We start from the raw sequence: 467090 nt of genomic DNA, 5'->3' as shown, positions 1-467090 counted from the left end.
ATTTTTCCTTCTCCCTTCTTCCTTCTTCCTTCTGCATTTTTCTTTCTTCCTTCTTTCTTCTTATTTCTTCCTTCTGTCTTCTTCCCTTACCCTTCTTTCTTCTTTCTTTCATCATCCCTAACCCTTCTTTTTTCTTCCTTCTTCTTTCATCCGTTTTCTTCCTTCTTTCTTCCGTCTTCCTTTCTCCTTCTGTTTTCTTCTTTATTTTTTCTTCTTTCTTCTTTTATTATTCTTCTTTATTCTTCCTTCTTTCTTCCTTCTACCTTCTTCCTTCTTTCTTTTTCCTTCTTCCTACATCCTTCTTCTTTCTTCCTTCTTCTTTCTTCCTTCTGCCTTCTTCCTTCTTCCTTCTTTCTCCTTTCCTCATCATTCTTCCTTCTTCTTTCCTCCTTCTTCCTTCTTCCTTCCGCCATCTTCTTTCTTCCTTCTTCATTCTTCTTTCTTCCTTCTTCCTTCTTCCTCTTTCTCTTCCTTCTTCCTTTTTCCTCTTCCTCTTTCTTCTTCCTTTTTCATTCTTCCTTCTTACTTTTTCTTTCTTCCCTCATCCTTCTTCCTTTTTCCTTCTTCCTTCTTCCATCTTCCTTCTCCCTTCTTCCTTCGTCCTTCTTCCTTTTTCGTTTTTCCTTTTTCCTTCTTCCTTCTTCCTTCTTCCTTCTTCCTTCTTCTTTCTTCCTTCTTCCTTCTTAATTTTTCCTTCTTCCATTCTTCCTTTTTCCTTTATTCTTCGTCCTTCTCCATTCTTCCTTATTCCTTTTTTTTCTTTCTTCCATTTTCTTCCTTCTTTCTTCCGTCTTCCTTCTTTCTTCTTCCTGCTCCCTTCTTTCTTCTTCTTCCTTTTTCCTTCTACCTTCTTCTTCCCTCTTTCTTCTGTTTTCTTCCTTCTTTCTACCGTCTTCCGTCTTCCTTCTTGCTTCTTTTTTCTTTCTTCTTCCTTCTTCCTTCTTCCTTCTTCCTTCATGCTTCTTCTTTCTTCTTTCTTTCTTCTTTCTTCTTCCTTCTTTTTTCTTACTTCTTCCGTTCTACTTCTTCCTCACTTCGCACTACTCACATCTCACTCCCCACTTATCATTCGGCCTAATGACCGTTCGGCCTAATGACCATTCGGCCTAATGGCCTTCGGCCTAATGACTTTCGGCCTAACGGTCTTCGGCCTAATGACCCAGCATCGTAGAGGCGACTTGTACATGACACATTTGGTGCGGTGGCGAATCTTTTTTGACCGCAGTTTCTTCTGGAGCCCGTAGAAGGCCCGACTTCCACAGATGATGCGCCTTCGTATTTCACGACTAATATTGTTATCAGCCGATAGCAAGGATCCGAGGTAGACGAATTCCTCGACCACCTCGAAGGTATCCCCGTCTATCATAACACTGCTTCCCAGGCGGGCCCTATCGCGCTCGGTTCCGCCCACAAGCATGTACTTTGTCTTTGACGCATTCACCACCAGTCCAACTTTTGTTGCTTCACGTTTCAGGCGGGTGTACACGTACAGTTCTGCCTCCTTTGCAAATGTTCGGCCGACAATGTCCATGTCATCCGCGAAACAAATAAATTGACTGGAACTGTTGAAAATCGTACCCCGGCTGTTACACTCGGCTCTCCGCATGACACCTTCTAGCGCAATGTTTAACAACAGGCACGAAAGACCATCACCTTGTCTTAGTCCCCGGCGCGATTCGAACGAACTGGAGTGGTCGCCCGAAATCTTCACACAGTTTTGCACACCATCCACCGTTGCTTTGATCAGTCTGGTAAGCTTCCCAGGGAAGCTGTTCTCGTCCATAATTTTCCATAGCTCTACGCGGTCTATACTGTCGTATGCCGCCTTGAAATCAACGAACAGATGATGCGTTGGGACCTGGTATTCACGGCATTTTTGAAGGATTTGCCGTACAGTAAAGATCTGGTCCGTTGTCGAGCGGCCATCAACGAAGCCGGCTTGATAACTTCCCACGAACTCATTCACTAATGGTGACAGACGACGGAAGATGATCTGGGATATCACTTTGTAGGCGGCATTAAGGATGGTGATCGCTCGAAAGTTCTCACACTCCAGCTTGTCGCCTTTCTTGTAGATGGGGCATATAACCCCTTCCTTCCACTCCTCCGGTAGCTGTTCAGTTTCCCAGACTCTGCCTATCAGTTTGTGCAGGCAAGTGGCTAGCTTTTCCGAGCCCATCTTGATGAGCTCAGCTCAGATACCATTTTCCCCTAGTATTTACCATTTTGTAATGTTTAGGCACGTAAAAAATCTTAACTCTCTATTTTTAGACTTTTTTTCAGCATTTTTAGTTCATCTTTTTCAACTCTCGCTACTTTTTTTCCTCCGCCAGAGTATACTTACGTTTGGTATCATTTTCTCGAGCATTTCTCTTCCTTCAATGCTGCTTTCATCTGATGAATCGGTCAAAATATGTGCCGATTTGTATTTACCAAACTTTCAATTCGGCTACAACTCACACAAAGTTCGGTCAATCTATCTTTTACTGGATGTTTTCGAGAATAATCAGAATTTACAAACACAAAAGTGAGGTTATCCTAAAAACATGTATACCATTTTGAAGAATTTTAAATATCCTTTCCAGCGTACCACGATTTTGGAATTTGGATGAATATTGACTCGTGTTACGAATATGACTTTACAATAACATAAATTTACTCACTATCGCCAAAATAACAAAAAAACGAGGTCCTGTGCAAATGAAAACACAAAAATATTTGACATTACATCAAAGTGGCCAGATAAATTTTGTGTGAGCGCGGGACACAAACAAAGTTCATAGTTTAATATGTTTTAGAAATGCACTCAAAGCAAATCTATCATTTTTTTCAGAACTTATTTATTACTAAGGTTTAGTTTGTTAACTGTTCGATAAACGGTTACACATTTAAGAAGTCAAAGCTTTCTTCAAACGTTGAACGTACAGCGCATAGTAGCAGTTATTGAGTTTCACATCGTATTGAAGGTTGGCTCTATCTGATAACTGCAAAACTGTTGCAACTACCGAATTGCAGTTAGAAAGTATTGCAGTTAAATAACTTTCAGCTGTTGAACGTCTAGTGTATATAAATTTGTTAGAATATTATTTTTAATAAAGATATAAGCAATGGTATCGTATCTCAAAAATTATTTTCTGAATTACCTAAATAATTCTTTCTAAATTACCTAACAAAATAATTGTGATTAAGAATTAATTAGATCATATTTTTTGAAGTCTATTCTGGTTGAAGCTTCCACTTTAAGGAATAGAAAATTTTCCCGAAATGTGAGGTTACCTTGAACACAATATTCATTTTTTGGAGCACTTTTTACATCAAGTTATTCAACGTAACTGTAGGATCTATTACTACCGACATCTAATATTAACAATCTAATGGTCGTCTTCCAACTGGGGTAATTTTCCCGCATGATTTTTATCCGCATAAAATTTATATGGAGTGGGATTTTGGACGTTCTGTCTTGAAATCCAAGCAATCATCTAGCAGGAAATACATGAAAGCAAAATCGAATTACAAGATTCCCAAGGTATAAGGCCAGTGTTGGTAGAGTCATGTTCAAATCTCAATCATCGAAGCCTCATGCGCGATCTAGCTCGCTTTCGATCTGCTTTGAACGATTTTCTGGGCCATGAGTCGGGTGGGGTTTGAGTCGCGCTTGATTTGAATCCTGAATGAGATTTGAGAATTTGACACTGCTGAGTAAAACAAACTACAGTGGTTCCAAAAAGTATTCGTCTAGCTGCATATTGTTTAGTAAAATATAAAAAATAGGCTTGATAGAAGCGGTATCATATAACTTTCTTCTAAATTTGATAGAAAACTTATCAGTACATGATTATTATTCAAAAACAAATAGAAATTTCAATTACTTTTGTTATCATGTACAAAACATCTAAATTCCCTCAATATCGCTCGCTCAAAGAGCATTCGTCTATTTAAAAAGTAGTCGCGAAAAACACGAATATAATAGTTTTATTCGCTCGTAGAGACAGTAGCACACTCTAGTGGTGTCTAGCAAACAAAATTTCAATACTCAATGACAAATTAAACAATGTTATTGTTCTGATTGATCTTGGCGCAGAAAATAGAGGTACCATGGGTTTGAAAGGTAAGAAGATTAGTCCCAATGAAAGAAAGCTCATCCTAGGTTTTCATAATTAGTGCAAGTTGACTTACGAGTTTGCAAGAATTGTGGGTAGACCCCATTCGACCATTCAATCGGCGATTGATCACAACAGCGCCACAAAAACCTTTCAAAACAAATAACGAAGTGGTCGTCCGCGATGAGCAATTTATTATGCGGAAAGTAAAAAAAACTTAAAACGAGTGCACCCATGTAGGCAGGTGAGTTGGAGAGAAGATGTGTTAAGATATGAATTAATATAAACAAAAATACCTATAAAAGGTATGGGTATAATGGGCGAGTATCACGGACGAAATTTAAAAAACGCCATCTTATTATCAAAAACGGCTCAATTTCACCAAAAAAATATAACGCGAAGAAGGAGTACTTTCGGAATCAAGTCATATTTCCTGACGAAAGCAAGTACAGCATATTTGAATCAATGTATGATATGGCGATGTATGATATGGCGGAAAATGAATACTGAGATACAGCCGCAGAGCCTCTTTTCAGCAGTAAAGCATGGTGGGGGCTCCGTCATGATCTGGGAGATACATGAGCGCAACCGGTGTGGAAAAAAATCATATTACTGAAGGAATTATGGTTCACAAAATGTTCATCCGCATTTTGAAGCAAAATGTGAACGCCAGAGCTGAGAAATTAGGGCCGAAAACCTCATTAATAAAGACAATAAAAAATCAGAAGGGTTATGTACAAGACACAACCGCCCAACGTAAACTACGTAAGGCAGTTTTGGTCATTAAGGATTGTAGTGCCATCATGCATGAACATTTTTAGAAAATTTATTTGATTACTTATGTCACTGGTTTCGAACAAAACTAGCGTATCTTAAGATATGAAAATTGTTGGATACGACAATTGTTTAAAAAATTTACTATTAAAACGCAAATTTATTCTCAAAATTATTCAGTGGTAATGATGCCTTTCTTGGATCCGAATTGCCAACATTTGGGTTTTGAAGCATTTGATGAAATATCTCAATAGAAGAAGCTCTAGGGGAGCATCCTCTTTTCCGTTTGCAACATTTGTTATTCAGAAATATTCCAATCATAGGCATATCTTGTTTTTCGTACATGACTAGGAATCATAAAATGTCAATCATGTACCAAAACCCAATTAATTTGGTTATGATGCGCGCGAGTAGTAAACATTTCGGACGGGAAAAGAGGGTGTGTGTGTTATTACAATCTAACTCCCACTATTAATTGCATATTATTCGGCAACTCGGCCGTACGAAAACCATTTTTTTGTTAAATATCTTGGCTGTGCATATGCACAGCATATGTTCCGAAATGGACAAATTGATATGAAATTTGCGAAAAAGAATCCACGTGTCTTGGAGGGACTCGAACCCTCAACCTCCTACTCTCTAGATAGGCGTGATAACCCCTACACAACAAGACCACTTAAAGGTCACGTTTGCGGAAAAGCCATCAGAATGGGTTTGGACAAATCAAGCATCCGAAAGATATTCAATTTACAAAAAAAAGAGCTAACCGCGTTGGAGGTTGGTACTCAGATTCTGATGGCTTTTCCGCAAACGTGACCTTTAAGTGGTCTTGTTGTGTAGGGGTTATCACGCCTATCTAGAGAGTAGGAGGTTGAGGGTTCGAGTCCCTCCAAGACACGTGGATTCTTTTTCGCAAATTTCATATCAATTTGTCCATTTCGAAACATATGCTGTGCATATGCACAGCCAAGATATCTAACTCCCACTGTCTGGCAGTGTCACCAGTGTTGGTAAAATCTCAAAATCTCAAATCTCATCGGCGATTCAAACCATGCGTGAGCCGAATTCCATCAGAACCATGGCCCAGCGATTTTCTCATGATTCGAATCGCAATTTGCATCATTGCATGATATTTACGTGTTCTTAATTGTTGAATGCATTGAATTGGCTGTTTTTCGTCTAAAACAATGGCTAATAATTGCATATATAAATAAAACATACGCCTCGATTGCGTTTTGACGCTTTTCAGAACGAAATCATTTTTCGGTGAGTGAGCGAAGCGATGCGATTCTGGCCGAGAAACTCAAGCGCGATGCTTCCCCTACAGAATCGCAGGCGAGTTAGCTCGTGAATGAAACCTCGATGATTCAGATTTGAGTATGATTCTACCAACAGTGAATGTCACTATGGATAAAATATTCGTGCAAACATTTTATTAATATCATTGTAAGACTTTTGAATCAGGGAGCAAGAAGGTGATAGCTCTATTGTAACTCATAGAGCCCGTTTCAAGAACGTATGCGTTCCGAAGCTTTTGTCGTGTACAATAAGTACCACTTGTTTGCACCCACGTATTATAATATTCACACTTCCTGAATCAAAGTTAAATCCTTCTGATTCAGGCGCGCATTTAACTGGACAAAATATTATTAGACTGACATATATATTTTTTTTTAAATATGTCTCCCCTCCCCTTCGGATTGTTTTGCTCAACAATACCAATTTGAGAGGCAACAAAAAAAAATTTCGGTAAATTTTGAGAACTTTCAAAACATTCTTTAACAAAGCCTAGAATTTTTCTTATTTTTTTTTTTCCATTTTAATATTTATTTTTTACTAGCAGACCCGACGAACTTTGTTTCGCCTAAAATTGATTTATTCTCTGATTAGTTCTCGAGTTATGCAGAAATGTTTGGTTCATTTGTATGGAAGCCCCCCTTTCCAGAAGGGGGAGGCATTGCAAACCACCACAGAAACATATCTTCCCTTCCAAAACCTACACACACCAGATTTGTTTCCATTTGCTTGATCTCAAGTTATGATGAAATTGGTGTTTCATTTGTATAGGAGCCTGGTTTCAAAGAGAAGAGGGGCCTAGAACCATGTTAAGAACCTTCACCGGCCCCAAAAACCTCTGCATTCAAATTTTCACGCCGCTCGATTCAGTAGAAGAAGAAGAAGATTCCCCCTCCTCCTTGACTTTGCGGAGACCAGTAGACCTTGACCTTGCGTAGACCATAATTTTTAATAAATATGTGTAACGGCCTTATTAGTTTTCAGTTTGCAAAAAACAAAATGCTTAACATTTTTCCAAAGTCGTTTTTTAATATAAACATGTTTGTGCAATTACATTGCGATGATTGCATTACTAACAAGGGCATTTTTATACACCATGCACTACATTACGCATTTTTGTTACATTTGTTTCGACCACGGTCACTGGTTCGGCTCCATTGTTCTACCTTTTGTGCGAAACACCGCACAAAAAGCAGAGTCCAAAAGCCAACCGCACTGAACGGCGACGGCCGAAAAGAGACTCTTGCGGACAAGGAAAGAGTGTGCTGCCAAAATGATCCGATACCCTATTTTAACGTTCATGACCCAAAGTTTCAATATAATTGACAAATTGGTAGAGAATTTCCGAGTCGATTGATATATAAATCTCAAAAATCCATCGGAAGATAAAGGCGCTATTAAAGTTCAAAATCTTACATGATTTCGTGACGGTCTCGAATTTGGTAATTTTCATTTGTCACCCTGTATCCGAGTCTTTCCCTTAGACGTAGTTTACGTCAAAAAAGGTTTACAAGGAGCATACATCTTTCGGCATAATAATTACCCCAAGCACCCAGCCCGAAATACTAAACTGTAGCTACTCTATAACACTCCAATCAACTCAAAACGCCTCCAGAGAGCCCAGATATGAAACCAATTGAGCACCATTGAAAGTACTGGACGACAAAATTCGTAAAAGTCGCATTACCAAAAACAACGAATTTAAATTAGCATTGAAAGAAGCATGGGAGAAAATCCCGTCCCCCGTCACGGCTAATTTGGTCAGTTCCATGTCACAAAGACTTCAAGTCGTCATAGATACACCTGAGAATCCAACTAAATATTGAATTCCATTCTAAAATTCTTGTTTCCATTTGAAAAGTGCGTCAAACCTAAGTAGACGAATACTTTTTGAGCTCATATTTCATGATTGGTTATGTTTTGTTACACTTGTTTTTGTTATTATTTTGTTATTCTATTCGATTTTTAATAATAAAGATGAATTGATAATCTGCTACACAATGTAATCGATCGATTTATTTTTTTTTTCCAGCTTACTAGATTCTATTTTTGACATTTTCTAGAAAACACACAGCTAGACGAATACTTTATGGACTCACTGTATAGAGATATTTTTTCTGAGTCACAGAAGCACATTTTAATCTTGACTTTTATGATCCATACGATTATCTTACAAAACGTTTGCTTTAGTCAAAATTATATATTTTAAAAATCATATAATTTCTTTGAAAATACTAAGAAGTATGATTTCGCGGGACTTGTAAAATGCGGGACGTTTCGCGGGACGCTTTTTAGCGCGGGACAAATAGCGAAAATGCGGGACTGTCCCGCGAAACGCGGGACGTCTGGTCACATTACATTACATCCGAACCGGACGTAGTACCAATTATACAACAGCTGCCCTTGCGAGAAGTTGTTGAATTGTTGAATCTTTTTTTGCAATATATCATAAAAACACACTAAAATAGCAAACTTAACTATGTGTATCAAAATTAAACATCTTCTCCAAAAAAAGAAAAAATCTGACTTCCCTCACAAGTCATCAATCAAGAAAATTACTAAACAAAATATAGACAAAGAACAATGGAAAATTTTACCGGACCTAAATGACAACAGTGCTTCTTCATCTTCTTCGTATTGGCATTCCATAACCCCACTGGGACATTGCCGGCCGGCTCGCTGCTTAGTGTTCATTCAGCACTTCCACAACTAATAACCGCGACGTTTCTCAAGTTACCATTTTTGCATTTGTATATCATGAGGCTAACACGATGATATTTTTATGCTCAGGGAAGTCGAGACAATTTCCAAACCGAACATTTCCTAGACTTGACCGGGAATCGGTCTTACTTTATGGCCGCGCATCTTACCGCTAGGCTAAGGAGGGCCCCAACAACAGTTAAATAGTCCTAGAATAAATTAAAAAAAAGGGGTATAGTGTGATTTGAGTTGATTGTGATTTTGTGTATTATAAGCAGCCGGTTACCTGGTTTAAATTTAATGTAATCGATTTGATGACCTCCAAAGTAAAGGTATCATTGCACGGAAATCTCAATGGAATTTGAAAAAAAAAAAACTGGGCCAAAATGAAAATGTTTGCGGAATTGAGCAAATAAATGAGATGTTAATATTTTCAAAGAATCAGATTGGAAAAGTATCTTAAATGACAACATTTTCTTTACCACGTGGTGTCCCAACAAACATTGGAAACTAAGAAATGCCTTATTTCGTGGAAAAAAAGCTTTTTCAGCTGAATAAGTAGCTTGTTCAGTTTAAATTGTTTGTTGGGGTGTTCAACACAATGTACCGCCAAGGAATTGTTTCATCATGGTAGGTCCCAATATCTAATTCTTAGGATAATGAAATATTCCGAATATATTCTTAGTTAATACCCTTAAATAAGCCATTCCTTTTCGATTCGTTCGGTGTACTGAATGAATGAAAGCCCGCTATCTATCGACACACAAGTGTACACCAAAAACCACCAAGGTTTAATAAATCCTCTTTCTGTGAGTGTTTTTCCTTTTTATTCCATTCGTCGATGTCGGAAATGAAAAGAAGCAAACTTCCTTTGCACAGCTAAGTTGAAGATTAATTTTTCATGCACTCGCTCACCGCTCACTCGTCACACCGGCGAACGATTTCGAGAATTCACTCAGCTGAGCCATCAGGACGATAATGCTTGGAAAGAATTTCCGTACTGGTCATAAATAATTCCGAAATCATTATCACGCTCAGTAGTGGAAGGAAGGCTTCAGATAATAATTGGTGGTGATGTACGGTGGTCAGTAAACCGATGACTAAGCTCTTGTGTTTTCGGATTTCAAAAAATAACATCAATGAATTTTCTTGATAAAAGTTGGAAATTTGCATTTCAGAAAAAAGTTAAGAAATGTTAAATACACGTGGCTGTTTAGATGCTTTCGATCAAGTATTGATTCCTGTACATTGTCGAAACAACAAATAACATTATTTTTATTGAGTGTGCCTTTCAGTAAAACTTTGATGCATTTTCTCATTCATTTCTTTAGCTCGTGTGTTACGAATTCAAAATATTTTTCCATACTTGTTTTACATTTTTATCTCTTAATTCTCATAAACTTCGAAGGATCCTTTTTCGTCAAAGCCACCTCGTTTCTAAGAATCCCAATTTCAGAAAACCTTTGACAATGACAATGATATCGAGGTGGCAGGAACACGTCTGCCAATCTGATACTACTTTCCAGAACTGCGGATTGACAACTTTATTTTTATACTGCCGTCATACGCATATTTGTCTCAAGTTTGCTGGGATTTTCCATGTACATGGGACAGTTATGCGTATAACGGGAGTACAGTTATGTTGCTTTATCGAGTGGCTTTTTAGAAGTCGGATAGAAATATTTTCAACTCAAGATGTCATAAAATGTCAGAGAAATATAAAATTACTTAGGAGAATTCACCGAAATAACCTCATTGGAAATAAATTTGGCTTGGAAGATATATTAAATTGAAGAAATTCTTTTGTTTCTCACGGCAGCATTTTCATGTTGGGCAAGGTAATAGAGTGTAACTTGGCCAATTGGTTGGACTGCAACTAAAGTAATGAAAGTTATGTAAAGAAACAGGTCTTATTTGTATTGTTACATATTATTTTTTTCATGACCTATAATTGGCACTTTTTTGCATTTTCGGATCCAAAGCCATTTTAGTATTAAAAACCAAACAGCCTACCGCACATTCCCGTGTTTATAAAGAGAGCATCCAATATAAACTGGGTAAGTGAATCAGTTACTCAATCAATTCTTTCAAACCTTAAAATGCAAATTCTCTCCCCATCAATATCCTTCAACCAGAACAAGGTTTTCCGCAGGACTGAATTTATCCCTTCTTGTGATAACAAACAACCATCACCGCACCGAGTCTCATCTGCAACTCAAATGCAAAACCACAATAATGGTGGCCTGCTCAGCATCCTCCGCCGTCCGTGGCGGCACACGTGCATAAGGGAGCGATAAAAAATCGAGGGCGTTCATCTAAAATAAATAACTCCGCTTCGCTTGCTCAACAAACCCAACAGCCCTCTTTCATCCAACAGGGTAGGTGGTACTGATCCGGCGCGGCGGCAGTTGGAGTCTTGTAAATTTGCAATTGCGATCGTGCGATTGCTCGTTTATCCAGTGAAGCACATAGTTTTTCCGCACTGCACTGGTCACGGTCCACCACCGTCGCCGCCGCCAGCCACATCGACGAAAGCGAAAGACAAGGAGAAAATTTTGCCTTGCAGACAGCCAACATTTTTCAATTGCAAATTTTATTGCTCCCTGTCAGGAACGTACACCGGTCCGGTCGGTTGGTTGGTCCTAACACGGACTGCAATCTCTCCAGAGGGCCTTAAAGCCCTGGTAACCGCGACAGCAACTGAGGTACGGCAATCGTCGGCTTTCATTTTACGGATCGGTAGATGAAGAACTTTATCGAAGTCATAACATGAATTCTTGTTTTACTGGATGAGCAAACTGGACCATATTTACTAGAATAGTCTCAATTCATCAATTAGGTTTAAACTGAATGAAGATGAACCAACTCATATCTGGTCTGTTTCCATGCAGACCTTTCAAATCCGAAGATGAAGGCAGCATCCAATTTGCCACGAACCAAATCGGAAACAAATGTGAAAAGTTTACCCCTGTTGGTGCCAATCCGAAGCGACTCGACTTTCCTGTTGTTAGTTTAGATTAGACCGGACCAGTAGAACAGGAACGATAACAATTTTACAAATTGTCGGGCATAAATCCGGATGGAACCATCACGATTGGGTCCCATTTCGGTTGGATGGTGATGAGGGTACGTGTAAAATGAAGATATTCAAACATGGAGCTGTGAAATGCCGAATCGAAAAACAAGTGTTCCCTGGTTAGATATTTCAAGCAATTCACTTTCACATTCACTTGTGAAGTTTCTAGGTCCGATGATTGTGGATACATGTCTCTATGAGCAATATTCTATTATTTGCATGGATTCGATATAGGGAGAGAAGCTCAGAAACTGTTTCTATGTATTTAGTAATCATAAAAACCCAGAATAATCCACCTAGCGGGGATGGTGCCTTTCTCGTGTACTATAAACCAAGAAAATTCATAATAGTAACAAGAATAGCACATAAGAGAGGTCAAAATTGTACTTTAGGCGGATAGATTCAGTTATTTTCATCAATTCACATTAATTTGCGTATATTTGAATGCATTGCAGCAGTTTTTGAAAAAAACAATTTTTTTTCGATTTTGAAATTTGTTTTTCCAAGGAGGGACCCTTGGGAAAAATGGGGAAAAAATCAATGTTTTTTAATAACTCCGGAACGCAATGGCCGATTGGGCCAATTTTCAATAGTGAAAAATAAGGAAGGATTCCGCGTCGGATGCAAGCAAATCAAATAAAACTAAGTACAAAAAAGTGTGTCTTACATTTTTTTTTTGTACACACACACCCACATACATACATACATACACACATACAGACATCACCTCAATTCGTCGAGCTTAGTCGATTGGTATATAACACTATAGGTCTCCAAGCCTTCCATCAAAAGTTCAGTCTTGGAGTGATCCTATAGCCTTTACGTATACTTCGTATACGCGAAAGGAAAAAACTGCGATATTACCGCAGATATTGATTTGGGAATAATCACTATCGCTTAGATGGAAGAAATGCACCTTCCAACAGCCGATGCTTGTCCTGGGCACGTTCTTGCGAATGTTGAGGAAGGGGTAGGATAATTATTTAGATACCTACTAAAAACCCTTGATTAATCCATCTACTGGTGGTGACCTTTGTCTCGTATATTAGAAAAAAGCACAATCAGCAAGAAACTTTAATCATTTCAATCCATCTTTTCCATTCGCGCGCTCAAAATTATTTACACAATTTTGTGTTCCTTTCACACAAAACGGACCTTTCTGGGAACAACTTATATTATAATCCTAACGACTTCTTAGAAGAGTTTGAGATCTCAGCTGACGAATTGTCGGCTTATATCGAATTACCCAAGAACGTAACGCTTCGATACATTCAATTCAACATTAAACATATAATAAACGTCCATTTCCCGATGTAGCGAATGTCACCATCATTACCCGATTTTATTACCACGAACTACCAATTTTCGCACGTAACGATCTTTGCCCCCGCACGAGCTGCTCTTCCATGAAACAGGCGAAATGTGCTCGCTCTTATCACCCAACTTCCAATAAACTTTATTTGTTTGACCCGAATTGGGTGAATCATATCTCGTTCGTTCTGCTCTGGTGTACCTACACGGTGGTGGAGCAACCGACCGAATGCTGCACGCTCACCTGAACCGAACACCCATAAGCTCGTCTCGTTCCCAGCGGTGAAAAATCGACTCGACGCTGCGGGATCATCGCAGGAGAACATATATTTATCCACCTGCCGGTTCCGAGAGGTGTAACAATTGAGTTGTACTTTTGCTGCTGGATTCTGCACGCGCTGGGGTACGAAGAATTATCCGGTGTTTGGATTAGAGTGGTTCAAGTTCTAGAAAAAAGTTTTGATATCTTTGCAATTTGGTTGGCGTTTTTGTCTAAAGCTTGCTCAGTTCTGTCATTCTTTCAATAGTTTTATTATTCGAATGGTACAACTTTGGAATATCATTCGCTTCATTCTATCCTACTATAATCATATAATTATGATTCAGCTGGCAACCGTGGCAACCGTGAGCTCCAATTACGATAAAGTAACAACAATTCTCGGATCATTGAAAGCAGCACACTAAAATCTAGAGGAGACAGACGAGAACAAAGTGGAAAACATAAATCTTCCCCAGGCCCCAAGATGAGTAATTTTATTCTTAATTTGAGCTCCTTTTTGCGGTTTGGAAGAACCTTGGCTTTGGACAGGCAAAGAAAAAAGGAGTTTTTCTGTGTTAATTCTTTGTATATTCGTTTTTTTGCGATGGTGCTCAACCTCTGGTGATCGAGTGTGATGCGAGTTCTTTTGGCTTAGGAACAGCTGTTTCCTAATCCCATTGAGTGATCGGCTGCGCGTTTCCCACCTTTACGTCAACAGAGAAGAAATACACACAAATAGCTTCTTGCCATTCTCTTCTCGTGCGTTCGATTCGATCAACTTATTGTGGGTAACCCCGATCACGATTATAGTGACCATAAAGCGTTGGTGAACACTCCGTGTCCGCTCCGAAGAGGTTGCAGCACATGCAACTTGGAGATTTAGTTTGGAAAAGAAAACGTGGTGACTGTTACCATCTCCTGAGCTCAATTTCATGAAGGGGACTCTAAACATCAATTCGTTAAGCGGAATATTTATCAAGTATGTAGACAACTGGAAGACGTGAGCCCAAGCAAGATCGCTGATTGGCGTACAACAGAAGTCATACAAGACGCTGCCGTACCTGCATCTCGCTGCATCCTTATATGCAGCAGATTGGTACATTCAAGACAGTTGGTCTGTGTCAGTTCAAGGAGGCGTAAAGATTTCCTATGAGCATTGGAGCACCAGCCTTCGAGATGGAAGGGTTTGTCGCAATGAAGTGCGACGCAAAATGTTAATCCGATTGATGGGATTAGCTGCCAAATTACACGTCGTTGAAAGTTTAAAACTATTTGCTGTCCATTGGGTCCTATGTACTTCGCCTCAAAGTTTGACGTAAATCAACAACCGTCTAAGACGAGTTTAGTACTTTCCATTTAATTCCACTACGTTTTGTTATCTTTGCAGATACGTATTTCGACCTCAACTGTGAGGTCGTCTTCAGTGTCTCGTACTTGACTCGTAAGTCGTAATTCCACTACAGAGAGCCTAAAATATTTCTGATAAATCAACTCAGTTTTGTGCCAATTTAGCACCCTTCCGCGATTATCACTGCACTACACTTCTTCTCACAGCGTAATTAGAAACAAGTTTTCAAATACTTTTCCGCACACGAGCCACCCAAAATGTTTATTGGGTGTTAATAAAACTTCCTTTTTTTTAATTAGTCACTTGTTTGATTTTTGTCCGAAGAAATACTTGGCAGAACGAATGTAGGTACTGCACCGCTAGTAACAAACCTTTTTTTTTTATTGGCCACGCAAAATTTGAATAACTTTTCATAACAATGACCAAATGCTTTTGTTTTTCACAGCACAAAGCCATAAATATGCTTAATAATCTGTACTGATGAAAATGCCAACATTCCATCAAAGTTTTAGGATATTTGGATTTGAAGTTATTGCCTCAATATGGGGACACTTGATCCCCCATACAAAAATTAGGCGAAAATTTTTTAAAAAAATATGAATCTGTTCTTAGGCTACTTATTTTCCATAGATTTGACAGATTTGATGAAGTTGGAAAAATTATTTATTGCGTAGATTCATAGAAAGGGGATCTCAAAAATTTTAAAATTACATGAGCTGTCGAATTCAATAACAAAAATCGTTCATGTATGTATTTCTAAACATTTTTTCTAATTTTATCAAAGCACGTTCTTGGAGAGGGATAAATTTCCTCCGAATATTTTAAAAATCGATTTTTGACAGCACAAAAAATCGATTGTGTACCAATAACAACAATAATTTAAGGACTGTCATACATTAGCAAAGTTAAATACCGCCGAACCAGCCACCGTCACTTTCTCCGCTGCTGCTACCTCAAATCCTGCCTCCACTACCACTACATACGCCAGTGTGATTTCCAGGACTACTGCTGCTGCAAACACTGCTACTCGTCCTGCTGCTGTTGCAAATACCGAAATTCGCTCTGCTGCACCATCAACATGTGAAGTGCCACATGACTGTCGATTAAAGGTAGTTAACAGGAATCGTCCCCCAGTGTGCCAAATACCTACCGAAGAAACTATGAAATCATTCTACGTCACACCGTTCCACATTGAACAATCTGAGGAAGACATCATCGAGTATCTCCGCGAGACCATTAATATAGACAAATCTTCGCTTAAATGTGTTAAACTCGTCCCGCGAAATAAGGACATTAACGAACTATCCTTCGTGTCGTTCAAGTTATCTGTTTCGGAAGATCTTGCCACAGTTATCAATGATACATTTTATTGGCCAGAGGGTGTCGAAATTCGCGAGTTTCAGCCAAAAAACGACAATGTACCCAGACGAATAGTCTCGACATAATCAGCGTAAGTAATAGTCATACCAACGTACTATCTGATTCTAATTTATTAGTAACTGCTCCTTTACTCCCTCCATGTTTGGACATGTCAATTTACGAGTCAAAAATTAAGTTCCATTATTTTGATTACATGCACATGAGAAACTCACTTGAGAAACAGTCTAAAAACTTCATCAAAATTGGACTTCATAATGCGAGGAGTTTGGGAAGTAACATAGATAACTATCGTTCTTTCTTAGAGAATTCTAGATAAGATGTTCTGTCTATTACTGAAACCTGGCTTAAACCATCAATTACTAATAAGTCTATTGAACTCGATGGATACAAAATCATCAGATCTGATCGTCAAAATAAAAATAAATCAAGAGGAGGAGGAGTTGCCTTCTACCTTAAGAAAAATGTTAAATGCACCGTTATCGCAAAACCTGAAACTGAAAGTGAAATTGATTATTTGTTTATTAAACTTAAGCATGCCAATTTAGTCTGCGGTGTCGTCTATAAACCCCCGGACGTTAATGTTTCAAAACTAGACACAATTTTCAGTGTAGTTTCAGAAATTTCATCTTCAAATCCCAATGTTCTGTTGATGGGTGATTTCAACATTGATCTGATGAAACGCGATTCAAACAAGACTGTGAAACTAATTGATTATTTAACATCATTTGATTTCAAACTTGTCTCTACCCATCCAACTTGCCATAGGCCCGGTTCTTCATCGACCATTGATCTGTTTACAGGTAATTGCACGAACAGTTTGAACAATGTGTACCAGTCGTCAGTGGGGGGAATCAGCGATCACGATTTTATTTGTGTTGATTAAAAGTTTAGGCTATCTAAAACTTCTACTGATTCTTATTGGACTCGCGAATATCATAAAGTTGATAAAAACTCGTTTATTGCTGATCTTCGTTGTGTCAATTTCGATAATGTCTACAACTGTGTGGGAATCAACGAAAAGCTTCGGTGTTTCAATGATTTATTTTACTCCGTTCTTAACATACATGCCCCACTCAAGAAAAAGACGACCAAAGATCCAAGAAATCCTTGGATCAACAAGTATGCTAATCGATTGATTAAAAATCGCTCCGAAGCCTATGAGTGCTGGAAACGGGACCAAGGTAACCAGAATAAATGGAAAAATTTCACCTGCCTTCGTAACTTGGCCAACCGCGAATTCAAACGCACAACGCGAGAATATTTTAACTCTCAACTTAGTGCTGATCTTCCTGCAAAGCAGTTGTGGAAAAACATTAAACGATTGGGCTTGAAACAAACGAACACTCATGTAGGTGGAGGTGACGTAACTGCTGACTCCCTGAATATGTTTTTTTGCAGCACACTTCCCGCCCCTTAGTTTCAATCAAAGTGAAGATGTTGAAACACAACCAAATTTTTCATTCAGATGTGTAACTAGTGATGAAGTTTTAGCTGAGTTCGCCACTGCCTCATGCGATGCTGTAGGAAACGACTTTATTCCATTGAATGTTTTAAAAATTTCTTTAGGTGTCACTCTTACGTACATTACTGATATTTTCAATTGCTGCATTACATCATCCGAATTTCCTGTCGCTTGGAAAATTGCTAAAGTTATTCCAATTAGTAAGATTGATAATCCATGTATCGAAAAAGATTATCGTCCAATAAGCATCCTTTGCGCTCTTTCTAAAGTTTTTGAGTCAGTACTTTCTAAACAACTGAATGAATATTTAATCCGAAATAACCTGCTATGCGCTTTCCAATCGGGGTATCGGAAGGCATGTAGTACAGTGACTGCACTGATTAATATTGAAAATGACATAAGGGAAGCACTAGATAAAAAAATGATCACTATCCTTACGCTCTTAGATTTTAGTAAGGCATTTGATTCTATTAACCACCGACGATTATGTGAAAAGTTGAAACACAATTTCCACTTAGACCATTTTTCCTCAAGTTTAATTCTATCCTATATTTCCAATCGGTTGCAGTATGTCGACTACAATAATCATCAATCCGAAATTATTGCAGTCCAAACTGGGGTACCACAAGGCTCAATACTCGGTCCATTACGCTTCTCGATGTTTATAAACGACTTACCATTGAGTTTATCTTTCTGTAAATTTCACCTATATGCGGATGATTGTCAGCTGTACATCTCCGGAGAACCTAGCACCGCACCTGAAATCGTTTGTCGGATGAACTCAGATGTTCAAAATATTTTAGAGTGGTGTGAACAGAATGGACTGAGAGGGGGTCCGTAGAGTAGTTGTCTACACGTCTGACTCTGAATCAGATGGTCATGGGTTCGATTCCCACCCCCTCCACACAACCCCAAATATTGGGATAATAGTCTACACGACTATAAAAGAAAGCCAAGTCTACGGACGTATAAATAAAAATAATTATAATTCGCTTTGTGGCACATCGACAAAAATGCCGATAAAGAAGAATACCATGATTGTAAACTCCACGGAGTATAAATAGAAATAGGTTGGACATATGGCCTGTGATGCCAGTCCAGTTAGGTTGGGTGTGTGCGCAAAAGAATAGCACCACCCAAAAACAGAACGAAGAAGAAGAAGAAGAATGGACTGATTCTCAACGTGAAAAAAACACAGACTATAATTTTTCACACTAAACGTGCAACCTTACCTTTTGTTCCTCTAATTAAAGTTGGAAACGATTTCATCACGTATTCTAATGTGGTTAAAAATCTTGGCATTCTTATGGATTCAAATTTAAATTGGACAAACCAGACAAACGCTGTTTCCAGTAAAGTCTACAACGCATTGCACTCCCTACTTTTGCTGCGGCATTGTACTCCTCAACACATCATGATTCAACTTGCCAAGTCACTTTTAGTACCTCTATTCGATTGTGGAGACATATTGTTTGGTCTTGTATCAAAGGCAAATCTCAAAAAACTAAACCAGGCTTTCAATGCAGTTGTAAGATACGCATACAATCTAAAAAATATGACCATATATCCGCCTATAAGAAGTCTTTACTTGGTTGTGATTTTGTGAATCATCTTAAGCTAAGAACATGCATCCAAACATATAAAATTATAAATGACCCCCCAATTTACCTCCGAAACTTCTTCAAGGTTGCCCGCTCTTCTCGAGCATTACTACTTATTGTTCCAAGAGCCCTTTCTAATAATTTGAGAGATTCTTTTCGTGTCCGTGCTGTCAAAATTTGGAACAAATTACCTCGTAATCATAGAAGCGAAACGACATTTGTCTCTTTCAAACGAAATATGAGCATTCACTTCAATTCCCAATAGTACTTTGGTATGAAATTACTTATTTTATTGTGTTAGAAAATAGTACATAGTTGCGTAAGCTTTGAAAACTGTTATGTGGTTATTTATGCGATTATAAAGATTATGTAGATAAATAAATAAATAAATAAATAAATAAATAAATTAAAATAATTCTAGAAACTGCCATAAAGCCGAGAATTTCGATCATTGACTTGTCTTATGCATAGCTTAATAAAACCTACTGGTTTTCAATGGGTTTATAGTGGAATTGTACAAGATACCAATGTTCATTAGACCTATTCATGTTTTCAATGAATTACATCCCCGAAGCTTCGACGTTGTAGCGCTGCATGAAATCTGCTGGATAGCTTGAGCTTGAGCTTGATTGACTGCTCGTAGTTGCTACTCCATTATGACCAGATCAGCTGTTCTTGCACAAGGAACCAACAGATGTTTGCTTGGGACTAGCACACATCTTCAATGTGCAAGTACTGGTGATCTCATTTGATAGGTCATACTGGCGCCTGCCACGTCAGAATGCAAGTCAATGTAGGGAAGGGGGAGGAAATGATGATGCAATCACTCGCCCACTGCAAGCCGAATATACCTCTGCACTTGCCACGAGTTCATGCGGAATTTGTTGGAATTTTTGGGTTAGGTTGGAGAGGCAGAGGTCCGTCTTGGTTAACGAGCTGCCAATGTGATAGATAGGAGAAGGTAACTGATGGAATTTCTAATTGGATGTAGGAAACGAGCTGCATAGTTCATTTCCAATTCTGGCAGATTACTGTTAGAATACTCAAGTTGAAGGTATAGGAATAGTAATGGAAACGGTATGGAAGTCCATTTCCAGTTCTAGCGATTGCTAGAACATGAGAAATATAGAGAAAGATACAAAGTAGGAGAATGGAACGGACCTGGGATTGAACCCACGACCTCCTGCGTATGAGGCAGAAGCAGTAGCCATATGACTACCAAGCCCTCTAGCGCTGCATGAAATCTGCTGGATAGGACATAAAGTGTGGAAAAGCGGGCATCGAGTGGCTACCTTCTACCAAAGCTGTGGCACCACCAACGAGCTGGAAACCGTTGGCGTGAGATGCGCCAACGAATGATTGGGTGGCAGCCAATCAACGCAAGGGAGTGCAAGGTGAGGATAAAAGGTCGGTTCTTCAACTATAGCATCATCAACGTGCACTGCCTACTCAAAGGAAGACCCGATGACGAGAAAGAAGCGTTCTATGCACAGCTGGAGCAGACATACGATGGATGCCCACTAGACTGGCCCAGGTTAGTATGGGGAGAAAAAAATGTTGTCGAGTTCCACGGGGCACCCCCCAGAATTGTGTCTTTGGGTGAGAAAATTAATCTCTGAAAATTTCAGCTCAATCGCTTGTTGCATAAGCTGGCGCATTTGATTTGAAGTTTGTATGGGGATTTTATCCAAAATATATAGGAAAATACATCTCCGTCACTCATTCGATCTGGAAATTGGTTCTGAATGCTTGATTGACCTCAGAATTGCAAAAGTAGCAGTTGATATGCTTACAGAACAATTTCACAGAACATTGTATGATGAATAAATGAACTTTTATATAGCTTGGAATTGGTGGAATTCGACAACTTTTTGTTTCTTGGACCAGTCTAATGCCCACTGCGGGACGTCAAAATCGTCATCAGCGACATGAACGCTCAGGTAGGAAGGGAGGAAATGTATAGACCGTTTATCGGACCGGATAGTCTGCTTACCGTACTTGATATTTGATGGGCTACAGCTCTTCGATGAACTTACGCCGAATGGAGTTTCCTTCTCCACTGGACTCGATCCTGGGCCAATCGCTTCCAGTCCACAGTGTTGCTTTTGTCGATTTCGTGCGCTTTTTAATAGCATCGTTTCTGTTGATTTTTCGCTGTAGTTTGTTTGGAGGAAACGTTAGATATCATAAAGGGCTTTTTGAGAAAATCTGTGAAATGATTAATCCACCTAAAAGTGAGATAAAATTTTACTTTTCACCTAAACCGTATATGCGCCTAGTGTCTTCGAGAAAGTTGTAGCGGATGGTATTTAAGGCCACTTTGCCAAAAATCATGTATCTGTGACTTATACTTTACTAGATATGTGACATTTACCGTGGAAGGCCCCAAAATCAGTTTTTGAGCATAACTTTTTTATATGTTTCAGGCACTTTTACACCCTTCTACAAAGTTGTTTGGCTAATAAAAATACACGTTTTTGTAGAACATTGCAGCTCTATCTCTTAAAATTGATAAGTTATTTGAGAAAATATGTTTTTTCTAGGGTATTTGAGAATCGTATAACTTGGTCCGGCGCAAAATGGCGCAGACAACTTTTAGTTCTCTGAAGCTGCTGTATGTTGACTCTTGCCTAGCGATTGAAGCTTGTGTTTACACGAAATTACAAACAGGTTATATAGATTTTAAATTTTCTTGTTTTGGCCTTACTCGTACACTAAGATTATGTATAGGCTATAGGATCGAACTAAAACCAATATTTGATGGTGGCCCATAAGCCCATAGTTTTATATAGAAATTCGATAAACTGAGCTGATGTCTGTATGTGTGTATGAGTGTATGTGTGTGTATGTGTAGACATTTAAAGACACCTTTTTGCCTTTCTCGTACACTAAGTGCAAAACTAAAAGACTTTTATTAAGACTAGATATACACATAGTGTCTTCAGGAAAGCTGTAGCGGATAGTATTTTGAGCCATATTGCCAAAGACACCCCATGTCTAACTATTATACTTTAAAAATATGTGACTTTTTCAATGAAAGATCCCTAAAATCACATTTTTATCATAACTTTTCTATTTTTCCAAGACTTTTCCAACCTTCTACAAAGTTATTTGTCAAACAAAACTACACGTTTTTGTGGAACATTGCGAAGCCTTATCTCTTAAAGCTTAAAGTTATAATGAAAAGGTGTTTTTCTAGGGGTGTTCAGAAATCAAATAGCCTGTTCCGGCGCAAAATGGCCCTAAAACTTTTAGGATTCAGAAACTACTGTTCTTCTACTTTTCTCTAGTGATTGAAACTTATGTTTACGAAATTACACGTGTGTATATAGATTTCAAACTTTCCAGCAAAGTTTTAAATCTGATAACACGTGTAAAACATGAAAAAGAAAATTTGAGAAAAAAACATGAAAAGCGCGAACATTGAGTGCCCTCAGGTCAACTGCATAAAGCCATCGTGTACGCGGCCTTCCACGAAGCCTGTGGCCTTTTCCGGGCTCTCTGCTAAATATTATCTTTGCTTAATGTTCTTCCGGCATACGAACAACGTGTCCAGCCCACCGTAGTCTGCCGTGTTGTATAAGCTTAACAATATCCATCCTTTTATACACCTGGTACAATTCATGATTCATGCGGCGCCGCCAGATACCGTTCTCCTGTTTACCGCCGAGTATTGTCCGCAGCACCTTACGCTCAAACACTCCGAGAGCTCTCCGATCAGCCTCCCTTAACGTCCATGTCTCATGGCCGTATAAAGCCACCGGAAGAATCAGAGTAGTATACAGCGCGAGTTTTGTTTTCGTTTGCAGAATACGGGACTTAAGCTGGTTACGAAGTCCGTAATAAGCCCTATTTGCAGCTGCAATACGTCTTTTCACCTCGCGGGTAACATCATTATCGCACGTTACTAATGTTCCAAGATACACAAATTCTTCTACCACTTCAAATTTTTAACAACCAGCACCATTTCGCTACCACCACTTAAAAGGCACAAAAGCCTCTTCCACGGCACGGCGATCAATCCCTATAATATCGATATCGTCCACAAATCCCAGGTGCATATGAGATTTTGTGGTAATGGTATCGCTTCTTTGCACACCAGCTCTCCTAATCGCTCTCTCGAGCGCTATATTGAACAGTAGATTCGAGAGTGCATCGCCCTGCTTTAATCTATCTAAGGTAACAAATGACGTCGATATTTCATCCGCATCCCTTACACTCGATTTCGATCCGTCCAACGTTATACGAATCAGCCGTATCAGTTTCGCCGGAAAACCATGTTCAAGCATAATTAACCATAATTCATTCCGTTTCACTGAATCGTACACCGCCTTGAAATCAATAAACAGATAATGAGTCTGCAAGTTGTACTCCCGGAATTTATCAAGGATTTGTCTCAGGGTAAACATTTGATCCGTCGTTGATCAGCCCTCACGAAAACCTGCTTGGTATTCGCCGACGAAGGACTCTTCAAGCGGTTTCAATCTGTTGAACAGAATACGGGACATAATTTTGTACGCCGAATTAAGGAGGGTTATTCCTCGGTAATTGGTGCACTCCAGTCTGTGCCCCTTCTTAAAGAGAGGGCAAATGAGGCCGTCCAACCAGCTAGCAGGCATTTCCTCGTCTTCCCATATTTTCGACATAATATGGTGCAGAACTTCATAAAGCTGCTCACTGCCATGTTTGAGAAGTTCAGCCGGGAGCTGGTCCTTCCCAGCAGCCTTATTGTTTTTCAGCTCTTTAACAGCTTTTTTAACCTCATCTAGTGTAGGCGACTCCACAGCTTGTCCATCGTCGCTAATATTTATTCTGCTCACCGATGCACCGTCACTTCCACTATTCAACAAAGTCTCGAAGTGTTGCTTCCACCTAGCAACCATTTCGGTTTTATCTGTCAGCAAATCCCCTGACCTCCTGCGGAAACCTCCGCATATCGCTTTGCTCCATTTTTTCCTGCGCCCCACTAATCACTTGTTCTTCATATTCCTTCTTCTTCCTGCGGTGGGTTCGTTTTTCGGCTGCTCTTGCTTCCTTGTACCGATCTCTATTCGATCGGGTACCCGACACCAACATCCAGCTTCTGGCAACGTTCTTCTCGACACTCCACATCGAACCAACCCGTCCTGGGTCGCTTCTGTGCAGTGCCTACCACTTCTCGTGCTGTTGTGCTCACCGCTCCATGGATCGACTCCCATAGATCGTTGATGTTGTCGCTAACGTTGATTGCACTTATCCGTTCGTCGAGCTTCTGGCGGTACTCAGCCGAAACTCCTTCCGCCGACAATCGCTGGATATTGTAACGCATCGTTCGCTGTAATCTTTCGTTCGATACAGTTGACAACCGTGATCGAATTTTACTGACAACGACGTAGTGATCAGAGTCAATGTTCGGACCTCTGAATGTCCGCACATCGCTAACATCCGAGAAATGGCGCTCGGATTTATCATTTGTCGGTGCGTAAACGTTAATTAGGCTGTAATTGAAGAATTTGCCCCGTATTCTCAACACACAGATTCGTTCGCTAATGGGTTTCCACCGCATCACTCGCTTCATCTGCTTGCCCATCACTACGAAACCAACTCCATGCTCTGCTTTTTCACCGCCGTTGTGATAGATGTTATACTTGAATGCAGTGTTGGTCGTGGGGTCCACGGCTCGGAATTCACGTTCTCCGGATCTGGGCCATCGGACTTCTTGAATAGCGGCCACGTTCACTCCAACCTTCTGCAGTTCGCGAGCCAGAAGGCTCACTCGTCCAGGTTCATTTAGGGTCCTGACTCCTGACATTCCAGGTGCCGAGTTTCCAATCATAATCCTTATTTCGTTGCCCGGTCGGTTGCCAAAAATAACGTTTTTTTCTTCTATCTCCATTTTTCGTGGTATTTGAGAGGCTTTCAGTAAGCTTCCTTACCGGGGTCACGTTACCTACATCGCGCCGGTTGGGCTGCCACCTTAGGTATAGCTGACGCGATACAGCATTTCGTTGATCAGCCGCTGGGTACCAGGCAGACACTGTTTGAGCCGCACCTCCTGGTGAACAGACGTTCGAGGCGTACCTTCTCACTCTAGCTGATGTCAGAAGAACTACAGTGCCCAGGCTGCACTACCAGCTAAGTACGCAACCCTTAGCTGGCGGTCTTTTGTCATCGGACGACCCATCATGTGGGGACCAGAGCTCTGTTGAGCGCTCCTTCCTTGATGTCAACCCACCATTTTGCAGCCGAAACGAATGATATAACGTTATAATAGAATCGAACGACACTTATAGTTTACAGTCTTGAAATTTAATGGCAGATACCTTTGAATTGGAAAAATAAATTCCATTGAATTTGTATGGGACTTTCTATCTCTTTTTTCTGGCCAATTCTTCAAAAATGCAGGATTTTCTTTTTATATTTTCACAGCAGGAAACTAGTCTGATTCTCCATGGTAAATATGCATTAAATTTTCTTGCACGGGATATATGTTTTGAATTTCCGCAAAAAGTTCCTTTTCTATTAAATTTTTTTAAAATCTGGGTTCTTTGGTTTCGTTTTGGAATTGGATAACAGAGAAAGCTCGAAATGTTTGACTTTGGGTGATTTAAAAAACTTTAGTTCAATAGAACGTCTACTAAACGATGAAAAACGTGTACAAACTTGCTACACCCTACCACATATGACCCAGTGAAAGTCTTTTGGATTCGTCGACGTCCCTAGCGACATGGGATTACATCATGTTCTGCCTGTGATGAATGGATGCTGAGATGGTGAAAATATAGCCCCAACCTGAATTCTGGTTGACCTTTGCTATGTGCACGTTTCTCTCACTCATGCGAGGGTGCAAGCAAATCCAATTTTTCTGAAATATTCATCCCCAAGTGCTTTAGCAGTGCAACTCGATGCATCATCGGTACCCGAATGCAGCCCAGAGCACCTCAATGGTGGCAAAATACGCTTATTAAATGAAAATTGCATACAGCCTTTTTCAATGTTCCTTACAATTAGACTCAAATTGTAATACGTTATTAATTAAGTGTATATTCGTATGACTTGAAGGATCGTTCAGTTCCTCTACAACATTAGAATGAAAAGGGGGTACAGGTTTGTCAACGGAACTCATACATCTCGTTGATCCTGCCAACGCGCATAACGAACGGCTTGACTGCAGCCACTTGAGTGCTTTGGAAACCACTGACGCAAGTAGTCCTTCCATCCGAAAAGCAGCTGCTCTCCCCTCGAATGCATAACACTTTGAAGCGGAAGCGCTTTGCATTACCTACCAGCGCTAAAACTTACAAAAGAGAACGAATAGATTGTTGGGCACAGATAGAGTACGGTGCCGGGACGTGATGGCACTAGAATGAAGATCGTGATGCTGAAGCTTTTCGAGCGCGATAAATTTAATATGAGATAAATTTTACGACTGTGAGGGCTTCCCACGACCGCGTGCACCTGTTAGCATCAAAATGGAAATTCCGCTTGCAGCTGCAGCAGCAGAAACTGACAAGGCGATGACACAATTTGAATATCATTAGCTGCTAGATTTGATGGAGGTGAAGCTCTACAGGTTGGTAGGTGAGTGGGCTTCGAAAGTGCAGAAGCTGACAGGGGTTTAAGTTTCATCCGGAGTCCTCAATTATCAAACAATTAACTAGTTCAGTTGAAATTACGTCAGATGGTGCATTTTCATTCAGTTGAAGGACTGTTGAAACTAGTGAATGATACACGATGATCAAATAGTTTGAATTTTCAATCTCCGAAGTGAAAAATTTGTGTTAACTATATAGAGTGTATGGGGAACCTTAGCTCACGAGCTGGTTGACCGATGTACAAAAGTTTTTGGAAAATAGTACATAGTAGTAGTAGTAGTAGTAGTAGTATTTGGGAAAATTACCATCATACACCGAGGACTAGACCGAAACAAATATCGGAGTAGTTTGTGACCATGCTGAACATTGAATCCAGTTTTCCGCGAGCGGTAATGGTCGCCAACTTGCATGTGGGATAGTGTCTGATTTGACGTTTGTGGAGGTCAACTGCACCCATCGTTCCGAACATTTTGTTCAATGTGGTTAATAAAAAAGCATGGATCCACTTCATCAGCACCTTCTTATTTACCACATTGGTCAGATTGCTGGAAACGGTGGGTGCAATTGACTTCCACAAACGTCAAATCAGAGACTAGCCCACAGGCAAGCTGGCGGCCATGACCGCTCGCGGAAAACTGGATAGCACAACAAGGAAGTGATTGCGAATGGGACGGTAATGAAGCCAAGGGGATCGAGATGTAGTGTTAAATAGGCTCAAACATGATTAGAGCGTACAAATTCAGAGATGGTTGTCTGTTACTTCTGTTACCGTAAGGTAGTTACGGAGTGAACTTAGGCTTAAGACTAAGATGTTTGTTCCTTAGCTGCCGTGCAGTAGTTTGGAAACTACCAAATGAGTTTTGGGTCAATGCGTAGATGCGTTCCACCTTGTGAATAGAAAAAATTCAAATCCCTTACTTTTGATATCGATTGGGATATATTAAATCACAGATTTGGGTACTACGAGCGATGGAAAGCGTAGAAATTAGTGTGCTAGCAAATAAAATTAATTTCTTGAAACTGATCTTCGGACAACAATTAAATTTCTATTATAAAATCAGATACATTTGAGTTCTGCTTTTTGATCCCAACATTGCTGGATTCTTATTTTGAAAACGAATGTTCGAATATCAAGCGAAGAGTCAAGTATGGGACGTCATCGAGTTTCTGTACAACTGAAAGGAGCTAAAATGGGTTTCTTGGTAAACTATTCAGTATTGCCATAGTTGAAAGTAACGTACGACACGATCAGGAGATGTACCTTCTTCCGTCTGGTCCACGATAACTGGGTCACAATTGAATTATCAGTTGTCTTGACCTTCTGTTTTCTTGAGCGTATCAAGTCCCGTACAATTAAAATAGTAATAACACTCGTGAATTCGTCTCCAGTATTTGTTCATATCTGGAATTACAGCTTCGTAGTTTCTATTGGATTCACTCCATACTACCGTGTTGTTCACCACCTCATTTATAGTTTTCCAATCTATGAAATTTGACGATGGATTCCTTCAAAGTGAAAAAGTAAATTCTTTTATTATTGATCAGCATTTTCAAAACAATTCCTCATTCAACAGACTTACCCGTGCTTTACGAAATTGGATACGGATGTCGTCATCCTTCTGTGAATTCTCCACTCATTGACATAATCTTCCTGATGTTCAAGCGCTTCTTCCACATTGTACGGAGTAAAAATGTAACCAAGATCATCTCCATGCATAGCTCCTGAGTGCGAAGTATTTATCTTGGATCTATAGAACTCATTCTTATACCAAGCAAACTTCCCATCGAAGTCAAACCGATACCGATAAATGGAACTTGTCTGATTTCCAGTGATTGTCCTCTCTATGAAATCATCCACGGGGTAGACCATGTTCGCATAATTAGCAAGATTCCTAAAGAACTCCTCCTTGTCACTGACAAATCCAGACTGAACCTGTAACTCTGCTTGCGATTGTATAAATCCCTCAATTTGCGCCAGCAGCGATTCATTATTGCGATTTGGGAAGTTCACATCCCACGAAAAGTATCCCTTCACATAATTTAGTAAAAACAAAAACTCATTTGATGTTGTTCCTACCAACATTGGAATTCCGCTGTTTGATGCGTTCTGCAAAATCAACTGATGAGGGGAATCAGTTACGAACACCCCATCGATTGTTGGTAGGAAACAGGGAAATTGCATACTGGCGAAAACGGTTCCCAACGTGCGTGAGGTGTCGTTCAAGAAGAAATAATCCTTAAAATCACGATCGATCAACTGATCCCGGGTAGATATTCCCAACTGTCGAAAGTAGTAATCGGCATATTTCTCCGGTTCGTAGACAAATGCATGCGGCATGAGAAAGTTTCCACTCAGAAGAATCGCTTGGTGGAATAATTCGGCCGATTTGTTGGAATACATGTGGTAATTAACGGACGAAGCACCAGCACTGTGGCCCATCACGGTCACTTTATTCGTATCTCCTCCAAAGTGTTCTATGTACTTGCGAATCCATTGGAGGGCAGTTTGTTGATCACCTAAGCCATAGTTTCCGGAAATGTTGAACTTTGGATATCGAAGGAATCCGAGAACGTCCAATCGGTAGTTGATGGTGACTATGACGATACCCTAAAATAGTAAGCGCTTCGGTTATGGATCTTATCCAAGTAATTCAGATGCAACATTATCAATCAGAAGATCAACACCGTGGACATCATAGTAGGACGATCCTATGGTGAAACTTCCTCCGTGGATGAAAACCAACACTGGATATAGCGGTCTGCCACTGGTGTCAAATGGACTGTACACATTCAGAAACAAGCAATCCTCATCGCCAAGAACTTTCGTTGGGTAGTTCAGGTCGTCCAGCTGTGGGCACACATTTCCTCGGGTTGAGAATTCCAGCTGACCTTGTGGCTCCACCAGCTTGGAGTGCTGGAACCGCTCCGCTGTTCCATATCTGATTCCAAGATATTCACAAAAACTTGAGTTTTCGAATGTTTTCCTTAAAACACCTCTGCCGGCGTCGGTTTCTGAGAACTTCACAACACATTCGAGTTTAACTGATTGAACTACGCAGCTGAGAATTGATAAGACAAATGCATCAAGTTGCATTCTACACAATATGCATACGATTACTAGAGCTAGTTGCGCTCAAGCCGTTCTGAATGACTGACCTTCTTATCGCCACTGCAAAGAAACAGCGCAGTTGCACAGTCTGGATCGATACAACTATCTCGTAGAATTCAGAATATTACTACACTACATAACTTGTCTACAAAATATCTGTTGACGGTACTTCAATTGATTATGCAAAACTCCCGTATGGCAATTTTTCTAAGCGATAAGAATTCTTTTAAATTGATAAACTACATTACCTTTCCTATAGAAAGTTTCTTTTGATACATTCTCCTATTCTTTTATTTTTTCCCTTCTCTATAACCAAAAAGCGCCAAATCGCTACAGCTTCATTTAAAATTTGTTTTTTTTTTATTGCGATTCAGTTCGCTGAAACGGGCCACGTGTACATGTACGAACAAACAAGCACTGTCATGCCACACAACCGATTTGCATTTGATAAGGATTCTCTCAGATTTTCTAAAGCTAATGCCAATAAACTACTCTAACAAAAAAGTCGCAAAAATTCGGAAAGTAACTAAGACAGGAAAAATATAGGATTACTTTTTTCGAAGTACAATAATTATTACAGACCCAAGGCAATATCTGTGTCGAAAGACAGCGAGATGTAGAAGTGATCACGGAGAAGCTGAAAATGTTATTTTGGTTAGAATTTTATTTATTTAGTTTTTTTTTCTTGGAATGTCTTCACCTGTCATAAGACGAATTAGTACTATCCCATTTAGTATCAGCACTTGGTTGAAAATCGTATCTGTACAATTTAAAACTTCTGTCAAGTATGAGACACTGAAGATGACCTTACTGTTTAGGTGAGCATACGCCAAATGATCCCATCACTTGGTGTAACAGGTCTTTCCTCTAACTCTGAAATCAGCGGCACTAGAGCCCAATAAGTGTCAAATAACATTATTGTCATGACACTCCGTGACATTTTAATTTCTCTTAACCGATTCAATACGGATTTTTTTTCGCTGTATTTCAACATAAATTTTGGACATACTGCTTAAGAAACGGATGCAATCCGTAAAAAAGTAGAAATATGGGGGAACATATTTTTTTAAGATCTTTTAGGGCTTCCAAATCTTCCTTGAGTTCAGATCTTGATGATCTACATAAACAACAAAGCGTTTTACGGGGCCTCAATCCTAATATGAAATTGGAAATGATACTAGAGACATAATTAAAATATTTTTATCAAATCGCAGTGTTACCAGAACATCAACGGTACTCCAAACTATTTATGAGTTCAGATCTTAGAGGTCTACAAGATCAACAGAGTAATTCACAGGTTCCCGAGCTTGTGTGTTAGTTGGAGAAGCCCCATGGGACATCATTATACCAGTATATACAAAATACAAAATTCCCAGAATATTTACGGTACTCCAAACAATTCTTGAGTTCAGATCTTGGAGGTCTTCAAGACCAACAGAGTGATTGATAGGTTCCTGAGCTTGTGTGTTAGTTGTAGAAACCCCATTAGACATCATTACATCAGTATTTAAAAAAGTCAACATTCCCAGAATAGCTATGGTACTCCAAACCATTCTTGAGATAAGATATTGAAGGTCTACCACACCAATAGAGTGATTCATACGGTCCTGAGCTTGTGTGTTAGTTGGTGAAACCCCATGGGACATTATTACACCAGTATATACAAATCACAACATTCCCAGAATTACTGCGGTACTCCAAATCATTCTTGAGTTAAGATATTGGAGATCTTCAAGATCAACAGAGTGATTCATAGGTTTCCGAGCTTGTTTGTTAGTTGGTTAAACCCTGCTAGGACATTATTACGTCAGTATAGCGCCATGGGACATTATTACGTCAGTATATAAAAAATCAACATTCTCAGAATATCGAAGGTACACCAAACCATTCTTGAAATCAGATCTTGGAGGTCTACAAGACCAACAGAATGATTCATAGGTTTCCGAGCTTGTGTCTTAGTTGTTGAAGCCCGATGGGACATCATTACACCAGTATTTTGTATACAATTTTCCCAGAATATTTACGTTACTTCAAACCATTCTTGAATTCAGATGTTGAGGGTCAAAAAGACCAACAGATTGGCTATTTAGCTTATGTATCAGTTGAAAAAACCTCATGAGACATCATTACACCAGTATATGAAAATTATAACATTCCCAGAATATCTTCGGTACTCCAAAGCATTCTTGAGTTCATATATTGGAGGTCCACAAGATCAACAGAGTAATCCATAGGTTCTCGAGCTTGTATGTTAGTTTGAGAAGCCCCATGGGACATCATTACACCAGCATATACATATAATATCTACGATAGCATAAATGAACTTCTTTTCTTTTCTACTTCTTATTGGCATTACATCCCCACACTGGGACAGAGCCGCCTCGCAGCTTAGTGTTCACTTAAGCATTTCCACAGTTATCAACTTCGAGGTTTCTAAGCCAAGTTACCACTTTTGCATTCGTATATCATGAGGCCAACACGATGATACTTTTATGCCCAGGGAAGTCGAGACAATTTCCAATCCGAAAATTGCCTAGACCGGCACCGAGAACCGAACCCACCCACCCTCAGCATGGTCTTGCTTTGTAGCCGCGCGTCTTACCGCACGGCTAAGGAGGGCCCTATAAGCATAAATGAACTATTCCAACTCAAAAAAATAGTTGAGTCATCGAAGATTTTCATGTTGATCATTTTGAATATTAAGATATGTACTCAAGGACAGTTTGGAGTGTCGTAGATATTGAACGAATTCTGTAGTGTGTCTGTAATGGTGTAATGAAGTCCCGTGGAGCTTTTCGAACTCATAAAACTAGTAGGGACATCGAGGATCTTCGAGTTGATCAATTTGTACATTAAGATCTGTACTCAAGTATAGCTTGGAGAGTCGTAGATGTCGAACGAATTTTGTGGTGTGTCTGTAATGGGTTTACGAGCAGTATTGAGATTTTCATTTTCATTGAGAGAGGTCACGCGATATTTACATTTTATTTTCTCTCGCTTTCAAAGAAAATATAAACAATGAAAGTAAATCTGTTAAATTTTCATGGATTTTTATTTCATGAAAGCGCATCAAACTATTGTAAACAAGCTGTTTCTTCTTCAATAATGTTACTTCTAACTTGAAAACAAGAAACAATATAATTATTTTATCGACTAGTCATCGTTATTTGCACAGATCTATTAAAACAATTCAGATTTTTTTTTTCAAAACAAAGCAACATTCTCATCATGAATGCTTGTAATGTGACAGACGACCGGAACCCGCAACATTTTCATTCAGTCTCTTGAAAATGAAAATGCAACAACAACAAGTTACGAGGTACCTTGGAGCTATTCCAACTCATAAAACTAATGAGAACATCGAAGATCTTTATGTTGATTGATTTGTAATATGACCAGACGTCCCGCGGGACGTTTCGCGGGACGCTGCATTTTTCAACTTCGTTTAACAAATTTATTACGATTCATACATTACAAATATTTTTCCAATTTTTTTGGGCCAAAATCTATACGAAATGCACTTTTGGAGGATCCATTTTCAAGCCAGTGAGGTAATCCAGATAGGCGTCCCGCGTTTCGCAGGACACTAGGGATTTGGACATTATCGATTTGAATATTAAGATCTGTACTGAAGGATAGTTTGGAGTGTCGTAAATATTGATCGAATTCTGTGGCGCGTCTGTAATGGTGTTACGAGGTACCTTGGAGCTATTCCAACTCATAAAACTAGTGAGGACATCGAAAATCTTCGTGTTGATCGATTTGAATATTAAGATCTGTACTCAAAGATAGGCACGGCAAATGCTGGGTAAAGCGTACCATTGGTACTTCGCGTACCTGAAGGAATAAAATAGACCCCATCTCGCGGTCCTTAGCCTCTTACCCAGCAACTCCTATCCCTACCTCCCCGCGGTGCTGGCCGGGATACGAGCAACCTTAGGGAAGATCGGGTAACCAACCCCGGTGGGAACTATGGTCGTATGCTGACAGGGAAGGGGGGGTTTGCTCCTCTCCGGAGGTGCAAATCTTATTGAGCGTCTGTTCTCCATGTCAGGATCGGCTCACAACAGCGTCTGTTCTCCATGTTAGGGGCGGCTGATCATCGTCCGAGTGCCAGCGAGGGACTCTAAATGAAACTGTGCACCATGGTCCACCGGAAATAAGGAGGAATGGTCCTCCGGAAATTTAGGAGGTTTGGTGTCAGGCCCTGCAAGCCAGCCTTTAAAAATCATAAGCAACGAACAATCAACAAGAGAGTACGGACCGGAACCATCGGCGAAGACCACTGCGACGAAAAGGGACTAGCGATTGGAAACTCGGTTCGTGGAACTGCAAATCTCTCAACTTCATCGGGAGCACACGCATACTCGCCGATGTGCTCAAGGACCGTGGATTCGGCATCGTAGCGCTGCAGGAGGTTTGTTGGAAGGGATCAATGGTGCGAACGATTAGAGGTAATCATACCATCTACCAGAGCTGCGGCAACACACACGAGCTGGGAACAGCTTTCATAGTGATGGGCGATATGCGAAGGCGCGTGATCGGGTGGTGGCCGATCAATGAAAGAATGTGCAGGTTGAGGATCAAAGGCCGGTTCTTCAACTTCAGCATAATCAACGTCCATAGCCCACACTCCGGAAGCACTGATGATGATAAGGACGCATTCTACGCGCAGCTGGAACGTGAGTACGACAGCTGCCCAAGACACGACGTCAAAATCATCATAGGAGATTTGAACGCTCAGGTTGGCCAAGAGGAGGAGTTTAGACCGACTATTGGAAAGTTCAGCGCTCACCGGCTGACGAACGAAAACGCCCTACGACTAATTGATTTCGCCGCCTCCAAGAATATGGCCATTCGTAGCACCTACTTCCAACACAGCCTCCCGTATCGGTACACCTGGAGATCACCACTGCAGACAGAATCACAAATCGACCTCGTTCTGATTGATGGACGGCACTTCTCCGACATTATCGACGTCAGGACATATCGTGGCGCTAACATCGACTCTGACCACTATCTGGTGATGGTTAAACTGCGCCCAAAACTATCCGTCATCAACAATGTTCGGTACCGACGACCGCCGCGGTACGACCTAGACCGACTGAACCAACGGGATGTCGCCACTGCATACGCGCAACTTCTCGAAGCAGTGTTACCATACAAGTATGAGCTCGATGGGACCTCTTTTGAGGACTGCTGCAGTACAGTTAAGGCAGTCGTCAAGGACGCAGCGGAGAACAACGTCGGGTATATGGGTCGAAGTCGACGGAACGATTGGTTCGACGAAGAGTGCAGACAGATTCTGGAGGAGAAGGACGCAGCGCGGGCGGTCGCGCTGCAGCAAGGTACCCGGCAGAACGTGGAACGTTATAGACGGAAGCGGAGACAACAGACCCGCCTTTTTCAGGAGAAGAAACGCCGCCTGGAAGAAGCGGAGTGCGAGGAGATGGAACAGCTGTGCCGTTCTCAAGAAACACGCAAGTTCTACCAGAAGCTCAACGCATCCCGCAAAGGCTTCGTGCCGCGAGCCGAAATGTGCCGGGATAAGGATGGGAGCATCTTGACGGACGAACGTGTGGTGATCGATAGGTGGAAGCAGCACTACGAGGAACATCTGAATGGCGCTGAGAGTACAGGCAGTGAAAGTCAAGGCAGCGGAGGAGATGACTACGTCAGTTCAGCGGACGATGGAAGCCAACCAGCCCCCACCTTGAGGGAAGTTAAGGATGCCATTCAACAGCTAAAGACCAACAAAGCAGCTGGTAAGGATGGTATCGGAGCTGAGCTCATCAAGATGGGCCCGGAAAAGCTGGCCACTTGCCTGCACAAACTGATAGTCAGAATCTGGGAAACCGAACAGCTACCGGAGGAGTGGAAGGAAGGGGTTATATGCCCCATCTACAAGAAAGGCGACAAACTGGAGTGTGAGAACTTTCGAGCGATCACCATCCTTAATGCCGCCTACAAAGTGATATCCCAGATCATCTTCCGTCGTCTGTCACCATTAGTGAACGAGTTCGTGGGAAGTTATCAAGCCGGCTTCGTTGACGGCCGCTCGACAACGGACCAGATCTCTACTGTACGGCAAATCCTTCAAAATTGCCTTGAATACCAGGTCCCAACGCATCATATGTTCGTTGATGTCAAGGCGGCATACGACAGTATAGACCGCGTAGAGCTATGGAAAATTATGGACGAGAACAGCTCACCAGACTGATCAAAGCAACGGTGGATGGTGTGCAAAACTGTGTGAAGATTTCGGGCGAACACTCCAGTTCGTTCGAATCGCGCCGGGGACTAAGACAAGGTGATGGACTTTCGTGCCTGTTGTTCAACATTGCGCTAGAAGGTGTCATGCGGAGAGCCGGGTGTAACAGCCGGGGTACGATTTTCAACAGATCCAGTCAATTTATTTGCTTCGCGGATGACATGGACATTGTCGGCCGAACATTTGCAAAGGTGGCAGAACTGTACACCCGCCTGAAACGTGAAGCAACAAAAGTTGGACTGGTGGTGAATGCGTCAAAGACAAAGTACATGCTTGCGGGCGGAACCGAGCGCGACAGGGCCCGCCTGGGAAGCAGTGTTACGATAGACGGGGATACCTTCGAGGTGGTCGAGGAATTCGTCTACCTTGGATCCTTGCTAACGGCTGACAACAATGTTAGTCGTGAAATACGAAGGCGCATCATCTGTGGAAGTCGGGCCTACTACGGGCTCCAGAAGAAACTGCGGTCAAACAAGATTCGCCACCGCACCAAATGTGTCATGTACAAGACGTTAATAAGACCGGTAGTCCTCTACGGACATGAAACATGGACAATGCTCGAGGAGGACTTGCAAGCACTCGGAGTATTCGAGAGACGGGTGCTTAGGACCATCTTTGGCGGTGTGCAAGAAGACGGTGTGTGGCGGCGAAAAATGAACCATGAGCTCGCCCAACTCTACGGCGAACCCAGTATCCAGAAGGTAGCTAAAGCCGGAAGGGTACGATGGGCAGGACATGTTGCAAGAATGCCGGACAGCAACCCTGCAAAGATGGTGTTCGTTTCCGATCCGGCAGGTACGAGACGGCGTGGAGCGCAGCGAGCGAGATGGGCAGACCAGGTGCAGAACGACTTGGGGCGTACCCGAGGATGGAGAGATGCGGCCTCGAACCGTGCATTGTGGCGTCAAATTGTTGATTCAGTGTTATCTGTTTAGATGTTAACTAAATAAATGAAAAATGAACTCAAAGATAGCTTGGATTGTCGTAGATATTGATCGAATTCTGTGGTGTGTCTGCAATGGTGTTGCGAGGTACCTTGGAGCTATTTCAACTCATAATCAGTGATGGGAAATGTCAAAAAAAATGTCATGGGGTTGCTATTACTAATTTGCTAATAACTTTTTTCAAAAGTTGTTTACAATTCGGATTTTTTTATTAACATGTAATGCTTAAAGGATCCTACAACTTTGCCAAACAGGTCATTGTTCTAAATATACAAAAAATGTCACGGAATGTCATGACATTAATGTCATTTGACACTAATTCGGCTCTCACGTCGCCAATTTTAGTTTTAGAGCAATGACCTATTAGACAAATTTTTAGTATCCTTTGAGTGCTTTATGTTTATATAAAACATACGATTGTAAATTACTTGAGAAAAAAGTTATTAACAAATTAGTCCCATGACATCGATATGACATTTCCCGTCACTGCTCATAATACTAGTGAGGACATCGAAAATCTTCATGTTAATCGATTTGAAGATTTAGATATGTACTCAAGGATAGTTTGGAGTGTCGTACATGTCGAACGAATTCTGTAGTTTGTCTGTTATGATGTAATGGAGTCCTGTGGAGCTATTCCAACTCATAAAAATAGTTGAGGCATCGAATATCTTCATGTTGATCGATTTGAATATTAAGATCTATACTAAGGATAGTTTGGAGAGTCATAGATGTCGAGTGAAGTCTGTTATGTGTCTGTAATGGTGTTACGAGGTACTGTGGAGCTATTCCAACTCATAAAACTAGTGAGGACATCGTAGATCGTCTTGTTGATCGATTTGAACATTAAGATCTGAATTCAAGGACAGTTTGGAGTATCGTAGATATTGAAAAAGATCTGTTATACCGCTGGGCAGGTGCTGGATTTTATAATTAAGCATTTCAGTATTAATTATTTAACAAGAATATGGTAAAGTATGGTGCTGATTCCTAAGAACATCAAAATTGCAACTCAAGGATAGTTTGGATGCTCTAGATCATCGTAGTGCCCGTAACCTGACCTGTGCAATATTTTTCCTGGATGGAGCAGTTAATTTTGAACATTTTTGCTGAAGAAAGCAAAGCTCTATCTCTTAAAACTGATTTTTGACACCTGATTTTCGTCTTGGGTCATATATGACCCATCCGTATTGATTCGGTTAATTCAATAAATAAAATCAGGCAGATAAGTTAACGCACCAAAATACTAATTTTAAACTCTAACGTGAAATCTGTGCTGTTATACGCTAGCGAAACATGGTGTGTATCAGTGGAAAGCACTCAACGGCTGCAGGTGTTCATCGATATATGCCTGCGGTATATAATTCGGGCCTGGTGGCCGTACAACTGGATCTCATCGCAACAGATGCAGACCCAGAGGCTCATGGCGGCGAAGCCTCAATAAAGAAATAAAAGAAGCTTGACATCGCTCAGGATGGAGATCTTTCAGGTCGGCCCTTTGCACCACCGGAGGTGTACAGGCCCATAAGTAAGTAATTTTATTTTCCAACACTTTGTGGAATTGAATGATTTAGTACTGCCCAGTGAAAATGTTAATCAAATGATGTCTGCGGTTTATTATTCAGGCCTGCTGGCCGTACAACTGGAATATACACACTGTACTCTATTGATGATGTTAAACCCGCTTTCTCATCTCTAAACGCGAATTTGATAAGCTTACATGTGAGTGGATATTACTGAATCAACAATTTGCTCCGCACAACACTCAGTTTGCAGATACATCCTAAGCTGCGCACCACATTCGCCAAGTCGTTTTTCAGCTGGTATGTCCACCTAGCTTACAGTGCTCCATGCCTTCTTGTAAAAGCAGGATCTGAATCGAACACCAATATTGTAGGGTTGTACGTTCTTCTCTTGCACTCCGTCAAAGATGGCATGGTTTGAAACTTCGAATGCTTGTAAGTCCTTCTCGGACATGGGTCCAAATCTAATGTCTTTTTGCCTTTCTCGTACAACAAAGTTGTACCGAAAGGCTATCATTTCACTCCAAAATCTAACTTTTTATAGAAGTCTCGGAGACCCATGATGTTATATACCAATCGACTCAGCTCGTCGAACTGAACAAATGTCTGTCTGTCCGTGTGTATGTGTGTGTGTGCACACGAAAACCGAAAAACATTAGCCACTTTTTCATATAGTAATTCTTAACCGATTTTCTCGCAACAAGTTGCATTCGACAGGGGACAAAGCCTTGTTGATCACTATTGAATTTGATAACGATCGACCATTGCGTTTAAAAGTTATTTAAAAAATGGTATCGAACTATATAAGCGCCATATAAGGTTGGTGTCTTGGCTAAATGCGAGAAAGGCAGTATCACCACTCGGTGAATTAAGTTGGGTTTTTTGGTTACAGTTTCTTCTGAAGCCCATTGCAACCACGATTTCCACAAATGCTGTGAATATTCGTATTTCAGGACCAATATTATTGTCAGAAAAGGAAAAATCGAAAGAAAAATTCCCAAGGAAAAAAAACGTTTATTCACGTTAACCATGCCGTCAGTGGCAAAAAATGATAAAATATACAACGCTATGAAATAACATTTTACTGCATCACTAGATTTCTTAACTATTTGAACATTTAGATTTTTTTGGAATGCGCAATTATTTTGAAAATCTTTAGTGATCAATAACATTTTTGTGATGAACTTTTTTTAATGCAGCTTGTTGCGAGAGAATCGGATGAGAATGACAATGTAAAAAATTAGTAAATGTCTTTTATGGTATCAGGTCATTAGGCTGAAAGTTATTAATCCGAATGGTCGTAAAGCCGAATGATCATGAGGAAAAATGATCATTTGGCCGATTGAGAAGCGAGAAAAGAGAAGTTACAAGTAAAAAGGTTATTCTTCTTTTTTCCTTATTTGCACTTCTATCTTCTTTGCCCTTTCTTCTCTTTTATTTCTTTGTTCTTCTTTCATCTTTCCTCCATCTCTTTCTAGTTTCTTGCTTCTTCCATCTTCCTCTTTTTCTTTCTTCGCCCTGTTTACTTATTCATTTTTCATCATTCATTTATCTTTTTTCTTTTTTTTCTTCTTTCTTTATTCATTCTTCTTCTATACTCTTTCTTACTGATTCCACTTTCTTTCTTCCTTCTTCCTTCTTTTTAACCTTTTTATTCTTTCTTCCTTTTTGATTTTTTCTTTCAACATCCGCCTTTTTCACTTCTCGCTTCTCACGTCTCACTTCAATCTTGCTCACTTTTCACATTTTTCTTCTCATTTTTCGCATCTTATTTCTCATTTCTCACTTCTCACTTCCTCCTCTCTCATTTCTTGTTCCCACGCATTTTTCACTTCTCTTCTCTTCTCATTTCTCATTTCTTACTTCCTCTCACTTCGCTCTTTAAGATTTTCACTTTTCGCTTCGCACTTATCACTTTAAACTTCTCGCTACTTACTTCTTACTTTTCACTTCTCACCGCTTATTTCTCATTTTTTATTCTCAATCCTCTTTTCTCATTTCCCACTTCATATTTCTCACTTCCTCTCTGTTACTCCTCATTTCTCACTTTTCATTTTTCGACGCTCACTTTTCGCTTCTCGCTTCTTATTTCCTGGTTTCCACTTCATATTTCTTACTTTTCACACACATACACACGGACAGACAGGCATTTGCCCAGTTCGTTGAGCTAAGTCGATTGGTATATAACACAATGTGTCTCCTTCTATAAAAAAGTTCGTTCTTTGGAGTGAAATGATAGCTCTTCGGTGTTGTACGACAAAGACTTTGTTGTACGACAAAGACAAAAAAAATACCATATTGGATGAAGTGCGTAAGCTGCACCTACGAACGAATGGCAACAAAACCCATTCCCAACGCCCGAAATATCGTCAAATCCTCCTTTGACGATATTATTCTTTGTTAGCCTTGGCGGCGGAATTAAACGACGTTTGATGGCATCGCTCAGCGCATTAAAATTGTTTCCCGTCGATTCGGGTGATTTATTTGACATCGACATGACTGAACGATATTAAATTTTAGCCATTTTATGCCCCAACATACACTTTGAACACAAAACTTAAAGTGGCCTACAATCGGGTACATTGAGTGGCCAATACCGGGCATGGTAACCATTTTTCTTTTGATCAGCAAATTTACTCAACACAAACATTTCACTGGAATTAGAGGGGGTTAGAAGCAAAGGAGTGTGAGTGACATTTTCTTCAAAATTGGGTTGACTATAGCAAAAAATACTTTGGTTCTAGAGCTTCGCGGCAATATTCTGATATAGTTTGTACGATGTTTATAATAAAAGTGAAAATTCACAGAAAATTTGCACTTTTTTAACTTCTATACAATTTGTATGAAACGAAAAAAAACTACGTTTTTGTCACTAACACCCCTATGCGTTTGACCCCCTCATTTGATATCACATCGCAAAGTACCCTTTATTTACTAAATCACAAAGTATAACACTCGCCTATTTGCAATGTTTGCTTTCAGGTCATCGCACATGAGAAATAACAAAAATTAGAAACACAAACAATTTTTTACGATATGTTTTTGTTTGCTAGCAGCAAGAAACCATATGCGTGTGTTTGCTTCTGTATTGTCTATGATTATGTGCGCTGTCAAACTACAACTTCGACACTGCCCAGATTTGTCGTATCTGTTAACCGTCAAAAGTTAGGCAGGGTGGCCCACAATTCTGGCCGGCCCATAACTGGAGACACTCCCTTACTCCTTTTTCAGCAGCTGGATGAGAGACACTGTTGAAGCCGCACCTCTTTGGAGAACAGACGCTCGATCAGTCAGGTCAATTTTGTTCCACCCAACACCTGCCTTTTTCTTGATTCCCCTTTTTCTTGTCTATATTTTTTCTCTAGTTCATTGGTATTTTCTAGTCTTTTCTTGACTTTTCTATTTTTTCTTTACTTGAATGTGCTTGTCTCTTTTGACGTAGGACTACGTCTGTGTTTTCTATACTGGGGTACACTTTACGATTGCGAAAATCGGGGACCGTCACGAAAATATGATAGACTTTAAACTTTAATATCTCAGCCGTTTCTCGATGGATTTTCGATTCTTTTGGACTAATCGATCAAGGGTGAGTCAACGCTTTTTTGTATTTATATGAAAATACTATTTTTTAACTATTTATTATCGATAATTGATAAAAAGTTTAGAAATAGGTAAACTAATCAATCACGTACATGCTGTTGTAGTTTGTTTCTGCTGAGCGAAGGCTTGTCTGCACTGGTTGACGGTCACGAAGAGAAGAAGGCTTTTCGTATTAGCCTCAGTGACAACTAACGCTGTAGTACTAGATTACATACAAGGTATCTATATACTGCCGCTAACCGCAAGTCGAGCACATCTGTATATGGAGGCCCATATACAGATGTGCTCGACTTGTGGTTAGCGGTAGTATAGATAGGATATAATTAGGAGAGGCGAAGTACTGGATTGGTGTTATATTTAGGAGTGAGGCAATAAATTACACTGAGAAAAATTACTGGTTTATTATAATCAATTCAATCTTATTCAATCCTCAACACATGCATCACTAGCACAGACATCAAAAATCAATTACTTGCGGGTTTGGATCTAATCCTCAGTTTGAACAAGGTTTCACGCAAAGCAGACGCATCAAAGCGATCGCAGCGGAGCGGACACAGCATCACGGAGGCACTAATAATATTTTCAAAGAAAATCCATCGGATTGGTGCTCGATGTGTTGCTGCAGATCATTCAACCTCAACGAACCAGCATTTCATATGAAGAAAGGATTGACCATAAAAACAGCACTGTGGCGATCCCGCACCGCCAGTGCCGATGCTGAAAATTTATTACAAATTGTGGTGTCAGTTGGAAAGGAGCATTGGGAAAAGACAATTGGTTCTTCTCATGACCAACATTTTATGAAAAGAAAGAGTTAATTGCGAAAATGGACTGTTTCGGTGGCATCGGGTTTGGCGTGGTAGCTTGGTTGCTGTTAGTAATTCCATCCATTAAAATTCACTACATCATCTCCCTCCGACGCGCTATCAAATTCGCTATTTACGATTGAGTTTTGCACTTTGAAGAAAGTTTATTCCGAATAGTCAGATCAAACTTCTTTGGTATAAAATGGTGACTTTTGTATAAAATCAATGAAGACGCCACCTCAGTGGAAACTTTCTACAGCAATTACCCATCGGTGAACGTCGCTCGGACAAAAAGATGCTAAGAGATAATGTTTGGTAATATGAAGAAACTTCGTCTTGAGTCAAATTTCTGCTGTTATTCCTCGCAACAATACGCATTTTGGATAAACAATATCTCATAACCAAATTCAGAATGTTGCGAGAAAATTTCATAGGATTCTTAGAATTTGTCATTCTCCGAACGGTCCGTTGTCTACTCCGATAATATTTCAGTTGATTCATCGTTATCGTACCAACCGATAACGTTGATCACAATCAACTTTATCGGCGATAACGATAAATTAACGATTAACAACCCTGGCCTGGTACATATTTCTTGTTGATTTTCTGTCTATTATTGACCTTTCTTATTGCTTTCTTCCATTTTTGTATCGCTGTAAATTTTTTCTGTTCCTATGCATTTACGATCTTTTCTTTTTTATGTTACTTTATCTATTGCCGTTTTTCGGTATATATTTTTGTAATGTATTGTTTAGAATAATGAAGGATAGTGGTTACCCTCAATACATTTTACGAAGTAAATATTTCACGTGCGGAGCAAATTCTAATTTTTTAACAAAGTAACCAATAGCTTGTTTACTAACCCCACCAAAACGTATGTTTCCTATCCAATTTCCTAGAACTTGTGACAAAAATTGGCTTTACGAAAATCTTCTTGAAATTGCCTCTCCCAAGGACTCCCATAATTGACTGTATCCCGGGTGAATTTATCACACATTTCCATACGCGGCAAGTGGCATCGTTATCCGTTCGTTCGCCTCACTTTGTCACCATTAGCGTCAACTAGGAACTACTCAGAAACGGAGGCGAACTCAATTCATCACAATCCCGCTCTGGAAGGATGGTGATGCTGTCGCCAGGAACGGCAAACGACGCTGATAGCGGAGATTACCCACCAATATCAGCATGCTTCGTAATGTATGTTGGGGGTGGTGGTGCAAAATAAGCTCCTCCGCAAGAAATCGTCCCAAAATGCGAATGGTATCGGTTGAAAACAACATCGCGAGTTTTTGGTTCCATCAGTGCATATTGGGCCATTTTCCCCCCGACAGGTGCCTCCACTGCATGATGCGATCCCTAAGCTACTGCTGCTGTTGACAAGTTTCTGCTGCTCTTGAAATGTGTCAGCAGTTTGTCGAACGAATGATGCATGCATCCGTATAGATTGATTCCATTGGGATTCCATTGGCTTCATCCTAATTGAATGATTAGCATCAGTACATATATGCAAGGGTTCGAAATGGAAAATTATGTGAAATGGATTGATTTTGAAAAGAGCTTAGCCAGACCGCAGCGCGGTATCGAGCAAGCATTCGGACGATTACCACTAAAACGATGTTTCCTGGAAGCTTATCTGGGAAAATGTTTACAAACCATCGCTCTTCCATTATGTCCCATTCGTGTCGCATGGAAGCGAAAGGTACGCACCGGGATCGCCAGTGAAAGGTCAACCATGGGTAGAATAATGAATCATTAATCCAACACGGATGACGACGACACTCATACATATAAATTGATTCATTATTTATGCTATTAAAATTAATGAAAAACTGTCACACCACGCCAGCTGATGGGCAACTTCTCGATGAGAGCAACAACGATGAACGCTGGTCACTGGTTAGGTGATCGAGCTTTTTTTCTTCAGTTTTTTCTAGAGCGGTCATTTTTTTAATCTTTTACATTGTTCAGAGAAACAGTTAAAGTACTGTGCAGCGCGTTATTGCTTTTCGTAACAAGTTAGCCAACTATGAATGATTTGCAAATCGTCACGCAGCGCAGAAGCTTTTTCTTCTCACGGCCCTACAAAAGAGGGACAATACAAAATGGTACTCTGCGCCACCTGCATATGAAGGCGATTTCGTCGGTGCACACAATGTTGCATCTGGATGGGCAGTTGACCGAAATTCAAAAGTAGCAAATGACCGTCATCATATCGTCGTCCGACACGATATGGCTCTGTGTTGTATGGACGGCTATCTACGTGGTTCGTTGTTGTTAATTTCCGACAGAATGCCGGTTTGTCGGTCCTTTGACCGGCAGTTTTCCGTCTGAAATATGATTCGTTGCATCATCCCTTACGACGACGATGGAATGGGGCTCATGCAGGCTGCAAGTTGTAGATAGAGGGAAAAGATTTTTTCGACAAAATGACATGGCTATCATGAGATGCTTTTGAAAAAACTACAATAAATGATGTACTGTCGAACAGAAAGTCAAGGTTAATTGCCGACATTTTCAATGTTGGATCTGTGATTTGTAATTGTAAAATGTTTGATATCTACTGCATTAAGAATAGATGTATGAAAACATGAAGAATCATTTGAAAATTGCGAAATTCGTTTACCTTCGAACGAATGACTGCAGATTTCCAGATAGTCAAAATTCAAAAACTAAATCTAAATTCAACACAAAATTTAAATACATACAAATCTTAATTTGGTTCCAATCCAAAATCGAATTTTCTGCCAAATTCGGCATAATATTTCTATGTCAGTAGGATAGCTAAACAAACATTGTAATAACTTTTAATGAACAAAAGGTGTCTCAGTGGGTGGGTGCTTTCCAATTTCTTATCGAAAGTTCCAATCCAAGAATAGACATCACAGCCACGTATCTCCACCTTTTGAAATCCTATCGCATATGGTCCCCAAAACCGTCGTATGTTTGTCCAAATGGAAACAATAGCTACGAGAGCACTAAGAGATCGAATATTGTTTCTTCCAACCTTGACAACTGGCTCCGGAAAAATGACAATGCTATACCAATAAAAGCAGGTTTTGCTCCTCTGCCTTATGCGCTCGATTGACGCTGTTGCATCTCCAACGCCCACCGCTCGAGCTGAAAACACTGGAGGTCCTATCATTTTCGCCTTTTCCAATGGATGACATCCCGACAGCCAAGCTCTTTGGTCTCGTTGTATACTGACAATGAATCTGTACGGTTGCTTCTCGCTTGGTGGGTGGCAATTTGATTCTCAGTTGTTCGGCGGGAAAAAAATCCACCCTTGTGTAAGAACAGTAAAAGCGTGCAATCTCTTTTGTAAAGAGGAAATTCTTGGATAAAAGCAGCATGCATCAGTGGAACTTTTCCGTATGAATTGTTGACGAAAAGTGCAGATGGTCACATTGATAGGGACAATAAAAATAAAATTCTTGCAAGGCGACAACCGAGTCGACAGGACTGACATTTTGTCATGGCATTGAACGAATTGTGTTTTGATGCAATGCAGGACGTCCTTAGTGGCTTCAAAATTGAATTAGAAATGGCTTCGTTTTAAAGTCTCAAATCTAGCTGGGAATAACAATAATTAAACAAAACGGCTTTAATTTGAACTGCCCGACTCTAAAACGAAGCCATTTCTAATTCAATTTTGAAGCCACTAAGGACGTCCTGTCGTAAATTAATAACACAATAATTAAATTCCATCGTTTTCCGCTGCGGTTTTCCAACTTCGTTTCACTCCATTCTAATCTTGCTGTTTATTATCTCACTTAGAAGTGAAGTCTTACAACCATAAACAGGTTGTGGCGGAAACCCAACACCTGTGTCGGATTTTTCTTCGAGTTTTCATCACACGATTACGTTGCTCGCTTGGAAATCCGTGCACCCTAACCATGCTCAGACTACTAACATCACTCCTGCGAAAAACCGTGATTGCATCTCGTACAGCTACCTGGAACGGAAAAATATTTTCGAAGCGTGAAGCTGTAACCAGGATCTGATTTAGGAAGGGGAATCGTCATGCGTGGATTGATTTCGAACAAGTGAGCAACAACATCTAGCTTGGGAGGAAACGGAGCGTAATGAATATCCGTCTAAGATTCGCCAGATGAATCTGGTTGCGATGACGACAGTGCGACAATAAACTGAATGCTGCTCCATGTCGCTCGGTCGTTCTATTTCTATTTGGGTAAGCGAAATCTTTTGAAGAAGCATACACAATTTAAAAATAAACATTTCAATGGAAATATCAATACAGGAAACAGATCTCCATGCTTCGTTGATTGGGAAACAGAAACATTGTGCTTTATCACACGTGCATGAAAGATTGAAAGCTATTTGGAAATCATTTTCCTAGGAATATAAAGTCGTGAAAATAACGACAGAATAAAATAATTTAAATGTTTTGTATATCTTTTCATCTGGTGTGAGCGAATCACTTTAATCAATATCATCAAAAAGAACAGAATCGCATACACACAAATGAAAATGAATGAATATCAGGTCATTTTAGTAACGATGAGTGAAATAACATCCGAAACCTGTCAAGATCGCTTCACTATCACTGGTCTTTGCGCAAATAATGGATGGACATGAATCTTCTTCTTCACTCCTGCTCCTGGATATGAATCTCTCCGGGGATTACTTATAATATTCACTAAAAACATTCTTGAGGGATTTCTCGAATATTCTACTGGTACCTTCTTAGAATTTATTTTTTTTGTCATAGAAGAATTTTTTCACGAAAATACGTAATTTTGCCTTTGAGTAATTCTTGCTGAAGAAACCGGGCCACTATTTGCACGAGGTTCTTAAAAATGCCTAAATTTATATTCTTTTGAAAGCTTTCGGTGAGTATATTAAGGATCCGAGTTAAATTCTTCAGAAGATGAACCCTTTGTTAGTTATACACGAAATCATTTGAATGGACCCCTCGATTTTTGACAATTCTTGACTCACCAAAACTGTCATAACTCCAAAATTTCTCAACCGATCATAGAGATCAGCATATCGTTGGAAAGAGGAAGAGTGTATCCTCAATGTGCATTATGTAAAAATATAGACAGCCATATTGAATTTGGCCACCATCTTGCATTTCTTTTTGAAAACTTTTTTTCCGCCAGGTTCGCAACCGATTTTGAATATTATTACATCGATGGAAAGCTTAGCTTATATTGTGCATTGTGTTCGAAAATCTCAGGGGTACGTTTTTTCTATCAAAAGTTATGAACTATTTACCAAATTATATTTTGAAGGGCTAGGGCTAGATGTTTCCTATTGAAAATTGGCCCGATCGGCCATTGCGTTCCAGAGTTATTGTGTTTTGTCAATAACTCTGGAACGCATTGATTTTTTCAAATGACCGCAAATCGATATGAATTGATGGAAATTGTGAATTTAATCCTCCTAAAGTGCCATTCCCTCCTTAGCCGTGTGGTATGATGCGCGGCTACAAAGCTATACCATGCTGAGGGTGGCTGGGTTCGATTCCCGGTGCCAGTCTAGGCAATTTTCGGTTTGGAAATTGTCTCGATTTCCCTGGGCATAAAAGTATTTTCGTGTTAGCCTCATGATATACAAATGCAAAAATGGTAACTTGGCTTAGAAACCTTGCAGTTAATAACTGTGGAAGTGCTCAATGAACACTAAGCTGCGAGGCGGCCCTGTCCCAGTGTGGGCATGTAAGTCCAATAAGAAGAAGAAGAAAGTGCCATTCCGATCTCTCTGATGTATTTCCTCAATTTTTAAAGCAAAACCATCTCTGCTAGGTGGATTATTATGGATTTGTTTTCCCTAAAATTCTTAACTCAATTATTAAGCTGTAGTGAAGTCGACTGTAACGTTCAATCATAAATCATGAGTAAAATGGCTACGCAGTCTCATCTAATTTGAATGAGCTTTATTATTCGTCAGACGTTTCGATACGGGATTAATGTCTTCTTCAGGGAAAACATTACTATTTCCCTAAAGAAAACACTAATCCCGTATCGAAACGTCGGGCTTATAATAAAACTTGTTTCAATTATTATTATTTCTCTTTGCCTCTCTGTGGAGAGGAAATGGTTTCCGTGGGAGTGCTATCAGATTAGTCAAATCGTCGTTTGAATTTTTGTTATTGACCTTTGTTACATAGCTAAAGTATTCAGTGACGGAGGTAGAATTCTAGTAATTTTGGCATAACTGGTTCAGGGATTTCAAACATTAGGAAATATTTTTTACTAGCGAAAGAAACCCACCTTTTCCCGGGTATTGAAAATGTAACAATAAACTATTTGCAGCACGGCACTCTAGATCGATTTCTGTGCGTTTATTTTGTTTTGCTCAACAGCTAACACAAATTGTATCTTATCACCTTGCGGATCTCAAAACGAAACGATTAGGGAAAAATCTTGAAAATCGGTCAACCCGTTCGTGTGTTAAATCGACAGGAAGGAAATTTCAACTCATTTTTATTATATAGATTATATATTTTCTTTAAAAGTTTCTCCAGACACCTTCTATTCTTGGAATTTCTTGGGAATTTCTTTCAGGAGCTCCATGGGAAGTTCCTTCAACAATTTCATGAGATATTCATCCAGACGGTATTTCAGAAGTTTGTCCAGAAATTCTTTCACACATTTTTTTTCTCGTAAATAATTTAAGAAATTCTTTAGGCATTATCTACAGGTATTCCTTCAAAAATTCTTTCAGGTAATCTTCGCAAAATCCTTCGGAAATAAGTGCAGAAAATCATTCGGAATTTCCATACCTTCGGGCCGTACCTTCTGAAATTTCTCCAGTAACTCCAACTGAAACTCCATTCGTTCAAAAATTCCAGTACGAAATCATTGGAAATTACGACTGAATTTCTAATGGAATTTCCAAAAAACAAAACAAAGGAAATACTGAAGGAATTTTCGACATTCTTAAATTTATCTAAGGATTCCTTGAAGCATTCCTCAAACAAATCTTCCAGAAAGTTCTCCAGAGATTCTTCGGGAAAATCTTCCGGAAATTAGAAATCAGAAATTCCTTAAAAGAATAAAAACTATGAAATAAAAAGCTCCTTTAGAAAATCCATGAGAAATTCCTTCACAAAAACCTCCTTTTCTTGGAATCCTTTGGAAATTTCTTTTGGAATACCGTCAGAAATTCTTTTGAAATTCATTCGAAATTTCGACAGAATATCTCTCAGAAACTTTTTATATAAACTCCTTTAGGAATTTTCTCGGAATTGTCTCAAGAAATTAATTTGAAAAATTCCTTTAGAATTACCTTCAGAAATGTTCTCGAAAATTCATTAGCAATATTTACAACTTCGATAGGTAATTCCTTTAAACATTTCTTCGTAACTTTATTCAGGAATTCCTTGAGAATTCTCTTACGGAATTTCTTCGGGGATTTCCTTAGGAAAATTATAGAAAACTTCAAAAGGAATTTAAGAAAAATCCTGCGCGTTTTCTTTTAGAAATGCTTTAGGGATTTGTTTGGAAGTTTCTCCGCAAATTCTTATAGAAATTTCCTCGGGAATGTCTTCAGAAATTCTTTTGAAAAATCCTTTCAGTATTACTCCGGAAATACCATCGTAAAGTTCTTCGAAAATACTTTTACGAAACATTTAAAAATTATTTTTATTTTTTTAGAAAATTTCAACGTAAATTTATAATACAACACATCTTGGATTTTCTTCGGAAATCTTCTGGATTTGTTTTATTTCTTCAAGGATTCCTTCAGACATCCCTTCAAGGGTTGCTTTGAAAATTCCTTAAGGTATTCCCTCAGAAATAGGGGAACTGTATCGTTTTTCATCTCACTGAACATATATTCATCTCATCGCAAAACAACGAAATACAGCACCAATCTTTGTCGTCTCTCTATTAACATACGTGTTCACTGCTGAAAAATATAAAAAAAAGAAACAAATCAAACTCCTATTCATTGCTCAGTTTTTGATGGGATGAAAATGGGAGCTATGAGATGAAGTGCTGAACAGTTCCCCTACCTTCATCCTTTAAAAGTCCTTTAGGAATCCCTCAGATTTTTTTTTTAAATTCCTTCGACTTTTTTTTAAATTTATTTGGGAAATATTTTAATTTTTTGCGGAAATTTCTGAAAATGTCTATTTCTTTATCTCCTATATAAATCAAGTCCATGACCCAAAAGGGTTTTTTTTTTATCTTTATTAAAGAGATTTTCAGCCTTAGGCTGGCTTCATCTCTTGATACCCGAAAGGGTCATTTGGCTTAAAGCAGCGGTTCTCAACCTGGGGTACATGTACCCCTGGGGGTACCTTCGCTGGCCTCAGGGGGTACCTCGGACGAAAATGCGTAATGGCGGATGTACTACAGTTCCACCTCCACAAACACTTTTTATTCGAGTTTTGATAATTGTGTATTTTTATTTTATTTTTTTTTGTGTAATTATTCCAAAACTTTGCATTGTACATGATATGCATATGGTTTTAAATTTGAGAGGCTAAACGATTTTTTCCGGAAAGCTAAATAGCTTCGTTGCAAGCAGACCCAACAAACATTCACTAGTTGAACTAACATCAATGTGATGATTTAATTCAGCACTGTGTTGAATTATGTCTGTACTATTTCTTATCACAACTTCTGTTCAGGCTTTGTTCACACAATTTTGGCGAAGTTATACAACTACAACATCTTATTTTGAAAAACAACAAGCGACCCAGAAACCTCCTTTCTTGAAGCTTGAAATCCTCCTTCCAAGAGGCTCGGAAGCCTCCTTTCAAGATACGCGAAAGCTTCCTTTCAAGAGCCTCGGAAGCCTCTTTTCGAGAAGCGCGGAAGCCTCCTTTTAAGAGACTCAGAAACCTCCTTTCAAGAGGCTAGAAAGCTCGGAAACCTCTTACAATCGGCTTGGAACCCTATCTTCAAGCGGCTTGGAAGCATCCTTTCAAGTGACTCGGAAACCTCAGCAGGCTCTGAAACCTCCTTTGGGCGGAAGCCTCCTTGCAAGACGCTCGAAAGCCTTTTTTCATGAGGTTCGGAAGTCTTGTTTCAAGTGGCTCCGAACCTCCTTTTGATAGGCCCGCAATCCTTCTTTCCAAAGCCTTGGAAGCGTCCTTGCAAAATGCTCAGAAGCTCCTTCTTCTAAGAGTCTCGGAAACCTCTTTTCAAAAGATTCGAAAGCCTCCCTTCAAGAGATTCGGAACCATCCTTTCAAGACCCGCCATTACTTTTTTGGACCGTTTTTCAGAACTTATGTGTTATGCTTATTTTCATTTACAGCGAAAAAATAGGGGGTACCTCAATGAATGTAAAAGCTCGAAGGGGTACCTGTCCAGAAAAAGGTTGAAAACCATTGGCTTAAAGGGACATCTGGCCGAAAGAGTCAATTAAACGAAATGGTCATTTGTCCAAATAGAATATTCGGTCGAATAAAACATTTTGTCGAATGGGACATTTGGCCGAATAGGGCATGTAGAAGTAGAAGCATATTGATGTCTTTTAAAAAAGTCAAAATGCAATTCCGTTGTGTTCCTAAGGTTACGATGTGTAAGGGATGGCTAGAAAAACAGATTTGATTTATTGTAAAGTACTCACCACTCGGTAATTTATTTTTACACGTTTCTGGTTGACTCGTCCATTATCAAGTATGTGTGATTAAAAACGCCAAATGCCATTTTGGGGTTCCCAGATTTGGTGGAAAGATGCTTAATATATGGGCTTTATGGTACGATATTAGGTCACAGAAAAATATGAAGCATGATGTTGGTGTCATCCCTCGTTCACCTATCTTCCTCCGTATTTTCCCACTCCTGTTGCCATCTCGCCATCGAACGGATTCTCGCCTCCTTCCTTACGTTTCTGGCGGAACACACTTCTCAACTTTTCTCGGTTCCGCATGGTTTGTAGTGCATAGCCCCAAATAGGAGCCCCATACCGCAGAATCGATGACGAGACACTTGTGGTAGTAGCGGATTGTGTTAAAATAATAATCGAAGATACGAAATGAAAGCATGAATTTTTTGATTGAGATTTGAATTTCTAAATCGAAGCAATCGGCTTTCGAATAGTAGGCGCCGAATCGATATGAGCTCGATTGACAGAACGAAAAAAAGAAAGAGACGATACCAATCCTGAATATTAGGTACATCGCCTATGCATCACTAGAGCTACTCGTTCTGTCAGAACATACTTGTGAGTACACAGCCCAGATGATTCAGATATTAGACGGAGTAAGGATATTAGCTCGGCCACGACATGGCGCGGTTGGTAGCTGTCATGTTAGCTTTCCAGTCCCAAGAACATCGATCAAACAGCAAAATCAGAAAATCTTCAACCATCGTTATTTTTCATTGCTTTTCATATTATTTTTGTGGCTCTACGTCTGTTCCAGGCAAAGGCCAGTTGTTTCCTTTCTTTCTTTCTTTTTGTTCTTATACTCTGTTCATTAAGGGTATGCGATAACACACTTTTTCCTAACGAAACGAAACGAAACGAAATTTAAAATGTCTATGTTGATTCGGATCGAAACGAAATGAAATATAGATTTCTTTCGAGACTTCGAAACGAAACGAAATCAAGGTTCATTTAATTCGAAATTTTTCGAAACGAAACGAAATTTTAATTTTTTTTTCCGCGGATTTTTTATTAATTTGGTTTAACATTATGTACGCAATTCTGATTTCAGTTTTTCAAAGTCGAATAACTGTTTTGCGACCAAAAGAGTTATAATAACAGAAGAGGCAATCTGTGATAAATCGCCACATTCTCGCCGCATATACCATTGGCGATAAGGCAATACACCAGCATTTGTGCCGCTTTCAAAGGAATTCATCGTGGAGAGTGTGCTTTCAAATCTGATCAATTTTATATCAGTTTTATATCAGTAAGTATATGAAAATAAAGAAATTGTGGGATTTTTCATATACGGATTCAAATTTCGTTTAAAACCTTAGTTCACCTATGAATTATAACTTTTAGCTGAAGCATACTTCATATTGTCTTGTCAGCGTGGTTTTACAGTATTGACTCAGTCCCATGACCAGCATGACCAGCAGCAACACAATCGATTCCGCATTCATATTGTGCAAATAGTAAAAAAAATACCACGAAATTTAAATTTTATTATGGAAATACTGAAGACGTTTTATAGAAAAAAAAAACTACATACGTATTTGTCGACTAAGAATGGGGTTATGTAGTAAGCATTGGCGTAACTAACGAAAATTTCTAGGGGGGCTAATTTTTGACGTAGGATTACGTCCTTTGCGAAGATAGGGAGGTAATTCTGCATATTCAAATTTGAGACCTTTACGAAAAATACCGATTTTCGAGATTTTGGTATCAATCGATCGACGAACTCTTTTAGATTTTCTCCAACTATTAAAAAACAATGGATTAGAATGCGTCGGCCGTCGTCGAAAGTAGCAGTACTCAAGAGAAATATCCACACAATGCTCAGACTATCGTTTCGCTTCTATCAGTAATTAGAAAAGCGCTTTGTGGAAAGAAATTCTGTTCTTATTAGGCATCGATTGCGGTCTCGGGATATCAGTGGCGTCTTAGCGAAAAATCATCGAGCGGCCGTCGGACAGCAGCAGCAATGATTTTTTAACACAAGGTTCTGGCGTCGGTTGCATTCCTGCGGTACTGAAGGAAGTTTCCGTCAGTAACAAAATCACAAACGCTCGTCGGAGAGCAACGCTGCAGAAACGTTGGCGTCAGTAGCAGTCAAGTGATATTTTCTTTCAAAATTCAGATTTTATTTCTGTTTGTAATTGGAAAGGAACATTATTGAAAACAAATCGGTTTTTTCTCAGATACACTACAGGAGGTTGAGCCGAAACGAACATATTTCAAAGTGCAAATCATAATCGCTTGGCGACGCTGCAGAAGTTTTTTCTCCATGGATGGCAAATCATCTGACGTTAATGTCAGAGTAGACAAAAGATTTTTTTTTTTAAAATTCTGATTTTTTCTGTGTTTGGAATGGCGCATTGTCGGTTCGTCTCAGAGCCATCATTTCACAGGAGGTTGAGTGTGAGTGACGAATTTTCTGTCGTTAGATTTCAGAAAAACTTTATGGGATTAAGTAAGACGCATGTGGAGTTTTATCCATCCGAAAAAATCCAATTTCTTTCTCATTTAAATTTTTATTACCTCTTCTTGAAAACTCAAGATTTTGCCTATCTGGAATCTCTCGTACACATATTACGTAAGCACTTATGGGGGGAGTGGGGGCCGGTCAATATCTTACGCTCCATATAAATAAAAATGTTGGCTTTGGGGGGAGTTGATAGTAACCAACAGTGCATAATTGAGACCCGTGTGGGTGGTAGTAGTGCGAATCCGCACCAGTGGGAGCGCAGAACGTTGGCTTTGAGGGGAGTTGATAGTTGATAGTAAAGAGACTGTAAAGGTGTTCGGCCATACGGCACACTATTTTTTGTACATTTTTTTATAGCCTAAAGAGACTAATAGAAATTTTTGGATTTGGGCAAAGCTTCTTAGTTGTCGACCAAGTGTAACTAAGAAGGACGGCACGGCTGCATGTAACTATTATTATTGTTTATTGAAATCATGTACCGTCGTGCGGGGCTTCTTTTGATTCCGGGGGCTACTTTGGATTTTTGATTTTTTGAAAAATATAAACGGAAAAAATACCAAATTTGAAACAGAAAGTTACCATTCAACTATCAACAAGACACCCGATTGGTGATAATGACAATTTTATAGTAATTTTCGTTATAATTCTTGTTTTAAAATGTCCAAAGTAGCCCCTGATTTATCAAAAGAAGCCCCGCACGACGGTAACTTAAAACATTTATCTTTTTTAACGTTACAATGTGGTATTAAACGCTGAATTTATTGCCGTATTCTTAAAACTATCTGTTCTCTTTAGGTGAAAATACCCGTTTACTGCAAGCTACGTACGAGTTCTCTCTTGAAGTTGCATTAGAATTATTCAATTTAATAAAATTGGGTAAACTGTTCCAGTAAACAACGCCTCTGACGAAAAAGGATTGACGATAATACGCAGCGTTATGCTGTGGTACTCTAAAACTTTTTGTACGGGTTCCTCTCAAGGGTACGCTTGTCAAAAAGGTATACTGGAGATGAATTTTTAAATATTCTGAATAGATGTACGCATGATCTATATTTGTAGAAATTTATGAAATTACATCCAATCAAATTATTTTGTTAGTGTGAGACATGTGAATAACGAGATAAACTATATACATAGTGTACGCAGTCATTTAAGGCGACTCTAAGCTTATCCATTGAACCAACCAACGCATTAGTGTAAATGAAGTCTCCGTAGATGAAGTGAGGAAAAATTAATGTTTTGAAGAGTTTTCGTTTCGTCATAGAATCTAATTGTCTTGTTGTTATGTTAAGTCTTTTTAAACATGCATATATTTTAGAGCACTGGTTATTAACATGTGCGACCCATTCTAAATTGTTTTTAGATACAACTCCTAAATTATTAGCACGATCTACAAATTGAACCTCTACGCCGTCTATTATAATTTGTGGGGGTTGCAGGGCATGTCTTAGTTTGGATATTAACATTGCTTTGGTTTTTACTGGATTTATTGGTAGTAGGTTCTCTCTAGACCATTTCATGAGCTTACTTAGATCATGGTTCACTAAATTACCAATGACGGATAATCTTGTAGCAGAATGCGCAAATATAAATTTGGACATCATCAGCAAAGAAATGAAAACATCAGAAGTCCAGAACACTTGGCAGATCGTTAATAAAGAGCGAGAAGAGAAAAGGGTCCTAGGACTGAATCCTGTGGAACGCCCGAGATAACTGACTTTAATTCAGACAGAACGCCATTAGAAATAACAGCCTGATATCGGTGACGGTGATAACTTTCAATTAATCTAGCAGCTGGGGTGGAAAAGTTATATAAAGAAATTAGTTTATTGATCAGCTTGCTATGCACCACACGATAAAAAGCCTTAGCAAAATCGATCCGCATCCATACTCCATTTTTATCGATAGACTTTGCTATGTCGTCATGTATATTCAACATTGCCGTCTCAGTACTATGTTGATTTCTAAAGCCTGACTGTAGAGGATTAAGGTAATTCATTCTGCTGATATAATCAGTAATTTGATTTTTCAGTATTTTCTCTAAAATTTTAGATAAGGTAGACAATAAACTAATTGGCCTTAGGTTCGAAATTGTATTCACATTTGTTTTTTTATTGATTGCGATGACCTTAGCACGTTTCCATTCTGTAGGGAACTCATTTGTTGTTATTATTGAATTAAAAAGGTGCTCTAATAGAGGCAGGGCATATGGAAGGGCAGGGCTTTTTCATCTTTAAGAACTATGAACACGCTAGGTTTAATTAAATATATTCGCAAAGCTCTGTAAAACTTTTAAATATTTAAAGAAGCAAGTATTGCTGAGAAAACCAATTTTAAATCAGGATTTTTCTTTAGAAATATGCTGATAAGCTAAGCACCATGTGTTCCTTAAACAATGTGTCCAACATTTTGTGCTGTGTCAATATTAGGACCATACAGACAGTTCAGTATACCACTAGAATTTTCTTTATTCAATCAAAATTTTAGAAATTATATTTGTGTTCTTTGTCTGTTGCTTCTATTATTTATTCAATCAGCTTTGCACCAGCATGGAACCACTGTAGTTATGCCAATGGTAGTAAGCGTTAATAAGAAAATTTGTATACCCTAAAGTTTTGAAAACAACTTTACGCTTTTGATGAGCGGCGCAGCCAAAATTTTTATATAATAAATATGGTTTAAGTTTAAATTTATTTCGAAATTCCGCGGAATTCCGTTAAATTTCGTTAGAAGCTGGTTTTTTGTAGCGTAATTTTTGTAATTTTACGAAACGAAACGAAATTAAGAAATCAGATTTCGCCATGCTCAAATTCCGCGAAATTCCGCGGAATTTCGTTTCGAACCACCTGAAACGAAATTTTTCGAAATACCGCATATGCTTACTGTTCATCACTACCAAAGTTCAAAACTGTGTTTTTTTTTCAGATCATCTTGTACTCTTGCTTCTCAAATCTCAATCAAATAATTCATGCTTTCATTTCGTATCTTCGATTATTATTTTAACACAATCCGCTACTACCACAACACTAGCAAGCAGATGTTTCTTGGTTCGCCTACTTTGGCATGATCCTCGCCATTGCTTTCATTGCTTGCGTCAACTTTCTATAGGCGTAGTCAATGAGGCTGTTGGAATTTAGCCGATCGTCAATCATCACTCCTACACACTTACATTTTTTCACCGATCTCGGCTGTGCAAATCTCGGTTTAGGTTCGTTTGCTGAAATATCGGCTAAATAGACGTATGATTACGGGGGCTCCCTTGAGTGCCGCAGTAAACAAACTACTTTTTCTGCTGATATATCAGCAGAAAGTCTCGAACCGAGCGCTCGGCTGTGCGGATCTCGGCAAAAGAATGAAAAAAAGCCGAGCTGAACTGAGTGTGTAGGCAGGGGCGGGAATGGTTGACATTTCTGTTTACCATTCCAAAAAATCTCATGCAAATGCTGACCGCACGCCGGCACGACTTCAACGTAGCAGCAAACAAGCAGTTTGCCTCATCGGCCAAACAAATCACGATATCGCGTACATTTTTTTTGTTTCGGTTTGTTTGGTGCATGAAATTTGACTGGATAAAATGTAAACATTCACATAATCAGAGTGTTTTAATGTACATTTCCCAACACTGCTCCCAGGTGCTATAGTGATCGCTTCGAAGCAATCGCATGTCTTCCGACGACGACCTCCATCCGCTGGATCGCTTTGCAATTGCTGCCTAATAGCATCTCCGTTTTGTGGTGGGCTATCTGCAGCTTAGCACCGTTCATCTAGCTCTCGATCATTCCTATCGTCTCCGTTACCAACAACACCTCCACTTCTTCATTTATCTCGCCCATCATCACTAGTGACACGTCGTCCGCAAAACCCACGATTTTCATTTTTCTTGGTAGACACAAAGTCAACACTCCGTCAAACATCCCGTTGCAAATAGTTGGATCGAGTGTGGAGCCCTGGGGAACACCCACTGTAACGCGCATCGATTTATGTCCTTCGTTCGTGTCGTACATCAGAACTCTATCCTGAAAATAACTTTTCAGGACATTGCATTGCACAGATAGTTGGGGACCCGCATTTCGTTAGCCTATTATCTGCGCAATCATCAGCTATTCGCAATATCTGGAAAACCGCGATTGGCAACAGGCAGGATTCTATCCAGAAGATTATGTGTGGACTATATTGTCACTCTATTTGGTATTAATTGACTACAAAAAAGCTTGCGATCACCTGAACCACGAAAATCTGTGGGGCGCCCTTAGACGCAAGGAAGTTCCGGAAAAATCGTCGGCTTTTTCGAAGCATAGTACGAATCTTATACGTGCCGATTCCTGCATAATGGAGCTTTATCAGACCCCATCCGGGCAGACCCTGGAGTGAGGCAAGAATGTCTTATATCTCCGCTACTATTCCTCATCGTAATCAACGAGATCATGGTGGGTGCGATTGACCGTGTACCTAACCGTGGGCTGCTATGGAACCTATTACTGTGCAGCATCTAAAAAGCTATGTCCAATTAGAATCCGGAATAATAAAACATCTGTAACTAGGTAACGGATTGACATACAAATAAGGTTAATGCATCAAAACAAAGGTAATTTATTGTAATTTACTGCAAATCATTTCTAGTTTTCAAGTGACAATTCGCACTTTCTTCTTTATTCCTCTCATCAAACGCTGCACACCTACGGAGACAACTTCCTTGGCACATTTGTTCCACATATTGCTCATCTGAATCTGTGACGACCTCCTTTGACGTCCTCACGTCTGTGAAGTGGACGTCCTTACGTCTTCCTAACTATCTCTCTTTGCTTTTGGGGTTCTCAGGGTCGGCTAGACACCTGCCTAGGAGAACGCACGAACCTTATCTCAAACGAAGTGGACGTAACAAGGACGAGTCAATGAACATGCGGGAAATTTAGGGAAAAAAGTAAAGATATATGGTACATTTTATAGCATTTAATATTTTATTATTTCAAAATCGATTTAGGGTTAGTGATTAAGGTTCGTATTGGTGCGGCCGGCTGGCTGAGTTCCAGAAGGACAAGAGCTGGACGCGCTGAATACCGGTGATTGGGAATGCCCGACAAAATGTCTGCAGTTCTTAATTTTGCACCCGTAAACTCCCGTTTCCGATTAGCGAAGTGTCCAACCTTTGAGCGCTGATTCTCGATTCCTTCTTCTCTTTGGCACACGCGGGTTGGTTGTCGAAACGATTTTTTTTGGGAGTCTTCTTTTCCGATCTGACTCCTAGGTCGGTACCTGATCGACTGCCCCGATTTCGGATCCTGGTCGTTCTTCCTCAGTTTTGCCTTCTCTTCCTTCGCCCCAGATTTGGTATTGTCGCGAGAAATTCGCCTTGGTAGAGTTGTGCCATCAAGCAGGGGTGTGGGAGGCGTTAGTGGTACATACACTCTCAAGCCAGAATACTCACATAAATTGAAGATTTATGTGGGTATTCTTGGTCTTAAAAATACTACGTGCGTAGTCTTACAATTTTTGCTTATTATTTATATATGGTACCGCATTTCGTGTTTGTTCGTTGACTTCTTGTTACCTTATACGGTAACAAGTCGCGCCCCGAGTTGTTTATCCACTTTTATTAGGCTTCCGCTTCATTATTGCCCAAAATGTCTCGATGGGCCGGAAATGCGAGCAGTTGGGTGGATTATGTTTTTATTGTTGAAACCTACGTTATTATCGCGGTACAACTGGATGACTTTATTAAATATATGGAGATCCAATCAGACCAAATTTCTAATATTCAAGTCTAACGTGAAATCTGCGTTGTTATCCGCAATTGAGTCTGGGTGTGTATCAGTAGAGATCACGCAGAAACTGCAAGTATTCATCAACCGATGGTTACGTTTCACAATTCGGGTTGGTGGCCTCACAAATGGATCTAGAATGCTGACCTCCATCGACGATTCCCTTAAAAAACCGATATCAACAGAAATTCGAGAGCGTAAATGGAGATGAGTCGGCCACACATTACGAAAGAGCGGAGATGAAATCAGCAAGCAAGCACTGGATTAGAATCCGGAACAGAGACAAACTAATTTTAATAGAAATTTCTTCGGAAGCTCTGTGAGAATTTTAATAAATTTTCCAAAAAAACTCAAGAAAAATTCTCTGGAGATAATACGGAAGAATTTTCCAATCAAATTCATAAGATTTTCCCACGGAAGATGTTGATTTATTGCTTCAATCCGAAAAAACCGTTCTTCTCACTTTCTACCAAACAAAATGCTGTGTGAAATATGTACTCCAGCCATTGAGTTGATTGCTCTCATTCTAGCATTCGCGTTTTTCAACTGCAAACGTAAATAAGCACGCACGCATTTGCAATGTTAATCTTCGAAGTTCATTAAATAATCCTTGTGCGACGGTATTCACTTTATCAGTTTTTTTTTCGCTGCAGGAGCATTCCACGTTACGTTTTGGCGACCGTTATGAAAACGAGCTTTATGTCGATAGGTAGAGCATTTTTATTAAGGATAAAAGGGAGTTGGACGCCCTTTTTGTGAAAGGTTTATTAAGTACAATGGCATTCAATGCGTGGTGAAATCCTTTTCAGATGTCATGATTTTTGGAATGAACAAAATAAGCTTAAATTTTCATCTCACCGAACCTTATGTACAGTATCATGAAAGAGATTTACGCTTTATATGTTGGATAACTGTTCCATTTACCATCTCACTGCTACAATTCTTTTTCAACAGTAACAGTATTTCATAAAATGTGGAAAATAGTGTTCTTTCGTCTAACGAATCATAATGTTCGTATACGTACTGAATTGCATATTTTCTTCATACAAGACAACCAAACGAGTGCTGCACATGCAGGTTGACGCTCTATAAGTATATCATTGAACTCAATAACCGTCGAAAATTCAAATAAAATCGAAAGACATGCAACACGATGATGGCATTTACCGGCCTATTACCTACAAAGCAGTGATTCCGACGTATCATCATTGACGTAGCAGGATAAATGAGGTGGCAAAGCTGTAGCGCAACATACCGGAGCGGTGAAAATATCTGAGAGAATGAAAAAGCTGTTGAAGAGCGGTTATTCGAATGTAAAGATTTATAATAGCTTATTCCCAAGCGATATGAGATAATTAATTGAATAATGCTTTGGTTGCAATCAAATAAAATCACAACTAAAACCACCATGAAATACTGATTTCTAGCCTGCCGGGTTGCATGTACTTGTCTCTCAATGGTAGTAACCTACACCACCATTCATAGCCATGTATAAATGTTCTAACCAATGGGTGAGTTTATTTGTACCCATCAGCACGACATGGGCCCGGCACTCACGTGATAGCCGTGCCGCTTCGTTTGATTTGATTTAGCCAGAGGCCGGTATAATATTGCAATTGAATTAACTTACCGGTACGGCTTCTTTTTTATTGCTTTTCGATTGATTTTTTTAAACATTCGCACAAACGAATCTATGCCATAAGATCGAATGACAGGTGGTCGAATAGCGTTTCTTCAAATTATATTTGGTGACTAGGTCGTTTGGGCAACTTGAAATTTCATAGAAAGTCGATTCTAAGATCATGACTGACGTGACAATTTATCAAATTGATATTTTATCGAAATTATATTTCGTTAGATAAACATGCCATTGAGTAGATTTGCGATATGTCCTAGCGCGGCCACTGAAAGTGGGTGGATCACGTTTGTTATATTCTAAATCAATATATATATTTTTATTACATGCGTAAGAGGAGATAGTGTAAGAAAACTAGTTCTGAAAACCGAAAAAATAATAAAGCTAGTAGTTCAAATGAATAGAATCCAAAGGGATTCGCCTTGCATCTTTGATGTCTTTCACGTGCACCAAAAAAATATAATGAAAAAATAAATTTAAGGTCGAGATTGCGCATTAGTTCACTACGCATTTGTGTGCATTGTTGAGAAAAACAATGTTTTGTGAATAACTGCGGAGCACAATAGCCAATTTTCGATAAAAGCGATATAACATATCGCATCTTCCGTAGAATGCAAAATACTCTCCGTTCAAAATTCAATTTCTACCTTATGCCATTCGATCAAACGTTACTTAACGGGAGGACGCATCACACCTAACATAAGTGCGGTTATCGTTGTAGAGCCCATTGTAGTGCGTCTTTTGTACTGTTGTTGATTTCAAAGCAATTACTAATCTCTGAAAGCATTATCCTTCGAATATTTCACATAAATTCAATCCATAATCGTTATTTTAAATCTTGGTGCGCTACATTGGTATGCATTTATACTTCTAGCATGTGTTCAACATGTATGAAATTTATTGTGTCCGCCCTTAGAGAGCACGTTCCGCAAACACATTTTACCGCGTGATTGAGAACATAGGTTAGTGCGGAGCCATGTTTTCGATATTTTGTGCACACAAAGGTGAAAAATATGGCGCGGAAAGGTGAAAATCGATCCATGGTTTATCTTAGAACATGGGAAAACGATTCACGTCACGAGCTGATGACTCTTCACCAGCAATTTATTAAAGATATTGCCATAAAACCAGGTTGGTGCAGAAAACAATCAGTATCGTGGTATCGAGCCTTTTGCTGATTATTTTGGAAAAAAAATTTGATGTGCTTTAAATTGGCTTAATTTGGTTAGTTGGGCAAAGTGCTAAATAAATAGTGTCTTCAGAAAAGTTTCTCGAAATAAGGTTTTTCACAGGTTTATTGGAAGGTTCGCCAAACAGAAACTGAGATTTTTAATCTTAAGAAGACCACTTAGTTGAGATCAAACAATCTTCAAGTGTGAACTTTAGTAGTAAGTTTTTTCAGGACTCCGGCGGGTGTTAGAAGCCATTTAACGGCGTACTCTGTCCGAAAAGTGTCCATGCGCGAGCAGGAGGAATTAACTCGATAATACCTCATTCTGTTATTAATATCATTCCCTGTTATGAACTAGCCTTGCATAAGAGGTAAAATACCAAAGATTTATACACAATATGTATACACAATACGTCGGGTATAACATACTCTGTTATTACAATACCAAACGCATCACAAATTATTATTAGTTTGGTATTGAAATACGTAAGTATTGCATGCCTAAAGTATTTTACATATGAAATTTTGGTATTATTTTTTGGTATTTTACCTCTTATGCAAGGCTAGTTCATACCAATTTCTGATATCGAGGTCGTCGCTCCTGCTCGGGTGTCTTCCGCTCCAGCAGTCTCCGGTGAATATAAATCGATTAGTTTGCCAAGGACCAGATTCCACGTACCCCAGTGAAAAAACCTATCCGTCCGCGGCGAACGGAGATCAGCAGTTTTTGTTTTGGTAATTTCGAGGCGTCATGCTCACGGTGTGTTCCTTATTTTGGGTGAAAATGGGTTTTCTGGTAACCGATCGGCCAGCGATGATCAGAGATCCATATTTTTTGACGTAGGACTTACGTCTCTCTTCACTATACTAGGTGTCATTTCAATATTTCTAAATCGACTGCATTACGCTGTGTTGAAAGATTTTGAATGATAATAGCGTTTGTCCCAAAGAACGGATCTCTTCGGAAAACCCCTTAATCGACAGATCTTAAGTATGCCTTTCATATTTATACTTGATATGACCCGAAAAACTTGTTTCAATAGGCCTAAAACTGTTTTCGAAGCAAAACATTGACTGCACTGAAACCTATAAATATGGGTGCCGTTTGTTCCTCGCGTCATTTGTTCGCTTGATTCTGATGGGTGCAGACGCTAGCAGATAAGCTGCAACTGCGCACCAAAATAAGCCATAAAAGAGGGTGACGCAATTTTTCCTTCTCATTCTGTTCAGAACTTCCAACGGGATATTTTTCTTTCATTCTAACCGGGACAAGCAAAGCCACAGCAGCATCGATTCGACAGGACTCGTAACTTTTCGCAAAACAGCATCGTCCGCATAATCCGCTTTTCGGCCCGGCAGCGCCGAGGACACCATTAGCCAAAGCATGCCAGTACAGCCGCAGAAAATGTTCCAGAAGCAGCCCATTCTACAGACCCGACACCGCAGCAATGCCGAGGAGATACCGGCAGCAGCAGCAGAGTCGAGCCGAAACTAGCCGGCATCAATGAAGAGCTGAGGCCGACCGGCATCAGTGTTGAGCCGAGACCGGCCGGCATTGGTATCGAGCCGAAACAAGTTGAAGAAAATCAAGAGAAAGAACTGCAATGTTCTTGAAGAAATCGCGTGTGTGTGTTTTGGTTTCGAGTAAAGAAACCCCCTCGGTCAACCAGTTCCCCGAAAGGAGTTAATTTTCGGCCCTTATCAGGGCCAAGAGAGTTGATAATAATTTTCGCAATTGGATGGCATTCGTCACTGGTTCGTCGCATGCTGCATTAAGGCAATTCGCATCCCGCTGGTTCAATTGAAGAAACAGCACACGTCAAGCGGATACGCTGCATGAAGACAGCTTTGGTTTTGCGCTCCACCCAGGAGTACCCAGTATCAGCCTTACAGTCCGCTGCAACATGACGCAACAAGTGGAGATAGAAAATGTATTTCTTTGAAGCAAACGGTTCATCTGAGAGCCACTGATATAGGGGAACGGTTCGCCACTTCATCTCATAGCTCCTATTTCCATCCCATCAAAAACAAAGCAATGGAAAGGAATTTGGTTTGTTTATTATTTTTGTGATTTTTTCAGCAGTGAGCACGCATGTTGACAAAAAGAAACGACGAATTTGGTGCCGTATTTCTTTGTTAAGAGATGAGATGGATATATGTACAGAGAGATGTAGATCGGAACAGTTCCCCTATATAATATCAAAGTTTTAAATACCTCCCGAGTCCAATCCAAATCCAATAGAAAAATCGATCTAAATCCAATCCAAAATCAATCTTAATCAAATCCAAAACCGATATAAATCCAAATCCAATCCAAATCCAGTCCAAATCCAACCCACATTCAATTCAAATCCAATCCAAATCTATTCCAAACCCAGTCTAACATAAATGACACTGCAATCCAAATCCAATTCTAAGCAAATCCGAATTCAACCCAAATCCAAACCAAATTCAATCAAAATCCAATCCAAATCGAATACAAATTCAGTCCAAATTCAATCCGACTTCAATCCAAATCCAATCCAGATCCTTTCCAAATCGCTCATAATTCAATCTCAATTCAATCCAAATCTAATCCAAATCTTATTCAGAACCATTCTTAATCCAAATCCAAAACTAATTCAAATTCAATCCTAATCTAATTCAAATCCAATCTAAAACCACTTCAATCCAAATCTAATCCATATCCAATCCAAATCCAATCCACATCCAATTCAAATTTAATGCAACTCCAATCTAAATCCAACTCGAAACCAACCGAATCAAATCCAATACGGAATAATCAATCCAATTCGGATTCAAATCCAATCTAAATTCAATCCAAAAACAAATCAAATCCAATTTCGAAACAATGTTAATCCAAAATTCCAGTCCAAAAACAATCCAAATCCAACCCACATTTAATTCAAATCCAATCCAAATCTATTCCAAACCCAGTCCAACTATTTTGAACCAAATTCAATCTAAATCCAATCCGAATCGAATACAATTTCAGTCCAAACTTTTTTGGTTCTTCTTTTCACAAATTCTCTTGCCTTTTAGATTCATTTTTCTCATTTTGCCTTTTTTTGTGTCTTTCATTTTTTGTCACCCGGCCTACTCCTCTGCCCTACTGCCGGAGAGTCTACCGGGGCGCTAGCATTCTCACGGAATTTTTTATCTTGTCTTCCATATTCTTAAAACTCTTTTTAATACACATTTTTTTTATTTACCTGTTTCCGATGACACCGATTCCAACAGATCTAGCTTGAGAGCTCAACCAACTTGAAAAAAAAAATGATTTCAACTCTACCGGCTGCGTAATTGTCGTGACCTGGACGAGGTTTCAAAGCTCGACCGTTCGTCGCAACAATAGAGTAGAGTGGGGCAAGAGTGCGCGTGGGGTAAGAGTACGTTTTCGATTTTTTGAAGTAATAAAAAAAGATAAACTAGCAGCACTGCATCAGTTTGACAGGTATTCTGGCCAACTAATATCATGTGTAGTTGTGAACGATTTGAATAAACAACAAGGGAGATATCTCGCTTAACTTTTCAAAAGGACCTAAGTAACATTTTTTTCATGAATTAATTTGAATAGCGCAATCAATAGAAAAACAAGAAAGCTTTTGATTGCAATGTTCAAATTAAATCATGAAAAAAATGTTACTTAGGTCCTTTTGGAAAGTTAAGCGAGATATGCAGTTAGATAATTTTTTGGTCATTTTGCTAAAAATAATTGTGTTTCCGCAACTAGTATTTCATTACCATATATACGTTCAATCAGGTGAACATCATATCATTTCGATAACCTATTGTATAGAGTACTTTATGGTGCATAACAGCAATCCGGTTGGATTTCCAAGAAGTTAAAACCATTTATTGAATAAATATTGGGACTGTGGGGTAAAAGTACGCAGGAACGGGTGGGGCATGTGGCGCATGTGAATCTTCAAGTTCTGATGTAAAACCCGTATCTCCAGCCGAAATAAGACTACTTCCAAAGTGTAAAGATCCACAACTAAGAAAAAAGGGACAGAAATCGAAAATTATCACAAGTTTTAAGGATAAGTTGAAGTAATTTGGTGTTAGATAGGACTTAGCGAACAAAGCACTAAAGCAAAATAATGAAATTGTATTAGGACTTGTTGTACACCTAAATATAGTACGAAAACACAATTTCATTCAAGAAACATCCATAAATTACTCAACGCTTAACTGGAAGGGGTTGCGAGATGTATAACGATCCAAATAATTTTTAGAGGATTCATACAAAAAGTGTAAGATAGGGGTGGAGGGGTGATGAAATAGCCAAATTTTACGTTACGTGATTGGTGGATTTTCTTTAAAAAAGGGTTCTTGAAAAAAGGGTTCTACTAAAACGAATCACAATAATTTCAATATTTTTTCCGCTGGGTAACAAATAGGAAGAGTATATGAATCATCGACATTGATTTGATATGCAGAAGCTTGTTTCATGAGGGCCACATGATCGGTTGAGAACTAAGTGCGTACTCTTGACCCACTCTACTCTACTCAGCAAACTGAGCTCTGTTGTCGATTCGTTCTGACACGAACGAAAAACCGAAAACATTTTTGCGTTACCATGGAGCTCAAGTTAGCCCTACACGCTGATTAAAAACAATCAATAAATGAGTACAAATCGTTACAAGGTAATAATCTTAAAGGCATTTTGTAATAACTCCTCATTCCAATCTTATCCACTACATATTTGTTACCTCCTCTGCTGTACGGCATAGGAATTGTTAATCATCTGAATAACCCAAAATACTGATTTGACGTTTGTTCTTGTAGACAGGCTTCAGTTATTATGTTATCAATATTATTCCTGCTTTTAAAATGTCTTTTAAAATGGTCTGTCGAATAATACCTGTGGAGGGGGTCTAAGATTTTGTGACAGTGCATGTACTAGGTATACAAAAAAGCGTGACAGAGGGGGGGGAGGGGGTCTAGAAATCCCAAAAAGTAGTGGACGTCATGTTTGTAAACGACTGAATTTCAATGAACTGGAAGGGTTTATTTTCGGCTTGCAGTCTTTATGATGAGCTGAATGATTTTTATGTTATCATCGCCGACGTTTCGGTGTTTGGTTCACACCTTCTTCAGGGCCTATTTATTTAGAGGAAATGCATAGGTTACGTAATTTAAATTGAAGTCTAACTACAGACTCACTTGACTAAAATCTTCGTTGTCGGAAATCGTCGATCTGACGGTAATTGTCGGTAAATGATATATGCACTAGTGTAACACGTACTATAAATTAAATGGGTGGAACATTAACACAAATTCAAAAAAGATGCTAATTATGTATGTCTTACGGTTTAACATTAAGTATGTGAGAAAAACGTTGATTAAAAATTCCCTCAAAATGTTAAACCGGGTGGATTTTTGTATGGCACAGGTCACTATTGAGTGTGTTCACTACAGTTGGGTTAATTGCTAATGGGTTGACTATCATGGTGGTGGGTTCAGCTGGTCGAGTGGAGGCCTTGATGGTGGGTGGGGTGGGGCTGGTGGTTGCGGAGACGGTGGGTTGATGCGGTGGTCAGTGGTGTTGAAAGATTGTTGGGTGGTGGCGGCTGTTGTGATTTTAGTACCCGATACACACAGAAGTAGATATGCGTATGCACGGCTTAGTCCGTCGGTATCAGTACGTCTATTGACAGTATCTGGAGTGGTTGTGATGTGACACATCTCTAAGATGGGCAGTGTGCGTCTCCTGAAAGTGCGGTCTATGATGGTAGGGTGCTTGATGTCGAAGCGGTGTTGGTGATCGATGCAGTGTTCGACTAATGCGGTCTTCTCCCGTAATTGTTGAACCTCTGCGTCACTATATTGGTATCCTATTTGAAGTTGATGTTCTAGGGTGTTGATGTGAGTCTGGTGACCGAACATTCTCTCTCGTAGACGGTTTGTTGTCATTCCGACGTAGCAGCTTTGGCAATTTGGGCATCTGATTTTATACACAACATTACTTTTGTTGGGTTGGTGCAGCATTCTGTTTATCAATTTTTTGGGATAATCATTTCGAAGCAGATTCTCTATTATCAGTTTGTTTTGCTCATCTCTGTTGCTGGCCGTGCTGAGAGATCGTACCCGGTCAATGAAATTCAAAGCGACACCGAGTTTTTGATCCATGATCCATTAATTTCCACTCGATGCATCCCTTGGATCAAAAACTCGGTGTCGCTTTGAATTTCATTGACCGGGTACGATCTCTCAGCACGGCCAGCAACAGAGATGAGCAAAACAAACTGATAATAGAGAATCTGCTTCGAAATGATTATCCCAAAAAATTGATAAACAGAATGCTGCACCAACCCAACTATAATTTGACTTCTACCCCCCGTGACCCTTCAACTACGTACAGATCCATCCCACATATACCAGGACTGACACCAGCTATCAAACGCATTATCCGCCGCAGCAATCCACAAATCAATATTGCGACCAGCAACCGAAACACTGTCAAGCAGCTGTACAACACCACCAAAGACCCTATTCCAGACATGCACAAAAGTAATGTTGTGTATAAAATCAGATGCCTAAATTGCCAAAGCTGCTACGTCGGAATGACAACAAACCGTCTACGAGAGAGAATGTTCGGTCATCAGACTCACATCAACACCCTAGAACATCAACTTCAAATAGGATACCAATATAGTGACGCAGAGGTTCAACAATTACGGGAGAAGACCACATTAGTCGAACACTGCATCGATCACCAACACCGCTTCGACATCAAGCACCCTACCATCATAGACCGCACTTTCAGGAGACGCACACTGCCCATCTTAGAGATGTGTCACATCACAACCACTCTAGATACTGTCAATAGACGTACTGATACCGACGGACTAAGCCGTGCATACGCATATCTACTTCTGTGTGTATCGGGTACTAAAATCACAACAGCCGCCACCACCCAACAATCTTTCAACCCCACTGACCACCGCATCAACCCACCGTCTGTGCAACCACCAGCCCCACCCCACCCACCATCAAGGCCTCCACTCGACCAGCTGAACCCACCACCATGATAGTCAACCCATTAGCAATTAACCCAACTGTAGTGAACACACTCAATAGTGACCTGTGCCATACAAAAATCCACCCGGTTTAACATTTTGAGGGAATTTTTAATCAACGTTTTTCTCACATACTTAATGTTAAACCGTAAGACATACATAATTAGCATCTTTTTTTAATTTGTGTTAATGTTCCACCCATTTAATTTATAGTACGTGTTACACTAGTGCATATATCATTTACCGACAATTACCGTCAGATCGACGATTTCCGACAACGAAGATTTTAGTCAAGTGAGTCTGTAGTTAGACTTCAATTTAAATTACGTAACCTATGCATTTCCTCTAAATAAATAGGCCCTGAAGAAGGTGTGAACCAAACACCGAAACGTCGTCGATGATAACATAAAAATCATTCAGCTCATCATAAAGACTGCAAGCCGAAAATAAACCCTTCCAGTAGTGGACGTCATATTTGAATCGCCCCTTGTAGAAAATTCGTGATTTCGTCCAATAGTTCTTCTGATCCATATTTAAAGAACTCATTGTGTAGGTTGTCCAAACCAGGCGCACGGTTATTTTTGGAATCCAAGGTAATCTTCGAAATTTCGTCCTTGGTCGGTATTGGACCAGGCTGTTTGCCGTCTTCGTCAAATTGATATATTTCAGCTTCAATCGTTGCCGCTTCGTTGAGCCACTCATTTTATCTTTGGATCGGAATATATCCATGGTTTTCTGTACGCCGTCTTTTGCATTATTTTATAAACTTGAAAGGTTTCGACATTCGGGACAAAGGATTTTCATTATCAGTTTTGGATAAGAATATCTGCACTTTGTCAACGAAATGATCTATATATGTCTGCCTCTTTTCCTTTCGTGCTCTCTTTACTTCTTCTGTCAAAACCGGACTAGATCTATCGGCCAATTGCTTTTGATGCGCAAGGAGGTACTTTTTTGAAGCGTCTACCCGGTGGTGATCCGGGGTTCTTGAGAACTGTCCCAGCTGCTGATATTACAGAATCTTGTATTTTTCTCCATCTTTTTTCAATCGTGCTGTCCATGCTTCTGCAGGTTTCTGTTGATGTTATCTTGAAACTTTCGTCGTTCCTCTTCATCGCCTTTTAGCCTTTCCAAATCAAACTTCATCCGCTTTGCTTTTGTTCCTCCCGTGATACTGGTTTTATCTGTTGATGTGCGCTTCTGTTATCTTAAGACACATTCTATCATCTTGTGGTCGCTCTTCAAATTTGGACTGAAGTACGCTCGGATATTTGGAAGTTTTAGAAATTTCATTTTGGACATTAAAACATGGTCCAACTGGGAAGACGACCTACCGTTTGCCCAAGCTATGGCAACCGACGGCGGTGTGCTGTATGTCAAGTAATTCTTCAGATGCAAACCGTGTAAGAAGTTTTTAAGAGCTGTTCCATTTTGGTTACAAAACTCATGAAGGAGACTGTTTCCTATCACTTCCTTATCTTCAGTTTTCAGATCCTTTTTTCCAATATGAGAATTCAGATCTTCAATGATGATCACCTTATCTTTCATGTTATTGGGAAGATTCACTATATCTAAAAACCCTTGAAAATTCTTGGCTTTCCTTATGTATGTAGAGATAATAAGGACTTTTTCTCCAAATACTGGAGCAAGATATGAACATGAATTAGCACTTATCTTCCTAAAATTGCTTTGTTTATAAATGGCTTTGGTCACCATAATAGCAGTTCTTCTTCAGTACTGAGGGTTGTGGGTTCGAGTCCCATCGAAGGGAGATTGGTTACCTCCAATACATTTTTCAAATCAATATCTTCAACATAATGTACATATTCACATATGAGTTTTCGCAACATTGTAAATTAATGTCCAAGTCGGGTGGTTTAATCCCCGGAATATAGGCAATTAACTTTGATTGAACTAAAAACTAAAATTATAATTTGTATGTTAATTGTTCATACCATCGATGATGACCAATTATCAACTCACAGCATGAATTCTTATATCGATAGCACCCAGCCCCGACAGCAACAATCGTGGAACCTCATAACAATCAATCGTAACCAACCATCGGATAATATCCACATCACTGCTGACTGCTGGTTTATCACTCCCAAAAACGTTGATAAGCGAGAGGCGCAGCTCTGATGGGAAGATAATGTTGTTGTCATCATTTACTGCCACATCACTGATGCGAGCTGAGCTGAAGCGATTTGTTGTTGGTCTTTTTTTGTCCCTTGACGAGCGCTGACGGTGAAGGCTCATACAGTTAGCGTTAGAGCCAGCGCGTGAGGAAAAAAAAGTCAACGTTCCGGAAAAACATCGAAACCGGTGCGCTATTACGGTAATGGCGATTTATGTTGGCTTAAAACAGGGCTGCCAATTTCAACAACGTATCTTAACATTTTCAAGCTGATCTTGGCAAAAAATTAAATTGTAACAACTTCGAATTCGTGTTTTAAAATGCGACTGTAAATAATAAAAGATATTATTTCTTTATTTTTATTCGTTTGTGAATGACCTCATTTGGTTTTTATCATCGATGCTGGTATTCCTGGCTTGATGAGGTCTGTGCATTTTATGCGGAAAAATGAAAAAAAAAAATACTGCTTGCTGCTTATGAATGAGGGATGAATAGGTACTTCCGGAGCTCTGAAAAAGAAATGTGATAATATAACGATATCTCCCGATGTCTGCGGATGTCAGACGACGCCATCACAATTTTTCTCGCCGACCTGTAATGGATCAAGGTTCGTCATTGTCGTAGCTGACACCAAATCGACAACGACGACGACTACGAGGCGCAACGAGGGTGATGTATCATTCCAATATTTCTTCAGTGTTGTTCACGGTCATAATTTTGGAGGACTTTTTGACGACACGCTAAATCTCGTCTGTGTATGCGGGAGGGTGTCGGTGAAAAACGCCTCGAGCGTTCTGGCTGCGGTACTCCGCAGAGTATCATGTATTCAAAGATAAGAGAAACGTCCTCCGCTGTGTGGGTGGGCCATGATTGATGGTAATAAGGATGTGCGGTGCGGGGGACGTTCGTGGGTAGGTACGAAATTTTGGAGGTTTGTTTTTACAAGCCTCCACCACGACATGAGGTGTAAGAATAAATCATGGAAATCGTCAAGATTTGTGTGTTGGCAAAATTGTGCCGGCAGAAATTCAAGCATTAGTTAATGGTATTCAATGGTAATTCTCTTCAACAAAATCATGCAAAAGATGACGATCATTTGATGGATGTTAGCAATAACTGTCATAGGAATATTTTTTCGCATTTTAAGCGAAGAGGAAACACTTGAATTGAAGATTGATGGGAATGTTCTGTCTTTTAGGACGCATTTTTTACATATTATTTGAAAATGTGTTTCCAATGGCAAATGAAAGCTCAGTAGAATGATGGTAGTGCAATCGGATATCCAATTGCATGGCATTACCTTGAACTATCTTCGGTTGTGAAATGATTTGTTATTATTTATTAAGGTCTTCGAAAGCAAGAGGTTTGTCGTTTCTGGATTTAGGTCTTGCGATAGCGACAATAATCATTAAATAATATTATATCCGATGATTTTTGCTTACTTACTTTTTCTATATTCTTCATTGCTTGCACAATACGGTCGAAGATTGAAAGTCTTCAGTATATTTTATCTGTTCAATCAAAGGTTATTTAAATCAATTAGTCGTAGGCCATTTCCGTCCGTAAGCCGATGGACGCTGAACCTTCCAATTTTATTCCTTCAGGTACGCGTCGTATCAATGATAAGCATTAACCAGCATTTGCCATGCCAACTCTACATAGAAGGCGTTAATAGGCGTTTCAAAATTTTCTCTACTTGCCAGCTCCATACTGCTGAGTAGCTGAATCATTCAGATATTGAAAGGACCAGATATGTAAACATCGCGTGACATCTCTCATTGAAAATGAGAAATTCCAGTACTGATCTAGACGTATATTTGGCCAAATCGACCATATAGTGTTACTTTAATGCTCATAAGGTTTTAAATAGCCGTATACCTATTGATTACTCTTGGATAGATAGCAATGGATTTTTTTGATCATGCTAGCGCTGACTCAGCAAATTATTTCAAAATGAACAATACTCATTTTGAAATAATTTGCTGAGTCAGCGCGATCTATCCAAGTAACCAATAGGTATACGGCTATCTAAAACCTTATAAGCATTAAAGTAACACTATATGACCGATTTGGCAAAATATACGACTTATTGGTTATTTGGGTAGTGTTGTCGTGTGCAAGAGTATAGAGTAAGTATGAGATGTTAAGTTGCAATATCGACGTTGGTTGCATTTAGGTTAGCGTCGATTGCGTATACTGCACATGTTTTGAGCCGAAATGTTTGTTCTCTACGATGTAAGCGATGTAAACTCTACTGCTCTATTACATGATTGCACATTGGTCCCATATGAAGAAAGTACAAATAGTACTTCAGTTCTGCCGACTTTTAAGCGCAGGCGATTAACCTTGGGGTTGAATGGTCGTCGAATTGCACTAATACCGCACCCAAATCATAGGGAGATGGATCTACATAGAGCTCGGATCTATCGCCCCTGCTATAATATCATAGTGTGCTATTTTTCTTCAAGGCTTCATTGCGCAAAAACCTGAATTCGTGTTCTCTGCTCATTATGCTCTGCAAACGTTGCTCCAAATATGATGAAGTCGTCCAAATAATTTAAGGGGTCATCCACAAAGTATGACATGCTTTAACGAGGAGGAGGAGTTATTGTGATATAAAAACAGTTTTAAGGGTAACACGACCTTCATATACACCGAGCTCGCTTTTTACGTAGTTGATTTTCATCAATTTTTTGGGCACCTCAAATACGACGACTTTATCAATTTAACCAAAATTTTTCCTTGATTTTTTGTAGTGATAAACGTAAAGCTTTATTAGTTCCAAGTGCCAAAAACAACGATTTCATGTTGTGAAAATTCTAATTCAATCGCCTGCTGGCCGATTTTGCTGTATAAACTGTTATACAATTCATGCAATTCGTGTTTCGCTCCTTGAAAACTGGTGGCATTGTCGGAGTGTATCTCGCTTGGGATTCCGTGGTGCCCAATGAACCTCCGAACAGCAGAAATAAAACATACTGTTGAAAGGTCCGTAACGAGCTTCAAATGGATCGCTTTCGTGGTAAAACAAACAAATACCGCGATGTAAACCTTCGGTGAGGCTGCTCGACGATGAGTAGGTGTCAGGAAAAAGGGGCCACAGCAGTCCACGCCGGTTACCAGACTCTCGTAGATGGCAGCTGTCCCATTGGCTGCTCAATCGGCTTTGGGTTGAAACGGAAACAGCGATGGCATTTTCTCAGAACGGCCAAAATTCTTGTCTCACTGCGGCTAAAGTTGCTTGGTGTCCACCATGGTGAATCTGAATGTGGTAATACTCAATGATCAAGCGAGTGAAAGCATGCGGTTGAGGAAGAACTGCCGGATGTTTGACGGTGTAATCCTCAAGAGAGTAACGGAGGCGGCCACCTACTCTAACAATGCTTTCATTATCGATGAACGGACACAAAAGCTTCAATGGTGATTTGGAAGGTACTTGATGCATCCTTTTCAAGGAAATTATTTCCTTAGCGAAACATTCGTCTTGCACTAAGCGAACCAGCTTGTTTTTGGATGCGTTAATCTCCTGTGCAGTTAGGAATAGTGATGTGTTCCGGTGAATTGACTGCCGACAATTGGACAAAAACTGTAAACAGAATGCTACTAATCTGACTAAAGGAAGGAATGATGAACGAAGCGAGAAAAGGAAGCTCGGCTCCTTAGCTGCCACATTACATGAGGCTACTATACGAGGTTCTAGTTCCACTTCAGTTGGGATCAGGTCGGTGGATTCAACCATCCATTTTGACAGTGCTTCCTTCAGCCAAGGGGGGGCAGGGGGGGCCGTCGCCCCCCCTAAATTGTGGAAAGATTGAACGGGTACTGAAATGAATTCCCTCAAACATGTGCACTTTACGATCCAATCATATACATAAATAGGTGGTTGAAATTCAAAAGATTCCCAAAACTTATTAGGGCATCCAGGATTTATAATATTTGAAAGTTCAAAACAACTCGAAACATTTCGGGTCCAAAAATTCTCCTTGAAATTCTTCTAGAAGCTCCCCTTGGGAACTTCTGAATTCCTCCGGAAAGTTATCCACAAATTCCTCTGAAAATCGTTCGAAAATTTTTCTCATGTAATTGTAATACCTCCTTATCTAGAAACCCTCCACTAAATTCTTTTAGGAAATTCACGAGGAAATTCCTTGAAGATTTTTTTTTCTTCTCTGCAAGATTTACTTCTAGATATTTCTTCGGCTATTCTTTCTTCAGGAAGAATCCGGCATTTCCTTCAGGCATGCATTCGAGAGTTCCGTCAAGAATACATACGGAATTTCTTCCCAAAATTCTACCAGAAGTTTCTTCAAAAATTTATGACGGAAATCCTCCGATTTAGCTGCATAATTTCATTTGTAAATCTATAAGAAATTCCTTCGGAAATTCTTCTAGGAACTCCTCCGGGCATTCCTCTCGGAACTCTCCCTTTAATTCCTCCGGGATTACTTCCAGGAAATTTTCCGGGAATACCTCCAAACATTCAATAGCGAAGTCATCTAGCATTCGAATCTGGAATTCTTTTCGCAATTACTTCAGAATATCCTTCAAGAAATCCTCTAGAAATATCTTCATGAATTTCTCCTGGAATTCGTCCAAGTATTTCCCCAGAAATTCTTACAGGTATTTTTTTGGGAGTTTCTTTAGGTACTTCTCCAGGAATTCCTTCAGGAATTTCTCCGGGAGATTTTCCTCGGAAGTGTACTAGAATTCCTTCCGGACTTCACTCGAAATTGACTCGGATATCTGCCAAGAGTTCTTCCAGAAATTTCTTCGGAACAATCCGCAGGGATTTTCTTCAGCAATTCATCTAGGAATACTTCAGGATTTCATCTGGGAATTTCTCCATTAATTTCTTCTGGTATTTTTCTGGGAATTCCTTCAGATATTTTTTCGGAAATTCCTTTAGGAACTTCTCTAAGAATTATTCCAGGACTTCCATGTGGGAATTACTCCGGAAGTGCTTGTGGGAGTTCCTCCGGGAGTTTTTCCATGAGTTTTTCTAAGAAATTCTCCGGTAATACCTCCAGGTACTTTACAGGGAATTCCTGCCGTAAGATCTCCCGTAAGAACTCCCGGAGGAATCTCAGGAGTTTCTAGAAGAATTCCTAGAGGACCTCCAGGATGAGCTCCCAGAGAAACTATCGGAAGAACTTCGGGAGGAATTTCCAGCTTAATTTCTGAATGCTTTCCTAAAAAAAGCCTGAATAATTTCCTGGAATAGCTTCTGGTGGAACTCCCAGATGAATTGCTGGTGGAATTCCCGGAGGAACTCTTGAAGGAATTTCCTGGAAGAATTTCTGAAGAAACTCCCGGGAGAATTTCCAAAGGAACCCCGGGGAAACTACCAGAAGCATTCTCGGAAACAAGAGAATTCATCTTATAGACAAATCTCGTCTAGCTGAAACCTTTGTTGGGGTTTGTAGCTGGACCATATCATCATCAGAGCACCTCCCGGAGAATTCCCTGAGGAGCTCGCAGAGAAATTCTCGGAGGAGCTTCTGGTGGAAAATCTATATAAATTCCTGAAGAAGCCTAAATAAATTCCAATTTTGCCGAAATTCCCGGAAGAATTTTCAGAGGAACTGCCCATAGAACTACCGGAATTATTCTTAAAGGAAATCCTAGAGAAATTCTTGGTGGAAATGTCGGTGGAACTCCTGGAAGAATTGCAGGAGGAATTTTCGGAGTAACTCCGGGAGGATCTACCAGTGGAAATCTTGAAGTTTCCACCGGAATTCTTTCAGGATTTCATTGCGAATTAATCTAGGAATTCCTCCGAAAAATCCATTGTTGATTTCATTTTCGGTATAATTTCTGTATAAATTTCCGGTGGAATTCCTGGAGAAATTCTTTGAAATTTTCATAAGAAATTATTCGAAACAATTCAAGGAAAATTTTATGGAATTTACACAAGAAATTCGAAGATTTTTCGTGGAATTCTCAGGAATGTTTACTGGCAATTCTGCGAAATTTCCACGGAATATTCTTATTCTTAAAAATTATGGGAAACGGCACGAAATTATTTGAATTATTGCAGGGAATTCTGCAGAACTTATGAAGAAGTTCGTGAAGATTATCTTGGAGTAAATAATGGTGGAATTTTCGGATCAATTCCCGGCAAAATTTATGGTGGAATTCCTGAAGACACTGCCGAAGAAGCTACTGGAGGCATTCCTAAAGAATCCCTGATAGATAGATAGAATGCCAGGAGCAATTGTCGAAGGAATTCCTGGAGAAAGCTTGCATATTGATTTTTCTGCCTATTTTATAAAAAATATTATTCCAGAGAGGATTTGTTTAGAAATTCAGATGTATGGCTTTAGTTTTCTTAAATTTATGGAAGAATGCAGGATATTTTAATAATTGTTATAGCCGATTTTATATTCTTCCTGAATACTAAGTTCGTTAATATTTTTCTCACTTTATTTAAAAATATCTGATGAGCAATAAATCACGCATTTTTAAATCCATTATTGTTTTAATCATTATTGTTTCGATTTGGTTTCATGTGTTAATATTCATGTGTTTTTATAAAACTACGATTTAGAAGACCAAAAAAGTTGGCCCCCCTTCTCGAAATCCTGGCTACGCCCATGCCTTCAGCCATGTAGGACCGTGCTTCCAAAGCTGACTTTCCAAGAAATCTTCAACGGACATTCCACGAGAAACCAAATCAGTGTGATTTTCATAGCCTGAAACATGCTGCCATGAATGCCCGTATGTCGCAGTCTGAATGATGGAAACACGATTTGCGACGAAGGTTTTCCACGTGTTAGGGGAAGCCTTCAACCAATGCAAAACAACGGTTGAATCGGACCAGAAAAACGCATTAATTGAATCCAAAGAAAGAGCTTTAACCACCGTCTGGAACAGAGAAGCAGCTTTCTTCGCAGCACACATTTCCAGTCTCGGTATACCTAGTCAACCTTTTCAGTGGCACGACCCTAGATTTCTATGCGAGTAGCTCGATACGTACGTTTCCGCGTCCATCCACAGAGCGAACGTATAGACATGCACCGTATGCTAGATCCGAGGCGTCGGCGAAACAGTGTAGCTGCACATCAACGTAATCTTCAACGAAAGCGAATCTGGGGATGCTGAATTCGGTCAACTTGGATAAACGACGATAGAAATGCACTCATTTATGCTCTAGTTGTGTTGGGACAGGTGCATCTCATACGGAATGCAGCAGCTGATTATTTTTGCGGTTATGATTATTTTTGCGGTTACCTCCACAGGCGATATCAATCCGATAGGGTCGAAAAGCCTTGCTATAGCGGACAAAATTCGCCTCCTAGTCCATTCGCCTTCTTCATTCTCAATATTGATATGAACCGAAGCTGGTCCACCTTCGGTACCCAAGTAATTCCAAGCGTTTTAACCTTCTCATCAGTCGAAGGTTATTGTGAGGCTTGTTCCCAGTTGATCCTCTGGAACTCCAGCCAAGACTTCGGGATTATTTGAACACCATTTACGAATGGGAAATCCTCCTTTGGCCATTAACGATGTTAGATCTTCTCTGAGGTTAGTGGCTTCGACGATACTTGCAGCCCCTCCAATATAATCGTCCACATAAAAATCCTTCTCTACCGCTACGCTTGCTGGTGAACTTTCCACTCCTTCATCTACTGCTAACTGTTGTAGAGCCCGTGTTGCAAGGAATGACGACGGCTTAAGCCCGTATGTTACAGTAAGCAACTCGTACACACCAAATGGATCTTCCTTAGAGAACCGGAAGAAAATTCTGAGGCGAAGAGTATCCTTGACATCATGAAGTACCTGCCTATACATCTCCCCACGTCTCCAACAAGCGCCACCTCATACTTGCGGAAGTGAATGAGCAGGTTGAGCAGATGGTCTTGAATTACCGGTCCCTTCAACAAGACATCATTGAGAGAATATCCGCTGTTCGAACACGCCGAAGCGTCAAATACGACACGCACTTTCGTTGTCGTACTCGACTCCTTAAGTACCGCATGGTGCGGCAAGTAGAAGACCTTACATTGATATAGCCCTTTCATTCCACTGTCCTCTTCTTGCCACTGCCTATCCGTCAGCTTTCGCATGTGACCCATGTCCAAGTAATCTCTCATGAAGGCATGGTGCTGTTCCTTCATGTTAAGATTTCTTTCCAACCAATTTTCCAATTTGTGGTACCTATCCAGTGCTGCCACCTTGGAGTCGCCCAGCATCACTATGTAGCGACCATCATCTGTTTTTGAATAGGTGCGTTTGAAATCTTCCTAACAATCCTGCTCTCTTTTGAACAAGCCGGTTGATCACTGCAGCTTTCGTCTTTCCAGAAATTTTCAAGAAGTTCTTCAAGCTTATCCGAAGCAGTCACTGCGCAACACCGTACTGATTTTTTCTGCTGAAGACTAGCATCTCTTCCCGAAACGATCCATCCAAACACCGAATCCACAAGAATTGGTAGCTGCGGACCCAAAGTGACCCGCTTCATCTCCCTTTCGTATAGAAAACCGAAGAAATGCTCGGCCCCCAGTAGCAGATCAATGCGGCCGCTCATATTGAACTGGGGATCTGCCATCTGAATGTCACTTGGAATCTTCCAATGCGAAATTGAGACAGTTACCGATGGTAATACTGAAGTCACTCGCTGTAGCACCAAGAATTCCATTCCAACAGAAAAATCTGTAACTCTGGAAGTGATCGTTGTCGCAACTGCGTGTTTTGCCATAGATTCCGCCTGACCAACTCCTGTTAGGGGAACGCATATGGTTCACCGCTTCAGTTTGAGCATTTGACACATTCGTTCACTCATGACATTAACTTGAGATCAGCTATCCAGTAGAGCACGTGCTAGCTGCTTACCGCCATTATAATCTCGTATCACTACAACCACTGTGGAGACAAAAACACTAGAACTCAAGCTTCCCTGCTTCGCTCCAATGCTGTACGATCCAGCTGTCGTTTCACCGGCTCACCGGCTTCAACTGCTTCCGCAGCAACGTGTGCTCTAGCAGCATTATCCTTCCTTCCTGAATTTGCTGTTGAAGTGTTGCCGTTAGATTCGTTGTTGTTGCTTCCCCCGCTACTGACTTGAAACCCGGGATGAATCAGAGAGTTGTGCTTCTTTCCACATGACCTGCAGCAGAATTTGGAGTTGCAGTCACGAACCCAGTGACCATTTTTGAAGCAGTTGCTGCACAACCGCTTACTGTTAACAAAATCGAGTTTCTCCTTCAACCCGAAGTTTTGGAATTTCGCACACCGGACTAAATAATGCTGCTCGCCACAGCACTGACACGTGGTATCAATTCTTCCGCTCTCTGTGGAAGCATGTACCGTCAATCTTTTACGTTTCCCCTGCACATTTGGCTGTATACTGCTGACCTTGCTCGAGTTAGACTGCACAGCTTCCAGAACCCTAGTTCGCTTCCCCAGAAAGTCCACCAATGTAGTAAACGATGAAACGAAACGATGACGATGATGTAGCGTGATCCTCCCATAGTTGCAGCGTGTGCGTATCCAGCTTTGAACACATCCAATGCACGATCATCGCTCCCCAGTGCTCCGTCTTTTCGCCAAGCTGTTTCAAAATTTTCAACCGTTGGTCAAACTCATCGACTAATCCGTGGATCCTTGAAGCGGACTCCTTATCAAGCCTCGGGAATTCCGTCAACGCCCGTAGATGCCGCTTTTTGAGCATATACTCGTTAGAATATCGCTTGGTGATAGTATCCCATTCTATAGCGTAGTTGTCGTTGGTGATTGTGAGGGACTCGATCAATTTGGCTGCCTCTCCTTCCAATGCAGATTTCAAATAATGAAATTTCTGCACATAGCTGAGTTCATTAGAGTCATGAATCAGGGACACGAACGTTGACTTGAAGGACAACCAAACCTTGTAGTCACCATCGAACTCCGACAAAGAAATTTGTGACAGACGCACCCCTGTATGCAATCCCAACGCACTGTTGTTCCGCACTGAATTGTCCAAGTTCGGCACCTGCCCAAGTAAGAAGCCCGGTGTTCGTAATACTGCGTCTCAAATTCAGCATGCAAATGGTTCGTCTCCTGTTCATATTCCCCTTTTCCATCCAGCTCAAAAATTTCCTCCTGAAGCTCATGGAAATCATCCCATGTTGCCTCTAATTTGTCCAAGCGTGGTTGAACCTGCCTCTGATTGACCGCTGGGTCTTATGTCGCCAAGAATTGCAAATGCCGACGTAAAGCAGCAAAAATGCGCTCACGTTTTTTGATCTTCTCTTTGATACCTCCAGCCATACCCACACTATCAGATCAGCAAATCAGGAAACGTATCGGCGGATCGGAAACGATATACAAAGATACCCAGGAAGTACCGCAGATACAATTACGATGTTAATGAATGGACAGTCACTCACCTGTGACCTGTCCAATTCAGGCCTTGTATAATTTCAAAATTCACCAAAACTCCACCCAGTTCACAAGTAATATGGGTAGATCCACCACCGTTCCCGTTGATCCGATAAATAAAAGAAAATCTTACGCAGCACCACCAAACCAAATTAAATATGTTGGACAGCTACTAACCTGTAGCCTGTCATCAACAGGCCCTTAATAATATTCTCTCGCCGCGCAAATTTCAAACATCAATTATTGTAGTACTAAACGCACCTTATACTATTCGCGACTACGAAGATAAATTCTTCACGCACAGTCTGACAGTTCCTTATGGGATTTTACTGTGGAGGGACAAGAAGGGGTGATTGGCGGCCATGTTTCACGCACAGTCTGACAGATAGCAATGAGATTTTGCCATAAGAGTGAGTAGAGGCATTACTTTCGTATTCGGGAATCGACAGATATATGATTTCCGCACAATGATTTTCGTATCACGCTGTACGCGTACAGTGACAAGATGACACACATCTTTTCTTTCCACCGTTGTATCTATTTGACAGCTTGTTTCGAAACTGATTCTACCGCTTTCCAAAACTATATTTTTCATCAAAATGTATAGAAATCATAAACTGTCACTATAGTTTTTAATGAGTATTACACAATATTTACCCATATTTTTTGAATAAATTGTGAATTCGCGTCAGCAGTTCATTCATCGATATGAAAACGTCAAAGTTTTCCAATTCTTCGTATTGGTATTTTAGCAGAAATATGCGAGTTCTTGCAAATATTCCACAGGACGATTATTTCTGCGGACGTTAATCACTCTATTCTATGGTTTGGGGTGATTTCAGTGCAAACGGCACTGATCGTTTAATTCATTTGGACATTTTGAAGGATAAAGCCAGCACCGAATGAATCACCTTCCTACCTCTGCCCCACCTCTGTCTCCGCCAGTTATGATGACTAATGGCAAATCAAAGATCTCGCATCCTTTCCAATCCCTAGACCTCATTCCAATTAAAACCCATGGAATCCTTGCACAAAATGTTCGAAATCACACGATACAGAACTCAAACTATTGAATATCATGCAAAAGTGACGGTAGATCTTCCCGGTAACAACCCAAGAACTGGCAAAATCAATAGAAAGTCATCTTCAGAGCATAATTGTAGTAAATAATGGACTTACGAATAAGTAATTTGGCAATGTTGAGAAAAATATCATCTGGAATTGCAGAAAAACCGATTTTTACTCGAGCAGCTTGCAAATGTTTGTTTTTATTTCATATGTCAAACGGGGTATTTGACATTTCAAACAACAAATTATGTTCTGTTTCGTACAATACAACGGTCGAAGGACAGGGTACGGAAATCATCGTGCTATCGTGATACCAGCCTGATTTTGGGTGGCAGACATATGATTTTATGCTGTACAGTGATATTGGTATCAGATATGTGTCACAAGTATTAAGCCATCCGTTCGTATCAAATTGTGCCGTTTATACTTGTGACAGATATATGATGCGAAAATCACTGTACAGCATAAAATCATATATCTGTCACCCAGAATCATGGTGGTATTACCCAAGCAATGATGATTCTACGCTGATACGTACCCTGCTCTTAGAGATGTCGTAAATTAATCGATTACTTCGATTAATCGATTAACCGTTGTAATAATCGATTGATTTTGAATCGATCGTTACCTAACGATTAATTGATTCAATAATCGAGAGAGATCGAGAGTAATCGATTTGTTACTAATCGATTAATCAGGACTTTACGACATCATAAGGATGTCGCAAATTAATTGATTACTTCGATTAATCGATTCATCGTTGTAATAATCGATTAATTTTTAATCGATTATTATCCAACGATCAATCGATTCAATAATCGACAGGAATCGAGAGTAATCGATTAGTTACTAATCGATTAATCGGGATTTTACGACATCTCTACCTGCTCTGCGCCCGTTGTATACAACGTTACAGGTACAGCGCAGAGCAAATTTGAATGCAAGCAATGCTAGTAACGCATACAATGGTGCCATCTGGTTGCGGTCACTACCCATCATTGACGTTAAAACATAATAAGAAAAATGTTTTTTTTCTTGTTGGAATATGAAAGCGACCAATGAACGTGTTCGTCGGCGATATCTCGCTTAACAATTGATTAGGGCCTACAATGAAAAGTAAACAAATTCAATTTTAACACCCTTCGATAGCATCCTCTAATAGCTACTTATAGTATAAAAATGTTCCGCATCTTCAATTAACTTACTTGAATTAACTAATTTTTGATTGGGCCTATTACGTGTTATTTTCAAAATATGTGTAGGTCCACCCTAAAAAACGGCCAAGCCACTCGTTTTTTTCTGTCTGGGATAAGCCTTCCCCAACTTCGGGCCGATAACGGGATTTTTTTCCGAACCGTCATCGGCCCGACCTCGGAGAAAGAAAATTTCCCCTCCCGAAAAGCCTTATCCCGTGTTTACTTTCGAAAAATGCCATAAACAAAGGGTCTATGAATGACAAGCAAATGCAGAATGAAGAAGGCCTATTCCGGAGAAACAAATGAAAATAGACTTAAAAACTTATTTTAACGATTTCGACATATTTTTGCATGTTTTCGATGCAATTAAGGTTATGGATGGATAGATAGCGCTGATTATGTGCTTTTAGGAGCTTTTGCTGCTTAAAATATCATAAACCTGGGAAATAGTGATGCATTTTTTTCGAACGGCATTTTCTCAATGTTTACGTTTTGGCTGTAGGCCCTTTTCAACTGTTGCGCGATATATATTTGTATATTTCATTTTAATTCAAACTACTTATTTTACAAACTTATAGCCACATCATTTCACAAAATTGACTAAATGATTTGTTCAGTAGGCATATATTTATAAAAATATTGTAACCGTTATACTTGATGACCCTAAATCATTTTCTTTTGTGATTAGGCCGTTACAAATATTTAATTAACTTTTTGTCCTACTGATCTCCGAAAGGACAAGGGGGAGATAATAAAAAATAAATATTAAAATGAAAAACATAAAAAAACTCCTCGGATTTGTTCAAGAATGTTTTGAAAATCCTCAGAATTATCCGAATTTTATTTTGTTGCCCCATCAAAATATTTTTTTTTTTTTTGAAAAAGAGAGACAAAATAGATTTTAAATATTTGTATCGGCCTTTTCAGCTTTTTTGAATTTTGAGTTTCAGACAAGTTTGGAATGTTGATATTTTTTATTAGTTTCTTGTAATTATTTCTTATAACAAGGAAACGTCAACATATTTTCTATTTATATTTGATCTAATTATCTCCCAACAATTAAATGAATATTTCATCGCCTACATGAACACTTCTTAAGTGTTTTATTATATTTGGTTATCGATCAAAAAGATATTAGAAGATTTATTTGTGTAAGTAATATTGCTTTTTGCATTGAAACTATTGGTATCGTCGTTGAAAACATTGACATTTGTTTTCAGCGACTGCTTCCCCGATAGACCATTTGTACATTTTTTCACTCATACATAAATAATACTGTCAAAACTTGCATTTAACAATAAATAATCAGCTAAATGCTCTATTTTTTGACATCGGTGCACTCACACAACCAATCGACATTAATTGTCAAAAATCAGGGTTACAAACTCGAAAACTCTTCCCTTGTCGCTGAGTATGGCGCTGAGTGCTCGGCGCGGAACCCTAGGAATACAATTTTGGGATTTATGCGCAATACTTAAGATCAAAGATATCTCCATCAATCCTTTTACTAATTTTAACATAAAGTGTCCGGACGTCTTGGATTATGCAGTACAGTCCTGGATTCAGCCGGCTTGATCCGAATTGCCCGGAAAATGTCCCGCATTACCACATGATGAATCTGTAAATTCTGGATAAGCTATGGAATTCGTAAGAAATTGGATTTAAAAAAAGGTCCAGATCCGAAAAACCAGCAGAAAAAATAAATCTTGGACACTCTAGAGCAGAGCTTCCCAAACCTTTGGGTATGCGACCCACCTAGCAAAATTCTATATGTCTCGCGACCCACCTATGAAAAAATACATTTTACCAAGTAGTATTAAGCATTAATTGAATCAGAATGTCATCTGTTTCTTCCACATAAAAAATATTCACGTTACCTTACATGTACAAATGCAAAAAATGACGAACATGGTATTGTTTGTCAAAATGTTAGGGTTTTTATTTTACTTCATTAAGGGGACAGCTTTTAGGCATAAATGTTTAAATAAAATAGCGTGGTGATGGATATTTAAAATAAAATGAGGTTTGAACTTGAAATAAAGTTCCTGAAAAAAAAATATCAAAAGGTTCGGCATTCGAGCTGCAATTAATATTTGTTCTGCGCGACCCACCAACAATCCACCTGGGGGTCGGGACCAACAGTTTGTGAAACCATGCTCTAGAGGGTCTACTGAACTTGTAGAATGGAGGTTTAAATAGTTTTGAGAATCAAGGCCATTTCCGTATATGTACTGGAAAATCAACAAAAGTTGAAATAATTTCTCAAACTCTGAATAACGCAGGAATCTATATAGATATATAAGGAATCTGAAGTATTTGATTATCCGGGAGGGTTTAAAGAATGTGGGAATATTAAGAATTTGTATGATTTACGGAGTTAAACGTGTCTGAAGATATTCTGTAAAGTTAAGGTCATGACAATGATCCAATCGAAGCTCTAGAATCTAACAAAATGGGATATCAAAAAATGTGATACATCATTTTGGAATATCCTTAAATCTGCAAAGATCTACAAATCTACAAAGTCAGGAAAACGCCTTCAAAATACGAAGAATGAAAAATTCACAGGGATTGGTACCGTTGGTACCGTTGCTGATGAATAATGTGTATAGCCGCCAGACATTCTAAATACTCACGCTCCTCTAATGTGGACGTGTACAATACACATGTGGAAGTATTGGCTTGAGAAATGGATTGCGAGTGATTTGACTATGCGTCCAATTTGGGAATCTCGAGCTCGTTCAGTAGCCGCTAGGTTGCGAAGGCCGACGGAGGTCCTTCGTAGCTTAGTTGGTTAAAGCACCAGTCTAGCGTACTGTAGGGTCATGGGTTCGAGTCCCATCGAAGGGAAAGTGGTTACCTCCAATACATTTTCCAAATCAATATCTTCCACATAACGTACATATTCACATATGAGTTTTCATAACATTGTAAATTAACGTCCAAGTCGGGTGGTTTAATCCCCGGAAATAGGCAATTACCTTTGATTGAACTCACAGTGATTGTTCAGACTGAACACTTACATATTTTGTAAGACAACGGACAATGCCTGGTAGACTAGTTAAGAAAATTTTGCATATCGAAAAGTTTCCACGATTGGAGCGGGAATCGAACCCTCAGGCGTTTTTTATAGGGATTTTTTGGGCGTAAATAGGGATTTTGTGTATTCTGAACAACAATAAAAATGTTTAAAATAATCAGCAAAAGGCCGGATTTTAACGAAGTATGTATGTATTTACATTGTATTAATATATTTACAGGTCATGTAAAAATGGAAAATGAATTTTTATTATTTTGTTAGAAAAATCTATATGTAACGAGATAATACTATAGTAACGGAGCGAATTGTAAAAAATATGTGTGTCATCCTGCTTCTGTACGCGTACAACATGGTACGTGTATCACTGTACAGAAACCATATGTCTGTCGATAGTATTACCGCTCACCGCCTATCGTCTTTGCTTAACCTGCTGTGTCTCTATAGATCATTAAACGCCGCATTCACCAAATGCCTCCCGTTTGAAGCGATAGAAATGTCTTCCACTCCGAATGATGTCGTAGTAAACAGCTCTCAACGTATATTACTCGATCTGAGGCCTGTCAATATTAGGCCTTGTATGAATACGTATATCGTGCACAGCAGTAAACAACGGCAATGATGCTTTCGTTGGAGCCCGTAGTCACGTGTAGCCAACCGAGATCAACCGAATCCAACCGATCCAATGTTCTGATCAACTGATAGTGTCCAGTAGCATAATGTACGAATCCAATCCAATAGCGCGCCGTTCTTACATCAGAGTACAGTCTGGCTTGAGCTATTACACGTTGTGATATCGAATAGTTTGGAATCCACAAATGTTGCACTTCACACTGTGGCCTCAATCAATTAGGCCTTGTTTCCAATGTACTACTGCTACGTTGAGATCTGCACTATCAGCTATGCGACAAAGAATGAATGCTCCGTCTCGATAGAATGGATGAGAAAAGTATTGTTTGCCGTTGCAATGTTTCACCAATCCATTATATTGTCCGAAAAAATATGGTTGCGATCTCCAAAATCCAAAGTTTAGAGCAACAATGGCCAAAACTTCCAGAGCACTAATCCTTCTGACTCAACCGTCGTATCCTGGTCACGGCTCCAATGTTGGGGGACGGTTCGACGGTTATATGTACTTCCCTACGTTGTGCACCTCCTGGCAGTAATCCTTGACAAGGTTAAATTACTTCAAACTTCCATTTACTTCCGCTATATTCACTTATGTATCAAACAGATACGTATTTAGTTTTCTACTTGAAAACTTCTTCAGGGTTTTGTTATCGACTAGAAGATGAAGTATTTTAACCTTGTAACATTTTCCCCTAAGACGCTCAATATTAATTATTTCAGTAATCCTTGATTTTGATTACGCTAGATATCCTTTCCTTTCTTGTCTATATTCATTCCCTTTCTAGGAATTTGGACACCCAGTCCTTTGAGGCACTTCCTTTCTTCCACCAGTAAAAATCCGTATCACAATTCCGTTAAACAAAACTGCACAATTTATTGGGAAACTGATGAACCAAATTTATTATTTTTTACAGGAAACTCGCGCGCGCTTATATTTGAAGTCTATATATTTTGGCTATCGGTTAGCTACTATTATGATTTGTGTTTCGTGTGCAGTGGGCAGTGTTCATTTGTGTAACATATTGTGTGAGAAGTCTGTGATTGTCTTTTAGATGTGTTAAGTGTATAATTTAAGCTAGGGTGATTGTTTTATTAGTTTTACATTTATGGCATCTAGGGTAACTTAAAACTATGGACCGCGAACACTCCTATTAGGATAAATGTCCTATTCTGCCAAATGTCCTATTCTATGTCAAATGTCCTATTCGGCCAAATGCCCTATTCGGCCAAATGTCTTATTTGGTCAAATGTCTTATTCGACTAAATGTCTTATTCGGTCAAATGTCCTATCCGGCCAAACGACCCTTCCCCGAAGCACGGTACGGTAGGAACAATTGCTTCCATTTCCTCGTCAGACCTATAGCTGCATAATTTTGCAGCAGAATGAATTGAACGCTTGTCTCATTGGCCGCTTAACTCTACTCAAAAGCTTACTGCGTTGAGTCAATGTGTAAGCCCTTGAACCGAAATACTCATCAACATGATAAATCTCGTTGGAAAAGGGGGCTTCGTAATCATCAGACATGTCAGCTACGACCGTACTACTGAAAATTTCCAGCAATTGCGGCCTTGGCTTTGATTTTGAAAATTGCCATCTTAGATCATTCATCAGTAGCAGAAATTAACTCTAAAGAAGACAATAGTACTTCCTTAAAATGTTGAAACGCGACTTAATCGATTTCAGTTTCATTCTCAGAGGGTTTAAATTCTGGCACATTTAGTGAACTGATCGACATATTGTTCATGGTAGGCATCGACATTGATTCATTACCATTATTTATGGGCAAAATCGTATCCTCGCGCATCTTACTTAAGGGACCATGAGAGCATGAGGACTAATCGGCTATAGAATCAATGGATGACAATAATGTATTAATGTATAAAAATTACACCATAATATCTCTTCTGAATAATATTCATAATTTTCCTAGTCTTTCATACTTACATATCAGCATCTCGAAAAAAAACAATCGGTAAGGGGAAGGACTGATGTCAGTAATACTATCATGGGTTAAAATGTCCAGATTCATAACATCCATCAACCATCGAAATCACAAAACATTTAATAAACTTATCAGCACCTCAAAACAGTACATGATTTAAAGATTATTAAAAATAAACTTCTGAACTTTATTGTGTTTTAGATTTTAGATTTATTTGGGTCATAGCATACACCATAGGGTATCATAATTTATTTTTTGTTATATTTTAAAAAATTTATCATTTTTATGCATTCCTTCTCTACAATGAGCAATATCACATACGCTACGGGCATTAATATACTTACATAAACAATGTATAAAACAAAGAAAGATGGATTAAAGGAAAATTTCTTTCAAAGGAAATCAAAACTCCTTGCAAGGTCTGCAATTTGTATGGGAAATGTATTCAATATGAGCTGTCGCAGATGTATAGATATGTTGAAACATTATGTTCGATTTTTCAGCTAGGCGAACTTCTCAAAAATACAACAAAAAATGTTTGAATCTAAAAGTCTGTAAAATCGCTTTCCCTCGTTCACGAGTAGTAAATATAATAACTTGCTCAATTAAATTTGCAAAAATAAACTAAAAACTTGAAAACATCTCTACGCAATTACTTACTATGTCGCGGGAAATTTCCTCCCACCCCTAGCTATGTACACAAAACCCATCATCATAGTCAGCATCCATTACTCCCACCACACAAAGTTCCGAAGAAAGCGCCCCGAACATATGTTTTGGGCTAACCATAATTGGATGAAATCAATGGGATCCGCTTGCAACTCGTTCTCGTCCTGGCAGTGTAGCAGTCAGTAGTGGCAAGAAAAAGTTTATCTCTCCTCGATTAGGTTGCAAAGTAGATTCGATCCCACCGCCAGTCCCATTTGCAAAAAGATACACAACCAGCCAACACACAGTATCTTGGTAGTTTATGCAGGGGAAAATAGACTCAAATGCAACCAAAACTGCACGATAAAAACGCAGTTTCATAGGTTTGCTTCACATGATTATAAAGCAAGTTTACAATTTGAAAATACTGAAAAATAGAAAATCAAATAACCATCAATGAAATAAAAGTTTTAGACTCATAAAACTATTGGAATTTTATGTATGATATTTGCCCATTGATATATTTTGAGCCATTTTCAGCCACCGAAACTTTCTCACAAGCACGTAGTTGGAGGACGGAAGCTTCGACGGGCAGGCAAAGGCCGAGCTTAGTCCCAGAAACGAACCCGATTTCCATGGCAAGAAGTTTTATTTCAACCGAAGAAAAGACAGTCGTACATTCGTGGGGAAATGCGGGTAGCGGGCTTTCTTCGGTGCACTATCTGATTATGTGTGGGGGAGACTTTCTTCCTTCTTTCAACCTCTTGTTCTCGGGGAATGTAGTATTTTTGTTGTTACTGAGTTGCAGAAGTAAAAGTTTCCAGGCTGCACCAGTAGAAAAAGAAAACTTTGCCTCTTTTGACGATGTGATGCTCCCTCTTCGTTACCATGTGATGGGAAGAAGCGTTTATAGGAGCTGTTGCCACTGATAAAATGTTTTTAAAGTCATGTCGAGTGGATGCATCCCGAATCTCGAATCACGTTTTCGCAGTTCATTAGTGTGCCTGTGTCTTTGCTTGTGTGTGTGGGTTTCAGACTGAGCCAGAATAGACATTTTATTGAATTTATGTTTTAAGAAGATATTTTAGCAACTTTTTTTTATTTTGACATTCTCATCTGCATTGTGGATGCAACCATAATGTTATTTAATAAGAAGATTTCAGCGAACATGCCTATACTTCCATAATTCATAATTCCATAATTCAAAATCGTTCTAATCGTCAATCTATTGTTTAATTCCAAGTTCATCAATTTTCAGCTTAATTTAAAAGTGATGATGTTCACATCCATGTATTAGTTTGATGGAGTGAATTTCCACTTTTGAAATGGATAGAAGAAACAAACCGATGTAAGATCCTCCTCATTTTATTCATCCACAGCTGATTCAGTCTAGAGTTCAAATCAGAAGGAGCGTGGTGGTAAAAAGTTTCATCTTTTTTTCCCACATGAGGGGGAGAACAATTTATGGCATGAACTATTTGCGATGATAAATTGGTGACTTTCCAAAAGTTGATTCCCACGTCATTCCACTCTGGTTGAGAATAAATCGCAAGAGACAGGAAATGAGCTTCTAAATCGCTATCATTACGAACTTATCTTTTCGAGTGGGCAATTTGAGTTCCCCAAAATCTTCAGCGGTGAAGAACTTCCCCTAATAACCGTCTTTGTTCTAGCGTGCAATTATCATCAAATTGAGTCAAACTTTCCAACGCTAATGCCAATCCGATGGGAAAAGACCCATCCAACCCACGAACCGAAAAGAAAAGTCCTTCCGCGTCTGATAACAGCATGTTGATGGTTCAATTTGGCACAACGAGCGTATATCAGCTCCTTTTCCTACTTACAGTTGTTGTGCGAAAGTGGATTTTTTGAAGCGTTGAGCCGTAACGATGAAAATGATGGCACTTTTGCTTCGCATAGACATCGCTGTCGTCGACTTTTCCGCCATGCCAACAACGACGCTCGTTGCCGTCGTTTCTCGTCTCGGTTGATTAGGTTCACCAGTGAGGACCGAACCGGTGACACCGGAAACGATGACTATCTGTTGCTGCATTGTACTATTGCGAGTGACGGCATTTGTGGGGATCGCACAGAAGTGCTGGAAAGGGAAGGAGCGGGCGGCGGCCCTGCAGGTTTGGCAGTCGTTAAGATGTCAAGATGTCTGTTTGCTTTTCAGGGAGCGGACAGAAGAGCTTAAAGTCGAAGTATCCTTTTCAAAGATGTTGATTTATTCAACCCCAGGACGAGGCATTTTTTAAATCAGCGATGTCGAAACTGAAGTTAAATAGGCACTGCAAGGAAATCAATTTATTTATGCAAATGAATGTTGACATATTGATGGATGAGGTAGATGAAAAACTTTTGATTTGATTTCTTTTGATCAAATGACATACTTCAAGGAGATATAGGGCTTTCACTTTTGGGCGAGTAAACAACATTGGGTTAACGGGTGGAACCGTTAGCGTCAAATGAATAAATTTAAAATTTCACAATAACCACTTTGATTGCGGGAAGCATTGGGTCATGATTTTGTCACAAACATTTAAATTAATTGCGCTACGTTTCGGCTATGCAGTCTTGGTAATCAAACGATAATTGTAATTTTATCCCAACGTTTCGACCAGTTTTCGGGTCGAAACGTTGTGATAAACTCAAAATTATCGTTTGATTACCAAGACTGCATAGCCTAAATGTAGCATAATTACCCCAAATTGCAATCAATTAAATTAATTGCTGTTGTTACATGCAATCCATTGTTTTTTGACTCACATTGATAGTCGCCATATTTTGAAAAGAATACCAGACGATCGCGAAAACAAATAAGATTGTGTCAAGTTTTTGTGCCCAAGTCCTGGTGTTACGTGGGGAGCTAAAGGTTTGAGCAGGCCCAATAAGCCGCCTTTAAAAAAAACCATTACGAACGACATAGAAGATAATACGACGCGATACAATCGGCAACGACTTAGGCGAAGAATAAAGGATCACGATTGGAAGCTTGGAACATGGAACTGCAAGTCGCTAGGGTTCGCAGGTTGCGATAGGATAATCTACGATGAATTACATCCCGCGAGTAGGAAATTTGCTGGACATGTCAGAAAGTGTGGAAAAGCGAGCATCGAATGGCTACCTTCTACCAAAGCTGTGGCGCCACTAACGAGCTGGGAACCGGCTTCGTTGGTGGCACCACAGCTTTGGTTTGCTGGATTGGGTGGCAGCCAATCAACGCAAAGATGTCTAAGCTCGTCTAAGCTTGTCGTTCTATGCACAGCTGGAGCAGACATACGATGTATGCCCACTGCGGGAAGTCAAAATCGTCATCGGTGACATGATCGCTCAGGTAGGAAGGGAGGAAATGTATAGACCGGTCATCGGACCGGATGGTCTGCATAACGTATCGAACGACAACGGCCAACGATGCATAAACTTTGCAGCCTCCCGCGGAATAGTAGTCCGAAGCATTTTCTTCCCCCGCAAGAATATCCACAAGGCCACATGAAAATCACCTAATCAAGAAACGGAAAACCAAATCGACCACGTTCTAATCGACGGCAAATTTTTCTCCGACGTCACGAACGTCCGCACTTACCGTAGTGCGAATATTGAATCCGAGCACTACCTCGCTGCAGTATGTCTGCGCTCAAAACTCGCGACGGTGTACACCACGCGTCGGAGTCGTCCGCCGCGGCTTAATATTGGGCGGCTACAAGACGGTAGTCTAGTCCAAGACTACGCGCAGCTGCTGGAAGTGGCACTCCCAACGGAAGAGCAGCTAGGCGCAGCGTCTCTTGGCTGGAGAGGTATTCGATCCGCCATTGGAAGCAGCGCAGCTGCTGCACTAGGCACGGTGCTCCCGGATCAGAAAAACGACTGGTATGACGGCGAATATGAGCGGTTAATAGAGGAGAAGAATGCAGCATGGGCGAGATTGTTACAACATCGCACGAGGGCGAACGAGACACGATGCAAACGGGTGCGGAACAGACAAAACTCGATTTTCCGGAGGAAAAAGCGCCAGCAGTAAGATCGAGACCGTGAAGAGACGGAACAACTGTACCGCGTTAATAACGCACGAAAGTTCTATGAGAAGGTAAATCGTTCACGTAAGGGCCACGTGTCACAGCCCGGTATGTGTAAAGACATAAACGGGAACCTTCTTTCGAACGAGCGTGAGATGACCCAAAGGTGGTGGCAGCACTACGAAGAGCACCTGAATGGCGATGTGGCAGACAACCGTGGCGGTATGATAATGAACCTTGGAGCACGCGCGCAGAACATACGACTTCCGGCTCCGGATCTCCAGGAAATCCAGGAGGAGATCGGCCGGCTGAAAAACAACAAAGCCCCTGGAGTTGACCAACTACCAGGAGAGCTGTTTAGACATGGCGGTGAGGCACTGGCTAGAGCGCTGCACTGGGTAATTACCAAGGTTTGGGAGGTTTGGCGATAAGCTGGATTGTAGCAACTTCCGCGCAATCACATTGCTGAACGCCGCCTACAAGGTACTCTTCCAAATTTCATGCCGTCGACTAGCACCAATGGCAAGAGAGTTACGCAGAGGGTTACGGCTAGGTGATGGTCTTTCGTGTTTGCTATTCAACATCGCTCTGGAGGGAGTAATACGAAAAGCAGGGATTGACACGAGTGGTACGATTTTCACGAAGTCCGTCCTGTTATTTGGTTTCGCCGACAACATTGACACCGGGGACACCGTACCTCACCGTACGCTCGCCAAAAGCCGCCTTTTGCTACTTCTCGGACCCCTAACATTTGGCATGATTCGGGCTAACGCTATTGTCTCCTTTGCAGCCTTCACGCAGGTATAGTCAACGTGGCTATTTAAATTTAACCGATCGTGTATCATCTCCTCCAGGTGTTTCAGTGAGCGCTGAGACCGATTTACGTGCCCTCTGACAGAAATGTTAATCCTCTGTTCGGCTTTGCACGTGTGTATGTATGTGTTTTTTTTTAAAGTGGAATGAAGGCAAATCTGCAAACAGAAACCTGAAATTATCACTCAGGGAGTGGGGTTGACGGAACGCCGGACCTACTAAACCCACCCAAGCTACAGAAGGTTACTTGAGTTACCCTCTCTACTAATACCCTGGTTCCCTCAGGAACTGCCTCCCAGCATTACATTAAGGGGGATAGGCAGTACTTAATGTACTCGCTCATTCACGCTCACACAGGTACTCATCCCATATGAGGCTTACTTGGGTGCTCTCTTTAACATACCTTCTGACACACCCTGACACTCTTTCTGGCGTACCATATGAGTCTTACTTGGATGCTCACCCTTTACGCACCATGTGAGACTAACTTGGATGCTCACCCTTCCACCTGATTCACGCTCTAGTACACCAATCTGAGACTTATTTGTATGCTCACTCTAGCACACTCTGCCACTCCTCCTGACACACGCTCTGACACACCATGTGGGACTTACTTAGGTTCTCATATCTGACACGCCATGCGAGGCTGACTTAGGTGCTCGCCCTTAACATACCACGTGAGGTTGACTTGGATGCTCACTCTACTCTCCTCTGCCATGCCTTTTACCTCGACATGTGCAAGCCTCTCGTTCACTATCCTGCGCTCAGCCTGTTTTCGCTCCAACTAACCAATCAAAAGTTAGTCATGCTTGTCAACTGCTGCTCAGTGCGTCAGATGCTCTGCAAGCTAAAGGCAATCTGAGTGGTTGCAGTCGAAACGCGTTCCACTTCTCCACCGCTTGATACATCCTGTGGATAGGGGTATCCGAGGTTGTGTCCCGACCGCAAACGTCTAGCATAACTCTTCTTTCGACGTCGAAACGAGGACATACGAACAGTATGTGCTCTGCAGTTTCGTCAACACCTGGGCAGTCAGGGCAGACGGGGCTCTCCGCGTGCCCAGACCTGTGGAAGTACTGCCGGAAGCAGCCATGGCCTGACAGAAATAACTGTCAGATGGAAGTCAACTTCCCCGTGCGGTAGGCAGATATCACTCTGCGACACATCAAGCGGTACGTGTTCTCCAGCTTCCGCAGGTAACTGGTTACCCCCAGTGCTCTCGCCCATGACGGTACCTAAAAATAGATACGGCAACGCCTGCCAACGTTTCCTACCTCTACTGGCACACACCTTGGAACTGTTGGACATCATCCTCGATAAGGCCGCAACAGCAGTCGAAACCCTCTTTCACGCATAGTCGACATGGCTGGCGAAGGTCAGCTTATTGTCTATTACGACCCCACAGACCTTCAAACTCCGCTTTGATGCGATCGCGACTTCACCCACGTGAATCACTTGCGGTTGTTGACGATAACCATCTCCGTTTTATGTTGAGCGAGCTCCAGGCCTCTAGCGCTCATCCAATTTTCCACCGTGCTGATCGTGTGTGCTGCTAGGTTCCATAGTACCGGGCCCAGTATTGAACCTTGCGGAACTCCTGCGGTAATAGGTACGCTTCTCTGACCGGCATCGGTCTCGTATAATAGTACACGGTTCTGGAAATAGCTTTCCAAAATCCGGTACAGGCCGACCGGCAGGCTAAGCCGGTGTAACGAGAGCGCGATGGCATCCCAGCTTGCGCTGTTGAATGCGTTCTTCACATCAAGTGTCACTAACCCACAGTATCGAATACCTCGCCTTTTCTGTTGGATCGCTATCTCGGCGGTCTTTACCACCGAGTCAATAGCGTCCAACGTGGACTTAACCTTGCGAAAACCGAACTGATTGCTTGACAGGCCGTTCGTACCCTCTGAGTACGGGATCAGCCTGTTGAGGATGATCATCGCTAGCCACTTGCCCGTCGTGTCTATAAGACAGATTGGTCTATGCGCCGATGGGTTGCCTGGCGGCTTCCCGGCCTTCGGCAGCAACATCAATTTTTGCCTATTCCATCTTTCGGGGAATTTACACTCATCTAGGCATCTCTACATAGCTGGCCTGGACATTTTCGGGTTCTCTATGATTGCTGCCTTGAGAACGCTGTTCGGAACTCCATCAGGCCCTGGAGCTTTGTTCGTTACCATGGATTTGGGCACCGCGAGTAACTCTTCGTTTGTCATGCGAAGCCACCATTTCGGCCGCACTCATATTGCCTTGCGGTGCAGGAGGCAAGGGACGGAAAGAGTACCTCGATTATCTTCGCCAACATATCCGGGGACCGTTCGGGGGGTGAAGAGCTCCTTTTGGTCTTGGCCATCATTATCCTGTAGAAAGTTGAAACAGTTGAAACCTTTTCTACGTTGTCAAAAGTGCATGGTTTTGAATCATTTTCTAATTCCTGTACCTTCTAAACTCCGTACAGACAAATACAGACTTTTTGCTGAGATTGATACAGACTTATGAAAAATGTATCTGGCATCCCTGCTTCTCGTTTGTTAACACCGTTTTTTTGAACACTCATGGTATGTTGACTTCGATTTCTTTGTTTATATTGCGTGGATTATTTTGCGTTTATCAATGTTTCCTTATTTTCGCTCACGGACAGTGTTGTCGATAATTTTAATCTGTTTTAATTATTAATTTTCACCATATAACGTCAAGTCAAAGGCTCTTTTTGCTTCAGAAAATTAAGTTTTATCTGTTCTACATTTGTTTGCATCGTATCTCGTTCGGTTTCGTGCGATGTTGAAGTATTCTCGTTCTTGCTGTCTCCATCTCATCCACTAACTACTCACATCCGCCATTGTTAGCCCTGGGGCCTCAGCTCTCCAGCCATCTTCAAGAGAAACTGAGCCTTGCTGTTATTGGCACCTCCAGCTGCTGCGCGTATTTTTGGGCTTACTGGGATTATTAACCGTCCTGAAGCCGCCTAATATTCAGCCACACCGTCGAGAGCTTGTTGCATAGACATACTACAACTAGATTGTGGTCGGTGTAGTGTTTGGAGAGAGATAGAGAGTGAGAGGAGGGAGAGGAGAAAGGAGGAAGATCTCGTGGAGGTAAAAGTGCACTCCATGGAGGGCAGAAATAAACGGAAGTCAGCGCGAAGTAAATAAGTGTTTAAAACCCAGGAGTTTCGAATAAACCTGTTACATTTGGCGACGAGAGAAAAAAAAGGTTTGTGAAAATAACTAATTTTGATGAAAAAAGAAGGATTTTCAATTGACTCAGGATTCGGCTGAAGAATCCGATCTCCGAATGCAATAGAGGTAATAAATCTCGCTTAACTTTTCAAAAGGACCTAAGTAACATTTTTTTCATGAATTAGTTTGAATAGCGCAATCAACAGAAAAACATGAAAGCTTTCGATTGCAGTACTCAAACTAATTCATGAAAAAAATGTTACTTAGGTCCTTTTCAAAAGTTAAGCGAGAAATTATAGAGGACGATTGTCGCTGCGGTTCCCTTTGTTATCGTCCTCAAACATGTTGGGTACCTATCTGTCAAAACGTACTGATTTTTCCTTTGTTGACATTTAGTGCCCTATCCTCGCCAGCAAAAGATGTTTCGCCAGTCACGACAGCGACAAGCTTCCTCTATAGTTTATTACCTCTATTCCGCAAGCTCATCCACAGAGAGGGTACACGGAAGAAATAAACTACCCAATAGTGAGTTTATTATGCATCTTTATGCATAAAATAGAATACTGCGGCTTCCTGCTGTTTGCTTCTCAGGTAAACGCAACGATCACTAAACACAACAGTGTCAATGAAAATATCACCCACCGTATGCACTTGCCATGATAAACACTCTCCATGTACTTAGTGACTCCGGGTGCCTCTCACTAATACAATCAAACACTGCTGTCATTTCGCGAAAAGCACGTGCTTTTGTTTTGAGCGGGAAAATTGTGCATATCTTTAAACACGGCGGCTATCTTGACGTTTACCTTCGCAGTCGAGCCGGCGAGTGTAAGACCGTAGCAGCATTCTAGAAAAACATACTTACTTGATACTTGATGGGCTACAGCTCTTCGATGAACCTACGCCGAATGGAGTATTCTTCTCCATTGGACTCGATCCTGGGCCAATCGCTTCCAGTCGCTCTGAACATTGAGCGTCCTCAGGTCCTCTTCAACTGCAAAAAGCCATCGTGTACGCAACCTTCCACGAAGCCTGTGGCCTCTTCCAGGTTGTCTACTCAATATTATCTTCGCTTGACGTTCTTCCGGCATACGAACAACGTGACCAGCCCACCGTAGTCTTCCGTGTTGTATAGGCTTAATAATATCCAGCCCTTATACCTGGTACAATTCGTGATTCATGCGACGCCGCCAGATACCGTTCTCCTGTTTACCGCCGAGTATTGTCCGCAGCACCTTATGCTCAAACACTCCGAGAGCTCTCCGATCAGCCTCCTTTAACGTCCATGTCTCATAAAGCCACCAGAAGAATTAGAGTAGTATACAGCGCGAGTTTTGTTTTCGTTTGCAGACTGCGGGACTTAAGCTGGTTACGAAGTCCGTAATAAGCCCTATTTGCAGCTGCAATACGCCTTTTCACCTCGCGGGTAACACCATTATCGCACCTCACTAATGCTCCAAGATACACAAATTCTTCTACCACTTCAAATTTTTCACCATCCATTTCGCTACTACCACCACTTATGAACCCACGTTGATTGCCAGCGACCATGTACTTCGTTTTGCTGGTATTTATAGTGAGTCTAATCTTAGCTGTCTCCCTCTTGAAAGGCACAAAAGCTTCTTCCACGGCACGGCGATCAATTTCGATAATATCGATATCGTTCGCAAATCCCAGGAGCATATGCGATCTTGTGATAATGGTACCGCTTCTTTGGACACCAGCTCTCCTAATCGCACCCTCGAGCGCTATATTGAACAGTAGATTCGAGAGGTCATCACCCTGCTTTAATCCATCTAAGGTAACAAATGATGTCGATATTTCATCCGCAACCCTTACACTTGATTTCGATCCGTCCAACGTTATACGGATCAGCCGTATCAGTTTCGCCGGAAAACCAACCGTCCACCGTTGATTGGCCCTCACGAAAACCTGATTGGTATTCGCCGACGAAGGACTCTTCAAGTGGTCTCAATCTGTTGAACAGAATACGGGACATAATTTTGTACGCCGAATTAAAGAGAGGGCAAATGAGGCCGTCCAACCAGCTAGCAGGCATTTCCTCGTCTTCCCATATTTTCGACATAATATGAGCATGAGCATGAGCATGAGCATTATGACCGCACAATTCGTAGTTGCTACTCCGTGATTGACTGAACTTGCGAAATTGTACAGAGAACACAATGAATGGGGCTTGGGATTAGCTACCCATTCACTATGTACACGTTACGGGAGCTCAAATATTTAAAGTCAATAACGGCGCCGGCCACGTCCTTACGGTCATATAGGAATGGAAGGATTGTTAGTCCGACTCTCGTTGCTACTAGAGACCGAGTATACCTCTGCATCTCCACGATTGTCTTGGGATAGGATATCGTCTTAGTTACAAAGGATAATTTATCTGGATTCACTTTGGTAAGCGATGCGATCTATGGGATGGGTAATGACACTAATACGAGTTAAAAGTTAAAAAAACATGCACGCCCGGTGGCATATGAAAGCTAAGGAGATTCGCGTTCTGGACGACCGCACGGAAGCGCAGCACTCTGTACTCACTTGTTCGATGGCTACAGCAAACTATTGAAGAACTCGCTTTTTTCGACCGCGCGACATGAGCCACCGAACACAAGATAGATACTTTATTTTTTTCCCGACGACTAAAACACGCACTGCACTTACTTGTTCGATAGCTACTTTTATTACCGGCCGCGCAATGCAGAACAAATATTTCGGCCGATCGCGTCATCGTTCTGCAGTCCGAAACAAGAGAAATCACGCACTGAACTGATTTTTATAACCAGCCGCACAATGCAGAACAAATATTTCGGCCGATCGCGTCATCGTTCTGCAGTCCGAAACAAGAAAAATCACGCACTGAACTGATTTTTATAACCAGCCGCGCAATGCAGAACAAATATTTCGGCCGATCGCGCGATCGTTCTGCAGTCCGAAACAAGAGAAATCACGCACTGAACTGATTTTTATTACCGGCCGCGCAATGCAGAACAAATATTTCGGCCGATCGCGTCATCGTTCTGCAGTCCGAAACAAGAAAAATCACGCACTGAACTGATTTTTATAACCAGCCGCGCAATGCAGAACAAATATTTCGGCCGATCGCGTCATCGTTCTGCAGTCCGAAACAAGAGAAATCTCGCACTGAACTGATTTTTATTACTGGCCGCGCAATGCAGAATAAATATTTCGACCGATCGCGTCATCGTTCTGCAGTCCGAAACAAGAAAAACCACGCACTGAACTGATTTTTATAACCAGCCGCGCAATGCAGAACAAATATTTCGGCCGATCGCGTCATCGTTCTGCAGTCCGAAACAAGAAAAATCACGCACTCTTCCCATATTTTCGACATAATACCGTGCAGAAATTCATAAAGCTGCTCACTGCCTTGTTTGAGAAGTTCAGCCGGGATCTGGTCCTTCCCCACAGCCTTATTGCAGGGCTGACAATAGTCATCGTCATTGCACGAAGTGGCACAGTAGCGACGAGATGCAGTGTCTTCATTGCTACTCTACACATCGTCAATGACGCGCACGACGTAAGCTTTCGTCGTGTAACCAAATCGTCATGACGACATCGAAGAACGAAGACTTCATACCGTTATTCTTCAAGCGGCAGCTGCCATGCGAAGATTTTAACTAATTCTTTGTAATAATGAATTTGAAGCAACGTATGCAGACGTTATGAATGTTATCGATACATTTATGTTACCAAAGTTCCTACTATTTGTTTATTTAAGACGCTGTTATGATTTTAACCAGTCCGTCTATAATGACGTGCAATCAATTGTGTGAAGAAGTGACGACGAAAATCGTCATAACTTTTGGCTGCGCGACTATCGTCGTGGTACGCATGCGGTGCGAAGAAAACGAATAGTTGTTGCGTCGTGCAATGTTATGACGAAGACTAATTTTTTTTCGCTTCCTTCATGCGACGAGAATGACTATTGTCAGCCCTGCTTATTGTTTTCAGCTCTTTAACAGCTTTTTTAACCTCATCTAGTGTAGGCGACACCACAGCTTGTCCATTATCTGTCAGCAAATTCCCTTGTTGGTCGTTGCACATGACGGGAGATGCCGCTGTCTTTCTCCGCACGCCATTAACAGACTCATGTTCTATGATCCTTCTGCTGATCGTTCTCCGCATATCGTTCTGCTCCATTTTTTCTGCGCCTCACAAATCACTTGTTCTTCGTGTTCTTCCTTCTTCCTGCGGTGGGTTCGTTTTTCGGCTCCTTGTACCGATTTCCATTCGTTCGGGTACCCGACACCAACATCCGGCTTCTGGCAACGTTCTTATCGTATGTCATACACCGACACTTCACATCGAACCAACCCGTCCCGGGTCGCCTCTGTGCAGTGCCTACCACTTCTCGTGCTATTGTGCTCACCGCTCCATGGATCGACTTCGACTCCCGATCGTTGATGTTGCCGCTAACGTTGCTTGCACTTATCCGCTCGTCGAGCTTCTGGCGGTACTCAGCCGATACTCCTTCCGCCGACAATATATAGATATTGCAACGCATCGTTTGCTGTGACCTTTCGTTCGATACAGTTGACAACCGTGATCGAATTTTACTGACAACGAGATAGTGATCAGAGTCAATGTTCGGATCTCTGAATGTCGTTGATTTATCGTTTGTCGGTGCGTAAACGTTGATTAGGCTGTAATTGAAGAATTTGCCCCGTATCCTCAATACACAGATTCGTTCGCTAATGGGTTTCCACCGCATCACTCGCTTCATCTGCTTGCCCATCACTACGAAACCAACTCCATGCTCTGCTTTTCCGCCGCCGCTGTGATAGATGTTATACTTGAATGCAGTGTTGGTCGTGGGGTCCACGGCTCAGAATTCACGTTCTCCGGATCTAGGCCATCGGACTTCTTGAATAGCAGCCACGTTCACTCCAACCTTCTGCAGTTTACGAGCCAGAAGGCTCACTCGTCCAGGTTCATTCAGGGCCCTGACATTCCAGGTACCGAGTTTCCAATCATAATCCTTATTTCTTTGCCGGGTCGGTTGCCAAAAATAACGTTCTCTTTCTCTTCTATCTCCATTTTTCGTGGTATTTCAGAGGCTTCAGTAAGCTACCTTACCGGGGTCGCTTTACCTACATCGCGCTGTTGGGGCTGCCACCTTAGGTATAGCTGACGTGATACAGCATTTCGTTGATCAGCCGCTGGGTACCAGGCAGACGCTGTTTGAGCCGCACCTCCTGGTGAACAGATGCTCGAGGCGTACTTTCTCACTCTAGTAGATGTCAGAAGGACAACAGTGCCCAGGCTGCACTAAGTACACAACCCATAGCTGGCGGTCTTTTGCCATCGGACGACCCGTGGAAGCGTGAGATAGGGACTTGTGGGGACCAGAGCTCTGTTGGACGCTCCTTCGTTGATGTCAACCCACCATTTTGCAATCTACACCACCTGACAATCTACAAAACGCTTATTAGACCGGTATTTCTCTACGGACACGAGACCTGGACGATACTCGTGGAAGACCAACGTGCACTGGGAATTTTCTAAAGGAAAGTGCTGCGTACCATCTATGGTGGGGTGCAGATGGTGGACGGTACGTGGAGGAGGCGAATAAACCACGAGTTGCATGAGCTGCTGGGACCGCAAAAATCGGACGACTGTGATGGGCCGAGCACGTAGCCAGAATGTTGGAAAATGGTTCTCGACAACGATCCGACGGGCACAAGAAGGCAAGGTGCGTAGTGGGCAAGGTGGATCGATCAGGTGGAAGATGACTTGCGGACCCTCCGTAGACTGCGTGGTTGGCGACGTGTAGCCATGGACGGAGCCGAATGAAGAGAAACTTTTATATACCGCACAGGCCACTTCGGCCTTAGTCTGAATAAATAATAAATAATAATCTAGAATAATATTAAATTCAGGTTTATTCTTATTTATGAATTATTAAACGAATACTGATTACAGTAATATTCAAAGATAAACATCAATAAGATCATAAATTAAAAAAAAAAAAGTTGGGTTAGAAAGGTTGGAACACCCTGGTGGATGAATAACATTGGTTTTAGGTAAAAATTCTTTTATAAAAAAACGAATTAAAAAAAATTTTAAAAAAAATGTGCTTCGATATAACGTAACCTCGATATAACGTAACGAAAATAAAACTTGAATTACGTTATATCGAGGTATGACTGTACTTAAATCAATTGAGTACCCGATTTAAAGTCTATTAAATCTAATAAACTGAAATAATCTTTTATATGTTAGTATTTAGTTCGAATGAAAAAAGGCAAGTTTTCATTTTTTGCCGCTCAACTCTTATTTGTATAAATTGCGGTTTATTATTAGTGAAATTGGCAAAAGTAAACTAAGCTTCTATTGAGGACAATACGTGTGGCCTATCCTCAATCCTTAAGTGGCCGGACGTCCCATATTATGTGGGACAGTCCCGTCTACTTGCATTGCGGGCGTGTCAGAAAACGTCCCACATTACATGATGAATCTGTGAATTCGGCTGACTATGGAATCCGTAGAAATTCATAAGAATCAGTGAAAATCTTTGGAATCTAAAGGCATTCGAATAACCTCAAGAGTCTGGAGAATTGACCATATGGTTATTAGCATAAGCCTAATGATTGCTTATATACATATACAAAATTATGTAGATTATGTAGTAGAGTTAAGGCAGGCATTTTCGTCTTTTCGTCAAAGTCTCGAAAACCAATAAAAAAGATACTTTTTTTGCCAAACTCATCTGTACCAAATCGTAAGCTCAGGATAAACGTTCTGCTTTAGTGAAGTTCTAGCAAATGCACGTTGCTTTTGTTGGTTTTAGTCCCTACGACGATGGACGGAGATACCTGCCGTGTCCCTACTTATTTGCGGAAGCGTAGATGTTGTCTATGAGACATACAAGTTCATCCTAACCTTGAGGTTTCTAGTGGCCCATATGATTCATAAGCCTTTATTTAACAACACTAAGTACGTCTTTCTATCTCACATATTAAATAGGAAAGAAATGTATGTATTAAGCTCCCATATTTAATCATAAATCACCAAGCTTCAACGGGTTAATAAATGTTCCACTCAGCCCTTGTTTGATCCACTTTCTGCATGTTGGCATTATACCAACACTGTTTTGATATCGATAAACAGTCCGATTCGTTCTGGATATGGACTGAACTTACAAATTGGTCCCTTCTCTCTTATTTTCTCGAGCGCATCGAGCAGCAAAAAACTACATCAGCAATCCGACCCCATCTGACAATCCGCAAATAGAATATAAACTATCCTCTGGGCCGGGTAAAAATGTTTAATTCCCACTGATTTATTGGCCAAATATGTCCCTGTTTAGTAGCGGCGGCAGTGGGATTTCCCGGAGGACCTGTGCCTCTTCTTGCTTCATGAAAATTTGCACATTTGTTCGAACATCCTCTTCGTTTGGCTCAACCGTGGCTGTCGTCGTAGGGCCATCGCATCGTCAGTGTCGTTTTGGGATGTGTGGTAATAAATATTGGTCTTTCCTTTGCAACGAGTCAACCAGCCAGCAGCAGCGGTTGCAGCAGGTTATCATCCGGATTCGCAACCAACTGTCCTTCCACCACCCTGCTGGCAGTTTGGATTTGTACATCCCGACACGGTCTACGGGAGTTCTTTGCGACAACAGCCAGCCCAAAGCGAGTTCGGAGCGAGAAAGTATAGAAAATGGGGTGAACGATCCAATTGAAGAGGTAACAAGGGAAATGATAATCCAAACAGTTTTGTACTTGCGCTTTGTGGGTTCATCCGTCGTCGACGCTGTGGTGAACGATGGCGTAGTGATATGGAGGGCCAGTTTAGAACTCTCTTTCATTATCTCCGAAATCTGAAGTACTTTTATGGAATTTTTCCGTCTCCGTTTTCCGAAATATGAATTATTTTTAATTGAAACTCAAATTAGTGCAAATAAAAGAACTTTTTTTCTTGCTTGAAAAATGTTTTGCACTTTCATAGATCGGTGTTTTGAAAAGAACGCCACCTTATAATGCCTAAGTGCAGCGGAAATATGGTCTGACCAACACAGGGTGATAATTAACTCTATTAATTACTTCTTTGCTTAGCATTTGTATATTTTTTCTACAAGATAGAGTCATTAACGAAAAACAACCCTTGCTACACCAATGAACGAGAAGCACTTGTGTTTGGTCCACATACATAGTTAGGGTAGTCTTCGAAAATTTGGATATAAACTTGTCCGACAAAAGCGAAGAGCAACCCTCCTGCAATTCTTCCCATAACTTCATGGATAGGAAGAAAGCAAGAGCATCAACGATTCAATTGGTCCAAGGGTAGGGATGAAACCGAGACACAGATCATGTGTATTAAACTGTTGACAAATGACAAGCAATAATGTGAGGTCGAGAAGGGTACACACGGCCTTGCGGAAGCGAAGCAGAGCAGGCAAAACAAAAAAGCTTACAATGCATGGGGTGGCGTTTAAGGATGTCCTGTGCAGCGGGATACTCTAATCCGCAGGGACGCAATTATAGATCCTGGCTGCACATGTCAAACCTGGAGCGGAGGGACTGCTGTTTGTATCAGAATCCCTATCTTCTTCAATTTGCCTAGCGCAGGGATTTAACTGATTGCCAATAATTGCGGCGTGTTTGACAATGATGGTCCGGTGTCAGAAAGGAAGCACCGGTCTAAGCTGTTTGACAAATTTGTCGAATTATTTTGCCATGGGCAAATATTTAACATTCATCAACCGGTGCGGCGCTTTACCCACTTTGGCGGCCTTCAGATTCGGTGTTTTGGACGTTCCGTTTTCCGAAGAAGGATATATGGCAGCAAGGACAAAAAGGAGAAATGCTTTTCGGGCAACGGCGCACATCAAAGCAAATAGAAAATGGTTGGGAAATGCAAACACAGCCGCTTAGGAAGTCCCATTTGACCCAGTTGAGATAGAAAGGAAAAGAAGTATGCGAAATCTCTTTGGTTTGCAGTCTCGATGAATGGGTCGTTTCAGAGCTTTAGGGAGCGGTTTGAATCGAATGAAAAGGAGTAATTTCCACTTTCGTTGGCGATTTCACAACAGACTTGAACCAGACCAGACAGGCTCAAGAAAAACCGGATAAATTTGCCTATGTCAATAGTCGCCTTAATAGCTCGAATGTGAATGTTTAGATAGGTCGGTTTAAAAGTCACTTTCAAGGGTTGTGTTCTTGAAGAAGAATTTAAGAAAGCAGAGTTTTTTTTCTATAAGTGTATTGATTCTATTTTTGACTATATTGAGTAATGCGACTAAAAAGCTCTTTTTTGATGTTTCTCGACGATATTTCGCATTAATACTAACACTTGAAACTTTGTATCGTTGCATAAATGAGTTCATCAATCCTCAAAACAATCCAAGCTGAACTAGATCTCTTCATAATTTACTTACTTCATAATCAACTCCATCTGGAGAATGAATTCGCAAAAGCCCAATCTACTGAAACAATTGAACACTTTTATATCGTTGTGGAACATTTGCTCTAAGTAGTGGCTTGAACATTGAAAATGATTCTCGATGGCGATCCGACACGGGTGGTGCGCAGCAAGCAAGATAAATAAATCGTATGGAAGACGATTTGTGGTCCTCCTGTAGAGTGCGTGGTTAGCGACGAACGTTTATGTACTAAAGCGTTTGCAGTTCGAACAAATGCTCCACAATGCTTATCGCATTATGTGATCTAATGACATAGTTAAAAAAATGACATCGCTAAGAAAAATGAATGCTTTTCTTTGCTTTTTCTTCTTAGAGACCAGACGAGCTTGCACTATTAGGAAAATTCATTGAGGCTTAGATTTTAGAACGAGTTTTCTTCGGCGTTGATAATTTCGAACTGAGTTTTTCCTTCGCTATCATTGCCCACACTTTGGCTAAAAAAAAGGCATTTGCGGAAAATTGAGGGTACCAAAGATGTTCTTGTCCACAGAATAAACTAAAATTCAAGTGATACCTCGTGCCCAGGGTAGAAATATTTCATAGTCAATGCAGTGAAAAACATGGATCTCAGTATAATCAGCGGTCGTCTTCATCGCCGCCGTGGTGAGTGCGACTGGGTGCAGCCGAAAAATCATTTCCAACACCGACCATTCAATTTCGCATTCAGCCACTCACAAGTCGCCTCTTACAGGCTGCTCAGTTCGCGGCTTACCGTATGACTGTGAGTATGGCCCATTTAAACGCGTGGTGAATTTTTTCAATTTGCTGGGTGAATGTGTACATTTTGCTGTGGTAAATTTCATCTTCGCGGCGCAGTGGGTGATGTGAGTTCTGTTGTTTACTTTTCTGCCTCTCCGGGAATGTGAAGTTGATTTCAAAGCAGGAAGAAAATATAAAAAATGATAAAATAAAACATCCCCTTCATCCAGTGCTGCCGAATATTTACAACACTGCTCGTGCCTCCGAAACAGTGGGAGATGGCAAAATGCATTATACAAGGTATATACAAGGAGTCGTATGTAATTGAGGTTATGTATATAGTTATCGGCTTTTTGTCCAATAAATTTAGTAATTGAATGGACCTGTGAGAAAAGGTCGAAGGGACAAAAGGTCGAAAAGACAAAAAGTCGAAAGGGACAGAAGGTCGAAAGGACAAAAAGATAGAAGACAAATTGACGAAAAGGGACAAAAAGTCGAAATGGGCAAAAGGACGAAAAAGAAAACAGAAGAAAAAAGAAGGAATAGGGAATAACGAAGAAGGAAGAAATAAGAAAGACGATGAAAAAGGACGATGAAAAATAATAAGGAGAAAAGAAAAAAAGAACTCCGTGCGTGTAGGTGATGTGTAGGATTGGGCGCTCAATCCAGAAAACGGCTGCTTATGTTAACGTTTCTATCGGGGCCACTCATACCATATTCAGCAAGGACCTTGGAACTGTTAGAACTGTGTATGTCAGAACCAGGGCTAGTTAAAGACCGTAATTCTTCAAATATGGGACAAAATGACCATGCAGTTCCTGCGTGCCGCTTGCGGTGCGCTCGAGAAAAGTTCGAAGCTCGTGCATAAGTCTAAAAAGGGTCCATTCCAACAGAAATGTTGTAAACATTCCTTATAAACATTGTTTTGAATAAAATGAATACAGAAGAGAAAATATTTTAATTTTTTTAAAACATTTTTCGAAAGCGTATTCCAACTTATTGAAGGCGGTAATCAAAAATTGTTTTCATCATTCGCTTTGACATGGGATCAGTGCCTTTCTCAATCCCGTGTCACAACGTCTTCTTCTTCTTATTGGCATTACATCCCCACACTGGGACAGAGCCGCCTCGCAGCTTAGTTTTCATTAAGCACTTCCACAGTAATTAACTGCGAGGTTTCTGAGCCAAGGTACCATTTATGCATTCGTATATCATGTGGCTAACACGATGATACTTTTATGCCCAGGGAAGTCGAGACAATTTCCAATTAGAAAATTACCTAGACCGGCACCGGGAATCGAACCCAGCCACCCTCAGCATGGGCTTGCTTTGTAGCCGCGCGTCTTACCGCACGGCTAAGGAGGGCCCCAACGTCGCAACGTCGGATAATCATAAAAATTATTCAATTGGATTTGACAGCGTTACCGTTTTGATTATGATTTACTAATATCTAAAGATCAATAATTTGTTATTAGACCAGTGAGGACTTTATGGTTGCTTGCCGGAGTTTATTGCCCAGTGCGTCTGGAAACCGTGAGGTGACTGATCGCTATTCTGCCGTAATCTGGAAAAGTGACGTAACAGTCATTTTACAACATGCATGTTTTCCATTTTTCTGTTAAAGAGCTCGATGAGTAGTACTCGTTAACACAATTTTTGGAAAATGGCGTATACGTCACTTTTTCAGATTACGGCAGTATTGAAAGAGGCTGAGTTGAGTTCGCCGCCTTCTATGACACGCGTGATTTGTTGATGATGTTCATGGCCTGCTGTGATGTATGTTGTCCGTTGGTGCATTTCCAACGGTCAATCGCTTTATGTCTTTACTGTCTTCTAAAATCTCTATTATAGTGGTGCGAATATGGTACAAGACCTTGACCAGTTGGCAGATGAAATGGATAGATAAGTCTATTGCCACATTCTATTCTCCCGTAGGACATGACCTCATTCGAACTTTTCACTTTTCGAATCACTTTTCGAAGATCGTGAACAATGAAGTGAAAAAGTGAAAATGTGAAAAGGTAAAAAACGTAAAAGTGAAAAAGTGAAAAAAATGTTTAAGAGATATCAAGCTTCAGCTATCCTGTACAGGTATTTTATTTTTATTTTTTTATCTTCTTTTGTTAAATATGAACTTAGATTTTGTTCCTGTTCTTAGTGGCTGGAAAATCAGATAATCGCTCGTCGAATTTCTTTTCTTCCTGTGCAGTGTGCATGTTTGAAGGATGGTATATAGATGACTTTCTTGCGCTTGAGAATCGGGATTCGTTTGTATAATTTTCCCAGAACTTTTTTCAGAAGGTAGCTATTAATTCATGATATATGACAAACTTATAGCGCTTTAATGGACCTACAACTTTGTCAAACAAGACTTTGCTGTAAATATGTAATCTGGGGCGTGGGAGGCAAAATGTCATTCAAATGACATTATGTCAAATGACACGTGACATTTTGTAGAGTTTTCACTCTCCAGTTATGAACAAATTAGTCAAACGACATGCAGATGACATTTTACAAGCCTGATCGGGAGGCTCGATGGAGAAAAACCTTTTTTAGTTGTTCTGGTAGACTTACTCAACATTAGAAGAATAAAATCTGATTTGGGAGCATTTTTTCAACACATAAATTTTCATGTGTCGACGCTATTCACCGATTTCGTAAACTATCGCTCAGAAGGACTCTTGATAAGATTTGATAGACTCCGCAAGTAAAGGAAGTTGATAGTGACTACTACAGTGATAGACCCACAAGATTTACGGTTTGCATCCTCTAATGTTAATGAGATTCGAATTGGAAGGAAGCTCGAGGACATGGATTCTCTTCCTTTTTTCATGATTTATAAATGTAGCAGTTTTACAGGATGTAAATCTAGACTTTTCATATGCTACATCATCTAACTATTTTTGGAACGAAGGAGAGCAGACTCGTCATCAGAAAAATCCGTCGCTCAACTCCTCTACCACCATCTTTCGAGCATGTTACACGAAACAATGTTTCGTATGACATTGTCACCAGAAGGCGCTGGAGTGAAATGTAAAACTAGAAGGATTACAAATTGATCGTTGATGTTATTGTCGATGGTAATTTCTCCAGTATTACGTCTGTTAGTTTGTGCAAATAAGTTGCAGCGATCTACGTGGAACATGTGTGATGCTAGCTTGGATGCAATTTTCAAAAATTAACTTTACTAGCGGCAATGTTTAACATGTTCATTTAATTGGCTATGATATTGTAGGTAGATACATATCTGAGATGTAGACCCATGAATCATGAGCTGTATCAAGTATACAAAGAAGAAAATATTGTAAATCGTATAAAATACGGCAGACTTCAGTAGGCTGGTTACTTAGTGTGAATGTCGGAAGAAAGAAAAGCGAAAACAATATTCAACAGAGAACCAGATATGGGCCGGCGTCTTCGTGGAAGGCCACAAAAACGCTGGCTGCACGCGGTGGAATCGGACCTGGGGACCCTGAACGTTCGGGGAAACTGGAGGAACATCGCCCAAGACCGACGATTATGGAGCTCTACAATACGCCAGGCATAGGTATATTGACGCTGTAGCCAACCAGGTATCCACGTAGGTACCAGAAAAACTATGTGCACTTTATATTTACAATAAGAATTGGATAACCTAATTCTTCTGAATCTCTTGAAAGTAGGCTTCCGCAGTTCTTGAATAGCGGCTTTGGAGCCACTTAAAAGGGAAGATCCATAAAGTACGTCACGCAAAAAGGGGAATTTTCAACCCCCTCTCCCTTCGTCACACAAACTTCTAACGCTTCCAAGCCTCTTCCAAGCCTCCAAAGAAGAATTCCGAGCTTCTTGAAGGGAGGCTTCCGATTCACTTGAAAGTAGGCTTTCGAGCCTCTTAAAAAGAGCCTTCCGAGTTTTTGATATAAGGCTTCTGGCCCTCGTGAAAGTATGCTTCCGCACCTCTTTATAAGAGGCTTCCTTTGCATTTTTAAAAGACGCTTCTGAACCTCTTGAAAGAAGAAATCCGAGCTTCTTGAAGAAAGGCATCCGAGGCTCTTGAAAGTAGGCTTCCGGGTTGCTTGAAACAAGGCTTCCAGGCATCTTGAAAGGAGGCTTCCGAGCATCTTGGACGATGACTTCCGAGTTTTTTTAAAGGCTTCCGACCCTCATGAAAGGACTCTTCCAAGCTTTTTGAAAGAAGGCTTCCGACTCTCATAAAACGAGGATTCCGGGCCTCTTGGAAGAAGACATGCACGGCACGGCAAATGCTGGGTAAAGCGTACCATTGGTACTTCGCGTACCTGAAGGAATAAAATAGACCCCATCTTGCGGTCCTTAGCCTCTTACCCAGCAACTCCTATCCCTACCTCCCCGTGGTGCTGGCTGGGATACGAGCAACCTTAGTGAAGATCGGGTAACCAACCCCGGTGGGAACTATGGTCGTATGCTGACAGGGAAGGGGGGGTTTGCTCCTCTCCGGAGGTGCAAATCTTATTGAGCGTCTGTTCTCCATGTCAGGATCGGCTCACAACAGCGTCTGTTCTCCATGTTAGGGGCGGTTGATCATCGTCCGAGTGCCAGCGAGGGACTCTAAGTGAAACTGTGCACCATGGTCCACCGGAAATAAGGAGGAATGGTCCTCCGGAAATTTAGGGGGTTTGGTGTCAGGCCCTGCAAGCCAGCCTTTAAAAATCTTAAGCAACGAACAATCAACAAGAGAGTACGGACCGGAACCATCGGCGAAGACCACTGCGACGAAAAGGGACTAGCGATTGGAAACTCAGTTCGTGGAACTGCAAATCTCTCAACTTCATCGGGAGCACACGCATACTCGCCGATGTGCTCAAGGACCGTGGATTCGGCATCGTAGCGCTGCAGGAGGTTTGTTGGAAGGGATCAATGGTGCGAACTTTTAGAGGTAATCATACCATCTACCAGAGCTGCGGAAACACACACGAGCTGGGAACAGCTTTCATAGTGATGGACGATATGCAACGGCGCGTGATCGGGTGGTGGCCGATCAATGAAAGAATGTGCAGGTTGAGGATCAAAGGCCGGTTCTTCAACTTCAGCATAATCAACGTCCATAGCCCACACTCCGGAAGCACTGATGATGATAAGGACGCATTCTACGCGCAGCTGGAACGTGAGTACGACAGCTGCCCAAGCCACGACGTCAAAATCATCATAGGAGATTTGAACGCTCAGGTTGGCCAAGAGGAGGAGTTTAGACCGACTATTGGAAAGTTCAGCGCCCACCGGCTGACGAAAACAGCCTACGACTAATTGATTTCGCCGCCTCCAAGAATATGACCATTCGCAGCACCTACTTTCAACACAGCCTCCCGTATCGGTACACCTGGAGATCACCACTGCAGACAGAATCACAAATCGACCACGTTCTGATTGATGGACGGCACTTCTCCGACATTATCGACGTCAGGACATATCGTGGCGCTAACATCGACTCTGAACACTATCTGGTGATGGTGAAACTGCGTCCAAAACTATCCGTCATCATCAATTTTCTTTACCGACGACCGCCGCGGTACGACCTAGAACGACTGAAGCAAACTGATGTCGCCACTGCATACGCGCAGTATCTCGAGGTAGCGTTGCCGGAAGAGGGTGAGCTCGATGGGGCCCCTCTTGAGGACTGCTGGAATACAGTTAAAGCAGCCATTAACGACGCAGCGGAGAACAATGTCGGGTATATGGGTCGAAGTCGACGGAACGATTGTTACGACGAAGAGTGCAGACAGATTCTGGACGAGAAGGACGCAGCGCGGGCGGTCGCGCTGCAGCAAGGTACCCGGCAGAACGTGGAACGTTATAGACGGAAGCGGAGACAGCAGACCCGCCTTTTTCAGGAGAAGAAAAGCCGCCTGGAAGAAGCGGAGTGCGAGGAAATGGAACAGCTGTGCCGTTCTCAAGAATCACGCAAGTTCTATCAGTCGGGCCTACTACGGGCTCCAGAAGAAACTGCGGTCAAAAAATATTCGCCACCGCACCAAATGTGTCATGTACAAGACGCTAATAAGACCGGTTGTCCTCTACGGACATGAAACATGGACAATGCTCAAGGAGGACTTGCAAGCACTCGGAGTATTCGAAAGACGGGTGCTCAGGACCATTTTTGGCGGTGTACAAGAAGACGGTGTGTGGTGGCGAAGAATGAACCATGAGCTCGCCCAACTCTACGGCCAACCCAGTATCCAGAAGGTAGCTAAAGCCGGAAGGGTACGATGGGCAGGACATGTTGCAAGAATGCCGGACAGCAACCCTGCAAAGATGGTGTTCGCTTCCGATACGGCAGGTACAAGACGGCGTGGAGCGCAGTGAGCGAGATGGGCAGACCAGGAGCAAAACGACTTGGCGAGCGTGGGCGTATTCGAGGATGGAGAGATGCGGCCTCGAACCGTGTATTGTGGCGTCAAATTGTTGATTCAGTGTTATCTGTCTAGATGTAGACTAAATAAATGAAATGAATGGAAGAAGACATAGGTTTCTTGAAAGGAAGCTTCCAAACCTTTTGGACGAAGGCTTCTGAACATCTTGAAAGGAGGCATTCGAGCTGCTCTGAAGAAGACTTCCGAGAAGCGTAGAAGGATGCTTTCAATCCTTTTGCAACGAAGCAAGCGAGCTTTTTTGAGAAAAAAAGGCTTTATGCTTTATGTTTCTAACATATTTATCAATAAAAAAAATTAAGCTATTTTAAAAGTGGAATGTCTTCAACTGTCCTAGACGAGTTTAGTACTCTCCATTTAATTCCACTACGTTTTGTAATCTTTACAGATACGTATTTCGACCTCAACTGTGAGACCGTCTTCAGTGTCTCGTACTTGACTCGATATTTCTCCACATTTTGTTTGGATCAGGTAGCTCGCATTAAAGATTTTTTAAATTTTCTTATTCGACGCTTTGTCGGTTTAATCTTTGGTTCAACAGCCCTTCATACGCTGTTCTGGTTTAGGAGGGCAGGGTTTAATTGGCTTTGATTTACTGGTGATCAATGCATAGTATGAACAAGACAAAGTTTTGAAATAAAATATACACAATTATCGAAACTTTATCAAAAAGCTCTGATTGGTACCCCCTAGGGTCAGTGAAGGTACCCCCAGGGGTACATGTACCCCAGGTTGAGAATCACTGACCTATTTAGATACAAGCGCCCTTAATGCAGGTTGGTCCGAAACGGCGCAACGAACCCTGAACCTCTAACGTAATCTGAAAAAGTAAAGTTGCAACATGAAAGATTTTCCACTTTTCTGTTAAAAAGCTCGACGGGTTAACGACTCGTTAACATCATTTTTGGAAAATGGCGTACGCGTCACATTTCCAGATTACGGCTGCCTCGTTGCACTCACCAAAGTGTGCTTGCAGTGTTAGAATGCCATCCAGACGGTGGGCCTTAGAAGCTCGCGCCCTGGGTGGAGTGTTGAGGATCATCATCAAGAACTATTTTTGAGCTCGTTGAAGTTTCAGATGATGAATTTTTGCGCAGCTCTTTCGGACCGGCATACCGTATTTGATAACGGGGAGAGTGATTTGCCTATAGACAGCCAGCTTACATTTCAGGGACAATGACGATTTACGATACAGTTGTGTGGAACAGTGGAAATGAAAGTAGCACGAGTCAACGCACCCATTTAGCGCAAGGATGTGCAAGCTGAGGAACCTGCTTTCTTATGCCCTTTTCGTTTTCAACGTTCAAAAACTCCTTGAAGTTATTCTTCCATCTTGCTGCCACCATAGTTTCGTCTATCAGTCAAGCAGTCAAGTCAAGCTGTGAAACCACCAACGCTGGATGAGGTTTAAGGTCACTCCTGACGGAATCCAATTTTCAAAGTACTCGCGTTTTCAAGGGCACACCATTCGATACGGAAGCAACGCACAACTGTAATTTTTATTTTTTCAGCTTTGCTGCGTCGCAGCATGCGTGAAAACATAAAAATGACAGTTGTGCGTTGCTTCCGTATCGAATGGTGTGCCTTTGAAAATGCGAGTACTTTGAAAATTGGATTCCGTCAGGAGTGACCTTAAAAGGTTCTAAGGGAGCTGAAAAACAGTAAAGCTGCTGGGAAGGACAAGCACTGAACAGTTACATAATTCAATCCACCACTGTATGTATGTATGTATGTATGTATGTTGATAGCCACCATCCTAGCTTGAGTCTTGCTCTGCATGCGGTTCCACCCAACAGTACGTTCGAATTGTACTTCTATTCTGTGTTCAATATATCGCTGTATGAAGGGCCAAAAGGGGGGTGGCGGACCCGTAAGCAGAGACACCTACGCGAAACCCGCGGAACATGAAGAATCTCCTTCCAACGTTATAATCCAACAAACTAGCAATACAATTCGCAATACTTGAAGGGCTTTCCACGGGATGGTTTGTAAGAAGAAGGGCGCGTCAGATCCGTTACAACTGTGGTGAAAACGTACCCATCTACAAGGATGTTATAGTATCATTTTCGCTCAGACACTTGGCGGCTTCCCACTCCTAGTGTCATTCAGTTTTAACTTCCCTGATGCCCTGATGCTCCCTCCCAATTCCATATTATGTTATTGCAGTATAATTAGATATGATATAAAATGAAGTAGTATTATGTGTGATTATGTATTATGATTCTTATATTGAGATTTGAATCTCTGCTTTGTAGGAAGGCGAAGACAAGATTATTTGAAACACATTTTTCCTGGGCAGTTGATGAAGTTTCTGGACAACGAATCCACATCCTGTTCACTACTATGTAGTTTTAGCTTATTCCTATGTAAGGTTGATCTAAAAAAGTCGATAAGGATCTTTGGTGTCAATGAAAGAATATGATACTCCATGAAAAAATTTTACAAAAAAAATCAAAGTAAATTCCGGTGTTAAGCTGGTGATGTTTTGGTTACCCAAGAAATTTATACATTTAGTTGTATCATCAACTGAAAATTAAAAAAATCATTTGTAGCAGTGCCTCTAACCTAGAAAGTTTGGTGGCTATAAGAATGACTGTCAGTCCGTGAGAACTTCTATGATGGTACTAAAACAGAATAATGAATGAATCACTTTTCTGGGCACTTGTGTTACTGGTGCTTATCGCTCGTGATCAAATTATAGATAGATCTAGTAGACAAATCCCGCTAACTGGTCTCATCTGCCTAATAATAATTATCATTTTACTTACACTATATAATATAATATTATTAATAAAATAGAATGAGAGTAGATTGAACGATAAGTTGTTCTACCGGTATATGCTATTAAACTATAAAGTTGCTTGAGGTTATGCATTTATATCCGAGCAGGAGCGACGACCTCGATAACAGAAATTGGTATGATCTATCCCTGCATAAGAGGCAAAACACCAAAAAACCCATATGCAAAACACTAGAGGCATACCATGCTCAAGTACCTCAATACCAAACGAATAATAATTGGTTATGCATTTGGTATCGAAACTCAATTTAATAACTGAGTCTGCCATGGCTCAAGTATTGTGCATACGAGCCCCCGGCATCATTCCTCCGGCACTTCACCTCCCATGCAGGGCCAGTTCATAACAGAGTATGGTATCAATAACAAAATTAAGTATTATTGAGCCAATTTCTCCTGCTCGGGTACATGTTGTACGTTGTTTTGATAATTATGGAATTATGAAATAATTAGTATGTATATATTTATAGTTTATATTCTCCTAGGGTTAGGAGGAAATCTCCGATAAAATAATTAGTATACTGCTTCATACCTAAATACACACATATGCATTACAAATGTTTCTGTTGACTGGTATCTTAATCTTTTTTCCATAAGTTGAACCGTCTACATTAGGCTGTTGCTCTTCAACGAGGAGAAGGAACTGAAAGAGAAGTTTAAATTATTACGCTGGAATCCTCTGTTTGAGCTTAACGCTCATTGAGAGATTTTGAGATTTTTCTGGAATGTAAGATGTTATTAAATTAGAGAGTACCTAAAAGTATTCTTATATCCTACCACCTTTTTCGTTTAATATATTTATACATACAAAATGGGGATTAACTGATTTATAAGAAAAAGAGCTTTAATGCATATTTTTATCAAATGATAGTAACAACCTCCCGACCGCCCTCACATCTTTTCAATACTACCCGAAGTTTAGAGGAAACTAAGCTATATAAATTACTTCAACTGACTTATCATTCGTTTATTTGGCAAAAAAAAGTCGGCTCTCAATTAGATTGATTCTATATCATTTATATATTTATTTATCTATTTATTTTCATTTATTTTTTTTTATTATTATTTTTTTTAATTCTTCGGATTGTATTGTTTACTGTTACTATCATTTTTTATGATAACATTCAACCGCTTATTAGTAAGGACTAGTTATACCATAATGAAATGCAAATGTTACTTTCTCTCAGTGAATCCAACTATTTTCCAGAATATAAGGGTTGAACGTTATGTTTTGTTTGGTTGACATCAAGATTTTATCGGCATTTGTCTCCTATCTTTAACTATTTACCATTTTTAACAGTTCTGGAGGTGTACAGATTAGACGTCTTATCGAATGACCCTATTGTAATCCAGATTCACTTCTTAAGTTTTAATCAACTGTCTACACTGTATTCATATTACTTTTACTTTTCGCTCACGCAACTTGACTCATAACTTTCAAGCAACTATCTGTTCTTTATAGCTCACACTGAATTGCATATCAAAATATAGCACATTCGTCTCCCACATTCATTCACATCCATCTCAATCTTTAGCCACTCATCCTATCTATTCCAAACACCAAGCTGCAACTCCTATATCCAAACGTTATCTAGCCGGTTAACCTTCAGGGAGAATTTTTTGGTTATTTTTATTCATTGGTTTTCTTCACTAGTCTCTTCTCCATCCGATATCTCACTATCTTCTTCTAGGTAAATTTCTTCTGCTTTCTTTTTAATTTCGTTCCTATCTTTCGCCAGTTCTCTCCACTCCTCTTCATTTGCGCCATCGTATCTGTCGAAGTCTTGTTTTAATGAGTCCTTCCAAGTGAAACTTGGTCGTCCATGTTTCTTTTTACGAAATTGTAGTTCCATTGCCATCTTGATGGGATGTCCCTCTGGTCTTCTCATTATGTGCCCGAAATAACTTATTCTGCTGACCCGTACTCGTCTGTTAATAGTTTTTCCTTTTAGTTCTTTACGTATATTAAATTTTTCTTGGTTAGTTTTTCGGCAGTGATTCCATATATCCTTCATTATTTGTTTCTCATATCTACTCAATTGCATTCTGCTCCTTTTGGTCAACGTTGATGTCTTGGTGCCATATAGTATGGAGGGTGCTATAACTGTGGTGTATATTAATTTTCCAATATCCCATGATGGTTTATATTTTTTGCAAAATTCTATCACAGTTTTTGCTGCTTTTACAGCACTCATGCACCTTTGTTTTGTCGTCGCAGGTCGATTCAAGGTGTTAGTTAGCCATGTTCCAAGGTATCTCATTGATGATTTTACTTCATATCTTCTACCGTTTATCTCGATTGAAGTTGGCATCGTTTCCTCTGAGTTCGGGGCTCTTATCACTATTTGACTTTTGTCATTGTTGATTTCTAACCCTACCTCTTTCAGGCATGTCTCCAACGCTTTCATTATCCTATTCAAGTCATCTTGATCTTCTGTTATCACCAAAATGTCATCCGCAAACAATAGAATCAGCGGTAATTTTAATGATCCTTTTTGCATCATGTTCAAATCCGGTATCAGTGTCTTGACCCTTCTCACTACATCCTGCATTACAATGTTGAACAGAAACGGTGAAAGCGGGCATCCTTGTTTTACTCCTTTTCCTCTTTTGTGTTCCGTGGTATATTGATTCTGCCAGCGCACTCTCATCCTTTCCTTCCTTATACATTGTAATACTCTGTCAATCAAATGAGATGGGACATTCATATCAGCCAATATTTGTTTCAACTGTTGCAGACTCACATTATCGAAAGCTTTACTTATATCAAGTGCAGCTATATATAACGGTCTTCCAGCGTTCCAGTATTCTTCCAAGATCCTTCTTGTCACGAACATGTGGTCATCTGTTGATCTCCCTTCAGTGAAAGCAGCTTGATTTAAATCTGGATCTCCGGTGAATTCCCTCAAGCGATTTTTCAGCCATTTGGCATATGGTTTATATCCCGCATTGCAAAGGCTAATTCTCCTGTAGTCCTGTATTCCTTTAGCTGAAACCTTCTTCGGTATTGGTACTTGAATCGTTCTATTCATTTCCTCCGGTAATTCGTTTTCCATCCATACTTTTTTCCATATCTCTGTCATTTGTTGTTGTGTCTCTTCATCTGCATATTTAATGTGTTCCATCCTAATGCCGTCTGCCCCTGCTGACTTTCCGTTACACTGTTGTTGAACAATCTGTGCCATGTCATCCTCCTTTGGTGGCTCTGTTAGTGGACATGTGTCTTGTGATTCCATCAGATCAATGTCCGGTCCCTCACTTGCTTTCAGTTCTGCATTCCAATGACTCATTGGAATATACGCGCTTTTATTCCTTTTCCTTCCCATAAATCCCTTCAAAAAATGGTATGACTTTTTGATTCTAACCGCTACGTCAAAGTCGTTTATCTCATTGTAGAACTTTTTGATTTTCCTCTCATTGTGGCTTCTTATTGCTGCCGCAAACTCTTGTTGACTGTTTCTCAGTTTCCACTTATATGGTAGCATATCAGGATGTTTATTTGATAGCTGCACTGCTCTTCTCAGTCGATTAAGTGCTTTTTTCCTTATTGGTGTTAAAGGCTCTCGCGATGACCGTAGAACTTCACTTCCAGCTTTCTTCATCTTTTCAGTAAGAGCTTTGTATCCTTCGTTGATGCTGACATTGCTTAATTTCGATGCTCCCTTCTCTTGGTTTTAAAATGTGATCAATTTGGCTTTCTTTTCCTCCGCTTTTCCATGTTTTGTCTGTGTTCTCTCCAATCTTAGATGATATATTTAGAAGTTTGTGAACTAATAGAAACATTTTGAATTCTTCCCCATTATCATTACATTTCTGGAATCCTAATTTTTTACCTACAGTATTCTCATCTTCTGGCGTTATCGAGTCCATACCGATTTGCGCATTCCAATCTCCTACCAATATAAGGTCTTTCCTCAAATGCTCTTGGTCGATGATTTTGGCCAACTTTGAATAGAATGTATAGCCTTTCTTGTTCGGTCCGTGCACATTTATTAATATTACTTTTCTTCCTCTCACCAATAAGCTTACCGATATTCCATGAGTCCCTATCTCTTTCCATTCTTTTATCTCGATTTCAGAGTCTTTTCTTGATAATACAGCCAATCCTCTTGATTTGTTCTGTCCATTTGTTCCTATATTCCAGTTATAATTTCGGGTTGAAATTGATTCTGCTCGTACGTTTACTTCCTGCAGCGCTGCTATATCAACTTTATATGAGCTTAGGACATTGTCGATGTGCTGACGTTTTTCTAATTTTGAGCACCCTCTCACATTAAGCGTTGCTATCAATATCGTTCTTTTTTCTCCTTCTTCGGTTCCATTTGTTCCTCTATTTTTCTTATCTTCTGCGTTTCTTCCTTCTTCTTGCCTTGTTCCTTCTGCTGTTAGCTCCAACATCATTCCGGGTTCGTACACGGTTTCTTCAGAATTCGTACTCCGTCTAGAAGTTTCCCATAATCTCATCTCGTTGATCTGTTCCAGGTTCGTGTTAGTTTCTTCCAGATCCCTTTTCTCTTCGATGTTGATTATTTTCGTTCCATTCTTTACTGTACTTTCCGCTTGTGTCACCATGTCATTTGTTGTTTTTAATTCTACTGTCATTTTCGTAAATTTTTGAATGCCTTCCTGCGGATTGGAGGTGCTACCCCTAATTCCTCCAGTACTGTCCTCTGTTTCTATCTGGTTGCGTTGGTTATTTTTGTTTTCGTTCTGTACAAGTTCCTCATTTTCTCCTCTTCTCTTCTCGTTTACCTCCAGCCGCTCCGTATTTCCTGTGTATTCTTCATTTTCGTTATTTTTCCGACCTTTCGTTGATTCCTTTGTTTTTTCTGATGCTTTCTTGGCTTTTCTGTAATCCTTATCCTTTTCTGTCGATTCCCCAATATTCTTTGCCATCCTACTTCTATTTGTTTCATGCAATTTTAATCCATTGTTTACTTGCCTAATGCAGTTCTCTTCAATTATGCTTCGGATACTATCGAAATGGTTCTTAGTGCCATCTATGCCTGTATATAATATTCTTAATACATCCTCTTCTCTTTCTTTTTCCTGCCCTATCACCAATGTATCACTGTCTGTTTGGTATACTATTACACACTTATCCAACAGTTCTGCCACGGCCACCATACTTTCATGGCCAAGCCAAACCCCCGATTGCTTGACTTGATCTATGAACCTTACAAAGCCTCCGTCTTCTAAACTTTCTGTTAAATACGCTTCGAACCTATCTTGGTTACTCAACATATGGTTAGCTATCCTGCTGCGTAATTTCATTATATCCCTCATATCGCATCGGTATTTCCGTTTATTTTTATTCAGTTGATCTATGACCGCTCTTACAAAACAGTTCCCATCCCCCAATATTCTTTTTACAATCAGTACTTTGTCTGTTCTATATTCTTTGATTGAATAAAAACCTACTGAATCCATAGGTTCAACTGTTCCTACTGTTTTTATGTGTGTACTGCGACTGCTGATGGTATGCAATATTCCTTCTGTTGTTTTTCTATGTGGATCTTCTATCACACTTGCATGAGTTGTGTCCGGACCCATATCTTCCATCCTTTCTGATAACATTTCGCCGTAACTCTCGTCTATTCCTTCTTCTTTGAATTTATTTTCATATGTTCTGTGCTTTACACTAACAATGCTATAATACTTATCCATGCAGTTGTTATTCGTATACAATATTCGAACGCACTGTAATTCTTCTAAGTCCTGCATATAAGGGGGGTTAATTATTTTCTCTTTTATATTTGTCTGATAAAGTATAATCCTGACTTGAAACATTACGCTTGTTGCTTGAGCAATTTGGATGTTCATCCCGTTCTCCCGTGAATAAATGTTTTCTATAATTTTCATACAATGGGAACCCCAAATTTCCAAAAAAATGTCAATGTTTTGTTCGATGAATTCTCCAATTAGACAACAGAATTCAATTTCATTTAAATTATGTCTATTGAACTCTTCGTTCAACATTTTTAATTGTTGTATGAGAGCCCCTATAAAAGAATAATGATTCAATGATTGTAATACCGCTAGCTGTTTTTCGTTTATTATTACTGTATTTCGTTCCATTTTGCTCTTTAATATATTTCCAAAAACTTATAGCTAATCTTACCTTAATGTTGTTCGAAATTCATTTACCCTCAATCATCCAGTTCTCAATCATTCATTATTTCCCACGCTGTAATCCACAATTATTCTTCATATCATTTATTATTCCACAACCGCATAACGATGTATGTTTTTATCATTACCCTAAAGTACACTAACACCACTGTGCTTATGTTCTTCCTATTTACTCGCCGCTCACTCAGCGAATCATTAAGGAATTTCTTTTCCTCTTTCGATTCGTTTCAAAGCACTTGTCTCCGTCGACGCACCCCTACCCTTTCGTCACCCTCTTCGTCCTTCCGCGATATTTTGCTTCTTTCCTTTTTTTCTCCTCAATTTAATTGTGCTCCAAGTACTCGTTTTACCCGTTACCCACACATACACTACAACGGCCACTCACTTTTTTACCCCAAATCTTCCTCTCACACTGTTTAAATTTTTCTTCATACTCTCTCCACACACGCCTCTGATGCATTCGAATCTTATTCAGTCGATAGCACCGTACACCCAGTGTCGGGAAATGTACAGTAAAACACTGTGATTATGCGAATGTTTACATTTTATCCGGTCAAATTTCACGCACCGCACAAACCGAAACAGTTTTCCAAAAAAAATGTACGCCTCATTGTGACATTTTTTTTACCGATGAGGCAAACTGTTTGTATGTTCCTGCCTGCTGCTGCGTGAGAGTCGAGCCGTCGGTACAGTCAGCAGATTTTTTGTTTCGGTTCGTGCGCTCGCAAACAAAACAGAATCGAGTTTAATTGCCTGTGGCGCAAAGCCTAGAAAGAATGCTAGCCGTTGGTACTAATTCATTAGTTCTAGTCTCTAAAATGAGCAAGGATTAAAGAAATAATCATTTACCACAAAAAAACGGTCATACGTCGTGAAATGAGCGTACAGAAACATTAATTGTGGGGAGAGAAAATAATAAAATCATGTGCTGACTGTCGTCTGCCTGGTCGTGGCTGCTGCTGCGGCTGCCGTGTTTTTGTTTTTCTTTTACTTCGTGGCAGATTGAATGATAAAAAGAAATGTCAACCGTTCCCGTCCCTGCGTACACCATATTTTCCCTCATTTATATTCAGCTTGCCGAATCCTCCCACTAAAAAGTCTATTTAATCCGCAGGTAGCCCGCATTCAACTGTTTCCTTCTTCCAATGCTGGTAAAAATCCGTATTACACCACTACGTTCTGTTCCAATCCCACACTTATACCAACAACTTCACTCACTCTCTTTTCATATTGTCTCTCCTGTTTCAAATAACACAATCCACCATTTTATCTTCCAGCTATTATTTTCACGCCGAAAGCCCCCGAAGGGTCTAGCGCTACGCGCTTCTCCCGATGTACAAATTTTCTACTCAATCATCTAAATCCGATACTTTGCTCTAATTATTGATTTAAATGGAACACCTTCCAATCCTCTACTTAAGCTACTTAGCTACCACCTGTAAATCACTCAATTAACCACTTGATAAACCACAGCTAGATTTCTACGCAACGCGAATATGCATCTCGCCCGAAAAGCAACCGATCGCCTTCGTGTCTTGATGCCAACGAGTTACATAATTCAATCCACCACTGTATTCAGAAAATATGGGATGATGAAGAACTGCCTACCAATTAGTTGACGGGCTATGAGAAATAGCACAGACTAGAGTTAAGAGAGTTGTCGTTCAATATTCTGTCGCCTTTTTCTGTTTATTATACTGAAATCGTCTGAGAAGATCTGCGTCGGTAAATGCCAGGCAGGTATGGGAAGATCCATAAAGTACGTCACGCAAAATTTGGCTATTTTCAACCCCCCCTCCCCCCTTCGTCACACTTTTTGTATTAAACCTCTAAAATTTTTGTACGAGTCGTCACGCTGTTCGGAACCCCCCACCCCCCTAGGAGCGTGACGTACTTTGTGGATGGCCCCTATTCGTGAGGGCCGATTAACAACAGATCAGATGTTGGCGCATTTTGTTGAGCACCATAGCGCGGGTTCCCAGCTCGTTAGTGGTACCACAGTTAGGAAAGACGGTAGCTGCACGATTCCCGGTTTGCACATTTTCTGTCCAATCCAAAAACAAAAGTTTGGCACCACGATAACAAAGTTGAGGGGATGTAGGGTAAATCACTACTTGGGCCTATGGACCCGGTTCCCGGCTCACTACACAGAAAACTAATTATTTATACTGTTTGGAAGCCGTAGGTTTATGATTGATAATTTTTAAAAAGTCTCCCATTTATTTTTCACAATATTCAATATCTTCCAATCACTTGTTTTACTCCTAATTGATCCAATTGTAGAAAATAAAAATGTAGATTTCAAAATCTCACTCTCCGATGCCACACCACTGAGCCGGAGTGATTCTTTCCACTTTTACAAAACGGTATCATCAAATAAACACCTACCTGAAAATCGTCCTAGTGCTCGTTACAATCATTGCTTCAAGCTTTTAATCACCACACCATAATGCTCCACACACGCACTTCAATCTAATAACTAGAACGTATCACTAGAACTTATATAAACATAATTAGAATACATTTAACAATGTATTCTCAAACCGACCAAAAAATCACCTCGGCCCAAAAACTTCTAGCCGCACCGTGCTGCCAGAAGGCCAGGAGAATGAAAATGATCCTTCATCGTTGATAGGAAAACTGTTTAATATGTTGACGCTATCATGTTATTTATAATTTTCTCGATTTCAAAAGGTGAAACAATATTATTTTTAAGTATTTGGAAAAAATTGGATGAGTAAATATATCTTCTCAACCAAATAAAATGATTATGAATGATACCATCTGGCATCTTGTTGTCGTGGAACGTGCATATTTTTGTTTACGTCGCATTTTCTACCGTCCCGAGAGAGAATGAGAGAGAAATGTTGAGAGATTGAGTGAAATTTTGCTTAGGCCGGGAACTGGTTTTTGTGATATGCCGAATGGAAATCGCTATGACTGAAATGAGTGCTGCACCTCGTTAATTTAAATCAAATAAAAGCTTTCTTGAACGATATTTAGCACAAATAGCTATTTTTTAAGCAGAAGTGAACCCCAATGCAGTATTATACAGCCCACAAAATTCAGGAAAAGTTGCTTCCTGTCATAAATATCAATTGAATAATGCAGTCGTACGCATGTTAGGCCGGGAATGGGGTAAGAAACCCTAATTAGTCGAATATTATCATGTCACAACCTATGAAACCGAGCGTATTGCAATCTCGTGTTTCCAGTTTCTAATCGTGATGCTTTCGTCATGTTAACAGTTGATTAGGTCTCAAACCAATCAACCGTTAACATGACGATAGCATCACGATTAGAAACTCGAAACACGAGATTGAACACGGAAGTGAAACAGTGAACATCGGAAGGTCCGTGAAAGCGTAGGATTTAAATTTGTGAGGACCAGAGCAATGCTGTATTTCACTTTCCATTTGTCAACTCACCCTTTAGAAGCCTGTTTCAAAACGCATACTACCGTGTTTGGGTTTGGTTAAATCATTAAAAAAAAATAAAAAAAAATCATTAAAAAATATCTGATAGATCTGCCAATGAAATTCACATATGTTATGAAAACTTTGTAATCAACTTGCGGTTTATTTAAAATAAATTAATGTAATGTGTTCTAGTTCTTTATCATTGTTATGGTGTATCAAAATTCCAGTAACTTTTAATATCACCGTGTTTCGAAGCCAAATGGTGAACATAAAGCAGTATTAATACCTTTTCATTTCCACAGAAGACCTACGGCGAAATTTTCAACCACCGGACATTTTAATCCTTCTGATGGTATGAATGATTCCGCCAACCCGTTTCTCGTTCTGTTCAACACTTCAACTATTCCGCCACCAGCCAAAAAACCCCCCAACAAACCAATTCTGTCATGTTCTTGTACTTATGGCACGGACAATGACAAAAATTGTTCCCGGAAAGAACCCGGCTATTACGGGTACCACACGGAAACCGAAAGCGGGACACGCTTCACGAAGTTTACCTATTTTGGGGATCCCCATATTAATCTCCGCTGGCTTCGTGCAAGAAATCAGCTGCCTGTGAAATGTGTTAAAATATGAGTTTCCCCTTCATCATCTGCTTCCGTTCGGCGCACCTGGCTTGGCCCGCATCACACACCTTAGCAGCTAAGCGAGTCATGGTGCGATACAAAAAGCTTGAAAAATATGTTACAGCTTCCAAAGTACAATGTAGCTGTGTTTCGTTTTGGGTAGCAGTGGGTGGTGAAACAGCGGATTCCCGTTCTTGGTCTGCCGAGCAAGGTGGCTTAGAATATGTCATATCAGCAATTAAACCCTTAATATCGCTATTAAAATAGCTGATTTTCGCTATATTAAAAACGAATTTCACTTTCTGGTTTTCTTAAACTGCATTTCATATCTATCATTGTTCATCGTATTATTCAAATACTTTATAATTTTTTTTAAGATTTCTCAATTCCTCTTTCATATCCCTCTTTTTATGTTTATTCGAGATACTTTCAGTCATAGGTTGGCTCACCTCAATATTCCGCATCATTTCAAAATATTTTTTGTGAGGAACAACCGGAGCCACTGTGCACTGTGAAATGTTGCAAAATTATATGCTTCGGGCGTGCCACTTCCGTCTTCTTTCTCGTGCCAACTTTTTGAGCCAAGCATTGACAGCTAGCTGAATTGCATGTACCCAAACGTGGCTCGGGAGGCTTCCCCTGTTTGCCCGTTTCGTCATCCGTTCTCGTTACGGTGCTGCTCTCACGGTTTCACCGAATGTATCCTACCTTTTCCGAGAGGCAACATACCACTTCGACGAGCATTTCGGAATACCGGAATTATATACGGGGGAGAGTATGTCTGGTGCCACCATTTCGACAATAATGCCTCAAAATCCGCGCTTGGAAGCGTGAAATCGTGTAAGCTCATACCGATGTGATAAAGGGTATTTCGTGGGCGAAAGGGATGCGGGACCGGTAGTAAAAGAATGCTTGACAGATTTCGGTCCTATCTTCCGAGAAGGCGTGTGACGTTTGGATGTTGAATGCGATAAGCCCATGCATTGTGCAGAGATTTATAAGAATTATTGAATGGATTCATATATTAATGATGGAAACGAAGATAGTCAATCCCACACTGATAGACGCAACTCTGCTCTTGTTGTAATATACGACTCAGGTTAAAAATACGTATTTTGATGACCATATTTTTTTAGCGCTTTGGTTGATTCTACATGTGTCAAAAGCTGGTCATGCATCGAAGGCACAAGAGGACCGTCAATTGGCTTTTCAAAAAAGTAAATAAAATAAACTAGTATACGATTTGCTGCGCTTTGCCACATCAGACATATTGTTTTTTAAAGAGAAGTCGACAAAGAAAGACTACACTTTGTGTCATTAGCCCTTATACCACTGAAGCTTGATTTGAGTGTGCTTTGGGCTTAAGATAGCTGTTACTGTGTCCAAGGGCATGTTGTGGTGGGGTTTGGCAGTGGTCCCAGCTAGTTACATAAATGGCCATCACAAGGGCTGCCTGGAGCGAGACAAATTTCAGGAAACCAGAAAGGACCCCTGAAGAAGAACCTTGTTTCTACTGTCAATAACTACGACTAGTTAGTACTGCCCTATTTGATTCCACCATTCGATTGTGACTTTACATTTACGTATTTCAACCTCAACAGTATAGTAGACTTCAGTGTCTCGTACTTGACTTGATGTGAACTATCCGGTGGAAAGCCGCCCTTTCAGATGAGCGATGTAGTCAAAATATTTCGTCGTGTCATGCTGAAAATTATATTTTTAGATCTCCTGGGCCATTAGGGTTCAAACCGTTAACATCGGCTTCAATCCAAAATACCTATGGAATGGTTCTTAATTGAGTCAAATCAGGTCATGTAGCACCACAAGCTTCATGATTTTACAAAGCAATGATGGGAATGATACTTTTAGGGTTCTTTGGCTACCTGAGTTCAGTCTGACTAGGCTGATTTGATTCAATTGAACAAGTTTCCCTTTAGTAGGTTTCACGGATCGCAGCCAATATGACCAAATGGCCTTAGAGCCACAAAACAGAATTTATTTCATTGTTTCGTTAAATCATCAAGTATGAGGTGGCACACGCCCTGTTTTGATTGAAGGTGACGTAGGACCACGTAGCTATATGAAATTGATGGCATTTGTCATCATCATTTTTATTAACATTGAGAAAATTGCTCGGAGGTCAACTGAATCAAGAAGCTGAATAGTAGCTCCCAGTTGGATGGACTTTGAGTCTTCAACCGTGTAAAATGGATTACCACGACTCATCTGCCGCATCGCCGCTGGGTTTCCAGTGGAGGATTTCACAATCCTAGAAGACACCATTCTCAAAAATGCCCGAAATAAAGGAAAAATAAGCAGAATCAGAAGTGGCGTGAAACCAAACGCAAATATATTTATTTGCAACGTTCGGTTTCCGCCTTCGATGGAAGCTTACGTGTACCGTTTTTTTATGGCGCCGGTTGCAAACTGAGAGGAGCTTCAAGAATAATTTACACACAGTCTTCTCAGGACTAAATCTATATATCCAAAAAGAGATATTAACAGACGCCACCACTAATGCGACGCCACCACTAATGCGATGTGTCCGCTCTACGTGAAATCTTGCTCGACCGCTCTCTGTGGAATCCCAATCAAAACGGCTCGCGCGCCGGAAAGCAGCTTTCTTGTATTCAATAAAGTAAGCCCGTTAGCCCTTTTGTGATCCGATATGGGTGTGAATATCATGTGCACTCATAACGATTAACAATGGGCGCACAGTGGGACCAATTCCAAAAAATACGGTAAAAATGGTAAATGTGAATAAAATTGTCTAGCAGGCCACATATTGGGATATTTCATTGAATGTGTAGTTAAACTTCTCGACATCACCGACTCGTGAGCTAGAGATCCACTACCGGAGACAGAGTTGGGGCACTAGTCATCGCAAGCACGCTCTAGTTCTCAAAGACAATGTGCTAGCACCAAGTGGTATATCGATGGCCAGTGTAGAATTCTAGGAGCCCTTCCATAGGTATTAACTGCTAGCTTTAATTTCTCATTTCAGCCGCCTCACTGCAGTGCCAACGAAAAATGTATTCAATTATTGAAAATTGAAAACATATGGAATAGGTTTTGTTTCGTTCCTAAACAAAGTAAATCTGTAGAGGCGTAAATCGTGACTTGATATTATGGATACGGTTGTGAAAAATTCATGATTTTTTTTAGAGTGAGTTTGAAAAACTAAAAGCTAGGGATAAAATAAAATCTTGTCTCTAGATCATCTAGACAAAACATTACTTGATCAACTTTCTTTATCAATATTTTCAAAATCGTTGAACCCAGGAGACTGAAAGAATTAATGATCACGTGGAATTTCCTAAATAAAAATACGTTTAAAACAAGAACAAATAGTTCTAGACATTATTCCGCTGATATCACACCATTGCATTGGGGCAAATGAGAAGTAGAGAGAGGTGAAATACAATAATAATTTTAAACGTAATAAAGACCGAGTACGAGATAAATGTTACAAAATTTAACATAATTGAAAATCAACAACATGCTGAAATTGTGTTGACTATAAACGTAAGTTTACTCGCATACTCGCCGATGTGTTGAGCCGTGGATTCGGCATCGTAGCGCTGCAGGAGGTTTGTTGGAAGGGATCATGATGATGATGATAAGGACGCATTCTACGCGCAGCTGGAACGTGAGTATGATAGCTGCCCAAGCCACGACGTCAAAATCATCATAGGAGATTTGAACGCTCAGGTTGGCCAAGAGGAGGAGTTTAGACCGACTATTGGGAAGTTCAGCGCACACCGGCTGACGAACGAAAACGGCCTACGACTTATTGATTTCGCTGCCTCCAAGAACATGGCCATTCACAGCACCCAACACAGCCTTCCGTATCGGTACACCTGGAGATCACCACTGCAGACAGAATCACAAATCTACCACGTTCTGATTGATGGACGGCACTTCTCCGACATCATCGACGTCAGGACATATCGTGGCGCTAACATCGACTCTGACCACTATCTGGTGATGGTTAAACTGCGCCCAAAACTATCCGTCATCAACAATGTTCGGTACCGACGACCGCCGCGGTACGACCTAGAGCGACTGAAGCAACCTGATCTCGAGGCAGCGTTGCCGGAAGAGGGTGAGCTCGATGGGGCCCCTCTTGAGGACTGCTGGAATACAGTCAAAGCAGCCATTAACGACGCAGCGGAGAACAACGTCGGGCATGTGGGACGAAGTCGACGGAACGATTGGTTCGACGAAGAGTGCAGATAGATTCTGGAGGAGAAGGACACAGCGCACGCGATCGCGCTGTAGCAAGGTACCCGGCAGAAATGTGCCGGGATAAGGATAGGAGCATCTTGACGGACGAACGTGTGGTGATCGAAAGGTGGAAGCAGCACTACGAGGAACATTTGAATGGCGCTGAGAGTACAGGCAGTGAAAGTCAAGGCAGTGAAAGTCAAGGCAGTGAAAGTCAAGGCAGCAGAGGAGATGACTACGTCAGTTCAGCGGACGATGGAAGCCAACCAGCCCCCACCTTGAGGGAAGTCTAGGATGCCATCCAACAGCTAAAGACCAATAAAGCAGCTGGTAAGGATGGTATCGGAGCTGAGCTCATCAAGATGGGCCCGGAAAAGCTAGCCACTTGCCTGCACAAATTGATAGTCAGAATCTGGAAAAATGAACAGCTACCGGAGGAGTGGAAGGAAGGGGTTATATGCCCCATCTACAAGAAAGGCGACAAGCTGGAGTGTGAGAACTTTCGAGCGATCACCATCTTAATGCAGCCTACAAAGTGATATCCCAGATCATCTTCCGACGTCTTTCACCATTAGTGAATGAGTTCGTGGGAAGTTATCAAGCCGGCTTCGTTGACGGCCGCTCGGCAACGGACCAGATCTTTACTGTACGGCAAATCCTTCAAAAATGCCGTGAATACCAGGTCCCAACGTCCCATCTGTTCGTTGATTTCAAGGCGGCATACGACAGTATAGACCGCGTAGAGCTATGGAAAATTATGGACGAGAACAGCTTCCCTGGAGAGCTTACCAGAAAGATTGGCCACCGCACCAAATGTGTCACGTACAAGACGCTAATAAGACCGGTTGTCCTCTACGGACATGAAACATGGACAATGCTCGAGGACGACTTGCAAGCACTCAGAGTATTCGAGAGACGGGTGCTTAGGATCATCTTTGGCGGTGTGCAAGAAAACGGTGTGTGGCGGCGAAGAATGAACCACGAGCTCGCCCAACTCTACGGGGAGCCCAGTATCCAGAAGGTAGCTAAAGCCGGAAGGGTACGATGGGCAGGACATGTTGCAAGAATGTCGGACAGCAACCCTGCGGCATGGAGCGCAGCGAGCGAGATGGGCAGACCAGGTGCAAAATGACTTGGCGAGCGTGGGGAGTATTAGAAGATGGAGAGATGCAGCCTCGAACTGTGTTTTGTGGCGTTAAATTGTTGATTCAGTGTTATCTGTTTAGATGTAGACTAAATAAATGGGAGGAGTGGGGAGGTCCAACTTGCGTTATACTTTGTTACACTAAAAGGTTGGGGAAGGGGTGGGTACTACCAAATGTTATGCCTAACGGGAATTAAAAAAAATTGAAATGTTTTTTTAATCACTGATTGAGGTAATTGCTGACATGTCTTTATTCACGACGATAAATACGCATCAACCTATTCTCTTCTTCTTCCTTACGATAAATATTTACGATTTCTACAGATTATTTTATATACTCGGAAACGACGCTTTTATTGATCGAAATCGTAGCAAAAAAGGGGGAAATTTGATTGAGAAAGGAGGACATTGGAAACAAAATACTAAACACAAAACTTCCTGTGAAGATTTTTTATAGATTAAATTTGACAGAAAACATTGTTTCTCATGAGCATGAGCATGAGCATGATTGACCGCCCACGGTTGCTACTCCGTTATTGCCAGGTCAGCTGTAATTACACAGAGAACCAACAGATGAAGTTTGGGACTAACATCATCTTCAATGTATAAGAACTGGTGACCCAAAAATAAGCAATACCAGCGCCGGCCGTGTCCGAATGCAGGTCAATTAGGGAATGGTTAGGAAAATGTTGACATGATACTCGCTTTGATAGAAGCCGACGAGTCATCTGCACTTCCACGAGAAATCACTGGGATGTTGGATATATTGGGTAGGTATTGTGGCAGGGTTCGTTTTGGTAAACGGTATGCCGTGTATAGCGTGTAGTTTGATCAATTCAAAACATAGTCGAACGAACACTAATTATTTTAATTACTGACCGCACTAAGCAGAACAAAATTGTCGATGACCAGCCGATCTTTCTGCTAACCGCACATAGCAGAACAACATTTTCGATGACCGACAGATCGTTCTGCTTACTGACGCGAACTGAATCTTCCCTTTCTAATTAATTTACTCACCTGCACAAAGCAGAACAACATTTCGATGATCGGGCGTTCATTCTGCGAACCGCACAAAGCAGAACAAATTATGTGATGACCGGCCGATCGTTCTGCCTACTAAATAAATCACAACTGTACGTGAACTCTGAATGCTGTACATTTGTCTTTCATGCAACAAACAAACATTACCTTCTTTTTTCACTCAATTCTGACAGAAAATTTGATACTCTTAAATAAACATCTCTGATGCATGTTTTCTAGTACAGCATTGCGTTTAATTAAATCTATTCACATATTGACCACGCAAAGCTTCTGATTCTCGCTAATAATCTGCATATCTATCCACTACATTCCGGCACTATATTTTTCGCGAATTGGGAAATATATCAGTGTCTGAAGAAATTCCAATGTAAATACGCAAAAACTTTCCATGAAAATTCAAAAGAATCTGCGATGGAAAATCAGAAAAATTCCTCATGAAAATTAGAAAAAATTCTCCTTGAAAATTCAAATGAATTTATCGTAGAAACCTTGATTAAATCTCCATAAAAATTTGAATGAAATTCCTGTAGAAATTCGAAAGAATGTTTCATAGAAACTCGAAATAATTTCCAATGAAAAATCGAAAGAATCTTCTGAAAAAGGTAGAATGTGAAACTTAGATTCTTCAAATAGTATGAAATTTTTTCCAAATGTTCTACCCGAATGCCTTTTTCGCAAATTTATTCAAAAGCAAATTATTTAAACATCCATGTTTTCGATCGGCAACTCGTGTATAACTAGTTAAGTTTAAAACTGGCTGAACTAAACTTAACCTAACATAATTTCTAAGGAAATGAAAAATTGTTCACAGTAAAGTATGTAGGCCAGACAGAAAGATCATCAGATGTAAGGTTAAAAACCCAGATTAATCCACCTAGCGGTGATGGTGCCTTTCTCGTTCGTTCAAAAGGTTTGGAAAAATCTCAGAGGAAAAGTACCTGAAAAATGAGTGACATTTTATTAGCGATTTTTCCATAAAATACTTAGTATACGAGAAAGGCAAAAAGTATACGAGAAAGGCAAAAATGGTAAAATTTTCGATCCCATAGTCCGATCTGGCCAATTTCAAATAGGAAACAATGGGACAGGATTCTGCGTCGAATGCAACTTGTTGCGAGTAAATCGGTTGAGGATAAGTGCCCGAAAAATGAGTGACATTTTTTACGCAATTTTTTCGTATAAATTTGTTATTTGGCCATAACTTTCGATCCCATAGTCCGATCTGGCCAATTTCAAATAGGAAACAATGGGGCAGGATTCTGCGTCGAATGCAACTTAATGCGAGCAAATCGGTTGAGAATAAGTGCCCGAAAAATGAGTGACATTTTTTACGCGATTTTTTCGTATGAATTTGTATTTTGGCCATAACTTTCGATCCCATAATCCGATCTGGCCAATTTTAAATAGGAAATAATGGGACAGGATTCTGCGTCGAATGCAACTTGTTGCAAGCAAATCGGTTGAGGATAAGTGCCCGAAAAATGAGTGACATTTTTTACGCGATTTTTTCGTATGAATTTGTATTTTGGCCATAACTTTCGATCCCATAGTCCGATCTGGCCAATTTTAATTAGGAAACAATGGGACAGAATTCTGCGTCGAATGCAACGTCGAATGCGAGCAAATCGGTTTAGGATAAGTGCCCGAAAAATGAGTGACATTTCTTACGCGATTTTTTCGTATGAATTTGTATTTTGGCCATAACTTTCGATCCCATAGTCCGATCTGGCCAATTTCAAATAGGAAACAATGGGACAGGATTCTGCGTGGAATGCAACTTGTTGCGAGCAAATCGGTTGAGGATAAGTGCCCGAAAAATGAGTGACATTTTTTGAGCAGTTTTGCGCACACACACACACACACACACACACACACACACACACAGACATCCCCTCAATTCGTCGAACTGAGTCGATCGGTATATAGCACTATGGGTCTCTTACACACACACACACACACACACACACACACACACACACACACACACACACACACACACACACACACACACACACACACACACACACACACACACACACACACACACACACACACACACACACACACACACACACACACACACACACACACACACACACACACACACACACACACACACACACACACACACACACAGACATCACCTCAATTCGTCGAACTGAGTCGATTGGTATATAACACTATGGGTATCCGGGCCTTCTATAAAAAGTTTGTTTTTGGAGCGATCATATAGCCTTTACCGTATACTTAGTATACGAGAATGGCAAAAAGGCAAAAAAAAAACTTTGGCCGTATCTGTTTAATACCGATCTGTTTAATTTTCAATACGAAACAATGGAACAAGATTCTGCGTCGATTCAACTTGTTGCAGGCAAATCGGCTAAAAGTAAGTGCCTAAAAAATGAGTGAGAATTTTTCTTGTCAACAAATGTATTTTGGCCATTACTTTGAATCCCATAGTTCGATTCGACCAATTTTCAATACGAAACAATGGGACAGGATTTCGCGTCGAACGAAACTTGTTGCGAGCAAATCGGTTAAGGATAAGTGCCTGAAAAATGAGTGAGAATTTTGTACGTGTTTATCATGTGAAAAAGTGGATTTTGGCCATAACTTCGAAACCCATAGTCCGATCTGTCCAATTTTCAATACGAAACAATGGGACATGATTCTGCGTTGAATGAAACTTGTTGCGAGTAAATCAGCTAAGAGTAAGTGTCTAAAAAGTGAGCGAGAATTTTTGTTGTAAAAAAATATATTTTGGCCATAATTCCGAGGCCCATAGTCCGATTGGGCCAATTTTCAATACGAAACAATGGGACAAGATTCCGCGTCGAATGCAACTTGTTGCGAGCATGATAAGTGCCTGAAAAATGAGTGAGATTATTTTGCGCACACACATACACACACATACAACACACATACACACACACATACACACACACATACACACACACATACACACACACATACACACACACATACACACACACATACACACAGACATCACTTCAATTCGTCGAGCTGAGTCGATCGGTATATAACACTATGGGTCTCCGGGACTCCTATAAAAAGTTCGTTTTTGGAGCGAACATATAGCCTTTACGTATACTTTGTATACGAGAAAGGCAAAAAAACATATTGCCGAAGTAAATAAGGCTAAGATGTAAACTGATAATATATTAAATTATGAATTAAGATCTGAGGTTGTTGTACATGTATATCAGGCAAATCATTAAATTACTACCTCAAACATTATAATTTTAAGAAATGTCACTTTCCCGTATTATATTCGGAAACAGTCAAATTTTGTTTAGTACACCTGATTCTGTTTTTTTTTTAATTTTCATTCAAATTTTTTGCAAAATTTCTTCATTTTGTACGGTTTGTCGAGAATCCATAAAACTTCAAATTTACATAGATTTTCGAATTATATACTGAAAACGTTTCTAACCCGAAACGTATCCCCCGTGTAAAAACAAGAATCGGGTGTATAGGTACATAAATGGTTTGACAGATGACAGAAAATTTCTATCCAATAATCATGTTTGAGTGAAACATTTGTGGTATTAAGTAGAAGCAAAAAGAAAGAGCAAATAAAGACTAATTTGGTAAGAAAAATAATAAAATAAACAGTGATACTTAACAAGCCTGTCCTGGGTCATCGAGAGTGAGGAAACCTACGGAAGCCACCGCTCTACCAGTTGCTATATTTAGTTTTAGGCGTATCCACTGGACGGTTCAAGAGTCGTGTGCCTTTCGAAATCGCAGGATTGTTGAGCAGCATTCGTCCTAAGGTTTCTCAACCGTGAATGGAGGACTAAGATTTCTCCATCACGTTCCTTCACGGCATGCCTTATACTTCCCTGGTGATGGCCGCTTCCACAAACGCCAAACTATCCGGATTTATTCGAAGCCAGAAACGATAATTGAACAAAAAGAAAGTAAAATAAATAATGCGCTTGTCAGCTGCAGAAAAATTGCGACCGATCGCAATCAAGGCACACTTCGTTTTTTTTCCTCAGAAAACATTGTTTCTCATGCGAGACAAATGTGACAAGTTGATTAAAATGAACAATAACAATGGACGAACCTCTAACGAACTAACCGTCTTCATAGCAAGCTTCAACTAAGTTTAAAATCAGTAGTAAACGAGTGTTGGATACCAATTAGTTTTTCAAAGAATTTTAACACGAAAACTGAAAAAAAATATGAATATTGGAAATAATAATAATTGCATACGATTCTAAACACTTAGCAACAGAGAACCGACTGATCATGATTGCTCTTAATTGTTGTTTGTAGTTATTCGAAAATGTTTTGAGGATGCTACAACTAAGGGTATGCGATAACACACTTTTCCCTAACGTAACGAAACGAAACGAAACCCCAGCATTAATGCCGCTTTCAAAGGAATTCGGGACCGATTTGCGATTTGGGCGTAACTTATTTTGTAAACAAACATTGTTTTGTTTATTCCGTAGAATGCAAGCGTTTTTCTCCAATACTAATTCCCTTACCTGGCAAAGGAAAGTCTATTCTATCGGATGCATGCCGTGGTTTTTCCAGGAATTCGCCTTCCAATGTTTGTTTATAAAAAAAGTTACGCCCAAATCGTAAATCAGTCCCGAATTCTTCGTCGAGTGTGACGAGTATGATCAATTTTATGTCTATTACAAACAGCAGCGATCTTCCAGCAAAGGCAAGGCAATAAGTTTACAATTGATTTTATGCCACATGCTATAAAACTAAAATGTATTTACATATTTTTATAATATTTACATAAAATAATTATTAGCAAAATACTCAAATCTTCGGTGTTTTTCGCTTCGGAATAGTGAACTGGGCTCCATTGCCCCCGTGCTGTTGTTATGTTTTTATCCAGCTTTCCACGCTCGCCATAATGGCGGCTGCTATAAATGTTTCTGACAGTAACTGCTTCCGACGCCAAGCTGTGTTCGACGCTTTCGTGTCTAGGCAACTATTTTCACTTTGTTTATTTATTATTCTCAGAGGAAGTAAACTATCTACCTACACAAACTTCTCGATTTTCAGGAAATTCCTTATTATATATTTGAGGATTTGACGATCATTGGTACTTTCACGAATGCCTGGTGCAGTAATACTTGGATTGAACGCGAAAATAATTTGATTTCATGAAAAGTTATTATTATTTGTCTTTATTAACGAGATTTTCTGCCCTAGGCCGGCTCATCTTGGGTTCATGAAAAGTTAATCAGACTGAAAAGGGCGAACAGGTGTCGATTGCAAGCGACTCAAATCCGTTTTGTGTCTTATTTGTAATTTAAAATGGGTCCAAGTCGTTACCATTAAGGAGACCTAGGAGAATCGCGTAAATTGTTTTAGAGACCGACGTCAATTTGAACGGATATCGGTGGCCCCATAAGTCTTTCTTCTGAGTGTACGAGTCCAACCGAAACAGGACCATCGCCACTGACTGTGTTATCAAGGTCAGAATCCTGTGACCCCCGTTTTTTTTACTTCAACTGTGTCCTATCGTAAACCGCTTTAAGCACGGTGTCTCTATGGGGAAATATTAATTTTCAAAAATCAGTATCTCTGAAACATCAACCACGCGAAAGTATATGCTCTCCTCTTTCATATAGTAGGTAAATTAAAATCACAGACAAACAGACGTAACAGTTTGGACATTTTTCAGAAAAATCCATCGCCCATCTCCTCTACCACCATCTTGCGAGCATGTTACACGAAACAATGTTTCGTATGACATTGTCACCAGAAGGCGCTGGAGTGAAATGTCAAACTCGAATGATTACGACGCTAGCGCCTCTAGTTGTGAAACGCGCAATCGATCAAATTCAAATTGATCGTTGAAGTCATGGTCGATGGTAATTTCTTTAGTGTTACGTCTGGTTGTCTGTGCTAAAATGTTCAATCGGGGGATCTAGAACAATTTTAATTTTTTCCCTATTTTTGGTGCAAACTCCATAGAAATCTCATATAATAGACGATTTAACCTTCCCCAAAAATGTATGGAAAAATGACCCCCGATAAAACATTTTAAAAATGCACCTACGTGAAAGAGGAAAACCTATACTTTCGTGTAGTTGGTGTTTTAGAGATACTGAACCACGTCTAAGGAGAAGACTCTGATACAGGGTGTAAAACGGAAATTTCCAAATTCGAGACCGTCACGAAATTAGAATAGATTTCAAACGCTAATAGCTCCTTTATCTTTCAATGGATTTCCGAGATTTTATTATCAGTCGAATCGGCAACTCTCCAGCAATTTTATAAGCCTATTGGAACTATTAATTATCAACGTAAAACCATTAAAAATTCCAAATCTTTACCAACCCAGTAAAATTTCACAGTTTTGTTACGACCGCCGTCTGCAGTTGGTTCTTGCGCTCTACTTTTGTGCGGTGATTCGCACAAAAAGTACAAAATAGAACCAGAGCAATGACCGCGGTCGGAGCAAAAAAGTAGTGTTTATGAAAAAGTGCTACAGGCTGGACTTGTTCATGTTAGCAAGAGGTGAATATTAAAATTGATTATCAACTTTAAACAAGGTTACACTCTAACTGTTTTGACGAGAATTGAGTAATATTTCTGTGGGATAGAAAGAGAGAGCAATGCAATTTTACTCAGTCACTGAGTAGGTGAAAGTTAGCGTGTATTCAACTATTTCGGCAGTATCCCTGTAAAATAACACTTCAAAAGCATTAATCGCCATTTAATAGGCAATTAACTATTGAATGCATTAATCACTCTAAGTCGAATAACAATCGGAGAAAGGCATCATCACCACTGTGGAATAATAAATTTGGGGTTTTTAAATGAAAATTTTAAATTGTCGTATCCAACCATTTTCATTTTTGAGTTACGCCAATTTTGTTCGAAACATAAATGGATTGGTCTGCGATCGAACATGATTTGCGGAAAAACTACACATTACATGCGGCAAAACGTTTACCAAAACAAGCCTCGCTACCTCCCGACCCCATATATCCAACATCCCAATGGTTGTAATTTGACTAAGCACGCACGCGCGGTTTGAAGTTTGTATGAGAATTACTATGAGAACAGTATTTTTTTTTGGAAAACCGTTTTCCACATTAATATCTAAAAATATATAAAAAATATAAGGGGCCCTCCTTAGCCGTGCGGTAAGACGCGCGGCTACAAAGCAAGACCATGCTGAGGGTGGCTGGGTTCGATTCCCGGTGCCGGTCTAGGCAGTTTTCGGTTGGAAATTGTCTCGACTTCCCTGGGCATAAAGTATCATCGTTGTAGCCTCATGATATACGAATGCAAAAATGGTAACTTGGCTTAGAAACCTCGCAGTTAATAACTGTGGAAGTGCTTGATAAACACTAAGCTGCGAGGCGGCTCTGTCCCAGTGTGGGGATGTAATGCCAATAAGAAGAAGAAGAAGATGCTGCGACGCAGCAAAGCTAAATCAACAAAAATGACAGTTGTGCGCCGCCTCTGAATCGAGTGGTGTGCCCCCGAAAACGCGAGTACTTTTAATCTTGGATTCCGTCAGGAGTGACCTTAAACGTAAAAACCCGAGCAACGCAGGGTACGTTCTGCTAGTATGGTATAAATGGGAACATAATCCGGATAGGTAATTTTTTTTTGTTAAATGCACGTCGCAGCATGCATGAAATTATAAAAATGACAGTTGTGCGTTGCTTCCGTATCGAGTGGTGTGCCTCCGAAAACGCGAGCACTTTTAATCTTGGATTCCGTCAGGAGTGACCTTAACGTTCGAAATGTAATTTTCTGCGTTGATTGTGACGCCGCACTCTAGATCATTTTTCGAGCGATCGCATTAGGTTTTCTCCAAACTCGCCCTAATATTGTATTTTGACAATTTTCCCAAATTTTCGTTTATAATTTACTAACCTTTTGCATATAGAAACACAGCTGATCCCAATACGAATCGATTAGTGAGGAAATCTCGCAAATCGGACATCCTCTTCGTGAGTTATATTGCTTCAAAGGAAGAATAGATAGAAAAAGGAAAAACAAAATATGACTATTGACCATTGATGATTCATACAAACTATATTTGATCATTTTAACACGTTTTTCAACGATGAATTTTGGTGAAAAATTTTACGATTCAGAAAAATGTCTCCTAGTACCGGACACTATTGCATCATGTTCAAATGTGACTAAGTTCCTGTTACATGAGTAAAGACATCATTCAGAATAGTAAATTATTCGCGTGCTTTAAGTTGTAAATATTAAAAGCCTTTTCAATAGCTTCCTTTTGTACTTAATAAAAAATTTCTTGAACAGCTCATAAAAGCTTCTTAGAAAGTCATTTATTACACACAATCTTAATGTGATATTTCTGAAGAACCTCCAAAAGTTGCTACTTATAAAAATTCCTTAAGAAATTTCCAGAATAAAACCCTAATACATATTACCAGATTGTATTTGAAATAATTCTTTATAACTATAAATATAAAACTTTATTTACTTTTATAACTTTATATTATTATAACAATCCCCTATAAACAAGTCCCATGATCTTTGTTCCGTAATTGCATATCGCATAGATTGCATTAGAAAATATTTTTTTATTCTATTTGTTTCCTCTTCTATTTAAAATTTCTCCAGAAATCCAGGGGTGGCATTGCGCATCTCGATTCGAACGTAATTTTATCGAGTCGAACATGTTTGGTATTACGGCTTTCGATTCGATCTCGAAAACGACTCATCGTTCGAGTATGCTCGAGAAGGTACAAGAATAACGAGATGTTTTGGCATTATGGATACTCGATAGCACACTGAAAAACGACTCAACTCGAATGAAAAACGCTTTCGAATGTTGTTCGAGAGTCATTTCTTGCTGAAAGTTTTTAATTATATTTGTTATTATTACTCTACGGGAAGAGAATAAATGTTTCATTATTGTATCTTGAAGGAAATAATGTCATTATTATACCTACTTTTATATGTAGTTTCCAGACACTATGCAATTTCTAACTATCCCGAAATCCGCGTAAAAACGACTTCAACTAAATTTGTTTTTTGTAGTTTTCACGTATTTCTTGACGATTTCGAAATAACCGATGGGGAAAATTTGCGTAAAAACGCGTATATTCTGAAATCTACGTAAAAATAGTTGAGTTAAAGAACAAAACACGCGCAAGAGATAACCCAAGTGCATTTAAATAAAACACATGGAAACATCAAAGTAATTTATTATCGAATCCTTCTTTATGGCCCGTTTACATTTACGCTATTTCTAGCGGACAATGCACTAGCCGACAATACTAGCACAATATTAGCACAATGTAAACAGTAATTGTCTCCGCTAATAAGAGTTTACATTATGCTAATTTAGCGCTAGAATTGTCGGATAATGCATTGTCCTCTAGAACTAGATAATATATAAACGGGCCAATAAAACATAAAACTTATAATTTGTGTCGTAACAATATCTCAATCTACAAAACATATTGTATCGGCATAATGTTTTAATCGGTTGCAACTGCTCAATAAATAATATTCCTTTTTATAGTCATTGAGCACGATTTGCTTATTTATAAATTAACCGCCAATTCATGCCCTGAAGGATGCCTTTCCAACAGGCAACATGCTACACGCAGATAAAATTACTCTTTTCTCTCTGTTTACTCACATTCGCCATGCGCTGACGGTTGTCTCTCCAGCGGGCGGCACACTAAACACGGAGACAGCTATCTCTTATTCTCTCTGTTTACATTTCGTTTGACAGAAGATACTCGATTGAACTAGTACAGCACCATTCGAAATCTTGTACTGCGACTGAATGAAGTCGAACGAAATACATAATGCCGCAATTTTTTCGAAACGAATGCAAAAACGTACGAATCGAGTGATTCGATTCGAGATGCACAATGCCACCCCAGGACCCCTCAAAGATGTTGGCATTAATTATTGAGTAAACTACAAATGATGTAGAAGTTGTAGGTCTTTAGCCTCCGAGGCCAGTTACTACAACAATGATCGTCGATCTATCTGAACGATAAAAGCTGTTAAAAAAACTGATTGATTATTGTATTTTTAACAAAAATAATTCATGATTGGGCGTCATGACATCGCAGTAGTTTTCCTTGTACAGTTGTCCTTATAAAGATTAAATTGCTGAAAAGATCCTCTGGGACATTGGAGAATTGCTAGTCGTCCGTGATTAATTTTAAGAAGATCATAAAAATTCGTAGCCTGAGATATTCAGTTTTGAATTACAAACAAAATAATTCGTATTTTAATCTGCACTCGGAACCGTTCTTTACGGTCAGAGTAACTTTTCTCGCAATTGGATTTAGTTTCCTTGGTATATCCAGGTACTGCTGCACCAGACATTCGTGAAAGTATCACCAAATAGCACAAAAACCTACAAAATACAAAAAAATAATGAGAAATGTGAATATGAAGAAATTCTTATAACTCGATTGTACAGATAGTTTTTTCTCTGAGATTTTTAAATAAACAAAGTGAAAGTATTTTTCTAGATAAATGGCGATTTCCTTCCCAATCACGGTATCTAGTTGGACATTCTAGTTCAGTTTGGCGTGTAAAACTACTCCTACATATTTTACTTGTTCACTAAACTGAAGTTTTCCGCGGTCAAACATTAGAGCTTTTAAGCAGAACTTCCTTCTTTAAGTGAAAGGGACGATTACAACTTTTGACGGGGTTACTAGTATAGGGCTCGCCCAGCTCTACGGCGAACCCAGTATCCAGAAGGTAGCTAAAGCCGGAAGGGTACGATGGGCAGGACATGTTGCAAGAATGCCGGACAGCAACCCTGCAAAGATGGTGTTCGCTTCCGATCCGGCAGGTACGAGACGGCGTGGAGCGCAGCGAGCGAGATGGGCAGACCAGGGGCAAAACGACTTGGCGAGCGTGGGGCGTATCCGAGGATGGAGAGATGCGGCCTCGAACCGTGTATTGTGGCGTCAAATTGTTGATTCAGTGTTATCTGTTTAGATGTAGACTAAGTAAATAAATGAATAGTATAGGGCTTGCCGCATTCTTTCAGTGACGATAGCGTCAAATTTACCTCTTACTATGATGGCAACGTCATCCGCGAAGCCAACTACCTCGAAATCTTTTCTCTCTAAGCTTCTCAGAAGATTGTCTACAACCAAAGACCACAATAGTGGCGAAAGGACACCACCCTGCAGGGCCCTGAGAGCATCATTTTGTTGCCCTCGCTGTCAGAGATGAGCTTCCTAGCTCTGAGGTGATTTCCTTTTGTTGAAGCATCATGTGAATCCAGTTAATGACGCTTATATCAAAGTTCCTACTTCTTATTGCACGAGCCATAGAAGAAAAGGAAGCATTATCAAAAGCACCTCCAATGTCTAAAAAAGAACAAAGTGCTACTTCTTAGTATCTCGTCTTTGGGACCTATAGTGTCTATAGATTTAATCCCTTCTTTAAAAGTAGGCGCTTGCCCGAATTAAGCAATCGTGAATATAATTCCTTCTTTAAAAGTAAACATTTTCCCGGATTAATGCAATAGTGAATGTAATACTTCTTTAAAAATGAACGTTTGCCCGGATTACAGCAAATGTGGTCGAGGTTCTACCAAATCGCACCAAGCGCCAATGAAAAATTACTCATTTTCTTGAACTCTCTTTTGTGTAGCAGATCCAATTTATCACAATTGAATCAAAAACACGATTGGTGCGGATTCGCCAATGTACATGTAATAAAGCCTGTCCACGTTAAATTTTGGACACTGAGAAGATGTTCAAATCATTTTTAGCCATTTCATCAATTTGTACGAGAATGAAAACATGCTGAAAGTATCACACGAAGCGGAGAGGTTCAGCTGTGTGTAAATTGATCTTCTCAGTGGTTTGTGAACTTTTTTAAAAACCGCATTTGAAGATGGGTGTCCGAAATATAACGTGGACAGGCTTTAGCATCTTTAAAAGTTGTCGTTTGTCCGTTTGTTCATTACTAAATCATGTTAAATCCCCGTTATCTTCACTTTATTGCAGTTCAAAGCTAAGCCTAATGCTTCATATAATAACCTTTAAGCCAAATGGTCCAGATCCATGATTTTTTCTCTGTTCTTTAACCACCAATATTAATCGAAAATTCCGGGTTTACTTTTTATAGGGATTTGTACATTCTGGAAAAATGCATTCTGACAAATGGACTATTCTGCACCCAACCGGCGGTTGTTAGATTTTATAATAATTCTGTCTAAGAATCTACCAAAACCTGTATAAGAACTGGCCATATGCGAAATTGTTAGATTTTCATACAACAAATGTAAGAAAAGCTTACAAATATGTTAGATTCTTATACAATATGTGTATAAGAATCTGTTTTGGTAGTTTCTAATACAGAATTGTTGGAAAATCTAACAACCGCCAGTTGGGTGTGGGGAATGGCTTTCGGTCCTGGCTTGGTCCATTCTGGCAAATGGGTTTTTGACAAAAATCATACTGGCAAACCGTTTTCTGGCGAATGTGATACAATCTCCCTGATTGAGTCAAGAAAAATTTTGTATGCATTCTTTTTTTTTTAATTGTCTTTATTAAGGTGACTTACAGCCCGAGGCTGGCTCGTCTCCGGCAAATACATTCTTCTCCTTCTTCTTATTGGCATTACATCCCCACACTGGGACAGAGCCGCCTCGCAGCTTAGTGTTCGTTCAGCACTTCCACAGTTATTAACCCAGCCACCCTAAGCATTGTCTTGCTTTGTAGCATTAAACATCACAAAATACGTTTATCTGTGATAATTAAATATGACTGAAAAGTTCATTTCAGGAGATTTAGTTTTGAGAATGCTTTCTTCTAAATGTGGGTCATGTGATTAAAATCGACCTGCCAAAATAGTTTGATTGAGAAATATTAACATTCAAGTTAGCATAACAGTAGTTGAACTTCAATCATCTGTCCATGATATTTGCAACATTGAAATGCCGGTCAATCAATGACTATCAGCAATATGAAAAACACGTGCAATAATTTATTTCTGAGCAAATCTGTCAATCCGTCAATGTTCACATAGCTTTGCTTCCTTCCAATTTCGTCTGGGTCATTATTTCGACAACTATCCCATTCAGCATCGACACTGCAATTTCTAGAAACGATTTCCCTGCAATTGCACGCCATTGTGAGCCGGAATAAAAAAAAACAAGGCACAATAACTCAGATGAATGAAAACAAACTCAGTCGTTCTGGGCGAGAGTATCGGTGCAAGGAAAATAGAAATACTGTTCGCTGCAGCTGATGCTGTTTGCCGTTCGCCCTCTCCCATAGACGCAGACGGCGGCGCCGGCAACGGCTTGCGAGAGTGGTCCCAAAGCAAATGGGATTTTTTGTTCGCAAAATGAATACTCACAATATGCAGTCACGGCACGAAGAAATGATAAAATTTTATGGGAATTATGTTCTTCCCTTGCTGCATGTCCCTATCCAGGACCTCCAGTGTGTGAGTGTGTGAAAGGGGATCAGAGTTGCACATTGTTGCAGCATTCCTTGGTTTTGGGAATTTGGGGGCAGGCCAAAGGGGTTACGAATGATGTGTAAGTTTGCATTTTTCCCACTGAGGACTTGGTTTTGGTCGTCGCCGCCACATGGATTTGCGCCACACGTACAACAGCAAGTGGCATGTGGGTTAGGGTACGTCAGAATGATGGTTTTTCAGGGATGGAAGTTTGGCCTGATAACTTGGAATACTGAAATGGTAAGCATTCAGATGTGATTAAAAATGAACAGCAAAAAAACAGTAGCCACGAAAGACGATGGGAATATAATAAAAATACTTTCCATAAATCGAAAGTATTCAAATATAGTGGAATAAGAAAACATAGTATAGTTCCAATAGTTCCATAAAAAGACAGTTCGTAGGTAGACCAAGGACGATAATTTGTAATCATGACAATGAGTAATTGATTATCGTGAGAGATCAATGTAAATAAGAAGGGAAAGAAAGGTTCCTGGAATTTGTCAATGAATGTGTTAAAGATGTACAGCGGAATTGATCCATAAGCATTAAGTAAATTAGCGATCCAAAGATACTGAAAGTTGTCTAAAAAATTATCGTGAAATTCGAATTTAAAATTCGACAATTTAAATTATGCATAATCATACCGTTTTTTCAGTTATCCGCAACATTTTCTCAATTTGCATTTCTAACATGTGTACTGTGAAATTTCATTCATTTATATATAATCGACTAAATTTACGTTGTTTTTGGCATTCCTTTCATGTGCATTATTTTTCATGTAAATTTCAATAACTTTTTCTATCTGTTAAACTTCACTTTCATTTAATCAGATAAACTGCCCGTTATCCAACGATGACCCAGTCTAGACTCCGTTTTAGGGCACACGAGTGGCTGCTTCCGAACAAAGAATGTGATTTACAACACTACAAGTGGGTTCACGAAGTTGAAAGGGTTGACCTCCTGCTAAGTTAGCACCTTGTCGCTGATACACGAACTCGCATATACGGTGAGTAAAAACCTATATCTGTCGAGTATCTGTACATGGGGGTTCGTCACCATTGCAGCGCCGCCGCCCCGATGAGAGCAAAAAAAAAGGATAATAACGAGTTTTGCGACCCTGCGGAGATATGTACACCGAAACGATGGCAACTCAATAGCTTTGTCATAAAGTTTTTCACGAGTGTGTTTCGTTCAATAGATTACGTGTTTGTCATTTGTGAAATTATGGGTTCTCTCTAAACGATGGTGTTGAATCGCAAACGTTGGTTATAACTTTTCCAAGGAGTGTGTAAAAGGTAATCCCCTGTGCTTGTAAGGGGCTGTTAAGGTCACTCCTGGCGGAATCCAAGTTTCAAAGTGCTCGCGTTTTCGGGGGCACACCACTCGATACGGAAGCAACGCACAACTGTCATTTTTGTTGATTTAGTTTTGCTGCGTCGCAGCATGCGTGAAAAAATAAAAATGACAGTTGTGCGTTGCTTCCGTATCGAGTGGTGTGCCCCCGAAAACGCGAGTACTTTTAAACTTGGATTCCGTCAGGAGTGGCCTTAATAATCTCCGACATAGTCTTTACAATTCCCTACCGCATGAGCTCATGGGAAGTATGATAACAGATGAACGCCTGCTTTGAAACTGTGAGCAATGTCAGTTGTTTGGGTTGGGCACTGTTGTTTCCATGGATTCAGCTCGGTGGCATTCTGGAGAGTTACCAAGGAGGCGTGGTTCAAACATCGTCTGTCTGGCTTCATTGGCTTCATACAGCTGAGTAAATTATTTTGAATTACGGCGAATTAACGTGGCTACTGTTGTACCCGATGACATTTTCAGTTCAATGCTTCTTTACAGTGGCGTAGCCACGGGGGTGGTTTTGGACATAACCCTCCCCCCAGAGATAACAATTTTAGAAGAAAATTTTGTAACCCTCCTAATTAAAAAAAACCCAGATTAATCCACCTAGCGGTGATGGCGCCTTTCTCGCGCAAAAAGGTAATAAATGTAGCCTTTACGCTTACACCTCGATGATCTACAAGAAAGGCAAAACAGTTACACCGTCTAATGTTGTGATAGAAAATTTACACTAGTAGACGACAGATGGCGCTGCCAAAAGTTTCTCGAATTTCCTATGTTCGAATTTTGACTTTCGGACAATTTCATAGTACTATGAAACTGAACGAAGAGCATACTTACGCCTAAATGCGTGCAACACGAGCATCTTTATAGTACGATGAAACTCTTAATGGGAAGCCACGGATAAAATATTCATAGATGCAAGGCATTTCATAACACATTATTGTTCTATGTGACTATGTCTCATCACTATTTTAATATTATCTATTTTTTGCAATTTGCAATTATTATGAAATTCAATAGTGATCAACAGCGTTTTAGTCTCTGTCGGATGCAACTTGTTGCAAGAAAATCGGTTAAGAGTTTCTATGTGAAAATTTGGCTAATGTTTTTTATGGCATTTTGTGCACACACACGCACACACGGACAGACAGACATTTGTTCAGCTCATCGAGCTGAGTCGAATGGTATATAACACTATGGGTCTCCGGGACTTTTATCAAAAGTTCGAATTTGGAGTGAAATGATAGCCTTTCGGTACAACTTAGTTGTACGAGAAAGGCAAAAACATGTTTCACTGGCCAAAACGCCCCAGTGTAGGCAGGACGATATGTCCTTACCAACTGGACACAAGCGCAGCGAGCCTGTAACAGTTGCTTCCAAATTGTATGGAAAATTTTGAAATATAATTCACACCTGCTTGAATGGACCTATGTTGGTTTTTTAATGTCAAGCACATAAGAATGTATAGCCTGTTTATTATGGGATTGATAAAATACTAATGAAGGGCTATGAGACGTCTTTGGTTGAGGTGGGGCGTATTGCCCAGGCACTTTTTTAAATTCATTTTGTTGATCTTCAAGTTGATCTAGACATTTATCCGGACGTTCCTTTGGAAAGTTCTCTGGATGTTTTTCAAGTATTTCACAGTAAATTTTGAATCCCAACCGGGCATTCTTTAAAAAGAAATTTGGAAGAGTTCCACTTGAAAATTCTGTTTAAAAATCCGACTCAGTACAAAATCCAGGGGAAACTCGTTTAAAAAAAAATAAGAAATTTTAAAAAAATATTCTCTTCAATTCTAGCAATTTGAATGTTAAAAAATTAAACATTATTCAACATCAGTAATACAAGGAGATTATTGAATTTACACACCTATTGGAGTCTCCAGTAGCCTTGCGAGCAAAGGCGTAGGATTGTCAATCCGGAGATGGTGAGTTCGATTCTCGGTCCGGTCTAGGATGTTTTCGTTTTGGAAACATTTTCGACACCCTGGGCATAGTGTATCCATTGTACTTGCCACACAAGATACATACTCATGCAATGGCGGGCGTATAGAAAAGCTTTCAATTAATAACTGAGGAAATGCTAATTTAATACTAAGTTAAAAAGCAGGCCAAGTTCCAATTGGAATATAAGAAGAAGACCTATTGGATTTTGAAATTTTTCTCTGATAATCATAATCTTCATATTGAAGACATTTTTAAACGACTGTGAAGACATTGGAAAATATCATCTTGCATCCCTGCGCGAGAGACTTTTTTCGCAAGCTGTCATGATTCGGGAGGCTATACCCCATGATAAATTTCTTTTAGAAAGCTCCAAATGCGGGAAGCACTGGCTCTGATGATGCATTTCAACTTGTTCTACACAACTGTGCAGTAATCAACACGAAATGAGCGAAAACAAAGCGAGAATCACCATTTTTCTGTGGGGCTGCCTTTTCGATTTTGTTTTTTTCGCACTTGTAGGTATACAAGTTTGATAAATTTGTTATCATGGCTTGTTATGATTCGGAACAGTTTTTGCCTCTCTTTTATCGTTGTTCGTTATCTATTGAGAGCGATTTCTGCAAACCCTGGTTTTGATGTAACTTTTCATGTTTGTTTGCTCAACATTCTAGAGCGACTTTGGCATACTGTCCGCAAAACATGCACTGGAACACTCAGTTGGGCAACAAAATAACATTTCTCAGTGGTTAATAAGATATAAAAAACCCAGATTAATCCACCTAACGGTGATAGTGCCTTTCTCGCGCAAAAAGGTAATAAATGTAGCATTTACGCTTACACCTCGATGATGTACAAGAAAGGCAAAACAGTTACACCGTCTAATGTTATGATAGAAAATTTACACTAGTAGACGACAGATGGCGCTGCCAAAAGTTTCTCGAATTTCCTTTGTTCAAATTTTGACTTTCGGACAATTTCATAGTACTATGAAACTGAACGAAGAGCATACTTACGCCTAAATGCGTGCAACACGAGCATCTTTATAGTGCGATGAAACTCTTAATGGGAAGCCACGGATAAAATATTCATAGATGCAAGGCATTTTTCATAACACATTATTGTTCTATGTGACTATGTCTCATCACTATTTTAATATTATCTATTTTTTGCAATTTGCAATTATTATGAAATTCAATAGTGATCAACAGCGTTTTAGTCTCTGTCGGATGCAACTTGTTGCAAAAAAATCGGTTAAGAGTTTCTATGTGAAAATTTGGCTAATGTTTTTTTATGGCATTTTGTGCACACACACGCACACACATACACACACACACGCACACACGGACAGACAGACATTTGTTCAGCTCATCGAGCTGAGTCGAATGGTATATAACACTATGGGTCTCCGGGACTTCTATCAAAAGCTCGATTTTGGAGTGAAATGATAGCCTTTCGGTACAACTTAGTTGTACGAGAAAGGCAAAAAATATTCAGGAACCCCCCACCAATTTTCTTTCTAAGCCATTGCTTCGTCATAATCGGAATCGTTAATTAAGAATGTGAATTGAAAAGTGTGGCCAAAATTTATATCTGATGGAGTCATCTCATCTTAATGGATTGAACATACAATAAACCAGAACTCAGTCAAAATAGAATTCTCGTTTAAGCGTGCTGAGATGAACCATATGGAGTCGTGCAATCCATAGTTGCATATGATCTACCTTCTATCCGGAGTATGTTCCTTGACCAGGAAGTCCGTTGCGGGGCGTAGGAGTTCTGATGATTAAGGAATTAATGGTAGTCGGTCGGTTAGTAAATATGTGGAAAATCATTCCTCGAGTTTTTCATCAGACTCTGGAGTTGTAGACAATCTTGGATTGGACACGTGTATTTCCACTTGAACATCACAAATGATGTCCAGTGACGCCCAATCCCGTTTTATATGTGTTTACATTGAATTTTGACGTACGGTTGCTTTTTAGTTGGGCCATGGCCCAACCAGCGGAGGCCCAACTAAAAAGTGACCCAAGTATTAAGATCCCAACCAGCGAATCCCGACTGTAAAGAGAAAATAAAAAAAAAAATAAAAAAACTTGCACTATCTGAGAACGTTGAAGAATAAAGTCGACCGAACAAGACACGAAATGAGCTACGGACTTTCAGGGAGCAGAAGAAGTAGGATAAGACGGTATAATGCGCCCCACCTGGCCAAAACGCTCTCCTTTGATTTCTAGAAAACTATAACTAATTAAAGGTCAGAATCAGCTAGTACCTATAAATATTTGTTAAACCATCATACTATGTGAATGTGGAAGTATTTTTGAATTACATAATGAAAAAAAAAATCGGGCAGCAGGGACTATGTCCAAGGGCTTGACAATCCCTCCCAGGCCATCTGCGAGTTGTGGGGCTTGCCTAGGATGTGGTGGGGTTTGACAGTGGGCCCTGTTAAACCTCTATAAAAAGCTGCAGCGACCATGTGCCGCTCAAAGCGCACAAGCCCAAGTCCTGGTGTTAGGTGGGGCGCTAAACAGCCCTGACACGACGGCCCTCCGACGAAACAGGAGGTTTGCGCAGGCCCAATAAGCCGCCTGGAAAACCAATCATAACGAACAATATAAGAGATAATACGACTCGATATAATCGGCAACGACCTAGGCGACGAATAAAGGATCACGATTGGAAGCTTGGACCATGCAACTGCAAGTCGCTAGGTTTCGCAGGTTGCGACAGGATGATCTACGATGAATTACATCCCCGCAACTTCGACGTCGTGGCGCTTCAGGAGATTTGCTGGACAGGACAGAAAATGTGGAAAAGCGGGCATCGAGCGGCTACCTTTTACCAAAGCTGTGGCACCACCAACGAGCTGGGAACCGGCTTCATAGTGTTGGGTAAGATGCGCCATCGTGTGATTGGGTGCAGCCAATCAACGCAAGGATGTGCAAGCTGAGGATAAAAGGCCGTTTCTTCAACTATAGCATTATCAACGTGCACAGCCCACACGAAGGGAGACCCGACGACGAGAATGAAGCGTTCTACGCAAAGCTGGAGCAGACATACGATGGATGCCCACTGCGGGACGTCAAAATCGTCATCGGTGACATGAACGCTCAGGTAGGAAGGGAGGAAATGTATAGACCGGTCATCGGACCGGATAGTCTGCATACCGTATCGAATGACAACGGCCAATGATGCATAAACTTCGCAGCCTCCCGCAAAATGGTAGTCCGAAGCACCTTCTTTCCCCGCAAAAATATCCACAAGGCCACATGGAGATCATCTAACCAAGAAACGGAAAACCAAATCGACCACGTTCTAATCGCCGGTAAATTCTTCTCCGACATCACGAACGTCCGCACTTACCGCAGTGCGAATATTGAATCCGAAAACTACCTCGTTGCAGTATGCCTGCGCTCAAAACTCTCGATGGTGTACAACACGCGTCGAAATCGGACGCCGCGACTTAACATTGGGCGGCTACAAGACGGTAGACTAGCCCAAGAATACGCGCAGCAGCTGGAAGTCGCACTCCCAGCAGAAGAGCAGCTAGGCGCAGCATCTCTTGAAGATATTCGATCCACCATTGGTAGCACCGCAACCGCTGCACTTGGCACGGTGCCCCCGGATCAGAGAAACGACTGGTATGACGGCGAATGTGAGCAGTTAGTGGAAGAGAAGAATGCAGCATGGGCGAGCATGCTGCAACACCGCACGAGGGCGAATGAGGCTATATCGTGCGCGGGCGCGGAATAGACAAAACTCGATTTTCCGGAGAAAAAAGCGCCAGCAGGAAGATCGAGACCGTGAAGAGACGGAGCAACTGTACCGCGCTGATAACACACGAAAGCTCTATGAGAAGTTAAACCGTCCACGTAAAGGCCACGTGCCACAGCCTGATATGTAAACGGGAACCTTCTTAAGAAAGGGCGTGAGGTGATCCAAAGGTGGGGCCAGCACTACGAAGAACACCTGAATGGCGATGTGGCAGATGAAGATGGCGGTATGGTGATGGACCAGGGAGAAGGACACAGTTTTACCGGCTCCAGATCTCCAGTAAATCCAGGAGGAGATTGGCCAGCTGAAGAACAACAAAGCCCCTGGGGTTGACCAACTACCAGGAGATCTATTTAAACACGGTGGTGAGGTACTGGCTAGAGCGCTGCACTGGGTCATTACCAAGATTTGGGAGGAGGAAGTTTTGCCGCAGGAGTGGATGGAAGGTGTCGTGTGTCCCATCTACAAAAAGGGCAATAAGCTGGATTGTAGCAACTACCGCGCAATCACATTGCTGAACGCCGCCAACAAGGTACTCTCCCAAATTTTATGCCGTCGACTAGCACCAACTACAAGGGAGTTTGTGGGGCAGTACCAGGCGGGTTTTATGGGCGAACGCTCCACCACGGACCAGGTGTTCGCCATTCGCCTAGTACTGCAGAAATGCCGACAATACAACGTGCCCACACATCATCTATTCCTCGACTTCAAAGCCGCATATGATACAATCGATCGGGATCAGCTATGGCAGCTAATGCACGAACACGGTTTTCCGGATAAACTGACACGGTTGATAAAAGCGACGATGGATCGGATAGTACATGATAGGAAGAGGTTCAAGAGAAGACAATGTGAGCCACCCACCGCGAGTTTGCATCGGTGGTGACGAAATCGAGGTGGTATTTGGAGAATAAGTGTACTTGGGCTCACTGCCCAAGCAACACCTCTTGTTTCTCAGTGAGTAACAACAACTGTGGTGTGACTTACTAAAGGTCTGACTTATGCACAACGCGTCGTATTTGGAACTCCTTTGTGACACAAAAAGCGCAAGAGATGGAGCCTATTTGTAACATCTTGCGGCTACAATGAAAATAAAAACACAAAAACCAATCAGGAATCGAACCATGGACCTTGAGATTTGCAACCTTCTACTATAACCATCACACCAACAATTCTATTTGGAGATTTTGCTACAAGTGCACTACATAAACAACAAAGTCATTTGTAACTTCATTGTACCTTATACGGAACATGCAGAGAACTGTCAAAAATATAATATTGCTCAGCTGAGCTCAAAGTGTTTTGCAACATATCAGAAACATTGTAGTAACAGCAATGAACCGAAGTGTTATTAATTCTGCAACTTATCTGTTTTGTTTCTGATATGAAACACATCGAATTTTGAACCACCCAAGAAGTCAGATGAGTAGAATATTGCGACGCCACTTAAACGGAAATGAAACATTGCGATTTTCTGAAACTGGGAAGTTGCTTCAATGTGACTCGATGTATTGCCAGTATCTTCAATGCAATTTATTAAGAACAAACGCCTATTTGAAAGATGTTGCGCGTGCTTGGGTGGTGACTGCCGAAAATGACACCAGCAGAGAAATTCGGAGACGCATAGTGGATGGAAATCGTACGTACTTTGGACTCCGCAAGACGCTCCGATCGAATAGAGTTCGCCGCCGTACCAAACTGACTATCTACAAAACGCTCATTAGACCGGTAGTCCTCTACGGACACGAGACCTGGACGATGCTCGTGGAGAAACAACGCGCACTTGGAGTTTTCGAAAGGAAAGTGCTGCGTACCATCTATGGTGGGGTGCAGATGGCGGACGGTACGTGGAGGAGGCGAATGAACCACGAGTTGCATGAGCTGCTGGGAGAACCATCCATCGTTCACACCGCGAAAATCGGACGACTGCAGTGGGCCGGCCACGTAGCCAGAATGTCGGACAGTAACCCGGTGAAAATGGTTCTCGAAAACGATCTGACGAGTATAAGAAGGCGAGGAGCGCAGCGGGCAAGGTGGATCGATCAGGTGGAAGATGACTTGCGGACCCTCCGTAGACTGCGTGGTTGGCGACGTGTAGCCATGGACCGAGCCGAATGGAGAAGACTCTTATATACCGCACAGGCCACTTCGGCCATAGTCTGAATAAATAATAATAATAATAATAATAATAATAATAATAATAATAATACCAAGATAACGAAGTACCACGACTTGGCGGAGGAGTTGAAGCAGATGTGGCACCTGGAGGACGTGCGTATAATTCCGGTTGTTATCTCAGCTACCGGAATCGTCCCGAAATCTCTTCTGAGATCCTTAGGAGAGCTGGAACTATCTCATAACCTCCATAGCATCCAAAAGACAGTGGTTCTTGGAACTTGCAGCATCGTAAGAAGATTCCTGAACCACCATAACTAATACATCCGGTGCAAACGTTTATTATAGGATTTTAAGTCAACCGGCGAATGAGATCCACAGAGCCTAATCCCCTTTGGCATTCAGATTGCCCGGGGTAGGTGAAAATTCCCAGCACGCTTGCTGAGGAAGTGCCAAAACTCTATAATAATAATAATAGCTGTACTGGGATCGCGAGATCATAACGGATGTCCTCATTCGTGCCAATCGGCCCGATATTGTGGTCTACGACAAAAGGATGAAGCGGGTAACCCTCATCGACATTGCTGTACCGCTAGACCATAATGTCCAAACAACATTCTCCAACAAGATAACGAAGTACCACGACTTGGCGGAGGAGTTGAAGCAGATGTGGCACCTGGAGGACGTGCGTATAATTCCGGTTGTTATCTCAGCTACCGGAATCGTCCCGAAATCTCTTCTGAGATCCTTAGGAGAGCTGGAACTATCTCATAACCTCCATAGCATCCAAAAGACAGTGGTTCTTGGAACTTGCAGCATCGTAAGAAGATTCCTGAACCACCATAACTAATACATCCGGTGCAAACGTTTATTATAGGATTTTAAGTCAACCGGCGAATGAGATCCACAGAGCCTAATCCCCTTTGGCATTCAGATTGCCCGGGGTAGGTGAAAATTCCCAGCACGCTTGCTGAGGAAGTGCCAAAACTCTATAATAATAATTTTATCGTGTATTCGGCTGCAGTGACTGTTGTAAGAACGTTGGGATTGCGAACGCGCCCACAAGGTGAGAGTGATGGACGCGCACGCCCCAAAGCACGAAAACCCGCGTGGATGCGACGTCTGGAGACCCGTATCGCCACACTGCGGTCAAAGGTTGGCCGATTAACACAGTACAAGCAGGGGAATCGATCAACCAGGCTAGTTCGGAATGTTGCTGAAATTGTGAAACCCACAGAACTCCGTGATCTCACCGAGGCGAACATAACTAAGATCCTCGACACCCATGTACAGCGGTTGAGTGCTCTTGCTAAACGACTGCGACGTTATGGAGAATGTTCGAAGAGGAAGGAGCAAAATCGAATGTTCAACATCAACGAAAGGGAGTTCTACAACCACATCCGAAACGACAAAGCCGACTTTGGCGACTTTGGCGTAAGGGCCACGTGCCACAGCCTGATATGTGTAAGGACATAAACGGGAACCTTCTTACGAACGAGCGTGAGGTGATCCAAAGGTGGCGGCAGCACTACGAAGAACACCTGAATGGCGATGTGGCAGACGAAGATGGCGGTATGGTGATGGACCTGGGAGAACGCGCGCAGGACATAATTATACCGGCTCCGGATCTCCAGGAAATCCAGGAGGAGATTGGCCGGCTGAAGAACAACAAAGCCCCTGGGGTTGACCAACTACCAGGAGAGCTATTTAAACACGGTGGTGAGGCACTGGCTAGAGCGCTGCACTGGGTCATTACCAAGATTTGGGAGGAGGAAGTTTTGCCGCAGGAGTGGATGGAAGGTGTCGTGTGTCCCATCTACAAAAAGAGCGATAAGCTGGATTGTAGCAACTACCGCGCAATCACATTGCTGAACGCCGCCATCAAGGTACTCTCCCAAATTTTATGCCGTCGACTAGCACCAACTGCAAGGGAGTTCGTGGGGCAGTACCAGGCGGGTTTTATGGGCGAACGCTCCACCACGGACCGAACGTGCCCACACATCATCTATTCATCGACTTCAAAGCCGCATATGATACAATCGATCGGGATCAGCTATGGCAGCTAATGCACGAACACGGTTTTCCGGATAAACTGACACGGTTGATCAAAGCGACGATGGATCGGGTGGTGTGCGTAGTTCGGGTTTCAGGGGCATTCTCGAGTCCCTTCGAAACCCGCAGAGGGTTACGGCAAGGTGATGGTCTTTCGTGTTTGCTATTCAACATCGCTTTGGAAGGGGTAATACGAAGAGCAGGGATTGACACGAGTGGTACAATTTTCAATAAGTCCGTCCAGCTATTTGGTTTCGCCGACGACATAGATATTATGGCACGTAACTTTGAGAAGATGGAGGAAGCCTACATCAGACTGGGAAGCTAAGCGGATCGGACTAGTCATCAACACGTCGAAGACGAAGTACATGATAGGCAGAGGTTCAAGAGAAGACAATGTGAGCCACCCACCGCGAGTTTGCATCGGTGGTGACGAAATCGAGGTGGTAGAAGAATTTGTGTACTTGGGCTCACTGGTGACTGCCGAAAATGACACCAGCAGAGAAATTCGGAGACGCATAGTGGCTGGAAATCGTACGTACTTTGGACTCCGCAAGACGCTCCGATCGAATAGAGTTCGCCGCCGTACCAAACTGACAATCTACAAAACGCTAATTAGACCGGTAGTCCTTTACGGACACGAGACCTGGACGATGCTCGTGGAGGACCAACGCGCACTTGGAGTTTTCGAAAGGAAAGTGCTGCGTACCATCTATGGTGGGGTGCAGATGGCGGACGGTACGTGGAGGAGGCGAATGAACCACGAATTGCATCAGCTGTTGGGAGAACCATCCATCGTTCACACCGCGAAAATCGGACGACTGCGATGGGCCGGGCACGTAGCCAGAATGTCGGACAGTAACCCGGTGAAAATGGTTCTCGACAACGATCCGACGGGCACAAGAAGGCGAGGTGCGCAGCGGGCAAGGTGGATCGATCAGGTGGAAGATGACTTGCGGACCCTCCGTAGACTGCGTGGTTGGCGACGTGTAGCCATGGACCGAGCCGAATGGAGAAGACTCTTATATACCGCACAGGCCACTTCGGCCTTAGTCTGAATAAATAATAATAATAACGGTATTCAGCAACGACATCCGGATGGAGTTTGGTATCGATAAATGTCGATCCATACATCTACACCGGGGTCACCTGGTGGATGCCGACAGTTTCCGCGTCAACGAACAGGAGGAGATTCGAAACATGGTTGAAGGCGAAACGTACAAGCTCCTAGGTTTCCTGCAACTGAAAGGAATTCGCCATACGATGATCAAGAAAGAGCTGCAGGAAAAGTTCTTGCATCGTGTCAACGGTATTTTGAAGAGCCTCTTGTCGGCCGGCAACAAGGTGAAGGCGATAAACACGTTTGCCGTGCCCTTGTTGACATACAGTTTCGGGGTGGTGAAGTGGACCAAGACTGACTTAGAGGCGTTAGAACGAGTACACTAAGCATCGCATGCGCCATCCAAAATCGTCCATTGAGAGAGTCACCCTGCCACGTACAGTAGGAGGAAGAGGCGTCACCGATATACAAACACTATGTGTTTCCCAGATCCAGCAGTTGCGAAGATACTTCGTGGAAAGCCAGAACCGCCACGAAATCTATCGCGCTGTGTGTGAAGCTGACCACGGATTCAGTGCCCTGCATCTGGCGCAGGAGGACTATCAGCTGAATTGCGACATCAAATCTGTCGACGAGATGATCGCATCGTGGAAGCAGAAGGAATTGCATGGGACGCACCCCCATCAACTGGAGCTGGAATATATCGACAAAGCGGCGTCGAATACGTGGCTGGTGCGAGGTGCGGGGTTTCGGAAACAGAAGGATTCATGTTAGCCATCCAGGACCGGGTAATTGCGACGAAGAACTATCGGCACTATATATTGCACGAAAACGTGGAGGACCGCTGCAGGAAGTGCAATTCAGTAGGAGAGAAGATCGATCATATCGTGTCCGGGTGTTCAGCCTTAGCTGATTCAGCCTATCTCGGTCGTCATGACGAAGTAGCCAAGATTGCTTTAAAGCACAACTTGGTTAACCAGTTTGTCGCCTACTACAAATATGTGCCTGTCCCGGTTCTGGAAAATAGTTTCGTGAAGCTGTACTGGGATCGCGAGATCATAACGGATGTCCTCATTCGTGCCAATCGGTCCGATATTGTGGTCTACGACAAAAGGATGAAGCGGGTAACCCTCATCGACATTGCTGTACCGCTAGACCATAATGTCCAAACAACATTCTCCAACAAGATAACGAAGTACCACGACTTGGCGGAGGAGTTGAAGCAGATGTGGCACCTGGAGGACGTGCGTATAATTCCGGTTGTTATCTCAGCAACCGGAATCGTCCCGAAATCTCTTCTGAGATCCTTAGGAGAGCTGGAACTATCTCATAACCTCCATAGCATCCAAAAGACAGTGGTTCTTGGAACTTGCAGCATCGTAAGAAGATTCCTGAACCACCATAACTAATACATCCGGTGCAAACGTTTATTATAGGATTTTAAGTCAACCGGCGAATGAGATCCACAGAGCCTAATTCCCTTTGGCATTCAGATTGCCCGGGGTAGGTGAAAATTCCCAGAACGCTTGCTGAGGAAGTGCCAAAACTCTATAATGAAAATAATAGCAAAATACAAAAAGTTACAGTTTTGATGTAACTTTCAATGTTTGTTTGCTTAAGATTCTGGAGCGTCGTCGCTAGCATACTGTCCGCAAAACTGGCACTGAAACACTCAGTTGGGCAACACAATATCTTTTCTCAGTGGTTAATATGATATAAAACTGCCACCTTCTTCAAAAATGTAACTTTTTTTCTAAAATATGTTTCACTGGCCAAAACGCCCCAGTGTAGGCAGGACGATATGCCCTTACCAACTGGTCACAAGCGCGGCGAGCTTGCAGCAGTTGCTTCCAAATTATATTGAAATTACTTACTTGATACTTGATGGGCTACAGCTCTTCGATGAACCTACGCCGAATGGTGTATCCTTCTCCACTGGACTCGATCCTGGGCCAATCGCTTCCAGTCGCCCTGAACATTGAGCACCCTCAGGTCCTCTTCAACTGCAAAAAGCCATCGTGTACGCGGCCTTCCACGAAGCCTGCGGCCTCTCCGGGTTCTCTACTAAATATTATCTTCGCTTGACGTTCTTCCGGCATACGAATAACGTGACCAGCCCACCGTAGTCTGCCGTGTTGTATAAGCTTAATAATATCCAGCCCTTTGTACACCTGGTACAATTCGTGATTCATGCGACGCCGCCACATACCGTTCTCCTGTTTACCGCCGAGTATTGTCCGCAGCACCTTACGCTCAAACACTCCGAGAGCTCTCCCATCAGCCTCCTTTAACGTCCATGTCTCATGGCCGTATAAAGCCACCGGAAGAATCAGAGTAGTATACAGCGCGAGTTTTGTTTTCGTTTGCAGACTACGGGACTTAAGCTGGTTACGAAGTCCGTAATAAGCCCTATTTGCAGCTGCATTACGCCTTTTCACCTCGCGGGTAGCATCATTATCGCACGTCACAAATGTTCCAAGATACACAAATTCTTCTACCACTTCAAATTTTTCACCATCCAGCACTATGTCGCTACAACCACCACTAATGAACCCACGTTGATTGCCAGCGACCATCTGGAAATGGAAATTATAGAAATGTAATTCAAACCTGCTTAAATGGACTTATGTTGGTTTTTAATGCTTCATTATGTGTTTTCAGTAATATTTTCATATGACTACTCACAGTCAAAGCATTTGCGACTTCTTGGACTACCAAATAACACAAAGTTTGCATAAATTGCGTTGAAAAGTAAAAAGTTATCAATGAGTTGCCTTAGGGGGGGGGCATATTATACCGTCTTACCCTAAACACGAAGCGAATAAAAAGCCACATATGTCAGAACATGAGTACATAACTGCCGCTAACCGCAAGTCGAGCACTATATGGGCGTCCATATACAGATGTGCTCGACTTGCGGTTGGCGGCAGATAAGTTATACGATAAACTTTTGTGTGGAAGATCCTTATACAAGGTCGCAAAAGATACTAAAGGATATAAAAGCCAAACAATTTTCAATTTTCCCCAAAAACCAAAGTCGTAATGTTATTTTTCAGTCGTGCTTATACTTTCTGGGACCTAGTTGCGGTGGTATAGTTTCTAGACAAACTACATATTAAACGTAGCAACCCACATTGTTGTTTAATTAGGTGTACTGTCATTATAAGAAACAATAATAATCACAGGAATACCATCAAAATCGATAAATAAACCTCAAATACCTTATTTTCAAATGGTGTTTCTATACTTGCGAGTACCGTAAGAAAACAATGGTATTCGCAACCATGCAACATTTATAGATTTCCGTGCGATCGGAACATACCTCTTTATGTAAAAATGAGTTTGCATGTCCTTTGAGGCAATATAACTCTCAAACGAATGGACCGATTTTCTAACTAATCGATTCGTCTTGAGATGTAATGTTTTTAGTTTTATATTTTATAAGAATGCCTTAAATCCATTATAAAATCAAAATGGTACTGGGGCTGTGTTTATATATAAATAAAATTGAAATAAGATTATATAAAAAGCGTGAAAATCATGAAAATGTTTACAGTTGGTGAGTTGTGAAGAAATCCTACTAACAATCCTGCATTTGACATTTACGAAAAACAACTGCCCAACCCGGGTAAGGCAGGGTCTGAACGGGTAGTTGCTCATAGAATAATGTTGATGTTCTTTTGGATTCACCCTCAAGGTAAGTGACATGCAGTATCGATTAGATATTTTAGAGTATTTTACCCAAAAAAAATCGTATCCCCGACAGTTTTCATTACAGATCACAGATTACTTCATCCTAAACTTTCAGCTGAAGTGCTGAAGCTTAACCTTCCGGAACTCGCACTGTTGTAAAAAGTACAACACCTTCGAAAAAAGCTCGCTTGTTGTTCACAAGAGGGGCGGGACTGCATGAGTGGTCCAGGACCATGCGTGTCCCGGAAGGTTGATATAATCTATTAGCCGTGTGGCATGATCTGTGAGTAAAAGTTATCGAGTGAAAATTGAAAACGTTGTCGAGAGAACCCCATGCACATGAATCGAACCAGAGTTGTGTTTTTTCTCCTACAGTAATCGAAACAAATCTGCCCCATTACGCATGTTTTGTGACATGTCAAGAGCACGGTAATTAACGATCATGCCATACGGCTAATAGCCCTAATCAAGTGCCTTGTTATCATCGTAAACTGTAAACAATAAACGCTCAACTTAATAATTCATAACTTATCACAACAATGGCAACGAAGGCTTCTTTCCTCGAGTGGCTGCTACCGAAGCAACAACAGTTTTCCCCCAGTAGTCGCCAGAAGCGATGATTGATTTTTAACTCAATTACGGCAATTAGCCTTCCTGAGTGAGGCAGTTTTCCTCCCTCTTCCCATTTTCACAAGAAGTCATTCAAATTGCATACATTTTGCCGGCGGACTCTTGATGATACACAGGCCACCACCGCACCGAACGAAGTAAATATGGGATGGTGAACGTTCATTTCCACAACTGCTGCCACTATATGATTTTATTTCAATTTGCCTTAGACGCTTCCGCCTGAATTGTGGTCGACCTGCGATTTGAGTTTGGTGCCGGGCATGCTCCTTGTTCGTAATTTCAGTGGTCAGTCGAAAAATAATTTTTGGTTACCTACACGAACAGTGCAGTCGATTCCTAACACTCCACTTTGGAATGAAAGGTCGTGATTTATAGCTTTGGATTCATTCGTTCACATATATGTGTATCTAGTATTGATCTATTCTTTTCAAGTACGTAAAACATAAAATATTCCATCGTAAATGGATCCTTTATTTGACTTTTGCTGGGCAATTTAGCATGTCAAAATTTAATTATAGCCTGCTCAAAGCACGGGCCCGCCAGACGAATCCTTAGAAGATTAAAAACACAACGTTTAGAAAGGGCAAAGGGAAAAGGGACAGCCCGGTAAATTGGGTTGACAGATGTTGATTCCATTATGCTTCCTGAACCTGACTGTTGCCAAACGACCGTCGCGACGGAGAGACTACGGAAAAAGGACTCCCCCTTAACGTTTTTCCCTTGTTAGCGTTTTCGGCTGTTGCGGTCCTTCTAGGCTTCCTTTATTCTCGGTCGATGCAACAGAAGCTAATCATTGCAGTTAATCTACCGCATTAGATCCTTCCCTTCGGGTATGTCACGCAAACATTCATCATTTCGCCATTCAACATTGTCTAGCGAAATGATGTGCGATGCAATTCTATGTTCGGGCTTCGCACTGAAGCGCTTTTTATCATTTTTGAAATCTTTCAATTTTCCATTCATAATTGGAACCCACTCAAAAAATGCACGTAACAATTTGCTCGTCTATTACCATAGTTATCGAACCGCACAAATCTTCCCTTCAAAAGAAGTGTTCCTATTTCACCGCTGGAGACCGTTCCAATCCCATTAAATTTAACAATCATCGGAGGTAATTTCATAAACCCGGCTTTTACTTGCGTGCCGCATGGTGCGTTGGAAAGGGGGTAGACTGACGCCACTATTTGTCCCTTGTGTATAATCCGTTCGCCAGCATAGTCGGTGGTCGGACAGCAGGACAGACAGCGTGGTACGTGAGCAGTTTGGTCGGGCCTTTGATTCTTAAGATTTATGGCCGGCTTTTCCTGTAGTAAAAAGTGAAAGCCTTTCCAGGAAACAGCTGTAGACGGCCACCACAAATTTGATGTGATATTTGAATCATCAAAGAGAAATTAGAAGTTTTAGGTTTTTGTGTCACAAAAGAAATTGACTGAATATCGAAAAAAAACAAACCATTTGTCCTATATTAAACCCAGATTAATCCACCTAGCGGTGATGGTGCCTTTCTCGACCTTCGTAAAATGTGTGTGCTTGAAAAAAGATGAGCTAGTGGCTAGGAGTAAAAAAGACAAATTCCATTGTCCATTCTATGAAAATCAGATTATTTATGGCAAAGATATTGTAGATCCAGTTGAAAACCGAAAATAATATTTTGTCCCATTTCCGGATGTCGCAACTGCATCGCGAGTGGTGCCCGACTATGGCACAGTTGCGCACTACTCGCGATGCAGTTGCAACATCCGGAAATGCGAGAAAATGCGATTTCGCAATATGCTAATAGGAATTTCGACATTTTTGTTTCCTTTTCCAATCTTTTTGACGTACATAACCCTGTTTCATTTCACCCAGTCATATATTTTAAGGATATCACTTTTGGATGTTAGTTGAACTGAAGCTCCGACTACACAAAAAGAAAACGAAAATGTCATTCCCATCACGCGAGCGGAGGGCAATATTTGTTATGATATAAATCTCATGACCGTCTTTCTGCCAAACTCCCGTATGAAGTGGGAGAGACAGAGACATCATCTCAGTTCGTCGAGCTGAATCGATTGGTATATAACACTATGGGTCTCCAGGCCTTCTGTAAAAGTTTGATTTTTTCAGCGAACATACAGCCTTTTCGTATAAAAAGGCTAAAATGGTGTTTCGGCCATAACTTCCGATCCTATAGTCCGATCTAGCCAATTTTCAATAGGAAACAATGGGACAGGATTCTGCGTCGAATGCAACTTGTTGCGTGTGAATCGATTAAGGTTAGGTGTCCGAAAAATAGGTGACATTTTTTGTGATTTTTATGAAAAAAGGTATTTTGGTCATAACTTCCGATCCCATAGTCCGACCTGTCCAATTTTCAATAGGAAACAATAGGAAAGGATTTTGCGTCGAATGCAATTTGTTGCGAGCAAATCGGTTGAGAATAAGTGCCTGAAAAATGAGTGACATTTCTTACGCAATATTTTCGTATGAATTTGTATTTTGGCCATAACTCTCGATCCCATAGTCCGATCTAGCCAATTTCAAATAGGAAATAATGGGACAGGATTCTGCGTCGAATGCAACTTGTTGCGAGCAAATCGGTTGAGGATAAGTGTCCGAAAATGAGTGACATTTTTTACGCGATTTTTTTGTATGAATTTGTATTTTGGCCATAACTTTCGATCCCATAGTCAAATCTGGCCAATTTCAAATAGGAAACAATGGGACAGGATTCTGCGTCGAATGCAACTTGTTGCGAGCAAATCGGTTGGGGATAAGTGCCCGAAAAATGTGTGACATTTTTTACACGATTTTTTCGTATGATTCTGTGTTTTGGCCATAACTTTTAATCCCATAGTCCGATCTGGCCAATTTCAAATAGGAAACAATAGGACAGGATTCTGCGTCGAATGCAACTTGTTGCGAGCAAATCGGTTGAGGATAAGTTCCCGAAAAATGAGTGACATTTTTTAAGCGCTTTTTTCGTATGATTTTGTATTTTGACCTTAACTTTCGATCCCATAGTCCGATCTGGCCAATTTCAAATAGGAAACAATGAGACAGGATTCTGCGTCGAATGCAACTTGGTGCGAGCAAATCGGTTGAAGATAAGTGCCCGAAAAATGAGTGACATTTTTGACGCGATTTTTTCGTAGGATTTTGTATTTTGGCCATAACTTTCGACCCCATTGTCCGATCTGGCCAATTTCAAATAGGAAACAATGGGACAGGATTCTGCGTCGAATGCAACTTGTTGCGAGCAAATCGGTTGAGGGTAAGTGCCCGAAAAATGAGTGACATTTTTTACGCGATTTTTTCAAATGAATTTGTATTTTGGCCATAACTCTCGATCCCATAGTTCGATCTGGCCAATTTCAAATAAGAAACAATGGGACAGGATTCTGCGTCGAATGCAACTTGTTGCGAGCAAATCGGTTGAGGATAAGTGCCCGAAAAATGAGTGACATTTTGTTGAGTAGTTTTGCGCACACACACACACACACACACACACACACACACACACACACACACACACACACACACACACACACACACACACACACACACACACACACACACACACACACACACACACAGAGACATCACCTCGATTCGTCGAACTGAGTCGATTGGTATATAACACTATGGGTCTCCGGGCCTTCTATAAAAAGTTTGTTTTTGGAGCGATCATATAGCCTTTACCGTATACTTAGTATACGAGAAAGGCAAAAATGACCGCATATGAGTCCTATTATAGTGTAAATAGGACGCATGTGTGGTCTTTTCCCAAACACAAACTGACAAACATGACTTAATATTTTTTCAGGATTTTTTTCTGACCTGTTACATTCGATTATAGTATGATAAATATGCCCATTGTGATTAATATGCGAACATAGGCAGCGCAATGGTTATGAAAACGGGCCTAGGATTAGAAACTAAAATTTCATAAAGCAAAAATGAGAAATTTTCCATATGCCAGAGGAACCATTAGCCTATTATATAAGTGCTCAAGAGAAGAGGGGGGTCTATCTTTTTCATAAGCTTCATATAAATAACAAATTAAATTGTGTGAAAATTAAATTGAGCGAAGGAGAAAGGAGGTCATGGATGAGAGGTCATGTAGGAAGGGGATTGTTAACTCGACTCTCGTTGCTACCTCTGCATCTCCACGATTATCGTGGAATAAGATATTGTGTTAGTTACGAAGGATAGTTCATCTGGATTCATATCAGTACGAGATGCGATTCAAGGAAAGTGATATACTAGGGATTGTATCCAAAAGAGAATAAAAAAATAAATTGAAAAATGAAACAAAAAATCATCAAAATCATCACATTTCCAATATATAGTATACCGTGGGAGACTTTTTTTTTGCAAGCTGTCATGATAAAAAACTGATTCGGCAGGCCATACCCCATCATATTTTTTTTTAAAAGCTCCAAATGGGGGGGGCACTGTTCATGATGATGTATTCAAACTTGTTTTACACAGCTGTTGGAACAAAATATGGCAATTAATTGCATATTATTCGGCAACTCGGCCGTACGAAAACCATTTTTTTGTTAAATTTCTTGGCTGTGCATATGCACAGCATATGTTTCGAAATGGACAAATTGATATGAAATTTGCGAAAAAGAATCCACGTGTCTTGGAGGGACTCGAACCCTCAACCTCCTACTCTCTAGATAGGCGTGATAACCCCTACACAACAAGACCACTTAAAGGTCACGTTTGCGGAAAAGCCATCAGAATCCGAGTACCAACCTCCACCGCGGTTAGCTCTCTTTTTTGCAAATTGAATATCTTTCTATCTATGCACTGCCAAGAAATTTAACAAAAAAATGGTTTTCGTACGGCCGAGTTGCCGAATAATATGCAATTAATTGTAATCAAGTGTCGGTCTTTCACCGTCATTAGTCGTCTGAGTACACGCGACCGTTTACGTAAAGGCAATCAAACTCATCAAATGCTTTAGCCAAGCAAGCCTTTGGCACAGCAGAGTGCGATTGAATTCGCATTCTATACCGTCCCGCCCAGTCCGTTGCTGGGGGCATGGAGTGCGATCCTCTCGTTTAATAAACAATGTGCACTCGCTTGGCTGTGGATATACAACAGTAAAGCAAATGTGGAGATTGGGCAAATCAAGCATCCGAAAGATATTCAATTTGCAAAAAAGAGAGCTAACCGCGGTGGAGGTTGGTACTCGGATTCTGATGGCTTTTCCGCAAACGTGACCTTTAAGTGGTCTTGTTGTGTAGGGGTTATCACGCCTATCTAGAGAGTAGGAGGTTGAGGGTTCGAGTCCCTCCAAGACACGTGGATTCTTTTTCGCAAATTTCATATCAATTTGTCCATTTCGAAACATATGCTGTGCATATGCACAGCCAAGAAATTTAACAAAAATAGGTTTTCGTACGGCCGAGTTGCCGAATAATATGCAATTAATTGTAATCAAGTGTCGGTCTTTCACCGTCATTAGTCGTCTGAGTACACGCGACCGTTTACGTAAAGGCAATCAAACTCATCAAATGCTTTAGCCAAGCAAGCCTTTGGCACAGCAGAGTGCGATTGAATTCGCATTCTATACCGTCCCGCCCAGTCCGTTGCTGGGGGCATGGAGTGCGATCCTCTCGTTTAATAAACAATGTGCACTCGCTTGACTGTGGATATACAAGTAAAGCACATGTGACGATAGGACAAATCAAGCATCCGAAAGAAATTCAATTTACAATAAAGAGCTAACCGCGGTGGAGGTTGGTACTCGGATTCTGATGGCTTTTCCGCATACGTAACCTTTAAGTGGTCTTGTTGTGTAGGGGTTATCACGCCTATCTAGAGAGTAGGAGGTTGAGGGTTCGAGTCCCTCCAAGACACGTGGATTCTTTTTCGCAAATTTCATATCAATTTGTCCATTTCGAAACATATGCTGTGCATATGCACAGCCAAGAAATTTAACAAAAAAAAATATGGCATATAAAACAAAATAAGCGAGAACAAAGCGTTTTATTATCATTTCTCGGTGAGGGCTGCCTATCCAATTTGGTATTGTTAGCATTTGTATACAAGTTTAATAAACTTGTTTTTATGGCATATTGTTATTCGAAGAAGGTTTTGTAACAAGCAATTTCTGCACACCCTGATTGAAACTTAGAAACAAGAAACAAGAAACAAGAAACAAGAAATAAGAAACAAGAAACAAGAAACAAGAAACAAGAAACAAGAAACAAGAAACAAGAAACAAGAAACAAGAAACAAGAAACAAGAAACAAGAAACAAGAAACAAGAAACAAGAAACAAGAAACAAGAAACAAGAAACAAGAAACAAGAAACAATGAAGAAGAATGTAGAATGAAGAATGAAGAATGAAGAATGAAGAATGAAGAACGAAGAATGAAGAATGAAGAATGAAGAATGAAGAATGAAGAATGAAGAATGAAGAATGAAGAATGAAGAATGAAGAATGAAGAATGAAGAATGAAGAATGAAGAATGAAGAATGAAGAATGAAGAATGAAGAATGAAGAATGAAGAATGAAGAATGAAGAATGAAGAATGAAGAATGAAGAATGAAGAATGAAGAATGAAGAATGAAGAATGAAGAATGAAGAATGAAGAATGAAGAATGAAGAATGAAGAATGAAGAATGAAGAATGAAGAAAGAAGAATGAAGAATGAAGAATGAAGAATGAAGAATGAAGAATGAAGAATGAAGAATGAAGAATGAAGAATGAAGAATGAAGAATGAAGAACGAAGAATGAAGAATGAAGAATGAAGAATGAAGAATGAAGAATGAAGAATGAAGAATGAAGAATGAAGAATGAAGAATGAAGAATGAAGAATGAAGAATGAAGAATGAAGAATGAAGAATGAAGAATGAAGAATGAAGAATGAAGAATGAAGAATGAAGAATGAAGAATGAAGCATGAAGAATGAAGTCCCAAAACAGTCGATTTTTCTCAAAAAAATAATTCTCAAAGTTTCATGCATTTTGAGTCCTTTGGCATCAAAAAACAAAAAATTATTTCCTGCTTGTGAGAAAAAAAAGTTTTGAATAATTTTGAGCACCCCTAAACATGTCCGATTTAGCTCAAATTTGGCATAGGGGGATATTTTTGGCTACGAAAACGTTGTTAAAAATCGATGAAAAATTTATTCATCACGTGAAAAAGTCCCAAAATTGTTCTAGGAGAAAAAATCGATTTTTTTCATTTTCTTTTAAGTAACATCAGATCTTGACGTTTCATACATTTTTAAGTCATTTGGCATCGAAAACAAAAAATCGATTTTTGACTTTTCCTTTGGTCCCCTCTTGAAAAAACGTTCATGTGTAAAAATTTCAAAATTTTGATGTATTTTAGGCACCCCTAAATCATGTCCGATTGAGCTCAAATTATGCATAGGGTCATATTTTGGGGTAATGAAACTTGTGAGTAAACAAAAATCGACATTCTTTTTAAATTCGAAAATGTTATTTTCACTGGCACCCTAGAATGCATTCTGAAAAATGGCCAAAAGCTAACACCCATTTTAAACCCGGAATAACTCTGGCTCCGAATGGCCAATTCTAAAAATCCATAAAACTCCTAAAACTTGAATAAATTCCGCTTCTTTTGTTGAAAGTTGCGATAAAAAATGTTAAAAGACAAAAAAGTTACAGTCAAAAAGATTTTTATCTGTGTTTTCAAAAAGGGGGTTGGTAACGGAAGGGTTAAAGGTGTGAAAAAATCAAAAAAAATTATCTGGTGGGAATTCAGAAGAGCTTTATTTTATTTATTTTTTTAAAATAATTCCCTTAGGAGTAAATTTGATTTTATTTCCCCAATTCAAAAGTTAAAAAAAATTCCATAAAAAAGCCAGGAAAATCTCTCTGCCTTAAAAATCGTCTTGCCGACTAAGATGGCTTTCACCGCCTCCGAGCAAAATGCCGCCGACAGTTATCGTGCCAGCGTACACCTCTAGTTGGGTTGGATTGCTGGTCTGGCCAACAAAATTTCCATGTTAAAAATTCAAGCACTCGTGGTATCAAGTCCCGGACAGGAGCCATGAGCAGAATAACCAAGATATGCTTTGGACAAGAACAAATTAATGGCACATGATATTGAACACTTCTTACGAATAACATAACTTGATCTCATCGTGATATTTTAGTGCAAAATATTGACATGGTCGTCTGATATTTTATCTCTTATATCAATCATGTCCATATCTCATTTTGCTTTTATATCAACATTTGATATTATTGAGCTATTTTCGTCTACTCGGGGTACCTTGCCGTTAATAAGTGTTTAAGTGCTCAAGGCGGCATTGTCCCAGTAGAGAATATAATGCCAGCAACGAAGAAAAAAAATAAGTAGAAAAGAATTATTGATGCTTTGACATGGATTTGAACATTATAAAAATTGTTCTGCATTTTAAGAAAATGAATCATAAAGGAGAACAAAACATGCAGAAAGCTCAAGCTTGAGCTTGATTGACTGCCCGTTATTGCTACTCCATTATGGCCAGATCAGCTGTTCTTGCACAGAGAACCAACATATGTTTGCTTGGGACTAGCACTAATCTTCAATGTACAAGTACTGGTGATCTCATTTGTTAGGTCACACTGGCGCCTGCCACGTCAGAATGCAAGTCAATATAGGGAAAGGAAAGGAAATGATGATGCAATCATTCGCCCACTGCAAGCCGAATTATACCTCTGCACTTGCCACGAGTTCATGCGGAATTTGTTGGAATTTTTGGGTTAGGTTCGAGAGGCAGATGTTCGTCTTGGGTTAATGAGCTCCCAATGTGACAGATTAGAAGGAAGCAACTGATAGAATTTCTTATTGGATGTAGGAAACGAACTTTTTCGTTCAATTTCCAATTCTAGCAGCTACTACTAGAATTGTCAAGTTGAGTATAGCATTGAAATGGAAACGGTATGGAAGTCCATTTCCAGTTCTAGCGATTGCTAGAACATGAGAAATATTGAGAAAGATACAAAGTAGAAGAATGGAACGGACCTGGGATTGAACCCATGACCTCCTGCGTATGAGGCAGAAGCAGTAGCCATATGACTACCAAGCCCGTTACAAAACATGACGAAAGCTCAAGGAGAAAAAAAATGAATAAGAAAAGATAAGAGAAGGAAGATCCATTTTCTAGCAATGGCATTATGAGCAGTGACCTGTTCTTGGTGCTGACTTATTCGAAGTATTCAGGTATTCCAGGGTAACGATGATCGATGAATTAGTTTAAACATTAGCCAATTCAGAAACAATATTTTAAGCTCTTTTTAGTGTAATGTATTTATTCGTCTAAGATGGTCTTTCTGTTTGGAAATTGTCTCGACTTCCCAGGGCATAAAAGTATCATCGTGTTAGTCTCATGATATACGAATGCAAAAATGGAAACTTGGCTTAAAGACCTCGCAGTTAATAACTGTGGAAGTGCTTAATGAACACTAAGTTGCTCTGTCCCAGTAGGGTATGTATATAAGAAGAAGAAGAAGACTAAACTTGTCTAAGACGGTTAATTAGCAAATTCTATAATTCTCATTATAGAATTTACAATTTGTATCTGCAGATCACTTGCTGGAATACAATCATCAAATTGGATACTATTCGAAACACCAAATTGTTGCACACCGGCATAAATATCTTCACGCAACATACGGGTACCCTCAAGAGAATCATTAGAGAACGAGAGGACAACATCAAAACATCTCTAATCGCACGTGGTATCGCTGCTCCCAAATGCTAATCCACCATCAGGAGAAACAAAACGCACGTGGTTATTGCTTCTCTGTTTTGTTTCGCCGACCCTCTAAGCAAGCTTTCACCTAAGACCATACCGAGAGAGAGACATCGAACCCGCTATCGCATGAAAATTTTCTCTCATCACCCACAGCCAAACAGCAAGAAAAAAAATCAAATTTTCCCGGCCGGAGTGTAAACAGTGAGAGTTTTTCCTCTTCGAGCGAGGATTCTTTCCGGCGTTTGCGAGAGAATTGCGCCGCCACCATCATCGGCATCAGCAGCAGCGCGCTGCCGATGATGCAACATGTATCCTGTTTTTATTCTCGCTGCGAACGGGCCGAGTTTTTCCCGAGTAAATTTTTCGAGCGAGACATCGCACGCATTGCACGTCCGTTCGGGGATCCTTTTTACTTTTGGTGCTGGCTGTTTTTCCGTTCAGTAGCAGTTTAGACTTTTCTCGGCTTGGAGCTCGTCCTCGGTTTGGCTTCCCCGGTGGCCACTTTCGGATTGTAACCATTCTGTGGAGTTCTGCTGCTTTGTGTGAGAGATAGTGTGTGGTGGATGTGGACTTGGCCCGTGTCTCTGTCAGTTGGACGACGGCGTGCTGAGGAATTTGGCACTGTTGGTGGATTTCTTTTTATGCTGGGATTAACTGACATTTCGAGGATTACCGGTTGAGGTGTACTTTTGTGTCTGGGTTGTTGGCCGTTGACATCGCAGCGGCTGCCGTAGACACACGAGAAAAGTGCCAAACAATTTGGATATTAAACAGTTCTGTGTACAAAGCAGGTGTCTTTCTCGGAGTGACATCACTGGCTGTGAATGGAGTCAGCACTAAATAAAAAAAAAGTGTGGAATTAAATTTGGGCCGAATATATAAAGTGTTAATCTACCCGCTCGCTTTGGATACTCAGCTGAGTTGGTGATTTTTGGCCATCCCAGTCAATCGCGCGTGCCGACATGGGTGTGAGCTGTGGCCGCTTTTCGCAAGGATTCACTCAGTGTAATTGAAAAGTCCGCCGCGCAGTGCTTCACTCCGATCGATGCGATGGTGAACACAGGCAAGAATTTAAATTAAAAAAGGATTAAAGGATTAAAACAGTGCATCGACGTGGAAAATTCAGTGTATGTGTGCACAAAAGCCGATTCGAGGAAAAACGTGTTTTGGTTGGTGTGAACGAGCTTTAACGGTTGCGGATCGAAAAGTGTAAGTGAAACCTGGGAGGGCGGCAGATAATAATTCAAAAAATGCTACGAAAAAAAACTACATACCTACAACATAGAGTAATGATGTGAGCTGTTTTCCCCATATAAAGCTTCCGTGTGGCAACAGATATAGCGAGATGATAACTCTTTTTGTGGAGCAACAGCTACAGCCAGCAAGTTTACAATGAAGTACGAAAGGTGGCAAAAATCGTACACAACATTTTACGATGATGAAAATATCGAACGGTTGGAGTGGAACGAACCAAATGATACATATTTACATAAAAGAACGAAAATGTTTGATTGGTGTTACACTTTTTGGATGTGAACAACAACAATCAACTGAGCTGTCTGATGGAATTGATTTCTGTTACGCACCGACTTTTGATGACACCGGCTACGGATCATAGCATTCCAATGCTTAATATTCATGGACTAGAGCTAGAATGTACCTTATAAAATAATAAGTTTCCAAACTGAAATTGGAAAATTGTCTGTGGAGAAATTAGGATCGCAACAATTATTTGACATAAACGGCTTCCAAAAAATTTGAAAGATTCTTTAAATAAATGGAAATAATCCATATACTAGCCTCGATTTTTTGATAATTCTTATAAAGCGGCGAGCCAGCCTCTGACTGCAAGTCTGTCTGTATAAAAAATAAATTAAAAGTGAAAAAATTAGAATTTACCATAACAAAATCACAACATTTCATTAATACAATCATTTGGAAACGCTAATGTCATCTTTCAAACTCAGACGGTTAATGATAAAATTAGAGGCGAAAGTAAAGATTTGATAGTTCCGTTAGAATACAGCAGACTTGAAATTTTCTGTTAAAAGTGAATTGCGTAGCGAGCGAAGGCCGATATAAGTCGCACAACCTTCTTACTGGCCGGTTTCCGTTTAAAAGGAACAGAATAGTATCAAATCTTAGTTTTCGCCTCTAATTTTATTATTAAAATATATGTCTACACGTATGTGGAAATCCGTTCCCCGAAATGAGAAAGTTATTCATGATTTCGTGAATCTATCGTGTTTTCATGTTATGAAAATACGCCATGAATATAATTCATGATTTATTTTCACGTAACGCATCTGATACGTTACGATTTGGTAGTTGAGATTGAGAAAACAGTTGAACACACAGCTTGTATTTAACCATGAATAATATTCCTGAAATCATGAATTAAGATCATGGTTTCATGAACTTGTCACTTTTAATCCATTATTATGGGTATGTATTTGTTCCTGTGTATGTTTTGCATTTCCATGTCATTGTAAAATGCATTTAACTTCACGGAGAAGTAGAACACTCATCTCATTATAGAAAAATAGGGTTACTGCTCCTGGACATCATCTCATAGCTCCGATATTCATCCCACGAAAAACAAAGCAATTTTAAAAGAATTTGATTCGTTTCTTAATTTTGTGATTTTTTTCATCAGTGAGTGCTTTGTTACGTGATGTGATGAATATATGTTCAATGAGATGGAGTACGGTACAATTCCTCTACATAATTGCAAGGGGTCTTCAGTTAGCCTTGCGAGAAAAGGCGCTAGATTGCCAAACCGAAGATTACGAGTTTGATCCTCGGTCCGGCCTAGGATGTTTTCGGTTGGGAAACATTCTCGATTCCTTGGGCATAGTGTATCCATTGTACTTGTCACACAAAATACGTACAGACGTACTGGACAAAACATATGGAACTGATATCGGAAAATTATTCTTACTAGGCACGCACACATGAGCAATAATTTGATAAATTAAAAATCACGGACATGTTTTTGTTGACAAAATTTCAGAAACGATTTGTGATTATTTCGAATTTCACGAATTTTTCTGCGTGTGTTGGTTAAAATGGATTAGTTTTGTGTGTTTCAGCAAGAAAATATATAAAAATGATCAAATTCAGGGATTTATATGAACTCTTCCCAAAAATCGTCATATTTTGAATTACGCATAACTTTTGATGTACAGCCACCTCACAATCATGAGTCACGCACGAATATGAGTCGTTTTCATTTGACTAACATGCAAAATGAAGTGACTAATTATTGTTACAATGTGACCCATATTTTATGTGGGATCAGTGTATTGTGAATTTCGACCTGAGTTATTGTAAGGTAAAATTTTAAACCATTTTCCGTGCTTTGCCATCAAAATGTCAAAAACGATTTTTTTTTAGTTGTGCCAGTATTGCACGAAACCGTCGATATGATTTACAATACGAATATGCCCGAAAAAGATGTTCTAGATCTGTTGTTCCCATCCTGAAGCATGAGCTAATGAAGTAATGAATTAAAAATTGTCGATACTGACCAACTTCTTGCAGACTGACCATATCCAGGAAATTGATGGAAGTTCATAGTCCCCTACACACTTAAAAAATATGCCCAAACTCGGTTCACATTTCTATCGAACCGATTCGTTTATTTAATGAGAACCGAATTATTCGTTTGAAAATAAATATTCAACTTCATGTTTTCAAATTGAAACCGATTGATTAGCACATCAGAACAAATTTGACAGAAACCAAATGAATCAAAATTTTGTGTACTTATTCGGTACGTAAAAACCAGGGGACTGACACTTGTATACCTCCACCACAGTTCGTTTCGTAGCCAGCATTGAAAATTACGCACTGACAGCCATAAGGAGAATCATGAGAAAGAAAGAGATAGGTGCGTTCCACACTGACAGTTTCATAAACGATAAGCAGAAGAAACGAGACTGCATCTACACTACGGAAACATAACCAAAACATCAGACCCCCGGTAAAAACCATTACAAAACTTAATTTTAATATAAACCGTCCAATCCTGGCACATTTTCTTAAGTAATTAAGTAAACGATATAGGAAGACATGTTTTTCAAGTTTTGATATTTTTTTGTGCAAAACAATGTATTCTCCACCCATCCTAATGTAAATGTAAGCCGATGAATGTATTTGTAGTCCTTCCGTACTTTATAATAAATGAACAGTTCGTTTCTATACCTCCGCCATGGAAGGACGGTGTAAAGGTCACTTGTTTTATTTCATTACCTAAATACACAACGTAGGGACATTTTCATCCGTGCCCAGCCCAATCATAACTTGTGGTGCGACGAGTTGACGGGGTGCTTCTTGCGCGGAGTCGGATTTGTCGGGAGATTCTTCTCGCCTATTGAAACGACGTCGATTTCTTCCTATTTGGAATCAGCATGCCGCCGCGTCCTGGTGTAGCTGTGATCGCCGACGTGTGTTCTCTGGCACTCGTAGGAGGAGGACGACTACGACGATGAGGAAGGGCTCAGCTCTCGATGATGGACTTTGGTGTATCGTTCCGTTGTCCGGGTTGGAATCGGTATCGGAGTCCCGACCCTCCATCTCGATCGTTCAGCAAATTCATCAACGGACCGGTCTCGCCGGGCGAGCTTGTCATACACCTCCCGGAGTTGCTCGACTCGGGGTCCTCCAGCTCCTCCTTGAGGTTTCTGTAGTGCCGCAAATTGTTGTTCAAACGGACAAAAGCTGCGGGAGTAGTAAAGGTGGCGGCGGTATATCGGAAGGATACACCAAAGTCCATGAGGCGATGAACATCGGCATGGCACCAAAATTATGATCGCGCACGGGTGAAAATACCTCTACGTTGTGCATTTTTGGTTATTAAATCAAACAAGCGAGTTTTTAACCGTTCTACCATGGCGGATGTATGGGAACGAACTGTTCATTTATTTATTATAAAGTACGAGAGAGCTACAAATACATTCAACGGCAACCATTTAAATAAGTGTGGTTAGAGAAAACATTTTTTTGAACAAACAATTTTTTATATGTTATTAAATTTGTGCTGCATATTATTTACAGACAAAGTGCGTGGAACAATCTAAGAAAAAATGGAAAAACCGATTTTAATTTAACGATCATTGTTTTTACTTTCAGATTGAAATAAGTTTAACAGAAATAAGTAAGCTTGTTATCTCATAACGTTCTTGCCTAACGTCTTGGAACGAATTGAAATAATCGATAGACGATGAAAGATTCTCCTTCCAGTTCATAATCTTTATGGTGAAGTAAATAATGATTGTGTGCAAGAAAAAGAAAAAAAAAACAATTTTTATTTCTCAAAATTGAAAAATTGATGCTGAAAAATCTAACCAAACTTCGTTATTGTTTTACAGTAAGATCGGTTCACATGACAGCTCTCGGTAATACTATTTAATCGAACTTCGGTTATCTTTGGTAAAGTAAACCGAGTTATTTCGGTAAATTCGGCAGCTTGAACTTGAGAGAATAGTTAACGAGCGCTCGGTTATTATTTGTTGAACCGAATAGAGAACTGAGGGTTCAGCAGATAAAAATTTTGTTAAAAGTTAACCGAGTTTGGTACAACATTCTAAGTGTGTTTGATCGGTAGTAAAGAAAAATTTTGGACAAAAAAATGGAACGAGGCTTTGCAATGCATGTTATCAAAGGTCAGCCAATGCATTGCCTATTAGGGCCGGATAACGCTGGACAACGCCATTGATCGACAGTGAGATACCGTTGGAGCGTCTTTTTCCCTGCATCCAGCCGATGCGCCTCTATAGCTCAGTGGTCGACTGCTAGCTGCTGACTCCGTCCAGGAAGGTGGCTCAGGATTTACCTCACAGATAGTTTGGCGGCACTCATTCCGGTCGGCCTGGTGCGCCATAAGAAGGTTAGCCAGTTTAAGTCTGCTTGATGTTAGGCATCCCTTTGCCGTTTTGAGGCCACGGAGCGCCTTGCACTTACACTTAACCGCTTTATTTGTGGGGTTTTATGCCAACCGCCTGAAAACCATTCACCCGAAAGCCATTCGCCAGAATAAGCCAATCGCCCGAATGAACTGATTTTACATAAAATACATATTCCTGTCGCTCTCTTTTGCCTATTATCTCGAATCTATTAGGGGTCGTGTTCATAACTTCAGACGCCACTACCGAAAAAAAAATATTACCACAAATGCCCAAGTCTCAACATGCTCTCAAATGCGCTGGAAATCCATTCTGTTCGATACCGAACCAAACTCTCTCAACAAGCGGTGAAGTGCAGAGACAAACCTGATAAAGTTAGCAGAGCTGTATCGGAATCAACATAACCTGAGGTGACTATCAAAATTTCCGATTATTGATAATTTTGCCTTCTTATATTCTAATGCTGATTTAGGTTCTTCTAGATTTCTCAGTGAGAAAAGTTTTAAATCAGAAAGAACAGCATGTGAAATTGAGAAGGAAAATATTGATTGAAAGCTATTAGCTTATTTGAGGTTATGGCTTTTAGTCTTCTTATGCTCAAAAACGGGTTTTACGTTTTTATGCGACGGTTCGGTTATATAAGTATATTGTACCTTTATCATGAATCATGTTGAATGATGGCATAACAAATGGGGTTTGCTGGTAGAACAGGGTAATCCTCCCTTCTACAGTAAAGCAATTCCAGCTAGAAGAACGAATAGCTGGCACTGATATTTTGCGATCGCTTCAGTCCCAGCCAATAGCAAAGTAGCCTAAAAAAACATTGAGTAGAACATAAAGTTTGAAGGGCTCGTTGCTTCATACAAGCCAGGTGAGTGGTTTGAGCGTTTTGACGGGGATCGCACTTGCGTTAATTAGATTCTAAGTTTCATATCACCTAAGACTTACGTTGTTATGATTCTATGATAAAAGATTTTTTTTCATTTCAAGGGCTTTCGGGCGTTTGGCATTCGGCATTTGGGATTCGGGCGAATATAGAACCATTTGTGGTGTCACTCCATCAATGGAGGGCTTCCCGCCCTGGGGTTGGGCTGGTCTTCGGGATAGTACTATTAGTTGTCCGGATTATAACGTCCGACAGCTCATTCACCGTGGAAGGTGGCTTCTCGTCTAATTCGCGTTGAATTTGGTCTAGGTAGGCACTGCAGCCAGCTTGCTCGAAGAGTTTACTGTTAAGCGCCACGAGTATCTGCGCGTGATCGCTGCCCTTAGGGTCCCCATCGGTGGATCAGAGCAGCCGATTCACGATGGATCTCAAAGCTATCGAGACATCGATGGCCGATTCCACAAGTCGCCTGTGGAATGTGGGTGAGTAAAAAAAATCTTCTGATGTTGTTCGAACGGCTGCCCCAGGAGGCGCGGTATGAGTTCGCATCACCGAGGACAGCGCCGGCGACAGTAGCTCTTTATAGATCCTCCTAAGCTGGTTTTGCAGATCGGGCAACTTTTCGTTTGTAAGGTAAAAAGACACTATGGTGACCATGAAGGCCAAACGAGCCGAGTTCGCAGAACCATCGATATTCCGCACCGAGAGGGTCCGTCCATGGGGGAGGGTGTAGTGTGGTGAACATCCTGGAGTGCGATCACAATGGGGTTGGTCCGGCTATCGAGCATATCATGAGGAGACCAAGTTATGCTATTTTTAGGAAGTGATCAATTGCATGCCCGAGCAGCACATGTTAGGAAAAAATGGTTGCAGCAGCTTTATAGTGACCAAATCTAGTCACATATAAGATGTCGTAACCCATACCGAGCAGAAGCCATGAACAGAACAACAAAACATGATATGGAATTGATTGATATAAGAGATAAAATAACAATATCGTCTGATCTTTTATCTCTTATATCAATCAGGTCCATATCTCATTTTGCTAGCTTATCAACATTTGATATTATTGAGCTATTTTCGTCTACTCGAGATGTGGAACACGCGTGCTGCTATTTAGGGTGTGTATCCTGATATTTAAATGATGTTTCAGTGCAACATTTTTATATGGCTGCCTGTTTTTTAATCTCTTATATCAATCAAGTCCATATCATGTTATGTTATTCTGTTCATGGCTTCTGCCCGGGTTGTTATTGAGGAACCCGTTGATGTGTCACTGAGGGCTAAAGTGATGGAAATGTGAGCGGGCGCTGGAGGATGATGGGAGACTGTTCGGCGTAATAGCTCTAAAATCAACAACTGAAGTAGATAGGGGATGCAACGGTGCAAAAAGGGGTTATTTGCAGCAACCACGTTGGAGTCGCGAAGAGGACTTAATTAGAAAAGGCTGAATAACCTTAGTAAACCACTTATTTATTGTCCTTTTTGACAGCATCGCGCGTCGCTCCACGCTACGGTTTAGGTGCGACCTCTGCAGACTTCCTGCTGTCACTGGAGTCGTTTGCAACGCGTCCACGCTTCGGAATTTGTAGGGACAGACTCGTATCCATGTTGTCCGATGTTTCTGATGTATCCGTAAAGATATTGTGGCCGCATTCTCTTTCACCTTGGCAACTTTCTTCTTTGCCTGTTTCATAGTGTTTGAGAGCCCGCATACCAGGAATGACAATATTATGGAACTGTGATGAACCTCCGATCTGTTTTCACAGGGTTCTAATACAAGTACTCCCCTTTCTGGAGATCATGCGGTCAAAATATTCTATCGGCGAAATTTTGAGAAAATTAAGTTTTAAGAATTTTGATAATTTTTAGTTAAAATTGCCCAAGTTTTCCAATCAACTTTGTAAAAATGTGTTTTTTGTGCTGTAGTTACTATATGCACCAGAATATAAACAGACATCTCGCTGAACTTTTCAAAAGGACCGAAGTAACATTTTTTCATGAATTAATTTGAATAGCGCAATCAACAGAACAACATGAAAGCTATTGATTGCAGTATTCAAATTAATTCACGAAAAAAATGTTACTTAGGTCCTTTTGAAAAGTTAAGCGAGATTTATTTGTTAATATTTAGTGATTTAAGTAGGCGACGTTAGCAAATTTCGATATCAAATGGTAGTTACCATATCATTCACAAAGCAGACCTCTCAATAGTTTTGAAAACTCCTTGGAAACGGTTGTTTTCATATTTTTACGTATCAAGTTCATTTTTCAATTTTTTGGTTGATGAGTTTCAATTAAAGACCATGAGAAACCACGAATTGTGCTTTTTTTTATTGTGTTTTAAAAAATCTTCAAAAGTGAAACCAGTGTACAAAACGATAAGCATTATTATCAAACAGCATTTCATTCCGTTTTATGATGAACAAAATTCAATATATCCGAAAGTTCTTTGTTTAAGTTGTTATGCCATAGTTTACCGGCGATCAAAAAGCAGAGATTGCGCAGAATATTTCACTCCATGATTACAGCAAGGATGAATCTATGAAGACAAGAAGCTCATCTGATCACAATAGTTGCCATATCTGCAAAATTGCGCGCCAAACTATTTTTTCCAAGCAATCGAAACGCTTTTCAAAGTCAAGACCGATGTCTAAGAAACTGTGTACGAAGTGCTTATCAGAAGTTTCCCCTGGCAAGTCACATGCATGTTCAAAGCGGTCCAAATTACATAATTTATCAAATATGGCTGAACCTTGTAAGGACCAACTCAAAGTGAAGCTCATCCAAAAAAAAAGCTATCATAAGATGGAAACCTTACGTTTTCCAATGAGCACGGAAAGGCAACACGAGTTACGGTTGTAAATAGCGTAACAAAGAAAAAAGAAAAGTCTACACAGTTTTCTTACGAGAATGTAATTGCATGGAAAACCGATTTAAATGTAATCATTAAAAAGGTAATTTATTTGTTTAATTTTCATACTCCACTTATACTACTCTACTTCGATCAAATTGGCTTAAAATATTAGAAAGGGAAGACGAAGAATTATTCAACTTGGATTTGAGCCAGCACATCGAAGTCTTGTTCACGAACCTGACGATTTCTTCGAAGTAAAGCTTTTACGTATGGTTACCAAGCAAGGAAAGTCTCACTCTGTGGCAATGCAGCCAATTGTATTGTGTAAGAGTATTACTGGGCTGATTGAGTACGTCAAGGCTAGGCGCAATGTTGGACGGACTAAATTCAATGTTGGTATTGACGGAGGACAAGGATCACTGAAAATAACTTTGAACATAGAGGATGAAGATGATGCAGAGAAGTTGCTAAGGTTCATAAACACAGGTGTTCGTCGAACATTCCTGATTGCTTTGGCACCGAATGTTCAAGAAATTATGAGAATATTCACGAAATATGGGTTAATCATTTAAAACTCCATCAGCTAAGAGCTATTGTAGCAAGTATGAATATTTGAATTAAAATTTCTTGAACTCATCAATAATCACATATTATCTACAGGTGATTGGAAAGTCATCAACATATTGGCAGGAGTTATGGCGAATAGTGCATCCCATCCGTGTGCGTATTGTACCGTACATAAGAACTATTTGAACACTACTCAAGGAGATATCCGCACTGTCGGTTCCATCAAGAGACATGCTGAGGAATGGTTATCATAAAAGATAAAAACGCAAAGAAATTATTCAACTGTGTTCTCTGTGGTGAGGATAGTGCAGAGATTGTTCAAGAATGTCCACCACCATCGCTTCACTTGGTGTGTTGTTGGGTTTATTGAATGGTTTCTACGACCACGTTGCTGCACGTCATCCAAAATCGGCTGAAGTTTGGGCGGCAGCAGCGAGTGCTTCGCGACAAACACAATTCGGATTCACCGGACGTCACTGCCGCACCCTAATTGCAAACCGTATAATTCTGAAAAACGAAGGCCTGCTGTCCTACTACGGTATTTTGGGAAACTTGCAAGAAGTGTTGGATGCATGTTTTGGCAATAATCTGTTGGAAGGATATCAAACTTCTATTGATAAGTTTTGTGACAGCTGGGAATCAGAAAATTTACCTATCACACCAAAATTACACATAATGAAGTTTCATATTACTGATCATTGTAAAATTACAGGTGAAGGCTTGGCACGATCATCTGAACAAACAATCGAAGCCATTCACAGTGATTTCGCAGCAATTTGGGAAAACTACAAGGTGCCAATAACACATTTGAAATATAAGACCAAACTTTTGAATGCTGTAGTCGCGTATAATAGTAGCCATATTTAATACATTTGACAAAATTGTAATCTTTCAAACATCATTGAATTTTGACAAAATAGCTAAACAACTATCATTAAAGAATATACTGAAAAAAAAAACAACACTTTCGTTTAAATAAATTACGTTGAAATGCCCCGATAAATCCACTTAGCGGAAATGTTTCTTTTTTTTGTATATTATAAGAATAGTATTTTGATTTTATAACTTTTAAGCCCATATTCCGATCCGACAAGATTCACTGTCGAATGCGAATTCTTTATTGCGAGAAAATCGGTTGAAGATAAGTGCGCTAGACAATACACACACATACACACAGACAGACACACACATACATAACCTCAATTCTAGAAGCTGAGTCGATCAGTTTTTAAATCTGGGCCTTCGGGCCTCTTTTAAAAAGTTTGTTTTTGCGGTATTAGTATACGAGAAAGGCAAAAAATTAAACCCAATTTTCTCAAAATTTCACCGATAGAATATTTTGATCGCTCGATTTTCTAAAAGAGGAGAATTAGTACTAGAATCCTGTGAAAACAGATTAGAGGTTCATCACAGTTCAATAATATTGTCATTCCTGGTATGCGTGAGCCGCCGACCGGCCATACAGTACGCTTGGTCTGGACACTGGTCAGGTTTCATGGACAGGTCAGTATTCATGGCATTGTGGTGGCTCTTAGCGCAATTGCCACACAACTGATCGGAACTGGGGCACCCAGTTTGGTGTGCCCAAATTCCCAACAACTCCCAGCGGTGCATACTTATTTTTTTGCAGCTAAACGGCCCTTAGATCGCTCAACAGTCAGCTGAATGCGAGATAAAAGCACTTCACTCAACTGATACGCGCGCGCTGAGAAAAGGCCGCACACAGAGGCTGCTCTGTAGGATCTGCTCCCGAATCCGTCTGCACTTTTCATCGAACCGATACTTCCGTCGACTTCGATCCACATACCCAACTGTACTCTAGCAATCCTCAAGAGGGGCCCCATCGAGCTATCCCTCTTCCGGCAATGCTGCCTATAGATGCAGTTCCACGAACTGAGCGTCGTTGTGGTCATCGCCGATCCTTGTATTCTCTTACTTGCTTAATTTTTTAAGGCTGGCTTGCAGGGCTAGACACCAGCCCCTCCTGAATTTTTGGAGCACCAATCCCCTTTTAATTTCCGGTGGACCATAGTGCACAGTTTTGCCTAAAGTTCCTCGCTGGCTCTCGGATGACAATCGTCCCTATCATAGGGAACTGACGCTGTTGTGAGCCGTTCCCCCTTGGTAAACAAGCGTTTCGTAGGTAGGCATAGAGACCGTGTTTGGGGATCATTTGTTTGGAGAGATCATAACAATGTTCTTATAAATCCGAATGCATGAAATAACCAACAACAGACTGTCTAGAATGCGACCATAGGGGTACATATAAACAGATAAGAAAGAAACAACAATTTTACACCACAATTACTCGGTTCGTGATCACATTCCTTCAACCACGACTCGTCAAGTTATTTGTACTTTGTCGGTCCATCTAGTTCGCTGCACTCTACGCTTACGTTTACCACCTGGAACGGAAGCAAATACCATCTTTATTGGGTTGCTGTCCGGCATTCTTACAACATGCTCTACCCAACGTATCCTTCCAGCTTTAGCTGCTTTCTGATATTGGATTTGCCGATGAGTAAGCTCGTGGTTCATCCTTCACCGCCACACATCCTTATCTTGCTCATCGCTGTAGGCGGTCCTAACTCGTCGTTTGAAAACTCCAAGTGCTTCACGGTTGAACAAATTTGTCTTCCTTTTACTTCCACTAATTCGCGAATTAGTGGAAGTAAAAGGAAGACATTTTTTTTTTAAACCGTCTAACATTTTCCCCTAAGACGCTAGCGAATAATTATTAATCCAAGTGCTTGCAAGTCCCCCTCGAGCAGGATTCAATCCTTATATCCGTAGAGCAGAGGTTCTGAATCTTTTCTTGATAGGTACCTCTTCGAACTTTTACATTTATTGAGGTACCCCCTATTTTTTTTGCTCTAAATGAAAAAAAAAAGCGAAGATAATATATGTAAAAAAGGACTTGAAAACTAACGGGAAATAAGGCTCCCCATGATATTGGGGGAAATTTTCATTATTCCGTGATGCGTCCAGCTAGGGTACAAGACCCAATAGTGGAGGAACTAAGCACGTTCCTCCACTATTTCTTGCTTCTCATCAAGTCTAAAATTCATTGCACTTACCTCAAGAGTGTATAAGAAAGATCGTTAAACATATTTTATCCGAAAAGTGTTGTAATTGCAGCAGAATCCATTATTGCCACCTAAAATAGTACCTCCAATTATTGGTGCAGTGTTCCAATAGTTGCGTTATTTTTTAATTCATGTTTCTATAGTTGCGAATCTCATTGTTTTCATATGGGACTCGCAACTATGGGAACACTACCGCAACTATTGGTGCAAAGCCGAGAAAAAGATAAGGTATTTTTGTGATACTTTACCGATTTTGAGCGAAATCCAATTTTGTTTCCTTTTATTTCGCCTACTGACTTGTCAACAAATTGATGGACTACATGGGTTACTGCGTTCAATTCGTAGATTTTGCAAAAACAACACTACCGCAACTATAGGAACACCCACGACTATCGGATCTTTCACCCTACCTATAAGATTTTTTTTTTAATATTTGAGGTTTTCGAGCATCTCGAAGGCAGGCTTTATAGCCCCTTGAAAGGCATCTTCCGAGCATCTTGAGGAGAGGATTTAGAGCCTCTTGAAAGGCGGCTTTCCTGTCTCTTAAAAGGACCATTCCAAGCCTCTTGAAAGTAGGCTACCGCGCCTTTTGAAAAGAGGCTTGTTGAAGGGAGGATTCCGTGTCTCTCGAAGGGAGGCTTTAGAGCCTCTTAAAAGGCAGCTTTCAAGCCACTTGAAAGGAGGCTCCTAAGCCTCTTGAAAGTACGTTTCCGTGTTTCTTGAAAGAAGAATTTCGAGTCTCTTGAAAAAAAGGCTTCTGAGCCACTTGAAAGTAGTCTTCCGAGCGTCCTGGAAGAAGCATTCTGAACCTATTCGAAGGATCCTTCCGAGCCTCTTGAAAGTAGGCAACAATGCTTTTTGAAAAGAGGCTTCCGAGCCTCTTGAAAAGCGGTTTTCGAGTCACTTAAAAAGAGGCTTCTGAGCTAGGTCGCCTCTGAGCCTCTTGAAAGTAGGCTACCAAGCCTCTTGAAAAAAGAATTCAGAACCTCTTGAATAGAGGTTTGTTAGCTTTCGGGGCAGCTTTCGAGCCACTTCTGAGCCTCTGGAAATGAGGCATACAAGCCACTTGAAAGAAAGCCTACGAGCCTCTTGAAATGAAGCTTCCGAATCTTTTGAAAGAGTTTTCGGAGCCTTTTGAAAGGAGGCTTCGAGCTGCTTGGAAGCAAGCTTCCGAGAAGCGTAGAAGGATGCTTCCAATTCTCTTGCAACGAAGCAACTGTTTTTTTTGGAAAAAGCCTTCTAGCCTCTCAAATGGAGGCTTCCGTAACTACAGACTCTAGATTTTATTTCAGAAGCATGGTGTAAGATTTTGTTTTTCTCATTATAATTTCTTTTAATAAATGTCTTGAGTTTGAAATGAATAATGAATTTCCCTTAGTGTCACCATGAGCATACAAGTCATATATGTATACATGTGCTGCCTCCTATCTGTGAGATTGTTTAATTCAAAATATTCAGGCAAGAAATAAAGTACTAAAATAACTTGTTGCGTAACTTAAGGCGAAACACTTGGTTTAAATATAATTAATGCGCAATTTCCACTGACCTCCAAATCAAGGAATCAAAAACGAATATCGATTAAGAAAATCAAAAACTCGCTCTCCAAAACTGACCAATGCGGAAAGATTACATTATTCTTTGGTACAGCACTGGGTTACAATTGTGTATCATACAAAAAGCTGATTCCATTTTGAATCGTGAATACACGCTTTATTCTGGTGGAGTATTAAGTTGAGTTCGGACGCATTTTGGCCGAGTTAAAAGTTTCGAAAAGCTTAAAGATTATTAAAATTATTATAATATATTCTAAATTAACTACATTCGGAGTAAGTCTGCGCGAATTATAATTGAACGATCTTTATTAAATGATTATTTGTATTTCAAAAAGTTTCAGAAATTGAATTTTAAGAATTCCTAAGTACTCTGAATAAATATAAAAAGTGAAGTATTGGGAAACGAATTATCAGGTAAGCTAGATTATATTGGTGAACTTATGAAGTGAAGCTAATAAGTGATTGCGTTGTTTAGGCGTGTTGCCCAATCAACGTGGGCTGCAAGTTTGGGTTGTTTGAAAACCCCTGCGTGGTGCGGTCGATATACACGGCGGCAGTAAAGACACCTGTGGTGAAGTCAAGTCACGGTTTACAAAATTGGACGAAACGATCGGACACAGCGAGTGGTTCGAGTCCTCAAAAGCCCCGTGATTGCTCGTATAGCCAAGACGTGAGGCGTAGAGCTTCGCAACCAAAAGCTCTGACTCCACCAAGCCCGATGACATCTCTACCTAGTCTAAACGCCATACGCACGAGCAGTTTGAATACTACACTGCGACTTACGCCTCAAAGCAGCTTTTGCTCACGTTTCCACGTTGGAAATTGCATGCAACCGTCGAGGGACGCTTGCAAAACGAATAAGGTCAGACTAAACCGTTCACCAAACTAATAGGGCCTGTATAGATAATTTAGGCTAACCAATTTGATTGCATGTGACGTCACAATTGTAGCTTTACCTGAAAGGAAAGTAGAATTTTAATAAATTTAGAATTAAAAATTCAATCGGTTAAATTGAACGGAAGCTCGAATAAAATGGAATTTTAAATTTACTTAAATTTGCTTCAACCAGAGACGGTCGTCACATGTGGTTTATATTTAATCTAGGATTAGCTTTTCATTGAGAAACATTCAGTTCTGAAGGTGGGCTTTTTGAATTGATTATTATTTATTTTATGATTGATTGGGAGATGGTCGAATCGTTAGCGTTCATTTGTGCGGTTAGTTCTGAGAATCTATTTCAACCTGCCTTGAGAGAGTTGTCTTTTGCCGGGGTATTTAAGAAAAGAGTTATTGGTCCTTCAGATACGAAGGTGGCGCTTAAGCCGTTAACTTAAAGAAAAGAATTAAACGTTACATTGGCGCCCAACGTGGGGCCTGAGAGAAAGAGTTGTAATTAGTTATTGTTGAATTGGATTAATTTGAGTAGCTTAGATTGTAATTGGTTATGGATTAGCTCGTTTAAGTTTGTTGGGAAATAGTTTCGAAGAATTTAATTATAATAGTTAATCGCTAAAAATTTGTTCCAATGAATTCGTATTATTAAGAACCTAGATCTTAGAATACATTTTTCTTCTATACTATAAATACTTTATGATTGGATTGAAATTGTTTAGAAATATGGATGCCTATAAAATTCATGCAAATGACCTTTTAGAGGATGAACTTGATTATGAGCTTTCTATTAGAAATTGCTCAACACATGAGTCGATTGTTTCCAAGCGACGCACTTTGCACAAACTATTGCACGCGGCAGAAGATCCCGAGCTTGTGCTACCTTCTCGCCATGAGTTTGAGTCTGATTATGCTACAGTTCCTGCGATACTTCAAGGAATGGAAACGCAAATGGCTAACGGAGTTGACAACGGATATCTATCGCGGCTTGTACATTATCATAAGCGAATTCGTCGATACGTACCTCAAAACAGTTTGCAGAAAGAGCATCAAAAGTTGATGTTGTACATAATTAATCGACTTGCTCACCAATATTTTGGGGTCGATTTCATCGAGGCCAACTTTCTGGTGCCTACTTGTAAAATAGTTCCCATGCGAGCCCAGCCGCAATCGTCGAGTAATCCCAGTACCATCCGAACGACTAGTCAGACCGGTGCGATTCCGAAGCACCGTGAAGCAGTGACATCTGTGAGAGCAAAAGCCTTTCCAGAGCCACCTGTGCGTGTCCAGTTGAATCCGACGGAGGATGAAGGGGCTGTTGGAGGTTCACCGTTGTTGGATGTCGATCGTCAGCCTAATCCATTTCGGTCTTTCCAAGAGGGACCCATAATCAACCGACCCGAAGTCAATTATCAGGATCATCGTCGGCAAACGGTACCGCTAGGACAGGGTACTCAGCGGTTAGATGGTAATCCGGATCCGCAGAGCGTTCGGGAATCATCAAGCGTCAACATCAAACCAGCAACGAATCGCCTGCCATGTGAACGACTCCCATCTCCGCTACCAGACAACGTCTTCAATCTTAGATCACTGGTTAGAAACAACCCGGATGCGAGACCTCTAGAGCAACCGATGCCTACAACTTTCAACTCGGGAAACGATCGTCCCGGTATACGAGCTGCATCTTCTCCGACGTCGAACAATCCTGAAATGAGAAATGTAGATTTAAGTGAATTTGTTCATGCAACTGACATTGAAGCCTATGTGCAGTCATATCTTACAAGGATGCTTAATGGTGCTCCTCAATGGCCAGCGGTCATCAACACTTTAGTCACTCAGTTAGCGGACCAGATCAGTAACATCGGATTGCGGGATCCGGAAGTGTCCAGGAGTTCGAGAGGCATTCCAGAGGAAAGATCGCAACATGTGCCGACCCCCGCATCACCGGTTTATCCCTTACTTCAAAATCAGACGTCGCGTAATCCGTTTCTGGAAGTGGAAGAAAGAGATAATCGTGAGTATACAAGAATGCGTTCTCCTGTCATATCAGAGTCCCGTTTTGCTCCCCGTGTGGAAAGTCCAGTGCAACCAAGACATAATGCTAAATTTCCCTACGTTCCAAGGATGAGTCAAAACGCTTTAGGTCCGGTTGAATATTCTCGACGACTTCCGCATCAGCAATGCAACATTATTGAGAAATGGCCAAAGTTTAGTGGTGACAACAATGCGATTCCTGTGTCTGATTTTCTGCGACAGATCGATATCCTGTGTCGATCATATGCCATTAGTAAACCTGAGCTGCGTATGCATGCCCATTTGCTCTTTAAGGACAGTGCCTACGTTTGGTTTACAGCGTATGAAGGAAAATGCGATTCATGGGAGGCCTTAGAGGCTTGTTTGAAAATGCGGTTCGACAATCCGAATCGTGACCGCATGATTCGAGAGGAGCTACGGAATCGAAAACAGAGGCCTAACGAGCTTTTCAGTGCCTTTTTGACGGACATTGAAACCCTGGCACAACGAATGATTAAGAAAATGTCAGAGGCTGAAAAATTGGAGCTAATAGTAGAAAATATGAAAATGAGCTACAAGCGTCGACTGGAGTTGCAACCGATTCAAACGGTCGAACAGTTAGCGCAGTTTTGTTTTAAATTTGATGCTTTGGAACCCAATTTGTATCAAGCTGGAGGAAACACCCGAACCAATATACATCAGCTAGTTATTGAAGAAAATTCGGATGAGGCCGAGGAACCTGAGGGGTTGGATGAAGTTTTTGCCGTATACGGACAGGACAAGAAAGTGGGACGAAACTTCAGACGAAATGAGACCGACACGGCTAGACATAGGAGCAATCTAGGTGGTCTAAAAATCTCAAAGCTTATGTTGGAACTGTAAACAATTGGGCCATTTGTGGCGAGAATGTGACCAACGAAAAACCATTTTTTGTCACATCTGCGGACACACGGGTACTACTGCTTTTCAATGCCCTATTAAACATGATCTTGGAACACGGGCAACTGAAGAATCAAAAAACGGATAGAAGAGGAGACATTTGGGAATCAGTCGTCCTCAACCAAAGAGTCATCGATTCCCATCCCCAATTATTTACCGTTTTCCAAAATCTACACAGTAAATACTTTACCGCATAAGTGCCCTCACGTTAAAATTAACATATTATCCGAAGAAATAGAAGGACTTGCAGATACAGGTGCAAATTTGACTATTTTGAGTTCGCTTAAACTAATTTCTAAACTTGGTTTGCAAATTCATCCGATAAATCTTAAAATTTCTACTGCGGATGGCACACCTTATCGATGTCTGGGATACGTCAATTTACCTCTAACTTACGGATCCATCACACACGTAATTCCAACCATAGTAGTGCCTGAACTGAAAAAGGACCTTATACTTGGTGTGGACTTCCTCAAGAAGTTTGGCTTTCGTTTAGTTGGACCGGCGATTATTGAACCTAAGCAAGCAATTGGTCCTAGCAAGTTGGTTCCGATTGAAGATTACTTCGCGGAACAGGAAGAAAGCATTTGCTTTCAAATACATCGCGAAACCGAGGAGAAGGATGCACCAATAGAGCCGGAAGTAGACGAAAGCTTGGAAATGCCTACGGTAGAAATACCGGAAGAAACCCTCCAGTCACCGAATCAATTGGAATCTGAACATCCGTTAACGGAGGATGAGCGACGCCAGCTCTTTGTAGCAGTTAAACAATTACCAGCGACGAAAGATGGTTCACTAGGAAGAACCCATCTTCTTAAACATGATATTGAATTGATTCCGGGATCAAAGCCGAAACGGATGCCTACGTATCGCTGGTCACCGATTGTTGAGGAAATCATTGACACTGAAGTGGAAAGGATGGAAAAATTGGGAGTAATTGAAGAGTGCCCAAAACCTGTGGACTTTTTGAATCCGTTGCTTCCCATTAAGAAGGCTAACGGAAAATGGCGAATATGCTTAGATTCTAGACGTTTGAATCAATGCACAAAAAAGGATGATTACCCGTTTCCAAATATGATTGGAATTCTGCAACGGATTGAGAAATCCAAATATTTTTCTGTGATTGACCTCTCAGAATCCTATTACCAGGTCGAATTAGAGGAAAACGCCAAGGATAAAACTGCGTTCCGGACGAATAAAGGTTTGTACCGCTTCGTAGTTATGCCCTTTGGTTTAACTAACGCGCCTGCTACGATGGCAAGGCTTATGTCGCAAGTATTAGGACACGATCTTGAGACGAAGGTATATGTCTACTTGGACGACATAATTATTGTCTCAGATACCTTGGAGGAACACCTCAGGCTGATTCGAATAGTGGCTCAGAGATTGAGAAATGCTGGACTAACCATCAATCTAACGAAAAGCCAGTTTTGCAAAACGCAGATTAAATATTTGGGTTACATACTCTCCGAACGAGGTCTTTCAATGGACGTAAGTAAGATTCAGCCCATCCTTGACTATCCAAGTCCAAAGTCGGTGAAGGATATAAGGCGACTCTTAGGGCTGGCTGGATTTTACCAAAAATTTATAAGAAATTATTCAGAGATCGTGACACCTATCAGCAACCTACTTAAAAAAGACAGAAAAAAGTTTTCATGGACCTTGGAAGCAGAGGAGGCTCTCGACAACCTTAAATCTGCTTTGATTTCGAAACCTGTGCTGGCAAACCCAAACTTTCACCTTCCCTTTATCATCGAAACCGATAGCTCAGACTCAGCAATCGGCGCTGTTCTTGTTCAAATACAAGAAGGAGATAGGAAAACCATCGCGTATTTTTCAAAGAAATTGTCCAGTACGCAAAAGCGGTATAGCGCTACGGAACGGGAGTGCTTAGCAGTTTTGCTAAGCATAGAGAATTTTAAGCACTTCGTCGAGGGATATCAGTTTATCGTTCAAACAGATGCGATGAGTCTGACCTTCTTGCAAAGTATGTCTATTGAATCCAAATCACCGAGGATTGCCCGGTGGGCCCTGAAATTGGCGAAATATGACATACTTTTGCAATACAAGAAGGGTTCGGAAAATATACCAGCGGATGCCCTCTCACGATCGATATATAGTGCTGAAAGTACTTTGGAAGATCCATACATTGCTCAACTGAAGCAAATGATTGAACGGTTTCCAGATCGATACTCGGATTTTCGGATTAGCGACGGACAAGTTTTCAAATTTGTCACAAATACAACCTTACCGGAAGATGCTGGATGCAGATGGAAATATGTAGTACCTATGTCAGAACGCATACCGATCATCAAATCGATACATGAGGAAGCACACCTAGGATTTTTGAAAACCGTCGCTAAAGTGAAGGAACGGTACTACTGGCCGAGAATGGCAGCCGAAATACGACGATATTGTCACAACTGCGCTGTTTGTAAAGAGTCAAAGATTCCTAACATAAATGTTAAACCAATTTGCGGCAAACCGAAATTGTGCTCACGTCCGTGGGAAATGATTTCGATGGACTTTTAGGGCCGTATCCGAGATCGAAAAAAGGAAACATCTGGTTGTTGGTTGTTTCGGATTTCTTCTCGAAGTTTGTAATGGTTCAGTGCATGCGCACTGCTACAGCGAATGCTGTCTGCACCTTCCTCGAACAGCTTATATTCAACCTATTTGGTGTACCGGCGGTTTGCATTACCGATAATGCTAAGGTTTTTACCGCGGACAGCTTCGAGAAACTCCTTAGAAAATATAATGTGAGTCACTGGAACTTGGCGGTGTACCACCCTAGTCCAAACCCTACGGAAAGGGTCAACAGGGTTATTGTAACCGCAATACGATGTACCTTAAACCAACAAAAGAATCATCGTGACTGGGATACATCAGTTCATCAAATCGCCATGGCTATTCGGACTACTGTCCACGACAGTACGGGCTTCACCCCTTTCTTCATAAATTTTGGCAGGAATATGGTCAGTTCCGGTTCGGAATACGAGCTTATACGAGAATCTGACCAAGATATCAACCATCTAGGAGCAGAAATGAAGGATTTATTCGAATTGGTGCGCAAGAATTTAATGAAAGCCTACCAACGGTATGCTCAGCCATACAATCTACGCGCCAATACTAAACATCATTTCACTAGGGGGCAAGAGGTGTACAAGAAAAATGTACATCTTTCGGATAAATGTCGCGATTTTGTTGGAAAATTGGCAAACAAGTTTACACGAGTCAGGATTAAGGAAGTTCTGGGTACCAATTCTTACAAACTGGAATCAATGGACGGGAAAACTATCCCTGGAACGTACCATGGCTCCTTTCTAAAGCGTGCATAATTCACAAAGCTATGACGGTGCAATCGCACATAAACAAATCAGACTCACCTGGCAAAAATACTCCAATGAGGTGCAAAACAATCCGATGTCGAGATGTCCTTCGTGTTTCCTCCATCGTCGACAGCCCTTGTCCGAAAGGGTTTCAAAAGAATCCAATCATAACAAGTTCCAGCTATGGCTGTGTAGTTTACCAAACTCATAGCACCACGAAATTGTAAACAAAATACTCCTCAGAGGCATTATCCTTGCGGTGTTTGAGACGTCCTTTCTGGTTTCCTCGCACTCGCTAGCAAAGATAGTTTATAAACCCTAGAAAAGTAAGAAAAAAAAAACACGTCAGCTTTGTTTGTTTCCGATCGAAATTCTCACTCACCTGCATTAGAATTCAATAGCCCGGTTTTCGTTCTTTAATAATCACTTTCGTCCTAGTTAAATTTCAATAAAAATAGACCGCAATTTTCCTTTAATTAAACATATTTAAATAAACACGCGACACGAATAGTTCTAGACCAACATTTGAAAAGGGCGTAACAGCCAAAATTTATTCCTGCTGATTCTTCGTCTACATATATAGCTATATATGTGGACGAAGAATCAGAAGAAATAAATTTTGGCTGTTACGCCCTTTTCAAATGTTGGTCTAGAGTTGATACAAGTAGTATATGTTTATGGTTAGAGCAAATTATGCGTATAAAAGAGACAAAACTGTGACGTTTCGGTCGTATGACGTTTTCGTTAAGTTTCTGTTAGGGATGTTCAGGTATGATTCAGATAATAGTCGTGAATGCGAAATTAGGCATAATTATTGTTTGAATAATTATTGAGTCTAAACGAATAAAAATTTCCAATGATGATTGGAGTAACTTGGTTTAGGTTGAATAAAGTTTTCAGACATTTCTGAAGTAAATTGGTGTTAGGTTAAAAAAATCTTTTCAGCAATGCTGAAGTTATTCGGTTCTGTTTGTAACGAAATAGTAACTTGAGCGTAAAGTATGATTGTGTTATGAAATGGTTTAAATAGGCAAAGAGCATAAAGGATGGAACAGACGTTTAGCGAAAACTTTTGTAATGTAATATTGTAATGTAATTGAATACTGTATATAAGCTACTCATCAAAACTTACTCTCTTTAAAATAACAGTAAAGATTAGAATAGTTTGCATTAAAAATTTTGAAATTATTTATAATTTCAAAATTTTTAAAATTAGCATTGGCGAATGTAAGATTTTGTTTTTCTCATTATAATTTCTTTTAATAAATGTCTTGAGTTTGAAATGAATAATGAATTTCCCTTAGTGTCACCATTAGCATACAAGTCATATATGTATACATGTGCTGCCTCCTATCTGTGAGATTGTTTAATTCAAAATATTCAGGCAAGAAATAAAGTACTAAAATAACTTGTTGCGTAACTTAAGGCGAAACACTTGGTTTAAATATAATTAATGCGCAATTTCCACTGACCTCCAAATCAAGGAATCAAAAAACGAATATCGATTAAGAAAATCAAAAAACTCGCTCTCCAAAACTGACCAATGCGGAAAGATTACATTATTCTTTGGTACAGCACTGGGTTACAATTGTGTATCATACAAAAAGCTGATTCCATTTTGAATCGTGAATACACGCTTTATTCTGGTGGAGTATTAAGTTGAGTTCGGACGCATTTTGGCCGAGTTAAAAGTTTCGAAAAGCTTAAAGATTATTAAAATTATTATAATATATTCTAAATTAACTACATTCGGAGTAAGTCTGCGCGAATTATAATTGAACGATCTTTATTAAATGATTATTTGTATTACAAAAAGTTTCAGAAATTGAATTTTAAGAGTTCCTAAGTACTCTGAATAAATATAAAAAGTGAACTATTGGGAAACGAATTATCAGGTAAGCTAGATTATATTGGTGAACTTATGAAGTGAAGCTAATAAGTGATTGCGTTGTTTAGGCGTGTTGCCCAATCAACGTGGGCTGCAAGTTTGGGTTGTTTGAAAACCCCTGCGTGGTGCGGTCGATATACACGGCGGCAGTAAAGACACCTGTGGTGAAGTCAAGTCACGGTTTACAAAATTGGACGAAACGATCGGACACAGCGAGTGGTTCGAGTCCTCAAAAGCCCCGTGATTGCTCGTATAGCCAAGACGTGAGGCGTAGAGCTTCGCAACCAAAAGCTCTGACTCCACCAAGCCCGAGGACATCTCTACCTCGTCTAAAACGCCATACGCACGAGCAGTTTGAATCCCACACTGCGACTTACGCCTCAAATGAGCTTTCGCTCACGTTTCAACGTTGGAAATTGCATGCAACCGTCGAGGGACGCTTGCAAAATGAATAAGGTCAGACCAAACCGTTCACCAAAATAATAGGGCCTGTATAGATAATTTAGGCTAACCAATTTAATTGTATGTGACGTCACAATTGTAGCTTTACCTGAAAGGAAAGTAGAATTTTAATAAATTTAGAATTATGTAAAGCTCTAAAAATTCAATCGGTTAAATTAAACGGAAGCTCGAATAAAATGGAATTTTAAATTTACTTCGAGTCTAGTTTTGCTTCAACCAGAGACGGTCACATGTGGTTTATATTTAATCTAGGATTAGCTTTTCATTGAGAAACTGTTGTAACCATTCAGTTCTGGAGATTGGCTTTTTGAATTGATTATTATTTATTTTATTATTGGTTGGAAGTTGGTCGAATCGTGTGCGTTCATTTGTGCGGTTAATTCTATAAAAACTGTTTCAACCTGCCTTGAGAGGGTTGTCTCTTGCCGGGGTATTTCAAAAAGAGTTAACGGTCCTTCAGATACGAAGGTGGCGCTTAAGCCGTTGGCTTTAAAGAAAAGAATTGAACGTTTCAATGGTGTTAACATATGATTCCATATTTTGTTTCAATTGAATTGAAGGTTTTTAAAATTTGTTCTCGTTAGCCCTTCATACAGTGTGCTGGTTTTGAAGGGTAGAATTCAATTGGCTTTGATTTACTGAATGCCATTTATATTATATACAAGACAAAGTTTTGAAACAAAAAAAATCCACAATTATCAAAAATATAAGAATAAGTTATGTTTGGGGGCAGCGAAGGTACCCCCAAGGATACATGAACCCCAAGTTCCCTAGCAGCACACATGCTTCACATAGGTTGCTGCAACTCATATGTGACCCGATTTAGTCACAATCAAGTTGCTGCAACCATTTTTGCCTGACTTGTGCTGCTCGGGTTGAGATCCGCTGCCGTAGAGGGTCACTCGTCTTGTGATCGTTTTGTTCATGATGAATTTAGTTTTGGGGGTGTGAATCTTTTTAGGCCCCAGTCTCTCCTGGAGCCCATAGTAGGCACAACTTCTACAGATGATTTAGGGTCACTCGCCTGAATGCCGTTTGGTCGAATGTCGATTGGCTGAATGCCATTTGGCCGAAAGGGTCATTTGGCCGAACACCATTTGGCCGAATGACGAATAGTTAAAGTATGTTTTCTTATTAATTTTGTGAAGTGAGAGCAGCGGTAGCAGTGAAATGTAGCAGTGAGAAGTGAGAAATGAGATGTTTAAAGTAAGCAGTGATCAGTGAGAAAAAAAAGAAAGGAGAAGGAAAAAGGAAGAAGGAGAATGGAAGATGGAAGAAAGAATAAGCGAAAAGGAAGAATATAGAAGGAGAAAGTAAGGAAGAAAAATGTGATAAGAGATAAGCAGGGATAAGAAGAAGAAGAATAAGGAATAAGAAAGAATAAAGAAGGAAGAAGCAAGAAAAAAGAACAAAGAAGGAAGAAGGAAAAAGGAATAAGAGAGAAGAAAGAAGGGAGAAGGAAGAAAAGAGAAGGGAGAATTAGGAAGAAATAAGGAGGAAGGAGAAGGAAGAAGGAAGACGGAGAAAGGGAGACGGAATAAAGTACAAGGAAGAAGGAAGACGGATGCAGGAAGGAAGAAGGAAGAATAAACAAAACAGAAGGAAGAATTAAGAAGGATAAAGAAAGAAAGAAGAAGGAAAAAGGATGAAAAGAATAAATAAGTAAAATAGAAATAGGAAAAAAGAAAAAGAAAAAAGAGAGAAGGAACAATGGAGAATGCAGAAGGAAGGAGCTAGGTAGAAGGAAAAGGAAATGAGAAAAAGAAATAAGTAAGAAGGAACATGAAGAAAGGAGTAAGAAGTAAGAAGAACAAAGGAATAGAAAAAAATCACAAAAGTCAAAGAAAATTTAGATGTTATTTCTAAAGCTGTAAAAGTTTAGATTAACCGAGATTTTAAGGAATACCAACCGTGTAAAAAACATATGGTGTTTGGATTAATTTCTCACTTTACAATACTTATTTCTCATTTCTTGCTTCTCTTATTTCACACCCGCTTCTCACTTCTCAGTGCTCAATTCTTACTTCGTTGTTGCAAATTTTCGCTTCTTGGTCTCACTTCTCAGTTCTCAAGTCTTACTTTGCAGTGCTCATTTCTCAGTTCCTAGTTCCAGCTCTCAGGTCTCAGTATTCTTTTCTCAGGTCTCATTTCTTAGTTCTTAGCTCTCAGTGCTCAGTTCTCATTTCCCAGATCTCAGTCCCTAGTTCTCAGCCTTATGTTCTATATTCTTATTTCTCAGTTATCAGTTATTAGTTCTCAATTCCCAGTTCTCAGTTTTTGGATTTCCAGTTCTCAATTGTCGTTCTCAGTTATTAGTTGTCAGTCCCACTCCTGTTTTTCTGATTCTCAGTTCTCAGTTATTAGTTCCCAGTTCTCAGCTATTAGTCGCCTCAGTTCCCATTTCTCAGTTTCTAGTTCCCAGTTCTCGGTTCTAAGTCCTTAGTTCTCAGTTCTTAGCTCTCAATATTCAGTTCTCAGTTCTTAGTTATCAGTTCCTATATCTCAATTCTCAGTTCCCAGTTCTTAGTTTCAGTTCTCAGTCTCCCTTCTCACTTCTCATTTTTCAATTTTTACTGTTCACTTTTCACTTCTCACTTATTAATTTTCACTTCTCACTCATTTCCAACCACTCACTACCCATCTCGAATTTCTCACTTCTCACTTCTTATTATTCACTCTTTAATACTACTCGTAATCTGAGGTAATTTTTTTAACAATTCGGCAAAACGGAATTTGGCTAAATGGCCTGACACCCTACAGATGGAGCGCCTTCGAATTTCGCGTTTAACATTATTGTCGGTCGTCAGTAAGTATCCAAGGTAGACGAAGTTATCTCACACATCGAAGGTATCTCGTATATCTACACCGGACTCGCTTTTAGGCGATTAGATTTCTCGGCCTGCATTTTTTATAGCTTGTTTTTAACACGTCCTGACTTTTCATGAATGAATCTAAAGGTCAGGATTGACCAAAAACAAATCGCGTAAAAAGCGACTCCAGTATAAATAGAAACATGTATTCTATATCTCGTTAAATTTTAATCTATCTTTATTTCTAGTAAATGTCATAAATGTAATTCGTAACACGATAAAAGTGACTGACTCCATTTTGGACCGTTTCAATTAGAATATATTTCCTAATTTTAGATCAAAGCTGCATCAAAGCTTAATTATACAGAAACTATTCTCCCAAAAAACCGCGATAAAGGTGACAGAGGTTACACTGGCACCAATTTTCTATCCTCAGTTGACTGCGCTAGGCTTTTTTTTTTGTTCGCTCCAACGCCAGTTCAGCATCAGCTGGTACTTTCGTTCTTTATTGGCCTACGTGTCCATTCCGCATTCAAAGCTACCCAGCGACAGCTCGACAATGTATGCCATCACGAGCGGAACACACCGGCTAGCTGCGAAAGTAGATACCTACTACCGGTTACATCCACCCCGCCGACAAGCGCTTTGAACTCCATCCAGCTGTGTCTGTGTGTACGCGTTTGACTGTATGTGTGTGTATATGATAGCACATTGGAATTCCAAAAACTTTGATCCGGCGGGTGGAAGTCCGCGCTGTTTGGTAGGGAAATGGTTACATGCCATCCACCCACGTGAAATGTGGAACTGCTGCTGCTGCTGTCCATTCAATTTGGAGCGAACGAACGAAGTGTCACAGATCGAACAAACTGTTCCCAATTTTGAAAGGCTTTTTTGTGACCAGTTTGTTCGGTCCAATTAAAATCCTTACGATGTGTACAAATGGAACGGTTTTCAAATTCATGCCGACATATGAGAAATAATTTCCTCGGATGCATTGTGATGCGTTTCATGCTCGGACAGTTACTTTTCGTGTTTGGATGAAACTTTTTTGAGAATGAAAATCTCACTTACGGAACACCGTTTACGGTGCCAATTTTCAATTTTACTTCAATCGATCAGAATAGAAAGGGCTAGCTTTCAGAATTTCCAACAGAAGTTTTGTACTCATGCTGCTGGGTGTAGTGAGGCGATATGTACCATTTAGGCTTATTGGTGGTTTATCGCTGCGTCAAATCACATATTTTTATCTCGCTTCTGTATTGTGACGTGAGTATGCATTTTTACAGTCATGCACCTGATTTCTGATGTAGTCATTGGTCCATGGAAATGTAAATTTCATTACAAACATCAACTGAGCCGCTGGGCTTTTGAATTCCAGGCGTCATGACGTCGAGACGTGTTACCCCCATTACTGATGCATTTTAAGCCATTCTCCTGCTGTCGGCCAGTCTCATCTGGCCCACACTGGCTGGCACAGGAAGAGACCACTACAACGAGTGTTATAACAAAAAAAAAACTCACATGCTTGATGCCGAACGACAGTGGCTCTTGCGTCTACCTGCCAACCACGCATCGTTCGACTTGGTATGTTTGATTAGCAATTGTATATGCGACGACGACGAGAAGAGGCCCATGTCGACCGACGAGTATGGTGCTTGTTAGCTCGGTGGCGAAAGAGCCAAAACCAACTCTTCACACAGAAGGAGGAAATGACCCGAAAGGAATTCGATCGGAATGGAGAGGCCTTCCGCTGGGAATCTGTGTCAGTGCTGACGTTGTTAGTTCTGGTAACAATTGAAGTCAGTGTGAATTTTGTGATTTCCTATTGTGGAGAACGATTGAAAGCTCTTTACGGGTCAGAAGATTTTTATATTCAATTAGGGCCGAACCGAATCTTGAACGAATAAGAAACAGTTTTATGGAAGTATTTGCCTTTGGCGTGTCCAAACTATTGTCCAAACAATTAATTCGATACTGTAACTTTTATTGATAAAAAGTAAATGTGAAGTTTACAAAACCATAGCTATCTAAAAAGATAAAATGATATTCCCCCGTATAATATCTCAAATTACTTACCGCCTAACATAAAATAACCGTACGGAGAAACATAAATAAATGTCTTCCATCAACACCTTCCACGAATGCCCCGTTTCTTCAATTCACTTCGAACTTCTCAGGAAGAATGCAAAACTTCCCGCAATACTAACACAAGAAACAACACAATAGTGTAGAATAAACTTTTCGCTCCCGAAAGGAAATTACACAATACAAGCACCGAGCCAAAGGAAAAACTTTCACCCCTTTTAACGTCGTTAAACAACACTCGGCCCGAAGTCAGGCAGAAATCTTTTCACACATGAAAAGCCCACCAACCAGCACCCCCGCCACCAGCAGTCAAGAGGAGGCAACCGGAATAGCTTTATAGTGATTCAAAAGTGCTTGTGGTTCAGTTTCCTGCTACTCCTGCGGGTGATGTAGCAAAGCTCTTCCCAGAAGAGAAAACAGTGAGCAGCGTGCTAAAAGTTGATCCTCCCCAATCCACAGTACCTACCTGCTGCTGTTTCTGCTGCTGCTGCCACTGCACGGGGTATGTCAGATAAGAAAAGTGGCGTGGGCTCAAAGTTTCACCACATTCCAAATGAGTTTGAAAGAAGTCTCAACAAAGATGATGATGGTGATGATGATGGTACCAGTACTTAAGCTTGCTTAACAAGTGCTCTCTTTCACAGTTTAGGAAAAGAAAAGTTCTAAATTTCAGTATGCAGTGCGAGTTTACACACTCGTTTATGGAATTTTCTGAAGCAGTGGAAAGTTTATCCTCTGATCAGCGGCATACATGTTCGATTTGCGGTCTGGGAATGTCGACTGGCTGGTGTAGGGGAGAGTGGGCAAATGCCGAAAGAGTTTTCAGATGTTAGCAATGTATGAGTTTAATTTTTGGATCGCAACAGCTTTTAAATCTTGAAATAAAATTGTCAGCACTTTTTCATAAAATAACCAAAAGTCAATTCGGAAATCAAACTACTTGTTCACAAATTAAGAATTAGAGATTTCAGTCGATAAAAAAATCTCTATTTTTCACGATATGCCAGAAACTGAAAGTGATGTTTCTTTTTATTGAATAGAAAGCAAAATGATTACATTCCAAAGTGAAAATAGTTTCCGCAATTCGTATAAAGTCGTTACATTAGGACCCACAAAAATGTCAATCACGTCACATCACACACCTCACGAACAAAAGTGAAGCGCACAACAGTTGACACTTTTCGGCGATGAATCACTCCGAACCCACGAGGCATGATTTATCATCGAGTTCCCAATGGGATTCCGAGTCAGAACTGAAATCACGCCCGATGAGTGTGCGGCGGTTGGCTTCCCGTCGAATTCGAATTGACGAAGACCCCGGCTGCGAATGATTGATGAAGGAAAAGGTGGGCTCTCGCGCTCACTGTGGCTCCTATCAATCTGCCACCTACTGAACTCCGCAGCACAAATCCACGGTGCCATTAATCCACCCGCAATGTTGCGGCACGCAATTTTTTTCAATGAAAACAAACACACATTGGTTGTAGTTGGAAGGAATGGGGTTCATAACTAATTGAAAGGAAACACATTGGGTGAAAACGATACAAAATATCATTTTTCGTAATACCAAAATTATTACTTACTTACTTATGGATCCTGTACACCTCCGGTGGTGCAAAGGGCTGACTTGAAAGATCCCCATCCTGAGCGTTGCCCGGCTATCGCTTTAACCTGTTGCCAGGTTAGATTTCGGTCGACTTCTTTTATTTCTTTATTGAGGCTTCGCCGCCATGAGCCTCTGGGTCTGCCTCTGCTGCGATGTCCCGCTGGGTTCCAGTCTAATGCTTGTTTACAGATTTCGTTTCCGCCCCTACGTAGAGTGTGGCCGACCCAGCCCCACTTCCGATCCCGAATTTCTGTTGCTATCGGCCTCTGGTGACAACGACGATGGAGCTCGTTGTTTGAGATCCAATTGTGAGGCCACCAGGCCCGAATTATATACCGCAGGCATCTGTTAATGAACACCTGCAGCCGTTGAGTGTTCTCCACTGATACACACCATGTTTCGCTAGCGTATAGCAGCACAGATTTCACGTTAGAGTTGAAAATTCGTATTTTGAAGCGTTCACTTATCTGCCTGTTTTTCCAAGGAGGCTGCCGAGCCTCTTGAAAGGAGGCTGCCGAGCCTCTTGAAAGGAGGCTGCCGAGCCTCTTGAAAGGAGGCTGCTGAGCTCTTGAAAGGAGGATGCCGAGCCTCTTGCAAGGAGGCTGAAGAGCCTCTTGAAAGGAGGCTGCCGCGCCTATTGAAAGGAGGATGCCGAGCCTATTGAAAGGAGGCTTCTGAGCCTCTTGAAAGGAGGCTTGAGCCTCTTGAAAGGAGGCTTCTGAGCCTCTTGAAAGGAGGCTTCCTGAGCTCTTGAAAGGAGGCTTGAGCCTCTTGAAATGAGGCTTCTGAGCCTCTTGAAAGGAGGCTTCTGAGCCTCTTGAAAGGAGGCTTCTGAGCCTCTTGAAAGGAGGCTTCCTGAGCCTCTTGAAAGGAGGCTTCCGAGCCTCTTGAAAGGAGGCTTCTGAGCCTCTTGAAAGGAGGCTTGAGCCTCTTGAAAGGAGGCCTGAGCCTCTTGAAAGGAGGCTTCTGAGCCTCTTGAAAGGAGGCTTCCTGAGCCTCTTGAAAGGAGGCTTCTGAGCCTCTTGAAAGGAGGCTCTGAGCCTCTTGAAAGGAGGCTTCTGAGCCTCTTGAAAGGAGGCTTCTGAGCCTCTTGAAAGGAGGCTTCTGAGCCTCTTGAAAGGAGGCTTCTGAGCCTCTTGAAAGGAGGCCTGAGCCTCTTGAAAGGAGGCTTCTGAGCCTCTTGAAAGGAGGCTTCTGAGCCTCTTGAAAGGAGGCTCTGAGCCTCTTGAAAGGAGGCTTGAGCCTCTTGAAAGGAGGCTTCTGAGCCTCTTGAAAGGAGGCTCTGAGCCTCTTGAAAGGAGGCTTCCGAGCCTCTTGAAAGGAGGCTTCTGAGCCTCTTGAAAGGAGGCTTCCGAGCCTCTTGAAAGGAGGCCTGAGCCTCTTGAAAGGAGGCTTCCTGAGCCTCTTGAAAGGAGGCTTCTGAGCCTCTTGAAAGGAGGCTTCTGAGCCTCTTGAAAGGAGGCTTCCTGAGCCTCTTGAAAGGAGGCTCTGAGCCTCTTGAAAGGAGGCTTCCAGCCTCTTGAAAGGAGGCTTCTGAGCCTCTTGAAAGGAGGCTTGAGCCTCTTGAAAGGAGGCTTCTGAGCCTCTTGAAAGGAGGCCTGAGCCTCTTGAAAGGAGGCTTCTGAGCCTCTTGAAAGGAGGCCTGAGCCTCTTGAAAGGAGGCTTCCGAGCCTCTTGAAAGGAGGCTTCCGAGCCTCTTGAAAGGAGGCTTCCGAGCCTCTTGAAAGGAGGCTTCCGAGCCTTTTGAAAGGAGGCTTCCGAGCCTTTTGAAAGGAGGCTTCCGAGCATTTTGAAAGGAGGCTTCCGAGCCTTTTGAAAGAAGGCTTCTAAGGCTTTCGAGAGGGCTTCGAGGCTCTTGAAAGAGGTCTTCCGAGCCTTTTGAAGAGAGCTTTCCGAGCATTTTAAAAGAAGGAGAAAAGAAAAAAAGTTTAAAGAAGAAAGCTTAAAAGAAGATTTCCGGGCCTCTAGAAAGGAGGATTCCAACCCTCTTTAGAGTAGGCTTACGAGCCTTTTAAAATGAGGCTGTCGAACTTGTTCAAAAATCCCTTCCGAGCCTCTTGAAAAGATCCGAGGCTTTTAAAAGAAGCCATGATTTACTGATCGCCATGCATAGGGTAAGGGAGGTATTTTGGACCACCCGTTCGACGCCTCATATATTGAACCACTGAGAGCAAATTCCTCTTGGTGGTTCAGAATAAGAGCCCCGTAAGGGTGATCCAAAATACATCTCTTACTCTATTATGTACAAGACAAAGTTTAGAAGAAAAAATACAAAACTTTATCAATAAGTTTGGATTAAAACTGTGATTCATCCGCCATTAAGCATTTCGTCCGAGGTACCCCCTGGGCCCGGCGAAGTACCCCCAGTGGTACATGTACCCCAGGTTGAGAACCGCTGTTATAAAATACCGAGAAATGCTCTGAATCTCCGTGAGCGCTACGGGAAAAGAATCGTTGGTTAGTATAGAAGATAATACATGTGAAGCCCCTTGGTAAGCGACTAAATATTTAGGAGCCGTACACATATTACTTAAGCACTTATGGGGAGAGGGGGGGTCGGTCAATATTTTACGCTCCATATAAATAAAAATTCATTTGTATGAAAAAAATCTTACATGGGGGGAGGGGTGGTCGAAAACCCCAGGAAAATTGCTTACGTAATAGTTGTACGACCCCTTATTGTAAACGAAGTTATTTTGAAAACAAGAAGATGGAAACTGTGTTTGAAATCAATTCAACACAATTCAATGTGATTCGTTTAATAAGCTTCTACAATACGATCGATTCTGCATTAAATAATTCTGTGCTCTTTGATGCAAACATTAGTTTTATCACTTCGCGTTCTCCCACACTAACTGGCGTGATCAGCATCTACAAGATCGATTGTACACTGGTTAAGTAAATTTGTGCTACGCGAGGTAGATTTTTTTCACTTCGCGTTCTCCCGGACCAGCTGCCGTCCCATGACCAGCAGCAACACGATAGATTCCGCATTCATATTGTACAAATAGTAAAAAATATCACAAAATATAAATTTGAAAGTTGGAAACACTGAAGACGTATTCGTCGACTAAGAATAGGGTTATGTAGTTAGCGTTATTAAAAAAAACTGTATAACCTAAAGTTTTGAAAACAACTTAACAATTTAGTGGCGCAGCCAAAACAATTTCTGCGCAGCCAAAATTTTTGATAGTATGGAGAATGGCTTAAGTTTAAATTTGTTTCGAAATTCCGCGGAATTCCGTTAAATTCCGTTAGAAGCTAGTTTTTTCTAGCGGAATTTTTCTAATTTTACGAAACGAAACGAAAACAAGAAATGCGATTTCGCCATGCTAAAATTCCGCGAAATTCCGCGGAATTTCGTTTCGAACCACCTGAAACGAATTTTTACGAAATACCGCATATGCTTAGTGAAAAGTGAAAAATGATAAGCGAGAAGTGAGAAATGAGAAATGAGAAGTGAGAAATAAAAAGTTAGAAGTGAGAAATGAGAAAAGAGAAGTTAAAAGAAAGAAGTGAGAAATGAGGAGTGAGAAGTGCGAAGTAAGAAGTGAGAAGTGAGTTGTGGCAAGTGAGAAATCAGAAGTGATAAGTTAAAAATTCGAAGGGCAAAGTGAGTAGTGAGCAGTGAAAAGTAAGAAGTGAAAAGTTATAAATTAGAAGTGAAAAGTGATAAGAAGACAGAAATGAGAAGTCAGAAGTGAGACGTTTGTTTGTTTGTTTGTGATGCCAGCATGCGCTGGAATCCAGCAAAATCGTACAGCTCAATATCTTAGATCTACGGGTGTCGGGATCTACCTGCTTCTAAAGCCAGCAAGCAACTAGCCGAATTCGTAAGGATCACTACATCTTCAATATTTGGGATCGAAACGGCCATCTTAATGGCATATGCTGCCGCAGAGAAAACGCAGCTCTCTTTCGGGAGGCTATACGTCCTTGTGAACCCAGTGTTGTATAATGCGGCTCCTGCGGCATCTTCACCCTTAGAACCGTCGGTGAATATAATTGTCGAGTTGTGGAACCTGGAAGCTAGTAGCTGTTGAACAACTGGTCGTACTTTCTCCGTGGGGTCACTTGCCCGAACAGTTTTCTTCACATCCCACACAATCGTCGGGTTTCGTGAATTCCACTCACGATCACCATGCCTAGTAAAGCGACCGATTACGGGGAGCGCTGTATCCATCAATTCAGTCAAACGATCGAATATTCGTCGAACTATAGGAAGGGTATCGTTATTTCGGTTTTTAGCTTGTGTTCGGATAGCAGTACGCGCTATAAACTGCGCCGCCAGTAATTCGAAGGGGAGAGTTCCCGCTTCAGCCATGATCGAGTTTACCGGGCTAGTCACGAAGGCTCCGGAAGCAAACCGAACCATTTTGTGGTAAGTGGGAGCAAGTGTTTGTAATGTTCAAGGACCTCCTAAGCTCACCAGGCCGATCCCGTAGGTATGTTTCGAGGTCACTAAGGCGGAGCCGACCTGCAGCAAAGTCGTTCGATTGCCCCGCGGAAGCTAGGCGCCGATTTTTTTTCAGAATCCGTAGTCGAGACTCGCATGATTTCTTCATCATCTGGCAGTGTGGCTTGAAGGTCAGCGTTCGATCCAAGGTTACGCCCAGGATCCTCAGTCTGTTTGTCCTTGGTATGGCTTTCCGGTCAATGGTGATATTCTGCGCTGGTTCACGACGCGCATTCGGGCTGCAGTAGAATACTTGAGACTTCGTTACTGACACCGCGATTCCGACACTCTTGGCCCATTTGTCGACGGTCTTGACGGCAGCCTGCAGTTTACGTTGTAGTCCTTCTGTTTTTTGTCTACGTACAACGAGAAGAATGTCGTCCGCATACAGGAGAATGTCAACTCCGCTCGGCAGTATTCGTTAGATGGGTTGCATCGCAACGAGAAATAGCGTTATGGAGAGAACTGATCCCTGCGGCACTCCGTTTTCCAGTTGGTGCTCATGAGACAGATGTCCTCCCACGAACACTTGGAACGTTCGCTCCGAAAGAAAACTTCGCAGCATGTTCATCATTCGACCACGTATCCGCCATGACTTAAAAGTACGTAGTATGCTATGCCGCCAGGTGGTATCATATGCCTTTGACAGGTCCAGCGAGGCTATCAGGCAGTGCTCGCCAACGATTGGTAGTGATCTCTCCAATTCGGCAAAGTAGGTATCGGTGCCAAGGCCTGCGCGGAAAGTGTGTTGGCGCTTATCGAACCGTCCAGCCGATTCCAGCTCAGTTATCAGTCGGCGGTTGATTACACGCAAAAAAAGCGTTCCCGAATTCGTGAACCAGCAAAAATACACCGTGATTTAATTCATGGAATCGGGAACACCAGTCACGTTTTCCAGAACGTTCCAGAAAACGTGACTGTATTCCCGAATCCGTGACTGTTGTTCACGAAAAAATACACCGTGAACTCGTTAGTTCACGAATTCATGAACGCTTTTTTTTGCGTGTATCCGCTCCAGCAGCTTCGCCATGCAGCTACTGGGGTCGATATTGGTCGGAATGAATCGGGTCCGGGTTCGTGGCAGTGTGGTTTTGGGACAATGGCGTTTCGCCAGCTGTCAGGAAACTCACCGTTGTGCCGAAGTGCGAAGTAAGAAGTGAGAAGTGAGTGGTGGCAAGTGAGAAATCAGAAGTGATAAGTTAGAAATTCGAAGGGCAAAGTGAGTAGTGAAAAGTAAGAAGTGAAAAGATATAAATTAGAAGTGAAAAGTGATAAGAAGACAGAAATGAGAAGTCAGAAGTGAGATATAAGAAGGTATAAGTGAGAAACGAGAAGTAAATAAAAAAATGAGAAGTGAAAGTGGGAAAAGTAGTAGTAGTAAAGTAGTAGTGGGAAGTGAAATGTGAAAAATGAGAATTGCGAATTGAGAAGTGAATAGTGCAAAAAGGAAGGTGAGAAGAGAAGAGTAAGAAGTAAATAGTGAGAAAACAACCTACCCGTAAGCGTCTTCTTCTTCTTAGGTGGACCCCAGTAAGACCCGTTATTGTTTGTGAAAATGTCATTCTCTTTTTTATTTTCATTTTATGGTTTATTTTATCTGGTTTAACAATTAGTTTGCATTTTAAAGTGTTAAGTTAATCTAAAAAAATAGTAATAAGATAAATCAACTGGCGAGCCCTAGGTTGGCACACAAGGGAGGCCCATTCTGCCCTCTCTCACCAACATACGAATATGCATCGTGGCGGAACCCTTGGTTGGACCACGAAGGGAGCCGAATGATCATCAGCTTCAGCCCACTGCTGCTGGCAAACAGAGTTGGCTAAGCTATTCCTGCTTTGGCTTTCTGACTGAAAGGCATCGTAATAGGCAAAGAGGAGCAGAGAAAAATACAAAACAAAAGAATCGCACTCAGCAGGCATTGTTGATATGACTTACACATATTTATTGACTTAATAACTATCAGGGACACTTAAATATTCAGAAGATTTCGTTTCGTTTGATCATTTCAGTGATTGTGTTAATTCATACATGTCTGACTCCTATTTTGTGTGCGGTTTCTCTTCCCTATCTCTCTTCTCACTTGTGCTTACTTTATTTCTACGTGACGTCACGCTTTACAGGCAGCTCATATTCACGATAGTCTGCGCTCCTGGTAGTTGGCGGGAATTCAGGTGGTGGCGAAAACGGCTCACGCACGCATATTTTCACGGGTCCGTGATGGCGGACCCTCGCGATTGTTCTTTGACTCCGACTAGCGACAAAATGTTTCGGCTTCCTAGCAGTAATTTGGCCGAATTCCACTTGGCCGATTGGCTTTCACCCAAATTGGCTGTTTACCCGAAATCTCATTAGACCGGAAACCGGTTGGACAGGAAGCGACATATGGCCGAAAGGAATATAAGGTCAAACTGGTCATTTGTCCAAAAAAGTAATTTTCCTAAATAGGTGTTTTGGCTGAGAATATCATTTGACGGTACGCATCATACGACCGTACACGTCCATTGATCGAACAATGGTGCTTGTAAAACATGTGATTGATGTCGATTGAGAAGTGAGAAGTAAGAAACAAGAAGTGCGAAGTGATAGTAAGAAAGCACAAGTCAGATAAAATGGTTGCAGCAGCTTGATTGTGACTAAATTTGGTCACATATTAGTTGCAGTAGGCTTTTTAAAACATGTGTGCTGCTAGGGAGTGAGAAGTTCGAAATAAGAAGTGCGTAGTGAGAAGTGCCGATTTTGTCATTCCCCGTTTTGTCTACCCCAGATGTTGTCTACCCTTTTGTCTATATTACTGTATCGTCGGCGACGGCGCAATAGATCGCCTTTTGCAATCAGCGGGGTGTCGCGACGGCGTAGATCGGGATGAATTAATTTTATAGATCAGCGGTTCTCAACCTGGGGTACATGTACCCCTGGGGGTACCTTCGCTGGCCCTAGGGGGTACCTCGGACAAAAATGCGTAATGGCGGACGTATTACAATTCTAATCAAAACTCATTGATACAGTTTTGTTAATTGTGTATTTTTATTTCAAAAATTTATATTGTACATAATATGCAATGCTATCAATAAATCCCAATTGAATTCTGCCTTCCACAACCAGCATAATGTATGAAAGGCTGCGGAACAAAAGATCGAACGTGCAAAACGTCGAATGAACAAAATGATTTTTTTTTTACTAATGCTCGGTTGCTTCGTTGCAAGAGAAGCCTCCTCCTTTCAAGTGGATAGATTGCCTTCTTTCAAGAGGCTTTAAGAGGCTCGTAAGCCTCCTTTCAAGAGGCTCGTAAGCCACCTATTAAGAGGCTCGGGAGCCTCCTTTTAAGAGGCTCGGGAGCCTCCTCTTAAGAGGCTCGGAAGCTTCCTTTCAAGATCCTTTCAAGAGGTTCGGAAGCCACTTTTCAAGAGGCTTATAAGCCTCCTTTCAAGTGGCTGAAAAGCCTCTTTCAAAGAGGCTCGGAAGCCTATTTTCAAGAGGCTCGGAAGCCTCCTTTCAAGAGGCTCGGAAGCCTCCTTTCAAGAGGCTCGGAAGCCTCCTTTCAAGAGGCTCGGAAGCCTCCTTTCAAGAGGCTCGGAAGCCTCCTTTCAAGAGGCTCGAGCCTCCTTCAAGAGGCTCAGAAGCCTCCTTTCAAGAGGCTCAAGCCTCCTTCAAGAGGCTCAGAAGCCTCCTTTCAAGAGGCTCAGCCTCCTTTCAAGAGGCTCAGAAGCCTCCTTCAAGAGGCCTCAGAAGCCTCCTTTCAAGAGGCCCGGAAGCCTCCTTCAAGAGGCCTCAAGCCTCCTTTCAAGAGGCCTGGAAGCCTCCTTCAAGAGGCTCAGAAGCCTCCTTTCAAGAGGCTCAGAAGCCTCCTTCAAGAGGCTCGGAAGCCTCCTTCAAGAGGCTCAGAAGCCTCCTTCAAGAGGCTCAGGCCTCCTTTCAAGAGGCCTCAGAAGCCTCCTTCAAGAGGCCTCAGAAGCCTCCTTTCAAGAGGCTCAGAAGCCTCCTTTCAAGAGGCCTCAGAAGCCTCCTTTCAAGAGGCCCCAGCCTCCTTTCAAGATGCCTCAGCCTCCTTCAAGAGGCTCAGAAGCCTCCTTTCAAGAGGCTCGGAAGCCTCCTTTCAAGAGGCTCAGGCCTCCTTCAAGAGGCTCAGAAGCCTCCTTCAAGAGGCTCAGAAGCCTCCTTTCAAGAGGCTCGGAAGCCTCCTTTCAAGAGGCCTCGGAAGCCTCCTTCAAGAGGCTCAGAAGCCTCCTTTCAAGAGGCTCGGAAGCCTCCTTTCAAGAGGCTCGGAAGCCTCCTTTCAAGAGGCTCGGAAGCCTCCTTTCAAGAGGCTCGGAAGCCTCCTTTCAAGAGGCTCAAAAGCCTCCTTTCAAGTGGCTCAAAAGCCTCGTTTCAAGAGGCTCGGAAGCCTCCTTTCAAGAGGCTCAAAAATCTACTTCCAAGAGGCTCGGAAGCCTCCTTCCAAGAGACTCAAAAGCATCCTTTCAAGAGGCTCAAAAGCTTCCTTCTAAAAGGCTCGGAAGCGTCCTTTCAAGAGGCTTGGAAGCCTTCTTTCAAGAGGCTCGGAAGCATCCTTTCAAGAGGCTCGGAAGCCTCCTTTCAAGAAGCTCAAAAGCCTTATTTTCTAGGCTCAAAAGTCTTTTTTTCTAGAGGCTCAAAAGCCTCCTTTTTAGAGGCTCGGAAGCCTCCTTTCAAGATCCTTTCATGAGGCTCGGAAGCCTTCTTTCAAGAGGCTCAGAAGCCTCCTTTCAAGAGGCTCGGAAGGCTCCTTTCAAAAGGCTCGGGAGTCTACTTTCAAGTGGTTCGGAAGCCTCATTTCAAGAGGCTCGGAATTCTTCTTTTAAGAGGCTTGGAAGCGTCCTTTTAAGATGCAAAGGAAGACTCAAAGGCTCAAGTGGCTCAAAAACCGCCTTCAAGGGGCTCGGAAGCCTCTCTATAAGAGGCTCAAAAGCCTCTAAACAAGAGGCGCGGAAGCCTACTTTAAGGGATTCAAAAATTGAAAGGAGCTTCCTTCAAAGGGCTCGGAAAGCTTTCAAGAGGATTGGAAGCCTAATTTCGAGAGGGGGTACCTCAATTAATGCAAAAGTTCGAAGGGGTACCTCTCAGGAAAAAGGTTGAGAGCCGCTGTTATAGATAGAAACAATAAATTCTTTGTCGGTGTGTAATCTAAATTTTAAATAAATGTTTCGTTTACAAAATGCCTATAGTCGATTGGGGTCATGGTACACTCAGTGAACGTTCTCTAACACTACAAACAGACAATTGTAACAATAAATAGTAAGGAAAATTGCATAAGTTTACGTATAGTTCGGGATTCATCCTAGAAGTACTTCAGAAAAATGCTTGCACATTCTTCTTGAAATACTCCCGACAATTACGCAAGAAATTTAAAGGGGATTACTCCGGGAATTTCCTCACAGAATTCATCACAACTATACTGCCAGAAAACACCGGATATGCTTTTAGAAATAATTTGGTTTAACATTTTCCAACAATTGCTTAGGAAGATTCTTCAGAATTCCTCCAGAAAATTCCCCAGTATGTCTCCACAAACTCCTTTAGCAACTTTGCCGGGAAAGCATTCCAGAAAATTTTCTCTATGAATTCCCCTGCAAAATTAAAAAAAAACAGTTATTCTTCGCAAACTCAATCAAAAAATCCTCGGAAAACACATTCAAGAATACTTCAATAAGTTCCAGTGGGAAGTTCTTCCTGAAATTCCTTCAAAATTCTTCCGCGCTTCCAAAAATTCCCCTAGAGTGCCCTTCAAGAATTCCCTCCAGCATTCTTCCGAAAATTCCCCCAAACATTTCTTCGGAAAATCCCTTAAGAATTATTTCAAAAATTCTGACCAGAACTCTTTCGGAACTTCGCCTGAAATCTATCGGCAACTCCCACCGCAGATACGCCGTAAAGTTCTCCCAGATATTTTACGAAAATTTATCTCCAGATTATTCTCTCGGATTTTTATCGGGAATTCCCGCTGAATTCCTTCGTGAATTCTCAAAATAAAAAACTCCGGCAACTACCCCAGGAATTCCTCAAAAGTTCTCCTAGGAATTCCTTTGAAAACAACAAAGGAATTCCTTCGGAAACTCCCACATGATGATTTCAATCAGAAATTCCTTCCATAACTTGGACCCCTTCGCAATTGCACCGAAAAAAAATCTCCCGAAAAAAACCTCCCCCCACAGCACTTTTTTCCAGCAATCCGTCGGAATTTCCTTCTTTCTACCCGTATGAATGCGGAAACTCTTCCAGAAAATACTCCCAACATTTTCCCAGGAATTCCTCAAAAATCTCCCAGGATTACTACGAAATTCATTTCATTATGCATCTTGAGCACCCCTACGTAGAAACGAAGGGCCAATGTAAAAAATCTCAATCCTGGACGGCATCTCGATTTTGCCTTGACCTGGAACCATGTTAGATTCCTGTCAGCTTCCTCCATTTTTTGTTGGGGCTACGCTGCCACGAGCCCCTGGGCCTGCCTCTGCTGCGATGTCCTGCCATTTACGCTCTCGAATTCCTGTTGATATCGGTTTTTGATAGCATCGTCGAAGGCGATCAGCATTCGAGATCGATCGTGATGTGTGATTGCTACGAAATGCCCTTACCAATTATTTCAGGAATGCCTTTGGAAACTCCTTCAAACATTCGTTCTGACACCTCCTTATTAATATTTCTGGAGCTCTTCCAGAAACTTTACAATAATTTGAGAAAATTTCCAAAAATATCTGCAGAAATTCCTCTCGAAGCTTCTCCAGACAAACTCACAGAAAATCCTTGAGAATTTCTGGAGGAAATAATCGGTAAGTTCCTTTTGGAATTCTCTCGAAAATACGTTGAGAATTTTCTTATGGAATTTGTCCAGAAACTCCACCTGGAATTTCTCATACATCATTCCTTCAGTCTACTTCACATTCACTATTGTTCGACCAAATGACATTTACGGTCGTATAATCCGCTCAGCCAAATAATACTTTCGGTCAAACGATCATTTCAACCAAATTGCATTTTCGGCGAAATGACCTATTCGGATATATGACATTTTCCGCAGTATGATCCGTTTGACCAAACGACGGCCGTATGGCATTTTCGGCCACATTGCCCTCTCAGACAAAATTCCATTTCGACGGCATTTTCGAAGAAATGTCTCATTCGGTGATTCAACATTTTCGGCCAAGTGGCCATTTCTGTCTAACGACCATTTCGGCCTAATGACCTATTCGGCCAAACAACTTTCGGCCAGATGGGTTTCAACCAAATGGAATATTCGGCCTAGTGGGGCCGTGGTATATTCGACCAGTCCTCTGCGGACATGAAACTTGGACCATGTTCGAGGATGACTTGCAAGCACTCGGGGTATTCGAGAGACGCATACTTAGGACCATCTTTGGCAGTATACAAGGGAACGGTGTGTCGAGGCATAGGATGAACCACGAGCTCAGAAGGTTACTAAGGCTGGAAAGGTACAATGGGAAGGACATGTTACAGGTACAACAAGGCGTGGAGCTCAGCGAACTAGGTGGACTGATCAAGTACAAAACGATTTGGCAAGTTTGGGGTACAACCGAGGATGGCTGTGTATTGTGTCATCGAATTGATGATTCTGTGTTATCTGTTTTGATGAAAGCTAAATTAAATTAAATGCATCAAATCCCATTTTCGCCTATCAATAAAGTTTTACAAATTCTTCATGTGAATTCTAAAAAATCTGTTTTCTTTTAACGCACGCGAAATGCTGATTATGTATTTCTTTCAAGCAAATTTAATGAATCTTTTCATACTTTACAGACTACAAATACAGGGTTAATATTTGTGCTCGGTTCTGCTCTCTGTATATCAACGTAATAAACTTCATAGTAATACACCTGCTAAAATTTTAATGAAGACCAATGTGCACATCCATTTCCGCGTTCAAACCGAACACCCACAACGCGCGATTTTGGTTGCCCCATTCCCCCCCTCCGTCGTCGCACGTTCTGGCCCATGTCGGCCCAATGCAATGGGGTTGATCCCGCCTGATTTATTAATATTCATGAGCAAGCTTGCCGGAGCCTATCTCGAAGCAAGTTTTCGAATGAGAGTTCTTTTCGGTTTTGCGTTGACTTAGTGGTGGCGGAGGCAGCTCGCTCCGAAAACGGATTTCTAACTCTTTGCGACAACGAGAGCTTTTGTAGAAGGGGCGGCAGAAAACGCCCGACGGCAGTTCAAGTTCGACGAGTTTCTGATTGGATACCTACGGAAATCAAAGGCCGGGTATCACAAGCAAAAAGTAATTCCAATAGTCTGTATCCTGGGGTGGATTAGTGATGAAGAGGAAAACATCAAACGAAACTCAGTCACTTATTAGGTTTTGATTTATTCAATTATGTTGTTGTTTTCTGATTTAATCTGTTTTGTGAATTGTGTTGAATGATCGCCTTGAGGATTTGATGATTCTATTAGTATTTTATTAAACGATACCGTTTTAGTATTGAAATACGTCATGCTGGTCTGTGGTAGACTGTAGAGGATTATGGTTCTTTTTTTCTTGACTAGACGCACTTTATTTAATAGGAAACAGTTTCATCTTATATGTATTGTGTACTAATAAATTATTAATGACGTTCTGCTCAAGTTGATTCCATTGAGCTTGAAAAGAATATTATCGTCATCTTCCTGATAGCATTTGGTTGACTTTGACCATTATTTTCATTTTGTTGTTCAGTAGAATAACACCAATGGTGGGTGTGTATGATTCTGGTCTATGTAGTTTGAAATATTTTCGGGTCTGCAATCCTGTCGATTTCTCACGGCATTGATCGCCTTAGAAATTTCGCACTGAAGAATTATGGAATTGTTCATAAAGTTTGATGCTGGAGAAAGCCGATAGAGAAATCAGTTATCAGGAAAATAATCATTGCAAAGCCCAGAGATCGAATTTTATATAATCTGAACACTCACTCTTCATGATACATTTTCTCCAGCTGAAGAATAAACGAACAATTCATCACCAAACAAGTTAGAATGTCCAATGTAAACGAAAGTTTTGCAATATAAAGATAATTTCTTCCTGTATACGTTCTAGACGATCACAAGATTGTAAGATTGTATTACATATAGGTTAAATGTTGTAGAATTAAGAATTTCCTGACCAGGATAATCCCACCATTCCGTAACAATACCCGAAACGCAAAACAATAAGAAACTTATACCCGACCATGAAAGTTGAATTATGGCTTTCAGTATTGGATCAATACAAAGTTTCGCTGTAACACCATGCCCCGATGAGCACGGATGAACAGTTTCGACAGAATCCGGACATAACAAATAACACTCGCAAAAACTGCGAAAAACAAACTACACAACAAGTTTAAAAGCTGGTGACGACAACGTTTCCGGAAAAGTGAAGTGAAGCTTGACGGGAGGGCTATTTTTTCGCTCCACAGAACCCCCCAGCAGCAGCAGTAGCCTGGTTCCAATAAATGGGCACCAGTTGTTGCCGATTATCTTCGATGATAAACATTAGTTTTTCGGAGTCGGCCAGACCGATCTCGGCTAGCCACTTCTGCTTGGTCTTACTTGCGTTCAAAAGTGCACCGGGCGACCTAAAAGGACAACGGGCATAAATATTGTGCGGGCGGGATTGACGAAAAAATCAAAATAGGAAAAATACAAACAAGAAAAGTTGTTCTTCTCTGGGCTGCTTGCTGGGCGCGTACCGCTTGCCAATTTTTTGATCGATCCAATTGTGGTGATAATGTGTTTCTTTTAGTTAGTAATTTTAAAAGCCAGTTACCAATAGTAATCAAATGCAATATTTCCTGAATCGAATAAAACCCTTTCAAATTTAAACGAGTAGGTATATGAATTATATTTATTGTTACGAGGTCTCTATCAAAACCCCATGTTTCGAGAGAAATGATGACCCTTCGGCACAACCGGCTTGGGCAGAGAGTAGAAGCGAAAAGACAACCCGGATCAACAGCGTTCGCTTTCCGGTGTGCCAAGGGATAGTTCTTTGTGGAAGAAGGTTGTCATTCGGTGTGCCACCACACCGGTGCGGTGTGGCGTCTTAAAGGTAGGATTGGAATGGATTAAACGAACGGAAATGAGTTATGGGATTGTTGTTTTTCCGAGTGGGCCCTGTGAGACGATCTTGAAACAAGGTCTTTTTATGTGGATAGATAGGGGTCGTAGGAATGACTAACGAACTATAGGTGCTTCGGAAGTTTGTTCGAGCTCATATTGGTCGAAAAAGATGATTGGTGTGATATTTATGGCTTTGTTTACTCGGTCTGCAAACAGATTTATAATGTTGATTTGAAATATGCGTAACATTAATTTGATGACATCTATTAATCTGATTTATATCGGAACAAGCGAGATTAGCATTATGATAGTTTTGTAAGTTGGAAAGACATTGTTGAAAGATGTTGGTAGTAGTATATTGTTTCATTTAACTGAACTTCTCCACAAACACACGGCCTAAGGTATAGGGTCTTACCATTTTTGCCTTTCTCGTACAACAAAGTTGTACCGAAAGGCTATCATTTCACTCCAAGAACGAACTTTTTATAGAAGGCCCGGAGACCCATAGTGTTATATACCAATCGACTCAGCTCAACGAACTGAGAACATGTCTGTCTGTCCGTGTGTATGTGTGTGTGTATGTGTGTGCTAAGAAAAACATTAGACAACTTTTCATATAGTAATCCTTAACCGATTTTCTCGCAACAAGTTTTATTCGACAGAGGGCAAAGCCTAGTTGATCACTATTGAATTTGATGAAGATCGACCGTTGCGTTTGAAAGTTATAAAGAAAATGGTACATCGAACCGAACTATATAAGTGCCATATAAGGTTGGTGTCTTGACTAAATACGAGAAAGGCAGTATCACTATTCGGTGAATTGAGTTGGGTTTTTCAGTATTTAATAACATACATGCTATGGATTCCATGGAATAGGTAACACAAAGGTAGCACAATCCTCGTTTCACTAATTTCAATCAGAATCCTTAAGCCAAATCAGGCATCGGCATGGTGCAAAATTATCCGAACATTTCCTAAAACATGCCTCCATTTAAATGATTGTCTTTCTTGTTGTCATTCAAATGTTCTCAACGAATAGGCTTCTTCTCAGGAATGGTGTAAAATTATCTCTGGATGGAAAACAATTTATTCGGAAATCTTGAAAAAGATTTTGAGCAAAGATTTTCCAAAATTTGTATAAGAAAATCATTCGATCATTTGATAACGATGAATTCTCGATGGAAAATTGTCCAGGTTAACAGGATCCAAGCATGAGTAATTCTTCAAACGAGGCCCTGAACGTGCCTTAACCCTTGAACATGAAATTCCCCGAAATTTTCATTCCGCAGTAGGGGAACGGTTCGTCACTGCATCTCATAGCTCCTATGTTCATCCTATCAAAAACAAAGCGAGATAAAGGAATTTTATTTTGTTTCTTATTTTTGTGATTTTTTTCAGCAGTGAGCACGCATGTTTGCAAAAAGAAGCGACGCGTTTGGTGCTGTATTTATTTGTTTTGCGATGAGATGAATATATGTACAGTGAGATGGAAAACGGAGCAGTTCCCCTATATGTATCTGTAAAAAAGGAATTCTTATATATAGTATTCCACATATCTTTCGATCCAGAAATTCCCCAGGTTTTTGTAAAAGGAGTAACTCAAATATGATTTTAGAGACGACTGGAAATAGTTTTTATCTAGAGATTTCGGCTATCTCAGCTCAATCTTAAAAGAAAAAACAAAATGTTAATTAGGACGAAAACGCTTGACCAATTTTTCCCTTGAAAAAGGCCACATCCAATGGCCGAAACTGTGCGGCCTCGTTTGGCGATGGATGGGTCCATTGGAGTGAAATTGCATCCGCACCCGTTGGTTATCCGATGAAGAAGGAGGAGTGAAGTCATGGCCTACTGTTGACTGATCAAATCCCATAATGTTTCCCGTTATACGAGAGATTATTGCATCTATCACACTGCCGGTAAACTGGCTGTTTTACAACATGTATTTACCCTCACATTCCCCTTCTCCTCTAATAACAAATAAGAAAAAAAAAAATATCCCTTGGATTGGAATTTTTATCGAAATATTTTTTTTTATTTGCGATCCAACGTATCAAGTTTATTCAAGTAGATGTAGCTCGTGAAAATTTGATATTGATTTATTGAATGAAATAGTTTGATACATATCTAGGCACTTTTTTTTAATCAGCGTAACTGTATTTGACCTTGAAATTTTAAACGACTCATACTCTGTCTATTCAGCAAATTTCGTTCAACTGACGTGGCTAACGGATAGCCCGCATCTATTTTGACTATCAGTCTACTTTGTATCTTTTGTCTAAAATTCTTATGTTCTGGCATTCGCTGGAACTCGAAATGGACTTCCAACCCATTTCCACTTCTATCCTATCCCGACCAGTTAGTCTTAACAAAATTTTGTCACAATTATATCAATATGTGTTTCAAATAACAAAACTTGCAATAATTTTGTTATAAATTCTCCTGTCAAAAATGGAGGAAAGAAAATCTCATGATCGTCATAACACGATTATAACAAAATGTTTTATGTTTATTTTTACCGAAAAAAATTGCATACATTTTTGGTAGGTAGGAATGAATCACCTACTTTGAGCGTGCTTACAGCGGTACACTAGGAGTTAACTTTCTGAAATCAGTTTCGCCACGAAAGGCATCTAAGGTTCGATTTCTCAAAATTAAGCACCTTCATCGAAAAAATATTTGGTAGGCGTAGTAGCAGACACCTTCCTACATAACCGGTACCAAATAGTTATTCATGAAAAGTTTATATTTTCGAGAAAACCCGCGTTAGATGCCTTTCACCATACAAATTTCTGGCGGTTAACTCATGCTGGCTATTTTGCGCATATACTATTGCGCCTGGATGTGGCAGCGGCGAGTAGAAAATCAGCCATTGCCAATAATTCATTGGAAAAAAACGAAAATATCAGCTTCAGTATAATTTGAACCTACATTCAAAGTTGAAGCAGCTGGATAAAATTAATTGCCTACATTATGGGTAATCATAATCTTTTTAATAACATAATTTGTTAAAGTACAAGCTTTTTTCACATCTTTTCATGTAACACATCGAGTTATATTTTTGTTCAATTAATAACATATTTAGTAATATTTTTGTTAAAACTAGAAGCGATTTTGTTACAATTTTTGTTATTTTAAATACTAATGGTACATGTTTTTTAACAACCGTTGTTATAAAAATTAGCTGTAACATAATAACTATCTACTGGTCGGAATAGCTTCAACTTGACTGTTCTAGCAGTAATTAAACAAAAAGCTCGTTTCTTATATCCTATAAGAAATTCCATCGATTGCTTTCTCTTATAACATTGGCAGCTCGTTGACCAAGACGAACCTTTGCCCCGCAAACCTAACTTAAAAATGCCAATAAATTCCACATGAACTCGTGGCGAGTCCAGAGTTACATTCGGCTTGCAGTGGGCCAGTGCATCATCATTTTATATTATTCATAATGAATAAATATCTTTTGAATATCAAAAAATCATGCATTTCATTGGCAAAGTGATACGGCAAGTGCATCATCAATTTAGTCAAATCAATTTGGAAGTCAAAAGCATCGCAATTAGGTGATCTGAAGTGAATCCAAAGCTGTTACAAATTCAATGATTCCCAGACGTGCTCTTTATTTGCTCTCCAATCGATCCAACGATCATCAAGAGCGTTTTCGACTTTGTCTTAACCATAAAAAATTGGTGATCTGCCACATTCATCCTACTACATTTTGCACCTTGAGTCAGTAACAAATATATCCTATGATCTTCCAGAGCGCCATCGTTATTACAAGTCAAAATTAATGAAACTCGAGCTGACAACGAACAAGGACAGTCACACAACACCCAGTGGAGAATTTTTGATGGACGAAAAGTTTTCTCTTTACTAGGGTGGGAATCGAACACACACTCCATGGCACGCAAATGCGCTTAGACGACTGATGTCGCTAACTGCACGGCCACGGAGCCCACATAAATTGGTTATTCTCTTCGGCTTGGGAGACCTTCGTCAATGCAAGCCGAGAAGTTCAAACACGATGAGTGCTGAGATTTTCATCTTCATTGGAAGAAGCCACGGGATATTTACATTTAGAATTGACTTACTCTCTTAGAAAACATATGCAATACAATAAATTTCGCAAAGTATTCTAAACAACCTGTTTCGGCTTCAATAATGATATTATTATTATGGCTTGCAACTTGCAATTCAAAAATCAGGAACAATATAATCATTTTATCAACTAGTCATTGTTGTTAGCTCAAATATATGAAATTTATTTAGAAACTAGCAGACCCGACGAACTTCGTTACGCCTACAATTGATTTATACTCTGATTAGATCTCGAGATATGCAGAAATTTCTGTTTCTTTTGTATGGGAGCCCCCTTTTCAGAAGGGGGAAGGGTTTCTTACAACCACAAAAAAAATCTTCGGTTCCAAAACCTCCACATGCCAGATTTGGTTCCATTTGCTTGATTAATTCTAAGTTATGAAAAAAATGGTGTTTCTTTTGTATGGCAGCCTCCCTTTCCAAAGCGGAGAGGGGTCTCGAGCCATCTAAAGAACCTTCCCGGGCCCCAAAAACCTCTGCAAACAAATTTTCACGCCGATCGGTTAAATAGTTTCCGAGTCTATAAGGTTCAGACGGACAGAAATTCATTTTTATGTATATAAGAATAAGATTTCAAAACAAGACGAGCTCGGTGGCCTAGTGGCTACCGCTTCTGCCTTATAAGCAGGAGGTCGTGGGTTCAATTCCAGGCTCGTCCCTTTGCTGTTTTGTATTTCTATCTTAGTTCTTTCTGTGTTTCACGTTATACCAATACGATTCCTACTGTCATAACCTTCCACGCAATCCCAAAAACCTCCCGTGGCACCTATGAGAGGTCGTAGAGTTCTCTGCATCTTTCTTAAGTAGGTGTCCATCAAACCATCCTTCCTAATGAAACTCGCATTCGCAAGGACGTGGTCAGGACAGATCTCGACTATTGGAGAGTGCATTGCTTGCATCTAAGAGTTTGGGATTAGTCTCAAAACAATATCTGTGATAACGGATGAAAGTGATGCTACTCTCATACAATAGTCCTGGCTTGTACCACCTACGAATTTGTGCGAACTGCTAAATACTACTGCTAATGCTAATAAGAATAAGATTTCGAAACAAAGCCTATATTACCACCATGAGCACTTTCAATCTGACATTTAACAGGGAGCACGCCACATTTTCATTTGATATCGGTGATTCCTGAGGCCTCATTGCGCATCTCCTTTCGACAGCTCTTTCGTATGACAGTTTGCATGGTCTGCTCTCCAACATGCTCTGTATTTGGTTTTCCAACCCAAACCAATAAATCTATAAGCCGAGTCAAGTATGAGACACTGAAGACGACCACACAGTTGTGGTCGAAATACGTATCTGCAAAGATATCAAAATAATTGGGGGAATTAAATGGAGAGTACTAAACTCGTCTTAGACGGTTGAACAAATCTCGCTTAACTTTTCAAAAGGACCCAAGCAACATTTTTTTCATGAATCAATTTGAATAGCGCAATCAACAGAAAAACATGAAAGCTTTTGATTTCAGTACTCAAATTAATTCATGAAAAAAATGTTACTTAGGTCCTTTTGAAAAGTTAAGCGAGAAATCTATTATTATACCAAATCGCTTTAAACTTCACAAACCGAAACCGATAAAAAATAAAACGATAAATTCGATGATCTTCCAAAGCACTATCGGCATCACAAGCTGAAACACACCAATCAATTCGGCGCTATTTTAGAGTGCCTTCGACATTACAAGCCGAAAACGATGAAAAACAAAATAATCAATCCGGAGTACTTCCAGTGCCCATCTTAGGCCGAAACCGATGAATGTTCAAACAATCAATCCGGCGCTCTTTTAGAGTGCCTTCGACTTCCTAAGCCGAAACCGTTGCCAAAACGCAACAATCCTTCCAGCGCTCTTCATACTTTTCATTTCTCACTACTCACTTCGCACTTCGAATTTCTCACTTCTAATTTTATATTTTTCACTTGCCACTACTCACTTCGTACTTCTCACTTAGAATTCCTCACTTCTCACTTCTATTGATTAGTTTCTCACCTCTCACTTCGCACATCTCATTTTTCAATTCTCTCTTCTCATTTTTCACTTCTCACTTTTTATATTTCACTTCTGACTTCTCAGTTTTCACTCAACACTTTTCACTTCTAACTTCGAGCTTTTCACTTCTCACTTTTCTATTTCTTTCATTTCTTACCACTCGCTTCAAACTTCTCACTTCTCACCTCTCATTTCTCACTTCTCACTTCTTACTTCGCACTTCTCATTTCTCACTTTTTACATCTCTCTCCAAATTTCTTACTTCTCACTTTTAACTTTTCACTTTCCACTTCGTGCTTCTAACTTCTAATTTTACTCTTTCATTACTCACTTTTCACTTATAACTTCTTATATCTCACTTCTGACTTCTTATTTCTGACTTTTCACATTTCTTATCTAACTTCTAACTTTTTACTTCTCACTTCGCACTTCTACCTTCATACTTTTCACTTTGCAATTCGATTTTCTTACTTCTCAATTTGTAATTTTTTACTTTCCTCCACTCACTACTCACTCGCACTTCTCACTTCTCATTTCTCACTTTCCACTTCTCACTTAGAATTTCTTACTTCTCACTTCTAACTTTTCACTTCTCAGTTCTCATATCTCACTTCTAACTTCTAATTTCTCACTTCTCATTTCTATCTTCTCGCTTATCACTTTTCACATCTATCTCAAATTAGAAAAGTGCTCCTCTGTAACTAATAGACTGTGAGAAAAATCGTCTCTGATTTCCAGTTTTTCCAATTTTTAGCTACAGTCTTCAAACTTTTCATACCTACTTATGTAACTCCATATTCCAGGTTTTGTAACATGAATTTAGGATCAAATTCAACAGAGACAAAAAAATAATAGATTCGGTATGGAGAGAACTTCGTTGAGGTTGTTTCAGATGTGGGCAGATCCAACCTAACCCAATAACTCATGCTTTGAAAGCATGCTGTGAAGGTAGTCTTAAAGCTACAAAAAAGTAATTGCTTGCGCTTTGTTTCCATGTATTTTGTGTGGAGCATGATTTGAGATTATTCGTTCCCAAATTCCCCGAATTCCGTAGTTTGGAAAACATACGGGAACAAAATTCATGGACAAGTTTCCGCAGAGTAAGGCGCTAGAGAAAGGCGTGTGTAGCCTTGAAAAACAACAAATAACATTAGATTGATTTTTAATTCCGCCTCTAAAAAGCGCATATTATGATTTGAAAAGAAGCGTCGCTTTGGGTGATTGCTTTTCGTGCGTCAAATGCTGAAGTAGTTGGCAGCCTCTGCAGCCAGAATAACGCAAAAAGAGATTAACCGATGTGTTTAATTGGAGTGTGTTTGTCTGGGCTTTGCTATTTTCTTCTAAGTCGATACGAATATGTTTTAATATGTTAAATTTAAAACTCCTTCAGTTTTCAATAAATTCTTTAGCAAATGCACTGCGATTATGAATTTTGTTCATCCTACCATCTTACCTATTTTAGTGTTTGCCTCCTGACCTAATGAAAATCATAAGAATATATTTTTATTAGCATTTCAGTTTATTGGCTTTCAGTAAAATTCAATTTCGAAAAAATCATCGGACATCATGTTTTTGAAAAAGCATCCGTATGAAATGGCATGAATTCTTCTGTCAGTTGCTGATTAAGACACCTGCCCGATTCTGCTCATCGCACAAACGACATAGGTGAAAAATACTATAAAATTGCTTTTTTCCGCGATTAATCGCCAAAAATATTTTTTTCTAACTGATTACCGCCACGAATCTTGTCTTTTGTCATTATTCTTGATTTTGAATAATATTAAATGTTCCGTAATAAACTTATAATATGTATAAAAAATCAAGAAAATACAGATTAAAAAATAATATTAAATAGTAGAAGTGTTGATAAAGTACAATAACTGATCAAATTTCATTATTTGGTCTTTCTTTTCAAAATAACCAAATAAATCATCACAGCAAGCTCTGGAATATTGGGTTTTCAACAAGAATCATCGAAATTAAGTGACCAAACAACTTTTAAGAAAAAACACACTTTACAAAGGCTGTTTGGCTGATTTGGCGTATGCGATTTTTATGCGAATATTGCTAAAAATTGTGAATATTTCCTAACACGTCTCACGGAATCCAAATTTAAATCTACTCGCGTTTTTAAGGGCACACCACTCAATATAGAAGCAACGCACAACTGTCATTTTTAATATTTCGGCTTTGCTGCGTCGCAGCATGCGTGGAATAATAAAAATGACAGTTATGGGTTGCTTCCGTATTGAGTGGTGTGTTCTTGAAAACGCGAGTGCATTTGATTATGGGTTCCATGAGGATTGTCCTTAATGTATATTGAAACTTCGCTTCATCATTTCAATGACTTAGAGGTTTATTCCATGTCTGGACAAGGGCTGCCCCAGTTTGCGTCGCAACTGTTGTCAGCTCGCGGCGAGAGCGTAGCCGCAGATAGGCGTGGGGGACTATCCGAGTCGTTCGCGATAGCAATCACGGCGGTAGCTGAATGGCTTAACGACTAAGTTGGGAGCTGTATGGCTCAATAGCATTAAAAATCGGTTATTGGAGTAGGATAGAACCACAACCGGGAACTAGTTGAGTAGATCATGGCGTGTGATTGCACCAGCTTCGGGTCGTAACGGCACCATTTAACCAAAAGTTATCTTCACCCGGAATCCTTGGACCGACCTCAGCATTCGTTTGGTCGCCCGGGGACTATCTGACTTTGAGCATATGGAAAGCTAAATGGTAGAAAAAGCTTTGGACGACCGTATTGTTGTCGAAGTTTGTTCATAACATTCGGCATAGATTTGGAAAGCATCAATTATTGTCCTCATACGCTGTCGAGAGCTGGGCCCACCTAAACTTCCCTGAAATATTTCAAGCTTGTCTGCGTCGTTAAAATCACATGCTTCATAAAAAAGAGGCCGCATCTTCGTCATTTTCTCGAAATGGTCCGTGTTAGCTTTAAGACCCCTTTCAAGTTTAAGATTCTTCTGATCCAGTTTCTTCTCTCGTAGCTCCTTTTCTTCTTCCGCGCTCGCTGCAACTTTATTTCCTTCTTCCAAAAAACTCTGTGGTTTACCATCTCTTCCATTTGCTTCGCATATTCCTATTCCATTGCCCTAATCTTTTAATCTGTACTTGATACAATTTCTCAGGAGACACGATTCTTCTTACAGTCAGCTTTTTTTAAATGTTTCACCGCTTCTTGGTAAGTTGGTTATGGACAAAACCACAGTTTCTTATTTTTTACGGCTTTCTTGGCTCTCACAAATCGATAGTGAGACCATTATTGTGCACACTTCTTTAATCATGATTTGCTTTCCAACTAAAATGTAGTAGCTTTATTAAATATTATTCGGTTTTAATATATGTAGTTTGAATTTTAAATTTCAAACTTTCCAATATTCAGTCATGTTGTCTACAATAAATCGTAACTGAACCCTGAATTTGTTTTTTTTTTCATAAACATTATTTCAACTTTTGAAAACATTTGGATTGAGAAATTTTATTTGTGGAAAAATTGCTGAAGGAACATCACAAACTATTTGAACATTCAATTACAATAATTTTCCAAACGAATACGATATCCACGTGCCTTTTTTAACGAATAGCTCCAAGCGATAATCAAGTGCCCTTCATTTTTTTTTCAGCTCAGCTTATCCTTCTCTATTTCTTGATTCGCATCCTTCCCATTGTGATGCGCCACAACTCCCTTGATTACTGGCTAACGTTCCTAGCCCGCGGCTCATTTTCCGCTCTGACAACGAAATGACGAAAACAGTGGCATCTCTCATACCGGGTCCACTTACTTGATTAATTACGGACGGGACAAACGACGGTTCGTGTCGAATGAGTGTAAAGCAACGACCGAATCCTGTGTGGTCCGTGCTGGGGAAAACGTGGATTTCCTGCTGATTAGCCAGGATGAGGCGGAAAATAACAAACGTATTCATCGACCTTCCAAACCACTTATTTAATGAGAGCCTCATTGGATTGATGAAATCGCCGGCTACTAAAGGACCAAATGAGCGCCAATAAACTTCAGATAGGGATGCGACCTTTTCCGGTCAGCAGCGCCTAGCAGCTAGATGAGCGTCATTAAAAATGAGCCAACTCTTCTGGGTTCGCCAGGGAAAGACACCCGCTTTGCTAGCAGGTACTTCGGGGACACGTCAATTTTTCGCTTCGACGGTTTCCAAATTGGTTTTCACCTTGTGCAAACATTAACCTAATAAAATTATGATCCGGATAAAAAGCGTTCGGCTCGTGACGCGGTTCAGTCCAGAGGAAAGCAAGCGGAACATGAGAGAGAAAAAAATCACGCAAACCAAGCGAATGAGAGCCACCTCCGGGTATCGATAACCCAAACTGTCAGCCACCTCCTGACCGACGATATGCAGCGATACCTACACTTTCTGTATGAGCTGTGCTTGTGACCAAGCGAGAGTTCCGAATAATTTAATTTGCCATTTAAAAGCCGAAATTGGCCATCATTTTTAATGCATTAGCGTGAAAACTCGTCGCAACGGTAATGAAGCGCAGTTTGCCTCGGGCCGTTCAATACGTGGCCTATTTAAGGTAACTGATAGGCTGACTGATATGGGGTCTTCATTATGTCGTTCTGAACATTATTTGCTTCTGTTTGCTTAACAAAAGTATGATTCTAGATCAGTGGCTTGTGTTAGCTTCGCCTCATTTGAATCAGTAGAAATGCATAATGAATTACGACGAACTTGCATCAAGTTTCAATGCAAGTTTAAAGCAATCAATCGAATTCCCTAGCTGTAAAAAATAGATGCGAGGATCATAATTATTAATATAAACGGTTTATTTCAAACACATTCTGGATTATCTCCATCAAATGCGTAGCTGTTCAACAGTTTAATTACAATTAATGTACACATTTTCCAATTACGCGCGTGATTCGATTATCGTTCTATAAAAAAGCATGCAAAATTATGCAATTCCACAGAATTAGGTATGCACCGATATTAAAATTTGAAGTAAGAACTCCACTCCCATCAATATTACTAAGACAGATTAAAAATTAAACCACTGGCATCGAGAATCAAGCAATATTCAAAGTGATTCAGCCAAGTATCTGAAAAGCTGTTTGAAATCAGTTCTTCGGCATTTTAAACACAATATCGGCGCTTCACGAACACAACGATCAGTAATGTTATCAGCAAATCTGCCAAATACTTCAACCGGTGCGTTCGACGAAAACTATGCCAGAGCTCTTCAAGTTCAAAACATTTGACCTCCATCATCATCGTCGTCGTCCTCGCCTCGCCATCATCACAGCATCGTTTGCAGCTGCATGGTTGGATGGCTTCGATAGCCCACGCTTGAACACGTTCCGACGTACGGGAATCCAGTCGGTTCCGTGCGATACAGGATACAGGTCGAGCGGAACGGGACCCTGAAGTGGGCTACCGAACTCAACGAGGCGTAAGTTTCTGGTTTGCATTCCACAACAGTTGATTGAGGGATGCAGAAAATGGGGTCAAATTCATTGCCAGCGTGCCGATGCCGTTGCCCGACGGTTTGTTTGAACGGGTTCACTGCATGAATTGGCTGTAGATTGATCGATTGAAGTAAATTACTCGATTCTGAAAGGAATCAGAAATGGAAATTTGCGGCTTTGACAGGTTTACATTTGGTATTGGCAAGAGGCTTTTTAAAGGCTAAGATGAATATATATGTACCTTTAATTTCGAATGTTTTATGAATGCTTCCTCCATGCAAGGTGCTACAGGGTGTGAACATGATGTTTATGAACTGTTGGCCCAAAAGAGCTAGGCACGACTCACATAGTAAGTGTTTTTCTGAATTATTTCATTTCCAACACCTTCCTGATTTAAATAGTGCCCTACAAAAATTCCTAAGGTATACCTGTATACTGTTCAAAATTGTTGTTTGTTTTTTATCAGCACCTCCAACGATATGTACGCCAGAAGGGCTTCAGGTATTTCGAGTAAAACTCAAATAGCTAAATAAATGGTAATCGTCACGACGTGGAATAAATATACCCTCTACTGCATGTTTTCTAGTTTAAAATTCTTCCTGTGGAATGCACAGTAAAAATTATATAGGTTTCAATTTTCCCTTCTGATGAACTAAATCGACTGGACTAGGTGAATTTTTACAGTAAACTAAATGCTGTCGTATATAAAGTTCCGATGAGTAACAACAGGTTCTATGTGAGCAACTTTTTTGCCTAAGAGACGAGATGCAAGTCTCTATAATAAAGATTAAACAAAAAAATATCCAAAGCATAAATTCAAGCAAGGCTCCCGGGGTCGACCGCATATCAGAAGATATACTCAAAAGCTGACCCAAGGTTGGCCACCAAACATTGACATCTGGGCACCCCGACATTTCCTGGGTGAATGTGGAAATTCGTAAAAAAGGGTCTGGCTGTGTGCAAAAAATGAGGAGGCATCAAGTACCCGTGTATTGTTTTTAAAGTTCTTCTTACGAGGTGAACCGGCCCAGGGTCAAAAACCTCATTAATAAAGATAATTTTTTTCATCTTTGATTTATTTTGGAGGCTCAATTGCCGTGAAGCGTTACGGAGCCGAAATCAAGTTTAACAATTCATTTCTTAAATCAAATCAAATCAAATCAAAAAGAGGAAGACATTCGATATGGGGTACGACAGAGATGGGGGTGTGCAGACTAAGATCACAATCTTACATCAGCCACTTTCACAAATTGGTGGACGAGGGACATGTATTCGAGATCAAGGCCCGCTAACACTTCTCTAATAGGCTTTGGTTGTTTTCCTCGGACCCGGAGATGTTCAGTTAAAGCAGATCTGGGGCCACGATTCTCCTCGCACGCCCACACGACATGATCAATGTCCTGATAATCCTCGCCGCAAACACAGAAATTGCTTTCCGAGAGTCCCACTCTGAAAAGGTGTGCGTTTAAAGTGTAGTGATTGGACATTAGACGACACATGGTTCGAATGAAGTCTCGTCCTATATTCAATTTTTTGAACCATGGACGCTTCGACACCTGAGGGCGAATAGAATACAGCTATCTACCCAGCTCCCCATTTGTCCATTTCTGCTGCCAGCTGATCAAGGTTTCCTGACGAACTAATGAGAAAAATTCATCGAAGGTGATTTGCCGATCGTAAATATCACCTTCCATAGCGCCCACTTTAGCCAAAGAGTCCGCTTTCTCATTTCCCGGGATCGAGCAATGAGAAGGGACCCAAGCCATGGTGATTGTGAATGACCGTTTCGATAGAGCACTCAAAGCTTTCCTTATCCCCTTTAGGAGATACGCTGAGTGCTTCACCGGTTTCATTGACCGAACAGCCTCCAATGAACTTAGACTGTCGGTGAAGATGAAAAAGTGGTAGGGATGCGATTTGTTTGAGTGAATAGTGTATAGCTGCTAGCTCAGCAGTATACACGGAACTAGGCTCTTTGAGCTTAAAGTAGGCGCTATGAAAAACGTTGAAAACACCGAAACCAGTGGAGTCATCCATTTTTGACCCGTCTGTAAAAAAGCTTCTCTCCTCACTGGCGTGCCCGTATTTGCTTGCAAATAATGGAGGTATGACCTCCGCTCGAAGAAAGTCTGGTATTCCATGAACCTCCTGCTTCATGGACAGATCAAAAGTAACAAAGGAACTGTAAGAGTCTAAGAAGTTAGCACGATTGGTGTCAACCGAAGATGGGCTTACCTCCAGCGTCATATACCAGTGGTAAATACTCATGAAACGAGATTAAGGGTTTTGTTCAAGCAGCTTCTCGAAGTTGTTAATGACCAATGGATTGATAATTTCACAATGGATGAGGAACCGGAGCGATAATTCCGCGAAACGATCTGTCAGAGGCAGTACTCCCGCAAGTACTTCCAGACTCATCGTATGAGTCGAGTTCATACATCCTAACGTGATACGGAGACAGCGGTACTGAATCCGTTGAAGCTTCAGCATGTGTGTTTTAGCCGCGGACTGGAAGCAGAAACTACCGTATTCGAGAACCGACAGAATGGTTGTTCGGTACAACGTGATAAGGTCTTCGGGATGCGCTCCCCACCAAGTTCCCGTTATCGTTCGCATGTAGTTGATTCTTTTCTGGCATTTTTGTGTCAGATACACAATGTGCCTCCCGAAGGTACATTTAGAGTCGAACCAGACCCCGAGGTATTTAGAAGACATGCTATGAGTGATTTCCTTACCCATCAGTTGGAGCGGAAACTTTGCTGGCTTATGTTTTTTTGAAAAGACAACCATCTCAGTTTTCTCCGGAGAGAATGCGATACCCAGCTTTAAAGCCCAAGTAGACAAATTGTCCAAAGTATCTTGCAATGGTCCTTGCAGATCAACCGCTGTTGGCCCCGAAACGGATACAACACAATCATCTGCAAGCTGTCTTAACGAGCAATTTGGCATTAGACATTCATCAATGTCTCTGACGTAAAAATTGTAAAGAAGAGAACCTAAACATGAGCCCTGAGGGAGACCCATGTAACTAATTCGTGAAGTTGCCGAGTGACCATGAGAAAAACTCATACGCTTTTCTGACAACAAATTGTACAAATAGTTGTTCAAAATTGGTGAAAGTCCACACTCGTGGAGTTTGTCGGATAAGACATCGACGCAAACTGAATCAAAAGCCCCCTTAATGTCCAAAAACACTGAGCCCATTTGGTCTTTTTTAGCAAAGGTAAGCTGAATTTCTGAAGAAAGCAACGCAAGACAGTCGTTCGTTCCCTTGCCCCTGCGGAAACCAAACTGTGTATCTGACAACAAACCATTCGATTCAATCCATTCGTCTAGCCGGAAGAGAATCATCTTCTCCAACAACTTCCGAAGACAGGACAACATCGCGATGGGGCGATACGAATTACAATCCGACGCGGGTTTTCCAGGCTTTTGGATGGCTATCACCCTCACTTGCCTCCAATCATCCGGAACAATGTTGCACTCCAGTAACTGGTTGAACAACCTCAATAGGCGCCTCTTTGCGACGTCTGGGAGGTTTTTGAGCAAATTGAACCTTATTCTATCCATCTCTGGAGCAGAATTGTTACATGAAAGGAGAGCAAGCGAGAATTCAATCATCGAAAAGGGCCGATCTATATCATCCCTGTCATCAAAAGCATCACGTGACACTTGTTTCACCGGCACCGAATCCGGACAAACTTTCTCCGCAAAATCGAGTATCCACCGTGACGAGCTTTCACGATCTTCGTTTACGGACGACGCGTTGCGCATTCTTCTCCCGACGGTCCACAGAATTTTCATTGAGGTCTCGCGCGATAAACCTTCAACAAAAGTGCGCCAATATCCACGTTTCTTCACTTTGACCAGCTTCTTGAACTGGATCTCGAGCGCGATGTACCGTTTGTGAAGAACGATCGATCCGTGTTTCCGAAATTCCTTAAACGCGTTAGATTTCTCACGATAGAGCTGTGTGCACTCGGTGTCCCACCACGGACTATGTGGTTTCCTACGAACCGAAGCTCCTGGCACCGGCCGGCATTGTACTATAGCATCATCAAGGTGCACTACCTACACGAAGGGAGACGCGACGACGAGAAAGAAGCGTTCTATGCGCAGCTGGAGCAGACATACGATGGATGCCTACTGCGGGACATCAAAATCGTCATCGATGACATGAACGCACAGGTAGGAAGGGAGGAAATGTATAGACCGGTAATCGGACCAAATAGTCTGCACAGCGTATCGAATGACAACGGCCAACGATGCATAAACTTCGCAACCTCCCGTGGAATGGTAGTCCGAAGCACCTTCTTTCCAAGCAAAAATATCCACAAGGCCACATGGAAATCACCTAATCAAGTAACGGAAAACCAAATCGACCACGTTCTAATCGACGGTAGATTTTTCTCCGACATCACGAACGTCCGCACTTACCGCAGTGCGAATATTGAATCCGACCACTACCTCGTTGCAGTATGTCTGCGCTCAAAACTCTCGACGGTGTACAACACGCGTCGAAGTCGGACGCCGCGGCTTAACATTGAGCGGCTACAAGACGGTAGACTAGCCCAAGAATACGCGCAGCTGCTGGAAGTGGTACTCCCAACGGAAGAACGTTCCCACACATCATCTATTCATCGACTTCAAAGTCGCATATGATACAATCGATCAGGACCAGCTATGGCAGCTAATGCACGAACACGGATTTCAGGATAAACTGACACGGTTGATCAAAGCGACGATGAATCGGGTTATGTGCGTAGTTTGAGTTTTAGGGGCATTCTCGAGTCCCTTTGCAACCCGCTGAGGGTTACAGCAAGGTGATGGTCTTTCGTGTCTGTTATTCAACATCGCTTTGGAAGGGGTAATACGAAAAGCAGAGATTAACACGAGTGGTACAATTTTCAATAAGTCCGTCCAGCTATTTGGCTTCGCCGACGACATAGATATTATGGCACGTACCTTTGAGAAGACGAGGGAGGCCTACATCAGACTGAAGCGGGAAGCCAAGCGGATCGGACTAGTCATCAACACGTCGAAGACGAAGTACATGATAGGAAGAGGTTCAAAAGAAGACAATGTGAGCCACCCACCGCGAGTTTGCATCGGTGGTGACGAAATCGAGGTGGTAGAAGAATTTGTGTACTTGGGGTCACTGGTGACTGCCGAAAATGTTACCAGCAGAGAAATTCGGATACGCATAGTGGCTAGAAATCGTACGTACTTTGGACAAGACGCTCCGATCGAATAGAGTTCGCCGTCGTACCAAACTGACAATCTACAAAACGCTCATTAGACCGGTAGTCCTCTACGGACGCGAGACCTGAACGATGCTCGTGAAGGACCAACGCGCACTTGGAGTTTCCGAAAGAAAAGTGCTGCGTCCCATCTATGGTGGGGTGCAGATGGCGGACGGTACGTGGAGGAGGCGAATGAACCACGAGTTACATGAGCTACTGGGAGAACCATCCATCGTTAACACCGCGAAAATCGGACGACTGCGGTGGGCCGGGCACGTAGCCAGAATGTCGGACAGTAACCCGGTGAAAATGGTTCTCGACAACGATCCGACGGGCAAAAGAAGGCGAGGTGTGCAGCGGGCAAGGTGGATCGATCAGGTGGAAGATGACTTGCGGACCCTCCGTAGACTGCGTGGTTGGCGACGTGTAGCCATGGACCGAGCCGAATTGAGAAGAGAATAATACCATCGTCTCTGGTGTGGACAAACTGTGGGTCACTTCTACACTACCCTCTGTGCTTTAAAGTGAGTGTTCGATTTCCGCTCTGGCAAGAAGAGAAAGAGAACTTTTTGTAAAGCACGAAATTCTCCACAGGTTCACTGGGTGTTGTGTAAATGTCCAATCCGGTATGTAATGCTAGATGTATAGTAGACCTCATCACGTTTTCAAAAAGTATCAAACTTTCAAATAAAAAAGAATCACAATTCTTGTGCTATAATAAGCCTCATTATCAAATTTTAAGCTAATTCGGATAAAATTTCGGGGCGGCTCAAGTCAATTTAGTGTTTTGGGGCTATTTTCAATTTTCAACAAAAAACAAACAAAAGATACACTGCCCTTCTACGCATAGTTGTCCCATGTTGGTTTTTGGAGATTTCAAGTTTTTATCACAGAGCGGTCTATTCTCACGCATATTTTCAGAAAACGAAAAATACCAAACTTTGTTCGGAAAATTAGTGAAAACAACATCAAGTCGGGGCCCTCCTTAGCCGTGCGGTAAGATGCGCGGCTACAAAGCAAGACCATGCTGAGGGTGGCTGGGTTCGATTCCCGGTGCCGGTCTAGACAATTTTCGGATTGGAAATTGTCTCGACTTCCCTGGGCATAAAGTATCATCGTGTTAGCCTCATGATATACGAATGCAGAAATGGTAACTTGGCTTAGAAACCTCGCAGTTAATAACTGTGGAAGTGCTTAATGAACACTAAGCTGCGAGGCGGCAATGTCCCAGTGGGGGATGCAATGCCAACGAAGAAGAAGAAGAACATCAAGTCTGTTTGTCCCAATGTTGAATTTTTACGCATATCTGTCTCGCAGGGAATAAATTCATCATTATGGAAGAATCTGTTACAAAAACGAGCGATGCTTGTAGGGACAGTATTCACTGATCATTTTCTTTCAACCTTGGCCACTTTCAGTGGTGAAAATTACCAGTTTTAAAGATCTTCATACTAAGTGATAGAACTGTAATCTAACACATTCAACCATGTGGAGGGTAGAATTTTAAGAATAAAGCATGAGGCAAGATATGTCGATCAAAGTAGTCATAAAAGAAATCGACCATTCATCGGGACTCTGCAAATCTGCAAACACGGGCTATATTTCTCGGCATAACTTTTTTTTTTTTTTTTTTTTTTTTTTATTTCTTTATTATAGAGGTTTGCAGCCCTGGGCTGGCTCACCTCTCGGCATAACTGACCCGCTGAACTATTTCCATGATTTAGACCGTAAATTATATTAATGTATTCAAAATATGAATGATTTCAATAAAATGGAGCTCTCCCATTAGTCTAGTGCTGTAAACTCCTTAAATCTCCTACCCGCTACCCGATCAGGAATGCATAACAAAATTATAACTCAATTCTATCAATTGTTGTTATTTAAAACAACGTGTGCTATAATTAGATAATTCGATAAAAATGTGTTTTCGGCCAGTTTTATTTCATATCAAAATTATAACAACATTAGTTATGTATATTTCAACAAAATAATTGCCTACTTTTTTTGTAGACATTGGAAAAAATCGGAGGTAATCACTCTCAGATTTGAAAGGATGCTTTCGACTGTTGTGCTCAATTTTGTTTGACTATTATCGGCTCTTTCAGTCTTATAAAGCAGCTAAAACGTTATTGCATCTATTTTCCGACGTTTCGGTGTATATTTCACCTTCTTCAGGGATTTAGAGACTACACATACACAACAAAACGTAGCCTCTAAATCCCTGAAGAAGGTGAAAAATACACCGAAACGTCGGAAAATAGATGCAATAACGTTTTAGCTGCTTTATAAGACTGAAAGAGCCGATAATAGTCAAACAAAAAAAGTAAACACTTTCAGTATAACTTGAACCCGCTCGATAATAATACATAGCTGGCATAAAGTTAATTGCCTACATTATGGATGGAAATCTGTCGTGGTAGCGGACCAGATTTCTATCCGTGATGCAGGCAATTACCTTGAAAGTAGACTTTTGAACAGGAAAATTATATCAACGTTTGTTATAATGTTGATATTAAGGTATCAACCTCTGTTCTAATTGTGTTACGGCTAGAGGTATTTTTGTTATATTTTTTGTTATTTTAACAACCAACCAGCCAATTTTAAAACACATTTTGTTTGTACAAGTATGCGTGGAACGGCAGTATAAACGCCAAAACCCAAGAAGCTTTGATTTCGCTTGTTTTTTTTTATTTTATTTTTTTTAAATTGCTTACCACTATCCCCCACACCAAGAAGCTCATTTTCGGAGCTCCCTGGTAATGGACGCATCTATTTTTTTTTTCAAACATTATAATTTAAGGAAATAACAAAAAACCAATATGTATGCTACGGTATGTGTGATGGACTATTTACAACAACAGTTATGAATAGGTTATACCCAGTGGAACTTGGTTCCTTTAAAGGGTTTCCTAATATGCATTTAAGAGTTGATACAAAATTATTAACTTTTTTTTTCAAGTCTGTAAATGTTTACAATTAAGGCTGGCGATTGATACGGTTCAAATTATAAAAGTAAGTTGATATTGGACTTAAAATGTTGTTTTAATCTGGTTTTAATCAAATCACGATTGTTAATGGTTTTAAAATCTTCTGGAAGGGAGTTGTATACTGATGGACCATAAAAGGAAATTCGCATTTGGCCCAAACAGGTGGTTGCACTTGAGCGCAATAGATTACTTGCAAATCGAGTATTATGTACATGGTTTTGTGTCGTAAAGTTGAGATTCTGATGTGTATTTGCATTTTTCAACACGTCGTGGATAAACAAGCATGTCTGTAATTTGCATAGCCCACGTAGCGGTAGGATATTATGTGGCAAACCAGTATAAAGTTGAACAGTAGGGTAAAGTCGTGGTAGCTGGTAAATAATTTTCAGACATCTGTTTTGCAAAACTTGTATTTTTTGTAAATTTGATTTACTAGCATGACCCCAAACTATAATTAGATATTGCATGAGTGAGTGTATGCAGCCATAGTAATACTTCAGAAGAGCGCTTCTTGGTACGTAGTTTTGACTCGATACATCAAACCGCATAATGAAGCAATTTTACTCGAATTTGCTCTAAATGATCTTTCCATGACAGTATAGGATCGAGTATTATACCGAGGTATTTAAAGCTTTTCACTTTCTCTAACTCTGTAGACCCAACTGACGGATTACTGTGCAGAGGAATTTTTTTTCTCGGTGAATGGAACAGCATGTATTTAGTTTTAGATAGATTTAGGGACAGTAAATTTGTATTAAAATAATTCATAAGCAAGTTCATGTCGTAACTTATACAAGAAACAATGTATGACGAATTGGGATTTGGATAAAATAGTGCTGTATCGTCTGCAAATAGTTTTGGAATACCTTTCAATGGCAAATTACCAATATCATTAACATATAGCAAAAAAAGGAGGGGCCCAATATTGCTTCCTTGCAGAACTCCAATATTTATGGTCTTCAGTGAGCTTTGTGAATCATTTAATGCCACGAATTGTTTTCTATCGGTCAAATAGCTACGAATTATATCATTTGCTAATCCACGAATCCCATAGCTTTCCAATTTTTGCAATAATATATTGTGATTTAAGGTATCAAACGCCTTTTTTAAATCGATGAAAAGACCACCAACTATACACTTTTTATCAATATTGTCCAATAAAAAGTCAACAAGTTCAACAATAGCCGTTGATGTACTACATCCTTTCCGGAAACCGTACTGAAATTTATATAAAACATTGTGTTTGTCCAGAAAATCAGTTAGTCTACTAACTAACAACTTCTCAAATATTTTACTAAATACGGATAATATGGAAATAGGACGGTAATTACATGGATCAGATTTATTACCTGATTTGAAGATGGGTATTACTCTAGCTAACTTGAGACAGTCTGGATATACGCCGTTTCTTAGTATTTGATTAAAAAGTGTTGAAAATATTTTTGAAAACTTTTTTGAGTTATCTTTGATAATACTAGGTGGAAAGTTATCAGGTCCACAGCTTTTTTAAATATTTAAGTTTTTTATAATGGATGCGATTTCTCGTTCCTCAGACGGTCTCAAAAAAATAGATCTCTCTAATCGAGTGACCGTATTTAATGGGTTATTGATGTTTCTCCTGATAGTGTTAGCAAGATTTTCACCAACATTTGAAAAGTATTGATTTAAAACTTCACAAATTTCTATTTCATCGATAATTTTATGACCCTCGTGACTTATTTCAATCTTAAATGTATTTTTCTTCCTTCCCATAACTACATTCAAATTTTTCCATACTTTCGCCTGACATGTATTATCTAAAAGATTTTTGTAATATTTATTTTTGCTTGACTTTTTTGCACTGTCTGTCTTTTTTGACACATATTGAAACATGTTTTTTAAGTGTTCATCTCTGGGATTAATTTTTAGTTTTTTCTATATTTATTTTTCAGTTTTATCCATTGCCAAGTATAATAGTCTAGCCATGGACAATGTTTAATTTTAACTTTTTCACTTACTAGTTTCGTACAGTCTGCTAGTATACTATTGTACGCAGATGTTAACATTGTTATTGATTCATCTACATCTTCACAACACGTATAACCCTCTAAAAAGTGTTTAAACTTATAGTTGAGTTTTCTTTTGTTTATAATTTTTTTAGTGAGTATCATGCACTCTTTAGGATTGCTAATTTTATATGATGAAACAATGATCAAATCTCGCGTGATTTTTGAAAACGTCGTAAGTCCAAATGAGAGACTCTCTTACATTACGCTCTCTTTTGCTAATATCTAGGCTAGTTTAAAATTTGTTGCAATCTTTTCACCTCAGCACACTAGACAAAGCTATTTTTTTTAGATCGGTACTGGAAAATCCAATGTAAATGTTAGTATGGCTTTGTAATAATCGAAAGAGAAAGTAAACAAAGAGAGCCTCTCTTTTGGACTTACGACGTTTTCAAAAATCACGCGAGAAATGATCACTAATGTCTGAAAATATGGTATCGTTTCTAACATTTGATTAATCATCTTTCCTAATAACAACATGATCTAAGACATTGTTGCTTATAGGACGAGTCACGCACGTGTTGGAACAAACATAATTATATGAATTTAATAGACTTAGGTATCGAAGGACGATGTTGTTATTACCCAAGGGGCAACTAACTCTAAACTTTCAACAGTATCCAGAAATACTAACATATACTAGCGAAAAACTACGTCGTATCAACGGAAAATTGATCAAAGAGCCCTGGTTTGGAAAGCATGAAACACGACGCCACCCAGTAAATACAGTCCACCCCGTTTTATGCAACACATAATATTGTTCTCTTTTAAATTTCTAAAAAAATCCCTGAACAACTATTTCCATTACCAATACTTTTGGAACAATCTTAGGGGCTCTTTTTTTGGGTTTATGGTATTAGAAATATAAAATGGCGGTTTGAATATTTTCTAGAATCTGTAGGAGGTAGAAAACAGATGTTTTCAAAACGGGGGAGCACTGTGTTTCATTAACCAACCAACAAACGCCATAACAACCGAACTAGCAACCGTATCGTTGTTTGACGAAAATCATGGATACTAGAAATACCACCAAATACTATTGCGGGACAATGAGTACCGCAATAATGTTATATAATAATATAGTAATATTTTCGCAAAGTTTAGAGTTGGTTGCCCCTTGTTATTACCTAAATTAATTGGTATATTAACATTTCCTATAATAAATATTGGACGGTTACTGTGAGTTGATAGTAAGTTTTCAAGCTCATCATGAAATTTTGTAATGTCAAACGATGGAGGTCTGTATACACCTACTACATCGAACAAAGAACCTTTTACTTCTAACTCAATGTGAATAAGATGCATTCCCTCAGAGTGAATATTTTTCACAATCTTGTAACTCCACGCACTATGTATGCTGCTAGACCACCAGAGGACGTTTCAAGAATAAATATGAATGTATATAGGTATTCCAAACAAGCGAGTTATCAGATTTCAACAAAGTTTCACCTAACATGATTACATCAATAGGGACAACTATAGAATCTAAAAACAGAAGAATGTCATTGAATATTTGCATATTATTTAGTCCTCTAATTTTCCATTGTGCAATGCGTAGAACACTATCATCGGTTTCAGGGTAATTTGAATTAAAATCATCAGTACAATCATGACAGAAATTTATTAAATTGACCATTTTACATTTAAGGTACAAAATTCACTACATTAAAAATAAACACATATTGTTAATTACAAATTAAAACTTACTCTACCACGCTTCCTTTTGGAAGGAAGAGTAACCTTGGGCGAGCAGTTACCAGAATAGCGGTTTACTAATTCAATTATGTCATCTCTAGTTTTTACAATTTCAGACTTAGATTGTTCATTTTTCTTAATTAAAATATTTCCTCCCCTGCTGGGCCAAACGTACTTGATTTTGAGTTGTTCTTGATATCCTCTCATTTCATTTAAAAGTTCTAAAGATAGCGACGTCAACTCGTCCCGTATGGCGACACGAGTAGGTTTGTCATTTACCTTTAAACTAGGATCGATATTCGTTGACAATAGAATTCCGCATTCCTTTTTTGCTTTGAATACATTTTCCTTCACATTTAAATTCTTAAAAACCACGCGAATAGGGATTAACCAGTTATTTGTTTTATTTTTCGAGTTTAGTCTTGAAGCGGATACTACTGCATCAGGGTCTACTTCCAAACCACAGCATGTAATAGTTTTATGAACGATTTCTTGAATATTTTCGTCCGATGCAAATGGGACGCCTAAAATAACCGCATTCCTAGAATTTGCCTCTCTGCTATTTTTATCTACTTGATGTTCTAGCTTGTAAACAGTTTTGGACAAGTTGTGTTCTGCATTTTTCATTTTAACAATTTCCCGCTTCAAGGTTTCGTTTTCGTTTTTCAGCTCTTGAATGTCAGTTACGATAGTATCAAACTTTTTCGAAAGAAAATTTTGTGATTTTTCAATCGCATCTGTGATCTGTTTTACCTCACTCCTAACATTTTGCATTTCATGAGATACTGCACTAGTAACAGCTCCTTTGAGTTCATTGGCGAGAGACTCAACAATGGACGATTTGCTATTTTGCATCTCAATGATCCTTTGATAGATGCTAGAGCAATTGTGGGAACAGAAGTACGTTTTATCTTTAATACGTCGTACTGCATTGCCGACAATGTTTCTACACTTGAAGTGTGCCTCAGAGAAGCAATACATGCATGTAATTATTTTGCTAGCATCCTTCTCAACTTTGTGACATTCAACACAAATTATACTATCGTCCTCCATTACAACCAGATTAAAACAATAATTAAGAACAAATAGACAAATTAAAATTTAATAAATATATAGTCCAGCTGTAAATAAAAAAAAAAAGAAAAACAAAACAATATGAAGACATATTTATTGTACTAAAAATAAACAGAAAGCATTAAGAACAATTAGGGATTAAATTTCGCTTGAGCAAATGTTTTCAATCGCTTACAACATTTAATTCATTCTTTCATTCATTCAAATTTGCCACAAAACTCTATGTGACGATCAGTTTCGTTGAACTTCGGACAGTGTTTTTTAACTTTTATTTACGACTAAATCTGCCAAAAAAAACCCAACTTAATTCACCGAGTAGTGATACTGCCTTTCTCGAATTTAGCCAAGACACCAACCTTATATGGTGAATATGGTTCGATGTACCATTTTCTTTATAACTTTCAAACGCAACGGTCGATCGTTTTAAAAATCAATAGTGATCAACTAGCCTTTGCCCCCTGTCGAATGAAACTTGTTGCGAGGAAATCGGTTAAGGATTACTATATGAAAAGTTGTCTAATGTTTTTCTTAGCTTTTGTGCACACACATACACACACACATACACACATACATACACACGGACAGACGGACATTTGTTCAGCTCGTCGAGCTGAGTCGAATGGTATATAACACTATGGGTCTCCAAAGCTTCTATAAAAAGTTCGTTTTTAGAGTGAAATGATAGCCTTTCGGTACAACTTTGTTGTACGAGAAAGGCAAACAGGAAGCTACTCAAACTTGCATGCAATATTGCACGGCAAATGTTTTTTCGCTTCCTCACTATCAACAGAACCACGCAATGTGCTACTAGCAAAGCTACTTCAGCACCTATACACCAAGCTCGAATCAACGTCTTGATTGTGTACGACGCCTGTTCGCTTTCTTTTCGCTAAATCTATCCAAGCAGCCGAAAGAAAACATACATCCACTTCATTGCCTCTTCGCATCAGCAGAACCACAACTGTGTGCTACTAACAGAACTACTACAGCACCAAAGTACCAAGCACGAGTCAACGGCTTAAGTGTACAAGACGCACGTTCGCTCTATTTTCACCAAACCTGCCTTGCAAAATATAAACAATTTCATGGACATGTAGTTTCACTTAGCCAGAAAGGACCAAACCAAATTGTGTGTGCGAAAGTCTTTCAAACACTATCACATTAAGCTCGAATTTTAAACTTATCGATTGCACACAAAGATCTATCAGCCATCCATCCAAAAACAACAACAACAGCAGCAGTCAACAGTACCATTCAGCAGCTCAGCGCTTGTTTTTTTATTGTGTATTTACCGATTAGTCTTATTGCTTTAAAAACTATTTTAAGTACAATATTTTGTCAACAACATGTGACAAACACAAACAACACAACTCACAATTGAATCCAATTATTTGTTATAATTATTTAAGTAATTTACACTAAATAAAATTGAATTAAATACTATGAAAAATTGGACACGTATCAACCATACTACAATGTTACTACGATGTACTCTCTTATATCAAAACAACAATGTCAGACATATCTCGGGTACTTGTTCAAAAGGACGTATGTGATTTTGTAAACAAAGATTCAAACGTCGATTTGTCCGATCTGATAGCCCTCCCTCGCAAACCATTACCATAGACAGACAGGGGGAGGCTTCGGCTACCTGTTGGTGGTGTTGGTTTGCGTGGGAGTGCCATCAGATTGGACAAATCGACGTTTGAATCTTTGTTTACAAAATCACATACGTTCTTTTGAATAAGTACCCGAGATATGCTCCGAAATATCATTTAAATATCAAGACGTATTATGGACAAGAACAAACTAATGGCACATGATACTGATCACTTCTTACGAATAGCATAACTTGATCTCCACATGATATTTTCAGTGCAAAATATTGGTCTTTTATCTCTTATATAATTTATGTCAATATCTCATTTTGCTATCTAATCAACTGTTGATATTATTAAGCTATTTTCGTCTACTCGGGAATCGACACACAGAACAATATTGAAACACGGTTTTGTATCCGAAGACATCGACAGGCGACAATAATTAATCTTTATCAGGTTGATAGTGCGTGTGACAATGTGTCAAACAATCAAGACGATATAAAGAATGACGGCAAACAGTTTGGGTATCAGTAGCCGGAAAAGGGTAGATGCTACAAAATGCACTACAGCAGTAGATACAACGGTACAGAGAGTCAGCCTTACAAATCTGAAGGAATATCAAATTGCTTCGGAAGCCTCCGATATGGCCTTAGAATTTCAAAATTTTTAACAGTGCCCATTTTTGCATCTAACTAAGCCGTATATGTCTCGGATTGCGGCAAAATACAACTGCAACCCCTTCAGAATGGGAAAACAACCTCTGCATCCACATATGCCAACAGCTCAGCTCTCGACTTCCAACAGTCCGACAAGTTATGAATAATGAATTCTTGTTTTTACACTCCGCATTCCGGGGACATATCGCATCCCGGGCCGACACGGTGCACTCCGACGGCGCTAAAGGCATCACCATCAGGAACTACTGGCATATTGTTGGTGGTGCCTGGCAGCGCCAGAACAAACACACATTGTGCCCGCCAGTCAACCAGCCAACCATCCAGCCACTGGCACTGGGGTAAGTTATAGTAAATACAAAAGCCACACGCTCGCAACAGTGTTTTGTAAACACTTGAAGCGTTTAGTGCTACAGCCTCAGCAGCAGTAGCGGCAGCAGCACGCATCGTTGCCTCACCATGAAAGGCGAGAGCACCACTCTCGGGTCAAACTACCAAATATGGTGAAAAAGACTTAAGGATATAGGGTATATGACCTGATATTTGGTATAACGATTTTTATCATTATCATGTGATATATACAATTATGTTATGATGCTAAAATACTGAGCACTAAGAGCCAGGTTTTTTGTTTGTGAATCAACTATTACTTTCAATTAAAGGAAAGTTTAGTGCAGGAAAACGCATACCCTTAGCGTAAAGACTTCTGCTAAATAAAAAGTATTCTCCTCTAAGTGTTTGGTAGCTACATAAGCCAACCAACCAGGAAGAAGGAGCAGCACGTGCCGCAATTCTATGATGAGGCACGTGTCACTTCGAGGGGTAATTGTTGTGAATGTTGGTTTTAAATGGTAATGTGTATGTTTTTCTAAGGCTTCGAAGCAGTCGTTCGAAGCGGGGACTCTGCGAGAGCGGCAGGCTGATTGATGCATGATGTGATGATAAATTAGCGACTTTTAAGCGCAGGAAAGCGTGTCGGAAAAGAATGAGACCCATCAATCAAGTGATTTCGTTTATCCTGCCAGCGCGCCAAGTGTGCAATTCGATCCAACCCAATGAGCATAACTAAGTGCTGCTGGATGAGTCGGGCCCGGTGGTGGCGTTGGAGAAGCGACTGATAATGCTTCCCGTGGACTGTGCAAATTGCAATTTAAAAAGTTGAACAAAGTGGGCCCATCAATTTCGAGCGCAATCGGGCGGCAGTAGCAGATTTGTTACGATCAACTGAATTAAATTGCTGGCTGCTCTGCTGGCTGTTTGCACTTGGATAAATCAAACATTAACTGCGTACATTGTTGCCTGAGGACAATCTTTCTTTCTCGCATCGTTGGTCACGGTTGAAATTGCTTCTTCGCAACAGAAGCGTGCAAGGAGGAGATTGCTTTAGAATGAAAGGCACTCATGGGAAAGGATTCCAAGATATGTTTGTTATGATAATGTATTGCTCTTGTATCCGTTTTAATCATACTCAAAAACATATAATTTAAAAACTGATTGCCTGTTTATATAAAATGTGTTTTCAAAACTAAAATTATGATGATGATTCAGCCAAGAGTTTATGAGACACTGAAGATGGCCTTACTGTTGAGTGTTCAGATTGGAGGAAGTATTCGTGAAGTTACAATCAAGAATAAAGATATGGCCGATGTTTAAATGTTAAGCTACCGCATTGTTCTCAATAATATGATTATTAATAACAAATTTATAAATCCCATTCTATCCTGTTGGAAATATACTCAGTACTACACTGAATTTGTGACATACATCAGATGACTCATCAAACAGCAAGAGCGAAAAAAAAATCATTCCTTTCATCATTGCCGTTGACTCTAGTCATTTATTCCGCTCTGACCGTTTCTTTTTCTCCTCTTCATTTTTCCCTAGGTTAATGCATTTAAACTGCTGATAAAGATGGCGAAAATTGCGCCAAATAATTTTCCATCCGACCAGACGACACTGGCACCCGCCGTCTGACGGCATCACCCCCCGCAAGACGTCCCGAATCGAAAACGAGGAATCCAAGCGTACCCAGCCGTGCCGGGGGAAAATTCAATGAAGCTGTAATCACATCGTTGACGGGAAAAATTTAAGCTCTAACGGAAGAACGCTTGCCGGACTCTGGTCGTGAGTTGGTAGGAAGGAAGTTATGCAAGCAAGAGAATTGCGATAACACAGTTTTCGCTGGTGCATGAGACGATACGAAACGAGCACTTGCTCGGGGTGAGGAAAAGCGCGATTAATTTCACGGGAATGAGGAAACGAATTTTGGCATAAGAAAGTTTTGGATCTACTCCGGTGATGTAACAACGTACGGCCGTCTTTATCAGAATTAATGAAGTCACTTCAACGAATGGACGAAGAAAAATAACTGACGAAAAACGTATCCCTGTCTAAAGAAAATAAGTTATTGGTGAGTGTGTTTGTTTTTTTTTTGCTGGGCAAAGTAATTCCAAACAATTGTGCGACCAATTTTTAACTTTTTATTACCCATCAATGGTGAAGGGACGGCCATCCGCCGAGTGCTGCAGTTTATGAGCTGTTTTCATTGCGCGTTTTTCTTCGCGATCATTGTTTTCCCAGCAAACATATGGCGCGCGGCGCGATGCAATTTGGGCCGGAAAATGGAACCCGTTCCCTTTGTGTGTGTTTGCGTTTGTGGACCGGTTTTCGGAGGGAAATAAATGGCACAACCAACCAGGTCCATTCCGGAACAGTTGCACGTGGCAGTTTGTGAAAATAAATAGTTTTGTGTCCAGGCAGGCAGACGATCAGCGTCAGCAAAAATAAATAAAAACAAATAATGGAATTGAATGCAACTGCACAAAAAATACATTACAATAAATTTCCGTGATAGCGGTATGTGCCCCACTTGTTTGAGTGGAATGGTAAACATTAAGGCATAAGGACATTGGATGGTTGAAAGACATTTTCTACGTCGAACGATGTTGGGAAGGTTTTTCTGTCGATTCTTAGTTCTTTGTAGATGGAATCATACTGACCATGCCACAAATTGGTGGTGAAACAGTGCAAGATAATCCACTTAGCGTTGTTGGTGTCCTTTTCGCAAAAAGTTGGACAGTATCTCTACGGTATAAAGCGATAAATGTTAATACAAATTTTCATCCTCATTTAATACATTCTACCGTTTTTCTACTTTAACCCTTCCGTAACCAATCCCCTTTTGAAAACGAAAATAAAAATCTTTTTGGTTGTAACTTTTTTGTCTTTTAACATTTTTTTTCGCAACTTTTACCTCTATGCATTTTTAGAACTGACCACTTGATACCGGAGTTATTCCGGATTTAAAATGGGTGTTAGCTTTTGGCCATATGCCAGAACGCGTACTTCGGAAATTATTATTTTAGATATTCTGAATAGAAACGACGCTTAAACTATACAAAATTTGATCAGGAATTTGATCGGAACCTGTTACGGGGTCATTCATTTATTTAGTTAACATCTAAACAGATAACACTGAATCAACAATTTGACGCCACAATGCACGGTTCGAGGCCGCATCTCTCCATCCTCGAATACGCCCCACGCTCGCCAAGTCGTTCTGCACCTGGTCTGCCCATCTCGCTCGCTGCGCTCCACGCCGTCTCGTACCTGCCGGATCGGAAGCGAACACCATCTTTGCAGGGTTGCTGTCCGGCATTCTTGCAACATGTCCTGCCCATCGTACCCTTCCGGCTTTAGCTACCTTCTGGATACTGGGTTCGCCGTAGAGTTGGGCGAGCTCATGGTTCATTCTTCGCCGCCACACACCGTCTTCTTGCACACCGACAAAGATGGTCCTAAGCACCCGTCTCTCGAATACTCCGAGTGCTTGCAAGTCCTCCTCGAGCATTGTCCATGTTTCATGTCCGTAGAGGACTACCGGTCTTATTAACGTCTTGTACATGATACATTTGGTGCGGTGGCGAATCTTTTTTGACCGTAGTTTCTTCTGGAGCCCGTAGTAGGCCCGACTTCCACAGATGATGCGCCTTCGTATTTCACGACTAACGTTGTTGTCAGCCGTTAGCAAGGATCCGAGATAGACGAATTCCTCGACCACCTCGAAGGTATCCCCGTCTATCGTAACACTGCTTCCCAGGCGGGCCCTGTCGCGCTCGGTTCCGCCCACAAGCATGTACTTTATCTTTGACGCATTCACCACCAGTCCAACTTTTGTTGCTTCACGTTTCAGGCGGGTGTACAGTTCTACCACCTTTGCAAATGTTCGGCCGACAATGTCCATGTCATCCGCGAAGCAAATAAATTGACTGGATCTGTTGAAAATCGTACCCCGGCTGTTACACCCGGCTCTCCGCATGACACATTCTAGCGCAATGTTGAACAACAGGCACGAAAGTCCATCACCTTGTCTTAGTCCCCGGCGCGATTCGAACGAACTGGAGTGTTCGCCCGAAATCTTCACACAGTTTTGCACACCATCCACCGTTGCTTTGATCAGTCTGGTAAGCTTCCCAGGGAAGCTGTTCTCGTCCATAATTTTCCATAGCTCTACGCGGTCTATACTGTCGTATGCCGCCTTGAAATCAACGAACAGATGGTGCGTTGGGACCTGGTATTCACGGCATCGCTCGAAAGTTCTCACACTCCAGTTTGTCGCCTTTCTTGTAGATGGGGCATATAACCCCTTCCTTCCACTCCTCCGGTAGCTGTTCGGTTTCCCAGATTCTGACTATCAGTATGTGCAGGCAAGTGGCCAGCTTTTCCGGGCCCATCTTGATGAGCTCAGCTCCGATACCATCCTTACCAGCTGCTTTATTGGTCTTTAGCTGTTGAATGGCATCCTTAACTTCCCTCAAGGTGGGGGCTGGTTGGCTTCCATCGTCCGCTGAACTGACGTAGTCATCTCCTCCGCTGCCTTGACTTTCACTGCCTGTACTCTCAGCGCCATTCAGATGTTCCTCGTAGTGCTGCTTCCACCTTTCGATCACCACACGTTCGTCCGTCAAGATGCTCCCATCCTTATCCCGGCACATTTCGGCTCGTGGCACGAAGCCTTTGCGGGATGCGTTGAGCTTCTGGTAGAACTTGCGTGTATCTTGAGAACGGCACAGCTGTTCCATCTCCTCGCACTCCGCTTCTTCCAGGCGGCGTTTCTTCTCCTGAAAAAGGCGGGTCTGCTGTCTCCGCTTCCGTCTATAACGTTCCACGTTCTGCCGGGTACCTTGCTGCAGCGCGACCGCCCGCGCTGCGTCCTTCTCCTCCAGAATCTGTCTGCACTCTTCGTCGAACCAATCGTTCCGTCGACTTCGACCCATATACCCGACGTTGTTCTCCGCTGCGTCGTTAATGGCTGCTTTAACTGTACTCCAGCAGTCCTCAAGAGGGGCCCCATCGAGCTCACCTCCTCCGGCAACGCTGCCTCGAGATGCTGCGCGTATGTAGTGGCGACATCAGGTTGCTTCAGTCGCTCTAGGTCGTACCGCGGCGGTCGTCGGTACCGAACATTGTTGATGACGGATAGTTTTGGGCGCAGTTTAACCATCACCAGATAGTGGTCCGAGTCGATGTTAGCGCCACGATATGTCCTGACGTCGATAATGTCGGAGAAGTGCCGTCCATCAATCAGAACGTGGTCGATTTGTGATTCTGTCTGCAGTGGTGATCTCCAGGTGTACCGATACGGGAGGCTGTGTTGGAAGTAGGTGCTACGAATGGTCATATTCTTGGAGGCGGCGAAATCAATTAGTCGTAGGCCGTTTTCGTTCGTCAGCCGGTGAGCGCTGAACTTTCCAATAGTCGGTCTAAACTCCTCCTCTTAGCCAACCTGAGCGTTCAAATCTCCTATGATGATTTTGACGTCGTGGCTTGGGCAGCTGTCGTACTCACGTTCCAGCTGCGCGTAGAATGCGTCCTTATCATCATCAGTGCTTCCGGAGTGTGGGCTATGGACGTTGATTATGCTGAAGTTGAAGAACCGGCTTTTGATCCTCAACCTGCACATTCTTTCATTGATCGGCCACCACCCGATCACGCGCCTTTGCATATCGCCCATCACTATGAAAGCTGTTCCCAGCTCGTGTGTGTTGCCGCAGCTCTGGTAGATGGTATGATTACCTCTAAACGTTCGCACCATTGATCCCTTCCAACAAACCTCCTGCAGCGCTACGATGCCGAATCCACGGTCCTTGAGCACATCGGCGAGTATGCGTGTGCTCCCGATGAAGTTGAGAGATTTGCAGTTCCACGAACCGAGTTTCCAATCGCTAGTCCCTTTTCGTCGCAGTGGTCTTCGCCGATGGTTCCAGTCCGTACACTCTTGTTGATTGTTCGTTGCTTATGATTTTTTAAAGGCTGGCTTGCAGGGCCTGACACCAAACCCCCTAAATTTCTGGAGGACCATTCCTCCTTATTTCCGGTGGACCATGGTGCACAGTTTCACTTAGAGTCCCTCGCTGGCACTCGGACGATGATCAGCCGCCCCTAACATGGAGAACAGACGCTGTTGTGAGCCGATCCTGACATGGAGAACAGACGCTCAATAAGATTTGCACCTCCGAAGAGGAGCAAACCCCCCCTTCCCTGTCAGCATACGACCATAGTTCCCACCGGGGTTGGTTACCCGATCTTCCCTAAGGTTGCTCGTATCCCGGCCAGCACCGCGGGGAGGTAGGGATAGGAGTTGCTGGGTAAGAGGCTAAGGACCGCGAGATGGGGTCTATTTTATTCCTTCAGGTACGCGAAGTACCAATGGTACGCTTTACCCAGCATTTGCCGTGCCCTGTTACGGGGTCACTTTACGGAAATAGGCGAATACCATCATGCGACACATCAAACTTCATAATTTCAAAAGTTATGGTATTCTAAGGTAGTTTTGTACTTCCTGGACCGTGTTTGAACCGATTGGAATCGGTAAACGGTTTTACCATGTACCGGTTCAAGGGACAATTTTGAGAAATAAGCAAACCCCATCATGCGGCATATCAAACTTCATGATTTCAAAAGTTATGGCATTCTATAGCAGTTTTGTACTTCCTGAACCATATTTGAACCGATTGGAATCGATTACATGGTGAACGGTTTTCCCATGTACTGGGTCAAAGGACAATTTTGGAAAGTAAGCAAACCCCATCATGCGGCGTATCAAACTTCATGGTTTTAAAAGTTATGGCACGCATCGGATTTGCTCGAGTTTGACGTTTGCTCACTAACGCCACACATAGGAATATTTTGCAAATCTAGCTGGAATAAAGTTGATTTTTAAAAATGTTTTTTTGTAGTGTAAAAATATTTAAAAAATAGCTGAATAGTGTGGGACCTGCTATCTGTATATATTTTTCTATTTGCAATGATATTTTGACAGCTACGCTCTTTGAAACTTTGCGGTTTTTAACTAACGTGTTAATTTTTGCGGCTTGCTTTTTCAAAGCACGCAATTTTTTATTTCGGTGTTCATTCTGTATGACATTAATTTACATTATTTCCACGGATGATGATTATGTTGGTAATATAGTAGTCCATACATATTTAAATCATAGAAAAAATCGATTGTTTTGAGATATATGGAGGAATCAATCGATGCTACTTTTGAATAAAAAAAAGATGAAAAACTCACAATTTCATTGGTCTGGCATTTCGTTATTCGGCGATATTCGGTAATATTTCAACGCATAGCCGCTAGATATACATCCATATTTTGTAATCCCGAGATAAAATCTTGCGCAAATTTGCGCCATTTCAAAATCGGGGTCTCAAAAGTTGTGATACAATTTGAGATTTATCTGTGAAATGCAAGTTATTTGCAGGCGCGATGAACTTACCATCGCACTTTCTAAGCGTATAGATGTCGACTACCTATATGATAGTATGTAACAAAATATTACTCATATTTACGAGATTCTAATCAGCCGTATTACGCTTGGGGAACATGGGGTAAAACGACTCATAATTTATGACGACTGGAAGGAATGTATCTGTGACTGTCAATTATTCACAACTTTAATGTAAAATTCATTTTATAAATACAATACAATACAAGTCTCTCTGTTATTTTTTGAAAAATTGCTAAAGGGCGTCCATGAAGGTTGTGATTTGTGAATGACTCCAAAACAGTAATATGAAATAGAGGGATAAATAATAAAATTATCATACAAAGTACTGAGATGTTATGCTAAAAATGATTGAACTGAATAAAACACTGAAGTCGGTTTTTACACGAGGATACGTTCCATGTAAATCAAAACCACGTGAATTTCAAAAACCGCGAAAACTCTTAAATCCGCGTAGAAAACTTCATCTAGAATCGATTTTTCACGGCTTTTATGGGGTCTTCGATTTTTTTTTTAAATCGCGCTAAGAAAACTTATATGGAAATTTGCGTAAAAAATTTGACCCCAGTGTAAAAAAAAATGATTTCGTTGGAGCAAGTTGTTACCAACATCAAAACTCTTCCTAGAAGGAATAAATGATGGACAGCTGGTAGACGAATTACGACGAAGAATGATGATCCCTTGGCTCGTTATCTCATTAGCTAATTTCCTTATACACTCACTTACTCACTCACTTATTAACTTACTCGCTCACTTACTGACTCACTCATTTACTCACTCACTTACTTATTCACTCACTTACTCTTAATTACTTGCCCATTCACTCACTTACTCACTCTCTCATTTACTCACACGCTCACTTACTCACTCATTCATTTACTCACTCGATTACTCACTCACTCACTTAAGCAGTCACTCATTCTCTCATATGATTATATCTTCATTTTTTGGTTAATCGCGTTCGTTTACTCATTTATTCATACTCTAATGAACGATAATCTTCCATTCACTTGTTCGCTTACTCACTTACTCACTTACTTGCTTACTCACTTATTCATTCGCTCACTCACTTGCTCAATCACTCACTTACTCACTCAATTACTCACTTACTCACTCACCCACGCACGTGGAAAATCTGCACCCTCATCAACTAGCATTTTGATCGGATTCTACATACAGTCATATATTTATTATACGGTGCACTGGGGTTGCTTTTTACGCAATTTGTTTTTGGTTGTTTTTGGCACATGGAACAAATAAAGCTTTACGGTTATCACTCGAAAAAATCTACAAAATATCATGAAAAAATAAGGTGAAATTGAAAAAGTCAGGTGACCAAAAAATTGATGAAAATCAACCACTTAAAAAGCGAGCTCGGTGTATATGAAGGTCATATTATCCTCAAAACTGTTTTTGTATCACAATAACAAAAAAACAAAGTAATTTGCGTGGTATCAACAAATAAAATAGTTTATTCCGGCTAGATTGGCATAAAATCCCTATGTGCGCCATCGGGTTCGTGATTTGCCCAACTAAGGTGTTTGTACGACGATGAATTTGATGAGTGAATGTTCAATGTGTTATGTCTGTTTGTCTGTGGTAAAACCGTTTACCGCATCCAATTGGTTCAAATAAGGTCCAGGAAGTACAAAACTAGCATGTATTGCCATAACTTTTGAAGTCATGAAGTTTGATACGCCGCTTGGAAACGGAAACGGTGATGGCGTTTCGCCAGCTATCATGAAACTCACCGTTGTACCAGAATTTATTGAGCAGTTCAAAGAGCGATATCCTCACGGATAGGTGTAGGCAAGGGATATCCTATCAAATTGGAACTTATAGAGACACCTCTCATTCAGTCGAGGGCTCAAAATAGTTCGTTCAGGGTGATGTCGATGCTGCACTCATCATTGGTATTGGGCGACAGCTTTCTGGGCCCTCGTTCTGCTCCCGCTTTCGCCATCTGGAATGATGAAGGGTTGCTGCGAGAATCGCAGATCTCTCGAAGTCGAACGATGCTAGTTATTCCGCTACTTTATCGCGGTTATTCGTGAATCCATTCACTTGCTTGAGTACTATGGTTCAATGTTGCCTCTGCCACGCAGAGTATTCGCTGTTCTCCATAGCTACGAAGTCGCCCGTCGTACGGAGCAGAGCGTGTCGTCGATTGCCGAAGTTTTACCCGGTACTGGACCGGACCTTCAAGCGGCTTAAATAGTTCACGCAATGCAAGCTGACACTGAATCGAACTCGGCGGAACATATGTTGACACAACAGTTACCTGAATATGATATTGATTTGCAAACGCTCGCAGGGCAGGTCAACTCCGTGTTGGCCATAATGGACGTTGTTCGATTGTAAGAGCACGTGTAATGCCTGCCGACAAAAATCGGTTGTACTAAGGTCTTGTTCACCTTTGTCTTTTGAAGATCGAGGACCGAAGGTACGACATCCGGTTTAGACATATCTAGATCGTAAATCATGTTGCTATTTGTTTCGTACCAAGCGTAATTGACCTGGTAGACCAAGGCTTTGAAATACAGAATCATTCGGAGAACCTAGAATGTCTATAGAAATATTGTCAGCATTCATTATTCGAAAAACGAAAAAAATATTAGAAAACCCAACACCAAAATCATTCATGCGCGATATTCGTGTGCAATTTTCGTCCAAATAAAAGTGGCCAACTCCTCCGACGATTACTGTTAGGTAAGGCCGATCAACAATTTATGATCTAACGATTAATTAGGGTATATGGGGGTTGGGTTGGGTTGCGTTGATGGGCTACAGCTCTTCGATGAACCTACGCCGAATGGAGTATCCTTCTCCACTGGACTCGATCCTGGGCCAATCGCTTCCAGTCGCCCTGAACATTGAGCGCCCTCAGGTCCTCTTCAACTGCAAAAAGCCATCGTGTACGCGGCCTTCCACGAAGCCTGCGGTCTCTTCCGGGTTCTCTACTAAAGATTATCTTCGCTTGACGTTCTTCCGGCATACGAACAACGTGACTAGCCTACCGTAGTCTGCCGTGTTGTATAAGCTTAATAATATCCAGCTCTTTATACACCTGGTACAACTCGTGATTCATGCGACGCCGCCAGATACAGTTCTCCTGTTTACCGCCGAATATTGTCTGCAGCACCTTACGCTCAAACACTCCGAGAGCTCTCCGATCAGCCTCCTTTAACGTCCATGTCTCATGGCCGTATAAAGCCACCGGAAGAATCAGAGTAGTATACAGCGCGAGTTTTGTTTTCGTTAGTTTTATATATGTGTTCACAAAATTTTGCGCCGCACTGTGAATACACACTTATATAAAACGCACTATCGATCGTTTCTCTTTGGACGCACCGTGCACGACACGCTGTCCGTCGGTCCGAAAATCGTCGGCGGCGGAGTTTGTCATAATTTTGATCGGTGCGCGACGGCAGCGTTTTCGGCGTCACGCCGAAAGCCATTTTTGCCGGCGGCGTGAATCGGTGTGGCATTTTTTTAATACCATTGTTTCTTTGGACAAATAAATTACCAGGAAAATCATTTGTATTTCGCCGGAAAAATAAAATGAGCTTCCTCAGAAAATTCCTCTAAATTTTTCAAATTTTCATTTCGATTTCTTTTAGGAAGTTCCTTGATATTTCCACTAGCGATTATTTAAAATTTCCCGGAAATTGCTTTGGAATTTCATATGAAAGCTTTGAGAAATTCCCTAGGAAACATTTTGGAATTTCGGATTGATTATTTTCTTAATTTCTTAGAAAATTATTTAGAATTTCCGTTGGTAGTTCTTCGGAATGAACTCTTACAAGTGTTCACGGAAAACTCTATGAAACTTTCACTTGATATTTTGGAATTTTCGAGAAGGATTATACGAGAATTTCACAGGAAATTTTTGGAGTTTTTGCGGAAAATTGTTCAAAATTTGGAAGAAATTCTTTGGATTTCAATGGGAAGCTGTTCAAAATTTACAAAAACATTTTTTCGGAAGTTCCAGAGGAAGTTATTTGGAACACATTTTTTTATTTCCAAGGGAAATTTTGTGGAATTACGGGAAATTATTTGTATTGTCCATTAAAAAGTCTTAGGAAATTCCACGGGAAGTTGTTCGAAAGGTCATATGGTCGAAAGTTATTCGGGAAATTGAACGTTAGGCCGAAATGGTCAATAAGTCGAAAACGGTTTGACCGAAAATGTCATTTGTCCAAAAGCGATATGCGGCCGAACTGGTAATTTGGCCGATAAAGCAATTTGCCTCAACAGGTCGTTTGGTCGAAAAGGTCATGTAACCGGAAAATGTCGTTTGGCCGAAATGTTCATTTGGCGTACGGCCAAAAATGTTATTTTCTGAACTGTAATATACCAAAAACGTTGACCAGTTCGGCCAAACAACATGTTCACTCAAATGGTCAAATTGTCAGCTATGACAGTGGTTCTCTCTGCAAAACGACTTTTTTCGGCCAAAGGACCAATTCGCCCGAATGACATTTCGGGTAGTATGTCCATGTCAGTCAAGAATCTATGACGAAATATGACTATGACTATAGGTCGAAAGACAAAAGGTCGAAAGAACAAAAGGTCGAAAGACAAAAGGTCGAAAAGACAAAAGGCCGAAAGGACAAAAGGTCGAAAAGACAAAACGTCAAAAGAGACAGAAGGTCAAACGGGAGATAAGGTCGAAAAGGACAATACGTCAAAAGGGACATCAAAAGGGACAATTGGACAAACTTCAAGCAGACATAACGCACTCATCTAATCAATCAAAGTTGAAAAATGAGCAATTTTCAAAGAAGGAGTAATTACTATAAGACAATACAGTAATATCCCGATTTTATCACCCCCCTGGTGAATTTTGGGGTGATAAAATAGGGCATGTGACAAAATCGGAAAAAAAATATTTTAATTTTTTTAAATTTATTTTACAAATATGAATCAGTTTATGCCTTGGAAAGGCAAAATGCGTGAACAGTACTCGTTATTTCTTGTTGAAAATGCTTACAAAATCCTTCGCAGGTACTGAAAAGTTATTCATAGTAAATTCCATGCGGTAAAATTTATTTCATGAAAATCATTGTTGTTTGCGGTATTATTTACGAAAATAAAAAGAACGACTAAAATTTTTGGGGTGACAAAATCGGGTCGAAAACGTGACAAAATCGGGACGTGATAAAATCGGGTCGAAAACGTGATAAAATTGGGGTAGACAAAATCGGGGGTAGACAATATTGGGGAGTGACAAAATCGAGTCGACACTGTATTAGGAATATCTTGATAGTTCTGAAAGAGATAAAAAAAGATTGTTAATAAGAAATGAATAAAGCTTATATTCCGCGAGACGGAGTTGTCCTATACAGTTTTCAAAAAATACTGTTTTATTTTTCACTATTTTTAACAATTAAATAAAATCATCCAATGAGTGCCAATAATACATAAACATCTAGGTTTTCTGAATGTCACTTCAACCTATTCAAAATAGTGCACGCCGCAGCCACGCAGGCGCACGCATTGAAAATACACCGCCGTATAATACACGCCGGTGTATTTGATCGAAGTGACATTTAGAAAACTCAAACATCCATCTATTAGTGGTACTTATTGAATGAATTTTATTTAATTGTTTAAAATTGTAAAAACAAAAGAGCAGAGTTTTTGCTAACTGTGTAGGGCAAATCTGGTTCGCGATTGATTTTCTCCGTTTCAGTTTCTTGTCAATTTCAAACTTATGTCCCTTTCGACCTTTTGTCCGTCGTCGAACCTGTTCGACGTTTTGTCCTTTCGACCTTTTGTCCCTTTCGACCTTTTGTCTTTTTCGACCATTTGTCCCTTCGACCTTTTGTCTTTCGACGTTTTGTCTTTCGATCTTTTGTCTTTGGACCTTTTGTACCTAACCCGTCAGCCAAATCGCCCTTTTTGGCAAACGGCATTTGAAACCAAAAGACCAGTTCAAGACAAAAATTTCAAAACGACTTATCTGTTTTTGTAAACAAAGATTCAAACGACGATTTGACGAATCTGATAGCTCCCCCAAGCAAACCAACACCACCAATTTTCACAGCATACTTCCTTACTTCCCGTGATAATGAACATGTTTCTTCAACGAATCCTATGTATTCCGGCTCGAATTGTAGCATAAATTAGCAGTTTCGTGCCAATTTAATAGCCGTCCGCGATTTGTTGGGTTCATCACTGCACTTCACTTCTCAAAGGGCATTGGAAAAATCAAGTTTTCACTTACTTCTCCGCACATGAGCAGCCCGAAATGTTGATAGAATGCAAATTAAACACCACTTTTTGAAATCAGTCACTTATTTGAACCGAAAACTTAGTATAAACTGCTAGATTAGCCCGAAAAAACGATCAAAAACTGATCGCGGAGTGAATGTAAACACCGCGGTGCACCGGCACCGGCAGCAGCAAACTAATAAGTAGGGTGGCTCAAAAAATAATTTTGCTTCGCCACGCTCAGTTGATTATGATTTATAATTTGGGTGTCATCCAATGGTTTGGGCTGGTTTGAATAGGCTTACCGTGCGCAGGTCGTTTCAGGTTTGTATGACAGTTGATATGGCGAATGGTTGAATTTAACATTATTCTGATTCTGGCACTCCGTCATTGGGCGATGGCGAGGGGGGAGACCATATGACGGGATGAAATATTTAAGAGCTTCAACTCCATAGACAATCCATATTGAATGGTCGTTCCAATAGTTGGGAGTCGATTTTAATCGAGGTTGCGATTCTTTCGCATGATAATTAGGCTTCTCAGAAGGCATCAGTGAAACGTGCAATTCAACAAAATACCCAGAATTTGTCTGTGATATCTATCGTACCAGGGGCAGATACTTCATACAAAAAGTGTGACATAAGGGTGAGTATAAAATGCTATATTTGCGTTACGTAATCAATGGATCTTTCCTGCGGTGCGGTTTTCGTTCACTGAAGTCTCTGATATGTTGCTTTCAGCAATGTGGGTTCTCTTTTCGCCAGCGTTTGGAGGGAAAGCGCCGTAATCAGTGTAATAAAAGGTTTAGTTTCCCATTCTAGTTTTCATACAAACTTGAACCGGCTGGCGCTCAACCAGTTTTTGTTCAAATCGGTTTTTTTAGGACACTCGGAGCATGGGACGGAATCGAGTGAGCGTGATGGTGCTGGGTCGTTTTTTGAACCTTCTTCTTCTTCTTCTTCATTGGCATTACATCCCCCACTGGGACATTGCCGCCTCGCAGCTTAGTGTTCATTAAGCTCTTCCACAGTTATTAACTGCGAGGTTTCTAAGCCAAGTTACCATTTCTGCATTCGTATATCATGAGGCTAACACGATGATACTTTTATGCCCAGGGAAGTCGAGACAATTTCCAATCCGAAAATTGTCTAGACCGGCACCGGGAATCGAACCCAGCCACCCTCAGCATGGTCTTGCTTTGTAGCCGCGCATCCTACCGCACGGCTAAGGAGGGCCCTTTTGAACCACCCTACTAATATTCTTTGTTTTTTATAAATACGACACCAATACTATTACACAGTAAAATATTATGAAAATTAGCCACGACGGAATTCATAATTGAATGTAAAATTCGGAAACAGAATGTGTACCAGATCATAATTTTAAGATTCTGTGATGTAAATGATAAAACCATTGAAATTTCAATTGAATATATCTTAATTTTACATGACTCTACCGGAAACCTTGGTGAGCGAGCACGTGGCTGTCAAAACAAATCAAAACAAACTTCACTGCATTTCATGCAAACCGCAGCTGGCACCTATTTTACTCATATAAGAATCAACCTAAACGGATATCTTCACATATGAAAATAAAGCAGCCTTTATGACGCTGCATTTCATCGCTGCAACTCTTTGTTTTTTGCTTCTTCCGACGAGAAATCTGTGATGCATTCAGCATACTGAGTCTCAAATGATTCCGTCTCGATGGAGTTTCCGTGTCATGTAAATTTTATCCATCTATTTTAATTATCGAATCACCAAAACGTTTAACCTGTTACACCTTGATCGACTCGATATCAAGAAGCGGAAATGCCTGAGACGATAACAAGTTCGCCTCTCACTCTGCAGACCAATGTTCTATTCTCATACTCTGCTCCTTTTTTTGTTTTCAAATAAAAATAAGAACTGTGAAATTCCAGCACGTGTAAATATAAAACAACCTATAACTTTCTGTCGTTTAACACGGAGCAGATTTGTTACATCTACTTGAACGGAAATTTACAGGTTTTGTTCGTACTGTGTACAGTATATGAATGTTTTTACTGTACCAATACTATCAAAGCTTTGTTTTGGTACTCAACCCACCTTCACCTTAAGTCAAATGAAATTCGCCAAATTACTTTCACCTATTCTACCAAACAACTTTCGACCCTGTGGCCTTCAGCCAAATGACTTTTTGTTTGACCCTTCTCCATTCAAGAATTTTCTTTCATCTTTCAATTTCAAGACATTTAATTCCCAATTTCCAAAACAAACTCTACTGGATTTCCGAAGGAATTTCTTCCAAATCTCCAAGCAAAGCTCTTCCAAATTTTTGCGGGAAGTTCATCCGAATTTCCACAGAACATTTATAAAATTTCTTAGAGGAAAAATTAAGAATATCCCATGTGAAAGTACTTGAAGTACTTAAGAAATTATTTACCAACGCGATTCACTGAAAATATAAATAAACATGAATTCTCTCTGATTTATATGGTAAATGAAATTTCTAGTTTTACCATTTCATTATCTATTCATTATATTATGGAAAAAATAAGTGCTTCCTTTCATTCCTATTAACTCTTTCGTCGAAGCGCAGCTAGTCCACTTCATTGACACCACTTCGCATTGCAGATCAAAATAGAATTCTACGTACTAAAAATAAACGAAAACAGCTCACAAACAAGGATCCAAATTCAGTTTTAAAACTCGGCTATGCGAATTCGTAGATTTTTTTCCAATCTTCACAAAACCAACGAAGAAAAAAACTCCCAGGGCTTCCCTTCATCATCGCGCTTTATGAATGCATTTTGGTTGAATACACATCCTAGAACCGTATGCAGCTGGTTATGCACGGTGCTGGGGTTGCATTCAACATATTGCATCGAGATTCATATTTTTGCAGAGACCGACCATTTCACCGAATCTAACAGCTGAGCGTAGTGCAAACAGCCATAAAAAGAAACAGCAGCAGCAGCGTCGAATGAATGGAAAATAAAATATAAGTTTTCCTCCCGACCAACTCCGGGGAAGAACTACAATAGCAGCAGCATAGAGATCATACAGGTACAAGTAATAATAAAGCAGTAGCACCTCGCTTCGAGGTTCTTCCCGTTAGTTCCCGAACGGTTCCCCACAGGTGAACGGGCGAATGTTTGCTTTTCGGAAAAGTTGAAGTGAAAATGGATAATGCCTAGTGTAGTGTGTTCGTTCAACGGAGACAGAAGAAAATCCCAGATGAGCAACAGTAAATAGTGAAACCTACCTCCTCCCGAGGGCATCGAAGTGAGACCCCAGCCCTGCTTAGTTCAACGTCATTGGTCTGTTTATGCGGGATTATTGTGTATGACTCGTTGGCCGTCTGCCAGAAGTGTGAAAATTTGTCGGTGTCCGAGTCCGAGGTGGCAAAAGAGAGAAACCTGTTTGTGTGGGTGACCGGTGGTGTGGAAAGTCGGGGCGAATTCTATTATAATAGCCACAACAACAGTAAACATACATACCGGCAACCACTTGTGAAAACGAATAGTGAGTCGAGAGGCTTGAGTCCGGAAATCCCTTCCGAGATTCCGGGAGCACGGTCCCCGGCGTCACCCCGCCGTGCTGTGGTTGGTGAGAAGTGCTTTGTGTACGTTTGAGGCGAGGAGCGGCGGAAAATTTGTCCTCGGGCCAAGAAAACTTTCAGGAAAGGAAGACGCCCGGTGCGCACCAAAGGTGGAAAATAATGGCCGGATATGTGTGTCATATTTTACTATTCTTTCTCTTCGCCCAGGAAACGGCTTACGGTGAGTTTCATTTCATTTTATTCTCTTTATATTGTTTTGGTTTCGAGTCAAACAGGCCAAGTATAGAAGGTTTATTTTTATCGCAACAATTATGCGGCGGTTGCAGTCATGGGCGTAGCTGAGTCTTAATCGTTATTTATCTCATAAATTAGGTGGAATCGCTAAATGTCAGACAGCTAATATTATTGCGCATTGTTCAACGTTCATTAAGAATGCATGTGAATTCAAGAATATGTAGGCGAAAATTTTAACCGTTCGACATTCGCGAATTAGCCCACAACTTAGAAAGAAAAGCATGAAGTAGAGGTTGGCATTGAAACAATTTTAAAAACAGTTTCTTTCACATCATAAGTCAAACCTTTACAAAATTTTCTGTTAGAAAAAAACTTTTGCATATTGATATGATCTACTTCAAGTTCATATACTTTTTTCATTTATTGTAGATCGAAATATTGACGATGATTGATAATGGATTCCTGGTCGTTTAATGGAAATTCTGATTTTTTTCATTATTCGATGTTGCATTTGTGAATGTAATATGATGAATAAGTCGATAAGCTAAGAACAAGCTACCATTAGCGTTTTATTCCAAAATGAGTGATTTGCCTTAGCGATTTATGTGCTTATAAGTAATCTGAATTCATAGGATAAGGGTGGATTTTCTCGTAAGATATGCATCGTGGTCTCGAAAATCGAAGAAAATATTTTTTTTCTTGCAATTGCATCGACCACGTTCAGCATTCCATTGCGGGACAAAATGAGATATCACGTAGAAGCACTAGTTGAATCATTTATTTTGATTTTGGGCGAATTTTTCAATTCTATCCAACCTTTGTATACAGTATCCGACGTAACGTATACTATGTGATATTGTTTTGATTTTTAATTAGATACAATTTCAAATTTATTTGCAAAGTTTTTCGTTTAATATGCTTAGATAAAAACCAACCAAACGACGATATCCACGACGTATTATTTAAGAGCAGATCGCTCAAGTACTTTCATTTGTTTTTGGGATGATTATTATTTTTGTATTTTCAATTTAATTCCTAATTTTGTTGAATCTAACGTATGTTTGCTCCGCTGGGTTTGGTCAAAACTAAAACCGAACTTTTTGCTTTGCACTGTTGAAGTCTACGTAAAGACTAAATGTTTTAATTTCCACGATTCATTTTTCCGGATTTTAAAAATCCACGAGAATTTCCTTCGAATTTCTTTCCTCGAAAAGTCTTTCAAACTTCTCTAAAAGATTGTTTTGTATTTTCCGTTGAAATCTCTACCGAAGTTCAACAGGTATTTTTTCGTATTTTGGCCAGTACTTCTGCAGATTCAAATTAGAGACCGTCACGAAAAAGGGTCAGGAAGTATGGGCTAATAGCTCAGCAGTCTTCCAACGGGTTTTGGAGTTTTTTTTATAACAATCGATTTTCGTACTCTATATTTTGCCCAACAGTTTAAAACAATAGATTAAAGGCACTAAACTATTAAAAAAATGAATTTCGCCAAGCACTGTTAAAAATCGGTAAACCAGCCAATCTCGTACGTGCATCGCAAGCGCAGATATCATAATCGTGCAACTCAAGGGCTATTAATACTTCACGGAGAGCGGACACGAGGGCCGCACAGCATCTATTGCAAAATGACACCGGTAGCAGCAGCTTCAGTGGAAAGATAATCATCGATAGGCCGCCGCAGACAGCAGCAGCCCTCAAGTGAGATTTCCAAGCAATGTTCAGACCATCGTTTAGTGGTTGATAATGATTAGAAAGGTGCACTATGAAAATAAAATCGATTATTTTTTAGATCAGCATTTTCTGAGGAGAAAACTGCAAAAAAAAATGGTTAACTACAAAAAATGGCGTCGGTTGCGGTCCCGCAACATCACTGGCGATACTAAAAGAAAGAAAGTTGCTGTCGGTAGCAGAATCCCAAGCGCTTAAGGTCACTCCTGACAGAATCCAAGTTTCAAAGTGCTCGCGTTTTCGGGGACACACCACTCGATACGGAGACGGCGGACTACTGTCATTTTCATTTTCATTTATTTAGTTTACATCTAAACAGATAACACTGAATCAACAAACACAATACACGGTTCGAGGCCGCATCTCTCCATCCTCGATTACGCCCCATGCTCGCCAAGTCGTTCTGCACCTGGTCTGCCTATCTCGCTCGCTGCGCTCCACGTCGTCTCGTACCTGCCGGATCGGAAGCGAACACCATCTTTGCAGGGTTGCTGTCCGGCATTCTTGCAACATGCCCTGCCCATCGTACCCTTCCGGCTTTAGATACCTTCTGGATACTGGGTTCGCCGTAGAGTTGGGCGAGCTCATGGTTCATTCTTCGCCGCCACACACCGTCTTCTTGCACACCGCCAAAGATGGTCCTAAGCACCCGTCTCTCGAATACTCCGAGTGCTTGCAAGTCCTCCTCGAGCATTGTCAATGTTTCATGTCCGTAGAGGACAACCGGTCTTATCAGCGTCTTGTACATAACACATTTGGTGCGGTGGCGAATCTTTTTCGACCGCAGTTCCTTCTGGGGCCCATAGTAGGCCCGACTTCCACAGATGATGCGCCTTCGTATTTCACGACTAACGTTGTTGTCAGCCGTTAGCAAGGATCCGAGGTAGACGAATTCCTCGACCACCTCGAAGGTATCCCCGTCTATCGTAACACTGCTTCCCAGGCGGGCCCTGTCGCGCCCGGCTCCGCCCACAAGCATGTACTTTGTCTTTGACGCATTCACCACCAGTCCAACTTTTGTTGCTTCACGTTTCAGGCGGGTGTACAGTTCTGCCGCCTTTGCAAATGTTCGGCCGACAATGTCCATGTCATCCGCGAAGCAAATAAATTGACTGGATCTGTTGAAAATCATACCCCGGCTGTTACACCCGGCTCTCCGCATGACACCTTCTAGCGCAATGTTGAACAACAGGCACGAAAGTCCATCACCTTGTCTTAGTCCCCGGCGCGATTCGAACGAACTGGAGTGTTCGCCCGAAATCTTCACACAGTTTTGCACACCATCTACCGTTGCTTTGATCAGTCTGGTAAGCTTCCCAGGGAAGCTGTTCTCGTCCATAACTTTCCATAGCTTTACGCGGTCTATACTGTCGTATGCCGCCTTGAAATCAACGAACAGATGGTGCGTTGGGACCTGGTATTCACGGCATTTTTGAAGGATTTGCCGTACAGTAAAGATCTGGTCCGTTGTCGAGCGGCCGTCAACGAAGCCGGCTTGATAACTTCCCACGAACTCGTTCACTGATGGTGACAGACGACGGAAGATGATCTGGGATATCACTATGTAGGCGGCATTAAGGATGGTGATCGCTCGAAAGTTCTCACACTCCAGCTTGTCGCCTTTCTTGTAGATGGGGCATATAACCCCTTCCTTCCACTCCTCCGGTAGCTGTTCGGTTTCCCAGATTCTGACTATCAGTTTGTGCAGGCAAGTGGCCAGCTTTTCCAAGGCCATCTTGATGAGCTCAGCTCCGATACCATCCTTACCAGCTGCTTTATTGGTCTTTAGCTGTTGAATGACATCCTTAACTTCCCTCAGGGTGGGGGCTGATTGGCTTCCATCGTCCGCTGAACTGACGTAGTCATCTCCTCCGCTGCCTTGACTTTCACTGCCTGTACTCTCAGCGCCATTCAGATGTTCCTCGTAGTGCTGCTTCCACCTTTCGATCACCACACGTTCGTCCGTCAAGATGCTCCCATCCTTATCCCGGCACATTTCGGCTCGCGGCAGTATTCCAGCAGTCCTCAAGAGGGGCCCCATCGAGCTCACCCTCTTCCGGCAACACTGCCTCAAGATGATGCGCGTATGCAGTGGCGACATCAGGTTGCTTCAGTCGCTCTAGGTCGTACCGCGGCGGTCGTTGGTACCGAACATTGTTGATGACGGATAGTTTTGGGCGCAGTTTAACCATCACCAGATAGTGGTCAGAGTCGATGTTAGCGCCACGATATGTCCTGACGTCGATAATGTCGGAGAAGTGCCGTCCATCAATCAGAACGTGGTCGATTTGTGATTCTGTCTGCAGTGGTGATCTCCAGGTGTACCGATACGGGAGGCTGTGTTGGAAGTAGGTGCTACGAATGGCCATATTCTTGGAGGCGGCGAAATCAATTAGTCGTAGGCCGTTTTCGTTCGTCAGCCGGTGAGCGCTGAACTTCCCAATAGTCGGTCTAAACTCCTCCTCTTGGCCAACCTGAGCGTTCAAATCTCCTATGATGATTTTGACGTCGTGGCTTGGGCAGCTGTCGTACTCACGTTCCAGCTGCGCGTAGAAGGCGTCCTTATCATCATCAGTGCTTCCGGAGTGTGGGTTATGGACGTTGATTATGCTGAAGTTGAAGAACCGGCCTTTGATCCTCAACCTGCACATTCTTTCATTGATCGGCCACCACCCGATCACGCGCCTTTGCATATCGCCCATCACTATGAAAGCTGTTCCCAGCTCGTGTGTGTTGCCGCAGCTCTGGTAGATGGTATGATTACCTCTAAACGTTCGCACCATTGATCCCTTCCAACAAACCTCCTGCAGCGCTACGATGCCGAATCCACGGTCCTTGAGCACATCGGCGAGTATGCGTGTGCTCCCGATGAAGTTGAGAGATTTGCAGTTCCACGGACCGAGTTTCCAATCGCTAGTCCTTTTCGTCGCAGTGGTCCTCGCCGATGGTTCCGGTCCGTACTCTCTTGTTGATTGTTCGTTGCTTAAGATTTTTTAAAGGCTGGCTTGCAGGGCCTGACACCAAACCCCCTAAATTTCCGGAGGACCATTCCTCCTTATTTCCGGTGGACCATGGTGCACAGTTTCACTTAGAGTCCCTCGCTGGCACTCGGACGATGATCAGCCGCCCCTAACATGGAGAACAGACGCTGTTGTGAGCCGATCCTGACATGGAGAACAAACGCTCAATAAGATTTGCACCTCCGGAGAGGAGCAAACCCCCCTTTCCTGTCAGCATACAACCATAGTTCCCACCGAGGTTGGTTACCTGATCTCCTCTAAGGTTGCTCGTATCCCGGTCAGCACAGCGGGGAGGTAGGGATAGGGGTTGCTGGGTAAGAGGCTAAGGACCGCGAGATGGGGTCTATTTTATTCCTTCAGGTACGCGAAGTACCAATGGTACGCTTTACCCAGCATTTGCCGTGCCGGCGGACTACTGTCATTTTTGTTGATTCAGTTGACAGTTATGCGTTGCGTTGAAGGAAGACGCTGCAAACTTGAAACGGCTCGTGCTAAATCAGTTGTTATCCAATTTTGCTCAAATTCGCGGAGGACATTCAGAACATGGGACAGAATTGAGTGATCGGTGTGGAAAAAAATCGAATTTTTGTACCACCCTAATATATATCTAGATAAAAGTTAAAAAAATAAATTACGCTCGAAAAACGAAAAACGAATTTTCCATACCACCCTAACAATTTTAAAGTAAAATCGATTGAACGAGTGATGTAAACAACCTACGATTATGGTCTGTTCAGTAAAGTTGTCACGTTGATAAGCGTTGATATTATTAAACATGATATTCTAACAATCGGTATATTGAGTGAAGATGCGCTGGAAATGTATAAGGAAGTTATGATTACTATAAACATTTTGTTTTTGACGAATTGGGCGAAATTTTTTGTTTTATAACACTTCTAGAATTAATGATTTTGATTTTCTCGTACATAAAGTCATTTTTTTAAATGATGGAAAAACCTCAAATTCTCCAATAACAAAATATGCAGAGCAATCCTTAGCCCTTCCTCTGTCTAACCCAGGGAAACATGGATCCCCCTTTTTCCCCCATTCAAAAATACAGGCATTTGAAAACAACGGATTTTATCAAGAAAAACAGTGATATCTCTGCAATCCACCAATGATTGATTTACAATGATTTACTTGGTTATGTAACCAAAACGTGCATTTGTTTATGCTCTAAAACTTTGTAGAAGACGTCACTTTGATAAAAATCAAACTTAAAAAGTTACAATCAAAATATTGATTTTTTAGGGTCACCCTAACATAATTATTTAAAATTATCATAACAAATGATACAAACGACGTACAATAAAGGTTTCTTCAGCAGAGTGCCTCAAAATTAAATAAGGAACAACTTTCTAGAACATCGTGCAATGCTTAAATTAGAAATATAGAAGTTAAAAATTTTATCTCAAAATGTAGTAGGGCCGCTCTATTGCAACAAACTTCAAAATAAAGCTTAAATAATAAGCTTTGACTTTGCTGAAGACATTTTGATCCTAAAATATTATCATCATGGTGAAAATATTTTTTTCCTCCTAATTTTACGACGTGGCCCAATGTGCAATGCTGGACTGCTGGTGGATTACTAAAACTGGATTTTGAACATAAATTTGCACCGATTCCAAATAATACACGCAAAAAAAGCGTTCATGAATTCGTGAACTAACGAGTTCACGGTGTATTTTTTTGGGAACAACAGTCACGGATTCGGGAATACAGTCACGTTTTCTGGAACGTTCTGGAAAACGTGACTGGTATTCCCGAATCCATGAATTAAATCACGGCGTATTTTCGCTGGTTTACGAACTTGGGAACGCTCTTTTTTACGTGTAGACACAGTCCGCAAAATCTGCTAAGAGTCAGTAAGTCTCACACAGTGAGAGTGGTCTGCAAGACGTGGCGGCATATTGATAGTGAGGGGCCTTCAGTTAACTTGAAGCTGTTACATGCCCTTACGCGCAGGGATGCCAGACATACAGAGATGTCTGTATTTATACAGACATTTGGTCTTACATATGGACATCATACAGATTACAGACATTAAACAGACTTTTGATTGAAGTTACAGACGTTTACAGACATTTAGTTTTCAAAACTTTGGGCTGCCACACAGAATCCTGTTTGGCTTTCAATTAAACCATTTTCGGTTTTCAAACTAAATCGTTACACTCTGACTGAGTAAAATTGTATTGTATCTTTTCTTCCCACGGAAATTTTACTCAATTTCCGTCAAAGTTAGCGTGTATGGAAATTTCGTACGGAATTCTATAAAGTTTCCAAACGGTATAAATTGAATTCCGAGCGAACACTTTTAGGCTTCCGAACGGGATAATTTTTACGTTCCAAACAGAATATATTTCCAAACGGAAAAATTGTTTGATTCTTTTTGGAAATCTCAGGAGATCTAATCTAAAAAGATATAAAAAGATTCAAATCGGAATCTTTTGTCCAGAAGCAGAAAAAGATTCCATTCTGAAGCCCAAAATGATCCCGTTCAAAAGCCCAAAAGAATACCATAAGTGTGCACAAAAGATATCCATTCGTACGGATTTACAGAATTATGTGAACTTCCGAACGAAATTCTTCTGGGTTTACTAACGGAATCCCTTCGTGTTTCTGAGCAAAATTCTCTTGGGTTCTCTAAAGGTATCACTCTGGGCTTCCCAAAGAAATCCTTTAGGCTTCCAACCAAAACTCGGGTACTTTTTCAAATCGGCGTATGTAACATTTTGATCAAGCTGAGAAAATGGGCTTGGAAGTTTTCAGATTTTATTTTTATTCCTATTTAGAGACTAAACATTTTAATTGCAATTGAATTAACCTCAACGATACATTATGAAAAGGTTCATCGTCACTGACTCTGAAATCTGCACTGCGTGTGAACATTTCAGTTATTTTGATAAAAATGTATGTTACAACGTTCTGCAACAGATAAATCACATACGTCGTTTTGATAAGTCAGCATGACCGAGGTCATGCTACTTTCGTCGACATGTTACGCTGCTCTGTCAGCTGCATTGTTGATACGTCGAAATGTTGCGTCAAGTTGAAACGTTTCACGCACATGCGACAAAAAAGTTGCAACATTTACAACACGACGTAACAACATTTGATGTAGAAAAACAACGTAAAATGTTTTTCTTAACGAAAATCGGAATATACAAGCAACAAGCTTAATTTTGAAATCAGTGATGAAAAAGTACAAACAGACGGACGTTTTAAACTATTTAGTTGTTCGAAAAAACTTTTTAAAGTACATTTTCGGCTAAGCGGTGTATGTGCAATATTTTCAACAATGATGTTACACCGTTTTGCAAAAAATTGATTTACATTTTTAATAACACATTTTCATGTAGCTTTGAAGATATACACATTTTTAGATGATTTTTATACCATATGCTGTTGAAAACGGGTTTGTTTACAATTTGCGACATACGCCGTTTTGAAAAAGTACCCGAGAAAAATTCTGATGTGATTCTGAACAAAATCATTCTAGAATTCCAAACGGAGTCCTTTTGGACTTTGGTTAGAAATACTTTTGAACTTTCGATTGGAGCATTCTGGGCTTCTGAATGGAATATTTTTCTGCTTCTGGACCCGATTCAAAATAATTCTGGGTTTTCCTACCGAAAGACCAAAGGTTCTCCGTTTGTAAACCCAAAAGATGTCCGTTCCGTTCTTTGGGGTTTCAAATTGATTGACTCCTTGATTTACTCTGAACTGAACTCTTATGGACTTCCCAACGGATTATCAAACGAGTCGTAAGACGAGATAGTATTATCCCATTTAATTCCACCACTTGACTGTAACTTCGCAGTAACTTCCAAAATACGTATGTTGACCTCAACCTTACTTGTTTTTAGTATCTCGTACTTGACTCAACTAAGTCTTACACTGACTTTTTGACTATTGAAGCAATAGAGGTAATAAACCTTCAGAACGTCGGCTCAGGAGGCACGTTCCCCTCAATTTGGGAGATTTGTGCCATTCTCTTCTTTTTCCCAAACATGTTGGGTACACAACTGTCAAAACGTACTGATTTTTAGCGCCCTACCTTCGTCAGCAAAAGATGTTTTGCCAGTGACGACAGCGATAATATTCCTCTATAGTTTAATATCTCTATTATTGAAACTTATACGTTTTCAAAAGAGCATGGTTTTGAATAATTTTCTAATTTCTGTACCTTCTAAACTCCAGACAGACGAATACAGACAATTTGCTTAGATTGATACAGACTTATATATAAAAATTGTATCTGACGGCTTACTCGTCGGACACTATAATACTAATCGGCACTAAATGCAAGATAAGTATTGTAATCAATATTGAAAAAAAAAAATGAAAAAGTTTGAAAAGTTAAGTAAAGGAAGATGTTTTAGAATTCTCATAGCAAGTTTTTTTTTGTCGGACTTTCAGCCCGAGGCTGGCTCGTCTCCGGCTCTCATAGCAAGTTTATATATTCTATTAAATCATATTTGTTATTGCAGATATGGCAATGGTACTAAAAAAGACAAAATATATAGTTGGAGCAAACGAAATAACTGCTCACACTGAGAGTCACTTCAAGTTCTCACAAATTATTATGATTCCAATCGCACAGGATTTTATTGTCTGCTATTGTCGCACAATATACTATCGTCTCTGGCTTACTGGTGGTGTCGGAATGTTTTGTGCACAATGTGCACGTTGTACAACAATGGTTAACAGTAACTCCTTGATGTATTGCTTGATTGCGGGCCAGAGAAAAATTGTTTAGTGCAAAAGAAGTTTGTTTAAGTTTAGTTTCTAGTGAGTTCGGTCTTGCACTATCTGAATATCGCTTCACCCAGCTGTCTGATTGCAGATTTACTTTCCATTGATTATAAACATTATATCATCGGTTCATCCATATATTGCGGCTTTCACATTCCTAGAAAATAAATTAAGATGATGAAAAAAATGCATCATTTATTTGTTTGTATCCAATTGGATGAGTGCCAAAGTTTTTCAATGAATCGTGGCCAACGTTGATTAAAATATTTAAATATTTTCTACCTCTTGAATGGCAAAAAGGCACTCACTCGCCCGCCATTATTACATAGCAATGCAATAGCATCACAAACATGGGGACATTGGCAAGTCAGTTACTCATGTCGTTCTTTTGAAATCCCTATCCAAATTGCTATTAGAAATCAAGTTAGGTGTGCTCCTTGATACAAATCTAGGAAAACATCACAAAAGCATGAGGATTACTACTCCTGGTCACGCCCATCTTCACCGTCATTTGGGGGGGGGGGGGGGGAAGAAAGTGTTGATGTAGTACTTACTTAATGAGAGGCCCCCGACTCAGCGACACCCTTATAAGTACCACGGAGTTGGACATTGGGAAAGGTATTCGTTGGATCAGGAGATGCCTGTAGCTGTTTGTAGAAGTTTGCCATTCCGCCGATTCATATTCGGTTTTACACTGGTATTGGAGCGCGAAGTTGGCTAAGATACGGCGTGTGCTCACGCTGATGGCTCCCATTATTGAGTCAAAAAGGCACTCACTCAGCCGCCATTACTGGATTGAAAACAAATCGATTCTTTTAGACGAATTTTCTTCAAAGTGTAAATCAGAATCGCTTTTTGACGGCAGAAAGTTGCAGTTAAGTGAAATTTTCTTCCATAATTCTAATTTTGTTTCTGTTTGTGTTGAAGCGAGACGAATTTTCTTTAAAGTGCAAGTCATAATTGCTTGGTAGCCCCAGATATTGGACACCGTTACAAGACAAAAGTTGAAGAAATTTCGTCTTAAGTGCAAAATACTAACGCAGAGATGCAGATGATAACAGCCGATCGCAACGATGAATTCAATAGCGGTTACATAGCAGCCTAAGATTGGCTTTAGTAAACATATTCAGAATTTTAAAAATAAATATTTCACACTACGTAATCCGACGTCCAATTGGCGGTAGTGTCTCGGATACAACTGGCTTGCATGAAACAATTTTAACAGCAGTGTCAATTTGCAACACTTAATCTATCGGTTCAAATTCGATTTTTCTTCCTGGATTTGATGGGCAACAGTTTCTAATACATCCGTAACGTTTACGTGGCGCATGAAGGTTCTGACAGAAATTTAATTAATCAGTTATGTAAGATATATATCAGAAATATAATTAATCATTCACGCCAGGTGTTACGATGAGAAACTGCGACACCAAAACACAATGCGCCATCGAACTCGTCGTGTGATTTCGTTTTTCAACTGTTGAAATTTGTTGTTCATTCATCGGTTTTTCTCAGATTTTCTGCCTGTATATTTTAGTATTATCGCTCTTCTTCTTGCACTTAATTCTGAATCGATTTCCGCTGCAGCCGCTTCGAGATCCTCATCCGTTTTCTTCAACTTGCGTTCGTACTTAATCCAGCTGGATTCTCTTTTCATATTCGTATGCTTTGTTTTGTTTTGCTCCTCTAGCAGCTCGAGCTTTCTCCTTAGCATGTCCATGGCAATTCTTTTTGACTATACACCCAGGTTTTTACACGGTTTGGTTTTAGTCGTTTAAGACCTTCAACGTCAATGAAACAACGAGTTAACCCCACAAAAAAAATCTCAAAAAATCAAAGAAAATTCAGGTGGTATTTAAAAAGCTGTGAAAGTTCGGGTTAACCGAGAAATTAATGAATTCCATCCATGTAAAAAACCTGGGTGTATAGATAGATAGTTTTTTTTTTATTAATGTTGCGACGGATTTTTTCTGGCTTGAAAGAAACGGTTTTGACAGCAGTGTCCATTTCACACAGCTTCAAAGCTGGAATTTATTATCTAATCATTATCAACTTGCTCTATCGCCACTCTAAACCATTCTAATCGAAGCCTATTGCCTCAGTAAGGAAGCATATACATTAGAGTGATTCAAATTTTGACTTTTTTGCCCCCCGGTGCTTAAACGATTGCATTTGCTATTTTATTAACCCACCTACATTTTTAGCTAATTTGGATGTAAATTGAGTGAGCACGCGCGGTTTGAAGTTTGTATGAAAATTGCTATGAAAACAGTAACTTTCATGGAAAACCGTTTCGCAACGCTTCCCTTTTAGCTCTAACAACATATGAGTACATCGGCAACATAAGAAATTTTAGAAGGAAACAGGCCGTCTTTGTTGCGAAACGATTTGATGCTCGCAAGAAAAGTTATTAAGGAAATACTGAATCGTGGGAAATTCAATTTAACACGTAAAAGAATAACATCAATATCAATAATGAGCATTTTTGTTTTCTTCATAACTTTGCTTCCAAACGAGAAATCGCTTCGCAACAACAACTGCCTTTCAGCTTGAGAAGTATTCTGTGTAGGTGTTGATGTAGGTGTGTAGGTGTTGATAATGTGTTGATTATATTTAAATAGTTCATGGGCCACCTCTCGGAACGATCTTCCACATAAGGGTCAGTTTTCACAGCAGTGGCGTAGCCAGAAAATTGGTCTGGGGGGGGGTTTTCTGAACATATTTTTTTTCGAAAAAAAAAATTTCTTCTAAAAATTTTGTCTTTGGGGGGGGTTTTATGCCCAAAACCACCCCCCTGGCTACGCCACTGTTTCACAGTAATTTCCATACAAACTTCGAATGACGTGTGCACAGTCAAATTACATCCAAAATTGCTAAAAATTTAGGAGCATTATTTAAATGGCAAATGCAATCGTTTAAACATCGGGGAACAAAAAAGTCAAAATTTGAATCACTCTATTATACATGCATTTAATTGCCAGTTCACAACAGTTTTGGAACTTTACTTAACACAACCTTATACTTTTTTCTAATTTTCCACGGGAAATACTTTTAAAATTTCTACAGAAAATTCTTTGGAGCTTCCAAAGAAAGATTATTGAAGTTCCCAATAAAAATTGTTTGGTAGTCCCAAAGAAAATTTTTGGGAATTTCCATGGGTATGGAAGGATAAATGGAACATTGCGTGCAGCGACCCACCAATAGAATCGCGGCGACTAATTGTCGCCGTCGCGGCGATGAAATCGCTTAGGTCTGGGGAAGCCTTAATTCTGTTTTGTGCGGTTGGAAAATAAATTAATTGGGTACGCGATTGAACGTGTTTCGTGTCGGCCATAAGTCCAGGTGATTCGTTCTGTTTTGTGCGGTCGCGCGGTCGGAAAATAAGCTAAGCTATCACGAGTTACGTGATCTAACGTGTTTCATATCATACGTGGATTCTGTTTTGTGAGGTTGGAAAATAAATTAATAAGTTCGTGATTGAACGCGTTTCGTATCGGAGGAGGATCCGGGTTTGTATTTCTGTTTTGTGTGGTCAGAATATAAATAATTACAGTTATATCCCGATTTTATCACCCCCCTGGTGAATTTTGGGGTGATAAAATAGGAAATGTGACAAAATCGGAAAAAAAATATTTTCAATTTTTTTATTCATTTTACAAATATGAATCAGTTTATGCCATGGAAAGGTAAAATGTGTGATTGGCGCCCGGCCTCAAATTCATTGACAGGTAATAAGAAATGATTTATAATAAACCAAAGGCGGTGAAAGTTATTTCATGAAAATCATTGTTGTTTGCGGTATTATTTACAAAAATAAAAAGAACGAATAAAATTTTCAAATTTTTTTGGGGTGGCAAAATCGGGTCGTAAACGTGATAAAATCGGGGGTAGACAAAATCGGGGAGTGACAAAATCGGGTTGACACTGTATTACGCAATTGACCGTCTTTCGTATCGAGCTCGGATCCAGATGTTTAGTTCTATTTTGAGTGTGATGGGTTTCGGCTTAATGTTTTTTTCGGTCCAATGACATATTCGACCAAACGACTTTTGGGCCTTGTGGCCTTGAGCCAAATATCACTTCCCCGCTCAAACATTTGATTTTTACGGGAAACTCTGCATATCCATACACACTCAGTTTTTAATTCTGCAGCTCGGCAAAAATCCGCACAGCCGTCTGCCCAGCAAAATAAAAACTGATATCCCGGCGGATATTGCTGAGATCCCGGTAAAACAAATTAAGTGTGTGGAAAATCTTTAGAGCTTCCACAAGAAGTGAAGTACTGAGGGTCGTGCGTTCAAGTCCCATCGAAGGAAAGTGGTTACCTCCGATACATTTTCCGAAACAAAATTTTCCACATAACGTAGAGAACTCTCCTGAACTCCATCTCATAGCTCTGATATTCACCAAAAACGAAGCAATGAAAAGGAATTTGATTAAATCATGCTAGATTTGTTTCTTAATTTTATGATTTTCCAGCAGTGAGCACGCATGTTAGCAAAAAAAAAGCAACGAAATTAGTGCCGTGTTTCTTTGATTCGCGATGAGATGAATATATGTTCAGATGGACAACGGAACAGCTCCCCTACATATTCACATTTGAGTTTTTCAGAACATTGTAAACACCAGAAGTGATTTAAATTCCGCAAGATATTTTTCTTTAATTTTCATGGTAAATTCGTTGGAACTTTCTTCATGAGATTTTCTGTAATGCGCACTTAGATTCTTCAGAAGTCTCACGAAACATAGTTTTAAATGTTTCGCGGAAGTTAACTCATGATTTAAAAGGGATTATTACCGGAGTTTACAGAAAATTATTTAGATTTCAACATGAAATTATCTTAAACTTGCACTTCATTTCAGTTTCCACGAGAAGTTCATTCAAATTTTTACGAAGCATGTATTAATATATTTGCAATAAATTCACACAAATTTCCACGGGACATGCTTTGGGACATGGTTCCCGTTGGGAAGTTTTTTTTTATTTCCACGGAAAATTCGCTTTAATTTTCATTGGAAATTGTTTGTTCCGTTTAAGTTTTATTCATATCGTAACATTAAAGTTTCGAATATTGTCCCCTTTGTTCATAACCTACCTTCGCCATCGGCTAACTGTACATTTCTTTCGCCTGCAGGAACTATCAACCGTCGAAATAATCTCGCAGCTAAGATAAAAAATATACGATTTCATGCGGTGGATTACTCCGCCGGGGGTAGTGAATTTCCGTTTCTGTGTCCTCTTCCGGCCGGCCCATTCATTCGTCGGTTGTTGAAGCAACCAAAGCAAGTCGGGGAATAAAAACGGTTTGTGTATTTACGTTCCATTAACCGGCTTTATCCGAAAATAAATGACACTTAGTAGGATAATCAATTCAACGAAGAATCAGGCCTGAATGGAATGACCATAATATGGCAGTTGTGATTAATGAAGGTCAATGATAAACGATTCGGTGCTGCAATTGATCGTGTCCATTAGGTAACAGAAGGACCAACATTAGTTTGTGCTGATCAATATTCAATACGATGGAGGAAATGAGATTGCACAGTTAATAAAATTCCTAGAAGGCTCCAATAAAACTATTTTCTATCTATTCATCTCTGGATTGATGGTATCTAACCTAATAAATTGCAAATGAACTCGAGACGGTTCCCCCATGACAATACCATTCTCGGAATAAAATAGTTGGTATTATGTTCCAACAAACCGAATAGCTTGCTTTTAGTGCCATTTCGATCGTATTAACTTTCCAGAAAGCGACCACTCACAACTCGTAGCAAATGTTATAATCTCTCCCTTGGCATCAAACTCGGTGTTCCCAATCCCGGAGGAAGGTATCCCCTCGACGTAACATAAAACCGAAATCACATTTAATATACTTCCATTCTTTGCAGGCTGTTTGCCGGCCCCGGCAGACGGAAGATTTGCGATGCTTTGATATTTTCACATTTATCACATTATGAACCCACATTGGCGCAATTATACCGTCGGAGCGCGTCCCATCGTATCGCATCCACACTGTCACATTTTTTATGACATTCTCAAACTCACGGCGCGGTTACACCGAGCAAAGAACCGGCAGCTATTCTTAATAGAACGCACTTTCGCATCGTATAGTCCCCCTTCGTAGGGTAAACTGGGGTAAAACGCACCCCCGGGGCAAAACGATCTTTTGCCATTTTTGGCGGTGTTTCAGACATATTTTCAGGAATGTTTACTGCTGGACTGGTAGTTCGAGATCCGAACTACATGCGCTGTAGCAAATATGCTTGAAAAATTGCTGAAAATGTCTTCAAAAACGTTAAAAGGTCGTTTTGCCCCGGGGGTGCATATTACCCCAGTTTCCCCTACATAGTTCCGTGCGACAAACGAGGATATTAAATTCCAACCGCAATTATTCCACTTCACTCATAATGGGAAAAGAGAATTATTACGTGAGTACCGTTTGTTCACTTATACTTGAAACCAGGAATGCTAGGTTTAATCATTGCAAAAAGGTGTGCATTAAATGTTGAATAATTATTATCATTATTCGAATTTACAAGAGCGGCTACACGGAAATCGTTTTAGAAGATAACATGGGCTCTGACAATCACATTGTCGACAATCCACTCAGAAGGGACAGATGCCTTCCAGTTCATCAAATTGAAACGTTTCTGCATATTACAACAACCATTTGTATGCGAAATTTTCTTTCAATGAAATGTGACATCTCTTTTTTTGATGCTCAATGGATTTAATAGAGACTGAGAACAAGATTAAATTTCTTCTCACTTATTTCATTTAAACTTGTCGTGATGGATGATAATTTAATAACACAAACTCTTGTATGTTTGTTTTTTTTATTTAAAAGCAGCCGCTGGTCGACAATGTCTAAGAAACCACTAAAGAATACTCGACAATGCGATTCCTTGTAAGTGGTACTTCGGGAACAAAGAACTGCATCAGCTTACGTCCTTTCGCAAACGAAGCGACGCGTTGAGCCACAAACGACATCATTCCAGTGCCACTGGAAACGACGCGACGGCTCGTACCACAGATGGACACAGTGCTCGTGCCCGCCTTTGTTGTCCGGTTTTCCCGCGAGCCACTTCGAATAGCTAACGTCCAATCCGGTGGGATGCCATACGAATTTTCCTTCCCTGGCCAAGTCGCTCGCTCCGATCCACAGTTCAACTTTGGCCGTTCGGAAGGCATCCACTTGCTGGGCCAATGTCTCCACCTGTTGCTGCTTCTGCTCCGTATCCAGTATGGCCAGTCTCCAGTTGTTACGGCTGCAGTACTCGGCCGCTCCGATCCAGTTCGTCTGGTGATTAAAACCGAATAAATGCCTATCGGAAGCGTGAACGGAGATTATCTATCTTACCACAACATTTGGGAAGCAGAAACTGTTCTGGCCGTCGCATCTCTCCTGACAGGATACGAAGCCCATCGAACAGATTGCACAGAACAGTATCAGTAGGGAGTTCATGTTTCCGTTTGCTATGAGTGTGCTGGATTCAATGATAATCGTGGTTTTTATAGGAATTATGGAAACAATTAACAGACGGTGCAATTAATCAGAATGACAGTGACAAAGTGCAGTTTTCGAGTACGTGTTTGTTCAGATTGCAAGATTTACAGGATGTGATTGATAGTGACTAAGCGAGGCAGTGCTACATTTTTCATATTACCAACTAAAAAATGTTTTAATACACTTTTCTGAGTATTGAGCCCATCTGTCCGTTTTTTCTGAATCTTTTCAACATCTCTTCGTTGCGATGAACTTTTTTTATTCCATTAGTAGGGGGAATGACGGCTTTGGCAGGTTTTGTTTTATTATTGGCAGGGGGGTTTTTATGACTGACTAGGCTCAAATTTGGCCTAAACATTCTTTGCATATCAAAGAATATTGTGGCCAAGTTTCATAAAATTTGGTCGACAAAAAAACCCCTGCCAATAATAGAACAAAACCTGCCAAAGCCGTCTTTCCCCCTATTCATATTTCTTCATATATGGTCTCATGCCTTGTTACCTCATTTTACTTATAATGATGAAATCCTATTATCTATGCTGCTTTACTGCAATTGGTTTTGGAACTAACCGCAAACCATACTTTTAAATAATCTGTTGAGAAACTTTAAGCTCGTATGTTTCGATTTCGATGGCTATAACCTGTATTAATAAACTGTGCGTTGAACTCTATTCTATTAACAGTTGTGTTAATGATAATTATAATTCTAACATATTTTGACGTAAACTACGTCTAAGTAGAAGGCTCGGATACAGGGTGCGAAATGCAAATTACAAAATTGAGGACCGTCACGAAACCATGTAAGATTTCAACAGCAACCAACCGATTGTCAAAATCGTGCGGGAAGATATCACTTTTCATATCAAATTTTTCTTATTGCACTATTATATACAAAAGTAAGTTTAATTGAGAGAAATTTTCACCACATTACTAAGCGCGATTTCATGGTGACTATGAAAACTTGGATGGCATGGTTCTTGACTTCTGGCGGCTGTGAGCAGGAAGATGCGACAGAAAATTATACACAAGGATGCGCCTTTCCTAATATTAAGCACAATCTAGCAATAAAATATCACTTTCCAATGCAAAATAGTTACAAACACTAACGCTGCGATAAATTTACTGCAGCAGCCACCGCCGACAGCCATCACTGTAGCTACAATAATTGTCATAAAATTTATCATTTTTATTCCTGTAAAGCAGCGGTTCTCAACCTGGGGTACATGTACCCAGGGGGTAACTCGAACAAATATGCTTAATGGCGGCGTATTACAATTCAAATCAAAACTTTTTTTTATGAAGTTTTGATAATTATGTATTTTTTAATTTCGAAACTTTGTCTAGCTAATTGAATCCTACCCTCTACATCTCAATACCCAACACAGCTGGGAAGTATGAAGGGCAGCGAATCAAAAGATCAAAAGGACAAAACGTCGAATTATCAAATTTAATAAATCTTCAATGTAATCTACCAGATCGAAACAAAATGTTGTATAATATGTTAAGAATATGCTTCTGAAAGCGAAATCTGAAAGGTTCGGAAGCCTTCGTTCGAGAGGCATGAAGGCTTTTTTTCTGAAAAGGTCGGCAACAGGATTGGAAGCATCCTTCTACGCTTCTCTGAAGCCATCTTTCAAGCAGATCGGAAGCCTTTTTCCAACCTGCTCGGAAGCTTTTTTGCCAAGCAGCTCAGAGACCTTTCTCCAAGCAGCTCGCAAGCCTTTTTTCAAGCAGCTTGGAAGCCTTTTTGCAAGCAGCTTGGAACGATTTTGCCAAGCAGCTCAGAATCCTCCTCCTCCTTTTAAGAGGCTCTGAAGTCTGCTTTCAAGAGGCTCGGGAGCCTCCTTTCAAGAGGCTGGGGAGCTTTCTTTTAAGAGGCTAGGGAGCCTTATTTCATGAGGCTGAGGAGCATTCTTTCAAGAGGCTCGGAAGCCTCCTTTCAAGAGGCTCGGAAGCCTCCTTTCAAGAGGCTCGGAAGCCTCCTTTCAAGAGGCTCGGAAGCCTCCTTTCAAGAGGCTCGGAAGCCTCCTTTCAAGAGGCTCAGGCCTTCTTTCAAGAGGCTCAGGCCTCCTTTCAAGAGGCTCAGGCCTCCTTTCAAGAGGCTCAGGAAGCCTCCTTTCAAGAGGCTCAGGCCTCCTTTCAAGAGGCTCAGAAGCCTCTGTTCAAGAGGCTCAGAAGCCTCCTTTCAAGAGGCTCAGAAGCCTCCTTTCAAGAGGCTCAGAAGCCTCCTTTCAAGAGGCTCAGAGCCTCCTTTCAAGAGGCTCAGGAAGCCTCCTTTCAAGAGGCTCAGAAGCCTCCTTTCAAGAGGCTCAGGCCTCCTTTCAAGAGGCTCAGAAGCCTCCTTTCAAGAGGCTCAGAAGCCTCCTTTCAAGAGGCTCAGGCCTCCTTTCAAGAGGCTCAGGCCTCCTTTCAAGAGGCTCAGAAGCCTCCTTTCAAGAGGCTCAGGCCTCCTTTCAAGAGGCTCAGAGCCTCCTTTCAAGAGGCTCAGAAGCCTCCTTTCAAGAGGCTCAGAAGCCTCCTTTCAAGAGGCTCAGGCCTCCTTTCAAGAGGCTCAGAAGCCTCCTTTCAAGAGCTCAGAAGCCTCCTTTCAAGAGGCTCAGAGCCTCCTTTCAAGAGGCTCAGAAGCCTCCTTTCAAGAGGCTCAGAAGCCTCCTTTCAAGAGGCTCAGAAGCCTCCTTTCAAGAGGCTCAGAAGCCTCCTTTCAAGAGCTCAGAAGCCTCCTTTCAAGAGGCTCAGGAAGCCTCCTTTCAAGAGGCTCAGGCCTCCTTTCAAGAGGCTCAGAAGCCTCCTTTCAAGAGGCTCAGGCTTCCTTTCAAGAGGCTCAGGCTTCCTTTCAAGAGGCTCAGAAGCCTTCCTTTCAAGAGGCTCAGGCTTCCTTTCAAGAGGCTCAGAAGCCTCCTTTCAAGAGGCTCAGAAGCCTCCTTTCAAGAGGCTCAGAAGCTTCCTTTCAAGAGGCTCAGGCTTCCTTTCAAGAGGCTCAGGCCTCCTTTCAAGAGGCTCAGGCCTCCTTTCAAGAGGCCTCAGAAGCCTCCTTTCAAGAGGCCTCAGGCCTCCTTTCAAGAGGCCTCAGAGCCTCCTTTCAAGAGGCCTCAGAAGCCTCCTTTCAAGAGGCCTCAGAGCCTCCTTTCAAGAGGCCTCAGGCCTCCTTTCAAGAGGCCTCAGAAGCCTCCTTTCAAGAGGCCTCCAGGCCTCCTTTCAAGAGGCCTCAGAAGCCTCCTTTCAAGAGGCCTCAGGCCTCCTTTCAAGAGGCCTCAGGCCTCCTTTCAAGAGGCCTCAGGCCTCCTTTCAAGAGGCCTCAGGCCTCCTTTCAAGAGGCCTCAGGCCTCCTTTCAAGAGGCCTCAGGCCTCCTTTCAAGAGGCCTCAGAAGCCTCCTTTCAAGAGGCCTCAGGCCTCCTTTCAAGAGGCCTCAGAAGCCTCCTTTCAAGAGGCCTCAGGCCTCCTTTCAGAGGCCTCAGGCCTCCTTTCAAGAGGCCTCAGGCCTCCTTTCAAGAGGCCTCGGAAGCCTCCTTTCAAGAGGCCTCAGGCCTCATTTCAAGAGGCCTCAGGCCTCCTTTCAAGAGGCCTCAGGCCTCCTTTCAAGAGGCCTCAGGCCTCCTTTCAAGAGGCCTCAGGAAGCCTCCTTTCAAGAGGCCTCAGGCCTCCTTTCAAGAGGCCTCAGGCCTCCTTTCAAGAGGCCTCCAGGCCTCCTTTCAAGAGGCCTCAGGCCTCCTTTCAAGAGGCCTCAGAGCCTCCTTTCAAGAGGCCTCAGGCCTCCTTTCAAGAGGCCTCAGGCCTCCTTCAAGAGGCCTCGGAAGCCTCCTTTCAAGAGGCCTCAGGAAGCCTCCTTTCAAGAGGCCTCAGGCCTCCTTTCAAGAGGCCTCAGGAAGCCTCCTTTCAAGAGGCCTCAGGCCTCCTTTCAAGAGGCCTCAGGCCTCCTTTCAAGAGGCCTCAGGCCTCCTTTCAAGAGGCCTCAGGCCTCCTTTCAAGAGGCCTCAGGAAGCCTCCTTTCAAGAGGCCTCAGGAAGCCTCCTTTCAAGAGGCCTCAGGCCTCCTTTCAAGAGGCCTCAGAAGCCTCCTTTCAAGAGGCCTCAGGCCTCCTTTCAAGAGGCCTCCAGGCCTCCTTTCAAGAGGCCTCAGGCCTCCTTTCAAGAGGCCTCAGGCCTCCTTTCAAGAGGCCTCAGAAGCCTCCTTTCAAGAGGCCTTGGAAGCCTCCTTTCAAGAGGCCTCAGGCCTCCTTTCAAGAGGCCTCAGAAGCCTCCTTTCAAGAGGCCTCAGGCCTCCTTTCAAGAGGCCTCAGGCCTCCTTTCAAGAGGCCTCAGGCCTCCTTTCAAGAGGCCTCCAGGCCTCCTTTCAAGAGGCCTCAGGCCTCCTTTCAAGAGGCCTCAGGCCTCCTTTCAAGAGGCCTCAGGCCTCCTTTCAAGAGGCCTCAGGCCTCCTTTCAAGAGGCCTCAGGCCTCCTTTCAAGAGGCCTCAGGCCTCCTTTCAAGAGCCTCAGAGCCTCCTTTCAAGAGGCCTCAGGCCTCCTTTCAAGAGGCCTCAGAGCCTCCTTTCAAGAGGCCTCAGGCCTCCTTTCAAGAGGCCTCAGAGCCTCCTTTCAAGAGGCTCCAGAAGCCTCCTTTCAAGAGGCTCAGGCCTCCTTTCAAGAGGCTCAGGCCTCCTTTCAAGAGGCTCAGGCCTCCTTTCAAGAGGCTCCAGAAGCCTCCTTTCAAGAGGCTCAGGCCTCCTTTCAAGAGGCTCAGAAGCCTCCTTTCAAGAGGCTCAGGCCTCCTTTCAAGAGGCTCAGGCCTCCTTTCAAGAGGCTCAGAGCCTCCTTTCAAGAGGCTCAGGCCTCCTTTCAAGAGGCTCAGAAGCCTCCTTTCAAGAGGCTCAGGCCTCCTTTCAAGAGGCTCAGAAGCCTCCTTTCAAGAGGCCCGGAAGCCTCCTTTCAAGAGGTTCAGAAGCCTCCTTTCAAGAGGATCAGAAGCCTCCTTTCAAGAGGCCCGGAGGCCTCCTTTCAAGAGGCCCGGAGGCCTCCTTTCAAGAGGCCCGGATGCCTCCTTTCAAGAGGCCCGGAGGCCTCCTTTCAAGAGGCCCGGAAGCCTCCTTTCAAGAGGCCCGGAAGCCTCCTTTCAAGAGGCCCGGAGGCCTCCTTTCAAGAGGCCCGGAGGCCTCCTTTCAAGAGGCCCGGAGGCCTCCTTTCAAGAGGCCCGGAGGCCTCCTTTCAAGAGGCTCGGAGGCCTCCTTTCAAGAGGCCCGGAGGCCTCCTTTCAAGAGAATCTTTTTTTCGACATTATACACTGAACGTCTGAAAATGAAGATATATCCTCCGTTCGGTACTTTAGACATTTTATTTTCAAATATTTCCCATGAAAATAGGGGAGAAATGGGTGAAATGGACCACTTGCCGAATTCTTCCAACATGAAACTCTCACAATTCGATTCTACGCATTTTTTATTTTCGGAAACGCTATTTTGCAGCGCTTTTTTGAAGCGGCCTTTAATTAAGTGTCATTTGGGTTCCCCTTTTTTCCACTGTACCTTGGGAAGAATCTTCTCCCGGTCAAACAGACTATACGGCTAAATTTTTCGAATTTTCTCCATTTAAACGTCAGTGACGATCCTGTAAATAACCTTTATTTTCAATAATGCGCCTTTCCAAACACTAATGCTGCTAAACAAAATTTTCCACTAAGGTGGCGTCTTCATCGACATGGCTGTCGTCGGCGAAATGTGTAATTTTCTGATTCTTTGATTTTGTTTCTTCAACATTGCATTATACAAAGCAAAAAAATGTACACGGACAGATAAATCAACCCAAACTTTGAGTTCAATATACGCACTATTGAGAATATCGCAGAAAAAATTTACCCAAATTTGGGTAGTTTTCCCTTTCTTTCCCATGATTGCTATCAAAACTAGAGCAAGATGCAAACACCTCACCGAGGTTGCTCAGCCCAATAACCCAAATTTGAGTAAATTCAATATTCTCTATTTTGGGTTGATCAAGGTCCGCTTTGGATAAATTAAACTCAGCTTTGGGTAAATTGTTTACATGGGATTAAAGGCAAACTACCTAGTGCCAGAAAAGTCATTTTACTCAAATTTGGGTTATTGGCCCAAACCACGGTTTTGAGTGCAAACAACCCACTTTTGGGTAGTTTTGGTTTTCAGTGTAAGCCGCAGTTGACAGGTACTGTTGTTTACGTTTCGGACTAAGAATTTTTCTTGATCTGAACGAAATATGCATATTTAACGATGTTAAAGATTTTCTGTATATTCCACGTTGAAATACAATCTCGTTTAGGTAATTATCGACCAGATAACCCCAAGAATAATATGGGTATCTAAAAATTAAATTGTAATCGCCTGTAAATATCAAGACTAGTACCTGCCAAAAGTCTTGCGTGATGTCACTGCACAATGAAGTATTGAATGCTTCATCGAGATAAAGCGAGATCATGAAATTGGAGAAACATTGGGTTGTTAGATCGAAAAAAGCTCGTTGATATGAAAAACGATAACAAAAGAAATGACTTTTCTTGTTTTTCATGTGTTTGATATTGCCCGAAGATGATCCTAGAGCCTAAAAATTAAAACATGTAAATATACCTGTGTAGGAGAACAAACCAAGAAGGACAAACCAAGAAGACCATTGCCATTGGGAAAGATTTCGAGAATGGAATGTAGAGAATCGACTGTAGTTTAAATCCACTTGTTGGCATTTTTATAACACAAGCACGCCGTCTCACTTAACTAATCTCACAAATAAAATTGAGAAGCGTGTGGCATTTGTGGTCGTTCCAAGTCCAAGTCCAATTCGTGTAGCGTTGAAATGCGATCTCCGCACAATCTTCGTTGACATTATTGTTCGGATTGCCCACGGACCAATTCGTATAGTCGACTTTAACACCCGTATTGTGCCAAACGAATGTGCCTTCTTCCGAGATATCGTTTGCGTCGATCCAAACACTGGTCCCATTTGCGCTGTATGCCACAGACTGCTTTATCAGTTCTACGATAGTGTTGTGCTTTGCTTCACTGTCGACAATGGCCAGTCGCATGTGCAAACGGTTGCAGTACTCTACCGCTCCCACCCAATCAATCTTTACGCAGAGAGAAATTTACAGTTAGTAGGAGCAATCTAGTTAGAATTTAAATCAAACGTACCTTAGCATTGGGAATGTAATACATCGGTGGAATCCCACATGCGAATTCTTCACAGTTTGATTTAAAAACGCATAATGCGGAAAACAACAAAATTAAATACAATTTATGTACCATTCTACCTGACTTGATTTTATCGACAACTGCTCATACCAATCGCCTATTCAACTGCTTTATATCTTTTCTCCTCAGGTTAAGAACTCGCAGTTTCATATCTTATCTGAATGGAAGCCGATGGCGAGGAAATTAAAAAATGTTGCCGAGCTTTTTACACGCACTTTATTGAACTCCGTGTTTACTGATTCATTGCTCTGCTTTGGCGGTTCACAGCAACACCTCATTCGCAAAACAGCAAGCGACTGTATCTTCACTAATCACCGAATTTGCTGCAATAATAAAACAGGGTTTAAGGTATAATAATTTGTTCATGGGCTTTCTCGTGATCATAGATGGTGATAAAAACCGAAATAATAATGCTTACTTGCTCGATAGAAGAATAATAATTCTTTATTGTAAAACTAACGCGAGTTCTCCTATCGAGAAAATAAACATTATTATTTTGCTTTTTTATCTCCGTATTCCGCTTTTTTAACCTTCTATAATCACGAGATTGTAATAATTTGTATTTACGCTGCATATTATTGCTTTTTGGAGCGAAATATTACTTACTTAAATGAACTTTTGACTTTGACTTCGCATTAATATCTTGTGTATTGTGAATGTAAATGCTAATGATGCTTTAGTTCAATATTGTAAAATGCAACTAAACTTATTCTATGCGTTATTTCCGATCTTCATCTCCTGAAGTTTGTTGTAAAGAAAGCTAGTTAACTGTACCTTGCCTTACTTCGCATGACAAAAAAGTGATAAAGGCAGATTTCGCTAGTTTTCCATCACAAACTTCAAGCAAATCATGTTTCCATCAAGAAGATTGAGCATTTATCGAAATTCACAAATAAAGTTAAGAAGTGTGTGGCATTTGTGATCGTTCCAGGTCCAAGTCCAATTCGTGTAGCTTTGAAATGCGATCTCCGCACAATCTTCCTTGCCATAGTTGTTCGGATTGCCCACGGACCAATTCGTATAGTCCACTTTAAGACCCGTACTATGCCAAACGAATGTGCCTTCCTCGGAGATATCGTTTGCGCCGATCCAAACACTGGTCCTATTTGCGTTGTTTGCCACGGACTGTTTTATCAGTTCCACGATAGTGTTGTGTTTCGCTTCACTGTCGACGATGGCTAGCCGCATGTTCAAACGGTTGCAGTACTCTGCCGCTCCTACCCAGTCAATCTTTACGAAGAAAGAAATTTTACAGTTATTAGAAGTAACCTCATTAGAACTAACGTACCTTCGCATTGGGTATGTAATATTTTGGTGGTCTGTCACATCCCAACTCTTTACAATTTGATTTGAAAACGGTTAAAACGAAAAGGAACAAAACTAAATGCAATTTATATGCCATTCTGCCTGACTTTGTTTTTACCGACAACTGCATACCAATCGCCCATTTAACGGCTATATATCTGTTTTACAAGGTTGAGAAGCAACAATTCTATATCTTATCTAAATGGAAGCCCTTAGTGAGGCACTAAAGAGAGAAATGTTTCAGCGTACTTATCATAAACTTTATTGAAGAAGGTTGTTCACTGTGTCATTACTCTGCTTTTTCTCACAGCAACACTTCATTCACCTGCAACACGACATCCGAGTGTATATGCGCACTAATCTCCGAAATTGGTGCAATAATACTAATAACTTTTATATAAACTTTCTTCAATTTCCATATAAACGTGCAGGCAGTAAAATTTAAACGTGAACAGATTCAGATTCAGAATAGATAACTTCAGGATTGTAAAGTTGATCGCAAAACATTCATTACAGTGAAAGAAAACTGAGAACAAACTAAAATTTATTATTTAGAAAAGCAAAATACGGCAGAAGATGTTTATTTTCTTGATTTTTAGAATAATTAACGTAATTTTTAGTTGTAAATAACTAATCCTTGGGTATATATTTAGAAGGACGTATGTGATTTCGTAAACAAAGATTCAAACGTTGATTTCTCAAATCTGATAGCACTCCCACGCAAACCATCACCACATACAGGCAAGGGGAGGCTTCGGCTGCCTGTTTGTGGTGTCGGTTTGCGTGGAAATGCCATCAGATTGGACAAATTGACGTATGAATCTTTGTTTACAAAATCACATACGAATTCACGACCGTCGTTCGCGATTTTGGTTTTTTTTGCGTTGTTTCGGTCCATGGATTACTAGTAAAACAGTTATTTTAGTCAAAGCCGACATATCGAATGTTTATACATTCATCCTCAGGGTGAACTACAAAATTTCACATATTTATCCACTTACTAAATTGAATAGCGATCATTCAAAAGTGTTTACTTACACTGCACAGTTATTCTTAGATCAAGAATGGTTGAAACATTTAAAGAGGTTTTTTAAAGCCCACAAATTAAACGGAGCTCAAACCTACACAGCTCTCACCTACAAAAATAACAGTTTGAAGATGATGGAATTAAACGGGCAAAGAGATGTCAAAACCAGAGCCTAAAATATTCATCTTCATTAAGCAACTTCGGTCCGAATATTAACAAACATCGCACGATTATTAAAAACATAGAATGACATAGTCAGACGACTACTCCACCAACTCATTCATTCGACTGTCACTGAGTGTACTTACTATGTGCAGATAACAACATAATTAGTATTAATTGTCATAAGGCAAGTTTAGCACAATTCCATTTAATTCAACCACCACCGCGAGATGGTGGAATTGTGCTAAACTCGTCTTATGACAGTCAAAACATTCCACTAAAAAAGAGCTAAATAATTTTCTCGATAATTAGCATTGTTTATATTGATGTTCACCGTTGAAAGTGCCTCACGAATGAAAATCGGATTCAGTTCTTTGTGATAAATTACTTTACCCATTTAAAACGTACCCAGATTTCAGATAATTTACCAATTTGTAGAATGGCTCTGATATTCATCTCATCAAAAACAAAGCAAGGCAAGGGAAGGGAACTTGATTTGTTTCTTATTTTTGTACCTTTTTCAGCAGTGAGCACGCATGTATACAAAAAAAAAGCGACGAAATTGGTGCCGTATTTCTATGTTTCGCGATTAGATGAATGTATGTTCTGTGAGATGGAGATCGGAACATTTTCTCTATATATGCGTGAACAGATAGTCGATACATTGCAATTTTGTCTGTAGTACCAAAAAAATTTGAAGTTAGGGCAAATAAAACATACTTACTTGATACTTGATGGGCTACAGCTCTTCGATGAACATACGCCGAATGGGGTATCCTTCTCCACTGGACTCGATCTTGGGCCAATCGCTTCCAGTCGCCCTGAACATTGAGCGCCCTCAGGTCCTCTTCAACTGGAAAAAGCCATCGTGTACGCGGCCTTCCACGAAGCCTGCGGCCTCTTCCGGGTTCTCCACTAAATATTATCTTCGCTTGACGTTCTTCCGGCATACGAACAACGTGACTAGCCCACCGTAGTCTGCCGTGTTGTATAAGCTTAATAATGTCCAGCCCGTTATACACCTGGTACAATTCGTGATTCATGCGACGCCGCCAGTTACCGTTCTCCTGTTTACCGCCAAGTATTGTCCGCAGCACCTTACGCTTAATCACTCCGAGAGCTCTCCGATCAGCCTTCTTTAACGTCCATGTCTCATGGCCGTATAAAGCCACCGGAAGAATCAGAGTAGCGAGTAGCTGAATAGCAAGTTTTGTTTTCGTTTGCAGACTACGGGACTTGAGCTGGTTACGAAGTCCGTAATAAGCCCTATTTGCATCTGCAATACGCCTTTTCATCTCGCGGGTAACATCATTATCGCACGGCACTAATGTTCCAAGATACACAAATTCTTCTACCACTTCAAATTTTTCACAATCCAGCACTATTTCGCTACCACCACCACTAATGAACCCACGTTGATTGGCAGCGACCATGTACTTCGTTTTGCTGGTATTGATCGTGAGTTCGATCCTCACTGTCTCCCTCTTAAAAGGCACAAAATCCTCTTCCACGACACGGCGGTCAATTCCGATAATATCGATATCGTCCGCAAATCCCATGAGTATATGCGATTTTGTGATAATGGTATCGCTTCTTTGCACACCAGCTCGCCGAATCGCTCCCTCGAGCGCTAGATTGAACAGTAGATTCGAGAGTGCATCACCCTGCTTTAATCCATCTAAGGTAACAAATGACGTCGATATTTCATCCGCAACCCTTACACTTGATTTCGATCCATCCAACATCATACGAATCAGCCGTATCAGTTTCGCCGGAACCCCATGTTCAAGCTTAATTTGCCATAATTCTTTCCGTTTCACTGAATCGTTCGCCGCCTTGAAATCAATAAACAGATGATGTGTCTGCAAGTTATACTCCCGTTATTCCTCGGTAATTGGCGCACTCCAGTCTGTGCCCTTTCTTAAAGAGAGGGCAAATGAGGCCGTCCAACCAGCTAGCAGGCATTTCCTCGTCTTCCCATATTTTCGACATAATATGGTACAGAACTTCATAAAGTTGCTCACTGCCATGTTTGATAAGTTCAGTCGGGATCTGGTCCTTCCCCGCAGCCTTATTGTTTTTCAGCTCTTTAGCAGCTTTTTTAACCTCATCCAGTGTAGGTGACTCCACAGCTTGCCCATCGTCGCTAATATTTATTCTGTTCACCGATGCACCGTCACTTCCTCCATTCAACAAAGTGTTGCTTCCACCTGGCAGCCACTTCAATTTTATCTGTCAACAAATTCCCTTGTTGGTCGTTAGACATGACGGGAGATGGCGCTGTCTTTCTCCGCACGCCATTGACAGACTCATAAAACCTCCGCATATCGTTCTGCTCCATTTTTTCCTGCGCCTCACTAATAACTTGTTCTTCGTACTCTTTTTTCTTCCTGCGGTGGGTTCGTTTTTCGGCTGCTCTTGCTTCCTTGTACCGATCTCTATTCGATCGGGTACCCGACACCAACATCTGGCTTCTGGCAACGTTCTTCTCGTCTGTCACTCTCTGACACTCCACATCGAACCAACCCGTCCTGGGTCGCCTCTGTGCAGTGCCTACCGCTTCTCGTGCTGTTGTGCTCACCGTTTCATGGATCGACTCCCATAGATCGTTGATGTTGTCGCTAACGTTGATTGCACTTATCCGTTCGTCGAGCTTCTGGCGGTACTCAGCCGATAGTCCTTCCGCCGACAATCGCTGGATATTGTAACGCATCGTTCGCTGTGATCTTTCGTTCGATACAGTCGACAACCGTGATCGAATTTTACTGACAACGAGGTAGTGATCAGAGTCAATGTTCGGACCTCTGAATGTCCGCACATCGATAACTTCCGAGAAATGGCGCCCATCCATCAGAACATGGTATATCTAGTTGCAAGTTGCATCATTTGGGTGTCTCCAAGTGTGCTTTCGGATGTTCTTTCGTGCAAAGTAGGTGCTACTGATGGCCATCCCTCTGGCAGCAGCAAAATTTACTAGCCGTAGGCCGTTGTCATTGGTAGCGGAGTGAAGGCTCTCCCTACCGATTATGGGACGGAAAAAGTCCTCTCTACCGACCTGAGCGTTATCGTCTCCGATAACAATTTTCACGTCATGCTTTGGCTTAATCAAGACATTCATAAAACGTGTCCTTCACGTCGTCGGATTTATCGTTTGTCGGTGCGTAAACGTTGATTAGGCTGTAATTGAAGAATTTGCCCCGTATCCTCAACACACAGATTCGTTCGCTAATGGGTTTCCACCGCATCACTCGCTTCATTTGCTTGCCCATCACTACGAAACCAACTCCATACTCTGCTTTTTCACCGCCGCTGTGATAGATGTTATACTTGAATGCAGTGTTGGTCGTGGGGTCCACGGCTCGGAATTCACGTTCTCCGGATCTGGGCCATCGGACTTCTTGAATAGCGGCCACGTTCACTCCAACCTTCTGCAGTTCGCGAGCCAGAAGGCTCACTCGTCCAGGTTCATTTAGGGTCCTGACATTCCAGGTACCGCACCTCCTGGTGAACAGACGCTCGAGGCGTACCTTCTCACTCTAGCTGATGTCAGAAGGACAACAGGCCCCAGGCTGCACTACCAGCTAAGTACACTACCCTTAGATGGCGGCCTTTTGTCATCGGACGACCCGTGGAAGCATGGGATAGGGACTTGTGGGGACCAGAGCTCTGTTGGGCGCTCCTTCCTTGGTGTCAACCCACCTTTTTGCAGCCATAACATATTACAGTTTAAATGCTGCACAAGACATTTAGATGGAATACGGTGAATCATTTTTATGTGCTTGCTGCACATACAATATACTAGAATTTTGATTTCAGTGTACGTCGTTCAAAGATGCACATTATCCAGCTGCTGGCTTCGCCGAAGGTTGTGTCGATATGTTTGCTAGACAATGCTCGAAGATAACCACCCGCTCTGAAACGAAACTCGGTTACCAAATTTTCAATAACGTAGCCATGGTTTGATCAGCACCTTACGTTCTTGTTCTTGGGTTTCAACTGCCGATCGACGATCAGCGGAATCTCCATTCCGTGATGGATTAAAAACATATTTGTCATCCAATCCTCTCCAATTCGATTGGATAAAATACTCCTGAAATCTAGCTTTTTTTTTTTTGACTTAAGGGGTGTGATTTACCTGTTTTGAATTTTTTTTTTCAGAGCGTTTTTCAGTTTCCTTGTGACGCATTGCAATGCATTGGATGACACCTGCGCTGATGTACCTCTTCGAGTTTTTAACCTTTGGGTTTGCGTTGTGCTGCTCGTTGCAGGTGTTCGTAGCTTTTGTGGTCCGATTCTGCTTCGCTCGAGCGTTCGTCGGAAGCAAATTGGCCCGATGGCCATGCTTGAATAAAATCCGGCGGAGTGCATTTTCCCGTCGAAAAATCTTATCACGATCGGGTATGGACATCCGAAGGAATCTTGGACATTGGTATAGGAGATAACCTTCTTGGCATGCTACACAACGTCTACGTTCCCCTCTGAACAATGCAATGGTGCTTGTTTGAAGATAAAGCGGTTTCCTTTTCGTCTGGGGATGTTCTAGACAAGAAAACTTAGGCCTGCAAACACCTTCGCTCTACACTGGAGGAACTCTGTCACATCGATGTTATCCTGATTTTTGGTTGACGAAAACTCTTCAAAGCTTCTCCTTGTCGCTGGTCAAAAATATGTGTTATATGTGACGACTCCTGCCAGCCGTGGATCTGGCAACGTGTCCCTAAATAATGCTCTTTTCGTCAAGGAGTTCCCTCGGATGCCTGTCGTTTTCAACCAGTGTGAAACTGTAATGTATGGCCATCCCAGCTTTTGTACCTCGCTTCTGAAGTGTTTGAACAGTTGGCTACAGATGACGGCGGACTACACCTTCTAGCAGTTCCAGCCATTTAACAGTGAACCTATGTTGACGATGTTCTGACTCGTTGTTTTAACGACAAATTTCACACGCTGCAGGGGACTTGCGGGCTATTATTCTTCGGGCCTTACTCACAGTTACTGTGATCGTATTGCGTAAGTGGGCGTCTAACGAAATCGCGGCAATGCTGAAGTTCAACGGTTAACAAGCTGACTTGCTCGGAAATATGTTCCAACCGACTTTAATTAGTCCGATCGGCTTTCGCAATCATAAACGATAATTTTTGGTGGTATGGGCCCAGGCAGAGTGTAAAATAATCAAAATTTTTTGGTGAAGTCTACCTTTCTTCACTTGTCAGTTCACTTCCAGACACATTCATAGTCTGGACTGGACTGGTCAATTTTCGGTTGAATATTAGTCATTGAATTTCACATTTCACAAATTGATAAATTATCAGAAATCTGAACACGTTTCAAATGTAAAGTAAATTTATCACATAAAACTAAATCTGATTTTCGTCCGTGAGGCACTTTCAACGGTAAACATCAACATAAACAATGCTAATTATGTTTTTTCTACACATAGTAAGCACAATCAGTGACAGTCGAATGAATGAATTGGTGCAATAGTCGCCTATGTTTTGAATATTCATGCGATGTTTGTCGAAATTCGGAACGAAGTTGCTTCATGAAGATGAATATTTTAGGCTCTAGGCCCAGGTTCTTGTGATTCCCGATGGACAAATTAAGTGAGTGGGTGGATGAACAACAAGTAAATAAATAGCCTCGGTGCGTTGTAGCGTTACACGGAAGTAAGCGAAGATATCATATTCTATCGCCATGCGAAACTTGAAAAGTTAATGAAATTCGTCACCTATTATTACAGATTCCGCGACACCATTTCTGTCACATCACGTGACTGAAATCATTTTGCACAATTCCAATTTTCCGTTAAAAAAGCACGTGGCAGCACTCTCTGAGAGAGAAAATTGGCCAATTCAGCCCGCCAGAATGACGCTGTCAGTGTTGCCAAAATTATTTCATCATTATGCAGTTTACAATTGCTTGAGAATTTGCCGTAAACGGAGAACAAAAGGAATTGGCAACAATTGGGAAGAAATTTATCACTCATGCAGTGGTTCGGCGAGAGAACAGCAGCAGCGCCGACCAATCACGCAATGAGGAAATCAAAATAAACAAACTCCAGCTGGTTTTGGAAAATGAAAACCTGAGCCGTTTGTAGAACAACATTAGAAAATATCGTGAGAGGATTTCTGTACAAGGATTCCGCAAAAACTTTGAAAAGTATTTTTGTGATAACAGGAGTGCTGGTGTAAGTACATAAGTCAAATAAGACAAATAAGACAAATAATACAAATAAGATAGATAAGACTAAGAAGAAAAATAAAGTAAGTTCCTAAAGGAATTCTTCGGAAGTTCCTCCAGGAAATCGTTCGGAAGTTTCTCCAGAAAATCCTTCGGAAGTTCCTCCAGCAAATCCTTCGGAAGTTCCTCCAGTAATTGTCTTCGGAAGTTCCTCCAGGAATTCCTCCAGAAGTTCCTCCAGGAATTCCTCCAGAAGTTCCTCCAGGAATTCCTTCAGAAGTTCCTCTAGGAATTCCTTCGAAAGCTCCTCCAGGTATTCCTTCGGAAGTTTCTCCAGGTATTCCTTCGGAAGTTTCTCCAGAAATTCCTTCGGAAGTTCCTCCAGGAATTCTTTCGGAAGTTTCTCCAGGAATTCCTTCGGAAGTTTCTCCAAAAATTCCTTAGGAATTTCTCCAGAAATTCCTTCGGAAGTTCCTCCAGAAATTCCTTCGGAAGTTGCTCCAGGAATTCCTTCGGAAGTTCCACCGGGAATTCCTTCAGATGGTTCTCCAGGAATTCCTTCATAAGTTCCTCCAGGAATTCCTTCGGAAAATCCTCCAGGAGTTTCTTTCGGAAGTTCCTCCAGGATTTCCTTCGGAAGCTCTTCCAGGAATTCCTTCGAAAGTTCCTCCAGGAATTCCTTCGGAAGTTCCTCCAGGAATTCCTTCGAAAGCTCCTCCAGGAATTCCTTCGGAAGTTTCTCCAGAAATTCCTTCGGAAGTTCCTCCAGGAATTCCTTTGGAAGTTTCTCAAGGAATTCCTTCGGAAGTTCCTCCAGGAATTCCTTAGGAAGTTCCTCCAGGAATTCCTTCGGAAGTTCCTCCAGGAATTCCTTCGGAAGTTCCTCCAGGAATTCCTTCGGAAGTTCCTCCAGGAATTCCTTCGGAAGTTCCTCCAGGAATTCCTTCGGAAGTTCCTCCAGGAATTCCTTCGGAAGTTCCTCCAGGAATTCCTTCGGAAGTTCCTCCAGGAATTCCTTCGGAAGTTCCTCCAGGAATTCCTTCGGAAGTTCCTCCAGGAATTCCTTCGAAAGTTCCTCCAGGAATTCCTTCGAAAGTTCCTCCAGGAATTCCTTCGGAAGTTCCTCCAGGAATTCCTCCGGAAGTTCCTCCAGGAATTCCTCCGGAAGTTCCTCCGGGAATTCCTTCAGAAGTTCCTCTAGGAATTCCTTCGAAAGCTCCTCCAGGAATTCCTTCGGAAGTTTCTCCAGAAATTCTTTCGGAAGTTCCTCCAGGAATTCCTTTGGAAGTTTCTCAAGGAATTCCTTCGGAAGTTCCTCCAGGAATTCCTTCGGAAGTTCCTCCAGGAATTCCTTCGAAAGTTCCTCCAGGAATTCCTTCGGAAGTTCCTCCAGGAATTCTTTTGGAAGTTTCTCCAAAAATTCCTTCGGATGTTCCTCCAGAAATTCCTTCGGAAGTTCCTCCAGAAATTCCTTCGGAAGTATCTCCAGGAATTCCTTCGGAAGTTTCTACATTCCTTTGAAAGTTTCTCCAGAAATTCCTTCGGAAGTTCCTCCGGAAGTTCCTCCGGGAATTCGTCCGGAAGTTCCTCCGGGAATTCCTCCGGGAATTCCTCCGGAAGTTCCTCCGGGAATTCCTCCGGAAGTTCCTCCGGGAATTCCTCCGGAAGTTCCTCCGGGAAGTTCCTCCAGGAATTCCTCCGGAAGTTCCTCCAGGAATTCTTCCGGAAGTTCCTCCAGGAATTCCTCCGGAAGTTCCTCCAGGAATTCCTCCGGAAGTTCCTCCGAATTCCTCCGGAAGTTCCTCCGAATTCCTCCGGAAGTTCCTCCGAATTCCTCCGAAGTTCCTCCGAATTCCTCCGGAAGTTCCTCCGAATTCCTCCGGTCGTTCCTCCGGGAATTCCTCCGGAAGTTCCTCCGGGAATTCCTCCGGAAGTTCCTCCGGGAATTCCTCCGGAAGTTCCTCAGGAATTCCTCCGGAAGTTCCTCCGGGAATTCCTCCGGAAGTTCCTCCGAATTCCTCCGAAGTTCCTCCGGGAATTCCTCCGGAAGTTCCTCCGAATTCCTCCGGAAGTTCCTCAGGAATTCCTCGGAAGTTCCTCCGAATTCCTCCGGAAGTTCCTCCGGGAATTCCTCCGGAAGTTCCTCCGGGAATTCCTCCGGAAGTTCCTCCGGGAATTCCTCCGGAAGTTCCTCCGAATTCCTCCGGAAGTTCCTCCGGGAATTCCTCCGAAGTTCCTCCGGGAATTCCTCCGGAAGTTCCTCCGAATTCCTCCGAAGTTCCTCCGAATTCCTCCGAAGTTCCTCCGAATTCCTCCGGAAGTTCCTCTGGAATTCCTCCGAAGTTCCTCCGGGAATTCCTCCGGAAGTTCCTCCGGGAATTCCTCCGAAGTTCCTCCGAATTCCTCCGGAAGTTCCTCCGAATTCCTCCGGAAGTTCCTCTGGAATTCCTCCGAAGTTCCTCCAATTCCTCCGGAAGTTCCTCCGGAATTCCTCCGGAAGTTCCTCCGGGAATTCCTCCGAAGTTCCTCCGGGAATTCCTCCGGAAGTTCCTCCGAATTCCTCCGGAAGTTCCTCCGGGAATTCCTCCGGAAGTTCCTCGGGAATTCCTCCGAAGTTCCTCCGAATTCCTCCGAAGTTCCTCCGAATTCCTCCGGAAGTTCCTCCGAATTCCTCCGGAAGTTCCTCCGGGAATTCCTCCGGAAGTTCCTCCGGGAATTCCTCCGGAAGTTCCTCCGAATTCCTCCGGAAGTTCCTCCGGGAATTCCTCCGGAAGTTCCTCCGGGAATTCCTCCGGAAGTTCCTCCGAATTCCTCCGAAGTTCCTCCGAATTCCTCCGGAAGTTCCTCCGGGAATTCCTCCGGAAGTTCCTCCGAATTCCTCCGGAAGTTCCTCCGAATTCCTCCGGAAGTTCCTCCGGGAATTCCTCCGGAAGTTCCTCCGAATTCCTCCGAAGTTCCTCCGGGAATTCCTCCGGAAGTTCCTCCGAATTCCTCCGAAGTTCCTCCAATTCCTCCGGAAGTTCCTCCGGGAATTCCTCCGGAAGTTCCTCAGGAATTCCTCCGGAAGTTCCTCGAATTCCTCCGGAAGTTCCTCCGGGAATTCCTCCGGAAGTTCCTCCGAATTCCTCCGAAGTTCCTCCGGGAATTCCTCCGGAAGTTCCTCCGAATTCCTCCGAAGTTCCTCAGGAATTCCTCCGGAAGTTCCTCCGAATTCCTCCGAAGTTCCTCCGAATTCCTCCGAAGTTCCTCCTGAATTCCTCCGAAGTTCCTCCGAATTCCTCCGAAGTTCCTCCGGGAATTCCTCCGAAGTTCCTCCGAATTCCTCCGGAAGTTCCTCCGGGAATTCCTCCGGAAGTTCCTCCGGGAATTCCTCCGGAAGTTCCTCCGAATTCCTCCGAAGTTCCTCCGGGAATTCCTCCGGAAGTTCCTCCGAATTCCTCCGGAAGTTCCTCAGGAATTCCTCCGGAAGTTCCTCCGAATTCCTCCGGAAGTTCCTCCGGGAATTCCTCCGGAAGTTCCTCCAGAATTCCTCCGGAAGTTCCTCCGGGAATTCCTCCGGAAGTTCCTCCGAATTCCTCCGGAAGTTCCTCCGGGAATTCCTCCGAAGTTCCTCCGAATTCCTCCGGAAGTTCCTCCGGGAATTCCTCCGAAGTTCCTCCGGAATTCCTCCGGAAGTTCCTCCGAATTCCTCCGAAGTTCCTCCGGAATTCCTCCGGAAGTTCCTCCGGGAATTCCTCCGGAAGTTCCTCCGAATTCCTCCGGAAGTTCCTCCGGGAATTCCTCCGGAAGTTCCTCCGAATTCCTCCGGAAGTTCCTCCGAATTCCTCCGAAGTTCCTCCGAATTCCTCCGAAGTTCCTCCGAATTCCTCCGAAGTTCCTCCGAATTCCTCCGAAGTTCCTCCGGGAATTCCTCCGGAAGTTCCTCCGGGAATTCCTCCGGAAGTTCCTCCGAATTCCTCCGGAAGTTCCTCCGGGAATTCCTCCGAAGTTCCTCCGGAATTCCTCCGGAAGTTCTCCGAATTCCTCCGGAAGTTCCTCCGGGAATTCCTCCGAAGTTCCTCCGGGAATTCCTCCGGAAGTTCCTCCGAATTCCTCCGGAAGTTCCTCCGGGAATTCCTCCGGAAGTTCCTCCGGGAATTCCTCCGGAAGTTCCTCCGGGAATTCCTCCGGAAGTTCCTCCGGGAATTCCTCCGGAAGTTCCTCCGGGAATTCCTCCGGAAGTTTCAAATAAATATTCGTACGATGTAGATAATCAACAGTCTAACCAGGGTCTCCAAAATATTTTCAAAAACATATCATTTTGAAATTTTTAAAATTATTATTTATTCACGACGTCAGTCGTGTAGACTCATTTGTTATGGAGTGTGGGTTCGATTCCCACCCCGAGGAGGAGAAAACTTTTCGTGATACGAAAAACTCTCCACTAATCTATTAGGTATTGTGTGTACTGTCCGTTGTCTCATGTTGAGTGTTCAGTCTGTACGACTACTGGTCGAAGACGGAGATTATGCCTTTTAAAAAAATCTCAAATCTTTGCTTTACGTAATTAACGGATCTTCCCCTAAGTATGTGCCGATTTCGTCTGTCCTAGCGAACTATTATGGTTTAGTTCAATTTTTCACAACTTTATAGGACAATGATCTTCAGGCAGGCGACGCGAAATGGTTGATGATCCAACGACATAAGTTTCTGCACGGAGACGAGCCAGCCTCGGACCAAAATCACCTGTTCATCACCATAATTCCGATATCTGCTGCTACTGCTGACCGATCGTTTTCTGGGTTCCAAAGGTTGAAAACCTATAGGAGATCCAGTATGGGGTCACAGCGACTGAATTCCATATCTGTACTGTCCTTCTACAAGGACATGGCGAATAAATTGAATGTGGATGAAGTGGTTAATAATCAATTTATTTTCAAAAATAGCCAGAGGAAGACACATTTGAAATGTAAGCAGTGCTTAAGGTTTTTAAAAATCAATTAAGTCTATGTTTTAAGTGTTGTGATGTTTTTATTGCCCGGATTGAATCATTTCATACCTCTATGCCCCCAATAATTTCATGAAGTTGGCGCTTCTGAATGCTTGAGTATGCAATTGACTTAGAAACCTCACAGTAAAGAACTGCATAAGTGAATTACTAAATACTTTGATGCGAAACGGAAATGTTCCAGTAGTGGGATGCGATGTCAGTGAAAAAACTGGAGAAATACTTCGAGTTCTCTACTGCTATACTAATGCTTTTGTTCTTCCACCTTTGATCTGTTAATGTTAATGATTTTATGTAATAAACTAAAATTATATTTTAACTTTGACTTATCCACTTGGACCCCTCACCAAAATTCACAAATAAAGTTAAGAAGCACGTGACATTTGTTGTCGTTCCAGGTCCAAGTCCATTTCGTGTAACTCCTAAATGCGATCTCCACACAATCCTCTTCGATATGGTTATCCGGATTGCCCACGGACCAATTCTTGTAATCGACCTTAAGACCCGTATCATGCCAAATGAATGTGCCTTCCTCGGAGATATCGTTCGCGCCGATCCAAACATTGGTCCCATTCGCGTTGTATGCCACGGACCGCTTTATCAGTTCCACGATAGTGTTGTGTTTCGCTTCACTGTCGACGATGGCCAGCCGCATGTTCAAACGGTTGCAGTACTCTACCGCTCCTATCCAATTAATCTTTACGAAAGCGAAAATTTATAGTTAGCAGTAGTACTCTGGTTAGCACTTGAATCAAACGTACCTTCGCATTGGGAATGTAATATTTCGGTGGACTTTCACACACCAATTCTTTGCAGTTTGATTTGCAAATGGTTAAAATGGTAAACAGCAACGTCAAACATAATTTATATGCCATTTTGATTGACTATATCTAACTGCAACTGCAGACCAATCACCTGTTCATCTGCTTTATATTTGTTTTGCTCAAGTTAAGAATTCAATTCCATTTCTTATCTAAATGGAAGTCTATTGTAAAAGAGACATCTTGCAGCCAGTACTTATCTTGAAATTCATTGAGGTGGGTCGTTTACTGGGAATTCCCTTTTTCATTCACATGAACATCTTTTCTACCTTGTTGCGGGTGATCTATATCTCTATAAAATAAAATGTTTCCCAGTTTTGATGTTAAATATTTAGCTAGATTCGGAAAAAATGGTAACTTGGCTTAGAAATCTTGCAGTTAATAACTGTGGAAGTGCTGAATGAACGCTGTGCGGCGGCAATGGCCCAGTGGAAAGGCGATGCCAATAAGAAGAATCGAGCTTATATATCCAATTAGCATTCATGTTTTGAACTAGTCTGGTGCAATCAACAGTCAAGACATAGTTAGTTAATAAAGCCAGCCGCTATCAGCCGTCCACCGCAGCCGTGCTCAAGATAGTAGGATATCTGCTCTTCAGAAAACAATAAAGAACCATACACAACATTAAAAGCACCGTAACGGATCCGCGATAAGGATAATGAGAAAAATGAACTCTCGGTCAAGATTGAATACACGCCAGCACCAGCAGTGCGGCCAACAACAACAACAACCGCTGCGCTGCCTGCTACCATATGCCAAGAAAAGCCAGTAGCCATTGCTGTGGGGGTGTGGGTGAAATGCTTGCTTGCATAAATTAATGCTTTCGGTCAACATTAAATCGTTGTCGTCTTCATTTCGGGGCGGTACCTAATCTCCAGTAAGCTTATGGTCAGTCACGACATAAGCGGGGATGTTTGCTTTGTGGTGCTGTCTTATTCAAGTGTCGTGAACCGAGCTGCTGGTACACCGACCGAAGAAGGACTTGGGAGCTACCTTCCGTTGGCGGTGGGTACGAAACAGCACCGTAAAGATGCACGGTAGCGTGAGAAATTAGGTCTTTGTGGTATAAATTTCGACTTCGGAATGGATAAAAGCGAGCTTTATTGCGTAAGATTGTAATGTATTTTCTGTTTGTTTAGCCTTTTTATCAAGTATAATCTAAATTTACTAACCCAACTGGTAAAGTAGCTAATTTATAAGCATCTGGAGTACGATATGACTTCATTAACACTGAACTTACCATTTTGGCATCCTGGTAAACGTAGATTAATTTTTGGGGTAGGTACCTCTCAGCCCAAACTGAATTCGAAAAATAAGCTATATTTTTTTATTACGGGATGATTTCTGTATGAGCAAAATTGGAAATATACATGGTAACCGTATTATGAATCAGAACGGTACTTCAAAATCAGACAGCAGACCCTTCACAGTTACACTATAGAATATAATTTTGTATTGCTCTACTCGTTTTTGCATGAATTTCAAATGTTAGTTTCACGTTGAACTTCCAGTGCGTGTGAGACGACGAAAAGAGCTTCCTGTGGCCTATCTGCTGCGTCCATTGTATGGATGAAGTGTGGTGAAGTTTATCAAGTCAATTGAAGCGAAAGTGGACCGTTCGGTCGCCAATAAATCGTCGGTGCCGCATTGCATTCAAAAGCATTCATAGCTGAAACAAAGTAAGCGAAGACCTTGGCGAAGACGTTAGCCGTTGTCCGAAGAGGCAAATGAACCCGGCAAGCGCAACAACCCGTCTGTGGTAGGTATTCATGATTTTCCATTTTAATTTTTGAGATAGGTCTGCCCCGTTGCAGAGTCCAAATGGCAGACGAACCCACCGAAACATTCCGTATTCCGTAAAGAAATTTGTCAAATGTCTTGATTCCTTATCTAGTTCGATATGAAAAAATGCATTTGTCAAGTCTATTGTCGAAATCCATTTTGCTCTGCTCAATATCAGCTAGAGTGGACTCGAGTGTTGATACAGCGAAGGGAGCTCTATGAATATAACGATTCGACCCTTTAAGGACGATCACGAGTCGGATATGCTCCTTACTGTCGTTGATGAACAGAAGGAGGTATCCATCTCATAATCGACTCGTTCGATAATATTGGTGGATACCAATTGCCGTAGGCGCTCTTCTATTCGTGGTTTGACGGATTTACTGCTTGCAGAATGTTCACTAACACGTTTCTGCATGGTGATTTTTACTTGCTTGTTTCAGAGATTATCTGTGCTGGTGTTCTTTGTACCAGATGTAACCCTCACCCTGGAAATAAATGATAGAAACCTTCGATACGAGGATCTGGTAAGGTCTGGAGGGCTCACCCCCGTTTGCTAGCATCCAAGAACTGATAAGTCCGGACCCGGAAGCGCACAAGTGGAATGTTGGAGCGAAGATTAGGTTAAACAGGGTGTACACCAGAGAAACTCGTGTATGCAGCATGGGAAGCGATCATCTATGCACGGTGACCGACTATTAGGCACATGCTTAACTATTTTGATTTATTACTGTTCATCTATTGGGCCTCAACAGATCCCGAACGACCACATCGAGACTGCCCTTTGATTCTTAAATATTGTAAAGAAAGAATAAACACCTATTATCTTGAGATAGCCATTGACGTCTTCTATTGGTTCGCCTACGTATTGAGTATTTGGTCTGTTAAGGGGTCCATACACGTTACGACATGTTGGACAACTTTAACTTCGCCCCCAGGAAATTTGGGTCGGTCAGAGTAAAGTCGGACATCTGTCGGCAAGTTGTACGACGCGTGGACAGTACAACCTGCCCACAGACGGTCCGACATCACTCCGACTGAACCAAATTTTCTGGGGGCGGTGTCAAAGTTGTACAACATGTCAGAGTGTGTATGTATGGGGCCCCTTGTATATTCATCAGACGAAAGTCCAAACTGATAATTGGATAGCTGCTCCATTAGCTGACCAAAAGGATAGTGAAGGCAATTTCATGCTTGCTAGATTTTTTTGTTAGTTGGGAAGTAGAAGCCGAAGTACTCACGGTGGCTAGAGATGATTGGAAGGATGACATGACGTTTGTTTTAATTGTTTGACATTTTATTTTGTTTTAATTGTTGGAAGCAACGATGCGCTTCTACGCGTCGATATAGAAGCAATGATGCACCTTCAAGCGTGGCTGTGATTTAATAGTTCGACCGCCATCCGTTGGAGCGCTTTCGTTGCGTTCGCCTGTTTTTAGCAAGAGTGGGCTATATTGTTAACTAGTCGACCCGGCAGACGTTGTCCTGCATAGTAGGCGAAAATGCGCGTTGTGAACTGCCCAAGCTAAATTCCTATACAAATCTTAATTTCTGTTTTTCACGGTTTACTCAACCTTACTCGTGATTTTTGCATGAGGAAATATCATATAAACCCGTCGGAAACGAAAATGAACTTATCTACTGAAGGAATGAAGAAAATCCATCCAGCCGTTTTCGAGTTATGCGGATACGAACACAGACCATTTCATTTTTATTATATAGATATTTTATATTAGTGAGAGAGCGTAATGAACGAGGGGTGCGCCACTTCCACGATGAGCCGTAGATGCAGCTTCCTGGGCACAAAGATTTTCGCGAATAGAATGATTTTCTTTGCCATGAAACTTTTCACCTGCGATTAGCGCGATGAAAGCGCGATAATGATGCGATAAACGCGTTGACAGCATGAAACTGCTCGAAAATTTTGACTGTCAAAAATGATGACATTTCTTGCTGTTCGATATTAGATCAGTATATTTTCACAGCAATTTCGCTTTTCAACAACAATTTTATTTGAGTTGATGAAGTTCCGGGTCCTTCCGGTGTGTTCTCTGCTGCTTGTCTGCAGTTCCGCGTTTCGTTAGCCCCTTGTTTGGCTCTCTACGGAAAATGCGAGCTTGTGTCAGTGTCCATGTTCCGGTGCATTCTTCCCTGCTCGCCGCAGCGTTCCATTTGGATATTCGGTAGACTCTACAGAAGACCTAAGATTATGAAAGTGTTTGTGTTCCGGATTTTAATCGGAGTGTTCTCCACACTGATCACCCGCTTCGGCGTTCCAGTTGGCCATTTGGTTGTGCATCTATGATAGATCTGTGCAGAACCTTATACCAACACAGGCTGTTCAAGAAATTCTACCTAACAAGACATCCCACATAGATAATCCGGAGGTAATGATTGTTGATTATGTTTCTCAAATGGATGATAATAAACAGTAATATAAAAAACCGGCAGACTATTTTTTAAAGAATATGGAAAGGTACAATCCAGTCCCATACCATCCCATTTAAAAGAATTCTAGAGTAGTCTGGCTTCGTAAATCCAGCCTTGGGAGCAGTGTTGTAAAATGTCATTTGCATTCGTTTGTATAATTTTTTCAGAACTTGTTCAGAAGTTAGCTATCGGTTCCTGAGGTATGTCGAACTTATAGCCCTTAAATGTGCCTACAACATTGTCTAATAAGACTTTGCTGTAAATATGTAATCTGGGGCGTGGGAGGCAAAATGTCATTCAAATGACATTATGTCAAATGACACGTGACATTTTGGAAAGTTTCCACTCTCCAGCCTCAGATGTTATATTTAGAGCAATGTACCCTTGGACAAAAATATAGTCCTACTCAAGCGTTATGAGTACATCTAAAAATATTAAGTAAATTTGGCTTCTGAAAAAAGTTATGAACAAATTAGTAAAATGACATGCAGATGACATTTTACAAGCCTGCTTGGGAGACCCCACCGAAAGGCAGATCGTGGCTGTTGTCCGTGAGCTGTTGGAACTCGCAAACCTCTCTGTGGGGACCTACTGCTACGAAAATATTTTAGGAACTTAGGAAATTTATAAACTAATGGAACTCAAAATAATAAACGAAGAGGAAGCGCTACTGTTGAAGATAGCGGGGCCGTGAATATGAGCATTTTTTATTTCTAATTATCTATGGGAATTTGATATTTCTGCCATTTTTAGAATGGTTGGAAGGTTTACCTAAGATTAGTCCAAGATTATAAATGAGAAACGGTCAATTTATAGTTTTGTGGAAAATACGAATGATTTACACTGGAAAATTTGAGAAATTACAGAAGAACTTCTTGAAAATCATTTGGAGAATTGATTGCGTAAATTGGAAAAAAAAATCTCCGAGCTCACTGAGCATACTGTTTATTCCATACCATCACGTGAACTACATTGTTAATTGAATAGATCGTTTCTCGCTAATCGCCCGTGTTCGGACATATGATTCACTCGTACGAGATCCACCGGAACATCTTTTGACATCTGACGATTGTGGCCAGTCCATACCACCGACAATTACGAAAGCGCTTCCGTAGCCGAATTTTATTGTCTCCATGCTGCTAGGGCATTTACCGGCAAAAGCGAGAAGCCGAAGCCCAAGAACGTTAATACGTCGGTGTCCTTGCGGGGTTAAAATTTACAGTTGTCACCGATGCCACTGAATTTACCTACTCGAAATAAACAAAACAAGTTTGGTTGGCTACTTTAGTAACAATGGATCGCAACTTACGATTCGAGCAATAAACAGTTGCGATAAAGCACGATGGGGCGCGATTATGCGATTCACTTCGCGATTAGTTGCGATATTAAAAGCGATAGCTTTTCGACCAGAATTTTATAAGATCTCACAGCGATTAAGTGTGCAATCGCAAAATGGCGTCCCCCTCGGTAATGAACGAGAGTTTCTCACTTGGACATACGACGTTTTCAAAAATCATGCTAGATTTGTTTTTAATATGTTCCTCATATTTTCGTTTCTTTGGCTTGTCCCTTTCGCAAGCGTAAATTTACGGAAACATGAACTCACGCCGATATGTCTTATAGACAAAATTGACCTCTCGCAAATTGATCATTCGCAAATATTTCCCTGAGAGAGAGAAGCCAGCTCACTGACAGATCGTTTATTTACTATGTCTTCTTCTTCTTTATTTGTGTGGAAACCGTTGAAACTCGACAAATCGAAGTAACATTTTATAACGTCGGAAGCAACATTTTTCACTCCAATAAAAACTTGTTTGAATTAGCTGATTTTAATGGTTATAAACTTCCTAACGTGGAACAAAACCGATTTCTCATAATACGGGATCATTCACATCGATAATTACGGGTTCAATTCACTGTAGCAGATATAAGAAAAGTGGCGAACATAAATGGCCAAATAAATAATTTTGGTTACGACCATTTGAAGTTGCATCGCAGTGTTTACTTTTTCGGTTCGCAGTGACTGGATCGCGGTGACATTAGGATGAATGTAAATAAAGCGAGCTGTCTTCTCTCAGATATTTCCTATCGCATATTTGACCTTTTGCATTTTTTTTAATTCGTTTCTTTATTTGTTAGGCACTCTGTGTTACTTAACCGCTACTGTGCCGAGATCTACCGTGGTATTCTGCTGAACTGAATCCACACATAATCTATTTTTAGATTTCCATTACCATTATTGTTGTCGTTGCCAGTCCATCTCATCGTGAGTCCATTGTGTCCGTTTGTCCATGTCGTACATCCAATGTTCGTTGCATTGTTCAGTTGCCATTTAAAGCCGGGTCTGTTGGAGGAATGCCTTCGAGAAGAACAAGTTATCAGTCGTCATCAGGCAACCGTGACGGTAAGACGCGTTCCCCTATACGCTACCGCATGGGCTGCGCATCCGGCGACTGACGAGGGTTTTGGTGGAGGGGCCGGTAATCGAACCCATGACCATTCGCTTGTAAGGCGATTGTGTAGCCAACTACGCTACGAGACCCCCCCCTATTACCTTTTGCAAATGTCCTAAGCTAATTTTGTCCTTACCGCCAGTCACGCCGAGATTTTTTTTCCCTGCGGCCAACATCTATGCTTGAATTTTTTCGGTACCTTTCCACAGAGAACAGACGTTCACCTTTCGTCGCAAAGTTGTGTAAAACTTTGTACTGGTCATTTTGAAGTATGTCGTTTGCCCCCGTTGCGCGGTGCTAGTGTGCTAATAATGTGGGTGAAAATTTTGCCGTATTTTACTTTTTATCGCTGGTGTTCAGTCCGCATTGTCACTAGATGGCAGTATCACCTTGTTTACGAAGTGTAATCAAACGCCATCGCTTGGTGAGATTGAGTTTTTATGTCGGGCAGTCTGCGTTGGCGGCGCTGTGGGCCTTTACACACGTTTTCAACAAAATTTTGTATGAGCCTCCATGTCTGTTCTCTGTGACCTTTCTGCCATTTCTTCCATTTATTTTTTGTTGTCTATCCTATTGTTTAAATGAAATACTTACCCTTCTGCTGCGTCATTGTGGTATTCACGACTTTCCATTTGAAAATAATATTATTTAATTATATAATTTAATAAATTCTTTGAATTTTCATCCAATTTGAAATTGACTCCGTGAACTCTACTGCGTGCTTCTGTTGCAAAATTAGTCTCAATTTTTCCTTCCTCATTCTTACGTGATGCTTTATGCCAAAGAACCTGACTACTTCGATTGAAATTCGATTCTCCCGATTCAAATGTGCTATCACGAATAAAAATTATTATAGGGTAAAAGACCCAATAGTGGAGGCAATAAGCACGCGCAATTACTGTTTTACCACTTACATCTCAGAGATACTGCATTTCACTGCCAAATACTGCCTTCCTGGCGATTTTTTTGCCATTCACAAATAAAAATCAAATATGTTGATGAAATTGCCAATTTTAACGCAGAGCCAATATATTGATTAAAACATGTGAACAACTATTGCTTCTGGTGGCTGACTAAAGCTTTCCATATTATCTTTCCCCGTTCATGTTTCTATTTTTAATATTTTTCATTTCAAAAACCTCGAGCCTTCGCGTGGAATCCGGCCCCTTTCTCTAACAAAAAGATGGATCCTACGAAATAAGCAATTGAAGATTTTGTCAACTCATGGAGCAACTACTCAAAAGTTTGCTCTCATTTGCTTCTGGAGAACACGCAAGGACCAACCAACTCTAAAAGTAATTGGACTTTAACAAGGCAATTTAAAAAGCTAATTGGAAAAGCATATACTTGCAAACAAAATTTTAGTTGAATATTTTCAAATACTTTATCTGTCCAAGAAGAAGCCCCCTGTCTCTCCACCCACCATTCCATTTTTATTCCAAATTTAAACAAAATCGTAAAGAATAGTTTTAGCTTACAAATTTCATTATTTAAATTAGGTATTTAGAGTAAGACGATATGATATGCCCCCCCTAAGACAATTCCTTTGAAAACTTTTTACTTTTCAACGTAATTTATGCAAACTTTGTGTTATTTGGTAGTTCAACAAGTCGCAAATGCATTACCTGTGAGTAGTCTTATAAAAATATTACTGAGAATATGTAGTAAAGCTATTTTGAAAAGTCATGAAAAACTGGATTTCAAAAAGTGCCTGGGCAATACGCCCCACCGTAAGCAAACACGTTTCATAGCCCTTCATTAGTATTTTATCTATCCCATAACAAAAAGGTTACAAATCCTTATGTGCTTGGCATTAAAAATCCAACATAAGTCCATTTAATCAGGTGTGAATTACAATTCAATATTGTCCATACAATTTGGAAGCAACTGCTGCAGGCCCGCTGCGCTTGTGTACAGTTGGTAAGGGCATACCGTCCTGCCTACACTGGGGCGGTTGGCCAGTGAAACATGTTTTCGAAAATCGTTACATTTTTGAAGATGGAAGCAATTTTATATCATATTAACAACTAAGCAAATTTATTTTGTTGCCCAACTGAGTGTTCCAGTGCAAGTTTTCCGGACAGTATGCTAGAGTCGCTCCAAAATGTTGAGCAAACAAACATGAAAAGTTACATCAAAACTGTAACTTTTTGTATTATGCTAATATTTTCATTGCGTTATAGAAAAATACTTCCACATTCACATAGTATGATGGTTTCACAACTATTTATAGGTTCCAACTGATTGTTACCCTTAGGTAGGTATAGTTGTCTAGAAATCAAAGGGGGGCGTTTTGGCCTGGTGGGGCGCATTATACCGTCTTACCCTAATCGTTATGTACACTCCCAAGAGTGGTGCTTGTTCAGTCGTTCAACGATAGCCAATTCTTTCCAACAGTGTACAGCAGGATGATAGTCTAATTCGAAACTCATGACTTCGAAGGTTGCGCATCACATCGAAGATTGGCTTAGTTGGGACATCAGGACCACAACTTCGGACTCCTGCAAAGCCCAGTTGTCTGTAAAATAAAATATAAATTGAGTGCATAGAAAATCAAAATTACCAATTACGGTCTGACTTAAAATTTTGGTGATACGTCCCGGATGTTGCCAATCTCTTTACTATTGTTAGGAATTTTGACCTGCATTAGTCGTGAACTGCGAAATGAGAAGCAAATTCTATTGGGCGGCCTATCATCTGAACCGGTGGTTGGTGCAGAGGTCCACTCTGTAGGCTGTTCGTTCCTTCACCAAGGACCATAAAGTTGCGCCCTTGTAGATGGCATCCCGCACCAAACCGATTTACGTAAAGCTGGAAATAAAAAAGTCATGCAAATGAAATATTCATTAAAAGTCTACCTATTACTTTATTTGAATAAAATACATCTTGAACAGCGCCGTAGCGTGTGGTTGGCCAGGTTGGCCCCCGCCAAGGGCGCCAGGCATCAGGGGGGCGCCGAAATTCAGAATTTTACTATGGGAAATGATGACAAATCTCATCAACGTTTTTTACGCGGTTGGATACTACTTGAATTTTATTTGATTTTTTGTTGGGTTAACTCTACCGAGATCTCAACCGGCTAAAAACAAACCGTGCAAAAAACGATTTACTCATTTTCAGATTTAAGCCTTTAACAGACGATTCACTCGGGGACTATATCTGTAATCAATCGTTTGACTAATTTCCGAAAGGTGGTTTTCCGTCAATAAATAATACAAATATCAGAACGTTGCATCAGGAAGCATCCTCACTGATGGAAAAGGAAGTGAAAAAGCAAAAAAGGAACAAGAGATACAGAAAAGAAGAATGGAAAAAGCTTTTGGGGAAGAAGCCCTAAAACCTAACTTCAATACGCCAAAGACGAAACACGGAGTAGACTGTAAAAAACGTGTTCGTGTTGTTCGTGACTAAGAAATCTAAGCTGTTTTCTACTACGAAGTAGTGATAGGGAGTTTGCTTGAATTTGAGATAACTTCTTTCTTCTTTTTTTGAGGTTCTAATACGGATCGATCGCATGTGATTCAGTGACATGTTCGATTCCTTCAAACTAAACACTTACACTAAACACTTCGGTGATATTTTGCATTTATTTTTTCTATAATGTCTATATAATCTGGTAAAGCTTCAACTGAGGCTCTTATCTATAGACATGCTGAATACGAGAATCTGCATAAAGGACCCAAGTCCTGCACCCATCCCAGGAATTGATATATCTTGATCCGAATAGGTCCACGCACTACTGGATCTATTTTTTTCATTTGCGTGGGTTTATTTAATCTTTCAGAAAATCGTCAAAATTTTTAGAAAATGAATTTTTAGAAATGTTTTGGCCTTTTTAATCCTTATTTCATTTTTATTGGAATACTAGCAGACCCGACGAACTTCGTTTCGCCTAAAATTCATTTATTCTCTGATTAGATCTCGAGTTATGCAGAAATTTCAGTTTTATTTGTATGGGAGTCCCCCTTTCCAAAGTGGGTAGCGGTCTCGAACCATGTTAAGAACCTCCCCCGGCCCCAAAAACCTATGCATACAAATTTTCACGCCAATCGGTTCAGTAGTTTCCGAGTCTATAAGGTTCAGACAGACAGAAATTCATTTTTATGTATATAGATGTATATAGATTATGTATATAGATATGCAGGTTATAGAGGCTTAAGGAATTCATGAAGCAAACATTTAGCAATTGCACCACGCAAAAAAGTTGATTTAAAAAATATCCCACCAATTATCATTCTCTTTGTTTTGAACATGCATAAAAGTAAGGGGCGCTCAATATCGGATTCGCCAAGGGCGCTTGGAGTCCATGCTACGGCTCTGATTTTGAACCATTATTTGAAATATATTTAGGAGTACTTACTACTAGAAAGGTTCGATGATATCGGCGGCGGCGTCTCCACTCAATATAGCTAGTTCGAGTTCTGTCAACATGTTTCCTGTTGACTCTGTCGGACAGTTAAAAGTCGCGCGTCGAAGTTACTTTGATCATTTTTACTAAAACAGTTAGACTTCCAATCACCAGTTAACGTTGGTCTACACAAAAGCAGTTTGCCAGCGGCTTGTATGGGATAGTCAAGAGTGGACTATCTCGTACTTTAAAATCTTTGGTTCCAATAGCTGCGGTATTATTTAACTCGTGTTCCTATAGTTGCATATCCTTTTGATTTTGTATGCGACTCGCAACTATAGGAACACTACCGCAACTATTGGTACAAAGGCCAGAAAAAAATAATGAATTTGAGGATAATCTACCGATTTCAAAGATATTGCCAGACTGTTTTCGTTTATATTGTATGTTCAACAAATCGATCAACAATGTGGGTTGATATGTTTAATCTGAAGATTCCCCAAAAATTACACTACCGCAACCGCATCCACGACTATCGGAACATTTACCCTACTAGTTAGTGTTCCGGCTGTATAAATTATTACTCGGTAAATAACATAATTCCTAAAGCCTTATTGCTCGCTTAGTGGTTTGTGTTCTGGCTGTAGAACTTATAACTTGGATAATATCATCGCAAGTTAATGTACACTATTAATTCGAACACAACGAGTTTATTTGAAATGATAATCATTTTTGCGATAGGAATTTTATTTCGATATTACTTATTTTATTTTAAGTTATGATAATAGTTTTTTTTTGAATTCTAGTTGTACTTTATTAGTTCTGGTACCTACTATTTATTATTACTTTTCTTCGGCTTCGTAAATGCTCTCACACTTAGTTTTTATTTCTGCAGTTCGGCAAAAATCCGCACAGCCATGCGCCAGCAAAATGAAAAACTGATATTCCAGCAAAAATGTCGTTTGTTAGCAGATTTTCGGAAAATTATTTGCTGATTTTCAACAACTTTGACAGAAATCTCGGCAAAAAACATGTTTTCTGGGGCACGGCTGTGCGAATCTCGGTAAAAGTTCAATATTTTGCTGAGATCCCGGTAAAAAATTAAGTGTGCACAGTCACTAAACCGTCAACGCAGCTCTCTTGAGCAAGTCGGAGGTCCTCGACCATCGCTGCGTGCCATCTTGCGACTATAAGCGATTCTTACCTGCGCGCAATCATCAGAATCAAATTTCCCAAGATGTCCAGCGGATATGATGCGCCAAATAGCAACCATAAGTGAGTTTGTCGAAGCTTTTTTGTTGTCGACTAAGCGTGAATATAAACAGGAAGGTAGGACTGGTTACCACCCTTCTTTCTATTCACTTCAGGGTCAGCTGTTATTAGAATTCTAAAACTGCTAGAAAACTTTTAGACAACAACAATCACTTCGAAAAAAGCAAAGAAAAACGTTGTTTTGTTATTGTCATTCAATCCAAATCCAAATACCAGTCCCTACATTTTCTGGCACACTTCCTCGAACTATTACTCCGTAACCGAACAATAATGCTTTGTCTTTTTGCCCGTGAATCAAATAACATCATACTGGTGCATGTTCTGCATAAAAAAAGTTCGAGAAGTAAAAGTTGTTCACTTTTTATGAATATTCACCAGCATCTTTGAGGCGAGTTTATTATTCTTCGCTACCAAAGAACATGGACTATAAAATAACCGGAAGAACAAATAAGAGCAACGCTTTACATAGCGTTTGACGCTGGAAAATTGCAGTTGCTTGCTGCCAATAGCTGGAAAGTTTTTTTTTAGTTCACTCAAAACTTCATTTCAAGTTGTGAGCCAGTCATGAACATGCCATCCTATATTCATGTCGATAAGTATTTTTCCCAGTTTTACCGGGGTGCATCCACAAGAGAGGTAAGAAGATAAACGAAATTTAGGTCCTAATCAAATATTAATCTTTATCGAGCGGTAGATGGCTTGCTTCCCACTTTGCGAGGATTATCCCTCGGCAGTCAGCACAGCTTGGTCTCACCTCGGTTCGCTAATTTTATTACACACGCTCCGACGGGCGGATGTCCTGTGGTGAGCAATCGATTTTATTACGTCTATCGGTTCCCTCTCGAATTGAAATACGTTCGTTCTCCCCCAGCAGAGTGGACAGAGCAGCCAGCAAGCAGCAGAGCTGTGTGTGCACGCGTACCAATGTGCAACGTAATGTGCAATAAAATTTACTTTCCATCAGGATCTTTCATGGCTTCTTAATGTGTTTCGGTTATTGCCACTGATATCCGGTGGTATCCGCCTCCGCCACGTGGTCAGTTGCCTTTGAAAGCAGGGTCAGCTCAGCCCTAGAGCAAGAATTATTGCTTCGATTGAATTAGTTGAAACGGTTGGAGTTCAGACTCGGCGATGAATAAAAATGAGCGCAATACTAAATAAGACTTACAGATTCTATATGTAACATCAATCAGATGCATTTCAAATATGTTGACTTGAAAGAATTTCTGTAGGTACTGAAATAAAGGCAAACTTCATTTGATATATTTGTCACTGTTCTAAAATACTTGAATAGAATCGTGCGTATTATAAAGATTGATAAAATTAAACTCACAAACAAAATACAGAACCGCGTCACACTTGTTATCGTTCCAGGCCCATTTCCACTGAGTGTAATCCTTGAATGCGATTTCCACACAGTTTTCACGTCCTTGGTGATTATCAGGATTTGTCGCTGACCAGTTGGTATATTTAACAGGTTGTCCTGTTGAATGCCACGTGAAGGTACCCTCTTTAGCCATATCATTTGCTCCGATCCAAACATTGGCAAAAGTTAACCCGTCTGCTTTGGCTGAGTTGATGGCATCCAGAACTGAAACACTTTTTGCTGCACTATCGACAATCGCCAGCCGCATGTTGATTCGATTGCAGTACTCCACGGCACCGATCCAGTTGGCCTGATGTGAGACAAAATAAAATTAATTTAGAACTGATAATTTTGGAAGTGGCTTTACTACCACTTACCTTCACACTTGGAATGTGGAATTTGGATGTTTGCTCACAATATTCGACGACGCCATTGACGGTAGCACAAAAAACTGCGATTATCAAAGCGAACGTCGTATATTCCATCATACTGCGAACAGGGCGCGAGTGAGCAATCAAATGTTATCAGCTAGAATATGCCTCTCGAACAGCTGAGCCTCGGCACGGCTTGAGAATCTTTTCGTTTCTTCTTCTTCTATTGCAATCTTTGCTTCCCAAAAAAGCCTCTGCCGATTTGAAGCTAAGTGTACAAATTAATATGTTAATAGTTATTAGCCAACTGAACTGAATAAAATTCAATATGCACTTGGCTTTGGGGTTGAGAATTTGTTTTTCAAATGGAGGCAAACCATCGTTATACAAAGTAGATAAATAATCCCTTAAGAGACGAAAAAGTCCTAGACAAAAATAACAATCAATCAATCTACACCCGATTTCTTGATCCGTAACCAGTTTCTAACCCATCCATCTTCACCTCAATCTGAATTTGTAATTTAGAACTATGCTATCACCGAAAACCCCATGATCACGAGGGATTTCAAATGCGGTGTGATTCCCCTTCCATACAGCACCAAACAAAATCGGGAGAGTAAGTTAAAAAATACACATGGTAAAACCGATTATTTACTGAAAGCTTCAATTTTTTCACAAAAACTGAAGCATCTGACGCCAAAAAATGGTTTTTAAATTCTCAAACGAAAAAAAAGGAAAAATCGTGAAATCTATATAAATGAAAACAAAAATACTCAGTTTTCCATAGTTCCGACTTAACTGACGATTGGATCAACCAGTTTCGCATTTGACATTTGAACTGCGAAGACTAACTTTGAACAACGCACTAAAAGTTCCAAGTTCGACATCTAATGGCTAAAAATTCGCCAAATATGAAGAACCTTTCCAGATCCCCCAAGAAACCCCCTCCCTATCATCTATTATTAGAAAGTCATTCCCAAACCAAGATGGGAAACTCCTCCCGGCGTCGGGAATTAGACGGAAGAGAGACGCATTATCCCCTGCAAACAATTTAGCAAGCAAGATTCAAAGATGTCAACGCACGTACTTCGCAAGCAAGGAAAGGTGGATTGTGTAATTCGAGAACAGTCTCCAACAGAGCTACGTCTCAATCGCATGTATAGGAGTGCGCGGAGTTGAAAAAATATACCGCTCATGATCAATTACAATCAATTTACAATGGGATATGAGAATCAGAATTGTTCTGGTGCCATAGATAGACCTGTGCGCCGCCACGCCACCGCCGCCGGTGATTTTCATACGCCACCGTCGCCGTCAAAAATAAGTCGGCGGGCCGCCGCATGGACATTTTCCACGTCACCAAATATGTTATACCACGCCGATGGATGTTTATGGCAGAGCATTAGTGATTAATCATAGATTTAATCATGAATAATGAATAATGGGCTATTTAATCATTATTCATTAATCATAATCATACAAAAAATATGATTCAATCATTAATCACTAATCGTTAATCATAGAATTTTACATTTAATCATTAATCACTAATCATATTCATAATTGTTTTGAGTTTAATCATTAATCATCAATTTTAATCATTGCATACATCGATTTTATTCATTAATCTTCAATCATAATCATTTAATTTTCATACCTTTCAATGACCCAATTTGGTAAAAATGTTACTTGATAATTGATCAATATGCAAACCATTCAATTTGATTATTCATAATCATTAACCATTAATCATACCGATCTTTAATCATTAATCATACACATATTAATCATACACATATTGTGTCAGCATTTAATCACGATCGGTAATCGTTAATCATACTCCAAACGTTTTATTTATTAATCATAATCGTCAATCATTGTCAAAAATTAATTTATTCGTTAATCATAATCATTAATCATTGTGAAAAATTATTAAATCATTAATCATAATCTTTAATCATAGAGTTAAATGATTTAATCATAACAAATTTAATCATTCATTGGAAGCTTTATTCATTAACGCTCTGTTATGAGTATCGCACACTGTGTTAAAAGTGCATTTTTAATGGTAGCTCATCCTATCAGGAATACATGTTTTCAATCAAGTTGATCTATTTCCATTTATCTATTTCCAAGTATGCAGACATTATTGAACAGTGACCTAGCCACAACTGTAACTAGCATTGAGTTAATTTTGCTCAAGTAAGCTCGGGCAAACATAAACATATTTTTTCTAAGGCTCATTTCCCGAAACTCAAATTAAATTTAAAGTGACGGTTGAATAATTTCCGAATAACGCTGCTCACACAAGATTACTTTTGACATAGGGTAACCGGCGGTAATGTTGGCCCTGGATGTAACATTGGCTCATCACGCAAATAAATCAATATTTCAGCGATAATACGTCGATTTGTAGGAAGATATTAACCACTGCTTCTTTAGAAAAGTGTATCAAACATATAGCTGCTTCATAACTCTAGATTTATACACTTCTTAAACTATTAAAAGCAATTATCTGGCGTGAAAAATCACTTTGACTCAGCTATGTTTCGTTGACTTATGCAGGCTGGCTGTGCTAGAGTTTTTCATTCGCCAAATAAAAGAGTTTTCTGAATGAACATACCTGCTTTCGCACATCAGATAAATGGATAACAACCACACTATGTCAGCTATCATTTTTATTTCACAATTTCCATTAGTATAGCGACATAATTAACCAAAACTTTTTTGGACAATACTGGGGGCACCCGTAGCCAAATGGTGGCATACGCTTTCGATTTGTAGCACTACGCTAGTATAGGTGAAACTCTAAAATCAGAATATTCTCACCAATAACCCGTACTGGAGAAAATAACCGAAAGCTGCAGATAGAATATCCGATGCTTGCGATTAGGTTGCTGAGAATTTTTGTAAAAACAGGTTAATCCACTCAACCGTTAAGTTTCTTTCGCAAATTACATAACGCTAAACTATTGTCAACCCACACTTCATATATGGTAGAGTTCTAAAATTTATTAAGTCCTTAACGCTCAGACAAGTACCCTTCCACAACCTAAAACGTCATGTAGTTTGTGAATGGGCCCTCATGATGCTTTTCTCGAATCACGATATAATCGCTTTCATTCGCAGAACATACCAAAAATAATTGCCTACCTTACGGCTTCCAAACACGATTCAAGCATCAACCTTTCGAGGTTCGATACACCATTTTCTTCATAATTTTGCAAATAAATTATTCAATTAGTGTATGAATATTTACAGGCCTGGTAGCGGGTCACTTTTTAGTAATTCGGTCACTTTTTTCGGGCAAGTCACTAAAAAGTCTCTTTTTTCGACCTCAAGTCACTAAAGTCACTTTTTCTCGAAAAAAGTCACTATTTTCAACTATTTTAAAACTATTGACAATTTTTTAATGAAGCTTTATGTATAAGTCGGATGATACTTTGTTCATGACGGAAATTAAATTACGGATCTTGGAAAAATAATCGCTCTGAAACTTCGCCAGCCATTTTCTTCGCTGCTCTTATTGGCATTTCACCAGTAGCTAATTGACCTTTCCCGTCAAAAATTTTTATTTGCTCAATCGATTCTTTATTTTATTTAAAGTCAACTTTCCCAAAGGACTCTTTTTTTTTGACGCTTCTAAGTATTTTTTAAATTTAAAACAAAATATTAAAAAAGTGCTGTTTTTCAAGATTGGGCTAACATCTCCCCGATTTTGAAAGATCAGCGGGTGAATTTTCCAGAACGGTTCACACGTGCAGCATTTTTCCAACTTTTGTTTTTGATTTTTAAAATGAGGTTTGAAAGAGAGAGAAAGTTGAACTCAAATAAGCCATATAATCGATTGAGACAATAAAACGTGATGCAATTTTTGACGGTAAAGGATATGGATATTATTGTGGTGAGATACATCGAAAATGAGAAAAGTGGATCAAGTTTGCCCAGTCTCCCCTATCAATTGCACTATTGGAGGTTTAGATTAATCTTTTCAATTTATGATATAATTCCAGGTGCTTCAGGAAAACCAATAGTTGATGAAAGGCTTGATATTTAGTGCATATCTAAAACAAACATGCTTATCAGTTTTTTTATAACAGAAAATTGTTTTATCACAAGCCTCATGCTTAGAATCATATTGGCGTAACTGCATTAATCCATTGTTCTTCGTCGATGTTTACTTTTTATCATTATAGCAAATTGCGGTAGTTTGCCGAATATTTAATGGTTTGGTGTGATACAGGATGACTCTATCTTGCACCAGACACAACAGTAACAATTGTAACTGTTAAGTTATTAACGAAGTTATGATTCTCAGCGCGTGATATTTTGATAAAATAAAAATATTTCTTTTCAATTCGAAATCATGATATTTGTATCTATGATTGTACTGCACTCGAATTGAAAGGCGATACATTAAATAGGGGAACAGACGTCTTTGGCAGGTTTTGTTCTATTATTGGCAGGGGGGTTTTTGTCGACCGAATTTTATGAAATAATAGAACAAAACCTGCCAAAGCCGTCATTACCCCTATGTAAGAATCCTCAAAGTAATTTTGCTGTAAGAACATGAGAAAATAAAAGCCGTTTTTCCCTCCCAACTATAACCCCCTAGGCTATGCTCATCGGAAAGGGGATCAACAGGGTCGGAATCGAGTGAAACGGTACAACATCCACGGCAACTCAGTTCAACCGGTACACTCACCTCCAATGGGAACTCACTATGTTAGAGCATATCCATAAGCAAACCTATGTTTGATAGCACTCACAAATAGAACCTTATGGGTACCAATGCTCAAAAGCCGCAACACAAATTATGTTCTGAACCAACAACACAGTGAGGAAGGCCTGGAGACTCTCGTTTGAGTCCGGTAGTAACGAATGAAAAATCAAGAATAAATAGTGAAATTTTTAACATCTATAAACGATTTTATGCTCTATTTTAACATGCGCAACATTGTATTGAGGACACTTAAAAAACACTTACACTTAAAATGGATTAGGGTATTCCTTCCAGAAGACGGAGTAATAGAGAGCGTCCGCTGGGTGCCGAAAATGGGCACGAAGCCCTAGTGGAGTATTATCGTCGGGTGGGGCTTAAAGATTTCCCTCGGGCCGCTGGAATGCTTGCGCCGAAAGTGTAATGACGTCCACGTCTCCAAATTCTCCCGAAACTGCTTCGAGGCCCGCGAACGCGTAATTCTCACGTTTCTTGCCACCGGGTATTCTCCAAAATGGCGGCCTGCCCGCTATGGGTTTGAACGGTTTGCGTCGTCTCTGTCTGTCCCGTGTCTTTGTCGGAGCGCTTTTCGTGACGTTGTGTGTGTCCCCGACAAAAGCTGTTGAAAGCCAAGAAAATAAAAGGCCCTTTATGGACCTATCCGCCATCATTAGAATAGGTCACACGTGGTTTTGATTGTCTCCACCAAAATCTTATTTCAACCCGCATTATACCGCAAGTAGGGAATATAATAATCGGAAATTATTTAGAAATTTACCTTTTTCTGAGCATTTGATCTTTTATCGCAGTGTTGATATACAGATGACCGAAAAGATCACTTTACCCTATTGTGGATACATTTAATATTTTTAATTTCTTCAATTTTGTATAAGTTTTTGTTTTACGATACTAACAACTTTTGAACAACTTTTTCAGCACACAACTAACACTAGCGATATGGATATTTTGGTATGATTTTTCCGACTACCCTATAAGTTAAAAAGCAAATCTAAATATTAGAAAAAATCACTATTCACTATTATATCAAACATACGTTTTTAAATTAACATCTACTTCACGGCGCGCACTATCTGCTCGCTGATGTTGTCGGGACAGAACAGACTTGGTGCTGCTAGAATGCCAAGCTCGTTCCTCTAAAAACCCACAAGAAATACGAACAATTCCGATTTTGCCGTATTTGTATTTTTATCCTATTTGTGCATACCATCGCCCCTGGCCCTACCTATAGCTGCTTTCGGCTGAGTTTCTTTTGCCGTCGCTCAAACCGCTGGAAATAAATACATCCGAAGAGAGTGCCACCGTGGGAGTCGGGTAGGATTTGGGAGAAAGAGTTAAATTCTCTTCCGCTGCGTGAGCATAACCCAGGGTTTTATCCGCGAGGCGGAATAATCATATCTTGTGATCAAGTCACAAGTTCCATTTTTGAAACCATCGGTTACACAACATCCACCTCCATCATTTTTTTTTTTGATGATAATTTTTACATTTGAAATAGCATAAATGTTAAAGATTAAAATCGTGATATTTTTTTAGATGTTACTAGATTCGTTATATTTTGATAACTTTTGAATTTGAAGACGAGCCCGACGGTCCTGCATTATAAGCAGAAGGTCGAGCGTTCAATCCTAGGTTCGTTGTAACTGAATTTTCATAATTTGTGTTTCGTTTTATACCAAAAAGATCCGTACTGATGTTCGTTTCGCATTAAAAATTCAAAAAACTTCCGTGGCACCTATAGCAAATCTTCTTAAGGCTCAAGACTCCATCACAATGTTTTGAGAATTAATGACTGTATTGCTTGTTTGTAATAGTGAGGCAATTGGTACGGAAAAGTGCAGCAGCGATAGATAAATTTTGTTTACAACTGGGGTGGGTGGAAATGGGGTGTTAAAAATATTCCAGCTGATGCATAATGTTGCCAGACTTGACGAAATGTTTATTCTATATCATAAAACATGTTCACGGTGTATCAAATATATAGGTATTTATCGGTTTAAAATTTGTTATTCACCACTTGGAATTTAATAGAAGCTTACATAACATGTTTAAATATTTATTTCTGGTATATTTGTTCAATCCGGCAAACAGCAATGATTTTTTCAAATAAACAAATCTGGCAACGGTGAAGAGATGATTATTTTCTCGTGTATGCACACCTTTGTTTGCGTGTTGGCTGGCGTATACATTGTATTGTTCGGATTGAATGAAGTTGCATCGCGTAGATTTTGTACTCACCATTTCACCTATTGCGGTAGTGAGTTTGAGTCTTCCGCATTTTATTGCGTTCACAATACGGTCGTCAAATTTGTCTCTCACTTCGATTTCTGGAAAGCAGTTTTCGACAGTTTTTGGACGCGAAGTGAATTAATTGGTAGTCAAGTTTGAAGAAAAATGTGAAACTCAGCTAGTGAATATGTTTTAGTAGTGATTAAATCAAGGAAACAGTGGGAAAAGATCAAGTGAAAAATCAAGTGCGTGTGTATGTGTTTGCTCCGAACGTTCGGAGTTAGTATGCGTTCGATAAAAATACGAATGCCGGCCCAGGAAAAAAGGCAGTTTTCAGCGTTTTTCCTGCAATTTCTTAGTAATTGTTTATTTGGATAAGTGAAAAATTAATATGGAAATGCTATGAATATATTATGATGGAGGTAAGTCGGCAAATAGCCCCAAAATATTGAATTTAGTTCAAAACTTTATTAGTATTAGTGCGGATTCGAATAAAATCATCGTCATTATCGGATTGATTACGGTTTATAGAGCCTTAAGTGTTTAGCTGATCCAGTGAACGTAATTTTCACTCATTCTCAAGAATGTTCATTCACGCATATTTTTGCCTAGAAATCATTTTTCCGTGAAGCAAAACAGGTCTAAGAGGCAAGCCAGAGTAATGCGACATGACGCGACAGTGCAATTTGACAGCCTGTTGATAATGATTGTTATTCTTTTACGTGAGTCGCCTCGTGTCGCATCGCTCGTCGCGTTTACTCTGGTTTGCCCATGATGAGTGATGGATAACCATGTTTCGCTCACTTCCAGTGGCGCAAACATTTGATTTGCTCGCAGGACTGCTCATAGTTTTGAGTTTGAGTTTTGACTGATATTTAGTAAAATTTCCTTGATATAAAAAGAGAGGGCAAAAGTTAGCGTGCACACGCTTAAAATCAATAACCCAGAGATTTGTTTGCTTCACACAAAACGGACCTAATGCAGAACAACACCAAGATGAGCGACAGTTACACAGCCACAAAAATAGCTCGTGTGGTTTTATTGAAGCTTGGATTTCAATATTTTCAACAGTATTTGGTTCCTCATGAAAAACGCTAAATCTCGTCTCATTGAAATTGCAACTGAAACTGAAGGTCACTATTTGGTCACTTTTTCTGCAATTTAAAGTCACTATTTGGTCCCTTTTTTCGTCAGCATTGGTCACTAAAGTCACTATTTTCAGCTGCATTGGTCGCTACCAGCCCTGTATTTAGTTTTATCATCTTTCGCACGAATCCTACAAACATTTTCTCACTTAATAATGGAAAGATACAATGGATCGTATGTGCATGCTCATGAGCATGAGCATGAGCATGAGCATTATGACCGCACAATTCGTAGTTGCTACTCCGTGATTGACTGAACTTGCGAAATTGTACAGAGAACACAATGAATGGGGCTTGGGATTAGCTACCCATTCTCAATGTACACGTTTCGGGAGCTCAAATATTTAATGTCAATAACGGCGCCGGCCACGTCCTTACGGTCATATAGGAATGGAAGGATTGTTAGTCCGACTCTCGTTGCTACTAGAGACCGAGTATACCTCTGCATCTCCACGATTGTCTTGGGATAGGATATCGTTTTAGTTACAAAGGATAATTTATCTGGATTCACTTTGGTAAGCGATGCGATCTATGGGATGGGAAATAACATTAATACGAGTTAAAAGTTAAAACATGCACGCCCGGTGGCATATGAAAACTGAGGAGATTCGCGTTTTGGACGACCGTACGGAAGCGCAGCATTCTGTACTCACTTGCTCGATGGCTACATAAAACTTTTGAAGAGTGCGCTTTTTTCGACCGCGCGCGACGTGCGCATGAGCCACCGAACACAAGATAGATATTTTATTTTTTATTTCTTTCCCGACGACTAAAGCACGCACTGCACTTACTTGTTCGATGGCTACTCTTATTACCGGCCGCGCAATGCAGAACACAATATTTTATTACCGGCCGCGCAATGCAGAACACAATAATTCGGCCGACCGCACGATCGTTCTGCTGTCCGAAACAAGAGAGATCATGCACTGAACTTAATAATGGAAAGATACAATGGATCGTATGTTTCATTAGATAAACTTTCAACGTCATTTCATGTGAATAATTTCAAGTCAAATTACTTGACAAATACCTTCATCATAATTTAGATCTATTATTGCTTGCAAAAAGCGTTTTGATCTGTAAAATGATACCGATAAAGTATTCTTTCAACTCGGGAAGTTGAAACACGTGAGAGTTTTGAGAGGATTCACAACAGCTGATCGATATAGAGAGGAGTGGAATCAAACGCACCTACCAATCATGAAACTTCAATGCAGGCAGAGTTAAAAACAAGCACCCAATAATTGTATTTATGAATAATTGTGTAATAATATCAGGGCTTGGTGGTCATATGGCTACTGCTTCTGCCTCATACGCAGGAGGTCGTGGGTTCAATCCCAGGCCCGTTCCATTTCTCCTACTTTGTATCTTTCATATATTTCTCATGTTCTAGCAATCGCTAGAACTGGAAATGGGCTTTCATACCGTTTCCGTCTTCTATCCCTATACCTACAACTTGATTAGTTCTAGCAGGTAACTGTTAGAATTCGAAATGAGCATAAAAGCTCGTTTCGGCATCCAATTAGAATACATCTCATTTTCATTACTATCACATTGGCAACCCGTTAACCAAGACGAACCTCTGCCATAGAACCCTTACCCCCAGATTCCAATAAAATTCCGCAGAAACTCGAGGCGAGTGCAGAGGTGTTCTCGGCTTGCAGTGGGCGAGTGACTGCATCATCAATTCCTTCCCATCCCCGATGACTGTGAGGACGTGGCCAGCGCCGTTATCGACCATCCAAAATACTAGAACTCTCGGACTGTGCACATTGAGGTTGGAGAGCAAATCCCATGCTTCCATCCATTGGTTCCCTGTGCAATTGCGATTGTTCGGTTGATCACGGAGTAGTAACTACGAAATGCACGGTCATCATGCTCATGCTCATGCTCAATTGTGTAATAATATCAGGTAGTTGGCACAGTTATAACTGTTTATGCACAGTACAAAGCAAGGAATTGCCTAGAATAAGTTTTACAATTGGCTTTCTTCAGTAGTGCGTTATGCATCATCCCCACCTAAAGCATTGTTTACGTTTTGGAAAAAGTTTCTTTGAGAGTATCGCGAGAGCGAGAGCAACACAACTGCCATGGTTTCAACTAGCAGTAAATCTCAAAATTATGCGGCAGCCAATAATTAACGTATGAAGGCACAACATGAGGGCTAGAACAAGTAGCCTTTTTGCAATTGCAGTTTTTAATACCGTTTTCATTTTTCTAAACTTCTTCACTTGCAAATATGGTAAATATTTGGGAAATAAATGATACATATAATAGTATTTTCGTTAGCATCACCTTGGTAATCGTGCTATTGGGGGAACCTAAAACGCACTCTCACAATCAGTGTGGTAGTATTTTACATGCAACCAATTAGAATTCACGCTCAATAAGATGATTTGATTTTCTCTATTTGTTTGCATGCTGCCTTTATTCAACGCAAGCAAAATGACTGATACTATAAACAGCAACCCATCTTTATCTTTCGTATGTTCGAAATCAACAATCTTTCGTCCCAAGTGGGCTGAAAAATTATCCACATGATAGAAACACGGATGCCGATATTTTGGCCATTTCTCTCGAGACTTTCGCTGGTTTAAATGAGGACATTCATCGTCGTTTTTTGCTATTTGGCATCAAAACCAAGTGTAAGCAAGCCGGCTGGTGGAATAATTCTGGTTGGAAATGCAATATATGAAGACTTATAGCGATAAATGTGCTCAGCCGTAGCATAATGGGCCAAGGTTTGAGCCGTTACCCCTATATTGAATTGTTTTGACAGATACTTTATCGGTCTTATTGAACAGCATCTGCAATTTTTATGACTGGGTGATTTTGATTTTCGAACTGTCACTTTCAAGTTTAATTTAATTTCAAATCAGGATATTTGTTCAAAATATTTGTTACGGTTGGTTTTATGTTGTTCGAATAGTTGTAAATATTCGATCGAGTCGGTATCATTTGTGCTATTTTGTGTATGTTTTATTTGTTGATTCAGTGTCTGGACTGAAGAGGAAAGCCTAAAAGTAGGCAATAAAATATTTAGTTGTGATTTGTCCCAAGTTTGTTCCAGACACAGACATCGAATCGTTGATGCCAAATGGCATTAATTGATTCGAGATGCCCAAATAGGATAAGAATCCTGTACAAAGGCTCAGCTATGAATACAGCAAACCAATTGCTGTAGACAAAAAGCGCAATACGCAATAAAAATATTATGCGGGATTTGGCTGATGGACCAAAATCTCATATCAAACCTCGTCATTTCCCATAGTGGGCACCACCTAGCCGTCTCTCTCAGGGCACCAGGAGAGAACGTGCATTATTTTAATTTGTTAATATGAACCGGTGCCAGCGAAAGTGGTACATGTTACATTGAGTATATTTTACAGGAGACGCATTTTTCCAAAAACCTCAAAAATAAAATTCGAATTAGTTATTTTCTGCAATTCAACTGTACCAACGTGTTATGACTGGTGTGCCTAAAGGTAGTAATGAGAAATATGCGAAGTTTCTTGACAAATTTCAAGTTTGTTTGAACAAAATGCACATGTACCACTATTAATGGGAACAAAATGCAACAGAAACCGAAAATCGTTGCCAGTAAAAGTGGTACATGTTTCTTTTATGAAATCATTTTAAACGGCAGTAAACCATTTTTAAAATCCAAAATAGAGTTAAAATCTGTTGCGGAAACATCTTTGTTGTTAAATTTTCTTTTCAATAAGCTGATTTTAGTGGGTAGAACTGTACATGTACCACTTTTCCTGTCAACGAAATTGCCATTGTGATATATACCAGAAAATAAAAAGTGCATATCTCCAGATTTAGTTGTCAAAAATCACTTTTTCGTCATTCCCTTACCAGATCTTTGCTAATAGAAGCCGTTGGTGTAAAAAACACAAAATCGACAAAAATGGTTTATGTACCACTTTCGCTGGTACCGGTTCAATTGTTACATGTTGCTTGAGTATCTTTATGTTTGTATAACATAAATTTGTTACACTGACACAAATTGACCGCTCTGGTCACACTTAAATCCGGCAGACTCTCCGAGTCAACCGGAATCCTTTGTATATCACATTTTGTAAACTCCCCCACAGTTGCATGCACTTAAAACTAGCCCCCAATTGATAATTATCGCTATTTACATTGAACCATTCATCATATAGGTTCGAATCCATGAGCCCCCCGTGCTTGTATTTTTCAATGTCTCTTAAGGTTGACAGGAGACATGTGTGGGGTTTTAAGTAAGTGGGGTTTACTACAATGGAGCTCACATCTCCTGGGCGGAGGCGCTCTGGCCTAGTGGCCTGCTTCTCACACGACACGTTCACTCACTCACACACTCGGCAAATCAAACCTGACTCATCCATCCTGAACTGACGTCTATACTTCTTATTTACAACCACGACCACACCTAATTTCGTGATCAACTTCCAGCCAACTCTGCCGCTCTTCATTGAGCCCTCCGGTTGCGACTGGAGAGTGGCACCCACCATCCGCCTAGTGAGTGCCCAAATCAGTTTCCTCGTTTGTCGGTGTCAAATGTGCTGCCAACCATCTCCTAGTTCCATGATTCTGTGCTCAAAACCGTTACTCCAGGCCGTGGTGGAGAAACACCGCCAATGTATGCTCATCCCACTGAACGCTGAAACCACTAGGGTTGTACTCATGTGCAGCAAAGTGCACTCACGATCAGCCGCGGGATAGAACAATTGGTTAATCACATGGGTTGACAAAGCCGGGTCCCTCGCTGCCCACAAAGTGAGTTCACGACCTGTGATGTTGAAATGATGGAATACGGTTGACGTAGCCAACGATACAACGGCAGCACCAATTTGCACCATCTCAGCAGACTGTAGCCTAGACAAGGCGAAGAACTCAGCCTCAAAGAAGAGGGGGTTGATCGTCGACGTCCAAACTGCCTGCAGCAACATCCAAACCATATTGCGCCCCCGGGGCCTGGGAACACTGAAATATTCAAACTCCAAGCACGATGGCATGTACACATGGTTGCCAGGCCCTATAACCTCAACCATACCGTTTATGAGCATAGATGCTCTGATGAATCCGCGGACAAAGGCATGCCGACAGCTGTAATGCTTGACAATCTTCTCCGCAAAAGCGAGAAGATCGCTGATACTTACCATCGCTGCGCCGGGATTAACGATTGGGACATTGTCCCATAAGGCCCAGTAAATAGGCGGTGTGCGTATGTTGTGATGGATGGGGACATTGGGCGGCGCGCCTTTGTTGAAATAGGCTGGTCCAGCTGAGACCGCCATCATGCAGCGCATGTCCTGGCGGCTGACCCAACGATTGTCGAAACACACTTTGCCTTGCATCACGGCATTTGTCAGTTCATTAGTTGCAGCCACAATATCTCCTGCTGGTGGGTTCACATTGATGAGCGATATGTAATTGGGCTGGTCAGGTGCTACAACGGGTTGTATCCCCAACCTACCCAGAAAATACAGATAGTCCACCAAGAGGTGAATTATGGTGAAGAGCCCCATCAAATCGAAATCCTGAGCCGCGCCCTCGATCGAATATTTACAACTATTCGAACAACATAAAACCAACCGTAACATATTTTCTGATCGAAACTTGAAAAGAAACCAATTTTTTTATTTGTGTTGCTAACTGTCATTTTAAATTCATACATCACTTGAAACCTTGGCCTAATATGGACCAACAGGTCTGTGCAAAAAAAAAAATCATCAGGAAATGAGTATCAGACGCAGCCAAAGAAGTGCAATGTTTTCGGAAACCCTTAAAGGCCGAAGGCGATTTTTTTTAGAAATCGTCGAAAGTATTTTTAGCGTAAACTATCATTAAAATCATTAACACTAAACGTATTTTCGGTTTGTTGTTTTAAAACAACATTGCGCATTTAAGGGTTAAGGAATTGCTTCTAGATTTTTTTGGTTTTTTGGTCTGGAATTATTTCAGATTTTCATTTCAAACTTCAATTAATTTTATTCGAAAAATCAAAAAGATTGTTTTAATCTTTATATATAAAAATAAAAATAAAATGGTCTTCGTCCGTTTCCGCATAACTTCATTATACACGCAAAAAAAGCGTTCCCGAATTCGTGAACCAGCAAAAATACACCGTGATTCAAATCATGGATTCGGGAACACCAGTCACGTTTTCCAGAACGTTCCAGAAAACGTGACTGTATTCCCGAATCCGTGATTGTTGTTCACGAAAAAATACACCGTGAACTCGTTTGTTCACGAATTCATGAACGCTTTTTTTTTGCGTGTAGTTTCCAATGGGTTGAGTAAGACTAGATCCATATGGAAATACTAGATTCTGAAGGACTAGATTCGTCTTATTTTTTTTTCTTCCTAAGCAATGGAGGGGGAATCTGCTCAACAGACATCCTGAGTTGTCCAGGAAGTGCGGGGTTAGGGGCCACCTCCAACAGCAAACGAGGGAGGCAGGACTGCATCCCCGACCCGCTAAACCATTTCCATTGCCGCCAAGCCCATCGTCCCTTCAGTACAACCAGAAAGTAATGCTTCAGAGGGGGACCAGTGCATAACGCACCCTCGAGGTTAGCTGCGTGTCCTTGCAGCATCGAACATCGTGACTCGCTTTTCTAGAAGAACACCATGGTATCGTGCCAGCGCATTGCCGGCTTTCCAGGTGGCCTTTCCAGGTCGACTTCGCGCCTGCTTCCCTCTGCACGACTGGTATCAAGAATTGACCTCTTTACGATAGGGCCTATTCCCCAGCACACAGAGGGACTTGCCGACGCGGTGCCTACGCCTGCCCCAGCCTTGACGAGGACCCCTTTCCGTCCTCAGGCTCGGAACCCGCCCGGTTGACCGACGCCGCGAAAGCGACGATACCATGTTGCTCTTCACGCGGCCACTTGTTCGATAAAAGGATCGAGTTCGACCACAGGGCACCGGTATGACCCATGAAGCCGACTCCGAACCCTTGGACCACCTCTTATTTGCGCCTGAAATAGCCATTCCTCGAGTCCACGCGCCACCTTCTGTGTAGCTCCGAGACGATTTGCACCATAGCCGATAAAACGGCGTTCCAGCCAACTTCATCTTTACACATCCTCCGGACTAGGTTGTCCGGGGTAGTGTCCAGACCACATGTGGCAAGCATGTGGTCACGCATTGTGCGAAAACGCAGGCACACGAACAACACGTGTTCCGCCGTTTCCTCTAAACCTGCGCAATCTAAACTCGGGCGAGGCCAATTTGTCTGGAAATTTGGCATAGCCAGTTCACTACGCGCATTTTCGCCTACTATGAAGGACAACGGCTGCTGGGTCAACTAGTGTCTTATAAACTTATAAAAGTTTTCTTGAAGTAAATTCCGCAGAGACTCCTGAAGAAACTCAAGGAAGAGAAGGCATGAGGATTTTCAGAAGAAATGACTGAAGAATTCCAAAACTATTCTTCTAAGGCTTCCTGGAGGAATATTTTGGGAATCACCTGGAGGGATTTCCGGTTTAATTCCTGGAAGAATTCGCAATTGAATGTCCTTAAGTATACCGTTAAAATCTTCCGGGATGGGTGAGAGTTAGGGTGGCTCAAAAAACACTTTTTCAAATTTTTGATGGGCCGCCCTCTTATTCGGTTCTATTTGATGCCCTGATGCTCTGGACAAAATTTCAGCCAAATCGGTCAACGTTTGGGCAGTGCTAAACTCGTTGGAAGTTTATATGGAAAAATGTATGCAGAAACATCCAAAACAGTGATTTGCAGTTGGACGGCACAATTTAAGATTAGGAACCATGATACTCATTCAGTTCTTGTAAAATAAAATACAGAATGTTATGCTGAAAACCGCGAGAAGATTAGAGTTTATTACGCAAATATATTAGCATTTTACTGGAGTGTTGTAGGGGTGAATTTATTTCTTTTCAAAGGTAAAAGAAACGAAATTTGCTCAAACCCCACTGCAGAGAAATACTAATACTTAGCGGGGCAAACTCGAATCTTCTCGCGGTTTTCTGCATAATATTCTGTATTAAATTCTCCAAGATCTGAATGAGTATCATAGTTCTTCATCGTAAGTTGTGTAGTCCAGCTGCAATTTACTGTTTTTGGATGTTTCTGCATACATTTTTCCATATAAACTTCCAACGAGTTTAGCACTGCCCAAACGTTGACCGATTTGGCTGAAATTTTGTCCAGAGCATCAGGGCATCAAATAGAACCGAATAAGAGGGCGGCCCATCAAAAAAATTGAACAAAGTTTTTCCCATACTAATTTGAGCCACCCTAGTGAGAGTAGTGTTAGAAATTCTATGTGAGATTCGAAAGAAGCTCAGTGAATATTTTTGGGGTGTTCTCGGGTAGGTAGAATACTTGAAGGAGTTTCTGGAGGAACTCCAGGGAGAAATTCAGGAGATTTCCTGAAGGAAACTAGTGGACATTTTAGAAGAATATTTGTAAAAAATTTAAATTTCTGGAGGAATTCACGGGGATATTTCGTAATACCGCCTATGCAATATCTGAACTTAAGAGACATTTTAAAAACGATTTTGAAGGAATTACTTCAGAAGTTTCTAGAAGAATTCCTGCAGGAATCTACGAAAGAATTATCTGAGGAGCTTTCGGACGAACTCCCTTTAAGAACTTATGGAGGAATTCCCGGAGGAACTTCCGGAGGAATTCCCGGAGGAACTTCCGTAGGAATTCCCGGAGAAACTTCCGTAGGAATTCCCGGAGAAACTTCCGGAGGAATTCCCGGAGAAATTCTCAGAGGAATTCCCGGAGAAATTCCCGGAGGAACTTCCGGAGGAATTCCCGGAGGAACTTCCGGAGGAATTCCCGGAGGAACTTCCGGAGGAATTCCCGGAGGAACTTCCGGAGGAATTCCCGAGGAACATCCGGAGGAATTTTCGGAGGAACTTCCGGAGGAATTCCCGGAGGAACTTCCGGAGGAATTCCCGGAGGAACTTCCGGAGGAATTCCCGGAGGAACTTCCGGAGGAATTCCCGGAGGAACTTCCGGAGGAATTCCCGGAGGAACTTCCGGAGGAATTCCCGGAGGAACTTCCGGAGGAATTCCCGGAGGAACTTCCGGAGGAATTCCGGAGGAACTTCCGGAGGAATTCCGGAGGAACTTCCGGAGGAATTCGGAGGAACTTCCGGAGGAATTCCGGAGGAACTTCCGGAGGAATTCCCGGAGGAACTTCCGGAGGAATTCCGGAGGAACTTCCGGAGGAATTCCCGGAGGAACTTCCGGAGGAATTCCCGGAGGAACTTCCGGAGGAATTCCCGGAGGAACTTCCGGAGGAATTCGGAGGAACTTCCGGAGGAATTCCGGAGGAACTTCCGGAGGAATTCCCGGAGGAACTTCCGGAGGAATTCCGGAGGAACTTCCGGAGGAATTCCGGAGGAACTTCCGGAGGAATTCCCGGAGGAACTTCCGGAGGAATTCCGGAGGAACTTCCGGAGGAATTCCGGAGGAACTTCGGAGGAATTCCCGGAGGAACTTCCGGAGGAATTCCCGGAGGAACTTCCGGAGGAATTCCGGAGGAACTTCGGAGGAATTCCGGAGGAACTTCCGGAGGAATTCCCGGAGGAACTTCCGGAGGAATTCCCGGAGGAACTTCCGGAGGAATTCCCGGAGGAACTTCCGGAGGAATTCCCGGAGGAACTTCCGGAGGAATTCCCGGAGGAACTTCCCGAGGAATTTCCGGAGGAACTTCCGGAGGAATTCCGGAGGAACTTCCGGAGGAATTGCGGAGGAACTTCCGGAGGAATTCCCGGAGGAACTTCCGGAGGATCTTCGGGAGGAATTCCCGGAGGAACTTCCGGAGGAACTTCCGTAGGAACTTCCGGAGGAATTCCCGGAGGAACTTCCGGAGGAATTCCTGGAGGAACTTCCGGAGGAATTCCTGGAGGAACTTCCGGAGGAATTCCCGGAGGAACTTCCGGAGGAATTCCTGGAGGAACTTCCGGAGGAATTCCCGGAGGAACTTCCGGAGGAATTCCCGGAGGAACTTCCGGAGGAATTCCGGAGGAACTTCGGAGGAATTCCCGGAGGAACTTCGGAGGAATTCCCGGAGGAACTTCCGGAGGAATTCCCGGAGGAACTTCCGGAGGAATTCCGGAGGAACTTCCGGAGGAATTCCGGAGGAACTTCCGGAGGAATTCGGAGGAACTTCCCGAGGAATTCCTGGAGGAACTTCCGGAGGAATTCCCGGAGGAACTTCCGGAGGAATTCCCGGAGGAACTTCCGGAGGAATTCCCGGAGGAACTTCCGGAGGAATTCCGGAGGAACTTCCGGAGGAATTCCCGGAGGAACTTCCGGAGGAATTCCCGGAGGAACTTCCGGAGGAATTCCCGGAGGAACTTCCGGAGGAATTCCCGGAGGAACTTCCGGAGGAATTCCCGGAGGAACTTCCGGAGGAATTCCCGGAGGAACTTCCGGAGGAATTCCCGGAGGAAGTTCCGGAGGAATTCCCGGAGGAAGTTCCGGAGGAATTCCCGGAGGAACTTCCGGAGGAATTCCCGGAGGAACTTCCGGAGGAACTTCCGGAGGAACTTCCGGAGGAACTTCCGGAGGAACTTCCGGAGGAATTCCCGGAGGAACTTCCGGAGGATTTTTCGGACAAAACCCCGGGGAAACTTTCAGACGAAATCCTGAAGCAAAAATTATGGAGAAATTTCCAGACGAAATCCTGGAAGAACGGATATTTTCCTGAAGGAACTTTCGGACGAAAAAATGAAAGAACTTTCAGATGAAATGCTGGAAGAACTTCCAGACCAAATCATGGAGGTACTTCCGGACGAAATCCTGGAGGAACTTCCGAACGAAATCCTGGTGAAATTCGAGACGAGCCAGCCTGGGGCTGAAAGTCTCGATAATAAAGACAAAAAAAAATCCTGGAGAAACCTCTGATCGAAAGCCTGGAGGATGTTCCAGACGAAATCCTAGAGGAATTTCCGGGACAATTCCTGGATAATGTCCGAAGAAATATCTGGAGAAATGTCCAAAGGAATTTCTTGATGAACATCCTATCGAACTCGTGGAAAAAAATTCTGAGGAATCCGGCGGTGATGATCTTCTGAAAAAAATCTGGAGAATTATTGTCTATTGAAATTAGTCCATGCCGACTAACGCCACCGCCAATCCTTGACGGCGTAATGCTGCTACGCCTCCGCCGCTGGCTGAAAATGATCTATCACGCACCCGCCCCGGTAAAATTTCAATCGGAGCACAGGTCTAAAAATACCTTAGATCAGCTATGACTCAGATGGAGTCAGTCAAGACCCCGTTGTTTGCAAACTTAAGAATATGTTATCTAGACTATCATTTGACAATGTGATATACTGTGTTTTTATTTTTTATTCTCAGTGGAATCGTAACTGATGTTTCCTATTCATTTTTTATGCCCTAATATACATTATCTTCTGTCATATTAGTACGAACAAAGTTGCATTTATGAATGCATTATGAATGACAATACATTTGCCACTGTTCTAGAAAACTTTTATTGAATCGCGAGTATCACGTAGATCGATAAAATTGAACTCACAAACAAAATTCAGCACCGCATCACACTTGTTATCATTCCAAGCCCATTTCCACTGAGTGTAATCCTTGAATGCGATTTCCACACAGTTTTCTCGCCCTCGATCGTTATCAGGATTTTTCGCCGACCAGTCGCTATACTTGACAGGTTGCCCCGTCGCATGCCATATAAAAGTACCCTCCTTGGAAATGTCATTTGCTCCGATCCAAACATTGGCTAAATTCAAACCGTCCCCTTTGGCTGTTTTGATCGCATCCACAACTGCCTGGGATTTATCTGCACCGTCGACAATTGCCAGTCTCATGCTGATTCGATTGCAGTACTCCACGGCACCGACCCAGTTGGCCTGATTTGGGGAAGAATTAAATTATCTCTAAACTGCTGTTTAAAAGATTTCAATTCTACTTACCTTCACATTTGGGATGTGGAATTCAGAAGTCTGCTCACAATATTCGACGAGGCCACAAAGAACCACGACCACCAAAACGAACGACGAACGAGCCATTGTGACTGCGATCAAGTTCAAGATCAATGTATCCAGTATGTGCCTCCAACAGCATCAGCTTTGCTTGAGATTTGTTTTTAGTTTCTTCTTCTTTAGCCGTAATTGCCTTCCTAGCTAAATAACACGTCTGCTTAGGGACCGTTTAAAATTGATGTCCACAATTTGAGGGGGTCCAATATTTTGTGACAGTGCATGCACTTGGTATAGATGAAAGCGTGACAAAGGGGGGAGCAGGGACGTAGTGGACGTCATATTTGAATCACCTCTTATTTCTTTTTACGTTAAAACCGGTTTTGAACAGTGATGAGTTCATAACGCTAAAAAAAGTATTAGTGAACTACCGATACATCAAGGATGCTTTTCACGCGGATGAATTCTACCAATGTCCTGTTTTTAACCTCTTTCCTAGTAGTTCCTTCTTTTCCTTTAATTTGTATTTTCTCGGATTTTTTCTTTAGGTTAGTAAGTTATTCCATCGACTGAAGCTACTATCGATAAAATAATGAATCGCGTAAAAAGCGACCTTGGTGTTCCCCTTAATACAATCGAAACATCGATACAAATTGAGTATTATAATATTACTCATGACACATAGATTCTCTTGTGCATGTATTTTGGGTAATTCGAAGGGGAAAACGTGAAACGTAAAACTAGAATATTTCAACTGGTAGTCTTGAATGTGGACTCAAACGCGTGAGATATTGAAGTTTAATAACTTCGTTATTGTTATATAATTGAATAATGAATTATCTCCCATTTTTAAGCCTGCAATATCAAATTTTATGCGGACTGAGATAAGCGGTGTGGCAGATTTTGTACATCAGCGCAATTCAGTGTTAGCGACAGAATATTATATTCACAATACTGAAGAAGTGACAATAAACGTCGGAAGAAAGTACTTCCTATGTGCCGCAGTAATTTGCGTTAAAAGCATCCATTTCTTAGCTCTTTTTATTTTCTATCCCCTTGTCAGAATAAACTCATGCCACTCAGTACAGCCTCCCCATTAATGACACGAACCGAAGAAAAGTGGGAACAATGGGGTTGTAAGCTGCGATTTTCTCACAAGATTGGGGGCCGCGGGGGCCTCTTCCCGAGCAGTCCCATGTGTCATCGTTTTTACCTCCAGTGACTAGACGGTGTATGCACGAATGCATCGAATATGCCTTTGTGAAGCGAAGCATTTTTTCCCTCATTGTCGTGTTAAGCAGGACTCATGCTGAATGGCCCATATTCCCATGGAGTATGTGAACAGAAAACGATGTTCGGGCTTACATGCAACCACCGCCAGGAATCAACCGACAATGGGAAAGAGTCATGCGGAAATCGTTTGCCCCATTATTCTTTACACGTAGCAACACAATACTGTTGCTTTCTGTGATACAGCTGAAAACTAATGCATCCTTTGTTGGGATGTCGTCTTCTCGTTCAGTCAAACTCGGTCGTTCAATGACGTGATGCTGATTCTTTTCCTATTTCAGCTTTAATTTCATGTCAGTCTGTTTTATCCTTCATTTCTTATTATCTATATTATCAAAGATAGAAACAATAATTTTTACCAATGCCAACAATTTTATTAAAACTGACATCCCGAACTCATTGCGTTTATCCTATGGTGTAAGATTTTCGCTTGAAAGGACAAATGATGTTCCACTTTTCCTTCCTTTCTCGTAGATCCTATGACACGCTTGCCAGCAATGATTGTCACTGGGCTCGCCTTGTGTCCCTAGAGAAGTGGTAGCTTCTTCCCCAGAGCGTGGTAATGGAAACTACTTAAGTCTTGGTGTCGGTCGGTGTGAAGGTTGCACACGCTTTGTGCTTTCATCGCACAAACTGGTTGAATCAATTTATGGGTCTGTTCTTCTCGATTCGATATTCCACTTCGTAATGCACTCATCGCGCAATAGTGGGCCATCGTAACGAAGGGGGAAAATGAGTTTTCTGATGGATTTTGCGCCACTACTGCAACGATAACGAATCCCACAGTTCCACAGCTGCTCGCGCTGTCATCAATCACTGCATGTAGAGGAAATGAAAAAACTAGCCCCAAGGCCATTCGAGCAATCCATTTCAGAAAGTAACAACAATTTGCATCCGCTTCCGTATTCAACATTTTTTTTCCTGGGGCTTGTGTGTACATTTTACGCCATACACGGTTCCGAATCTGGAATTCATGAGCGAAAATTCCAATTACCGTGTTCCACGAGGAATCGCTTGGGATAGCAGAGTTTGTTTTGATTTCGCGTCACTGATTGGCATTGTGAGGTTACAAATTGGTGCATCGATCTCGAAACAATAAAAAAATCGCTGCACTTAACGAACCTTTTGTCATCACATCATTTCGATTTTTGGACTAGCAGTAATGCATGATTACAAATCCGTAATTTTGAGAATCTAATACTTATCTACTGATGAATGCTACCAGTTAATATTTATCAAACTTTACTTTATGTTAGAATATGTGTGTATGTCTAAGCAACAAAATAAAACATCAATTCAAAATGCTTTATTTTTTATTCAAAAGATTCTTGAACCTCCTTTCGAGGAAACCGGGCATGGAAAATCAATTAGAATAGTTACATTCAAGCCTGTAGAAGCAGCAAACATCATTCTGCTTGGTTTGAACCCGAGTTTAAGTCATTTGTTTACAATTTTGCACAATGCGATTAAAGAACACTTGCATCGGTTTTTCGGTAGGCAAAGCTCAATCATCTTAAAAATAGTCCATAGTTATGCATAGCCAAGCATCGAAAGAATTGGAAGCCCTCAAGAAGATTGGAAAATTACATTGCAAATCCATTCTCAGGAAACTTTTAATGTTTCTTCTGCTAAACAAAATGAATCCACCCCGTAACAAATAGCTCTATCCATGGTGGATGGGATGGATTTGATGATTGAAAGAGTGTTATGGCATCGCTCGTAAAAAACAGCTCATTCTGTGCCACAAAGCTCGTTTCCTATGTAGATACATTCGTTATCGTGTATTACCCCACCTCACCATTCGGAAGCTCACCCGTCTTACTGGAAAAGTAATGTGCGTGCCTGCTGAAAGATTTATAGTAATCCCATAGTCCTGCTGGTGGTTACCTGAAACTGAAACGACATGCGGTGTACAGTGGCACGAAGTTGGGCAAAATCTGCATCACTTTCTTACTGCAATGTTTAATGAGCTTTTTTCTCTATTCGATACGATCAAATTTGCTTTATATTTCGAAATGCATTGCATTTGATGCTTAGCATTTATATTTAAATTAATTTGGTTCTGATCGATTTAATAGTAGAATTATTGAATAATTTAGGGCCGTATGATTAGGGACGTCAACCATCTAGACGCATGTGCTATGGAGTGTGGGTTCGATTCCCGCCTCTTTAAGAAGGAAACTTTTCGTAATCGGAAAATTCTCCATGGATGTGTCTCTGGATGTTATCTGTCTCAAATAGCCTTTTATGACTTTATAACGTATTAAAATAACAAACTCTTACATGAGCTAACATTTGCTGACTTTCTTAGCGTTTTGAACCATCACTTACGATTGATAAACATAAGCCAGTCTAGGGCTGCAAGTCTCCATAATAAACACACAAAAAATCAACGACCAAGCTAGAAAAACGGGGTCTGTAGCGGTCGTGGCAGCAGCAGCAGCGCGTCATTTACGGTCGAGATTTCACGGAGCGTGTACCAACTGGCGTCCGTAGCAACGAATCGTCGGATGGCGGTCGAGTGGTACAATTAATATTAATCGGTCCTTTATTAGGACCACCATTATACACAGAAGAAATATTGTTTTACCCAAAATGTTCAGCAAAGTGAAAATTCATCTAACAATGACGGCCATCGGCGGTGGTTCCAATACAAAATGGCTTCAAATGCTATCGCAACGATTAAATTCACCGCAGCACAATTCACACATCCATTGGATTCCATTTAAAATACTTATCCTGAAAAAGACGCCTAATGGCGCCTAATGATTCATATCCACTGACGATTGCTGCGGATGGCCACTCAATGCTTCACCGCGATTAACAGGAAATGTCACTTGAGCACTGCTGATGAAGGCCACGCGACGTTGATTTTGGAGCAACACGCCGTTGAGCACCACCGATGTCGATGCTGGGACCACAACCCACTAGCAGGGATTGAACTTATCATTGCATTATCATTTAGTATTCAACAAATAACTCATTCCAGAGGCGGAATTCCGAAAGTGTTGTATGGCGGACTTCTAGCGCTATTTCCCCTCAACAATTTTGTCTAAGGGTGGATTGCCCTATGTCTAATATTTACAGCGTGAGACGCTAGCTACATTTAACATACTAAATGATAATAACACTTATTGTCATTTAGTATATTAAGTGATACTAGCGTTTAACGATGTAAATATTAGACATAGAGTCGACTGCCACTGATGCCGATGCACTCTTTCTGTATTAGATATAGGGTTAGCCCATTTGTAAATCGTTATGAGTGCAAATTTTATGTGCACCATTACGAGTAACGATGGGGCGCAGCTAAATGAGCTTCGGTCCTGGCGTTTTACCTGCTCAACAGACATCCCGGGTTGTCCAGGAAGTGCGGGGTTAGGGGCCTCCTCCAACAGCAAATGAGGGAGGCAGGACTGCATCCCCGACCCGCTAAACCGTTTCCATTGCCGCCAAGCCCATCGTCCCTTTGGTACAAACAGAAAGTAAGGTTAGCTGAGTGTCCTTGCAGCATCGAATATCGTGACTCGCTTTTTTAGAAGAACACCATGGTATCGTGCCAGCGCATTGCCGGCTTTCCAGGTGGCCTTACCACGCCCTATGTCCTCGGAAGGTGGGAAGGATCGGCTTCGCGCCTGCTTCCCTCTGCACGACTGGTATCAAGAATGATGATGCCGCGTGCACCCCAAATTGACGTCTCTGCGATAGTCCTATTCGCCAGCACACAGAGGGATTTGCAAACGGTTGCCTACGCCTGCCCCAGCCCTGACGAGGACCCCTTTCCGTCCTCGGGTTCGGAACTTGCCCGGTTGACCGACGCCGCGAAAGCGACGATACCATGTTGTTCTTCGCGCGGCCACTTGTTCGATAAAAGGATCGAGTTCGACCACAGGGCATGACCACCGGTATGACCCATGAAGCCGACTCCGATCCCTTGGACCACCTCTTATTTGCACCTGAACTAGCAATCCTTGAGTCCACGCGCCAACTTCTGTGTAGCTCCGAGACGATATGGACGATAGCCGATAAAACGGCGTTCCAGCCAACTTCATCTTTACACATCCTCCGAACTAGGTTGTCCGGGGTAGTGTCCAAACCACATGTGGCAAGCATGTGGTCACGCATTGCGCGAAAACGTGAGCACACGAAAAACACGTGTTCCGCCGTTTCCTCTAAACCTGCGCACACCAAACACTCTGGACACTGCACTGTGATTTTGCAGCACGCTTAAACGCCGGGCACTTCGAACCCCCCATGGGGTGCTTGCTGTTCGCAGCTTTGCTGGAACAGATCAAAAGTTGGGAGCGTTCGTGCAGCATTGTGCCTTATGTCCCTCCAATCCGCAGCGTCGACAGAACTTGCTTCTGTCAGGGCCTTTGCAGTCCCATTGCTTGTGCCCCGGTTCCAGGCACTTGAAGCAAACTTCGGGTTGCTCATATATGCCCACAGGGCATACCGACCACCCCACCTTGACGCTCCCTAACTTGACTAGGTAGTCAAAATAGCCGAACTAATGCTACCTGTGTCCCTGCCGGAGCTTTCCGTAGCCGAACGGCTGCGGTGGACGCCTCCACTTCACACTGTCGCCGCAGTGCCGTGACGAGCTCTTCGACTTCGGTGATCTCGTCCAGGTCTTTAACCCTTAGATTCACCTCCGTCGTGAGTGCCCTCACCTTGACCGTCTCACATAGGACTTCCTCCGCCAACTTCTTGTAGGCGGCACCCTTTTGCGAGACGCCCCGCTTTAGCTCGAGGATCATCTCGCCCATCCGGGTACGTCTTATTCGACGTAAGTCGGCGCCGAGTTCACCGAGCTTGACGTCACTCATCATCGCATTCAAAACGTCCGAGTACTTAGCCTTGTCCGCCGTGATGACTAGGGCATCGCCCCTGGAGCGCTTGGCGCCTACGCTAGACTTCTTGCTACCCTCATTCGCCTGGGCCTTCTTTTCGGCCCTTGACGTCTTCGGTTTCCTCTTGTTCTTGACCAGGGTCCAGGAGGCGTCATACCCCTCTATTTCCCTGGTCTGGGGCGGCTGAGACCTCTCAGCCTGCCGTAACCCCTTACCACCGTCTTTCCTGGGTGGAAGGAACTTTCCAGGTCCTTCCTCCCCCGGTTTTGGAGGTACCTGGCCGGAGCTCTGCTTCCCAGCCCCACTACCCTTGTTCGGGGTAGTAACCCTCCGCGTTTTGGAGCGGCCCCCAGGGAGCTCATCCCCCAGAGACTGTCTCCCCCGTTTTTGTGTCTGCTCCGTTGGAGCAGTCACCCCCGACGTACCCGCAAATACTTGAGCCTCAGTCTGGGTATACTTTGGCACCACCGTCTTCGCTGGCACGCCTTCGGTCGATTCGACCTTGCCCGAGTCCGCGAATCCTTGGGCCTCAGTCTGGGTAGAACTCGACTCCACCGATTTCACGGGTTTACACTTGGCCGTCCCGACCGCCCTCTCCATCTTGGCGCCCAGCATCGACTTTCGAAGTTTCTGCAAGCTCCTCTTGAGGTTCTTGCTGATATTATGCTTCGATGACGCAAAGTCGATGATGGCGTCCAGCTGTCCCGTCGCCACCTCGAAGGCCGAAAGCCCATCTCGTTTGCGGTTCATCGCCTCCACAAGCCATGGGCCGTCAATAACCCCTACCGGCGTTTTTCTAGCCGAGATGAAGGTTGAGTGACCCACGCTGACGCTGCGCACTGAACTGCCGACTATTGCCTCTGGCCTCCTAGGCGGAGACCTGAACAACCCACCTCTTGCGAAGGGGTTGTCGCCTACACTACTACCACTAATTGAAGAATTGACTTGGTTTTCCATTTTGGTCCCACGAGTTGCTCGGGAAAAGAGGTCCACCACGCCAGAGCCCAGCATGACGCGGTAAGGGACAATTACTGGGGCGGGTGCCCAGGTACCCCACGCTCCGTTAAAAGCCTAGCTTATTATTTCACCCCCTGGCCATGCATCCCCTCGGCACGGGTTGCTTGACGCCTTGGGATTATGGGGACGATGGTCTCGGTCTAACTCGCAGAGGCCATGGGGAGGGGTCGTCAAGCCCTTGGACAAAGTCCCTGCTGCCCCCAGATGATGTCTGTCTGTGTGTGCGTGTGTGTATGTATGTGCGCAAAATAAAACTCACTCATCTTTTAGGCATTTATCTTGATACGATTTGTTTTGAATAAGTTGCATTCGACGGGGAATCCTGTCCCATTGTTTCCTACTGTAAATTGGCCAGGTCGGACTATGGAATCAAACGTTATGGCCAAAATACGATTTATATTCAAAAACACGCTCAGCAATTCTCACTCATTTTTTTAGTATATCTAATGTACGAGAAAGGCACAAACACCGGTAGGTGGTTTGGTCAGGTTTTTTTTTAGTAAAATTACTCTAAATCAGCCAACTTAAGAGCTACAGAGAAAGTTTGTTCAGCAAAATTTATAGGGATATGCTGCGCTATAACTTTGTAAAACATTCCTAATAAAAAAAATCCAATAGAATTACAATAGAAATTTTTGTAACATACGATAAATTTAATTGTAATTACGGTAAACTCTTTTGTTGCTCACAATATAATAACAAAGAAAAAATTTGTTTCCGTCATAAATCCTATTGTAAATGACAGTTTAACAATAGAAAATGGTAAGTTATCTTAACAATTAAAACCCAGATTAATCCACCTACAGTGAGATTTTGACCCTTCCTTAATTAAAAGGAAATATTTTCAGACTCCAGTATTTAAAACGAGATAAAACTACTCAACCTCCCACGGCGATTGAAATTTTACATGACAAATTAATTGCCTACCAAAAGGCGGATTCCATGGGTTGAGTGACAACAAAACGAATGATTTCGCACTGTACGTCAGGTTGACTATCTATCAGGCGCTCGTCGGATTGAATAGCTATTGTAACATGTGGTAACATGGTTGATTAGATACTATCGTAACGCTGGCAGCATGTATACTCGTAATTTCCAGAGACCTTGATATTAATTAATCCAGAACTAACTTAATCAGTCATTGATATGAACGAAACTCAATAGCGTTCAACAATAACATATATTTTGCCTTATGGCTGCCTAATTTTGTAAAACTAATGATGTTTAATACCTTAAAAATGAGCTAGATTTATATGGTAGTAAATTTTGGAAATTGCACACATACGCACACATACATGCATATAAGTGGTCTATTAGTATCTCAAAACATGCTCACATTTGTTATCTAGCTCCCACTTAACAAATTTTTGAAATCCCTTAAAATTTTTACGTTTTTGCTTTTCTGAGAAGGTTTTGTGATACATGCTTCTATCTGTTCCTCAATTAAAATCGATTGTTTCTTTGAAACAAATCCGAAAAATAAGCATATTTTCATATCATATCACTTGTTGTAATTATATTTTCAATATTAAAGTGAATTTGTTTCAATTGCCATACATTTTATTTCATAATTCAAGAGGTTTATTGATAGATTAATACATAACACACCTGCGTAACGCATACAAAGTGAAATTATAGACACTTCCGAAGGAAGGGTCAAAAACGATTTTTTCTCGAAAAAATGTCTGCCTTATTGGAGTTCTATTGTCAAAATTTTTCTGTCAATTTTCATTTAAATAGTTTAATGGGTATAATAGAAGAACAGTAGAATTTAATATTCACCAATAAAATGTATTGTAATTTTGTGATATTTTAATGTAATTCTATTGTATTTTTTTCCGAGACTACATGTCAGCATAATCTTCTTCAATTGTATTTATGTATTTATCTACGTTCGTATTCGATTTTGCTCGATTCAATTCGATAAGGCCCGATTCTTTTCGTTTCCATTCGATTCTATTCGATTATATTCGATGGTTTTCGATTCTATTAGACATTGTTTGTTTTTAGATTCTATTTGACTCTATTCAACTCAATTCTATTCAATTCAATTCGATTCTATACTATTCTCATCGACTTTACTCGATTTTGTTCAATTTTATCTCATTTTATTAATTTGCATTCCATTCTTTCCGATTTTATCAGATTCTATGTGATTATTTATATTCCATGCGATTCTATTCGATTCAAATCGATTTTATTCGATTCCATTCAATTGACCTTTCCCGTCAAAAATTGTATCTCGTATTATTGTCTCAGTCAATTCTTTGGCTTATTTAATGTCAACTTTTCCGAAGAACCAGATAAAGAATATGTGCACTAAATTTGATTGAAATCGGTCCACGGGTAGAGGTGTGCGCCGGTCCGATATTTATCGGCGGCGGTGTTTGTTAGAATTTTGGTCGGCGGCAGCGGCGTTTTCAGCGTCACGCCGATAGGCATTTTAGCCGGCAGCGGCGGCGTGGCGATTTTTTTTATTAAGTTTCTTTAAGATTTTTTCTGCTTTCTTTCGGGATTCTTTAAGTCTTTCCAAAATATTCATTTAGAAATTATTTTTGGATTTTCAAGCGAACTATTTTAAAGTTTCGAGAATTCTTTGGTATTACCAACAGAATCTTTTTGGAATCCCCAAAGAAAATTTTTGAGAATCTCCGCATTCCTGCGTCGGAATTTACATGAGAAATTCTTCAGAATTTTCACGAGAGATTGTTCCAAATTTCTACCGGAAAATGTTTGGGATATCCACGGAAAGTATATTTTCAAATAGATACAAAAAAATCTTCTTAATTGTAGAAGAATACGGCTTGTAATAATAAGGACAACTATTTTGTCATGGCAAACGTCAAAACAGAAAATTCTTCAGAATATCTGCGGGAGACTCTGAGAAGTTTTCAAGGCAAAAATAAGAGAAATTCTCTGGAATTTCAACGTAAAGTTCTTAAGAATTTACGCAGAAGATTGTTCAAAATGTAGATTCCAATAAAAAAAAATCTTTGTATTGCGACAAAAAATTTGCTCGGAATTTTCAGAGAAATTATTTGCACAGTGGACGTTCGATAACTGCAAGTCATATAACAGGAAAAAAAAGTCATATAAATGCAATGCTTTTTAACTGGAACTCGATAGTTGCAATAGTTTTGCTGGACTTGAAAATGATGTCAAAGTCGATGATAGCTGTATTACGCTACACAATCTGATACACTTCTGTTGCATCTGACGTCGACTGACAAAAGTTTGACGTCTAGAATGCGTTGCAGTTATCGAAGAACATTCGCTAACTGAAACGGAAACATTTTGCAATTATTTAACGACTAGTATTTATATTGTCCATAGTACATTTTTTGGAAATTCCATTGCCTGATAGCAAAATACGGCCAAATTGGTAATTTGGCGGAAAGAGTCGTGGCAATAATGGTCATTTGGCAGACAGAGCCTTTTGACCCAAAAATGAAAAAAAATAGGAAAGTGCCAATAAAGAAATCAGGATATAAACAATTGATAAACACGAATTTTTCCTGAATAAATAAATTTTCATAAACTTTTGACAATTTTCCACAAAACAAAATTGGCATCAGAACAAAAATGTCGTTTGGCCGAAATCGTCGTTTAACAGAATTGGCCATTTGCCTGAAAATGCCGTTTGGCCCAACGGGTCATACAGCCAAATGTCAATTACTGAACGGATACTATGGTCAAAAATGTCCATCCGTTTGGCCAAACAACATTTACGGCGAATGGCCTTTTTGTCAAACGACTATTGAACGAAAGTTCGTAAGCTCTTCACTTTTTAAGTCGATACTGGCCTTTGAACCAAAAGTCATCTAACCCAATCCAATTAAAACGAATTGAACGTACATCTGAAACTGTTATAAGCTGAAAATGGTTTGACTGGGAATGTAGTTTGGCCGAAAGCGACATTTAGCCGAAAAAGACATTCGGCCGAAAAAAATCGTTAGATCATTTGACCGAAAATGCCGTTTGGCAATAATGGTCATTTGGCAGACAGAACCTTTTGATCCAAAAATGAAAAAAATAGGAAAGTGCCAATGAAGAAATCAGGATATAAACAATTGATAAACATGAATTTTTCCTGAATAAATAAATCTTCATAATCTTTTGAGAATTTTCCACAAAACAAAATTGGCATCTTCCTTAGCAACACTTCCTTAAAAGCGTTTATCGTTTATTGAAAATTTAATCGATTTGATTGCTTTTTTGTTTTTTTTAATGGAAATTGTTATGGAAAAAATATTTATCTGGTGGAAATAGATATATTGATAACATTGATTTATGGAAATTTTGTGTTTTCTCAATGGAGCATTTTGATCTCTTTTTGGAAAAGATTTTTTCACAAAACACAAATAAATCAACACGTTTACAAGCAAAAGTTACAATTAAAGAAGAAGAATTAATCTTATTTTATAATTGCAATTTTTGCCACAAAAAGTGTTAATTTATTTGTGTATTGTGGAAAATTCTTAATTGTTCATGTAAATTTTGCATTATTTATGGAAGTTTTATTTTGCTGCTTATCATCCGTTCAGTAATTGACATTTGGTTAATGGCCAAACGGCATTTTCGGTCCAATGACTTCTTCGGACGAACGATCGTTTCGGCCAGACGACCTGTTAGGGCAAATGGCTTTTACGGTCGTCTGTCGCTTCCGGCCAATGGAATTTCTCAATTTCATATGGAAAATACAAAGAATTTTATGTAGAAATCCAAGGAAATTCCTTTAAAATCGAAAACGTTTCCTGATGGAAACAAATCTTTTCTTTTCTGTGTGCGTGTAAGAGACAGATAATCAAACGTTAGCAAGCTTTATTAACTGACTGATGTTGGAATAAAGTACCCTGTGGTGTTTCGCGTTTGTGCAATTGAAATCATATTATATCACTATATGTTGTACTTCAAACAAGACCCTAAATGTCGAGGAAGCATTTTTCATCTGCTTTTAACTTTCAAAAAAAAAATTCTTTTAGATTTTCGAAAAAACCTGACGGGTTTTAGATGATTAGCTTCACAAAACAGATAGTTATCATAGAACAAACTGCAAGTTTCAAAGTAGGCTCTTTGTGTATCAACACTCGACGAATGGCCTTCCCGTATATCCAAGGCAAAAGAAAGAATCAGCAAAACATGCGATGCTGCTCTGTCTTATGCGCGTTGTTCAGTAAAGCTTGACTTCCACCGCTAGGTTCGCTAGCGTTTCAAAATCATGGAAGGACCACATTCCACGGTGAAGATGCCTATATGTTATGTGTTAGCTTCTTAGTTTTCTGAAAGGATATCGAATATCCATTCTCCATTTGTGGACCCAATTAATCTAGATTGAGAAAGTCAAAGTCGAAGCACCAATGCTTACCAGAAACTAAACAGGAATATTCAGCGGATATTCCGAATATTTTTCTGTAGAAATTTGAACAACTTTCCGTGAAAATTCTGAAGAGATTCTCGTGTAAAATTCGACGAATATTTCGCAGAAATTCAAAACAACTTTCCTTGGGAAATCGAAAGTAGTTTCAGTGGAAAATCTGAAAATAATTTTCAAATGAATATACTCTACAAAATCTTAAAGAAATAGCTGGGGAAGTTGGTCAGATTTTTCAGGCGAAATTCGAAAGATTTTTTCCGTCAATGTCATGAAAATGTCCCAAATTACCAATTCTGCCGAACGACACTTTCGTCTGAATATCCATTTTGGCCAAATGGTGCTTTCTGAACAACGACCATTTCGGCCAAAAGGCATATTAAGCCAATTTTTGGAATTTTTTTCCCTTTATTTGCATGGCCAATTGAGCTATTCGGTCAACCTTTTTTTTCAGCCAAAGCAACTGTTCGACCAAATGAAATTTACGGCGAAATAACTTTAGGCTATAGATATTTAGTCTTCTACCGCCAGGTTTATTCGTTCAAACAACTTTTGGCCTAGTGGTTCTTGGTAAAATGGCTTTTTGCCGAACAACTTTTGTCTCGTTCAAAAATTCCATTTCAACGAAAAATTCTCTGGATTTCAACTTCACCATTTCCATAGAATTTTTTGACGTAGGACTTACGTCTCTCTTTACTATACCGGGTGTCATTTCAAAATATTCAAATCGACCGCGTTACGCTGTGTTGAAAGATTTTAAACGTTAATAGCGTTCGTCTCAGTGGACGAATTTCTGCGGTAAGCCCCTCAATCGACAGATTTCAAGTATGCCTTCCATGTCCATGCTTGATAAGACCCGAAAAACTTGTTTCAATAGGCATGAAACTGTTTTCAATGAAAAACATTGAGATCAAGAGCACCTATAAATATGGGTACTGCATAATTCTTGCATCATTCCATTACCACGTTCTCATTGGTGCAGACACCAGCGAATGAGCAGCCGCTGGGTCTGCCGAGAAGCCATAAAATAGCGCAACGCGATTTTTTCCTTTCATTCTGACCGGGACAAGCCAAGCAACCGCATCATCGATTGAACAGCATTCACACCTTTTAGCAGGGAATGAAGTCATCGAAGCCACCATCATTAGCCGAAACCTAGCCAGTACAGCAGCAGTCCACCCTACAGACCCGACAAAGCAGCAATGCTGAGCAGATACCGGTAGCAGCAGCAGAGTCGAGCCGAGACCGGCCGGCATCGGTGCTGAGCCGAGACAGGCTGAAGAAAAGCCACATGATGCAGCATGTATGTCCAAAAAACAAACGGTTCTTCAGAGAGCCAATAATAGAGATCAGGGAATCAATTTTTCATCGATGCGCAAGCGAAACAAGCGACAAAAGAGTACCAACGACAAAGCTTTGTTTTTGTCGGAGATAATAATGACAAAGGTCCGAAAATTTTTGTCAGCAACAAAAAAAAAGACAATTTTATTGCTAACTTTTCATTCCGTTGTTTTGCATTATCTCCACAGCTAATTTCGTTTTTTTGCCATCATAGTTGCTGCTTTTATGGAAATATTCGAGAATCTAATTATGATTACAAAATTAGCATCGTATTTTCGGAAATATCAGAGCATGCAAGGCAAATGATTCTTGTCATATTGTGTTTGGGTTCTGATAAAGGCTTGTTGCGAGCTGCGTTTGTCAGTAACAAACTCTGTTGACGACAAAGGGTATATTGTTAGGCATTGCTCGAATATTGATTTCCTGATAGAGATCAATATCAATGCTTTCAATACGCTTGTGGATAGAAATGGTGCTTGGGCGCCAAATCCAATATTCTAGAGATAAAATTTTATGCGTGATTTTCATAAATAGCGTCAAAACTAACAGTGGATAATTTTTCTGATTAAACCGCGAAGTGGACGAAGGACTTCGCTTGACCATGTCTTTAAAGATTCATAAGATTTTTAATCGATTTTTCATAATAATTTAATAATAATTTCATAATCGATTTTTCATCAAATGTTGGATTTTTTGGCATTGATAAAAAAATGTAGATAAACACTGTTTGATACTGACCGCACACAAAGCGAACGTGACTGAATGATTGTCCCATATTACCAATTCTAAATCTTATCACCCGAATCAGGGCTGACAATCGTCATCGTCATAGCACGAAATGCCACAGTAGCGACGAGTTGCATTGTCTTCATTGCTACTCTACACATCGTCAATGACGCGCACGACGTTAGCTTTCGTCGTGTAACCAAATCGTCCTGACGACATCGAAGAACGAAGACTTCATACCGTTATTCTTCGAGCGGCAGCTGCCATGCGAAGATTTTACTAATTCTTTGTAATAATGAATTTGAAGCAACGTATGAAAGCGTTATGAATGTTTTCGATACAGTTATGTTACCAAATTTCCTACTATTTGTTTATTTGAGACGCTATTATGTTTTTTACCAGTCCGTCTATAATGACGTGCAATCAATTGTGTGAAGAAGTGACGACGAAAATCGTCATAACTTTTGGCTGCGCGACTATCGTCGTGGTACGCATGCAGCGCGAAGAAAACGAATAGGTGTTGCGTCGTGCAATGTTATGCCGAAGACTAATTTTTTTTTCGCTTTCTTCATACGACGAGAATGACTATTGTCAGCCCGGGCCGGGCCGAAATCCCATGTCCGGGTGTTTCCTTCCTTCTACTACTAACAATGTTGTCTCAGAAAAGAACACGTGCTTCCCACCTGAACTGCAATTCTAAGCTCGCTTGCCCGGCTTATTGGCCTGTATCTAGCGAAAAGTCCCGTTAGGAAATAGACGCCAGCAGCGAGCAACAAGCGTAAAAAAGAAGAAGCCCTTCTCGAACGCGTTGATGATGATGACGCTTTGGCTAACAAAGAAGCGGGATACAAGACACTAGCTGATTAGCCCACCAATTGGGAAGCAGAGAAGATTCAAAATAAGGTATAAAAGAAAAGTGCATTCGCTCCCAGAGCATTCAGTCTTTTTTATACCATCACTAGAAATTCGCGGTTATTTGAAAAGATCGTTTTCTTACATTTTGCACTTAGCCGAAGCAAACAGCCTTTTTCAGGGCTCTAAGAGTTAAAAATAATGTTCTCCTTCAGTCGCTATCTCACGGATTAAAAAGGTCTTCAGTGGAAGGGCTGAGATATAGTCTACATCCCCTGCTGAGCCAACTTGTGGTTTATTTCAGGCAGTCCTTCAGTGAGAAGGTTGCCACTGTCGTTGCTAATATTTCGTGACCGGACAGATACTTCCTGAAGTTTTTTGATGGTTCTTGTTCGAGGTAGATTTGATTTCTGTTTCGGTTTGATGAGAAGATTTTGCCAAAGAATGGTATGCAACGCCGATTATTTATCCAAAATAGTTGATGTGAGAAATTTGGACATATTATGTATCTTAAAGGCATGGTCAAGTCAAGTCCTACGTCCACTTAGCGGTTATGTCACAGACATTACCCACTGCTCGTTTTTTCAACTTTATTAGGCCGATACAATGATGTCTCTTCCCCTCGGAGTTTTTTGTCCAAAATATAATAATTTGAAGGGGCCATAATAAAATTTTCAGAAAAATTTAAGGATTTTCAGAATATTCTTTAACAGTTCGGAGGAGTTTTTTTTAAATTCCATTACCTCCCCTCCTCCCCGCTTGACTTTTCGAAGACCGTCAGGACATAATTTTTAATAAACATTTCGTTCATTTCATTTATTTAGTTTACATCTAAACAGATAACACTGAATCAACAATTTGACGCCACAATACACGGTTCGAGGCCGCATGTCTCCATCCTCGGATACGCCCCACACTCGCCAAGTCGTTTTGCACCTGGTCTGCCCATCTCGCTCGCTGCGCTCCACGCCGTCTCGTACCTGCTGGATCGGAAGCGAACAACACTTTTGCAGGGTTGCTGTCCGGCATTCTTGTAACATGTCCTGCCCATCGTACCCTTCCGACTATTAAACATTTGTAACAGCCAAATTTGGTACACACACTCTCTATCCTGATGGGAAGAATATAGAGGGGGTGGGTGAGTCATTAAGAAAAGATGGAGGGAAGGGTACTGTTTAGAAAACGAACAATTGTTTGCTGTTTTTTTTTTCTGGAAAAGTGACGTAACAGCCATTTTACAACATGCATGTTTCCTATTTTTCTGTTAAAGAGCTCGATGAGTAGTACTCGTTAACACCATTTTTGGAAAATGGCGTATACGTCACTTTTTCAGATTACGGCAGTAGAAGTATGCACCACCGCGCCACGCCGCCGCCGCCGACACTTTTGCATTTGCGCCGCCTTCTTAAAATTTGTCACGCCGCTGATCTATAATTTTCTACGCCGATTCAAAGAAGTCCGCAGAAAATTCAGAGGAAATTTCAAAGATTCAATGGAATTTTCGTAGGATTTACTGATTGCTCCCTACAACATCACGTTGCAACTCCAGAGAATGTTAGAAACTTTTTTCGAAAAATCAATGATTTTTCTTGAAAATTCCAAGAAATTTCTAGTTGAATTTTCGAAAACAAAATCTCCGTAAAAGCTAAGAAAAAACGAGCAGTGGGTAATGTCTGTGACATAACCGCTAAGTGGACGTAGGACTTGACTTGACCATGCCTTTAAGATACATAATATGTCCAAATTTCTCACATCAACTATTTTGGATAAATAATCGGCGTTGCATACCATTCTTTGGCAAAATCTTCTCATCAAACCGAAACAGAAATCAAATCTACCTCGAACAAGAACCATCAAAAAACTTCAGGAAGTATCTGTCCGGTCACGAAATATTAGCAACGACAGTGGCAACCTTCTCACTGAAGGACTGCCTGAAATAAACCACAAGTTGGCTCAGCAGGGGATGTAGACTATATCTCAGCCCTTCCACTGAAGACCCTTTTAATCCGTGAGATAGCGACTGAAGGAGAACATTATTTTTAACTCTTAGAGCCCTGAAAAAGGCTGTTTGCTTCGGCTAAGTGCAAAATGTAAGAAAACGATCTTTTCAAATAACCGCGAATTTCTAGTGATGGTATAAAACAGACTGAATGCTCTGCGAGCGAATGCACTTTTCTTTTATACCTTATTTTGAATCTTCTCTGCTTCCCAATTGGTGGGCCAATCAGCTAGTGTCTTGTATCCCGCTTCTTTGTTAGCCAAAGCGTCATCATCATCAACGCGTTCGAGAAGGGCTTCTTCTTTTTTACGCTTGTTGCTCGCTGCTGGCGTCTATTTCCTAACGGGACTTTTCGCTAGATACAGGCCAATAAGCCGGGCAAGCGAGCTTAGAATTGCAGTTCAGGTGGGAAGCACGTGTTCTTTTCTGAGACAACATTGTTAGTAGTAGAAGGAAGGAAACACCCGGACATGGGATTTCGGCCCGGCCCGGGCTGACAATAGTCATTCTCGTCGTATGAAGAAAGCGAAAAAAAAATTAGTCTTCGGCATAACATTGCACGACGCAACACCTATTCGTTTTCTTCGCGCTGCATGCGTACCACGACGATAGTCGCGCAGCCAAAAGTTATGACGATTTTCGTCGTCACTTCTTCACACAATTGATTGCACGTCATTATAGACGGACTGGTAAAAAACATAATAGCGTCTCAAATAAACAAATAGTAGGAAATTTGGTAACATAACTGTATCGAAAACATTCATAACGCTTTCATACGTTGCTTCAAATTCATTATTACAAAGAATTAGTAAAAATCTTCGCATGGCAGCTGCCGCTCGAAGAATAACGGTATGAAGTCTTCGTTCTTCGATGTCGTCAGGACGATTTGGTTACACGACGAAAGCTAACGTCGTGCGCGTCATTGACGATGTGTAGAGTAGCAATGAAGACAATGCAACTCGTCGCTACTGTGGCATTTCGTGCTATGACGATGACGATTGTCAGCCCTGATTCGGGTGATAAGATTTAGAATTGGTAATATGGGACAATCATTCAGTCACGTTCGCTTTGTGTGCGGTCAGTATCAAACAGTGTTTATCTACATTTTTTTTTTATCAATGCCAAAAAATCCAACATTTGATGAAAAATCGATTATGAAATTATTATTAAATTATTATGAAAAATCGATTAAAAATCTTATGAATCTTTAAAGACATGGTCAAGCGAAGTCCTTCGTCCACTTCGCGGTTTAATCAGAAAAATTATCCACTGTTAGTTTTGACGCTATTTATGAAAATCACGCATAAAATTTTATTTCTAGAATATTGGATTTGGCACCCAAGTACAATTTCTATCCCGAAGGGTATTGAAAGCATTGATATTGATCTCTATCAGGAAATCAATATTCGAGCAATGCCTAACAATATACCCTTTGTCGTCAACAGAGTTTGTTACTGACAAACGCAGCTCGCAACAAGCCTTTATCAGAACCCAAACACAATATGACAAGAATCATTTGCCTTGCATGCTATGATATTTCCGAAAATACGATGTTAATTTTGTAATCATAATTAGATTCTCGAATATTTCCATAAAAGCAGCAACTATGATGGCAAAAAAAAAACGAAATTAGCTGTGGAGATAATGCAAAACAACGGAATGAAAAGTTAGCAATAAAATTGTCTTTTTTTTTGTTGCTGACAAAAATTTTCGGACCTTTGTCATTATTATCTCCGACAAAAACAAAGCTTTGTCGTTGGTACTCTTTTGTCGCTTGTTTCGCTTGTGCATCGATGAAAAATTGATTCCCTGATCTCTATTATTGGCTCTCTGAAGAACCGTTTGTTTTTTGGACATACATGCTGCATCATGTGGCTTTTCTTCAGCCTGTCTCGGCTCAGCACCGATGCCGGCCGGTCTCGGCTCGACTCTGCTGCTGCTACCGGTATCTGCTCAGCATTGCTGCTTTGTCGGGTCTGTAGGTGGACTGCTGCTGTACTGGCTAGGTTTCGGCTAATGATGGTGGCTTCGATGACTTCATTCCCTGCTAAAAGGTGTGAATGCTGTTCAATCGATGATGCGGTTGCTTGGCTTGTCCCGGTCAGAATGAAAGGAAAAAATCGCGTTGCGCTATTTTATGGCTTCTCGGCAGACCCAGCGGCTGCTCATTCGCTGGTGTCTGCACCAATCAGAACGTGGTAATGGAATGATGCAAGAATTATGCGGTACCCATATTTATAGGTTCTCTTGATCTCAATGTTTTTCATTGAAAACAGTTTTATGCCTATTGAAACAAGTTTTTCGGGTCTTATCAAGCATGGACATGGAAGGCATACTTGAAATCTGTCGATTGAGGGGCTTACCGCAGAAATTCGTCCACTGAGACGAACGCTATTAACGTTTAAAATCTTTCAACACAGCGTAACGCGGTCGATTTGAATATTTTGAAATGACACCCGGTATAGTAAAGAGAGACGTAAGTCCTACGTCAAAACTTCAATGTATTCGTTTATATTCAATTTGATTCGGTTTTGTCCAATCGTATCAAATTCTATTCTAAAACTTTTTCGAGCCAAACCGATTCTATCTGTTTTAATTCTAGTTATCTAGAAGATTTAGATTTAATCCGATTGTTTGTGTGTATCCTTTTTGATCAATTTCGTTCAGTCAGTTCTTCTTGGAGTACTTTTCATGTTTTCATGTTTCAATTCAGCTTTGTTATTCTATCCTATTTATATCGATTCGTTTTCATTCGATTCTATTTCTGTGATGTTTCGAAGATCCTGGAAATTGTAAGTTGTTAATCTATTTACCAAGATGGGGTTGTCGTTTAGGGTTTAGCTTCAGTTGAAAAGGATTTCAGTCGCTCGATGCCAAACAGACTCTTTTTTGGCAAACTTTGCGCTCGTAGACATAGTTTATCAATTTTCTGTCAGTTTAATGCTAACGCCAATATACACCTATTTCAAAGAATTCACTCACTGGTGATGATCCAGAAGAATCGAATTGTGTGCATAATGATATCGTAGATCGTTGTTTGGAGTTCCCAGAACATGCAGACATCGTTCGAGGTTTTCGACAGCTTTTGTTACAAACCCCGCCACTATGATGTACCTTCGTTGTTGTTGTTGTTTCCGTTACGGTGGTTTCGTTGGCTCGTGCCTAAGGAAAACAGTGTAAGTACGAAGGCGATGGTGTGGTGCGGTGATCCCGCACCGCTGGCACTGAGAAGAAACACGGACGGCTAATTGAATTGAAGCTGTGCGGCGCTGAGATTGTTTTCCATCAACCGTCGTCGGTGGTGACGGACGACGCTCGATGGCGCAGAACGAGTGAAAGCAACGTCTTTACCTTAATTGTTGAATGTTGTCGAAAACTTTGCGAGATACATATTGAAAGCGCGAATGTCCTCGGGCTGTGAACAAGCTTGGAAAATTCCAGACTTGGACTTAGTTTCCAGACTTGCTTGCTTAGAATTTCCAAACGATATAGTAGACTCCGAAAGTATTGTATTGTCCCTCGAGCATTAGAGGGAAACTAATTTGAATTAGGGTTAAACCAATATTGAAAAGAACCTGAACACATTAAACACAAGATTCATTCGAAATATCACACTGCTAAGTTATAAAGATTGTGGAAACATTTGCAAAACAATCGAAATTATTTTAAAATAAATTGAACTGCATGAGCATGAGCATGAGCATGATTGACCGCCCACGGTTGCTACTCCGTTATTGCCAGGCCAGCTGTAATTACACAGAGAACCAACAGATGAAGTTTGGGACTAACATCATCTTCAATGTGTAAGAACTGGTGACCCAAAAATAAGCAATACCAGCGCCGGCCGTGTCCGAATGCAGGTCAATTAAGGAATGGGTAGGAAAATGTTGACGTGATACTCGCTTTGATAGAAGCCGACGAGTCATCTGCACTTCCACGAGAAATCACTGGGATGTTGGATATATGGGGTAGGTATTGTGGCAGGGTTCGTTTTGGTAAACGGTATGCCGTGTATAGCGTGTAGTTTGATCAATTCAAAACATAATCGAACGAACACTAATTATTTTAATTACCGACCGCACTAAGCAGAACAAAATTGTCGATGACCAGCCGATCTCTCTGCTAACCGCACAAAGCAGAACAATATTTTCGATGACCGGCCGATCGTTCTGCTTACTGACGCGAACTGCATCTTCACTTTCGAATTAATTTACTCACCCGCACAAAGCAGAACAACATTTCGATGATCGGGCGATCGTTCTGCTAACCGCACAAAGCAGAACAAGTTATGTCATGACCGGCCGATCGTTCTGCCTACTAAATAAATCACGACTGTACGTGACCTCTGAATGCTGAATGCAATTCCGACAAAAAATTTGAAACTCCTAAATAGATGTTTCCAGGTACAGCATAAAATTACCAGCGCCAAGTCTCGAACATGTGATCTTTAGATCTGCAGGCGGATACTCTACTACTACACCATGCTGTACATTTTTTATTTTAAAATAAATTGAACTGGATGAAAAACTAATGAAAATCACAATAGCCTTTGGTTGCTCATTTGCTCGTCTTCTATGCAAATCAATGAGTTTCTTTCGACAAATTTATAGCACTTAATTTTTTGTTCAAAGTAGTTTTTTATAAGGAAACTAAGGAAACACTTCTCCAGTATAGTCGAATTGTGAAAATTAGATTCGATTCGCCGGCAGCGAACAAACGTGTGATAATCCAACAGCAGACTCTGAACGAACGGCGATGAAAACCGGTGATCACGATTCACAGCATCTCGCCTGAGGTGTACTAAAAATATCGATTTGTTTTTTCTCCATTAATTAAGTTTCGCTCCCTTTGATTAATACAATCTGGAGCCGGTTCGTAGCACTTCTTTCGGTGTATCCCGCTCGTTCCCACCAAATTCATCGGGCACGCGTATACACTCCCATTCCGGCTGGCGGTGCTGCGTTGGGTGGAGAAAATTACGGTTTATGATAGTCCGGAGTACCGTGTCGAACTTTCAGAGCCCTCGAAAGAAATTGCGGAACGGCGCGGGTGGTTCAGAAAACAGAAAATATCCACTGATTATATGCCACACAGCAGCGCTGAGGGTAATAAATCGATCGAGAGTGGAAAATTGAGCCCCGCGGAAATGGATTTACCGATAGGGAATGGATATATACGTCGCCAATAAATTAACAAACATGATTAATTCGATACATGATTTACTATAGGGCATCTATCAGAATCGTGGATGAGAATGGGCGAGAGGCATCCCTATGAATGAAAAAAAGAATGAAGTATTTTTATATCGCACAATTCAAAAAATAAACGAGCATAGCAATTCATTGAAAATGAGGTCATCGTCGAAGGAATGGCAATAACTGGAGATGGGTATGAGATATGGAAGATGGCAATTTAGTTGATGTCAAAATGAAAATATCTGTCGTGACATTCCGAGTATTGGAAGTATTGCACTTAACTGAAAGCTTTCAATTTTGTGATACAAAATTGTTCACGGTCACTTGAGTATTTGACATCGAGAGTTATTCGATCTCAGTTATGTATGAATTCTAAGTAAGATAGTGAATCACATTGACCAATTTCAACTCATCATCCACACTATATGAATTTTGTGATAAATTTATGGAAACAATTAAGTTGATGTTAATCCACTGATTTCGTTTGATTCCATAGTGCTGAATGGTATGATGTATAAATTCGTCTTTTTAAATTTCGGTCCATTCTACCGAAGTGAACCGATTAGGTCGGTGGGAAAATCGAGAAGATTTTCTAAACTACATGTATGAAACATTTCAATAGTTCGGCGTTTAAAAAAGAACTCTGCAGAAATACAGCAGTTATGATCTTTTAAGGCGATAAAGAAAGTAAACAAGATCAAACGCAACCTACCTACGAGCATCATCTAACCCAAAATCAAATAAAAAAAAATCATACCTCATTCAAACTAATTGCATTCCCACAAAAAGTTGCTAATCTGAACTCACATCTTTCCCAACGAAATCGTAACCCGTCATTAATTTATAACTCATTACCCAGAAGCAGAAGCACAACAAAGTAGCAAAATGAAACATTATCACGTTTTTGTTCGGAAAAGAAAATTAAGTGAACTCAATTATAGTTTTATGATAAGCAATGTCGTCTACGGATACATCGCATGACGACCTATGGCAGCAGAAAGCCACCACCATCCACCCACTAACTCACTGGTGCTGGTTGTGTGTCAGACCCGTGCCAGTCATATCGGCGTACAGTTGGAAGGTTAACCAAACTCAGACTCTCGTGAAATCCGTTCTCTACGCAGCAACCAGCAGCAGCGAGGTGCAGTCCGACACAATGTTGGTAGTTGGTAGTGGGTATTAAAGCACAGAATGGCTCCACACACAGGAGGCACGAACGAACGATGAAATCCATTTGCCTGCGAGTGATGAGAGTTGATTGATTTTTAACTGGATTATGGCAATTAACTGACTGGACTGCTTCCGAAGAGGCCTAACTTTTACCGTTTGCATGAAGGTGCCGCGGGAGAACCTTTGCCAGGGGCATTTAGACGGATATGCCCGCGTTACATATTCAATGGTGGGGATTTAATGCATATCGATGGATGTATTTAAATACTTTAGCATGCAGCAGGTAGAATGTAATGAAAAGAATCGAGTCTACACGTTACGTAATTCGCATCACAGGTCGCGTAAGTGCTGTGTCATTCAATTAATCACGCAGCTCATCAATGCGTTGACACGGCCCAGTTAAAAGAGGAATAATACAGATGTTTCCTTATGCAATAATCGTGCGATGGCATGCGAAAGTTATTCATTGAAAATGCCATCCTAGACCGACTCGCGTAAAATATTAATTATCGAACCGAAACAACGGGATTTAAAAGGGGTGGTTGAAAAAAGAGGTGGAACGCTGTATCCCGTATGGATGGAGTGGTCCTGGAACAGGTGAATTGATATGCGCGTTGCTGAATGTGCTCCATTCCATTCACCGTAGGTGTATCATTACTGTTGTGTTTGTTCTACTGGATTCGTGATAATCGAAAACGGGTGGAAATATTTTCAAAGGAATGGAATGAAGTGTAAACCAACATATTATTAATTTTGTTCAAGAGAGGTCCTTCGGAACAGATCAATTAGGATCATGGATGGCAAAGGTCGATTTTATCTGAATCAACAACTCTTTGCTCAATTCAACTTTTTTTACAATGAAGAGCTAAAAATAGAAGCACTCTATATGCTTTTAATTGCTTGCCTTTCATTGAAGCTTTATAAATATTTTTCACAACCTCGCAATTTGCACAAAAAACAGATCAATCTACCTTTCGGTGATAAGCCTTTATCTCGTACACAGGAAAAGCAATTTTTTTGCGAGTTTGATACGGTTACTACTCCTGGACTCCATCTTGTACATGCTCCTCTGTTCATCCCATCAAAAATAGGCAATGAAAAGGAATTTCATTTGTTTCTTCAAAGTTTTATTTTCAAAATCCTTTCTTTTCAGCAGTGAACACGCATGTTAACAAAAAGAAGTGACGCGATTGGTTCTGTATTTATTTCATTCGGGATAAGATGAATATAAATATGTGCAGTAACATGGAAATATGAATAATTCAGGGTTTGTATCGCTCACTCAATCTCAGGAGCACAGGTTGCTCCCTCATGAAAATGTTCGGGGAGAAATCACTTTTCGGGAAAGAAAAACAGCCTGGAGAGTGATAACCATTTTTCGCTCACTTCGATTGCCGGCAAACGTTGGTTTGCTCTTTTTCTTTCATATTCGAGTCTTTTCGTGGCATCTTCAATGCAAATGGTAGTAGCTTATGTAGAACAAATAACCTAATGCTTTCATACAGATAGCGTGGTGATGTGGCTAGAGTAAGCGCATCCCTACGGCTATTATTGTTACTATTCTGGGTTTGAATCCCGGCGCGGCCATACCATTTTGTAATTGTTCTGCGATAATTCTCGCGAAAAGTGAGTGAGTGGGTAAAAAGTGATGAAACGAAAAAGGATTTTCATCTAATAGGAAAAATTTTCGTTCATCATCCAAGGCTAATTGTAGAGAAAGATTGATGGGTGAAAGATGATCCTCAACATAAACAACGAAAAAAGATTCTCTCTTGGCCCGAGAAACGCTTGCTTTGGTCTCATTGAAACGAAAAGTTTATTAATTTCCCTATATGTTTTCCCCTCGTTCAAAATAATCGACACTATGTGAAAAAAGTTTACTCAACCATACCGCCAAAACGCAATTTTTTTGTTATTCATGTGTAAAGCAAGTCGTTTTCTATGAATGTTTTTATATGATTTATTCAGCCTTAGGTGTTTGTCCTTGGGGCCCTCCTTAGCCGTGCGGTAAGACGCGCGGCTACAAAGCAAGACCATGCTGAGGGTGGCTGGGTTCGATTCCAGGTGCCGGTATAGGCAATTTTCGGATTGGAAATTGTCTCGACTACCCTGGGCATAAAAGTATCATCGTGCTAGCCTTATGATATACGAATGCAAAAATGGTAACCTGGCTTAGAAACCTCGCAGTTAAGGTGACTCGGAGAGGCACTACACTCCGTGCCATTTTTCCTATCTCTTGTCTTTTTCTAGCATTGTCACATCGTAACTTCGGAGCGCCGTATTTCGGTTTTCAGTTGTTTGATGTAACTGTAAATGTGTCAGCATGTAGATTGCGAGTAAGTACGCGCCGGTGATGCTTTTTGAAAATCATATTTGTTGTAAAAAAAATTAAGCATTAAATGATTGTTCGTGCTTCCCGTGTCACCTTAATAACTGTGGAAGTGCTTAATGAACACTAAGCTGCGAGGCGGCTCTGTTCCAGTGTGGGGATGTAATGCCAATAAGAAGAAGAAGAAGAAGTGTTTGTCATTTTTCCATGAATTTTGTATAATGTTTTTCCTCCTATCAGGTGATCCCCTTTATAACTAAAAAATAATATGACTTTGTACAATATTTTGTGTAACCTTTGTAATAACAGCGCGGCATTTTTGCGGCATTGATTCAACAAGCTTATCTTAAAATTTCTCGTAATTGCTGAATGCTTTTTGAATATTGTTCTTGAACCTTTATTTTAAAAATAGACCAAAGATGTTCTATTGGGATAAGGTCTGGTAACTGTACCTATTGGTCACTCAAAAACGTCGATTTTTTGTTCGTTGAGCCAATTCGATACCAGCTTTGACGTGTACTTTGAATCCCCATCTTGCGCCTACTTCCGGCCTATCTTCGGTTTTCGGACGGTTACTGGAAGTTTTCGCTTCAATACTTCCAGGAGGCTTGAAAGGAGGCTTCCGAGCCTCTTGAAAGGAGGCTGCCGAGCCTCTTGAAAGGAGGCTGCCGAGCCTCTTGAAAGGAGGCTGCCGAGTCTCTTGAAAGGAGGCTGCCGAGCCTCTTGAAAGGAGGCTGCCGAGCCTCTTGAAAGGAGGCTGCCGAGCCTCTTGAAAGGAGGCTGCCGAGCCTCTTGAAAGGAGGCTGCCGAGCCTCTTGAAAGGAGGCTGCCAAGCCTCTTGAAAGGAGGCTGCCGAGCCTCTTGAAAGGAGGCTGCCGAGCCTCTTGAAAGGAGGCTGCCGAGCCTCTTGAAAGGAGGCTGCCGAGCCTCTTGAAAGGAGGCTGCCGAGCCTCTTGAAAGGAGGCTGCCGAGTCTCTTGAAAGGAGGCTGCCGAGTCTCTTGAAAGGAGGCTGCCAAGTCTCTTGAAAGGAGGCTGCCAAGTCTCTTGAAAGGAGGCTGCCGAGCCTCTTGAAAGGAGGCTGCCGAGCCTCTTGAAAGGAGGCTGCCAGGCCTCTTGAAAGGAGGCTGCCGAGCCTCTTGAAAGGAGGCTGCCGAGCCTCTTGAAAGGAGGCTGCCGAGCCTCTTGAAAGGAGGCTGCCGAGCCTCTTGAAAGGAGGCTGCCGAGCCTCTTGAAAGGAGGCTGCCGAGCCTCTTGAAAGGAGGCTGCCGAGCCTCTTGAAAGGAGGCTGCCAGGCCTCTTGAAAGGAGGCTGCCGAGCCTCTTGAAAGGAGGCTGCCGAGCCTCTTGAAAGGAGGCTGCCGAGCCTCTTGAAAGGAGACTGCCGAGCCTCTTGAAAGGATACTGCCGAGCCTCTTGAAAGGAGGCTGCCGAGGCTCTTGAAAGGAGGCTCCCGAGCCTCTTGAAGAGGCTGCCAGGCCTCTTGAAAGGAGGCTGCCGAGCCTCTTGAAGGAGGCTGCCAGGCCTCTTGAAAGGAGGCTGCCGAGCCTCTTGAAAGGAGGCTGCCGAGCCTCTTGAAAGGAGGCTGCCGAGCCTCTTGAAAGGAGGCGGGCAAGCGTCTAGAAAGGGGGGGGCGGAGCCTCTTGAAAGCAGGCTGCCGAGCCTCTTGAAAGGAGGCTGCCGAGCCTCTTGAAAGGAGGCTGCCGGGCCTCTTGAAAGGAGGCTGCCGAGCCTCTTGAAAGGAGGCTGCCGAGCCTCTTGAAAGGAGGCTGCCGAGCCTCTTGAAAGGAGGCTGCCGAGCCTCTTGAAAGGAGGCTGCCGAGTAGGGTGTCCCAAAAAAAATCGATGTTTGAAAAGTCATGGTGCTCAACCCTGAAATGAAAGATATACCTGTCTGGATAATTTTTGTAGAACAAACTGAATTTCTAAAAAATCGTTTAGAGGTCGCGCCAGATCGATTTTTGAAAAATGAGCTTTTTTTAGGTCAAAAATCAAATATTGGGTCCTTTCACAATTTTTTTTCAGGGTCACCCATTCGTTTTATATTTTTTTATTTTTCTGTGGATCTTTGCCCATATTCTCCATGAATTAGTTTTTGGTATTATACGTGTTTACAATCTGCAGAACTGTTTAAAAATCGAAAAAAGCTCATTTTTTTGACTAATTTTTGAAGTTATTTCATCCTCAAACAAAAAATATTTTTTTCTCGTTCAGAAAAACTTACAACCTACAAAGAGCTATTCATAGGGAGTATTTTCATAAAATAAGATCCAAGAAATGTTGTTCTGGGGCTGAGATATTGCAGTTTTAGTAAATAGTCAAAAAGTGTACAAATTCGGTACTTTTTCTTTACATGTTATAATTTCATCAAGTTGCACCAATAATTTAATTTAAATTAAAAACAATTCAAAAGCAAATAAATGGGAATATTTTCCAGGTAACATAGCTTTTATTTCCGATGGAGTTGGTTACCTGAATTACAGGATTTGATCGGAGTATATGGATGGAGCCAGTTATAAAATGATAGCACATCCAACAGTTAATATATAGCAATATACAGGTAATCAGGTTTACTATGATCTCTTTATTAGTTTTGATTCAATCATAGGATGCTATGGGATGCTATAGGACGGTATACAAAAAAAAAGCAGGCTCAGCACGTATGTAAACATTTAGTTTGAATGTAAACATGTGTCGTCACTACTATCTTCGCACAAGCTGAACTGAGACGATGCTCTACGGTCTCAGCATGCTTACTTTTGTACTCTAACATGTGGCGTTAAAATATGCGTCACTCTTGACGTGTCATTTTTCTTACGAGCCTACCTATTTTTATATTTTATATATTTTTACGTGATCAATTAGTTTTGAGTCGAGAAGCGCAATCTCGTTCTCGATGCTATGATCATCGACCAATTCATTCAATTGAAAGATTACAACATGTATGCAATTTTTTATTTATTCAGACTAAGGCCGAAGTGGCCTGTGCGGTATATAAGAGTCTTCTCCATTCGGCTCGGTCCATGGCTACACGTCGCCAACCACGCAGTCTACGGTGGGTCCGCAAGTCATCTTCCACCTTATCGCACCACCTTGCCCGCTGCGCACCTCGCCTTCTTGTGCCCGTCGGATCGTTGTCGAGAACCATTTTCACCGGGTTACTGTCCGACATTCTGACTACGTGCCCGGCCCACCGCAGTCGTCCGATTTTCGCAGTGTGAACGATGGATGGTTCTCCCAGCAGCTCGTGCAACTCGTGGTTCATTCGCCTCCTCCACGTACCGTCCGCCATCTGCACCCCACCATAGATGGTACGCAGCACTTTCCTTTCGAAAACTCCAAGTGCGCGTTGGTCCTCCACGAGCATCGTCCAGGTCTCGTGTCCGTAGAGGACTACCGGTCTAATGAGCGTTTTGTAGATTGTCAGTTTGGTACGGCGGCGAACTCTATTCGATCGGAGCGTCTTGCGGAGTCCAAAGTACGTACGATTTCCAGCCACTAGTCGTCTCCGAATTTCTCTGCTGGTATCATTTTCGGCAGTCACCAGTGAGCCCAAGTACACAAATTCTTCTACCACCTCGATTTCGTCACCATCGATGCAAACTCGCGATGGGTGGCTCACATTGTCGTCTCTTGAACCTCTTCCTATCGTGTACTTCGTCTTCGACGTGTTGACGACAAGTCCGATCCGATTAGCTTCCCTCTTCAGTCTGATGTAGGCTTCCTCCATCTTCTCAAAGTTACGTTCCATAATATCTATGTCGTCGGCGAAGCCAAATAGCTGGACGGACTTATTGAAAATTTTACCACTCGTGTTAATCCCTGCTCTTCGTATTACCCCTTCCAAAGCGATGTTGAACAGCAGACACGAGAGACCATCACCTTGCCGTAACCCTCTGCGGGTTTCGAAGGGACTCGAGTATTCCCCTGAAACTCGAACTACGCACATCACCCGATCCATCGTCGCTTTGATCAACCGTGTCAGTTTATCCGGAAATCGTTTCTTCGTGTACGTGCATTAGTTGCCATAGCTGGTCCCGATCGATTGTATCATATGCGGCTTTGAAGTCGATGAATAGATGATGTGTGGGCACGTTGTATTCGCGGCATTTCTGCAGTACTTGGCGAATGGCGAACACCTGGTCCGTGGTGGAGCGCTCGCCCATAAAACCCGCCTGATACTGCCCCACGAGCTCCCTTGCAATTGGTGCTAGTCGGTCCGTCGTAATAGTCCGTCATGAGAGTCCGTCGTAATAGTCCGTCATGATAGTCCGTCGAGATACCATCATAGAGTCGTAATAGTCACAGTCATGATATCCAAATCAAACGTTATTAGTCAGTCACTACAGTCTGTAGTAAATCAAGAACCTTGTCCGTCATCCGTGAAGTTCAGTGATCAGTAAAACGAACGTTAAACAAGATAAGTCGTGTACAAGTTATTCCGTCCAATAAACGTAGATTGTTCTGTTAAAAAAATCCGTGTATACAGTCCACAAATATTGCAATGAAGAAAGAACAATGCCCGACAGAATCCGACCAGCAGAAACGCTCTTATGTGCGACAACAATTATGGATCATCATTACGTTTAAAATTGTGCAAATTTGAATTTATGATTTATGGCTTAATCATAAGACGTTCATAGGAAAAAAAAGCAGAAATTGTATTGCTTTTTTTCACATTTCATAGAACATGTTGTCCTATTAATTGAAAAAAATTAGTTAAGTTATGGATCCTCTTATTATTCTTTATGGGTGCTCTTGAAATGTTTTTATTTGTGGTAGTGTTCTATGGAACAATCAGATGTTATTTACGAATCGTTTTTCACATGAAACGGTACAATACAAGGGCTGCCATTTTCCTCGTTGTTAAATCGCTTTTCATAAATATATTGATAAATCCTATTAATGTGGAGATAACGGTATTTCAAATCTGCAGGTGACTTAAACACAGATTTTATCACCCTTCCTACAAGAACAATAATTGATATTATTATCCGCGCCTATTTGAGTCCGTCCGGGCTTTCCACCCTCAATAGAGCTCCGCGGATACAAACATCGCATCGGCCCGATCCCGTCAGCCAGTCAGTCGCAGCGCGGCTCCAAAGTCTCGAACAGCTGTCAAAAGCTTCACCACCTTCAAAGTGCGCTCGCTCGTCGTTGCTGTGGCGTGCATAAGCCGGTAAATTGAAAAACCTTCCGCTCGCATTAAATTTCCTGCTATCGTAACCGACATAATAATAATAGCCGTGTGGGCACATGCAGCGGGGAAATGGGATTTTCTACTTTTTTCAATTTTCAACCTCTGGCAGGCAGGTGTGGGTGCCAACAAGCTACATGTGATTTTCGGTGGGGTGAAAATCGCATGTAGGCTTTACTAACTGTTCACCATCAGCGACGAACTGATTACGGTTCTTGATTCAACAAAGGTAGGCCTCCAATGTTCTTGGCGGGCGGATACTCCGCTCGAAACAAAGTTGAAATTATTTTTTGCGGTGCTCTGCCTGCACGAGCTTTTAATGACTATACAATGAGCTGCGAACGCACATCGCAGGATGTTTGTTTCATTTGTAGTCTCTTCCCATGACAAGTATTAAAAAGTTTCTGCGTATGTAACAAGTCGGGGAAAAAACTCGGCGTTGTGACATAAAATTGCTATCGAAAGTCTTTAATTTGAGTGGGAAAAAGTTTGCTCATGAAATTTTTATGAGATTCCGAAAGCGAAAACCAGGAGATATTACTAGATGGTGTTGGAGTTCTTATCTTCATAAGTGAAGACATTGTTGGAATGAATTTCATCTTGTAACAACTTTTTATTTCAATTTGGGATGCAATAAACTGCCTTGAAGTCAATGAAGAATCAATTTGTTAATACAACAGAAAACATAAAAATGGGGGTTTTTCAATTTTCAGCTACTATTGTTTAGCATTAAAAATATCAGTTGATAAATCAATTCTCCTTGTTTTTGTTCAGTTCGACAATGAATTAAATTCACAATGGGTATCAGATAATAGTCAACATTCATTGATGCGAAGAGAGTTAGTTACATATGATGGATATATTTCAAAGGTTTTCCGCAACAACAAGAACTAAATTGGTTATATTCCATGGTAAACCGTCAATGGTCCCCTCCAGAGACAAATTATTAATTTAAACTGAAACAAAGGTCACCAGTGGTCCAATTTCCGATTGTCAGTTTCATTGTTCTAAATGTGCACACTTCAACAATGCTCCACATCATGATGCAGTTGTTTATACTTTGGTGGCGCTCAGCTGAAAGTGGCCTCCGCATCATTGCGTTGCTGTAGCCATGACTGCACTATTGTGCACCGCAATCGACAGTAAACACTGCCCCCTCCTTCACCGTACCCGAATTGAGCCAATGGCATCAGGACAAAATCGAACCGAGTGGAACAAAATTACAATTCATCACCAGAAATTGGTACTGAACCATCAAGTTCAAATATTGACACTTGAGCGGTTTGGTCCGCGTGCACATTTTCTATGCAGGTTCTCATCCCGGAGCTGTTTCCGTCTCGCTTTACACCAGCAATGCAATGATGTTTGATTCATATTGGAGTGCCTCGGCCGACTGTAACCGAGTACTTTGCGGAAAAATAGCACAATTGGCACGTTCGACACTGCCTGCACTGCCGCCGACGTTACTATGGGCAATTGATGGCTTGTGATGGTGTACCATTAATAGCGGGGTCAGGCTGAAATAATGCCAGCCATCAATATTCGGATTTTTCAGTATTGATTTTACCACAAGAATGGAACACATCCAACTATCGATTATCCTGATGGTTGCGGTTTCGAGTCAATGTGGGGCATTGACTTGCTGACTCCTTGCTTATTTTAGTATTGTCATTTAGGGGCTTTAAACCAACATAAATAGAACTGATGTTGCATACATGTTGTAATCTTTCAATTGAATGAATTGGTCGATGATCATAGCATCGAGGACGAGATTGCGCATCTCGAATCAAAACGAATTGACCATGTGAAAATATATAGGATATGCGAGTACAAGTTCTCCACAAAATTTGTCAACTAACACGATATGACATTTTCCAACATTGGTGACGACAAATAATCAACACTCAATCAGTCGGCACATGAAGTTTGAGATAGCAGTAAGTCAAATATTCGTAGGCGGCTCCTTCTGAGATCACCAAATGAATTCTTTTATTCTAAAACTTCGTTTTGTACACAATATACATGGGGATCAGTAAACTTTTGAACCCGGCCCACTCCAACCAGCGCAGTGTATGAAGGGCTGTGGGACAAAAAAACAAAAAACAATACGTCGAATCAATGTTATCTCTCTGATTGAGACAAATTGTTCAACGGTATGTTGAAAATATGCTTCTAAGCTAAAATCTAGGATTTAAAAGTTTGAAAGCCTTTTTTGAGAAATACACAGGCCTTTACCGAAAAGATCAGTAGCTTCGCCGCAAAAGCTTGGAAGCCTCCTTCTAGGTGTCTTCGCAGCCCCCTTCAAGAGGCTCGGCAGTCTCCTTTCTAGAGGCTCGGAAGCCTCCTTTCAAGAGGCTCGGAAGCCTCCTTTCAAGAGGCTCGGAAGCCTCCTTTCAAGAGGCTCGGAAGCCCCTATTTTCAAGAGGCTCGGAAGCCTCCTTTCGAGAGGCTCGGAAGCCCCTATTTTCAAGAGGCTCGGAAGCCTCCTTTCAAGAGGATCGGAAGCCTCCTTTCAAGAGGCTCGGAAGCCTCCTTTCAAGAGGCTCGGAAGCCTCCTTTCAAGAGGCTCAGAAGCCTCCTTTCAAGAGGCTCAGAAGCCTCCTTTCAAGAGGCTCAGAAGCCTCCTTTCAAGAGGCTCAGAAGCCTCCTTTCAAGAGGCTCAGAAGCCTCCTTTCAAGAGGCCTCGAGCCTCCTTTCAAGAGGCTCAGAGCCTCCTTTCAAGAGGCTCAGAAGCCTCCTTTCAAGAGGCCTCGGAGAGCCTCCTTTCAAGAGGCTCAGAAGCCCCTATTTTCAAGAGGCTCAGAAGCCTCCTTTCGAGAGGCTCAGAGCCTCCTTTCGAGAGGCTCAGAAGCCCCTATTTTCAAGAGGCTCAGAGCCTCCTTTCAAGAGGCTCAGAAGCCTCCTTTCAAGAGGCTCAGAAGCCTCCTTTCAAGAGGCTCAGAAGCCTCCTTTCAAGAGGCTCAGAAGCCTCCTTTCAAGAGCTCAGAAGCCTCCTTTCAAGAGGCTCAGAAGCCTCCTTTCAAGAGGCTCAGAAGCCTCCTTTCAAGAGGCTCAGAGCCTCCTTTCAAGAGGCTCAGAAGCCTCCTTCCAAGAGGCTCAGAGGCTCCTTTCAAGAGGCTCAGAAGCCTCCTTTCAAGAGGCTCAGAAGCCTCCTTTCAAGAGGCTCAGAAGCCTCCTTTCAAGAGGCTCAGAAGCCTCCTTTCAAGAGGCTCAGAAGCCTCCTTTCAAGAGGCTCAGAAGCCTCCTTTCAAGAGGCTCAGAAGCCTCCTTTCAAAAGGCTCAGAAGCCTCCTTTCAAAAGGCTCAGAAGCCTCCTTTCAAGAGGCTCAGAAGCCTCCTTTCAAGAGGCTCAGAAGCCTCCTTTCAAGAGGCTCAGAAGCCTCCTTTCAAGAGGCTCAGAAGCCTCCTTTCAAGAGGCTCAGAAGCCTCCTTTCAAGAGGCTCAGAAGGCTCCTTTCAAGAGGCTCAGAAGCCTCCTTTCAAGAGGCTCAGAAGCCTCCTTTCAAGAGGCTCAGAAGCCTCCTTTCAAGAGGCTCAGAAGCCTCCTTTCAAGAGGCTCAGAAGCCTCCTTTCAAGAGGCTCAGAAGCCTCCTTTCAAGAGGCTCAAGCCTCCTTTCAAGAGGCTCAGAAGCCTCCTTTCAAGAGGCTCAGAAGCCTCCTTTCAAGAGGCTCAGAGCCTCCTTTCAAGAGGCTCAGGAAGCCTCCTTTCAAGAGGCTCAGAAGCCTCCTTTCAAGAGGCTCAGAAGCCTCCTTTCAAGAGGCTCAGAAGCCTCCTTTCAAGAGGCTCAGAAGCCTCCTTTCAAGAGGCTCAGGAAGCCTCCTTTCAAGAGGCTCAGAAGCCTCCTTTCAAGAGGCTCAGAGCCTCCTTTCAAGAGGCTCAGAAGCCTCCTTTCAAGAGGCTCAGAAGCCTCCTTTCAAGAGGCTCAGGCCTCCTTTCAAGAGGCTCAGAAGCCTCCTTTCAAGAGGCTCAGAAGCCTCCTTTCAAGAGGCTCAGGCCTCCTTTCAAGAGGCTCAGAGCCTCCTTTCAAGAGGCTCAGAAGCCTCCTTTCAAGAGGCTCAGAAGCCTCCTTTCAAGAGGCTCAGGCCTCCTTTCAAGAGGCTCAGAAGCCTCCTTTCAAGAGGCTCAGAAGCCTCCTTTCAAGAGGCTCAGAAGCCTCCTTTCAAGAGGCTCAGAGCCTCCTTTCAAGAGGCTCAGAAGCCTCCTTTCAAGAGGCTCAGGAAGCCTCCTTTCAAGAGGCTCAGAGCCTCCTTTCAAGAGGCTCAGGCCTCCTTTCAAGAGGCTCAAAGCCTCCTTTCAAGAGGCTCAGAAGCCTCCTTTCAAGAGGCTCAGAAGCCTCCTTTCAAGAGGCTCAGAAGCCTCCTTTCAAGAGGCTCAGAATCCTCCTTTCAAGAGGCTCAGAAGCCTCCTTTCAAGAGGCTCAGAAGCCTCCTTTCAAGAGGCCTCCAGAAGCCTCCTTTCAAGAGGCTCAGAAGCCTCCTTTCAAGAGGCTCAGAAGCCTCCTTTCAAGAGGCTCAGAAGCCTCCTTTCAAGAGGCTCAGAAGCCTCCTTTCAAGAGGCTCAGGCCTCCTTTCAAGAGGCTCAGGAAGCCTCCTTTCAAGAGGCTCAGGCCTCCTTTCAAGAGGCTCAGAAGCCTCCTTTCAAGAGGCTCAGAAGCCTCCTTTCAAGAGGCTCAGAAGCCTCCTTTCAAGAGGCTCAGAGCCTCCTTTCAAGAGGCTCAGAAGCCTCCTTTCAAGAGGCTCAGAAGCCTCCTTTCAAGAGGCTCAGGCCTCCTTTCAAGAGGCTCAGGAAGCCTCCTTTCAAGAGCTCAGAAGCCTCCTTTCAAGAGGCTCAGAAGCCTCCTTTCAAGAGGCTCAGAAGCCTCCTTTCAAGAGGCTCAGGCCTCCTTTCAAGAGGCTCAGAAGCCTCCTTTCAAGAGGCTCAGAAGCCTCCTTTCAAGAGGCTCAGAAGCCTCCTTTCAAGAGGCTCAGAAGCCTCCTTTCAAGAGGCTCAGAAGCCTCCTTTCAAGAGGCTCAAGCCTCCTTTCAAGAGGCCTCAGAAGCCTCCTTTCAAGAGAGCTCAGAAGCCTCCTTTCAAGAGGCTCAGAAGCCTCCTTTCAAGAGGCTCAGAAGCCTCCTTTCAAGAGGCTCAGAAGCCTCCTTTCAAGAGCTCAGAAGCCTCCTTTCAAGAGGCTCAGAAGCCTCCTTTCAAGGCTCAGGCCTCCTTTCAAGAGGCTCAGAAGCCTCCTTCCAAGAGCTCAAAGCCTCCTTCCAAGAGGCTCGGAAGCCTCCTTTCAAGAGGCTTGGAAGCCTCCTTTCAAGAGGCTCGGAAGCCTCCTTTCAAGAGGCTCGGAAGCCTCCTTTCAAGAGGCTCGGAAGCCTCCTTTCAAGAGGCTCGGAAGCCTCCTTTCATATGATGCATATGATAGCAAAATGAGATATGAACATGATTGATATAAGAGATAAAAGATCAGACGAAAATATCTATATTTCACACCTAAATATTATTATGAGATCAAGTTATGCTATTTGTAAGAAGTGCTCAATATCATAAGCCATTAGTTTGTTCTTATCCATAGCATATCTTGATAGTTAAATGATATTTCGGTGCAAGTTATTGTTATTGTTGCCTGTTCTTTTATCTTTTATATCAATTAAGTCCATAACATGTTTTGTTATTTTGTGCATAGCTTCTGCCTGGGATGATTTGCTATGCTATATCTAAATCAAGCCTACCAATCTTATTTACTTCACTAAAATAATAAAAAATAAACGAACAGATACCGAAAACCTCCGCCATCCACTCAGAATGAAATCTCATCACCGCCAAAAACCGATTCCCGCCAAAAAAACCTTTGATTGACATTTCGATTCACCTCGTATATCCATTTCTGCGTTTGAACTTTTGTTCCGATTCCAAATTTTACCCTAACGTTGTTTTATTTTTTTTTGTTCCTCCTTTCTCAGGCACATCGTACGGCAACTCGCTGTCCGATCCGCTGTCAGATCCAGACTTCATCGACAACCCACCGTTGATTCAGCCAAAGTTCACATCCCGGTCCCAGTCGATACGGGCCGTCATTGGCGATACGATCACGCTGCCGTGCGAGGTGGATAATTTGGGTGAGTACTGCCGTGTGTGTGGGGAGCGAGGTGGGATTTTAGCCGCGTACGTGGAGGGGATAGTGGTCTGAAGCGCACACTGGCACTGGTTGAATGTGTTGTGTCAAAGGAGAATATACCACACGATTGATGCTTTCCGTGAGTACTTCTCGTGTTGCATGTTAAGTGTTTAAATAATTCCTAAACATGTCGTTTAGTTGTTTTTCTCAGTTCGGAAAACTTCTTAGTTATGAAATAAGAAATAGAACGCTCATTAACATTCTGAACGATTATTATTCGACAAAGGAACGTATTTAACCATATTCCTCCGCATAGACGTTGAAGTTACGTAGATTGGTTCACGAAATTGTGGTTTTCAGAGGCTGTATCGTAATCCGACTTTGGTCTTACGGTGCCTACGCCAGAGAGGCTTATACAGTGTAGAATTGAATCGATTGATGTGGCAATTTCCAACATGAACCAGTATCCTTTTCTAAAAGCAAGGAATGAGAAAGTCGAAGTTTCATTTGTTCGGAGTTCCGATAGTAACAAATTAGTAAGGAAACAATTAAATGATAACCCCACGCATGCTGTGCGATGATTCTTCATAATTTAATCGTATTGTCACTAGATTTGGTATAGCGAATATCATAAATATAGGAGCATGTCATTAATAATGAACTGAATACCCATAACCGTCCCATATTTGATTAGTGTCCTATCTTTATGGCACAGTTATGCTTTTATTGGCAGTACAATGGTCATACACTTCGTGTATATCGGTAAAATCCTGAATGTTAAATCCTGAATGTAACGATCGCTCTTGGTCCGCCATTCGAAATGGAGAATGCAGAAAGATCTTTGTATTGTATATTCGGAAACTAAGTTGCACAGCAGATTGTGGATCACATTACCTTTCATCACTTTATGAAATGGACCGTGAATTATTGGAGTAACAGATTAATTCGTTCTTCTGGACAACGAGATCACCATTGTCGAAGAGGATACTGTCGCCAGAAGTTCAAGAAACGTGGTCATTGTTCTGCAAGAGGAAGAATCGTATGCAAACTACCAGCCCCGGTGGAATGCGGATCATACCTTGCAGTGTCGAATGTCAAAGAGTATGAGGCATTTTTCTAAGGCACATCTAAATCAATATCGAACAGATGTGTGGCGTTCTTTGGCAGCTTTACTCTGGAGACTGCGGATCAAGAAAGAAAAATTGCAAAAGCTAATAGGTACTGAAGAGCTGAAAGTCGTCGTAATGCATAGCGTGAAGTATGACAACGTTCTGAGACTGGATATATGTATCGTTGAACAACACCGGAACGATATTTTCAACGCACTTCGTTTGGAAAATTGAATAAGGACTGGTATTTGTAATAACAATCTAAATCTGGTAAGTTTTGCTGACTTCATTCACCCCTTCAGTTTTTCCTTACAGAGATTCACCTAATTGGTACATGTTTGCCATTTTATTACCTCCTTTGTCTGTGAAAACTGTTTCGGTTCCGAGCGTTTTCCTAAGCAGATCTTTGGACGATTACAAAATAAAAACATTTGTAAGGACGTGACCAGTGTGAAGAAAATCGAATCCACCTAATTGTAGATTGTAGCGAAATTTAAAATGACCGTGGAGGATATGTATCTCTGCAACTACGATTTGCGCAAGGGTTCATGCTACGCCACATTAGATTTCGCATTTTATCTAACAACACTAAGTCGGGTTATCACCGACTTTTATTAAGATTGGCTCATTGGAGCCACTCGCTCAAATCAGACTAATTCGTTCTATCGGAAAATCAAATTTTAGATCGATTTGCCATAGTTTGTTTCATTTGACTGACTGACTCATGCTGAATTAAATCCACAAAGAGATGGTGAGTAGCATGTCGTATTCCCTGAATTCTTCAATGATTCACCGAAGTATGAATATCTGATGAATCGTTGATCGTCATTCTCAAAATCCGTTGTTTTATTCAACGACAGAGGTCTCCAAAACAGACTCAGTCTGCATGTCTAAGGATTCCACCTGATGTGTTTTTAAAAACGCTGCAGATTCATCGTTGACGTCGCCAGCAACTAATTGAACCCCATTCGGTTTTAAGAAGCTCTTAAAGATCCTCCTGTTCGGTCCATAATAAACTGAAAAATGGGCAATACCGATGAGTGAATCTACGCTGGCAGGTATGTGGCATCGAGTATCGGTCAACTGCAATCGTAATGGAATGTTCCACCGAGAAGCATCTACTTGTCTAGTGGAGAGAGTATCCGTAAAAGTTGCACGATAGATACCCAAGTAACATTCATACAGCTCTTTGGCATTCGATGTTATTTATTATGGTTTTATTATGGCAATAGGCTTGCTCTTTAGTTTTGATAAAGCATTTAGCACGCCTGAATTGTGATTTATCTTCAAGCTGTTGCCAAAACCATTTGTGGCAGGTTATAAATTCCGAATACTATGAAGTTTTTAATATGAACTTATTAGGGCAGTCCATGCCTCGATTAAACCTGTCTGGAAAATATCATTAAAACTCCTTGATGTTTATTTTATTTGTCATAATAAAATACTTCTTAAAGTCGTTTTGTTACTATAAAAGTTACTTTCGGCTTTAAATCAGATCAATTGGCATTTGTGCTTGCTACATAAAGAGTCTTATAAAATACAAACTCTGCAGCTCGGAAAAAATCAGAACCGAAAAAGTGGGAAAGTGAAGACGAGTAGTAAGAGCTGAATCCTTCATTATTGTAAAAGATATAGCTCTGAAACATCACCACGCTGCTTGCTTACTCATAATATGCATCCTGACCAATTTTCAGCTTTATAAATCAACTTGATATCGAAATATTCATTTCCGAAATCACGAGGTGACAAACTTTAAAGAATACAAGATAGAAGAAAAACACGGTACGCAGACCCGCTCCAGTCGCTATAAATGTTTCACTTTTCCACTTTTCCAACAGTGGTACGGAAATGTTTTTTTATGTGTCCGACTGATAAAGCGCCGTCACCACTAGTTGAGTACTTCATGTTTTACTTACGTATATTAAATGATCAATTTGAACTCTATCCAATTTTTATCGATGCCCTGTGTTTTCCTTTCGTTTGGTAAACATGAACTGTCAAATTCACTCTAGTTATGGTCACCATATATGTCGAAAAATGACCATTCAGCATTTACAACAGTCATTCGAGCCTTCATACATGCCATATCTAAACATTTTGATTTTATTGTTAATTTCATCGAAGCAAAGCAATGTGAATAAATGGATGGCGAGAAATCATCTCGCAAGCCATCGCCATATTTTTTTTCACTACACATTAGGAGAGAATTTGAAACGAAAAATCTATTAGTACTGCATTACACTTAAGATTTTTTATGAAATTTTATAAACAAATCAACTGCAAATAATAAAACAATTAAACAATGTGCAATTAACAGATAAGTGCAAATTTAACAACAATTTGTTTTTCGAAAAATAATATTTAAAACGAGGTTTACTGAGAGCGCATCAGTTATATCGGAGTTTCGCACTATATGACACAATAAATCTCATTTGGCACCAAAAATTGAAGCATCATACATCACATCTGCTTTGATTATTTTTCTCGATGATTATAAATATTTCATTTCAATGTTTGATTAAGGCATTTTATTATTTCATGTACAATATACTTTAATTTATTTTGTTGAGACTGAACGTATTTTATTATTTCATGTGAATGTTTGCATAAAGCTAGATCTAGAGATTTCCGCAGGCATCAAGATTAAGTGGCTTAGAAAAGGTTTCAAATGAGGCCAACTGTCTTTTATAATGGTTTACAAATAGACTACGAAAGGTTTTCGGTGCCGAATTCGTATTCATGCTTTGTCATATTCTGATCTTGAAACCCGTCTTGCATTTACCCTTCAAAACCATTTCAAGAGTGGGCCAACTAGGCAGATACTACTCTCCAAGAGATTTTGGTGTTAGCGATAAAGAATAAAATGCCTTGATTATGGTTTTATTGTTGTAGGATTCAACTCTTGTAGTAAATAATAAATCTTAAAATGTTACTTGGGATATTTGGGAGATATTCCGGATGCACGTTTACCGCGCAATAAAAATCCCTTCTTGTCCAACTTTTTCATTGATTCATACATTTTTTATCAGATTCGTTGGTGTGCCTCAGTCTATGAAAGCACGATCTGATACTGGTTGACCCCATCCACCTATCTTGATTGATCAAAAAGTGGAACGGTATTGGAATATCTCTCCTATATTCTTTGCTGGTTTTGGGACATAAAATCGAAAGACAAAAGGTCGAAGGACAAAAGGTCGATGGACAAAAGGTCGAAGGGACAAAAAGTCGAAAGGACAAAAGGTCGAAGGGACAGAATGTAGAAAGGACAAAAAGTCGATGGGAGAAAAGTTCGACGGGACAAAAGGTCGAATGGACAACAGGTCGAAAGTCCAAAACTTAACAATCTATAATTCTGTACACACGAAAAAGACAAACTATACGACAACCAGTTTGAAAACATGTTTTTGAAAAACAATCTATCTTACTACATTTCCCTGAGATTTCTCCTTCTTTATTTCATGGGCAGTTCTTTAACCAATCTACAGTGAATATTCAGCCAGGGCGAGCATTGTTTAATTTTTATTAGTCCTTGGGACGGTGAAGCTGAGTAATTAGTACTTGTTAGATCGTGCTCTTGTAACACGTGTTGCTTCGAGTGCATGTTTGAGTGAATCACATTATTTAGCAGATAACCAATGCGACTTCCTTTACATTCCTATACGTTACATTCCGATGTCCATCATGCAGATACAGAATATTTTTGGTCTCTTGTAGCAATGTGTGTCAAATTTATTTTTCACTCCTCATCATGCATTAGATGGGGATGTTATTGGTTTTAATTCAACGTGACGTCGTTACTGGATTTAAACAAGAAATAAACACTAAAGCATGTACACTAAGACTCAATTAAGCCGTACATAACAGTTTAAATTGCATACTATTCGGTGATTCAACCGTACGAATCATTTTAATTTGTACATCACTAACGAAAAAACATCTCTCATGGCACACAGCATGAATGAGCTTGCATAAGTGTTCCAGGACCGAACGGTTTATAATCATGCATGTGCATTTGCATATTGCATATGCATATATATTGATGATAGAATTTTGTGTAGAAATAAGAGGTTGTGGGTTCAAGCCAAGATTGGGCCATCTAAATCGCTCAAAAGGTTTTATATATCGTAGTTCGGGGATTACAACCTCTCTCGGCTCGAATGGTTATAGGAAGGATACTTGCCAACCAACGCTTCTTCCGAGCAGGAGTTAACTCTAACTGAAATTTTGATTGCTAGTGGCTTGAAACAAATCTGCAATGTATCAAATTCGAACGGGATACTTCTTGACTTGGCATTTGTAAGCGACTGTCACGAAGCTGAGCTTATTGAAGCACCATATTCAATTTTAAGCCCTGACCGCCACCACAAACCGTTCGTTCTACGTCTGGACTTTCGTAACCCGGTTCATCATCTCCAATCTGCAGTGGAAGGAATGGACTTAGATTTTGACTTCTCTCGCTGTGACTACGAGGCTGTGAAGAACGAGCTTAATTCACTTGATTGGTTCCTGATACTCAGTGGAGACGATATTAACACCTCGATTACATCATTCTACAACGCGGTCTTCGACACAATAAGCAGGCATGTTCCTCTTCGTAGATCTTTACCTCGGAAGACGTACAAGCAACTCTGGTGGAACGCTGAACTACAGCATCGACGTAATATACTTCGTAAAACGCGTCGCAGGTTTTTCCGTAACCGGACTGCGACAAACAGAGCTCTTCTGCAAACCGTTGAATCGGAGTACGAAAGTCTCGTGTCGTCTACCTTTCGTGAGTATGTTCACCGTGTACAAAATGAAGCTAAATCGAACCCGTCATTTTTCTGGCGTTTCATCAAAACCAGGAAAAAATCGCATGCGATGTTGTCCACTGTGAGTTTTGCTGATGTTACATCAAATGATATCGTTGAATCTGCTGAGCTTTTCGCAAGTTTTTTCAAATCGGTGTACAATACGAATCCTCCTCCAGATTCGGCAGACCTTCTTAATTCTTTTCCATCATACAACATGAATTTCCCGCGCCCCACATTCACCGTAGCTGAAATTTCAAAAACATTAGGAGCTGTCGAAAGATCCAGGTCCAGAAAGACTACCTACTGTTTTCATTCGACGATGTGCTGACGTATTAGGATTGCCGGTTTGCATTTTGTTCAACATGTCGCTTGCGCTAGGAGTCTTCCCAGATGAGTGGAAAATATCAGCAGTTACTCCAATTCATAAGGCGGGTAGCTCCCATAATGTTGAGAACTATCGTCCAATCTCGATTCTTAGTTGTCTGGCCAAAACACTAGAACTGCTGATTCATGAACGTATGTATGTGGCCGCTAAACCTGTTATCTCTGAGTACCAACATGGCTTTGTACGAAATCGCTCAACTGTAACAAACCTGATGACCTACACTAGCATGCTGAATTCTAACCTGGAGAAGAGATGTCAAGTTGACAGCATTTACATCGACTTTTCGAAGGCTTTCGATAAAGTTCCTCACGGATTAACTTTAAAGAAATTAGAACGTTTGGGATTTCCTGACTGGATTGTCACTTGGCTGCGTTCTTACCTGATTGGTAGGTCATCCTTCGTTAAATTAGGCACTGTCTCATCCAATACATATCCTTCGCCATCCGGAGTGCCACAAGGCAGTCACCTAGGGTCGCTGAATTTCATCATCTTCGTGCACGACTTATGCTGTAAACTTCGATCTCATCGTCTCATGTACGCCGACGATTTGAAAATATTTCGAATTATTCGATCATTGACCGATTGTCTTGCGCTGCAACAAGATCTAGATGTCATAGCCAACTGGTGTTGTTTAAATGGTATGGAGATAAATGCATCGAAATGCAATTCAATAAGTTTTAACAAATGCAGAACGCAGATAAACTTTCTTTACTCGGCATGCGAAAACGAACTGAAAAGTGTGAGCTCCATAAAAGACCTGGTAGTTACGTTTGACTGCAAGCTGAATTTTAACGAGCATATTGCAACGAGCTACTGTCAAGACTTTCGCCGTACTAGGCTTCATGCGCCGGAACGCTGCTGAGTTTGATGACGTTTACCCCCTGAAAAGCCTGTATTGCTGCCTCGTACGAAGCATACTCGAATATGCTGTGCAGGTGTGGGCGCCCTATCACGAAGTCCAGATGACGCGAATCGGAAGGGTCCAACGCAGTTTTGTTCGTTTTGCCCTCAGTCAGCCCGCCAACGTCAGCTCTTCCAGTCTGTCCGACACTCCACAATGGTTGGGCAAAACCACCCGCTGGAACGTTGCTTCAACCCCCTCAACGACATTGATTGGTTCGATTTTAATTGTAGCAGAACGATATAAACTAGATTAAGGCAAATTTTAAGTTAGCATATAAGTTTTAAACCAGTATGTACAGTTAACACTGAAGATGAAGATGAATAAATAAATAAATATATTACAATTTCCTTGTACCCAGATACATAAATTGCATTACAAAGACATTCTAAGTTGTTGAAAACATGGCTCAATCTGACCCCTATATGGCCAATTGTCACCCCCGATGACGATACCTACATCATAGTTTTGCTTTGTATTGTTGTCCATACTACGGCTTTTCAATTTTAATCAATTTTGTAATTTCAACCTTTTGTCTCTTCGACCTTTCGCCCTTTCGACATTTTGTCCTTTCGATCTTTTGTACATTCGACCTTTTGTCCCTTCGACCTTTTGTCCTTCGACCTTTTGTCTTTCGACATTCGACTTTCGACAGGACGGCTACAGATTCATTGTGTAGCGATGCAATTGATTATGATTAATAATGACCAAAGTATGGTCTGCTCATGCCGAGGCAGGGGGGTCGTAGGATACCTATCGTTGGCACCTATCGCTATCGACTCCTCGAGGCATGGCTTCACATTGTATAACAGGATTTACACAATTTTGTGTTCCATTCACACGAAACGGGGCTCTCCTGGAACAACACATTTTTAGAATAGCTGCTATGTTACTCATTTTAGTGTAACCGACAGTTGAATATTTTCGATGAGTTCATTTCACACAGTGAGAGAACAGTCGGAAATCGGACCTAACCTCAATTGTATGTTTTCATGTTGATGTTAGAGGAAGCCAATTTTTCCATACATGTTTGGAGGCTTCTTCAATTGTTTTGATGAACAACACAAAGTGCAATGATTGTATTCGCACATTTTAATTGTTTCGTCATCGAAAGAAGAGGAAACTTCTACGAAACAGCTTATTCAAATTTTGGCTTTCTCAGTCTGTTGATTTAAGAACATTTTTTTCATTGGCGTAGCTAGCCCGGATGACTATGGGGGGCTAGAGTTCCTTCATCTATTTTCTCTATTTTGAGCTTTTTTTTAAAAATTCTCGAACATTTTATCTTAGTGGTAATGTGATAAATCCGGTCCAACCACCTACCTGCCTGTAAGGCAAGTGCGAATCAATCACACTCATCCATATTCTCTTTTCGGCACGTGCTTTCTGTTGTAGCCCACAGTATCGAAGTGTGTTTGTTTACCTGCCGATGATTGCTACAACGACTCAAATTGACATTGATTGCGTCTAAGTGTCCCGCTCACTCAAAGGACAATTTGTGTTGGATCGCCGTCAGGTTCCCATTGGGGCAATGAATATTTTTGCATAATTCATAAATATTCTATTTATCTCAAATGAAAAGAAAATAGATGCAATACTGGCATCTTCCAAGTATTCCGATGAGAATCCTTTATTGATTCCGACGGGAATGTTTCAGGGATTCCGAAGGGAATCTTCTAGATATCCTCCGTCCTCCAGGAATACCGACGGGAATATTCCCGGAATTTGAACGGGAATGTTCCAGAGATTCGGACGGAAATATTTCAGGGATTCCAATGAGAATCTTCTAGAGATTCCGAATGGAATCCTCCAGCAATTCTGAAAGGAAGGTCCAGAGACTCCGTTGAACATTCTCAAGGAATTCCAACGAGAATGTTCCAGGGATGTAGAAGCAAATCATCGAAGGATTCCAAAGCAATCTGTCGAGGGATCCCGAAGCAAATCGTTGAGGGACTACGAATTATTCCTCCAGGGATTCCGTAAAGTTTTCTTCAGTTATTCCAAAGGGAATCCTTCAGGGATGTTGCTAAGCAAATCGTCGAAGTATTTTGCAGCATTTCGTCAAGGTATTCCGAAGTGAATCGTCGAGGGAGTCCAACCTACATTTTCGAGAAATTCCAAAACAAACCGTCGATGTATTCTGAAGCGAATCTTCAAATGATTCCGTAAAGAATCCCCCAGTGAATTCCAAAGCAAACCATCCATGTATTCTGAAGCAAATTGTCGAATTATTCCGAAAAGAATCATCCAGAAATTCCAACGGGAATCCTCCAGGGATGTAGAAGCAAATCATTAAAGGATTTCAAAGCAATTCGTCGAGGGATTACGAAGCCAACCGTCAGAGGGATTTCAATCGCCGAGGAATTCCTAAGTAAATCATTGAGGATTTCCAAGGCAAAATGTCGAGAGACTCCGAATTCAATATTCAAGGGATTCCGAAGCAAATCGTCGAAGTGTTCTTAAAGAAATCGTCAAGGAAGCAAATCTTCGAACGACTCCGGAGCAATTCTGGAGCAAATCCTCGATGGATTATGAAGGGTATCCCCCACATATTCCCATGGGTATCCTTTAATGATACCGAAAGGATTCCAGTTTGAATTCCTCTGGATTTCGTTTGGAATTCATCGATGATTCTGAAAAGAATTCTTTAGAAATTTCAATGAGAATTCTTCTCGGATTCTGATGAGAATTCCTCTCGGATTCTGATGTGAATCCTTCTCGAACGCTGATGGGAATTGTGGAGATTATCATGTTGCTAGACAGGCAGAAGTCTGCTGATAAACTGTCACTGACCAGGACCATATATCTTTGACTGCTGGCGAAGTAGGGGAGGACGGTCCAAAATGCACCCCTTAAGCTTTTTCGATGCTTTCGCCCATATAAACCAAAATACTCAACCATTTCAACGTATAGGTGCAAAATTTACAAACCCAGCTACATTTCACAATGATCTCCTATTCAAAACAATAAGGTTTTCATGACTTTCTAACGCATTTAAAAAATGTTTTAAAAATAGGCCTGGGGCAAAACGCCCGAATGGTGGTCTAAAATGACTCAATTGCATGTAAAATGATGGTGAACGAATGGTTGTTTGTTTTTTCTTAATGGATTGAACTACAATTTTACGGATGTGGTGGAAGAATAGCAAATCGTTAAATTTGAGTGAATATGAAGGGATTTTGCTAAATTTTTCCAATGGAGATCAGTGATGGATAACTAATTATGAATTGTAATGGTAATATTCATTCATAAATGTACTACAACAGATTATATGAGTGATTTTATGAGCGAGGCCATTTTGCCCCAGGGGTGCATTTTGGACCGTTCTCCCCTACCACGGTTGCTTTGATTGATATTTTGGTGGCTCTCTCCGTTGATGTTCACAGTGGTGCGAATTCTCAATCTCAGTGACTGAAATTTGTTGGATGTTGATACCATTCCCTCTTCACACTCACTTTCTAGCGGTGAAAACTGAAAATGGTTAGCAGCAACAATCAAAGATAAAGTAAACAAAAGACCTCTCTTCTCATTGCATACGCAGCCCGCACTGACAGTCTATTCAGTTCACTCGCTGCTGTGTGAATGCGACGGCCCTATATAAATGCATGGGTGAATACTATCACTTGAAAGACAATGACAGGAAATTTGTGCCGAATGATCATCAGCTTCAGCCCGCTGTTGGCAAACCGAGTTTGCTAAGCTACTCCTGCTTTGTCATTCTGACTGAAAGGCACCGTCATATGCAAAGAGGAGCAGAGAAAAATACAAAACAAAAGAATCACACTCAGCAGGCATTGTTGATAAATTGCACCACTGGTTGTTCATATCAAGCTTATTTTGATGCTTTCAAATCAATCAAATAAAGCCTTACCGTAATTAATACCAAGTGCAATTTCACTGCCACACAGGAATCTTTCTCAGAAATCAGAAACAAGCTTATTTGTCTTCCACTCATCTCATTATGATAGGCTGAATATGGGAGACAATTCTTCTGCTTGAAACTTTTTCAATAATTCATTATGCTATATACTATACTATACATTATACTATACGCACTGCTAAATAATTTCTCAATCCTAGGGAGGAGGGCCAATTTTCATCTGTCCCACTCCTCACTTCTCATTGAGCACTTTTTTTTTAATTCTATCTTCTCACTGTAGAAAGTGAGAAGATAAATATTCCACTTTTCACTTGTCACTCCACCCTCGCCGCAAGAAGTGAGAATCGAGAAAGAAGGAGTCAGAGCTTTCACTTCTCACTACTTTTTCCTTACTTCTCACTGTGAAGAATATATTCACAGTGTGTTCTGTTCCACTTTTTATTTCGAAATTTAATGGGCTCAATTTTGAGAAAAATCCACATATTTTTTCAACATAAATATAAAAAAAAATGTGCATCTTAAGCTATTATTTTAGCACATATGAAAAATAAAAATTGTTAGTTTAAAATACCAACAATGCAAGATCTACTCATATTCTTTGTATTGAGCTAACAATATCCAAAATCGGATGTAAGACGGCGAAAATACGACCAAAAACTTTTGTCTATATTTTTCGAGGGTGAACCCAAACTTTTGCCAGGGAATGTACGATCTACTAAACGATATGCTACGCGCGCGAATTGCCTCCCTGTGCGAGGTCCAGACTCCACACGGAAGAAATAAACTACCCAATAGTGAGTTTAATTCACCCAACCTCGAACATCCGTACGGGAAGCCAAAATTGAGTAAGTAGGGTCGAAGTAGTTTGCCTTTACTCCCATCTTAAAAAAGTACCCAACGGAAAATTTATTCACCCAAATTTAAGTTTAATTCACTCAATTTCGACCTCACGTAATAAAACTCAAAATAGGCTTCCCGTATTGAACTGGCGTCGTTGGATGGTTTGGCTCTTTTGTTTTTGACAACAAAAGAAAGAGTGGATGAAAGAGAAGAGAAAAAATAACTCAAAAGTAAGTTCAAAAATACTCAATTTTGGGTTCTTTTTTTCTTCCGTGTAGGCTAAAAGAGACTTTTCTCTACGCGCAACGGGATATTAGCAGAAGACTTGTGTCGAAGCGGACCAACTCTAATAGATTTCGGGGTTCTCGATCCTTGCTAGTTGCCTCTCTCTGAAAGCCTATGCGATGGAATCAAGAAGAGAGTTTCATCTACTCGAGACTGAACTACCGTGTGGAAATACTTTCCTTCCTAATCTTCCCGCTAGTATACTTTGCTCAGAAAGTCTATGCTGCAGAAGAGTGGAAGTCAATCTTTCCTTACTGGATGCCAGGGAATTTTTCGGTCTTAATCAACGGACAGTCGTCTTTAGACTAAATCGAAAACTTCAAACTTTATTGATTCTTCAGGGTATATATACATAAATTTTGCTTATTCTACATTTTTACAATTTTTTGGTTATTGCCGTTCTGCCCGCGCCCATCGAGCCGCCGTATAGACTCGATGCGCGCGTTCAGAACGTGGTGCCGCTGCTGTGGTAGTGCTCTGCACTGAGGCGCACTCGTAATCAATTATGTGCGGACGCGTCACTGTATGAATCATTTTCATTGTTTTGGGTACATCGGCGCGCGCCAGCGTCGTTCGTTTGGGATCTGATTTCTGTTGTGATTGTCGCGTCGGTAACACGATAGTTTCGATCAAATGACATTTTCGGCCAACTGGCCCATCCCGGGTAGAGGTGAGTAACAAACAAATAACATAATAATAACAAATTTTGCTGTGATATCATATTTTGTTATTCCATAACATAAAATAGCATCCCAACAGCAAATTTTGTTATAATAGTAAAATTTGTTATAATTATGTTATTGTATGGAAGAACAGAACAACAAATGAAGAACACATTTTGCAATCATAACAAAGTTTGTTATTTATTTGTCATTTGCATTTTCAACATATCAATAATAACTAATTTTGATATTTCCCTTCCAACATGTAAATATTTTGCTATTTTGGTTTGCTCTTATAATGACAAAATGAGTTATTTTTGAGCTATTCACTCGAACAATTTCCTCTATTATTTTAGTTATTTTAGTAACTATATCAAACAAACTAAAATCAGATTTTGCTATTCTGTTATTCATATATTAATGATAAAACTTGTTATTCTTTTGCTATTTTCTTCTACCCGGGATGCTGCCAAGAACCGTTTTCGACCAAACGACATTTTCGGTCAAACGACCAGTTATACCGAATGACATTTTTGGTCGTGTGTCCCTTTCGGCCAAAAGGCATGTGGTCATGTCACTTACTCGGTTTTGTTCACTATTCACGCTTCCAGTTGCTAAAACAACCGATGGGTAGCTACTTTTGAAAATTTTAAATATGGAATGTGTGCTGCAGGCAGGGATGCGTCCCCAGGTAACCATTAGCACTATATTTCGCCTTTTCGGCTATATAGGGCTATTACAGAGCCAGTATAAAGCTTGTTAGTTCTGTGTTAGCATTATAGTCGCACGTACAGCTTATTTTAGGCTTACACGCAAAAAAATGTTGCGGTTGAAACTACCATTCCGAGGGTTAATTTAAGAATACGCACCGACAATTTTCAGCAGACAACAAACCCGTTTGATTTTACCATGCGCGCAGTAAAAATCAACTGTGGTCCTGGTGGAATGTTGTTGCATGAACTGAATCAGTGGTGAATTTGTCCGAATGCGTGGTTAATTTAACTGAAAATTTGTGGTTGTTTTAAAAACATGGCGTAGACTACAAAATAGTAACCGTTACCATGGAATTTTTCTCAGTGTACGGTTACCTGGGTCAGTCTCAGTCTCAGTTAGTGAGATTTGCAGGATATTGATACCATTGCCTGTTCTCCTGTTCACCCTCACTTCCTAGCAATGAAAACCGAAAAACACGTAGTCCACTGTGATAGTCCATTCTGCTCACTTGCTGGTGTGTGAAAGTGAGGGCCCTATATAAATGTATGGTGAATACCATCACTTGAAAGAAAAAGACAGGAAATTTGTGCCGAATGATTATCAGCTTCAGTCCGCTTTTGACAGAGTTGGCCCTGCAGGAAGGAGCAGAGAAAAAACAAAACAAAATGATCGCACTCAGCAGGCGTTGTCGATAAATTGCACCGCTGGCTGCAGGTACAGGTCGGACTCAATTATCCGGAGTATCGATTTTTATTTTCACTCCGGATAATCGAATCACTAAAAAAAATCAAATCTGCAATTAAATAACGAAAAAAATATGTTTTATTTTATTTGCAGTGGTGTAATCAGGAATTATTCAGGAAAAACCCTGATTAATCAGCCTAGCGGTATCGTTGACTTTCTGGTGTATAATGGAAAAATAGTATTTTTGCCATAACTTTTGAGTCCATGGTCCGATCTAGACAATTTCCAATATGAAATGATAACACAGGATTCCCATTCGAATCTAACTTGTTGGATGAGAATAGGTGCCAAGAAAATTACTAAACTATTCACGCGCTTTTCGTACAAAAATGATATTTTGGTCATAATTTCTGAACACAAAGTTTGATCTAGTCAATTTTCAACAGAATGAATGATCTTAGTTTGATCATAAATAAGAAAATCGTTGGAAAACACAATAAATGTTGAGAAAAGAAAATTTTCAATTTTCAAACTGTCACTTTATAATTAATTTGAAGAACAATAAAACAAATAAAATGTTAATCGAATTATGGTGGTTAAAAATCGACAAATCGGAAAGCAACTCGATGACATGCACTCAAACGACAACTTACCATAAATATTCCATTAGGTTTCGATTGACTCCGCTGCGGAAACCAGAAGCGAACCAGACGGCACGGCAACAAACGTTGTAATGACGTGGCAAATTAAATTTTGAATTCTGTCGTTTTCTGCTGCCAATTTACATGGACAATAAATGAAGCGAAACGGTTTGCTAATTAGAAATTACATCACAAGTCTGGCCCATCGACAACGGGAATATTTTTGCCGATGGAAAACTGCGTGCGGAAAGTGGGAAATAAACGGCAAGATGGCACTGTGTAGTAATGAAAACGACCTCCACATATTTGAATGCATTCTCCTTTCCAGTTTGATATATTTTAAGAATCAATGGCGTGCAAGCACAACACTCGTTAAGTGCAAACTCAAGGCAAGACAATTGGAATAGTGAATTCGGTGTGCTCATGCGGAGACGGCTTCAACTGCTTGATGGATTCTTGCTTGATGTATCTAAAGGTCGCAAAAATGTTAGGCCCTAAATTATTATACAATATATTATTATAATGTAAGGAGTAAGCGTTTCGAACGCAACAGATTTACAAATTCTCCAAAACTATCATAAACCGTGTTCGCCGGCTATATTTAAATATAGCAGATGAAGTTTCCATGAAAATAAGTTAGTCCGACTAGGCGTTTTGGGATATTCTCTCCCACCAAAAATTACAAATACCCCAGCGGAAGTCTGTTATGATCCTCTGCAGTACTGTTCCAGGACTACGATTAACCGCACTTCTGAAAGAGTTTTTTGCTCAATAAAAAATCGTACTACTCTTTGCAGTCGGTTATGCTCGCAAGGCAATAGCCGAGCGAATTATGAATACAAATGTTAAGTGCATTTTAATTCGCTCATTAACGTGCATATCTTTCGCTCTATTCAATAATGGAGCAGTGCACTCCGCCCGCGATGATGATGATGATGGCGACCATTATTGCGGCGAAGCTAATTGCACGCGGGTGAGGAACTTGGCGCACGTCGCCGTTCAGCGGGTGGAAAATTTTCCATTATAACTTTTGTGCAACTGCATTTGTTCGAAAATTCTACGAACATCTGTTGGAATGCTCGCACGTGTGTGTGTCTACATCTGCGGAAGAGAATTGCTGAATTTAGAGTGGAAATAAATTTGTAATTAGTCTAATGAATAACCAAAGCACTTTGTGTAAGTTCATTTTCAGTTTTGCAGAAGGGTAGCAGAAAGGTTGAACGGTTTTGGTTTCACAATGAACTGACAATTTTCTAAATGGCATCCATGCAATTCCGCTTCAAAGGCAGAAAGTGCACTTGATGTTTGTTGCATTTATGTATATTTGGTTATTGTTTGAACCCCATATCAAAAAACCAAAACACAAATAATACAGCAAACGATCTTCTGGTCTGTGACCAGCAGCCACCACGACCCAAACCACGCAAATCGTGTTATTTCCGTAAGGACTGGCCAGTAGTGACCGAGCAAGCGGTCACAATCAAACACAAACTGCAAAATAATTATTTGAAATGTAATTACCATTATCGTTGCCGTGCTGCACGAGTCGCGTTCATTGCTGTTGCTGCTCGACTGGACAGACAAAATATGGAAATTTAGATAGCGCATAAAATAAACACGAGCCGCAGATCCCCTCCGTTGTATCCCTGTTGGATAGAGTGGCCATGTGAAACTTTGTGTGGGTTTTAAAATGGCACTACAATCTTTATATGCATCATCGTTCGTAGATATTCAATTTCTAATCATCTGAGGATCTTCTAATAAAGGGCCCATATATACATGAATCAAACAAGTTCCGGTAGGTATTTCAGCAAAAACTTGTAAATTCTTTTTTCTAGAATAAATCTCTGGAGGAGTGTCGGATGATATTCCAGAAGAATTTGCAAAGTATTTTTCAAAGAACTTTACAAACAAGATTTTAGTAAAACCAAACGGTCACTCTATCCTTGACTCTAACCTTCAAAAATTATCGAGGCGTAGGTACAAGTGGAGTAGAAATCGGAACTATTCTCTTCACTATATACCTTTTTCACGGTGTACGAGCGGCATCACACGTAAACTCCACTAAGTGATTGGGAAACGGTCGGCGATAATGGTGTTAGGTTATGCGAGAGGAGAGGTACATAGAAACTACCAAAACAAGCTCGAGATATCGAAAACATTAATTTGCCAGCAAACCAGACAAAACTTTTCGCCTGAATTAGCACTCATGAATATTAGATACATGAGTAGTTCATTAGATAATACGAGTTCGAAATGTGCGATTTGAAACTTCATTTTTGAATTAATGACAATGGGTCGGCACTGCTTTCACCGACAGTCAGCTATCAAGATATTTCTAAAAGGTCTTGTATAATTTAATTTTTTTTATCCTCAGATGCATTCAATCAATTCAACATGCATTCTGGGTTTTGGAAACACCGATTCTTACACCAATTTCATCCACTGTCACTCCCACGGTGGCATTGGCATCAAGCATTCCGATCACATTTTGGGTTCTCACTATTGGATGGTTAACTCTATCCACTGCAATTATGGTGGATTCTAATCAGCTTCAGTTAGCTGGTTGCCACTCTTGCATTCAGCATTAGAGGAGCCCGCTCAGGCGTATTTAACTAATTTTAGCAGTAATCACCGTCATGGGCTTTAGTTTAGATTGACTACAAATTACAATCATTGTTATTTCTTTATTGATCTAAGACATGTATATAGTATTGAATTAATTACTCAAAAACATCTTTTTTTTGCCAAAATGAAAAAAAAAATGTTTTCAAGGCATTATAATGTTTTCATTCCATTTACAAACCCCCGAGAATGGTGTCCTGCGAAGGTATGTGTAAATATTCATCAACATTTTTAAATAAAAAGACCAGTATGGACCAAATTGTGCAAGGCTACCTATCCGAACAGGCCATAAACTACCGACACAAAGCCCGATTTGTATTCGATTGTCGCAGTCGTTGAATCTCATTTCCTAGGCATCCGAACCTGAAATCACCAACAGACGATGACAATCGGCCGTTGATTTTCAATTCATTTCGCTCCAGCAGTCCCCTGTGAAATATTTCATCGCCATAAACAACACCAGTTTGGAATCGTTCGTTCCCGGGGAAACCTTGTTGGTTGCATCCTCCAATCCATTTGACCAAGCCAAAAATTCTAATTTAAACAAACTCTATCGGTCACCACCACTAACCATTCGCCCGACGGCCGGTGTGGTTGGGGAAAAAATCTCTAAAAGCACTTTCACAACGCCCCGGTAAGCCCTTACCAAAAAAAAAATGAACTCCCACAAAATCCAGTTCATTTGCCAAAAAAAACGAATTTCACTGTCCTACGATACATTTCCATCGCCGCCCGTTTGGACTCTATTCCCCGGGGCGGTCGCGCTCACTTTTATACATGTTGGTGGCCAAAATTGTTTCTACATAAAGTACTTGATTGAGTATGGCTTTGTCTGCTGGCAACAAGTAGAATGAGTTCTAGGACGGTGGTAGAGTGATAATGCTGGTAAAATCAAAGTTGTAATTCAAGTTATGTTGATCTTTTGTTTAGAAGTTTAATGGTTTTAAAAATGTTTAGCTACTACTACTACTACTACTACTACTACTACTACTACTACTACTACTACTACTACTACTACTACTACTACTACTACTACTACTACTACTACTACTACTACTACTACTACTACTACTACTACTACTACTACTACTACTACTACTACTACTACTACTATTACTACTACGGAAGTTCCTCCGGGAATTCCTCCGGAAGTTCCTCCGGGAATTCCTCCGGAAGTTCCTCCGGGAATTCCTCCGGAAGTTCCTCCGGGAATTCCTCCGGAAGTTCCTCCGGGAATTCCTCCGGAAGTTCCTCCGGGAATTCCTCCGGAAGTTCCTCCGGGAATTCCTCCGGAAGTTCCTCCGAATTCCTCCGAAGTTCCTCCGAATTCCTCCGGAAGTTCCTCCGAATTCCTCCGGAAGTTCCTCCGAATTCCTCCGAAGTTCCTCCGAATTCCTCCGGAAGTTCCTCCGAATTCCTCCGAAGTTCCTCCGGGAATTCCTCCGAAGTTCCTCCGGGAATTCCTCCGGAAGTTCCTCCGAATTCCTCCGGAAGTTCCTCCGAATTCCTCCGGAAGTTCCTCCAAATTCCTCCGAAGTTCCTCCGAAATTCCTCCGGAAGTTCCTCCGAATTCCTCCGGAAGTTCCTCCGGGAATTCCTCCGAAGTTCCTCCGAATTCCTCCGAAGTTCCTCCGAATTCCTCCGGAAGTTCCTCCGGGAATTCCTCCGGAAGTTCCTCCGAATTCCTCCGAAGTTCCTCCGGGAATTCCTCCGAAGTTCCTCCGAATTCCTCCGGAAGTTCCTCCGAATTCATCCGGAAGTTCCTCCGGGAATTCCTCCGAAGTTCCTCCGAATTCCTCCGAAGTTCCTCCGGGAATTCCTCCGAAGTTCCTCCGGGAATTCCTCCGAAGTTCCTCCGGAATTCCTCCGAAGTTCCTCCGAATTCCTCCGAAGTTCCTCCGAATTCCTCCGGAAGTTCCTCCGGGAATTCCTCCGGAAGTTCCTCCGAATTCCTCCGAAGTTCCTCCGAATTCCTCCGGAAGTTCCTCCGGAATTCCTCCGGAAGTTCCTCCGGAATTCCTCCGGAAGTTCCTCCGGGAATTCCTCCGAAGTTCCTCCGAATTCCTCCGGAATTCCTCCGGAAGTTCCTCCGAATTCCTCCGGAAGTTCCTCCGGAATTCCTCCGAAGTTCCTCCAAATTCCTCCGGAAGTTCCTCCGAATTCCTCCGGAAGTTCCTTCGAAATTCCTCCGGAAGTTCCTCCGGAATTCCTCCGGAAGTTCCTCCGGGAATTCCTCCGGAAGTTCCTCCAATTCCTCCGGAAGTTCCTCCGGGAATTCCTCCGGAAGTTCCTCCGAGAATTCCTCCGGAAGTTCCTCCGGGAATTCCTCCGGAAGTTCCTCCGGGAATTCCTCCGGAAGTTGTGCAAGGCGCCAACTGTTTCTCAAGCTACTTGCCACATGGTTTACCATACTCGCTGGTTGATCGACACCCTTGGTTCCGACTAACAGGAAATGGTTTGGTTTCAATGCCTCTTGCTCAGCTGATTCCAGTGGAACGTAAGTGAGCGGTCGCGAATTCACAACTGCTTCCGCTTCAACAATTACAGTACGTAAAACTTCGTCGCTAGGATGATGTGGATGATCTGCGATCGCTGTCATGGCTGCCTTCACCGAGCGAACCATGCGCTCCCACGATCCACCCATGTGAGGTGCTGATGGCGGGTTGAACTCCCAGCTGGTTTAAGAATTGGTGAATGTCGCTGCACAGCTTATTTGCACCCAAAACATTTGTTATACTATCACTATGGAAGGACTTTGGCGAGCCACGAATCGCCTTATTGCCATGACACAGGAATGGGTTGACAAGCTTTGCACCAGCTCTACATGTACAGCACGTATCGCTAAACACGTAAAAAGGGCCACCCATCTCTTCACCAAACTTAGTTTGACTAGTATCGGCCCAAAATAGTCTACCCCGGTATGTGTGAAGAGACGAACGTATCCGGTAACTCGCTCCTCCGGTAGGGGTGCCATCATAGGGGGCTTTGGGACAATACTATGCAATAACGGTGCCATAGTGATGCTTCGGTAGCAGAATCTGATACTTCATATCTGTCGACACAATTCATGCTGCCGTGAGTCTGTTGTTCTGCCGTGAGTCTGCTGCTAGGAAAGGTGACACACGGTTCAGTGGACTAGATTTCGTAAGTTGTGATGGATTGTTTGGATTTTGATGGTTTCGGCGTAGAATTGCGTACTCTTCGGGATATATTTCAGTCTGAATATGCCGCCATAGCAGGTTTTATGCATCTCAGAACTCCTTCTTCGTCAACATACCCGATTTGGATCTCTTCGCTGTCTTGAATAAATGAATTGCAGTCTTGTCCCGCGCATTGCTGCTTGCAGCTTCAGACGTGGTCTCAGCGAAGCCACTTTTGTCTTTCCTGCTACTAGTGCACATCGAACAGCAGTTCTTCCGAAATTGGTTCGTCCCAGTCAGTACCGGATCTCCAGATATGTTGCATGAGGATTTTACCGTGTACGACAAAGTGTGAAATAAATCCTAACGGGTCGAATAGGGACATGACTGTTCGCAGAACCTGCCGTTTGGTTGGCGCACTTGAGCTGGTGATCAACAATTTTATGTCTGCATTGAGGTTCCGCAAATTGAAGGTGAAGACGTCCTCGGTTGGTCTCCAAATTAGTCCCAGTACACGCTCAGAGTCTTCTACTTCCAGCGATTTGTCCAGGTTCATAGACACTTGTTGTTTTACTCGGGACTCTCCGATGTTCGCTAGTACTCCAGCCGAATTCGAGCAGAAGTTACGGATCTTAAAACCTGCCTGTGAGTGAATATATTTCACCTCGTTGACCAGCGCTACCGCTTCGGCTTCCGTATCAACACTGTCCAAAAAGTCGTCAACGTAGTGATTATCTGTTACTGCTTTCGCTGCCCTGGAGAATTGTTTTTTCAGGGGTTCTTCGCGTTGACGTTTTTGACGAACTGTGCCAGACTAGGTGAACAGGTCGCGCCAAAGGTGGCCACATCCATGACATAGATTTGCGGGCACGATTCCGAATGCTGGCGGAAGATGAAACGCTGAGATTGTTAATCTGCGTCCGAATACGGACCTGGTGAAACATCTCCTTTATATCACCGACGATACCAACGCGCCTCTGTCTAAACCCCAATAACACTGATGGCAATGCCACTAGAAGGTCCGGACCTTTTAACAGCATATCGTTGAAAGACACTCCTCCAACTCCTAGTGGTAAGTACCAGACCTTACTGGCACATGTTGATTCCATTTCCTCCGTGGTAATACGATGAGCATATCCTTTTGCTTCATAATCTGCAATTAACTCCTTTACCTTCTTTGCGAGAACCGGATCTTTTTTCAGCCGTTTTTCCAGTGCGTTCAACCGTCGTAGCGCCATAGGGTAGCTATCAGGGAAGCAGATTTGGTCATACTTCCATAATAATCCCGTTTCGAAAGCTCCGCTCACTCTTCGGGTTTTTGCTTCCATGATAACGCGCGCTCGCCTCACTTCAGCGGGCTCTGGTTTAAAGGTAACGCTGGCCTCCTCGATTGCGAAACTGCTTCATCCATAGGTAGAGTTCTTGATTGCTCGTTGTGCCATTAGAATGTAGGTTTAGCTGTTCCACGGCGGCACCACTGTCTGAGCTCTTCCCAAAAATACACCAGCCGAGGCGCGTTTTCACTGCAACTGGTCTTTTCCTTCTCGTACGCGCAGTGAAGTTAGAAGTCGAGTGTGTTCTATTCCGATAATGATCCCTGGCGTTGTACCCGAGTAGTTACGAACCGGAAGTCCCTTCAAGTGTGGATAGGAACGTTGCAGATCTTCGTAGCACATCATTTGCGATGGCAACTGGAGCTGTTGTGCTGTTCGTACATTGTGTAACTTGTACTTCTTACCTTCACCGCAAACTACGATACTGACGCGCTGAGATTCACTTTTTTCTCTCGATATGTTTCCAGTCCAACTGAGACAGAACCCATCGGTTGGCCCTTTGATGCCTAACATCGACGCAATACGAGATTCAAGCAGCGTAGAGGAGGATCCGTCGTCCAAGAACGCGTAGGTTGTAACTTGCTGGCCGTTACCGTAAATGGTGACCGGTAAACAGCGAAATAGTGAATACGCCATCGAAATATGTAGATTATGTTCTACAGGCTTCGGTGGCTCAGTAGATACAAAGGTTCTCGCCTTTGCTATCGGACATTTTCTAGAATGCAAAAGTTTATGGTGACGTAGTGGACAACCGTCCACACCACATTCCTTTTTAGCACGGCATGGCCAGTTTCGATGAGGTATGAGGCAACTTGTATGTATGTATGTATGTAGTTAGCCACCATCCTGGCTTGAGTCTTGCTCTGCATGCGGTTCCACTTAACAGTAAGGTTAAATTTCAATATCATTCTGAATTCAACAGACTGCTGTATGAAGGGCCAAAAATGGGGGTGGTGGACCTGTAAGCAGAGACACTTACACGAAACCCACGGGAAAATGAGAATCTCCTTCCAGCAGAATGATGTTGGATCAAAGAATAATGAAATTTGCAATATTTGTCAAGCTTTGCACGGGATGGTTTGTTTGAAGAAGGGCACGTCAACTGGTTAACAACTGTTGGAGATGATGATGATGATGATGATGATGATGATGATGATGATGATGATGATGATGATGATGGTCCCGCCACATACCCCTACAAAGGTTTGAGCTAGACAATTTATCTTTAAGATTATTAATTGAATGATATAATAACAATTTAATCAGATTTGCAAAAAACAAAAACGATCTGATTACCATCACAGATATGAATTACATAACTTTTCATTACTATCCAGCAAAAAAGGTAAATTAAGAAAAAAAAACTGTTGTTTTCATCTACAGATTCTCATAAGCATCGGTAGTGATGCTTCGAGTTTATACTAAAATGTAAAATACGAGATTAAAGTAATAGACGCGAACGACTACTACTTTCCTTCCTTGACTCCGATTGGCTACCACTTCATTGTCCAGTTGTAACTTCATTGATGCCCTGATGCACCCTCCCAACCCCATCTCATATATTTACAGTAAAATCAGTAATATTGTAAGGGATATTAAAGCAATAGGTAATGTTATAAGGAAAATTAAGGAAAATTTTGGCAATGTTTGTGGAAATGCTACTGTGCTGCAATAATTTACTCTGAAACATCAATTTCATCGTTATTTTGGTTATAAATAACTACTTGTTAGCATAACATAATACGTTGGTGTTTGACTGAAGAGCACCGCTATCACTGAACTTCGGGCCTGAATTGGAAAAAATATCCCTGAGGGCATAAGCAGTCGTTAATCAATTAAATTTTGAAAAAAATATACATATGTTTACAGGATATAATATAGCATATGTTTTATAACTAAAATTAAATAAATGCATGAAAAGAAGCATTGTACACAGATAGAAAAAGTTGTTGAGATTTACACGAAAGTAATGCACATAAAGGGAATGCCAAAAAGAGCGTAAATTCAAACGATATTATCACCTGAATGTATGCAATTTGTATTGCATTATGTCACTTTTTATACTAATAAGTGTCATAATGCTATGTAAATTGCATACATTTAGGGCGAACTTGTTGGAAAAGATCCATGTACGCCCAGAATAGTGTAATTTCCCACGTATTTATTATTTACGCGCTGATTACTTTTCATAATTTTTTTCTGTGTATGTATGTATAGATGAATGTAGTTATCCACCATCATGGCTTGAGTCTTGCTTGCTGCTATGGGACTTCTCATGCGTGTATTGTTATATATATATATTTTTAGTAATATCAGTTTTAAGGAATACTACTTCTGAATATATATTATATTAAAATTATCATCTACAAAGTGGCGTTTTTGATGCAGGATGAACTCTATTCGGAAACAAATAGGAAATTTTAACCGCTAAGGGCCTATAATTTGATTTATATGAAGGTTGTGTCATGATAATATAAAATAACGATGAATTCCTCATACATCGTAATATTGCTGAAAATATAATAATTTTGTTAAAAGGAAAATAATCTGAAAACTTGATGATTCTATAGGAATGAAGTAAATTTAATTTGAGTAAATGTTCAATTCAGAAGCTAAATACAGATCTACATTCACATAAATGAATAGATAGATACATTTTATATACAAATTGTTCACTGAAATAATATCATGCTGGGTATCGCTAGTTTGTGAGGGATCGTACACTTATTACGTAAGCATTTTTTCTGGGTTTTTCGACCCTTCCTCCCCCCATGTAAGTTTTTTTTCATACAATAGATTTTTTATTTATATGGCGCATAAGAAAACGATCGAACCCCCCGTCCCCCATAACTGCTTACTTAATATGTCTACGGCCCCTAACAAGTATAAGAAATATGTTCTATACTCCACTCCGGCCTTAGTCTGAGAAAATTATAATAATTTTCTGTAAATATGAAAAATTATAATTTTTGATCACCGGTAGAAAAACATTGGCGTGCTTTTTACTATATATTTGGAATATATGCTCTTCTGGTAGGAAATTGTTGGTTTAAGATAGAATATCACTTGATATTACAGAGTACAATGGATCAGGATGTGGAAAAGCTTCAGAAACAAAATTAAATTAACTAAATAAATTTGTCAATTTTGTCATATCGGAAAATGTATAGTCTAACAGGCTCGACAGAATTTTTTGTTGGCAATACTAGATACAGTTTTCGAGCTAACGCACATTCCATCGCAGTTCTTATCCAAGGAAACGGTCAACTTTTTATAATAGGCCTTATTTCGAGAAAGGTGAAGGTGACAAGATTTTTTTTTGATGATCAAATGTATATAAACGTTGTCTCACTACGAATCAAAGTGAAACAAAAATCAACTAAAAACATATGTTTAACGTGCTCTAGTCACTATAATGAATGCATAGATTATTATTGACCTAAATTACATAACAATTTGGAAAACGAATAATAATAAATGTTATGATTATGTTGATCGAAAACATAAAATCTTCTGAAGCACTAATTAGTGTGTGCAAATATATTTTCATGAATTTGTTAAAAAATGCTATAACTCTTTTCCGCCGCTACACTCTAAGTAATTAGTTTTGCCTCCTTACATTGTTTTGTAGTTCAAGTAAAATGGCAAATTTAAATCTTAAATAAAAAAAGCTTCAATTTGTGATATTAAAATAAAACGAAGTAAAATTGTACTCACCTGTCCTCAATCCATGAAGGTACTTACCTCTCACTAAGATTGACTTACCACGCGACGAAAGGTGCGCGATGTGAAAACCCAAGTTACATCCGGACGTCGGATTGCTGAGTGACAAATGGTATCAACGAAGGGAGGGTATTTCTGCGAGACAGCATTCTGTATGGAGGTAAGGCAGCCGCGTTTATGATCGCCGCCTTTATGATTGCCATCACCAGCGCCACTAGTCGTCTGCGTCGTCATTATTCCCGCTGTAGTCTTCATGTTGCCACCAGTATTGGTTTTGCTGATTGGTCAGTAGGAAAGCTGCATCCATCAAAATTCCACCATTTCGTCACCGAAACCGTTAGTATCTTCTTGCAGTCAAGTTCCGATAATTTTTGAAACGGAATTTGAATTCTCTTGAATTTTCTTCAAAAAAACTTAATTCACCGAGTGGTGACACTGCCTTTCTCGCATTTAGCCAAGACACCAACCTTATATGGCGCTTACATAGTTCGATTCCATTTTCTCAATAACTTTTAAATGCAATGGTCGATCGTTATCAAATTCAATAGTGATCAACTAGGTCGTATGCAATGGCTAATGTTTTTCGGTTTTCGTGTGCACACACACACACATATACACACGGACAGACAGACATTTGTTCAGCTCGACGAGCTGTGTCGATTGGTATATAACATCATGGGTCTCCGAGACTTCTATAAAAAGTTCGATTTTCGAGTGAAATGATAGCCTTTCGCTACAACTTTGTTGTACGAGAAAGGCAAAACAGTAAAAACTGACGCATGATGAAATTTTGCTTCCGATTTCTCTCGCGTCCTACTTCGATCTGTCGATGAGGTATGAGGCAACTTCTGCACAAATCGGGACTGCTTTGCAATTTGGGCGTAACTTATTTTGTAAACAAACATTGCTTCATGGATTCCGGACAATGCAAGCGTTTTCATCCCTAACTAATATCCTTATCTTGTAGAGGAAAGCATAATCTGTCGAATCCATACCGTGGTTTCCTCATAAAATGCTTGTTTTAGCAGAAACTCCCCTTCCAATGTTTGTTTACAAAATAAGTTACGCCCAAATCGCAAATCGGTCCCGAAATTCCTCTGTTTGAATGCTTTCCACCGACGTTCGATATCCAGTGCCTTGAACTGCATGCCCTCTACGATTTCATGGTTTACTTTGCCACAGTACAAACACGCTTTAATGGTCGTGTCCAACGACGCGTCTTTTCCCGTTACCGACAACAATTTGGTATCTGCCGGATCATCCAAATGCACGTACAGTTTTGATTTTTCTTTACCCGTTTTGGTGGGGTTAGAACTGATACTGGACGTATCAGTTGGGAGAGTAACATCTGAAGCCATCACTACTATCTCCGACATGAAAGCGCTAAACATCGCCAGGTTGACATGTGTGGATCTGCTTTTATAGTAGGACCACTGCATTTTGAGTTGAGGTGGCAATTTCTCGACACCGGCCGGCCAATCTCCTCAGTACATCGATAACCAAGGGCACTGACTGCGGCATCAGTAGTCTGCTTCTTACTGCCTCTAATGGGTTCCTTTTTAGACAGCGCTGTAATCGAGCTAGGTTCTCTGAATCACTGAATCCACATCCTTCCGTAGAATTGCAGAACGAACTATAAAATAGTAGCCAATAATGTGGGTTACCCGAAAAAGGTGGTGCCTTGGAGCTAACTGTTCACTCGAGGGTCCATGTCGCGCCGGCGCCACTGCAGGCTGTTGCCCTATGGTCTGCTGATTTCCGAAATAGGCTGAACCTGTTACTGGTTGCGATGTTATCTTAGCCTGTATTGGAGCAATGTTGGATGGATGCTTAATGGTACTAATATCTACAGACCCCTGAGTACTAATGACGACGATGTGCTTTTCGCAACGGAATTCAAATGTGGAATATGCGATGACGTGGGAAGAATATTTATGACCGACGAGGGATCACTATTGTTGTTCGGCGCCTGACGTAATATTTCGGTGTGAGACACATAGCTGCGTAATGATCTCGCTCGATTGGCTTTTTGAAGATGACCGTTTGCCTGCACATTTTCCACCGCCCAGAATCATCCACAGAATTTGGCGGAAGCAGACGCTGGACCTGGAGCTATTATCATACTCACATTACCTGCATTTGACGTGACAAACCCTGAAGCATTCATGGTTGGCACCGGTAGGGGAATAGATGCTGGAATCGTTGGCTGTTGAGCTGCTTCTGAAGCTGCGACCGATGGCAAATTGCTTCTGGATGGTGCTTTTGTCACTTGTTGTGATGCACCTACTTCCTGATTGCTAAGCCATGACTGTACCTTATCGCGACTAGCTCGACTACTCAGCCTTGATTTCCTACTGACACTATCACTCGCACCCTCCACTTCGGCAATAAGCAAAGCATACTTCTCCTTTATAAAGTACACATCTTCTTCTTGGTTCTTCATCCGTGCAGCCGCCTGAGCTGCTTCCTCCTTCAAGATCCTTCTAGTCCTTAAGACTTTTTGCGACTCCATCATCTGTAGACTTAGCTCTACACGAGACGAGCGCCTGTTCGTAGCCGAAAGCCCTGCTGACAAAATTGTGATTGGCAAGCCGAATTATCACTACGAAATCGGCATCGATCACATCTCCAGCTACGGTTCGGATCGGCAATGGAATCCGTTACACCGCACAGTGGCGGGCCCTCATACAAATCACGGACAAAACCTGAGATTGCGTTCAAAACTTCACCACAGAGTAATTTTGAAACGTTGAATTCATTTTGAGGTTAAAATGGTTATCCGACATACTTTATGTTATCCAAGGGCTTCCGCAATCCCAGGCCCTAGGATCTAGAACCAGTCAATTTCCCGCTTTGGCGCAGCCATGCGCAATTCACCACACTAACCACCGGAAAGCAGACAAAAAAAAATTTAATACATAATACCAGATCTTTTCGAATCTTTACCAAAAAAGTTAAGCCAAATTTCAATTTCCTATACATATTTGCTCGGGAGACACTTTACGGAATGAACTTCAACAAGACACCAAAAATTTAATTTACAAGCTACCATCAAAAAATTGGAACTAGCTCATTCAATATAGGGGAACGGTTTGCCACTTCATCTCATAGCTCCTATTTCAATCCCATCAAAAACAAAGCAATGGAAAGGAATTTGGTTTGTTTATTATTTTTGTGATTTTTTTCAGCAGTGAGCACGCATGTTGACAAAAAGGAGCGACGAATTTGGTGCCGTACTTCTTTGTTTAGCGATGAGATGGAAATATGTACAGTGAGATGGAGATCGGAACATTTCCCCTATATGTTAAATTAAAAAAAAAATATCGGCTTCACAAAAATCACGAAAAAAAGGTTTTGTCCGGGTTTCCGGCGTCTTCAGAATAACACCAGAAAATCTTTGAAGATTGTTGTTAGGAATATGAAAACAATCCTGATAGCAGCGTAATTCGCAGCTTCAAAGCTTTCTTTTTTTCTGATCTTTCCTTACAACGATTTCTTTATGTGTTTTTGAAGTAGCCTGGTATTAAGAAGTTCATTGAATCATTTAATCATGTACTTATATATTTTTCGCGTACTACTTGCTTGCATGGGTTACGGTTCTACTATCTAAATTACTAATCAATCTACTAATCCATTTGCAACTAATCTTCTAATCATAGAATTCCGTACATACGTTCATGTCTAGAATAAGTTTCAGAACATTGTTATGTAAGATGATTGCATTCGATTAATATATTTTACCTAGTTCATAAGCATTTGAATTCAATAATAATAAGCTTATAAACGCACGAACTTTAGCTTAACTCGGGAATTCACAAATATTCAATTGCAGATAATAACATTCCACTAGATAAAAATATCAAAACTTCTCCTTAGCACGTAGTTTTCTGCCCCCAACTGACGTCTATGTTGAGCGACCTTGACATTGACAGCTATGGGTGGTACTGAACTCACTCAGCTGCGACGTGAGTTCGCTCAGAGGTTCCGCAACACCATAAGTATTAAAATTACGACGAAACTGACGAGATTTTATTATCAGGTGGAATACAATGTCCTGGTGCGTATTAGCCATGCTTATGAATCAATAAAAATACAAGATTTTGAAGTCGTACTTCTAAAAAATCAAACCTTCAAAACATGATTCAATAAATCCTAGAAAATACGACGTTCCCAGCCCTTAATCTCGGTACAAGCGATATGCAGTAAAATGTACAGAATCAGATTGCGAACTATAGCCACCAAAATTGCCATAGTGCCGTCGGAGTTGGGTCGGTGTCTCCATCATTCTGCACTGGAGACAGACAATAAAATCAACTGCATATTTCATTGCTGGCTGCTGGATAGACTGCTGCTGTACGACTGCATCAGACCCTGCCTTATTGCATTTGGATGCAGTGCGCACACACCCCTGCCCCCTTTCCTTTGCCGACAGCAGTGGTCAAAACAGGCAGGAAGGGACGTGGCCTGGATTTTGGTGTTTGAAGTTTTTTTTTCCGCTCTTCCTCTGTCACTCTTTGTGTGATTCGCTTTTAGAAGTTGTTGCCACCTCTATTGGTCGGTAGACGCTATAGTTGTTACAGCTTTGTTGTGCTTTTAGTAGGGTGCCAGGTGGCTTCAGCAAATGTATTTCTATTTTGGTTGATTTTTTTTCAACTTAATCCCAAAATACTATACCAAGATTGATGAATTTTAGTACTAAGGGTCTTAGAACCCGGTGTCAAGAATTGAAACAAACCTGTGAAAGCTGTCTGCTTCCCTATAGAAGCTTTTATATAGTTTCGTTGGATGATGTCTGCTCTATACTAAATGGCACTTAACTTTTCACTTAATACAAAATTCATTCTCGCTTTAAATATAGAAATTGGACGAAGCAAGTTGATTTGTGTTGGAAACCTTTTTCATGCTAGACGGTGGCTAGACTGTGTACATCATTTGAAATATATGTAGTAGAAATTGGTCGAACGATGTTCGCCCTACTTATGCCGACTTAATATTTCACCGTCTAAGACGAATTAAGTACTGTCCATTTAATTCCACCAGTTAATTTTCGTTATCTTTGCAGATACGTATTTCGACCACAACTGTGTGGTCGTCTTCAGTGTCTTGTACTTGACTCGACGAGTCGAGTCGACGAGACGAGTCGAGTCAAGTACAAGACACTGAAGACGACCACAGTTGTGGTCGAAATACGTATCTGCAAAGATAACGAAAATTAACTGGTGGAATTAAATGGACAGTACTTAATTCGTCTTAGACGGTTTAATACATTCCACTAAACGAGCTTAATATATTTTTCTTAATATTTCAGTTCAAATTCTCTGGAACATAATTTAGACCAGTCAGTTAATCACATGTTCTCCGCTTTCCTCCATTTCAGGGAATAACATCCTGCTGTGGCGTCGAGGGAGTGCCGTCGTGACTGCATCAAACCTCATCATCACCAGAGATCTGCGCTTCAAGTTGTTGAAAGGCTACACGCTGCAGATTAAGAACGTCCGACCGCAGGACGCCGGAGACTACAGCTGCCAGGTCGGCGACCACGACAACCGGGACTTGGTGCACACGGTGGAAATCCTCGTTCCGCCATCGGTGCGCTCCGTCCCGGAAACGGGTCACGTAACGGTGCGGAAGGGCGGTACCGCCACGCTCGAGTGCAAAGCTAGCGGAAATCCCGTACCCAGCATCAGCTGGAGCCGCAAGGTAGGGACCACGGGAGACCATGAGCCGGCCAAACGACTGGCTCCGGGCGGCACGAAGGTAAATCCTTTGAATAATGTTTTGGATTTGTTGCAGGATTCACTGCACGGATCGCCCCATCTGGCAGAGGGACCAACACTCACGCTCGAGAGTGTCAGCCGACAGGACAGTGGAACGTACCGCTGCTATGCGGACAATGGCATTCGGGAGCCCGTGTTTGTCGACTTGCAACTCATCGTTCTGTGTAAGTAGGCAAACAAATTTGTCACTCTGATGGATGTGTCACAGCCGGCGCTGGGTGGGGATAACGATTCTGTATAAATTTCATTCGGGGTGATGGGTGTGGTAATGAGATAATGCTGCGATGATAATGCATAAATTTTCACTTACAAAAGACCAACACAAACTCAATTAGGTGGCTATGCAATTCAATAGCGTCTGTGAAGGTTTTGGAAAAACAGGTACCTAGTAAAAGTGGGTGATTAAATTTTGAAATATGTAGCTCGACATTATTAAATCGAAGCTAGAATATTTGAAACTTATTCATATTTGAACTGCTTTAAATTGCTTCTTCGGGCATGCTTATCCTTGCAGTAAGATGCGCGGCTACAAAGCTGGAGTTGGCAGCGTTCGATTCCCAGTCGCGGTCTAAGAAATTTTTGGCTTCCCTGAGCATAGAATTAAAATCCTTACATGATAAGTATACGAAAGGAAAATAGTAGAAACCTCGCAGCCAAATGAACACTAAAAGCTGCGATGTGGAAATGTCCCAGTAGCGGATTTATTGGGAATAAGACAAAAAGAAGATTATTTTGTTCTCATTTTTACGTTCTTATTTTCGTAAAAGAATGGGCTAGATGTACCAGTTGTGGCTATCGAACCTGTTGTCGCACTAGTGCTTTATATGTCAAATGGCCAATCAAATCACCGTAAATCAAGTTCACATCGATTAAGCATATTCATATGATACGATAACACCTTTGATCTCCTCCAAAACAAGCAAAGCATAATTGTAAAAAATTATTTTTGCTTAATTTTTGACGTCCTTTGCACCAGTTATCGCAATAGTGGCCCTAATTTGGCCAATCCCATAAGAAAACAAGGGGAATTGCCACATAAGGAACCAAAATAAGAATAGTGCCACAACTGGTGCATGCGTTCATATTATGGATTAATCAATTTAACGGATTATAACAAATTTTATAGTGGTTTTCACAGCTGTTCTATGGAGCAGGAAGTAAAACCTTTCGATTGATATATGAAGACCACCCACATGCCTTTTATTCATTAAGAAAAATAGTTGTTCTTATGCATGGCGACAATTGGTACACCCACCCTGGAATGATTTTTGTTATTAACGAACAATTGAATAAAATTTGAAAGTAATTTCCAAGATTTATTTCTATCAACCATGACAATACAGAGCTGTCCAACCGATTCCTAAACCATTTCAGCCTTCATTCGATCAAAACCAGTTAGTCGAAGAGCTAATTTTCCGAATGACTACAAAGGAACGGAAAGCGGTTTACTATTCGAGTGAACGATGACTGTCAAAACTGTAACCTCTTTTGAGACGGGTTCTCGGCTCTCGTCCGACCAGGGCAAGCCAAAGTTATTCAAAACATGCAAATCAGCATGCTCAGTTGGAATTGATTTAGAGCGGGGAGTCGAAACGGAACGGATTGCGTTTGTGTTAAGCGAGAAGGAGCAACAAGGCATCGAACCGGAGTGAAAATCATTTTCCTAGAAGTGAAACGCATTTCACCGTACGGAAAGGTTTCCCGTTTTTTTCGATTGATCCCAACGACAGTGGTTGTGCTGATTTTTTTGGATTTATAAAGTACAATGAAGAAAAGTGCAAAGCTTGTTCCCATAACTCAATTGCGGACCACTGTGATCCGGTTCCCTCCGTATTTATCATATCCAACCTCGGAAGAAGCAAACGGGTTTCTGTTTTGATGTAATTTGCCTTGTTTTACACGCACAAAAAGAGGCTCAAGTACCCCCACATTATCCTTTTTTTATGGATAGCTGATTTCGTGAATGGTTAACTCGGTTAGGTCAAGCCCGGCTTCAATCCTGAGTTGGGCAGAAGGGGATCGGTTTCTCGATTAAAATGATTGCTGTTCGCTCGCTTTTTCTCGCCTGTTTTCACTGAATCATCCGGCCGGCTGGGAATGGAATTGAATTTGTTAAACTTGAACTCCCCCGGCCCGGGATAGCTTAATTTCGGGCGAACGATGAAAATATGTTGTTTCATCGTGATTTCTTCGGGGGGGTCGGGTCGGTCCTGTTGTTGTTGCCCCCGCTTCCGTTTGGTTTGATCTTTATTAGAGTTCTATGTTTTTGTTTCCCGTTACTTACAGCTCCACCGGAAATAACCGTTGAGAAAACTTGGGTCCACGCCGGCGAGGGCTACGAAGCACAACTGGTTTGCACCGTCCATGGCGATTCGACTCCGGAGGTAAGTACGCATTTCTGAAATGATAATGAGGCTGTTGATTTTACGGAGAGGGTCCCTAGTGGATGATTTCTAGGAAAGTTTTTAGTTACAGCAGTTATAGCAAAGTTTTTGGAGCAGAAAGTCATTCTTATTTGCGAACTTCACTGTTTGTTTTTAATGGTGCAGCCACCCATAAAGCTGTTTTTGATCATTCAAATGCTGTGATAGTTCACTTAGAGTGAAAAAGATTTTATTTTTCGTGCTTGTTCAGTAGATTGTTTTCACTTGACATCTTCAATGTCGCAAACGTCACTAAAAACAAATTTGCTGTTGAAGTCAAAATCCGTACCTGTATATTATCCAGGCAGCAACCTTGTTATACAAAAATTACTATGACCTATTAACGACCATTTTTCTGAGGAATTTCCAAAACATATCGTACATGTTCTTGTGGTAGAGATTCCACTATGGAAATCCCGCAGAATTTCTTGTGAAATTTATGAAAAAAATCTGAATACATTCCTTTTGAAATACGAAAAAATAGAAGGCTGTATCCGAGATACGACCGCCAGTTGGACGTAGGATTACATAAAATAAAGTGTATTTAATTTTGAAAAATTTGATATGTTCACTGAATCTGATGGTAAGCAACTGGGACCGTTGCGATGAACTGCCATCAGTCATCAGGTGATTGTGGTTTCAATAATGTGTTTCACTTTACAATAATGTGTTTTTTCAGTCACTAACAGCAACAAAACCAAAATCTGAATCTTGAGAGAAAATTTTACCTGACTGTTGCTGAAGCCGACATCAGCCACTCGATGATTTGTCGCTGAAACGCGATGGACGCCATTTTGCAGCGTCTCCCAATGACGAGTGCTTGCGCTGCTACCGACGAAGAATTTCTACCGTTTTCAAGCGATTATGATCCGCACTTTAAAGAAAATTTGCCTCGGCTCTACAATGCGCTTTTCTAATATACTCACCCAATTAAACGTTAGTCCAAACCTTGCGTAAAAATTTTGCTTCACTGCTGGTGCTGTCCGACAGTCACTTGATGGTTTTGCATAGGGATCCTACATTCAGAGATATGCGAAAGCGGCCATCTTGAGCCAATCGAGCATTGAGAGCTGTCAGAATCTGAGCCAAATGAACATCGTTATTGTTGCGGATTGAAAGGTATTGCGATTGTAATGAAAAAGATTTCACGAAAAGTTTTGTCGAATAAACAATTTGTTTTACATTGGCCAGTTGAAGTAGTCTAGTTCATGCATGGTACTTTGTTCATTTGTATTAAACTTTTATTTTAGTGATAATACACTGTTGGACGTTAGATAACGAAGTCTGAAAATGCTATTATGAGCAAATTCACGTTTGAGCTCCAACATTTTGCGCCACGGCAAGTGCTGGCAGCGTTTGTTTACGAAAGTAACAGCGTTGCTAAATCGTCTGGAAAAGTATACGCACATCTCTTAATATAGGATCCCTAGTTTTGCACTAAGACGCCACCATTTAGAATACATTTTCAGTACCGCCACAGATGTCCCGGATCCGCAAACAACGCCATTTCGTCCTGAAAAGAACAGATTTTCTTTTCGCAATGCGCCTTTATAATCACTAACAGCAACAAAACGAAGGTCCCAACATTGCGTAAAAATTTCTCTTAAGTGTTGCTTTTGGACGGACAATCGATTAATAAATTAATCGCTTTCTCCACTACTGGGAACGCTGCTAACGCCGTCATCTTGCGACAGCTGCTGTGCGGCCCTTGTGTTCGCTCTCCTTGATGTCTTGATTGAACTGAGGATTAGAGTCCAGCCCGTCAGTTGCACGATTTTGATGTATGTGCTTGCGATGCACATATATGGTATATAAGTCACTTTTTAAAATTACGGCAGCGAAGAAAGTTATCCTACGTCGAAGTTATTATTTTTTGCACGGAGTACGCCTGCTTGGGATAAGGTAATTCATCCGTAAGGCATGTGGGCAAAGGCCAAAGGACCGACAAAACAAGACAATGGCCAATCGCCAAATACCATATTATCGAAAATGTCGTTTGGCCGAACAGTTCATTGAGCCCGAGAAGTTACGAAACCGACAAGGTATTTTGGCCGAAAATACTGTTAGACCGAAATGGTCGTTCGGCAGAAAGAGCCATTTGGCTAAACGGTCAAACGGTCGAAAATGGTGGTAGGTGATTTCGCATAAAGTCGTTTGGCATAACGCCGTTTGGCATAAAGAAAGTTTGGCATAATGGTCGTTTGACATAATAGTTGTGTAATTCCTTCATCCAAGGAATGCATTTCCGCAGCAGAAAGCTCAAGTCGATGTGGTCCTTCATTCAATCCAGGCATTTGTTCGGTTTAAGGCAAGTGTAGATATGATCAATTTGCAGACAGAAGCCAAGAGAAGATATGACTCATTCTTTCGATTCAGGAATTTGATCTATTTAAGGCAACGGCAAATATGATCCATTCTTCCAAAGAAGGTAAGAGAGGAAGGCATCCCTTCTTTAAATTCAGGCATTTGCTCAGTATAAGGCAAAAGGAGATATGATCTCATCTTTGAGGGAAGCATTTGTCCAATAGAAAGTGAAAGTCAATCTGGTTTAAATTCGGACATTTGCTCGGTTTAAAGCAAGTGTAGATATGATCATGGCTTTTGAATGATCCATTTGCTTGGTAGAAGGCAAGAGAGGATATGTCTACTTTTTTCAATTCAGGCATTTGTTTGGTCCGAGCTACTTGAAAGGAGGCTTCCGAGCCTCTTGAAAGGAGGCTTCCGAGCCTCTTGAAAGGAGGCTTCCGAGCCTCTTGAAAGGAGGCTTCCGAGCCTCTTGAAAGGAGGCTTCCGAGCCTCTTGAAAGGAGGCTTCCGAGCCTCTCGAAAGGAGGCTTCTGAGCCTCTTGAAAGGAGGCTTCTGAACTCTTGAAAGAAAGCTTCTGAGCCTCTTGAAAGGAGGCTTCTGAGCCTCTTGAAAGGAGGCTTCCGAGCCTCTTGAAAGGAGGCTTCCGAGCCTCTTGAAAGGAGGCTTCTGGGCCTCTTGAAAGGAGGCTTCCTGAGCCTCTTGAAAGGAGGCTTCTGAGCCTCTTGAAAGGAGGCTTCTGAGCCTCTTGAAAGGAGGCTTCCAGGCCTCTTGAAAGGAGGCTTCCTGAGCCTCTTGAAAGGAGGCTTCCTGAGCCTCTTGAAAGGAGGCTGAGCCTCTTGAAAGGAGGCTTCTGAGCCTCTTGAAAGGAGGCTTCTGAGCCTCTTGAAAGGAGGCTTCCTGAGCCTCTTGAAAGGAGGCTTCCTGAGCTCTTGAAAGGAGGCTTCCTGAGCCTCTTGAAAGGAGGCTTCTGAGCCTCTTGAAAGGAGGCTTCTGAGCCTCTTGAAAGGAGGCTTCCTGAGCCTCTTGAAAGGAGGCCTGAGCTCTTGAAAGGAGGCTCTGAGCCTCTTGAAAGGAGGCTTCTGAGCCTCTTGAAAGGAGGCTTCTGAGCTCTTGAAAGGAGGCTCTGAGCCTCTTGAAAGGAGGCTTCCGAGCCTCTTGAAAGGAGGCTTCCAGCCTCTTGAAAGGAGGCTTCTGAGCCTCTTGAAAGGAGGCTTCCTGAGCCTCTTGAAAGGAGGCTTCTGAGCCTCTTGAAAGGAGGCTTCCGAGCCTCTTGAAAGGAGGCTTCTGAGCCTCTTGAAAGGAGGCTTCTGAGCCTTCTTGAAAGGAGGCTTCTGAGCTCTTGAAAGGAGGCTCTGAGCTCTTGAAAGGAGGCTTCTGAGCCTCTTGAAAGGAGGCTTGAGCCTCTTGAAAGGAGGCTTCTGAGCCTCTGAAAGGAGGCTTCCTGAGCCTCTTGAAAGGAGGCTTCTGAGCCTCTTGAAAGGAGGCTTCTGAGCCTCTTGAAAGGAGGCTTCTGAGCCTCTTGAAAGGAGGCTCTGAGCCTCTTGAAAGGAGGCTTCCGAGCCTCTTGAAAGGAGGCTTGAGCCTCTTGAAAGGAGGCTTCCGAGCCTCTTGAAAGGAGGCTTGAGCTCTTGAAAGGAGGCTTGAGCTCTTGAAAGGAGGCTTCCTGAGCCTCTTGAAAGGAGGCTTCTGAGCCTCTTGAAAGGAGGCTTGAGCTCTTGAAAGGAGGCTCTGAGCCTCTTGAAAGGAGGCTTCTGAGCCTCTTGAAAGGAGGCTTCCAGGCCTCTTGAAAGGAGGCTTCTGAGCCTCTTGAAAGGAGGCTTGAGCTCTTGAAAGGAGGCTCTGAGCCTCTTGAAAGGAGGCTTCTGAGCTCTTGAAAGGAGGCTTCTGAGCTCTTGAAAGGAGGCTTGAGCCTCTTGAAAGGAGGCTTCTGAGCCTCTTGAAAGGAGGCTTGAGCCTCTTGAAAGGAGGCTCTGAGCCTCTTGAAAGGAGGCTTCTGAGCTCTTGAAAGGAGGCTTCCGAGCCTCTTGAAAGGAGGCTGAGCCTCTTGAAAGGAGGCTTCTGAGCCTCTTGAAAGGAGGCTTCTGAGCCTCTTGAAAGGAGGCTTCTGAGCCTCTTGAAAGGAGGCTTCTGAGCCTCTTGAAAGGAGGCTCTGAGCCTCTTGAAAGGAGGCTTCCGAGCCTCTTGAAAGGAGGCTTCTGAGCCTCTTGAAAGGAGGCTTCTGAGCCTCTTGAAAGGAGGCTTCTGAGCCTCTTGAAAGGAGGCTTCCTGAGCCTCTTGAAAGGAGGCTTCCAGGCCTCTTGAAAGGAGGCTCTGAGCCTCTTGAAAGGAGGCTCTGAGCCTCTTGAAAGGAGGCTTCGAGCCTCTTGAAAGGAGGCTTCTGAGCCTCTTGAAAGGAGGCCTGAGCCTCTTGAAAGGAGGCTTCCTGAGCCTCTTGAAAGGAGGCTTCTGAGCCTCTTGAAAGGAGGCTTCTGGAGCCTCTTGAAAGGAGGCTTCCGAGCCTCTTGAAAGGAGGCTTCGAGCCTCTTGAAAGGAGGCTGGGCCTCTTGAAGGAGCTGAGCCTCTTGAAAGGAGGCTTCCGAGCCTCTTGAAAGGAGGCTTCCGAGCCTCTTGAAAGGAGGCTTCCCAGCCTCTCGAAAGGAGGCTTCCGAGCCTCTTGAAAGGAGGCTTCCGAGCCTCTCGAAAGGAGGAAGTAAATATTATACTGAATTATTCATTGTTTAAATTTTGAGTGATAGAAAAAGTACCAATGAAAAGAATAAGAGAACTACAGTCGCCTCTCCACATTTCGATATTGAAGGGACCATCGAGATAGGGAGAGATCGAGGAATGGAAGGAAAATTGAAATGGGTACTAGATCCTAAAAAGCTCGTTGCTATGAAAAACGACAACAAAACAAATGTTGTTTCCTGTTCTTGATGTGTTTGTTATTGTCCAAAGATGGTCTAGTAGCCTAAAAATTTGACCATATCGACATAAGGAGAGTGAATCCTGAACAAAGTATGATCAGAACCCATCGAGATAGAGAGATATCGAGATAGGGAGGTTATCGAGATGTAGAAAGCCCAAATGCATGTAGATTAAAGGGACTAAGGAAACCATCGACATAGGGAGAGATATCGAGATATAGAACATCGAGATGTGGAGAGTCGACTGTATTTCCATTCGACCGAATGTCCTTTCGACGAAATGTCATTTGACCAAATGTCATTCGACTGAATGTCAATCAACGAAAAGTCCCGAAGACGACTACGATGAAGTATTACTAGTTTTTGAGGTTGTGCCAAAATATAGAACAGATGGCATTTCTTCTGTAAGTTTTCAATTTTTCTATAGTCCACCAGGGTCTCCAGAAGTTTCCTCATTAGCTTCCGTATTTGTTTCTTCCGCTACTGATTGAACTTCCTCATGTCCGCTGAATTCCTCTAATCAGTTCATCCATGTGTCTTTTTTATTCAGTTATTTATTTATTATTTATTCAAATTTAACCAAAGATCTATTGAGCATGAGCATGAGCATGATGAGCGTGCATTTTGTAGTTTCTACTCCGTGATTGACCAGAGCAATCGCAATTGCACAAGGCACCAAAGGATGGAAGCATAGGATTTGCTCTCCAACCTCAATGTGCCCAGTCCGAGAGCTCAAATATTCTGAATGGTCGATAACGGCCACGTCCTCAGCTCTTTCGGGGATGGGAAGGAATCGATGATGCAATCACTCGCCCACTGCAAGCCGAGAGCACCCCTGCACTCGCCACGAGTTCCTGCGGAATTTTGTTGGAATCTGAGGGTTAGGTTCTATGGCAGAGGTTCGTCTTGGTTAACGGGTTGCCAATGTGATTTCATTCCAATGGTATATTGTAGTATATTTGAACTTGGGTGCCGGAAACGAGCTTTTCGTTTATTCCGAATTCTAATAGTTACCTGCTAGAACTGATTAAGTTGTAGGTATAGAGATAGATGATGTAAACGGTATGGAAGCTCATTTCCAGTTCTAGCGATTGCTAGAACATGAGAAATATATGGAAAGATACAAAGTAGGAGGAATGGAACGGGCCTGAGATTGAACTCACGATCTCCTGCATTTAAGGCAGAAGTTGTAGCCATATGACGACCAATCCCGTAACCAAAGATCTATTGACTAATTATTAATTTTACAAAAGTACATATTACCGACTATAATTCGCTTTCAACATTCGACTAAGTTTCCATTCAACTAAATGTTCTTCTGAGTAAATGTCCATTCGACGAACTATTCTAAAGCCATCAATAATTACATACTTCACACCTTCCTCATTCACTATTGTTTCGCCAAACGACATATTTGTTCATATGACCCGTTCAGCAAATGACATTTTCGGCCGTTTGACTCATTCAGTTAGGTTTTTTCGGCCAAATTATCAGTTCAGGCGCATGTTTCTTTCGGCCGTATGTCGTTTTCGGACGATTACATTTTTGCCCAAACCGTTCTCGGTCTAATATGCGATTCGGCATCCTCATCATTAATTACTTCACGCTTTCCTCATTGTTCCTCATGTTCCCAGTAAGACCGTTAAAAATAGTTAATAAAAATTATGTCCTACTGGTCTTCGAATGGTCAAGCGGGGAATATAGAGCCATTAAAAAAGAAGAAGAGGAAGTACCGTATCCGCCAAACGTTCATTTTTTTAAAGAAACAGATAGGGGAACGGTTCGCCACTTCATCTCATAGTTCCTATTTCCATCCCATCAAAAACGAAGCAATGGAAAGGAATTTGGTTTGTTTATTATTTTTGTTATTTTTTTCAGCAGTGAGCACGCATGCGAACAAAATAAGCGACGAATTTGGTGCCGTATTTCTTTGTTTAGCGATGAGATGGATATATGTACAGTGAGATGGAGATCGGAACAGTTCCCCTACAATCAAAAAATGCCAAGCCATTTCGCGCCGCCGCCGACCAAAATTACGACAAATTACGATTTTCGAACCAGCACACACCTTTAGATATAGATTGTAAAAATGAAAAAAGTCAAACAAAACGAACGAAAACCCATTTCATCAGAAAGATTGGAATTTGGTTTTTAGAGTTTTTTTTATTTTCATCATAACATTTTTCCTCGTAAATAGAAAAAGGAAACGCTTAATAATTACCATAAATCGGTCTGTGCATTGTTCAGTTATGTGTGGTCGTAGGAGTGCCATGTTTGTTTTATATTTATAAGGTAGGGTAAATGGCTATAACCTTACCCTAATATACTGTGACAGAGCACAGTCATCGTTGTAAATTTTCATATATTGAAACTCTAAACAAAGGTATGCCACCAGACTTGCTTGCATATTTTTGTTTATTACGCCAAGTATTCAAAAACAACAATAATTGTGCGTTGTGGGTCTCCATTAGCCAAGCCGGAGGTGGCGAGTTTAATTCTCGGTCCGGTCTAGGATGTTTTCGGGTTGGAAGCATTCTCGACTCCCTCGGCATAGTGTATCCATTGTACTTGCCTTGCCATACAAGAAACATACTCATGCATTGGCGATCGTAGAAAAGCTTTCTATTAATTACTGAGGAAATGCTTATAGAATACTAAGTTGAAAAGCAGGCCAGGTTCCAATTGGAATGTAGCGCCATTGAAGAAGAAAAGGAAGAAGAAGAAGAATTATGCAAAATCTCTTATTTAAGCCATCCGAAGTCTCGAGCGAAATGGGCTTCATATTCAGTCATTTTTTTTAATCTTAGCTCCCGTGGTGGATGCTATTCCAGCCCATAATAACTGATGCATTAAGCATTATGAATCGTTTGAAAAAGCCGTCGTTAGACTGCTTACGACGATAATTTTTTTTCTACAAAACCATGTATTATCGCTCAATTATCAATTAATTTGCGTGATGAGTCAACGTTACATCCTAGGCTAACATTACCTCCCGTGACCCTAGATGAGAAAAACAAAACACATTTTGGGCCATGGTTGAAGGAAAATCTTCTATCGAGAAATCACGCACAGCTTCTTGATATCCTTGATGATGCTTATGAACAAAGATTTCTGATGCAGTTTTATTTTTTGTTTAGTTCAGAACTTCCTTAAATTTTCTTGTTGTTGCAATACTACAATTATCATCGTCTTGTAAAAGTTACCCTCCTTATAAACCAAAGCTGAAACTAGGATTATTTTCTAAAAAATAGAAATAGGGGAACTGTACCGGTTTTGGCCATGTTCCTAATTTGGCCAATTTTGCGAATAACTCCAAAAATAAAGCAATTCGCGAGGGTTTTATTAGTTCCAACAAAAGATATATCCCTCACGATTCAACGCTGCTTTCAACTGATCGATTATTTTGGAAAAATATGTATTTTCCAGGGTTGGCCAAATTAGGCACTAAGTTGGCCAAAACCGGTGCACTTCCCCTAATACATCAGTGCGAGGTTAGTAGTTTTAAATGGAAATCCTCGATATTGTTCTCATTTCGCTCTGCATGGGAGCTATGTGGTGTAAAAAATGGCACCTGCCTGATGTTATCTCGTTGAGTAATCGATAAGTGAACCTTTCCTTATATCCATTGGCAATGCAGTCGCTAAAATTTGTATTCCTTGAGCAACCAAATCTGCAGTCACTGAAAGCCCTTATCCACGTGTTGCTGATTTCAATGGGAAACGGTCCTAGTGACACTTTGAAAGAAAATTTATGGACGGCAAATGTTGAAAAAAAGGAAACCTGCTAGTGGACGAGTTCTGAAAGATCACAAAAAGTGTCAAAACTTGATGTAGCATTTGTTGTGCATTCCGTTGGAAGTAAAACAATAGTCATTGCAAGAAAGTTTTTTGTGTTCATCGACACGATTCCTAATTCATGCTTTGTTCTGCTCCGGAAGCTCGTTTCAATGTCCATTCAGTAACCGTGGTCGTTCTGCATGGAACTGAAAAAGGGAGAACAAAAAAAACAATTCTCAACGGCACTCGTACCGAAGAAGGTACTTGAATTCCTTTCGGTCGATGTAGTGAACCTGTCGATACCGAGGATTGATTTATGTTCTCCATTTTTTCCATCTGACTTCCCTCTATTCGTTCAACAGTTCGTGTGAAACTGGGAACTGCAACTGTAACGATGATTGCTGGTCCTTTTTCTCATTTTCATGGACGAGGGGTTCTCCAATCAGTTGTAATCAAAACTTTGCTTCAAATATCTGACGTTAAAAGTGAATTCTCACCACTTTACACGCCTTGGATTGTGTCAATTGAGTATCCCCTCGAGAAATGCAGCATGGTTAACAAATCCAACATTTTTTTTTCTCCTTCGGCTAAGAGAACCGCCACCAGTTCCAGGAACTGCCTTCTTCCATCAACAACCCATACCTTGCGGAGAAACGTGATTCCAACTCTGTCGATGTGTGCAACACAATCCTGTGTCGGGCCGAGTTTGTCTGGTTTATGCGCTCCGGTGAACCTGGCAACAGTCCGACCCTCTCAATTTTCCCAGGCAGCCGCTCCAGAGGCACGCTCGGAAACCCAATGACCACAATGCATCTATGTGGGTGCACCCACCAAGAGGAATAAGTAGATCGATTTCTCCATAGTGGAATGTAGAGTGGGAGAAGATGCAGCAGCATACACAAGAATTGTGAGGGAAAAAAAGCTACACACCGAATCTATTGCTTCAATAGGGTTGGAACGAACCTCCCGGATCAATGCGAACCAAATGCAATCCACTTTTCCTGGCAAATGGAATCACAGTTGTAAACCGATATTCGATGGGTGCTGAAGATTGGATGTGCTGATGGAGGGGGCTGCACGAGCTGAAAGCATTCCATCAACCGTGGTATGGTGCAGCGTTGTTAGTTCGAGTGTAACTTGTGTAGGTACATGCGGTGGTGGTTGTATTTGCATCAATCTTCGGAATTATGTCTGGAGTTTGCTTCCAGAGGTAAGATTGAGCTCATGATTCGAGAGGTGTGCTGCAGCTTGTTTGAAACCACTCTACTTGTTGGTTGGAAGTTCATGCAAAACCGAAAAGTGCTATTGGCATGAAGAAATTAAAATTGGAAATAATTCGGTCCGTTCCAAATATCCCTTCATGCATCGGAATATGTACTCCTGTAGAGACTTTCTCTTCACATACAGAACAAACAGAATGGGTTATCTATTGAGTGGTTATAGCAGATCCAGATCAAGAGGTTTATATCCTTCTTCTACTAAATTGGCATCACATCCCCCACTGGGTAACTGCCGCCTCACAGCTTAGTGTTGTCAAGCACTTCCACAATTATTAACTGTAGTTTTCTGAGCCAAATATCGATGGCCGTATAAGTCCAGATGTTCTGTACTAAAATAAATTGGATTTCTTTCGTACTTTTATTCACACGAACCTGCAGCAGCACCTGCTAAGGAGGTCCGACGAGAAGTATGTGGGAACAAACATCGAAAGGCCCATAAAGAAGTGCCGTGGAATGACCTAAAGTTCTTAAGATCCGTAGCAAGGGTCAATTTGATAAGTTCTGTTAAATGCAAAGGCTGATCAACGACACCACCAGTGGCGCCGGGAGTGGGTGGGACACGTAGGACATGTCCTACGCATGAAAATACCTGGGTAGGACAGTCGAAGCATTGTCCTACCCATGATTTTGGTAAGAACATACCATATGAATATCTAAAGGATCTAATATTATAATTATCAATACTGTTCTAGATCAAAAAAATATCATTCAATCATATCATAATCAGTGATTTGGAAGTTTCAAGGTTTCCGTACGGCCGTAATGAATTATTGGCAGTGGCTGATTTTCTACTCGCCGCAGCCACATCCAGGCGCTATAGTATATGTACAAAATAGCCAGGAAGAGTTAACCGCCAGAAATTTGTATGACATCTAACGAGGGTTTTCTCAAATTTAGGAAGTTTTCATGAAACACTATTTGGTATCGGTTATGAGGGATGGTGTCCGCTACTACGCCTACCAAATATTTTTCGATTAAAATGCTTTATTTTGAGAAATAGAAACTTAGATGCCTTTCGCCATACTGATTTCAGAAAGTTAACTCCTAGTGTGCCGCTGTAAGCACGCTCAAAGCAGTCGATTCATTGTAAAGGTTTTTTTTTTTCAAAAGGCTCCTCAGAGTATGTGAGGATTTCTGGGTATTCTTTCTATTCCAAAAATGCTCAATGATGTATTGAGATTTTCCAAGAAGTCTTGAAGTTTTTAACAGTTTCTGCTTTTCTATAAAATGGTTGAAAAATTTCTGCAAGTCAGGGAGGAGGCTAAGTAAATTTATTTTATTTTATAAGATTTTCCAGAGCGGTAGGTGAATTAACCATAAGTTGAATATCTAAACAATGATATAGCTTAGCTTAATTCATCCTAGACGGTTGTACTTGTCGATGGTTTCTGCTCCAGGACTGATCAGAACTTGTGTAAATTGCACTACGATCCAAGTGAATAAAAGTTGGGATCTACCATATTCTGGAAGGAAACTTTTCAGCAGCCCTCAAATATAGAGCAAACCAGTTAGTTGGAAAAGGAGATGAATGTTGGTGTGTAGCTATTGTTGCTACAAGAGACCGACAGTACCTGTGCATCCCCACGATACCACAAAAAATCGTTATTTCGTTAATTCGTTAGGATAGAGATTGATTATTCACTAAGAAAAGTTATGTATAGTCTATGCCACATTTTTGCCTTTCTCGTATACTAAGTATACGTAAAGGCTATAATTTCACTCCAAAACCAAACTTTTGATAGAAGGCTCGGAGACCCATAGTGTTATATACCAATCGACTCAGCTCGACGAATTGAGGTGATGTCTGTTTGTGTGTATGTATGTGTGTGTGTGTGTATGTGTGTATGTGTACAAATTTTGTAGACACACTTTTTGGAACTTAGCATTAACCGATTTACTCGCAACAAGTCGCATTCGACGGGGAATGCGGTCCCATTGTTTGCTATTGAAAATTGGCCTGATCGGACATTGCATTTCGGAATTATTGAAAAATCATTGTTTTTTCCCAAGGGTCCCCCCTTGGAAAAAAAAATTTCAAAACCGAATTTTTTTTTTTTCAGGTGTGGTGGGAATGCGTCGTAATTAATGCCAAAACATGCAAAATGATAGAAAATATGCGATCTTTTCCTCTAAAGTGCTTTTTTGGCCATTTCTATGTGATTTTTTCAGTACATTTTACGATGCACGAGAAAGGCATCATCGCCGCTAGGTGGGTTAATCTAGGTTTTTCCAATAGGGATTGAGCCCTCCTGTCTGTAGTTGCTAGACTAGTGCGCTCGTTTCCAAAAGCTCAAAGTCTAAAAAAAGGATATGCTAGGGCTACGAAATGGTGAGGCGACATCAGATTTGAGATTTTGAGCTTTTTCCGTCTGCTCGGGTAGCTCTGGTCATAAGTCACAAGCTCCAATACTCACGTTTCCACTGGTCTTTCGATGACAACTGACCGTCAGCTAACGGTTGCGTACTTAGCTAATAGTGTAGCCTGGGCACTTTTGTCCTTCTGACATCAGCTAGATTGAAAGGGTGCGACCAGGGGGCTTGCCTAGGATGTGGTGGGAAACAGCTCTGGAAGCTTCAAATAGTTGATTGAAATCTGTAGGAATCACAAATATACCTACGTTTTCATGAAGTCTTAGAAGTTTAAAATTCGGAGTAACATAATTCTCGAGATTTATGGAAATGTACTGAAACCTCTAAATAGTACTGAATACCCTGAAAGATTATTGATCGTTCTTAGGACAGAATAGAATAGATCGTAGCAATGTTTTTGAAGATACAAATAATTGTTTAATGATTAAATATTTTACAAAAATTACAGAAATCCAAAGCCACTTCTAGAAGTTAGTAAAGATTCTTGAAAATGCTCTATAAACTCTGGGAATGTAATGTTGCCTTTTTTATAACTTATCTGAGGATGTTCAAAAAATCACTTGTAATCCAAGAGGATCTCCGGAAAGTTCGTGAAATTCCCTAAAAGTATTTGATAGATTTAATAAACCAGTAATAGGTAAAACTTGCACTGCTCCGCTAGTTACCAGCTAGCGACAGTCTAGAATAATATTTCATCCATATTGAATAAGTTTTAAATCATTTGTTAAAATTTCAGTTTTTTTTATGTCAGTAGGGTAGTTTCAACGTAACAAAATATTATTTTGACCTAGAAAATGTATTTTTGACATTTAACATGTGACACACGCGAACTTTGTCATTTTTCTTATTTGATTTTGTTTTGTCCTACCCACGTCTCGGAAGGTGGCTGCGCCTCTGGACACCACCATCAAAATTTCTGTTCACCTACAACTAAATACGGGGCAATGCGTCGTCAGTCCTAAGAACGATTATCTTCGCTAGTAGCTGGCCTTCCAAAACGTTATGAATATCTACCGCATCCAACGCCGTAGACCTAACGGAAGCCTTGCGAACACAACCACAATCATCCTAACGATTGCTGGAACAGTGGCAGCCCTGCAAAATGAATTACAGCTGATCTGCCGAACCCTGAGCATGGAATCGATGCTTTGACCCACATACGGACCATTGTGTCCACTGGGTGGTCCCCTGGAAGATCCGGAACATCCGTAAAAATGGTCATTCGTAAATTCCATCGTAAAGCGACGGGATTTTTTAGAACCATTTTCTGCCGAATCCTGAGTATGGAACTGATGCTTTGACTCACATACGGACCGTTGTATCCACTGGGTGGTCCCCTGGAAGATCCGGAACATCCGTAAAAATGGTCAATTCGTAAATTCCATCGTACAGCGACGGGATTTTTTATAGAATTATTTTTTGCCAAATCCTGAGCATGGAATTGATGTTTTCACCCATATATGTGTCCAATGGGTGGTCCCCTCGAAGATCCGGAAGTACTACACCCATGACTTCCCCGGTACCAAAGGACCAAAGAACCATAGTACTACGTGGTCTCGACGACATGGAAGAGCAGGAGCTCGTCGAGGGGCGTTGCGGACTGCAACCAGTAGCTGTTACAAAATCGTGCGCCATGATAATTGCCGCAGGTACCGTGACCAATCATACCTCATCCATCTCTAGCATGGATCCACCTCGCTCAAGGACCTGAAGGCGATTAATGTAATTAACGGTACCGTAATCGAGTGGACAAAATACAAGCCCGCAGTGCATGAACTGTTTTCAATTCGGTCACGGTACCAGTAACTGCTTCATGGCTGCAATGAGTGTGGCAAAAACCACAGCACGGAGGAGCACGGACCGAACAGAGGAGTTGGACCTCAAGTGTGCCAACTGTGGGGCGAAACATTGTGCCACAACGAAGGACTGTCCTAAGCGCACCGAGTTCGTGGAGATCCGGAAGACGGCGACCACCAAAAACCAGCCAATGCGACGAGCAGTTCCACCCCCGGCGCTGAACGAGAGGAATTTTCCGGTCATTATGCCTCCCCGTCCAGCGATCCCGGTCCTTCCGCCGCTACAACCAAATAAACGGCTGGTTGCTGCCGCTGCATCGGTACCATCCCCGACACTTGATACCCAAGTACCCAAGTACAACGAGCCAGAGGAACAGATAGTTACGATTTTCACAAAACTGGCATCACGACTACGTGGGTGCAAAACACGCTTCGACCAGATCTTCACCCTGGGCATGTTCGTCATCGAAAATGGCGTCTAAGGCACTGTTCACAGATGACATCTCGATCGACTATGAAGAGTTATCAAAGCCCTTGTGGCTAAGCTCTAAGCCTGGATCTCCTGAAAAGCTACCGCACCAGCTGGAAAATTTGTATCAACGCGGCGAAGACCCAGGTTATCATCTTCCCCCACTTCAAATCTCCTAAACTTGTTCCGCCTGGGGATTGTAAAACCACCCGTAACGGCACCCTCGACAGCAATCTTTCGGCAACAGGTTGACAAGACGGTTACAAACTGTAATGTTTTGTTGAAACTAGTGTACCCTTTGATCAACCGCCGGTCGTCATTGTCCCTGAGAAATAACCCGAGTAGCACACATGTTGCAATTCAGTTACCACAACTTATATTTGACCGAATTTGGTCACAATTGAGTTGCTGCGATCAAATCTGTTCAAAGTGTGCTATTTGGGAAACTTGCTGTCTACAAGCAAATCATCTCCCTGTGATCAAATACGGCATGCCGGTTTGGGAGAGATACGTCAAAACCCACCTTCTCAAACTGCAACGGGTACGAAACAAATTCCTGCGAATCATCCTGAGGTCCATCGTCTGGCTGAGATGAAAACACTCGACGAACGCTTTGAGGTGTCGAAGGAGAAATATTTGGGGCCGTTGGCATTCTAAAAGTCGTCAAGCCCAGCCAAGTTATTCAGCAATGTTCCCGCCCTCAAAGTCATCCTGCTTCTGTGTTAGGGGGTAATGAATGGGTCTTCCAGAACGCCCACTCAGGCAAGTATTCTTGTTGTGACACTATTACTCTCTCTGACGTCGGTCCAAGTTTCAGTCCAATGCCATCCAGTATACCGGAAAACAGAGTCTGCAACACTCCAGTTTTATTATTACCTGACAACGAGGAGCAACCGAGACGCACTTTGATGAGCACGATGGACGCCTCCAATCTCTCCAACACAGTCCTGCCTTCTACAGCCTTCACTCACCAAAGCCGTCTCGGTCCTGTGATTGGATGTAGATGTGGAGGCCTCCACCAAGCTTGCTCAGGCAAGTATCAATTATGCTACTCCTCCATGCCTAGTGACAAATCCATTAATTATCTTAACTCTCAACGACCTATTGGAAGTGTTGTATCGTTGGCACACTTTCATACTAATCGATTTCATCATCAACCAGGACGCACAGACGAAAGCATTTTGGAAGCCCCTAGTCCCTCTAACTCAGTCGAGCTCGATCCAGCCAGCGTTCAACACAGTCGTCCTGGTCCTGAAGTTAGAAGGGGTTCGGGGGTCTTCCAGCCTGCTTTTACAGGCAAGTACGACTACATTCACGAGCCTCCATCGACTCCTTAGTCCTAACGGTCCATTTTTCAGTACACAACCGGCAACTACCTACCCAATTCCATCAAATCATCTCGGACACGTGTCGCTTTTGAACTCTTCGGTCCGGTATTCGCCCGTCGGTAGTGGACCTACAATACCATTTTACAATCATCACGACGGAGTCTCGTCCAGCGCTAACATAAGAATTTACTACCAGAATATAGGCGGTATGAATAGTACCATTGATGAGAACCGTCGATCAATCTCTGATCAACCGTCTAAGACGAATTAAGTACTCACCATTTAATTCCACCAATTATTTTCGATATCTTTGCAGATACGTATTTCGACCACACAGTTGTGGTCGAAATACGTATCTGCAAAGATATCGAAAATAATTGGTGGAATTAAATGGTGAGTACTTAATTCGTCTTAGACGGTTGAATACATTCCATTAAAAGAGCTTAATATATTTTTCTGAATCTCTGATCGCTGGTTTCGTTCTCACGGTAACTTGGCTCGACCAACGAACGAAATCAGTCTTTGGCACAGCGTACGAAGTATTCCGATGTGATCGCAACACTAATAACAGTCGCAAGTCCACTGGATGTGGCGTGCTTATAGCTGTTAACCAAAAGCTTAGAGCTCGCCCGATCGAAAAAGATTCCTGGAGCTGTTTGGAGCAAGTATGGACGGCAATCGACTTAGTAGACCACAAATTATTTATCTGTGCAGTATACTTACCACCAGATCGCACACGTGACAAGGAGATAATGGATGCTCATTGTCGATCGGTTTCTGAAATTATAGAGGGCGCAGCCGCTACCGACGAGATCATCATTTGTGGCGATTTCAACTTACCCGGTATATCGTGGAGAACCTGTGACAATGGCTTCCTGTATCATTACTCGGAGAATTCTACTCTGCATCCGGCCGCAACTTCTCTTACAGACAATAAAAAAAATGAAAAAATCTCCGCTGGTGAGATCATCAATACATCACCCTTCGTAACCAACTTCCCTGTGATTTCAACCCCTGTCCCATGACAGTCTACCACGACTTCAGGAGAGCTGACTACCGTTCTATCGCTAATCTGCTCTCTACCTTGGACTGGGATAGTATCCTAGAAACTGTGAGAACCGCATCTATAGAATCTGCTGCCAATATCTTCACAAACGTACTCACATACATTATCGACATACACGTTCCGAAGAGAGAGTTTCGGAAGAAACAACGGATCCCATGGGTAAACCGAGAGCTTCACCCATTGAAATCAAAGAAACGAGCTGCTTTACGAAAGTACACGAAGCATAAAACAGATGTGCTCAAAGACGATATACTACCCTAAACCATCTGTATAAGGGAACAAGTGAACGTTGTTTTTTTGTGCTACCAACAAGGTATTCAGCGCAAATTGAAATCTTATCCACACTCCGGAAGCACTGATGATGATAAGGACGCATTCTACGCGCAGCTGGAACGTGAGTACGACAGCTGCCCAAGCCACGACGTCAAAATAATCATAGGAGATTTGAACGCTCAGGTTGGCTAAGAGGAGGAGTTTAGACCGACTATTGGGAAGTTCAGCGCTCACCGGCTGACGAACGAAAACGGCCTATGACTAATTGATTTCGCCGCCTCCAAGAATATGGCCATTCGCAGCACCTACTTCCAACACAGCCTCCCGTATCGGTACACCTGGAGATCACCACTGCAGACAGAATCACAAATCGACCACGTTCTGATTGATGGACGGCACTTCTCCGACATTATCGACGTCAGGGCATATTGTGGCGCTAATATCGACTCTGACCACTATCTGGTGATGGTGAAACTGCGCCCAAACATCGTCATCAACAATGTTCGGTACCGACGACCGCCGCGGTACGACCTAGAGCGACTGAAGCAACCTGATGTCGCCACTGCATACGCGCAGCATCTCGAGGCAGCGTTGCCGGAAGAGGGCGAGCTCGATGGGGCCCCTCTTGAGGACTGCTGGAATACAGTCAAAGCAGCCATTAACGACGCAGCGGAGAACAACGTCGGGTATATGGGTCGAAGTCGACGGAACGATTGGTTTGACGAAGAGTGCAGATAGATTCTGGAGGAGAAGGACCCAGCGCGGGCGGTCGCCCTGCAGCAAGGTACCCGGCAGAACGTGGAACGTTATAGATGGAATCGGAGACAACAGACCCGCCTTTTTCAGGAGAAGAAACGCTGCCTGGAAGAAGCGGAGCTCAACGCATCCCGCAAAGGCTTCGTGTCGCGAGCCGAAATGTGCCGGGATAAGGATGGGAGCATCTTGACAGACGAACGTGTGGTGATCGAAAGGTGGAAGCAGCACTACGAGGAACATTTGAATGGCGCTGAGAGTACAGGCAGTGAAAGTCAAGGCAGCGGAGGAGATGACTACGTCAGTTCAGCGGACGATGGAAGCCAACTAGCCCCCACCTTGAGGGAAGTTAAGGATGCCATTCAACAGGTAAAGACCAATAAATCAGCTGGTAAGGATGGTATCGTAGCTGAGCTCATCAAGATGGGCCCGGAAATGCTGGCCACTTGCCTGCACAAATTGATAGTCAGAATCTGGGAAACTGAACAGCTACCGGAGAAGTGGAAGGAAGGGGTTATATGCCCAATCTACAAGAAAGGCGACAAGCTGGAGTGTGAGAACTTTCGAGCGATCACCATCCTTAAAGCCGCCTACAAAGTGATATCCCAGATCATCTTCCGTTGTATGTCACCATTAGTGAATGAGTTCGTGGGAAGTTATCAAGCCGGCTTCGTTGACGGCCACTCGACAACGGATTAGATCTTTACTGTACGGCAAATCCTCCAAAAATGCCGTGAATACCAGGTCCCAACGCACCATCTGTTCGTTGATTTCAAGGCGGCATACGACAGTATAGACCGCGTAGAGCTATGGAAAATTATGGACGAGAACAGCTTCCCTGGGAAGCTTACCAGACTGATCAAAGCAACGATGGATGGTGTGCAAAACTGTGTGAAGATTTCGGGCGAACACTCCATTTCGTTCGAATCGCGCCGGGGACTAAGACAAGGTGATGGACTTTCGTGCCTGTTGTTCAACATTGCGCTAGAAGGTGTCATGCGGAGAGCCGGGTGTAACAGCCGGGGTACGATTTTCAACAGATCCAGTCAATTTATTTGCTTCGCGGATGACATGGACATTGTCGGCCGAACATTTGCAAAGGTGGCAGAACTGTACACCCGCCTGAAACGTGAAGCAATAAAAGTTGGACTGGTGGTGAATGCGTCAAAGACAAAGTACATGCTTGTGGGCGGAACCGAGCGCGACAGGGCCCGCCTGGGAAGCAGTGTTACAATAGACGGGGATACCTTCGAGGTGGTCGAGGAATTCTCGCTTAACTTTTCAAAAGGACCTAAGTAACATTTTTTTCATGATTTAATTTGAATAGCGCAATCAACAGAACAACATGAAAGCTATCGATTGCAGTATTCAAATTAATTCATGAAAAAATGTTACTTAGGTCCTTTTGAAAAGTTAAGCGAGAATTCGTCTACCTCGGATCCTTGCTAACGACTGATAACGCTTCACGCTTCATTTTCTTAGCCATCTGTGAAATAGACAATAACATTTTTCTTTTAAAAAAAGATCATTGTGTTGGGTAAACTGGGGTAAAACGCACCCCCGGGACAAAACGACCTTTTGTTTTTTTTCGGTGTTTCGACATACTTCCATACTTTCAAGAATATTTACTGTTAGATTCGTAGTTCGAGATCCGAACTACATGCGCTGTTGTAAACACTCTTGTAAACTGTTTTTACAACAATATATAAAATTGTAAAAAACGGAACGTACTGCAGTAGTTCTTTTCCGGAGATCATCTGTGAAAAATGGTTTGCTACTCAGATATGTTCGTTCTTAATTCGGAAAAGAATTTTTAATGGTGCGGGGGGGGGGTTGGGCTAGAACGGGCTTATACAAAAAACTGTGATAGAGTTGAAGCTTCAATTCAAATTCTCAGTGATCGTCAGTGATGATAATTTTTTGGCGGTACACAGATAAAAATATGTTGTGATTTTAAATGTGGAGCATGGAGCATGCAAATAAACGTAACATTCAATCGATATCACTACTCTTTTGAATCGAAATAAATTTAAACGGTGCTTCCTCGTAAAATTCAATCAAATTTAATTGAGTATCGAATGTTAATTCGTTTGATGAGATAAGCTGCAATTTTACACGTCGTTGAATTTTCAAAATTATTTGCTGTGTAGGTGAAAAAACTCAAGCCCTGGAACCTGTTTTGGCTGCCGTGGGACTACTCTGCCGTAAGTTCTGCACTCTTTATGAAGCCGACGTGGCGCTCCAATTTATGTTTTAGCAATTATCAAATCAAGTCACATGAATTTACAATTTTTTCATTGCTCTCAAAGAACAAATCCAAATTGAGAGGCGATAAGAATACGCCGTTTTTTTCCTTTTTGCTTGTCCTAAGACGAGTTTATACCATCCCATTGAATTCCACCACTTAATTGTATCTTGACAGATACGTATTTCGACCTCAACAGTAAGGCCGTCTTCAGTGTCTCGTACTTGACTCGACGTGGTGGAATTCAATGGGATGGTATAAACTCGTCTTAGGACAAGTGAAGACATTCCACTAAAAAGCTCAAAATAATTTTCTTATCAAAATTCCTTTTTGAATAATTCTATCGTAAAGCAATTGTACAGAAACGATTTTGGCATTTTCTTCACAATTTAAGACATCCAGAGCTACTTTCATTAAGCAAGCGGACGTGATCTTGAGAAGATTAAGAAAATTAAGCTTCTAATCATTCCTGCTGCGATCGTTGAAACGGAGACAACGACCGACAACAACGACCACACCTGAAGATCGGTGCGAAAAAAATGAATCTATGGATGATTTTTCTGGTTTATTGGTTGAAGAACAACTCATGAAGAGACTGCAGCAGAGCAAAACACACGTTGACGCCAGGATTCTTGCAAGCAATCCGTAAATAACACCCCTACTATGAATCTGAAGGGTTCTGTCACTCCTGACAGAATCCAAGTTTCAAAGTGCTCGCGTTTTCGGGGGCACACCACTCGATACGAAGGCGGCGGGCGACTGTCATTTTTGTTGATTCAGCTTTGCTGCGTCGCAGCATGCGTGAAAAAATAAAAATGACAGTTGTGCGTTGCTTCCGTATCGAGTGGTGTGCCCCCGAAAACGCGAGCCCTTTGAAACTTGGATTCTGTCAGGAGTGACCTTAAGGGCAAGTACTTGACACTGATTTTTATGAAACCGTTCGTCCAACTTCCGTTGAACCAGACAGAGCATTCTCAGAAGCTGGACACATTGCCAACAAAATCCGATGAGGATTAAGAAATGAATCGCTTAGAATGTTATATCTAATCACTTTGCTCAACTCAACAAGCAATGATTTTAATGTTTAAAAATTGTCAACAAATATTGTTTTTCACCCAAGAGTTCAAATCAATTTTTTTATTTTTCCAAATTTTTTCGCTAATACCGGTATTTAACCGGTACACAAAAAAGGGAACAAACGTGAATTCAGTAACTACCGTGGAGTTACATCTTTCAGTGCTATTTCCAAGCTTTTCGAATTAGTAGTGCTGGGTCCGCTTGCATCGCACTGTAAACAATATTCAAGCGTTGATCAACACGCTCTACGACCGCTAACCTACTATGTCTTACATCGTACATAACGGATAGCATGATTGGGACACTGACCTTTACACTGACCTATCTGCAGCAATCGACAAGCTGAATCATGACATAGCTATCGCTAAATTGGACAGACTGGATATCCATGGAGATCTGCTACGCTGGTTCCGCTCATATCTTACAGGACGGAAACTAACGGTTACTATTGGAGACCGTTTTTCTGATTCCTTTGCTGCACCGTCGGGTATTCCACAAGGAAGCTATTTAGGTCCGTTGATTTTCCTCCTGTTTTAAACGACGTAAATCTTATAATTAAAGGACCACGCTTATCAGCCCTGGAGTACTGTTCGCCTGTCTGAAATTCTCACTACACGAATGGTACCGACAGCAACCCTGCAAAGATGGTGTTCGCTTCCGATCCGGCAGATACGAGACGACGTGGAGCGCAGCGAGCGAGATGGGCAAACCAGGTGCAAAACGACTTGGCGAGCGTGGGGCGTATTCGAGGATGGAGAGATGCGGCCTCGAACCGTGTATTGTGGCGTCAAATTGTTGATTCAGTGTTATCTGTTTAGATGTAGACTAAATAAATGAACGAATGGTACCGAAAGATTGGAATCTGTTCAGCGACGGTTCCTAAGATTTTCCCTTCGGCGATTACTATGGCGAGATCCTTATCGCCTACCCAGCTACGAACATCGATGCCAACTTATTCACCTGGAGCCCCTCTCTTCACGTAGAGACACTGCGAAAGCGATGTTTATCGCTGACGTGATGTGTAACCATCAATTGTTACAAATGAACAAATATATGGGTGAGAAGAAATTTTGACTGAGATTTTCAAATGCTTGCTAACTGCCAAAGTGAAGAGGGTCGGTTCAGAACACTGTTTGCTCTGTTGGGTGCAATTTTGCGTGGTAGCAGCGTGAAGGCTTTCGTTGGTAGCTGGGACTCTAGCGCTACGACATACGAAACGAACGAGAATGCGGACGAGAGCTGAAATGAGAGACCGGGAAGCGAACAATGCGGAGCGGTGCCTTCTTGGTTTTCGGCAGTCAAAGTGAATAGTTCGCTAGCGATTTCCCTCCGAAAAATTATTGTGTTAATAGTTTTGTTGGCTGGAGAGCCGGCACTATTTCTGAAACCGGTTGCTTTGAGCTAAATTGGGAGAGTTCTACCGAGTCCACGCATCGTGCCATCCATCGGCCATTCCGGCGAACCACGCCATCAGTCGGCCGAACCCGCCTTCGGCAATTTGGAGGATTCCGTCATCCGTCAGCTCTTCAACCGGCCACGCCTTTCGTCGGCCGAACCATTCATCGGCAAACTCGGAAGTTCTGCATCGTGCCACCCGTCGGCCATTCCGGCGAACTACGCCATCTATGGACAAAAAAGCACAGTTTGATTGCTTTTTGTATTTTTTTATGGAAATTTTCTTATTTTTTATTGCTTTTTATTGATCATTTCGTGGAAAATTTTTATTTTGTTATGGAAAAAATATATTTATTTTGTGGAAAATTTTGTTATTTTTTATTGCTAATATTGATTTATTTATGGAAATTTTGTATTTTTTTTTTCGTGGAACATTTAATTTTTTTTATGGAAAATTCTTCTTTTATAATTGCAATTTTTGCTTTTAAAAGTGCTTATTTATTTTTGTTTTGTGGAAAATTTTTAATTGTTTATGGAAATTTTGTTTTATTTGTGGAAATTTTATATTTATTTATTGCTCATACCCTGATTTCTTTATTGGCAATTTTCTATTTTCTTATGGGAATTTTCTAATTGTTTAGGGGGAGTATTTATTTTAGTCATAGACCGTCCGACCATCCTGGAGCAGATCAATATCAACGTGCAGCCTCGTGCTCTGAGAAACCAGCAGATGTTAAGAGCACCATACCGTCGCACAAAATACGGAATGAATGGAGCAGTTTTAAATTATGATTCAACTGTGTTTCACCACTCTTCGATCATAACTTGTCAAGTCAAACACTACGCCGAAGATTACAATCCTTTTTCGCCAGGTAGTTTTAATTAGGCATCTAGATGTAACAATATCCAACACATCATAGATTTTAATTAGTTATATCTATCATTAATACTATCATTGGAGCCAAAGAAGCCTAAAGAATGTAAACGAATTGGAAAACACAAAAAGATCAAATAAAATTAATTGAAGTCAAAAAATGACCAACCGCTTCATTTCCTTTGTGCATAAAAAATTGTGGTCGAGTTTTTAAGGTTGTCGGCCGACGGCGTACAGTAACGGTTCCGCAGGATGAAGCAGATATCAAGTCAGATTTTTTATCACAATATTCAAACTATTATGTGGTTGCTGATAATGATTGTAGAAGCACTTTATTGAAAATAAATCGGTTCTTATTAAGACCACTATTATATTCGGAAGAAAGTAAAAGGTTGTAAAGTGGTACTGTAGCAAATTCATGGCATCCAGTGAAGTTTTCTCGCAAGACTTTGAGACTAAAATTTGATGGTGTCAGTATCGGCCCGAGCGTCGGCTGTTGGCTGTCGGCAAATGGTTGACAAGGATTCAATATGATTGCGTCGTCCACTAAAAGTGAAATTTGCTCGAAGTATTCTGAATTTGGTTTTGTTTCTATTAGTGATTGGAAATCCGTATTATTAAAAATAAATTAGACTATTGAAAATAATTGAAAATCTTCCGAATTTACTCGAAACATTCCTTAGCATTTCTCGGGGAATATTTCCAGGCTTTTAAGATATTTTTTTTTCCGAATTTCGAAGGGAAATTCTTCCGCGGTTTTGCTGGAAATTCGTGAAATTTTCGCGGAATCTTGTTTTCGAACTTCCGCGGGAGACTATTTCAATTTTTTTTGACAAAATTTCTTCATAAATCATAAATTCATAAATATGAGGAATTTCTCTCAATTGCCAAAGCAAACTTTCTTCAGTTTCCACTGGAATTGGTTTTAGTTTCCAACGGAAACCATTTAAACTTCCACAAGAAAATCTTCTAAATTTAGAACGGAAGATTTTTCCAAACTTCCACAGGACATTCATTCAATTTTCTATGTTGAATGTCTTCAAATTTGCACGGAAAATACTTCTGGTTTTTAACGGATTTTGTTTTTTTTAATTTCCTCTAGATTCCTTTCAAATGACCTTGGGAAATTCTCTAAATATCCATTACAAATTCGTATTAGCCTCAACGATAATTTCATTCATATAATTCTTCTTTCGAAAGGTATTCACCTGAATTCAAAATTCTACGAAATTCGATACTGAATTTCACACAGCACTTTTTGACCGTTGCGTTGACGTTATAATTGCGCTGCTACCGTGAATTTGCTTCCGTCTTAATTTAGTACAACTTTGAATACTTGCATCTCTTGACTTTTTTCATCTTACCACCATCTACATACATATTCTTCCGAGCGTTAAGCGCTCATGTTTTGATTATATCTTTGTAATACACTGAATAATAATTCCCTCCTTCTCACAGTTTCCGCATTTACATAATTTGCAGATGATGTGGTACCAGGATTCGTTCCTCCTACACCCGAACGATCGCCGAACAATGGACTCCAGAGGGGACAAGCACTATCTCACGATACGGAATGTGCGCCAGTCCGATTTTGGCAATTACAGGTAAGCTTCCGAAGCGTCACCATTTCCCAGCCAACTGCACGAGATTGCATTTTTATAATATTCCTCATTCCCATTTTACTCTCCCTGCTGCAAAGCTGTGTGGCGGAAAACACCCTCGGACGTGCCAAAAAATACATCGAAATGTCCGGCCGACCGGGCCCGGCCCAGTTCCACTCCCCGATGTACAGCCGCTACCGAGAAATGTACAACCTGACCTGGAGCGTCGAGTCATTTCCACCGATCGAGGAAATTCGATTACTTTACCGAAAGTTAATGGTGAGTGGTGTTATCATTCCGGTGCCATCGAATGGCTGTGCCTTTTCCCTTCTCGTTTTATTTTTTGGGTGACGACGACGAAATTACAACTCAACTTTGCTCGTAATTTATTCATGCTTTGTGTCAACAAAACTTTCATCTATCGCGCTTCAGTTGTTTCTCAAGGGGTTTCCCACGAAATTCTGCATTTTTAAGCAGAACCAATCCACAACTTGTGCCCCGTTCCGAAGAATTCTGAATGTAATTATCTTTGCCATAAGAGGCATACCGCAATCGTATCTTTCGAAGCGTGATTCTTGATGGGAATAAACTTTTCTAATTGCATCGAATGTCGTGGGGAAATTGACTGTGGTGTTTATCTTTGATGTGACAAGCGGTGCCATCGTTTTTTTCCTCGAAATTTCAGCAACATAAGACGGACAACAGTGAAGCGCGTATTGTTGTTGAATTATGCAAATGTTTGCTACAGCTTGAGAAATATTAAAACGCGAATTAAGTACAGACGTAAAAAGTTTTGAACATATTGTTCTTCCACATTTGGATATTGGATTTTTAGGATTACTCTTAATCAGAAAAATCAAGTTAAATAAAAGTTTTCTTGATTTGAATAATGATTCTACACCCAACCAGCGCAACGTTTATGATATTTTTTTACAATTCTATAAAAGAACACACCAAAATCTGTATGAGAAATAGACATGAGCAAAATGCATATATTTTAAGAGCTTACATTTGTGCAAGCTTTTCTTACAATTTTTCGCATATGGACAGTCCTTATATAGATTTTTGTAGGTTTCTATAAAAAAAAGTGAGGCAACTTAACATCCGCTAGCTGGGTGTATGACCCAAAAATACAGTCCAAACATTCTTATCGAACATTTTATTTATGTTAGAAAGAATCGTTAATTAGAGGATCAAGAACTATTCACATCTATTGTGTCTCATCTCCAACACGCAGCAAAACAAAACTATAATTATGAACCGTTCGAATTTATTTCTCATTCAATACCAACTTTTCCTTCTCTCCCGCCAAACCGGACACGCATGCCGCTTTTCCGATAAATATTTACCACCGCAGATGAACGAGTCTTATCAGCATCCGGGCAGATGGCACGACGTCATACTAAACCCGCCGTCGACCCGGGCCGAGTCCTACCGGCACATCATGACGTACACCATCCGGAATCTGGACCCCAATTCGGTGTACGAGACGATCGTTCAGGCGAAAAATCGATACGGCTGGAACGAGGTAAGTGCGAACGGACACACGGAGATTTGTGTTTTTGTCCTAACTAGATGCTACGAACAACGACGGGAAGGAAGGTGGCTTAGTACTTTTTGCTGCCGGGATGGGCTGATGACCGACGGCCCCGAGTGAGCCAGGGGGATAAGTTTTAATTTTCAATGAAATCATTTCCGACCCCGGTCTGTTCGCGCAAGTGTTTTGAATTTTAATCCTGCTTTTAATGTAGATGGCTTTTGGAGGTGTTTTTGTTTCGAAGGCAAGAAGAGTTTTCCAATAATGGTTGGGATAAAATGCAAGTTCCGAAATTGGATCATTCACTATTCATGTGGCTGTTATTGGTTGATTTCCATTGCATTACAGGCAGAAGCTTATTCATATACGACACAAATATCACTGAATAAGATGGATAAACCTAATTAAAACGTGGCCCCATCACTCCGCAGTTATTGTGAAAAAGTAAAAGAAAAAAGTAACTTTAATATGAAAAGCTCTGTGTTTCGAAATAAATTACGACATGGGGCATGAAATTATCAAAAATTATTGATTTTATGGAAGTCAAAACTAGGATCCTTTCTCGTAAGGGCGCCGAATTTCGCAACAGACCCCTAATTTCTTAGCCTAGCCAAAGTGGTCTACAATGGGTTTCTTTCCAGCCAGATGGTGGACCTCGGACGTGTGTAGACCCACGGGGTATCGATGATCATCCGGAGGAATTTTTCCTTTTTTTGATGATGCGTTTTGAATTGATTTCCATTTTTAGTGATGTGGGACTTTTGATGATGCGCAGGGAGGATGACAGCGAGCTTATTTTTTTCTGGACACCAAATCACAAAAATAAGCGATAAGATTTTTTTTATTGTTTTGGTGGAATGGACATACCTAGAAGCTATAGAATGAAATCAAGAATCAGTAACCCCATAAGCAAAAATGCCCACAATGTTGATTTAAGTGTACACTCAATCAATAATGTCCAATATCACACGTCTGTTTGCGACATATCAAACATCATGATTGTGAAAGACAAACAAAATATATAGAATTTCGAACGATTATGGACATATTATTTAGGTTCTGAAGATTTAAGGAAAATGGACAAATTTCGTTCAGCTCCAAAACCCTTGCGACGTACAAAATTTACGATTTTTTTTCATTTTATTTAATAAGCTCAGATGTGTATAACATTTCACGGAGCCACGATTCATTGTGATATATACGCTCAATATCATCTTGTTGTTAATTTAGTAAGAGAGGGACAGAGGCCAACGTACTCGTGGTGTCTCGAGGTTAAATATGCATTTTTTTTAAGAATCCATGAATGGGGCTTAGGATTCGGGATCAAGGAATTACAGCTGCTCATCCGGGCATTAACTTCACGATTTTGAAAGAAACATATGGAACTTAAATAGTTTTCCAGTACTTCTTCTTCTTCTTCTTCTTCTTATTGGCATTACATCCCCACACTGGGACGGAGCCGCCTCGCAGCTTAGTGTTCATTAAGCACTTCCACAGTTATTAACTGCGAGGTTTCTAAGCCAGGTTACCATTTTTGCATTCGTATATCATAAGGCTAGCACGATGATACTTTTATGCCCAGGGAAGTCGAGACAATTTCCAATCCGAAAATTGTCTAGACCGGCACCGGGAATCGAACCCAGCCACCCTCAGCATGGTCTTGCTTTGTAGCGACGCGTCTTACCGCACGGCTTTCCAGTACACATAGTGTAATAAGCCTTCCTATAAATCAGGCTTCTTCAAGGGGTTAAGGACAAAAAGTCGAAAGACAAGAGGTCGAAAGGACAAAAAAAAGAAAGACAAATGATCCAAAGTCAAAATGTCGAAGGGATAAATGGTCGACAAGGTCGAGAAAGACAAATGGTTGAAAAGAACAAAACGTCGAATGGGACAAAAGTTGGAGAAAGACAAAAAGTCGAAAAGAATACAAGTTTAAAAGGGACAAAAGGTCGAATTACACAAGAAACTGAAACCGAGAGAATATTAAATAACCCTATTCAAATGTATTTCATTTTCTTTTGGTTCCCCTCTGATATTACGAGTATTATATCTTTTTACCTATGGAAATATAGTCAGTTGATAAAAGCTATTCGTAGAGTGCATGCGTTTATTCTTTTCCCCGGGATTAAGAGAAATCACTTTAGGGAGGCCACATCTCTGTTGACAGGATCGATATAGCTGGTAGATAGGAAGTACGGAAGTTCAAGTTCACGTGAACGGGATCGACGTGGAATTTTCGAAAATAAGAAAAACGCGACCGGGCGGAAACGGAAAAGGTGCGGTAGTTATTTGATCATTTGGTGATGGTAAAGCGTGGAGCTGGGGTGACATTCCAGTTAGAATCCGGAACAAGAGCTATCGAAGAGGCGGAAAAGTATGCTGGTGAAGATTCCTTGACGGGAGCGGGCCATTTGGCATAAAGTCATTTGGCATAACGCCATTTGGCATAAGGTCATTTGGCATAAAGGCCATTTGGCATAACGGTCATTTGGCATAACGGACATTTGGCATAATTGTAACCAACGTCAAAAGTGAGGGTCATTTGGCATAACGGACATTTGGCATAATTTTTCTTTGCGTTCGCTAAATGGTGACTAAATGGTGCGGGAAACACCCCGGAATAGTAAATATAACACCCGTCGATAACAATATTAAAAAGACATTGTCCTCTCGTGGAAAGAATGCATTTGCAATGCAATGCAAAAGTAGGCGCATGCCCGGATTAGAGCAGTGGTGGATATAATCCCCTATTTAAAAGAACGCGTGTTGCCGGATCATGGCAATGAAGGATGTGATTCCTTCTTTAATAGTAGGTGCTTGCCCGGATTATGGCAATGAAGGATATGATCTCTTCTTTAAAACTAGGCGCTTGCCCGGATTAAGGTCATGGTGGATCCGATCCCTGCTTTAAAGGTAGGCGCTTGCATGGATTATGGTAATGGATGATGTGATCCCTTCTTTAAAATTAGGCGCTTGGCCGGATTATTATAATGGTGGATGTGATTCCTTCTTCAAAGTATGTGCTTGCTCGGATCATGGCAATGAAGGATATGAACATAATGGATGCGATCCCTTCTTAAAAAGTAGGCGGTTGTAAGGACTATGGCAATGGAGGATGTGATCCCTTCTTTGAAAGTAGGCGCTTGCATGGACTATGGAAATGGAGGATGTGATCCCTTCTTTAAAAGTAGGCGCTTGCCCGGATTATGACAATGGTGGATGTGATCCCTTCTTTGAAAGCAGGCGCTTGCATGGACTATGGAAATGGAGGATGTGATCCCTTCTTTAAAAGTAGGCGCTTGCCCGGATTATGACAATGGTGGATGTGATTCCTTATTTAAAAGAAGGCGCTTGCCCGGATTGAGGCAATGGTGGATGTGATTCCTTATTTAAAAGAAGGCGCTTGCCCAGATTGAGGCAATGGCGGATGTGATCCGCTCTTTAAAAGTAGGCGCTTGTCCGGATTATGACAATGGTGGATGTGATTCCTTCTTTAAAAGAAGGCGCTTGCCCGGATTGAGGCAATGGTGGATGTGATACCTTCTTTAAAAATAGGCGCTTGCACGAATTATGGCAATGGTAGATGTGACTCCTTCTTTATAAGTAGGCGCTTGTCGGGAATAAATCAATGGTTGATGTGATCTCTTCCCCGAAAAGCACAATTCAGATTGATTTGGTTGCAATAACTCATATGTGACTTGATTGGTTTTGGTAACTCGTCTACGACAAGTGTGTTGCTTGAGTTTTTAAAGTTAGGCGCTTAGCCGGATTAAGGCAATGGTGGATTTGATCTGGTCTTACGGCGCATGCTCGGATTGAAGCAATGGTGGGCGAACCCCTACTTTAAAAGTAGGCATGTGGCCGGGATAAGTCATTGATGGATGTGATCCCTCTCTCGGAAGTAATTCTGCCGTTTTGTTATTTCGTTCTCCCGGAAAATGCCTACCATCAATCTAAATTTATCAGAAAACAGCGTAGACCTATTATCTACGCTAAACATTACATGAAAGGGATATCGCTTTCACAGCTCGAAATTATGCCAAATGTCCGTTATGCCAAATGACCCACTCTTTTCTTACAGTTCAAAATTATGCCAAATGTCCGTTATGCCAAATGACCATTATGCCAAATGGCCTTTATGCCAAATGACCTTATGCCAAATGGCGTTATGCCAAATGAATTTATGCCAAATGACCCAGACCCTTCCTTGACAGTATACAAAATTAACGTTGGTGAAGAAATTACTGCTATAGAAGCTGCGGATATAGAGTGCGGTGGAACATTGACGGCCCGGAGCCAATTGTTGAACATTATGAACAAATATCGTCATTGTTTTTCGAAAACAATTAAAGAGCTTGGGGTGGCCAATGAGGTTTAGGGTCATTTGGTCGACTGCCGTTTGGCCGAATAGTTGAAATACGTTTCATTATGAAGAGAGAAGGAAGAAGCAATAAAGAAGAAGAAAGAAGGAACAAGGATAGAGGAGACGAAGAAGGAAGAATGGTGAAGGAAGAGGGAAGAGGGAAGAAGGAAGAAAGAAGAAGGAAGAAGGAAGAAGGAAGGGAGAAGATGGAAGATTGAAGAAGGAAGAAGAAAGAAGGAAGAAGGAAGGAAGGAGATGGAAGATGGAAGAAGGAAGAAGAAAGAAGGAAGAAGGAAGTAGGACTTAGGAAGAAGGAAGAAAGAGAAAGGTAGAATGAAGGAGGAAGAAACAAGAGGAAGAATCAAGAGGGAAGTTGGAAGAAGGAAGAAGGGATAAGGCAAAAGGAAGAAGGAATAAAAAGGAACGCAAAAAGAAGAAGAAATAAAGAAGAAGGCAGAAGGAAGAAAGAAGAAGGAAGAAGGGTGAAAGAAGAGGAAAGAGGGAAGAAGAAAGAAGAAAGAAGGAAAAAGGAAGAGGAAGAAGGAAGAGGAAGAAGGAAGAAGGAGGAAAGAAGAAGGAAAGAAGAAGGAAGAAGAAATAATGATAAATAAAGAAGGACGAAGGAATAAGGAATAATTAAGAAAAAAGAAGGAAGAAGGTAGAAGAAAGAATGAAGAATGAAGAAGGAAGAATAAAGAAGGAAGAAAGACGAAGGAAGAAGGTAGAAAAAAGAATGTAGAATTAAAAAGGAAGAATGAAGAAGGAAAAATGGCGAAGGAAGAAAGAAGAAGGAAGAAGAAAGAAGGAAGAAGGAAGGAGGAAGAAGCAAGAAGGAAGAATAAAGAAAGAAGAAAGAAGATAGAGGATGGTAAAAAGAAGAAAGAAAAAAAAGGAAGAAGAAAAAGGAAAAAGGAAGAAGGAAGAAAGAAGAAGAAAGAAAAATGAAGTAAAGAACTCGTAAACTGAGGTCAATTTTTTTAACTATTCGGCCAAATCGCCTGACACTGCCAATGATACCGAAATGAAGATAGTGCTGAAGAACTCGAATCCAGTTTATGTGAAACCGAGAAACCTCGAGTGGGGGGGGTAGCGTTGAGCGAAATTGTGGAAGATTTGATCGATGCTGGTATTATTGAAGAAACTGAATCACCGTATAACAGCCCAGTGGTGCTGGTCCCGAAGAAGGATAATCGTTTTCGAATGGCAGTAGACTATCGGCAGCTGAATGCAAAGGCAATTAAGGTCACTCCTGACAGAATCCAAGTTTCAAAGTGCTTGCGTTTCGGGGGCACACCACTCGATACGGAAGCAACGCACAACTTTCATTTTTATTTTTTCACGTATGCTGCGACGCAGCAAAGCTAAATCAACAAAAATGACAGTTGTCCACCGCCTCCGTATCTAGTGGTGTGCCCCCGAAAACGCGAGCACTTTGAAACTTGGATTTTGTCAGGAGTGACCTTAAGGACCGATTTCCGATGCCGGACATTGAAAGCTGTCTTAATAAGCTGGCAGGTGGAAGCCTCTTTATATCTGTGGATTTATTCAGCGGATACTACCAAATACCTCTGGCATCGGAGTCGCAGGATTGTACAGCCTTTTCTACGAAGGACGGCCATTTTCGTTTCCGGCGAATGCCGTTTGGTCTCGTTAGTGGATGTGCTGTTTCAACGTACGATCAATAAAATACTTAGCCATGTGCGGGACGACGTTGTGGTCGGTTACATTGAAGATCTGATTTTGGCTGGAAAAACTGAGCCGGAAGTATTGGAGAAGTTTGAACGACTGTTAGTGGTGCTCAAGAAATAGGCTTTGAGGTCAATCAAGCAGGGATCAAACCGGGTCCACTGAAGACAGAAGCTGTTGAAAAGTTCCCAACCCCCACCTTAGTTTTACAAGTCCAGCAATTTATTGGCCTTTCTGGGTTTTTTCGTAGATTCGTCAAGGATTACAGCATTATTGCAACGCCACTTCACCGGCTTTTGAAGAAAAATGCAGTTTTCGAGTGGAAGAAGGATCACCAAGAGGTTTTCGAAATGATTAAATCCATACTGACAGGCAGGCACTTTTGGCATTGTTTGATCCTAATCGTGACCTGGAATTGCATACTGATGCATCTGCGATGGGACTAGCAGCAGTGCTACTGATGAAGGTGGAGAAAGGACTCAAGCCACTGAGTTATTTCAGTAGAAAACCAATGAGGCTGAGGCCCGATATCATAGCTATGAGTTGGAGATGCTAGCGGTTGTTGCAGGGGTTGAACGGTTCCGGTACTACTTGCTGGGAAGGGAAATTTGTCATCAAAACGGATTGCAGCGCTGTGAAAGATGCGTACAAGACGAAGGACATTAATCATCGGGTGGCCAGATACTTCCTCAAGCTACTTGAGTATGATTTCGAGATAGAGTATCGTTCGGGAACGGCAATGGCTCATGTAGATTCATTGAGCCGAAAATCTGTTCCTCCAGAAGAAATGCAGTCGGTGGGCGAGGGGATATGGTTGCTCGAGATAAGCAACGGTGACGCCCTGGTTTCTATGCAACGTCGTGACCCAAAACTGGTGGAATCCAGAATCCGATGAGCAGAGGCAGGTTCAGCAGAATTACGAGCTGGAGAATCACCGGTTGTACCGAAAGCTAGATGGCAAAAGATGTTGGGTGGTTCCAGTGAATATTCGTTGGCGGTTGCTAAAGCATTCCCACGACGATTGTGGATATTTTGGAGAAGAGAAAGTGATTAAGATGTTGGAGCAAAATTTTTGGTTTCCTCGTATGCGGAAATACAAACAGAGCTATATAAAAGCTTGCCCGGGATGTGTGTTTGCCAAAGAAAAACATGGATGACCAGAGGGATTCTTATATCCCGTTCCCAAACACCCGGTTCCATTCCAAACTGTACATCTGGATCATTTAGGTCCGTTTCCACGTTCATCCCGAGGTAATGTACACCTATTAGTATTAATATGTGGATTCTCGAAGTTCGTTTTGGCGAAAAATGTTGAATCAACCAAAACAGCGCCAGTAATTGCCATGTTGAAGGACACAGTGGCGGTTTTCGGGTCACCGGCAAGGGTTATAACCGATAGGGGAACGGCGTTCACCAGTCATGCGTTTGGGGCAATGTGTGCTCATCTCGGAAGTCAGCTCGTGAAAGTAGCTGTGGGAACTCCTAGAGGAAACGGTCAGGTAGAGCGATCCAACAGAACAATTTTGAATTCACTAAGAGCGTTGGTAGAACAAAACGACCGCAAGTGGGATGAAACAAATAAGTAGCATCCAGTGGGCCATCAACAACAGCCCGAATGCTACAACTGAGCTTAGCCCGTCCCCATTATTACTGAGCTTCAAGCCGCGAGACATTCATCGAAACGAAATTGTGCTAGCCATACACGATGAGGACGACAACAGAATCAACGAGCCATAGTATACCATCTTGGGGATCTTGTTTTGGTTAGGAACGATCAATTTCAACCAGGAGGCAGTCACAAACTGGAAGCTCGTTTTAAAGGACCGTACGTTATTACGTACGCCTGTTTGCTCAACGATCGCTACCAAATGGAAAATTTGCCGGAGCGGAGTAAGCGTCGATTATCAACAGTTTACTCTGCTGATCGTATTGAACCGTGGTGCGAGTTACCAGATCTAGAATTGATAGAGGACACGCTAACCGGATCTGATGATGAACAAACGGTGGAATCGATGGAATCGGAGGACTACGAGTAACTTCACGGTGAGGACATCGAGTATAACTGGGTGTCCGAATGTAGAGAATATTAAACAACCCTATTAAAATGTGTTTCATTTTCTTTTGGTTCCCCTCTGCTATTACGAGTATTATACCTATTCACCTATTGAAATATAGTCAGTTGATAAAAGCTATTCGTAGAGTGTATGCGTTTATTCTTTTCGCCGGGATTAAGAGAAATAACTTTGGGGAGGCCACACAAGTCGGGTTTTGGGTTTCGGAGTTCGGGTTCGGAAAATTAGTACAATATCGGGATCGGGTCGGTACAGGTTTGTGATATAAAAACATATCGGGTCCGGGTCGGGTGCGGGTTTAAGGTAAAGGTAAATCAGGTACCAAATATTTTTCATAATTGTTTACGGTTATTTTAAGGCTTGTTTATTGTTTCGACCTACATCCTTTTCGATGTAAGGAGAAATATAAAATATTAAGTATAAGCTTTCCGGTAAAAGATTAGATCGTGTCCAGCTCGAGTTCGAATAATTGATTAATTTCGGATTCGGGTCGGGTACGGATTTATGAATGTAAAAATTGTCGGGTTCGGGTTGGGTTCGGGTCGGGTCCGGATCGGGTCCTGGTTTGAATGATTTTTTTTATAATTTCGCACTTCTCATTGCTTATTTCTCACGCCTTCATTCTCATTAAACATTTCTTACTTCTCATTTTTCACCTCACGCGGTGAGAAGTGAGATAATGAGTAAGAAGCAGGTTTGACAAAACTTCTCAAACCGCCTAGAATAAAATAAAATTATCATTAACAAAATGCTGCGTTCGCATCCTCACAAATGAGGGGAAGCGTAAATGAAGCAGAGGCTAAAACAAACATAATGAGGAAGAGCGAAGCAAAAATTCATGCGAGTGTGGCATCGGGTGTAAAAGTACTCATTAAGCCTCCGGAGCGACACTTTGTATGTAACAAAAATCGTAGAGGCTTTTTTGAGTGAGTAAGGGTGAGTGACGCACTACAAGAAAATGATAAACGTAAAGCTCGCTCTTGTGTTGAGACGCATAAGCTCGGGTTTTATGGTGCTCATTGTTGTAAGTTTTGCTGCTAATATCTGCTCCTAAGTGAGAAGAGCGAAGTTAGAAGGGAGATGCCTCTCTTCTCGTCCATAATTTCTTATTACTCATGTCTCACTCGTAGTAGAAAGTAAGAAGTAAAAATGGTGATTGAGGAATGAGAAGTAAAACTTCAAATACAATATTTAGCCAAATGACTTACTCAGCCGAATAACCTAGTCGGTCGAACGACGTATTTGAGCAAATAACCTTTTCAGCCAAGTGATCAGTTCGGCAAAATGACTTTCGGTCATATGGATATTTGGGCAAACGGCCCTTTTCCCAGAAAACGTACCTACTGACAGTTAATGATAAGAAGAGATCACTGTAAAAGATCATACTAAAGAATTGCGGCTCTGCAAAGTGTCATACACGACTGAGCGTGCCAAACAAACGAACAGGTTGAAAAATATAAAAAAATGCTCAAACACATTTGAGCATAACGGAGCAGAATATACTTCTGGAACTAAATATGTGTTTCATTCTTTTGAATTACCGTTTTCTTCGGCTTTTTTTGGTGAGGATGGACTCGTTTGTTTGTTTTCGTTTGTTTTTCACTGGCGGTTTCTCCACTTTGCTTTGGTTTTCTCCAGTTTCCCTTATTTGCCTTTTTTCTTTTGCGTACATCCTCTTGGAACCGTCTTTCCACAATTTTCTCCTGCCTTTCATATTCCACTATTCGTATATTATTCTATAATTGATTGTTTGAACAAGCAGAGAGAAATGGGGAGCGATAAATAAAATATAAGAAGTGACACGTCTCGAATTAACTTCTGGGTTTCTAACTTTTTGCTACTCATTTTCCAATCTCGTTTCTTACTTCTCACGTCTCACTTTTCATTTCTGACTTCTAACTTCTCATTTATCACTTTCCACAGTGAGAAGTAACAAGTGTACAATAAAGTGAGAAATTAGGCCTCTTACATCTCACTTATCATTTTCCACCCTTCTTATCTCTTATAGCTTTTTTTTAAACTTATTTTATTAGCTAATTATCTAATGCATGCATTAATCTCTTAGACTAGGTGTTCCGTGTTTTCTTAAACCTATCATCCTTATTTGCTATGTTACTTTTTAGTTATTATTAATACATTTCCATTGCTTCTGGCAGTTAGGATTTTTCCCATTGGCGTAACTAACGAAAAATTCTAGGGGGGGCTAACTTTTCAAAATTTTATTTTTTAACAGTCAAAACACAGAAAGTTGTCGTTTTCGCCCGACGCTGCACCCAAGTAATGCATATTGTTCAAAAGTTGGTCTACCAGTTTGCTATTTTAACTCATCTTCCGACGGCTTGGATATAACAAACGATATTTATCATTAGCTTCGACCTCATAAGAAGTCATAGGAGTTGTGTGAATTCGTTGAAATTTCATTTACCTCCCTTGAAATCTCAAAGTTTTGACGAACTTTACCAGACAAATACGAAGAAAGAAAGAGATACGATACGAACTCTGAATTTGGTAATGGATCGAATGGATTCTAATCATAATCCTTTCAGGAATGCGACGCACCTTTGTTAGAAAGCCAGATATTATTTGTATATGGTCGGGGTTCTGCTAAACCGCACCAAGCAGCTTTTTGACTGACTTGTGATATTTTTTGTTCGTAAAAGGAAAACGTAAATAATTTTATATCAATTCATACGTACGTTTGTTGTAGGATACTTTCAGTTATGGGGTTGATGGACCGGAGCCCTCTCTTTTTGACATTCGATGTTTTCGAAAACCAGGCGAGAATTATTCCAAGTTCAGAAACTTAATAAAGTGTAATCAACTTGCTGTAGTGTTTCGTAGAGATACAATGAAAAAAATCACTATCTGTAGCAAAAATTCTAGAGGGGGCTAATTGGATTCTAGGTGGGGCTATAGCCCCCCTGTAGTTACGCCAATGATTTTTCCTGTGGTTGAATTGAACCATGTAAGAATATCAATGTTTTTAACTTAAACTAAAATCTCTTATTTCTTATTTCGAGCTTTTCACAGTGACAAAGGGGTGGTTGGATTTAAGATTCATTTTCAAACACTTGTGAAAAGTGATGAATTTTAAAGTAGAGTTTTTTTCTTTGGAAATATTGTGGAAATTTTTCACTTTGTTTTTGAAATTTTCACTGATTTTTTTTGGAATTTAAAAAAAAAAATTATTTAATTTTATTTGTATTATCCAAGGATTTAATCCAAAAGAGAATGAAAAAGTCTCTCATGTATCATCTTGGCATTCATATATGATATGTGGCATACCGTGAGACACTTTTTTCGCAAGCTGTCATGATAAAGAACTGTTTCGGGAGGTTATGATGAATTTCTTTAAAAAAAAACTCCAAACGCGGTGAGCACTGTTTCTGATGATTCATTTCAACTTATTCCACACAGCTGTGCGGTTCCCAACACAAAATGAGAGAGAGCAAAGCGAGAATCATCACTTCTCTGTAGCCTCTGTATGCCTATCCAATTCCGTTTTTTCGCACTTGTATACAAGTTTGATAAATTTGTTATTATAGCTTGTTTTGATTCAGAACAGTTTTTGCCTTTCTTTTATCGTTGTTCGTTATCTATTGAGAGCGATTTCTGCAAACTCTGGAATTGTTCATAGTTAATTGTTTGGAAAATGTTCAAACAGGGAAAGAATCAGCTTGCTTCCTGATACTCATTTTTCACTTCTTACAGTGAGAAGTGAAAATAACAAGTGAGAAATAAGAAGTGATAAATGAAATGTCTTCTCATTTGGCACTTCTGATGAAAAAGTGAAAAGTCTGACGTCATTACTCACTTCGCACTACACACTTTTTAGAGTGTGAAGTGAGAAATGAAGAGTAATAATTGAGAAGTGGGACGTCTCACTTCGCAATTCTTACTTCTGATATATCATTTCTTAAATCTTTATTACCCTTACGGCCAATTCGGCCAAACGGTATTATCAGGCAAATAACATATGAATTTTTTGATTCAGTCATAAAATCGCTTTCAACAAGAAATTCTTTGCATTTCAATAAGAAAGTCTTCATATTTGCATTTGCATATTGCATTTGCATCTTTATAAGTAAGACGTCTTATTTCTCACTTATCATTTTTCGTTTGAATTCTCATTTCTCACTGTTGGACGTGAGAAGTAATTAGTGAGACGTGAATAGTCACAAAAAATAAGTAGAAAGTGAGAAAAGAGCAAAACGAGTCAGAAGCAAAAATTTGAAAAACGGGAAACGAGGGGTAATTCAGCCCAGGGCTGAAAACTTCTAAAACAAATAATATTTATATTATCGTATGATCTTTTATCCCTTATATAAATCATGTCCATATCTCATTTTGCTATTAAATCACGATTTGTTATTATTGAGCTATTTACGTCTGCTCGGGTAGTTTACATTGCTCATGTGTCTGGCCCCGTGATTACTTCAAGTCTATTACTATACATAGTATATAGTAAAATACAAGCATTCGTTGTACATATGACTAATATGGGGGTTCAACGTGATCAATTGTTTTAGAATTTAAAAAGAAAACGTATGTTAAGTCCAAGAGGTACTGGATGACTCAAAATGGGCCAGCATAATGTGCGGTAGTCAGGGTTTAACAAAATCAACTACATAATAGTATATCTTATTTTGCCACGCACAAATTTCAGGATGGTTAGTTTCCACGCTTAAAATTCTTAGAATCTTTGTTTTCAGTATTACTTGACGCAAGAGAGGGTTCAAACTCTGCGTTACATTGCATTTATACCCCGTAACTATTTTAATAGCAGTTTCAGGTAGTTTGGATCGAATTTGGAATTAAATTAAAATTAAATTAAGATTGAATTAGAATTTAAAAAAAGTTCAATTGAAATTAAGTAGGAATTAAGTTGGCATTAAATTAGAATTGAATTGGAATTGCGTTAAAGCTGGATTTGAGTGAAATTAGAATTAAAATGAAATTTAATTGAAAATGAATTTGTATTGAATTAAAGTTGAATTGGATTTAAATTAAAATTGGATCAGAGTTGAATTGAAGTCACTTTAAAGCTAAATTGGGATTGGTTTGGAATTAATTAATAATTATTAAATTATAATTAAATTATATTATATTGAAATTGAATTAAAGCTAAATTTATAAATGCTAGACATGTTGCTAATTCATTCAAGTTCTCGAATCTATCGGTAGATACTTCTGGTGGCTGTCAAGGCGGGGATAGGGACATCGCCCATGAGTGGCATGTGGGGCTGTGCTTTTTTTTGTTTTTTCAATTTCTTCATAAAAGTTATTTTTTTTAATAATTATAAAGTTCATCACTGGGCGGCTGCGCTCGAGGCATTTTCGAGGCAGTTAGGCTAGGATTGAGTTTTCATACTTATGAGAATATCTAAAATAATTTTATATTTTGATGAACAATAACAATGCCAATTTCCATTTTAATATCGATCTTTTAGTAGCATAAGTGATTAGCATTCGTAATATTATTTGTTTCCTCACTTCTCCTGCCTTATGGGTCATTTGCTATATATCGATTTGCGATAAAGTCGGAGGGATCAGACTGAAGCGAATGACGAACGAATGTAAAGAGAAGCAAATACCGAGAGGTGAGCCAGCCTAGGGCTGCAAGCCTCTTTAATAAAGAAATAAAAAAAGAAGCAAATACAAGCATCAGACAAGCGATCGAGGCTCGAGCAGAGAAGCGAAATATGTAGATTGCCTAAAACGATGAGTCGAATGGAAACAACGACGGCCCTTTGGACAAGAGGATGATAATCCAATCAGGACGCATTATCATCTCTCCAGCCTGCCCCCATTCTGTTTTATGTTTCCAAACTAAAGCCAACATGATTATACTAATTTCAAAATGATTATATAAAACTTATAAATAGTCTCAAAAGATTCTAAACTATAACGAACTCTATTATCGTACCGATTCCAAACTATCTGAACATCTATCATCTATATAAACCAATCGTTTCTATCTCTACAAACATATCTCCTCTAATAAATAGGTTCCATAGCAGTCGTCAGAGGCCAGGCAGCGGATGAAAAGGTTATAAGACCTTCTTTTGACCCCGGAACCACAAAGCTCGGTTTCGGAGGGAGACTAACAGCAAACCCCAGACTGCTGGTCCAGAGACAACGGCAGTCTTTGGAGTGGATGCTCAAGACCTCTTTACGGGCGTTGGGGAGTTTTGTGATCACGGGAACACGCAAAATAACTCACTGTCAGTCGGCACTTTACTGGGCTGCTCCGCTTCATACAACGGTTTTTCCTGGGTTTCCGCCGGTTGACAACGGGTTGGATCTGCGTCGATGTAAGCGGCATGAATGGGCGTTTCAGCGATCGTTGAATGAGGCCGCCGGGGAGAACTCCGGAACTTGCAGGGGACTTTACCGGGTTCGGGTGTTTTCCACCGAAGCTAGCAGGTAGGTGAAGTGGGAGGCTTGGACGGGCGGCGATTGATGAATGTAGCGTAAACTTGAATTTTTCGGCGGTATTCCGGAGAGGCCACGAGGAAGTCGGTCTGGGTGGGGTCACGTTTCCTGGACGGCGAAGATGGGCAGCGGCGATGGTGCCCGAAGAATGTTGATTCCCAATGAAATTGCTAAAAGCCGGGAACAACTGAGATGGCGTATTCTTGCAAACAGAATGGCGGCCAAGTGGAGAGTTGACGGGGTCGAAATCCGCGTGATTCAGTTGGTGATCTCGAAGGGTTATCGCAACGGTGGCGGTTCCGTGAAATGGCCCTCGGCGGCGTCGTAGGACGTATGATGGTGGCCGGGTGTATCAGCTAGAGGCTACGAAAGGGTTACGGAGTGACCACAACCCGGTACGCACAGCCCACTAATCACTGGAACCAGAGCTGTCTATACGGAAACGGCGAAGACTCTCTTCGGATCGAGTTGGCTACGATGGTTCCAATCAATCTTGCTCTTTAGCAAAACGTGCTAAAAACGTGTTTACTCGGGGAGGTATTGGTCACTTTCCTCTTTGATACCAATCGCTTTATCGCTTCATATCAACTGCCTCTCGGTGCGGTCAACAATATATTTTCCACCCAAAACCATCAATCGCTCTCTTCTTCCTTTCTCGCCTGCCACTGCCCCATTTCAGTGTAGTTCGACACCCACTCAGCACCTAGATAATTCATCGCACTGGTGCACCCCGCACATATATCGGCTGCCCAGGACCCATGCGCATCCAGTACAAATTGACAGTTAGAGATCCAAAATTGAATTTACAAAGTTTGTCCTTATTTTCCCGTAATCATGATTTGATTAAATACCAATTGTTACTCGCCGGTAACAATGTCCGTTGTGATAAAGGAACTATAACAAGCCGCGGATAACCTAGAATCAGTTTTTCACGAGTCGAGTTCACATTGATTTCATGAGTTCGATAAAGTAATCGTCACGTTGAAAATTTTAGCCAGCAGTGAGTGCAAACGTATTGCCTAATCAGTACATTCAAAGTTAATTGCCTATATGCCGGGTATTAAGCCACCCGGAGTGGAAATTAATTACTATGTCTGAAACTTGATTATGCATATGTACAACATGTGATAGATTTAGTTCGGAAAAGGTATTGAGGGTAACCGCCCTTCGGTGGGGTTTGATCCCACGACCCCAGTTCGCATGACAGGTGCTTTCCCTACTAAGCTACGAAGGACCTCCGTCGTCCACCGCAGCTTAGCGGGTACTGATGAAACCAAATTCCCAGCACCAGGTACCAGCCGATCTCTCGCAATACATTTTCAGAACTAACTCTCTCAAATGTATTTTTGTACACATCATGTCAACCAAGTAGGATGAGTATTTAGTATTGTCCGGCTCCTACACACTTGCTTCATCAGCAACGGCGCTCAATGAAGTAGGGTTGTGTGAGGTTGTGCCAGTTTGGTCGTCAGATCCCAACACGACCACACAAGCGAAGAGAGATCGCCACTCGAGATCAGTACATTCAAAGTTAATTGCCTATATGCCGGGTGCTTGTTTGCTAACATGTTTGCAGCAGGGGAGCTAGAGCAAGGGAGATTAGAACAATCCGCCACCGCCATCCGTATACTGAATGTCTGTAATAGAAACATATGCCAATCTTTTTCAGTAGCCACTTCCCAGTAATCACCACTTACCTTGTCCTGATAGTCCAGCGTTGCAGCTGCATCATAATTTTGCATGAAATTAGTTTTTTCATGCGATTTTTTTTAAATTTTTTCCTTCTGGTGCAGAAGACAGGTAAAATGACTGCTTTTCTTTTCAAACTTCTGGGAGGGTACGATTTACCCATTATTTTTTACCAGAAGTCATTCTCTATAATGGGGTGAAAATACTCTTTTTGTGTTGATAAAAATTTACCCATTATTTGACATATCGGTATTGATGCCAAAAATGGGTACATAAAATCCATTAAATGGGTATTTGCCAGCTTCCGTATACGTTCAATCGCCGTGAGAAGTTGAGTACTTTTATCTCGTTTTAAATACTAGAGTCTGACAATATTTCTCGCTTAACTTTTCAAAAGGACCTAAGTAACATTTTTTTCATGAATTAATTGAGTGCTGCAATCAAAAGCTTTCATGCTGTTCTGTTGATTGCGCTATTCAAATTAATTCATGAGATTTCTCGCTTAACTTTTCTTGATTTCTCGCTTAACTTTTCAAAAGGACCTAAGTTGAATTTTTTTCATGAATTAATTTGAGTGCTGCAATCAAAAGCTTTCATGCTGTTCTGTTGATTTTTTTCATGATTTTTTTATTTACGGCTAAGGAAGGGTCAAAATCTCTCTGTAGGTGGATTATTCTGGGTTTTTACATACTTACTTACTAGTAACTTACTAGTAAAAGTGGCGCCAAACAGAAAAGTGCACCAAAAAGTTTCTGCGAGCCGGGTCAATTCAAATTTTCCGCCCTACCTCATACAAGACAGGGCAAACGAATTGTGGTGACAAATAGATTCTATGCTGAGGGCTAATGTGAAAACAAAACGGAATATCGTTAACTCCTTACATGTGTCCGAAACGTCGGATGAAAACATAAAAACCCGTTTTTGATCCCAAAAGACTGAAAGCCAAAACCTCAAACGTCGCCATCTTAGTCGAATCAATTAAGAAAGTTATTATGATATATTGTCTTATGTAAGGTGAATTAAAAGCAATTACATATCTCGACAAAACTCTCTACATACCAAAAATTGAGCTGCAATTTTCTTCACATATTTCTCTACGTATCTAATATTCACATTTTTTTCACCCTGTCAGGTCAGCGACATATTCCAGTTCTACACACTTAGCAGTGACATGCCGGAAGAGGACGTCGAACAGACGCTGGGATCGACCGCATTCGGGAACCCGTTCGGGTGGGCCAACGCAGTCCAGTCGAATTGCCGCGCCAGTTGGATGCTTTTGTTCAGCATTTCACTCTTGCTGGCACTCATGACGTGTTCGTCAGATCTTTAAGCACGAATAACAGGTCCTATTATGTTTAGTTTTTGGTGACGCAATTTGTTTTCACTTTAGCATGGTAAGGCTTAAGCTTAATGAGATTTAAAAGATGGAAAACTGATTTAGAATGGATATGTCCCTCAACAGTGATGGTGATGCAACAAAAGTGAAATAATATTGATAAAAATTTAAAGCCCTATTTGAAGCACGACTTTAAGACTTGATAGAGAAGATGATGAGAATAAACATTCCAAAAGATGCTATATTAGGATTACGAGGTAACAAATTGTGACTAATTTCTTTTGTAAGATAGATTTTCTTTTTATCAATAATACTCTGAAGAAGATTAATAACAAATAAATAAAAAAGAAACATTCTGAAATGAAAAGATACAAAATGTAAGTGTAAACTAGTTGTAAGTATGTGTCCTAGAGCAAGCAAGCTAGAGAGTCAAATGACCATCGATTAGTTGGAATCATCCATTGTGAATAATGTGGAATCGCAGGCAACGTCATACCCATTTTTTAAATAAAACTAATTTTAAAACCTGAATTCGCCACAGCATTGTATTCGTTAATAGAGAAATAAGCCATTTGTGTCTAAACACTTATTCAAGCATCGTTAATTTGATACGAGTTAATCCTCCGTCATGAAATGTAGGAGAAGACAGTCAACAGTGAGGCAATTCTTATTGAATATTTTCTTTTAAGTTTCTCATTTTGATTTCAAAATAAATGCTTTACTCTGGGAATAGCTATTTAGACTTATTTGCAGTTAATTTCGACATTTTTAGGCTTGGTAACATCTCCCTACCCGACACGGGATTACCTTGATGAATGCGGGTAATCTGAAAGCGATCAGATGACCTTTTGACCGCGTTTTGCTGCAGGCTATCCCATGTCGCACGACAAAGCAAGCACCATGAATCCAATTCCACATAAATTAATTACAATTTGCTTAATTGACAATATGTGCTGGATTTGCCGTGTGTGAGCGGAACGAGTTTTCGACTTTTTAATTAGTATACACCGGATGGCAGTGGGAGGAGGCACCTGTCTCGTAAACGGATTACAGCGGTCGAGTGTGGGAGCCCGGAGTTATACGGAATATGACAACGGCAGGGCACCCATCCCGGGGCAACTTCATCGGCCAGAAAGCGTCACGAGAGGATACATACAATGGGCCGGGCCCAAATTGGATTTTGGTCCTCCCCGGTGGGGTAAGTGATTTAATGTACTTTTATGTAGAATTTATGTCACAGCTGCAGGGAGTAATTATCGTGGTGGCTGTTTGACTTGTGATGATTTTGCTCTGTTCAAGGCATCTATAGATGTTTGTTACTTATTGAGGTGGGGTGGCGGTCGTTCAATTCTATAAAAAAAAACAGAGGCAGAATGGGATGTCATTAAATGATAGTCGCTCGGAAATGCGATGACAATTTATTTGATTGATGAACCTCAATACCAAAAATAAAAATAATGCTCAATAGTCAATATTGAATTCAAATATGGACACATACTATCGTTTGGAACAATCGCTGATAGTTTGTGTGATGATAATTTTATCGACAGTACCAAATTAATTTGACATGGAACTGACTAGTGCTCTATATTGAACACCGTAATTCAAGGGCAAATATATCAGTCGGTAGAATTTATCAAGTACCATGCGATGCACATGAGGCAAACCATAGCTGAGCGAAAAGATATGCCACTACAAAGAAAGACCATGCTGAAAGAGGCTTAGATCGATTTCCGGTCCGAAGTAGGAGATTTTCGGCTTGAAAATTTCTGTAATAGTGCTAGGTAAGTATCATTGCCGAATGGTAGGGGAAAAGACGGCTTTGGCAGGTTTTGTTCTATTATTGGCAGGGGGGTTTTTGTCGACCGAATTTCATGAAATTTGGCCACAATATTCTATGATATGCAAAGAATGTTTAGGCCAAATTTGAACAAAATCAGTCATAAAAAAACCCCTGACAATAATAGAACAAAACCTGCCAAAGTCGTCATTCCCCCTATATGAATTATCTTTTTTTCTATACCCATGATATATGTACAATATGCCTTGCAGTATAGTCACTAGAGTGATTCAAATTTTGACTTTTTCGCTCCCCTATGCTTAAACGATGACATTTGCTGTTTTATTAAACCTCCTAAATTTTTAGCTGATTTGGATGTAACTAGACTGAGCACGAGCAGTTTGAAGTTTGTATGAAAATTACTATGAAAACAGTCACTTTCGTGGAAAACCGTTCCGTAACGTTACTCATTAAGTTCTAAAAATATACGACTTTATTGGCAACATAGAAAATGTTGCAATGAAACTGGTCGTCTTTGTTGCGAAACGATTCTGTGCTTGTAAGAAAAGTAATTAGGGAAATACTGAATCGTGGTAAATTCAATTTAACACGTAAAAGAAGAACATCAATATCAATAATGAGCATTTTTGTTTTCTTTATAACTTTGTTTACAAAAGTCAGATCACTTCGCAACAACAACTGTCCTATAACTAAGTAAGTATTCTATTGAAGTCATCGGGTCGATTACATTTGAATATTTGATGGCTTGCAACACGGAACGATCTTTTGCTTTAGTGACGATTTCTATAGTAATTTCCATACAAACTTCAAACTGCTCGTGCTCAGTCTAGTTACATCCAAATCAGCTAAAAATTTAGGAGGATTAATAAAACAGCAAATGTCATCGTTTAAGCATAGGGGAGCGAAAAAGTCAAAATTTGAATCACTCTAAAAGTCACATTCCAGGTTACTCGTTCATGGGCCAGTCTCCCAATCGCCAGTCTCCCTACACACCGGCTTCACAGTTCTCTGCTGAACACCGCTTTTGTTAGCCTTATTATTTATTATTTATACAGACTAAGGCCGAAGTGGCCTGTGCGGTTTATAAGAGTCTTCTCTATTCGGCTCGGTCCATGGCTACACGTCGCCAACCACGCAGTCTACGGAGGGTCCGCAAGTCATCTTCCACCTGATCGATTCACCTTTCCCGCTGGGCACCTCGCCTTCTTGTGCCCGTCGGATCGTTGTCGAGAACCATTTTCACCGAGTTATTGTCTGACATTTTGGCTACGTGCCCGGCCCACCACAGTCGTCCGATTTTCGCGGACCGCGTACGTCCGCCATCTGCACCCCACCATAGATGGTACGCAGCACTTTCCTTTCGAAAACTCCAAGTGCGCGTTGGTCCTCCACTATGCGTCTCCGAATTTCTCTACTGATATCATTTTCGGCAGTCACCAGTGAGCCCAAGTACACAAACTATTCTACCACCTCGATTTCGTCACCACTGATGCGAACTCGAAGTGAGTGGCTCACATTGTCTTCTCATGAACCCCTTCATATCATGTACTTTGTCTTCGACGTGTTTTTTATTCTTTATTCTTTATTTTTTATTTATAAATACATTAAGGTCACTCCTGACGGAATCCAAGTTTCAAAGTGCTCGCGTTTTCGGGGGCACACCATTCGATACGGAGGCGGCGCACAACTGTCATTTTTATTGATTTAGTTTTGCTGCGTCGCAGCATGCGTGAAAAAATAAAAATGACAGTTGTGTGCTGCTTCCGTATCGAGTGGTGTGCCCCCGAAAACGCGAGCACTTTGAAACTTGGATTCCGTCAGGAGTGACCTTAACAGGCTACATAAGCCCAAATAATGTTAATCCTAATCTAATCTGATCACATATCATAAAAATAATAAAATATATAGAGAATAATCATATATGAATAGTTATCTTCCGTGCTCAGAGAAAAAATTCGAAAATCGTCGTCATAGAATTTGTGTTTGTGTTTAGAGATAATTCGCAGGTAACCGTACTCTTAGTGGAGGAAGCACCAATAGTGGAGGTAATGGGGTTTTAATGAGAGTTTTCATATTTATACACTTTACGATGGTTTCAGTTGATGCGTCGGGCTTTAAATATTTTGTTAAATAAAACTTATCTTAAGATTTCGCTTGAAAAACTATTGAAAACAATGATTTTCTTAACAAAATTGACTCCCTTTCACCTATAGTGATGCAACTGTACCAATAGTAGCGAGTCTCATAAGAAACCAATGGATAGCACCACTATGGGAACCAAAATTAATTTTTACCGCCACTAATAAAACAGTGTACCCATAATGGTGCAAGCAATATTTGATAATTGTTGATGTTAAATGACATCTATCTCATTTTTGTTAGCAAATTTATTAGTTTATCTATTCGCTAAGATATTAAAGCTAAGGGTATGCGATAACACACTTTTTCCTAGCGAAACGAAACGAAACGAAATTTAAAATGTCTATGTGGATTCGGAACGAAACGAAATATAATTTACTTTCGAGACATCGAAACGATACGAAATCAAGGTTAATTAAATTCGAAATGTTACGAAACGAAACAAAATTTCATTTTTTTTCCGCGGAATTTTTATTGAATTGGTTTTACATAGGGGAAAATACCGATTATTGGCAGCTTAAGCAGATCGCCACATTTAAAAGTTAAAATATAGCATAAATTGACAAAAAGCCTAGAGAAACATACCTTATGTACACCTTTCTGTTAATCCTTTATTGGTTGGTGAGCGCGAAACTAATGTAACATTATCACCATTACAATTATTTTATTTTCAATAAAAACCTTATTCTTTCTTCTGTTGGCAGGATAATTTCTTTTATAAGCAACTAAAACGTTCTCATTGGCAATCAGAAAATATTCCAAAAAATTGTTCGTGTATTCGTGAACAACTTGTTTGTTTATATTTTTCCGAAGGAAACGTCACTTAGTTTGCATTAGTTATACAAAAGGCCTGAGCTTGAAAACAATCAATGATAAGAAAAAAATACTCATATTTGAGTTAATTTCGTTTCACGCATGAGTATCATTTTTAAATCTGAGTGATGCGAATAGATTTGATTTACTTGTCAGATGAAGCCTGAACAGTCCCTTGTGTCGGAGCCAAACATAGAAGATAGATCTTAAATGGGATCTTAAATGCCTACATTTGTCAGCAACTTGTATGTTTTTCACATTTTCCGTTATCACTTTCTGCAATTACTCATATATGCTTCTTCTTCAATGATTCTACATTCCAACTGGATCTTGGCCTGCATTTCAACTTGTGTTCTATTACCATTTCCACAGTTAATTATTGGAACCATTTGTATGCTCGCCAACTACATAAGATACATGTTGTGTGGCAAGGACAATAGATACACTCAACCCGAGAATGTTTCCCATCCCATCCTACAGGCCATAGGACAGATATCGGAAATCAAACTCACCATCTCCGTGTCGGCACGCAACGCTAATAGTCAAGACAAAGCGTGATCTTATGGCAAAGATGGCAGAAGCGTCATTTCTGCTTATAGGGTAAGTTTCTGAACGGTTTCATATTCATGAATGAAGTTAAAATAATTACTATTTTTGATTCGAATTTGTAGAGTTACTTCGGAACTTTCCGGTTAGCGAATTGGGGAACATCCATAAATTACGTAACGCTTAGAGGGGGGAGGGGGTTGAGTGAAGTGTGACAGCCCATACAAAAAGTTTTGATGATTCATACAAAAAGTGTGACATAGGAGGGAGGGGGTTGAAAATGGTCCATTTTTGCGTTACGTAATTAATGAATCTTCCCTTGGTGAATTTTGAAGGAAAATATATTAGCTCTTTTAGTGGAATGTATTCAACCGTCTAAGACGAATATAGTACTCTCCATTTAATTCCACCAGTTAATTTTCGTTATCTTTGCAGATACGTATTTCGACCACAACTCGTCTTCCGTGTCTCGTACGTCGAGACGACTCAAGTACGAGACACTGAAGACGACCACACAGTTGTGGTCGAAATACGTATCTGCAAAAATAACGAAAATTAACTGGTGGAATTAAATGGAGAGTACTATATTCGTCTTAGACGGTTGAATTTTGAAGAATGTTAATCACTGGACGACTTAATCCAATGTTACTGGAGGACCTCGGACAAGACTGGTGAAGATTTTCTAGATGCTCGGCGCAAAACGATGCAGAATTGGAACCTAAAATCTCGCCTAAAATATCTCCCCGAAAGCTAGATTTAAATGATATACGGCCAATTCGATAATTCTGAAGACTCCCTTCATGCCGAGTTTTATTCAACATTATTATAATAATATAAGCTAAAACTATGTATGCATTCCGTGATAAACATAAATAAAATTTTTATACTTTGCTTTGAAAAAAAAAAATGAAAATAATGAGCTTCTTTTAGTTTGACAAACTCAATTTCATAAATATTCAATTTTATAAAATTGAGTAGATATAACTCAAAATTAAATATCTGACACCATGACTCAAAATTGAGTTCAATGTCATGAACTCAATTTTGTCTTGAGCCAGTTTTTCCGATTTTGAGTTGAACTGACCCAAATTTGAGTTGAGCCAGACGAGCGTGTACACATGTTACATGATCAGGCCCTTCATACAAAACAAACAACAGAATGATGTCGCACAAACACGTTTACACTATAGATAGTAGAATCTATAGATGAGCGAAAGCATAGCTGAGTCGATTTTTTTGCCCGTGCACACGCGCATATGACGTCACAGCCCTTAACGTTTCCATTGAAATCGTGACGTCATGCTCGTTTGGAGACACGTTTGACAGTTCGTTTGGAGACAGAGGATTTATCTTCGCTCATCTATATATTCCACTATCTATAGTTTACACGATTCATTTTACGTGTAATATACAAGCAGCATTGCCATTTTAATTGAAAATACAACATTTTCGAACTGCCAATATGTTTCATTGATCCTGAAAATTATGCAATATGAGGCGCATAAAAGCATTTACATAACTATCAATTATTATGCTATAATGTTTTTATTGGTGGATCTGTACAGTAGACCTTCTTTATTGAAGAAAACTTCACAATAATAAGTTGGGAAAAATATCTATCATGGACAAGTTCGCACAACTGGCAACCATGAACCTGTAGAAAAACAGGTTGCTAAAGAAATACATGCTGCTAAAAAATTCATATTATGTTTTGTGATTATTTAGCTTACAAAAGTAGTAAAATATTGTTTGGAAGTGATTATAAAGTAGGTTTTATTTGTGTATTCGATAATTGTGCAGTTACGTTTGACAACAGGCATTACAAGAGGAAAAAAGTACCCATGAAAATTGTGAGTAGATCTTTGCTGTTACCGTACTGTTTTATTTGGCAATGCGAAAAGGACCCGTGTTTTGTGGATTTGAATTTTATTCAGTGAATAATTCATTACAAAATATTATTTTCAAATAGTAGATGTTTTTAAATGAAAACCAATATGCATTATTATAATTCAAAATCATAAAAACTGGCACTGAATGTGTAGATTTCTTGTATTTTGCCAATTTTATTGGAGCTGCCAACAATAGTCACATACTGCCAAAGCCGTATTTTACCCTAGTACGGCATTCGGATTTCATTTTTTCAAAGTCAAATAACTGCCTTGCAACCAATAGAGTTATACTAACAAAAAAAGCAGTCTGTGAAGAAGCATTTGTTCCGTTTTCAAAGGAATTCATCGTGGAGTATGTGCTCCCGAATCTAATCAATTTTATATCGGTTTTATATCAGTAAGTATATAAAAATAAATAAATTGAGGTATTTTTGCCTTTCTCGTATACTAAGTATACGGTAAAGGCTATATGATCGCTCCAAAAACAAACTTTTTATAGAAGGCCCGGAGACCCATAGTGTTATATACCAATCGACTCAGTTCGACGAATCGAGGTGATGTCTGTGTGTGTGTGTGTGTGTGTGTATGTGTGTGTATGTGTGTGTGTGTGTGCGCAAAACTACTCAAAAAATGTCACTCATTTTTCGGGCACTTATCCTCAACCGATTTGCTCGCAACAAGTTGCATTCGACGCAGAATCCTGTCCCATTATTTCCTATTTGAAATTGGCCAGATCGAACTATGGGATCGAAAGTTATGGCCAAAATACAAATTTATACGTAAAATCGCGCAAAAAATGTCACTCATTTTTCAGGCACTTATCCTCAATAGAATTGCTCGCAACAAATTGCATTCGACGTAGAATCCTGTCCCATTATTTCCTATTGAAAATTGGCCAGATCGGACTATGGGATCGGAAGTTATGGCTAAACGCAAACTTTACGAAAAATCGCGTAAAGAATGTCACTCAATTTTAGGCATTTATCTCTAGCTGATTTGCTCGCAACAAGTTACATTTGACGCATAATCCTGTCCCAATGTGTCCTATTGAACATTGGCCACATCGAAATATGGGGTCGAAAGTTATATGGCTGAAACACCATTTTCGCCTTTTGCCTACAAAGTATACGAAAAGGTTATATGTTCGCTCCAAAACTAAACTTTTAGAGAAGGCCTGGGGTTCCATAGTGTTAAATGCCAATCGACTCAGCGCGACGAATTGAGATGGTGTCTGTGTGTGTGTGTGTGTGTGTGCGCACCAAAAGTGCGAAAAGTTTAGCTCACGTTTTTGGTACTTATCCTCAACCAATTCACTTACAACAAGTTCCACTCGACGCGGAATCCTGCCGTATTGTTTTATATTGAAAATTTGGAAGATTGGACTATGGGCACAGACATTATGGCCAAAATACTTTGTGTTTTAAAAAAGGCGCGTAGAAAAGCCTAGCTCACTTTTAATGCACTTACCCTTGATCGATTTACTCACAACAAATTGCATTGGACGCGGAATCCTGTTCTATTATTTTCTATTGAAAATTGGCCAGATTGGACTATTACCTTAGAAATTGGCCATAATTTTTGCCTTTCTTGTGCAACAAAGTTGTACCGAAAGGCTATAATTTCTCTCCGAAAACGATCTATCGGATGCTTCCACACTGATACGCTTCCCTCCCTTTTCATACGGGAGTTTGGCAAAAGGACGGTCATGAGATTTATATCATAACAAATATTGCTCTCCGCTCGATGGGAATGACATTTTCGTTTTCTTTTTGTGTAGTCGGAGCTTCAGTTTAACAAACATCCAAAAGTAATATCCTCAAAATATATGACTGGGTAAAATAAAACATGGGTATGTACGTCAAAAAGATTAGAAAAGGAAAAAAAAATTCGAAATTCTTATTAGCATATTGAAGATCAAGTTGAAAACCGAACCGAGGTCTCGCGACAATCGCATTTTCTCGCATTTCCGGATGTTGCAACTGCATCGCGAGTAGTGCGCATCTGTGCCATAATCGTGCACCACTCGCGATGCAGTTGCGACATTCGGGAATGGGACAAAATATGATTTTCGGTTTTCAACTGGAACTACAACATCTTTGCTTGAAAAAATCCGATTTTCATAGAACGGACAAAGATTTTTTTTCTTTTTTACTCCTAGCTACTAGCTCATCTATTTTCAAGCACACACATTTTACGAAGGTCGAGAAAGGCACCATCACCGCTAGGTGGATTAATCTGGGTTTTGTATTTGGATTCAAATTTTGTTTAAAACCTTATTTCACTTAAGAATTATATGATTATGCTGGAGCACATTTAGCTAACTCAAAACCTTCGTTTTCTGGTGGCATAGATTTTTTTTCTTGTCTAGTGGGATAGGGTTAAGGCAGGTATTTTCGTCTTTTCGTCATAGTCTCGAAAACCAATAAAAGAGACACTTTTTTGACAAACTCATTCGTATCAAATCTTAAGCTCAGGAGATGCGTTCTGCTATAGTGGAGCTCTAGCAAATTAATGTTGCTTTCGATGGTTTTAGCCCCTATGACGATGGACGGAAATACCTGCCGTGTCCCTACTCATTTATATATTCACATCTGCCAGGTGTATACGCAGATATAGAATTGTTAATAGAATACATTTGCTTGTCACTGTTCCTCTTTAAAATGCACAAAGATATGTATTTCAGACATGTGATCGCAAAGTTTTTACGGTAGCAGTTTTCCAGGTATAAAGAAATAATTTTCCCTTTCTCATACAAAAAGTTGTACCAAAAGGCTATCATTTCCTTCCAAATTCAACCTTTTTATAGGAGGTTCGGAGACCCATACTGCCGTGAATCGCATATTTGTCCCATATGAATAGGAAACTCAGCAAAGATGGGACAGATATGCGATTCACGGCAGCATAGTCTTATATACAATCAGCTCGACGAACCGAGCTATGGCTATTTGCCGTATTTTCATCCTGAACTGGCTTCAATTGAATGCAAGAAACAGCTGTTATGGACAGTATGAGCCGGCCACGTTAATTTAGGATTAGGAGAGGCAACGCAGACCTTTTTTTCACTTCGCGTTCTCCCGGACTAGCTGCCATCCCGTGACCAGCAGCAACACGATCGATTCCGCACTCATATTGTGCAAATAGTCAAAGAATATCACAAAATTTAAATTTTCTTGGGGGCTGTATGTATATTTCGACGATTCGCCGAATATTGACTGTTATGTGGAGTATCTTCAATCCTCTGAACTTTTTATTCTTACTTTTAGGTAAGATTCAAATTGTTGATTGAACGTAAAATGTTGCATTTTGTTTTCCTTAGGGCTTTCTTTACTCTTAAGCGGACTCAAACCTGGCGCTTAAACCTGGTTTGAGAACCAACCGGAGGTGTAGAAATCGACTTTTAATAATAAAGAAGCGCTCTAAAAGACTTCACAAGGCCAAGGATTCTAGGAATCAATGCCACAGCTTTGCCTGTTTGACAAAGTTATACTGATCTGATTCATATCTAATTACATTTACACTCTAAGTCTGTCGTTTTAAATATTGAGTGGGATCACTTTAAATCATCAAAACATAGGATAGAATAGTGAAAAATACTTTTCGTTCTCTGTTAGACACACTGAAGACGTTTTATAGAAGAAAACTAAATACGCATTTGTCGACTCAGAATGAGATTATGTAGTAAGCGTTCACACTTAATTTTTTTTTACCGGGATCTCAGCGAAATGGTCAACTTTTACCGAGATTCGCACAGCCGTGGCCCAGCAAACATGTGTTTTGCCGAGATTTCTGTCAAAATTGCTGGAAATCAGCAAATAATATGCCGAAAATCAGCTAACAAACATCATTTTTGCCGGAATATCAGTTTTTTATTTTGCTGGCGCACGGCTGTGCGGATTTTTGCCGAGCTGCAGAAATAAAAACTAAGTGTGTTAATAGAATTTTTTTCATAACATTTAGTTTTGAAAACAGCTTTATGATTTTGTTCAGCGGTGTAGCCAAAAATTTGATAATTTACGATAATATGCGATATTATTTAAGTTCAAATTTGTTTCGAAATTCCGCGGAATTCCGTTAAATTTCGTTTAAAGCAAGTTTTTTCTAGCGAAATTTTTGTAATTTTACGAAACGAAACGAAATCAAAAAATCAGATTTCGCCATGCTCATATTTTCGAACCACCTGAAACGGAATTTTTCGAAATACCGCATATGCTTAATTAAAGCTGTAAATTTCCCATAATTATCAATTTTTAAAAAAATATTTTCTGTTGTGGATATACTAATACCTCCACTATTGGTACCGTTACCCTACTCCGGAATGGTGAACGCAGCAGAAGATTGCTGCGCAACGCTCGTGGAACCGCGTTAATGTTCACTTGACCCAAAGCGGCTGTGCAGTCTACACGAATTTGCAATAAATCTGAAACGAACATTGCCCTAGCGGTGTTCCTTCTTACGTGTAGAGGTTCCAATCGAATTAGACGACAGCGGCTTTCGTAACTAGGCAGTTCAAACGGATTCATCCACGGTAGCCGACGAAGTGCAAAGCGCAGGAAGCGGCGCTGTACGGATTCGATTCTCTCAACTCCATTGTTATAGTTGGGACTCCAAACTTCCGAACTATATTCCAGGGTAGACCGACACAGAGAACAGTACAGTGATTTAAGGCAATAAATATCGGTAAAATTCTTTGCTATCCTGAAAATGAATCCCAGCGTCTGAGAAGCCTTACTAACAGCGTAGGAAACATGCTGCTTGAACGTGAGTTCTGCATCCAAAATTACTCCCAAATCCTTCACATGATTTACACGATCAATCTCTTCTTCCTGCAAGCGGTAGTTGAAGCGTATAGGATTCTTTTTCCGTGAAAATGAAATTATCGAGCATTTCTTCGGGTTTACATCCATCCGGTTGATGTAGCACCAATCGTCGAAAGTTTGATGAGTGAGTAGTCTTCCAGCAGGAAGGAAACACCCCGTGGGAAATGGACGCACGAAAGATACGGAGAAGAGGAACCATCAGATCATCGACGTGTCTTTTCAATAGAGGAAATCCATCAGGTCCCGGATTGAGAGACGATTTCAGCCGAGAAGCTGCTCCCGATATCATCGTTTCATCGATATCAATAGGACCGATTGCTTGACCCATGAGTGGAACGTTACTTATGTATTGCGAGCTCAAATTAGTAATCACTAAGCTCCTCGTTAGAAAATACTTTAGCAAACTAATACCTTAGCAAAACGAACAGATCTACTGGGTGTTTTTTGCTGTAGATCCATCAAATACCATGGACGACGGCAATCCAGATTCTTTACGCTGACCTTTGACATACTTCCAGAAACGTTGTAACCTGATTTCTTTGCTTGGTGGCTGTAGGCATCATTGCTTTCGCGTATTGAGCAGCTGATTGCGCTTGCAGCCTCGCCATCCAACAAAGAAGTCTGAGTCAAATTCATAGTCCATGTCAGAGCACTACACTATTTCCAACACGAACAACAGCACATCAAATAATTGGATTGATCGTTATCCATCGTCGATCGATCGCGCCGCATGCCTCTTTGCATGCCCCGCTGGGCGCAAGCTGCTTTCTATTCC

General features: G+C 41.0%; 7 protein-coding genes and 2 long non-coding RNA genes across 13 annotated transcripts; 2 read left to right on the top strand and 7 right to left on the bottom strand.

Annotated features, from left to right (window-relative positions):
• Window positions 1–28440: 28440 nt before the first annotated feature.
• LOC134224089 (juvenile hormone esterase-like) lies at window positions 28441–30037 on the bottom strand. Of its 2 annotated transcripts, none has more exons than XM_062703321.1 (2): window positions 29544–30037; window positions 28441–29489 (listed from the first exon to the last, which is right to left on the bottom strand). In XM_062703321.1, exons 1-2 carry the CDS (start codon window positions 29973–29975, stop codon window positions 28458–28460), a joined length of 1464 nt encoding a protein of 487 aa, XP_062559305.1. In that variant the 5' UTR covers window positions 29976–30037; the 3' UTR covers window positions 28441–28457. The 2 variants fall into 2 exon arrangements, with proteins under 2 accessions (XP_062559305.1, XP_062559306.1); XM_062703322.1 differs by having other exon boundaries at window positions 29771–29958.
• A 38705-nt stretch (window positions 30038–68742) lies between these two features.
• On the bottom strand, window positions 68743–69322 carry LOC134224087 (uncharacterized). Its single transcript, XR_009982841.1, has 3 exons — window positions 69073–69322; window positions 68927–69007; window positions 68743–68863 (listed from the first exon to the last, which is right to left on the bottom strand). It is a non-coding gene; the product is annotated as an uncharacterized LOC134224087 (long non-coding RNA).
• Window positions 69323–175976: 106654 nt separating this feature from the next.
• Window positions 175977–454841, top strand: LOC134227028 (protein amalgam-like). 2 transcript variants are annotated; one of them, XM_062708213.1, is made up of 11 exons: window positions 175977–176755; window positions 249683–250208; window positions 264688–265564; window positions 375606–375761; window positions 406854–407176; window positions 407270–407417; window positions 409540–409637; window positions 435074–435195; window positions 435291–435471; window positions 436550–436720; window positions 454107–454841. In XM_062708213.1, the coding sequence occupies exons 3-11, from the start codon at window positions 265504–265506 to the stop codon at window positions 454302–454304; spliced, it is 1458 nt and encodes a 485-aa protein (XP_062564197.1). In that variant the 5' UTR covers window positions 175977–176755; window positions 249683–250208; window positions 264688–265503; the 3' UTR covers window positions 454305–454841. The 2 variants fall into 2 exon arrangements, with proteins under 2 accessions (XP_062564197.1, XP_062564196.1); XM_062708212.1 differs by having other exon boundaries at window positions 435050–435195.
• On the bottom strand, window positions 281912–282598 carry LOC134224086 (C-type lectin 37Db-like). The gene is made up of 2 exons (XM_062703320.1): window positions 282446–282598; window positions 281912–282385 (listed from the first exon to the last, which is right to left on the bottom strand). The coding sequence occupies exons 1-2, from the start codon at window positions 282548–282550 to the stop codon at window positions 282029–282031; spliced, it is 462 nt and encodes a 153-aa protein (XP_062559304.1). The 5' UTR covers window positions 282551–282598; the 3' UTR covers window positions 281912–282028.
• Window positions 290206–291225, bottom strand: LOC134224085 (lectin-like). Its single transcript, XM_062703319.1, has 2 exons — window positions 291067–291225; window positions 290206–291008 (listed from the first exon to the last, which is right to left on the bottom strand). The coding sequence occupies exons 1-2, from the start codon at window positions 291211–291213 to the stop codon at window positions 290655–290657; spliced, it is 501 nt and encodes a 166-aa protein (XP_062559303.1). The 5' UTR covers window positions 291214–291225; the 3' UTR covers window positions 290206–290654.
• On the bottom strand, window positions 303658–304341 carry LOC134224084 (lectin subunit alpha-like). The gene is made up of 2 exons (XM_062703317.1): window positions 304198–304341; window positions 303658–304133 (listed from the first exon to the last, which is right to left on the bottom strand). Exons 1-2 carry the CDS (start codon window positions 304309–304311, stop codon window positions 303780–303782), a joined length of 468 nt encoding a protein of 155 aa, XP_062559301.1. The 5' UTR covers window positions 304312–304341; the 3' UTR covers window positions 303658–303779.
• On the top strand, window positions 305773–306874 carry LOC134224083 (uncharacterized). The gene is made up of 2 exons (XR_009982840.1): window positions 305773–306016; window positions 306483–306874. It is a non-coding gene; the product is annotated as an uncharacterized LOC134224083 (long non-coding RNA).
• Window positions 313518–318481, bottom strand: LOC134224082 (lectin subunit alpha-like). 3 transcript variants are annotated; one of them, XM_062703314.1, is made up of 3 exons: window positions 318286–318481; window positions 317876–318218; window positions 313518–313733 (listed from the first exon to the last, which is right to left on the bottom strand). In XM_062703314.1, the coding sequence occupies exons 1-3, from the start codon at window positions 318394–318396 to the stop codon at window positions 313669–313671; spliced, it is 519 nt and encodes a 172-aa protein (XP_062559298.1). In that variant the 5' UTR covers window positions 318397–318481; the 3' UTR covers window positions 313518–313668. The 3 variants fall into 3 exon arrangements, with proteins under 3 accessions (XP_062559298.1, XP_062559299.1, XP_062559300.1); XM_062703315.1 differs by lacking the exon at window positions 313518–313733 and adding an exon at window positions 317717–317793; XM_062703316.1 differs by lacking the exon at window positions 313518–313733 and adding an exon at window positions 317728–317777 and having other exon boundaries at window positions 318286–318478.
• Window positions 337717–338454, bottom strand: LOC134224081 (lectin subunit alpha-like). Its single transcript, XM_062703313.1, has 2 exons — window positions 338322–338454; window positions 337717–338258 (listed from the first exon to the last, which is right to left on the bottom strand). Exons 1-2 carry the CDS (start codon window positions 338415–338417, stop codon window positions 337860–337862), a joined length of 495 nt encoding a protein of 164 aa, XP_062559297.1. The 5' UTR covers window positions 338418–338454; the 3' UTR covers window positions 337717–337859.
• Window positions 454842–467090: the final 12249 nt, after the last annotated feature.

The sequence above is a fragment of the Armigeres subalbatus genome, chromosome 3 (genome assembly GCF_024139115.2).
Source record: "Armigeres subalbatus isolate Guangzhou_Male chromosome 3, GZ_Asu_2, whole genome shotgun sequence".
NCBI lineage: Eukaryota > Metazoa > Arthropoda > Insecta > Diptera > Culicidae > Armigeres > Armigeres subalbatus.
Note: the sequence above shows the minus strand (reverse complement) of the source record. Positions and strands in the feature narration are given on the sequence as shown.

Excerpts from the sequence above, each read along its gene's own strand:
- LOC134224089 (XM_062703321.1), bottom strand. The coding sequence starts at position 29,975 with ATGCAACTTGATGCATTTGTCTTATCAATTCTCAGCTGCGTAGTTCAA. Across the intron at positions 29,490-29,543 it reads TTGATCTTCTGATTGATAAT|GGTATCGTCATAGTCACCAT; the intron begins GTTGCATCTGAA and ends TTACTATTTTAG.
- LOC134227028 (XM_062708212.1), top strand. The coding sequence starts at position 265,504 with ATGGCCGGATATGTGTGTCATATTTTACTATTCTTTCTCTTCGCCCAG. Across the intron at positions 407,177-407,269 it reads GCATCAGCTGGAGCCGCAAG|GATTCACTGCACGGATCGCC; the intron begins GTAGGGACCACG and ends GATTTGTTGCAG. Across the intron at positions 436,721-454,106 it reads ATCGATACGGCTGGAACGAG|GTCAGCGACATATTCCAGTT; the intron begins GTAAGTGCGAAC and ends TCACCCTGTCAG.
- LOC134224086 (XM_062703320.1), bottom strand. The coding sequence starts at position 282,550 with ATGAACTCCCTACTGATACTGTTCTGTGCAATCTGTTCGATGGGCTTC. Across the intron at positions 282,386-282,445 it reads TCTGCTTCCCAAATGTTGTG|ACGAACTGGATCGGAGCGGC; the intron begins GTAAGATAGATA and ends TTTAATCACCAG.
- LOC134224085 (XM_062703319.1), bottom strand. The coding sequence starts at position 291,213 with ATGCAGTTGTCGGTAAAAACAAAGTCAGGCAGAATGGCATATAAATTG. Across the intron at positions 291,009-291,066 it reads ATTACATACCCAATGCGAAG|ATTGACTGGGTAGGAGCGGC; the intron begins GTACGTTAGTTC and ends TTCTTCGTAAAG.
- LOC134224084 (XM_062703317.1), bottom strand. The coding sequence starts at position 304,311 with ATGGCATATAAATTATGTTTGACGTTGCTGTTTACCATTTTAACCATT. Across the intron at positions 304,134-304,197 it reads ATTACATTCCCAATGCGAAG|ATTAATTGGATAGGAGCGGT; the intron begins GTACGTTTGATT and ends GCTTTCGTAAAG.
- LOC134224082 (XM_062703314.1), bottom strand. The coding sequence starts at position 318,396 with ATGATGGAATATACGACGTTCGCTTTGATAATCGCAGTTTTTTGTGCT. Across the intron at positions 318,219-318,285 it reads TCCACATTCCAAGTGTGAAG|GCCAACTGGATCGGTGCCGT; the intron begins GTAAGTGGTAGT and ends GTCTCACATCAG. Across the intron at positions 313,734-317,875 it reads CGCGGTTCTGTATTTTGTTT|CTTTACGTAAATCGGTTTGG; the intron begins GTGAGTTTAATT and ends TTTTATTTCCAG.
- LOC134224081 (XM_062703313.1), bottom strand. The coding sequence starts at position 338,417 with ATGGCTCGTTCGTCGTTCGTTTTGGTGGTCGTGGTTCTTTGTGGCCTC. Across the intron at positions 338,259-338,321 it reads TCCACATCCCAAATGTGAAG|GCCAACTGGGTCGGTGCCGT; the intron begins GTAAGTAGAATT and ends TCCCCAAATCAG.